Source organism: Poeciliopsis prolifica, unplaced genomic scaffold (genome assembly GCF_027474105.1).
Source record: "Poeciliopsis prolifica strain line A6 unplaced genomic scaffold, Auburn_PproV2 SCAFFOLD030, whole genome shotgun sequence".
NCBI classification, from domain to species: domain Eukaryota; kingdom Metazoa; phylum Chordata; class Actinopteri; order Cyprinodontiformes; family Poeciliidae; genus Poeciliopsis; species Poeciliopsis prolifica.
This window is the reverse complement of record NW_026562405.1, coordinates 4,663,163-5,083,238: the sequence shown is the minus strand read 5'-3', so window position 1 is coordinate 5,083,238 and position 420,076 is coordinate 4,663,163. Positions and strand designations below refer to the sequence as shown.

At 39.4% G+C, this 420,076-nt stretch overlaps 29 protein-coding genes and 3 pseudogenes across 51 annotated transcripts in view; 20 read left to right on the top strand and 12 right to left on the bottom strand.

Moving 5' to 3' along the window:
* The first annotated feature begins 7,605 nt into the window (after positions 1–7,605).
* ip6k1 (inositol hexakisphosphate kinase 1) lies at positions 7,606–18,114 on the top strand. The gene is given in 9 exon segments (XM_055050246.1): positions 7,606–7,823; positions 7,895–8,031; positions 8,842–8,968; positions 12,666–12,903; positions 13,528–13,709; positions 14,907–15,082; positions 15,873–16,106; positions 17,583–17,979; positions 17,982–18,114. Coding segments are annotated over 8 exon segments (1,515 nt in total). The 5' UTR covers positions 7,606–7,823; positions 7,895–7,920; the 3' UTR covers positions 18,032–18,114.
* Positions 18,115–21,801: 3,687 nt separating this feature from the next.
* Positions 21,802–30,834, bottom strand: LOC129372757 (oxidative stress-induced growth inhibitor 1-like). Its single transcript, XM_055050245.1, is given in 10 exon segments — positions 21,802–21,927; positions 21,930–22,357; positions 22,359–22,423; positions 23,073–23,416; positions 23,507–23,706; positions 24,136–24,227; positions 24,302–24,493; positions 24,563–24,699; positions 25,279–25,341; positions 30,692–30,834. Coding segments are annotated over 9 exon segments (1,554 nt in total). The 5' UTR covers positions 25,337–25,341; positions 30,692–30,834; the 3' UTR covers positions 21,802–21,889.
* Positions 30,835–46,549: 15,715 nt separating this feature from the next.
* On the bottom strand, positions 46,550–56,202 carry gmppb (GDP-mannose pyrophosphorylase B). Its single transcript, XM_055050463.1, has 10 exons — positions 56,077–56,202; positions 54,316–54,505; positions 54,143–54,223; positions 53,707–53,755; positions 53,372–53,514; positions 52,439–52,597; positions 51,882–51,960; positions 49,404–49,531; positions 49,143–49,325; positions 46,550–48,516 (listed from the first exon to the last, which is right to left on the bottom strand). Exons 2-10 carry the CDS (start codon positions 54,442–54,444, stop codon positions 48,385–48,387), a joined length of 1,083 nt encoding a protein of 360 aa, XP_054906438.1. The 5' UTR covers positions 54,445–54,505; positions 56,077–56,202; the 3' UTR covers positions 46,550–48,384.
* A 1,520-nt stretch (positions 56,203–57,722) lies between these two features.
* Positions 57,723–63,937, bottom strand: pde12 (phosphodiesterase 12). Its single transcript, XM_055050465.1, has 8 exons — positions 63,098–63,937; positions 61,618–62,036; positions 61,211–61,316; positions 60,264–60,408; positions 59,659–59,737; positions 59,429–59,551; positions 59,136–59,341; positions 57,723–59,055 (listed from the first exon to the last, which is right to left on the bottom strand). Exons 1-8 carry the CDS (start codon positions 63,664–63,666, stop codon positions 58,936–58,938), a joined length of 1,767 nt encoding a protein of 588 aa, XP_054906440.1. The 5' UTR covers positions 63,667–63,937; the 3' UTR covers positions 57,723–58,935.
* A 1,003-nt stretch (positions 63,938–64,940) lies between these two features.
* On the bottom strand, positions 64,941–67,338 carry LOC129372700 (nuclear factor 7, ovary-like). Its single transcript, XM_055050156.1, has 2 exons — positions 67,166–67,338; positions 64,941–67,073 (listed from the first exon to the last, which is right to left on the bottom strand). The coding sequence occupies exon 2, from the start codon at positions 67,054–67,056 to the stop codon at positions 65,644–65,646; it is 1,413 nt and encodes a 470-aa protein (XP_054906131.1). The 5' UTR covers positions 67,057–67,073; positions 67,166–67,338; the 3' UTR covers positions 64,941–65,643.
* A 311-nt stretch (positions 67,339–67,649) lies between these two features.
* Positions 67,650–76,785, bottom strand: atp6ap1la (ATPase H+ transporting accessory protein 1 like a). Its single transcript, XM_055050166.1, has 8 exons — positions 76,659–76,785; positions 71,995–72,014; positions 71,802–71,863; positions 71,157–71,225; positions 70,927–71,081; positions 70,504–70,554; positions 69,108–69,345; positions 67,650–68,046 (listed from the first exon to the last, which is right to left on the bottom strand). Exons 1-8 carry the CDS (start codon positions 76,739–76,741, stop codon positions 67,789–67,791), a joined length of 936 nt encoding a protein of 311 aa, XP_054906141.1. The 5' UTR covers positions 76,742–76,785; the 3' UTR covers positions 67,650–67,788.
* Positions 76,786–80,254: 3,469 nt separating this feature from the next.
* rps23 (ribosomal protein S23) lies at positions 80,255–82,216 on the top strand. Its single transcript, XM_055050180.1, has 4 exons — positions 80,255–80,347; positions 81,326–81,485; positions 81,750–81,870; positions 82,028–82,216. Exons 1-4 carry the CDS (start codon positions 80,344–80,346, stop codon positions 82,172–82,174), a joined length of 432 nt encoding a protein of 143 aa, XP_054906155.1. The 5' UTR covers positions 80,255–80,343; the 3' UTR covers positions 82,175–82,216.
* An 872-nt stretch (positions 82,217–83,088) lies between these two features.
* On the top strand, positions 83,089–89,897 carry LOC129372693 (dynein axonemal heavy chain 12-like). 4 transcript variants are annotated; one of them, XM_055050139.1, is made up of 13 exons: positions 83,089–83,298; positions 83,488–83,653; positions 84,188–84,240; positions 84,441–84,575; positions 85,012–85,170; positions 86,053–86,298; positions 87,083–87,254; positions 87,676–87,781; positions 88,156–88,335; positions 88,873–89,001; positions 89,066–89,194; positions 89,297–89,450; positions 89,576–89,897. In XM_055050139.1, exons 2-13 carry the CDS (start codon positions 83,517–83,519, stop codon positions 89,749–89,751), a joined length of 1,776 nt encoding a protein of 591 aa, XP_054906114.1. In that variant the 5' UTR covers positions 83,089–83,298; positions 83,488–83,516; the 3' UTR covers positions 89,752–89,897. The 4 variants fall into 4 exon arrangements, with proteins under 4 accessions (XP_054906114.1, XP_054906115.1, XP_054906116.1 ...); XM_055050140.1 differs by having other exon boundaries at positions 89,523–89,761; XM_055050141.1 differs by lacking the exon at positions 84,441–84,575.
* A 798-nt stretch (positions 89,898–90,695) lies between these two features.
* On the bottom strand, positions 90,696–95,931 carry ccdc51 (coiled-coil domain containing 51). The gene is made up of 7 exons (XM_055050158.1): positions 95,808–95,931; positions 94,733–94,771; positions 94,369–94,576; positions 94,113–94,250; positions 93,481–93,645; positions 92,878–93,084; positions 90,696–92,053 (listed from the first exon to the last, which is right to left on the bottom strand). The coding sequence occupies exons 2-7, from the start codon at positions 94,735–94,737 to the stop codon at positions 91,511–91,513; spliced, it is 1,266 nt and encodes a 421-aa protein (XP_054906133.1). The 5' UTR covers positions 94,738–94,771; positions 95,808–95,931; the 3' UTR covers positions 90,696–91,510.
* A 15-nt stretch (positions 95,932–95,946) lies between these two features.
* On the top strand, positions 95,947–98,297 carry tma7 (translation machinery associated 7 homolog). Its single transcript, XM_055050182.1, has 4 exons — positions 95,947–96,071; positions 96,850–96,905; positions 97,128–97,215; positions 97,906–98,297. Exons 1-4 carry the CDS (start codon positions 96,056–96,058, stop codon positions 97,938–97,940), a joined length of 195 nt encoding a protein of 64 aa, XP_054906157.1. The 5' UTR covers positions 95,947–96,055; the 3' UTR covers positions 97,941–98,297.
* A 5,524-nt stretch (positions 98,298–103,821) lies between these two features.
* LOC129372729 (deoxyribonuclease-1-like) lies at positions 103,822–113,673 on the bottom strand. Its single transcript, XM_055050183.1, has 10 exons — positions 113,492–113,673; positions 109,278–109,413; positions 108,779–108,867; positions 108,319–108,405; positions 108,126–108,238; positions 107,930–108,043; positions 107,589–107,745; positions 107,350–107,446; positions 106,902–106,977; positions 103,822–105,867 (listed from the first exon to the last, which is right to left on the bottom strand). The coding sequence occupies exons 2-10, from the start codon at positions 109,353–109,355 to the stop codon at positions 105,749–105,751; spliced, it is 930 nt and encodes a 309-aa protein (XP_054906158.1). The 5' UTR covers positions 109,356–109,413; positions 113,492–113,673; the 3' UTR covers positions 103,822–105,748.
* A 3,355-nt stretch (positions 113,674–117,028) lies between these two features.
* Positions 117,029–119,749, top strand: LOC129372699 (nuclear factor 7, ovary-like). Its single transcript, XM_055050152.1, has 2 exons — positions 117,029–117,165; positions 117,238–119,749. Exon 2 carries the CDS (start codon positions 117,255–117,257, stop codon positions 118,668–118,670), a length of 1,416 nt encoding a protein of 471 aa, XP_054906127.1. The 5' UTR covers positions 117,029–117,165; positions 117,238–117,254; the 3' UTR covers positions 118,671–119,749.
* Positions 119,750–120,953: 1,204 nt separating this feature from the next.
* On the top strand, positions 120,954–126,419 carry LOC129372714 (deoxyribonuclease-1-like). Of its 3 annotated transcripts, XM_055050170.1 has the most exons (12): positions 120,954–121,275; positions 121,524–121,562; positions 121,714–121,855; positions 121,957–122,042; positions 122,175–122,257; positions 122,394–122,471; positions 123,309–123,421; positions 123,537–123,649; positions 123,881–124,038; positions 124,220–124,316; positions 124,674–124,740; positions 125,901–126,419. In XM_055050170.1, the coding sequence occupies exons 4-12, from the start codon at positions 121,962–121,964 to the stop codon at positions 126,002–126,004; spliced, it is 894 nt and encodes a 297-aa protein (XP_054906145.1). In that variant the 5' UTR covers positions 120,954–121,275; positions 121,524–121,562; positions 121,714–121,855; positions 121,957–121,961; the 3' UTR covers positions 126,005–126,419. The 3 variants fall into 3 exon arrangements, with proteins under 3 accessions (XP_054906145.1, XP_054906144.1, XP_054906143.1); XM_055050169.1 differs by lacking the exon at positions 121,524–121,562 and having other exon boundaries at positions 120,954–121,174; XM_055050168.1 differs by lacking the exon at positions 121,524–121,562.
* Positions 126,420–127,321: 902 nt separating this feature from the next.
* Positions 127,322–136,496, top strand: LOC129372713 (deoxyribonuclease gamma-like). Its single transcript, XM_055050167.1, has 10 exons — positions 127,322–127,630; positions 129,856–129,941; positions 130,054–130,142; positions 131,084–131,170; positions 132,130–132,242; positions 132,369–132,481; positions 133,139–133,296; positions 134,694–134,790; positions 134,981–135,056; positions 135,455–136,496. Exons 2-10 carry the CDS (start codon positions 129,861–129,863, stop codon positions 135,544–135,546), a joined length of 906 nt encoding a protein of 301 aa, XP_054906142.1. The 5' UTR covers positions 127,322–127,630; positions 129,856–129,860; the 3' UTR covers positions 135,547–136,496.
* Positions 136,497–136,964: 468 nt separating this feature from the next.
* LOC129372709 (cyclin-D1-binding protein 1 homolog) lies at positions 136,965–143,045 on the top strand (annotated as a pseudogene).
* A 107-nt stretch (positions 143,046–143,152) lies between these two features.
* Positions 143,153–147,870, top strand: LOC129372717 (complement C1q subcomponent subunit A-like). Its single transcript, XM_055050174.1, has 7 exons — positions 143,153–143,718; positions 144,275–144,439; positions 145,224–145,400; positions 146,110–146,189; positions 146,273–146,389; positions 146,474–146,557; positions 147,343–147,870. Exons 1-7 carry the CDS (start codon positions 143,685–143,687, stop codon positions 147,508–147,510), a joined length of 825 nt encoding a protein of 274 aa, XP_054906149.1. The 5' UTR covers positions 143,153–143,684; the 3' UTR covers positions 147,511–147,870.
* A 2,010-nt stretch (positions 147,871–149,880) lies between these two features.
* Positions 149,881–153,591, top strand: LOC129372720 (complement C1q subcomponent subunit C-like). The gene is made up of 7 exons (XM_055050177.1): positions 149,881–149,993; positions 150,226–150,329; positions 150,402–150,464; positions 151,362–151,515; positions 152,401–152,541; positions 152,632–152,755; positions 153,320–153,591. Exons 2-7 carry the CDS (start codon positions 150,230–150,232, stop codon positions 153,452–153,454), a joined length of 717 nt encoding a protein of 238 aa, XP_054906152.1. The 5' UTR covers positions 149,881–149,993; positions 150,226–150,229; the 3' UTR covers positions 153,455–153,591.
* Positions 153,592–156,482: 2,891 nt separating this feature from the next.
* LOC129372718 (complement C1q subcomponent subunit B-like) lies at positions 156,483–160,300 on the top strand. The gene is made up of 5 exons (XM_055050175.1): positions 156,483–156,579; positions 157,774–157,939; positions 158,427–158,658; positions 159,302–159,419; positions 159,500–160,300. The coding sequence occupies exons 1-5, from the start codon at positions 156,577–156,579 to the stop codon at positions 159,707–159,709; spliced, it is 729 nt and encodes a 242-aa protein (XP_054906150.1). The 5' UTR covers positions 156,483–156,576; the 3' UTR covers positions 159,710–160,300.
* Positions 160,301–161,576: 1,276 nt separating this feature from the next.
* LOC129372683 (filamin-B) lies at positions 161,577–219,686 on the bottom strand. Of its 3 annotated transcripts, XM_055050107.1 has the most exons (50): positions 219,285–219,686; positions 197,017–197,126; positions 196,781–196,916; positions 196,426–196,523; positions 195,486–195,633; positions 193,768–193,886; positions 193,615–193,689; positions 192,676–192,838; positions 192,396–192,596; positions 191,737–191,874; positions 190,519–190,645; positions 189,805–189,941; positions 189,514–189,707; positions 189,313–189,426; positions 188,776–188,919; positions 185,037–185,160; positions 184,151–184,311; positions 183,978–184,068; positions 183,059–183,213; positions 182,806–182,923; positions 182,472–182,551; positions 182,205–182,390; positions 181,008–181,322; positions 180,229–180,322; positions 179,471–179,671; positions 179,220–179,393; positions 178,979–179,141; positions 178,390–178,550; positions 177,088–177,379; positions 176,601–176,754; positions 176,342–176,531; positions 175,218–175,465; positions 174,375–174,458; positions 173,271–173,373; positions 173,052–173,192; positions 172,327–172,455; positions 172,054–172,227; positions 170,995–171,153; positions 170,337–170,540; positions 170,105–170,257; positions 169,897–170,019; positions 168,776–169,027; positions 168,055–168,321; positions 167,584–167,721; positions 167,386–167,501; positions 165,199–165,331; positions 164,751–164,927; positions 163,594–163,812; positions 163,307–163,516; positions 161,577–162,478 (listed from the first exon to the last, which is right to left on the bottom strand). In XM_055050107.1, exons 1-50 carry the CDS (start codon positions 219,574–219,576, stop codon positions 162,291–162,293), a joined length of 8,073 nt encoding a protein of 2,690 aa, XP_054906082.1. In that variant the 5' UTR covers positions 219,577–219,686; the 3' UTR covers positions 161,577–162,290. The 3 variants fall into 3 exon arrangements, with proteins under 3 accessions (XP_054906082.1, XP_054906080.1, XP_054906081.1); XM_055050105.1 differs by lacking the exon at positions 168,776–169,027; XM_055050106.1 differs by lacking the exons at positions 168,776–169,027; positions 174,375–174,458.
* A 2,554-nt stretch (positions 219,687–222,240) lies between these two features.
* Positions 222,241–272,094, bottom strand: slmapa (sarcolemma associated protein a). Of its 10 annotated transcripts, none has more exons than XM_055050120.1 (26): positions 270,461–272,094; positions 255,970–256,117; positions 254,007–254,079; positions 247,779–247,815; positions 243,560–243,622; positions 242,998–243,093; positions 242,654–242,725; positions 241,584–241,724; positions 240,293–240,430; positions 239,255–239,423; positions 238,467–238,505; positions 236,922–237,047; positions 234,619–234,681; positions 233,072–233,131; positions 232,276–232,350; positions 232,119–232,199; positions 231,721–231,780; positions 230,592–230,717; positions 230,434–230,508; positions 230,258–230,358; positions 229,197–229,401; positions 229,004–229,121; positions 228,297–228,468; positions 228,081–228,215; positions 226,530–226,617; positions 222,241–223,579 (listed from the first exon to the last, which is right to left on the bottom strand). In XM_055050120.1, exons 1-25 carry the CDS (start codon positions 270,737–270,739, stop codon positions 226,534–226,536), a joined length of 2,736 nt encoding a protein of 911 aa, XP_054906095.1. In that variant the 5' UTR covers positions 270,740–272,094; the 3' UTR covers positions 222,241–223,579; positions 226,530–226,533. The 10 variants fall into 10 exon arrangements, 9 of the variants coding, with proteins under 9 accessions (XP_054906095.1, XP_054906094.1, XP_054906097.1 ...); XR_008607274.1 differs by lacking the exon at positions 222,241–223,579 and adding an exon at positions 223,589–225,926 and having other exon boundaries at positions 226,446–226,617; XM_055050119.1 differs by lacking the exon at positions 226,530–226,617.
* A 3,513-nt stretch (positions 272,095–275,607) lies between these two features.
* dennd6aa (DENN/MADD domain containing 6Aa) lies at positions 275,608–296,583 on the top strand. Of its 2 annotated transcripts, XR_008607275.1 has the most exons (20): positions 275,608–275,988; positions 276,497–276,535; positions 277,117–277,159; positions 281,594–281,706; positions 283,462–283,542; positions 284,195–284,300; positions 284,988–285,067; positions 285,742–285,801; positions 285,892–285,947; positions 286,559–286,681; positions 286,838–286,933; positions 287,727–287,821; positions 287,902–287,967; positions 288,049–288,113; positions 289,427–289,516; positions 289,588–289,751; positions 289,861–289,963; positions 291,013–291,087; positions 291,740–292,084; positions 292,199–296,583. XR_008607275.1 is itself a non-coding variant. In XM_055050138.1 (19 exons), exons 1-19 carry the CDS (start codon positions 275,758–275,760, stop codon positions 291,869–291,871), a joined length of 1,818 nt encoding a protein of 605 aa, XP_054906113.1. In that variant the 5' UTR covers positions 275,608–275,757; the 3' UTR covers positions 291,872–296,583. The 2 variants fall into 2 exon arrangements, 1 of the variants encoding a protein (XP_054906113.1); XM_055050138.1 differs by having other exon boundaries at positions 291,740–296,583.
* A 204-nt stretch (positions 296,584–296,787) lies between these two features.
* On the bottom strand, positions 296,788–301,199 carry LOC129372711 (uncharacterized). The gene is made up of 5 exons (XM_055050165.1): positions 300,972–301,199; positions 299,316–299,624; positions 298,367–298,650; positions 297,611–297,738; positions 296,788–297,185 (listed from the first exon to the last, which is right to left on the bottom strand). Exons 1-5 carry the CDS (start codon positions 301,048–301,050, stop codon positions 296,981–296,983), a joined length of 1,005 nt encoding a protein of 334 aa, XP_054906140.1. The 5' UTR covers positions 301,051–301,199; the 3' UTR covers positions 296,788–296,980.
* Positions 301,200–304,582: 3,383 nt separating this feature from the next.
* Positions 304,583–307,970, top strand: LOC129372724 (uncharacterized). Its single transcript, XM_055050179.1, has 6 exons — positions 304,583–304,717; positions 305,072–305,152; positions 305,245–305,354; positions 306,123–306,194; positions 307,299–307,421; positions 307,535–307,970. Exons 1-5 carry the CDS (start codon positions 304,651–304,653, stop codon positions 307,404–307,406), a joined length of 438 nt encoding a protein of 145 aa, XP_054906154.1. The 5' UTR covers positions 304,583–304,650; the 3' UTR covers positions 307,407–307,421; positions 307,535–307,970.
* An 818-nt stretch (positions 307,971–308,788) lies between these two features.
* Positions 308,789–311,818, top strand: LOC129372723 (ADP-ribosylation factor 4-like; annotated as a pseudogene).
* Positions 311,819–312,688: 870 nt separating this feature from the next.
* LOC129372730 (ADP-ribosylation factor 4-like) lies at positions 312,689–315,922 on the top strand (annotated as a pseudogene).
* Positions 315,923–316,493: 571 nt separating this feature from the next.
* Positions 316,494–332,706, bottom strand: appl1 (adaptor protein, phosphotyrosine interaction, PH domain and leucine zipper containing 1). Of its 2 annotated transcripts, none has more exons than XM_055050136.1 (22): positions 332,475–332,706; positions 330,409–330,507; positions 330,272–330,331; positions 329,430–329,501; positions 329,265–329,352; positions 328,815–328,856; positions 328,419–328,477; positions 328,090–328,236; positions 327,068–327,150; positions 326,834–326,995; positions 325,899–326,087; positions 325,772–325,814; positions 325,636–325,692; positions 325,147–325,238; positions 324,888–325,067; positions 324,406–324,458; positions 323,337–323,511; positions 322,277–322,313; positions 322,050–322,190; positions 321,257–321,307; positions 321,098–321,187; positions 316,494–320,451 (listed from the first exon to the last, which is right to left on the bottom strand). In XM_055050136.1, the coding sequence occupies exons 1-22, from the start codon at positions 332,526–332,528 to the stop codon at positions 320,299–320,301; spliced, it is 2,127 nt and encodes a 708-aa protein (XP_054906111.1). In that variant the 5' UTR covers positions 332,529–332,706; the 3' UTR covers positions 316,494–320,298. The 2 variants fall into 2 exon arrangements, with proteins under 2 accessions (XP_054906111.1, XP_054906112.1); XM_055050137.1 differs by lacking the exon at positions 332,475–332,706 and adding an exon at positions 332,298–332,468.
* Positions 332,707–335,758: 3,052 nt separating this feature from the next.
* il17rd (interleukin 17 receptor D) lies at positions 335,759–369,644 on the top strand. Its single transcript, XM_055050130.1, has 16 exons — positions 335,759–335,877; positions 348,982–349,036; positions 354,846–354,968; positions 357,477–357,595; positions 357,807–357,927; positions 358,064–358,108; positions 358,834–358,985; positions 360,688–360,753; positions 361,808–361,862; positions 362,058–362,168; positions 363,102–363,286; positions 363,364–363,479; positions 364,389–364,640; positions 365,304–365,768; positions 367,062–367,333; positions 368,319–369,644. Exons 1-16 carry the CDS (start codon positions 335,764–335,766, stop codon positions 368,420–368,422), a joined length of 2,355 nt encoding a protein of 784 aa, XP_054906105.1. The 5' UTR covers positions 335,759–335,763; the 3' UTR covers positions 368,423–369,644.
* A 2,027-nt stretch (positions 369,645–371,671) lies between these two features.
* pxk (PX domain containing serine/threonine kinase) lies at positions 371,672–391,764 on the top strand. 3 transcript variants are annotated; one of them, XM_055050145.1, is made up of 20 exons: positions 371,672–371,937; positions 374,433–374,483; positions 375,865–375,912; positions 378,280–378,466; positions 378,612–378,689; positions 379,521–379,594; positions 380,029–380,103; positions 380,674–380,778; positions 381,593–381,694; positions 381,770–381,931; positions 382,194–382,311; positions 382,388–382,466; positions 383,506–383,554; positions 383,630–383,707; positions 384,613–384,699; positions 384,800–384,863; positions 386,222–386,281; positions 386,457–386,483; positions 387,098–387,126; positions 390,702–390,808. In XM_055050145.1, exons 1-19 carry the CDS (start codon positions 371,833–371,835, stop codon positions 387,112–387,114), a joined length of 1,566 nt encoding a protein of 521 aa, XP_054906120.1. In that variant the 5' UTR covers positions 371,672–371,832; the 3' UTR covers positions 387,115–387,126; positions 390,702–390,808. The 3 variants fall into 3 exon arrangements, with proteins under 3 accessions (XP_054906120.1, XP_054906121.1, XP_054906118.1); XM_055050146.1 differs by lacking the exon at positions 386,457–386,483; XM_055050143.1 differs by lacking the exons at positions 386,457–386,483; positions 387,098–387,126 and having other exon boundaries at positions 390,702–391,764.
* A 1,729-nt stretch (positions 391,765–393,493) lies between these two features.
* On the top strand, positions 393,494–398,292 carry pdhb (pyruvate dehydrogenase E1 subunit beta). Its single transcript, XM_055050162.1, has 11 exons — positions 393,494–393,582; positions 393,660–393,719; positions 394,713–394,820; positions 395,100–395,162; positions 395,237–395,272; positions 395,339–395,529; positions 395,604–395,698; positions 396,091–396,201; positions 396,911–397,002; positions 397,077–397,218; positions 397,812–398,292. Exons 1-11 carry the CDS (start codon positions 393,544–393,546, stop codon positions 397,955–397,957), a joined length of 1,083 nt encoding a protein of 360 aa, XP_054906137.1. The 5' UTR covers positions 393,494–393,543; the 3' UTR covers positions 397,958–398,292.
* A 721-nt stretch (positions 398,293–399,013) lies between these two features.
* Positions 399,014–403,997, bottom strand: LOC129372698 (bromo and FHA domain-containing protein DDB_G0267958-like). Of its 2 annotated transcripts, none has more exons than XM_055050150.1 (5): positions 403,324–403,997; positions 402,248–402,409; positions 401,419–401,597; positions 401,100–401,343; positions 399,014–400,115 (listed from the first exon to the last, which is right to left on the bottom strand). In XM_055050150.1, the coding sequence occupies exons 1-5, from the start codon at positions 403,825–403,827 to the stop codon at positions 399,696–399,698; spliced, it is 1,509 nt and encodes a 502-aa protein (XP_054906125.1). In that variant the 5' UTR covers positions 403,828–403,997; the 3' UTR covers positions 399,014–399,695. The 2 variants fall into 2 exon arrangements, with proteins under 2 accessions (XP_054906125.1, XP_054906126.1); XM_055050151.1 differs by having other exon boundaries at positions 401,100–401,340.
* A 482-nt stretch (positions 403,998–404,479) lies between these two features.
* kctd6a (potassium channel tetramerization domain containing 6a) lies at positions 404,480–409,605 on the top strand. 2 transcript variants are annotated; one of them, XM_055050176.1, is made up of 6 exons: positions 404,480–404,503; positions 406,354–406,451; positions 407,070–407,239; positions 407,667–407,919; positions 408,886–409,044; positions 409,117–409,605. In XM_055050176.1, the coding sequence occupies exons 2-6, from the start codon at positions 406,425–406,427 to the stop codon at positions 409,225–409,227; spliced, it is 720 nt and encodes a 239-aa protein (XP_054906151.1). In that variant the 5' UTR covers positions 404,480–404,503; positions 406,354–406,424; the 3' UTR covers positions 409,228–409,605. The 2 variants fall into 2 exon arrangements, 1 of the variants encoding a protein (XP_054906151.1); XR_008607282.1 differs by lacking the exon at positions 409,117–409,605 and having other exon boundaries at positions 407,667–408,627; positions 408,886–408,994.
* Positions 409,606–413,380: 3,775 nt separating this feature from the next.
* Positions 413,381–420,076, top strand: part of ccdc71 (coiled-coil domain containing 71) — an 8,630-nt gene continuing 1,934 nt past the window's right edge. The window contains exons 1-2 of the mRNA XM_055050163.1: positions 413,381–413,536; positions 419,246–420,076. The exon at positions 419,246–420,076 is cut by the window's right edge and continues 1,934 nt beyond it. Coding sequence (XP_054906138.1) covers positions 419,256–420,076 — 821 coding nt within the window. The 5' untranslated portion in view covers positions 413,381–413,536; positions 419,246–419,255. The remainder of the gene's footprint in view (positions 413,537–419,245) is intronic.

Below are 420,076 nucleotides of genomic sequence, written 5' to 3'. Positions count from 1 at the left end.
ACCAGCTCACCCAGCAGTCATGTTATTGTCTTTGGGAGGAAGCAGAGAACCCAGAGAGACCCGGACATGAACAGGGACCACATGCAAACTTTCATTAAACCAGACAGGCTAAACAGAAAATCAATACAAGTTATTATTACATTATGAAAACACTTTGAATTAAAACTGATCACGATTCAAACAAGGCATACAAACCGTTGAGTTTCTGTGTATAGTTCAAAAGAAAATCCTGTTATGTAACTGAAAAATAACTTTATCAAAACAGTAGCCTTTGTTAGAAGCTGTAATGACAATATGAAATTTCCCACGATTCTCTGTTCTTCACCCGTCGTTCTGATGCTTCCTGGTCTCCAAGGCCGCCGGCAAGTTGGGTCCCATCAGCAGGTTCAGCTGTGAGAATCCGTTACTGTGGCACTTTGCAATGCAATGGAGATTTGTACAGCAGAGTATTAGCCAGAGTAAAATTTTAACTTAAGAGAGTAATTTGTAAAAGTAGCAGGACAAAAGTGGCATCAGTTAGAAAAAAGCTTCGACAGAGTGAAATAGCTCTGAGGTGATCGTCTCAGCAAATCAATCTGGTTGCTTTTTCAAAATTTATTCATTTGAAACATTAAAACCAAACAAAGTTCATTTGTTTTTTAACTGAGAATTAAGTTGTAACAGAATGAAGCAAAGTAGCAATTTAACTGCTAGGTGAAACGTACTGCAGCGATAAAATGAGGAACGTTGAGCATCGTGTGAAGTTATAAACTAGTATCAGTTTTATAAATAGGGACATATTTTATATTTCCACACATCGTAATTATTGTACAAACAGCCGCAGAGCCACCGAGCTGGTCAGACATTAATTACTGTTTTCTTCTCATCATTTTGTGTCTTTATTCTGTTAATGTTATGACTATATTCTCCTAATGTTATGACTTCATGAGGGTGACGTCTCTAACAGTCGTTGATATATTTCTGACAGTCGTTAGTGCAGCGACTGTTTCTATCTGTACCAGAAAAGTGTGAGCGTGTCGTCTGTGAGGTTATCGTGATGATTCTTTAGTTTTCTCCTTTATTTAGCTGAAAAGATGATTCTTTAGAGTACAAACAGAATAATTTATCTGGAGACGGAACCAGCATGAGATCTGATTGTGATGTGAATGTTTCTCATTTAAAGAAGACAGACTGACATGCTGGGTGCTGTGGCTGCTGGCTCAGGTTTGTGGTGTGAAAAGAGGCTGTGTGTGTGTGTGTGTGTGTGTGTGTGTGTGTGTGTGTACAGCCTGTGAGTGTGTCTCAGTGTGTGTTGTAGCTGATGTGGTGTGTCTCCCCTCCGAGGCGAAGGTTAACGGGACACATTGTTCCCCTGGTTTTTTGTGTGTGTATCACTCAGCAGCTGTTGGATTGTGTCAGGGGACCCAGCAGCAGCAGCAGCAGCAGCAGCAGCTGTGTTTGTCTTATGTTTTTTTTTTTTTTTTTTTAATTTTATTTTTAAAACTCAGCAGACGTAAATTTGGGTTGGATGGCACTTCAAAACTGTTGCATGTTTTCCCCAAAACTGTCTTCCAAAATCTTGATTTATTATTTTGATAATTTCTTTTTCATTTTCCGTATTTATTTCTTCCTCTGTTGTCTTTAGATTTTTCTCGATTCCCATATTTTCTGTTTACAGATGTTAGAAATATATCTTACTAAACTAATTTACAAGCAACTTTTCAGTAAGAAATAGGAGCTTGTTTATTGCTGCAATCAATGAAATACAAAATACAAAAAATGTTTTGTGGTATAGAATCCTCTTGGAACAGAAATCTTTGTTCCTTCACTTCTGCCCTGAGTGATGAAACTGTCCGACATGTTTTTTCTTCTGGTTTTTGTCACATACTGAAAGCTGACGTCAAACCTGTCCCGCTTTGCTCCAAAAATGAGTTTAAGGAGCAGAAAAGTTCTTCCTCTGACGTACTGAACACCTGCAAGGCCTCAGCGAACCTCTTCATACAATCAGTCCGATGAAAATAGAAAACCGTCTCTGCAGCAGTTTCAGTTCTTCAGGTGATTCTGATGAAATAATGCACATTTATGGTTTCCTACAGTGGAATCTAAACAGAACTTCACCTCTGTTTTACTTATTAAAGATAATGAGAATAATTTTTGGGCTGCACAGTGGTGCAGTTGGTAGCACTATTGCCTTGCAGCCAGAAGCTCCTTGGTTCGATTCCTGGCCCGGGATATGCGTGGGTTTTCTCCAGTTACTCCGGCTTCTTCCCACGGTCCATAAACATGTGTGTTTGGTTGTCTGTCCTGTCGGTCTGTGTTGTGCGTCCTGGACAGAACCTCCAGCGAAACATTCGCTGGAGTTCGGCACCAGCACCTCCTGACCACACTAGGGACAAGGTGTAAGAACTTTAAAAACTTCTGATTTTAAAATTGAAAACGTTCACTTCCAAAAACTAAAAAACTGTTTACTTCGACTCTTGGATATTTCTGGAAGTCCCTAATTGGCTCTCTCATCTGTGACTTAGTGAAGGACGGAGGATTCACACACACACACACACACACACACACACACACACACACACACACACACACACGCCCAGCCCTGTGGCCAGTCAGTTCGAAATAGCTGCTTAATCAGTCTGTCAGCGTTGTAGAGCTGAGGCGGACCGGTGGCTTTGTCTCGGTGATTGCTGATGATGTAAGATATGCTCACACAGATCCTCTAAGCTGATTGGCTGTCTGATCAGGTTGCTCACCGCACCAAGAAGGACATGGGGGGTCAGATTAGACGTGACGTTGTTTTTACCTTTGCTTGTTTGTTTGTTGGAATGGTGGACTGAGAAACAAGAGGTTAATGATGCTGAAGAGGTTTTGTAGAAGACAGAAAGGTGGTTTTCTGTGGCCTGCTAAGCCACTGTGATTATTCTTTAGATTTAATTTGGTTGAAAAAAGAAAACATCAAAGAATGGGTAAATAAAAGTAAAATATGGTAAAATAAGTGGATATTTAGGTCTAATGATTGCATTAATTTTGTTTCAACAGAAGTTGATGCAACATTTGGCTGCAGTTTGAAAAACTGAAAACCCAAAGGAGTAAAGAGAGGGGAGAATTTTTCCTTTCAAATATGTAATTAACTGATCATCTGCTACTGTAAGCATATCTTTAACTTTTCATTCACACCAGCCCTATTGGGTCTGCTTGAATCGAACTCCACTCCATTTGTTTAGAAAGTTTGGTTCGTTTGGGGAGGTGTGAACACGCAATCGGATCAAAAAAAGCAAAATCTGCTCCGCATACAAACCTCTGTCTCGCTTTGAACTCTGGTTCGGTTTGAATGCATATGTGAATGCCAACCTGATTGAAGATCGCTCCAAAAGCAGGAAGTGGACTACAGCACAGGGCATTCTGGGTAAATACAACCAAAACAAACACACTTGTTTAGCGCTAGCAAGAGAAATGGCTCATGTTTCTTTTTTGTTTTTTTCTTTTTAACCAAAGACAAAAAAGAGAAATCCTACAACTGCTAAAATCTGATTCCTCTATATTTTTGTTTAAATTTCCAGAAGAACGAAGTAATGTTCAGTGTCTTCTTCAGAGATTTTCCTGTTGTTTCTTTCAGTGGTTCTTGGTGTAGTGCCCCACAGGCAGGAAAGAAAACAGGTTTTTCAATTAGTTTGTTTGGTTTTACACAAAGCAGCTCAAAATATAATGAATGTAGTAATTTTGGTCCCTGAACAGAGCATACCGGACTACCAGGCAGCAAAACACCCTAAAAGGGGCAGTCTGCTGTTCTTGAAGGTTTTTTAATCTGAAGCAAAGACGTAAACATAGTGGACCCCATGGTGTCCACATCGGCCTGCAAACTGTTGAGACCTTTTCTAAAAATGCTTCTAACTGCCTGTTTTAATAATCCCTTAATATGCATCAATAAGTGCAGTGGAAATAGCCTTGGTGCTACCGCAGAAGCTAACGTCCGCAGTCTTTCTTATCTCCACTCTCTGGGGTTCAGCCAATCAGCGCCATGCAACAGGAACGGCGCGCCAAGATTGGCTGCTTTACAAACACCAGCCAATGGCGTATCAAGAACGATGCGTCTGGGTATTTCAGCTTCCTGAGCTGCATTTACTTACAAATATTTTAAATGTGCTCAACAGAAACAAATATAAATAGGTGAGTTTTTCACAAATAACTTTGAATTTGAAAGTCCACCCAATGTTGAACCAGAGAAAGAACCAAAACCCTTGAGGATTGACTTTTGGCATCACTGGTTTAGACCAAGCAACAAATCATGGTTAAATAAAAACCTAAAGACTGTTTCTATTTTATCTTTAATGGAGGAGAGAAAAATGTATTAAGGTGAAGATTACAGCAATAGGAGAGATCATCTCCTGATGTATTTGAGGTCAGTTGGACTTTTGAAATAGTCCAGTGTGTGTTGGGTTAACATGCATGAAAGGACGTCCCTTCGCTCTCCAGCAGCCCAGACACACACCTGTCACTCCATCAATTCTCCAGAGACACAGAAACCCATAAACATCGAGGGCTCCTCACACACACACACACACTCACACACACACACACACACACACACACACACACACACACACACACACACACACACACACACACACACACACACACACACACACACACTGATAATTTAGTAGCTGGCTGCTGAATCAGGCGGTACATTCTTCCTTCAAGCAGTTGGGACATCAAGCGGCTCCCTGATTGATCTGCTCTTATTTTAACAGCTGTCCTGATTCTGTTTATACAAGCAAAGTTTAGTTTTAAAGCACAAAATTCAGAAATGTAATTGATTTTGCAGAGAAGATGTGTTCATATGGCGTAAATAAAGGCAATGAGATGTTAGTCTCTCTTCCTCCTTCGCTCAGTGGGTTATTACTAATTCATTATTATAGAAAAAATAATTATAAAATTAATTGACTGTTTTAATTCATTGAAACCAATGAGTCATCAGCCTGGTTTAATCCTTAACATAAAAAATAGATGCATGTTTTGCACTGGTACCAATTCCCCATATTAGGTCTGTACACTACTGCTGCGTAACATATCCAGCTGCAATCATCGCTGTAATTTCACTGTGTCCAATTATTGAAGGGATGCTATATTTATGGCTCTCATAACAATAACATGTTTACCCAGTTAGAGAGACTCCAAACCTTCAGTGGCTGTGATGCTAAAACATTCAGAAAATGGCAGAACGCTGGCTAAAGCTCAACAAAGAAAAGAACATTTATCATATTGGCTGTAAAAGTATATTACAATTAGGAATGAAAACAATTAACCATTTGGAGCTTCTCTCATCCATCAGAGGGCGCCGCTGATAATCCTTAAGCAGAGCCAGTTGGCACAGAAACAAAGATGGCGGGTCCATACCAGAACAGGGAAGAGAAACGGTCCAAATGGAGTCTGGTGCTCTGATAATTACTGGATCACCTCTTGTTGGTTAAAGCATATTTTTAAGCTCCATTACACAAAAAACACTTATATTACAGGCACATAACTTAAATAATGAGCCAGCAGGCAGTGCAGTCCTGCTGCTATTCTCTATGCAGAGAGAATAGTTAATACAGTTAATATTTTAATCTTAATATGCATTTTTTGTATTAAAAAGCCTTAAATGCTTAAATAAAAACCTGCAGAATGTGCCAATATTTTAATCAGATTTAACTCCGAGAATATTCAACAGATTCGTCGATTACTGGATAATCATTAGTTGCTGTGCTGCTGTTTTGTCAAGCAAACGTGTTACAATGAACGGCGGCTCCCCGAAGGAAACGACTCAGAGGTTCTGCTGATCCCACAGCCGATGTTTACACATCTCTCCTCTAACTGAAATGCATTGCTCATGGGAAAGGCTGGGTTTCTGTGTGTGTGTGTGTGTGTGTGTGTGTGTGTGTGTGTGTGTGTGTGTGTGTGTGTGTGTGTGTGTGTGTGTGTGTGTGTGTGTGTGTGTGTGTGTGTGTGTGTGTGTGTGCTCAAGGTTAGATTGTGATTTAAGATCCGACAGGAGTTTTTCCGCTGCGGTTTTATTTCTGCGCCCTGTGAAGAATCGTGTTTATGTTAAAGCGTTTGTTACCGTGACGACACGCTGGACTGGGTCGTTCCCATCCTTCCACAAGGCCGTTCAGAACTGCTGGTTCTGGTCCTGGTTACTGCTGGTTCTGGTCCTGATTACTGCTGGTTCTGGTCCTGGTTCTGGTCCTGGTTACTGCTGGTTCTGGTCCTGGTTACTGCTGGTTCTGGTCCTGGTTACTGCTGGTTCTGGTCCTGGTTCTGGTCCTGGTTACTGCTGGTTCTGGTCCTGGTTACTGCTGGTTCTGGTCCTGGTTCCGGTCCTGGTTACTGCTGGTTCTGGTCCTGGTTCTGGTCCTGGTTACTGCTGGTTCTGGTCCTGGTTCTGGTCCTGGTTACTGCTGGTTCTGGTCCTGGTTACTGCTGGTTCTGGTCCTGGTTCTGGTGGATCTGATTGCTTTAACTCTGGGTCATTTGAGATGTTGGTTGACATCAGGACTCTGTGGGTTTTTAAGTTCTGCAACAAGAAACTGTGAAAATATCTATTTATGAACTGAAACGATTAATTAAAATTATTGTCAAATAATTTAATGATCAATTAACCGTTAACTGTAGCATAAACACAGAAAAAGGCCATTTACTGAAAGATCATGTTGAGCAGTAATTAAGCCAAAATATAAAAAATATATCTACATTTTGCATTAAGATCAAAACACATTTTGTAAATTATGTTTTAATCAGATGGTATCGATTTAGTTTCACTAAACAGAATGCTGAAGGCGCAGTTTACGCAATAAAATCTTTTACTTATTTGCATCTTTTATTGTGTTTCTAATATTCTTTAAAACATTTAAATTAAAAATTTGTAGAATGTCTGAATTTTAAAAAAAATTGATCTATAAAAGATTATTAAAATTAGTTGTAATTGCAGCCCTAAGTAAATCAGAATATTATTGAAACTTTTGTTTATTTCAGTAAAATTTTTTACTTGTAGCAGATTACATGGATTATTTGCACTCAGAATCATGTTTTCAAGCTTTTATTTCTGTTCATTTTGATGATTTTCTGCTTTGATTAAAAATAAAGAATTCCAGCCTGGCCCTGATATTTTGTCAGAGTTGAATTCAAAGTCCAAATAGATAGAAATTGTAAAACAAGATGGCGGCGCAGGGTGCACTAGAGTGACTCTGAACTTGGAAACCCGAGGAGTTCACTGATGAGGAAAAAAATCCAGATTTTCCAAACACTAAAAACAAAAAAGTGATTCATCAATAAGATTGATTTATTGTCCCGCCCCAGTTAAACTCATCAACATGTCGGCCCTCCTGGAGGTCAGGTGACCTCTTCCTGCTCTTCCTCCAGGCCACGACTGTAAGCTGGAGTCTGTTCAGATGTTTTCTACTCTGCTTTGTTAGAAAATGGTTAATTGGATCTGGCGGTCCCCAGGAACCGTGTTTGGCCTCCTTCTGTTTTTAGGACACATTGTTTTAGCTTTTAGGGGAGCAGGAAAGAGAACGCCTCTCTGATATTATGAATCATTAAGTCTCTGCTTTGTGTCACTTCCTGTCCTTGCAGTAAGCGGTGACCCCCCCTGACTGACACCCTGCGATTCCTGTGGTTCCCCCTCATCCTGTCCCCCAGCACCCAGCCTCAGCGCACTGGGGTTCTGTCGGTGGTGGATTGGACTCTCCTTGGACGCTTTATTAAGTGGCTATTCGGTCTGGCGCCGCCTCCCCCTGGGGCCGGCGTGCGCTCCCAGCAGCCCGTGGTGCCCTGCGCCGACCCCTCCCGAGCCCATGTTCAGGGTAAGAACCGGCTGCGACCTGCTCTAAACGGATCGGCCTTCATCGTTTGATGTTGTCCTCCTCGTCAGCAGGAATTGCGGTGCGTCCGCCAGGAGCCATGTGCCTCCCTCCACCCAGCAGCATGGACAGTAAGCAACAGGGGCCGGTGACCGGGGGAGGGGTGAGACCACAAGATGGAGGCGTTTCTCTGGAGCCCTTCATACACCAGGTGAGCCGGACCCGACAAAAAGCCCTGAATACAAAGAACCTGATTACACTGCAAAACAGAACTCTTACAAAGTCATTTTAGTTTCTAGTGCAAATATCTTAGAATCCTTGAATTAAGACACATGAAACATGAAACAAACTTATAATTAACTTTTTGTCAAGACGTAGGAATTACCAATAATTCCTTAATATTGATGAAAACACTTTTGGGACATTTTTCCCATAAGTGAAATAATCAGCCAGTGAATTTAGTACTTTTTCATCAATATTAAGAAATTATTAACTAAAATGCAACATTTGATATTTCTTAAAACACTTTAAAAAAATACCATCCAGCTGTCTTCTGTCAATAAAGAAATGCTTTTTGTGTGTCTGGAAGACGAACTTTTTCAAGAACTTTCTGAATGTAACGTCACAAATCAGCACCTAGCAGTTACCGAGCAACCCCAGCAGAGCTCCAGCATGTTTGGTCAGCTGGTTTTACCTCAATTTGGATTTAAAGTGACAGGACGCAGCTCAAAAGAGGAAACAAAATCAAACATCTGCGTCTTGCTAAAATGTTGTTTCTAAGTTAATTCAAGGATTCTAGGTTTGCACTAGAAACTAGGCAAAAAATACTTTCAGATTTAGTTTCTTTGCAGTTCTTTGTTTATTTCTGTGAATTCAGGATGCTGGGTAGCTTTTCATGCCTGTGTGTGTGCTGTGTGTGTGTGTGTGTGTGTGTGTGTGTGTGTGTGTGTGTGTGTGTGTGTGTGTGTGTGTGTGTGTGTGTGTGTGTGTGTGTGTGTGTGTGTGTGTGTGTGTGTTGCAGGTGGGGGGTCACACCAGCATGATGCGGTACGATGACCACACCGTGTGTAAGCCTCTGATCAGCAGAGAGCAGCGCTTCTATGAGTCTCTGCCTCCTGAGATGAAGGAGTTCACTCCTGAGTATAAAGGTCAGTCGCCGCTCTCTGATGTTTCGGATCAGAACCGCTGGGCTCTTCATGCCGCCAGACCTGCATCTCAATGCAGCATTATGAAATCCGCTGCACACATTACTGGAGCTGAATTTATTAATCAATTACCAAAGTAATCATCAAGTAATTTAGTAAGTCTCTGTAATATTTGCTTGGCTCAGAATAACTTGCTGCTAAACGGCTGCAGTGGCAGAATGACGCAGAGGAGGAAGGAGATCCGGATGTTTAGTGGGAGAGGAGACGTCGCGGCTCTGTTCTCCATCAGCTGCTGGATCTGCCTGACAGCCTGATGATGTAGAAACAGACCCAAACAAACGCCGACAGCGTTGGTCCTGTTCCCTGTTAGTAGAAACACATCCTGGTTGATGGAGCAGGCGCCTTGTTAATCAGTCTGTTAAAACGAGGAGGGCTTTTTGGGGTCTTTTTTCTTTAAAGCTGGCCTGTTATGCTTCCTTGAACAGGTTAGGATAGATCTGTACAAAACATGTTCATAAAATTTTTTACACAAGATCATCGTTTTATTTTGCACAGCTCTGTGTATTTTGAGCTGGTTTAGGGCCTCCTGTCACTTTAAATCCAAATCATCTGCTGCTGGCCATGCCCCCAACTCAACGTTTGTACTCAAACATAAAAATGGCTGCAAATAGATAAGCAATTATACAGCTGTATAGCTTTGAAAAGCGTCAGTGGAACCTTCTGCTCAACCAATAATAACGCAGCAAGTGGTTTCTGGACGGCAAATCAACAAGAAAACATTTGTGTTTTTTCAGCAGCCATTGTACAGCGCATGCACCGGCTGACTAAACCTGCTGGAACTTTAAGTGCTTGAGTTGTTTTTAGAAGCATAAAGACCAAAATGGACAAAAAACATGCAAAATGAAAATTTTGCATAATAGTTCCCTTTTAATATTTTGATTTTTTTTTTCTTTTTTTCTACTCATGACTTTAAACACTGGGATGTTTTGAAAGAAAAAAGAGGGTGAAAAATGTTGAGAGTTTGAGTTGGGCTAATAGATGAAGTGAAAGCACGAACCTGGCAGCTTGTTGTGACGGGTCGGCCGGACCCGGAGAGCCCAAACTGTCAGCTGCACACGTCGACCTGCAGCGCCGCGGCAGTCGCTGTGAGGAACCGTCCCATCAACCTGCTGCAGTCATTCCCAAAACCAGGACACGACTAACTGGAAACCAGCGTGACCCACTTACTTACCGAGCTCTTTGTTAGAAAAAATCGCAGCAGCTTTAATGGGACAAATTCACAGTTTAAACCAGTTCTTCTCAAATAGTGGGGCGGGCCCCCTTTGGGGGGCGCGGTGCGATACCTGGGGGGGCGCGTGTGATCCTGGGGAACAGGCTTTTTTTTTGGCCGTACTAGTAGAAAGAGGAGCTGATACTGCCTGCAGCAGTAGACATGGATTTATTTATTTTTAATTTCAGGCATTGATGCACTTAAAATCTTTTCTGTTGCAGACTTAAAACACGATTTAATAAAGTTATTCTTTGTAAGTTTGACCATATGTCTTTCTTTTTTCTTTAATGTTAATGAAAAAATGTTATGCAGAGATGGATAGTCACGGTGGGGAGTGGGGGGCGCGAATAGTTTTCTTCTTGCTAGGGGGGGCGTAACGGAAAATAATTGAGAAGCACTGGTTTAAACAAACACAAATACTGAGACTGAAAGTCAGACGTTCGGTTGTGTTTGGAGAAATTACTCCATAATGATCTGAAATAATGCATTCAGTTTGGTGAGGTTTTGTCCCTGGGAGGGACTGAAAGGCCTTTAAAGAAAATGTACAAGAAACACAGACATGCTGGTGCTACTGGAGCAACTTCCTGTTTCCACAGGAAGCAAAAGGAAAAATCTTCAGTCATCTTGCATAATGCAGGGATTTTCAAACCTCCCATTACATCGTGAAAAAAGTTTCATCCTGACAGCGACAACATCCCAAAGCTAAAAGTCTGTTCAGGATTTACCATTTTCTCCACATTTGGATCCATGACATCATCAATAAATCTCAATAAATTTAATTAGATGCAGATCAGTGATAAAAATAATTTTCCTTTTGGTTCTGATGAATTTCAAGATGTAAAAACTTTTTTTTAATCATCTTTTTTGTCACACAAACAACACAAAATATCAAAACTAAAACCGAAGTCCGACATGACAGCTGCTTTTCCACCTCATTTGCTTTTGCTGCTCCTCGTTTTTAATCAAGGGGCAGCAGTTCTGGCCGTTTGGGTGGAAATGGGGATTCGATCTCTGATGGCTCCTCCCATTCTGCATCCATCAGGATTTCCTTTGATTTGGTGTCAAAGTTCAGGTGTTATTTGAGTTTTTATATTCTAATTAGCTGTTCCCATTTTTAAAAATGGTACCTTGTTACTGTGGTTGCACGTCATAGTTGTCTGAAAGTTAAAAATTAGGACCAAAAATCCTCCCAAGTGCACAACGTCCAGACCAGAGGGAATAATTGCATCCCTGAACCCAAAGAAATGAACAAAAGAACCAATCAGAGCTGCTGTTGTAGCGAAAACTATGGAGAAATATTAGTGTTTGCAGATTTTATTCCATCCATAGAAAAACAACCTTCTGAAATCTGAAAGTGAAGTTCAGGTGTATTTGAGTGGAAACAGACTCCGTCTGTGGGTCTGACTGGATATTTTCTCCGGTGGGTCTGCATTCCCACCAGTCCTCGCCGATGTTGACGGCCGCCCAGCCGGCCTATATTTAGCCCTGGATCCCTGCCTGCTGCCATTGTCCTGCTGATTAAATAACAGCAGACAGACAGCTGCCCAGGAGCTGCTTCTCCAAGCCGTCAAGGTTGTTTTGCCCACATATTTTCTGACACTATCTGATGAAACATTGTGCTGCTCAGTGGCTCTGCAGATGGAGGCGCCTCTGCAGAAGATGTTGGCAGGTGGAAAGTCTGACTGTTTACATGAAAGAGAAGCTGAGCTGACTTTTATTGTGACATTATTATGAACGGAGGGAGTTTCCTCCTGGTTTCTGTGGAAATAATTAGGAAAATTAGATCTGGAGGACTTAATGGTTTGATTTGTTTATTTCTGCCTCTGGACGAGCGCGTCACCCGACACTCAGAGCAGGTCAGGAAAATATCCCAGATTTGAATAAACGTCTGATCACACTGAGGATCTGAAGCACTTTTATAAACAACAGACTGAAAAACACAAAATCTTACCAAGTATCTTTGGTCTAGTTTCTACTGCAAATGTCTTATTCCACTTGAAATGAGACACAACTAACTTACAAGTAACTTTTAAGAGCTTGACTTCAGTCAATACAGACTTATTGTCTTAAGTCAATAGTTCTTGAATATTGAAGGTTCTAGTTACTCTGGCAGTTTATTTCACTTGAAACACGGAAAAAGGTCTTGTTATAATGAAATCATTTGCCAATCATTAATGAATAAATTATCTCCTAAACCAGTTCCTATAACTTGCGGAAAAGTTCTCGTGACATCACGCTATGGGGTTGCTATGACAACAATAAACAAGCTTAAGCCTTGATCCTGTCTAACTTAAAAACAATGCAACTAGTCTCCCCACCCCGGGGTAATAATGAGATTAATATTATTGATATTCACTGCAGAAAAGTAGCTCAGCAGCATTTTAACCGATCGAACGTCTGTTTCTGATGGTCTCTGGTTCTGTCCGTCAGGCGTGGTCCTGGTGTGCTTCGAAGGCGATTCCGACGGCTACATCAACCTGGTGGCGTACCCCCACGTGGACAACATGGAGGGCGTGACGGGGGAGCTGGAGGAGAGGGACCCCCCGGAGAGGGAGCAGCCGAGGCGGAAGCAATCCCGGCGCAGCCTCCGCCGATCCTCCTCCTCCTCCGAGTACAAGGAGGAGCGGACCGAGCGGAGGGAGTCGCACGACACCGACAGCTCCGACAAGTAACAGCCTGTTCACTTCATCACGAAGCTGCGCTTCCGTTACAAAACTTTACTAATATCCTGCTTAGTTCAAATAAACTGCGTACTTTCAGTTAAATAAGAAACTACAGAAGTTTTTCCATGTTTTAGTTGCTCTAAGTAAAATGCAGCACCATCATCATCCTCCCACTTCCTGCCACCTTTTTCTGTCTTTTCCACAGTAGTAACTGTTGATCATGTGACTCGTGATGCAAAAAAAGTGTTTCCATAGCAATTTTGCAAAATAAACCAACGTCAATAAAATGGCCTCATTCACTGAGCAAGCTGACTTTGAAATGTCAAATTGCTCAACTGTAGACGAGTTGCATGGTGACGTCACATGCGTTGGATCCGCCCTCCAACCGCCAGCTGGAGGCAAAAGCTGCTCGCTGGTGATGACTAGCATTGGCTTTAGCTGTTGTCAATAAATCTAAATCTTGAATGTCTGATGATGTATAAAAGAAAATGAAGGTGATGCTCTGCTACTAATTGCCAACAATATGACAACGAGATAGCAAAGTCAGGAAGAAGTTATTTATTTGAATGAACGATAGTTCGTTAAATCACGATAAGTCTTTACATTAACAACCTGCTTTCCTGCTTCAGTTTCACAGAACTGAAGAGTCCCCGGCTGGACCCAAAGCTCCACTCAGACGTCCCGTTCCAGATGCTGGACTGGAACAGCGGCTTGGCCTCGGAGAATATCAGCTACAACCCCTGGAGCCTGGTGTGCCACAAGCAGCAGCTCAACCGCATGAGATCCGAGTCCAAGGACCGCAAGCTCTTCAGTATCCTTCATCCGTCCGCCGGACGTCCCGTGACTGGACACCTTGTTCGGCTCAGCTGTGGAAGCACCTGTTTAACTCGGCCAATCGCATCACAGCAACTCAAAGCACTGGAGCTTCATGGAGTCTTTTTGTTTTGCAGTTCCTCCAGGATTTCAGAATATATAGATATATTTTTTCCCTTATCAGAATTAATGATTTTTTTGATGCTCCTTTAGAAATATTTGCAGGGATTTCTGTTGTATTTTATTTCATTAAACCACTTAAAAAAACTATACAGGAAAAAATATAAGAAGAAAAAAAAAGACGCAGATTAAACTAAAATAGGTCGATTTTTGTTACCATGTCAATCATGGACCAAAACTCAGGCTGAGGCAGCAGGTTAGTAGAAGTAAGAAATACTGCCACCTGCTGGTGGGAGTTGGGGTCACTTTAACCCGATGGTGGTGGTTTTTTACCACCACTTTTTGTGATAATTTTGCAAAGAATTTACAATCATTCACTTGTGCAAATAAATTCATAAATCTGCATGAATATTTGCAATCACACAATATTCATAAACTAGTGTAATCTTTTATTAGCTTATTTTTAATAGAACTTCTTAAAAAGACAAGTTAAACCAAAAACGTAATCTTTCTAAGACTATGGCTTTTCTGAAACCTGAATTTTATTTAAGCAACAAAAAATATAACTTTTGGCACAAAATGACATAAGACATTATTTTTGGAAGGTGATTAGATTTGTACAGTCAAAAACAGAAACACAGCTAATTCACAAAAAAATCACAAATGATTAAAAACTCATGTCTCTTAATTAGAAAAAAGATTCTTGTCTATCAACATTTTAAATCCATTTAAATGAAGATTTAGACAAGTAAACACATCAGGATCGATTCAATTAATAAAACTTGCCTGATTGTTTTTTCAGAGCATCAAAGTGGTTGACAAATTTCTATAATATCAGTAAATATCAGGCATTGCTCCTAACAGAAGTATAAATATCAAATATTGGAATCGGCTGAAATGTTCTTGCCTGTAAATCCCAACTTTTGGTGTAAAAGAAAGCAGAAATCTTTTATTTCTGTTTAAATCAAATATATTTGTATATTTTTCCAAGTGACATTTTTAAACTAGATGAGAGTCAGACTGCGTGCGATGAAATCCTCCAGGTTTTGTTCCCTAACTGCGGCGCGTCAACCAGAGTTCCTGCTGCTGGAGAACGTCGTCCACCACTTCTCCTTCCCCTGCATCCTGGACCTGAAGATGGGAACCCGGCAGCACGGCGACGACGCCTCGGAGGAGAAGGCGGCCCGGCAGATGAAGAAATGCGAACAGAGCACTTCGGCGACGCTGGGCGTCAGAGTGTGTGGCATGCAGGTAGAATGGCGAAGGAAACGCATCAGGATGCAGCAGCGGAAACTCCTATTAGTCCATCTTTCATTAACCCAACGTCTCGCTTCACTCAGCTGCAGAAAAGTGGCCAAAATAACTTAAATTTAAAACGTTGCGTTCAATTCAAAAGAATGCATCATTTATTTCCTCTACTTTTAAAGCGGCAGTATCAGGTATCGGTAACTTTTTTGGGCATTAGCTCATGTTAGAATCCTTCATCTAGAGTGTTGCTTCGATTCTTTGATGTTTGCGAAATCCTTTACTCTCCATGGCATCAATTCAGCAGTGCAAAGCAACCCAGGTTGAGCTCCTGCACATTTGGTCAGCTGGTTTTACTGCTGCATGTGCTGTACAATGGCTGCTGGAAAACACAAGTGTTTTTTGTAGACTTGCCATCCAGAATCCACTTGGTGCATTTTTGTTGACTGTGCAGGAGGCTCTACTTGTGCTTTTCAAAGATGTGCGGTTGTATGATTGTGCATCTGTTTGCAGCCATTTTTACATGCGCGTGTAAACGTTGAGTTGGCCAGCAGCAGCTTGTTTGGATTTAAAGTGACAGGACGTCGTCACAATAGTCAGAACTGAGGAGATTAAAATTTTATCATCTAAGAATCATTTTGTGATGAAAAGTAATGAGCATGTGATGTTTAGACCGATCCTAACTTGTTCAAGGAAGCAGAATCGCTTCCTTGAACAAGGAATACAGAGCTGCAGCCAGCATTACTTTCTGCAGAGTGATTTTGGTGATGCATTATTTAAATGTCGCCCCCTGCAGGTGTACCAGCTGAGCACCGGGCACTACCTCTGCAGGAACAAGTACTACGGGCGCGGCCTGTCGATCGAAGGCTTCCGCCAGGCGCTCCACCAGTTCCTGGACAACGGGAAGTGCCTGAGGCAGGACCTCTTTGAGCCCATCCTGAATAAGCTCCGCAGCCTGAAGGCGGTGCTAGAGAGGCAGGCATCCTACCGCTTCTACTCTTCCTCGCTGCTCATCATCTACGAGGGAAAGGTGAGCAGATGGGCAGGTTTCTAATTCAATCTTTATTATGTGATTATTGAAGAGATCGCTTTGGTGGATTAGCTACCGCTGCTATCAGCTAAGCTAACAGTGCGGTGGTTGATTAGCTTGATTACCTTCCTTATCCCTTGCTATTTTTTCTTAATTAAAAACTTCCTGATCTTATTGTCTAGTTCTTGTCATATTAACAGCACAGCACTGCTTCCCTTTTTTCTTCCAAACGTTAAGATTTAGCGTGTTACGTTAACAACTTGACAGTAAAACCAAAGCCATCCATCGTCAGTGAGAACTTTTTTAATATTGAATTATTTTGTTCAATGGCCTTCTACCAAATACTTTTTTTACTCTTATTGAGTAATTTTTTTAGATGTCTAAGTAAAAAGTAAAGTAAAATGTCATTCTGTTATTTTTACAATTTTTGGATACTTTCTGACTGAAATGAAGCTCAGATTATTTTTTTTTTAATGAAAGTTTCACTGAATCGTCTCCGCTTTGAGTTTTTTAATGTAAAACTACAAGCTGAGGTTTTTCTGCTTCTATTTTTTGGTCTGTAACTCTTGAGAGAGACGCGATTCAAGAATGAAACGAGACGACATGGAGCTGAGACTGAACCCAAACTGTCAGCCTCTGGAAGGGAACAGGCTAAATAAAGAAACTCGTATCAGAACCGAGCAGAACCGCGGTTCTCCTCGGTTCAGTGATCCTCTCCAGGATCACTGCCGACGAAAGATTTCAATGATTAAATCGTAATTTTTACAACTCTTCCTTTGTAATTCTGGACTCACAGATAGTTTATTAACACATAAATGGCTGCTCCGGTTAATTTAACAAGTTTCCACTGTAATTTCTTAAGTCTTATGAGTAAATCTATGTTACAAAGATATAAACCATATTAAAAAGAATGTACTATAAAAATATGTTTATTTATCAAAGTTCAAAGGATTAAGTCGCCTGTTGGAAAATAAATGGTATTGGTACTCGAGAATCAATAACTAAATTAATAATAATCACAGTAATGTAATAAATTAATAGGTGCTTCTGGCGCCTTAAAGTAAGAAGGTTCTGGGTTTGGACCCTGGCCTGCGTCCCTTCCCGGGTTTTCCGGTTTTCTCCCACAATCCTCAAACATGACAGTTTTACACCTGATGGTCCCGGTTGATTCGGTTTCATTTGGGAACAAAATGTCAACATTTCCAGCTGCTGTGATGCTGTGGAGTCAAACCAACCAGACTCTTTGAGCAACCAGTTCCCTCCTCGCCTGAGGGGGCGCTGCACCCAGAACCACTGAAGGAAGCAACGTGAAAGAGGGGAATAGCTTGTTCAGTTAGTTTGGATGGTTTGACTCAGAGCAGCTGAAAATGTAACAACTGTTACGGGACTTTAAGGTGTGAGAACTTTCTGGTTCGGTTAGTTTGCAAACCGGACCATTTCGGGCTTGGTTGACCGACTCTTCTCGTTCTGCTGCAGGAGCCTGAAGCCGCCCCGGCGCCCGGCCCTGGGCAGAGCGCCGCCTGGCAGCAGAAGACCCCCGCTGCCCCTGCAGAGCCCCTCCCTGCTCCCTCTCCTCACTCCGACACTTCCAGTGAAACGGACTGCAACCAGGACCAGGACTCGGTACTGGAGCTTCTATCCTCTCAGGAACCCGGACATTCGGCGCCAGACGCGCCCCCCTCTCCCTTCCCGCCCATCGTGACGGACTGCTGCCCCTTCGTGCCCTGCCCCCCGTCCAAATGCCCCTCCCTGCCGCCTCAGCAGCCCTCTCTGGTGGACATTCGCATGATCGACTTCGCCCACTCAACCTACAGGGGTTTCCGCGGTGACACAGCCGTGCACGACGGTCCGGACTCGGGCTACGTGTTCGGACTGGAAACTTGATCCGGATTCTAGAGAGCCTTCGAGACGAGAACCTGCCGTAGCTCCAGAGGCTCCCGTGCGGTTCTGTCGGACCAAATCGGCTCGGTTCTGTTCTAAAAATAACAAAGAAAGTCCTCCCACTCTAGAGACTGATCGGTCTTTAAGCAAACACACACACACACACACACACACACCTCTTACTGTGAGTCCATTCAGGTCGGACCGCAACGAGAAGACGGGACGGCGCCGCCAAAATGGCCGCACACCAACTATGATGTCTCCTCATGAGGACCTTCGTGGTTTAAAGCATTCCTTCACCATCACACATCAATGCCTAACCACAGAGCGGCGGTGACATCACAGCAGATGGCCCGCCGCCGTCCTGAGGAGATTTTTACAGCTTCAATCCAGAACCGTGCCGGTTCTGATAAAACGTTAGAAACAGCAGCTATAGAGGAGGATTTTATTTGTGCATAAATGTAAAAAAAAGCTGCGACTGCAACCCGTCGGCTGGCAGAAGGGAGCCGGTGTGGCCACCTCTAGAAGTTTCTCTAGATTGAAGCGTATCTTTAAGGGAACTTTTCTGCACAGTGAAGCTCAAAATTTAGAGGATTTTTCTCGTCCTGTCGGTCAGAAACAACCACATCCTGGGAACGTTTGGACGAAACGTCCACTGACCGACCAATCGGCTCCAGGCCCAGCGCAGCGCCCCCTCCTGGCACCTCAGAAACCGAAACCCACAACAGCGAATCGGGCCAAAAAAGGACTAAATGTCCACTGAAAAATTCAGACATTTAGAGAGTAATTCCAGAAGTTTTCTAGAAAAAAATAAGGACATTTCTGATCTCCAAAAGTCTAAAATGCGCAAGAATAAAAAAAAAAAAATCTGAATTTTTTTTCTGGAAAACATTTTGGAAAATTTCCCACTTTCTCCAAACCAGATTTGCACATTTTTTACTTTTGAAACTCCAAATTTCCAAAAGAAATTGACATTTGAAATTCTTTTTTTTCTAGATAATTTCTTAAATTAATCTCAAAATTCTGATTTTTTTTTTTTTTGGCAGAAATCTTCTAGTTTCTTTTTTCGAACCATATTGGCCCGAATACGCCGTGGTAGAACCTGGATAACCTAAGTAATGTAAGAGTAAGAAAACGCACTAAGACATACCTGGCGAAGCACCAGGTGGTTCTGGAAGAGCGCAGTGGCGCCCCCTGGGAGGGAAATCGGCAATGCAGTGCAGCAGAAACAGGCCCCCAGAGGGAAATATTACCGTTTATCTTTAAACATTGGGGATTAATCAGAAATCTAACGTGGCCTGTGTCCTGTGAAGCTCATTTGTAATATTTGAAGCATAAATGTCACTTTAAGATCTGGTTCAGTGGTGTCCAGATGTTGGTTTTTCTGTTTTTTTGCTGTTAGCGGCTCTCATGGAAAAAAGCCCGGCATGAATGCACTGATGGAGCTCAGTTTGTTTGTTCTCAGAAATGAAGTGAATTTTTGGTTTTTCTATTTTTGGGGGGTTTTGTGAAGGACCTCGCATTTCAAATGAGCTCTGAAGCACCTGAAGGCCAACATGGCGCCTTTCCATGGGATTTGTTAATAGCACTGATTAAAAGAAGAGTAACACCACCCTCAACTATCAGGGCTCGGTTATATAATATTTTTCTGATAGAAATGGGAAATGAGACCAAAAATAAATTAAATTCCTTTTGAACGTTTTGCTGGTGTTGAATTATCACGCAGCCCTGCCTCAAAATATAGATAATATAAAGATATTTATATTTTATAATAAGTCCTGTGTAGTCGTGTCTCGATGGAGTGGAGCCAATCAATTCGTGGATCTTCCTCCGCCTGAGGCTGAGGCTGGCCGAGGCGCGGCACCGCCCCCTGCTGGACAGCAACAGGTACTCAGCCTCAGGAGCAGGAACCAAACAGAGCAAATATTATATTTATTTTTGGGTTATTAAGGTGATAATTTATTTTTTATTGTACCTTTACCCACAGATACGGGTAAGTGGTTTGTCCCCCATCTTTAAAAGTGTAACAATGTAAAGATGTTGTTAGGAGGAGAGAATAGCAGCAGTATTATATTATTATTATTGGAGCTGACTCGGCTTTGCTGCCTTGCTCTGGACCTGCGGTTCCGGTGGGGAAAACTGTTCAACGTATCTTCATGTGTTCTTTGATTGTTGGTTTGTTTCACTCTTACATCGACAGAGCCGGTTAAGAAATAAAACGAATAAACCTGCATGCTCATCCACGTCCCTCCTGTTTCCGCGCCACATCAAACCGACCGACCGGCGGCCTGCTTTGACCTCTGAACCTCATGGCTGTTAGCTTCAGATTGATGGGACTTGATTTTGTTTTTTGCATCTGACATCACCCTGACTGTTTGTTAGAAAAGTGAAAAGTACGTGAGATTAAATCTTTCCAGAAGCTTTTGCCTCGTGTCGCCATTCTTTCTCCAGGTGAACCCTATGGCAGGCTGTTACAGCATAAAATCAGCTTCACAGGTCTGAAATGAGTTGATGACTATTATGTATTATGTCTGGGACATATTTACGGAAGATGATTAGAGTCAGGAAAGGAGGGACAAATGCCTGTGCCACTGTATATGCTGTAAATACATGATAAATTGCAGAGATAATATTTCTGCTGAGCTCAAACTTTGATAGAAATGAACACAGATGAGGCATTTCCTGGAACAAACCTTCCTGTTTATCATAAACAGCACCTGCAAACAGAAGGTCTGGATTTATCTGCACGGCATTGACGCAAACGGAGACGATTCTGTAAGAATCCAATGAAGTTTCAAGGCACTTAAACCGAATCCTGTCAACATTTACACACAAAATCTACTGCAGCGTTGAAAAAAAATAAAAAAGGATAATTTTACACCAAAATAAGAAACATTACAACAATTTTCTTACAGGAGATCCCAAAGGAAACGGTAAATAAATGTTCATTTAAAAATGCCACAGTATGTATAGGATGTAAATAGATGTTCAGTTGAAATGCCGATTATTGCTTCAGTACAAAAAGGTGTAAATAAAACATTAGAAAGTGAGAAAAATATCTGAGGATGAAAAAGGAAATATAAAAATGTTGATTTTAAAAGTTCTTTTTATGGCTTGATTTAACTAAGTAACACCTTTAATGCACTGAAAAATTAGAATAGAAAATAATTTTTTTTCCACTAATATTTGCTTAGTAAAATCAATAAATAGAAAACTTTTTATAAAGGAAACATTAGGCTACAAGATTAAATAAAAAGCAGCACAGATATAATAAAGTGCTATAAAAACAGAAATTTAACAGATTAGTCGTTTAAAACACCAAACAAACTGGAAGCTGTAGTAAAAATAACCAAATAAGCTTTAAATATTAATATGGTTGTCAGCATAAACGCAGTTTTAGGGCCAGAAAAATTTGTTTACAGAACGATTTTATCCATGAATTATCACAACTTTATGTATTTTGCAACTTCAATAATATATTTATTTTATAATACTTTTGATGCATCTTCACTGTTGCTCCTTTATTCTCGCAAATATGGCTGTTCTCTTATTCACACTTTTTGATAATTGTGACTTTAATACAACTCTATTATTATTTTGACTATATTGTGCTACTTTAAATCGCATAACCTTATTTTGCAATTAAAATGTTTTCTTGTTCTGGCCCTAAAACGTCGCCGTTAGCAGCGGATCCTAAACGTTTAATAATTTGAAAACTTGGAAGAAACTTAAATATTTCCAGTAAAAAATGGATAATCATCAAATTTACAGAAAACAGTTCTGGTATCTGGTGGCAAATCGGGTCCAAACAGAAACATCCTGCTGCCGTTTCTCCAGCTGATCCCAGAACAGGTCCAGTTGATCTCGGGTTTTCCAGTCGGTCCGTTTGCCTCAGCTCCCAGCTATGAGTCCAGAACCCGGGCGTCGACCCGGCGGTCGACCGGATGTCCAGCGTAACGGCCTCCTCCTCGCCGCTGCGCCGCTTCCACAGATCCCCAGCGATGGCCAGCGCCCCGCCTTTTAGGAACCGGACAAAGTTCTCCCCGACCAGCGGGCCCATGGCGTACATTCCCGGCCCGTCCGCCGCCAGAACCCTGTTTGTGAACGGGTCCACGTCAATCGGGTTCCTCCGGCAGGAAATTGGCTCTTCTGGGTCGATGCCTAACGAGAGGCCGTTGTCGCGAAGGAAGGAGAGGTTCGGATGAGCGCCGATCAGAACCAGCGCCTTGGAGACCCGGACCACCGTCTGCTCGCCAGAGTCCGACTCCAGGATGCACTTCCGGTCGGGCCGGAAGGCGACGACCCGGTGGCAGGGAAAGCTCAGGTAACCGGGGTAGGAGGAAGGCGAGCTGGAGGAAGAGGAAGGAGGCGGCGGAGGTTCTGGGCCGGTCCGAAGGGTCGGTCTGGTGCTGCTGCTGAGTCATCATCTGATGGACCTGGAAAAGAGCAGAGATCAGAACCGGACCGACCAACAAACCGACCGCCGGCCTCAGAACCAAGAAGGCAAGTCTGCAGAGCAGGTAGGTGATTCTAAAGGAAGAGCAGCTCCTGATTGGACGGATAAAGTCAAGAGCAACACGATTGGACGAGCGGTGAAGGACCTGATTGGACGAAATCAAATGTAGAGGTTTTTCTTTTTTAATAAATGTTTATTGCTACTCAAAGTTATTAGGGAACATGTAGAGTTTATTTCCTAGCAAATTTGTGATTTTCAACACAAATCTGAAAACAATTTAAAATTTTGAGATTAATCAGATTTTTTATTTTTGAAGTTCTTTTTGTAGAAAATTTCCGAGTTTGAAAAATCAAAAATTTGCTGCAAAAAAACCTCAAATGTTGCAATTAATTTCAGAAATTTCCTAGAAAAAACCTTGGAAATGTCCGACTTTCCAAAGTCAGAAATTATCTTAGTTTTTCTGAAAAAAAACATTTCTGAGGTTAATCTCAACATTTCTGAGATTTTGGATAAAATTTCCTGAAGTTTCCGAACAATCTCTGCTGCTGGAATTAGCCAATCAGAGTTTGCGCTGTGGAAACACCCACTTTGGGTCTGCAGAACCCGCCCCCGCCCAGAACCCGCCTCACCTTGTGGTACTCTGGGTAGAGCAGTTTGGGAAGCTGGTTGAAGATGAGCCCGGGGTCCGAGACCGAGCGCCGGAAAGCGTGGCACACCGACGTGTTGAGGTGGTGAGCGGCGAGGACGGCGTCGGCCGCCGTTAGCCCCGCCCCCACCACCAGCACGGGGTCGGCGGATTGGTCGAGCTCGCCGCGGGCGATGGCCGCCTCCAGCTCCCAGAAGGAGTGGCAGACAAAGGGCAGCGACTCTCCGTCCACGCCGAGCCGAGCCGGCACGTCGTGCGTTCCCGTCGCCAGGACAACGTTGTGCGCCAACAGCGAGAACGGCACCTCCTCCGTAACCGAGCAACCGTCTACAGCGAGAACACAAATCATGAAAATACTCTTTAAACCTTTACAACATAAACGTTTCATTTATTCTGTTTGTCTTTCATAAAACGCACCTCCTAGAATTTCGCCGTGTCTCCGCTGCAGTCCCGACACTCTCCAGCAGGGCGGTGACCCGTCCTGCTGACCCGACTCCCTGGTTACCGCGGTAACGGTGGTCCCGCAGGCGAAGTTCTGCTCCAGGTTCATCTTGGACACGTAGTGCTCATAGTAGGAGGCGATTTCTGCCGGGGTGGCGCGGTCGTTCCTCACATTTCTGCCACAAAAAGAAACAACATTTAGCAAGGCAGCAACGGACGGGGCTAACGAGTAGATATCAGGTACCAAACCGTCATTCAGCTCATTTCTCCCCTGTAAATTAACACAAAGATTCATCCAAGTTTTATACTTTAACATAACTTAATACAAGGTTCAAAACCCAAATCTTTAAACCTATCGCTCACTAGGACTTAAATAAGCTAATCTAGGTTAGCCACAACATAAGAGCTGATTTAAATGTTCATCTTTGTAAATTTAATATTTAAAAACACTTTTTAAATACATACATATATATTTTTAGATTTATCTATCTTAAAACACGACTTTGACATATTTTTACTCAAGTAGAAATATTCTCACTAAAACAATGTGACCAGTTGCCGCCCATGTCTGCCTACAGAACGTGGTTCTTTGATGCGGGTCGAACCTGCGCTTGTCTCTCATCCAGTCCTTCAGCTTGAGCCCGGGAAGCTCCATCCAGTTGGCCAGGCTGAGCGTCAGCATGGATCCCTCCATGGCCTGGAAGGAGCAAAAACTCACGTCAGAGACCGAGACTCTCCCCATTAAGACAACGTTATGACGGTGGGCCTTACATGCCAGGCGCCTCCAGGCGGGCCTTTTCCCAGAACCAGGTGGGGAATGGCTCGCTCCGGTTTGTACCGCCACTCCAGGGGCGACGTGTGGTCCAGACCGAAGTCGCTGTCCGGCAGCAGCAGCGAATCAAAGAGCACCGCCACAGGGTTGGACGACCGGCCCTCCAGGCCCTCGCAGAGATACTCCAGGTCCTGCAGAGAGGCTCGGTTCAGATGCAGCCCGACCCGACGCCGGCGCCACGGCGGAACGGGCCGGGTTACCTGCTCCAGCAGCGACAGGTGAGGCTGCTCCGACAGCTTGCCGTGCAGCAGGGGGTTCGGGTGCCATCCCTCTGCCGACAGGTAGGGGGCGTAGCCTGACAGCAGGTAAGACAGGCAGATCCCAGAGGGGCCGTTTCCTAAGCAACAGGAGAAAATTAGAAATAAAAAAATAGACTTTTGATCTCACAAAGTTCTGGGATTAAAATCTGAAATTGGCATTATCATTATTCCATTATCAATACGTTAGATCTGCAACTGGCAATTACTTACATAATTATACATGAATATCTCATAGGAACTATTGCAGGGCCAATTATTGATTAAGTTATTGCGACAGGCGTGGAACATGATGGAGGCAGAAAATTATGAACAGCTGTTGCATGAGTCAGCAATCTTTTTGTAAATATATGTACAATGACTCCGCATGAGAGGAAAAACAATTTGCATTTTTACTTCCACATATTTGCACATAATATGTAAACAAGCAGTTCGGCTCCACTCCCACTGTCTCCATTATTCTCTGAATGGGAATTCAGCTCAACGGCAGAAGAATAAATAGCTCAGTTCTTAATCTTGCATGCAGCTGCCTCAGACGTCAGAGACTCTCCCCATTAAGACAAAACATAAGCAGAAACTTATGTGACTCTAATATTACTTCCTTGTTTGAAGCTGTTCATTTCACCTCTCAGCATGAACGAAGCGAAGGTTTGTCTTACCGATGATCACGACCGGCAGAATCTCTCCAGACGTCGTCTCTTTCTGCTGCAGATCCATTTCTTCTGCAACAGAGAGGAACAAAGTCCGGTCACCAACATGACGTGAGATCGTTTTCAGTCCCACTTCCTCCGTTTGACCTTGAGGTTTAGCGTCGAGGTTCAACCTGCGATGTTCACAGGTGACGGAGCGTCAGGAAGGAAGTGAGACAACGAGTCAACATTTCCGTTTGGTTCCGATTCAGATTCTTAGATTTCGGCCCCGTGACTTTATGCTCAATAACTTTCATTCGTCTGATTTATTGTTCCTCTTCTTCCACCAAAAACAGGATGTTAAAAGTCTTCACTCTGGTGCTTTAACTAGACCTTTTTTAAGAATTGTTTAGTTTACAAAGACTTTATAATTCACTTATTTGTTGTTTCTGTTTTTTATTAATTTTAGATATTTAAATTGTCTTCCAGTTCCAGTGTTAAGTGTTCATTGCAATTTAAAGTTTATTGAGCTTTGAGAATGTGTTCTTGTATTATTATGCCATTTCTGTTATTTTCCCTAAAAATTGTCTCAAAACAATATAATCATTTATCACAATAACTTCTGGGACAATTTATCGTCCAGCAAAATTTGTAATCCTGGTTTATATTCTGCTTTTTCAAAATAAAATCTAGACTGTAACTTAACGTCGTGTCATCAGCTCCTCTGGTGTCTCAGATTAGTACGCAGATCGGCCACAATAACACATTTTGCTGCACGATAAATCGTCCCACAAGGTTTTGCGATAAACGATAATATTGTGGTTTTGAGACCATTTTCAAGTAATGGTGAAATAATGCAAGAACATATTTTCATAGATCAATAAACTTTAAATCTTTATGAACATTTTACACTGGAACTGGAAGTCACTTTATAAATCCAAAATAAATAAACAAAATAACAAAAACAAATCAAATGAATTATGGAGTAAATAAAATGGTTATTTAAAAAAAGGTTTAGCTGAGCCCAAAAGGGAGAAAAGACAAAAATGATAAATCATTTAAATTATTGTGCCAATAATTGATTTATTATTAATTCATCCCATTTATATTTAGAAATATTATAAGGCAGCTTGAAGCTCATCTGTTTTTATTACCAGAGTGGAAGAAAATAGAAATTAGAAATAGCTTCTCTCCAACTGTAAGTTTCCTCTGAAGCCTCATGACTCACATTTCCCCTCCAGCACATTGAAGCTCCATTAATATAAACTTCACTGCTGGGTTTGCACTTCGGCAGCCATGAGGTCATGGACGCTGGACGCACGCCCCGTCCAGAGGGCCGGGCCAGCGATCCGAGAGCAGCGGCCGACTCTCAGAAACTGCACAGTCATGCTTACACAGACGAATGCAGACAAGTGAGGACGGGACATGTGAGAAAAGGAACGAGGAAGAAAAATTTGGTTCAACAGCATAGGAGAAGCATAAAGAAATGAGAGGAGAGAAAAAGAAAGAGGGAAATGAGGTGGGTTGGGAGAGATGAAGAGAGGTTACATAAGGGCAATGACGAAGCTGGCATGGAGCCCAGACACGAGTGAGTCTCAGCGCCAAAGTCACTCAGGACTACGTGCCGCTCCGGCAGCCCACTGCCCTGACTGGGTTCGTTAGTTCACTCCCAGAAACACTGACCAACGTATTTACAGTTACAGCATCGCTTTCCACTCTTTATCCTGTAACAAAACACAAATTGTTCTCTGTTTAAAGTACAATACTCTCCGAATGGTAGCTAACTGTGACCAGAGGCTACAGTAAACCATTTCCTCCAGCATTGCAAACAATCCACTCTTCTAGAAAAGCGCCTTTGGGTGTCGGCTTTATCTTTTGGCTACAGGTATGAACTCTTTACTGCAGCGTTTAGGAGATTAAAAAACGGACGGCTTTGCATTATTTAAAAAAACAAAGCAAAAAACAAAGCTAAAAAAAGACAAAAGATGAGCCAAACAAAGCTGATCATTGCAAGATATACGTGACAAGATCTGTCTCCGTTTTTATCTGTGATGCAAAAGAACAGGAAGATCCTTTCGTTGTTAGCAAATCAACTCTCAATTTAGTTTCTGTCCTTTGGACACTAAAAAATTATCTCACCATGAAAATTATTTTTGTAAAAACTTTTCAAAGAGGTAATTTAGTGCAGGGCAATAACTTCAAAGTTTTTGTTTTTAAGCTTTAATCTATGTAATTTCCTTTTCAGAAAAGAAAGCAAGGACCGATTGGCTGGACCTCTGTTGAATTAACTGAATATTTATGCTGTAACTTTTTTGTCATTTTGAAGGAATCACTTTTCACTTTTACAATAAAGGACTTTTTGGAGGAAAAAGTTTGTCAAAAAAGGCCATTTTTATTATTATCACAATAAATTTTGGGACAATTTACCATCCAACAAAATGTGTTGTTGTGACAGGCCTGTTTTTGGTGATAACTTTTAACAAGCATTTTATAAAATAGATAAAATTGGATCCAGTTGGGTTAAAATTATTCCAAAGCACCAGGTTGTTTTTCTGACTGTGGAAGAAATATGCCAACGTTTCCTCTTCACTCAAAGCAACAGAAAAACACCTGGATGTTCACCATTCTGGTTAAGCAGGTTTTCCTCCCAAACATCAAACCTTCTCGTAGGTTTTGCTGCATAAACAAACAAACAAGCATCAGAGCCAACCCGACACTTATCAAAAAGTCGAAGGTCACCTGCCGCAGGCGCCTTGGATCAGTGGTGACACGGCAGAAACCCGACACGCTCCATGCAGGACGTCGGCGTGGAACGTGAGATGATAATCACTGGAGGGTTATGTAACCTATAATCAGCGAAATGGAGAACCTGTTTTAACTATGACTGAATGTACAACCTGAATGGTTGGCATTGAAAAAATGCTAATTGTCTCTTTAATCATTTTTATATCACGTCCTGACATCATTAATTCATTTCTTTTTTTTAAGTTAACATTGAGAGTCAAACCAGATGAATAATATTCATGAATAATGATTTTGTACTTTAATAACAATGAAGCTGTTTTTGATCTTTTCAGCTTTCAATCTCCATCACTCTGGATCGGGAAGAGTCTGATCTACGGCAAGAGAAAAGGTGTTTTCACACCTGATAGTTTGATTGGGACCAAAATCTAAACATTTGTTACAGAAATGCTGCACTCAGTGCAGTGTGGTTTTCTTCTACACTGCACTAAGTCAAAGAAACCAGCCGGTTTCTGGTTTGCTTGGCGTTCATAAATGGATTCGAGCCGCAACACAGTTCACTTCAACCGAACCCAGCCTGAGGCTTGTAGGCGAATCAGAGTTAGCTTTTTTCAGAGTACAATTAGTGTTCACACCTCCCCAAACAAACTAAACAGACTTCAGTTCAGTTAAAGCGAACTAAACAGGGCTGGTGTGAATCAACACAGAGAATCCTGTTTTCGTGATGCATCTTACAATGAGATACAATGTTTTTAACTTGAGCTGTTGTGAAAGAATATTTTAGTGATCGAGTACTCTCCGGAATATTCTTCTCTCTCAAACTGTGATGATGTGATTCTGACCACAAAAGCTGTTCTAGTCCAACCATCATGCCGCAAACATCAGCAATCCTTATTTGTCCCCCGAACCTTTGGTGGGGATTAACATATAAAAACTGAACAAAAAGTGGATTAATTTTAGAGGCAAAAGAAACTAAATTAGAACTGATTTTAGTCGCCAATGACAATTTATGCAGTTATAAGCATCCAGCAGGAAAAGGTGGAGGTAGAAACATGTGGGAACGTGTTTTAGCACGAGGAGCAACAACTACGAGCAGAAACAAGTTGTGTAAAGTCACAGCATTTATCTCCCAATTATTTAGTTGTGTATCAATACTCAGGACTAAAACATTTCAAACCGGATGCTGTGGTGGTGCAGCAGCAAAGCGCGACTCGTGTATTGAGGCCTGTCTTCATGGCAGTGGTCGCAGGTTCAATTCCCGGCCTGGCAACATTTATTCTTCTAAGCAGATCCTTACAAAAACTCCTGCTGGCAATTAAAACCAAGAATTTTGGTTTTGTTTAGAGGTTCAACTGAAAGCTGGAATTGAAAAAAAAAGAGGAGAAAAGGTTGTTGTGTAATATTTACCTAGTTCCATTTTTGTAAATGCATTCTACAAAAATGAATCGCTCATCTTCTATAACACTTCTTAATGCATTTGGATGCACTGAAGAAGCTCCTAAGATACATAATTAATTACGGCTCACAATAGAAAGGCTTGAAAATATTTTTGAAAGGCTCGTCTCATATCTTTTCTGCAGAATTTAAAGAAAAAAATTAACAAAATGTGAAAGTGGTCGGGGGGTTTTCACACATTCAAAACATCGAGCTGTATTTTCCCCAAACCTTGTTAAGCTTCAGCTCTTCTGGAGCACTTAAGGAGTGTTTTGTTTTAACTTCTAAATTAAATACTTCCAGGCAGAGTTGTTGTAATCTCGCTCTGAACGCCTGCCAAGATATGCAGATGGCTAATGGGATTTTATTTATGAAGACCCAAGACCTGCTGGACCTGTTACAGTCAAGGTTAAAGTGATCCAATTGTTGCAGAATGCAAAGACAATGTTTTCAAACCCAAATGCTACAATGTTTATGGGATTCTGTAGAACTCCTCCATTAATAAAAATAGAAAAAATGCTGCTAAGCTTGTAGAAATCTGAGTGAACCCAGAAAAAAAGGATGAAAATGTTTGTACATTTACGTTATCCTGCACTCAGTGTTCCTTGTGTGGCTTCCAACTGTGACAATAAGGCGGGAGGAGATAATAGATGGAGAACAATATCAGTTCTGTTGTTGTATTTTATAATTGGCTCAATAAACATGTAGCTGTTTGAGTATGGAAATCAGGTCAGAAAGGCAAACAAAGATCAAGCTGGAAGGTTTCAGATTATTTTACTTCTAGCTCACAGAGGCACATTAGGAATAAATCCTATAAATACCAATGCTATCTTTAGTCTCTCATTTCTAACCTGCTTCATCGCAACTTTTAATTAATCAAAACCTTTAAATCGTAGTTTTATAAGTAAAATTTGATTTAAAAAATGTAAGAACAAAAATCAACCAGCAGATTAATAAATTAAAGTACATCTATAGAGAATATATCTGAATTAGTTTCATCTACGTAACAGAGTTCTGGGTACTGGATGTGAGCCAGCGGTGACTGGATACGTAAGCCGAAGTGAGGACCACCCTCCCACCGACACACTCCCACTCACTGAGCCGGCCGGCCGGCCGGAGCTGCGGAGCTCGCATCAATAATCGGGGTTATACCCCAGGCTAACAGCAGCAGCCCCATAATCCAGCATTATTACGTCACTCTGACCCATGTGCTAGCTACCTGCCGCTGTAGCCTCGCGCGCGACCAGCTCGGCTGGGACAAACTTACCGATTCCTCCTTCTGATTTCGATCCTCCGCTGGGTCTAAGAGCCGTTTTATCTTCTTTAATTTGTTTTTTGTTGCCTCGGTTTCTCAGTCTGTCAAGTCGCAGCTGCTCGCCGGCCTTTCATTCAGCTCTTCTTTCACTAACTCCGCCCTTCAGCTCTGAGCTGGAGTCTCGCATTCACATATTATATAGTTATAATGTAGCTTGGCCCACTAGCCAATCAACAGAGACCCTCCGCCCCCCAGCCAATCACACAAAGGCACAGATGAACTGTTATGAAAAACCGCGCTGTCGTAAGAAAAGACAGTTTATGGATGCGAGATGCTCGACAATCAGTTTGATAGGTTCAGAAAAAAGTTATTTGAAAAGATTTTATTGCTCAACGATCACACTTAGATTTATCTTTTTGTGATAAGCTGCATGCTTACATACGCGATTTTCCCCAATTTGTTCTATTTTAAAAAAGTTAAGCAGCACTGTACAGATAAAAACCAGCAGATAGTCTGCAGCTTTCAGAAAGCAGACGTCTCATCAGACACTGTTTGCACATGTAGGTCAAGTGCAGTTTAACCTGTCACTCCTACCAAGAGTTGTTCATTCAGAAAATGCATGAAAAGCACACCTTAGACAGCTAAATGTTAAGATTAATGCTCTCTAGTTGACCACAGTAAGAGGAAATATTGCTCAATGAAGTTAATCACTTAGACTTAGACTTACTTTGTTTATTACTTTATAATTACTTTATTACTGAATAATCCAAAAGATAGCCATCATACAATTTTGTTCATTTTTATATTATTTGAAACTAAACTAGAGAAAAACCCAAAACTGTTGCACCAACAAAACTAAACCAGTTGTCCATCCAAAACAAAAGTAGTGAGAGCAAATTCAGCAGCTCACTGTTGAATTCATTAAGTGAAGAGTTATCCAGTATGGAAGAAGAACAAGGGATGAAAGTCTAAGAGCTGCAGGCTGGAGACTCAACAAACAGGCATTCTAACCTGGGTTTAAAAAGTCTGGCTGTAATTCATCACATTATAGAGTCACAACATTTAACAACTAATTTCAAATGCTAATAATGTGGAAGCATATAGATGGATTGTATTTCTGCTCTGATTCTGACTTAATAAGGTGAGTATCTGGCACAACTTCACTCACTCTGATTGAGCATGGAAAGGGTCAAAGATCTGGTGAACAATTTCCTGTGGGCTGGTGATCGTGACGAGTGCAGAAGCTGTTACCTTTCTGATAACACTGCTTCCTTCAGATGTTGCTACAACCTTCCCTACTGAGGCATTAATTAACAAATTCTGTTTAACCAGAATAGCCTAATGAACTCCAAGTGGCTTGTGCAAGTCTCACTTTTTTCCACATAATGAGAGTCAGGTTTACTCCCTGCATGACGCCACTTCTTCCTCTTAACCAAAGCTGAGCCAGCCGCCTTAAGGGAGAAGTCTATTTCAGCTGCTTGTGTCCAGCATCATCGCTCTTTAGTCACGAGTTATAGCTCTCATGATCATTATTCCAATGAAAATGGAGTAGTCAGCTTTTTATTCACCATGACAGCATAAGCCCATTGCTAGGAGCCGAGCTAGCATTTTTCATAATTTTGCCCATTCACTTGCTGTTGTTTATATCTTACATGTCCTTCCCCTCACACTGCAGCACAGAATAAGACACTCCATGTCTTTTCATGACACTCTGGTATTTGTATGCACTTCTTCAATGTCCTGGCCCAGCATGGAACCACAGACTTTCTGATGTCAGCCAACACTTCCTTTGTTTTGATGTTGAGATGACAACAGTTCCAGTTACCCAGAGAAACTGGAACCGGGTCATTAGAAACTTAACCAGACAAATAAAAACAGAATCTGAAGTAAAGTAACAAAGGGCTTTAAATGTTAACATTTAAACGATTCTTTGCTTTTTTTCCTCCCAAACTCGGTTTGCATTAGATGAAAATGCAAATATGCCATAAAAATTTGAATTAGTGGCCAAAAAACCTAAAAGGATTATCTTGCTAATATTTTAAAGCTAATTTGAGAAAAGAAAAAAAAAAAACACTCAAAGACAGAATATAACAAAAATAATACATTGAGTTTTAATGAAATTTGTTGAAGTTATTTTCTGATATTTGAAAAGAAAACTTAAATCAAACATGTGATGTGAAGGTTTAAAATAAAGACTGAGGTGACGTTTTCTCTGTATCTTCGTGAACCTCCTGCAAAGATAAATAGTTTAATTTCCTCTCATCAAAAACCCTCAGATGTCTCTTAAAACAAATAACACAGGCCAAATAAACGGTAAGTTTACTGATCCAGATCTGAAATCACAGAACGCTCATCCTGTCTGCAGCCGCCAGCATTTACATTGATTTGTTCCTCAAACATAGTTGCATCACAGTTATAACGTGGCTGACGTGCTATACTAGAGAAGTATTATGCAACCTGTCATTAGCTTTGTGTTGTTTATGACTGATTATTATACCTCTATCCTTCTTCTCTGGCTTTACATGTTGGCACCGTGGATCAAATCAAAATTAATCGGTTCATGATCACAACAAGAAGTCATGATGCAATCACATAATGTCGACACGCGTTCAAGAACAAGTAACCCTGATTCAACTGAAACTCCCTAAACTTAAAACAGTTTAATGCCTAAGATATTTTGTTTCTTATAAGAATGAATAATATCTAATTGATGGGAGTTATTGAGAAAAGGAGAAACAGAAAAACCTAATTTCTGTTCAAATTAATCCGTCAGCAGAGCATCAGAGCCTCCGGTCTGAATATTAGTTACTTTCTTTTAGTCATGAGGCGGCTGTGTGACGAGCATCTCATGAATCCTGCATAGTTCAGATTCCATTCAGGAAAAAACTCAACTTTTCTTCAGTTACTGCAATCAGGCAATCAGAGCAGATAGAAAATCAGTTTGGAACATCTTGTCTTCAAGAACGATAGATAAACACGCCTCCATCCAAACAGTCTAACGTTTAAAATGGTTCATCGAGATCAAAATAACATTCAAAAAGGTTCATTGAGATCAAAAATAATGTTTAAAATGGTTATTTGAGATCAAAGTAATATTTAAAATGGTGCAAACTAAATGAAAGCATCCAAAATAAAAACCAGGATGTTTGAAAAAACTGTAAATTCTTTAAGAAAACTTAACATTTTACTATTATATATATAATATATAAACATTTATATATATATATATATATATATATATATATATATTATATATATATATATATATATATATATATATATATATATATAAACAATATATAAACATTTGTTCCTGCATTTCTCAAATCATTTTACATGCATAAAAAATGTCAACGTTCATGTTTAGCTACAGAAATGACAAGATTGAAGTCAAAATTATAAAATTAGAATTTTTCTTCTTTTTTTTCAAAAAAGTGTTTTTCTGTGAAGGAATTTGGTTTCGGTGTAAAAGCAAAAAGCTGTATTTAAAAAACCCAAAAAAACCTAAACTCAACGGGGGATCGGTTTACAATTTAATGGAAAATTACAAACACTTGTGTCTTGTAAAGCTCAACTCAGAAGGGAGAGTCTGACTTTTTAACAGCAGAGGTTTGGCTGAATCAAAGACGCGCTGCAGCGTTGCTGTTTGGTTGCAGAGCAACACAGGATGGGCAACGTGAATGAAACGAAGCAACTCTCCGCTCTTCCTGTCAGAACTGGTCGCATTAGCGTTGTCCTTACATTTTCAGCAGATTTGTGGTAGGAACCTGAATGATTGAAGTCTGTTTGAGATCAGTTTTTATCTACTTTTCATTGATAGTGGAAGGATTTGAAAGGAGCCTCTCTCTTTCATTCTCACTTTTGTGCAAAAAGTGTTTTACAGTTTAATGTTCCACCACCAATGAGCCACACCTGGAATATCCTGAGGTCTTTATTGTTTTTGTCCCTTGAAAGGTTTTAGGCAAAGGTAAATGATTTAGTTGGAATTTGAAGGGATTTCTTTCTCGTTTCATTTTGTTCAACTGGTCTTGCCATATTCAGTTCATTCTTTGCTTTTAGCTTCTCAGTTTATGTGTTTTTTTCTGTACTTTGAGCATCTTAATGTAGTTCTCTTGGATCTGTGTTGGTGTTTTTCTTTTGGTTTGCAGTTTTTTTTATCAGTTCCTTCTGTGTCTCTGTCCCTCTTCGCTGGGTTTCCATTACAAATGTCAATAAAATGTTTTCCATATTCCGCAAATGTGGAAAAAACACAACTTTGCAATTGTTTCCATGAAATAAGAAAAGCAATTAAAATCACTTGTGAATAAGTTTATTCACACAAGTCATTATAAAACATTTTGCACCATCATCCTCTTCCTACTTCCTGTCTTCCTCTTCTTTGTCTTCTCTGCCAGTAGTAACATCCGGTTGTCGACTGGTGATGAGCAAAAAGTGATTCCATTGAAAAACCACCTTTTTAATCAAAAAACTGTTTTTGTTCCAAAATTGTTGAGTTTCCACTAAGCAAATTTATTTTTGTTATTCCAGTTTGTGTAACTTTATAGTTTTCCTGCTTTTTTCCTTCTTTTCCTTGTTTCTGTTGATCTGATTCCTTTGTCATTTACCACTCCTTCCAGTGTTTAAGCCACTGGTTTTTAATTGTTCATTACTGGATTCTTCCGTTACTCTGTTTTCCATGACCTACTCTTTCTGCAATTTCCTCTGCAAGTTCTCCTTATTTCATCATTAAAGGTTTTACCACAGCTGGTCTCTTACAAACCAAGTCACAACGACAGAAAACAACAACACTCCCACTTCGCTCAGCTGAAGTAAGAAGCAGTTTCTCAACTTCTTAAGTTTGTTTTTGACTGAAAAATAAATAAATTTAAAAAACAGATGCAGAAATGTTTGGTTGGACTATGCTCTAGATTTTTCCAGACTGAATTAAAAAATAAATCTGGTTTATTGCAACAAGCCCTCAGTTTGATGAGCGCCTGCTGGTGAAGAACTCGCCTCTGACCTGAAGCCTCGTATCTTATTATATAATCAGGCTTATTGGTATTCTTATGAATGGCTGTAATAAAAGAGATTGAAGCAGATTAATGATGCTGATCATGTGGCTCCAGGTGGGATTTTCTACTTGTAACTGGTTTGAACTGGTTTCTCTCTACGAACTTTACTGGTTTTTCCGTGTTTCTAAGTAGGCCTGAATGTGAGCAGCGTGGTTAAGAACATTTTAGGTTTTAGAATGGGTTGAAATCTGATCTCTAATTAAAGCTGCAGTTTCTAACTTTTATAAAAACATTTTATTTGACATAAAACTGCCACCATGACAGCTATGAGACAGATAATCTGTGAAAAGTTTGACATCCTCCATCTCCTTCCTCATCTACTATTGTCACCTGAAGAAATGCACCAGTCCTGACCAAAACAGCCAATCAGAGCCAGGAGGAGGGTTTTAGCGCTGTCAATCATCCTCATCTACACTGCTAAACGTAATAGTGGGGTAGAAACAACTTACTGTTACAGAAAAAGCATTTATCTGCTGTCATCGATGGCTATGCTTTGCATTGTCAACAGACTCTACTGGCTGCAGTGCATCAGAGAGTAAGCAGCACCTCACGGAATTGTGATTGGCAGCACTAAGACCCGCCTCCTGGCTCTGATTGGTTGTTTTCTAATTAGCGCTAGGAGAAGGCGGGGGAGCTAGTTTTTTTACGGATTATCTGGCATGACGTAGTGACAATTTCAGCAGATAAGCAAAAAATATTTTTCTAAAAATAAAACTTACATATTGCAGCTTTAAGTATGAATTTAAAGGAAAACCAACCAGAGTAGAAATGGGGTTTATGAAATCTCAAACCATCAATATTACACATTTGTCTGGACGATAAATTAAAGTTATTGCAATAAAAGATAAAATTGTTTTAAAGTAATAGAAAGTTAATGGCATAATAATAAAGGGAGGCCAGCAAACTTTAAATTCTAATGAACCAAATATCCAAAATAAATAAACAAAACAGCAAATGAAATGAATTATAAAGTCTGTGCAAATAAAATTGTCCTTCAAAAATCGACCCAAAACCAGGGTTAGGATTATAATGAGACTTTTATTATCCAGGTTTTGGTAGAAAGAGAGAAAGAAAAGAGAAAAATTCATGCAATTGGAAATGATCAAACTCGTTTTGTTATTTGATTAATTGATTTATTTATTTAGGCCTTATTGCGACAGAATTAGCTGATGGTCAAAGGTGCGTTTGGGAAGCTCAGAGTCCCCCGGTGATCCGGTCCAGGGAGCTTCCTGTTGACTGTCTCTGGGCGTTTGAGCTCCAGCGTCACAGGATTCTGCTTTCACAAGCAGGGATCACAGGACGAACGGATCAGAACCAGACAAAAGGGGTTAAAAGTACACAGAAGCATTCCTCCGGAGCCATTTTTCCAGGAATGAGCAGAACATTTGAACAAGATTCAGACAGGCCGGGTCAGACTCTGGGTCTGACACGTGACTTCACACGGCTCAAACAAAACAGAAATGTCCCGCGTTCTGCAAACTGTGCATCGATTAAAGTGACACCCAAAGCAAGTTCTGAAAAAACTAAAGAGGCATTAGACGTTCAAACCTTTTCTGATTAGTGGCTTTTATTCAGCTATAACCTTCTTTTGTATGGGGTTCCTCAAGGCTCGATATTGGGCCCTTTTCTTTTCTCTTTGTATGTGTTGCCATTGGGATCTATAATAAATTGCCACAATGTTAAATTTCGATGCTATTCGGACGAGCTACTAGTTTACTTAGCAGTAAGGTCAGGATGCAGAAATCTACTGCTTTCTGAACTGCATCTCTGTGGTTGAGCTTTTTGTTCCTGAATGACCAGGAAACAGGCTGGATCTGTTCAGACTGGATCTTCATATTTTAGCTTCAACCAGTCTGAGAAATTCGATCAGAACTATTAGAGACCCTGTGAAAAACCTCAGGTTACCTTTGACAAGGCGCTACAATACGACAAACAAATTGCATCTGTTGTTCGATCCAGATTTAGTCATTTATGTCTGAAGAAGGTTAAGCCTCCTGTCTCTTTAAAAACTTCAGCTTTTTCTGAAACTCCGTCTTCAGGAAGTCATAACAACATGGCTCCTCTGTTAACCCTTTAACAGCAGCATTTCTACTGCTCCTATAAAGCATTTCTACTTTATAGGAGCATTTCTACTGCTCCTATAAAGAGCTCAGCTGTTTGCTAGTTCGGGTTGGCTAGTCTGAAGGAGCTGAGTGGGGGAGGAGCTGCGCCTCGAAGGCGGGGCTCGGTCCAGAGCCCAGCTGGAGATTAAAAGACTTCTCAAAGATGAGAGGCAAGACTCCAGGTATGTTTTTGATGAGTGAAAAACATTATTGCAACTATTTTACATGTTACTGCCTGTTTAAATGTGACAGATGTTAGAGTGCATGAACAGAAACATTATGAAAACTTTACCACAAACCAGAATCAGCACCTTAACATATCAAAATAAACCTGTAATATTTAGTCAATAAACTGTTTGCATGTTTAGATTTTGGTGAGTTGTAAACAAACCTGAAGCTGCTCGGATTAACGCTGCAGGTTTGGGTTTAGATTAATGAGATTACACCGAGTGACCTCACAGTGACTGGGAATCGACCCAGACACCGTCAGAACCGACACTGGATCCGCTCTCTTTCTGGTTCTTATGCTCTGAGGAGCTTGTTGACAAGTGGATTATAATATTATATAAACCAGATTACATAAGGCGGAGAGGCTGAATGGTTGGTGGTGATGCCACTCCGAGTTCTCCAGGTGTGGGCCGTAAACGGTGCAGGAATCAAACTCCAAATCTGAATATTTCAAAAAATGTTTTTTGTTTGAACATTAAATATCTCTTCATTTTTTCTGAGTCTTGTTGAAAATATGTTTTTGTTTTTATTTATTGTTTGCACAATGCCGAAACTTCATTGGGACAGTAAACATGTTTCTGCCTTTGAGGATTGAAACCTGTACAGACAGTGGATTTGTCTAATCCTCTCCTTTTGCAGCAGCACAAACACTTTCATGAAACACATTTGAACTGAGAAATCTCACTGCATGTGAGATTTAAACCTAGTGAATTCACAGAGCTACGCTTGCTAGACTCTGAATATGAAGCCCCACCAATGTGACGTTATATAATAACAAGATTTAGCATTTTCTTAATGGGGAGCGACGAACGGTGAAAGTTTCCACCATCTGGGTGAATCCCAACTCATGCGATGCGATCGTGATAAAGGTTTCTCGTTCTAGCCCGCATGTACACATCTACATATCCAAACTCGATATTTCACATGAACAAATGATGAAATGCCATAAGAAATGAGTGGAGAGGAATCCCTTAAAACAGCAACAACTGCATTTATGTCCAATTAAAGATGGAAACTTTTGGCCAATTCTTAAATAAATTGCTTATTTTACATTTTGCTGCATTTCTGAATTTATTCTTTAAAAAGGCAGGATTGGTCAATTATTTGTCATTTGGATCTCAAGTAAATATTTTATCTCATCTGATTTTTTTTATTTTTTATTTTCGCTTCTATTTGGTAAAAATATATCAAAGTAGTGGAAATCTGTTTGCACAATTTTATCCAACTGTAAAAGATGATTTTTTTTCTTCAAATACAATCATGACAACTCATTTAAAAGAGGGAAAACGTCACAAGAAGCTTTTGGGTGCAATGATGAGATTCTTCTGATGTGGATGAAAATAAATCAACGCTGAAGTTAAAGTTTAATGCAAAATGGGAGGAAACCCAGATGCAGTTTCCACAATAAAAGTATTTACACGCATTTGATCTTTCAGAAATCTAAACTGTGTGTTGAAAATGTTGAAACATTGCAGGATCTGTCGTCTGCTTCAACAGTTACGTAACAATTATGTAACTTCTCATTTTCAAAAAGAAAAACTGCTGATTCATTTTCAGTTTCAGGATTAAATTGCTCTACTGAAAATGTGCTGAAGGTCTGTATTGTTCTTCGATTATCAGGAGTCTTAGCAGGTAAATCTGATTAATGAAATCTTTTCATGGAGGGATTGTCCTCACCCAGCCAACCAGCCGCTAATGGCGACTTTTATGGTGCAATGAATCAGAACGCAGCTTTTGTCTGCGCTCTGATTTATGACGTTTGAACAGAGAGAGAAACACTGCAAGTCAGGACTGCATCAGTGTCAAAGGGCAGAAATTCACCTCTGCTAATATAACTATGGCTATTACAAGACTTACAGGTTTTTCAAAGTGTGGCTCTGGGCCATTTGTGGCACTTGCTTTGATTTTCTGTGGTCCACAGCTGCAATTCAAGAATAACAGAAATCCATCAATGCATTTGATGCAGATGGTAACTTTTACTTCGTGAGCTCCTCAGATTATTATTAAGAATGGAAAATGATTCATGCATCACAAACTTTGCTGCAAGCAAATCAGCTCTTTTTTATTAAACTTGACTAAACGTAGCAGCGCTTTGAAAGAAAGTGACCCAAATCCTACACCATTTAAAATCCATTCAAAATTTTGGATCTACAATGAAAAACAAATTTCCTACAAAAAAAAACATTTTTTTCTTGACTTTATTTCTCTATTTCTTGACCTATGAGTCATTTTGTCTCCAAGATTTTGGCTCAAAAAGTTTAAATAAAGGTTTTAAAAATAACTGACACCATAATTTATCTCAGAATGACAGCTGATTCAAAACATTAAGAAAATTCAAATGTTAGGAATTAAAATCATTTGGTTAAATTTGAGTGTAACATTTTGGTTGTGTGAACATTTCACAGAAGAACCAAACAAAATTCCTCAGTGGAATAAATTAAAAGATAAGCAGACTGTTTATGTTCATATCAATGAAAGAGACCTTGGACTTTTTGTTCCTGTTCCACAAGTTTTGTTTCATTTAGTTTTCAGACAAAACATTAAACGACCTTCAGCCTTCAGACATAAACATGGTTAAAGAGAAAAACAGGCAGGAAAACATTCAGTGCAAACTCATCAAACCTGAAATCATATAATCTGAAAAACATTTCTAAAATTTGACAGATTAAATCTACGGTCAGCTCAAAATGTGAGATTATTGTGAAAATGTACAAAGTTAGGGTCTTTATTTCTTGTCCTTTTGATAATTTTGGTTGACAAAGAATGAAAACCCAAAATTCAACAAATGAGAAATTGGAATTTTGTTTAAAAAGAAAAATCAATATTGGAAATTAATGCAAATGTTTCCTGAAATTGTTAAAATATTTATAACTAGATATGTCTGCATTTGACTCTTAAAATCAAATAATCCCGACATCTTTTAAAATCGATCAGTCCCTTCAGGACTTTGTGATTTTTTTTTCCAATCAAAGTCATTGATTTTGTGGTGCTGATTTAGAAACATCTGGCCTTACTTATATTATTATCCTCATTCAGTCGTCTGCTGGTTCTGGTCCACTGGGTTTTCTGGAGGACGCAGTCTTTAGAGAAGTTAATGCTTCATTATAAATATTTAATTTTCCAGATATCAACCTGACATGCCGTTAAAAATATGTTTTATTCTCTGTGAGCCACGATCATCAAAACTACAATAAAATGTTTTTGTTTTTTCTCTCTATGTGATGAATCTGGTAATAAATGAGTTTCACTTTCTGAAATGATCGACAGAAAAAGGTTTTATTTAAAGACATGCTCATTTTTTTGACTTACCTGGGCTCATTAAGTACTAATGATCACTTGTTCTCCTTTGTCTGGAAGGAAACATGAGAGATGATATTCTGTAAAGAGGAAAGATCCACAGATTAGTTTATAATGACAGGAGGAATTTAAAAAGATTAAGACGGTTCTTTGTGATGATCCAACCTGCCAGTCAGCTGTATTGTCTCCTTTATTTAAGCTGCTGTTTGACTCGGTTGCTGAGAGACGTGTTTCTAAACATGCACGTTGCTGAGGGTTCGGTTTCTTTCAGCAAAGCCTCCCTGGCAGCGCCGCTGATGAACGTCCAGCTCGGACAGAGCATATGCTTCTGCTGTGCGTAATGTTTATTTAGGTAACCTGCAGTGGGAGAGACACTCATTCACTTTAACTGCATGGTTTATTGACGTTATACAACAAAATCATCTTCATCTGAATCATTTTCATCATCTAAATATTTCTACTGTTTTCCAGTGGATTTTTGGTTCTTGTGAAACATTTTTTTATTTTATTTATTGAAATCTATATAAAAAAGCTTTTAGACATTGTTTTTATTTCTGTTGTAGCTAAAATGTTAGCTGCAATAACCCTTAAGCTAATCGTAAACATTAGCTTTGCTAGCTCTAAAGTGCAATACCAGCATGGAATTTAACAAAAGCTAATGCGCTAAATTCATGTAGAATTTAGCATATGATAATGCTAAAATAACATGGAATTCAATGGACACTAATGCTAAATGCTACACCAACTTGGTACTTAGTGGACGCTAATGTTAAATGCTACACCAACTTGGTACTTAGTGGACGCTAATGCTAAATGATACACCAACTTGGTACATAGTGGATGCTAATACTAAATGCTACATCAACATGGTACTTAGTGGACACTAATGCTAAATGTTATACCAACATGGTACTTAGCAGACGCTAATGCTAAATTCTACATCAACATGGTACTTAGTGGATGCTAATGCTAAATGCTATACCAACATGGTACTTAGCAGACGCTAATGCTAAATGCTACATCAACATGGTACTTAGTGGATGCTAATGCTAAAAGCTACATCAACATGGTACTTACTGGATGCTAATGCTAAATGCTATACCAACATGGTACTTAGTGGATGCTAATGCTAAGTGATGGATGTTTTGATCAGTTACTCAGTTCTTTGTGAGCCTTTTTACCAGATACTGTTTTGCTCTTTGTTTACTTTACCAATTTCTTGAACGGCTGCTTTTTGCTTTTACTTGAATAAAAATATGTTGAAGTGGTGCTGTATAATGTCTTGGTATTGCACTCACCTCTGGGTACAGTCAGTATAAATTTGACATCTTACAGAGCAATACAAACAAATATTTGAAAACTGGAAAAATACAAAATCCGACTATTTTTGGTCCAGTTTCTAGTTAACTTGAAATAAGACAAAAGTAACTTACAATGAACTTTTCAGCAAGATATAGGAGTTTATTTTAAGTAAATAACAATATTAGTGAAAAAGTTCTAGTTCCACTTATTTCAATTAAAACAATAATGTACATAATCTGCCAATAAAACCAGAACTTTTTCCTCAAAATAAAAGCATTATTGACTCAAAACAAGCTCGTATAAATTGCAAGTTGGTCTTGAAGGAATGGTAAACTTCGCTCCACAAACTCAACAGCAATCAAAATCACAATTTTTCTGACATCTTTTCTGCTTATCTGTCAGCAAATCCTCACGTTTACAGCAAATCTGTCATTTTTAAAGAGACGTTGATGCTGCTCCTCCAATCGGTTGAATAAAAGCTTTTAACGTGTCGTAAGGAAACTCTTGACTATTTATATTTCAAAACAGAACCACGGTCTCGGACTGGGAACAAATCCACCACCCTCAAAAGAATGTAAAATTTTACCAGATGATGATAATTTAACTTCTCAACCTTTGGAGAAGCTTCTCGACTTGAAGAAAACATCGACCTAAAGAAGCAGCAGATCCGTTTTATTGGCTGGTAAAACATTTGACCTGCATAGATTAGATGTCTGTTTATACACACAGTCGACATGAGTCAAGATAATTCGGCTCTCGTTCTTATCCGACCAAACAGAAGTTGCATCCTGTCATAAAATCACAGGGTTTATAACTTATGCAACGATGTTAAAGTGCAAACATCCAGGCTGCAGCGGCTCGAGAAAAATAGTTATTCTCCCTTTCTTGTTTTCTTTAAGGTTCAAATGTGACTCTTCTTATAGTTTAAATATGTATTTGTTTTTCCGTTGGTTTAAATTTGCGTCTGTTTTCCTTTAACTTGGACCTGAATTTTTCCACTGTGGGGCAATAAAGAATATTGCTTTCCTTTTCCCTTTTTATTTTTGTTTATAGCAAAACTTTTCCACAGTTTTATCTCTGATTTATGATCCCACAGCAGTTAGGGTCAAGGTTTCTTTGTCTGCTGTACAACCTTCCCTTGATATTGTGGTCGGCATCATATTATCTAAATTATCTTCTTATTGTGTAATATTATGTGATAAAAGATTAACTTTATTAATAATCTCCGAGTTTCAGCATCTGTGCAGTGGAGGAAAGAAAGTTCATAGCAACACATCCAAACTTCCTGTATGTATTTCAACCAACAGAACCTTTACTTATGAGAGCAAGACCTCTTTTGATTAATTATTTGTTTTAAAATGTAATTTTGTGAGTAAATTTGATTTTATTGTCATAAATCACAAATCTTCAAAACAAACAAAATCTACTTATAGAAATAGTACATGTGATTTTACATGATATACACAAAGTTGTTCAAAATTGTAAAGTAAAAAGTTTTAGTTATTTATAGAATGCATTAAAGAATCTGAAAAGTGTGGCATGCTTTTTTTTATGACTGCAGGCGTTTTTAGGAATTTCTCTACTAGTTTTGCACATCTAGAAAGTTTGGCTTATTTTTCTATGAAAAAACAACTGGATAGATACTATCTTGCCACAGATTCTCAGTTTTAGATCCTGACTTTGACTAGGCCATTCTAACACATGGCTGTGCTTCAATCTAAGCCTTTCTGTAGTTGCTGTGGCGTTTAGCTTGAGGGAAACTTTACATGGGACTACTCTTTGCTTACTTTTAGACACTTTCCATAAAGGATACATGTCTCTCCTGAGCTGTGGGTCTCTGCTGCTCTTCTGGACTTATTGTTATTAAAAAACATTTAGCCTATTTCTGTAAAGAAAATTCAGAAAAAAACTTCTGATGATGTTAAAACAATTTGCTTTCTATCACTTAAATTAATACACAGTTGGAAAATGAATGCTCTTTATTCCTTTCAGCTTCATATGGAAATAAAATAAGTTTCCAGTTTGATATATTATGGGTTTTACGGTAGGATGATCAGTTCCAGCAGCAGCCAGCAGGGGGAGCAGCTGGTAAACCTTTTTCCCATGTTGTGTCCCAATCTGCCACAGTTTGACCTGATTTTCTGCCTCTTCTGTCACCTTCATGGAAAACAAAATCCATTTCAGCAAAGCGGGAGAAAAACGCAAAGCTGTGCAAAATGCATAAAAGCATATATAATAATAATCATAGTTTCTTGATTTTTTGAAGTTTTAATTCAGAATATCTACAGTAAATTACTGGCTGTGAAACATTCATTACAATTTGTCAAAAATAAATTTCAAATATTTAAATTTTTATCCAGACTAATCATTACGCTAATTATAATTCTTGATATTTTAAATGTTTTTTGAATAGCGGCAAGTTAAAACTGCAATTTTACCTTTTCAAAGCCATGTTTATGTCCAAGATGTTTAGAGAAGACATAGGAAATCTTAAATTGCTCTTACTAGCTCCAGAACCAGAAGCAGCCCCTGAAGGAAACAACTGACCCGGTTCAGACAGGTTCAGGGAAAATGTGGTGAAACTGCAGAACACATAAAGATCCAGGCTGACAGAATCGAGAGAGAGGCAGATTAGAGAGCAGATTAAGAGCCGCAAGGGAGGAAGAGGAGGAGAGGGTCAGAGATGTGAGGGAGGAAGAGGAGGAGAGGGTCAGAGATGTGAGGGAGGAAGAGGAGGAGAGGGTCAGAGCTGCAAGGGAGGAAGAGAGGAAGAGGAGGAGAGGGTCAGAGATGTGAGGGAGGAAGAGGAGGAGAGGGTCAGAGCTGCGAGGGAGGAAGAGGAGGAAGAGGAGAAGAGGGTCAGAGATGCGAGGGAGGAAGAGGAGGAAGAGGAGGAGAGGGTCAGAGATGTGAGGGAGGAAGAGGAGGAGAGGGTCAGAGATGTGAGGGGGAAGAGGAGGAAGAGGAGGAGAGGGTCAGAGATGTGAGGGAGGAAGAGGAGGAAGAGGAGGAGAGGGTCAGAGCTGCGAGGGAGGAAGAGGAGGAGAGGGTCAGAGATGTGAGGGAGGAAGAGGAGGAAGAGGAGAAGAGGGTCAGAGATGCGAGGGAGGAAGAGGAGGAGAGGGTCAGAGATGTGAGGGAGGAAGAGGAGGAAGAGGAGGAGAGGGTCAGAGCTGCGAGGGAGGAAGAGGAGGAGAGGGTCAGAGATGTGAGGAGAGAAGAGGAGGAAGAGGAGAAGAGGGTCAGAGATGCGAGGGAGGAAGAGGAGGAGAGGCAGGCGATGAAGGAGAACATGGAGGCTCTTTCACAAACCGTCACAGCAGCAGAAGAAGAGTTCAGATGTTCTGAGGATGTGCTGCTGCTGCAGAACTTCAGGGCTCAAGAGTCCAACAGCGCCCCCCACTGGATGAGCTGCAGCTTCTCCCAGGATGAGGCCAAACATCTGGGCAACCTGAGCTACAACATCTGGACCAACATGAAGCGCATGGTCTCCTTCTCTCCGGTGGTTCTGGACCCAAACACGGCTGACCCGCACCTGAGCGTGTCTGTGGATCTGATGGCGGTGCCATTTGGGCCGAGACAGGAGCTTCCTGGCAACCCAGAGAGGTTTGAGCAGCGGCACTGCGTCATCAGCCACCAGGACTTCAGCTCTGGGACGCACAGCTGGGATGTGGAGGTCCGAACCGACCCGTTTCCCATCCGGTACCGAGCAAATGTCTCCCGGTGAAGAAGCTGCAGCGGGTCAGAGTTCATCTGGACTGGGACGGGGGGGATGAGGTCCAGACTGACACGTGGGCCAAAAATAAATAAATAAAATGAATGTGAAACTCATTTTGCTTCATCTTCAAACAAAACCAGCTCTGAAAATAACAGAAGAAACTTAATCAAAATACCTTTAGTGGATTTATTTTGTTTCTTTAGAAAAACACCTTAATGACAAGAAAAACCTTTCCTTCACCAACACTTTTTACACATTTCGGCTCCAGAATACTGCCCGACTTTAAATCAGTAACTGCTTACCGTAGCTGTCTGACAGGCGGCACATAAACAGAGATAAACAATTAATAAAGATCAACTTAGTGATTAAATATCTGCAGCCAGAACATCAGAAAATGATTCAACTTGATCAGAAGTTGAAGTTTTCTTAATATTTTAGAGCTTAAACCTGAATCCGTTTCAGGATTTCTCACAATGACTGCAAACAGCTCTGGTACCCATAATTAGCAGTTTCTACAGGAACGTTGAGCGACAGAATTCAGAGGAGTGAACGAAGTACCGCTTCCACATTTCTGTTGAGTTTTCAGCCAAATGAAAAATAAAGAAAAAAAAACTGGAGGTAAAATCACCAATAAAGCACAATGTCACGGTGACGAGTCCAAAAGTTCGTCCTACGTCAAACAGAGCGTCGAATATTTCACCTTTTTGTTCGTTTTTATTTTCTCGCTTACAAATAAAAAAATCCAACTGAGAGGAAATTTTTCAACATTGCTGCCAAAAAGGCATTTTTCACATCAAGCCGAGAGATTTTCTTAAAACTCAACAACTTAGAAATGTTTTCTGAGATGCGTTTAGCCACAGTGCCTCCGGCCAAAGCTTGGCGTATTTCATGTATATAATTGTTTAAAATCAGATATAGATTCCAAAACGGATTTTCTTTCCTATTGAAACTCGTTCTGTTGGAGAGGATAATGATTTAAATTTTAATTTAAAAAATGATGTATTAACAGAATAATAAAAAGAGACGCAAAAATAAGAAGAAAATCAAGATATTGGAAGTGATAGAGTAAATTAATTTCTTTTTTAAAATGAATGACGGCTCAAATATCAAACTTTCAGTGTTTTTTCTACGCTTTAAATTAAATCAAATTTAATCTGTTGGAATATTTGTAAATAAATTCATTTTAAAAAATATATTTCTCAAAATAAAAAAAAGTTTTAAAAATAAATACTTTTTTCAAAGTGTGATAGGACTCGTTTGTTGTTGCTGAATCTTGTGGATGAAAACATCAGCAGTCCGGGTAAATCCACATTAATATGTCATGTTTTGGAGCTATAATTTACAAAATATCACATTTTGAATTTTATTTTTGAGAAAACCAGATGAATATCAGATGTTGACTGTTTTCTTTTAAATGGACACAAACTAGCTGCATTTAGCAGGCGCTGCTGAAAAGCAGTGATTTGACCTAATTAAGGAATGAAAGTCATCCTGTTAGTAACCGCTTCGTTTCTGACGCAAAAGAGAGAAAATCTGTTGCGTAACAATTAGTTTTAATCTAAATGAAGGATCATGATGTTGATTCCAGATTTCTGAGGTCAGATTTTCTAACAAACATTCACATTTCGACGAGTTTTTAAACTTCCCCACCGTTAATAGTCATGATTTGAGCACAAAGCTGCTGTTTGATCCTTCAGAGTGTTGAACTTATAAAGTCTAAGAAGCAATGCTCACCCATAATCCCATCATCAGCTCCTTACCCTCCTACCAAGTGCACCAACCCCAAACCGGTTTCCCTCCAACCCGACGTCCGTCCCGCTAAAGTCGAACTTCCTGGAGGAAACTGCAGCCATGCAGGGCTAAAACGAGTCCAAATTAAATGTAAATAAAACAAAAAAATAAACTTGGTTGTTCATCTTCCACTTGTCGGTTTGTCCGAAGCAACATGGGGATTCAGTTAGTGGAGAGTTAGCCGAGGTGTTATCCTCCCGCTGCCTGCGGGTGGCGCTACATGATGATCCGCGGCTCTGGGACCGACTCGTTGATGGATTTATGAGGCAGGACGTTGGCGCCGTTCAGGTAGAGCTCGTCGTTTACGATCACGTCCTCCCCCAGCACCGTCACGTTCTCCATACGGACCTGACGACGAGGGAAAACCCAGAAACAGAAAAGATCAGCGCCTGACCTCGAGTTACGACGACGGCGCCAGGGACGTTTAGATCGAACCAAAAAAACAGAAAAACTAAAACACTTCCACCAAAAAACTCAGAAAGTTTGAGATTAACCTCAGAAATGGCAGACAAAAAACAACTTCAATATTTCAGTTTCAAAAGTCAAATATATGCTAAAAAAATAAAAAAAAATTTTTTTTACATTGAAATTTCTGAATTTGAAAAATCAAAATTTTGAGATTATTTTAAACAATTTTCTATAAAAAAAGAAGAAAAATTAAGAACATTTCTGAGCTTCAGAAGACAAAAATTTACAATTTTGGGAAATTTCCAAAGTTTTATTAGTAAATCTTTGACCTTGCAAACTTAGGAATGTCAATGTTTGTTTCTCAATTTTTTTGTGATTATTCTCAAAATTTCTGAATTTTCTCATGCAAATTTTGACTTTTCAAAGGCAGAAATTGCCTTTTTTATTTTATTTTATTTCTGAGCTTTTTCAAGCAAATTTTCACTTCATTTTTTGATTTGATGTCTTGGATTTCACCGTTAATCAGGATAATATTTGTCCTGTTTCTGCCGCTGGTCGGGACTCACCCACTGGCCGACGGAGGAGCTCCACCCGACGATGCAGCTCTCCAGCCAGGAGTGCGATCGGACTCTGGACCCTTTCAGGACCGTGCATCGCTTTATCCTGACGCCGTCCTCGACCACAACGCCGGCGCCGATGGTGACGTTCGGCCCGATGGTGCAGTTCTCCCCTATCTGCGCCGTCGGGTCCTGCAGATAAACGTGATGCTCTTAGACGTCACGTCTGTGGTTGTTTTATTGTTCACACCGTGGACGAGCCGCACTCACCACCAGGACATTGCCAAGGAAACCGGGTCCTGTGCGCAGCCTCTCTGGAGCGTGTTGTCGCAGAGAATGAAGGTACATGCACATTCCTGTGAGGAAGTCCTTCGGCTGACCGATGTCCATCCAGAACCCTGCAAGCACCAAACCCAACGGGTCAGAAATGAGAGAAACGATCTGCTCTGCATGGAGGCTCTGAGGGCTGGGCAAGAGGGCGGCCATCTTGTTTATTTACGCTTTGAATTCAGGTCAACCCTACGACAGCATTAGGGCCAGGCCGACACTTTAAGCTATGAGAATAAAGTCATAATATTACAAGAAAACAGCCGTACAACTATAGAGTTGAAATAAAGTTGTAACATTAGGAAAATAAGGAAGAAATTTAATGAAAACTGCAACAGAAAAAGAAAAAGAGAGAAATGTTGAGCATCTCGTGAAGATATACTTCGGTACAAGTTTTGCAGATAATAATTCATATAAATACTTAATCAACTGCATTCAAGCTTTTTTTTACCCCCACAAGAAAATTGTACTTTTTGTGGTGAAATTGCATTTTACTCTGCTAAAGTTATGACTTTATCCCTGTAATTAAACAAAAATGACCATAACCTGGCTCTAAAGTTCCCTAACAGGCAGGACTGAAATAAGAGCCAATTTTTAAAAATATTTTCTCCCATTTGTAAATTTTTTTAGCCAAAAAAGTGAAGAAAAAAAAACTCAACTAAAATCATAATTCAAATCTGATATGAAAAAAATCTGATATATATTTAAAGCCCAGCGTTAGAGGAACTCATCAACACGGCAAAAACAAAATCTTACCAAGGATTGTTGTGCAAATATCTTAGTACACTTGAAATAAGACAAAAGTAGCTTGCAAGTAACTTTTCAGGAAGATATAAAGGCTTGTTTTATGACAATATTTCCCCAATATTAATCAAAAAGTGCTACTTCCAGTGGCACATTATTTTATGAAAAACAATATATTTTTATACATTAAATAATCTGCCAGTAATTTTCATCAATATTAAGCAATTATTTACTTAAAGCAAACTTTCATATCTTACTAAAGACTTTCTTATAAGCTACTTTTGTCTTATTTCAAGTGTTTCTGTATGAGAAATTAGACCAAAATGCTTGGAAAAATATGGAATTTATCCCAAATAATGAAAGAAGCAAACGAGGCAACATCACTACAGATTGGTAACTTCAGGGTGAAAACTGTGATGAAACTGGAAGCACTGGTCCGTCTACTGGGAGGGAAATGTGTCTGTCCTTCTAGTTACAGAGAGGGGGATGAGGATGCAGAAAAGCTCCAGCATCAGAGCAACTGATCTGCTTTCTGAGTTGCAAGTCAAAAATTTGCTTAAAAATTTCAGAATTTGTCAAGAAAAAAAAAACAAAAAACAACAACTTGGAAGTTTGTAAAGTCTAAAAGCAAATGTTGGACTTTTCGAACTTCAAAATTTCAAACTTTTTTCAAAAACAATTCTGAGATTAAGCAAATTTGATTTTTTTTTTCAAGCACATTTTCAAATTCAGAAATTCAAGAAATTTTTGGATTTTTTTCGAGCACATTTTTGATTTTTCTAACTCAAATATTCCAATCTGTCGGTCGTCTGCAGTCATTTCCTCTCCAGATCTACACAAGTTTGGATGAGAGAAAAGATCCAAACACTTACGTCTGGTGGAGCTGTGAGCTGCAAAAATCAGAGCGAGTCATTTTTCCAGAAATATTCCCTCTTATTGTGATGCTACAGCAGCATGAAAGGAGGTTCACTGACTAAATAGTTTCAATTTTCCTCGTTAATGAGCAACAAACTAAACCACGGCTTTCACATTCAGTTCAGTTCCTTCTTGAAAAAGAAGGAAATATTTTCAGGCAACTTTGCATTAAAAGTTTCAACTTTCCATTATTCTGCAAAAAATGAGTTTCAATTGACTTTTAATGTGATTTTGCATTAAAAATGTGATTATTTTACTTCATAATATTCAGAAACATTTATGAAACTCCTTCATGTTCATGACAGTAACATGTTTTATCCACCTCCCTTTAATGAGTCTAATAATCAGCCTGAATCATTTTTATTGCCTTTAATTATTTTTAAGCTATTATTTTTTTTTTGTAAATTTTGTTTTCCACTTTTGCAATGTTCATTTGTTTGCTGCTGTGAAAAAAACTTTAAATAAATCTATATACACTAATATTGACAGAAACAATTTAAAGTATTTAATATTTAGAAAATTTTTCCACATTTTCTCTATATTTAGATGTTTGGTTTCAGAACAGAAACAGAAATTTATTCTATGTTTTTCAAAGGCAGTTAAGTTATTTTGTTTAAAGTAAAAGGAAAAAAGGAAAAGAAAACAGATTTTTTTAAACAAAAGACAGGAAAATAAAGACAAAAGAGGAAAGATAAAAATGACAACATAAAAAAAAAAAACAGAAACAAATGGCAGTAAATCTGAAGTGTAATAAATATTTACCCTGCAGCTCCATGGCGTACAGATGCCCCTCTCTCGCCATGACAGGAAATATTTCCTTCTCGATAGAAGTTGGTCTGAGCTGCACACAAACGCATCACAGCAGTTAAACCAGAAAACATACAAGCTGAATTTTACAAAAATTAATCTGGCGCTTCCAGATTCCTACACAACAACCAGCGTCTAAATAACATTGAAAGGAGTAGATTTAAAATTATTACTAATATTCCAGAGACAGAAAAAAAACAAAATTAAAGCTGTATAATGATACCTGTATGGTGCTAAAACTACTGTAATCTGCAGACAGCATTAATTAAAGTGCAACTAGAAATATGAAGCAGCTTTTCCTCTGATCCTAAACGAAACATGATGGATGATTAATAAACTTTTGCTCATTTAAAGCAGGAAAACATTTAAAGTTCAGGTTAGAAAATCACTGAAACAAAATTCATCTTCCTGATAGAAAAGTTAATAAATCTCTAAGCTCAACAGGAAGCGGCTTCTTGGGGTTTCAAAGTCTCTCTGTGAATCTTGTTTCGTTTTGTGGTGTAAATACTCGCCTGTATCCTGCTGAGCATGCTGGGATTGAAGATGTAGATGCCGGCGTTGATCTTGTTGGAGACGAAGACCTGCGGCTTCTCGACGAAGCGCTGGATTCTACCGCTCTCCGACTCGTAAACGACGACGCCGTACTTCGACGGCTCCTCGACCCGCGTCACCTTCACACAAACGTTTCACATTTTCATTCGTCTGGATTCAACGATTTCAGATTAGAGCTCAAGATAAAGACAGAAGCTTCGCTCTTCTATCTTCATTTGTTTTTATTTAACTAAACCGAACCTAAATGTTATTTTTTCTTTTTTGGGGGTAAAAATGGACACTCAGGTGCTAATCTAGTCAGAAGAGTAAAGAAAAAATATTTTAATTTAAATTGTTTCTCTAAAATCTGTTTTTAATTTAGTTCTTGCAGATTTCTGCTCAATTTCCTTCTTTGCTTTTAGCTTGTGTGCAAATCTACTTCCTTAAGAAATAAATGCGAAACTGCTAAACTTTGCACTTATTGTGCAATAATAAACAGATTTATTTTATAAGTAAAATGTGTTTATTTATAAATACTAAACTAATTATAAATAAATGCTTCAGTATTTTTTCTCTAAAATCTGCTTTTAATTTAAATGAGTTTAAAATACTAATATAAATAAAATGTAAAAATATTCTAAATGTGTTTATATTTTTGATTATTAACAGAAACTGACAACATTTAAGTTAATGCAAACAAACCTGGTTTTATAATCTGCAGCATAAACAAAAGGAATAAATTACATTAAATTTTACAAAAAGTCTTAAACTATTATCACTTTTAAAGCTTAAATTTAAATCCAACAAGTTGTTAGAACCTGAAATATTCTGGACTAATTTATCTTCTGCATGTTTTTGTGAATGTTTCCCAGCCTGGTTTCGGGTCATTGGACCCATTTCTGACGATTTCTCACCACGATGGTTCCCTCCTGGCCGTGGCTGCGGTGGAACCGCAGCAGATCTTTGAATGGGAAGTCACAGATGACGTCCGAGTTGAGGACAAAGAACGGCTCGTTGTCGACGTTCAGCAGCTCTCGGGCCAGCGCCAGCGGCCCGGCTGCGAACCAGCAGAAACAATAAAATTAGAGACTGAGACGAGGACAATTAATTCTACTGAAGGTTTTCCTCATTAAAATATTCATAGCTGCTGATATTTAACACTTTGAATGGAGTATTTTCCCCTTCAGTAAAGTATGTTTTATTCAACTGCAGTCGATTTGAAATGTTTAGACATGTTATTAGCACTGACCGGTTCCGAGAGGCTCCGTCTCATGAGACAGAGAGATCTGGATCCCGAGCTGAGGAGAGAAACAGAAAAAAATAATAATCAGGACGCAGCAGACAGAACAACAAAAAATCTAATGTTTATTTTTATCCTTCACATAAAACAAAACTGTTTCACACGTCAACAAGTCAGAGCCAATCAACTGGTTACTTTAACAGGAGATTTTTTCCAGTGTTAAATTAGGATTTAAAGTTTATTAATCTTTGAGAATGAATGGTTGTGTTATTATGTAATTACTTTTATATTAATAGCTAATCTCAAAACAACAATATTATCGTTTATTGTGATAAGTTACTGACTCATTTATTGCTAAATTATTATTTTAATAATGAATCAAACATGACTAATCGCTCCAGCCCTGTTTTGGCTGCAGTCTCTGAATGTTGGTTAATGTTCTCACTCTCTGCTCCTGGACTCTCATCTCCCTCTCCAGCAGCTCCGACATGTAGCTGACAGCCAAAACGACGTGGTTCACCCCGGCCTGCAAACACGCACAGTGACCCAGGAACACAGCGACCGATCAATAAAGGTCATCACAAACCCGCCAGCAGATTCAGCGCAGCTCCTCCTCACCTTGACCAGTGCCTCCACCTGGTGCAGCAGGATGGGCTTGTTGCAGAACTCCACCAACGGTTTGGGGACGCTCAGGGTGAGCGGCCGCAGCCGGGTCCCATAACCCCCAACCAGAATCAAAGCCTTCATCCTTCAGCCGTCAGCAGCAGGAAGTGGAGGAGGAAAGAGTTCATCAACAGCGTGGCGCAGCCTGAGGAGGAGAGGAGCATAAAAAATATGATTTTAAAACCTTCACAAGCTCATCTGAGAGGATCAGAACTGGGTACTAACTAGTTACATTCATTCAAATACATAAATTGTTTGGAAAAACAAAATGTACTTTTATGTGTATTTTTACTACACAGAACTTTTGATTTTTATTTGCATAATTTCATTATGAAGTATTTCTACTCTTGAGTGAATTTTCTGGATTTTTAACCCAATGAATGAAAAACAAACAGAAATCCACCAGACAGACACACAGCTGCAGATTTTGTCACATTGAAATAAACTGATTTGGAAAAACTTTTTTATTTACATGGATTATTGTCATATTGGTCCTTAAAATACCAACATCTCTAAATGTTGGTATTTTACACTTTGGTATATCTAAATATGTAATTTGTAAATATTAAATGATTGTTTTGATCAGGTACTTTGTACTTTTTACCAAATACTTTTTACTGTTACTTGAGTAAAGATAAGTTGAAGCAGTTTTGGCTAATCTCTACATCTCTGGATAGGACTGATTATTTTCAAATTGCTTCTTATAATTATGATGCGTTTCTCCAACTAATTAATAAATAAAGAAGTGCAAACATAATACAGAAAAAGTGAGTAACATTTGCAGAATAACTGCTGCAGGTGTGATGCATAAACTGGACTGAACTTTGGTGAAACACAGATTCATAACAACTAAAATTATAGTATTTTAATCATATCACTTGATGAGATCCACAGTGAAATTCCACTTAAAATAAACTTGTGACATACAAAAGTGAAACTCCTGGAAATACAGTTCAACATAACAAACCAGAAATGTTTGAAAAAGGGTTTGGGAAAGCAACAGTTTCTTATATTATTGACTTTCAAACATTTCATACAAAGAAAGGAGGATTGATACAATCTCCTGAAAAAAGAAATCTAAATAAGTGATGCAAAATTCCTTCTAACTAAAGAAAAAGGCTCAAATTAATAATGGAAAAACACAATTTATAATTATTGATAGCATCTTCATTCTTTTCTGCATTTGTTCTTGATGAATCCTTAATTTACACTTGAATAAAAACAGGCAGAACTTTAATGGTGTTCATGGATTGTTTTACCTCATAAAGTTATCTTATTGTTTAAAACTGATATATTTTAAGACGATATTTGGCTTCAATGATCGTTTTTGTTTTACAAAACAAAGCTAATGGATGTGCAACATCTTTCAAATTGTAGATGAACAATATTTAAAGTCTAACAACGAACCGAAACAAACTGGACACTAATTTCTGTACAACACCAGAAACTAATTTAACAGTTTTAGCAAACTGATAATTAATCATAAACAGCGGAGATTAAACTATTAAAATTTTATGTTTATGTTTTATTCGAGGGTAAGTTAAATTAAAAGTGTTGAGACTGACATGAACTCACGTTTTATGGTGTTTGAACTCAGGTTGGCTAGTTTAGCTCAATTTATCTTCATGAAAACACCACAAACCGAGGCCTAGCCGCCGGTTAATACGGTCTCCTAGCATCTAACTGTGTGAATAAGTTAAAAGGATAAAAACTTACAGGTGTTTAACCACTGAAGCGCTTCAGGATATTTCTGAATGACTGAAACTCTGAAAATGACACGTAACATTCCTCAGACCCGAATTCCTTGTTTGGCTTCCGGTTCGGCAGCGTCGTGTTCACTCGGTCGGGTGTTACACATTCAGCATCCGGTGAGAACTTTAAAAATAAGGTAAGTTCCGGAAACATATCTGTTGAAGTCCGCTTAATATTTTTATCAAATATGCAAATTCGCGATTTGTTGTCAGCATATACAATTTATAACGAATAATACCCACCCCTGCTTAGTCTTACATTAATCTAAAATTTATTAGAAAAAAAATGTACAAGTCAGATCGAATAATTTCCGGTTCTTTTGGGTCATTCTGACTAACTTGGTGGTCATCCTTTACTTTTGTTGCCGAGTCAGGGGTGTTAAACTTGACCATTTGTCCAAAATTAAAACATTATTTAACTCTAGAAATAAGTACATTATTGTTTCCAGCCAAATAAAAAGGAATGTATTTTCCGCGTGTCGCAACTATTCGATCATTTTTATTTATACTTTTTTTTAAATTCCCCCTTTAATGGCAAATCATGGTATGTCCCAAACAACCCAAACCCGCCTCTTTCGCTCTTCTGACCAATCAGAGAAAAACAGCGTGGCGAGAAGGGAAAATTAAAGGCACAGTGTAACTTTACTACGCGATACGTCACAATAATCCTGATTGACCTGACTTTGTTGTACTTTGGTTAAAAATCAATTTAGATCAGATGACTGCTGCATTAAATCAGTTAGTAGTTTGTCGTTTAATGTGTCCCAGAACGGACTGCGTTCAGGCTGCGAAACTAAAAGACAGAATTGAATTCAAACTTTATAAAACACAATATAAAACCTGATCTATCCCAAAAGGATGTTAAAGGTATTGGTACTTCTACACCAAAATACCAGTACAAGTATCTTCAAAAGTTGTTGTGAGTGGTGTTGTTAAGGGCAGGAAAGATCTCCAGTAACAGTCAATCTTGCAATGAATCTGAGTAGGCCTCTGACTAAAGATCATTGCTGCTCGACAGCTTCATTCAAACAGTTCAGTTTCTGGGCAGCAGATTTGATACAACAGAGAAATATGTCCTGGATGATGACATCAGTTGTTGGTAAACACTGCTAATCCACTACATTTGCTTTTGCTGCTCTTCTTTAGTCTTTGCATGGTTGGATGATTAGAATGCCCGGGAGAGAGATGTTGGAGTAGGGGATAAGATGATGTTTTCAACTTTTGTTATTTTCTACTAGACTGTGATTTAGGGTCTTAGTTCAGGTATAATTTGAACTTTTGAGATTTTAAACAGCTAAATGTTCTTTTACTCCCAATTGCAAAATACATTGTAGCCACATTTACGCTTTGTAATTATTATTTTCATTATTTATCTGCATTATAGTCCTATATTTATTTAAAAAGTTGTGTTAATAATATGTATCCAACGTGTCAATAAAGAAATAAACATTCAAATTAAGAATGAAAAAAAGATTTAACCGAACTACCCAAATGAAAAAAATGTTAGCATGAATCCATCATGGCGTCTTTGTGTTTCTCTGCAGGGAAACACAAAGATAGGGACTTTCATTTCGTCTTTCATTTCATCCCAATCAACTCGCACAGCAACCAGAGACTTCAGCAGTTTATTCTGAGTTATAATATAAGGACATTATTTCCCATTTACAATTCATGGTAGAAGTATTTGAAGAAAAACAAGTATAGTTTCCCTTCCACAGCGCAGTCGTGCCACTTTGTGCTGGTTTATGGCATAAATTCCCAATTTAACATTGTGTTTTTGTGACAAAGTGTAGCTGCTTTTTCAAAAGGAGTTTAGGAAACATCAAAATGAAGATTAACAGGTTTGAGCTGAATGTGTCAATCTGAACCAGGGCTGGGCATTATGGCTTAAAAATAAATTCAGTTTGTTTTATACCAGATCTGATTTTAATCTATTTTTTCTTAATTAATTACACAGGAAAGAAAGTATTTCTATTTTGTTTCAATCATCCCTTCTGTGAGTTGAATGATGAAGTGTTAGGGCCAAGTTAGCACAACAATAGCAAAATAAAAATGCAATTTTATCAGAAAACATCTTATAATGAAGAGGAAAAAAACTTGTTTTAATGAGAAAAAAACTCGGACAGTTTTCAGACTCGGACATGAGCTGCTCAGATTGTGAAAATAATTTCATGTTAATGTGTTAAAATATTATTTAACACAATTAATTACTACCTTATTTTGCCTTATTTTGACTGCATGTTTAGAAAACTGTCAAGTATCGTAATGATAATAATTTAAAAAAAATATCATAGCCTGACCCTAAAATTTTGTAATAGAGCTGTAAAACATGCAATATGGCCGCCCTGACATCACTCTGAACTATGGAAACCCAAAGATCACATTGGTAAGAAAAAAATCTAGACTTTCCAAAAATTTTAACTTCAAAATCCAATTAACTGATAACGACAATTTATTGCCCAGCACTAATCTGGACTTCACAGAGCAACAACAGTAGGCCTCACTGGCAATAATAATAATAATAATGATCTAATTGTAAACTATTAACATCTTAAATCTTTCCTTTTAATTCTGTCCAGAAGTGAAGACAGTAACTCAGTCTGCTGGATGCTTGAGAAGTAAAATGATCTTCATAGTGCTTTTAATTAAAAATGAGCGCTGAATATCAGCGCTGACAATGAAATAAATGCAGAATGAACTGAACCACAACAACTTCAGGAGTCTATAACGTCCAACAGATCTCTGGGGTAGCAGCGGCTCACAAAGGCAACTTCGTGTTCAACTGCAGGAGGAAGTTAAAGCATCTTAATGAAAAGGTCAGAGGTCACGAGTTCCATAGGAGGTCGCAAACCAGCGCGATGTGGTCGGAGGGGTGAGCCACGCTGGGCAGAGCCTTGTGGGTGGTGACCTCCTGGTGGCTGGGCAGAGGAATCACCTGCTCCACCTGCAGGGGAAAAATCATCAGGTCAGATTCAGGTGATGGCAAAAATAATTATCATGAAACAAGGAAAATCATGAAGCTACCTGCATGCTCTGTGGCTGGATGAAGATGTAGTCCAGGCAGCCATGAAATCCTCCCACGTAGTTGGTGTAGGCCGGCTGCCCGCAGGCGCTCTGCAGCGGCGGGAAGGTGGAGCTCAGCGCCATGCAGCAGGACTCCTCTGGACCCGAGCTGCTCCAGTCGGCGTGCTGCGGAGGAACCGCCGCCTCGCTGAGCAGCTGGATCACACCTGGAGACGCGATATCAACAACAAACCAGCAGATCAGTTCTGCTTCTGGTGACCAGACATGGAGCGATCTGGCCTCTGAACTGTTACCTGAGTCTGGAGTGGAGTTGAGGTCACCACAGAAGATCAGAGGAGCTCCAGGTGCAACGTCAGCGATCACCTGGCTCAGGTGCTGCAGAGCCACGCCCATCTGGACCAGGCGAACATTCCCACCTTCAGCATGACATGAGGTTCAGTTTAAAGACCTGTCACTGCGTCACTGCTACATAAAATCCAATTAATCATCAAAATAATCAATAATCAACTCAAATAAAGGTTACCTTTTGGGTGCCAGTACAGGTGAGTGTTGGCCACACACACCTTCCTCTCTGGGTTGGCGAGGTCTTCGAGCACGGAGACCTGCAGAGGAAATCAACGCTGACTGAAACCGGCCAGCAGCCACAGCCATGACCTCACATCCAGTCCCTCCAGGAAACTGCAATCACAGCTACTGACGAATTTTCACTCATCATTCACAAATTTAGATTGAACTGACATTTTCAGCAGTCATTAGGCAGCGTAGAGCGATGTTTAGAGTAATGCATGACTGAAACTCACTACCACACAACATTAAAGTACTGCTGAGGCCTGGCGCAATAAATCAATAATCTCCATTTTGTAATTTATTGTTTTTCTCTTCAGTCTTTTGTTTGATGCTTTGAGGTGAATTAATCCTTCTTATGAAAAACAATTTTGTTTACAGAGATGTCATATTTCATTTTATTTGTTTTATTAATTTATTGTGGATATTTAAAATGTCGTCCAATATTAAATGTTCATCAGAATTGACAGTGTTCTTTTATTATTATATCATTACCATTATATTTCTTGAAAATGGTCTCAAACAACAATATTATTGTTTATTACAGCCAGTTTCTAGCTGTACCTGCAGTGATGTGGACCTCTGCAGGATCCTGTCCTTCAGGTCGCTGCTGGCAGAGAGCTTCTCCAGCAGCTCAGAGTGTAAGGGGTCAGAGGTCAGGGCCTCGCTCAGCATAATGTCATGATGGCTGAGCAGGCGAAACTTTGACCTGAAACACAGCAGGATGTTATTAGCATGCAGCTCAGCAGGGGGCAGCAGTGAGAACAACCAGACTGAACACAAACAGCTTCTAATGCCTCCATTATCAATAACTCAGTGTTAGAAATCCATTTTATAGATTGATCAAATCTATAAAATGGAGTTTTTGAAGATTTAAATTTTGCAAGATTTGCATTTTTTCCTCCAATCTGCTCCTTGTGCTTCCATAGTTCAGAGTGATGTCATCACGCTTTGGGCGGCCATCTTGTTCAACAGCTGTCGTTCACAGCCTCTATTTATTTAAACAAGTCAGCTGTACAACTAAATGTAACAACCAGGCTACGATTTATTTTAGTTTTATTTACAAGAATAAAGTTACAGTATGGCAAGAATGCAATTGTACGACAATAATGTTGAAATAATGCGAGAATAAGGTGTAATATTATGAGTAAAGTAGTTAATTTATAAGATTTTATTCAATTTAAATGAGGATTATTGAGTGTCTTTTGAAGTTACACTTTACATCTTACAGATAGTACTTAATAGAAATATTTAATCTTTAAACATCAAATTATTATCAGTAGCAGGACTTTGAAACAATTTTGTTATTATTATTAAAATCAAATCTGGTCTGAAAATCTCTGATGTTATGTTATTCTTATAAAATATCAACCAGTCCTACTTCTGGCCCAGTTGGATGTTTAATAAAAATCAAAAGATAAACTGGTCTGAGAATTTTTCCACATGGATCCAGAGAAGAAATACTGAAACTAACCAAATGCATAAAAAATTACAGTTTCTTCTGGACTAACCTGCGGTAGAACGTAGCCAGACCTTCGTGCTGCTTCTCTTTGAGCCTGAAAACGCCGTCCAGCCCGAAAGCATCCAGCGCCGGAGTCAGACTGTCCACAAACACGCCTGAAGAGGCCAGAACATCAAGACTTAACATCTATTAAAACTTTATATTGAAGCTGTTAATATCAAGGTTTTGGTCAACTGTTTGTAACTGCAAAGATTATTTTTTACACTCACTAAAGTCAATGCAAAAATATCTAAATTGTGATATTTTCATATCAAAAGCTTCAATCTGGATAAATAAGCAACATTTTTGTGTTTAGTAAATTCTCCTCTTCTAGTATTGAATTAAAAGTGGACTAAATACTTGGGGATTTTAATGTTTAATGAACTGGTGAATCTTCAGTTTCTGAGCTGCAGTCACCTTTATCCACTTCCTGCAGGCAGATGATGTCAGCGTTGTAGCCCGCCAGCTCCTTCTTGACCAGGTTCTGCCGGTAGTCCAGCTGCAGGGCGTAGGGGGCGCAGTACGGGTACAGCACCGTCTTGGACAGATCCGTCTGGGCGTAGACGTCGGCCAGGATGTTGTAGGACACCACCCTGAGCGCCGGCCACGCCGCGGGCCTCAGCGTGTACGCGTGGCGGTTGTCGAACGTGCACACGCCCGGCCCCGCCTCCACAGTTGCTACAGAGACCAGTTCTTTGGCCTGGCCGGTGCGGCTGCCGTCTTTGGGAGTGCAGCGCAGCTTGAGCCTGCAGCCGATGTCCTGATTGGACGGGACGAGGACTCGCTCGCATCCGACCTGCGTCCATCCGCCTTCCGGAGCCGGAGAATCTTTAGGACTGAAGTTAGAAACAACCATGAGGGACTGAAGAAGATTCAACAACAACAACACAGACGGTCTAGTCAAAGCATCTGCAACCTTTACAAACTAAAGAGCCAGCTAAGTAAAACTAGCTTAGAGTCACAAATGTTACATGATCATTTGGAACAAAAGACTTCTTTTAATTTTTGATAAATATCTAATATAGAAAATGTGTTCTTGCAATTTGAGGAACAACCTTTTCTCGTTTTAGGTTTTAAATCTAATAAAGATGCAAATTTTCAGCAATAAAATGTGTGGACTTACTTTTTCTTCTAAGGGATGAAGATATCTGTAAAAAATGCTAATAGAAATACTTAAAAGTTTATGTATCTTTTAGGAATGTAGATAAAAAAAATGTGTGCAGATATTGAAATCCAATATTAATACTGTCAAAAACAAATATTTACTCATGTTATCTATATTTCACTACTGTTTTGACAGCGTATGGGGGAAAGAAAACACCAGAAAATTATTTAAAAAATAATTATAAAAGTAAATTGCTCATATCAACTCAGTTTTATTTATTGGACTGATACAGATAAGTAAAAAAACGACTAATGATGGTCGATAAGATGCTGGTGTTGAGGTATCATGCCCTGTTAAACATTCATTATTGATTTTTGAAAGAAAAGTTTTCAATATTGCTTGAAAATGATTTCAAATCAACATTAATGTTTACTGCAATAACTTCTGGGGCAATTTATCGTCCAACAAAATTTGTTATTGTGACAGGCTTAAACTTTTCTACCTGCTCAACTATAAACTACATTTTTATGAAACTTGCATATTGTATAACATCTGAAACATAAAAGAGCTTCAGGCTGTTTCCTTATGAAAATAAAATCAGAACTTTATTCTATTCATTGGCCAAATAGTTACAATTTTGACTTGTGGTCTGCAGCCAAACAAAATCATTTCAAGGGCCAAAAGTGGACCCTTTGGACGACCTCTGACCCCTTTAATGAATGAATGAAAGCGAATGGACACAATCTTTTGAACCATGATGTTGTGAAATAAATAACGATAACCCACAGTTACCTAGTATTTGTTGAGTTTTCTTTGAACCACATAAACTCGCAGTCCTGCAGGTCCCCAAACTCCACCTGCAGCTTGGGGCAGACTGGAAAGCCTGCCATGAGGGACACTGGGAGCTCAGCTGTGGTGACAGTGGGAGCATTCCTCTGAACACTGTATTTCACTTCCCCCACCTGCAGCACAGCTCCGTCCTGCCAGGCCTCGCGGTTCGGCAGCGTGTCGGGAACCTCGTCTCCCTGGAAGAACAGTTTCACCACGGCGGTGTCCGCAGCCTCGCTCGGCTGCTGATCCCGCTTCTTCTTTGACTTCTTCGCCTTTGCCTGGTTCTTGGCGATGGTGTTTGAGATCCGAGTCAGGACCTTCCCCAGCGCCTCGTCCTGGTCCCGGAGCATGTGTTTTTGACTGTCCTCCAGGCAGAAGGAGATGGTCAGCTTCGGCTCCCCGGGAAGGCAGCGCACCACGGCCGCCTCCATCCGACCGAGAAGGCGGCTGGTTCCGCTAAAGGTACGCGGAGAGGAAGCGAGGAGGCAGCGGGGGAGCAGAACACGGGCAGCGGACAGGTGCTTCAACATGAAGCCCTCGGAGGATGGAGGAGGAAATAACCCCAAATATCAGCAGCAGAAGAAGAATGAACCGACAAAAATAATGAAAGCTAGCAAGTTAGCCCGACGCTAAACACCCAATAAAATGAGCAATTTAAATTAACCTCCACTACAGCGTTTAAATCGCAAACACATAATAGGTTCCTAAGGCAAAAATGCGCATATAGAGACAAGCTTTAATACTAGCAAAAGACGGCATTTAAAAACTTAACGCGCTACTTCTTCTGTATGTCAGTGTTGTTTTCAGATAGCGCCATTCGTCCAATAGCGCCTCCCCTGGCCAAAAGTATAATAACACATGGCAATAATAGATTTTATGACATATTCTCGCATTAAATTAGACTGAAACAGATATGCAAGTATTTAATGTTATAACGTGACATTCATGGTGATAAGATTAAGTGATTAAAAATTAGAATAATGCAATTGTTTATTAGATTAAAAACTTAGACATAAGTTTTTTTAAATCGTAGTTATGAATACTTAATTGATTTGAGGTTTTGGGAAGTAACTGGAACTGAAATTAAATATGTCTTGGTTTCTAATATTTTCTTGGTATTTTTCTACTTTCCAGGCCTGGATTTGAGGATCCCAGTTTTATAATATTGGCAGTAATTATAGTTTTAGCTCGGCTGAATGAAGACGAGTGAAGAAAACTCAGTGAAGTGAATCTGAGACCGATGGTCCTTTTTTGAACAAAAATTAACAAACTTCTCCAGAAAAATCCATCCTGGTGTGAGAAGCCTGGATTACGGAAGGAGGAACTTTCTCAGCGAACGTCTTTGGAAATGATGGAAAACGCTTCAGATGGACCAATTCTGACTTTTGCTTTTACTTAAAGAAAAAACTGGAGAATTAGATGTTTATATCAGTCTTGTTTCCATTTCTCTTTAGTTCAGAAGTAATTAGTGTTCCTAGTTATTCTGTTCTTAGTCTTTGCCTCTGTAGTTTTAAATTTTGTTTCTTTAGTCTGGTTATTCTTTAGTGCTAGATTTATTTTTCAGTCCTCTGCACGCTCCCTCACCCCGTCTCTCTACTCAGTTGGACTTTCTCCCCTCACACCTGAGATCAGTTCAGTTCAGAAATCAACCTCCCAAAACTCAAGTTTTGGATTTCATCATTATTTTCATTAAATCCAATTCTCTGTCTGTCTCTCTGCATTTGGATCCTACAACTTCACCAACCTACATTTTTCATACAGCTAATACGAATATGTCAGAGGCTTACATATGAATGTAATTTCCAACAACTTAAACCCAATGGATCCAGATGTTATCTGTGAATATTAACTCAGAAATAAAGTTTATGGGTTTTGTGTCATGAAAAACACAAAGGACTGAAGAATTGAACTCAAATCTCAGAGTTTCAATTAAAGTATACAATCAAAATAAGTAAAATTATCGTGTTAAAAAACAAACAAACTAAGGTTTTACACCCAGAAACTGAGATCAATTTATCATAAACATTTCAGCAGCTTCACAGCATCTGGGGAGAAGATGTTTCTCATCCGGGGGACAGTCCATGTTCAGGGTTGTTGGGGACATGCAGGTCTCCGTCCCTCCATTAACTGGTTCATATTCCAGAAATGTTCCTGCTTCTCTGGCAGGAAGTCAGTCTGCTCTCCACCAATCAGCTGTAGAAGCACTTCCTCATGTTGGAGACCGACCCGTCCTTTCTGCCACCTGGTGTTGGAGATCCAAAGGTATGTGAGCCTGGTGGCCATCTCCACTGCTGTGCTACAGATGTTGAGAATGAATCTAGAAAGTCGACTTGGTGATGAAATCCATCACTGCAGCTGCTTCCTCTGAGAGGTTACCGTGTCAGTGGGCCGAGGACACAACCCTGTGGATTCTCAGTGTTCAGGATGACGGATAAAGATGTCCAGTGGGTCAAGAAGTCCAACATCCAGTTACAGAGTCAAGAACCAGAACTTCAGTTTCAGTCTGATTAATAAGGTTTCATTTTGACTTTTTGTTCTTCATGCTGAAGCTTCTGTTTGATCACTGAGATCTTCATTGGTAAGAGTTTTATTTTATACAAAGTGCTGATGTATGGAAACATCTTGTCAGTGAAGGTGTGTGTGAAGGTGTGTATGTGTGTGTTAGTATCCAGATCAGAGAACGACAGCTTTCCTTCGTCCCAGTCCAGATTCACTCTGATCCTCTGGAGTTTCTTCTGGACTGAGAGAAACATGGGAGGGCGTGGAGGAGACCAAGTTTTGTATTCACCATTAATAAACAACATGACCAACAATCCAGACGCTATCTTCCCCTTCCTCTGGACAGACTCTGCTATCACACCAAGTTCCCAGTCTTTACCATCTCCAACATCAACATCCCAGCTGTGGCTCCCTGAGTTAAAACCCTCAGAGCTCAGGACCGACCAATCACGATCAAACCTCTCTGGATTACCAGGAAGCTGCTGTCTCTCTCTTGGAGTCAAACTGGTCAGATCTTCAGACAGGAAGAGGATTGGATGAGCCGTGTTTGGGTCCAGAACCAGAGGAGTGTAGGTCACCATGTCCTTCATGTTGCTCCAGATGTTGAAGGCCAGGTTGCCCAGATGTTTGGCCTGGTCTATCAGAGCTCCTGAGGGCAGCTGTGGATCCTCCAGCAGGGGGCAGCGCTGGACTCTTTCCACTGCAGCCTTGTAGTTGTGCAGGAATGAGACGTCTTCAGCTCTCAGCTCCTCCTCTGTGGCTCTGACTGTGTCTGAAAGAGCTGCTATCTCTCTGCTCAGAGCCTCCATCTTCTCCTCCATCATCCCTCTCTTCTGCTCCTCTTCCTCCCTCAGTGCAGCCAGCCTGGCCTCCTCTTCCTCTGCTAGAAACTGATGAAGCTTCTTAAACTGCTCAACAATCTGCCTCTCTGTGTGTCGGGCCTGGACCTTCAGGTGTTCTGCTGTCTGATCAAACTCCTCCTGAACTTTCTTCCTGAGCTCCAGCTTCTTCTTTAAAGGCTCCAGAGATGTTTTCAGATTCTCTCTGTGATCCTGAGCAGCTTCATCAATAGGCCTGAATCTGTGGTTGGTGTGTTTCTTTGAATCTCTGCAGACGAGACAAACTGGCTGCTGATGGTTCAGACAGAAGAGTTTGAGTTTCTCAGAATGCAGACTGCAGAGATCCTCTAAAACTCGCTGCTGTAAGAAAGTCTCACACAGGTTCTTCAGAACCAGATTTAAAGGTGGATCAGACCTTGAAGATCTCCTCTTACAAACTGGACACTCTCTTGCTGGTTTCTCTCTCCACCAGTTCTCCAGACATTCCTTACAGAAGCTGTGGCTGCATGTCAGAACAAGCGGATCCTTAAAGACGTCCTGACAGACGGGACAGCAGAGATCCTCCTCTAACCTGGAAGCCATTTTGTCTCTGAGTGAAACTGAAAACACAGAAGGTCCAGTCAGTCACGGCTCCCTCCGTCCTCTACTAACGTCCCTCAAAGTGACTCTGAGTCTTCTTGGTCCAACTCACCTTCAGTGTGAGCAGCTGGAAGCAGCAGAGTTGGAGGTTTCCTTTTCTCTCCTGCAGCTGGACTCACTCACAGGAAGCTGCTAGTTTGGTCTGAAGGTGAATCTGATTGTCTCTCTGCAGGATCCAAAGTTCACAAACTGTTTCCTGCTTGATTTCAGGTAGAACCGGTTAGGGCAGAGCTTAAACCTGTCAAACTTGCTGCCTCATACATACAGTAACTGATGTGTTTTCATTCCAAAGTAAAACTGTCATAAACATTCATCTCTGCTCAGATCATAAAGCCCCTCAAATTTATACTAACCATCTGGTTTCACATTGATGCTTTTGAGCTGTATGTGGGAAGCAGGAGTATCCAGAAACACCACAAAATGCAGACAGGAAACCCCCGACATGCTGTTTTCTGCTATTGTTAAAGGGAAACCTAAACAATTAGTTGTTACAACTAACATTTGGAAAAGCAAATTTGAGAAAGATTTTTTTCTTTTCTCATTAATATTTTTATTAAATGTGTTACAAAGGTAATTAATAAAACAATTTCCTTAAAAATGAAGTCCTGGGCAGAAAGCTCGTCACTGCCCGGGTCATCACAGCTCCGTCTCTGTCCTAGGAACGTTCTCATCGTCCTATATCACGTTCTTCTCGGTGGAGCCGTCTTGGCAGCAGCGGTCCAGCTGCTCTGGGCTCTGAGGGAAGTAGATGTCAGGCTTTTGGTCGTCGTCGTGCTCGATGTGTTTCAGGTGGACGACCATGTGCAGGGCGTAGGCCAGAACCAGCAGCAGGATCAGGGAGGTGATGAGGCCCATCAGGATGGCCGGGGTCAGGACGGTGGTGCAGTCGCTGGCAGGAGAAAACCTCCCTGCACTGATGTTGAATGCTTGGATCTAAACACATCAATACCCGTTTATTAAACTTGATTTAATTCAGTTTAAGAGACAAATAATGGACCGATTGCAGATCATTGTTTAGAGACAGAAATTTTGCACATCCATGGATTGCTGGAGGGAAAAAAGGCAATTCTTTTACTGGCCGTTCGTAGCCAGTAACACATGAGTGAAGTTGGCCCTCCACCTTCTTCAAATCAGACAATTGGTATCAAACGTTTGCACAAACCAGCACAAACAGTCGCGTTTTGTCTGATTTGAAGAAGGCCGTCTTCACTGACGGCTACATGCAGCCACAGACTTTAACTTTAACTGATGATAATTCAACAGCAAAACACACTGAAACATTTCCCATTCAAAGAACAGAACTAAGTCTTTAGGCTTGATGTTTATTTGTGTGATTATTAGTAAGTCACTGCGGTAGATTAGCCACGGCTGCTTAAGCTAACATAGCCAGTATGCAGTGGAAGCTAATTAGCTAAAGCTGCTCTACTGACGATCTGTCAGGGTTGGTTTTAGGTCTTTGCATTTTTAAACATACACTTTGTTGCTCTTTGTAAATTAAACTGGGTGGGAAAACGCGGATCGATGGGACACCTTTTTGAAACCCACTCTGGAGCGCCCTCTGGTGGATATTTTATTTTAGCTCGCAGTAAACATGGCTGATTTTCAAAGTTCATTAGCTGATAATATGAATGTATATTTCATTTGACATGACCAAAGTTCAAGGCCAAAGTTCAAGGCCTTGAAGTCAGAGGCCAAAATTCAGTAAACAAGTGAAAATAAAGAGAAGTTTGGTCATTAAAGCTTCGTTATCTTGCTGTCGAGGTGGTGAAAAATTAAAAGACAGCACAGTAAAGAACATCAGGGCCTCAAACACCAGGAGATATTCAGCACAGTAATCATGAGCCTGCAGTCAGGTAAAGCAGATGACATGGAGAACAAGGATAATGAAAGCAATACAGACACAAGTTCTGCAGCAATAAAAGCACAAACTAATCATCGCTGGAGCTTTTTGCCCTCCTGCAGATAGATGGGATACTGGAAACATTATTTGGTACCTGGAAGTCGATGAAGGTGATGGCCCAGCGCTGTGCATGCTCAGTGCTCGGCAGCAACAGACCACTGTATCTCTGCAGGCTGCTGACATGGAGGCAGCGGTAGGAGGAGGAGGCCGGAGCATAAACATCTGTAGCGTTGAAGACAACCTCCTCAGAAGTGTTGTATGAAACAGAGACCCGGTCCACGGAGAACCACCACTGACCCGAGGACTCGTAAAATGTGTTGGAGAGCTGAAATCTGGAGAAAGAAAACGGTATTTAGACTAACCAAACCCCATCATGGGTTATCTTACTGCAACACTCACTGGAACCACAGAGAGCAGCAAGATATCCTATATGGAAGGCAAAAGAAGGGGTTTTATAAAAAATAAAAAGTACAAATACAAATTATATCCTTATTGAAAGCTGCTGAGTTACAGAAAGCAGGAACCAGGAGGCTGCTGACTAGCATATATCCAGTCTTAATGTCAATAATGCAATCTAATATAACTGCATAAACCCCGCCCTCTGGTGGCTGAGTATGGACATGACAGCTCTTTGCCAATCAAATCACATTATCTTCACTGATCTGCATGTCCAAATCTGTCTTTTCTCACTGGAAGCGTTTCTTGGTGCTTCAATTTTTAATCAGTGGATTTATAACTAAATTATAAATTAAAAAGAGGAGAAAAGAAAATGAATTATTTCTTTTGTGTGCGTATTCTGATGAAATATTGAGAATAAGAGAAGCTCTTTCTCAGAGCGTCTAACAATCTTACAGGATTCAATTGTATCTTTTTTAAGTTTTCTGTACAGAAATGTCTGTTTCAGAAAAGAATAGACAGAAAGATTCTCTATTCTCCTTCCGCTGTGAAATGAAGGCATAACTACAGAAAAATGAAAGGCTAATGCAGATATACAAACTGGACTCATTAGGTGTTATTGAAACAACAAAATAATAGAAACCTGTGTTTCTGAGAAGGCACTACATGATTGTATGTGTTTACCACATTATGTACAATACTATTGAATTATTCTTCTACTGACTGACAGATTTTTACAAGATCCTTCGTAACATTTCTGTGACGTTAGCTAAAAACAGTGCATGTTGCAAATGTGATGAAAATCCGACTAAAACAGTTACTTTTTATTTCAAGTTAATTAGACTGAACTGAAAGTAAAACAAAAAGCACTCCAACTGTGCATTTATGCAACAGGGTCATTAGAGTTTTTCAGTTTGCAATTTTTAGTTTGCAAATAGTCACTGATTTGTAGCTTATTGAGCTGGAAAAATGTCACATTACAGATGGAGAAAGTTTTGAAACGATTTGTCATTTTGTTGTTTTTAACATCAGACTTCCACAGCAGATTAAAACTAATAATATGTTATTATTTAGTGATTATCAGACAGACTAACCTGATTGATAAGCCTTTCAAATCCTCCACATCTCCAAACCTCATGACCAGCCTGAAGAAGACACACAGACACGAGTTAAAGAAAAAAGTTTGATCAGATATTTTTATTTTTTACAAAAATGCTATTTTTATAGTGAAAAAACAAGATAATAGAAGTAAAAGTTGAAAATACACCTGTTTAGAGTTGCTTTCATACCATAATCACTGCAACATGGACCAATATATTTTATGTTTATTGATGATTTGATGAAACTTTCATAAAAATTTGAAAGTTTCTCAAATTTTTATGATGATTTTATGATTTTATGTGCTGTACAAATAAACTGGATTGATTTTTGACTTTTGGTTAGCCTTTAGATTATTATCAACAGTAGATTTGAAATGATGTCGTGCTGGTGTGTTTGCATTAGATTTGTGAACATACGTGGCTTTGTCCTGCTGACAGAGCGACTCCCTCGTGTCGACGAGCTTCTGAGGAGAGAAGGCGAGCTCTGTCAGGTCCACGGGTCTCTGCTTCTCAAAGCGCAGAGAAAGTTTCCTCGCCTGGAACAAAATACACGGCTCCCCTTTGGACAACACCTGCAGCATGGAAACAGCAAGAACATTAAAAAATCCTCAGTCTGTGAGGGGAAAAGGTTTTATTATTAATGTCACCTTGAGAGGAGAGAAAGGAAGAGCAGCTGCTGCTGTTTGGAGCAACTTCCTCTGTGAAGCACGAGGATCCTGCAGGAGACAGAGTTGGATAGTAACTAGTTACATTTACTCAGTTACATTTTTGAAAAAAAAAATACTTTGAGGAGTATTTTTACTACTCTTTGAGTAATTTTATTATGAAGTATCTTTACTCTTATTTGAGTGAAATGAAACATCCTCCAGACACAAACCTGCAGTTTCTCTTAAAGTTTCAAAGTTTCATATTGAAAGAAAAAATATTTTCCCTGATTTTGTTTTTTCTGTTGTTTATGTGAATTATTGACATTCTGGTCCTCAAAATACCCAAATTTTCATTTAACTTTATATTTTGATCCCTCTGATTATGTAATTTTTAAATATTAAATCATTGATAATTTGACTCTGCACTTGAATAAACTTTTTTCCAAATACTTTTTATTTTTATTTAAATGAAAATCTGTTGAAGTAGTGCTACTTTTATCCACCTCTGATGTAATTATGGATTTATTGAGTGTATTACTGGATTAAATTGACTCTTTTCTTTTTTATAAAGTTAAGTTATGATGATACATGTTGTGAATCGGCGTCTTATAATTAAACTGAACTAATTGTTGCTGCTAAACTCACCTCCGGTTCCCCTGTGAAAAACAAATATTCTTCATTTCTCATCGTTGGTTTGCTTCCTTCATCTAGATAAGAAAAAAAAAACACTCAAATTTCACAAAAATTAGTTGACAAAAAATAAAATAGTTGCACATTTCCTACAGATTTACACCTTTATTCATTTGATTCTGTTTAAATGTTCAGATGGATAACTTACCTCTGACTACAGACGCTGAGCTGCAAACAGAAATCACAGGAGAATTACGTTTTGTTATGATTTCTGCATAATATTCTCTACTAATGAGTTATTTTAGACACTTTGACTTCATCTTATTCCAGTTTTTTACATTGAAACTTGTCTTTAATCTTAATGTTTCTGGTTAAAATTAATCAGCAAATATTAAATGCAGTGATAACTTTTTTCAACACTTGACAAAGTTAGTCTGATGTAATATTTTGTCATCTTTTAATTGACTTTAAGCAAATCATCATAACTAAGAGGATTAAAAACATTTCAAGCATTCATCTCTGCAATGTTTCATTTAGTGATAGAAAAAAATCGACTTTTGCATAATATCCTAATTTATTGAATGAGTCTGTAAACGCAGTGCTATGAGAAGTTTTTACGATCCTGATGGTTCAGGTTTCCTTGTTCTGCTTTCTGTCTGTTTGAAAATCTCTCTGGACTTTGTCAGGAAATCATATCATTGCTTTGTTTTTATTTTTAGTGACCTTACAGTGATCCATAGCGATGATCAGAGTGGGGCAGTGGGTTCTTCTATGAGGCAGATTTGGTGAAAGAAAAGTGACATTTGCCTCCAGTTTAACCTGTGAAGAGAGCATGTGGTGGCCTGTGACCCGGCTGGCGACCCGGCTGCGACCCGCTGGATTAAAACCAACACTTGGTGACCAGCCCGGCCCAGGGAAAGATGTGCTGCTGCCGCTGAGTGGAGCGGCTCTGACCCACTTTCCAAACAAATGCCTAAAGTAGAAAATAATGGACGGGAATCTGATACCTAAATCAGCTTAACGCGAAACAGGAGATCTGATTAATCTCTTAGTTTCCTCTCTTTCAAACTGGCACAATCTGAAATCAGGGATTCAAGCAGCATCAACGTTTGTCCCGTTTCTGATTTCATGAACAAAATAATAATAACTCTGATCTCAGAGCTGCTTTCAGGTTCTGCTGAACTGATTAATGTCTGAAAACGACACAAAACTATGAGCTCCTCGTTATTTCTCACATTTCTGGCATATAATTTATAACTCTACAGCTGTTATAGTGGCAGCTTAAACTATTTAGCAAATCAGACTTATCTTCACTGAAAAGGTGAAACTTAGAGTTGAATTAACTCTAACTTTTTTGGAAAAAATGCTTTTAGGAACATTTTTACTATGCTGTACTTTTTACTTTCACTTGAGTAATATTATTATAAAGTATCTCTACTTTTACTTGAGTAAAATTTCTGGATTTTCTACCCACTGAATCAAAAACAAACATGTTTTAAACAGAAACTTAAATATGTTGAAACTAAAAAAGTTGCAAAATAAACAATTTATTTTATGGTTTGTGTCCATTTAACGTTGCTGTGAATCAAACTGATTTACCAAGTTGAAACTGGATCACATTTAAGTTGGAATTTACTCCAAGATCCGACTTATAACATCGGGACACAAACAGCAATAACCAATAATCTCTGTTCCAATATTAAGACGGCTTCAGCTAATCAATTCCTCCATCTTTCCAACTGCATACAAAACTAAATATGGTTTATATTGTCAGAGGATGAACGGATGAATTATGTCTCAGTCAGAAAAATAGACAGACAATAGAGCGGTGAAATCCAGGCTGATTGACCAAATCCCTGCAACCAAAACAAGATTTATCTCATCTTGTGTTGTGCGCCGGTCAGGGCAGCAGCCAGCAGACTGAGGGCCTGCAGCGATTATATAATGATGCAATTAATGGGTTTCTGCAGATTATACGGAAAGAAAGTGGCTTCCTTCCAGTGGGGGATTTCACGCCGTCTTAATCCTTAAAGTAACATCTATGAAGCATCTGCTTGTGATGAGTCAGCAGAAATAAAGTGACGTTTTCATCCTGGTTTCAGGGGTCATCAGACCAAAACACGGTTTGTTACATGCAAACATGTTAATTAACTTGGTTAAACTTAGAACGGTTTGCAACTAAAAACTTCTTGAACACTTGTTCCCTCGTTTCCCTGATCACCTCCCTGTGTGTTTAATCTGTTTCCCTGCCGGGTTTCAGTCGTCAGTCTTGTCTGTTGTCATTAGTTTCACATCAGCTCCAGGGTCAGAGGCATTACCGTTACTCACCTGAACTGACTGGATTTTTATGAATCGTTTCTTCATCAAACCATCATTATTTCGCCATAATATGGGTCCAGTTTCATCCTCACCTCTCAACAAAACTCATGACACCAACTGAGCAACTGATCAAATTATCAATCATTTAATACTTAATCCGAGGGACCAAAATGTAAAGTTTGGTGGAAATTTTGGTATTTTAAGGACCAAAATGGCAATAATTCAAATAAGTAACAAAAAATAACTGAATCAGGCAAAATAAATGTTTCCAAATCCGTTTTTTCAATAAAAAAGAGTTTGAATGACTTTAAAAGCTTTTCCTCCCATCCTGGTCCAGACGGTTCTCAGCCATCAAACTAAAGTCGGTCAGGCATCATTTCATCTCTCATAAGAGTTTAAAACATCATGATGTCACATGTATTCTTGCATTAATCTTTGGGTCGCTGGTTTTGTCAGTAAAGTGGGCCGGATGACCCAAATGTAGACAAAGACGGCGAGTTAAAGAGAAATAAGCTTATAGGCCTGTTGGTGAAAAGCAAGCAGGCGGCTAAGAGGCAGGAGGAACAAAGAGGATTATGCAAACAAGAAACAGGATCAAATATGTGTCAGTGAGAGCCGATGCAGAATAATGCACACACAGGCTCAGGTCTCTTTAAACCTGAGATAAGTGGAGTCCAAACTCCATAAGGTGAAAACAGAAACACAAAAATAACTTCAACATTTCTACTCCTAAATCATTTGTCATAATAAAGTAAATTATTAAAAGCAGTGGTTAATTTCTGCAGCTGCTTTGGACTTTCATGATGAAAGATGTGGAAAAGGTTAGAGGAGGCTGAAACAAAGCAGCACATTGTTTAATGTCACTGTTTCTGTCAGTTTATGGTGAGTTTTTCATAGAAACAAATCTCCCTTCGATAGCAGAAAGCCTTTAAAATTAGAAACATTAATAGAAATATTGTTTTTTACTGTTTTATCATCATGAAATTCAGCAAATTCAGCAAATTAATGCACAATACAGCCTGTTGGGTCGCTTGTCTTTACCTGAAAAGCTCTGGAGATGAACTGCACAAAAACAAAAAGCCACCAAATGCTGATCAGGTTAAAAGTTTGAAGAGAAAAAGCGAAACATCCAAGAAGAAGAAAAGAGTCAAAGCTGCTGTGATAAGGAGCTTTTTGCATCTCTTCATGTCAATATCTGTTAAAAGCTCATTTATTTTTCCTAGATTCTGAATAGTTCTTATAAATCTTAACTCTTCTCTGTTTTATTACATCTTTCATAGTTTTGTTGTTTTCTCGGTTCAATGATGGAACCAGAAAACAAACAAACTGATAAAACTCAGGTTGAATTACAGTTTCAACCATTTAGTCCTTCCGTTGCATGATGGGAAATTTTTCATTTCTTTCAACATATAAATCAGTTTTTAAAGTTAACTAATTATGATTTTTTAAAAGTATGTTTTTCTGAATTTATAAATTACATCACAAATAAAATAGATAAACTGACCAGTTTACCTTTTCGACTGCAGGATTATTTTTGGGAGATTCTGTGATGCCACAAACTGAAAGCTAAAAGTTTAGCCGATGGATTTTCAAAGTAACTGAAGAAATTTGTTTTTTTTGGAGGTGAAAGGTCACATCTGCTGTGCTGGTCTGCGCTACATTTAGGTAAATGTGAGAAACAGAATATAAAAAACACAACATGTTTAATAGTTTAAATGTTCACTGGCTGCAGTACTCAGGGTAGCAATGGATTATTAATACATGGAAAAAAGCTTCCAGCTTCAAAAAGCTTTCAAAACAGAAAGATTATTGCAAAATAATAAACACAATTTGGCACTAAATATCTAACTAAGTATTGTTTCAAGTGTCAACAGTTCAGACATTTTCATGATCCTCTGCAGGATTTATTATTCATTTTTTCCTTAAATGATGTTCTCACAACAGAAAAACAGTACAAATAAATAATGGATGTAAGTTATTATGCAATAATTAAATGAAACGTCATTGTTTGTTTAAAATAATCAGGTAAACAAAAGACGAGGTTTTCAGAACATCCATTTAAAGCTGATTTAGAGGATTTCAGAATCAGTTTGAACTGTTGGGGTCCTGTTTGTCAAATATCAAATTAGATCCATAAGCATTAGTTCAGTGGGCATGACCGTTCCTCTTCATACCTTATAACATTCAGTTTTATGGAGAAATTGCTTAATGCTTTCAAAAATGTAACAAAAGACAGAAATGTTTCTCATTACCAGCTGGATGTTGAAACCATTAGAAAACTCAGCAAATTAATGCACAGTACAGCCTGTTGGGTCGCTTGTCTTTACCTGCAAATACAAATTCTTGTTTTTGTCAGCCAAAAACAATTTAAAGATTACATGCAGCCCTATTTTATCTCAAATAAAGTAGTGATAAAAACATGCTTTAAATTAAATATATGCAATTAGAGCAGAGAAGCGACCAGCAAATCCATAAGTGAAGGTGCCAAGAATCAAAGATCAGAGACTCTTGAGGTTTAGAAACCTCAGTGTTGCTTGTTTCTGTGTGACGTACCTGCTGGCAGGTTGCTGGTGGAATGAGGCAGATGAATGCAGATGGAGGACGAGGAAGCAGAAATGTTTCCACAGAGAAGCCATTGCTGTTCTGACCAGAGAATGATGCCAGTAAACATTCCCTTTCCATCCCAGCTCAACCTAATCTACTTAAATCAGCCCATCGCCTGTAAGCCCCAGTGATGGACTCAGGATTCAGCCAATCAGGACAGACCAGGGCAGGTGGAGGGTTAACCCTCTGGTTAACCAGGTATGGTCCCACATTTGGTCAATTTCATCCCAGCAGATACATTACTGAGGATTAAAACTAATCCAGAAAAATATTTTCTTCACCAGAAAATATACACAAGGAATCTAAAAATAAAAATTAATTTTTAATTTTTAAACTCTAGCATTAATTACCAGCAGTCAGGTCATCATAATCTGTGACTAATGTGATCTTTGCTTTTTTAGAGTTAAATATTATTTCAAGCGAGATGTGACTGTAATGGCAGAAAAATGAAAAAACATTCAGAACCACCAGAGAACTGAATCATTTCTTCATCGTTTACCGATTAATTAAACGGCCACAGTTAATTTATTTAACGACAGCGATCCTCTGTTTGCTGCAGCGGTCCTCAGTTTTGCAATTTTTTTATTTCTTATAAAAAAATAATCCTAATTGTCAAATATTTATACAATCATTGTAAACGCGGACATAATGGCTGCATTAGACATCAGAACCAGGACGGTTCGGCTGTTTCGATCTTGTTTAAAACAATCTTTTTGATTTTAAAACTTCCTGTAGCTGAATCTCGATATGATTTCTTCACAAAGCGGTTTCACCGTTCATGAGCGAATCGTCCACGTGACGTCAAACAACGCGTGTTTGACGTGAATATTTGGATGAAATCTTCCGATTTTAAACTATAACCATAAGACTAGGAAACGTGACGTATAGCGTGAGAACGTGAGACTATGACGCGGGCAGCTTTCATGCCTATGACGTGTGAACGGACGTCATTTACTTCCGGGTGTTTATTGCTCTTTCTTTTCCTCTTGCCATCACTTTGCACCAGTTTGACGCAGAACCTGAACCAGTTTGTGTTATTCCTGCGAGTTTTGCAGAAAACTTTAAGCTTATCCTGAAATCAGAGAAGATTTCTACCATGTCCAGCAGACAAAGTTCCCTTTCCGAGGAGTCCTGCACCGTCCAAATCCTGACAGCGATGGTTGACAATTTTCTCAGCAACCTGACCTCGGACGAGATTTTCCGTTTGGTAACCGGAGACCCAGATCACATCACAATTCGTGTTCTGGGCAATACTTTGGACGATATTGTGGAGCTCTTTCAAACTGCCGTTCTCTGTAACCTCCAAATGGAAAACATCACCGCTGAATCTGTAGAAGAGGTTGTGGGCAACAAAGTCCCAGAAGCAATCGCAAAAGCACTCGGTATCGAAGGAGATTACCGGACCGAGCACACCGAGAATGTGAATAAGCTACTCACCAAACATGTGATGGACAGAGTCCTTCCCAATTTAGACTCTGATGACTCTGCAGTCAAGCAAGTCATCGAAAATGTGGCTCCCGAAACAACCTTAATGATAAGGGATCTGGTTAAGTTGTGGGGCTCCAGAGAGCAATCCAACGAAGTACCTGTCGTCTGCCCAGTTCAGCCAAAATCTAAGGTCAAAGGTCTTAAAGGGAAGCTCAAGAGGTTTTTCACCAAATTCACTGGCAAATGTTTATTTAAGGTCACGCCAAAGAAGAAGTCATCGTTGTGTGTGCGTTTTTTCAGAGGCCTGGCGAAAGCCATGTGCATACCATGTAAACACACAGAGACAACATGTGAGAACTACATCCAGGTTGTGGAGAGTCCAGTCTGCCAAGAAGACGCCACCTTGGAAGCAACTGGAACGCCTGATGCATCAGCGGTTGAGGAACCCTGCAGAGATTATGCAGCATTTGAAGAATTGTCAGGTTCTGGTTTAAAATCTCCAGAGGAGATGATGACTCCTGCTGAGCCTGATTTAGGAGAACATGTTCCAGTGCCCTCAGAAATCCCTGAGACTTATTCTGAGCCTGAATCAGACTCTGTCTCTGAGGTTACATTCATCTTAGATTCAGGCTCAGCTGAACATGTTCCAGTGTCCATCAGTAAAGTGGAGACAATCCAGAGAAAGACTCCAGAGGAAGCTGTGCTCCCAACTATCAGGAACCGTCCACTGAAGACGTTCTGTTTGATTAGATATATTTTCAAAGCAATGGGGAGGGTTTTTATGTTTATTTGGGTTGTTGGGGTTTTTTGCCTTTATTTGAGACAAGAAAGTTGTTTGTGAGAGAGGGGGAAGGCATGTTAGGCCTTGTTGCCACACAAAAGGTTCCTCCGGCTGCTCCGGTTTCCCCCAAATATTAATCTGCATGAAGTATGTTTGAATTGTATTTGACTTTGAAAATGGAAACATGTCCAATTGACCTAGTGTATATAAATCCATATACTGACCTAGTGTAAAGAAATCCATAAAAAAAAATAAAAATCCCTTCTCACCCACCGCGGGTGGTTCTTATCCTCTGAGCTCGGGTCCTCTACCAGAGGCCTGGGAGCTTGAGGGTCCTGCGCATAATGCGCAGGATATATATATGGATCAATGGCTACAACAGAGCCCAGGAACTATATATATTATATATATATATATATATATATATATATATATATATATATATATAATATATATATATATATATATATATACACACACATATATGTGTGCGTGCATGCATGTGTGTGTGTGTGTGTGTGTGGTGTGTGTGTGTGTGTGTGTGTGTGGTGTGTGTGTGTTTGTGTGTGTATGTATGTATGTTTGTGGGTGTGTAATGTGCCCATCATACATCAATATCATATATCATTTCTATAAAATTCCTATTTAAACAATAGAATAATAATATTCCTATTCTTTAGAATTATATTCTAAAGAATATATTCTTTAATTCTAAAGAATATATTCTTTATATATTCTTTTCTATTCTATAAATAGAATAGAATAGAATAGAATACAATATTCCCATTATATTCTATGGCTATGAATATTCATATTCTATTCCTTTTCTATCTTGTTAGAAATATTTATGTATGCTGACATGTACTAGTCCAATTCAAAAATACTTTAAAAAGACATTTCCTTGTAAAGTAACCATGACAGCTGTTTGAATAAAGTTTCCAATAATAATAATTTAAAAAGCGTGAAGGTTTATTTAGTATTTAGCGAGTTACGATTGATTAAATGCGCTGATCCTTCATTATGCCTGCCAAACACATAACGCCCACTACTGGACAAATACAAAAAATTGGTTGCTAATAATTCAAAAATTGCATTAATTAGTTTAATAAATAATTTTAGATTTTTAGGTCCCTTCTATGTAATGACATTCTAGGCTTACTACGACAACTACATCTTTTTAAAATAAATTTCCTCTGTCTTATGAACTATACTTATTTATCTCAACAAGAGCTTTAAAGAAAAATTGCACAAATACAACATATTACAACCTTTAGGGGGTAAATAAAAGATTATTTTGAAATGTATTAAACTACTTAGTTTTACTCAGGCACTCTATAGTCACATGCAGATGGGGTCCTCGGACTACACATTGCCGCGGTGCATGCTGGGTTCTTCCTTTCCAATCCCTGACTCGCTTCTGCAATCATGGGTAAGGCTCAGTTTTTATAAAAAACACTCAGTTTGTGTCTCGGTTGTACCAATTTTTCATATCGACGTTGTACGCGAGCGTCTTCTGCTGTGTTTCTTATGCATTTAATTCAGTAAAATGCTGAAGTGAATGAGAAAAAAGAGGTTTATGCGGCGGCGTCTGTCCGCAACGTGGAGCGGCCATAATGTAGCTCCGCTGCTAGTAGCTGGTCGGCAGTTTGATCTTAATGCTGATTAATTTTAACGTTAATATTACTAACAAAGTGAAATTAGACTAACCAGATGAATCAAAAGTTTTTAAATGGATCGTTTATGGAAAGTTAATATTTTGGAGATTCCGGTAAAAACAGTTTTCAGTGTTGAATAATCCGTGTAGTTTTTAACTTGTTGAAGCTATTTTCTGAAATTCATGTAGCCGTAAACATGTTTTTGGTTTGACTCGTAATGACTCGTCTTCTGATCTCGGACTCTAGTGACCTGAACTAAATTAGTAAGACAAACTTTGAGATGTTTCTGTCCAAAGCAGCAGATATTGCAGCCCAACATTTAATCCCCCATGTTTGTGTCAAAAATACAGATTGGCATAATGAATTACGTTAATATCTGTTTGCATTAAAACTTGACCCAAAATCACAAACATTGACAGTTTTTGAACAACTTAGAAATTTGTGGTGCTAAAAATATAAATTTGTATTCTGGCTTCTTAAGTTTATTTTGTAATAAAGCCTTGGACTAGGAAAGCATGTATTACTTATTAAATGTGCTTTTTTTGTGCCAATTTTGGCATTATTGGTATTTAAAAACAACAACTTGGTTTGTTTCTAATGCACAAGTAAATTAGTCATCCTAAAGGTTTAGAGTAGTGCTGATGGGCAATAAAAGATGGATGCATGATGTTGATGGTTTTGAGTGGGTCGGATAATGACAGAACGGATGCCAGAGGTGAAAGCAAAGTAATACAATGTATCTTTCTCTTTAGGAAAGTGTCGTGGTCTGCGTACCGCCAGGAAGCTCCGCAATCACCGGCGTGAGCAGAAATGGCATGACAAACAGTACAAGAAGGCTCACCTGGGGACGGCCCTGAAGGCCAACCCCTTCGGAGGAGCCTCTCACGCCAAGGGCATCGTCCTGGAGAAAGTGTGAGTACAGCCAGACGAGATTAACAACTGACAGACACTCTTAGGCTGGTAGAGGAGGCTTGTTTCATTCTCCAGGAGGTAAATGTTGCTGTCACAAAGGAAATTCAACTCTGTACCTGATGCTTCGTATAATAAAAGCTCTATGGAAAACTTAATTTTGGAACGTCCTTTTGCCTTATGAATAATTAAAAATAGAGACGGTCACTGCTCATCCTCTGATTCATTTGTTTTTTCAGCTGATGAGAGTTTTGTGTTTTTGTGCAGCGGTGTCGAGGCCAAGCAGCCCAACTCTGCCATCAGGAAGTGTGTGAGAGTCCAGCTCATCAAGAACGGCAAGAAGATCACAGCCTTCGTCCCCAATGACGGTTGTCTCAACTTCATCGAGGTAAACGGCTTCAATGTGTGCAGTGAGACAAAATGTTCAGGTTTTCACTTTCCATTCCTAAGTGGAAGCTTTAAATGTGTGGATTTATTTTTAATATGTTTGTTTGTTGTTGAGTTCTGCCGTCTCTAACTTCCTCCCTGTGGTTCTGGTTCTGCAGGAGAACGACGAGGTTCTGGTGGCCGGTTTCGGTCGTAAGGGTCATGCCGTGGGAGACATCCCTGGAGTTCGTTTCAAGGTCGTCAAAGTGGCCAACGTGTCTCTGCTGGCGCTTTACAAAGGCAAGAAGGAGAGACCCAGGTCATAAACGGTGGAGACAGAAACTGAAATAAACATCTTTTCAATTACAGTTTCCTTGTTTTGGTCTTGTTTTTTCTGGCTACAATCATCACAATAAAACATTATTTTTGACACATTTTATAAGTAAAACATTTGCTGTGCTCTTCAAATGTGATTGTTTTGTTTGTTTTACTGGCAAAGCATGTTGATTTAAAAAATGTCAGCTTCTGTTGCACACTGTCCATTGGGAGGACAGTTTTCTGTTTGCAATCAAAACATTTAGTGTTACTGCAAATCTTTAATATTAACCTATTTGTATAAATAATGGGAGTTGATGCAGGGGAATCTTTTGTAAGAGGAAGTGTTTTATTCCCTTTACAAAGCTTTTAAAACCAGATAAAATGTTAGAAAATGTTGGGGACATCACAATTACTTTAACATTAAATTCAACCATTTTACTGGATGACATTCAAGAATTAACAACCCAAATCTGATTCTTGCTGCTACCAAAAGTTTAACTATAGAGGGATTTTAAATGCATGCAAAACAAAACCCACTTGGTTTCACAATAATAAACTTTACAAACCTTTTTTTTTTTTTTTTTTTTTTAAAGTAAAATGACTTAGTTTTATTTAAATGTTGGATCTTTAGCTTTTTTGTTTTATGGTAAAAAGCTAATGGGTTCTGAATTGATGCCAGTTCAGTTGGATAAATGATGCAAGTTTTGGTTGGATTTCACTATTAAAAGCTTTCAACATGCTGAAAATCACACATAATTTACAATAATGTGATCCAGTTTGATCTTTCGTTGAACATAATGTAAAAAGTGCAGAGAGGTGCAACCACCATGCTGTGTTAGTCATGTGTTTGGGTCAGAAATGTTTCTGGTGAGAGTAAATTTAGTAACAGGTGTCATATCTCCTTAACGCTGCCAGAGCTGCAGCCACAGAAACAGTTCAGTCTGGTCTCTTTAACGCTGCTGGGTGAATCCATGAATGTTTTGTTTTCTTTAACGTGTTGTACTGGAAAACCTGGGAGTCTGTCGCTGCAGGAAGCCATGTTGGTTTAAAGCTCTGGTTTCATTCGCCTGCTTCTTTCTCAAACCTTCAACAGCTTTAAATCTGATGCAGCAATTCGGCTGAACAAAACAAGGTAAAAGAGCAAAGATGCAGGATTATGACAGAAATTAACTTCATTTTGAAGCTTTTTCCTGTATTTAAAGATGGATCATTTCTGTCCCAGAGGAGATCCAACACTAAACTTACACACTTTAACTTTACAAAGCAGATGAATAAAATGCAGAAATAACACATCTGATGTTCTTTTCTCTTTAACCCAAAGACAAAAAGGTTTGTTTTCCTTTGGATGCAATGAATCCCAGTGTATATACGTTGGAGGAAGAGGATGATGAAGATGCAGCGATTCAGTACATGATTGAGCAGAGTCTGCTGGAGAGCAGCAAGCAGAGGGACGCCCACAGAGAGTCGTCAGCGGGAAACAAGCCGAGGTCAGTTCAGAGGTTAGAGGTCAGTGACGGAGTGAGAGGCTCCATCACTGAGCCTCTTATGAAGAACAAACCTCAAATTTTACAAAGCGAGGAAACGATGCAGAAACTAAAACAAGCAGAAAAGTTTAATGGAAACTGACATCATTTTCAACTTTAAAGCTGCAGAATTTAACTTTCATTAAAAATGATTACATATTTGTTAAAACTGTCCTCCAACCTGAGCTGCTCCTGCTTTCTGAAGAAATGCAAAGCTCCCGACCAAAAGCAGCCAATCAGAGGTAGAAGTATGGAGCTAAATTGGGGCCATAAAGTTAGACCCGCCTCCTGGCTCTGATTAGTTGTTTTTATTTAGTGCCTGGAGAAGTTAAATTTTTCACAACATAGTGAGTTTCAACAAATATCTAAGCAAAACATTTTTTTTAATAAAAGTTGCATACAATAGCTTTAAGGGCCACTGTTTAATTAAGTAAGTGAAAATAAAAAGCTAAAGACTTTTTATCTGAGTGATATCTGAGTTTTCTTGTTTTATTTTAGTGCCGATTCAGAATCTTCCAACATCTCCAAGATCTTCTCTGCTATAAAACAAGGTAAACAACATCGAAACATCTCTGATTTATACTAAAATAATAACTGTGATGTGGTCATGTAAACAAACACAATGAATAGTCAGAAAACCATCTCAGGCAGCTGAAGAGGCGCGGTTTAGCGTCTCATTTGGGATGAGAATCATACGGATTTATCCCGGTGTCGGTTCAGAGTAAAGTCCTGGATGATTCTGTCGCTCCAGGAAACGAGAAGCAGCTGAAGGATTTTTCCGTCCGGCTTAAAGACGAGTTTCTGCGGAGCGACAGCCGAGGTTGGACGCCTCTCCATGAGGCGGCAGCTCAGAGCAACCAGGCCGTCCTGGAGGTCACATACAGAGGTCAGATGAGGTTACGCTCCACCTCATCTAACTGAACTGCAGAAAATGTTTTCGTTTGTGCTGCTGCCATTTTAAACAAACAAATAAATGTTTCCAGAGGTCACTAAAGGTCAAATAAATCATCTTTAAATCAGACAAAATTGGTGCTAATTAACTCAGCTGCAATTTTGTTTGTGCTGCTTTTGCTTTGAGAATATTAACGAAAGTTTAAAGATCAAAGGTCAACCAGCCCCACCAAATTACCCAATTCACATAAAATAAGTGTCAGATGTTTGTGCAGTGAAGATTTTCGTTTGTGCACTGTGAAAACACAAAATCCTACCAGGTATTTTTCGCCTCGTTTCCAGTGCAAATGTCTTTAACTCTTGAATTATATCTGGTGTTGAGGAAGTAGAGTCGAGATACCGGGTTTTCAAACGGTTCAAATGTCCTGCAGCTTCTGGTCCGGACTCTCTGGAGGGCCGGACTCTTCGGGGCCAGACGCCCCTCTTCCTGGCGGTGGAAGGCGGTCTGGTGGAAAACGCCTCGTTCCTCCTGGAGCGCGGCGCTCAGCCGGACTGCCAGGACCAGGACAAGGATGCCCCGCTGTTTGTAGGTGGGCCAGACTGTTTGCTGCTGTGATCCACATGTAGCATCACAAACCTTTATGTCAGACACAGATACGTTGAGTCACGCACAGCTGTGAGGTTTTACACCAATAAGCAGGAAACTTTCATATTTACCAGTTTTTTCAGTATAAGAACTACAGAAGTTTAAAAAGGCAAACACAAAGTTTATTACACTTTGTGTAATAAACACAAAATTCTACCAAGTATTTTAGGTCTAGTTTGCAGTGCAAATGTCTTATTACAGTTAAATTAAGATGCAATGAACTTACACTATCTTTTTGTTTTCAGTCAATAATTACTTAATATTTATCATTTAACTGTTTATTACCATTTTTTGCATTTGTTTACAAATAAAACATACATGAACAATTGACATCAACATTATATAATATAAAACTTTTACTGGGGAGCTTTTTCTCACCTTGTCCCGTCCAGTTTGCCCAGTTTTTTCTCTGTCTTTTGTTTTGCATAATATCCATTTTGTCCACTGATACTTTGTGTTTGCTGTAGTCTCAGACAATATGTCATATTTTTCATGATGCAGACCTCTTAATAACTACTTAATATTGATGAAACAATGCTAGTTCCCTGGAAGATTATTTATACATCAGATAAGAGAGATGTTTTTGTGAAGACACTGTTGCAGTGATCAATGTGACTAAAGATAAGCACATGGATGAGTTTCTCTAATAAACATTATTCCTCTGATCCTGGAGACGTTCTTCAGGTGATAGAAGACCGACTTTGTAACTGCCTTTATGTGGCTCTGAATGTTCAGGTCAGAGTTCAGGCCTGATCGCTGGTTTCCAGCTGAAGCTGTGCGCTGGCTCTGGATCGGTCCAACTCCAGTTTTCTCTGTTTGTGTCCAGCCATCCGTTCGGACCGAACCGACTTGGTGAAGCTGCTGCTCCTCCATGGCTCCAGTGTGAACCAGGCGGGCTGCCACGGCCGCCGCCCGCTGCACGAGGCGTCGCGGGCGGGCAGCGTGGAGCTGGTAAAGCTGCTGCTGGAGGCCGGGGCGCGGCCGGACCCGCGCAGCAACTACGGCTTCACGCCGCTGGCGCTGGCTGCGCAGGGAGGACACCTGGGGGTGGTGGAGCTCCTGCTGAGGAAAGGTCAGGCAGAAGGTCCAGCCAGATCGGGTCACTTCAGAAAACTATCAAATAAACTTTGTCTTTTTCATAACGACAGCACTGCTAATTAAAATGTCGCTGCGTTAACCCTAGAGTTGGGTAGTTACATTTACTTGAGTAACTTTTTTTGAAAATAAACTTTTAGGAAATTTTTTTCTGCTTTTTACTTCTATTTGAGTAAATTTATTAGAAAGTATCTCTTCTCTTACTTCAGTAAAATTTTCTGGATTTTCTACCCACTGAATGAAAAACCAACTTGTTTCAGCCAAATATCCACCAGACACAGAGACACGCCTGCTGTTTCTCTGAAGTTTCTTAAGTTTCTCATTGAAAGAAACTGATTTGGAAACATTTTATTCTCCTTGATGTTATTAATTTTTGTTACTTATTTGAGTTATTGTCATTTTCATTCTCCAAATATGAAAATTTCCACTTAACATTACATTTCAGTCCATCTGATGATGTAATTAAATGATCAGTACTTGAGTTGACTTTTTACCAAATGCTTATTCTCTCTTATTTAGTAAATGTTTCCGGTGCTCTGCCCTCCCTGGCTAACTCTGAATCATAAGCATTACTTCTAGCTGCAGCGCTCTTTAGCGGGAGCTAAATGATTAAGACAGGAGTTTCAATAACTTCAGTTTAAATATTTATATTCTGTGTTATTGTGTTGTTTTGAGGTTTTTCTATGTTTCTGTTCTTCCTGATTCTTTTCCATTTTTCAATTTCTTTATAGTCATATTATAAAATGCTGCTTGTCCTGCAGGAGCAGACATTTTCTCTCAGGCGCACGATGAGGCGTCCGTATTATACGAAGCGTCTGCTTCAGGGAACGCCGCCGTCGTCCGTCTGCTGCTGGATCACGGAGCCGACGCCAACGTGTCCAATCACACCGGACATCTGCCGATCCACCGGGCCTCACACAGAGGACACCTGCAGTGAGCACTTTACCTCACCTGACCAGTTTTAGTCTGTTTAAAGCAGGAACATTTCTAAGAAAAGACGATATCATCAGAAAGTGTCTCTATCTAATTTTTTTTTTTTTTTACAATTATCCCTCTAAAATTGACACAATTCTCCATTTTGAGTCCTTTTTTGTAATTCTTTCTTCTCAAATGCTTTATTTATGTATTTTTTTATTTAATAAGGATTTACTCCCACCATCACTGTTTAGTTCCACTATAATCCAGATCCAGTTCATGTATGACATAATAAATCAAGTTGTGCTATAATTTGATTGTGCTATAAAATCAAGTAAAATCAGTAACACATAACCTTGTGTGTGTGTGTGTGTGTGTGTGTGTGTGTGTGTGTGTGTGTGTGTGTGTGTGTGTGTGTGTGTGTGTGTGTGTGTTTGAGGTCACTGAAGTTGCTGCTGCCCGTCACCAACATGGGAGATGTGAACGACAGCGGGATCAGCCCTCTTCATTCAGCGGCTGCAGAGGCACACACACACTGCATCCAGGTGTGTGTGTGTGTGTGTGTGTGTGTGTGTGTGTGTGTGTGTGTGTGTGTGTCTCATAAACAGACGTGTTTGATTTCAGTTTGGAAATATCTCTGCAATGAATCAACAGTCCTGCTCTGATAAAACTTGGGTCTAAGGCAGGGGGTGTCCAAAGTGTGGTCCGGGGGCCATTTGTGGCCCTTGAAATGTTTTTTTTCCGGCCCTTCATCACACATTATGAAATTCAACCAGCAAAATAGAAAACCACTGAAAAAAACAGTCTGTTTTTCTTTTAATAAGGCAACAACAAAAATTGAATCAAAATATTAATTTGTACGTAACCGATACCTCAGCTTCATCAGCAAATCTGGTGAACTGTCATGTTTTCCCATCAGGCCTTGCTGGATGCAGGTTACGACCCCAACTTCATGCTCCACCCCTGGATCCGCCGGAGCTATGACGACGAGAGGAAGTCGGCTCTCTTCTTTGCTGTTTCCAATAACGACATGGCGTCTGTGAAGCTGCTGCTGGAGGCCGGAGCCATGCCCAACCAAGACCCGGTCAAATGTCTGCAGGTAAAACCTGTCCAGGCGAAGAATCAAGGGATTAAAAATGCCAGAGGAACATCAATAAACATACACTGGAAATCAGAAGATAATAATGATGATAATAATTTAAAAAGGGCTGAAAGCCATTTAATAACAGGGAAGTTAAAAAGCCAGATTACAGTTTGCAGATGCACACAGAGACAAAGATCTTCATTTGTGGAGTCATAGATGTGGTTAGACGAGACTAACGAGGAAGTTTGACCAGAATCAGCATCGTTACATTTGGAGGAAAAACGGCCATCAGAACTGTGGAGTCTGGAGGTGGCGGCATGATGCTGTGGGTTTGTTTTCCTGCGGGACAGGAATTGATGCTCTTGATAAAATAGATGGCATCATGTGGAAGTATTGAAGAAAGAGCTACATAAATGATTTAATTTTGATTTGTAAAGCAGATTTCCTGTTTAATCTTCTTGTTTTCCTCTGAGTCTCACTTCATACTTCAGGACAGAAGCTACGTCTGTTGATTATGTGAAACCTGAATTCCTGTCTGTTGTTAAATAAAAGGTTGCACTGCGTCTGGGCAACTACGATCTGATCAACTTGCTGCTGCGTTACGGCGCCAACGTCAACTACTACTCCAAAATAAACACGACGCATTTCCCCTCGGCGCTGCAGTACGCGCTCAAAGACGAGGTAAAACGTTTGCATGAAGTTTTAATGACCATAATCTACATAATGAATGAAATGTTTGCATCAGGTCATCCTGAGGATGCTGTGTAACTATGGTTACGACGTGGAGCGCTGCTTTGACTGTCCCTATGGCAACAGCTCCCATGTTCCTGAGGACTACGAGGGATGGACCTGCTCTGTGATCAAAGACACTTTGGTAACAAAACTATTTTAATACGTATGGATAGCAGATAGTTCGACGATGGGATTTTATGTTAAATCGGTTTGCCATACCACGTCACGTTCTCTGCCAGCGCAGTTCTGTGAGGTCATCACCGTCTATTGGCTGAAAGACCTGTCGGGTCACGTGGTTCGAGTGCTGCTGGACTACGTGGATCACGTGACGCTGTGCTCCAAATTGAAGGCGGTTCTGATGGAGCAGACCCAGTGGGCCGAGATCTGCGGACTGCAAGGTAATGGAAACCTGACCGGAAACCTGAAACCTGACCAGAAACCGGAAACCTGACCAGAAACCTGACCTTTAGCTCGGACAGGAGGAGATGAAGGTCACCGTTTCTCTTCCCGGTCACCTCTCCAGAAAACCCCCGCTGCCTGCAGCATCTCTGCCGCCTGCGGATCCGTCGTTGTCTCGGCCGCCTCCGGCTCCGGTCGCCCGTCTTCATGAGTTTTGTGCCGCTGCCGAAGCGGCTGAAGGACTTCATCCTGTACCGTGAATACGACCTGCTGGGCCGGCAGAGGGGCAGCCCGGGCTGAAGGCGATCAGAACCGGTCAACAAGAGAGTTCTGGTGCATCTGTTTTAATTTTGATTTCATTATTTGTCATTTACTTCATTTTTATTTGATCTTATTTAATAGACGAACAAAATACAGTGAATACTGATTCAATAAAGATCTTAGAAGTGTGGCGTGCATTTGTATTCATTGTTCATCCTGATCAGTGGCGTTCCAAGTGGGGGCCATTGAGGGGCTTGGTGCCTCTCCAGGGCTTTAAGGTGAGAGGCGGGTACACCCTGGACAGGTCGGCAGTCTGTCGCAGGGCAACACACACACACACACACACACACACACACACACACACACACACACACACACACACACACACACACACACACACACACCTAAGGAGAATTTAGACAGCCCAATTAACCTTTCTAATTGTGAGAGGAAGCTGGAGTACCCAGAGAGAACCTACACATGCAAAAGGAGAACATGCAAATTCCGGGCCGGGAATCAAACCCAGGACCTTTTTGCTATAAGGCAACAGTTCTACCAACTGCACCACTGCATACATAAATGTAATTCATAAATAGATGTTTAAAATAAAGAAATTGTACATTTACATTTATGTACACAGTTCCCACAAGCAAAGAGTTTTTAATTTGTGTATTTACGGAGTTGCAAGTCCTTCATGTACCATCAGTTTTAGATGCAGTCTTACAAGTATGTTCAATAAATGTTTCCACTACCAGAGCGGTTTGATTGAAATGTGAAGTTGACCTTAAAATAAGTCAGAACTGGATACAGTCGGAGTGGCTCCCACTTTCCCAGTAACAAATCCGTTCCAGTTGAATTTTCAGACTGGGAAGTCAAAACAGGAACGAATAAAATAACGGGCGTTTTTTCCTCTGCTGCCCCCTCCTGGTCACACCTGGAACTGAACAGGCATGTTCTGAAGAAGAGAAACAAAAGCCATGAGGTGAGTTATTTCCATTCAACCTTTTAATATACCAGTGCATGATGTCAGAAACTTCTCACATGTTCAAGTACTCCAGGATCTGAGAGGTTCTGCTGCAGCAAACAGAAAATCTACAGAGCCAAAAATGTTTTTCATACATTTATCTGAATTAAAGGGCCCTGTGAGAGATTTTCAACGTCATTCATCTCCAGAGAAGCTGTTTCTGCTGCCCTGGTCCCCTGGAGCTGATGTGAAATTATTGGATTAACTGGGAATATACCAGTCAGTCGTGCAGTTATTCTTTAGAAAAATCCTAAAATCAATGATTTGTTCATTCAAAAATGTTCCTCAAGTCAGCTGGAATGGTTAGGGGTTCGGGTTTGGGTTAGATTGTTTCATCCAAACCAAATAAATTAGTTTGAAGTCAGAAACATTCGGCAGGTTAAAGGTCAAACTTATTAATTTAACTGCATTTGGAGAGAGGATGATCAATCACTACATAAGAAGCAGTAGCTGATTGAGACGGAAGCCTGCCCCCTAGTGGCAGCCTGCAACTTGCTCTGGATCAGAATGGTTACATCATTGAGTTAAAAAAAGCAAAACAAGGGGTAATAAATGACAGATTAGATATTTCCCTGGAAATATGAAGATTTTCCTTTATGATCTGATGGAAGATTTGATGGTTTAATATTGTAATCAGTGATTGGACATGATAAATAGCTGCAAGTCTTGGTGCTCCAGTTACCATGAAGTTTCAGATGCAGCCATCTGCTTCAACAGGAAGCTCATAATTAACTGATATTATTGTGACTCGTCATAAACCAGTCCAGGTCCAGTTCAACCAGTTCCCCGGAGCAGCAGGTACACAGCAGTGATGGTAACGGCGGCGGCGGTGTAGCTGAACACGGCGTTGTAAACCATGTTCATCCTGATTCCGTCCCCCAGCGTCCTCCTGGTGTCCTCCAGGCGTCTCGCCACCGCCTCCCGTCTCTCTGCTCCCTGAGGGCCAGCGGCTCGGGTTTGGGTCTGCGGTTCGGTCTCTAGAAGCTTCCGCACCGCCAGCAGTTCGCCGTCCACCTTACTGACGCCCAGCTGAAGCCGACCCAATTGGGCCGCCAGCGACGCCAGCAGAGATTCTGTCTTCTGGTTCTGGACCTGAAGGTCTTTAGAGGCAGAAAGAGAAACGGCAGGCGAGGCTGTGGTGGGTCCTCCTTTCCCCTGGGGGGCGCTGTTGAAGGCGTCAGCCAGAGTGACCCGCAGGCTGTCGATGAGTTCGCCTAGTTGGTCCTGCTGGGTTTGGTGGTTCCCAGCCTGGACTTTCAGCGCCGCCTGCAGACTCTCCGGACCTTTCTGGGCCTCAAGAAGAAGATTCTTCAACTCCTGCAGACACACAAGACCAAAATCCACTTCAGTTTCAGGTTTATAGGGTCAAAACTATACATACAGGCTCAAATATATGCATGCACACCCTGGAAAACGAGCCTAGGGGTGTTTTCACACATAATAGTCCAATGGACTCGGTTCGACTGAGGACCAAAATTGCAACATTTGCTATAAAACAAACTACTGAAATTATTACCGTAATACTATAAATTATACATTTTTGTTGGATTTTTATCTTTTCTTTCATGGCTGATGTGGGCTTCCATCATTTCATGTATACATAAAAAAAATTATATATTTAAAAAATAATTTAATTGATTGTCTTACATTACAGTTTTAACATTTGTTTAAAGTCTTATCAGAAACAAACGTTGAAAGAAATTAATTTTAAATCTAAATATTTTCTCCTCTCCTGGTTGAAGCTTTGACACAGCTGGCGACTCAACAGGTCATTGACCTCAAACCCACATCAGGATGAACAAGAGCAACACAAAGTTCTGAGAAAGTCCAAAATAAACTGAGAAACAAATTGAACATCAATGTTGCATCATCAGGCCAAACAGGTCGGTTCTGAAAACAAGATGGAGATTCCAACACATTGGATTCATTTGCTGCTAAAGCACCAGACTCCACTCAACTCCTAATCTCTACTGTTGTACATTTAAAATCTTAAAAATAAAAATATTTGGTGTAATTTTTGGGCTGATTTGTTGGCGGTATTTATGTTTTCAACCACCCAGAAGCTTCCTCGTCTACTTCCTGTCTCCCTCTCTTAGTATTTCATGCTTCAGGGTTAAAGTTCAGTCAGCGTCTCTTGTTACCTGAAGGCGGACGCGGTTGACATACGTTGACCCCATGACCCCAATCAGGGCTCCGAGCACAGAGCCGATGATGGACCAGTTCTTGGTGCGCTCCGCTCTCGTCCTCTCCTTCTCGTGACTCTCCCTCACCGCCGCCGAAAACAGGCCGAACTTTTCCCTCTCCAAACTCTCGGCGTTCTCATACGCAGTCCGGAGACGCCGTTCTTCCTGCAGTCCAGAAAAAAAAAATGGCTGATCTGTTTTACACAGGTTTATTCTGAGAAAAAAAAATTGTATTTGTATTTTTGTTGAGTATCTGGTTTAAATTTTTAACAATGTTTTCCAAATGTGGGTTTTTAATCAAATCTTAGATTGAACTTCATTACAAAACTGTGTAGTTTGAATATCAGTGTTTACACAGAAATAAAGAACTTTTCAGATCTTAAAAACATCTCATTGAAAATTCATTCAAACCCTGATTATCTCACAACATGAAAGTTTGACCACTTAGGCAGCTGTAGATGTAAAGTGGAGACGCTTTGATGCTCATCCACCCTGCGTAAGTCAAACTCGCTGTTTGTGTTGAATCACCAGTTTTTACTGGTGGTTGTTTCCTGAGCTGACCTGCAGCAGCTTGTGCTCCATCGTGGCCAGCTCCAGGTAGTGAGCCTCCTCCCTGGAGACGCGGTCCAGCCGGTCTCTGACCTCCTTCAGGCGGCCCTGCAGCGCCTCCAGGCTGGTGTGCGCCTCACGCACGATTCCTCTGGCCACCATGAACGCTGCTTCAGCCTGAGCAGACACATTCAGTCTGTGAGACTTTGAAAAGCATTAGTGGAGACTCCTGCACAGCCAATAAGAATGCAGCAACTGGTTTCTAGTTGGTGAGCTAACAACAAAACACTTGTCTTTTCCAGCAGCCATTGTACAGCACATCCAGCAGTAAAACCAGCTGACCAAACATGCTGGATCTCAGCTTGGTTACTAGGTGACGGACTGGGCTTTGCTTGGTAGGTAATGGCACTGTGAAACTCAACATTCTGGAACATTTTGCAACGTCTCATTTTCCAGACACCAAAAAACATTAACTGATTACCAAAAACAGGCTGAATGTTTTTTTATGTACTTGTGCTGTCTTGATTTTTAGAGGGATTTAAGACCCAAACAGAAGAACAGAAACATGCAAACTGTAAATTTTGCATAAAGATGTTTCTCTCTGATTAAACTTGCAGGCATGCCTGTTTTCTGTGATTTCTGACCTCTGTGACCTTGGTCTGAGCCTCACGGACTTCGTTCAGCCCCACAAACTCCTCGTATCTCCCCCACCAGTAGTTCATAGTGGCGGTGGCCGTCTGCGCCGACCTCTGGCTCCACTGCCGCCCCAACTCTCCTGCATGCTAATGGGACAAAAAGGGGAAGAACTTTTTTATTTAATGCTACTTTAATCATAACAAACAGAAAATGCAGTTCTGATAATTCTGTCTTTTTTGGCATGTTGGTACTGGACAGCTGTACCTGCAGGGCAGACAGGCTGCGCTCCTTCAACACCTCACCTGTACCTTTCTGTACAAGAGGAAAGGGGTCAGTGGGTGGAGGAGGTGGAGAAGGTCGAGACGGCGGTTCAGAGCTGTAGGGCTGAACCAGAGCAGTTCGGGCCGCCAGGTGGGACCGAGACAGACAGCATGAGCCTCGAACCCAGATGTAGATCTGAGCTCCTCTGTACCTGAGACGGAGAAACTTCTTTAATTAATTCAGTTCCTTCAGTCATTCCCAAAGGTTTGGGCTCTGACACAAATGTTTCTATGATTGACTTCAGATTTTCTTTTAAATTTCTTCTGGTAAATTGAATTCAGTTTAAAGCATTTCATGAGTCTCTTACCTCATTGATAACGTTTGGGCCGACACCAAAAAGGCACCTCTAAAAAGAAAAGAAAACCAAACAAACAAAATCTTTTTAAAACATTTGGATCCAATCAAATTAGGACCAATAGATTAAAATGTTGAAGTGAAGGACTTGTGTGTATCAGAGTAAGAGCAAATTAAATCTGAAGTCGAGTAAAAACTCAACAATCCCTAAAGTTTGAATTTCCAGCTTTAAAAAAGCAAGATTTAGTTAGTTGTAAAACCTAACAAAATCTTACCTTATTAAAACAAACAGTTCCTTTATTTTTTAAAATGTACCTTATCTAACATTCATACTTTTCAGGCACTTAAATGCCTTTTTTTAAAGTTTTTTTTTTTAAGTTTATTTTTTCTTAAACTTGACAGTTACATACTTCTTAGATTTTTCTAAATGAAAGAAAGTTTGCTGTAAAAAAATATCTGTATTTTCGATATTATTATCCAACTCTCCTAATTTATGGGGGGACATACGAGCACATATATTAGTTACTTCACAAGTTACCTTTTTATGAATCTATTAAGGTTTTTAAAAAATTACCTGACAGCTGCTTTCATGATTAAAGCTTCATAAATCAATATAAAGGTTTGCTGCTTTTAAATTGATTTACATAGAAGTAGCGCAATACCAATAACAAAACCTGTCAATATAAGAACAATACGTGGTTTATTACGCATTTTAAAATAAATAGTCATTCTGAATCTAAAATAACTTAAATGTAACAGCAAGCTTTTTACCAATTGCAATATTTTTTTCTAGTCTTTTTTTAATTGTTGCAGACAATCCTGACTTTGTGTAACACAGCAAAGAGCAGTTTCTGCCCTCACTGAAGACAAACCATTAAATACATACACTACTGCCACACTCTAAATACTTACATATAATTCGGCTTATTTAATTGAAACTCCTTTTTGTTACATCATTGTTTTCTGCTACCTTTCTAACTAGCTTTGTAATGCTAACATTGACCTCGGTGTTTGTTTTCTTATAAAACTGCCTAGAATATGTCTCTCGTAATTCTATTTTAAGGATTCAGCTACTAAAATAAACGCACCTGTTTCCTTTAGAGCTGTCACAGCATTTAGTTTTTCGGAATAAATTTTCTTTAACCACTTATTTTCCTGGTGTTTCAAGAACCAGCTAGCATCATGTAGGTGTTTTTTGTTCAGGCATATGATTGGTAACCTACTTCCGGCGGTTCTTCTGGGGTCCTTCCAGCGCGGATTAAATCGACAACAAGCCCAAGTTGCTGTCATTTACCGTTAATTTTAGTGATTTATATCCTATTTAAACGATTTAAATATGTCCGGTAGAGAAGGTGAGACTTTTTTGCTGTGCTAAGCTGCAACACTATGAATTTCTGACCTTGTTACTTTATGTATTGGGCGCTTCAGTTTGTGCATGAAGCTAAAAATGCTAACAGATTCTTGCTAATATGCTGTGTTTCACTTCAAAAATGTCCATCATCATCACTTATTTGCGTAATGTCTAAAAATGCACGCATTCACTGAGAAAAAACAAAACACAAGTATAGATCTTGATTCAGAGTGTAGACCCACATTTAGCAGCGCTAACTGTCGTTTTTGTTATGTTTGACCTGCTCAATCTGACATCGTTGTAGAACCATTTGGGGTCTTTGTGCTTCATTTAATTAGAGATTGAGATAAATCAAAATGAAATGACCGAAATTATAAAGGTTTGAAGTGATGAGCAGGTGAATTAACCAGCATTTAGTCTTTCTCTGGAATGAAAACCCCCAAACGTTCCCAGAATGACGGACATTAGGCAGGTAATCAGTTAATCAAATGCTTCGATTAGCAGTTTTTTTTAAACCAATGGAAGCAACCAGTGTGAACTTGTACTGTTTGATACATGACTATGAGTCAGAAATCACTTTGATATTTTTCACTCATGGTTGAAAATATTTCAAATAAAATCTGCACTAATATGTCTTAAAGTCTGAGGTTGTGCAGTAGATTTAATAAGCAGTAGCTCATTAAGTGTAAAAATATCATAAAGTAATAAATACAAAATTGCTTTTTAAAGACGGAGTGACAGCAATGTTGGTTGATTTGTTTTATTTATACATTTTTCAGGAGGCAAAAAGAAACCACTCAAGGCGCCCAAGAAACAAAACAAGGAAATGGATGATGTAAGTTTAATCCATTTAGATTATTCTTTCACAATTTAACTTATGAAGTCACAGATTAAGACATTTTCTTTATTGGCCTCCTGACCATGAATATTTAAAGTGTCATGAGTGGATTCATTGTGTTCAAAGAATCCTCTGGAAATTCCCATTCATTTGTGAATAGGAAATGAATTTAACCGAAAGTGATGCTTGTGGCGTATTAAAAATAATTTCTGCCTGCAGGAAGACGTTGCCTTCAAACAGAAGCAGAAGGAAGACCAGAAAGCCATGGAGGCGTTGAAGGCCAAAGCGTCAGGAAAAGGACCTTTAGGTGAGACTAGAGAAGTAATTAAGAAAAATCTTCATTAAATTGTTTATCTAAATTGAAGTTTTTGAAGAGACAGAATTCCACTTTCAAGACATTAAATTAGGAAGTAATTTTTTTTATGTCATATTTGATATCAGCAACATTTTTACAACAAATGAAAGTAACATAGCTACTTCATGTAGCTATAAAATGGCATTAGGTCCCTGGAAAACACATACTACTGGCCCTTTAATAACATTAATGAGTCTTAATTACTTCATACCCTGAGCTTTATTTACAGCCACCATTCCACATCGACGCTGCAGTTTGTTCATGCAACAGATGGGAGGAACATAAACAGTTCCTCAAGTTTCCTTAAATTTGTTTCAGATTTTGTCTGGAAGACACATATCACATATGGTTGATATTTTATTTTTTGTTGCACCTCTGTGGGTTTTTAAATAATACTAGAAATGCAGCCATGAACACACAACCTGAGTATGGGATTAACAGCATTATGTGTTTGGTCTGATGCATCATTTTATGGTTTCACAGAACGTATGGAGAAACATTTCACACCCAAGAAGCTCCATATCTGAGCCCAATGTTGTCTCTAATTTTATAGAAAATCCTTTTGTTTCATGTTATAAATTAAACAAAATCAGCCACAGTTGATATTTTATCAGTTTTGTATCCGTGTAATTTTTCTTGCAGCCAGCGGTGGGATCAAGAAGTCGGGGAAGAAGTAAAGTTTGAAGATGATATTGCCTAGCAACCTTCAGTTTGTTTTTTACTGGTAAACATGAACCCTGAAACACTCAGAAGCTGTTCCTGCACTGAGCTCTTCCAGCTCTCAGTACAGTGCAGAAAACGACCTTTGTTTGAGTGATCAGACAACAACATGCCTCCCCGAAAGAAGAAAAGTAATTATCTCCCTTCAGACCCAACAACTAAATTAACTCTGCTTATGAAATCTCTTTATTTTTTGGCAAAAATAAAAGGGAACATTTCTTCAGTGGAAAATGTTTAACAGAAAAGACCTGAACTATGTTTTTGTTGTATTGTGAAGTGGGAGGTGTCAATAAAAATTTTTTTTTGTAATTATATCTTGTTTTATGTGGTTTTTTAGGCCTAAGCAGCAAAGTGCTGCGAAGGCCTATTGTTTTTGTACTGTTTCTTATTATTATGATTTTCCCTCCAAATGAATTGGCTTTTCGGGGGCTTTATAATACTGCATAATACTTCCAATGTCTCACTACAGAACAGTCCTGAACACATTTACATGGTCACTTGATGACATCACCTTCACCCAGCTAACACCACAGCAGCCCATGAAATATAGGTTATGTTATGCAGGTTAACATAATTATTTAAATATATATTATTAAGTTTTTTTTAAAAAAATAATTTTATTTTGTGGGTTAGAGTACAAACATTCATTCATTTTGGCTAGAAATAATAGAAAGGATGTCATTCATCAGCAGTCACTGGTTAGAAACCATTTCAGTATTTCGCCAGTAGGTGTCAGTATTACTCCTCCAATGAAACAACTTGCATTACAAAGACAGCTAAAGATGTCAAAACAGATCGACGGGCGGATGGGAGTGAAAACTTTGCGAGAGCGTCTGCCGTCACATTTCCAAAAGGATGGAGGTTATATGTAACCCCTCAGGTAATGCTTGTTGGCTTAAAACACGCAGTAAATGTAGCGTTTTGTTAATAACTGTTCTTTACTACCGCAAGTAAATGCATCAATTTCACTTGTCCCTACCTTACTGGTCAGTCAAGGGCAAAATCAAATTTAAGCAATTTGATTGGTTGTGATGGACTCGTACTGTAGCTCGTACTGTAACTCGTTCTCTCAGTCAGCCGCGGCCGTTCATGGTGGAGGTTCGAACTGTGAACTGCTAACTTTTCCTGAACATTTTGCCTGGCTTTTGGAGCCACAGAACCGGACCACGCTCGTCAGCCGGAACGGACTGTTGGACCGGAGTTGGAGCAGTTTTATTGCCGTTCGTTTAAAAACTGGTAACTCGCGGTGAGTAACCCATTCCTCATGATGGTTCTGGGAGCCGCCATGATTGGAACAGCTATTTTGAGGACGATGCTAACCCAGTGCCTCAGGCCTGCAACGTTTGTTAAGCTAACGGAGCGCTTTGCTAATTCAAGAGACTGAATAGTGTGTTTGGTACAACCAGTTTCATACATTCGAAAAACTTCAACTAGATAAACACACTTAGCTATTAGCTATAGCTACTTAGCTATGGAATAATATAACATTCCAGATCCATGAATAAAAAAATGATCCAAGCTCTTCTCAACGGAGTTTAAAAGTCCAGGAGGTGGACGGTGATTGGTCAAAAGTAAGCCACCAACACGTCATATGATTGGACCACCTGGAAATTAAGCGCACAACAATTGGCGCAAGTGAGAGGTAGCGGGATCGATGCCCGCATCCTCCAGCTTTTCGTTTTTTAGTTTTTGTCTTTACTTTTTCGTTTAACTGCATTTTTATTAATGTTCGTGTATTTTTTTTCATCCGAAACTGTTGCTACTTCCAAGTTATTTGTGTAGTTTTGCTGTGGAACCTGCAATCAATCACATTCATACATTGGTAGGGAGAACATAACGACATTTGTCCTGCTGCTGAGGTGACAAGAAGTCAATAAAGGTTAAAATCCGAGCGTTAGAGTCTGAACTGAACTGCCAGTCATGCAGTAAATCGGAGCAATGGCTCCATTCAGAGGCTGCAGTTAAACTAAAGCAAAGCAGATTGTAGAGCTGCAGGGTTTCAACCACATTCAAACTGTTGTCTGTTTCAATAACTTAACACTTTTGGTTCTTCTTACTTGAACATATCAAGGCAATCGGTTTCCTGATATTTTCCAAGTAATGTGAATGCTTAAATGTGTAAGCATAACTTATTTTTATGAGTACTGCTTAATTGACATAACTCACAAATTGTAGTAGTCATAATTGACATTTTATAGTCAACCTTACTAATGATTTTGAGTTAACGGCACTCAGGTTTACTGCCATTATCTGAATGGTCTAAACATAGTTATTTATAGCTTTAACACCTTAGAATTAATTAGCTACTTTACTTGGAGATTTTGAGGTTTTATAACTTTTTTTAAGTAAAGTGAACTTATTACATTTTACAGTGTGGACAAAGAAAAATGTTTGAAACAAATAATATGGCCTTTAGAGACGGAAGACAAATCATATAAATTGTCTTTAATTCCAGTTGAATTAGTTAAATCATCAGTGAACAGTAAAGAATCCAGTTGTAATGAAACGTTTTGTCCTTTTCAAACCTCATTAGAAGAGCAAATTTGTCTCTAATGCTAAACTTGTCTGGTCTGGTTTTTAGACTTAAATGGCAGCTACATTTATTTATTAAGTTTTACAGAAAAAGAAAACCATATCTATTCAACTTTCATTTATCAATTCTTTTTCCATTTGCAACAACAGGATAAAACGAGTATTTAGGTTGTTGGTTCTGTTCTGAATCGTGACGTAAATCTACAAATTATTGTGAAAACCATAACTTTATATATTGAAATAAACATTTAATTTGAACCGTTAAAAATCATTTTAAGTGAATTGGGATAACTACAATTTTTTAATTTGCTGTATTTCTTTAAATTCACATTCATATTCTTCCTGCATAATTTCTAGATCATTCCTCTTCACGTAAAAAAAGAATTTCTATTTTGATTCCGTTCAGCTGAATTAAGTTTAGGCACATCCACATTGTTTAGCTTCTGTTCGATGCCTGGATGGTTCAACGTTGATGAAACGGATCAGGTATGTCCCAATGGGAGACCTAAGAAAACGCTGATCGCTCTGCGGCTCGTTTTTACTTTGAATCAGAAGTTATTCTGGCTTTAACGTGTTTTTTTAAAAACATGAACGTTCTCAGCGATATAAAAACGCTTTCATTAATGTTGTGCTTTCGTTCATGTTATAGAGCTTTTGTAACTGTGGTTTCAATTTGCTGAAGTGGTTTGAACCTCAGGGCCACCGTACACCCTGGAGCCAGGCTGGGGCGCCTTGGGAGCCCCTGGTGGCCAGTGGCTGATATGACAATAAAAATCCTTTAATCCCTGAACAATATTGCATACTAAGGTAAATGTTATTTAATTTGATTAAGAATAATCATCATACTATCAATAAATGACTTTTAATGCATGTTGTTTATTGCCAGAGCAACAATAACACCTTTATCAGCTCAGAGGTTCAAACTGATGAAAAGTGAGGATGGACGCTCTCTACTAAAATATTCCTCGCCATCTTCCATGTTCTTCCAGCAAACAGTGGAGACAGAGTTGTTTTTGGTTTCACCACCATTTACCTGCTACTTTACCTGCCATTGAAAGTTTTATTGAAGTTTGTCTGCTAGTCTGCAGGAAAGCAGGTGAGGAGGTGAAAAGTTAAAACCGTCAGCATTGTCTTGTTGGGAAACCCCAAGATCACTGGGAGTCTTAAAAGATACATTTGATTATTAGTTCATTTTTATCTCCAGAGTGGCGCTGCAAAAGTTTGAACAATCGCAAAGGGAGTAATTAGTACAATACTTTACTGATCAACGAGTTTAGTTTGGAGAAAATGTCTCAGCACAGTGAAAGATCCACTAGTGGAAGATGGGACCCAATACAAGGAGGGGAAACCCACCTGCAAACCCCGACAACTTGCAAGGGGAAGTGCGAAGACTGAACGCTCTTCTAAAAAAAGAAACGGCCAGAAGGCATGCAGAAAAAGAAAAACTTGAGGAAGAGCTCGAAGAAATGGTTTTCCAGCTGAAAAAACAAGAAGAGCTGAAAGCTCGATTTTTTTTTATCAGGCCTGCAAAGCCAAAGCAGAACTAGAAAGGCTGCAGAAATTCAGTGACCCGGAAGTCCTGAAAGTTGCAGTGATTGCTTCTCAGGCTCACCTCGAAGTAAAAGATATGGAGAAGGAGGAATTACTGCAGCGATACGAAGACGTAAGGGTGTCCTGGCAGGTAAGGGTGTCTTTTGTGGAAGAACTGCATGCCGAGAAGGAGAAGAGTAAGGCCCTGGAAACTCAAAGAACTTCAGACTTCATACCAGGAGCTCAATTCAAAATATAATGCAGAAGTGACTGTGATGAGGCAAGAGGCCAAAACACAAACATTTTATGATGAAAAGATCAATGAGAAACGACTACTGGATGATATGAAAACCGAGATGGAAACTATGCGGATAGAAATGTCAGAGAAAATTGAGTCAGAACAGCTGTTAAGAAGAGAATTAGATGAATCTAAACAATCATATAATGATCTGACGTTGACCTATGAAAGAGAGATCTCTGCCCTGAAACTTGACCTGGAGCGATGCCGGCAAGAGCTCAGGCAGGAAAAAGAGAATAATTTAGAAAAACTGGGGAAAAATCAGGAGCTCACTGATTAACTTAAAGCCCAGAAAGAAAGTGCTGAGATCCTGAAGCAGCAGATAACTGAAGAGAGAAGATGTTACCCAGAGAAAGCAGAGGAGGAAAAGAAGCTTATGGACAACTTAACATTGGAAAAAGCCGTCCTACAGGATACATGAAAAAATGAGATTCAGTGCCTGCAGGAGAAGCTGAGCAACGCCATGGATGAATTAAACAAAGTCAACATTCTGTATAAAGATCTGAACATTCGATACGAAAGTGACATAAGAACACTGAAAAAGGCAGCAGAACAAAACCAGCTTCAAAGTAATTCTGCAGAAAATATATTTGAACCCACAATAGATTTACCGTCATCCAACACGCCGAGTTCTGAACAAGAACAAGAGGAGGAAAAATCAGTTGGCCATGTCGACCCAATTAGTGATTTAAATGATCAGATGGATTCAGGGGAGGAACAACCTGGAGAACCAGAACCAGGTTGTTCTAAGGATCCTGGAGCTATTGAAGAAATCTCGATCCAAGAAGAACCCAAGATCCAGGATTTGGACCTGCAGGACGGTCAAACGAAACCTAAAAAAACAATTTGGAAAAGACTAAAAAAATTTCTAGGATTTAAGAAGTCGAAGAAAAACGAAGAGTGAGAATGATAAAGAAGATTAATTTGGATAATTATTAGAATAAAGACATGAAAGAGAAGAACTGAAGACCACATGCAGGTTGTAGCCTCTGTGTTCGGGGCGAGTTTTAAAACTTTGTTTTAAAGCAAAAAAGTTTTAAAACCTTTTAAGTTTTAAAACTTAAACGTTTTAAAACTTTAAAATTTTCAAGGAAACATCAAGGAAGTTTCAAAATTTTGTATTTTAAGGTTGTTGCAAACATCTAAAAAAAAATGGCTCAACGGCGCCACCTAGCAATTTTCAAAGGACCCTTCATCGTAGAGACATGAAATTTGATACACTTGTAAAGCTGCTTGGAAGGAAAACTTTTAAATATGAGGCCTCATTTGTACTTTCTCACAGTATTCTTATATTTTGATAATTTTACCAGAAGATATTTTGACATTTTCTTGTTGGAAAGTCAGTTGCCGTTCCACCGTTTTACAGATTTAAAGCTACTCACCAGAGGAGTGTTACGGCTTGATGAAAACTATTTTTGCAATAATTACACAGCCAGTGATGTTTGTTGCTTTTGTCAGTTTTTATTGTAAATCAGTTTATTCATAAAATATGGTAAAAACAATTATCCTGTACAAAACATGTTTACACTCCGCATTGACAAACAGCAACACAAAAAACATTGAGTTAAATTAATTACAAAAAAATCACCTTTAGAAAATTTAGTAATTATTTAAATTATTATTTCAAAAGACAGTTTTCATTCTGTGAGAAGAAAAAAGTAAATAAAAGCATCTGTATTGAGTTGTGCTAAAAAATCTAAAAAACAACCTTTAATTTTGACAGTAACTTAAAAAATGAGTCGTTAAACAAAACAGCATGGTGCTGCTGCCACTTTTTGTTCAGATATAGCTGGTTAAGAAATTTAACAGAACCAGGAATGTAGTTTCAGTTCAAGATACAATAATAACATGTCAAAAAAATACACATGAAACTGCTCTTCAGATTCTCAAGTTAAACAATTAAAGGTTAAATTGGGCCACCTGAGAACCAGGTGGCCCAATTTTGTGGTGCAGGAAATACTTTATTTGTACCCACAAAAAGTGACATAATCAACCAGAGCATGGCTCTTACTCAGCAAGTAAGAAAGCCATGGTGAAGCACACATACCTCCAAATTGCGCATAGGATAGTAGAACAAAGGAGTTTTTAGGGCGCAGAAAAACCACCTGTCACAATGTCAAGCATTTGTGTTAAATGTTGAGCATTAAAAGCATAAATAATTTATCTTTTGGAATATTCAACAATTAACTCATAAAATCCAACATCAGATGCTCATTGTGATTTTCTTTCAGTGCATAATTTCTTCCAATTCGTTATTTTACGAAACAAATATTTTCTTCTTATTGGAGTTTTAACTATTATTCTGCAGCATGAGTCTCGAGTGCCATTAAAAGCACTTTATAAATAAAATGTATTATTTATTCTTATTATTAGTGAGTACTGTGCCACGTCTAAACGATCTGCAGCGCACAGTGATGCTGCTAGTTTGATGACAATAAGGCTGAAACTGATGGTTGAGATGCAGAAAACTCCCAACAAAAACAAAACAATAAAAACATAATTCAATTTATATTCACATATGATATATAGAGAGCGAGATGTTGGTATTCTGCACCAAGGATGATCAAGTCTAGATGATAGATGCAAAACTGCAGACTGCAACATACCATCAATGGCTGACAGAGCAGCTGCTGATCGGACAAAGACAAAATGAAATCTGATGTAAACAAGGCCTTGTACTTGAAAAATTATCTGATATCAGAATGTCAAGGGTATTCAAAGAGGATTGGATCACATCTTCTGCTCTGGAGAATGTAAAAATGTTTATATTTTTTCTGTTTGCTTCACTGCAAAAACATTAAATCTCAACAAGTATTTTGATTCATTTTCTAGTGCAGATATCTTAGTTCACTTGAAATAAGACAAAACTAACTTACAAATTGCTTTCCAGCAAGAAAAGTAACTTAATAATCCCTTAATATGGATGAAAAAGTTCTATTATATAGGAAAAATGCTTTACCAAAAGAACTTGAACTTTTTCATCAATATTAAGGAAACATGATTCTACATCTTGCTGAAAAGTTACTTGGTTTTCTTTTATTTCAAGTTTCCTAAGATATTTGCACTAGAAACTAAAAGAGTTGGTAAGATTTTGTGGTTTTGCAGTGTTGTCAAATCAGGCCCAGATCAAGGTAGAAAACTGGTTCTGGTTGATCTGGATCAGTTTTTCCAGGAGTCAGGCAGAGACCAGCCTTGTGAAACTGGCTCCTGTAGCCGTACACGCTAACAGCTAACCAGTATTACTGCAGCTTACGGTCATGTTGGCTGTGTTTCAGATTAATCTCGTTGGTTTTTCCAACTTCAGACCTGGAAATTGGCAGATTGTTGAGTAGGTGTGAAGTGAGGCTGAACTCTTGCCTCTTCAGGTTAAATTGTAGCTCCGTTGGTCATCCTGGCGACTTTCATTCAGAGGATCTGGATCTCCAGGTTGAGCTTCTCTCTTTCCAGGAGCAGATTTCCTCTCTTCAGCTCTGTTAGATCCTCATCTTCATCAGACTGCATCCCGCCCAGCTTGTCTTTCAGGCCTGCAGAGGAAGCAGATATGTCATGTAATCAAAAGGGAAGCTCCATGCAGGTAAGTGAAGCTGATGTTTGAAAGATAATTGCACTTTTAGTTCCTGTCTTCCAGCAAAACCAAACAAAGCAGCCACCAGCATTACCTAAGACAGAAGCCAAGCTTTGAGATTTCCACAAAAATTATTTTAAAACTCTATTTCTTTCCTCCACTGTTGTTTATTTTTCATAATTTTTAAATGTAATAGTCTCATAAAAATTAAAAATGTACAAAGATTGGAAACTTAAATCTGATATAAATGCACACACTGGACTCTAATTATGCAGATGATATGGCCAGGCAAAAATGTTTTTAATGATAACCTGGGACTTTTGTGTATGTAGTTATGTCATGCAGCCATAACTACATAACTATATATTTGTTTATCTAAATGAAGCCAAAGGAAAAGAGTTCACCCCCACTTCAAGCTGCTTGCCAATCTGGCTTTATTGTTCTTTTCCAGCTCAAATTTTGAGACTTAAAGTTGGAAAAATTAACTGGAATCTTGACTAAAATCATAGTCAAGATTGGAGTCACATTGGAAAGTCAGAGCAAGCAGAGCAACATCGTCTTCATAATCCAATATGGCTGCCGAACGCACTGAAAGTTGGAGTGACTTCCTGTTTGTCTGCACTTTTGAGGGTTTGTGTCACTGTTTTTACTGTGCATAAATATGAAGAAATTAATTATCGGTTTGTATTGCTAGTATGAGTTAGCTTGTTTGATTGCAGCAGTTAGCTAACCTCCCTTTGGGGTGGACTTCAACCCCCCCATCACTCCTTATGAAGTCACATCGAGAAGACAAGATTGTGGATGACAAGAGGTCAGCTTTAAAAAAAGGATTTCAAGCTGTAAATTTTCAAAGCCCAAAGAAATAGAAAAATCCTCCGTAAATTGAAACTATGTTTATTTCTCTGGACTTTGAAGATTTATAGTTAGTAAAACACCGTTAGCTATAGAACTAAAAAATACCCTTATCATTATTTTTATTATTATTCAACTTACCATCGCCTTCATCTGTTATTTCAACCATAGACTTCAGCTCCACCTCCACTGGATAATGGTCACTCACTTTCAGAGCCTGGAAATAATTAAACTTTAAGATTATTGCATCTTCTGGGCCGTCTCCAGTTATGGGTAAAAAAGACAAATATCAAGGTGAAACGTGCAGTTATAGACAATTTTATCTCCATGTGCCTGTAATTATGGTAATTTAGCTGTTAATTGTATGAAATAACAGAACAGAACGAACCATGAGTCACAAAAACACAACAGTGGAGTCACAATTCAAAACTCTTTTTCATTAATTATGACTTAACTCAATGTTTTCTCGTTGCTAAGGTATGACTGGAAACCCACACTGTGTAATTTGTCTGATCATGGTCATAAATAATTTTTCATAATTGAAATATTTTCAGAAGCAACGTTTCAACATGTGATAATAAGAACAAACCTGCTCTTCGGAGAGCTTGTAAGCTTTCTGGAAGTTGAAGGTTTTAGCAGATTTTGGAACAACAGCCTGAAGCATGTCGTCTCCGTAAACAACGATCCTGAAAGAGGAGAAGAAGAATTGAAGCAGGGAGTCGCAGTCACAGTTCTGGTTATTTAATACCCTTTTGTTAAATGTTGAAGAGTTTTGAGTTATAGTTGCTTTAAACGTTCATTGGGAGGAGCTGGGCGTTCGGTTTCTACCTGTCGTATGTGTTGGTGTTTTTGGTGCTCGCCGTTGTGTCCACATCGTCTCCGATCAGCCAGTGGAAGTTCGTGTTGCTGCGGATTCGGATGGTTTTCATCTCCTTCTTTGAAACATACGAGCCGTCGGCGTTGAAGTCCCCCAGGATCGTTCTGCAGCAGAGAATCAGGAAACCTTAACCAGTGTCACCAGTTTGTTTTAATTTGATCTACTTTTAGTGACAGATCTGAGGTTTTGTTCCCAGTTTACAGCCGTGGGGAAAAGAACGTGAACTCTCCGGTTCTGGAGTTTTAAATATTACAGTATGAGTCTTTAATGTTTTGGTTTGGTTGAAGTCTTATGTCAGTCCTCCACTTCTTCTTCACGTGAATGAAGAGGTCGTAGAGTTCGTCCAGCTCGTTCTCCGAGTCCTCGGTTTGGGTGTGAACTGGGATCATCACCAGATCTTTCAGAACTGCGAGGAGAATCGGACAGAAATCTGGTTTTACATCTCAGGAGAGATGAAGGCATCAATCTGACCACAAGTCATGGCTCACCTGTGTTCAGACACCTGAACCGAAGGATGTACGGATCCCTGGCGAAGACGTCCAGGCATTCGGTCTTCTCATCATCGAACTGGTACGATCCCACAAGGTCAACCAGGTCGTCCCTGCATGCGCATTCAATACGACTTCATTCATAGAGCACTTCATAACGAACGAATGAGTGAGTGAATGAATGAACTGTCACCTGTACAGGAACATGAACTGCTCCTTATAGCGCGTCCGGCCCAATCGAGAGCTGATTTTCAAAGTGTAGTGATGTTTCTTGTTGGCTCTGAAAAGCGGTGGATGAAGCTGATTGAGTCTCAATATCAAATATGTTTATAACTTGGCGCTTAAACGTTTTTAGAGACACCAATTAACCTCAAAGTCATGTTTTCTTCTTCAGCCTTGATTTAAACAGTACAATCTCAATACAAATAAAATCATAAAATATAAAAACAAAACTGTGAACATTAACTTAAGTTTGTTACTGTTTTTAAAATTCATTGCTGTTTTTTTTTTTTTTGTTGTATCTTCTGAAAACAATTAAAATGAATCAAAATCATAAAGATGACGTTTATTTTAGAGAAAGGTGATTTGAGCTGAAGTGCTTCTGTGGATATCAGTTTATTGAGCTGTTGATGATTTTGGTAACTTTTACTAACTTGTTGAGCGCTTGCACCAGCGTCTCCACCGACTTCCCGCTGGCGTCGATGACCTCCAGGATCACACTGATGTCATAATGGGAAATAATCTGAACATCACAGCAGTTTGATACATCAGGCCACAAGTTAGGACTAACAGTTTTAAATCAAATATCTTAAAATAAGGCAAAACGGACTTACAAGTAGCTTTTCAGCAAGATAAAGGAGCTTGTTTTAAGTCAGTAATTCCTTGAAATTGATGAGTAAGTACTCGTCTCATTGGCAGATCATTTCACTTACAAGATGGAAAAAATGTCTTGCCAAAGGAACGAGAACTTTTTCAACAACTTTAAGAAAAAACTGGCTTGAAACAAGCTCCTATTTCTGGCTGAAACGTTTTCTTGTAATTCAACCGTAAAAACATTTCTGCACCGGAAACTAGACCAGAAATCATTGGTAATACTTTGTGTGTTTGCAGAGCACCGTATGTTTGTTTACCCTAAGAAGGGTGAGTTTTTACCTTTACCAGGATGTTCACAACATCTGGATCCGACACTTTAATCCGTCCAAACTTCTGAATGTTGGCTGCGATTTTCATGTTGGCTGAGAGTTCACAGCAGAAGCCATTTTTAGCATCTTAACGAGCTTCATCATGTCTGAACACATGTGAAGGTTGCAGTTATTTGTTCAACAGCAGACAAAATAAAAAGTGACACATTTAACTATCAATTGCCCCAGAGGTAAAACAAGGTGTGTGGTACAAAAAACAAATAAAAAACGGGTTTGCTTTTAGCTGCAGATTTTATCTCATCGTTTTTCATGTTCATGTTGATCAGATTTCCATCTGAATCAAGAACATTATAAATGTTTACATTTAATAAAGTGAAAAAGACTAGTTTGATTTTATCTGTCAAAAGTGATTATTATAAGGTTTGAAGAGTGCAGTAACAAAAAAAATAGAACAAAACAGATTTAAAAACAACAAATCAGAATCAACAAAACAAATAACAAATATTAATAACTTAAAATTATTCATTTATTCTACTAAATTATTAGAAAATTCATTAGAATAATGAATTATTTATTACATTGCTAACTAGAAACAATAGGAGCCAGGAGGCGGGGCTTAGTGCTGTCAATCATGCACATTTTATTGCCACTTTACCCCCCATCCTCTTCTCCATGTGAGTAGAAAATGATTGCTAATGCTAGTTAGCCACTGAAGCCCATGGATGGTTTTCATGACGTTGATTGACAGCGCTAAGAAGACCCGCCTCCTTCCTGTGATTGGTTGTTTTTCTTCACATGGCAGTAATACCCATCTATCAGTTTTTCAGACGATCTTATACTGTCATGACATGGAGACTGTTTATGACTGTAAATACATAAAATATATATATATACTGTATATATATTAAATAAAAAAGGCACATACTGCAGCTTTACATACAAGGTTTTGTTCATAATTATGACTTAATAATTAATATTAAATGTTAAATCTGAGGCAAGGTTTGGAGGAGAGAGGAGTGAAGCATCTTCGATCCGTGAGTTTCACCAGAACCACCACAGTCCAATAAAGAGTCTTACTTTGGGTCAGAAGACTCCGAGTCCTCAGTTATCTGGTATTTCTGCTCCGGGTTTGATCTGATGGAGGAAACTCAACTTAAGCATCAGTTCTGAAGAGTCAGCCGCTGGATTCTAGCACTAGTTCTAGATGTTCTGACGGTTCATGTTTCTGGTTTCAGAACCGAGTTTCCTCCAGTTCAGGAAGTGCTCTTTACATGAGGGTGGCGTGACACAAACAAAACCAGAATCTGCAGAATGATCTGCCTCAGTGACACAGAAACTCATAACGACTGAGGCGCAGCAGTTAATCTGTCCTCAGAGCAGCAGCAGGGTGGAGGTTCTGTTCTCTGACTCGGTTTGTTTGCTTTTGTGACACACTAATTCTCTGTATTTCTGCATCTGGAAGTGGTTCAGCAGGTTTTAGCTGCGATGCTGCAGCAGAAAACAAGCAGACGCTCTTTTCTCTAAGATCGGCTCAAACTGTTGTGTTGCATGTCGGTTTTGTCTCAACTAGTTTTATCTCGGAAACTCCTGAAGAGCTTTTAGATATCCTGCTTGACATCGCTGTAAAACATGAAGGATTTCAGATAAACCTGCTGTTTCAAGTTCTGGAGAGATTAGATTTCAACACATCTTTAGGATAATTTGAAGGGAATCAATACTAACCTGCCTGATTAGACTGAACATAAAAGGCCTCCTGATGGAAACTTTTGAGTTGGGGAGAAGCAGCAGAAATGGATGGAAATTTCCTCCAGCTTCACTAATGTCTCAATGTCGATTATGCAACCGACTTCCTGCATTTGGACAAACCCAACAAGCGAGGCAGAGGAGCCTGAAGGGTCTCTGGTTGCTTTTCATCACTCCTGAATGTCTGACACTTTCTGTCTGCTGAATCTTGGGGGCAGATATTTCATAACATAAACAAAACAACCAGAAAAGGCCTGAGAGATCTAATAACACCGTTTTCTCTCTGCCATTTAAATTTTATATCCTTTCATTACATCTTTTACTCATTTTTATTGTTGCTTTTACAATTTTCTCCACTTATTGTTCAATAAATAATCAAAATATGATTAAATCCAGACACCAGCTGCGTTCTTATCGTTGCACAAATTGGAGTTACAAAAATAAATCATCCTAATGAAAACATTTTACAACATTTGGAGAAAACTTATTTCAATTGTATTTTATAAAAGTCATCAAACTAGTCAAGTGATCAACAATCGGATGTTACTACTGATGGAAACGACAAAGACGACAGGAAGTGGTACGCAGGTGATGGGCAGCTTGTTTTTAAATAATGTATTGTGTTAAAGGATATGAGTGGAACATCAGTAAAGTCTTGAGTTTAGTAGAGCTAAGTAAGGCTAGATGTTAGCTTCTGCTGTAGCGCATGCTGAGGTACATCTTAACTCTTACAATTGGCAGCTATAAACACTTTTAGAGGTAACGTCAAGAACATGCAGATTTTATTCTTCCATGTTCTGGTCCTGAACTCCTGCGAAGCCCGAAGGTAAAATTTGCAGATAAAATTTAATTCCAAAATGTTGGAAATGTCGGTGCATACAAAGCACATTTTAAATTTTACTTTTGTGTACAATTTAAAAATAATATTTTATGAATATAATTTTATTGAAAAAACATTTTATTTTAAAAATATAAAATATTGGTTATAAAAAATGTAATTCAGTATCTGTGATAGAAATACCTAAATTATACTTACATAAGCCTTGACAATATATGCTTTTATAGAACTCTATTATTGAATACAAGCTAAACATATTTTTCTTTAGTGGACGCTCATAAAAATGTATCTTTAGCGCAAAAATGTAGCTAAATAAACTTTATTTACAAAACCACCAATAAGACATAAAACAGCAAACATGTCACATAAAATAAAACTAATGAAACGCCAATCTGAAAAACTGTGAGGTTAAATTAGAGAAAATCCTGTTGTGTAGCGCACCTTTCAAAGGCAGGAACTTAGAACAGCAGCAGTTTTTCTGGTAAGCGCATGTATTGCTTCAAAAAAAGACAAAAAGTCTGATGCTCTCAAATCAGATTTAGAGGAACTTTCCACTTTACATAAAGAGCTGAAGCGATTTGGGTCGTTGATCCCAAAGTTTCCTGTATGTGAAGAAGCATGGAGACTCAGGAAACAGCATTTCCTGTTATTTCCTCCACAGGAAAACATGTTTAGTGTCTCTGCTGCTGTTTGTAGATTACAAATGGAAAGTTTTGAGAAAACTGAAATACTTAAGTGATGGGATTAAATAGTCCAAACAGGTGGAATAAATGACCTTCTAACCTCAGATTAGATGATCGATTTCTTAAATGATGCTGATTTTCAGCATCATTTAAGAAATCCACTCAGACTAAACGACGTATAAAAACCGTTTTACACACAAAGAGTCGGATTTCAGGGCCTCTGATCCTTTTTATTTACGGCCAGCAGCTGCAAATTATTACAAAAACACTCAGATCTATCTGAGCCAAGCGTGTTTGTACTGAAGCTGGAAACCTTTCAGTCTTCATGACGGCAGAATTTAAATAACAAGTAACGTAATATTTTTGAGGAGTTTCATTTCTGTCATTTCAGGAAGGAAAGTGACTTTAAAGTACTAGAACCTTATTGACATGTAAGTAAACATGACATGTAAAATGCAACTTTTAAAAACTCATTTTAATATATTTGATAGTTTACTCAAGTATCCGTTTATAATAATAAATTAACCATAAAAATGTTAATTTCCTGCTGCTTGCTGACATTAAGAGGTTTAGTCTTTAGCATATGTGGTGAAAAGATTAATAAAACATTTCTATTGCAGCTTTTATAAAACAATTATTAAAATAAGCTACAGTTCTTTAATAACCAACAACATTTTAAATGTTTTAGATGTTCAGGGTCACTTTATCTTTGAATAAATACATTTTGGTTTCAGGTTACTGTAGGAGAAAAGCATTTTGTTGCTTTGGCTTCTGCTAAATTAAATATAATAAGTAAAATAAGGGAAACAGAAGTTTGTCTTTAGTCATTTGAAAGGAATCAGCCGGTTTTCTTCCAGAGAACCAAAGGAGGTCGGTTGTTTCATTGTCCCAACGTTTGAAAAGCCTCCAGGGCTTTTAGGGCTGAAAGGAAAAACAAAAAGCAGGAAATTTGTTCCTCACCTGCAGAATCTGCTGCTGCTCAAATCCAAAGATGAATAAAAATGAAGTTGTGATAAACCCAGATGAGGACGACTGCGGCAGATGTTGAAGAGTCCTGTATGAAGGGAGTTGAGTTACAACCAAAACAATGTTCAGAGTGAAAACCGGCTGATTGGTCGAAAGCCAAGCAGGAACGTCAGAGCAAATAATATGTTTATTAACTTTATTAACTTCTTGTGAAGGATCAGTTTGACTCTAGAAGTGATGAAGGATTTAAAAAACAATCTGAGGGATAAAATGATGCTTTGGAAACAAAATAGAGCATAAATATAAGAGTTCCTATGAATTACACTGTTTTCCAAATTACTTTAACTAGACCTGCTTTCAGGGTGTTTATTTTAGCTCCATGCAGTAAAACCTTGTAAAACACACAGATGCTAATTTAATGCCAAAACTATAATTAAAAAAAAGAACAAAATCAGCAAACCGGTTCCTGAAGACAGAATCTTGTTGTTGCACATGAGAAGAAGAATGAGGGTGTGGTTCGTTTTGTCTGGCCGGGTCACAAAGTACAACTTGTTCCAGGTTCCCTACGACTCTGGTCAGTATTTTATTATATCAAGAGATAATTATATCTAGTTTTTAAAGAAAAAATACATTTAACTAAGGAACACAGAATTAATTACATACTTGATAAATTTTTATATTTCATTTTTCAATAAATTAATGACACTTTTCAATAATTATGTTACATGTTGTTTATTGTAATTTGGCACTTTCCTCTCTCCATAGAAGAATAGAAAAAGGTATTCACATTTCTGGGTCATAATCAGGTTGAAAGTCTGAAAATGAAAAAAAAAAAACAGCTGCAAGAAACAAAACAAATGGAGGTGATTTATTAAAAACTACAGTTAAAGAAAAATTTAAAAAACAAACACTTAAAAGTATCAAATATATGTCATAGTTCAGCTTCCTCTGTAAGTGGAAAGATAATCTCATAATTTAATGTGCAAACCTCAGTTATGATGAAAATAAACCTAAAGAAAACTCTTTAATCCAGAGAAATCCCACTGCTTGTCCAGAACTGCAGCCTTGGCAAACATCTGGAGAAAAACACATAAAAACGTTACAGGTGTTGTAATTATACTGTAAAAACTGGGAATAAAGCCAAGCACCTCAGGGGTTTGAACCAACAACCCTGATTCACTCAGGTCTTTTGTTCTCTGGAGAAATAAACTTTATATTCGAGTTGGTCTAAAAATACCTGAAGGAAGCCGCAAATGATTACTGCAGAATAACAGCCTAAAGCCGTGTTCATTTATACTCGATGAATTAATCATGTAAGAATAAAATAAAACAGAACTGCTGGGTTTCAGACGATGCAGCACCGACGTCATCCAGTGCAGATGGAGGGCAGGAAGTAAACGCCGGCCATTTATTTCTGTTGATCCAGCATCAAAATGTCTGTAATGTTGTTCTAATAGAGAGAAACATAAACGTTATTTTTGTCTTTCAAATGTTGCTGTTTTGAAATCCACTTCCAGACCCCCATCTGAATTTCACACGTTATCCGGGTCACGTCTGAAACCCAGCAATATTGATCTCCAAAGGGAAATTGCTTAGTTTATTAGCTGCTGCATTCTCAGTTTTAATATATATTATCACAATAAATAAATACATTTTAGCAAGTAAGAAAAAAAAGCTAAAGTTCTGGAGTGGCTTAGTTAAAGTCTGGAGTTCGTCAGTTTGTAGTTGAACTTTTTTGTGCAGTAAACTTTCCATTGCTGCTGAACTGAAGCCATTCTGCAGAGCAGATCTGACTTAAAGGCTACAATCATAAATACTTTCCCCCTCAGACTTCAGTCGATTTACGGCCTTTTAATGAACCAAAACATTTCACTGCAACTAAAAAAACGCAGAAATTAAAAGACTGGAGGACGGGGGAACTTAATGTGCAACAGCACCTCATCCAAACACAAAGAGATCTGTTTTATTCAGCTCTTTAGAAACATGGCTTAAGGAAAAACGTGTCCACACTTTCTAAAACACGCCTGACTCCTTCCGCGTTCTTCCCTGAAACTAAAACATTGGATTTTTCCACCTGCAGGTCTGAACTCGCCGTTTGCCTCCGTTTCCCTCCCATGAAAGAGGTGTTGACACAACGAGATAATCCGTCTCCGCTGAGCGGCAGCTCATTGATCACAGACCTGAAACTGAAAGTAAAAATATACTGAAGTGGGAAACGTTGGAGCATGAATACGTTAAAGCGTTGTTTTTAAGGGAAACGATTTCTGGCGCCTGAAAGGTCGATCTGACCCGATTTTATCTGGAAAGTACAAAATGTTGGACCAAAACTCGGGTTGGAAAGTACGCTGTTTAGATAGATAAGAACAACAACTATTATTAATTGACTTGTTTTTCAGTTCTGAGATGGAGCAGATGTTTAGATGAGAGTTCAGTCAGAAATTCGTGGAAGCTCCAACACACACTCAGTCAATGGGCAGCCAGAATCTTGACCGACGTCATTGGAAGCTATAAGAATGTCTGTAGACAAAGAACGGAGAGATTTTGGGGACTTTGATTTTGAGATTTGAGAAACAATGTTTGTGATGTTTATCCGTGGTAGAATGTGAATAAATCTCCCGACCCGTCGTGGCTGGCAGTAAGAACTCGTCTCTGTGGTTTGTTATGTTTATCTATATATTTGAGAGTTTATTCGCCTCACAATTCTCCAATAGAAACGAGTTCTGCAAAAAACACTGTTGTAGGTTTAAATGTTAAAATCAGTGAGACGAGGTTAGAAACCATCTATTGTCCTTCAACAGGTTAGAATAGATCTATGGGTGACACAAAACATCTCACTTCTTTTTACTACACACTTGATTTTACTGAGGGGCAGTAAAGATAAAAAAAGTAAATTTCTGTCAAAAAATTCAAATTTCTGAGATTAATTTCAGAGTTTAAAATGTCTGATCTTTGTGGTAAAAAGAAAAATCTGAAATTTTCATACAATTTTTTACATTTAAAAACTTTACATTTTCTGAGCTTATAAAGTTGAAAACGTCAAAAAATTTTAACTTCATGAGCTCAGAAAATTTCTTTTTCTAGGAAATATGTGAAATTGAATATTTACATGATGATTTCGGTGTCGAAAAATAAAGTATGCTCTGATGACACCAAGTTTCTTTAAAATAGAAATTTGTTGAGAATAACACTTTAGATCAGTTTAAGATTATTGTTTACCATGGAGAAAAAAAAATATGTTTTTGCTATTTAGTTTATGTGCAACTAAACAGAATTAATCAAGTTATTTGGGTTTGCAGTCATTAAATATTATAAATTCACTTGTTTTAATAAGTTGCAGTAATTGATTCGTTTACATGGATTTAAGTAAACCTGTTTTCCATCTACCGTAAAGATTAAGTGTTACAAGTCTTGTTGACTCATATTTTTCAATTAAATGCAATGTTACAGTTTACAGTGTACTTCTGCCTCAGGTGGTGATAACAGACCGGAAAGTTGTTTGCCAATCGCCATAAAAAGGGCAAGAAGAAGAAGAAAAAGAAAGTGAAAATAAAAACCTGGAGCGACTCCACCTCTAATCTCAAACAAGAGATTAGAGGTGCCTACTGTTTTCTCTGCTGCCTGAAACAGATTCATCTTTAAATTAACCTCAGAACAGACGGAGAGACGCGGTAAGTCAGGGCAGGAAATGTTTAGCAGCAGAAAAACTTCCTGATTTGACTTTCTGTTTGATCTGTTTGCAGCTTCTAGCAGACAGGAAATGGCTTCCAGCTCTGAGAAGAATCTTTGCTGCCCCATCTGCCACGAAATCTTCACGGATCCTGTGGTTCTGTCGTGCAGCCACAGCTTCTGTCAAGCCTGCGTTCGGTCCTGGTGGAAGGTAAAGCAAATAAACGAGTGTCCGGTCTGCAAGGAAAGGCCTCTGAGTGACCCGCCCATCAGCTTGGCTTTGAGGAATCTGTGTTTAGCGGAAAAAACGAAGCTTTCTGCAGGAATGGAGCCGGGAATCTGCAGCCAGCACAACGAGAAGCTAAAGCTGTTCTGCCTGGACCACCAGCAGTCCGTCTGCGTCGTCTGCAGGGACTCCAAAGCTCACAGCAACCACAGGTTTAGACCCATCGACGAGGCGGCGGACGAGCGCCGGGAGGAGGTCCGCGAGTCCCTCACGGCTCTGCGGGAAAAGCTGAAGCTCTTCGAAGAGGCGAAGGGGAGCTGCGACCAAAACGCCAAACACATCAAGAGCCAGAACAGAAACACGGAGAAGCAGATCCGGGATCAGTTCAAGAAGTTTCAGCAGCTTCTGCAGCAGGAAGAGGAGGCCCGCATCGCTGCGCTGAAGGAGGACGAGCGGGAGAAAAGCAAAGCGATGAGGGAGGAATCTGAAGCCCTCAGCAGGATCATCTCAGATTTGTCCAACACAATCAGAGAGACGGAGAAGCAGCTGAAGGCTGACAGCGCTTCCTTCCTGCGCTCCTACAAAGCTGCCTTAACCACAGCGGAACAGCGCCGCCTGCAGGAAGACCCGGCGCCGTCCGCCGGCGCGCTCCTGGACGTGGCGAAACATCTGGGCAACCTGAGCTTCAACATCTGGATCCAGATGAAGCCGGCCGTCTGCTTCTCCGCTGTGGTTCTGGACCCAAACACAGCTCACCCCGAGCTGACCCCGGCCGACGACCTGAGCGCCGCGGCGCACGGAGAGCGGGTCAAGCTGCCAGACAACCCGGAGCGGTTCGGCCGCTGCCGCGCCGTGCTGGGCTCGGAAGGGTTCACTTCCGGGTCGCACAGCTGGGAGGTCGAGGTCGGAGAAGGCGGCGGCTGGGAGGTGGGCGTGGCGGCGGAGTCCGCGGACAGGAAGGGGTCCGTCGGGTCGGGGTCGTGGAGGATCGGTTTGGACGGCGCCTTTCTGGCCTTCTTCCCTCCAGCGAGGAGTTCGATTCTGGTGGTCAAGCCGCCCCGGAGGATCCGAGTCCATCTGGACTGTGAGAGGGGGAAGCTGTCGTTCTCAGATGCCGATACTGGCGGCCACATCCACACCTTCAGCCACTGCTTCACCGAGAAACTGTTTCCATTTTTCAGCATCAAGAAGGAGAAAACACTGAAAATGATAACAAGACCAGTTTCTGCCTCTGTGGACCAGAGAGGGGAGGAAAGTTCAGCTTCTGCAGGAAAGAAATGATATTTACAAAAAGGAAGAACATTTAAAAAGTAAAAAATCTGCAAGAAAAAACTCCAACATTTTCTGGAAAAATCTTTAAAATTTCTGAGCTTGAAAAGTAAAATTTTGGTAAAGAACTTTGAATTTATTAGATTAAACTCAGAAACTTTCTGAAGAAAAAAGAACAAAAGGAATTTCTGAGCTTGAAAAGTCTCATATTTTTAATATCTAAAACTGAAATGACATCTGATGTGTTGAAATCAACAGTTTATTCAAATCTAGATTTGTTGAATCTAGATTATATGTTTTTATTCTCTTTTCTATAGAAAAATCTGCTGATATTTTTCACATTATTTTTTTTTTTAGAATTGTGTAAATTATTCTGAATATTTGCCTGTTTTCTCATTTTTTAGCCAATCAGGTCTAAAAGCTGAAATACTTCCACTCGTCGGTACTTGACTAGCTATTGGCTGCTTTTTCAGCAGCAGCCAATCCAGGAGCGGCATTTCTTGTCCTTGGTGCTGATTGGCTGAAGACCAAATTGCGGTAATAGGGAAGTCTTTAGACTTCAGCTGCTGCTAAGATGGTTTCCACTGTTTACATATAATATTTATTCTGCATATCAATCTGATAAATAAAAAGGGTTGACATTAAACCATCTTTATTTCTGTTTTATAACCATTTGTGTTTTGGGATGCATTTTATCTGCATAATGTTGCTACATATTAATAATGTGGGGTAACAATATCAACCCAGATTTTCATATAATTTCATTTTACGTGTCAAATCCTTGGTAAAAGTTCTCCAGGTTTGTCAGATTATTATTTTTCTTGAAGTTATTTTTCTTTTTTTATGGTTTTGTTCTTTTGGCTGAAACATGTTAAACTGACCAATATAAAATCATTTCCGTGGATTTTAATGCTTCTGTGGTTTCCAGGCTGACATGAATGTTTAGTTTTTCATTGAAATATAAAGTTATGGTTCTTTGTTAAAGTGTAAATAAGCTGGTTTTTCTGTTTTATTTTAACTCATTTGATATAACTGACATTAAAACAGTTGTGCTATGCTAAATCAATGTAATATGGCTAAATGCATTCCTAATAAATACTTACAGTGCAATTAGCTTTGTTCTGTTCAAATATTTATTTACACTTTGCAAACGTATATATTTATGCTATATGATAATATAAAAGGATTTGATGTGACAGACCAGAACAGAGAAAAGTAAAAAGTATTTGGTATAAAAGCTACTCAAGTACTGAGTAACTGATCAAAACAATCTAATATTAATATTAGATTGTTCATAAGGACTAAAATATAGTTACGAGGAAATTTTGATGCTTTAGAAACGAAAATTTAAATAATTTGTGTATAAAACTTAAATTACAAAATGACAAAATCAGACGAAAGAAATTAAATTCACATCAGTTTCTTTCAACATGAAACTAACAGAAACTGCAGGTGTGTGTCTGGTGAATTTCAAATAAATAAAATGTTTCAGTGGGTAGAAAAGAGTAAAGTCTAGCAAAAATAGTCCTAAAAGTTTTTTTTATGACTGATACTTTGCAGAATCAGGCCCGGTGTAAGTCTGTCATAGAAACAGATATTTCTGGACGATAAATTGTCCCTGACGTTATTAAAATAAACAATAATGTTGTTTTGAGACTATTTTCAGGTTTTATAATGTTAATAATAATGCAAGGATTCTCAAAGATTAATAAAGATTAAATTCTTATAAACATTTAACACTGGAACAGGAAGACATTTTAAATATCCAAAATAAACAAAACAACAAATTAAATGAATTATGAAGTTTTTTTAAACAACATTGTTCTTCAAAAATACCAAAACACCAGACTGAAAACTTTTCAGACAGTTTTTGGTAGAAAGAGAAAAACAATAAATCATGCAAATGGAAAACGAGTTCGTTTTAATTTATTATTTGATTGATTGTGATAGAGCTAATCAGGTGAATAAAAATAATTCTAAATATTATGAAGAGAAAAAAGGCAGCATTTAAAGCACAGAGTTGGACATAATTTTTAGTGGTTTGATGGTTGCTGGTCAGAGTTTCAGTTTAATAAACTCAAAGCAGATCCAAATTGAAACTACAATAAACTTGGAGCAAAGATAACCCTGGTAGAAAATAACAAGGAACCAGTCAGAGAGGAGAAGTTGGCAGTCAGGACATCAAATGAGAAACAGCCAACGTCTCTTCAGCTCTGCTGATTGGCTGACAGAGAGCAGGTGAAGCACTTAGCCCCGCCCACCGAGGGACGCTTGCAGCTCCATGAGAGAGAGAAACACCCAGATCCTGACAGAAACGAACATTTTTAACACTTTTTATGTTTCGGGACAAACAGATGTTTGAGCAGGAATACAATAGAAGGGCGGGGTTTATTTGTTATAATGTCTCTTCCATTGGTTGGCTCTAGACCAATCAAATAGCTGCTTTTCACACAATATATAGTGAAGCCTGCAACATTTATTCAACTCCTCTGGACACACAGCAGAGTCTCCTGCAGGTGAGAAACAACTTCCTGTTTTTTATTTTTCTAGAGCGTCTTCAGAACCAGAATAACTGATTTCCAACAAACTGAATCAAAAGGATAAATTACATCCTGAGGTATGTTGATGTTGATTCATTTTGTGGTATTTATTGTGATAACAGTGAAAGAGGTAATAAATATGTACCTATTCGCAGAATCTTTTCTGGCATCACTGCTAAAACACAAAATCTAATTTCTAGTGCAAATATTTTAGTGCACTGGAAACAAGACAAAACTAACTCGAGTAATTTTATAGCCAAATATAGAAACTTGTTTCAAGTCAACAATTAATATAAATATTGATGAAAATGTATTTTTCCTACAGGCAGATTATCTCACTTATAACATGAGGAAAATGGAAAAAGTAAGCTATAAAAAGGTCTAATTAGAACCTGAGCAATAAGTTTAAATCAAATGTTTTATGTTCAACAACACAAGAGGAAACTAGTCCAGACAAACTCAGCAAGTTCAAACTGGTTTTAATGATAAGAGTGTCTGTTTGTCTTGGCCTGCAGCTACGTGCAGACGCATCAATTAATTGCAACAAAAACTCGACTTCCACGAATCCTGCAACATACTGAGAATTACTGCTCCACTAAAACTAACAAACAAAAGAAGTCCAAGGCAGAAAAAACAAACCCGCCCTCGTTGAGACAGGTTTGGTCTGGGTTTTCCACAAATACAGATTTAGTTTCTGTAATGTGAATATCTGTCAACAGGAGGCTACAATTGATTTAAACTTTCTTCTGAACTTTTAGCCACCATGAAAATCGCAGCGTTTAACATTCAGAAGTTTGGACAGAAAAAAGTGTCGGACCCCAGCATTCTGAATTACCTGGTTCAGGTAAAAATGTGTAACAAAGTTTTATTTCTGCTTTGGAAAAATAGGTTTAAAGAAAATATTTACATGAATATATTTCAACCTGTTTGATAAAATCTGAGGAATTAAACTCATTCGATTGTCTTTTTCTGTCAGATTATTTCCCGTTATGACATCATTGTGATCCTGGAGGTTCTGAACGAGGAAGCAGTGGATGCTCTGATGAAAGCTCTCAACAAGTCAGTAAAAGTTTAAAACATCATTACATTCATCTCTACATATACTGTTCCCACAAACAATCATCTTATAAATCTGATTCGTCCACTGCTTTTATGATGAAAACACGTTTCTGTATGTTTTGCTCTGTCCTGAAAGGGAACATCACTATGAGAAGGAAATCAGCGTTCGCCTGGGCAGAACTGGCTACAAGGAGCAGTTCCTGTTCCTGTACAGGTGACATTCATTCATTCATTCATTCATTCATTAGGAGGATCATTTCATTCACAAACTGCCAGTAAAGATGAGAAAATAACTAAATCTGACTGATCTGAACAAGTAAAACAGTTTATTTAATAAATATTGTCTTCAAACTGAAAATGTTATCTGAGAACCAGGATTATAATTGTTTTGGGTTTTTCAGTTCAGTTTTACTTCGTTGCAACTTTTTGTGTAATTGAATTAGTTTAATTGGTCTTTAGAATGTGTTTGCTGTTTTTCATTAGTTATTTGTTAAATATTAAGTTTGAGTTTAGTTTGTCAACTTTTAGGTGCAAATTCAAAAAGGTGAAAGTATTGTTGAGTAATGAATACTCAACTGAAGACATTATTTTTGAAAACCTATTCCAGTTACGTACATTTAATTTTTTTTCTCTGTTGTTGTGGTTTTGTGGACTAGCGCAGCGCAGCCAGCAGGAGAACGACAGCTGACTAAAACTGCTGAATTTCACATCAGTTCAAAAGTCTGAAAAAAGATTCATAAACAAAACTAAAGGGTATTTTAGCTGTAATTTCAGTGTTTTAATTAGTTTTATAAATGCACAATATACTCCTGGATGGTTAGTTTTTTCCTGCTAATTATATTAGCAGGAAAATTATATATATATGTTAATTATATATATATGTATTTATTTCAATGTTTATTTTAATGTTTTATCAGTTTCAGTCTTTGGTATTTTTAGTTGGCTATAATAACCTTGGCGAGTTCACATGAAACAGGTGATTTTTTTATTATTATTTTTTTGAAGGGAGGTGAAAATGTTTTGATTTTAAACTTAACATTTGGGTTATTAGGCCCGATCTGGTTACACTGAAAGGCTCGTACCAGTATGACGATGAGAAGACTCATGGACAGGACGACATTAACAGAGATCCGTACGTCCTCCGATTCGGTTCCCCGTACACAGGTGAAAGATAATAACGACACTATAATATATGCAACCAGTTTACATCCTAATAGGTCAAAGGTGACCCAGAGAAATAACTGTAAACTTAACCTGATTCCTGTCTGATTCTTGACAGTTCTGGAAGATCTGGTGATGATCCCAGTTCACATCACACCAAAGGGCGCGGAGAAGGAGCTGGATAAACTCTACGACCTCGTCCAACACATTCAGGAGATGTGGAAGACTGACGTAAGGACTCAAACTAGACAAAAACCTCATAATACTGCAAAAAAGTGAAGGAGTTGAAACTAAAACAGAAGGGAAATTAAAGTGATTAGCTGTCCGATGAAGATCAATCATCTGATTGCTTAAATATCAGCAGCAGAGCAATCGTCCCTTGGCTCCGCCCACTTTGGGTGCGGCTCTTTCACAAGGTGCTTAGTTTAACATCCTTAGGGGTTTCCTTTTTCTCTGCTGCAGAACGTGATGATCCTGGGCGACTTCAACGCCGACGGCTCGTATGTTTCAAAGAAGGAAATGAAAACCATCCGAATCCGCAGCAACTCGAACTTCCACTGGCTGATCGGAGACGATGTGGACACAACGGCGAGCACCAAAAACACCAACTCATACGACAGGTACATAAAAACCATCCCGCCTCTCAAAATGAACATTAAAATCTACTAAAATTCATAAATTCAAGGTTTAAACAAAGGACATCATTATAAATACCAAAGCAGAATCTGCAGTTTGTTATTTTCTGAGTGAGCATCCTGCGACTCCCTGCTGTTTGCTTTAATTCTTCTTCTCCTTGTTCAGGATTGTTGTTTACGGAGAGAAAATGCTTCAGGCTGTTGTTAAAGATTCTGCTAAGGCCTTCAACTTCCAGGAGGAATACAATCTCTCCAACGAACAGGTTTGTTATCTTCACAAGCAGCTGCTAATTTCCTCAGAAAATATATCATCTGATTTAAAACCAACAAAAAGACAAACAAAAAGATCACCCACAGAAAACAATGAGATAAGAACTTGTTTCTGTAGAAGAATGAGTTTGAGACTGTGGATCATAGAAACAACCCTCCATGTGTCACAAAACCTTTTTCAAAAATTGATATTTTTTCTATAAAAAGCACAGAAACTATTACAGTTATAAAACATTTTATTTGTGATAATGCAGCAAATATGTTCAGTATTTGTACTTATTCCCTTCTAGTCCAGATTTACAAAAGAAGCTTTAATAATCTAAAGAAAGTTTCATGACTTCTTGCTTTAGGCTCTGGACATAAGCGACCATTATCCAGTGGAGGTGGAGCTGCTCAGAAAAACACATGGTGCTGATGGTAAGCGCAACAATAATAACAATAAAAATACTAATACTGAATAAAACTAATTTAAAGCAATCCTGTGTAGATTTGTTATTAATTGCATGACTTTTAAAGGAAATTGCTGCAGTTTAAGCTTCATCCGACCATAACAAAAACATTCAAGGCAGCTAATTTTCTCATCTTGCAATTCAACGCAGTCCCAGGTGGCGTTTTTCACAGGCGCACAAAGAAAACAGGGAAACGTTTCACTGTTTAATTTACTCGCCTAGCCACAGAGACACTTTTATCTGGCCTGTCTAAGTGGAAACACTTTGATTAAAAAAAACAAACAAATCTTGTTTTTGATTTAAAAAAAAGGTTGGGTTTTGATTTCTCTTGATTTGTAGCTGCTTTTGAGTTTTAGTTAATTAGTCTCCCTCCCTCAGTTTTCCACCTGCCACAGCTGCTCTTCTTCTCCTCTGATTAGCTCCTCTGAGCTGCCATTTCCACCCGTGTCTCAGTATTTAAGCTCCGGCTTTTTCATTGTCTTGGTGCTTAGAAGAGATAAATGTTCCAAAACTTTTTCCAGCTGAATAGAAACAAAACTGAAGTTATTTTCTTTGGACAAGAGGAACGGGAAACTAGAGAACCAGCTGACCTCTGACCTGAACCTTCAGAGCAACATAAAGACAGTTATAAAGTCGGTCTTCTATCGCCTGAAGAACATTAGAGGACTCAGCAACATCTAGAGAAACGTATCCATGTGTTTATAACAGTTAACCACGTTTCACATGAAAAGTCTAAATGCTGAACCAAACCAGAAGCAAACATGGAGAAGCAGCATTCAGCTTCTATGCTCCACAAATCTGGAACAAACTTTCAGAAAACTGCATTACAGCTGAAACACAAAGTTCCCTTTTAATCTAGACTAGAAACCCAGCTGTTTAGAGTTGCTTTTGAAACATAATCAATGAAACATTAATCAATAATCTGATGTGTATCAATGACTCTTGAAAAAACTTAATGGTTTAATTGTATGTTCTGTAACTTTGTAGTTTTTGTTTTTATGATGTGAAACACTTCAAAATGCCTTGTTCCTGAAAGGTGCTATACAAACAAACTTGACTGATTTCATTACTCTTACCTGTGCGCAGATCTTGCTGTGTGAATAAGCAACATATTTACTTCCTCTGTAGGTCTGAAAGAGAAGGTGGAAAAGCTCAGCATTAACGAAAAGAAACCAAAAGCTGAAAAGAAAACATCTGCTACAGGAAAGGGCAAAGGTAAAGCTGGACAATGAAGACGCAGCTCCACCGAAAGAGGCCGGATTGACCGGAGAAACTCTTGACCGTAACACCGGCTACCTCAGAGACTGCTTTGACATGAGGGGCCATTTTGAAAAGTATCATAGAGAACAGTATGTAAGAGCAATAACAATAAGTTTAGCACAACTTGGCGCAACACCGGCAAAGTTTTTCACACATTTGTAATTGAGCTACTGAGGAAGGAATGAAGGGCTAATTCAGCAAATGTCTGACATTTTCACTGAGAGACGTACTCTCTGTGTTGCCAGTAGTTTAGACATTAAGGGTCAGGTCACTTTAGGGGCGAAAACAAATGTACACTCGTACACAAGCTGACTGCTTTACGTTCTACCCAAATGTCATACATTCAGGATTATCCAATAACCAAAATTAATAAAATGTTTATATTAACTCGACGTGTGTTCTCAGTTTTTTGAGGTGTGTTTGCTTATTCTAAGGACAGAAACTTAAGTTATTACTACTTTTTATTTAAAAAGGTATGCTTTTCATAATCGCTAAAGGTAAAAAAAGAAAGGATATTTAACCTCTTGCTCTGTCTCAGAAAGTTGTGAGAAAGATGAAAAAATATTTTTTTTTAAATAAATCCAATAAAGCTTTACATTCTAAATAATTTTTTATCAATGTAATATACATTAAAATAACTTGAGATGGAAATAGAAGATAGGAATGGCCGTCCAAAAGAGGGGAAATTTAAAAAAATGTTTGAAATGTTCATCTTTCTGATTAGCTTCCAGTTAAATTTATCAAGCTGACCAGAAAAAGGTCAGCTGTGGCTGCAAAAAAAGAACTAACTGTAGAGATTAAATAAAATGTGAAGGGATTAATATAAAATTATCATGTTTTCTATTGAAGTATAATGTTAATGCTGTTTGAGGTCTGGTGCTGTAAATTGTTCAGTAAGTTATTTTTTGTAAATATGGATGTTTTAACTTTCTTGCTTTTTCACCTTAACTTCCTCAATGAGGGACAATAAAGGTAATTTACAGTGAACTCAAATCTCGAAGGTGGAGGTAACACACCTTAAAGTTGTTTGGCAGCTACCAGAAAAAACAGAAGAGAAATTCAGGATGTAACCTCTGAAATGAAACCACAATAAACTCAGAGCAAAGATAACGCTGGTAGAAAACAACCAGGAACTAGTCAGAGGAGGAAGGTTGACAGTCAGGATGTCGAATGACAGGCAGCAGCTCCTCTTCAGCTGCTGCTGATTGGCTGACAGAGAGCAGGTGAACTGCTTAGCCCCGCCCACTGAGGGAAACCTGCAGCTCCATGAGAAACACAACACACCCAGATCCCCGACAGAAACTCTTTCATTTTTATGCTGCTTCTGTTTTCCTCACAGAATTTAACACTTTTAGATACTCTTAGTTTTTTTTATGTTGTCCATAATTTTAAGATAAACGTTTCAGCTGATTTTGAAGCAGGAAGTTGTAAAAAAGGTGAAGAAGTTGATTTGTTATGACATTTCTTCTCTTTGCCCTTTTTGAACCTGTGCCACTAGTTGGCTTTCGACAAGACAAACAGCCGGTTTTCACTCTCTGAACATCATAAGGTTTGATTTTAGCGTTTTTGGACAGAAGCCGCAGCAGATTCTCCTGCAGGTGAGAAGCAGATTTCCTGTTTGATTTTTCAGCTCTGGATGCCTGAGAGGCTTTTTATATTTTGATAACACTGAGACAAACATCCTCCTGTTGTTCTCTGGAAGCCAGCTGGATGCTCCTTCACAGGATTACTAAACTTTAACACTTGTCACATCAAGAAAGAAATGCTTCTGAAGAAGAAAAGCTGTGATTCTTTACTTATATTTACCTGATTTATTTTAGCAGATTAAAAAGAGCTGCTGCTTTTCTAGCTTCCTGTCGGAGAAAGCTGCGCTTCAGAGAAAACACCGACCTTTCATAAATTACATGACATTTGCTTTTTCTTTGAGACAGGAAAAACTCAAAGTGAGACTCCTTGAGTTTTAAAAAGAAACTCAATCATTGCTTGAAAGCAAGTCAGTTATGAACCCCTTCATTTTTCTTGCACTAATTATGGTGGATAGTTGTGTTTCCTGTTTTATATTGTTACTGTCTTATTTATTGTGTAGTCGTTTTTTTTCTTTTTGCTTTTTTTTATTAGAACTATGTGAATTGCTTAGTGATGGGTTTGTTTTTTGTGCTTGCTTTCAGCTATTGTGCTAATTCTTCCAAATATACGGTTATGAATTAATAGTAATGCTTATTAATGTCACAGTAATGATCAAATAAATCAAACAACTGATTTTTTTTAGCATCTTTTTAAGGCAATTTTTTTGAATTGTACATTAGAATAGAGTTGGAAAGAAATTGGAAAATTTATGTTACACTGAAACATGTACCCACAAAGGTAAAAGTATTACAGTAAATAAAAACAAAATCAAGAATAACACACTGTCCAGTAACGGAAAAGTAATAACATAGTGTCGTGTTTTTACTTGTGTAGTCTTTGACTAATATTTAAATGTGTTTAATATTCTAAAATTCTAAGTATGAAAAACACAGAAAAGGAAATAACGTGGATCACATGGTTGACTTACATACACAGACACGTACATTAATTGATAAAGTATCAATAGTTATCTACAGGGATAAATTAATAGTGGATTTACTTATTTTTGTGATTTTATTGACATGTGAGGTTCCCCAAGGTTCAATCCTGGGACTCCTCATATTTAATATCCACATGCTCCTGCTAGCTCCATTTATAATGAGTGATATGATTAGTTATAACTCTATGCAGATGACACACAGCTCTACATCACGACGTCACCAGAACCATCCAATCACTAAACTGAGGCTTAGAATGGATAAAATTGCCAAAACTTTCTCCAATTGAACAGAAACTGAAGTTATTATATTTGGACCTAAAGAGGAATGATCTTGAGTCAACGCACAGCTTCAGTTGTTACAGCAGGAAACCATAAATCAGGCTGAAATCTGATCTGAACCTTCAGAGCCACATAAAGGCAGTTTCAAAGTCGTCCTTCTGTCACCTGAAGAACATTTCCAGGATTAGAGGACTGTCTCAAGATCTAGAGGAACTCATCCATGCGTTTATCTTCAGTCGCATCGATTACTGCAAAAGCGTCTTCAAAGGTCTGATAAAAAATTTTTAATAATTACAAATCAGACCTGATTTTTTACTCAGGTCTGCGGCTGATCCAGAACGCTGCTGCTGGTGTTCTGACTAAAACCAGGAAAATAAAGCACATCATCCAGTTCTAAAGTCCATACACAGAATAAACATTAAAATAATGTTAGTTTATAAATCAGCTTAGCACCTCAATACATTAAAGATCTGCTGCTGCTTGTTTTATTAATTTTAACTTTATAACTTAACAGCTACATCTGCTGTTAAACAGTTAACTGTTACAATAAAGCTAATTAAGCAGAACAAAAGCGTTGAGAAAAGTCTGTATGCTTCTCTGAACAAAATAAGTTTCTGCGGTAAACAGTATGACAGTCTGAACTTTAACAGATAACGTTGAGTGAACTGTGATTTAATCAAATCAGAGCATTTAAGAGCAGGTTAGTAAAGGAGACATTTAGTTTGTGAACAGAACTGATTTTCCATTGATGTGTTTTGAGGAGTGTGTGACTTTCTGTCTGTGTTTTGGGGTTAGGGCACGGTTAAAGAAGCAGTTCCTGTTAACTGTGTGAAACTTGAATTGATCGGAGTGCAAATGGATCTGATCTGCTGTTCTTTCTGCTACAGCAGGCGATACAGCTGGACTCAGAAAAACTGCCTCTCTTTGTTAAAAGGTTTTCCTTTTATAAAGAATCTGCTTTTTCTTCCAAACTTTCAGCTAACATGAAAATCGCAGCGTTTAATATTCAGAAGTTTGGACGGAGCAAAGTGTCGGACCCAGATGTTCTGAAGATCCTGGTTAAGGTAAAAACACATAAACTCGTTGTTTTTAGGGTAAAGAAAGGCCTGGTGGTTCTCCTTGAAAGGGAATATTTGTGCTTAAGCAACTGCTACTGAGAAATGTTCTGTCTGTCAGATTATTTCCCGTTATGACATCATTGTGATCCTGGAAGTCGTGGACGATACCGAGGAATCAGTGACCGCTCTGATGGCAGCGCTCAACAAGTCAGTAAAGGCAAAGTTTTAAACACTTGGTGGCTCATTCAGTCTCTTATATTTACAGAAACATTTCTGCACAAATCGCTTGTTTGGGTTCCTTTAAACCGAGACTAAAAACGCATCTGTTGCTTTTGAACCACAATAAAAAGCAACAGCAATAATCAACTTAATTCATTTATTATTTTGATGATGGAACTCATTAAATGTAATGTTTGTTACGTTCAATTGTGTTTTTATTACTGCATTTCTGTGTTTTTGATATAAAGCACTTTGAACTGCCTTGTTCCTGCATGGAGTATTCATGTTTTCCTAGTTATCAGGTGTCAAACTCGAGGCCTAGGGGCCAAATTTGGTCCTCCATAGCTTTTATATGTGGCCCTCTAGAGTCTACACTATTATTTTAGCAGTTTTTATCTGTATACATCCAAATTACATCAAGGAATCCTATGAGTTTTTCCTCAACTGTAGAAATTCCCGTAACAGATGCCCACACTTTCTTGTGCTAATGCATAATTGTGAATTTTTTGCATATTTTCTGCAGAATCGTCCAAAACATCAGGTTAAAATCAGCGACTTTGATTGATCGATGTGAAACGATGTTCAATAAGAAGTGCTCATCGAATGCAGACACTGCTATTGATGAGTATTTTAACAGTTTGCTGATGCGTTTTGTCATACATTCTGGTGCTTCTAGAACATTGATTGTTTTAATTCGACCCAAAATGAAATTAAGTCTGACACTCCTGTCCTCGTGCGTGAATTGGTTCTTCAACAGATATGCTCCCTTTTCCTCCCTCAATCCAAAACCATCACTGTTGGGTTAACTGGTCTCTAAAAACCTTCAGCCGTAATTTATAAATCTAGTTGGCCCGGAGATATGAATCTGCTTAATCCACTGATTTTCTCTGACATAAACATTGATCATGGCAACATGTCTGTCTCCGCAGACCCAGACGGAAACGTCACTACACTCTGAGAATCAGCTCTCGTCTGGGCAGAACGCGCTACAAGGAGCAGTTCCTGTTCCTGTACAGGTGACAGTTCATTCATTCATTCATTCATTAGGAGGATACTTTATTTCACAAACTGCAAGTTTGTGCATTTATCAATTTATCTCAAAAGCAGTCTGTAAGAAACTAAACAAATGCTGTTTTTTAACTGAAAATCTAATCTGAACTGCAGAGTTCAGATTAAATAGTTAATTTATCAACAGCAAATTCTGTGGTAAGTTAAGAAAAATACAAATAAATAAGTTTGATGGTTTTCAATAAAAAAACAGTTGGTAATGTGTTAATATTCAAAACTGTAGTTTTATTACCATAAATTATCTTATATCTTAAGCAAAATGCATTTGATTTAGTTATAATGCTCAGAAGTAAAATCAGAAGCTTCCACTTGTCTATTAATGTTCTTCCTTCATTTGGTCAAAATCATCAATAACATTATAAAATCTGGTTTTGTTCCACAAAGTTTTCAACATGCTGATAAGAAACATCTGCTAGAGAAATCCAGCCTTCATGCATCCGTCAAATTTCAGAACCGTTTCTGGGGTTTTTTTGTCAAACGGTCCAGAAATTATTAAATGCTTTCCTGGATGAAAATGAGGATGTGGGTCAGCATCACAGGTTCACCTCTGAAATGGTTCAGGTCCAACTTCTCAGGTTTTCCTGTTTTTATCAAAAACGTTACATTTTTCTCTTCTCATCTCCCTTGAGGAGTACCGCAAGGTCCTCTCTCTTTTACTTTAATTCCATTCCCTTTTGATGCCATTTTCTTTAATTTTTTCTTTCCATTTCTTTGCCCATGACTCCCAGGTGTATTTTCTGATTAAGATCATCACTGGGCTCTTTGCTGAACCTCTCTTTGATCAGGAACTGGTTGACAATTAATTTTCAAAATGTAATTTAAAACCAGAGCTAATCAGAGCTAATATAAATTTTTGTTGTTAATAATAAGTGTTTCATAAAAAAAACTGTATGGTTTGTGCATGCAGGGACGACATGGTTGAACTGGTGGGAATGTACCAGTCTGATGATGAGAAGACTAAAGGACAGGACAACACTGACAGAGATCCATATATCCTTCGATTCAGATGCAAAAATACAGGTGAAAAAAATCAAAACTGTCTCATTATGTACACAAATACACTTTAAAGTCTAATAACATCCACAAATGACTGCAACCTTAAAAACAGACAAAAATAAAAGTATTTTTGTCTGATTCTCCTCGCAGTTCTGAAAGATCTGGTTTTGATCCCAGTTCACACCAAACCAGAAGACGCGGTGAAGGAACTGGACGAACTCTATGACCTCTTTGTTCACATCAAGAAAAAGTGGAAGACTAACGTGAATATACTCCACATAAAAATGTTTATAATCTTGTTAATTATATCTGAAATGATAGTAGAGTTACAGGTTATTTTAATGTGCGAAAAGACCAAAACAAACAGGAACCAATCTTTATTTTATGTTCTGAGGTCTTAATGTCTCCATTTTACAGACTTTAATACAAATCCTACATATGAAGGGCCAAGAGACGAAATTAAATAAATGAATACGTCACTAAATCATCAATCAAATGTACTATGAAATTAATAAATGTCCAAATAGGCTATTAATATAGAATCGATTTATCAAAAATGTCACATTATAATTAATTATAATTCAGTGATATATTAAATTGCCTATTAAATAGATCATTTATACATTTATTTGGAAATATATTTAAATCTGGTAGATTTATAAAATAATTTAATGATGTATTTTTTTGTTTTTGTTCCTTTTCACCCTCCATATGTAAGCACGGTGAGTAAATATTTTAAAAAGCAGCTTCATACAGAAGTAGCTGAAATACTTTCAGTACATTGTTAAGACTAGATTTTGTTTACGACACATTTAAACATTTAAAACTCTTGAAGTGAAAAGGTCTGTTTTCTTTTCTCATATGGGGAACAAAGTTTAAACTGGTGACACTGGTTAAGGTTTTCTGTCTGTCCACCACAGAACGTGATGATCCTGGGCGACTTTAACGCCAACAGACCGTACGTCTCAAAGACGAAGATGAAGACCATCCGAATCCGCAGCGACACAAACTTCCACTGGCTGATCGGAGACGATGTGGACACAACAGTGAGCCCCAAAAACACCAACTCATACGACAGGTAGAAACCGACCATCCATCCATCCTTCTCTGAATAATCGGTAAAACCAGGCGTGGTTCATAACCGCCTCCAGGGCGCGCCTGGAGGGGGCGCGCCCCACACTCTGGGAACCACTGCATTAAGTCAAACCAAATTTCTCTTGTTTTACATTTATAATTACCAAAACTATTAATATTTTATGGGGCTGCTTAGAAGACAGGGGGGAATGTTTTTCTTTTGTATTTTTTCACAATAATTTACTGGTTGGATGAGCAGCATCTTGAATACTGAAAGTCTTTCTTCTACAATGTAAAGTTTTTGTAAGGGGTGTTATTATCTCGTTTGTGAGATATCTGAAGTTTACATCTTTTTCTTTAAGGTACAAATGCACCATAACTTATGTGCAAAATGCAAAAGCAAAACAAGCACAAAATGGGATTTCTGTCTCTCTCCATTCCTTTTTAGACAACCAAAAAATTTTATAAGACAGAACGAAAGACAAAATACAGTACATTTATACTATTTGGACTATTTTTGAGTTGCATTCATGGAGTAAGTAAAAATAAATTCCCCATGTCCTGTAGAGGGCTCCGTACTATTTGTCAAGGGCCAAAAGACCTTTTGGTGATTTCTGTTGAATTCAGATGGTTCCTTCCACAAACCTCTGATTGGTAAACTGACAGATTTGAGTTATTTTGAGGCTCACCTGTGGATGTATTTTAGGGTCACACCTGCAACTCACCGCTTTCTCGTTTGACTCGAAGAGAACTGTGCAGCTGCTCCAGCCTGGTCCATCCTTGAGAACAATTTCCAGATACTTGAAGGCGCCAAATTCATCTGTTTAAACAATTATTTGGGAGTATAAGCATGACGGAAATGTCCAACCATCATAGCACTCAGGAAAGATATGGGTCCTGGTCCAAAATATGCAAACTGACCCCAAAATAGAAGCTAAAGCTCTTGTGAAGATGCTGCTGAAGCTAGAGAAACATTTTCTGTACTAACACTGGCTAAAAGGCCGCTCTGCAAAGAAGAAGCAATTACCCAAAAGAAAGATAAAAGTCTAGATTACAGTTTGACATGTTCTATTGTCTGATGAACTACAGTTGAACTGTTTGGCCATAATCACCATTGTTACATTTGGAGGAAAAACATGCTTTTGCCATCCTAAATGTAGAGTATGGGGAAATATCAAAGCAACATCTAAAAACATCAGCCAGGATGTTAAAGCTTAAGAGAAGATTGGTAATAACTTTGGTGATTCTGTTAGACCCATAAATAAGAAATATTTAGATTGTTTGTACAACTAATTAATCAAAACAAGAGAAGTTTGGTCTGATTTAACTTTACAAACTTCTGTTTTGAGAAGGAATGAGACGTAAATGATCATCCTGCTGTTTCTTCTTCTACTTATTCAGAATTGTTGTTTATGGAGACGAAATGCTTCAGGCTGTTGTTCCAAAATCTGCTAAAGCCTTCAACTTCCAGAAAGCTTACAAGCTCTCCGATGAGCAGGTTTGCTCTTATTTTTATGTTTTTGTAATTTGTTTTCATCCAAATACCAGATGAACTACTGAAATCTGATCATGGCGCTAAAATGAATTGCCAATCTTTTCACCTTTTCCCTTGATATTTGAGTTAATCCAGAATTACAATTAGTTCAGACATTTTTATAATCTCAGTTTCATTATTTCTATTGTTTCAGGCTGTAAAAGTGAGCGACCATTACCCAGTGGAGGTGAAGCTGAAGACTTTGGTGGAACAACAAGATGATGGTGATGGTAAGATGTCCTAATAACATAATTATTATTATCATCATAATCATAGTAAAAAAAATATTTTATCCTATAAATAGCTTTTTAAAAGTGGCTTATACTTCAAATAAAAGGAATTCAAGCTATTTTACTAAGATATTTTATTTTATTAAATGTACATTTTCTGAGGGAGTTCCTGCAGTTCAATCATAATATGATCATAAAGTCTCATTCCTCTAGCCTTTGTGAGACTTTACATGTAAAAAAGGGGGTTGAAGTTCACACACCACAGTGAAATTAGCTCATTGTTGCAGCCAAACTAGCTTCTATTAGCAACACAAACTCATTGCAATATACTTTTTTTCTGCATTCATGCATTGCAGTGACAACTCTGTTCCACTAAATTACATTTATTTCCTTTGCAGGTCTGACAGACGAGATGGGAGGACTCAATCTTAACAATGAAAACAGAAAGGGAGAAAGCGAGCCTGGCTCCTGGTTTTGCTCTTTGTTCTAAAAATCCCAGATCTGAAAACAATCAACCATAAACTGATTTGGTTACTTCCAGTAATAAGAAAAGGGGGAAAGTGAGAGTAGCAACACTAAAGTCAACACACCTGCTCTCCCTTGTTTTTCCACAACAAATCAAGCCAAAACAAAATATTTGGTTCAGTACAAATTCAACATATTGAGTGTATATGAAGCCCTGTGGTGGTGGGGAAGTGGCTAAGTTCACACAATAGGTCTTTTTACGTAATTCCAATTTTTACTGATATCCAACTAGCTTGTCATTTATGCTACCAATTAAATCCAACAGCAATCAGAGTTCTGCGAGAATCCTTCATGACACGCATGCGCAGAAGAGGAACCCAGACGTTACACAGCAAAGCTCTGTTTACGGAGCCGCGGTCAATGAATCGAAGTTGTTCAGCGATGGGAGCAGACAGTATCGTCACAAGATTACAACAAGACGAAGCTGATGAAAAATAATACACAACTAACAGTCTGGCTTCTGGTGCAGAATTATGAGCACGTCTCAAAACAGTTAAATGAATTTAGACATCATTGTCCAGGCCGCAGATACTTTGGAAACTTTCTAACCGATTTCACGCCACATATGCAAGTGGCAACATTTGATTTTGTTTGGAGGTTGATTGGATGGGGTCGCTTTCACCTGGTGTGTCGACATAACCGTCTGCTAAGTTGTAAATTTACTCTATTGTACAAGCTGTACACTGACTACTATACATTTTATCAAAGTAATATATCTTCTTATTAAAATTATAATATTTTTTACAAATTTGTAGTGTGTTCTCAGTTTTGCAATACACATTTGTTTATCATAACAGCAGAAAACTGGTTACGTTATGTAATTATTAGCTCCGTGTTTGACTAGCTAGCCAAGCTGCTATGCTACATTCTGCCAGCCAACAGCTAATTTAATCATAGTTTTACTGTACCTCTGTTTCTATCATGTGTTCTTCTTTTCTTTTCTTTTTTCCTTGGACAATTTGGGACATTTTCACATAAGACTTTCTGATGTTTCTTGCTTTAATTCTATAAACATCATCAGTAGTTACTGTCGGCTGATCCAGCAGTCGAAACGCCATTGCTAACCTGCTCTGCTAACCTGCTCTGCTAACCTGCTCTGCTAACCTGCTCTGCTAACCTGCTCTGCTAACCTGCTGCTGCCTCCGCACCGGAAGTGATCTTCCGTCTGAAGCAGTGGTGGAGCAAGACTTAAAAGTCGGGGGGCCAAGAGGGAGAAGGGCTATCTAGATGTATCGGCTTGGAGTATCGGCTTGCTTTTCTTCTTCGCATATTAGGATGGCTTACAATACTGTAATCATTGGCCCCCTGTCCCCTCCGCGCCAATGACCTGGCGCGGAGGGGAGAGGGGGCCAATCAGATTCCAGGGGGGAGTGCACCCCCCTCCCTGGAATCTGAGGCTCTTTAACAGTTTTACAACAGTTGTGTTGCTAGGTGCTATAATCTCATTTCGGCCTTATGGCTACTGAAAGCTGCTCGGGAGTGTTCGCTGTGCCTTTAGGAAATGCACTAGACTCCATCCAGTGCATCAGAGACCGAGTCAGAGGTAAATAGCCAAGTTATTTATTGGGGAGGGAATGAAAAAAATAAATAAATAAAACATTGCATGCTAATTTAGAGCTAGCATTTAAAACCGCATAGGATGTCTCTTAAAATCCATTTTCCTGATGTGTCTGTACTTATCTCTAAGTATATTCACGTCAACTCTTTTTATTTACCCCAACGTTTTCATATTTCATTGCTCCGATCCCAGCAGAACATACAAAAACATCTATGGTTTGTCATTATCACAATTAACTGCCATTCATTTTAAACAAAAACAATATGCATTTTTGGGTTTGCAGTTTTACGTTATGTATATTTAAATTACTTTTATAAACCCAAGCTTAATTTCAAAATCAGGAAATTCCTAAAGGTTAAGTTCAACTAATTTTTCACTTCCTTGAGCATCTGTTATCTGCTTCAGTTTAAAAACTGCAACTACTTAGGCTCTTTAAACCTGGACTAGAATGTTACGTACTGATAGTTGAAAACTCAGTTTGTAATTTGCAAAACCTTTATTTAGTTTGTGAAAGTTCAATAGTCCATTTCAGCTCTGTTCCTGCATCTTTTTGTACTGTAGATTTTAAACTACAGCAAATTAAAGATGCTCAAGGTAGTGAAAAATTAGGTGAAAAGCTACGATCATGATCAAATACTTCTTTGTATTACTGTCATAGATATTTGTGGAGATTGAATCTTTGAACAGACAAGAGCGTGCCAAAAAGATTCTAAATATCCAGAGTACTTTGAAAAAAAACAACTAAACATGTCAAAATACTTTGATTTAAGAATCAAACTATTTTGATTTAAAAATTTGTAAAGTATTTTTCGGGAAAGTATTTCTAAATCAAAGTGTTTTTAAATCAAGGACCTTTTTTTACTGACAAAAAGACCTTCGTCTGTAAAGATGTGAAGTGCTGTCTCTGCTACTATTTATTATGCGTTAGATGGTCACCTAATCAGTGACATAGAAAAAGGTTTTATATTACAACCCAGCCAAAGAGTGTTTTCTCTATTTTTCCTTTAGATGGAGAATCAGGTGATCAGGGTGAACCATTCGATCTCTCCATGTTCTGGGACACTTTCAGTTGAGTTTTCTTAACAAATCTACATTTTCCAGACCCCATGTAGCTTACAGTGGCCTCCCATCTTATTCATGGCCATCTTTTATCACAATAAGATTAGATATATAATGCAAGTTGTTCCAGTATAGAGCTTATTTACAACATTTCATCACACATTATTTCTCATTACAATAAAGCATTACTTGACTTTTATATAAAAATATAATTTTGTATCAACTGAATACTTTGAAAATGTCTCCCCACTTTTCTTCCGTTTTCCTCAGACCAGGGAGTGAAGGCTGTGTCAATGGCGGCAACGCTGCTCAGCATGGCCTCCTCAAAACCTGCTCAGCCATCTTTACAAGTCAGTTTGCTATTTTCAACACAATTAATCGTATCTTTACACAAAATTCTGTTAATTGAGACATCATCTGACAGCATCTAATTGTTCTAAGTTGTTTGTTTCAGGAATTCTGTTGATTTTCTCCATGTTGGACTGCCATACAAATCTCTTATTGTGTCCTAAAAACAAACTTGCAGGTGTTGCAGGATGGAGAAAAGCTTTTAGTGTCTGTGATAAACAGCACTCTGACTCTGAGTGAAGTTTACTCCTGCCTACCTGAAAGCCAAGGTGACTCTTAAACTGTATATAGTTCAATTTTTATTAGCAAATTAATGTAGATCTGAGTTACAAAAGAGCAGAGTTAGATAGTAGTTACATTTACTCAATTACATTTATTTGTAAAAAATTACTTCTAGTAATATTTTTACTACTCTGTACTTGAGCAATTTTATTATAGTGTTTCTACTCTTAAAAATTTCTGGATTTTCTATCCACTGAATAAAAAACAAATATGTTTAAACAAAAACTTCACCAAACACAGACACACATCTGCAGTTTTTATTAAAGTTTCATAAGGTTTTTATTGAAAAACTGATTTAGAAAAATTTTATTTTTTGGTTTTTCTCATTTTGGTCCTTATAATGACAAAATGTCCACTTAACTTCATATTTGGTTTGTCTGAATATGTAATGTTTAAATATTAAATGATTCATAATTTGATCAGTATTTGAGCAAACTTTTTACCAAATACGTTTTTATTATTGACTAATTTTTTGGACGGCTGCTTTCTACTTGAGTAAAAATATGTTGAAACATATTTTCAACATATATATTTCTTACATCTTTTACCTGGTTATCTTTTTTGGGTTAATATTTGCTGCTGCACTGTAAGTCTGGCTGAGTATTTTAGTCCTTTCTGTGTCTCAGGAATGACGCTACGGCGACAGGTCAGGAACGCCACTGTGGAGGTGCTGGACGGCGTTTTACGGCTGGTGGAGGTCATAATCAACTCACCAATGCAAAGGTGCACACATCACCATCACACAAACATGGAAGGAATTACAAAGCAGCCAGCCTCCAAAATCTGTGGCTGATGTTGTCTTAAGGCTGTTTACCTTTTTTCACTGGAATCACAAAGCAAATTACACTAAATATGCCACCCATCACTAGAGAAAGGCTGTGTGCAAACAGCCCGTCATTATAAATATTATTTTTACCAGGAAAAAAATCAAACAAATCAGGACGTTGTTGGATATGTTCCCTCCTTTGTGTGCAGTTTCATAATTTCCTTCTTTCTGCTCTTCTCTCTGCTGCCATTCAGCCTGAGCCAGGAGCAGATTACGTCCACTAGAGAAGTTTGGTCTGCCTGCGATCGCTTGGCTCGGCTACCAACAGGTAAGAAGGAACAAATAAAGCAAAACTCAGCTGTGAATTTTTTTATATCACCTGCATTAACATCAGCATTTGTTTGACTGAAATGCTTCTAGTTTTCAGATAGGTATATTTTATTTTGAGAGTAAAACATTTGCAAGTATGTATCAATTTTCCACAATTACATATGTATGAAAACGAGTATTTATTTACCTTTGTCTGACACACATCAGCCCGAAGTGACACATTTTCAAATTTTTTTGTCAGATTGTATTTTTTTGTTTGTTTGTTTTATTTTGTTTGTTTGTTTTTTTGTTTTGTTTTGCATTTATCATTTACCCTTCAATATATGCGGCCTGTAAGTGTTCTCCAGTGTGAACGGGTAAACGACCTGAAAGTGTCCCGCATGCGCAGTAGAAGGCGCAATAGCGTCACCGGTCTCAGTGTTCTACCAACCGCCATGAAAAGAAGAAGAAGAGCGCAGTGTTAGCAGAATTAAATATAGATGCTAACGGTGTAGCATAGCTTACACTTTTGAAGTTGTTATCCGACCGGAACCAGCATAATAACAACGTAATCCTCATTATAGTCCGTTATGGTTGTTTTTCTTCCCGCTTGTTCGTATCAGCTCGTGGCATTCATTCATCCGACGTTCAGGACAAAATGGCGCCCAAAAACAGAGGGTAATTCTCTAGTTCGCCTCCATCTAAGCTACGCCCTAAAGAGTCCTTTTAAAGCTAACACGTCATTTCATTTAGCTTGTCGCTAACAAGCAATCTTTTTTGCTTGTTTGTTTTCTTCCATGGTAAATGTTCCAAAGACAAAAGTTTATTTTGTCTTTGGGACAAAGACAAAATAAACTTTTAGCAACTAGCTAAAAGAGATCGAAGGAAAAACAGAACTATTTACTCTCAACACCACTTAAGAAACATTTTCATATTTATTGTGATGAACATTCTGACAAATAAACTGGAAAACTTGCATAAGTGTTCACACCTTTAACCTTTCAAAGCCAAATATTAACCATTTTCATTAAAAAATGTTGCCTCGTAATAAATAGAAGATTAGCATAATTAGTTAATATTTTGATATTTGGCTAAAAGGAAAATCCTACAGAGAAAACGTTAGATGTCCAGATCGGGTTTAACTTGTTTCACCACTGTCTGGTCAGTAGTCTGTTTTACTTACTTTGACACTCAGAGATCTTAACGTGTTTATTGTTGGGAAAAATGTGTATTTTACAGACAACAAGGAAGCCCTGCTGGTCGTTGTGTCGTCTCAGTCTGGAGTTATAAAAGATGCTGTTGAGAAAATAAAGGTAATCACTAACACTCTTTTCAAAGTTTTTTTTCTTTGTTTTTGTCTTTATTACAATTATTTAATAACCTAATTTTTACACAATAACCCAGATTTATTGCTTAAAATCACCAGCTGTTCTCTCCTTCACATTCACAGGTCTTATTCGAACCTGAGGACCCGTTCAGGGACTGCGTCTTTGACGACCCAGAAGTCGGCTCTCACCATGACGTTCCCCCCTGCCACCAGGACATGTCCCTGACAGAGAAGGACCGGCAGGTGATCAGAGCTTGTCTGGAGATACTTGAAACAGCTGCAGCCTGTCTGAGGAAAAACTCAGGTCAGCCGTCGAAGACAACAGTGACACTACTGAACCTCAAAAGGTCGCTCAGCTGGACGATCTGGCCGACATCACCCGGGAAATCAGCCCCAGGTAAATAGACGGTGTTGTTGTTTCTGCTGGATTTGACATAGAGAATGGAAAAAAGTTGCAATTAAATGGAAAAAGTGAATGATTTTACATTAACTAAACAGACTCCTGCTGATTGGGTTACACATTTAAATCCAAATATGTTGGTTTTTGCCAGCAGGTTCAAGTTATTTGCAGGATGTTTAGGCTTGCAATGTTGTTTAACTTTCCTTTGTATGACATCAAAAGATTTTTCTCTCTGCTTTTATGTTTTCCTTCGTAGTGTGGAAGATCTCTCCCTCTGTCTCTACCCACCCATCAGCTACAGTGGAGTGGAAAACCACGTAAGACAACCCTGCATTTTTCTGAAAAATAGAATAAATTTCTTTACTCTCCGTCAAATTAATAAGGGCGTTGTTTTTAAATCTTAAAAATTAGCCATTTTTGATATTTAATGTGTTTCCATAACATTGATATAGAGTTGTTTTTGTTTTTTATTCTTTTGAAGAATAACAAACTTGCTTTTTCTCCGTTTAGATGTCTACATTGGCAGCAACGTTAAGAAAACTTTTGGACGTGATTAGGTAATATTTACTTATCCACAGTAGCTTGTATCTGTGAAAATCAAGAGCGCATGATGCACAGAAAATACCTAATTGTGATATTTATGCAGAACATTACAGTGATTATAATGATTAACCCATATTTTACAACAAATAAGACATTTTTTTATGTCATAAGTGAAATGATCTCTCAATGGCGTGAGTATTTTTCCTTCATAAATATTAAAGGATTATTGACTTGAAATAAGTTCCAACTTATTGCTGAAAAATTACTTGTAAGTTAGTTGTATCTTGTATTAAGTGTGCTGAGATATTTGCACAAGAAACTAGTCATTTATTAAGAGGAAAGAGTAATCCAAACCTCCTGACGCTTTAGGAAAAAAGTAATCCAAACCTCCTGACGCTTTAGGAAAAAAGTAACTGTCCGTCTTTTCAAGTCAATAACTTAAAATTAGATCAAATTAGAAAGCTGAGCTCCATTTCACAAGCCAAACCCAGTGAGATTATTACTTCAGAAGTAATTTATTAATTAATTTAATCCGCCATTAAAATGACTTGTTTGTGATAAATGTTGCTGTTTAAGTGATGACAGCTTTGACTTGTGCTCACCCTCCAGAGCCAGCCATGTGTGTGGAGAAGCAGAGCTGACCTGGGTTCAGGTTTTAGAGGCAGCCGTCAATCACAATGTGCAGAAAGTCAAAGAATCGATGGAGCTGGACGGCTGATTTCCTTTAATAGAAAGTTTCCAACATGCATTTAATAGCCGCTTTGCAGAACCATTGTTCTGGTTTATGTAAAACCTGAGCGCCAGAAAATAAAACTGGGAACAAATTACTTTAACTCTAATGGAAAAAAGACAAAATAAAAGCTGGAAATACACTTTGACTGTATATATATTTTTGTTACTATGATTTTTTTGTTGTAATGTTATTCTTATATTATTGACCAGATAATATGTTGACTGGTCGATATTATATTATCGACCAGATGGGGGCGCCACAGCTCTTAAAATTTACAGCTAATTTGAAAGCTTTCAAGAGGCTCTGCTGGGATAATGATGTTTCACAGGAATATCTAAATAATTCATGTTTAAAGTGTTTCTGTTTTTTTGCCTATAAACTGTTTTGATTGAGAAGTCAAACATTACAAAATTAGATTGTTCCGTTTTAAAGGGTCTTAAGTTAGAAAATTTCTTTTGTGCACAAATAAAGTTGCAGACTGATTTGAGGCTTTATTCCAAATGTCCTGAGGTTTCGGCCGGAAGGTTTTTAGATGTGAATCAAAGATGGGATTTTTCTCAAGGAAAAAACTGATTATAAACAGAATTAAGCAGTTTATTTCAGGACTGCAGGAGCTAAAACCCATTTTTAATTACATCTTAATGCAGCAGCTCTGGGTGGTTCTTCTTCTTGGGTTTCATTTTCTTCCTCTTGTCTGGGTGTTTGTGCTACGTGAGCATGTCTGCAGATCTCAGTAAGTCAGCAAATCTTCAGTTCAATAAAGAGGAAATATCATCTGATGCTGCTCCTCCGAACCTGGAAGAGCTCCGCCGGTAAGATGGTTTCTCCTGACTCTGAACATTAAGATTATTAAAACGGGCAAACATTTTGAAGAAAAGCTTTGGATATAAGTTTTTATGCATTTCATCCATTTGCAACAACACTGCTGCTTGACTTTAAAGAAATAACTTCCTCTATTGGATAGAAAAAAATATACTGACACTCAAAAGAAAAAATGTTACTTTCTGGTATTTTTCTTTGTTTCTTAAATAAATAGTATAAATTTGCATTCCTTCTTACAGAAGCTCTTAATTTCCATTTTGTGTCAAAACCAAAATGTTAAGTTTGGATAAATTTATCTGTTTTTCACAATTTAAGGATGAGATTTTTCTTCTGTAATTATTACTTTAACTGTAAAGTTTTTATAGTTTTATAGCATGAATTGTTTTTGTCATATGCAACATAAGCCCTAAATCAAAAGTAATCTGATAACATGTTGGCTGCTGCTTTCTGTAGACACGTTTCTTTTAACGTTAAACTTTAATATAAAGTTTAATGTGAAACCAAGACGTTTCATCGCCCTGCCTGTTTCCTGTTGTCTCTCCCCAGCGTTTGGAGCCATGGGAGCTGATTTTGTCTGTGCAGTTCTGTCCGTTGTTGCTTTGCTGCTGTCAACCGTCGAATGCGATGTGAACTGTAACGGACGTCCAGGAGAACTTGGACCTCCTGGACGAGACGGGCTGGCTGGGATGAAAGGCCAGAAGGGAGAGCCAGGTAACATCTTCCTGCTGAAACCCAAGTCATGCTGGAATTTTATGCAAAATTCTTAGTTTACATGTTTTTTACTTCCACTTGGATTCCTTCTGCTACTAACAACAAACTAAGCACTTAAAAAAAACACTAGCTGGGAATAAGTTATTGCTTTTTGATGTCTGGAAAATGAGCACAGCCTGTTACAATGGCTGCTGGAAAAGACGTACGTTTTGTTGTTGATTTACCAAACAGAAACCCCTTTCTACATTCTGGCTCCACTTCTGCTTTTCAAACATGTACTGTTGTATGATCGTGATTCTGTTTGCAGCCATTTTTAAATGCGAGAGCAAACGTTGAGTTGAGGGGCGTGGCCAGCTGCAGGTTTAAAGTGACAGGACGCCCTAAAACATAGCTGAGCAGATTAAAATCTCATTATCTGAAAATGATTTTGTGCAAGAAACGTAATGAAGATACATCTATCCTAACCTGTTCAAAGAAGCATAATAAATCACCTTTAAGTTTTTCTAAAATATGTAATTTCATAACTTTATCAATATCGATTATTGACGGATTCTAAATATTTCTGAGTTTATGACTACGTTACGTCTTTATGTGTATTAAACACACTTCTGTCACTGGACTGAACAAAGCTGCACAGAGTTGAAACCTTTAGTTTGATCAATGACCACGCATTAAATGATTTCTGCAGCTGTGTCTGAACTTCAGGGTTTGCACTGTTGCCTTCTGGGTAACGCTGCAACTTCTAGAACAATCCCTGTTTTTGCTCTATTCACTTTTTCCTCAGCTGTCTGGGTGGACGACCAAGTGGATCCAAACATGCTGCTGCGGCTGAAAGGGGACAAAGGAAACTCGGGGCCACACGGGCCGATTGGTCCACAGGGTTACCGTGGTAATGTGGGAGCAGCAGGAGCGGCCGGCCGGCCTGGTCCACCCGGTCCAGCGGGGGTAAACCGCAACGCCGGTAATCTACAGTCCGCTGCACACACAACGACGCTACAACAAACACTCTGACAGGCACAAAGTTCACAGAGAAAATAACTCAACAGGAGGAAATGGAGGCTGATTTCAGTTATTTGGACAGAAATGTTTCAGGTTTCCCCCAGAAAACCTGCTGAGCCCGGTTCTATTGGCGCTCAATAGAACCGGGCTCAGCAGGTTCTTTTTCTGCAATTCAAGAATGATTCAAATGCAAACTTTTTCTAGGCAATCAGGGTAAAATTATAACCAACAATATAAATTATTTTAATAACCGTAAATCAGCTTTTATTTAATTTATTAAACTTGATTAAATATAGGGAGGTTTTTGAAAGAAACTGAATTCTTATAACAGAATAGTTTTGTTCAAAAAGAATTTGAGAAGAATTTCATGAGAGAACAAAGTGACTTCAGTCAGAGGTTTCTTTGTAGCACAGACTGCTACAGCAGATCTGTCCTGCAACGCCCATCATGATCTACAAAGACTCTGAAGAAGTGAATTAATATTATAACAACATAAAAAAATCTTTTTCAAGTGTTGGATCCACATTTTATACAAGAGAAAAAACAGACAGAATTAATTGATTTTATTTAAATCGTTCTGTGATCAGAGGTTTTTTGGGCTGGAATTATTCTGGCCCACATAACAAAAAGTTTGGACACTGCTGGCTTAATGAATGTTTCTGTGTTTTCAGGACAAAGTTTGTCCAATCAGGGAACTCCCGCCGCTTTCTCTGTGAAGAGAAATGTCGCCAAATATCCACCTTTCAACCAGGTTTGCTAAAGGCCACATTTCTACATGATTTATTAGTATAATAGTCATGACTGAAGCTGAAAGTGACATTTGTTTCCTGTCAGAAAATAACTTATCAGGAGGCCATCGTCAACACTGGCAACAGTTTCGACATAAACACCGGCATCTTCACCTGCAGAACACCTGGTTTTTATTACTTCACCTTCCACTCCGTTGCCAAGGTAAGCCTCCACTGATTTGTTACACTGCAACTTTGGCTAAAACGCTGTAAGAATATGTTGTTGAACGTCTGCATGTGTTTTTAGGTCAGTATGTGCCTGGCTTTAGTCAAAGAAGGAGAAGCTGAGAAAATAGTGTTTTGTGATGAAAACGTTAGGAACTCTGATCAGGTAAGAGTCCAAATTACATCGAATAAAACGCCTTAAAGCTGCAGTATGTAACTTTTATTTAAAGAAAATTTGTTTTCTACACATTTGTGACGGGACAATATGAGAAAGATGTAAAAGATCGATCTCCTCCCAGTACTATTATTCCTATCTGAATAAATTTACCGCTCCTGACCAAAAACAACCAATGAGAGCCAGGAGGAGGGTCTTAGCGCTGTCAATAATCCTCATGAATGCACTTAGCAAGTGCTAAAGGGGGTCAGACACCTTACAAGAAAACATGTATGAGCTGTCATCGGTGGGTATGCTAACTAGCCTTAGCATCGAGGAAAGGTTCTGCTGATTGAGAGAAACTGCAAAAACTGAGGAAGCATGCACAAGAGCTTGATTGACAGCGCCAAGACCCGCCTCCTAGCTCTGATTAGTTATTTCTAGTTACCAGTAGGAGCTCAATGTTTTCACAGATTATCAAACTGGTACAACATGTTTCAACAAATAAGAGAACAAATTGTTTTTATAAAAGTTACATGGTGGCTTTTAAAACAACTTCTCCTTTTCTCTTGTTATCTTTCTTCCAGCTTCTTATATCTGTGTTAATTTTTATGTCCTCAACTGATAAATACATACTAAAGTTTTCACCCTGTGACATGTTTATGCTTCATATGTCAGGATTTACGTTTTTTCTGCCTCTAAAACGTGACATTTGTCTTTGGATAAAAGCCCTACGGCCAGCAGAGAGCCGGAGCGTTTCTTCTCAGCCGTGATGTGATGAGCTGTGTTTTTTCCAGGTTCTGTCCGGTGGAGTCGTGTTGGAGCTGACGGCGGGACAGAAAGTCTGGCTGGAGTCCTACAGAGACCAGCAGCAAAGCCTGCAGATCCAGAAAGACGCCGACGCAAGAGACGTCAGAGAAAAACTGATCATCTTCAACGGCTTCCTGATCTTCTCAAACTCATAATAAAACTAGCCGAGTCCTCCTCCTGCGACATTTAACCATCTTTGATGTCAGTTTCTGAAATGTTTTCATATTTACTCATTTTAGAGCTGATGGATTTTTAATAACCTCTGACTCCGAGCCTGAAGTTCATCATTTCATGGAGAGGTGTCTAAACGTTTGGGAATACTGTTGCAACCACTCCAAGTGCCACAAAATGCTTTTTGTTTCTTTAGAAAATAATTATAATAAAACACACTTACCACACCATATTGTAATGAAATAAGCAAAGCAGTCAGATCTCTGCAATTCTTTGTAGACTTAAAACAAAAAAGGCTCTTTAATGTTTGCTGGATAAAAAAAAATATAAAAGAATCTAAATTATTTTTCTCTTTTCTGTCTTTTTTTCTTTTGTGGAACAGTTTGTGATTCACTCTGGCTTTATTTTTCCAAGCATATTAAAAGGCTGTCGCAGGATGTTTTTAGTCCCTATTCCTAAAGAAATTAATTAAAAGTTAAACCTTGAATACTTTGTGTTGCACATTAGATTTTCCATTTTTTAAAATTGATTTTGAAAACATAAATTTTGCCATTTTTGAGCTGTGATCAGCAGCCGCCCAAACTTGAGTTCATAACTTTAACTGTGTGAAGGAAACGAAACAAGTCGGGTTTCTGCACATCCTCTTTCTGGATCATTGTGCCTGAAGTGACCTTTGCCTGCTGTCACAGTGGAGCTCCAGTGTTTCTCAATCCTTTACAGGCTGAAACAAAACCGAACCGGAGTCGGCCCAAAGCTCCAGAGAATAAAAAAGACTTTGGTCATTAGCTTAGCTTCTCTGTTTTAGGAATAAGATGAAATAAAACAAAGAATTTAACGTAACTGAGAAAAACATCAATATTAGTATCATTGTTGGACATAATAATACTGGAAATATCTTTTTCACATTTTTTATGTGCCCTGTTTGATACTTTACACTGTAAAAAAAACATTTCTAAAACCAGCAGCTGCAGTCGCCAGAATTTCACCGTATAAAAACAGATTTTATAAAATGTTACCATATTTATATGTGAAATCTTTTAAATACAGTAAAACCCGTATTTACACAGTAAAATTCTGGCTCACCTGGCTGCAAGTATTTCACCGCAAACTAGAGACTTTTTTTCAACAGTGCAACAATCAGAAACAGATTTACTTTCACGAGTGGAGTATTACAGTTTTTGCTGTGATATTCCACAGATCTTGGAGTATTACTGTGTATAATATTGCATGTATAATTCAAAAATGTTATACTTAACCTAAAATACAACAGACACAGAGACAGAAAACAAAGGGAAGAAAACAAAACAAATAAAGAAGAGAGGTAAAGAGTTAAAAGGAAATAAAGAAAATGAGAACAGAGGAGAGAATGAACGACAAGAAACGAGAGAGAAAAAGACAAAAACTGAGAAACCATAGTAACAAACAATATAATCAACTTATAACAATGACATTATCACTGCTGCAGTAATAAATGCAGCTAAACATAAATGTGTGGCTGAGTTTCTAATGTTGGGACACTAGTCCTCCGATCCAGTTCTTCAAGTGATAGAAGACTGACTTTGTAACTGTCTTTATGTGTCTCTGAATGTCCAGGTCAGAGTTCAGCCTGATCTTTAGCCTCCAGCTGTAATAACTGAAGCTGTGCGTTGACTCTTGCTCACTCCTCTTTGGGTCCAAAGATAAAACCTTCAGTTCTGTTTCTGTTCAGCTGTTTGTCTGTTCTCAACATTTATCCAGTGATTGGTTCTGAGTCACCTGGTGACATCATGAGGTAGATGTTCATGTAGTTACTGAATCACGGAGGTCCAGGACTGAGCCTTGGGGAACCCCGCATGACTTCTGTCCACTTTGATGAGAAGTTTCCTATTGAAACAAAGAAATCTCAGCTCCTCGTGTCTGACTGGACCTGGCTGAGCTCTGGACCAACTAATGTGAAAGTCAACGGTGTGAAAAGCTGCACTGAGGTCCAACAGAACCAGCACTGGTTCTTCCACACTCCCATGTTTATATGGATGTCATTGAACACTTTGACTAGACCAGTCTCAGTACTGTGGAAACCATGGAACCATGTTTGTCGTCATGGTTTCACTGTTGATTTTTCCTTCACTTTTCTGATTAATGGAAGATAAAAAAAGCAAATATGGCAAGACCTGTTGAGCAATAATAAAAACAAACAGACACGATGACTCTTATTCCCTCCTGTGGTTCTGATGAGGTCCAAACCGTCTCTGAATGTTCTGGATGTTGAGTATTTTGTGAAGTTTAAGTCGATTTCCCGGGTCTGGGAAGTGACTGGTTTGCTGTTGGGACTCGGTTCTGTCTCTGGATCTCTGTGGCCGTCTGAACCCTCCCAGAAATGCAGAACTGTCGGCTCAGAAATCTTTCCTCACACGACTTTGTGCTGACTTCCTCGTCCGGCCGCTGCAGGACTCGGAGCTTCTCTTCAGTTTGGTTTTCAGTCCCTCGGGTATGTTTTGGATCCTCAGTGAATTTATTTTAATGCTGATTTTTGGTTTTATGGTTATCTCCTTTATTAAGTTTCTCAGGTTTTGTCAGACTTTTCACTGCGTCTCCTTCTTAATTCCCTTCTCCCTGTTTTTTCTTGAATATTTCCTGTTATTTTCTCCTTTGACCTGATTTTCTAATTATATTTCATTTTCACATATCTGACCCCTCTCCTCTGGTCTTCTCCTCGTTAGCTTCATGCTCCTCCGTTGTTTCCTCCTTGCGGGAGCTCTGCTCTCATTGGCTGGACCTCCTCTGGTCGCCATGGAGACATGTCCAGCAATGCCAGGGATGCCAGGTGTGTATGGATGTTTGCACATCAGGATGGACTGTTTGTCGGGGGTTTCTGTGACGTTTTGTGCATCCTCAGGTATTCCTGGACTTCCCGGTAGAGACGGCCGCGACGGGCAGAAAGGAGAGAAAGGAGATCCAGGTAGATTTTCCAAAGCGTTTGTCATGTTTGATCTTTCGTTGTCAGATCCGGTTTAATGTGGTTTAATATGGTTTTGATGGTTTTCATGTTGAGATATTAATTTATGTTTTATGGTGATTAACTAATGCCGCTGAAACTTTCTTATTTCTTCACATTACAGCCGAACATTTTAATCTATACCAATGGATTTTGATGCAATGAACCAAAATACCACAACGTGGTGAATAATTGGGTCTAAATCATTTTTGTGTCTAAATGCACCAAAACCCACTAAAGGAAACGACGTGAAAACCTGAAAATGGAGTTTTATCAGATTATTGTAGGATTTCTCTTTTTGTCTTTGGCTACGAGCCATTTCTCCCGCTAACGCTAAACTAGTGGGTTTGTGTTGGCTGTATGTACCCAGAATGCCCTGGGTTGTAGTCCACTTCCTGCTTTTGGAGCCAGTCTGCTTAACGTTCACACATGCATTCAAACTGAACCAGAGTTCACTTCAGCTGAACCGAGACCGAGGTCTGCAGGTCCAGAGTTCAGTTCCACATTCACAATTCACCAAACGAACTGGAGTTCAATTAAACAGTTAAAGTGCACAGATATTTTAAATTATTATCAATTTTAAATGAATATAAAACAACTTTCTCTTCATTTCTGTACACATAATCTGGTTTGCCTAACTCATTTTAAGAGAAAAATTAAATATTTTTGGTCACCAAAAATATTTAATAACATTTAATAATATTTAATAATATATAAAAACCAGGTTAATTTCTGTTTCTAGTTTAATATATTTTAAAAATGTATTTCTCAGTATGAGATTGTAGTGGAGCAGCACCGATCTGGTCCAGGTTCTCTGAAGAAACAATAAAATGAAAACCTCCACTTACTGTCGTTCACCAGGAGCAGAACGGACCGGCAGCCTGGGGCCCCAGAAGGGCCTGAAGGGGGAACCAGGCCTGGCGGGACCGCCTGGCAAACGAGGCCCGTCAGGGGAACCAGGAGAACCGGGCAGCGAAGGGATTCCTGGGCTTCCAGGAGATCCAGGAGAAGCTGGGTACAACAACTCTGACAAGCAAAAATAATAATAAATCTCATTTTTATAAAACTTTACAAGAGAAAGATAAATAATCAACATTACAAACACCTCAATGATTTAAAATAGTTAAAATATTTATTTTATATGCAGGAGTTTCAATGCAGAAACAGAACCTTAAATTAGCTTAAAAATAAAACATTCAGAAAAAGATTAAAGTGTAAAATTTCAGCCAGAAAATGAGTTCAGCCAGAAAATGAGAAGGAAGAAATCTGCCAAAGCCACCAAACACTTAAAGTCTTTAATCTGAATTTTATTATATTGCAGTGCATTGATGAATTAAACCCCTTTGAAAAATATTAAGAATTTTTTTGTATTTCAGTTTATTTTTAAAGCAAATTAACAGCAAAGTTTATTTTAAAGCTGTTTAAAGACCAAATGGTCTAATTCAACAATTAAATCAGATTCAAGCTTCATTATTATTAATTATTATTACTTTCATCATTATTGCAGTCTTGTTGTTTATAAATTGTTTTGAAAACTTTTAAGCTGTTGTTAAACTTTTGTTGTGGGAAAATAAAGTCTGTTTCTATTTTATAACAGGGAGCTTATTTTCATCTAAAGCTACGCATTAAAGTCACATTAATTATCAAAGGAGCCTGAAAATCACATCAGATTTTCACTTCCTGGTCAAGCACAGGGTGACTGCAGGGTGGAACAACCTTGTTTTAGCCAGAACAGACCTCCACCAGAAAAGCACTGGAGGCGAGGAAACATGTGGCCTAAACCAAGTCGAATGAGGAAATAAACATAGCATTGCATTAATTCTGTCACTCGCTGAATAAAATCTGGTAAGAAAAAGTTGATTTGTCAGCTTCAGAACCAGAACCTTCCTGTTTTCTGCAGGTCGGCTGCGGATCAGCAGAAGGCGGCCTTCAGTGTGGCCAGAGCAACGTCTGTGTATCCTGGCAAAAGCAGCACAATTCGGTTCTCTAAAGTCATAACGAACATCCAGAATGACTTCAACACAGACACGGGACACTTCAGGTGAGCATTTCAAACTCTGCTTTCAATTCGATTTTTCCAAACGAGGTTTAAGAATCTCTCCCTCCTGCCTTTGCTGGTGTTGGGCTGCAGGTGTCGGGTGTCGGGGATGTACTACTTCGTGTATCACGCGTCTCTGGATGAAAAACTCTGCGTGCTGCTGAAGCTCGACAACAACCTGCTGACGTCGTTTTGTGACCTTCGCCGCAAAAAACAGGTCAGAGTGGGAGGCGACTCTTCAGTTTGTCTTTTCTATTCAAAATCCAGTCCTGAGAGGAACCGTCCTGAACCATCCCTGCTGAAATCCCGTCAGCGTCTGCTTTCCCTTATTATTGCACAGATTGAAATTACAAAAATACATTTGCTTAACGGAAACAGCAATTTTGAAAAAACTCAAAAGTTATAAGGATGAGGAGGTTTTTCAAGAGTCATGTTACTACTGGCAGAAACGCTGAAGAAGACGTCAGGAAGCAGTGGGAGGATGATGGTTTGTTTTTGTTTTGCATTTGGCTCCATAAAACATTTTGCGTCATTTCAACGTGTTGAATGACACAAAGTGTAAAATCGCCAACTACAATTTCCCAAAAACACCGCATCTGTAACCCTCAAAGCCTGAGCAAGATGCCGACATTTACTCTGATGTCTGAATTATTGCTGAACTCTGTTAAACTTCTGTTGTTTGGGAATTAATCTGGTTTTTCTGCAAATCAAGAAACTACCAGCGTATTGATTTCCCTTGATGCACATGAAGCAGTCAGACTGAGGTCTCCTCTGGTTCCAGGTGACGTCGGGCGGGCTGGCCGTCTACGTGTCTCAGGGTCAGGAGGTCTGGCTGGAGACCCGGGAGCACAGAGGGATGACAGGAAGAGGAAACGGCTTCAGCATCTTCTCTGGGTTTCTGCTGCACCCTTACTGACCTGCAGCATGAACCTGTTCAGATTTTACTGAAAACCCAAACAGATGTTGAGAATGTTTTTCAGTTTAATTCATTTCCTCGGTTGGATTTTTATCACTTTTGTGTCACCAGTAAAAGATTTTCTGCTCAAACCTAAACCTGTCCCATTTCTTTCATTCCTTTATTTTTGTATTTTAACTCATCATTCTTATAAATTATGAACAGAGAGTGGCAACAAAAACTCTAAGATTTCTCATTGAGTTCATTTCTGATTCCAGTTGGAACTAAATATTTTGATTTACCAGAAGAAGAGAGAAGTTTTATTTATCTGCAAACACCTGAGACCTTTACCTGAGTGGAGATCCTCCACCTTCATCTTCAAATCTATTAAAATCTAATAAATCAAACGTTTGTGCTGCTATCATTTCAAAGATATTAATGAAAATGTTTCTGTAGGTCATTAGAGGTTATCATCAATATTTTCTAACCAAAAGCAGCACAAGCAGACAACTAGACTTTGACACTAATTTTGTTAGATTTGACTAATGTAGGGGGACGTTTGACCTATTGACCTTTAGACTTTTATTTATATTTTCAAAGCAAAAGCAACACAAACAAAAAATATTGCTGCACAAACCAACACAAAGGAAGTCGACTTGATTGACAACAATTTGTCTAATTTGGAGAAGCTACATTAAACATTTAATGTAGCTTCAACAGAAACATTTATCGTTTAACTAAAAGTTTAAAAGCTAAATTGCCAGTAATTATAGCGCTTTATCCAGTGGATCCCAAAGCACTTCAACCTACATTCATGTTTAGTTGGAACTGTGACATTTACAAATGTTTGATTGAAGAGGTGAAAATAAAACAATCTACAGTTTTCCTGCTAAGTTTTACTGTAATTTTACAATCAACCCCATAATACAAGCATTTTATTGATGGTGTTTTGTGTTAGTTGGTCTTATTTTATAACTGTATTATAACCAACTCTAAAATCAAAATAATGAAAATTATGGAATGTGATGTTTTATAATGCAAAAGAAGAAGAAGAGTTGTTTTCTGGTGTGCAGGACGTTTTGTGTATTTAACATGATGAGTTCAGGATGGGGAAGATTAAACGTTGGAAGTGTTGATGCTTCACCTCCCAACATTCTGATTCAGTAATTTTGCAATCTTTTGTTTGTGGACACAGAAGTGAAATATTTAAACAGGAAGTTGGTGATAAAGAAGTGATGATGAAGCAATAAAGGGCAGATATAAAACCAAACATTTCACATTTTGTTCCGTTTTTCTGAACTTCCTGTCCAGATTCACTGAAACACAGAAATGGATCTGCATGGATCTCAGTATCTGTTCCACAATTGATTTAATATCGTCAGCAGAATCAAGCTACAATATTTTTATATCAATAAATAAGCTGCTCGGTCAGCTTCTCTTGTGCTCAGATCCTCTTTTTCATTTTTCATTCTGGGTTGGTTTTCTCAACCAAACCACAAAGGACAAAAACAATATGAATATGTAAATGTGTTTTGAACTAGAACTGAATTTTTGACCTCATGGATCAGATTAAGTGTTAAGTTTCACTGGAGCTGGCAGTGAAACAAACCAGAGGAAAATAAAAAGTGACCATTTTGACTCTGCAGGGACACTTTGTGTGTTTCTGTGCATCGTGCAAAAGTCTCCATTCAAACCCTCGTTTCCAAGCAGCCAGTTTCCCTGACGCCCCTCAAATGATCTCATCAAGTCTTTCTGCTGCTCTGAAGGTGTTTTTAAGTTTTCCTTTAGTTTTTGGCTCCTGTGTCACTTTAAAAAATGAGAATTGAATCAAGATGTTGGAAAGTGACATGTAAAAAAATAAACTAATGAAAGTTAGTCTGCAGGATAACTGAAGGGAAATTTATTTTGTTTTATCTGTTAATTATCCTATTAATTTTATGTCTCTGTTTTGTTTTTGTTTGAGCAGAGGGACATGTTAGGAGGGACAGACTGTTAATAAAAGTGGGCCCAGGTTGGAACCTTGAGGAACCTCACAGTTAATAATGTGTAATTACCAGCTGGATCAAAACAATCCCTCCCTGGTTTGGTCGACCCCTGAACATATTCATTAATTTTCTACATTCACCAGCATTGACTATTTTTGATTAAGTTTAATCCACGTGTTTCTGATGTCATCATTAAGCATTTGTAATGAAACTACCCAATGGGATTAGAGTGGAGAAGTTAAACGATGTTAATCCAAACATCGTTTACGCTCCTCGTTTTCTACAATATTAATTAAGCGGCTTCTGGATTCAATTGTTGCTCTGGTTTTTATTTAAGGGTATCAGAGTGAGGTTGTTGAATCTTAATCAGAAAAATTTTCCTCAATCCATCCATGGTCTCCTGGTGGGATCTGGATGGGTTCTGGTGGCCATCACTCACCTTTTAGAGAGACCAATTAACCTGACAGTCATGTTTTTGGACTGAGGGAGGAAACCGGAGAACCAGAAGAGAACCCGGAAAGGACCCGGAGAGAACCTGGAGAGAACCCGAAGAGAACCTGAAGAGAACCCGGAGAGAACCTGAAGAGAACCCGGAGAGAACCATAAGAGAACCCGGAGAATCAAACCTTCTGGCTGCAAGGCAACAGTGCTACCAACTGCACCACCGTGCAAAAAAAGAGAAAGATATTCCTTTCATGTCATTTAGTTGTACTACTTTGTTTCGGTCTGTGATATTAAATCCAAATAAAAATGCATTAAAACATTTATTTTTTATCCTAATGCGATGAAGGGTGGAAAAGTATGATAACTTAGCGTGGCGTTGTGGAAACTGTCAGGATTTAAAAACACCAGGCAGGTTGTAAAGTCCAGAACTGGACCAGGAGTCTGACTTTAAACTTTGGATTTATTTAAATTAAATAAAGTGTTCTCCAGGTGATAAATTAATATTTAACACGTTTTAAGTCATTATTTTCCCAGCTTCCTACAGTGAAAGTCTATGTTGTATCCTAAAAACTGCTTTAATGCTTCAATGACACCAGCAGAGGGATTTTTGCTCTCTTCAGTTTCACTTCATGTTTTCTTTCCGATTCTGCATAGCAGGACAACTTTACATCGTCTTACTACTGCACCGCAGGACGACGGACATCATTACTGCAAATGGTGAGACTCATATTTTATAAAATGTTGTGCTACATGAAGTAAAGTTCAAATCGTAAAAGAAAAACGTTGCTAGATGAAGATGTGTGCAGCTTCCCTGAAGGTCAGACCTTCAGAAAACTGACGAAAAAGCAGCAAAGAGATGCTGGATTAATGCTGAGATAAAATTAAATGTAATTTGCTCAAAACTCCACATAAAATCCAGATGAAATGTTAAAATGAGTTGATGCTCAGTTTGTCTAAATAATCTGGATTACAGCACAGATTAAGATAATTTAGGTCATGTTACTTTATTAGTGGCTAAAGTGAAATTACTATATTTGAGTAAGATTTCAGACATTTTTATATCAATTTTGTGGAGTGTGAAAAATGTATTATTCTTCCTCTTTAGGCTGAACTATTGGTGACGAATTTTCTGAACTGGCCAGCTCTCTGGATTGTGATTTTCCACTGGCTTTAAGAAAAATACATAGACTGGGAAAAAAATAGTCTGTTCTATCATCTCTGCTGTCCTCAATATTTGAAATGAGTTTCAGTGATGGTGAATTGCATGATGCCTTACAATTCCTGCTGACAGCAGGCAAAACATGGAATAATGCTGCATTTGCCCACTTATTGATGGATCTGCTAGATATTGTTTGCATTGCTCCATCACAATAAAATACATTTAAATGTGGGTTTTAATGTGAAAAAATGTGGGACAGTTCAAGCAGCATGAACGCTGTAGCAGAAAATGTGGAAAAAAACTAAAAAAACAAAACAAAAAACTCTCTAAATTCTTGCTATTTTGAGTTATTTGGCAAAATCTATGTGCTCCATACAGAGGCTTTGGGTTTCGGGCGGTTATTGAGAAGCCTTTTAAATTGTGAACATGTGACATGTGGCCAGTTTGAGACTATGAAGCTTACCGGAAGTCGTCTGCTGTAAACAAAGCGTCCTCCACTGCAAGGAGAGAAGAGCCGATCTGAACGTTAATGTTAATTTAATATTTGGGCCACCATGGACTGAACGGCTTTGTTCACGTCCTCCGCTGTCATCAGACAGACTGCGAGTCTAAAACGGCGCAGAAAATCAACCACATTTTTCACAACTTGTTCTGTTCGCAGGTAGGAGAACCGAAGCTGAGAGGAGAAAGCTCAGACTGTGTCGCATGATTTTGAGTGAAAATCTATTTCTAATCTATTTGTATTTGTTCAGGCCCCCCAGTGGCTGAGCTGCAGTACTGCATGGCTGCTTCTCTTGGTCTGCATCGTCCCGGTGGACATGCAGTCCTGCACCGGAGGAATCCCCGGGATCCCCGGGATCCCCGGGAGCCACGGACCCAACGGACAGGACGGTGTGAAAGGGGAGAAAGGAGATCCAGGTGAGCTGAACAGAACTTGGACTCCAGTTCATCTTTTTCACTTTGTGGTGATACAGTAGAGGGAGTTTGGTGTTTCAGCAAACATCTTTTACGTTTCTGTTTTTGATTAGAGCCCTGAGTGAAGTTGCCCCCACAACAATTATTTAGTTAGATTTTGGGTAATGTGTGTGTGGGGGGGCTGGTTGACCTTTGAACTTTAATCAAAAGCTTCAAAGCAACAGCAGCTCAAAATATTTTGCTGCACAAGCATATCGAGTTGATCGTCACCAGTTTTCTCTGATTTGAAGGAGGTGGGAGGCTGGTTGACCTTTCGTGACCTCTGGAAACATTTATTGCAATCTTTAAAATGACAGCAGAAAACACAAATTGTTGCTGCGCAAATGTAGTTGAGTTGATTGACACCAGTTCTGGTAGATTTGGAGAAGGTTTTGGGGAAACGTCACTCAGTCCGATGAGGCATTTAATCAGTGTTTACCTCCCTGAACAGGTGAAGGAGGTCAGCCAATCAGGGGTCAGAAAGGGGTGGCAGGTGTGCGGGGCCCGCCGGGCCGGCCCGGTATAAAGGGGGACATGGGTCTGCCGGGCCCTGCCGGATTCCCGGGGCAGAAAGGGGAGAAGGGAAAACCCTTCAGCCTGTCCAACAAGCAGAAATACTTCTTCTCCAACAAGAGAGCCGTTTCAAATGTAGCAGAGATGAATGCGCCGATTAACTTCAACAGGTGAGAGGAACCGGCCGAAGTTCTGGTTCATCTGGACTGAAAGGTTCAGATGGAGCCGAAATCAGGATCCAGACTGGAGGCTTTACTGAGGCCAACATGGATCCAACCGTACATCCAGCAACGCATCCAACAATACATCAATGCATCCAACAATACATCAATGCATCCAACAATACATCAATGCATCCAACAATACATCAATGCATCCAACAATACATCAATGCATCCAACAATACATCAATGCATCCAACAATACATCAATGCATCCAACAATACATCAATGCATCCAACAATACATCAATGCATCCAACAATACATCAATGCATCCAACAATACATCCAATTAACCATACAGGATTACATCCATCCAGCAATACGTCTGACCCTTCACCCAACCGTACATCAATACATCCAACCCTCTAACATTCCATCCATCCATCCATCCATCCATCCATCCATCCATCCATCCTTTCCTAACCATTTATCTGCAGTAACCTGGTAAAAAAGCTGCAGCTCTTCTGAAGTTCTATTACAGATGAACTTAAACTTGTTTTCTAAAGCAAAAACCTTTTATTACTCCAACAAACTGTAGAACCAACATTTCACTTTTGAACAAAATAAACATGTGCTTTAAACTCCTGCAGAGTGATTTTGCCTGAGTTGGCGCTACAGTTTCAAGGAGAGACGCTGGTAAACGGGACATTCCAGTGTAAAATCAAAGGAGTGTATTTCTTCAGTTTCCACGTTTCAGCAAAGACCCGAGTGAGTCTCATGTTCTGCATCAGACCGTCTGCTTTACCTGTAGATGCCAGGCTGAGTTTCACCATGATTTCACCACCCAGGTGTGTCTGAAGCTGATGAAGGGCAGCCAGGAGCAATTCACGCTGTGCGACGGCGCCGACGGTTTCTTGGTCACGTCCGGCTCGGTGGTTCTGGACCTGGAAGTCGGAGATACAATTTTTGTGGAGCCAACCAGGTACAACGGCATAGTGGTGTCACAGAGCAGCACCAGCCACAGCTTCACCGGCTTCCTCATCTTCCCCACCTCCTGAACCTCCAGCAGACATTTCAACCAGGCAGAGGAAAAGTCTTTCCTCCAAAAATTACATTTCACGTTTCTCATGAACACTGATCAGAAAATCTTCCCCATTATTTTTAACTGGTTTCCAGTGCAAATATCCTTGTACACTTGAAATAAAACAAAACTAACTAATCAGTATTTCCGCAAGAAATCTGATCTCGTTTCAAATCAATAACTCCTTAATTATCATTAAAAAGTTTTAGTTCCACTGGTAGATTATTTCACTCTTAACATGGGAAAAATGTCTTATAAGCAAAATAATGTTATAACAAGACATTTGACCAATGACTTCCAACAATATAATTAATCCAAATAATTACATTAACAACATATTTTAATAAGAATTTATTGACTGAAAATAAGCTACTACATCTCGCTAAAAAGTTATTTATAAATTAGTTTTCTTTTTTGTGTACTAAGATATTTGCACTAGAAATAATCAACTCAAAATACTTGGTAAGATTTTGTGTTTTTGCAGCGAATTATTGTGATCGTACTGAAACTGGAGTCTTATTGGTTTTGTAAAATCTTGGTCCAGTCTAAATAAAGTAAAAATCAACCAGCTTGCTTCATGTTTTATTTCACCAACAACTCATCAATGCGAGAGCAGGGAAAGTATTTCATGTTGATCTGTGACATAAAAGTGGTTTGTTGTAAAATGACTAAATATAGAAAGATTGTGGAACAGATGTGGATATTTTTAGGCTTTAAATATCTCAGGAAGTCAAACCTGTCAGTTAACAGATTCCTCTGACAACAGGAAAAAACGCTGCATAATAAATACACAACCTGAGTAATAATCAGTTACCAATAACTCATCGTATGGGAAAAGAAGGCGACTTTGAGGAGCTCACACTGCAACTTCATCTGCTTTGAATTCAAGGAAATAGTTTTAACGGGTTATTGATGATGATGCAACACTGGATTTAAAGGTTAAAGTTCAACAAACAGGTCAGTTTACAGGAAAACCAGTTACATCAGGCTGCTAAACTAAAACCAGTCCAGTCAAAACCTTCAGCTAGAAACCCACGCTCTTATCACAACTCGACTCTGTTGTTGCTCCAAAGTGTGCAACATGACAGCAACAGAGTTGCCATCAAAAATGAAATAACTGGACTTCTGGTGGCGCCGTGCTTCGACACCGTCGCATTCGGTGGTGGCTCCTGTGAACTTAGTGACTGACTGGCAAATTTTATGATTTACTGGAAACTTTAAGAGAATGACATCAACAAGCAACACTGCTGGTAAACAACATCCCGACCAAAAAGAGACAAAAAGAGCGACTCTAGGCTAACACTGCAGCTAGCGACAGAAGCTAATGAAAAACTGAATTTATGCTCCGCTTTATTTTTATGGATTTTCTAAGCTTTCCATCATGTTACTTTATTCCCTCATTAAAAACGTACCTGGAGTGTCGCTTTGATTCTTTCATGCAGGTTTGAGAAATCCTTTAATCTCCATGGCAACCATTCAGCTGTGCAAAACGCCTGGGTGGACCAAGCCCCGCCCTCAGGGCGTAGCTCCTCCCCCACTCTGCTCTTGCAGACTAGCAGGTTAGAACATCAGGGGGTTCCTAGGGAAGCCATGTTGTGATAACTTCCTGAAGGCGGAGCTTCAGAAAGAGAAGCTTTTAAAGAGACAGAGGCCCAATTTCAAGACATTAAATCAGAGTAAATTTCTTAAGTCATATTTGATACAAATTTTTAGAACAATTTCAGGCATCGGTTACTTGATTATACTATAAAATGGAACTATGAGCCTGGAAACACATAAGTACTGACACTTTAAAGTATTTGTCTTAAAAGTTGTTTAAAAAAAAAAAAAAAAAAACATTCAGATTTAATTCATTTTTCTAGATTCCAGTTTATTTTAATTATCAAACGTACAGTACATCAGATCAGGATTTAGTTTCACATTCCCCAACACAAAATGAGAAGTTTCCCCAACCCTCTGATACAAAACTCATTTTCATGTTAAAGTATCAAAAGTAGCAGTAATAAAGGCGACGGCATTAAGGAAGAGACTCAACGTTCTCCAGCTCAGATCATGATGACGACAGAGGAAACGGATCAGAACCAAGCCACTGGCTCAGGTAGGAAGTAGCAACCAGCAGCTTGAAGGCAGCGTAAACTGTCAACTTTTATGGCAACATCAAGGAAGAGATGCATTCTGGGAGTGAAAAATAATCAGTAGTTTCACAAAGTAAAAGGAAGAAGTCCAGTTTTTCCCCAATCGAGGTGAAGAATCACCGTTTGGCACCGACTTGGTTCTGTTGGCCGTTTGTGGACCAACCAGCTCAAAAGGAGTTGAACAGGAAAGTGCTTTGTTATTCCAGCTCTAAGTAATGCTTGTTTTCCCCAAATCCAGTTTAACGTTTTGGGATGGTGTCGGGATTCTTTTTAGCGTTTTAACTACATTAAAATGTTCAAGCAGAAAATCCTTGTTTTTTTGTTCAGCAGCGTTTCATTCGACAGTAATCTGCAGTGCAGTCAATGTTTCCTCTCCAGCTCAGCAGGGACGCAAACGCAGCAGACGGCTTTTCCCGCGGTGCATCATGGGACGGTGACGTTGAACGGGGATCCTGGGATGTGGTCGTCGCCCCACTTCACCACCAGGACGTAGCCGCCGCGTTCCTTCAGCACGTAGCTGACGTTGTACTGCAGGTTCCCCAGATGTTTGACCAGAACCTCCTCACAGGGGACCTGCGGGCCGTACACGCCCACCAGCAGCATGTTCTTACCTGGGAGAAGAGAAACGGCATTACAGAACCAGAACTCCCACGAGTCTGACTCGAAAGAGATCCGCGCCAAACGACAGCGGAGCCAAGACTTTGAGACCAACAACAGGAAAGTTTACTGACACTCTTAACATGCAAGAGAAAAATATAATCAACAAAATGGCTGCAGTTTGGATCGACCCGTATGAGACGATGTGGACAAGCTGCCGCCGATATGACAGGAGGGAGAAACTCATTTTCATCTTGGGCCAAATCAAGAGGATTAATATTCATAAAAGGTAAAATTTATATGGAAACCTTCCTGTACAATCTGCACTTCAGGAAGTGATTGTTTGGAACAGACCTCTCTCTCGGTTTCATTTTTGTAGTTTAGAGTTTTGTGAAATTTAACAGTCCAGATTTGCTCAGAAAGCACATCCAGCTGTTCACTGATGCATTCTGGGTACAGAATAAATTATTTGCTGAACCTCCTGAGAAGCATGAGGAGAGGAAACAAAACTGTTGCGTAAACAGTGTTCACCTCCTTCAAAATAAGAGCATGAATAGAACTGTAATTGAATTCTTAAAAGGCGATAATCTAAACATCAACACAGATGTTGAACTTTATCCAGCTGAAAGTTTACAGCAAGTTAGAGAGTTAGAATTTATTTGGAAAAACGACTAACGCTAACGCTAGCTACAATGCTAAACAAAGTTAAATTACAAGTGTTGACAGAAATGGCGGTCCGTTTCTGTGAACACCGTTGGGACGGAGCGGTACCGGACCATCGTTTCTGTAAGTCATCCTCAGCTCCAGTTATTGTAAAGCCGGCAGCGGCCGCAGCCTCCTACCAGCTTTGCTGCAGTCCACAGAGAAGTTGCTCTTCTGGCCCACAAAGGCTTTGCTCAGTCCGGGTCCTCGGCTCAGCACCTTGCTGGCGTCCGAGTCTCCCGGTCTGGGCATGGCGCTCTGAGCGGAGCCGCTGCCGGCCGTTCGTAGAGTCGGATCCAGCGTCAGGGTCGACGTCTCGTTGGCGTTGGTCACGTTCACCAGCCGGTTACCTGAGGAGACGCAGCAGGTCGGCCGTGAGGTCAAAGGTGCAGCTTTGGACCCGGCGGGGATCGGATCTCATCCGTACCTGTGACTCTGGCCTTGAAGGGGCTGCCGGTGACGTGGTTGGGCCCTCCGTATTTGACGCTGATCATGTAGGTTCCCGGTGCCATCGGAGTATAGTGAACTTTGTAACCTTCGGGGATTTCCTGGCAGTCCATCTTCACTTTGGACGGACCCTCGATGGTCACGGCCAGCGCTCCGGGTCCCGCTTTGGTGTTGTTGATGATGAACTCCGACTGGGTCCCTGCAGAAAACAGACAAAAAAAGAATCATTCAGGTTTCCAATTTCAAGCATTTCAAGGCAAATGCTCAAACTCTTCCAGCACCACAATTTGGAAATGAAACAGACATTTTCAGCTCACAGTGATCTGACATGATAAAATTGTCGTTTTGAGACCATATTATGATATAATAATGCAAGAAAACATTCTCAGATCAATAACCTTAAATTCTAATTAACATTTAAGACTAAAACTGAAAAACACATTAAATATTCAAAATAAATAAACAATAAAATGAACCAGAGTCTCTATAAACAAACTTTCCTCCAAAAATCAGTTTAGTTGAGACCAAAGAACCAAACTGAAGACTTTCATCATCCAGCTTTTGGTCAACAGAGGAAAACAATCATTCAAATGGAAATGATTGAGTTTGTCTTAATTTATGATGCAACTAATTGATTTATTGGTTAGTGCAATAGCATTCTACAGCATCAACTAAAATATAACATTTTATTTTTGAAATGCGTCTCTTGAGCCCCTGACTGGTTCAAGTAAAAAAGAAAAATGTATTTTAAGAAATGTTTCTGCTAAGTTTTCAAGCATTTAGCAAACAGAAATAACTAATAATTCTAACTGATCCAAAACAAGAGAAGTTTCCTCTGCTTCAACAGAAGAAAAATATATTTACGTATAAATACAAAAGTTATATATTTGTTATCTCTAAATATTTGGTTTCAACTCCAAATAATGATTTCCAAATGTAGCGATTTAATCAAATGTTAGATTGAACTTCATTAGAAAATAAATAAGGACTTTATGAAGAAATAAATCAATTTCAAAACCTTTAAAACATGAAATTGTTTCCCTAAAAGCATCTGAGAACTCGGATGAATTAAAACGTGTCGACTGAGGAAACGTCCATAACTGACGGACAGGAAGTCAGACTGAACAGGTGACTCACCTGTGGTGCCTCTCTCCAGACCGGATCCGTACGCCGTCACCAGACCGGGCTCTCCGCTCTGCCCCGGTTCTCCAACCCGGACCTGGAAAGGACTTCCTGGGATGTGAGAGCCGTTGAACTTGACGTCGATGGTGTGGACGCCGTTCTCCCTGGGGATGAAGCGGATGGCGTACTTATCTGGAAAAAAGGAAGAGATCCTGATTTACCAGAACGGAATCCAGAATCTCAAGATGACAAACTTTTTTTGACAGATTCTCGTCTGAAGGACAAACTTTGTTGTTTCAATGACAAATTCTTGTTTCTACAAACTCGTTTAACGTCAAATTTCTTGTTTTATCGAGTCTTTTTGAACGAGAAACCATGATTATATCAGGCAGTTTATTAAAGGTCCGTTTTTGTTGTTTTGCTGCAAATCGACTGTTTTGACCCCAGAAGACGGCAGGCTGACCTTTCTCCAGCTCCGTGACGACGCACTCCTCCAGCGCTCCAGACGGACTGTGAACCTTCGCCTCCAGCTTTCCCTGCGCTCCATTCAGGCGCACCGCAAAGGATGCTGGGTGATTCGCCTTCAGACCGGACTCCTGATGGGAGGACAGATCAGGAACTTCAGCGAAAGCAGCGTCTTCTGGTTCCAGTCGGATTCAGACGTTCTGATCGCGTCACCTACCTGAGCTCCTTCCTGCAGCTGCAGCAGACTAACGCAGTCAGAGACTCAAAACTCATTATATTTAGGCCGAAAATCTCATATCTGTATTTTTCTTAAACAAATATTTTAAAAACAAGCACAAAAAACCACTAAAGTTGAGACAAAATGAGCCTTTTGCCACATTGTGGACAAACCATGAAGTTAAACTTATTTTTTCCCCCAAATATTTTAAAAAATTACTGTTGATTAGCTCTATAGTGTTCCGTCTTTATAAAATAATCTTTATAAAGACAGAAAACATAAAATTTTACATTTTCTGGCATTTTGCAAATAGAAATAATTTTAATTGCAATTAACTCAAAATGGGAGAAGTTTAGAGAAATTTAACAGACACAGAAAAAAATTTGCATTTGTCTTTAAATATCTGGTTTGAACTACAAATAATGGTTTCCAAATGTAGGGTTTAAAACAAATGTTAGATTGCACTTCATTACAAAACTGTGCCGTTTAAATATAATTTTAAGGATTTTATGCCGAAATCAAGCAAAAACACCTAATTAAAATCCATATAAACTAAATTTCTTTAAAAATGACCATTTCTAAAGTGTGTTCTCAGTCTTTATAGAGTAATGTTTTATTTTAAAGGATAAAGCTCCACTAGAAATAAATAAAATTATTATTTTGTTCAGATTCCTCTGGAATTGAAAATGAGATGCAGAAACTTTATTCAGACCAGAATAAACATGAGGGCTGCTGCAGTGCTGCAGCCAGAGCTGATGGTGGCGCTGTTAAAAGCCTTTAAATGAAACACAAGAGAAACACCGACTGTTCCACACCGAAGCAAAGGAGGGACGAACCAGAACCAAGCAAAGAACCAGACAGAAACGGATCCAGTTTGCATGAAATCATCTTCTATTCTTCATATTCTGTTTTTTTGGGCACTCAGTTTAATTTCTGCAATGAGTTTGAGTTAGAAGATGAGTTTTGGTCTTTAGTTAGTTTGCTTGGCTGTGGTCACTGTCCATGGGAGCAGCTGCATAACAAAATCCAGGGTTTTTTTCCCATAACGAAGGTTTGACAATCTGAGAGGTCCGATAACCGACAGGAAGAGAATTTATTTAGGTTTTAACCTGAAATGAAAATTCAGAATTGCTGCGGCTCGTTTTTAAAAAGAATGAGTTTTAGTTCAGCTTTACTGAGCCAAAATTAAATGGTATTGAAGGTCCATAAAACCGGAACGGACGTCGATCTGATTAACTGAATGCTTACAAAACAGCCGAGTAAATTAGTCCTTCAGAAATCAACTGAGAGGCTCAGCATGAACACTAAACACCAACTGCTGGCAGCTGGTAACCAAACAAATATTGATCTTAATCTGCTGAATGTTTACAGAACGACCCACTAAAGTAACTCTTCAGAATGTATCTGGAAAAATTAATTTAGGGGAAGCGAAGTGCATTAAACGCTTTTAGAGTTAGTAGAAATGCTAAACAGCTAAACTTACTTAAATTCTTAATGAACTAGAACCAAAACCTCGACACAGTTGTTGAATTTTCCTGGCCTGTCTTAAAAACTTTATGTGAAATACATCAGCACTTCAGAATGAAGAAAATAGATTTTGGGTCAAGCTGGAGATCAGCACCAGAACTCCTCCTCCGTTATTTTCCATAACGGTGCAAGAAAATGGAAGATTAAGAGGAATCCAAGAGCGATGAGCAAAAACAGATCAGCTCCGCTACTAGCAGAAATGAGCTACCAGTTCTGCCAACAATGATGCCAGTTTCCTCTCCTCCTTTATGTCAGTCTATGATATTGTCCCATCTTTATTTTACAGATTTGAGTAACGTTTTTAACACGTCTTGTTGCGTCGGTCGAACTGTCACAGATCAGCAGATCTTCCATTATCTGGGAGTTTTATGCAGCTGCGCCCCAACGTCCCTTCAGGAAGCAGGAAAAGGCAGGGTGTGGAGGTGTCTCCTCATGCCTCACCTGAAGGCCGGCAACAGTGAGGCGCCGCGCGTCGTTCACCGGCGCCACGACCGGGACCAGGTAGGGGCTGTCGGGAATGTGCTGCTCGTTAAACTTCACCGAGATCTCGTAGTCGCCTGCAGAGGAGGGAGCGGCAGTGTGACTCTCAGCTACCTTCAAAAGCAAAGCTGCTGCATGAACCGTCTGAGTGCTAGCTACCGGGCTCCTGAGCCACGTAGGAGATCCCGCAGGATCCGTCTTTACGGTCGTCGAAGGAGATCTCCGCCCTGCTGGGACCCTCCACGGCGACGGACAGACCGCCGGCGCCGGCCTCACGCGTCCAGATGCTGAACTCGGCTGTTATCGGGTCAGAGAGGAATGAAAATCAGCCCTGATCTTAAAGCTGCAGGACGTCACGTCTATGAAAACAAACCGGCCCCCAGTGCCGACTAGAAACAACCAATGGGAGCGCCTGAGCGCCGCCAGTCACCTCCACATGGCGCGTAAATATGTAAAAAACCATATGTGGCATAAATATGTTGAAGCTTTTTATGTTTTTGAAACATAAAAATCCTATTATAAATAACGCAACTTTTTATTTTTACTAAAAAGGACTTATAGAAGCTACAAACTGCAGCTTGAGTTTGTACATGTGGGGAGGCCGGTTGACCTTTGACCTCCGGTTCGTACCTGGCTCCCCGGCCAGCGCTCCCTCCAGGCCCGGGCCGCCGGCCGTCACCTTGCCGGCGCCGCCCTCTCCCAGCGGGCCCACGGTGAACTGGAAGGGGCTGCCCGGTACGTGCACGCCCCTGTACGTCACGCCGACGCTGTGCACGCCCATCTCCGTGGGAACGAACCGCACACAGTAGGTGTCGTTGCCCATGGAAACCAGCTCAGCGGGCCGGCTGGCTCCAGACGGCGAAGTGACTTCGGCGGTGATGTCCTGCATGTCCATCGCTGCAAAGAGGCAGAACAACAGACTTAATGTCCAGATGATCTGACTCTGGAAGAATCGACTCGGATTAAAGTCTTTCTGTGACGCATTAATTCGACCCAAATCTGGAAAATCTGAGGAAGGAAAAACTCAAACAGTTCAGAGTTTTTTTCTCAACTGAGGAAAACATTTTGAAATAATCAGCCTGGATGTTGACAGAAACTTCATTCAGACCAAAACCTCATTTTCTTTAACTGCAGGTTGAAATGGGGGATATTTTGTATTTTTCATCTCATCACCATTATATTACCTGAAAACGTTCTCAAAACAATAATACTGTTTATCGCAATAACTTCCAACTAAATGCATTTTCGTGGGGCCTGGTGAAAAGTTATAAACCTCCTAATTACTAACAGCTGCGACTCAGAATGAAGCATTTCATGCAGCAAACCTTGCGCTCCGTGTTTAACAACGCACCCTCCGTCCCAGCTCTGCCAGCTGGACCGGGCACATCAACAACCCAAAGACCCGGCGCCGCTCCCGCCAGCACCAGACCCGAGAGGCCGGAAATGAGGCGCACTCTGCCCAGGGAGGGGCTCTGATCCTGGGCAGCAGCAGAGGGACGGCCGCCCCAACCGCCGGGTCTTCCACACCACCAGAGGGAGCAGTGAGAGCGGAAAGAGGGGCGAGAGAGGAGCTGCTGAGATAAAACCAGGAGGAACCAAGTAGCTGGAGAGAGAGGAAGATGGAGGAGACACACAGATGGAGGGAGAGGAGAGAGGAGGAGGAGAGCAGGAAGGGGAAGAGATGAAGAGAAGCTGAGGAAGATGAGAGATGATGAAGACGGGGAAATTAAGTTAGAAGAAATAAGGAAAGTAGAATCAGAAAATGACTGATCAAGTTGAGAGAAGAACAGAAAGCTGGAAAACTGCTTCCCTTCTTCAGATTTATAGTTGGGTGTTTTCAAACCTGATAGTCCAGTAAACAATTCAATTCAAACTAAATACTTAAAAAAAACAGTTCCCCTCCTCACCTGTGGGGGCGCTGCATCAAAAACAACAGAAGGAAACAATACAAAAACACACAAGACGACAATGAACACAACTTCCTTCTTCACAAAAAGTAAAAAACGGAATAGAGTGAGATTTAAGCAATTGGAGGACTTCTAGCACTAGGCTAGCACTTTGGTTGCATTTACCCAGAATGCCCTGCTGTGTAGTCCACTTCTTGGTTTTACAGCGGTCTCTGGTCCGCTTGGTGTTTGCGTTCACGTCAACCGGACCGAGATTGAGGTTTATAGACAGACCAGAGTTTGATTAGCATTCACATCAAACAAACCAGACTTTAAGTCGGCTGGAGTCGGATTAAAGCGAACTAAACAGATCTGGCGAAAAAAAGCCGTAAACAACCACTGAGTAAATGCAAAACATAACCTGAACCTGCCTGACAACATGAAGTAGACAAGAAGAAAAAAAGTCTCAGAAGCAACTTGTCATGTTTCCTATAAAAAGCAAAAAGTCAAAGAGGGTTGAAAGCTCTACAAACTCTTTATGGCGGTCGCCCAGGGCGGCACCAACACATGGTCAGAGTGTTTTTACCGGGTATCTTCAGGTTGAGGTCGCACATGCTGCCAACGCTGGCGACCGACGCCGCCTTCTGCCGACAGGTGATGCTCTCCCGGATGCGACCTTCACCGGTCACCCTCACCGTGAACGGACTTCCTGTGAATAAAAACAAAGCTTCATCAAGCCTGCGGGCTTCAGCAGGAACTCCTCCTCAGAAAACCCCATCTCTAGCTGGTCTCGCCTGGAACGTGTTCCTCTGCAAACCGGATGGAGACGATGTAGTTTCCAGGTTCGGTGGGACAGTAGGTGACCTCGCAGGTCCCGTCGTCCACGTCCTTCGTCTGGATGTCCACCTTACTGGGACCTTCGATGGCCAGAGCCAGGCCGCCGTAACCTGTCCAAACGCAGAGAGCAAAGGTTGAGGTGCAACGCCGCGTCGTTTGGGTCGTCAGCGGTCAGGGCGCTGGACTGACCTGCCTCCCGTGTGTCGATCACAAAGCTGGCGTTGGTGAAGGTGGTGGCCTGAACGAGGCCGTCGCCGTGAGCTTTGACTCGTCCGGCGTCTCCGATCTCGGACTGCACCACGTTGATGGTGATGGGGCTGTTGGGGACGTGCCGGCCGTTCTTCAGGATGCTGACCTGGTGTTCGCCCACCTCCCTGGGGATGAAGGAGATGCCTGCGAGGGAGACGGGAGGGAATCGGTCACCTGACCGTCATCAGTGCTGGAGGACAAAACGATTCCTTCACTGACCAAAACCGTCAGGAAAATTAAACCCGGAGATGCAGGCTTTACGAATTCACCACGTTTATTTTGCAATAAGTGATCGCTGTGGTAGTTTAGCCACTAGACTGATGAATCAGTCTAAGCACATCTACATCTTAAGGTTGTCAAAGTCAAGCTAGCATAACGGACCCAATTCCCCCTCACTCGATTAAAAGTTCTTCCTGACCTTCTGACCTTAGTGTTGACTATTAGTAGCAAAGCTCAGGCGTCTATTTAAGTTTTAGTCCCTTGTATCGATAATCAGAAGGCTAAAATCGATGCCAGTCATCGTTGGGAGACGTTTCACGCGTGACATCACAATGCAACGCACCAATAGAAAGCAGGTTAAGAAGCAAACGCGTGTTACCGATGTGGTTGTTGGCCATCCTCTTCAGCAGGCAGGGCTCGTCCCGTCCTGATGGCGCTCTGATGCTGGCGGTCAACACGCTCAGGTCCGTCTCATTGATGTCCAGGAAGAAATCTGCTGCAGAGCCCAGTTTAACCTGGGAGCGGCGCTGGTTGTCCTCTGGAAAACACGACGACAGGAAGACAAACGTTTTATCCTCCAGCTTGGAGCAGCTGAGAGGCTCACCGATGAAATTACATTCATGAAGCCCAATTCAGAACTAATGACTAATCTGGTCGGGTGATTAAAATGGACGAGGGGTTTTTGTGTTTATTGTTGCATTTTTGTTCAGTTAATTATAGCAGAAGCTCAACATGTTGATTAGGTTAACAACTGAAATCCATGAGAAGCGGAGTATTAAAATATTCTAATAGCTCAGCTTCAAAATATATATAAATTAGTATGCACAGTGGAAGTAAGGTGAAATAAAAATTACACGGATAATAGACAAAAAACCAAAGAAAAAAAATAAAATTTATGCAGAAAATGAAAAGAGAAAAGAAAATTGTAAAAGAAAAAAGATGAGAAAGGACAAAAAAGGGGGAAAAGGACAAGAAAAAGGGCAAAACAGAAAATTTCTAAAATAAAAAATGGACAAGTGAAAAAACGAGCAAAAAGAAAAGGACAAGAAATAAAATAAAAGGGGAGAAAGTTTTAAAAACATTTCTGTTCAGCCTGCTGGGACTAAACACATTAAACAGAAAGTTTAGTTTATGTAGAAATTAAACATCTAGAAATGTAGCGTTTAGTTTCTATGTTCCTCAACTCTGGAACAAACTCCCTGAAAACCTGAGACATGCAGAAACTTTTGCCTCCTTCAAACAATAAATTTATGAAACTTTCTAAAGAAAGCTGCCAGTCAATTTAAATGCTCTTTGCTTTTCTAACTTGTAATTATTTTCTGTGAAGCATTTCCAATGAGGTGGAGGAATGCAGCGTCACCGTAAAAGTAAAATTTTTCTGTAGTGTGTGATTGCTGCGGTCCCGTTTACGACTCTGTGTGCTGATGTGGGTTCTGACCCGTGATCCTGGCCGTAAACGGGCTGCCTTCGATGTGATCTTCGTTGTATTTGACCAGGATGTTGTAATCGCCAGGCAGTGTGGGAAGGTAGCTGACGGTGCACGTCCCGTTCTTGTTGTCTACGCAGCTGATCTCCGCTTTGGACGGACCCTCGATAGCCAGGTCCAGACCGCCTGGAGAGAGAGAGAGAGACGTTTAGATACGTTAAAAGGTGAAGAGTGTGACATTTTTAAACATTTCTAAGGTGGACTCGCGCCTCTCCTGCCGCGTACCTTCGGAGGCGTCATCTGTGCAGACGGTGAAGGTGGCCACCTTGTTGGCGACGCCGTAGCTCAGTCCGGGCCCGAAGGCCGTGACGTTGGGGCTGCTGCTGTGGTTCACGTAGAACTGGAGCGGAGACTCTGCAACAAACAGAACAATCAATTTATAACATTTCTTTTAAACAGAAAGAGTGACTGCAGGACAGCCAAGTCACAGTTTGTTTTAAAACATCCACGGAAGTTTGGAGCAGCAAGACATTAACTACTTTAATCGGTTCTGATTTACAATATGATGACGTTCTCCAGCTGCAGTTCTTTCTCTGGACAGCAGGTGTCTCTAAACTCAACACGTCTCACCAATTAACATTGAAGGTTGTACCGAGGGCTGATATAAAAACTGGTAATTTTATTAAATAAAAATGTTTTGGGTTATTTTAAATATAATGCAAAATAAATAAATTATTACCAGAGCAAAAAGCAAAGAATTAGACTGAATACACCCGTCCTTATGGAGCAGGAACATCATCACAGATACCTAACCTGTAAGTTTTTTCAATATCGGTACCAATACAAATAACATCGGATCGTTGTTTCTCTTCCTGATGTGATGTCACCAGGTTAAAGTGAAAGCTTCTTATTAAGCAGTAATATTTATGTTTTTTTAACAGTTTTCTAATTGATTAAATCGCTCTCAGATTCTTGCAGATGTTTAAAAGCAGCTTTGCGTCGGTACCGACCTGGGATGTGTGTGCCGTTGTACTTGATGTGCATCTCATGCAGGCCGGCCTCAGTCGGGGCGTACTGGACTATCACCGTCCCGTTTCCGTTGTCTGCGATCAGCGGCTGCGCAGACTTACCTGAAGGCATCAGCACCTCACCTGCAGAGAGAAACGACAGTGAAGGCATCATTTCTGCTCTCCGTTCCCTCTGCGCCTCTCCTCTGTGCCAGAGTTTACCGGTGATTTCTCCCGGCCGGAAGGCGAACGGGATGATCATGTCAAACGGTCTGAAGCCACTGCCGTTCACGCTGCTGACTGACTGGTAGTTCTCTGGCATCACCTGGACGACACACAGGTGGAGAGGGATTAAAGCTGGAAACAGACTCGCTGAACGGCACTGCAAACATGCTGCTGCATCCAAGCCCCGCCCACACAGGGGCATCATGGGAAGTGTGGAGCAGTGAAGCGGTGAGGAGGAAGACGAGAGGTGACCGTGATGATGCAGCCAGTGATGAAGAATGGAAACTTTAACCCCCTAAATGAGAAAAAGCACCGTCAGCAGAGCCGCCCAGAAACCTGCATGATGTTAGCAGTGTGCCGCAATCTGATTGGCTGAGAGGAGAAAGGGAAGCGATGATGTCATAGAGGAAAAGCAGCCGAGTGAGAGAACTTTGAAACGGAGAGAGAGAGAAGTTGGTGTTGAACCTGTAGCCGCTCACCTGCAACAGAAAGGTGTGTGTGTGTGTGTGTGTGTGTGTATGTGTGTGTGTGTGTGTGTGTGGGTGTTTACATCCATGCTCACAATTTAAACATGAACATTTTGTAACATTTTTCATTTAACCAACTCAGTTGCAAATTCCTCTGAACTTCAGGATTTATGTTGAAAATATTCCAAATGAAATAATTTTTAAGTATTCTGATTCAAAGATGACGTTTTTCTTCATTATTTTATATATAGACATTGTCCGTTTTGTGTTGAAAGATTAATCCATATGGATAAATACGATTTGTTTTCTTCAAACTGCTCCTTTTAAATAAAACTTGTGTTGACATGTTTATTTTAAACTGTAACTCTACAGTCTATTTGCCGTTAATTTTGATTTTAACCATAATTTATCCAGAAAAAACCCCAAACCTGAACAAATTATTAAAATCAGACCAATCTTTATGAAAAGAAAAGATGAATTTTGTCGGTAATTATTACAAATACCTGGAACATGGCTGTGTGTGTGTGTGTGTGTGTGTGTGTGTGTGTGTGTGTGTGTGTGTGTGTGTGTGTGTGTGTGTGTGTGTGTGTGTGTGTGTGTGTGTGTGTGAGAGCTGGTGAGTGTATTGTGCTACCCATGGCTGGAAGCCAGCGCTAGGGGGACCGGCCTGTCTCTGTTGCGCCATCTGCTGTTGGCTGATGGGAACTTCATCAGTAGCCTGAGGGACACGATAAAACGGATTATTTCTAATTCAAGAAAAAATAAAAATTCAAGAATAAAGTTACCAAGAATTACAGAGTTCTTCATAAAAGTATTAATTTCCTTTAAAATATCATTTAAACCATAAACTTCAGTGGATTTTAAGGGGGAGGCCCAGCCCCCTTGGAGGCGGGGCTAAGTCCACCCAGGCATTTTGCCATGCTGAATGGTTGCCACGGAGATGAAATAATTTCTTAAACGTGAATGAAAGAATCAAAGCAGAGCGGAAATAACATTGTAACGTTTTACCTGGTACTGCCCTTTCAACTGGTTTCTTCTTTTTTGTTGAAAATGTGAATTTTTGCTTTATTTTTCTCCAAACATTTATCTAATAAAATGAACTTGTGTTTGTACGTAATCTCAGCTCTTATGTTTGGCGTGGGTTGGTGGCGAGTCATTAAAAACATTATTGAGAGATGAAACAAGATATGAGCAGCAACATAATCACAAACGATCGGAAACCTTTGCCTTCAGAATCGCTCACTGACATTTATGGTCATCATAGGTGAAAAATATTCAACCTTGGTTTCCAGTAAATAGATGGAGATCAAACATGTTGTGCTTTATATGACCTCATCATTTTCCCCGTCTGAAAGCAGAGTTTTTCTCATGTGATGTGAGAAAAACTTCACGTGAAAACATTTAGGGTTTGCTCTGAGCAAATTTTTATGGCAGGAAATAATCTTTGCGTTGATGCAAGTTTGCGACGCCTCCTCACCATGACTTTGAACGGACTGCGCGGGACGTTTTCCCCGCCAAAGCGGACGTAGATGGCGTAGTTCCCCGGAGCCGGTGTGGTGTAGAAGATGTCAAAGGTGCCGTCTTCGTTCTCCAGAACCTCGGCCTCCACCTCGCTGCCGTCGGGTTGGACCACCACGCAGCTCACCTTGCCCTTCCCGGCCGCCTTGGCGTTCACCAACAGGCCCAGCTCCTCGCCGATGGCCACGGTCGGGCCCACGCCCGGTCCTGGGGAGACGGAACCGTTGGTCGTTCTGAACCCACTGAGCGAAGCGGGTCCCCCCGCCTTCTTCTAGTCTCAGAATTGGTGTCAAACATTCGGTAAGTTTTTCATTTTAAAGACACAAATAAATGTTTCCAGAGGTTTGTCACCATCACTCCCAGATTTGTGCAACAAAAAAAATTTGTTGCACAAACGTAGACGAGTTGATGGTCACCAAATTTGTACAATTTCACAAATGTGAAGGGGGAATGATCTCTGACCTCTGCAAACTGCCCGCATTTACAAAAATCACACTGATTTGGTGTCCAGCATCTGTACTACAAATATGTCAGCTGCACAACCATAGAGCAATTATCTATTTAGTTTGCAGAATTTAAATGTGTTTTTCATGTTTGTTAAAGCCGTCATGACAGTTTATTATGAGACAAATTCCTCCAAAATCAACCAATCAGAGCCAGGAGGCGGGTCTTAGCGCAGTCAATCATTCTGATGTACTCGCTGAAACAACTTACTGTTTCGGGAAAATGTTCATCCGCCGCCATCGGTGGCTATGCTAACTAGCCTTAGCATCCATAACAGAATCTGCTGACTGGGACAAACTGGCAACAGCGCCAAGACCCTCCTCCGGGCTGTGATTGGTTGTTACTGGCACTGGGAGAAGGTGGAGAAGTTGGATTTTCCATAACATCCTGACTGTCACAGCAGTTTCAACACAATTTTTAATTTATTTTAATTTAGTTTGCAGCTTTGATGTGGAGAACCTCAGAGACCTTTGCATATCTTAATTATAGCAGCACAAACAAACATTTTGCTGCTCAAAGGTTTGACAGCAGTTCTGTTGATTTAGAAGAACTTTGCTGATGTTCGTGCGGCGCTTTTACCCGTCACCGTGCATTTGCTGGCGTCTCCGGTCGCCGAGGCGCGGACTCTGTAGGGCGACGCCGGGATGTCGTCGCCGCCATACTTTATGACGATGGTGTAGCGCCCGGCGCGGTCGGGGACGTAGGACACCGTGTAGGTCCCGTCATCGTTGTCATGGATACTGGGCCGCTTGGGTTTCCCATCCTGGTCCTGCGGAGGACAAACGCGTCGTGACGCAGTCTTTCCTGGTTATCGTGTGAGAGCGAGCGAGTCGCTGACCGTGATGAGGACGCTCAGCTGGCCCTGGCCGGCGTCTCTGGCGTCGATGTTGAACTGGACCGGGAAGCTGGCGGGGACGCCGCTGGTCAGCCCGGGGCCGCTGGCGCGCACTTTACTGGCGTCATGCGTCGGCAGAACCCTGAACTTGAACGGACTGAAGGGATCAGATAAAACAGTTAAGAGTCGAACGCTAATCATGAATCTGATGGTTTTTTTGCTTTAAATATGAAGATATTTTTATACTTTTCCTTTAACAGTAAAAATACGTAGAAGAAACAACACAAGCCAGATGTTCATTTCAGAAAGTCATGAATGAAGTGAAATAAAATCCGTCATTCAGAAGAAATTGGGAATTTAAGCTAAATAAATTACTTAAACATGATGGTGATTTGAAGTGGTTGATACTCCCAGTATCACACAAACACCTTGCTGTGTGTGCGCGCTGTGTGTGTGTGCTGTGTGTGTGCGCTGTGTGTGCGCTGCGTACCTGCGTGGAACGTCCTCGTCTGCGTATTTGACGGAGACGGCGTACGGTCCCTCCACCGTCGGCGTGTACGACACGCTGTGCGTCCCGTCGCCGTTGGGCGTCACCTCCACCGGCTCCGCCAGCCCCTTGGGGCCCGTGACGGCCACCGCCAGCGGCGCCTCGCCGGCCTTCCTGCAGTCCACACTGAAGGATTGTGGGATATTTGCCCTGACTCCCGACGCCACACCGGGACCCGACACTTTGACCTTGCTGGAGTCGACCACGGCTTTCACCGGGACCTTAAATGGACTTCCTGGAAAATAAAAATATAAACTAATGAGGGCAGAAAAAAAACTGAAAAATATATTTTGCTATGTTTGTTAAAAATGTCACTTTGGTCAAAATATGGTATGAGACGGATAATTATCTGTTAACACTGAAACGAGTGGACTGGTGTCCAAAATGTGGTTCAGGGGCCGTTTCTGGTCCAGGGCAGCGATTAAAATCTGATTATGGAAAATGCTATAAAGTATAAATCTTTTAATAAACATTTCACAGCAAACAGAACCACATTTATCTAGTTACCTGCTCAAAACAAAATTCACTGCTTTCATTCAATCGACTAAACTCTGGTAAAAACAGGAAAATAGACAAATATGGAAAACCTGCAAAATCTTTTTTTTAATTTTGGCTCCAGTGATGCCGTTCCTTGTTAAGTTAACATATTGAGTGATTAGTTTATTGTTGAACAGGAAAAAACTTCCATGTATTTGTCATTTTTTTCCCCTCTTGTTTAACATCCTGGCATTTTAATGGATGTTCAGAACCAAAGCAGTTTAAAAATCTCTTAACAAATCCTCCTTTTACGTCCTGCTCATGTGCTGCAGATGTGTTCAGACATCATGACACCTCCAGCCGGCGGAACAAACATCAGAACCACGAACTGGCCGCGGCTCATTAAAGGCGTTAAACACGCCGAACAAAGTCTTTTCCGTCGAAGCCAAAAACCTCTCGGCCGCATCTTTGAAGCATTAAAGTTGATCGCTCGGCACGAGTTTAACGAGACAAAAACAATTCGACAACCTCAGAACATGAGGCGGAAATGAGGCCCGAGCCATCAAAGTTTATTTATGACGCATTCGAGGGGAACGCAGATGCAAGAGAGTGTTTCATTCCTTTTCGTCACGTCATATTTATCATAATCCCCACAAAGACAAAAAAAAAAAAATCTGAAATCCGGATTTAACGAGAACATCTGCAAACACTGAGCCGGCATCAGACAGAAGAACAGAGACTTAATCCTGCGTGGAAGCATGACCTCACCTGGGATGTGCTCGCCACCGTAGGTGATGTTGACGTCGTAGAGGCCCGGCGTGAGCGGAACATACTCCACGCTGCAGCTGCCATCTTTGTTGTCTTTGCACGACATCTTGGACTCAGACGGACCCTCCACGGTGATGCCGAGGCCGCCGATTCCTGCACCCCTGTGGGGAGAAACGACGCCATGACGGTGGAGAACAGGTCTAGCAAAGACGCCGTCTTATGGTTTATAATAGAGTTGGGAAAGTTTTACAATCTCACGACTCGATACAGATTTCTGGAGCCACAATTCGATTCAAACATCAAGTTATTTTAAATTTAAAAATAATGATTTCTGCTTTAACCCATCAGAGTTCAAAGGATTCTCATGATCTACATTAATATTTGTTTAGTTATTTAAAGGTTTTTTGAAGATTAAATTTTTTGGAAAATCTGTATTTTTGGGGTTTTCTGTAGTTCAGAGTGATGTCAGCACAGAGGGCGGCCATCTTGTTCTACAGCTTCTGTTTATTTGAACTTTAAATTCAGGTCAGCTCCACGGCAAACAGAGAAAAGCTGATTTTGTTTAGTAACATGCGACGCTGTGAAGCACCTGGTGATGATGTTGAAGGTGTTGTTCTGGTCCGTCAGGGCCCGCTGCAGCCCGGGCCCGGTGGCCACCACCCTGCTGGGGTCGCAGCCCTCCGTCACAGAGACTCTGAACGGACTCTTGGGAACCGGCGCGTCGTCGTACAGAACACTGACGCTGTGGACGCCTGGGGAAACGAACCGGACGCTTCAGAAACCCAGCAGTCCAACAGGTGAGCGGGTCGCGTCTCGCCCTGCAGCGTTACCGTTCTCGAAGGGCGTGTACTCGACGCTGTACGTCCCGTCGGCCTGGTCGGTCACCACGCACTCCGTCAGAGCGCCGGACGGATTCTTGACCTCGGCCTTCACATGCTCTCCACCTCGCCGGGTCAGAGGTCGGGCGTCCACTGTGAAATCCGTGGTAGCTTCTCTGAAAACGGCTGCAGAGGAAATTCATAGTCATTACACTTGAATTTCAGCGACTTTTAGCCCAAACGAATCGGTTCTAGCCGCAAACCTTGGCCCTCGACGCCGGGTCCAAACACTTTGACCTTGGAGGTGTCGACTGCAGGATCCACCATCACCTTGGCAGGGAATCCTGGCACGGATTTACCTCCGTACTTCAGCATCAGGGTGTACATGCCGGAGGTCAGGGGGATGTAGGTCACCGTGTACGTCCCATCCTGGTTGTCCACCACCTCCGTCTTTGCTTTCATGCCTGAAATGCAGGGAAAAAATGTCTGAAGGACAAAACGTCACATTTAGGATGATTCCTTTGACGACGCACCGAATCGTTCCACACATTCTGCTTTTTAAAACAGTTTGAAAAGCAAAAAGCTAAATATCGACGTTCAGATCTTACATTGATTTTTATGCCATTACTTTTTCCACCTTCGCTGCCTGCATGAAGTAAAATGGTGGTTCTTTAAAAAATTACCACCAATTTCCTATTCTAGATATTAAAAATATCAAAGTTGTATTTTGACAAAAGGTTACGTAGCTTTTGCTTCTTTAAAGTTGTATTTTTATGGACTGAAGACAAATTGTCTCTTTGGTTTTCAAATGTTGCAGATGTTTGATTACATAAACGAGGCTGAATATAAGTGCATGGCACACTTTTATAAAAAATAAACTCTTTCAACTGGAAGTTTATTTTATAGAAATCTCAATCAGCCTCTTTAATTTAAAACCGGTGTATTAATATCTGATGAAACCTTTTACCCAGAAGCCTCGCTGCTTCTCGGACCCATGTGGCCGTTTCCGAGCTGGTCTTACCTGAGCCCGGCCCAGACTCCGGCGCCGCGTCCAGGCTGAGCTGACCCGGCCCGGCCCGAGAGCAGTCCACATTCAGAACGCTGATCTCTCCAACCTGCAAACACCAAAAACCCAGATTACTTCCTCACTTCTGGACCGAAACCATCATCTCTCTTTAAAAAGACATAAATGCTCTTTTAAAGACCTTTTTAAGATTATTAATTAAATTTAAAAACTGTATCACCACAGAAACAGCCTAAACCCCCATAATGCAAAGCTTCCTGCACAGGATAAATGCAGCATCGTTTGGTTGGCAACAGACAAGATCCGATGGCGAACATCGTCCAGGCAACTGGTGACAACTTCCCACTTTAATTATAATAGATATGCAAAAAAGCAAGCTTGCTAGTTTTGTCCTATTTAAGGAACTAACGTATCAATACTGATCAGGAAAGCAGCTGATTGACTGAAATGTTTCTTTTTTGAAATTTATTGAATTACAAATGTAACTTTCATTTGTTCAGTCAGCTCAATTAACATATAATAATATTTAATAAAGTAAAAACTACATGTACAAAATAAACTTTCAAATGGTTTAGAAATGTACAAAAATAATTAAATAAATAATGTAGCATGGCGTCGCTGAGAGAACAAAGCGTAGAATTAGACTGAATAGATCTGCCCTCCTGCATCGGGAACGTCGTCATCGAAACCCAATCCATAACTTTTCATCTTTAGTTTGGATTGAAACTTGAAGAACTCAAGATGGCTGAAGAATAAAAGCAGCAGAAAAGTCTCACCTTCGCCTTCTTCAACCCCGACCCCGAGGCGACCACCTTGGAGGGGTCAAAGGGCATCTGGATGTCGGCTCTGAACGGCGAGCCGGGGATGTGGACGTTTTCAAACAGTATGTTGACCAGGTAGTCTCCGGGCTCGGTGGGCAGGTAGGAGACGGAGCAGGTGCCGTCGCCGTTGTCCGAACACTCGATCTTCGCCTCGGTCGGACCCTCCACCGTCAGGCCCAGACCGCCGGTTCCGGCCCCCTTCGTGTCGATGGTGAACTCGGCCGGGTCGCCGACCAGCCCTCCCTTCAGACCGGGACCGAACGCCTTCACCTGGAACCAAACCGACCCACGTTATCATTTAACCTGAAGTTAACCAGAGAAATAAATACTCAGGCGAATCACATGCTGATCATAAAATCTGATTCAACATTTTAACAATCCATTGTTCTTTTGTTTGCATTTGATTTAAATGTATTTAATTTGTGACATTTATCTTTTTTAATACACTATATTGAATAAAGTCAAGCTATAAATTAAAACATTAAAAATAACTACAAATATTCAGAAACACTTAAATCAACATTTTCCAATATTAGACCTCACATAAAAATAAATTTAGAGTTGGTAAAGGGCAGTAAAAGTACTCCTAAACGCTACTCGAGTAAATGTAACTAGTTACAACCTACATCTGCAAATAACTAAAACGTTAGTGGCATTAACCTTAAAGCACTAACGAATGTTAGCTGTCCCAACTCCAAACGGCTACAACAATGCTAACGCGCTAACAACTTCAATTTAAATTTAATCTGCCTTTAAAAACTAAATCCATTTGGCACAAAGCTAATCTTGATCTCGTTCACGTGTTTCGCTCTGTTTTATTTTGTTCTTGTTCGTTTCTTGCTTTAAATAAAGTTAGTGGAGAAAGAAAAAGTGAGGAGAGGAAATAGAAGTGCTGCGCGAAGTGGCTTCAAAATAAGAGCATGAATATACACGTTTAAATAGCAAAACAACACAGATGTCAAACTAACAGATGCGAAACAGCATCTGTTAGTAAATTAGCGCTTAGCGATTTAGTGCCGAGAGCGCTAAACATTTTCAAAGCTCACAAAACCGCTAAATGAAAAGTTAGCTCCGCTGCTGGCAGACGGTTTCTTTATGGTTCAAACCTGAAATAAAAAGACCAGAAAGAGAACAAGCGTCAGTTTTGCCCACCTTGCTGGGGTCTGGAGGCAGCTGGGCCTCCACGGGGAAGGGGCTTCCCGGGACGGGGTGCCCGTCGTAGGACACGTTGACGGCGTGGACGCCCTCCTCTGTCGGGGTGTAGCGGACCGAACTGACGGCTGCTCTCCCCGGCTGAGGCTCCACTTTACAAGGCACCGCTTTCTGGCTCGGACTCAGCTGGAAACGAGAGGAGCGGAAAGGTCTTCGTCATCATCAGCATCGAGCTAAAAAAACTTAAACTGCAGCGTTAATACCGACCACTTCCACCTCCAGCTGCCCCTGGCCTCCGGCGCCCTGAGTGTCCACCAGGAACTGCTGCTGCTTGTTCACCTCCACCCCTGCAACAGGAAGCAGAGCTTCAGCTGCGACTCAGACATCATCCACTCGTTTTAAATGGCACTAAATAATACAATTTCAGAAAATATAAAGAGGGAATGAAGCAATTAATTACGACAAATCAATTATTGAGATAATCAGCAACTAATTTAGCAATTAGCTGGAGAATACAGACGGAAAGTCAATTGTTGAAACACAATGAGTAATCCGTTTCGACACGTAAACGTCTCACAGCCTCCAATAAAAAACGTCTCACTTCCGTCCAGGTTGTCCACAGAGACTTTGCTGAGGTCCAGCGGCGCGGCAACGCCAACCGTGAAGGGGCTGCTGGGAATGGGGTCACCGCCAAAGGTCACCACGATGGTCATCTCCCCCTGCAGACACCCAGATCATGACCTAAAACAAACTCCTGCCTCACTGCATCAGTTACTTTCATCTCATTTCAATTCTGGGAGCAAAAGTTTCCAGTAAAAATCCAAAGTGCATAAACGCTCTGCAGACCGGCGCACCTGCTGCACAGGTGTGTACTTCACAGTGTGAGAGTAGTCGTAGTTGTCGATGATGTCGAAGTCTTTCACCGACGAGGAGAAGGTAACGTCCAGCGGCGCTTTGCCGGCTCCTTTGGTTACCACAGTGAAATGAGTGGGCTTACCGCTCTCCACACCTGCACAGGTGCAGCAACAGAAGAGTTGAAAACGAGCAGCGATGCTCCAGAAGGAGCTGCAACCATCAGATTAATCCTGATTAATCTGAAACAAAGCTCAATTAATTTAGTGATCGGTTAGTTGTTAACTGGAGAATACAGACAAAAAATTAAAGTTAGCTGAAAGAAAATCAGTTAAACATTTTTTATGCAAATATGATGTGGACAACTGACTGATAAAGGCATTTTATTAAAAGATTACGAGGATAAAGTCATAAATATAAATAATAAAGCAAAAAAAATACTAGAATGACGTCATAACAGATGAAATTGGAATTTAATTCTCGTAATATGATGCCATCTTTGCGAGTTCAATTTTTCATCATAGTTTTGCTCAAAAAACCTCTAGAGGCAGTTTTTTATTTTGCTGCTTCAAATTATGTAAAAACAAAAATAAAAAACAAAGTCAAGCACCTTTTTCCATCCAGTTATAGATTATTTAACTTAATGAAACAGATCAGCTGTATTTATATTATGCTTTGCTCTAAATTATCCTGAATTCACTAAAGGAATGAAATGTTATTGCCTTTAATTCAATAAAAGATTTTCTTATTTAGAAAAGGATGTGAATCATTTGTTATTTGCATTTTAATGCATTTATCATAAAAAATATAAGAAATCAGGTTAAAAAATGTCCCAACTTCTTTATCTGCTTGCAGGTCAGAATAATGGATTAATGATCAGAATAAATTGATTGCTGCATTGCTGAAGCCCAGGTTCCTCACCGGTCGCCGCGAGTCCCGGACCTTTGGCTTTAACCTTGGAAGCATCGTGAGACGGCTCCACTTTCACCAGGAACGGACTGAGAGGGACTTCCTGGAAATCACCCGAATACAAATAAATTACATCACAAACTCTAAGAACCTCCCGGCTTGGCGTCTCGGAGGTTTCCTCGCACCTGGTCGGTGAACATGACCTTCACCGTCAGCCTGCCCGCAGCAGGAGGGACGTATTTGACGGTGAACGTGTCGTTGGCGTTGGGAATGATGTCGAAGTCCACGTCGGCCTCCTGCTCGCTGTCTGTGCTGGAGTCCCACTTGATGCCCACGCTGACGTCCCCTGAACACAAACACAACAAGCCAGCTGCATAACCCGATACCTGCAGGGCCCTGCGGGTGTAGAGACAGTTTCTGCCTGTAGGGGGAGCCGTCCCGTTTCACCAACACCTGAAATACTCGAGATGCTGCAGGTTTTCCAGAAATGCAAACAGAGCGAGGAATTCAAAGAATGAAGAGCCGACAGACGAAACCTTGAGCACAGAGAGAGAAACCGATAACGGCTGGGAGATTTTCACTTTCACCAGGTGAGTTTATGTTTATCTCAACAGAGACCAAAACCAAAACAGCCTCCAACTCGGTTCAGCTGATGAAAGATCAGACATTTTTTCTGGGTTTCTTGACCTGTTTTGAGTCACATTGTAATCATTTTCTTGGTTCAGAGAAAATATGGAGAAAGGTTGAGAAAAAATCTACAAAAGCAATCAAAATATCTGCAGATTTGTAAACCAGCTTCACTTCTTGCAATCCCAAAATCCTAAAGAGTTTTAATTTCCCCAAAAACTCATTTTTAAAGTATTTTAGGGCGTTTCTGATTGTTAATGATTAACATGAGGGAGTGAAAGCAGGCGATGAAGGACGACGTGTGTTGCTCAGGGCATGAACTTCCTGCAGGCATATTTCAGGGTCATGCAAGTGTGTGTGTGTGTGTGTGTGTGTGTGTGTGTGTGTGTGTGTGTGTGTGTGTGTGTGTGTGTGTGTGTGTGTGTGTGTGTGTGTGTGTTGTACCGTCTCCGGCTCCTGAACAATCCACGGTGAAGTGCGTCGGCTCGTTGGCCTTCAGCCCGCTGCGCTCCACCCCGGGACCGAACACCTTCACCTTGTTGGGGTGACTTCCTTTCCCCACGTTCACCTGCAAACGCACACACACCTCTTTAATTAAAGCAACATTTACAGGGATTCATGAGGAACGTTCTCAGAATGCAAAAAACAGCAGAAACACTTGTCCCTTCACAATAAAAGCATTTAAGTGCATCCGATGGAATCGATGCTGAAATAAAATAATCAGGATTTAAATTCTTTATCAGTTTAAAAAGTTTTAACCAACAAGTAAAGCTGCAGATTTAAACTTCAAGCTTGTGACCCAAACAGAACCAGAACCACGACCAGACAATAAATGCATCAGTTTGTCATTTTAAATCTTACAATTAAGAAAATGAATAGTAATTATGTTTAAATTTATTTTAATGCTCATTTATTTGAGCTTTTTGTTGCTTCATTTCCATTAATTTGATGATTTCTTTGAAACATCCTTAAAAACATTAAAATATTCAGGATACAATTTGTATTTTAATTCTCAATATAATAAAAACTGATGCTGGTGAATTAAAATATGATGAGTCATTAGTATTGCAAATAAATATTAAAAAGCCAAAATATATTAGACTCTTGTTCCTTAAAGTAAAACTTGTTTTTTGTCAGGTGACAGGATTTATTCACATTTTCTCAAAACTCTTCCAACAAATTTGTGTTTAGTTTTTTATTTATTTTTCCATCTTTGTATTCTTCACACAGAAACAACCAGAGTTCAGACATAATTATGATTTAAATCAGCATTAATGGAGAATAATAACCAGGTAAAACCAAAACAAAAGAGCCAAACGACAATAAAACATTTAAATTAAACTTTATTTCTTTAAACCATTTAACTTTCATTTGATTTACTGATTAAAGTAAAATTATTTCAGTACAGAGAGTAAATAAGAGCTGAACAAAAAAACATAAATTGATTCTTTCCACTGAAATTTGAAATGATTCAGCATCTCTAAGTTATTATGATGAAGATTAACTTTCAGTTTACCAGCCGTCCTTCAGACCAGTTTGAATTTTAAAACCAGTTGGAAAGAAAAGGAGCAGATTTTAAACTTTGACTTGTTGAAATGATGTTTGGACCTTGATGAACTCAGAGCTGTTCGGATCAGTAATTCCGAGTCAAATGTTGGTTTTTATTACAGAGAAACATCTGTAAATACTCAGATTCTTCTCCTGCTCCTCATTTAGAGAATTTAAGTGTCTCTGCCAACTTCTGGTTTCTGCTGGCATCGTCAGAAATTCCTGAACAACGTGCAAACATTCGTCGTATTCACGGTTTCTCATGAGATTACGCTGCAGGTGAAACCAGAACCAAGAGCGAGAGAGGACAGCTGATGACAGTGATGTTAGTGCACAGAGGTTAGTAAACATTAACTGCACAAAGAAAACCTTTTCCACTCAGACACAGATCACCTTGAATACACATGAAAAATCTATGTTCATTTTCTATTTATTGTCAATCTAAGATTGAAAAAGGTTTTCATTTGACAGTAAAAAAGAAAAAGATGTGAAAGCTCCACTTATCTGAACCTCTGACATTTTTTTGTTTTTCCAAACCATAAATTTCAGGAGTGCTTCAAACCGCTCCCGTCAGACAAGCTGCTGCACCTCAAATGTTTTCTGACTCCATGAGAACAAAAGCAGCTCAGGGTTTAGTGATAAAATCCTTTTAAAACTCCGATATTGACAATACAGTCAAAGATCCTCTATGTGTGAAGAGCCTCCACTCTGCTAAGGCTCCCAGATGTAAACTCTCACTGGTCCATTCAGTACATTATTCAATCCTTTGTTTTCATGGCTTTTATTTTTCAGTGATACTTTAGAAATATTTGCAAGAAATGTAACAATTTTTTTTCCTCATTAAACCCTTAAAAAAGTAACTAGATGTAAAATGTGTAAAAATATTTTTCTCACTTCCAGGTAGAACAGAGTAAATGTGACTTTTTGCATTAACTGCAGATTATAACTGGACATCAAGTGAGGCAGTAGTGTAGTAGAAGTAAGAGATACTGCCACCTATTGGTGGGAGTTAGCATCATGTAAACTCAAGGAGAATTTGCATTAAATTCATAACTGCTTTAGTGCAAAAAATGCAGGGATCTGTTGATTTTATGTAAACTTAAAAAAACTGCAGTGATTGATTTGTGAAGAATAACAGGTTGAAAATAAAATAGTTTGTGTGATTAGGTTTGAGTCACAAAAGGTTCAGGTGAGTGAAACTTAAAAAGTTACACTTAAAAACAATAAAACTACATTCACAGGGATTACAGTGCAGACATGGGTGGTCAGTGCATGAAGAGTGAAACAAACAAGACAATGAGACAGAACAGCCCAGTTAAACAGTACAAAACAAATTCACAACATATAAAAATAAAAGCTTTTGTAATTTTTTTGATCAGTAGTTGAACATAAAGGACAGCTGTTACATCTGGACAAAAATCAAGATGTTTAATTCAGAAACTTGTTTTAGCTGAATAGTTCAGTCAGTAACTTCAGGAAATACTTTTAAAATAAAACACCTGCCAAAGCAACGAATCACTTTAACCAGCGGAAACAGACTCATCTGCATTTAATCTGGTTTTTGCAAAACTGTCAGGATTAATTAGACTGTAATTAAAAAAAGATGGAGGTTCAAGAATTTCACTGAATAATTCAAACTTAAAGACGACATTTTATGTCTCGCTTTGTTCGAAGGCGACTTTGAGATCAAACTGAGTACAAAGACCATACACTGCAAAAACACAAAGTATTTTTAGTCTAATTTAGTGCAAATATCTTATTCCTCATTGAATTAAGACAAACCTAACTTAAGTATCTTTTTAATAATGTCAATAACCTGCCATAGGAATTAATACTTCATTTAAAGAGGCAGAATTACATGTTTTCCAGGTACGTAATCAAGTAACCAAGGATAACTTTCTCATAAAAATCCTCTGCATTTCAAACAATCCTTAAAAGAAACTTTACTACTCGACTTAACTTCCTGAATTTGGGCCTGTCTCTTTAAGAAGCTCCACCTTCTCCAAAACATGGCTCCTCTATTAACCCTTTAACAACGTTTTTACCACCGTTAGTCTAAGAAGGAGCTCCTATAAAGAGCTCAGTAGTTCCACCAGGTGTTTGCCGATTGTTGCTGGCTAGTCTGAAGGAGCTGAGAGGGAGGAGCTTAGTCTTAAAGGCGGGGCTAAGTCCAACCAGGCATTTTGCACAGCTGAATGGTAGCCATGGAGATTAAGGCAGGCAAAATAAGGCTTACACTGCTCCTTAAAACAAGCTCCTGTATTTAGCTTAGCAGCTACATGCTAGTTAGGTTCCATCTTACTTCAAGCGTTTCATGATATTTGCAGAGGAAACTAGACGGAAATGCTTAGGAAGGTTTTGTGTTTTTACAGTGTAAACATGAGGACCTGGTGCATGTATCCGTTTATTAAACGTGTTTGCAGAAACGTCGCCACAGCTCAGTAACTACCATCTAATACTTGAACCTCTGCTCAGTGTAAGTGATGATGATGATCAGAGGTTTCCTGGTTGAACTTTTGATCAAACGTTTCTCTGACTCGACCGTTTTTACCGTCTCGACCTCAACCCGCTCGCTGCGTTTGAGCAGCGTTACGCTACTTCCTGTGGGAAGGAGGGGCTGCGATTGGCTGCTTACCCTGAAGGGGCTGTTGGGGACGCTGACTCCGGCCCAGCTGACGGACACGGTGTGCTTCAGAGAGGAGGCGGGCGTGTAGCAGCACTGGTACAGGCCTTCCCCTTTGCTCCTCACCTTCACCTCCACAGGAAGCCCCTCTGCATCCTGAAACACACAAACAGCACCGAGACGGGCAGGTTAATGCTTCACTTTCCTCCTCTTATAATGATCATTTCATTTAGGGTTCTGTTTGGTGCTTTTGGATCTCTAAAATGTCTTCCAGTTCTACTCTGATAGGCGACTCATTTTACTTTCTTGACCAGATAGATCATTACATTTTTTGCACAAAATAATTATTCGATAATGAGATTGAAATCTGCTTAGTTCTGCCAGTATTGGGATGTTTTAGGGTGTCCTGTCACTTTAAATACACATGTTGGGTCAGTGTGATGGTCAGATGGCTCGTAGTTAAAACTGAACGTTTGTAAATGAAGATTTAAGACTCGAACTAATGCGGCTTCATGAAGAATCAGAGTTTGAACGTTTCGGGGCGCCGACCTGAGCGGTGATCTTCAGAGGCCCTTTCCCAGCATCCTCTGCTTCCACCGTGAACTCGGCCGGCTGGTCCACCTGGCAGCCGGTCGGTTCCAGGCCCGGCCCGTAAGCCTGGACCTGAAAACAGATCAACAGATCAACACTAACGCTACAAACTATGGAGAAAAGTAATCTGTGTATTTTGCTGGTTTTTGCCTCTCTGACCTTCTCCGGGTGGTTGGCGTTGTTGTCGGGTACGATGTGGGCCATGAAGGGGCTGAGCTCGATGTCCTCTTCGTCGCAGGTCACATGGACGGCGTACTCCCCGGCTTCTGTCGGCCAGTAGCGAACATCACACGACCCGTCGTTTTTATCCTCGCACTCGATTTTAGCCTGAGACGGACCCTCGATGGCGAAACCTGAAACACAGCCAATCAGAGCAGAGAGGATGAAAAAATTAAAAAAAGAATCTCTTGTGATTAAGTGGATGAGTTCAGAAGAGACAAACCGGCTTACCAAGAACTCCGACGTCGGTGCCGATGGACTCCACCACAAAGGTTGCAGGTTTACCCACAATGCCGCCCTTCAGTCCAGGACCCCAGGCCCTGATCTGCTGAGGCCCCGCCTCCGGACTGATCACCACGTCAAACGGACTGTTGAGGGAATAAATAAATAAAGGAGGAAGAGGACGAGTCAGAATGAAAGAAGAAAATCTGCAGCTCTGCTCTTCTGAGCACAATTAATCAGCGACTTATCCAGATCATACGGAAGAAGATTAGGGCCACAAACAAATAATGTTTTCTCCAAATTTTGAGAAAAGAAAAGTTGAATATTAGGGGGATTTTCCTTTTCCATAATATCTCAAATCACTGAGAAAAACATTTATAATTTCCGTCTGAATCAGGAGAACAAATGTTCATCTTCCTCCTGCATAATGTGGATTTTTATAACCTGCTTGGTTTTCCTTTCACTCAGCAGAAAAGAAAAGTTTTGTTTTAAGGTGATTGCGCTTGATAAACCACTCTGTTGAAACTATCAGGAACCTCAAACTTTCTGGTCTGTTAAACATTCGGTTCTGATTAACCAAATCCTCCAGCTTGTCTCCAAGAGACACTGTGGCGCTTTTGTGAGCACAGAAATCAAAATATGCATCAACAAGCACTTCATTCCAGTCAGACCAGATGATGTAATCCTGCAGAGCTGAAGTCAAAGGTTCGTTTTGCTGCTCACCTCTTGGGGATGTGCTGAGCCCCCCAGGTGATGGACACCGTGTATTTTCCAGGACTTCTCGGGTAATACTCGTAGCAGAAAACACCGTCCTGACTGAGAACCAGCTTCACCGGCTCCTCGTTGCCTTCTGCAAGGACAAACAGTAAAAACTGATTAAATAATGTCAAATTCTATTTAAGACCTTTTATTCTTGGGAAAAGTTGATTGAATGCAGAGGGGAAGACTCTTAAAGAAACATGGGAGCAGTGGAATGACAAGCCTTCAGAGGCGTGGCAGATACTTTGACTGGTCCATCGCTAAAGATCTAAAAGTATTAAATATTTTCTATAGTAGCTTAACAAAAGTTGAAATGCTCCCTGAAAGGCAAACAATAAATATCCGTCTGCTTCATTACACATTCTTAGTCTATGAAATTCATGCTAAATGTTTATTTTCCTGTTTCTGCCACTTGGGGCAGCATTCTGATTGGCTCTTCATCCAACGATTTATCCAGACGTAAACCATCTGTCTGGGATTTACTAAGTTATGAACACAATTTGCATATCAAGAAAAGATAACAGCATGTGAAGGAGACATGTTGCCATATTTTGGTCCTGTTGGTTTCCGTACATGATAAGCAGCAGAATCAGAGCAAATGGACCAACAGTTCATTACGAACTCTAGTAAACTGTTATCCTCAAGTAATTCATTACTAGACTTCATAATAAACTGACAGAATATGTTTTGAATGAACACTTGTGAGATTTAAATATTAAATATTTTATTCACAGAAACAAAGCGCTAACAACCATGATAGAGATGCTAGCAGCAGCTCATAGTTTGATAATTCCCCTTTTGATGCAACGAGCTTAGAAATCCTAAAAATGATTGGAATCCCAGAGACACGAGAACCAAACCAATTATTTAAAAAAACTAGCTGGTTGGAATTATATTTTATAAACCTGATTTATTAAGAAGTTAAATGATTATTCATTACTGCTGGTTGTGCAAGTTGCTACATGTGCAGTTAGCCTTGAAGGGAAGCTAACATCCAACAGCTGTTTAATAGCTTTTAGCATTCAGAACTAGAAATTTGTTATTTCAATATTATCTTTATAACAGTGTCTGCCTGGTACAAAACAATAAAAAGTAACAGAGCAGCTGCAGTAAAAATATTATTAAAACTCAAGGACTTTAAGGTTTCTCTGAAAGTTTGATGGAAGAACAAACTTCACTTACTGGGATCTTTGATGAGCACCTTCAGCTCTCCACTGCCAGCGTTCCTGGTGTCCACCTTGAAGTCCCCAACCTGCTTGACCCGCATCCCGGCCGGCTGCAGACCCCGACCCGTCGCCCTGCAGGCGCCTGGCATGCAGGCTGACAGACAGACAGAAACTTGAACTGACAGCAGTGTGTTGATCAAAAGTAGTGCTGAACAACATGGCCGAAAAAACACATCATATAAGCATTACATATCTGCCAGTTGATAATTACTGATTAGTTTTAAATATCTGAAATACTACCACACTGGCAGTGTGACCTTTCCTCTTATCCACAATTGTTTTTAATGAATTACTCAAAGTTACTGCTAGCCGGCCGCGGGCCGGGCGAGTGTCGCTAGCCGGCCGCGGGCCGGGCGAGTGTCGCTAGCCGGCCGCGGGCCGGGCGAGTGTCGCTAGCCGGCCGCGGGCCGGGCGAGAGTCTGTTGATGCCACTGACAGAATATGTTTTGAATAAACACTTGTGAGATTTAAATACAACAAATTGTTTGCTTACAATTACTGGTCAACCAGAATAAATCTGGTTGATGCCAGAAGAAACCTTCTTAGACTAACGGTGGTAAATCATATCGATTTATTGTCCAGCCTAATGAAAACGATGAAGGATAAACGTCTCACCCGGTCCGATGTCCACAGCGAAGGGGCTCTTGGGGACTCCCACTCCTCCGAAGGTGATGGTGATGGCGTGCGGTCCGGCCTGCGTGGGGCGGTAGGTGCAGCGGTACATGCCGTCACCCTTATCCTCCATCATCACCTCAACGCTGTTCTGGCGGCCCTGTGGGTCTCGGATCATGGCCGTCACATCTCCCGTTCCAGCTCCTGCTCAGAGCAAACAAAGACAAAGAAAGCTTCAGTGTCAACCAGCTTAAAGAGACGGCGGCGGGTCGGTGCAGCTCACCTGCTGTGTAGATGTCAAAGTAGGTGGGTTTGTTGGCGATGTTGCCCACAGGTTCGATTCCCGGGCCTTTCACCGTTACTTTGGATGCATCTCCCAGCGCCTTGTCCACATTCACCTCAAACGGACTTTTAGGAATCTGCTGTCCTGCAAACAACACTGTCACCTAGAAAACAAATTTATTTGTTATCAACTCCAGACTTTAAAGGTGACATTTGATCTTTCTAGAACAGGTGAGGGTAGCTCAATCCAAAGCATGGTCATAGCTCTTATGATCCAATTGGCTAGATAAATTCTTTTGAGATAATTCCAAGTTATACAAAGTTAAAGTCATGCAAGTACACTCTCTGAAAATTAATTAAAACATTTAACACTGGAACTGGAAGACATGTTAATACATCCAAAATAAATTAAACCTGCAGAGCTACTAATAGCCACACCCCCCAAACTCAACTTTTACACTCGCACATGAAAATGGCTCCAAATAAATGCACAATTATACAACTTTACAGCTTTGAAAAGCAGAAGTAGAGTCTCCTGCACAACTAACAAGAATACAGGAAGTTGTTTCTGTATGTCAAGTCAACATCAAAACACTTGTATTTTCCAGCAGCCACTGTATAGTGCATGCAGCGGTAAAACCAGCTGACCAAATGTGCTGGAGCTCTGCTTGGGTTGCTAGGTAACAGGCAAAGTTTCACTGGGGTTTCTAGGAAACGATGCAGTGTCCTTGGAACGCAACTTAATCAGGAGGTTATTGAAACGGCTTAAAAATACATCAACTTAATGCCAAAAAATGGCTAAGTGTTTTTTTTAAGTGCTTGAGCTGCTTTAGACCCAAAGAAAAATATAAAAAACACAAAATGTGAATTTTGTATTCAGTCCGACTTTAAGCGAAGCAAACGTTTACGACGCTACTATTATTGTCACCATAAATCTCACCTTATGAGGCCCCATGACTTGAGGAACGTAGGTGACGCTGTACGTCTTCTTGCCCTCGTTGGGCTCCACCTTCAGCTAAAACAAACACAGGGACATTTGAGAGTGAGCCTTTGACCTTTGACCGGAGCCCAGAATGGCCAAAGAGAGCGTTACCTCCTCCCGGGTGCCGTCTGGATGGTCCAGGTAGGCCATGACCTGACCCTGACCCGCGCTGAACGTGTCCACAGTGAACACAGCAGGACGCAGCACTCGGTTCCCTGTGGGTTCGATTCCTGCACAGCATAAACAGCAGCTCATAAACTTAAGCTAGCTGACGTTTTAAATGCCGACCAGAGACATTTTATTGATGATTGTCAAGAAAATGGTAACTGCTAATTGGAAACAGTTTTTTTGTTTAAGTGTATATTATGGAAAAACTATATATTTTCAACAACAGATGCAACATGTTGAAAGTACTGTTCTGTTTTTACAGTGTATAGGTGATAGAAAGTTTTGGGAACCTGCTCCATCAAACGGGAAACGTTTGTTTTGTTTAATCACCTGTTTCTGGTAATGTTCTGTTTTGAATTGTGTAAACATAAATAAAGAGGTTGGAAAAAAGTCTGAGCAAACAGACTAAATACAGACTGCTGCGCCACACACCGAGTCTGAAAATGATTCAGCCAAACTGGGCCAAACTGGGCCAAACTGGGCTCTGACTGAACCGTTTCCCCTCTGGAAACGTTACAACCCTAGAACCGGAGGCAGGATTTTAGTTTCTGGAGTAATTTCTGTTCAGACTTTTAACAGTAAAAGGGAATTTGATGAGTTAACTAAATTAGCTATTTTTACCGTTTTATAATTCATGACTTCCCCCTCAGTCACGCATCCTCCTGATGGAAAATGTGTGACTGAGGGGGAAGTTAATTGAATTTTCAACAGACTGTTCTCAGGCTACCAGACAGTTAATCAGTGGTTTGGGCTTTAAAACTGAAAACGGCAGAAAAACAGAAAAACATGGATGATTTTACAGGGACTGAGAGGCTTTAGTGTGTTATGTCTGCAGCTATTCAGAGTATTTCCTCTTCTGGATTACAAAGTTTGGAAACTTTGTAATCCTGTGTGTGTGTGTGTGTGTGTGTGTGTGTGTGTGTGTGTGTGTGTGTGTGTGTGTGTGTGTGTGTGTGTGTGTGTGTGTGTGTGTGTGTGTGTGTGTGTGTGTGTGTGTGTGTGCCATTGTTCACCTAAGCAGGAAGTCGCTTCCCTTCATTGTCAGACCAACATTCCCATTGCTCCCACTATCCGCTGCGTCTGGTTTCACCTTTACATTTTGTGTTTCGGTGGAAACATTTAAAATTCTGCCAAGGTGTCAAACTCATTTTCGTCTTGGGCCAAAATAAGACAATAAATATTCTTAAAGAGCCATTTGTGCCTGGATGTATTGATAAAACTGATTATTAAATTTAAAATATTAACAGCCGTCTCTGCATTTTATAAATAGTTCTTAAAATGAAATATCATTTTAGTTTCTAATTGTTTTCATAACTTTTTTTGCAATTAAAATCACAGATTTTGTGGTGTGAATTTAGAAATATTTGCGCTAAGGTATGATGTTTCATGTGACTTTGTTATTCGTCATATTGATCACTTTGTCACCAAATAACAGGCAGTAGAGTCGTAAGAGACAGAAATACTGCCTCCTACAGGAGGGAGGACAAAAAACTAAAATGTTTTTCACAATTCTTGCAACAAAACTTAGTTAAGCATCAAATGAAAAAAACATGACCTTCTGCATCCCAAACAATTGTGACTGATGGTTTGGTTTGCAGGGTCAGAGGTCAGGGTGTGGCGTGTTAATTTGGTTTCGTAGCGCTGCGTGTGTGTGGGTTTACCGGGTCCGTATGCGCGGGCCTTCTTGGGGTTGAGTTTGGGTTTGAGCGGCGCGCCGGGCTTTAGCTTGGCTTTGGGGAACTGAGACAGGTAGGTCATGACGGACTGCTCGTCCACGCTGGGGTCGATGATCTCCTCTGGAGCGATGACCTGCAGACATCAGGCAACGAGAATCAGGACGAGCAACTGAACCGTCCAGCAGAACCCGCCTGCTTCTGAACCCAGCCACGCACTGAGCACGAAGCGCTCAGGAGCCAGAACCTTCTCCACACAAACAGAAGCAAAACTGAAGTTTTTAATCAGCCCTGAAGCAATAAATTGTTCCAGAGGTTATTATAATAATAATATTGTTGCTTTCAGACCATTTTCAAATATAAAAACATTCCTAGAGCATTAAAGTGTAAATTCTAATAGATATTTGACACAGGAACTGCAAGACATTTTAAATATCCATATTAAATAAACAATAATTATCAAGTCTCTAAAAATGGTCCAAATGAGTCCAAAGAACCAGACTGGAGATTTCTGTCATCCAGTTTTTGGCAGAAAGAGAGAAAAACAAAAATTATTAAAATGGAAAACATTTATTTTTGTTTTAATTTATGCGATTGATTTATTAGATTCAACCCACAGATTAATTTATTACAGCTGGAAACAGGCCTGAAATCTGGGCGTGGCGATGACCTCTGACCTGAACCTTGGGTCGGCAGAGATGCTTTTTATTTCTCATGCCAAAAAAAGTAACCAAATAAAACTGAGCTTGTAGGTGTGAAAATTAAAACGGCAGCTGAATGGTTCAAAGCCTGGAGTTAATCTGAGCAGATTTACCAGAAAATAAACGATAATTATTCCATAAAACGTATAAAATGATTAAATGAGCCACTGATGCAACAAGAGCACCGACCGTCAGTAAAGTACAAACAAACGCAGGTGAAAACCCACCTGTGGGATGCCCAGCCAGTCGTCAGCCAGCTGCATGGCTTCAGTAGCGTTTTCCACTGGTTTCACTGGATCCCAGGTCTCCCAGTCTGGACACAGGCCTGGAAGAGAGACGGCATTCGTTAAAAGAATCAGCAGCAACAACTCTACCGTTAAACACAGGACAAAAATATCCTTATAAAACATAATTAACCGTTCAGGCATTAAACTCTGGCTGAACGTTGCGAGCTCTGCTCTAATGAGCAGCCAGACAAAACCAAACCGATCCCAGCAGAAACCAGAGATTTACACCAGTAAAGCAACATTGGTGCCGGCTGAAATCTGCTGGATGAGCTCAAAATAAATCTGCCTGGTTTACCTGGTGCACAGCTGTCCACCAGTGCTCCCAGTGCCCTCCCGTTCCTCCAGTCCTGGCTGAAGTTGGTGATCGGTAGATCAGGGACTTTGTGTTGAATCCAGCCCAGCAGACGCTGCTTAGGCGTCTTTGTCTCTGCCTGAACAGAAAACAAAACTATGAGATCTGCTCTCCCTCTAAATGTTTTTTCAGAAGTTTTTAAATGAATAATTGTTCCAGATTGACGGGAATCTGTTCACCTCTTCGTCCTCGCCCTCCCAGGCTGGCATGGAGATGGAGTAGTGCAGGATGAGGGTCCAGATCAAACCCAGGATCAGCTTCAGGTTCCCGTCTACGATCGCTTTAGAGTCTGAAACAAACAAGAATAAACTTCAGATTTTACATCAACGTCTTTCTGATCCAGACTGGATATTTTATTGGTTCTATAAATGAGCTGAAAAAAAGCTTCAGATTGTCGTCTCTCCATATTTCATTAATTAATGACCTGAAACTTTGATCTCCAGCTGTACAGAATAAACGACATAAAAAACTGTTTTCCATTTGTGATAAAAACAGCAACAGAATCCAGTAGATGAATATTTGAGCATTATAAGCCTGGCGGGCCTCCAGGTTTTACTTCCCCACCAGGCTTACCCATTTGTTTATTTAAATTGGGTTTTTATACACCACGAACAGGAGAGACAGATTAAGCCAGGGGTGCCCAAAATGAGGCCCGGGGGCCATTTGCAGCCCTCATGTCATTTTTGTGCGGCCCTTGATCACAGTTCAGATTTAAACATAATGTGAAGTTTTCACTGATAACAGGCAACACAAACTATTCATCTGGTTTCTGCTTTGAATTTTTTTTATTAGTAAAAGGACATAAAAAAAAAAAAAAGAGTAGTTTTTGTTATGTTTTTTTCAACTTGAAATATTTGGACCCGCTGGATAAAACTAATCTTAAAACTGACTAACTGGGAGTGAGGGGATGCTAACCATCGCCTCCTGCTCCCCGTTAGCCTGACACGCTGTCATTTCTAAATTATGATCCTGATTGTGCAACTGAGGATATTTGTAACATTTTCACTGAGGAAAGCCCAGTGGGTCGCCCCGGAGCGCCTGCAGCGGGTTCAGCTGGTTTTCTGGGTGGAAACTCAGAGCTGTAAACACTTCCCAGCAGCAGAGGAGCCAGCACACACCGAGAGCTGCTGGACGCGTTTGTCTCTGCAGGCTTGTGCAACAGAAACAGGTCGGATCCCCAGCGTTTGGAAGAACCTTCTGGTCAAAACGGCAGAAGCTCCGGTTCTGCTCCACAGCTGCGATCCAAACATGTCTCATCAGCTCAGGTTGAGGTGGAGGCGCCGCGCCCCTGGTGACACAATGATGACCGAGCGCCTCGGAGGAGAAGTTACGACATCAGGATTCCTGCGTTTCTAATCTTCCCCATTATCTCACCGTTGGTTTAATTCAGATTCCAGCTGTGTGTTTCGTTTACGCCTCGTTTCCAATTAATCTGGATTCACTAACTTTCCTTTTCTCCCTGAGGTCGCAGCAATAAACTTGTGCAACAGGCTACGTGTCGCTGGGAGCAAACATCCTGCTAGTGAGCAGCACTCACCATTGACCTTTAACCCCACACCCACCCACCGATGAACTCAGCGCTCTGATTAATCACTCTGCAAGTTCACATTTTGTAGCCTGAATCCAGGAAGAGCCGCAGCAGGCCGGATCATGAATCATGTTTTTAAGAATCATCTTTGTTTTCACTGGGAGACGATATTTATATAAACAGTTTATTTAACGCAATTACTGACATTGTGAAACGTCTGGCTTCATTCTGACATATTCTGATTGATTCACCATCAAATGACAACTTGCTTTGTTTTCCTGTTTGAAAAATATTTTCTTAACGCGTTAAGAAAGAACAATTATAAATCTGTCTATTGAGTCACTAACAAAGACTTACTGGAACTTAAACGTTGCCATTTGATAGAAATTTTATTAAAAAGGCTGTTTTTTTAAAATTTGTTTTAGAACAAGGTTGGTTGAGGTGCAAAACTTCAACATAAAGTGTCGCTAAAACAGAAAATACATGGAAACTTGTTCACTGTTCAGTACGGTGGGGTTTCTGTGATGCTGTGGGACAGAATAAGTTTCTCTACCAAGAAAAACAAACAGGGTTCTTTTGTTTGTTTGCTGCCTGGCTGCAGCATCATGACCTCTGACCCCAGGGAGACTCATTGCCAATTAACTCAGATTTTAATAAAACACTAAGCAGATGGTATTTGTAGAGTAAAAGCTCTTTTTTTTTTTATTCAACTTTGTTTTTTACTTTATTCTAACTTTGTGGTTTTATTTTATAGTATTGTGATATTTGCCATTGTGTTAAAGTTCCTCTTTGTTTGTTTGAAGTAAAACCATCAACTGAATCCGTGTTTCTGTTAGACGATCTTTGCTGCAAACGGAGAATAACTGCAGCGTTTCAGCTTTCGTTCTCCCAGATTTAAAACGGGCGCAGAGCTGATGGAGCCGTTTGCGTCTTTGTCAACAGTTTTCAGGGCAACCATGGTTGTTGCCATGGTGACCCATTGTTCACAAAGAGGTCAGGAGTTCAATCAGCTGCGTTTACGCCGCTAATGAGCCTCTCCGGCCGCAGCGACCCGAACCCGGTTCTGTTCAGGGAGGAGGCGTCACATCCACCTTTCCACTGGAACAAACAGTTTCCCCACGTCGTTCTGCTTCAGGGGAAGTTTTAGAGCTTCCTGCCGATTTGTTGCTGCGTGTCTATGGAGACGCAGTAACACCCAGGAAGAGCGGCGGGGAGCCGGGAGGGTTGCTGCTAGGAGGGACCGGCAAATAAAGGCTGAAAAGGAAAGCGAGATAAAGCCGAGAGCTTGTGTGGGCAAAGGTGAGGCGGGCTGGAGCCGAACGGCTCTTATCAGCACGCCACACCCCGACCCGCACAGGAAGTGACGTCATCGGCAGCCAGAGCGACGCCCAAGCATACCTGCTCTGACCCGAACCCAAACGGGGCGGAGGATGACTAGTTTATGAGACATGCACTGCAAAACACAAAATCCTACCAAGTGATTTTGACCAGTTTCTAGTTTTTACACTTGAAGACAAATAATGTCTCTTCATATTGAAGACGTGATTTATTTTATTTCACTTGTATCAAGTGAAAATATTTACTTAAATTATAGTAAAGAATTTACTATATCCTTATTTAATTTACTATATCTTATTTACTTTCATCTTAAGTGACAAAGATGTTTCCAGTAGAAACTGGACCAAAATGACTTGTGGGTTTTTCCAGACTTTACTGATTGAGACCGACAGGCTAAAAACAGGAACGGCCAAAACAGTCTCTGCGTTTGGCCCAAATCTGTCTGTTGTGCCCAAAAAGGCCTTTAGTTGAAAACAGCCAAAGATTTAGTTTCTATAGAATAAATGAAGGGAAAAAGGAACCTGAGTGGTGATCTCAGGTGGAGATTTGTTAAAAAGAGGGGGTACCTGCGCCGTAAACAGGATGCAGAGCTCCTCTGTGGGTCGACCCACTGAACACACAGATTCCTGTGGGGTGAGATCATAACGTCCCACCCACTCGCACCCCCCAGCTCCACTAAACAGACGGCTGGTGACAGAAGAACAAAGGCCGAACGTCCTTCAGTCGGCCTGCAGGTAAATCAGATCCTGTAAAAACTCATCCACAGTATTTATTACGATAAAGTCCTGAAAAAGCTGCACGTTCAACCGTAACCAGCTTTTTCAATCGCTATTGATAAACTGGATGTTTATCAACAGTGGTGGTTTTGATCAGATTCACAGTAATGAATGCTTGATGAAATATAAAACAGATTTTTTAAAATCAGAGTCAAAGGAAAGTTAGATTTTGTAAACAAAGCCAGACCTGCAGCCTAATTTTGTTTGCACAGCTGATCCTCATTAAGTTTTTAAAGGTGCAGAAACTTCCCGTCGTACCGTGTCTCCAGTTTAAAGACCATTTTATGAGACGCCAGTTAAATAAGAATATTCTTTATTTTCCCACAGAGGGAAAATTCAAGTGCAACAGAAGCATCAAAATACGGAGGCTCAAAAAACATCAAAAATCAAATTATTAATTAGTATAAAACTTGGTGTATAAATCAGAGCTCAACCTCATGAGATGACGTTAAAATGTTACCCAGCTTCAAACTCAGTTTGTGTTTCTCTAAACTCTCCTTTAGGCATTGCTAAAGAAAACCAACGTGATCACTATTATTAAGAGACTTTGAGACCCGAGTAATCTTTTCATAATGAGTGAAATTCAGTAATGTAAAGACTTGTCAAACAGTGACGCTTGAACACATCTGTCAGTTCCTAAACAACCCCATAATTTATCCAGCCTGATCCCTCTATTCAAGCTTCTTGTGTCGTTTAAGCTCATTTACAATGACTAACAAACTCGGGGTGTAATTACCAAACTTCCCAACAGCATGACGGCACTCCCAAACAGCAGGAGCCGCTGGGGACCTTAGTGCACGAGGTCCCCATGCAGTCAGGGGTGTGAAATAATAACACACCGGAGTCAGTCATCATGCAGTCACACGGCAGCAGCAGCAGCAGCACAGAGGGGGCCGATCGCGCCATAAAATCTCCAGATTACAGACGGAAAAGCAGCCATGAGGCCTTTAATGTCTTTGATTTGAGTAATGAGGGTTGAGCACGAAACAGAGGCCGTGTCATTCTGTCTCCGACTCTCTAATCTGGCTGTGGTTGGATGCAAACAGCTTGCAGGGATGAAGTTTGAGGAAGATCAAAGCCGGAGAAAAAGTTTCTCTCCACAAAGGCTTGAAGTGAACGAACAGAGAAGTTGAAACGCATTAGCAGAGCTGGATTTAAATGTTGAGACCGAGGCGGGTAGTCGAGATTCTGGACCTCAAACTCCTTTCGCTTTCAGAGCTCAAACTAACCACTGCTGACCATTAAATAAGACGCTCGAGTGAAACTGGCATCCTGGAATTTACTGCAGCTGAAACAAAAAAAAAAACAGCAAGCAGGAAGGGAAATGGGTTTAAACAGAACATAAAGTTTAAATACAGATGATTAATGATGAACAAATCGCAGCAGAAATGAGAACCAGGAGCCACAAGGGATCCGAGCAACTCGGGCCACGCTGCCCTGTCATTACCACACAGACATCTGGCATGACGTCCTCGCAACAAACACCCAGCAGCGCTTAGCCCCGCATGACCTCACCCCGCCGGTTCCCAGGCCGTGTCGTCATCAGAACCAGACCCGCCATGTGGCGAGGAAGAGGAGGACGAGGGAAGGAGCCATGAGCTTTTCATCATGCAGAGAGCGGCAGCCTTACATATTTTCTGAGCTGATGCAAACATCTGTTATCCGACATTTGGTCTGTTTTACATCCTTAACGAGGTTTGACACAAACCTCAGATCATAAAGATCAGTTTCTCTCTCAGAGAATCCTTTTGACTTTCTGACATGTTTTAGTCTTTGGATTTCAGCAGAGACAAAACATTTTAGGGTCAAACGATATGCATCAGACCAATTAAAACTAAAGAAGAAAAACTATTTATTTGGTCTGAGTTCAGTCAATCAGTGGAAAGAAAAGAATTATGAGAAGAAAAATCTGTTTGTAGCAGAGCCAGGCTGCAGGAGGTTCACCACAGTAACTATCAGTGAAGGATCTCTCACACACACACACACACACACACACACACACACACACACACACACACACACACACACACACACACACACACACACACACACACACACACACACACACACACACACACACACACACACACACACACCGGGGGTTTGTGAGCAGACAACATGATGCATTCCTCAATCTCTTGGCAAGATCTGCATGACTGCTGAAAAAATAAAATCTAACCACAGTTTTTGGAGTTTGCACACAGGATCCATTATCTCTATTTACTCCGGTCTGATTAGAAGATTATAAAAGCAAAACAGCGCAACTCAAATCATCATTTTGTTTTTGTGAATTAATTGGGGTGAAAGATTGATGTCAGAAAGTATAAGATTGGAAATTTTAAAACTCACTGGAAAACAAACAAACTGATAAACGGCTCAGATCGGTCCAGCTGCAGACGGCCTGGTGTCTCGTTCATCTTTTATCAGCTTCTTGTCAGACTGATAATTAACCAAATATAAAAACAGTGATGGCATCGAACTCCGCGTCACGTCTGTCACCGCGCCAGAATATTTACAGGTGTAAGTGAGACAACATTCCCCACATTAAAACGCTCTGCGGGAGACGACAAGTCGGCCTCATAAAACCAGAAGGTCGGCTGTGAAATGACAGGTTGTTAGGCGACCCGACCCAATGCTCTCCTTATTGATATCGTTAAAATACTTTAAAGTAAGAAAGCTAAAACAAGCATTTAATGTAGCACTTTTAGTTTCGTAAAGCGTCTGGGTTTTATTGATTAATTGTTCATCATTGAAATAGTTTTAATTTCAAACATTTTAGAGTTTAGACTAAACTCAGCATTCACTTTGCATCTAATTAGCAAGGCTGCTACAAAGCTAGTTAGCATAGCATATTTAAAACATTTAGTTTAGAGCAGGTTTTTTGACAATAAATGATACTGTATCATTTACTGTATTCGTTCCAATATAATAAAAATTTAATTGCAAGCAAAGAATGTTAAAGCTAATTGGCTAAGCTAATGTTTTATCAAAAACAACAAAACAAAATATAGTTGCCAACTGTGTTTCACATTGTTTTTTTTTTGCTCAGTTTTACTCAAAAATCTTTATTTTGAACAAAATCAGAAGTGAAAATCAGATGCCAATTTGGTCAATGTAGCATTGAGCAGCTGCTAATCCCAAGGCTACTTGCTAGCATAATCCTAAACCGTATTCTACAATATAATCCCAGGCCATTTAATAGTGTGGCTGAGAACTTTATAGGTTGTTTCCTTTCTCATGTTTGTCAGATATTTAACCATTCAGCCTAAATTAGCAGCCAAACCACATAGCTTGGAAATTACACTAATTACGAAGCTAATTAGCATTTTATGTTGTTGCCATACTAATTGTACATGAGACCGTTTTCTATACAGTTAAATGTTTCTGTTTGTTTCCAACAAAAAGCCAGAGGTTAGACCCAAGATGTTCAGCAAGGCCAATTATCCTCCAGCCGGATATTTCTGGTTGTATTTCGACATATTTCACATTGTTGCTTTGGTGGCTTTAAACAGTTTATAGTAGCCGTTTGGCAGGCAGCTCATGTTTTTTTCAACCACAATATTTTTTTATAGAGGCTACATGAAATGCATAAAAAAACTGGACAAAGTAATGGAAAATACATTGGGCAGAAACAAACCTGAATCATCCTTTCACAAACAGACAGCAGAAAAGATGTTCATTTTTTCCTTTCTGCCCAAAATGTTTAACATTTCTTCAAACCTGAACCAGAGTGAAATGTTTCTCCCACAAACAAGGATCGAAAATAGAAGCCAACTTTAAAACAATATGCAGAAAGATGACTCAATAAGATGCCTTTCTGCTGGTATCACCTTTTATATATCGGGTATAAAATCTTAAACACGTCGGGTGAATAATCTGGCAAAAGAACAGATTCAAAATTTACATGATTGGAAAAAAATCCACCCCAAGTTTTGATCACTTCATTAGGTTGCAGAAAACAAAACAAGTCAGCTTTTTAAGAATGCTGGTCCTTGAGGTACGCCGTCCTGCTGGTTTTCTTGGTCCAAAACAACATATCTGAAGTGGTGGGTCATCCAAGTTTTCCAGAACTTTGTGACCATCTCATTACTGGTCTGAGCCTGGAGGCGTTGGAGCAGGAAAACATCCAAAGCCTTTCCGGGGACAGGTAGGGTTACCAAATAATGATCCACGTAAACCTTTTTATGGGAAGTTGTTGCAGATAATCTCACTCATAAAACACAGATGTGTTTTGTTTCAGTACTGGACAATTTCAGACTTCACAGAAACTTCCAACCAACCTATGACTTTTTAACACTTTTATCAAAAATGAACAATCATTCATCAGTCTAGTGTTTCTCTAAAGAATGAAACTAGTGACATTTGTTCTTGATGAAGCTCCAGCACTGAGGCATTAACCAAAACAAAGAAAGTGTCTGTTCAGAGAGCTGTTGTGTGCTGATCGGTAAGTCTATATCCTGCCTTCTCTCAGGTTACCTTACCAGCAGCAACACTGGACCCTGTGTCTCCAACACACTCACAGCTTGGTCTGCTGGCGTGAGAGTCCTGACAACAATCACAAGACGAATGGCCATGTTTTTATCTTGTTTATACGTTAAACAACAGAAAAAGAGCCGCCGCGGTCACCGGCTCTTTTTCTTCACGTCTCAGTTTTTCAGCCCAGTTGCACCTCAGCGGGGCTTTTGGAAACCGTCCTGCAGGCTGCAGAGGAGTTCAGCCCTCAGGACCTGAGAAACGCCACCAGTTTAATTCAAGTCTGCACACTTTGAATCATAAGGAAACAGTTAAGTTTAAATAAATTTGAATAAACAGAGACGGGATTTTTCTGAGAGCCTGAAGCAAGCTTGTAACCAAACCCAGCAGAACACAGAAAGGATGAAGGCCATTTGTCAATGCTTTGTGCAGTAATGGCTTTAATTGTGTCCCAGCACAAGGCTTCTTTCAGCGAGAGCAACAACCTGAAAGCTGTTAAGACTTTTCCCTTAAAATGAGCTCTTTGTTCAGATGCCACTTTAATTCGTCATAAAACCAGCCGTCACGGTGGGCATCAAGCAGATCGGACCCAGACCTGTTTATCAAGTTCAACTTTTTATTTACTCCAGACCTTCATTCGAGCGGCTCGTGTTGAGATCTGGTTGCGATTATTGATCTGATGGCAATTACAGGATAAAGGAGCGCTGCTTGTCTCAGATCAGGATCTGGGCCACCCAAGCTTGCAGCATGTTCTACCAGCCAAAATTACAAATAACGAGCCATAAATACAAAACCGCCTGCGTTTTTTTTTTTTTTTTTACTCAACAGAAGAGGTAAGATGGAGCAAACGGAGCCAAGAGGAAAACATGTTTTAGCAGGAGGAAAAAGAGCTGTGAGCTTTCAGAGTGTGAGAACACGGCCAACACAAACACTTCTGTCAGCCGTGACTTATGGAGACGCAGCGCTTCAAAGATTCAGGGCAGATTCTGCATATTAATGGCCTCAATTCCCATCAGAACGCAAAAAAACTATTTATGACGTTTGGATCGCCACGCGGTTTCGCTCTGCTGCCCTGAAGACTTCGTCATGAAGCCGATCCAGGCTTAGACTGACAGACTCTTCGGCCTTCACTGTTAAATCTTTTCCATCTGAAAACCAAATGAGATCCAAAACACTGGCAACCAGCTGGAGCAGGGCTGCAGAAAACCTACATTTCAGTCATTATTCTGATGATTAACAACAATGAAAAGGCACATTCTGCAGATTTTTCATTAAACTGTATATAATAATATCATGAAATGCAACACATTGAGAAAACATTTGATCTGTAGCAATGAAAGCACCTGCAGCTAAATAGTCATATGATCAATACTGACTTCAGAGTAAAACATAAGAAAAAAGTTTCTCCAATGCAAAATGTATTAGTTTTATTTATTTTTTGGAAAGGATCCTGGAAACAGGAGGATTATTTATGCTATTAATTAATGAATGAAAAAGGGGTTTGATTATACTAGTGAAACTTTATCATACTCCTTTTCAGACTCAGTCACCAAATAAATGGTGTATTTACATGTAATTGAGTCTGTAAATTTGATAGTAAGGTATTATATTTACACTTAAACACATGAAAATATTTACTATGTTTTGTTACTGCTCTGGACTCGTTCAGCAAATGGACGCTTTTCTGAGTCTGTACTCCAACGACTGATTAACGATGAATCTGATTAATCGTCCCAAAGTGGACAGACTGTTGCACAACACAAATATTGCGTTTCAGAAACACATACACAGGCCTAATTGTGAAAACTGAACAGAAAATGGCCACAGCCAGAGATCTGTCCGCTGAAACCAATAAAAGGAACTCATTACTCAGTTAAGAAGATGATTTACAGAGTGAGGAGAAAGGAGTTTGAAATTTGAAGAGCTTACGGTAAGACAGAGCGAAGACGACGTCAGGACAGAAAACTCAAGATTCACAAGAAAAACAGAGAGAAACGGGGATCAGCTCAGCAAAGTTTGAGGGGATGAAGAGGAGGCGACGCCTGAATGGAAACATCTGCAGGCCACTGGCTGGAGAAAAGCAGAACATCTCCAGTCAGCGACGATTTGGGGCAGCAAGATGGGTGAAGCTGCAGGGCTGACGGCATCATTAGAGGAGCAGCAGATGTTCACATCATTCCACCAATCTGAGGTAAAGGTTCGGTGATGATGCAACTTTCCTCTGACTGAAGATCAGCCCAGCGTCCCTCAAGTCCTCAATATTTATGACTGAAGTTAAAATAATCCATGAGGAGCCTCCGTTCAGCAGAGCTCGTCTGCAGGCCAAGATAAGACAATGTTTAAATTCTGCAACACAGAAATCAACATTTCCCCATCTTGATTTTTGCTACAAAAGTAAAAAAAAAAAAAAACAACTAAAAAGACAGAATTGTTCTTCAAGACTTGCAGTTTGAAAAAGGAAAATACGGAAGTTGTATTTTTAAATGGTCAAAAGATATTTGAAGTTGTTTTTTTAAAAGAAGCATCGTTTGGTCTAAATGCATCAAGTTCAGGTTTTTGCTTTGCTAAACGAGATAAAATCAAGACAACATCCTCGTTTCGTGCAGTTTTTCATTTTCAACCATTTGAAAAATCTGCATGTTGGTAAAGATGAAAGCCTGACGAGCTGTTCCATGGAGCTCGACTCGCCCGAATGTAGAAACATCCACCAGGCTTCTTACTTTTTCTCTCAGGCTGCGGATTTATCACTTAATCTGATAAAACACGGTTTACGATCTCACTGTGGTAAACGTTCCGAAGTAAGTCGTTCCACCACAGGCTGAGATCCAGCTTGTGATATTTTCCGCAGATGTTCTTTCTCGTATCTTTGAGCGGTACCTGAACGCATCACAGGGAAAGCGGCCGGCGTTACTGGGACAACAGGTGGAATGTCCTTCACTTCTCACAGACCTTGAGAGGCTTTTCTCTGCGTTTGTTATCAATTACTCCTCCGAGTGTGTGTGTGTGTGTGTGTGTGTGTGTGTGTGTGTGTGTGTGTGTGTGTTGTGTGTGTGTGTGTGTGTGTGTGTGTGTGTGTGTGGCCCACATATGACTTCTCTCTCTCTTTGTCAAGTCTTCATTAGAGTGGAGAAACTAAATTATGTGACCAGATGAGTTTCTGCTCAGTCCCGTTTTTCTCCATCTTGATTCTTTGATTCTCCACAAACTGAGCAGAAATCAGCCAGAAAGAAACTGATGAGCCCAGGAGAGGCCAAAGGTCATGTAAAAGTTCACAGCAACAAATGCATTAAATAAAACTCCCTTTTTCCTCCTCCTCCCCAAAACAAGTTGAAATTTTAGAATCTCAATTTTCTAGGAAAAAACAAAAAAATCTCTGAGCTCCGAAAGTCAAATTTCCAAGTTGCAGCTTCATCAATAAAGCATTTAAATAAAAAACAAAACAAAAACACAAGTGACCAAAGTGGTGTTCACCATAATCAGAATCAAAAAACTGACTAAATTAATAATATCAAGTTTTCTTAAATAAAAAATGTGGAACTTCCAACTTTACAAGATCAGAAATTTCTCAAGATTTTTCTGTAATATGTGAAAAATCTTACAATTTCTGAGCAAATATTCAAGATAAAAAAAGTTCCATGTTTTTCAAGGAATTTTTTAGATTAATCTCCCATGTCAGTTTTTTTGGCAAAAAATTTAAGTTTTTTCCTGTTATTGCAATGGGCCAAATGTGGGATTGTAAAACTCAGATTAATAAGAAACAACAAAAATCCTTTCTGTGCCGGATGAAAGTCCAACCACTCATCGCATGGTGATGTGATGATGCAACATGATCAGAGTCAGTATCACTGAAACGGCGCTCAGTCATTCATTCATTCATTGTTAACATTGGAGAAGAGCCAATTCCCACTTCACACCTTCCAGACAACTCGGCTGCAACCTTTTACCCCTACAGCTCAAGGCCAGAGGAGATTTTCCTTTAATTAATAAACTCAAAATACCAGAAGTCAATATTACAAGAAGAAATAAAATTACTGCGTTCTTAAAATAATGACTTTATTCTCATTAATTTGATTACATGATTTCTCGTATCACAGCTTTACCAGTATAAATTAGCACAACTTTATTCTCGCATTAGGACTTCCTCTCATCTTATGACTTTTTGTAGAACTGATTTCTCATTACTTTTTTTGTAATTTATTTATTTTTCTTAAACGTCCCTAATCCTGCTGGATGCCCTTGTGGCCAGAAGTTGTAACTGCAACAAAAGAAAACCAAAATGTTCATCTAGTTCTTCTGAGCAGCTTCTAATGACAGGCTGATGGTGCGTTCAAATGACGATGCCACGTAGGAAATATGTAAAAAAAACATGAGTGAAGAAGAATTAAGTATGACAAAAAAAAACCCCAAAAATTCTAAAAACAAATTCAAACAATACCAATCTGGTGTTTAAAATCTGTTTTGAAAGAAAGTTTTGTAAACATAATGCAGGGGGAAAAAGAGTTTGTAAAAATGAGTGATTCATAAAAGTCTGATTGGGAGTTTTTCTTCAGTTTTGAGCTCAGGCTGAAGGCCGCAGCTCGTCGATCGTCCGCGCTCCGACAATCTCCGTTTCCGGATCTCACAGGCTGAAACTAAGCGTAACGATGACATCACCTCTCATTATCGCACCAGCATCGATAAAGATCCAACAATCACAGATTAAACCGTCTTAGAGACAGTCAAACAAACAGATAAACACCAGGAGAACGTGACGGGAGTCTGAACTTCCTGAAACCAGAAGGGTGATCTGAGGGATGACTGATGTTTACACACGGCACCAGGGCAACGGCAAGCCGAAAGAGCCACTGTGTGTGTGTGTGTGTGTGTGTGTGTGTGTGTGTGTGTTTGGTTTCTGGTTGAGGACGGGAGCAGCTGGGACGCTTGGTTAATGTGTCACAGAAACCGAAGGAGCTAAAGAGTTTCAGGAAAAATGAAATCAAAAGAGCTGCTCCGCAAGTGGCCTAGACAAAGTCCAGATCCACTCAGAGAGAGATGGGAGTTCATTTAACTGCAAAATGATGGAATAAAAAGAAATGTCCTAAAAAGAGAAGCAAAAAACAGCAAATTAAATCAGCCGTAGCAAGACAAGGATTTAGAAAACAACCAACAAAAAATAAATTGGCTCTTTGGACCTTCATAAAAATGACTTAACTTGGATGAAATTAACAGTTAAATATATTTTCCATAAAAACCGACATCACACAGAAACTAATGACTAAACTCTCAAACCCAAGATCATCACATTTCCCCAGGCTGGAGATTTTACAACAATAAATAAAGTTACCTCTAAAATTAATGTCACAAGTGAGATCTAGACCAAACAGTAGACTTAAACTTCAATAAAATAAATCTGGTTGGGTTTGTCGTTTTTGTCTCCTGGAAACTTTGCTTTAATTATACTTCTTTTTTCTATCTAAATCATCGTAGGAAGAGAGATGAGACAAGAACAGCAGGTTTCCTGGAAAAAGACAAAGTGAGTTTCCAGCCTGCAGATTTATAAAAATAGTTGAGACTATTCCTCGTTTCAAAGCACGAAGGTTTTAAAGGTTGAAATCTAAACATTTTGAGTAATTGGATAAGATTCAAAGTAAAATGCTTAATATTGGTTTACTTATAATAATACTTGCACTCATGGGAGCACTTACAAGAAACAAGTAACTAACTTTGGTATCAAATAATTACAATAGATTATTCTTTGTTTCTTTTCAGAAAACATCTGTAATAACTCACATTATGATTATAATAAGAGTAGTAAGTTATACTTATAATACTATAAATGAATGCTAAATCAAAGGAATGAATGTGATTTTGACATGGAACTTGAAATGGTGTAAAACGTGCATCTGCAATTAAAGATCACTGATGTGTTGGAGATAGTAGGTCAAAGGTTATGGGCAAAAGGGAACAGGAGAGATGATCAATGTCTCATTTGTAGTCAGATTGTTGAACAACTTAAACATAACTTAAACGCTCAGACAAAGGCAAAGGAAGCTCATCAGGCCACCTGAGGGTGTGAAAATGACCTCAGCAAAATATATGGATGTTCTGACTGATCACTTTCTTTCATGGTTCAAAAAGAGCCGTACCTTCAGTAGCAAAATCATCTTCATGCATGACAATGAATGCTACAAGGAATATCACTGTGTAAGGGAGAAACTCATGCTGTGTCACCATCCTCCTCTGACCTCTGACCCTACTGAGAACCTTTGGAGTTTCCTCTAACAGAAGATCTGGGATCCAGTTCATATCAAACAGCAGCTGTGGGAAGGTTTTCTGACATCCTGCAAAGAAATTCAAGCAGAAACTTTCCAGAAACTCAAGTTGAAAGGATGCAAGAATTGTTTATCAAAGAAGGTCCAATGTTAGCATGCAACTCATCTGTTAAGATGTTTTCGACTGAAGTAGCTTTTGATTTCAGTACATGTTACCACGTAATGCTGCACATTCACAGAACGACCATTTGCACTTCTTTATAATCCATCAAATGTTTAGAAAATCTGCTGTGCATGATCATTTGGAACAGTGCATTTTGAGTTGTTTTTTTTTTAAATATTGTTCTCAGCTTTGTTGAGTAAAATTTGATTTATACTGCGATAGTTCATTACTTGAAAATTATATTGATCATTTGACCATTTAAGAAAACCTGAGAGAATACCACTTGCATAATAATTTGGGACACTGTGTATCATCATTCATCACAAAACGTCTGTGACAATTTATCGTCCAGAAACATTTGTCATTATCCAGGAAGAGGACAAAATATGTCCTCTGCCTGTTGAAAACGGCATTAGCGGCGCAGGCAGCAGAATCACTTCCGGATTAAAAACAACCTGAGCTCATGAAACGCTACGAAGGCGACAGCTGAGCGCGTCGGATCCTGTTGGGCCTGTTTTCAGAACGCTAACTGATTCCTGTCACTCCAGACAAACACTTTCTCAGACATGAGCAGATAACATAAACTCTCCTCACCGAGCCAGAAAGGAAACCTTTCCCCAACATAATGAAATGAGCAGTGAGGAAACAGGGAAAAACAGAACAAACGCTGTTTGCATACCAGAGTTATTAACACACGTTATTTAGCAATCAGAACCGAAGGGAGAGCTGGAAGTGGCTCAGATGGAGGAATTAGGGAAAAATCAAACATTAAATATCTAAATTTGATGTTTGAATCAACCGCTGGGAGTAAATACCAATGTTCTAGTTCAGAGTTTAGGTTCAGGATCAGTCAGTTCTCAATATTTTACCGACCGGCTGGGAAGGAAAAACTAAAGACTCAACAGAATAAACTGATATCTTCTGAAGGAATTCATGAAAAGTAAACAACTTAATGTGACAAATGCTGCAGCAAAGGTTGATCTACTCAGCCATGATGCAACAGAGGCCTGACGACACACCCACAGCACAACCTGCTGCTGGCACGGAGCCAGCCATGATTTCACAATAAGAAAAGTTTTTCCCACACATTCAAAGTTTTTTTTTTTCTGGGAATCCTGTAAACTTTAGACATATTCTGCTTTTTAAAGCTGTGCAAATACAAACCAAAAGGAGTTTGTTTTCCCACTGAACACAGGACTCCTAAACGCCTCATTTACAACCCAGCCGGTGTTTCCGATACTCCTGTTCATCCACCATGAAACTTTCATCTGAAGCCCCGAGAGGAGGCAGTTTGGCACGTCTCAAACAAAATCTCCCTTAAATGCCAATTTTACCAATTAGAGGGGCAGACAGACTGCTGGGGCTTTTCTTAAAGAGACAGGAGCTAAAAAAACATTTATTCAATAAACAGAAAAATGTGTCCAATTCAAATGAGAACTAAATGAGTTCTATGTCCGTCTGTCAGGGAAAGGTCCAGATTATAGCAGAGGTTTCTAAAGCTGGGGGTCGGATTCTGTTGGTGGGCGATGAAACATCAAGGGTTGGGTCTTTATCACCAAATATAACAATCAGATCTTCAGACCATAACTTCCTGTTTAACCAGTTATCAGCGGGGTATCCCAAACTGGTCCATCACCAGAATGCCTTGGCACCAGTAAGGCTAAACTGGAATGTTCCCAGTGTGTCCAGGTTCCAGTAAGGCCAAACTGGGATCATGTATATTTCTGGTCTACATGTTGGATCCCCATTTTAAAATCAGCGATCGTCCCAAATTGTTTTCACTCCATAAAACGTTTACGCAGCTTCATTAGCGAAACTCGTATTAAAGCTTCTGCCTGGTTTGACCCAATTGATCAGTAAATATTGGCTTTGCCACGTTTACCCTGAACGCTGCAGCGACCCGGGCGAGCAGCGTTTCCGTGGCAGTAAGGACGCCGCATGTGTCATGAACACTAACCGTAGAAACTGACGAGAGCTCAAACAGCAGCCGATCATAAATTGAAGCAGAGGCGACAAAACGCGACGTTATCTGCAGAAGCAAACGATTACCGGCCGATCCCTTCAGAGAAAACAAAATCCTGCAGAACCGGAAGGGATTTAAACGGGAGCTGAATCCATTAACCGGATGAATCAATTTTCGAAACAATTGGGTAATTTAGAAACTGATTAATCATTTACTGGATTATATAAACCCAAAAAAGACAGTTTTAAACAAAAACATATTCAGAGCAAGAATTAAACTTGTACAAAATATACAAACACTTTGCATTTAAGATGGAAAAGCAGAAAACAAAAAAAATGTGAACTTGTCCTGCACCAAACTGGACAAGTGGCAGTTTTAGCTTCACCAGGTTAAAATTCTGTAAAAAATATATATGAATATTTATCACCATTTGCTTTCTGGTTATTAATGAGTCAGACATTTTAAAAAGTCACCAGATCAGTCCTGCATCGTGTTGGTAAGTCCAGCAGAAAACAAACTTATTTTTTACTTCAGATGAAACCTTTGTAAAAAGTTCACTGAAGTTATGAGATTTTTTAATATCATATTAGGCAATAAAACGTCTATTTTCTTATTTTAAAAATTCCATTTGCATCTTTCAGTGCATTTCTAATATCGTTTGTCAGAGCATAAGCAACAAGATCTATCATTTCTTTTTGCATGATTCATCACTTTTCTCTCTACCAAAAACTGGATGAAAAGTCTTGAGTCTGGCGCTTCGGTCTCAACTTTCAGCCTTTTTCTGGAGGAAAATTTGTTTAGAGAGACGTAACAATTCATTTTATTTATAGTTTCTGTTTTGTTTGTTTATTTGCATATTTAAAATCCATTTCCAGCGTTACACGTTATAATTTAAAGTTTGATCTTTAGAAACAAGTTTCTTGCAATATTACTGTTATAAGTGTGCCAATTTTTTTCATCCAGAATAATTGATAAGCAAAATAATTGTTAGGTGCAGCTCGACTTGAAGCACATTTCTAATTGAAGAGATTTTAATCGTGTAGCTGCAGCACATTCAGTTCTGCTCCCACTCAGTCATTTCCTCTCCTGTGGTGTGGAAAACCAAAATGAGCGCACACCACTGTTTTACGCCTCTGAATGCGCCGTGACCTCGCCTCCCTCCGTCCGCCAAGCCTCAGAGGTTCAGCCAGCAGCTTTCCTTCTCTCCCTCTCGACCCGCAGAGAAAGCTGGGAACTCCTCTGAGGAGGAACCGACATCAGTCGACGCTTCGCTCTGAACTCCAAGGAACAGAAAGGCTGCAGTATTCATGAACTTTCTGAAACGTTTCACAGCCAACTTTAAAACCCGTCAGCGGATCGGCACCTCCCTCCTGAGCCGAACTGATGGAGAGAATCCAGCAGCTTTCTCAGAACAAGTAATGCAATGACAACAGTGTCTTCATAAGTCTGCCTAGACGGTTAGGGATGGGCAGAGGAACCAAAAACTGCAATCAAGTAAAAGTTAAAGTTTCCATCCAAGAAATTATTCAAGAGTGAAAAAGTATCTGGGAAAAAGTCTACTCAATTACTGACCAAATTAATAATATCCAAGTTATGTGAAAATCTTACTCAAAAGTAGAAATACTTCATAAAATTACTCTAGTAAATGCATAGGAAAATAAAAACTAAAAGTAAATTTTTCAATAAAACTTACAGGTTTAGTATAGTTACAATAAAAGAAAAAAAGATTAAAATATATTAAAACACATATTTCCCATGAGCAGCTATATTCATAAAGGAACGCCATGTTTTTGGAGGAATGTGGAAACTTCTCCATGATGCTATTGAACTCAGTCCGCAACACAAACCAGGCTCGACGTTTTTGTTTGTTGCAATTCAAAACGTCTGTCACCACATCCTCGCTTTCGCAACAAATCAGTGACTTTTGGTTGACAAGTTGACACTTTCTCTTTCCTGTTCTGAAAAATGGCCGCCAGCTACGTTTCTCTCTCCACAACAGCGCCCCCTGCTGGATGGAGGTCAAACTACAACACTAAGCGGCGGTTTCACCAAACATTAGTTGATGGTTTGAACTAATTAATCTCATAAATCAAGTAACCACAAGTCAATTATTTGTTTGCATCCCTGATAAAAAAAAACATTTTCCCTTCATTTAGTTTCATTTTACGCCAGCTTGATATTTCAGTATAGTAATCTTCTTTCATTAAAAGCAACAGGTTTTTGACATTTCCACTTAAAATCAGAGCAACGTGGCGGTCCGATCAAAGGACAGGAAGACACACCTGGTGGAGCCCAGGTGTGTCTTCCTGAGGCAGCAGGAGGTGAATTAGCCTGTTGACTGAAGGCGAAGCTGTTCAAACAACTAACCCGACCGTTTGCCAAGAAGTGAAAGGGGTTTGAAAACCAACTTATCTCACAACAGACTGGCAAGCGGACTTCAACACAAGGCATTGTGGGTAAAGAAAGTCAAAACAAACGAGTTAGCTTAGCGCTTGCAGGAGAAAATAACTAAAGAGAAATCTTCCATCCGCTAAAATTTGATGCCACTCAATTTCTGTTTACATTTCATGAAAGAGGATGTTTTGCTCAGTGTATTCAGAGGTTTTGGTGTCGATTCCTTCAGTGGTTTCTGGTGCAGCGCCCCCACAGGCGGAGAGGGAAACAGGTTGCTTCAGCCGTTTGGTTTGTTGGACTCGGTACAGCAATAAAGAGAACTGCAGCCGCTGGAACTGTTGTCATTAACCGAGCCGAGTCTACAGACTCTCGGGGTGAAAGACCATGACAACAAGAAGCTTTTGTCGTTTGCTTTCCCCATGGTGGCAGCCTCAGGCTGCAGCGACGGGGCAGCCTCAGGCTGCAGCGACGGGGCAGCCTCAGGCTGCAGCGACGGGGCAGCCTCAGGCTGCAGCGGGGGCAGCCTCAGGCTGCAGCGACGGGGCAGCATCAGGCTGCAGCGACGGGGCAGCCTCAGGCTGCAGCGACGGGGCAGCCTCAGGCTGCAGCGACGGGGCAGCCTCAGGCTGCAGCGACGGGGCAGCCTCAGGCTGCAGCGACGGGGCAGCCTCAGGCTGCAGCGACGGGGCAGCCTCAGGCTGCAGCGACGGGGTCGCTGCTCAGAGCTGATGGGAAAATGTTAGTTTCAATGACAGATTTCACATTTAAGTTATAACATGCAAAATGTCTTTAAGTGAAGAAAAGGTTCAAGAGTTATTGACTGAAAACATCTAACTAAGTTAGCCAAGTTAAGATGTTAACACTTGAAACTAAACCAAACTACTTGGCGAGATTTTGTGTTTTTGGAGCATAATCGGGTGGTAAAACTCCAAAGTCAAAGTCCAGACTTAAAAATAAAAATCTGTGGTATATTCCACTAAAACACATTAAGATATGAGGAATGTTTTCAATCCACTGCATATTTGTCTTTTTAAGTCACTTTCCGATCTTAACTCCTCCCACACCACTCCCAGTTCCCTCCTGCCGACTCACACCTCTGGTTGCAGAAGGAGGAGACCCTCCACGAACCCCAGAGGAGGATGAATAAAGAGAAGATGGATGTTTGCCCCTAATCCTGCAGGGCAGGCTGGAACAAATCTGATCCGCCGAGGTTTTCTAAAGAATCACAGCGAGTAACAAGCCGAACATCTCCAAACAAACTGGAGCAGAAACCAGTAAAAACCAGTAAGAACCAGTGATGAGCCTCCTGTAGAAATGCACCGATCAGGACATTTCCAGGCAGATATTGATTCAGTTTTATCTGACCTGCTGATTCCTGCTTCCTGTCAAAGAGGAGAAATGTTTCTCATTAGGGGAAAATAATCTGAAGAAAACGGTAAAAACAGACAAACTGCATCATGGTTGACGTTTCCAACCAGGACAGTTTATTAGTTTTTATTATGGCTAATAAATCGATCAACAAATTTCTCTTTAGCTTTTAGAGATTTACTTTTTGAAAAATCTGTATCTTTTTCCACCAAAGCACTTCTTGGGTTTCCACAGTCCACATGGCGGCCATCTTGTTTTACATTTCCCATTTATTTACACCTTAATTTCAGGTCAGTCCTACAACAGATTAGTATGTTTTTATGTTTATTTTCATTACAAGAATGAAAGTCATATTATGAGAAGAATAAAGTATAAATCTTGCTACAACTTCAGCATAAAATATTACAAATGAAGATGAGGAATGTCAAGCATCTTGAAGTTATACTTGGTATCAGTTTTCGAGATAAAATTTAACCTTTGAACATATCAGCATGAAATTATTGTCAGTAGCAGAACTTTGAAACAATTGTGTTTTTCAAAGAACTGAGCTGCTCATGTCAGATTCTGGTGACCAGAAGCTTTTTTCCATTTTCTCATCAATAAAAATGATCAAAGTTTCAGTTTAATATTTCACCATCCAACTCACAGAAGATTAAACTTTAAAAAATTTAAAATGGCAGGAAATATTTTCAAAGAGAAGAAAGCGAGCAAAAGAAAAACATTTTAAGCCAGATGTTGTTTTGATGCTTTAAATTAGCAGAAAGTTCAACATTTAGATGAAAGGTGGTGAATCGGGCCGGTTCCGATCTCTAACTAGTCGATTGGTGCGACTCTAAAAATAAAGAAACACGAAAAGATTGCCGTTTCTCTCCCACAGAAACTCAATGACCCGTCAAGAAGAGCTGCTGAAGTCATCGATTTCCACCTGAAAGTTCCTCCATTTCCTGAACTCAGCATGAAAGGCCTTAATGGAAACCCAGGCAGCAGGTGTGCTTCATCTGCTGCTGGTTATCTCCACCCAGTCCTGGATCAACCAGCAATCCGTTCTAAATTAGGCCTTTTATGCATCTCAGCTCAAAGTAGGAAGGTTTTATCACCGTCAGGTCTTTAAAAGTCAATTAAATGAAATAAACAGCAGGTTAGAGGATAACACTGATGAAGTTTATGAGCTTTAATTAGTTAACAAACCGCAATTAAATCTGTCAGGTAAATAAATAGAGGAAATACATTTTCAGCCAGGAATGGGAGAAACTAAAGTTAAAGGAACTAACAAAACTTCAATCTCACAGTAACATGAGGCTAAATTAAAGTTGATAAGTTTGTTTTTCATATAAATTAAAGTTAAACCAAGTATGGATGAGTAGCATCACTTCAACAGATTTTCACTCCACTAAAAGTAAAAAGTAGCTGTAAAGTGGTAGGGTAAAATTTAGTAAAAACTCTAATGAAGTACAAAAATATAAAGTTATGTGAAACTTTTGATATTTAAAAGGCAAAATAAAATGTTTCCAAATTTGCTTTTTTCCATGCAAAACTTCAGAAACGTTAATAAAACTGCAGGCGTGTCTCTGAGTCTGCTGAAAAACAGAGAGGCTGGAAAATACAGAAAATTTACTCAAGTAGAAGGAGAGACGAGGAGTAACTAGTTACATTTACATCAACCAACTGCTATTTGAGTAGAAAAAAAGCAAACATTTTTTAACTAAAAACTCAGTGACAGAACACACCTGCAGTTTGTTAAAGTTTTTTATTATTATTTATTGATTTGGAAACATTTTCTTTTGCCTGATTGTTATTTGTTGACATATGAATCATCATCATTTTGGTCCTTAAAATATAAAAATGACCATTAAGGTTAATATTTTGGCCTATTGTCTCAGAATGTAATATTTAAATATTAAATAATCGATAACTGGTCAGTAAACTTTTAACTAAATGTTTGACTTGAGGAATTTCTTGGATGGCGACTTTTGCCTGAAACTTGAGTAAAAATAAGTTTTAGTAAAGTTACTTTTTCCACCCAAACTGTGGCGAAAACACGAGGAGAGTCAACTTCCACCGAGCCCGACCCTCCACCCCCCTGGTCCCCAGGTCTCAGGTCCCTCGGGTCCCCCGTCCCTCCGGTCCCTCCGGTCCCCCGGTCCCTCCGCCAGCCTCCTCCCCGCCCAGGCCGCTCCGTTCTCGGTCACTCACCGATGGACACCAGCTTGATGTTCTCCCGCTCCAGGAACTCCAGCGCCACCGACACGTTTTCCAGCTTCATCTGCCTGAAGTTGGGCCTCGGGTGGTACTTTCGGTACATTTTCTTCTGGCTCAGGACCTCCAGCAGGGCGATGAGCCGCAGGCCGTCCCCCAGGTCCAGCTGCAGGTCCACGATCCGCTTGTTGACGCACTTCAGGTGCTCGTTGATCCAGCGGGTGAAGGTGTTCTGCTGGATCTTCTTCCACGGAGCGTCCTCCGCCAGGTCCTTCTCTGTGGCCGGCATGTCGCGTCCTTCTCTCCCCCCGCCCGGTGGGTTCGGTTCTGGTTCTGGTTGAAGTGTGAGTGAAGCCGGAGGTGTTTCCTCGGAGCCGCCGCAACTTGGTTTGAAGTCTTTGCTTGAACTCGGCCAGAATATAGGGCTGCTGCTGCGTTCACTGCGGCTCGGAATTTATAACCTCCTCTGATTCACAGACTTTTCTTTCTCTGTTTGACACACAATTCTGACTCAACTTTACTAATATTTAAAACCAACAGTGAGTTGATTTTTAGCATTTTTGCAAGACTGACTGAGGCAACTCTTTCGCAACAAATATATACTCTTTTTTAATATTTTATGCTTTTCCTTAATTATTAAATTCAGTTGAAATAAAATAAAAGAAATTGGAAAATATATCTAGAACTTGCAGACGTAAATGAACCAACAAAAACAATAAAATATAAAATGTTTATTTTAATAGATAAAATTATTGTAAATTCAAAATTGTCTTTGTAAACTTTGAAATGATTTGACTTAAAATTTAATTTTTCTTCAGGATTGATAAAAGCATATTTGATTTTCAATTTATATAAAACAAGTTATCTTGTGTTTTATGTCAAAATTAGCTTTGTAACTAATCTACACCACTATAACTCACTTTTTAATTATTTCACATCAAAATTAAAAATGTGCCAAATTAGACATTTATATATAAAAGTGAGTTTGAGTGAAAACATCCAGCAAGTTTGAAATGTATTTTCTGTTTTTGCTTCTTCCTTTTGTGAGTGATAATATTCTGGTGGAGGATTCTGGAATATTAGCAGCACAAAAAGTTTTAAAATGTTTTGAGAATTTAATATGGAGCTTCTTCACTGGAAATGAAGAATAGAGTAAAACAAAAAGGCCTTAAAGGTCCATTTTGCTTCAGTTTGAAAGAAGGAAAAACCCCAAACTGAGTCATTATCAAGCTGCCTGGTTTCTGCTGCTTCAGGTCCAGCAGATCAATAAAGTTTATCTGATCGGCTTCGATCGATTCAGAACCAGATGAAGGTTCTGCCTCCTCATCACATTCAGTTAAATCTGCATTTCTGAGATGATTTAAAGTTAAAATGGACTTTATATTAAAACCTCAGGAATGAAAAACGGCAGAAAAAATAGAACATATTGATCTTAGTAAAAAATTGGTTTTATTAAAAATGTGTTAGGAAAATAGGATTTTATTTAAGATAACAACTTGGTTTTATTAAAAGTTTTTTGATCAAAATAATAAAAAGATTAAAAGAGAGGAAACTGTTTGACTTAAAAATATATATATTCTTTTAAAAGAGAAGTTTGGTTTATTTAAAAATACTTAAGAAAAGAGAAGTTTGATTTTAACACACTAAATGACAGAAACATTTGGTTTTATATGGAGAAAAGAAAAGTTTGGTTTTGTAAAGCAGAACGTTGTTTTCATAAAGCTGACGCGTTTCCCTTTGTGCCGGCAGACGTAGATTTATTTATGCGTCATCTCCAAATCCCCGACATGTCCCAGCCGTCTCGTAAAGACGGATCCTCCTCCGGCTCCGTGATTGATGCCGGATTGCCGTGCCGAGACGCCCGGGGAGCCGGCAGGGACTCGGGTCCGGACCCGTCTCCTGCTCAGGTCTTCACCGAGCCGCACTGTAAAAACTCAACGACTCAGAGACTCTTTGTCCTTCGCTCATCAGTTTAGGAAACAGCTGGAGAACAAAACCCAGATTCACCAGATTTCTGACTTCAGGTCAAACTTTTCCACAAAAAGAGAAAAATCTGTTAAATTCTTACTTAAAAAAATACATTAAAACTTACTGCATTACAGGAGGAGAAAGACGAGAAAACTTTGACTAAACCATCGTAGAGCCTGATTCTTTCTTTTTCAGGCGTTGTTGAAAATTTGCTGCCATGTTTGTCATTTAATATAGGATGTTTGTCCCAAATACAGTAAATAATTTGGTACAATCCAAGTAAAATTATTCAGCACAACGGGACATTTAAAATCATTGTACTGCAAAAATGAGTTTCTGGAGCAAATATGTCAACAAAACTAACTTATAATTAAATTTTCAGCAAGACGAAGCTTGTTTTCAGCAAATAACTCTTAGATATTGATTAAATAGAAATGGCAGATTATCACACTTAAAACATTTCAAATGTGTTACAAGTGAAATAATCTGCCAATGGAAATATGACTTTAAAAAATAAATTTTAACTGAAAACAAGCTTTATTAGATTGCTGAAAAGTTATTTGTGAGTTAGTTTTAACTTATGTAAAAAGATATTTTATTAAAAATAGACAAGCACTTGGTAAGAATGACTGTTATCATCCAATAACAGTCTTACAGCTAATCAGGAGATGCTTCTGACAGAAGACAGTCTCATGCTAACAGCTCAATTTCCAGCTTTTAGTCCCAATCATGACTCCACCACCACCGTGCTTCACAGTTGGTAAGCAACCAAATATTTAATCTGGCTAATTATTCATTTAAAAATGATACAAAGTGATTTTTTTAGAGTGCTGCTTTCAATGCATTTTGAAATCTTGGCTTTCGTTTTGAGCTTCAACAGAAAAATTAACCTTATTTTTGGGAACATTTCCGGTAAAAACACTTGTCTAAGTGAATAAGAAGTGAATAAGAAGTGATTAAAGAGGCAGCAGGCGGGTTTGGTGGGTCAGCTTTGCTACAACTTTAATCCAAAAACATTTCTCTGCATATATTCAATAACATTTCTCTACAACAGCTCTCTCACCTCTCATAACTCTACACAGTCTCAACAAAATAAGTCTAGTCGCACGTCACTCAACCTTTTATTTTACAATTCTCTCTGTAACTTTAGTGTTTTTTCTTTAAACATCAGGAATATTTGTTCGCTGTCTTTTATTATTATTTATTATTATTTGAATCGACACGGAGACGAGACAGATTAACACGGATGATGACGAACGTTGCCCGACCTGTGAACCGACACCCACCCACAGAGCTCGTTACTGCTGAAGGATAAAAAACAAACGTTCAGAGGCCCGGGCGCCACGAGTCGGCGGCCATGTTTGCCGTTTGTGACGCGCTTGGATTTGTTGAAAAAGCAAAACCAGGCGTTAAGATTTGGACTCAAACTGTCATAAATAAGTTTATACAGAAAGCATTTTTCATATTATGATTATTTTTGTTCAAATATGACCAAAACCTTTCCGTTCTTTGATAAATTTTGATGATGATGAAGATTTTCTGTTTTTATTGGCCGAAATGACGACGTCACAGTCCGACTCCCAACGCCGACGGGCCTCTGGTGGTCAAAATGTGTGTTTTTCTCTGCACACAAACTGCGGTGTTTGTTAGTAACATCAGAGGCACTTAAACCCCCCCGATTCCTGCGCCCCAGAAAAAACAAACAACTAAAAACCAAAACAGAAAAGTAAAAAATATTAATCTGAATTTTAACAATTTGGCTTCAAGTTTTAACCCCAAATTTCCCCGAAGAAGAACAAAAACGTGACGCCTCAGTGAGAACGCTTTCCAGTGGATCGTTTCCCAGACTGGTAGTGTTAACTGTTGACGGAAACAACCAAACGTGGAATCATCTGCTCCAAAAACAGGGAAATCGCTTCTTTTTTTGGAGTAAATGATGCAGATTTTTGATATAAATATCAGTGAATGTTTCAGTAGAGAAAGAAAAACTTGAGCTGGAACGTTTCACCTTCGGCGCTTCGTCACCCAGAGAGACCCGACCAGAAGTCAGAGAATAAAAATGACAAAAATCCAAAAAAATAAACCAGGAAGTATCCGAGTCCTCTGCAGGAAACACGACCTCCACGTTCCCTCTACAATTATGTACAATCTTTCTTTCTTTTTTTTTTGTGTGTTTGTTTTGTTTTTTTTACAGAAAGCGGCGCGGTGGCGGTGGCGGCGGCGGCGTCTCAGGCAGCGCTGCTCTTGGACAGGTTGGGGTAAAGGACGGCTGCCGTCACGGCGACCATCACTGCGATGACCGGCATCCAGGGGCTCCAGCCGCTCTGTCACCGGGGAAAAAAACAAAAAACGAACCAAACCCGGTTAGTCAGCAGAACCAGACCCAACAAGGACCAAAGAGAGCGTCAGAAAATCACCCTGAAGGATGAGAGAAGAGGTAAAAGTCAGTCCAAAAGATAATATTTATTCTCTGTTTTTAAATTAAAACCATGTTTCTAATCTTTTCATTGGACCTGAAGTGGTACCGGGTCACAATCCAGCTGACAAATATGAGCCATGCTTTATAAATCAAGGGTGTCCAAAGGGTGGCCCGTGGGCCAATTTAGGCACTTGAAATGACATTTTTAATCAAAGTCAAGAACAATAAAAATTTGGCCAGGAAAATTAAAAATGACTGATGCCTCCAGAAAATGTTTAGATTTCCTCTTTTTCTTTTAATAAAAGGTCAGAATCCATTTTTATGTTTTGGATCTTTAATCAACAGATTTGATACGATTTTGTGTTTTTATTTGATGGATTTTGTGGTTTAAATTTTCCGGTTTGGACAGCGATTCTGTGAACAGAACCACGTCTGTTTGGTGGCTGTGATTCTTGCAGACGCAGTTTTTCTACTTGTGCTGATGAACTGCGAATCTGTTGGGAGTTTCTCTGCAAAGCCAAAATAATCTCAGGACATTGAAGAGCTGAAAAGGGATTGAGCTTTTTGTTTCCTGCTACGCTTGTCGCAATAAATAATCACATGATAAATTAAAACAAACTCAATAGTTTCCATGCGCCTGGTTTATCGTTTCTCTCCTTCTACCAAAAACTGGATGACCAAAGTCTTGATTCTGGTGCTTTGGTCTCAACCGGCCCTTATTCTGAAGGACACTGCTGCTTACAGACACACCATAGTTCATTTTGTTTGTTCATTTATTTATTTTGGATCATTAAAATGTCTTCCAGTTCCAGCGTCAAATGTTCCGTAGAATTTAAAGTTTATTGATCTTTGAGATCTTTGTGTTCCTGCCATTAGATTACTTGAAATTGGTCCCAAAACAACAAGATTTTAGTTTTTTGCAATAATTTCTGGGACAATTTATAGTGACAGGCCTATTGGAGCTAATTTTATGATAATTTAGAGTTTAAAACCTAAATAACACCAGCTCTGAACATGTTCTCTCGTTCTGGTGACTTGAGAACTGAAGCGAATAAAGCTGTAAGAAATAAAATGTCTCAATCAGCTGCAGGTGTCTGCTGTCCTGGTAGGAACTGATCCAGATCCTCGTTTCTCTTCCAGCGGGTTTGGACTCCTAAACGCGCTGAATTTTCTCCATCTTCTCCTCGACCAGAACGGTCGTTTCTCTCCGCTTCATAAAAATCTGTCTGCACCTCGGCACCGTCCAGGCCCGGCTCGTTTATCACGGATACCTGAACGCTGTTCAAGACCGAGTCAACCTTTCAATTCTCCTGTCATCTGTTCAAACGCACCACAGATGTGCAGCTGCTGAGAACAGGCAGCGCTCTGCAAACATTGTGACATGAAGGAAAGGCTTCTTAATGAGATCTTCCCCTCAGATGGTTAAGAAGGAGGAGGAATGCAAATAAATTTATTGAAAACAACGTAAATATACAAAAAGGAAAACCATATTTATCACTTTTAGGACTGCAGGAGACAAAAAAAAGAAATAATTAAAGAACAGAAGCAGAAAAAGAGAAAGCTGCACCAAATAAAAGCAAAAAGCAAACGATGGAAATGACAATGAATCTGCCAATGGCTGCAGGAAACAAAACCCAGTTTGAGAGCAAAACAAAAAAACCTGCAAACAAACAGCAAACGGCATGCAGCAAAGAAAAGTGATTAATGAACCAACAAATCCTGCAGAAAATAAAAACAGGATGAAGGAGAGCGCAGCGGTGAACGGAGGAGCTGTTAGTGATTTAAAGAGATACCAGGAGTTTGGCCTCATCACGTCTGGGCTTTGACTGGACCAACAATAACTAGATTATCATTATTACAATCAAGAAACAATTCGGTCGTAATGTGAAGGATGTTTCCTTTAGTCATGTTTCATGATTGAACTCACTGAAATCTGAGAATATTTCACAATGAAGTCATTTCTAACTGAGACTTTTATTTTGAAAAGTGTTACGTTACATTTGCTTTAAATTGTAGTAATTTTATTAAGGTTGAAGTAGCTTTTACAGTGCGTGGCGGTATCCCTTTAAATAAATGGTCCATGTGTGCTGGGAGTCTGCTGCCCCCTGGAGGATCTTAGTGTGAATGACGGCCATGCGGTCAGAGCTGCTCACACATGATGAAGATGAAGATGAAGAGAGGAAGTTCAGGAGGTGAAGTCAAAGTCCTGCTGATCTGTTCAGGGTTCGGTTTTCCCAGCCGAGTCAGTGACCCTGAAGTATCAACGCAGAATAAACGATATATCGATAAATTATCGTATCGACAAACCACCCATGCTTATTATATTTGTAGTCTTAATTCGCAAAAGGTAATTTTCAGTGAAATAATGATTATTATTATAAATGTGCATGTTTGTTGCCATGGTTTCTCAGATTTTCCTGGTTTTTCTGCAGGTCAAGAAGCAGAAATGAACTGTTGACTTGTTTCTATTTGTCTCTTTCCATTAGATCTGAAATAAATCCAAAGCAAATTCTAAATAAATGAAAGCATTTCATCAAATTAATCACTCTAACGCTGTGATTAGTCATTATGTTTATAAGTTTAAAGTATAAATTTGGAGTTGTGGTTCTGCAAAAGGATGGAATAAAAAGAATTATGTGGCCCTGATCCTCTTCCGTACGTAGCTTTGAGGAGGAAAAAGTGACGATAAACGTTTGATTTTTCACTCAAAGTGTTGCGATCAGATCGACCTGCGACCCTGAACTGACCCCAGATCGGAACAGTAACTTCACCTCAGCAGACTTTCCTTCCAGAGGTCACAGAGACAGACGGACAGATGGAGGCAGCGGACAGACTCATGTCATGTCGGTGTGTACCTTTCTACCACAACTGGCCGAAACACCAGTACAGCAGAGCCAGGACAAGGCCCATGAATATGGCTTGGACAGGCTGCAATATGGATGGCTAGAGGGAGGAAGGGAGGGATAAGAAGAAATCAGCCAGCAAATCAACCAAACAAAACAACATGGAGGATGGAGCAGCTGCAGCGGGGCAGGAGGGGCAACAAAGGAGGGTGGGAGGAGTGTCGGTTCATCCTGAAGAGCTGCGAGTTTACGAACCAAAACACCAGAGAAAATCAGCTGACATGAACAAATATCAACAAACTGGCTTTAATTTTAATTAACTGTGCCGAGTGAAGCACCAACTTAATCTAACTGTGGTCACATTATTTGACTTCAGGCATTTCCAATGTCTGTTAAGGAGTCGAGTTTATTAAAAATGTTTTTCATCCTCAGCAGAAGAAGAAAACTTCCTGCAATATTAAGAAGTCGGATTGTCATAAAGCCGACACCAGACATTTATAAACAATTCGATTAATAATGAAATGACAGTTTAACTTCCTTATTCATGCACTAATAAGAATTCAGCCGTCATTTATGTAAACTTAACATTTGAAATGTCACTTTCCTGTTTCTCAAAAACACAAAAAGAGCTGCGTACTAAACTGAACTAAAACAGTTTGTTGCATCATGCTAATAAGTTCAATGTTATGTTCTGATATTTACCACTTGCAGTGCAGTTTTATCATATTGCAGAACGATAAAAACTATTTATTACATTTTTTAGGTAAGTGTACGACTGTGACTGTGTGTCACAGCAATTAAAGCCCCAAAAACACACAAATGTCTGGAAAAATATTTTAATAATTAAATCACTAAACTGCACTTGGTAACTATATTTTCAAATGTATTGATCAGTGTGTATTAATGCCACAAACAGTGGAGAAAGCAGTAAAACTATAATAGGGGCAATTTGATCATCAGTAATGGGAATTTATCGTCAAAATGAAAAATCAAAACTCTTATGACATGAAACTTATAATATTCAATTAATCTCCAAATATATAATTGATTAAAAAACTTTTATAGTTCAGATTATTTTGACAATCCTACTTTAGAGCTCAGAGTTACATAAAGACGGCGAGACGACGACAACAGTCAGCTGGAAAGGAGGAAGAGGAGAAGAAGAAGCTGCTCCGCCTCACCGAATGAACTTTAGGTCATAAAAACAATCCAACAAGTTTCTCATAAATCGGCTCCGGAAAAAATGAAAACAACAAAACATAAAGTGAGCTGAAAGAGGGAGGAGGAATTTAATTTATTCTTGATGAAAATGAGCAGCTGATCTGTTAAAATAGTTTTAAACCATTTCCTGACAGAGTTGGGTTGTAACTAGTTATATTTACCCAACCACATCTACTTGTGTAAGTAAAATAAAAATGCTACATTTTAATTTTACTTGAAAAAAATTTGTTGAAGTAGTGCTACTCTAGTATATGTTTTGTTTACGCTGCGCAGCTCATCAATCCAAGCAGGGAGAGAAAATCCTCCATCCGAACAGACGATTTTATTTGTGTTTGGACTCACAGAGCTGGTCTTGTCCTGCAGCAGCTTCAGGCTGCTGCGGCACTGCTCCAGCTCCTGGTGGATGTTCAGCTTCTCCTGCTCCGTCTTCTCGTAGCGCCGCCGCAGGTCAAACAGCTGAGACTGAGTGTCTTCGTACTGCAGCGGGGGGAGAGAGAGCAGACCCGCGTCACTTCCTGTCTGCAAACCACCGTGGCAAACGGCGGATCAGTGGCGAACCTCTTTCTGCAGGGTGTGTGTTCGGGCCTGGGCCTGGTCCAGCTGCGTCTTCAGCCGGCTGGCGTCCTCCAGGTGCTGGTTCTCCAGAGAACCCAGTTGGTCCTGCAGAACCTCTTTCCGCTTCTCCAGAGACTCCAGACTGCTGCTGAGGACCAGACTCTGCTCCCTGGTACTGGAAACCACACAAACCGACACATTCAGGTCCAGAACCGGAACCAGTAACTCACCATCAATATTAACCCTCTGATGCATAAGTGGATCCTTTTGCAATGAAAAGTTTTCATCTCTTCATATTCCAGGTATTCCTCAACTAACATGTTATTATGCAATTTTTTTAATGTACCTTTTACACATTTTAAGAAATAGGATTTTTACGCGCCTTTCTTCCATGAGTGGGTCCAAAATGACCCGAATTCATTTCCTATGGAATTTAATGGGAATCTTTGTTTCTTACCAGCTGTGATTGTCAGGAAAACATTTTTTGTGAACCAAACACAAAGTCCTAAATCTCACTCCTGAATAATAATATTTTACACAGCAAGAACTTTTACATATAATTATTATCTCCATTTTTACCTCATAAATGTGTGTGTGGATCATCAGTTCTGTGACAGTGTTATTGTCACAAATCAACCTCTTAGCCTGTGAAGTTAGCCAACATCAGCGCAGCTCTTTCTACAGACGTTGAGCGGACTTTGTGTTGGTACCTGCTGAGCTCCGCCTCCAGGTGCTGCAGTTTGTCCGTCAGGTCTCTCCGCTCGGCTCTCAGACCGTCACAGTCCTGTTGCAGAGACGCACAGCGCTGCTGCAAAGTTGCACACTCCTCTGGAAGAGACAACAGAGAACAGCCGTGAAGCTTTCCGCGGCGCAGCCGGACGTCGATGTGGGCGCAGGCGCCACCTTGCAGCTGGCTGGCCGTGTTCTGCTGCTGCTGCTGCTGAGCAAAGGCCTCCTGCAGCCGGCTGATCTCCTCCTCGTACTTGGCCGCCGTGCTCCTCCAATGCTCCAGCTCCGTGCGCACGCCGCCCAGGTCTGCCTGCAAGGCGGCGATCTCGCGCTCACGCTCAGCTGTGGCCGTTTCCATGGCGTGTCGCAGGACGAGAATCTAACAGCCGAAACAGAACCAGGGTGAGTGGATCCACCAAGATTCACCAAGGCAAATTCAAGACTTTTTAAGACCTTCCTGGATGAAATTTAAGCCCTGAATCCAACGTGGTCCGACCAACCGGTGGTTGGACACTTAGCCCATTATAGACTATTGTTAACACTCAAACATTTTGCACATGCGCACAACGTTGGAGGATAAAAAGACGACTCTTTTGCATGCTGTTCGCAGCTGCGCTGCAGCAGCAGAACAACTCTGTTAGCTAAAAGAAACCCCGACATGTCGGAATTATTGATTGAGTGCGTCACGTCAAAATAAAAATAATCCACTGTGTGTTGGCTAGACTTGTTTCCATACCAATGAAAGAACGCCGCTATACACAATATATCAGTACCAAAAATACTCATTTATCACACAAAAACACAACATTCAGTCCATTTCAGTTTTATATATTTAGGCCTGATGTTTGTCATGTGATTATTAATAAGTGATCGCTGTAGTTTATCAACTGTTGCTGCTATTAGCTAATCCAGCAGTGCAGTGGTTGATCAGCTACTTTAAACACCTGGTCTACTCATGTTTCTAATGTCATTTCTGCAGAATGAAATTAGAAACATTCCTATAGAGTTATAGCTAGCATGGGCTTGTTAGCAGTTAGCGGTAGCTGCAACCACTTCAAGTCACAGAACGCAATGAAGACAGGAAGGCCCTGCGAGGCAAAAAATTAACACATAATATGCGAGATTAGTTTGGAAGAAAAATTTTTGACAAAAGTAATGTTAGATGACAGGAATCCATGCAGACAGAGTTTGTTTTGTGAATGTTTTGTGTTATTCTTCAGGCAGTGCAGCAGTACCTCCTCCTGGGCGGAGTACAGATCCTCCCTGGTGCTGCAGATGGTGCTCTCCCTCTGCTCCTTCAGGGCCTCCATGTCGGCCTGCAGCTTCCCGAGCTGAGCTGCACCACACAGAGCCAGGGGACAGATCAGAACCAGACTCATCCACCGCATCTTTTCCGAATGCGCGTACTCACTCTGCAGGTACTGGATCTGTTTGGTTGACTCCTCGGTCAGCTTGGAGTTACTCCTCCTCTCCTCCTCCAACAGAGCTGCAGACAGAGAGTCCCAACACTTCGACTTTAAAACTTGAAGAGCCAGAAGACAGCTGTCTGATCAGATAAAGGGAATCTACCTTGTAGTTCCAGACATTTCTGCTTCCCGGTGTTGGCCAAGTCCTGGGCTTCCAGAAGTTCTCTGTGGAGGTAGCTGATGACGTTCTCCGTGTCTCCAGCGTCCAAACCGGCCCGGTTCAACTCCGCTAAAAAACACAAACAAAACCAATCAAAGCAATGCAACCAACACTTATTTCAGTCATCAATTATTAAGAATTGAACCAGGAAGTTGCAACACTGGGAAGAACAGATTTACAGACAAAAGTGTGTTTTTTATTTTAAATTTAAATTTAGACACAGTTTTGGCCTCACTGCAGCTCCGAGGGCGTCATTCTTTCATCAAATTGCCTTTTTTAAGTCTGCGTAAATAGTTTACAATTATCTCAATAATTGATTAATCATAAATAACGCGAAAGCACAACAGACTCAAATCTTCAGCCGCGCTCTCAGGACATTCTGGACATTTAAGTTTAAACCACCAGCTGTTAGCCGGGTCCGTTTGGCTCCGGATTCTGCAGATGGCTGAATTTTAAAATCTAAAACATTTTTGCAAATCAGTTCACCAAACTACTACCAGGTTTTATTCACTTTTCCTTCAGGCACTTTTCAAGCATTTCAAGGTAAAGACATTTCCAAAACCACTTTGGAGATGGAAACAATACAACTGAACTACAGAAAACATAACTTATCATTGTAATTATATTAGGTGTATGTGAATATATGGTATAAACTGTAAATAACGTTTTCCAAATTTAAGCTTTTAACCCAACATTAGATTGTACTTTATTACAAAACTGTGCAGTTTGATATCAAACACTTTCAGGAACTTTATTCAGAAATCAAGTACTTTCCAAATCTGTCAGTTCTGGATAAACTAGAAGCATAGTTGGCGTTAAAGCTGATCCAGGAGGATCCAGAGGTCTAAAAGGCAACTAAACACAACTTTTTAAAAGTGTTTATGTTATAGACTCATCATCTATAACTCAAAAAAATAAAAAATCTGGATAAATCGGATGCATCATAAGATACATTTAGGTGAAAAACAGTAACTAAATCACTATTTTTATTTTATTTATTTGTATCATTTCGAAAACTAAATAAAGTCTGAAAATGTAGTTTTTTTTCTGCCCCAAACCTCAAAAGTGTTACCTTTGAGGAGAGCGACTCTGTTCTGGGGTTCGTTCAGCTCCTGGTCGTTCATGTTGCCGTCTGAAACCAAATGAAAAGACGCTTTATGAGGAGCAACCAAAACGATTCAGATCCAAAGCTCAGGGTTGCTCAGTGAGGCAGGAGCTTGGAAAGCACAGCTTAGAGGAGCTGCACCTTGAAGGCAGAGTCGGTCCAACCAGGTGTTTTTCACAGCTCAATGCTTGCCATGGAGATTAAAGGATTTCTCAAACATGCATGAACAAATCAAGGCAACACTCGGGGTTTGTCTTTGATGAGCGAATAACATTATAACATGATGGAGTGCTAAAAAACAAAAGTAAATTTGACATAATTCTGCCTCTTTAAAAATGAAATCCCTCCTCCTGATCTCTGCTGACCTGACGTGTCGTCGCTGCTCCGGTCTTTGCTGGGACTCAGCGTGTCGGACATGTCGGACTCTTTGGCGTCCATCTGGTTTCCTGTTGGGAGCAGAACGTGAGCAGACTGAGCGCGCTCAGGTGACGTCGTTAAAGGTGTGTCGTGTCAGAGCTTCACCTTTGAGGCGATCGGGACTGGCCAGCAGGTCGTCTTCTGGCGCCTGGTTGTTCTGCAAGTGGGCATCCATCACTTCTGCAAACATCCAGGAACAGTCCTATTTTATCATCATCGATGCTAATTTACAGTTAGCTTCTTTGTTCTGTCTTGAATCAGAACCAGTACATGAGTTTTTACAGTAATATCACTTTATGTAATAAAATAATTATTCTGGGCTCTAATTTGTTACATTTATACCAGATTAAAATAATAGTCTTCTGTAAGCCTGTTGCAATAAGCAATTACTTAATTAATCACATAATAAATTAAAATGTGCGAAGCACTTTGCATTTTGATCCATTCTAATATTTTTTGAAGGGCAATTTTGCTTACAGAGACTTAATTGTTCATTTTTGATTCAGCTGTGTGCAGCTATTTCATTTTATTTATTGCTTTTGGTTGTTATGTTGGATTCTTAAATGTGTGGAGTGTTACTAGCTAAATTAAAGTTTGTCGTCTTAGACAGAGAACTTATATTACCATACCAATATCTTTATATGAGATGGAAATGGCATCAAAATAATTTTCTTCTTTATCACAATAATTTCTGGGACAATTTAGCAAAATGTGTCTTTTCTCTGGCATTTGGTGGAACAGTAAAATAAAACTTTTGTTTTAAAACCATGCCTTTGGTTCAAGTATGGATAAATTAAAATTTATTATATAAAACACTAAGTATGTCAGCTGCTACAATAATCCTAAAAAAGCATAAAAGGGTAATTTCAACCTTATTTCTAACAAGCAGGTTGACTCCTACCATCAAAGTTGGCCAGTTTGTGTATCGAAGAGCAGACGTTCTCCTTCAGCTGCTTGACGGCTGCAAAAAAAACCCCAAAAAACAAAACAAGTTTGTTGATAAGAATAAAAATATACAAAGAATTAGAAGTACTTTATCTTCATGCATAAATTGTATCAAATTTTGCATCAGTAGTTTATTAGTGGAGGAATTAACTCTGAATTCATCAGGATAAAAACCTCTAAAAGGCTGATCAGGAAGTGAGGAGTTAGTTCCTGAAGGAGCAAAGGCGTAGAGTCATGCTAACACAAGCTTTGCTGCTTCGGTTTCTAGGACAACACTTCCCTCTGTGTTTATCGCTCAGAGAGGTCAGACGCTGACTTATAATTTTACTGAGGAGCAAACTGACTGGCTAACGAGTCACTGCCGAGCTGTAGTTTTCGCTTTCTTGCGTTAGCGGTGATTAGCTCCATCATTTCTCTAGAAAAACAAAGAAAAACTGACGTTTTCTGGATCATAAACAACTTCCGATGTCTCCAACTCCAACGTCTCTCTACCCTGATTTTAAACCATTCAGAGATTTGAAGAGGAGCGGCAAAAGCAAATGAGGTGGATTAGCAGAGCATAAACACTGATGGAGTCATCCAGGAAACCGATACTGTGAAATATCGTCTCTGCTGTCTGGAAATGGAGCCGTTAGCATATCAAAACATGTCATGAGACCGTCATACAGCAACAGTCTTCAGTCAGAGGCCTTTTCAGACGAGCTGCAAGTCTGACTGTTACTGGAGATTCTTCCTGCCCACAGCTTCACCATCCACAAAAACTCTCTGAAGATACTTGGCTGATTATGACAACATTTAGTTTCCTTCTGGGATAAACCAACAGCTGGTGGCACGTAAAAATTCCCCACAGGAAGTTGCGACTGGAACAATTAATATAAATTCACTCATTTCAATTTCCTTACAGAAGTCGAACCTGGTGAAGCCAAAACTGCCATTTAGAGGATTTCTGGGCAGAACAGATTTACAGACAGAGGTTTATTTTTAACTTGAATGCAAAGTATTTATATTTTTGCAGTTTCAGATCAATCCTCTCTGACTGTGTCGTTCTTTCTGCAAATTATCTTTTTTTTGAGTCTGCATCCTCCAGATAATGATTAATCAATTATTAAATTAGTTGATTATTTCAATAATCAATCGCAATTAACCATAAAACTTATACTACAATCTATGCAACGAAGGGTTACGACAGTTGTCATGGCAGCAAGGTGTGAATGAAAACAGTTCTGAAGAATAGAACAAAAGCCGAAAGCAAAATGGAACATAAATGCATTTCTTTGCTAAAAAGTGACTTCAAAGTATTGGTTGAAGTCAGAGAATAAAACAAGTTGAGATACTCAGTTTAGGTCGCGTGTTCTGATGTTTTCACTGGAAAAATCTAAATCCTGATTTTGGTGGACAAAGTTTTTTTTTCCCTCAGCTTGTTAATGTCATTTCCTGACAGGCCTGCAGGGGGCAGCGGCGTGGACATGGATGAGGACAGCAGGAAAGCATGGTGGTACTCACGCGGACACTCAATCAACTGTGGGATTCTAGTCGAGTCTTCTCCACTGTTGACATGACAGTTGTCTGACGGGAACAAGAAGAACTGACTTAACTTCGACCACTTCCACTTTGGTTACAGCTGCTTTTGATTCTGCTCATCACACCCAGAAACACAAATATCTCATCTGGAGGAGGACTGACTGCTGTCATCAGCGTGGGAAAATCAGAATACAATTCCCGCCACCTTTCTCTGGTTATGCTTCACTGTAAAATTAGATTTTCTAGTTTAAATGAGCAGAATCAAAAGCAGCTGTAGAGCTGAATGGGTTCCAAAAATCCAACGCTACACTTAGAAGAGTCGCAGAGAGGACTCAGCGACAGAAAGAAAAAACAAAGATTCAAGCGGTTAAAACATGGCAGAGCTGACGCATAACGCTGACAGACAACAAAACAAGAGACAGAAAGACAAGTGCCAGACAGGACAGAAATCAAAGCCAGAAAGAGCTGAGGTAAAACTCTCTTTTCCCAACTGTGACCTCATCAGGATGCAAACAAGGAACAACCGGTTCCGACATCATGACCACAAAACTAACAGATCCAACACAGCCACACAGAGGCATTATGGGAGAATCCAACTATGGAGCTTTTTTAAGCCCAAATTACCATTCAAATATAAAAACAGTAGATTTAATGCAGCAAATGTTGAGGCTGGTATTTTACTCAAGAAGAAGAGGCTCAATCCAAAGCTAGCACTTTTAAAAGTACTCAGTGAATTCTGTTGGGATTTTAACTGAGAGCCTTTTGCAGCTGCATTTGCCTCCTGCTCACAACTGGAGCGAACGATGATTAAAGTAATCTATTATTCTGATGATTAATTGGAGATTTTCTATTTAACCACTGAAGCCTTTTTTATACAATAGAAATTCATTAAAAGATCTAAAACAACTCATTTGATTCCTTTAAGACAAGCATTTTTAAAATGCAATAATAAATCATTCTTGTATTGAAGGTGAAGCTAAAGCTGCCACTAGAGGCGTTTTGACTGAAACATATTTACAAAGAAGTTTTTATTTTAAATGAAAATGCATTTATATATTTTTATAGTTTTGGATCATTTACTGCTCTGTTGGTCTTTTTTGAGTCTGGAGGTTTTTTTTTACTCCAGTTAATAATCAATTACTAAATTATTTGACATCCTCGTTTTTGTGTTATTTTTGCATGCCATCATAAAAACTAGTAATGTTACTGATGCTACAGGAAAATAAAGGCTTGGGCCAGCTCTGGACTGGAGCCTCACTGACGGTGCAGATTTCTGACATTAATAAATGATCAGGTTATTATCTTTTTAGATAAGCAGAACAAAGAGTTGCTTTTAATAACAGTAGAAATTTATTTCAGCTCTAAGTATTTAATATCTGGGTGTTTTTATGGGATTGTGAATCTTTCAGATCAATTTGATTAGCAATTTTGATCACATTTTACATTTTATTGCGTCATGTTCCACAGAGCGCTGGTCTTGGTCTGGACTCGGTCTCTGACCCTAACAGTCTTGGTCTCGTCTCGATACACTCTGGTCTTGGTCTCGACAACACTGCCTCAGACGCACGGCACCGGTGGCAAGTCAGGAGCTGGACTAGTGAGAAAGCATTCATCGGTGGCGCTTTTTGGCTTTGTATGTGGGATTCATTTGCAACATGACCAAGTAGTGGAACTTCTGCTCCAAACGTGATCACAAAAGTCTTCAACAACACAGAACAAAGTTGCTAGATTTGTTGCTTTTTCAAAATAAAGTCACTACTGAAAAGGTGCTAAAAATAGTGACAAAGAGATTCAGTTGGCAACAGTGCGTCCTTCTTTCTTTGCCTGCACTTGAAAACGCCCGCCAGTGTCTAGGCTCCGCCCACTTTTGTCAAAAATAATAAAATTTAAGTTGTCGTCTCAAAGTTAGTTGCAATTTAAATAACTTATAGGTGAGTTCTATTTAGTAATAAGGTGACCTTTGATTCTGGTTGCCTGGATGTTTTCAGGGTTTGAACACTAAACAAGCTTTTGTGCCACTTTATCAAGTCACTGTGAGAAACTAAATATTCAGTTGTAAGAATGTTAATAGTTTCAAGCGATCGAGAACAGAAGGCAGTGGAAGAAAAACAAAAGGCAGAAGAAATGAGTAAAGTGATGAACTCCTCTTACACTCCCAGTAAAGCCGAATATATCATAACAGACATTGCTCATCCTACTGGCTTATTTGTTTATGTTTTACTTCTGAGGGCTCAATCAAAGTCTCAATCAAAACAGATGTTTTGTTATTAAGATAATTAATCTACCATCGTTCTCTCCATCTTCACCAACTGCACCATCATCGGTGTCTGTTTCCGCCTCGTCCTCGTCCCGGTTCTCAGTCAGGCTCTGTTTGACTTCCACAGGCTCCTCTACCGATCCAGGGTAGACATCTGTCATGTGACCAGATCAGATATATAGACCGTTTTGTCCAAGGTTTACCAGCCACACACATGCACAGAGAACACAGTATAAAAATCATGGCAGGCTCCTTCAGCAGAGTGGCTACTGTGTGCAAAGTGTGCAGTGAGGCAAGTCACCTGCAGGGCTCACAGGACAGTGTCGTCATTCAATCACCAGAAGTCAATCAGTGACCGAAAGCTTCTTTTAACCCACAAGAAGGAAAAACAAAGCCGTGGACAGTTTGGAAACCGTAGAGAAAAAAAACAACCCAGATTATCCAAGAAGCTCAGTTTGGATCTGACAGAGTGCCAACATGCCCCCTCAGACAAGCTGCCTCAGAAACAAACACACCCAGCAGTTACTTGCATCATCACAAATCAGATTCACAATCATGATCCACGTGGATTACACCACAAGGCTGCTGCACAACAAACTTCTTCATCTCCTCTGATCTCAGACCTTTTGAAACAATATGAAAACCAGCTTTTATTTTTTTAAAATGAAGATTTAAAAGCTTTCATTTTACATTTATCATTACTTTTTCTAATTAAGCTCCATGTTCTCAACAAAAGAATAATAGCTGGTGGGGTAACTTACATTTGCATTAGTTTTGAAAGGTTCTGCATAAATAAAAATATAATCCAGATCAGCCATCTGGGCTGATAAATCTGTTTTGTGTCAATGTTATGATCCAGCGGCCGGACCCACTTTGGACACGTAATGGAAGGTTATTGTGGAACCATTAAAAAATGTGGCGTTATTAAATGCACTTTGTGAGGATGTATATGAAAGGTTTCCCAAAATATGGCGAGGTTTTCTTTCCTATTTTTCAAACTTTGCGGTTGAGTTAATTTATAATTTCCAGGCTGGTTTGGAGATATTTGTTTCCTTCAATAATGAAAATCACTAGAAAACTGTTTTTTAAATAATTAAATATTACTGTCTGATATTAAAATTAGTTTTGGGATTAGAAAAAAAGTTGAAAATGAACTAAAACTGGAAAAATATTTCTTTAGAGCACTAAGCAGCTAACTCATCTGCCTTAAGAACCAAGAAGTTAGTATAATGACATTTTTTAAATTAAAACTATTAGAAACGCTTCATCTGAACACATTCAGCGTTTTACAAACAGCATTTCGAAGCTAGAAGTGACTCAACATATCGGCCTCTAACGGACCAAAGGAACCACGAAGCTTGAACCCAAATGAACGCAATGAAAACAGAAGAAAAGCCAGATTTCCACCACAGCAGACAGATGAACAGAGCCACAGCCAGCAACAGAAAAGGAGAACAACTCATGCAGGAAGTCGCCATGCATCACTAGTGCAGGATGAAGAAGAGAAGCAGACGGACGGTGAAGAAGAGAGGACATGTTGTCCCAAGAGCCGGCCAGAGACATGTGGACTCACCAATACTGTTGCTTTTCTCCTGCAGCTGTTCTAACCGCACTGAAAACAACAACAGCAGCAGCAGAGAAAAGAGTTGACCAACAGAACCTCACAATGCTGCAGGTGGATTTAAAGTTTAATAAAAGATTTTATGTTTGAAATCACAGTATTTAGTTCCTTTATGGAGATAAATGAGTCAGATTTTACGTTAAAGACTCGATTAAAAACTAACTTTGTAGCTTTAAGAGTCAACCGAATGAGTGTGACATAAGTATTCACACTCCTCTTCCAAAATAAAAACACAAAATATTATGGTATTTTATGTACAGATGCATTTATTAGGCAAATTTAAGAACCAATTGTACTGCTTTAAGTGACATTTGTCAACTGTTACAGATATATGTTTGTAAAGAGTGAAGTTTTTGATCATTTTTGCAAAATCACTGAAGTCTGAACAGATTCAGTTGGATTTAGGTTTAGGTAACAAAATTTTCCTGTTTCTGCTTCCCATCGACAGACCAGATTCTGTCCTAAATTACCTTCACATTAGATCATACACATTATAAACTGTTCAAACTTTTATTAGCAAAAAACGGGAAACTCCTGCAGAATTTTCCTTCCACGACTTGGATAAAATCAGGTAATATTCAGTAAAGTTTGAGGAAATTATGTGAAGACGGTCGAGGGGTGTGAATACTTTTGCAGGCACTGAACGTTGGTGTGATGAACCATTGAGACAATAGCTCTGTGTGTGTGTGTGTGTGTGTGTGTGTGTGTGTGTGTGTGTGTGTGTGTGTGTGTGTGTGTACCCTGGAGGGCGGCCAGTCTCTCGTTTGTGAAGTCGTTGTCGGCCTGCAGAGCCTCGATGCGGGCCTGCAGAACCTGCTCCTTCTCCTCCATCTCTTCGATCCGCATCTCCAGCTCCCGTTTCTCCGTCGCTCCCTGCAGTGTCAGCTCCTCCTGCCTTCCCTCCGCCGCCTGCAAGGACACAAGAAGGTCAACTGTGAAGGCAGAGGAAGTGAGCAGGAAGAATGTGGAACCAGCCAGGAATACAGGAGCAAACGCAGGGAAGGAGCGCAGTGTTTGAATAAATAAATAAATTTATTTAGATCTGCCTGATAATTGATAAAATCAATTTGATCAATTAGGGAAAGTTTGGTGGATTTTTAACTTTTGAGGGGGAAAAAAAATCTGAATTTTTTTCCATCAATGCACTCTTTTTGTTTCCATAGTTCAGTGTTGTCAGCACCCCCAGGGCGGCCATCTTGTTTTACAGCTTCTGTTTATTTCAGATTAACGTAATAAAGGAGTATTAGAACCAGGCAAAAAATGTTTATTTATAGGTAAAAGGATAAAGTAATAATTAGGGTTGTAAATATTCCTTGAATGATTTGAGAACCTTGGTTACTAATATTCCTCAAGAGAAATTATCTGTGAAAATTTGGGCCCATGTTGATATCCGATATAAATACTGCAGAACATACCAATACTTCATTTTATCAAATTGTTTATTCGATTACTCTATTAATCAATAGAGTAATCAATAGATTACTCAATTACTAAAATAACCCTGTTTATAGTTATAAGTTATTACATTCCAAAAATAAAGTCGGACGACAAAAGAGTGGAAATAATGTGAGCATAAAGTTGTAACATTAAGGAAATAAAGTAATAATAATTTTATAAGAAGTCCAACACAGAAAATAAAAGCATAAATGAGGAAAGCTGACCATCTTGTGAAGCGAGTCTTTGGTTTAAGCTTTACAGATAATACTTTGTATTTGAACACATCAGCTTCAAATTATTATCAATAGCAGGATTCGAAATGAATCAGAGTTTCTGAGCACCTTGATCTTGTCGGTGAGCTCCTTGATCTCGTTGACGGCAGCGTTGTACTTGTTGGCCAGCTCCTGCAGCTCCTCCTGGCCCCTCTCAGACATCTCCTTCAGGTGGGTGCACTCGTCCTCCGTGTTGCTCAGCGACCGCTGCGACGCCAAACACACAACTTTCTAAACAGCAGCCGCAGCGCCGCGGACACATACAATGATTCAACTTTTACATGATTTATGTCTCCATTTGTCACAAAAACAGCAACTTTCTCCATCTGAATATCTTGATTAACACAATATTAAATGTTTTTGCATAAAACTGTTCACTTATTTTAAGGGGATCCAACATGTCCAATTAGTTGAACATGTCGACTTAAATGTGATGTAATTCAGTTCAACATGTAATTGAGGTAATTTAGGTCGACTTCCAGGTTAACAACTCATAATTACTTCAAAAGTTGTGCATCTTGATTATATTTTTCACTTATAGAGGCGGCCATTTTTGTCAGGGCAATGTTTTTACGTCAGGATAGTTTATAGTGACTTCAAGTCTATAAACAAAAGTAGTCAAGGTTATAGAGGCTGATGGGGGCAGCCTGCAAAACCTCTGCACCGAGAAACTAACTCAAAGTTTTCATGTGCCGCTGTACACAAAGTATCTGTTGAAACAAACATACTAGATGGCTTGTAATAAACTGTTTACTGTATTAGCAGGAGTCAACGCTGATAGCAAGATCCTCCATTTAAGAGGCGCTAATACCATTAGGAAGAGCTACCAGTGTTAGGAATAGCCAATGAGGAATTAGCAGCAGGTAACCCTCACACAGTCCTAGCTCAACGCTCCGGAATATAAATGTAAATGTCAAGGTCAGACATTTACACTTAAATGTAAATGTCTGACCTTTACATTAATAAATGTAAAGGTCAGACATTTTTGTGTTTTCAGGAAAAAAACTCTACCCCTTATTCGGGGTCCTCTTGGTTCCTCCCAGGATTGCGTGAAAAATAAGTCGATGTAAAACAGTCATCTTCGTCTCCCTTCATCATTTCTGCATTATCTTCCATTTCAACAAGCTTTAGTTCAAATTAGAAGATCTGAGAATTACTCATTGTTCAAAAATCACTGTTTTGGCTGGACAGAGCTAGCGCTGGAGCACCTAGCATGCATCATCCACCCAGAATGCACTGCAGCATAAACAACATCGATAAAACTTCATTTCTCCAGAGGAAACCAGCGGCTACAGACCTACACACTTTATGAAGAAATACAACAGAAATGCATCCAACAAACGACATCCTGGTGACCCACCTCAACCTCAGAGAGCTTCCGGACCACCTCAATCTTCTCCTGCAGGACTCTCCTCAGGGACTCCTTCGCTGTGGTCTCGTAGTTGTGTTTGTCCTCCTGAAGAGCCAGGAGCTCCTTACGGATCCCTTCCTCTGTCTGCGACTGAAAGTTTTAAAAAGTTCAGAAAAATCAAGAAATCAGTTTAATGAAGCGCTTTCCTGATTTGTTAAGAGTGGATAGAAGTTAATTCTAAAGCTCTAACCTCTATTTCACATTTTTATTATCCAAAATAATATTATATAGGAGTTACTGAGTGAAAGAGCAATAAACAATAAATATATTAGATTAATTAATACATATTGCACATCAGTTCAGTTTATTTATGGATCCCCACTCAGTGGACCTCAGTAGAAACTATTCTTCCTGAGGTCCACAACACAAACATTCTACCAAATCCTTTTCAATCATGAAGGAAATGTAACATCTGAAGATGTGATTTATTATTAATGAGTAAAAAATATAACTTAGTCCACTTCTGTTATTTGGCTCTGGCAGGTGATTTAATTCTTATTCAACCCTTTATACAGAGCACACAGTAAATTACATGACTGACCATCAACACTTTGAGGCTGAAGAATATTTAAAAAAATCTGCGATGGCAACAATGTTGGAAAAAACCTGCGACAACAATATCAGGATTGGTATTTGCCCATTTTCTCCTTTCCTCTCTTTTGAACTGACCTTTAGCCTTTGGAGTAACATAATCTGTCAAATGACTGAATATTGTATTAGTATAAAACATTCAAATTTACAACATTTGGATTACAATAGTCAACAATTATTACAATCAAAACAATCCATTGGACTGCAAGAACTTTAGATTTTAATTCTCTAAGCTAACTAACCGGATGTTTGCTGCTGTGCATTATGGGCCTTGTAGTTTTGTCACAGCATGAAAAAGCATCTTGGATTCCTTAATATAATCAGTGAATCTGTCTAACTGATTATAATAAAAAGGCATGTGAATAAAATTGTAAAAACCTGGGTGTACTTGTTTTACGGCCTACCGCAGTCATTTTCACTGCTCTTACCTTAGAGTAGGCCTGTAACTGACTGCCCATCACTTCCAGCCTGGACAGCAGCCGGTCCTCATCTATCAGAGCCTGATGGAGGGTTAGGGTTCACAGTAAGTGCTTCAAAATGACTTTTCAACTTCCTGTCTTGAAATTACTGTCTGACAAACTAAACCCGATGTTATCTGTGTGCTTTCATTCAAAGTTATCCAACCATAAAATTAAAAAGCTGTTTTTACATTAGAAATATATAAAAGATAAGACTGCTCATTCTACTGTAAACTCTTAATCCACATGCTTTTATTGCAAATAAATAAATAAACAGAGATACAGTGGAAGCTTCAGGGCTTCGTGGCTCCGACCTGCCAGCTGCTCTCCGAAGCCTCCTGAGTGGTGGACAGGAGCCGCTGCAGAGTGGCCAGCTTCTGCTCCAACATCTGCTCTCTGTGTAAGGCCTCCTGCAGAAACAGACATTTTCCAAGTCATCTGCTCCGCAAACGACGATTGACAATTTTTAAATGAGCTACAATGCAAAGCATTACTCCAGATAACATCAATACATCTTCTGAGTTTCTTTTTCAGATGATCTTTAAGATTCGGAAGTGTGATTTTAATTTGTTGAAAAAACGGTTTCAATAATAGATTGTTGCAACTTTTAGCTACAGTTAAAAGTTGAAATAAGAATGCTATTAAACATTTTAAAAAATAAAGTCACAATGTTCCTAAAAGGCAAATAATAGCACAGAAAGCATTCAACAACAGATAAAAGTAAAGGAAATAAATATAAGAGAAAGCATCAAAAAGAATAAAAGTGGCATCATGCCATTTGATACTTTTAAAGACAAATTAAATAGTGATATCTAATTTAAATGGAGAACATTGGGTGTACTGCCACAGAACAGCCAGTAGGTGTCAGTGTTTTACCTGTAAATACTGGGAGAGCTGGAACAGTTCCTGAGAGTACATACTGGGAGTGTTGGCTGCCACCTAGATAAATCAGAGACAGACCAGGAAAGCTCAATACTTCATCTGTTTGACGGGCCAGAGGGAAAACGCGTAGCGTTCTAGAACATACAAGAACAATGTAAAGATGAAAGTAAACTCTGAAACCAAATGGTTTCATTTTTATACTGGAACCTGTTCGGAGTTGGTTCAACATCAGAACCAGAATGAGGAACAAGACTACAAATGAAAAAATGTTTTCAGTGGAACCTATAAATGCCATCCCATTGTATTAAAAACAACTAGTTATGTCTATATAGGGGCAGCGCTCAGGGCAGCGGTGAGCTGAGGAAGACAAACTGAAAAAACAATGGAGCAATTTTACTGTTGTGGACAAAAAAAATTAAGTGAAGCATTTTATGTGCAGTTATTCACTACTGAAGCAATAAAAAACTCCTTCGAACAAGCATGATAAAGGATCTGATGTTCAACCTGTGGCGTCTGTTCGCCCTGCTGTATAAATGACTTACTCTGAACAGCGCGAGCGTTTCTAAAATAATATTTGACTAAATGTGAAGAAGTTCTACAATGTTTGAGGTTTTTGGGTGAATTTACCTGAGAAAAACCAAACTTGTTAGTATATGGGTCAGTTTCCTCTTCAAAGTCAGACAAGACATTGTTGGGATCCATGTGAGTTGTTTTTTTGAAATACTTACTAAAGATATGTAAATGATGCCTAGCTTCCCATTTATTACAAAATAACATTTCACAACATCAAAAGCAACATAACGAAAGAACACTATAGCCAAAGAAAAACTAGCATTTTCGTCATCCAAAATAATCATGAAATCATTCAGATAGGAGGTTTCAAAAAAGTTGTTTTTGGACCCATCAGGATTTTATTAACTTAATTCAGCTGAGAAACAATCATCCACTTCTAGGACTGTCACTTGCTGGATAAGTTCTCCCAGAATTTATTGAGATAAAGGATAAAATTGTAGTCTTGAGAACATTTTTGAGTTTTATCATGTTAATGGTATAATAATGCAAGAACACATTCTCAAAGACCAATAACTTTGAATTCTAATGAACAAATAACACTGCAACTGGGAGACAGTTTAAATATCCAAAATAAATGAACTAAACTAATTTATGAAGCCTCTGCAAACAAAACTGTCCTTAAAAAGGCTATTTAAGACCAAAGCACCAGAGTGAAGACTTTCATCTAGTTTTTGGGTTGATAAAAAGAGAGAGAAAGAGAGCGCCTGCGACAGCCAGCCCTGGAAGCAACGATCCAGCCTCAGGACAGTTAATTATATCAGAGAAGAGGTTTAAATCTAATCACAGCTCCTTCCAAATACACTCACACATCAGCCTGCATTCCTCAGCCAGGCTCCACTGAGGCCCAGCTGTTGAACACGGAGACGCAGCAGCAGGCGCTGCGCCGCACGTCGTTCTAACACACAGTGAACCGTTATCCGTCCACACAAAGGTAGACGCAGCGTCTGTTGCATCAACAGAAAACAGCTCAGGAACACCTTCGTACAGAACAACACTGAATTCTGTCGAAGCATAGCGGCGTATATCAGAAAGCCACACACGTTTTACACGGCAGTAACCTGCTGATTTATTACAGTAGTGCACTTTGAAGCGACGGCCAGCTGCCAGACTGCCGATTCCACTGTAAATCAGACGAAATGGCTCATTTCACTGAGCGATGCAGGATTTTATGGTCCGCCATATTCAGATTACGGACTCACTGGAAAGGCAGGAGGTTAAACCCAAACTCCTAACGTATTAAATCTGTTTTATTATTCTCTAATTTTCACTTTTTCTATAATTTTAATTCTATTTGTTAGGCCTATACAATAAATTGATATCAACATATATCAAGATGGACATATAAATAGATAATGCGTCTGCTGCAATATTTCATAGGTAGAATGTTGACTGAACCGCAAAGCATTCTGGGAGCTGTAGGAAGGGGAAAGATTTCACCTGGTAAGCCTCTCACTCTTTGGCTGCCAAGCAACAACCCACTGAGTAACTGGCCCAGCAGCAGTTTCATGTTTCACACCTGTGCCTCAAAAAAATAACTACGTGGAGTGAAAACTGTGGCTAAAACAGGAAAGGTTCACGCCTCCAGTGTGACTGTAATTCAGATATTTAAAACAAAACACTAATAAATTATCAATACTGACTGATAAATGCATATATTGTGATACTTTTTCAGCTATATTGTTTGGCCCTTATATATTTTAATTATAGTGTGAAGGAATAAATGCATTAATATTTATATATACCTGCATAGAATGGCTCCTTGCTGTTAGAAACTTCTCAACTAAACTCGACTTTTCTCTAAACGTTTGGGTCGTTTTCCACTTCAATGTGTTACCAACCTCAATGTGAGTGGGGTCATCACAAAAAAGAATGTTGAGAAATTTTTTATGCATTTTCTTTTCTGCTACCTTGTCTTTGGACCATAGTATTGATTTCCTAACGGAAATCCATAAAAACAGAGTAGGATCTGGTGTGAAATTGGCTTAAATCTGTCTCAGAAACCACCTTATGCTATAAATTGGTGCCTTATGTAACTTAGGATGTTAACCGTTTCTGTTCAGCCTTTGTAGACAAAACAAACCTATGAAAGGCTGTATTTTCCTGCTGGTAGAAAACTAGGCGAGTTTTGCAGAGGAGCAGTTTGTCGTGTGTCTGAGCTGGAAGAAGCAGCTTGAAAAACTTGTTTTATGAGCAGAAACTAAGGAATGCAGTGGGTTGACCATGGTGCCCTTTTAGCTGCTTAATTTTTATTTAATGGAAACTCGTGACAAAACTAAAGTGGAGGGAAATTGCAGAAGTGTCTTTTCAGAACAGAAGTACAGAGAATAAAAGCTTCATGGTTGAATTAAAAACATTTAGTCCCAAGTTTGAGTCATTCAGCATGGAATGACTCAAAGGATGAGCATCACATAAGCATTTTGTTTTGAAACCAAACATAATTTGTTAAATATTTACCAAAGCAACTAACTCTTCATTCTGCTCTTACTTTTTTCTAAAAACAAGTTGGTGTTTAATTCAGTAAATACAGTTTGTTCTACTTTATAAATTATTTTTGCATCAACATTAATAACTCAATGCCAGACGTTTCATTTCAATAAAAATATTCTAATTGTTTATTTTTTTTCCAAGCCTTTCCTTTTGCTCTTAGATCAAAATTAAATAAAACAACAAATATTTTGGAGATAATTTTGAGATAATCTACATGAGGGAACTAAAATGTTATTTAAATCACAGATATTGTATGGTTAATTCCCAATATTTTGTTAAAATTAGATTTTGTATTTTTGCGTGGTCGTTCATGTTAATAACTGCGACCGCAATCAGACTCCTGTGTGAACGGTTTACATACACGAAACAAAAACGCAGACATGACAGAAACTAAATCATTCAGAGCAGAAATTACTGTCACATGATCATGACCAGATAAGCAAATAAAAACTAATAAAAATGTAAATATGCTTTCTTTAGCCGTTGTTTATGTCCATATTTACAGAGACTGACTCCTTCTGGTGCAGAATTATGATACATTATAAAGTTGGACAAAATGCGACTGTTCTAACTGCAGACGCTTAGAAAATTATTAAAAATATATCTGATTTAGTTCCACATCTTGAACTGACACAAATTACATTTTTTCTTATATAAAAAGCTCAATTGTCATGAAAAAGTCAAATTTTTAGTCACAATGTCCTGCTGTGTGAACACAGCACTAGCACATGTCAAAGGTGCAAAATATCTAAAATTAACTCATTATGTTTGAAGAAATGCAAATTACTACTTTATATTTGAAGTCTGCACAAATACAACTCCTGGTCTTGAGAAACTCATCCATCTTGAACTTTATTTTTATTTAAAATAGTTACTGAGTTTGTCTGTAACAAACTCTCATGCAAGAGGAAAGTTTATTTCCAAAACCAAATATTTATTTGATTACAATGTAGATTGAATTAGTATTGGTAAACAGACAGAAAATTCAACCACATACTGAGAAAAATGTGAAGAAGAAGACCTGCATTCCTCTATCAAGTAACTAATGTCAAAGCAAGGACCATTGATAAATAAGTTTAATGCTAAACGGATTTAGCTGCTTTGTTCTGGTCCCTTTCTTCACATTTAAATATAAAACAACACATGTTCTTACCTTGTCTATAGGTAGTGGTAATGGAGTCTGGATGACACTGAAAAGGAAGAGAAAAAGGTTTAATACCATGGAAACAGCAGGAAGTAAAGACACATGGAGTAACCACAGTGACAGAGGAACAAAAACTTTCTGAAGGTCCTTTTTTAACTAAAGTACCACAGTAGTAAAGCCACTGCAGTGGTTAAATCACAGCTCCTTCTCTAATGAAGGCATCATGTCCAATTTGCTTTGGAGTAATGGATTAGTTTGAGTCTGGATAAATGTTTGAACAGAGCACAGAGAGGAGCTTCTGACTGAACGGGCCTCAGGCTGACGGGCCGCTTCACGCTCTGGTAGTGTCTCCATGCAGAATCACTAAAATCACACAATCATTGCGCTGAAGGCTCCCCTTAAAACGCCGTGAAGCTCAGGGATGAATCCGACGCTTCATTCACACAGCAAAGCCTCGGGTCGGGTCGGGAGTTTCAACACACATCCGTACAAGATCAATGATGACTGACGTTAGTCTGACAAAGTTTAGTGAAAGTAAAGTCCAGCACTGATTTACAACATTTACAAGAACATAAACGAAACAGAAAAATCTAAGGAAATGATTTCTGGAGATTCACCAAATGCTAATCTGCGTTCATCCCAGAAATTCAGAATGATGATGGTGGAAATCAACCTTACTGTTTACAGAGCCACACAATTAAACTCTTAACACAAAATATTTACATTTTCTGACTTATTTAATGTCCTGGAAACAGTCATGATAAACTGATTATGATTATGAAAGAATAAGAGTCCGAGTTCAGGAATCAAGGCTGAACTGTGGACAAAATACAACAACTCTGGTAATGTGTAACGAACATTAACTAGGAAGGTGTGAACAGCAACACCGGGATCCAAATATTTTATTAACTTCATTCAACATGTGTACGAAAGGAGAATTACTTAAACTAAAGCACGTTGACTTTTCTCTCAAAGCTACTGAGTGATTATGATGAAAATGCAAGCATCCACCTACATATACAGAATTAATTAATCTGAAATTATATTTTTTAAAAAGTCAGACTGCCGTTTTATAGTTTGTTTTTTAAGCTACATTGCTCAATTTGCTAGACTAACCAGTTGCTGAAGTTTAAGATGCAGGAGCAACGTCATGAAGACGCGTCCTAATGCAAACCTGCTGTTATAAATCTGAACAGAAAGTAGGCTGAAACAATCAATTAGGCCAAAGACATCAATTAAAGTTAAAAACATTTTAAAATGTTAATGTTCTATTAATGATCATTTTAGTGATAGATTATTGTGACTTTCCATTAATCTGATAAATAGCCACATCCTGCAGATTTCTTTTTTTAATTTAACCACATAGTTTTTTTACAATGCTAGATATACATTAAAAGATGAACGTACAATTCAAATAGTTTCTTAAATAAGAAAAACATTTAATTGCCCAAAATGCAACCTCCAACTTTCGAACGCTTGGTCATTTGAAGCAAAGGATGCATCTGCAGCTAAAAAAAAAATACTTCTAACATCAACATGTGAAGCCCTTTCTGTTTGACTTAATACAGTAAAGAAATTATATGGTGATTATTTAATTAATTAATAACGGATAGCAAAAAGTGATTATAGGATATTTCTTTTTTTCTTTTTTTTTGCAGAATTTGAACCTGGTGAAGCCAAATCTTCCACTTGAGGAGTTCTAGTTAAAAGAAATTATCAGACAAGGAACGGTTTTTATCTTAAATGCTAAATATTGTACAGTCTTGACTGAACTACTCTTATGATGTTGTTGTTCTTTCAGTAAAGTGACTTTTTTTAGAGCCAGTACGCTGAACTTAATGACTAACCAAATACATAAGTAGTGGACGATTGTTTCAATAATCGCTTCGACCTTAGTTATATAGTAACAGTAATGTCATGTTCCAGATGCTTCTGGAGGATAAATGAAGCTTCAATGCAGGTGCTCAGCCTGAATCATAACGTTATAAACGCCGACTGCAGAGATCAGACCGGCGATGATCCCAAACATCACATTTACTAAGAAAGCCAGGAATCCAACACACACCAGGTCGTCCAGTGCAGCTCAGCAGAACGTCAGCGCAGCCTACACAAACAGAAAGCCTGCAGCCGGCCCACAGGAATCACTCATCCACATCGGATCGAGCTCAAGTATTTTGCATGCAGTCCAGCAGACACCCATGACGGAAAACACTGCTGGGTGTTTCCATCTGGGCCGCTCGTATATTTCTAAAATGACTTTAAGAAGAAGGTTTAACGATCATATTTCAGAGTAAAGCTGCATTTTCACAGGCTATTAAAGAAGGAACAGACAGATGGTACAGCATGTAATTCACTTTTTTCCACACATATAAATAGTAGTACTCAGTGTTTCTGTTTCCAATGAACAAATTATTGAGAAAGTGGAGGAACTACAGATGCTGTTAGTTTTATGCCAGATATAATGGGAGAAATGCTCTCCTGAAAGTTCCACCTTTGTCTCATTATTCCAGATAATATTTCCAGAAGGATGACTGAGATCATTTAGCCTACTTCATGTTGTCAGAGAGGCTCTATTTAAGTGGCCTGTCTGTTTAACTGTGCCAAAAAATTTAACAATAGGCTAATCACTGTTCATTTGGTCTGTTCAGTTTTTAATATACTCTAGTATTTTATATACTCCAGTTACCTTTGTTGAAATAAAATTTTTAAATGAAAAAACATTACTGTGAGCGTTACATCACATGAAATCTTACTCCTCAACAAAAACATACCCTGAGTTTTTCCTTGATTCTTTCATACATGTTTGAGAAATCCTTTAATCTCCATTGCAACCATTCTGCTAATATAGTGACATTTTATAGCATGATCAAGAAATTATGTGTCAAGAAAACATAATCCTGTCTCTTTAAGTGTGACAGAAAAGTGAAAACAAAAAGCTCATGTTTTGTTATGCATAATGAGGGGATATGTAAAGGTGATCCATGTGAGCCACATGAAACACCATAACAAGCTTCAGTCTATTAGTGCAACCTAAAGAAACTGGCCAAACTGTGACCTCAGGGTAAAGAGAAAACAAAAAAAACCAACGAATGATTATTTCAATAGTAGATTAATCGGGTAAGAAATATTGGCACATTCTGCATCTTTTTCATTTAGCTAATTACGGCTTATTTAATACAATATTAGGAATACATAAAAAGATGCAAATACACAACTCAGTTCCTTTTGTCGGTAATAAAAATACATTTTTTCGAAAGTGCAACACTTGAGCATTTGTAGCAAAGGATGCATCAGCAGCTAAAAAAAAACTTCTTCTAACAATGTGAAAATTCAAGTCTTTTCTGCTGGACTTGTCAGGGCCAACCGGCTGATTATCTATTTGATTAATTGATTAATAATTGGATAGCAAATAAGAGGTTTTTCAAGGGGGGGGGGAATTATTATCAAAAAAAAAAAAAAACCTATAAGCTAAAATAGTCACTTGAAACTTGAGGAGTTCTGGGTAAAAACATATTTACTAAAGATTTTTGATCTTAAAGGCAAAATGTACAGATAATTTTATACATATTTAAACGCTGTTCTGAGATTGTGTTCGGACAGCAAATGGCCCTTTTTGAATCTGTATATTCCAGTTAACTATCAATTGCTGAATTAGCTAACTTATTTCTATGGTTGACTCGTCACAATTACATTGATAACTAATAAATCAGCATCCGATACTAAAAACCAAACATAAAAAAACTGAGGATAAACTTTTTTTTCTACAAACAGGAAGAACTCATGGATCCACATAGAAGAACCCTAGCAGTGAATTAACTGCAGCTTAATTTTTGTCTAACAGCAGTCTTTGATTGAAGAACCTCCTTAAAAACGCTTCCTGTCCGCTGAAGGCCTGACACAAACCTGCTGAATAAGCCAGTCTTTAAAAAAAAACACACATCTGCAGCAGAAACTACAGGATCCTGTTAATCCTGCTGCACATTCAGCTCCAGTCCGCCAACGTCAATAAAACCCAAACCAAGCAAACAAACAGCGTTATGTCAACAGCCTTCTTATATGTGGAGCGATTTGCACATAAACAAATCACATAAAGCACTAACCTGTTCGGCTCTGAAACAGTCCAAGGTTACCTGTCAACGTTTGCTCCCGTCTGCGTGTGTGTGTGAGGATGTGTGTGTGTCAGCTGTTTTACCTTTCACAGGACAAAGTTCACCCTCCAGCCTTACAGCAGTTGGGAAATAAACTCGTTTCGCTTCATTCTCCAACATAAACACGTCCCGAGCAGATAATTCGTCTCTACTTTTCAACAGCCGAGCCGCAAAGACGCTCAATGACACAACCTGTCTTTCTATATATAATCTGCTCCTCCCGCTGATGACCAAGGTCTTCCTCCTTTAACTCAAACTAGTTGCACAAACTCCTCCCCGTCTGTGCACCAACTCTGGCAAAGATCTTTCAGTTTTTCTCACAATCCTTCGCTGTGTGAGCTCTGCTCACCTCACAGAGAACAAGTCACCTGAAAACGAAACATCCGCGTTGGTCACATGACCTCAGGTATGTGGGAGTGTTTAGAGGAAATATGGACGGTGATAACAGGCAGAGAGAATCAGGAGGGCTATTGTCAGAACTAAACAATGGCTGAATGGTGAGGGAGAAACTTAGTTGGGGCCTAATTTTGTTAAAAACTGGTGAACATCTTAAAGCCAAGAGGGATATTCTGTTGGTAATAAATAGCTTCATATGGAATCACAAAGGGAAATTTCTGTCTTATTAGTTTTCTGATCAGCTTCCACTTTCACAACAAATGTTTAGAATTAGACATAAAACCATAATAAAGATGTATTGATGTTTCAGTCTTATGTGGTAACAATTTCAGCCTGTTTTGTATCATCTTACTGATCTGAAGGCATTGAGGTTGTTGCTGACGATGCAAAGCTTTTCATTGTTTATAATAACTGTACTGGCTGCTGCAGATCTCGTTTTATGCCATATGACCTGTTTTGTCTAAATGTGAATGTTGGGAACCACAATGAAACCATCAACAAGTCGGGACTCTAAGTTTAGCCTCACAGTGAAGTCATGTACATTTTAAATATAATACAGCAGATCACTGAAGCAGTTAATGCTGAGTAACTGTAGCATTGCTTTTCTGGATAAGGACATAAATTCTTTAATTTACTCTGCTGGACTCTACTGGATTTCCTTTAAATAAATGAAATAAATGATTTTAATCCATTCTCAGATTGCTACAACTTCTTGTAATTTCAAATGCTTGAATTTTCTTAGTGTGGCTCTAATACCCGATAGTAGTTAATGTTTTGTAGTTGAGGTTTCTTTGTAATCTTTGCCCCTCCTCTAAGGGGTCACAGTTAAAGCTACCATCAGTCAGACAATGTGTTCCACTTTAAATCATCTAAAAGGTTGAAGTGGAAGAATCAGTAGAGATATTCATGATGCTAATGAAAGCTCTCGCTCTGAAGTGGATTTTAGAGAAAGCCAAGCATCTCATTTTATGGATGGATGTAAATGTAAAAGTCACAGGTGTGTTAATGTGAGCAAGTACATCAAAAGGTGACATTTTTAGAAACTAAATGATGTTATTTCAGTAGAGGCCTTTAAATCTGCAGCAAAGCCATGAAGCTATTGTTAAAATCCACCAATGCAATCTCATAAACATTGCTTGCAGACAATGCTGCTGCACAAATACGCAGACACTTAAGACAGCAGGTCATCATCTGTGATCTGTTTGTAATGGTGGGCCAGCCTGACCAGATATGACGCCGATATAAAAGCGTTTTTCATTCAGTTCCTACTGACGCTGCAGCAGCAGATGGCACTGCACACCACCGCTCTGTAACCTTGGATCCCTTGTGCACACGGCATCAACTGAAGCCAAACAGACACAGACAGACAGGTGGAGCCGTGAGTACAGTAGGAAACATCATGCTGGGTCGGCTGCTGCTCAGTAACAGCATCAACTGTCTTACTAACAACAACACAAACATGCTAAAAACTCATGAGCCACATTTCATACCGTCTTGTACAATTACTGCCCTGCTCAAAATTTAATTACATTTTCTTTATGGTTTGCTGATCACATCACTGTGCTGGCAGAGGATAGAACAACCTCTACTTCAGAATATAAAGCAATAAAACCATTTTTATGCTGCTTCTTCATATGTATATATATATATTTTTTTTTACATTAAATTCTTTAAGAGGGTAACGGTGACTTACTCGCTTCGTCTGCGGGCCTCCATCCCATCCGGTAGAAACAGTTTGATTGTTGACACGATGCAGCCATGGGTGACTGGGGACAGAATAATACAGACAGTTGCGTTACTAACGAGCATAACGGAGTCACTGGCGACTGTTTTACTTTATTCTCCAACTCCAGCGGGCTGTCCTGCAACTTTAGCATACATCCCTGCTCCAATACACATGAACTAAATGACTGGCTAATTTTTCAGCTAAACTTGCTGGCACTCGATGCAGTAGGGCTGGACAATAAATCATCAATATATATTGCAAAAGACACTGTATCAATATATAATACATCTGATAGAATATTCAATTTCCCTGATCTTCGATCCAGAACCACACAGCATTCTGGGGGATGTAGGCATAGGAAAAACTTTGGCAGATCAACATCTTACAGACAACTATGCAACTAGATAAGTGGCATCAACTCACTCGCTCATTTTTTGGTTACCTAGCAACAACCTGCTGAGTATCTTGTGGCTAAATAGCAACAACACGTTGAGAAACTTGAGCTGCAGCAGTTTAAGTTTTCATCATTGTGCCTCATGTTTGCTGAAAAATAAAAACAAACAGCATGTAGTGAAAACTGGATAAAACAGGAAAGGCCATGCCACCAGTTTGGCAGTACTTAATGTATTCAAAGCAAAAAATAAAAAACGAATCAATAATTATCGTTATCAACTAATATGTTACATTGTGATATATTTTTTTGCCATATTTTCCAGCCCTACAATGACAGTAAATCTGCCTTTTTGATTCACGTGTGAATTGCTTCAGTTAGGCTGCGTTCACACAGCAGGGAAATGCAATCCATGCCCAATTTTTCATGGCAGTCTAAACTAAGAAGAATCTAATGTGCGGTACTTCCATATTGTGGAACAAAATTACATTCAGATCTTATATCCTGCAAGGTCATGCTGTATTTTATCCGACTTTTGCGTCACTGATGCGACTGCATTTGTGGCGTTGTCTTTTTATTAGCTCTCTTTGTCTGTATATGATCTGGTGACAATTCAAGATCAACGCTGCTGAATAACTCTGAAATCGATCCATTAACGGTTCCATTCAGCCGTTAATGGAGTGCTCCATTTATGTATAGTTTTAGCGATACTGTTCACTAAAAGAGAAAAATAGTTGTGATCATTTATTGCCATCACACTAGTGACACAAAGTATCATGATAAAACTTGAAGTTTGCTCAGACCATTACCGTAATTAATGCAGGTATTTTATAAATATGTACAGTAAACACCAATAGCCTTACTTGATGGTCATTCTTCAGAGCAGAAGTTGTATTAGATAAATTTTCCAGCGCTTGAATCTTGTTCATTTACTTGCAGTGGCATAAAACTGAATCAGTCACATCTATTATGATAACAAATTATTCGTTTTAAGTTAAATGTGCTCATACTAATGTTAAAAAATATATAAATCCTTGTTTTCAATAGAAAAAATGTCTTTTATTGTAACATATTAAATGCCACAAAGCAGATCTGTCAACAATCAAAGCCATCTGAACTTCGTCTTGTGCTGGATAAAAAAAAATCTAAATAATAATAATAATAACGATATACGAGGGTTGGAAATTTGATTTAATAAATATTTCTATGTTTTTATTTTTTTAGTCCAAAATTTAAGTGTATTTCTGGATTACAGTGCTGCAGGTTGGATTAGCAACACAGTATGTAGAGCTGAAAATCTGACCTTAATATGTGCGCTTTGTTGTGAGCCTTGTCAGTGTGTTGCTGTGTTGTGTGGTTAAATTAGCCCTAAGCCACCATTAAGTATATTTCAGGGTGTATATTTGGACTCACTGTTTGCAAAAAAAAAAAAAAGAGGAAGATGAAACAGTAGGCTTCCAGGAGGCATCTGGTTTTTCCTAACTGGACCAGTGTTGTTTTTCAGTCCATCAGTGGGCAACATAGCATGTTTGCACAAACCTTTGCGCGTGTTCTCGGTGACATCGACCCCAAACTGAATGATGTCGCCCGACAGAACCTCGCAGGGTGGACTCTCCTCGGACCCGCGGCTCAGTCTCTGGCTGTTGATGAACGTCCCATTGCTGCTTTTAGTGTCCTGAAGGTAGAACTGAAACACACCAACACAGCAGGTTTAGAACCGTCTCAGGGAAGCAGTAAAACATGATACAGGGGTTGAAATCCTGATAAACATGACCAAACTTCCTGGTGGTAAAGGACTGTTAGGACAGCAGAGCTAAAGGGGAACCAGGCAAATGTTTACAGATAATTTCAACTACAAACAGTTGTTGAGTTTATGCATAATCAAGACTTAACGGTCATTATTGCAGAGGGAACCACACTGCAGTCTTCCTTTATACACTTGAAAGTATAAAGGAAGAGTCATGACTTGAGCCTTATCATCTGGGTTACTAAGGATAACACCGCAGGTAGTGATGCTCAATTTAAACAAATTTTGCTGGACAATAAATTGACCTAGAAAGTATTGTGATAAAAGGTAATGCTATTGTTTTGAGGCTATTTTAAGTAATATAATGATGTTATAATAATGCAAGAACACATTGTCGAAGACCAATAAACTTTAAATTGTAATTAACATTTAACACTGGAACGAGAAGACATTTTAAATATCCAAATTACACATAAACAACCTACAAAATCAATTATGGAGTCTCGATACAATAAATAATGCAAATGGAAATTATTGAGTTCATTTTAATTTATTATGTGTGGCAAGGGTCAGATTTTCGGAGGTGAAAAGATTAGAACGTAGCTTGAATTTCACATCAAATGAAACAAGTAGAAATCGATCAAACCAGACAAATATATTACGAGTAAAAGACTAATTTATTTCATCCACTCTTGTATTTTCCTTGTTGCTTTTAGTTCCTATTTACATTTTTTTTAAACACAAAAATACGATGTGGTAACTGGTGGACCCTACCACCAGTTTCTGCTAGTTTTCTGAGGGGAACCCTGTAATACAATACGTTTAATAATTTTGGTTTCCAGTTTGCCAAAGCTTAACTTGCCAGTGCTGACAATGAATACAGATTTAGCTAGAACTGGCAGAATTCCCCTACTTATAAACACTGGATTTAATTATGGTTCACTGTTGCATCTGGAAGCTTTTCCAAGGTTTCACCGTCCAGGAGGGTGGGATAATACTGAAGAGGCAGCGACAGCCCATGCCGTGAAGCTTCTTTTACACTCAGAGGTAAAACATGAGGGCAACAACCAGCATGACAGAAGCAACACACACTGAAGAGCGGGTCTGTCACCCAGATGAGTCAGAAAACAGGTAGAGATGTCAACAACAACAAAAAGAGACATCAGAACATAACAGGAAACAAAACCAACACAACATTTAAAACATACATTATGACATAGGCACACACACACAAACACACTGAGTAAGCAATGAGATCTGGATGCCTGAGGAGTGAATCTGTCGTTCCACGAGTTTCACTCATTAGCTCTCAGCTCTTCGTCCTGACTGAAAACAAAGTGAACCGTCCTTCAGATGAGAGAAACGGACAAAACACAGAACAGAGCAGAGAACGAACGACGAAGAAGCCAAAACAACAGACGGCGAAGGGAAGAACGATGCAGAGACAGACGTTTACCCGACTGCAGAGAGCTACGGAAAGCAACCTGCTCGCATCTTGTGATGCTACACCCCACACGGCTACCTCCTGTTCCCATGGCAACATGGAGACAGGAAGGGAGGGACCTAACTATAGAGCATTTCACCCAGCAACAACACACACACACACACACACACACACACACACACACACACACACACACACACACACACACACACACTGCACCTCAGACCTCACATACAGCTATCACACACACTTCTACAGTCATTTCTTTCACACGGACACAGAAAACATGACATCATCCATCTTGGATCAGATCACCTATCCTACTGGACCGGTTAGGTCCCGGTCCAGTAGGACCTGCTGTTTGCCTCTGATGCATCATCATTACTAATTGACATTTTAATTCCCAGCAAAAAGCATGCTGGGAAGCATAAAGCATGCTGGGAATTAAAATGTCCCAGCATGCTTGTTACAATGACAGCAAGAAACTTGAATAGTTAACCCTCATTACAACATGTCTGGTTGATTTTTGGTGTCAGCTTGCTTCTTTTAAAACGAGCAAAAGACTAATTGAATTGATCATAAAAACATGTAGAAAACAACACAACAGCTTCAGTGAGTAATCGCTGATGTTGGAGGAGGACTGACCTCCACTTGGACTGTCAGGGAAGTACTTCAAACTATTTTCCTCACTGCTTTCTGTCTGTAAACAGCTGCAAATTGTTGTAGTAACTTAATATGACTACGGGTGCATTCACACCATGTTTAGTCCATTTCAAGTTTGTTTCCAAGGTTCGTGTGAATGTGTAATCAAACTGCGATGCGGAACAAATGAAAGTAAACTTTGGTCTACCTGCAAACATCTTTCGGAGCCGCGAAAGCATCAGTAAGCCACTTAACCAGTCAGGAGATCAACACATGACAACAGGTTTCTTTGGCAAGCACACAGAAACATGTTAGGAGAAAGTATTCATCAGATGACGGTTAATTTCCTAGGAATCACTCACCAGAGGTACAATGAAACCTTGCACATCTAAAAATAATCCACGTCAAGAGATGCGCATGTGACATCTCAGATATACTTTTATCTCCAATGCAAAACAGAGATCGTGTTTACATTTCTGTGGCGTAACGTTGGCTCCAATGACAGAGGCGGTAATAGAGCTTCCTTTTCTGAAATTAACTCCAGCCCACAAAATTACATTTCCTAGTTGGAAACATATGCTCTTAACCACCCCCCCAAAAAAACTAATTTCTATTTCTTATTCTTCAGCAAAGTGAAAAAATAGTTATGACTAGCTATGTTTGTTTGCTTCATAGGATGATTTATTCCATGACACCATTGTAGATGCATCAATCCATCCGTCTAGATAGGTTCACCATCTTTAGAGTCTTACCCAGTTACATTTAATTCTGACAAATTTAAAAATTTTCCAAAATTTCAACTCAACAAATGAAACAAGATTTCTTTTTAATTGAAGTCAAATCCTATACATTCAAGAAAAGAAAAGTTTTTATCTCCAAATAATCCAGCAATGTTCTGGTTGCAGCACCTCGTTTCACTCAATGCAATGCCAAAATACCCAACTTTTGTACCAAATACTACTGTAATAATGTAACTTTCCTATTATTAAATAAGCTTTTTCTGATGAGGCAAGAATTTCCACGATCGTAAAACTTCAGAGAGTCTTGCCAACTTCTGATTACTTTGATAGGCGAAATGTTCCCTGATTTCAAAACTCTCTGAACTAGTGCTTGTCGTTCCAGTGTGGCTTTGTCCTGTACATCAACATCAAAACTCTTTGATTAAGTGTGCAATTCAGGTTCATGCAAACCAGGAGGAAATTGCGAGTCTGTAAGACAGCAAGTGAATTATTAATAATTTAACTGCAGTCATTTAGTTTCATCGTTTGTTTATGTGTAGTTCCTGCCGCTGTGGGAAAAAAAACATGCATTTACTTGCTTGATATTCATCTTGTTGAATATTAATTAAGCCAAATAAAAATAAATGCAAGTGAACATAATTATTTAAAAAATGACAGAGTGGATTAGGATCAGCTTATTTTTTATGCCACCAATTAAACTGACAGATAAGAGAAAGCCTCGCGCAACATCTTCTTAACATACATTTTAATAAATGTTCATTCTGAATTTCTGTTTTATCCATTTACATCTCAGTAATCCTCCAACAAAGTAATAAAAGTAACTATGAATCTGGAATTGAAAAAGCAAGGCTGCAAAGTGGAAGATCAAACAACCAACAGAGCCATAAACCTTCTGTTAATAATTACTGACAGCACAACTAAATAGGCCCTGAATGAGGATTAGTCACAGCGACGGGATGAGGGAAAAGATCAACTCTTTATGTTACTGAATCACTTTGTCACACTTTGCTCTGACAAATCTGTTCATTTCACACTGTGCCTAGGCAGAGAAAAGGTCAAACCCAGAAGAGAAAAGACAACAAAAAGCAGCGACTGATCACATTTTACACACATGAAAAGGTCCACAAGTCCTGGCCAAACTACCAATTACTCTCAAGCTAAGATTCCTCAATATTTGCACCGGATCAGATAAAAGTACTACAAAGTGAGTTGACAAAACAGACATTTCTAACCTTAAACTATAAAATAAACATTTCCCCTGAAATGAACCAAGACTTTAGCGAGTGACAAGATGTTGTAGGCAGGTAGATAAACATTTGCTCTGTTGAGCTGAGCAGTGATGTAAAGGATAAATATCTACAGTAAAGTGACAATGATCAATGAGTGTTGACGCTTAATAAGCAGAAAGCAAGATCAGCATTTTGATGCATTTTCCCTCTTAATGACAACAGGTGGCTGTCTGAGACAAGTTCAAGGAGGATTTGTTTGAAAATGAATCCATCAGAGTTCAGGAAGTTCTGCTTACTGAAGGATTTGATAAGTTCAGAAACATTACATTAAAATAAAAACAGTTAAAACATATTTATAAGGGTCTTTTGAGATTATGGTGCGTTGCTTTCTTTTTAATTAATGCAACACTATTTAAAGGTTGTCTATGAGATAAAACTAGGAGATCACTTAGAGTTTACTGTGGGAGCTAAAGATGGAGAGAAAAGCACCAGTTTCAGTTTGAAGCAGAGCCAGAAAACAGGGGCTGGCCTTCTGCCACCGTCTCCAAAAGAGCCTGTTAGAAGCTGCTTGCAAACAGAACTGGCGTTTATCAGCGAACATATTCCTTCACCAGGGTGTAGCCGAGTGTGAACACAAGCTCACTCCCATTATCTGGCTCCTTAACAACTCTGGAATAAAGTCATTTTACTCTCAAATGTCCATTTCTCAGCTTAAAACAAGGAATTTGTTGGAGATGCAAACTAAAACCAGTCAAACATTTCATTCAGTTATCAAAGCAAATGCCAAAAGTACCCAAACTGGCAGGACAAATATAAGGCCCTAAGTATAAATTAGCAACCTTTAACAACCCAAAGACCCATTTTCTCACTGAATAAAACATTTCTAGAACCTTTCAAAAAGACGTAAACATCCAGTTTAAAAGTTAATGTACGATTAAATGAGTTACAATTTTAATTTGATTTTACAGATTTAGACCAAAGAAAAACATCAAGTCAAGGCATGCTTTTTTTTTCAGCAAATCATTTTACATAAGATGAAGGATGAAAATAAACTGTTTGCAATCCAACAAAAGAGAAATAAAAATCATTTTTCTAGGCGTTTGCAAGATACTGAAATTTCAAACTCAACACTCATACTAAAAATAGAACTCAATAATATTTTTGATACTGTAGAAACATTTTTGTGGAGGAGCAGAATTAGATTAATTAGTATATGACAGGACAGGACAAAACCAACAAGCAACTGGGAATTTACCCGTAATTATTAAATATTACTTCCCTGCTTGGTAAAACACAACACTTATAACTAAATAATAATGTGAATAGTTGCAGACTATTATTGCCTTGTGTTGTAAATTTAAGCATGCAGTTTCTTCTTTAGCTTCATCTGTATATATATTTTTAGAATTGCACCGATTGCAGTTTTCCGGTCGATTAATCTTTAAAAAATCTGACCTGCTGATTATGATTTTGTCAGATTCAAGTTTTTTTATCTAAAAGTAAATGCAGTGCATGCAGTGTAAAAGAAGGATCTCGGCCATGCAGCAGCAGCTGTGTTTCATATCAATCTTTCTGATAATTCTGCTGAATATTCTCTTTAGTGATCACCAGCAATGCAATTTGACTACTAAACATAAAAATGATGTAAGATACCAAGTGGCTTTGTGTTCAAGTGAGGTATAAGCTGTTGCATGGTGCGCTCGAAGTAAGGCAGACGATGTCAACAGCATCACCTTCCTGTGTGAAGAAGAGTTGAAAAACTGTCCGTGCGAGTTAAATCACAACACGCTTTACCCTACAGGCTCACCTGTAGACGACAGTTAAAATCAAATCAACAGCAGCAGCGAAACTTGGATAAGTTCGTTTTTTCCCAGTTTCCTGAGATGCTCATGCTGACTCAGCCTCCTGCATTAATCTGAGGTAAAAATATCTGCTCTTCTCAGAGCTGGAGCAGAAAGAGTGATGCAACACGCGTAGTAGTAAATGAGCATTTTAATCGCGTCGTTCTGAAAATTATTAATGAGATTAGAGCATGAATAAGTGATCCCGTTTCCAGCGCTGCCTGCTAAATAATAAAAAATATACATCAGAGTGTGTCTGAACAACAATCTTCACTTAGAATTAAAACATAAATAATCAGTACGAATGATTAATTACTTTAGCACATATGACTATCCTACCCAATACTGCGATGAATGTATTCATGCAGATCTACAACTGTGTATACACTAGCTGCTGTATATATAAAGTTACACAACTTAACTGTACTAATTTCAGAAGAATATAACCAGCTACACTTTTATTTATATTTACATTGTATATTTGTGGCAAGATAACAGTCAACTGAAAAATGTTTACAACATAAACTAGTATCTGTATAATTCAAATCAATTTAGCAGCAGTTTCTGGTCATTTTGTGTCATGTTTTCTTGCATATTTGCAACAAGTTTTAAGTTCAAAGTTCAAATCTTGCAGCTGTATTTCGGATCTACTGTGTGAAAATGATAAATTCATTTTATTACTAGATGAAATTATTTGCTGCTACTACTGAACGCTATGAGGTTGGTAGGACCAGCGTAACCCTGCAGTAATCCGATAGGTCGTTCTTATTTCACCTTGTTAGCAGAGCTTTACTTCCAGCAGTATTTGGGGAGTTTTTCTCAAACTGCCTCTATATCTGCAACGTAAATACCCATGACGCAGCAGTAAACACCTTCACAGGCCACATTAAAACCCCTGAACACTAAAAAGATGGGTTGTGTTTTTAAATCACCCCCCCCCCAATTAACCGTTTACACTCATGCATGAAAATGGCTGGAAACAAATGTGCAATTTTCAACCGCCCATCTTTGAAAAGCAGTAATGGAGCCTCCTGCACAGCCAGCAAGAATGCATCAGGTGGTTTCTAGATGGTAAATGAGCAACAAAACATTTGCCTTGTCCCTACAGCAGTAAAACCAGCTGACTGAACGGGCTGGGATTCGCTGGGGTTGCTGGGTGACAACCAGTGCCTGCTGACTTTTAAAATGACTAATTTTTCAGACACCAAAATATAAGTAAATCCCAAAAAAAACACCTGGGTGTGTTTTTTTAAGTCCTGTTTTTGTAAGAAGAAAAGACCCAGAAGGAAGAACTAAAACATGCACAATGTGAGTTTTACATAATGGGTCGCCTTTATAGATGTCAATGCTTCTCAGACATTGATCTTAATTGATCCTCAGTAAGTCTGTACTCAGAAAACTAAAGTCACAGGGAGTGGAGAATCTGCTCTTCTCAGAGTAAAACAGTGCACACCCAACGCCAACAACAATCAAATGAGTCATCTACTATTAGGGTGTGTGTGTGTGTGTGTGTGTGTGTGTGTGTGTGTGTGTGTGTGTGTGTGTGTGTGTGTGTGTGTGTGTGTGTGTGTGTGTGTGTGTGTGTGTGTGTCCTCATTTTTAGCCAACAAGTAGACCGACAATAACGTGATTTCTCACCCAGCACAAACAGCACCTGATGTGCCTCGGAGACAAAATATCCAGGAAAATACGGTTTAACAGGCAGCAGTCCTCACACCTTTAACATTCGTTGATGTTTTTTTCCCATTTATGATGAGCGCGCGTAGGAAGAAACTTTCACCACAAACTCTCTTCTGGGAATTAAAATCTGGTTTCTGGGCCATCTGCAACTTGGTGAATCAAAATCTGCTTTTAATCATTTAGAAAACACAGCTAAATAAACCGAAACTTTTTTTTCCAAACAAGCCCCCGCAAAATGTGCAAATTAGATTTTTTTTTTCCATGAGGCAAACATGTGAAATACTTTTTAATTTTTGGATATCCCATAATTTACAGACCTCATTCTTACAAAGAGCCTAGTTACTTTATTTAAATTATTTTATGCTTACGCTATTTTATGCTTATGCTATAGAAGGTAAATGAAGGCTGTAATATAACTTACTTTTAATTTTTTATTATTTTATATAGATTTCTTTTGACCGCTGGTAATTCTGACTTGACAATTTTTGGTCGATGTGGCAAAAAGTTTGGACACCCCTGCACTCCAAGCGTTAGCTGTACAAACCAAGAGCATGAAACGCTTTCTGATAGAGTCTGGGATTCTCCTGATTTGTTTCCACTTCTCAGTTTCTACAGAAATGCCCACATATGAAACAGTGGATAACAGGAGAATCCAGTTACTGCTGTTGAAACTGCAGTCCACATGACTGCACAGTCAAAAAAAAAGGAAGCTTAATTCATCAATTCCCTTTAACATGCAAACGTCAGCTGCTGTCATATCGACATAACTGAAATCATAATTAACCTGCGACTGAACGCCACAGCTTGGCAGGAAGCTTTGTCTTCTGCAAGCAGAAGTTAATTCCTGCAGTTACCACACACAGCTCTGCCGTGACACAGATACCTGCTGCTGAGGGATAAACCCGGTCTGGCCTGGTCAGCCGGACCCATCAGGGAGGGATGGACGTATGGTGGGCTGTATGGTTTTAGTAACACAGGTTTCTACTTGTTCAGGCTTTCCTCTGAGAAGCTAATTAACACAAAGGCTGGTTTTTGGCATCTGATGATGATTATAGAGCAGAAGGACTTAACTGTCAGGATTCTCCTCAAACCCTTTTCAATCTCAGAGTCAGGTTGAATGTTTCTAGATAAAACCCGGGTAATGGGGGAGCCATGTTGTGATGACTTTCTGAAGAAGGAGCAGGAGTTTTAAAGAGACAGAGGCCCAATTCCAAGGTGTCAAAATAAGAATTAAAACTTCTTTTAAGAAATATTTGATATATGTAGCATTTTTAAAACAACTGAAAGTACCAGTTATTGATAATACTATGAAAAGGCACTATATGCTTGGAAAACACAGAATACTGCCCAACTCAAAAATGCAAATAGTTCAATTACCTTTTTAATTAAGGAAAATATTTCCAGGTCGCTGGCTTTGCTCTCTGCTGGCTTAGTAGTTGTTTAATATTTTCCAGTTTCATTTTGTCACTTGTTGATTATCAAGAAGAGTACTGACATAAAAAAAGAAGTGTTTTATAAAAAAGTTGTTTTATATGTCAAACTTTAGATTGAAAGTGAAGTGCGACATAAAAAGTAGTGCTTACTAATGCATCAACTTAAGTTTGCTTTGATTTTTTAAAAGTTAATGTTACATTTTTTTATTATCTGTTTTTGAACTTTAAGCATTTTTTGTACTTCAACCTTGTTTTAATTTTATTGCGTTTTAAGCAATAAAATGTTTTCAAAAAAGGAACTGAATTCTTTATTTTCCCTTCATTTTCAAAGCTAAAGCTTTTATTAGCGTTTCCCTCAGAAGGGGGACATTTATTTATTCGATTAATTGTCAGAATAATTGATTGATAACTAAAATAATCGTATAGAAGAGTCCCATTAGAGAGAAAGAGTTTTTCATCTTAAGTGCAATATGTATGTATTTTTTGTACACTTTTAGTTTTAATCCCTGCTCTAACTCTGTTGTTCTTTCAGCAAACTACCTTTTTTGAGTCCAGTTAAAGATTATTTTATTACCAAGTTAGTTGACGGTTATTTCAATAATCGATTAATCATCTCCGTCCTACCCGAGATGTAAACTCGCAATACATTTCCTTCAGGAAAAGGGAACTTTTTCCAAGTCAGAGAGGAAGAATTGTGAAACAGGAAGTGACATCTTCGATTAGATCTGCAGCATCTCATCTCCTCTTCCTCAGAGATTCCCAAACTGGAGCTCCAGGCCCTGCAGCCTCATTAGGTCTGATCTCCTGTCATGATGGGCACCATCGTTCAACACATCGCTTCACTTTCTCTGCAGGTCTTTAAAACATTCATTGCACCAGCTGTTCTCATGTCAGTCAATGCTCTAGTTCACTGCCACAACACTTAAAAACATAATTAGATGTGTTGAGGTGAAGTCAGTCCAGCAGCCAAACAAACAAGACTCAGAAAAACAAAGTACTTTTTTACCTTTGTGCTTTGGGTTGCGTGCTGATCGGAACAGCAAAGGTGAAAGTTTGATGCAAAGCAACCAACTTGGATCCAAACAAACGACTCATTTTCAACCCAAAACTGCAGACTCATTCAACAGAACGTTTCTCTTATCACAAGAGGAAGCTGCGGTGTCGAGGTTCTGATTACGCAAGTAGACTCTGAATGCAAGAATGCGCGCGCTGGACTTTGTGTTGCCAAATTTCATAATTTGCATGTTAAGTCTTTGAGTTTGTGGATTATTTTTATGGTACAATGCCAAACAAATCAAAAACAAACACTCTTGAATCGGGAGCATTAAAAGGAGAGCCGTGTATTCAGACCTTGCAAAACAATTTGTTACATCAGTAACTGTGTGCATCATTATTGCACACAGAAATGTGGGCTAATCTTAACTGATACATTTATCAATATTTTTGCAAGAATTCATGCATGTTTCTCCATAATACACCTCCAGATGACTCTGATCTCCAAAAGAAGGGCCTATACCTCTTAATAAGTTAAAAAGGAACTTGTTCATATTTATTGATGCTCAAATAATAAATGTAGGTTTTTAATCTTTTTTTCCTGCAATATTTGCATTCTCAAAATTAATGACCCTGAAAGCATTAATTTGGGTAAAACACAGTAATGTGTTTTAAGATTCATTTTCTTTATTAGGTTGGAATCTCTGAGCTTTTTAAATAACATGAATTTCCATCGTCTTATGTTCATCTTTATTTTAAATCCTTAAAGGTGAAATTAACTGTCTTTAAAATTTAAACAAAATGTCCTAAAGCAGATACTAAAGTTGCAGTAAAAGATTCTATAGAGTCCTAATCATAGGAATGTTAAATGAAATGGTCAAAAATATTTTTTATTTTGATTAATTTTTTTGTAAAGTTGTATTCTAAATTATTTTTTTTATATTTTTTGAAGAAAAGGTCAGAAAACAAAGTTAACCTCATTCTGGAAACTTATACTACAGAGTTTTAAGCACAACCCTATTTAAACATAAACTGAATTTTAAATGTTTTGGAAATGTTTAAATAAATCTTTTATTTGTTTGCACTACTGTCACCAATGATCTAAACAGAATCTGTAGACCAATTGAATAGAAAAATTGGTTTCTGAATTAAGAATTGGTTCTGAATCGATTCTAAAAATCAGAATTAAATTGCCACACTGAAAGATTTACATCTCTAGTTGATATTTCTCTAAAAATTTGTTTTTTAAAAAAATGATGCAACATCTGCAGCTCTAAACATGTTGCATTTCTCTGTCCTGACAGCAAAATGGCTCCAAGTTATAAAGGTTCTTCCCGTTATTATCTTCTAAGGACACAAACTTTCCAGAAGCTTTGATTTAAAAGGAGCTGAATCAGACCCAGCTGTTAATTTCTCAACCAATTTGTGGTTATTCGATTTATTTTGTTTTAAATCCCAATAAGTCTTGGCATTTATTGGATTTAAAAGACAAAGAGGTACCGGGAAATAAAGGACAAAGCTCTCCAGCTGTTTCCAGCCCCTTAAAGCCTCCATGAACGCATGCTTACCTTTCCTTTATGTGTCATAAATTAACAGAGTGGGCTGCATCTAACTCGGGAGGTCTCCGTAGTGAGCACACTATGGCTACTCAATCATTAACAGCCAGTCAGCGTCCGGCTTCGCTTCACTGACACTGAACTGCATTAACACCCAAAACGGAGACTTATTCTTCAGGAGTAAAGGAAATAACCGCTGAACATTAAAATGCCGCTGGAGGTTAAAGACTCATCCAAACAGGTTCTGGTGAAGGACATGAGTGCAAACCTCAAGACCACTTAAAACCGTGGCACTGGTATTTGGAGGAATGCATGTGTGTGTTTATCCCTGAAGAGAGGAAAGGATGACGCTACTCTTGTCGTTATAAATAGCTGATGCACATACACACACACAGGGTATCTCAAAGTCTGCATGCCGCAGAACAGGGTAATCCTGATGCTTCTCGACCTGTTTAGCTGGTTCCTCAAAGAAAACAAACACACACAACTGATTTTCCATCGCAAACATTTTAACTCTCAATCTGAGGATTTTAAACTGAAACTTGTCAGCAGAGAAACATTAAATACTGTAATATTAAATTGGAATTAGATAGGAGTCTCATTAAGCTGTTGGGAAGCAGAACAAAGTCTAAAGAGATTATGTTAAATTTGATTAAACTCAGAGTTTCTCACATATTTCTCTACTCATAAAACCAGTTAAACCTTCATATTCTTACTGGAAGAGATCTCACACATCTGTATATATTCCAGTTATATTCTCATTCAGGTTGGCAAACATTGCTTTGGTCTTTTCTAAAGCTTTTTAAAGCAAACTCATTTAAAAAACAAGACTATCTGTACATTTCCACTATTTTGTTATGACATGCTCCAAAAATAAAAAGCCCAGAGAAACATAATCAAATGTGGAAAGTTATTTGCAACTCAAAGCTTAATACCACCTCAGTTAAATCGGCCTTACTTAATCAATTAGGATCTTAAGCAGCATTTGTGAGCAGCAGTTTCCATGCTCAGAGGGCGGATCGGGTCTGAATGGATTAATTTCAATCCCCAGCGTCATGATTGTTAAAGTAGAGTGGAATTAGAAAACAGGACAACAATCGTATCCTTCAGCAAGTTCTGAGAGACTCTGGGTGTCTCAGGAGGCCGGTTAGTGCTGAATGGGTCGCTTCCCCTTCTCTTTTTTGCTTTTTCACATTTTTAAATTCACACAACATGACTGCAGTTTAATACAAGTTCACCTGGTTAAACTGAGGAATCTCTCTTTGAAAGGAAACCTAGTGATAACCGTGACATTTATGTGAAATTCAGCAACCTGTGCAATAGTGTTTAACCATGAATAGTTGATGTAAAATTAAACATGTCACAATAAGTAATAAATCAAGTAAAATTATCTCGATAATTTCCATTCTGATATTTCTGAAGGACAATTTTCTTTACAGTGACTTCATAATAACAAAAAAGTGACAATAAAAACTATTACTTCTCTTTTTTGCTAACTGCTGCTGAAATCTATACCATTTATAATACAATCACATAAAGAAGTGTGATTTGTGCCACTAAACTAAACAGCATTTTCTAATCATATTCATTTAAACTTTCATTGAACATTACATAAATAGCAAAACTATCAAAACAATACAGACAGTTTTGGGTTTTTTAATCATCAATAATTGGAGTTTACTGTGACAACATTAAATCAGAATTTTTATCATATCAAGAAATTTATCACGATAAATGATAAACGATACGATATGATCGGTGGATAAGTTTGGCTTCACGTGTAAAAACGGGCAGATCACCAATCTCCCAAAATGAAGAAAATCTGCATCGATAAATTGGCTGGCCGATAATTCGGTGCACCCCTAATTTTATCTAACTTCACTTAAAAAAAATTACACTACAAACTCACACCGTTTTAGAAAAACACTAGTCACGTAAAGAAATGTGGTTTTTTGTCACTAAACTGCACACAGCAACAAAATTAACCATATGCTAAATTTATTAAAATTTTTGATACTTTCAACCAGTGAAGAAAATAATAACCCCAACAATGTGGACAGTTTTGGGAGGTTCAAAAATCAATAATTGGAATTTATTGCAACAACAAAGAAGCTAAATTCGGATGAACTACAATACAATCAATGCCAACACATCCTTCAGACTTAATTTATTTTATGGTGTTGGTTGCATATAGTTTTTATTTCTGTTTTATTTATCATTTTTGTTTCTTTGTTTATTTATTTTGGATATTTAAAATATCTTCCAGTTCCAGTGCTAAGTTTTCTTTACAAAAGTTTATTGAGGGCAAAGTTGGGTTATGTCATCACTATTATACTACTTGAAAAAAACACTATTCTCATTTATCGCAGTAATTTCTGGGACAATTTATTGCAGCGCTTGGCAATGATAGAGTTTTACCACAATATTTTTGGTACCATATAATCATGTGCTAAATTTACTGACATTTGTTGATGCTTTCAGTGAACAGTGAAAATAATAATCCAAAAAATACTGACAGTACTGGTGTAAACATTATCAATTGTCAAATAACTTCTGGGACAATTAGTCGTCCTGCAAAACTTGTTATGAGCAATTATTTTCTCCATTGCTCCATATTAAAATCAGGATCTAGTGATGAAGAATTCGTGCCACCAAATCAATTATAGATTCATGAGAAAGCAATGCTTTTTGTCAGTCATGGATTGAACACACGGCTGTCTCTTACCTTCCCGGTCTTGTGGTCGAACCACACAAGAGCATGATTCCTGGACAGCACCTTGCAGTCGAAGGTGCCGTTGTTCTGGGCCGGTCGGCAGCGAGCCACAGACCTTCCGATCTTGACTGGCTCGTCCAGGTACACATGCCGCTCCTGGAATGGGTGCGAGTTGGGTCGGCAGGTGAACACGGCCAGTGCTGAAGGCATTGATTTTGGCTTGAGTGTGTTACTCCAACCAGACACAATGGAGAGGTTTTCCTGATCCAGATTGGCAGGGTTTTGGTGCATCCCCTCTAAAAAAAAGAATAATCTACAATATCTGCGGCCTGTATACAGGCAGATCTCCAAGTTCTGTAATCTTCTAGGCACTAACTGATAAGCATTGTCCCCTGTACGCTCTCGGGACTGCACTTTGACTCAACTCGACTGCCCTGCGTTTGAGAAAAAGTTAAATTAAAAACAAACCAAACATGTATAAAAAGACAAGACATTCCTTTTTCAATGACTCCCCTCTAAAGCTACATAACGACGCTTAAATCTGACAGCAAACACTATGTACAGACCAAGGTGCCATGTGTCAAGACATACATGACTGATTATAGCACTGACAGCCTGGCAAACAGCCCCTCACGTCCATCAAACTATTCAAGCAGTGAAGCTGGGCAGTAAAACCACTCAAAGTTTATCTTTCGTCGCGGAAAACAACAGAAGCTCCTCCAAATAAATAAACCCACCTGTTTATTCCCTACATTTGCTGAACTATTGCGCCTTTTTTACGAGCTGTGATGCTTTTACCTGCCCGCAGCAAGCTAACAACAAGCCGGTCCAGACGCACTTTAATCGAGTGTCATCTGCTGTTCGTCAAAACGGCACATGATAATCGGGGTGACCTTGTTACCCTGATACAGGGAGCCTTATTTTGGCATCTCACGTCGGGTCACCACTCCCTCCAGAGTGCACCTACGAGACCGCTAACGACACCTAGCAGAGCCGGAGAGCCAGAAACACCCCCTTGGGTCGGTAAAGGCCAGTCCGATGGGGGTTTGTGCCTCAAAACACTCAACCGCCAAAATTCAGGGGATTAGTAAATCGTCATTTACAGCAAAAATGCTTATCTCAAACTCTCGACCAACGTCTCTGGCGTTCAACCAGCTAGGCTATGCTAGGCTAGGCTAATGAGCACTTCCAAAGTTATCATTCAAGTCCTCCAATGTTTTCTCCCCACCCTTCTCAACCAGTTCGCTTACCGAGTGGAAGCGATATGCCATACCTGTCTCCAGTAGCAAATAAAACCAGCAAGCCGAGGCGTCATTGGCTACCAACAGTCCCGCACCGCGAACGCAAGCGCAAAGGTGAGCTAGCTAGCAGCTAGCCGGCTAACTGACAGTCAGAGCGGAGAGAGACGCGGAAAAATCTGGGGAGTTTCTTCTTCACTGCGGCTCCCCGCGCATCACACTGCTGCTGTGCTTCGGGGGAACCTCACTGGAAGACGCTGGTTGCGCTGTCGTTCTCTGTATTCGTCCTAATCCAGTTTGCCGTGGTGGTGTTTTATTACAGCTGTTGGCTTCCGGTGGTTTTCTGGAGAGAATCTAGAAGAAGTTGTCCTCCTCCGCAAGTCCCAGCCGCCATACTGGAAGTAGAAAGCAGACAGGCGTGGTGCGTTCACTGACCTATAGGATTAACCCAACTCTCTAGTTACCTCATTAACCAGTGAGGTAACTCTGGTTGATGAGTTAATGAGGATTAATAGATCAATATTTATTTCCATGTTTGTTTGTTTTTTAACTGGTTAAATTTACTCAATCTGTTTTTTTTGTTTGTTTGTTTGTTTTGAGTAGAGGTAGATAAAAAAGTTACATTTACTTGGATAAAAATAGAAATACACTTTTAGGAGTAGTTTATAATTTACTGTTAAAAGTAAATTAGCTTTTAACAATAAAATTAATATCAAGCAATGTCATTATGAAGTATCGCTACTCTTACTACAGAATAATTTCTGGTCTACCCAAAGCAAATAACTTCACAAAATGAAGAACAAACCAAAATTGTTTGAGGCAAAGACCTACAGATTATGTTAAAGTGCAACCTCGTTGTTGTGTTTTCCTTTTAGTTTATAAAATAACATAATTTGTACAAAACGTTATATTTTTCTTTCAGATTATATGATTTTACCAAATCAGATGTAATGATTGTTTACTCTGTACTTGAGTCGCTTTACAAAATGCTGTTTCATTCTTATATTTTTGACGGCAACTTTTGACCTTTTTAAGTGAAGCTACTCTTAGTTGAGTAAAATTTTTGGGTTCCTCTGCTCACATTTGGTTTTGAGTTATATTTTACAACACCACAATTTTCACTTAATAATTGAAATTAAGTGTTTTTTGTTCTTCTTGTAATACTTCTTTGATAATCACACTATTTTTATATGTGTAAAAAAAATAGTGTTTTTGTGTTGCTGTTTATGCTGAAAGGCTTTATAAAATATCTATTCAAACATTTTCATAATGAGACTGGATTACAGTTCCTATTACAATTCTTCACATTTGTGGCTATTTATTAGGAACTGGGAGAACAGGAGGAAACAGGACGGTGTGGAGTGACGTGTGGAGATCAGATTCTGCTTATGGCTCCAAAATCTCTTTATCCGCTCTTTGGTGAGCCGAACCCTGAGACTTAATCAATACTGGATGACACAATGAGACAGCCACACCACACATAAATCCCCCATAGTTTTACTTATTTCAGCCTTTGTTTATTGAAACATGGGACACAATCATTTTTAATTAAATTAGATTAATTTGCACCACTGAAAATACACTTTGGAGTTTTTCTATTGGCATAAAGGCTCAAAAATCAAGTATTATTACATTATATTATATTATATTATATTATATTATATTATATTATATTATATTATGACAACTGGTTGCTTCTTATCATCATTGATCCATTTAAAAATGAATATACATTTTTAAATAACACTTTTATTTTATTGAATAGAAAGTTACATTTTATGTGCATTTTTCTGTTTGTCATGGTGCTGCTGCCCAATCATTTCTCAACTCTGGGAGCTGTAAACTACATCTGATCCAGTTTTTTGTTGCTCATTATGCATTATTTGTCTCCCACAATTCCACATTTTCCCCTACTACTATTAGTGCGTCCTGATTTTCGTTTGTCTTGAAACGGACCTGGTTCTGGTCCTTGCAGCTCTTTCCAGCCCTCCTGCAGAGCAACCAGAGGGACCAGCTGTCACTGTGCCAACAGTCTGGCTATTATCTGAGATTTGCCAACATCTCACTGTGTTTTATCTTCTTATCGGTCATCTGTGTAACTTACAAAAACCACAGTGTATATTTTACATTAATAAATATATATTTAAGGATAAATTGAAGAAAAAAATAGAAAAAGACTTCTATATGCTCAAGAGATTTGGGTTTCCCCTTTGAAATCAACATGAGGAAAGAGTAAAAGAAATTAGAAAAATATAGGCAGATACAGTATACGTAAACTGAAAAATTATGCACGTTAAAGTTTTTTAATATTTTATTATTCATGTTTTTTTCTGAGAATGTAGGTTAAGACATAATATGGGTTAAAAAGTAAGATGTGTGTGACAAAAAGTAATTTATAGTTTTTGCTGAACACAACATTTCTGATCTCTACGTTGTTTTAAAAATAACATTAGTGCCTATTTTATGGTTCTTACTGTGCCAAGAAAAATAAATATGTAATCATTTAAATGTGCAACTAAATTCTCCACTAATGAAGACGATGTGAAAGGATTTAAAAACAAGATCTGGTCCACATCGATCTTAAGGATTTCTAAAAATGTGTTTGTTTTTTTTAGATTTGTGCTTAAAATATAATGTGTTAACTTTACAAAATTATTTTAATCCTCTCCAGGCAGGTGTTGCAGATTTGCAACAACTTAACCTGTCTTTTCAAGTAATTTGAGCCTGAGCGGGTTAAATGTGCTTTGAATTATGGCACAATAAATGTTTATGAAATATTTTTTAACATAATTTTCAAATACAAATGTTTTTTTAGACGTATTAGGTCATATGTATAATGATACATGTTGATGATCCTTTTATACTGATTCTGTGTTGGTGACAGAAATAAATCACGTAGACTGTTGTTATTTGCTCAGTATAAATTTGATTCATTCAATGGGAATCAGCATCTCCCTTCAGGTTGTTTCATCCATCTGTTGCTCAGTGGAGGATGTATTAAAGGATTTGGATAAAGCTGATTTACTCCTCTGGTCCTGACTCAGACTGACACTCAGACCGAACAAGTGATTCATTCAATTATGGGGCTTACTTTACGTCCTTGATCTGGAACAGAGCAATGTACATACTACCGAACAAAGTAAAGGTTTTTGTCAAGGATTCAAACTATCATCACAAATTTCTGACTTTTTACACAAAATTTTGAGATGAAATTCAGAATTCTGTTTTCAGGTGCCATACATTCCTCCATACATTCATGAATTAATGAAATTAGCTTTTTTTTGTAAGGTTGCATTATTATATCATCTGAAGTAGTGAGGCAGCAAAATAAATTGCAGCTATTTACAATATCAGCTGGAGTCCATCAATCAATCAATATATTTTCCTCTTGTTCTAATACCAACAAAACAAGACAGCATTTCTCTGGTCTCAAATACATGTTAATCAATGTATGATATAGTGACACCAGATGAAAAGCATAGACCGTTTCCAATCAAATCTTAAATGTCTATATTCAGTCATATTCAATAATTTAGAATATAAGACGAGATGTTCGTTTGATATAATAAAAGAAGCTTTTGAAAATAACTATTTAATCTGATAATAAAAATAATTTTCATAAAACACTTTTTAATTAACTGTTTTGTAATGGTCTGGTGTAATGTTTCCATTGTAAACGGAAAATCATTATTAACAGCAATAAAGGCTTTCAAACATCCATCTGTGTGCATTTAATCTATATGACGTGTTTCACTTAGTGAAAAAGTTTCTGAAATAGATGCACTACTCAACTATATTGATATTATCTGTATTTTTAAAATCAAAACAAGACTTGGAATAAATACATAACCGTGCTGATTATGCGTCATGACGTCATGAGATACAACGAAAGGACGTTGTGACGTATTGGCCCAGCTGCGTATGCTACATGCTAGCTAAGGCGCTTGTTTCTGTTTTGTTCTGTTTTGCGGCTTTCTGCTGTCCTCCAACAAGACTCTGGGTTGAAAAACTTAATTTATCAGATTGTTAACAGTCCTTGGAGCACCTGGACGTCTGTGTCGAGTCGTGGTCATGGCTCTGCAGGGGCCGGAGGAGGTCGGGGAGCAGCTTGAAGAGCCGGAGGACCTGGACGACCAGGACGCTAGCAGCATCTCCCCGGCCGAAGAGATAACCCTTCCGCCGGGGACGGGGGGCGACGAGGAGCCGGAGGAGGCTTTCCTCCTGCCGTGGGACCGCTTTTCCTCCTGGCTGCACTGCATCTGTGTGGTCGGCTTCGACCTGGAGCTGGGCCAGGCGGTGGAGGTAAAAACAACTCGGCTGTTGTAGTTAGCAGCTGCTGGAGGCTCAGGCTACGTCCTGGAAAGGAATACCCAAACAAATTTCTTATTCATTCAGATTTAGCTACAAGGTTTTCCCAGCAACGAGTTTCTCCAAAAATATACTAAACTAACAGAACATTGTTAGTAAAAATACTTGAAATGGTTTTTGTTTAAGTTTCTGTTGAAATGTCAGCTTTCATGAAATTAAACTGGTCCAAAACATGAGTCCAGATAAAAATTGTTCTGTTAATTCAAACTGACCAGAAACAAGAGAAGTTTGGTCTGAATTGAATTCAGACAGTGAGGAGAAAAGGTAGAGGTGTTGTTTTTTACTTTGTTGTTGTTTCTCCACTCCAGACTAGATTCAAAGTTTATTAAATTGCATATATTTCACAAGTAATACATCCTGAGACAAGATTCTGCTTTAAATTATGTTTAGTTAAAAGGTGAAAACTGATGAACTCCTGTTTTATTGTTTATTTTCCTTCCAGGTAATTTATCCTCATCATTCCAAACTGTCAGAGAAAGAGGTGAGTCAAACTTCATTGGACGTGGCTGTATCCAAATCACACGGCTTATCAATAGCACAGACGGAGACATTTTTCATATTGTTGATCTTTATTGTGGTCAAAAATAAAAAAACAGAAACAGTCAATATTATGGAGATTTTTCATTAGAGCAGCATCAATAAATATCAATAAACTGAAAATGTGATTAAATACAGTTGCTGTGTGTTTAGTAACAAAAACACAACATATTTGTATAGCTGAAGTTCTGTTAAATCGGTATGTTTTTTTTTGGAAAAGTATTTGTGGTTACGGAATAAATGACAACAGAGAAGATGTAAATATTTTTTTCGAAAATATTTACATCCAGAAAGCATATTCATGTGTTAGAATGACCTAGTCAAAGGCATAAATCCAACTCAGAATCTGACACTTAAACATTTCGAAACAAACTCAAAGCAAAGAAGAAAGGCCATTTCTGTACAAAGCTGTTGGAGACACAGGAGTGGGACGAGAAAGATGCAGAGGAAAGAAGAAGAATTTCATGTTTGGTGTTGATGCTGTTGTCAGCAGGGAGTTAATGAGATTAACATGTTTTCTTTCAGAAAACAAGCATCTGCTACCTTTCCTTCCCAGACTCCAACTCAGGTGAGTTCCTGTTTCAGCAGCTTCCTTCTTTTCTCTGCACCAGAACAATCAAAGCTTTATAGAAGATGAAATGTCACCATGAAACTAATTCATCCTAAGGGCCTTTATTTAACAGAAGTTAGATTCTAACTAGAAATATGTATGTCCACCATTATTAAAATGTAATTTATGAACATGAACAGCCAGCCTGACATTATCTGACCCATAAGGTTCCAGGGGAGAAAATTGACTGAAATCATACTTTATTCACACCACTTTGAGCACGACCCTCCATCTACAAGCACATCCAAAAATTGTGAATATTGTTCAACATGTGAGGATAGGTCTATGGGGAATACTAAATATGTTCATTACATTTTTTGCACAAAGTCTTTCTGACATAATGTGATGTATTTTTTTGTTAGTAATTTAAATGTAACTAAAGAAAAGCAAATTAAATAGATAAAATAGATGCACTATTATACAACTGTACATCTTTGAAAAGCAGAAGTAGAGCATCCTGCACAATGAACAAGAATGCAGCAGGTGGTTTCTGAATGGTAAGTTGACAGCAATCACTTGTCATTTCCAGCAGCCATTATCACTTGGTAAAGCCAGCTGGTCAGTGCCTGCTGATTTGTGATGTTACATCCTGGAGGTTTTGAAAATGACAAATTTTCCTTAAAGAGGGAAATATTTCAAGTAGTAGATTTAATGATTGGTGTTCAAATAAAGTTTGAACACCAATTTTTAACAAACTCGTTTTTCGATAAAACATTTCTCTGGTAGGATGAGTTCCCCCCCTTTGTAAAACGGTTTCATAATTGGTTTATTTCACAAAACTGCAGTGGGAACACTTTCACATGAGTCACATGATCAACAATCGGATGTTACTGCTGGTGGAAAATACGACAAAGAAGAAGACAGGAAGTAGTTGGAGGATGTATTTCACATGAAGTAATTAAAAACTTGTTCATGTGTGATTTTTTTAAATTGAGTTAAAATGCATATGAATTTTTTTATTTTATTTATTAGTTTTGTGCACATTTTTAATGGAAGTGCAGAACTCAGTAGCTAGTAAACAGTCTTCCTGTGTGTAACTGACTGTCAGCTTATGCAGCAGTTCTGTGGAGGCCTCAGTGGTTTGCTGGAGAACAAACAGAGTGTTACCAAATGTCAGTGTTTATCAGTCAGCCCCACAGAGTCAGTGACCTTTTAAAAATGCTTCACCTAGTTCAGAGTAAACGGAGACCCAAGTGGATCAGTTCCTGAAATCGCTCACAGACAAAGTAAAGCTGCAGCGGTGTGAATGCAGAGTGAGAGTTTGCCCTCAGGTGTGTTTCTGTTCTCTGTGAGTCAGCAGGTGTTGAAGACGAGGAGCTCTCAGCCTTCAGTTCAGTGACGGGATGAGGACAAAATGCTTTCAGACATGGCAGGCGTGCTCTAGAAGCACAGAGACTTTAAACTCAGGACCTGCATCTTGGTTTTTCCATGTTTCACATAATTCACATTCAAATCTTGTCATCTGTTGGCGTTTAGTTGGCTTTCTGAAAAGGGAAACGGATTCTGAAACGTGGTTGGAGTGTTTATTTTGCTTCTCAGCTCATTGGACTGAAAATAAAACTGATGAGTTTTAATCTGAGGATGTTTAAATCGGGAAAAGGAAGGTTTGATCTGAGACGCATGAAAAACAAAGATGTTTTAATTGATTGTCTGACACAATACAGATCTTTTCTGACGAGCTGTGGTTCTCGGATTGAATTTTGATGGACGAAGGCTAACGACTTCTGGTAAACTTGTTGTTTTGTCTCCTCAACCAACCAACACTGTCTAATCAGCTAACCAGGCTGATCTTTCACTTCCAGCATGAACAATGCCACCTTTTTTTATTGCTTTTACAAATCAATCCTGATCACCAAAATGTCACTTTTTTGACAAATTCTTTAATGTCAAAGTAAAAGACGATTTCTACAAAATAATCATTAAATCCAAATTATTAACATAAAATAAGTGCATAATTGTTCACCTCCGTTTAAAGTAACTGACCTAATTCAACAGGTTCAGCCAATTGATGTTTCACAATGATTATAATGGAGATCATGGGATTGTCTCTACAGTGATTTGATCCAACCAATCAGAGAAACGCTTATTGAAAAGTTTTTTGCTTTGTTTATTGGTTAAATATTGCTTAGTTTTGGTTTAGTTTTTATTTGTTATAGTACTAGTTTTATAGTATTTCATACTTAGATTAATTTTTAGGTGCAGAATTTTGAAAAGTCAAAGTATTATGATTATTTGTACATCGACTGGGTAATGAATACTTTTTTTAAAAATTGTTGTTGAACAGCCGTCTGACTGTTTTCTCTCTGCTTTTGCTGCCGCCATTTTGCAGCTCAGATACGCGCCATCAGGAGGAATATGGAGTGACGTAAATTGCCAAAAGTTGACTTAATCAGTTGGAGAAATCAATTTCTTCAAAGATTTATTTCTTTAAATTAAACTTTTATTAGAATTACAGAAATTTAATTTAAATCTTTAAATGTTTAATAGCGAGAAAAGACAGCGGAGCACAAGAATTCAAACTGAAGAGCCGTTTGAATTCCTTCAGGATGAATGTTCTTGAACGCAGCATGACATCATGGAGTCTTCTAAGAACTGACTATTTGTCCGTTGGGGCATCAATATCTTAAAACTTTGATTCAGACTTTAATTTTACCTTCTGACTCCCGCTCCGTCCGCCAGGAGGTGCCTGGGAGGGTGCGAAGATCAGGTTGAGGTTAAATGCCGTTTAATGACTGTGCACTTCCTGATTTCCCTTTTCCTCTTCCTGTTTGTGTCAAGAACCTGGAGCACCAGGAAGACGCTCAAGAAATCACAAATGCATCTAAACAAATTCATATTTCTGGCTTGAATAACTTCAGGTTTGATATGCAAAGGTGACTGAAGGCAAAAAAGGAAAAGTTTTCTCTTGTTTTTATAAAACAAAAGAGTGGCTTTGTAAAATTATCACTCAAATATCTTCACAATTGGAACAATAGGAATTTGCATTTTGGAGCTGTTAGTGTTTCAAAATCTTCTTTGAGGAGATGTCAAATTAAATTAATCATGCATATACTGCAAATGAAGACATTCTAGGCTCCAGAACAAGATTATTTATAAATTAATGTGACTGAAGTAAAAGTAGGAAAGTGATTCTGTGAGATTTAATGATTTCAGTTAATGTCCCATCAAGTTTTACGTATCAAAAAGCCATAAAAATCATAATTTATACAGATAATTTATATTAAAGGTGAAGCTGGTTTTGCACAAACAGATCCATTTTAAAGCAGCAGTGGTTTGTAAAATAGAGGTTTGTTTTAGCTTCACATCATGTTGTACTGTTATTCCCTCATCAAAAACACACCTGGAGTGTTGCTTTGATTCGTCATGAATATTTGAGAGATGTCTTAATCTCCATGGCAACCGTTCAGCTGTGCTAGATACCTGCATGGCTCTAGCCCCGCCTTCAACGCGTAGCTCCTCCTTAGAGGTGCAGTTTCCAAGCTTCAGATCTCACAGAGCAGCCCTCAGGCAACTCCCCCACTTGGCTCCTTCAGACTAGCCAGCAGCAATTAGCAAACCCCTGGTGGAACTGCTTATCTGTTGAGCTCATTATAGGAACGACTCTCAGAGAGATAGAGGTAAGAACATCGTTAAAGGGTTAATGGAGGAGCCAGATTGGGTTGACATCCTGAAGGCGAAGTTTCAGAAAGAGCAGGAGTTTTTAAAGAGACAGCCCCAATTTCAAAGGCATTAAATTAGGAAATAGATTTTTTAAAAGTCAAATTTGATATATGTAGCATTTTTATAACAACTGAAGGTAACATGGTTACTTTCTTATGCTATAAAGTGGCACTGTTTGCCTAGAAAACACATCCTGGTCCTTTAAGTTTTTCTGTTATGTTGATTCTGGCTTACAGCTGTTGAAAATCCAAAGAATCAATTTCTCAGAAAAATAAACTACTACATAAAACCTAAACAGAATCTTTATTACTGAATGTGGGCCTGTAGCTAGCAAAAAGGAACCAAACCGACATTTGACATTTCATCTGTGTGGAGCAATTACAGCTTCAGTAAAAATTTAAACTGTCCTTGGTGTGAAAATCTCTGCTAGATAGACTGACCAGAGAGGAAGTGAGTAGAGAACCAGTGAGGTTTGGTCATGACCTGAACTGTGACTGTAAGACAGCGGTGAGGTGTGCTGTGGGAACACAGGAAACCTTCTTTACATCACCGTATTTCTAAATTTGATCTTCTGAACTTCAAGGACAAACATGTCTGATGCCCGTATTGTGATTAATGGCTTTCAGGAGAAATGTCAGTGGACAAAACTCTTGCATCCGACTGGTATCCCTTTCTCTTGCTTTTTTTAACCTAATGCAATATTTGAAACGGCGATTCCTGTTGTGTTTCTAGGTTGCCTTGGCGACACGCAGTTCTGCTTCCGCTTTCGGCAGGGATCCAACAGGAAGTCGTCCCTTGGGTGTTTCCTGGAAAACACGGATCGAGACGCGCCGCCCTGCCTGAAGGTTTGGAGCCTTAAGGAATACATTTGGCCACATTAGTATTAATAGCAGCTAATCCCTTCCATTCCACCTGGACGGGGCAGGGAGGCGGCTGCAGTGGGAGGCGGCTGCAGTGGGAGTAGGCTGCAGTGGGAGGCGGCTGCAGTGGGAGGCGGCTGCAGTGGGAGGCGGCTGCAGTGAGGGGCTAATGTCAGAGGTTCAGGGGATTTCGGGTTGTCCAACACCTGAGCTAAAGAAATGAGCTGCTTTCTATTTCCTATAGTACTGCAAAGCGGTGGTCGGGGAGCCGAGGCGGTCCACCGTGGTTTTGTGTTAAAAGATGTTACACTGACAGGAAGTGTAAAAATATTACTGGGTAATTATATTTTAGGGAAAACATTGCTATAGAAACACTGTTTAAACCCACAACTAGTCCTGCAAACAACAAATCAAAAAATACAATTAAAATGAACATAAATTATTTGCATTTCTGTTTAATCCAGCGGCTCCATAAGGCCCATAAATGCTAATGTTTTAACACAGATATATAAATGTAACATTTGTTTAAGATTATCAATGCTGCTAAATTTGATTGAATACATAAATTAAATTTTTTTTAATAGTTTAACATTTAAATTTAGATTTTAAGGAGCTGGCAAGTTTACTTTGTAAAAGTTTAAATAACAATATTCATAGTTAGATCATTTTGTTACCACAGCAACAATCTGATGCTCTGAGTTTAATCTTTGAGTTTGAGCTCCGTTTGTTCACATTGTCGCTGGACATTAATAAGGACACAGGGAGACAGTTAAATTTTCTCATGCAATCTTCCAATTAAACGGAGAACTCTGCCCAGAGACACGTCGTTGTCTCTTTCTCCGGACCAGTTCCAACGTGCTTCTCTGCAACTGCATATTTTATTATATTGAGGCGTAGCTTAGTTACAAATCATTTGCATAGAAGGAGTGGCAAACAGAATATACAGCATTTCAGTCAGTTACAAGTCTCTACTCAAACAATGGTGCCATCTTGTATTTATGCAGCTGTTGTCCTCAAGAGTAGCTTCTCAAGGTTCTGTCTTTGCATCTCCTGAGGTTATAAAAACGCAGTTGTTTGTTGTTTCTCTGCACTGTAAAACTTCAGCTCTCGTCCTTCTGGGTCATAAAACACTCGGGACTCTTAGTGTCTGATGTTTTGCTCCTGCTAGGTGTCACTGCTTCTCCCTGGCTGGCATCTGTTGTCCATTTGTCCTCCTGTCAGGGCAGATGTGACTGCAGGCATCCTGCTCCTCCAGAGACAAAGAAACACGCATCCCGAAACAAAGATCTCTCAGCCCTTAAAGTCTCCTAATCTTTAATATTTATGTTTGTATTTATCTAAAAACCTAACAAATTTTTATTGTTACTATCATTCAGAAAACAAAAACAAGCAGCGCCTTGCCTGCGGGCCACCAAGCTTACAATACACTGGGGGAAACCCTGCAATGCAATGCAAATTTTATGTAGACTGTTGCTCTTTTTTTAATTCATACTTTTTGGGCTTCTAGGGACCTTAATTTAGGGGATTTAGCTATAATTCATCAGCCATCTCTCTCCTGTCTCTCTTTCTCTTTAGCCATCTCTTTCTGTAGCTGTCTTCTTCTCTCTTCTTCTCTCTGTAACAACCTCCCCAGATATTTTCCTATATCTATCTCTCTCTGTCCATCTCTCTCCAGCTATCTTCTGTTTCTGTTTATTTTGTTGTCATGCAGTTGTGTATACCTTTGTCTCTGTGTTGCAGCGGGAACAAGGCCATTACTACGGCTATGTGTATTTTCGTCAGGTTCGAGACAAATCCCTGAAGAGAGGATACTTCCAGAAGGTCAGTGGTGATCTGCAGCTCTGCTCTGACTCAAAACCTCAGCAGTAACTCTGAATTCATTCGTCTCAGACAACTTGTGTCAATAAATTCCCTGTAATCACATGTTTTTAATAATCATCAAGCAACATGTCACTTCAGTTGCACTGAACAGGTGCAGTTATTTTAATTTTCCAGTTGTGTAATTCAGCTCAAATGAGATGCTGTAGATTTAGCAGTTGGGGAATTCCCACATTTAAATTCTTTGGATAATTTCAGGTGAGCAGGAAGTGCTTTTTTGTTTTGTGTTGTTGCAGTGACTTAGAGATGAGCCTGAAATGGAAGTACAGAATGAAATCATGCATTAAAGTTGGTTCAGCCACATTAATAATGAAACCTGCATCCTAGTTTTTCCATGTGTATTTGGTTATTTTGTAATGATTTAACAACTAGGAAGGCTGTCTTGGTTCGTTGTTTCCTCTCTTTCTGATTACATGAAACAAATTATTGGAAACATAAATTATTTTGTGGCATATTTTAGCTCAGAACTGAGTTAGTCATCATTTCCCAGAACAGCGTGATGTTCCTTATCGTTTATCAGTGGTTGTAAAACCAACCTTGCAGAATAACTCCTGACGTTTGTCTGTCGTTGTTGAATGATTTGTGTTTATTTCAGTCTCTGGTTCTGATCAGTAAGCTGCCGTATGTGACCTTCTTCCACTCGCTGCTGAAGATCATGGCTCCGGAGTACTTTGAGAAGCAGGAGCCGTGCCTGGAGGCCGGTCAGTCTCAACGTGTCTCTATCTTCATCTCTGTCAACTCTTGGTATTAAACAGTCAAAGTATGAAAAAGTTGAGACCAAAGCACCAGACTGAAGACTTTTATCATCCAGTTTTTGGTAGGAGAGAGAAAACAGAAAAACGATGAATCATGCAAATGAACATTTTTGAGTTTGATTTAATTTATCATATGATTAATTGATTTATTGCTTATTGTGACAGGACTATGCATTTATTTGTTTGAGGTCTCTCAGCTTTCCACGTTTAAAGACTTAAATTGTTGCCATTCTTCCCAGAAAAGTATCTCGAGCTCGATGATGATCATATTAGGATTTTACCATTTTCAGGACAAAATATCTTTTTTTTCTGAAAATGGGACATTTACCCAGTCACTGGAAAAACATTAAATCTTTTTTTTCATTTCAGCAAAACTGTTTTATTAAAATAGCTGCTTCTGGCCGACCTCCGCTATTTTGACATTTGCAAAATTAGTTGTACTTTGTTACAGTTATTGTAAATTTGCAATCAGGATGTATTTTCTGACTCATAAACTAAAGCAGAAATGTTTGCAACACACTGACTGCTGAAAACACTTAGATTTTACCGTCTGCTTCTGCGAACTGTGGCAGAACAGAGAAGATTCGGATCCCTTCGTTTTGTCAAATCTTTTATTTTTTCTGTATTTGTTAGCTTGTAACGATATCGACCGCTGGCCGACGCCGCATCCCGGACGAGTCCTGACTCTGCCGATCATGGGCGTCGTCATCAAGGTAGCTCCACACAAGCCTGATGGGAAGAAGGAAGCTTTTGTTTTGATTTAGACCGAACCAGGATTGTAAAAGGTGTAGCCTGGACAGCATAACATAAAATAGACCTTTTTGAGGTTTTCATCATGTTATAATGTTATTCCCCCATCAAAAACATACCTTAAGGTTTGCCTCGATTCTTTCATGGATGTTTGAGAAATATTTTAATCTTCATGGCAACCTTGGGTCCTTAAGACTAGCCAGCAGCAATTAGCAAACATCTCTTGAGCTCATTATAGGAGCTAAGTTTTCAGTGCAATGCTGGTTAACAGAGGAGCCATGTTGTAATGACTTCCTGGAAGCACAGTTTCAGAAAGAGGAGGAGCTTTTAAAGAGACAGCGCCCAATTTTAAGGTGTTAAATATTAAAGTAAAAATTCTTTTAAGTAATATTTGATATGTACAACATCAACAGAAGAAAATACAGTTCCTTGATTGTGCTATAAATTGGCTCCATGTCCCTGTTAAACACAGGAATCCTTTAACAGTAGTACATTTATTTAACTTAGCCAATAAAAATGTTTGAAATTACTTTTATTTGTGGATTTGTTGTAATTTGGTTCCATCCATCAGTGTTTTATTTTTTGCAGAAAATGGGTCGGACCTCAGTTTTTATATTTACTTTTCTACGTGCTGCAGGTTCGAATCCCAACCTGTTACGATAAACCAGGAACCTCCCAGTTGGTCCAGTCAGCCCAGGTAAAGGTCCCAGAGTGGATTCACGTCTCAGCGTCAGATTTTACTCATTTTGTTTCACACATTGAGCTGAAAAGGGATTTCTGCTTTCAGGGTGACAGTTTGGTTTCAATCATTCTCCCGACAATCCATGAAGTCGACTTGTTCAGGTGAGACTGGTTCTGTTCAGGTGAGACTGGTTCTGTCCAGGTGAGACTGGTTCTGTCCAGGTGAGACTGGTTCTGTTCAGGTGAGACTGGTTCTGCCTCTGTGTGTCTCCATCTGCTGCTCAATGGGTGGAACTGCAGCGTCTATAAACCTTTCACCTGAAAAAACCTCAAACTGTGTTAGAAAGTTTCTTTTTAATTTAAATGTTTTCTGAAACTTTAACTTTTGCATGGAAAGTGTTCTTTTGATTACGCAACAAGAAAAGGTCAGATGATTTTCTGGTTTCTTTATGCAAATAAATCTGCATTCAGCTCAGAAACAATATTCACAGTTATTTAGCTAATTTGTCCCTCAGTGAAAGCAAAATAAAAAAGCTAAATTTGTACAATATATCTGATTCCTGGTTGTTTAATTTATCGCTCTGGTTGGCGTATTGGTTACTGCGACAGCCTTGAACTAAACAAACTAATCAGATTAAAAAGCATTTTCTGTAATTGTCAGACTCTTCTTCCTTCAGGAAGAGGTAAATTTGTGAACTATAATCATCCTGTCGATGCCACACTTTCAGCCCTGTTCTGTACCAAATGTCTGATGAAACGTTTTCTCCATCCAGGTGCTTCTACCCGGTCTTCTTCCACATCCAGATGCTTTGGGAGTTGGTGTTGCTCGGGGAGGCGCTGGTCGTCATGGCTCCGTCGCCCGCCGAGTCGTCAGAAACCGTGCTGGCGCTGGTCAGGTGAGTCGAGACGTTTCTGGCTCGCCTGGAGCCGACGTGCTGCAGCACAAATGTCTCCTACATGCAGAGGAGTTTTGGTTTCCTGCAGAACTGGTTGGTGTGACGAACAGATTGACTGAGATGAACCCGTCCTCCTGTCTCTCCGTTTCTCTGCAGCTGTGTCTCTCCGCTGCGCTACTGCAGCGACTTCAGGCCGTACTTCACCATCCATGACAGCGAGTTTAAGGAGTACACGACCCGGACGCAGGCTCCGTGAGTCAAAATGAGCCGAACTGTTAAAACTCTGAAAATACAGGAGAATGAATCATTTTCAGTCACTTCTCTCATGACTAGGCCTGTCACAGTAACCAATAAATCTATTAATCGCACTCATGAACTAAAACAAATTTTGACATATTTTTACACACTGAAATGACAATACACACGTTTCTGGCTGCTGCCGTTAGCTTAATGGCCAATATCTTGTACACAACTAATGCACAGAAACATCTGAAATATTCATAAGACTATTAAATAATGCTGCTAAAGTTTACATAAATAATTGATTAGCTATAAGAGCCAATTAATTATCTAATTCAATAAGAAGCGGAGGGAAAAAAGTCTGCATTTTTAACATAAAACATGTTTCCCCACACAAAACTGACAATGGACAGGTTTCTAGATCTAGTTCACAGCTGAAACACAGAATAATTATGTATTCACTCTACAGATTGTTTGTCACATCAGGAAAACCCAGTTGGATCGTCAGCAGTTTGGACCTGAAGTCTCACTGACCTTCACACGTTTTAGCACTATTTTAGAACTGGACTCAGATGTGTTTTGATTAGAAAATAGTTTTCAGTAAAACCACTTTTGGAGAAGCAGCAAATGTCAAAAACGACAATAAAATTTAGTAAGAGACAAAACATTCAGAGTAACAGAAAGTACAGGCAACCATTTTTAGTTTTCTGAACCTGGTTTGCATTTTAACAAAGATTTAACTTTGTTAAATATATACAAGTAAAATTAATAAACATGAATTAATTGTGTATTTGTGGATCTGCAGGCCGTCCGTCATTCTGGGAGTGACCAATCCCTTCTTTGCAAAGACTCTGCAGCACTGGCCGCACATCATCCGCATCGGAGACATGAAGCAAGCAGGTGAGCTGCATGTCACCTGATTGTTATAATGAGTAATAAATTCATTATTTATGAATGTCTTACATGTTTGTTTCTCTTAGGAGAAGTGGCCAAGCAGATGAAGGTGAAGAAACTGAAAAACTTGAAAACTCTGGACTCCAAACCTGGTAAAGACTCTTCATTGTTGGAGCCGCCAGCTGATCTCACTCCTGCCTCTGTAAACTGATCTCTGTGTGTTTTCTTCACAGGTGTGTACACTGCCTACAAGCCATATCTCAACAAAGATGAAGAAATCATCAAGCAGCTCCAGAAGGTAACAACCCGGCGCGAGTTGCTGCATGTTTTTACAGCAACCTGGGCTGAAGGAGTCGTAAAACTTCTGCAGATCAGATCTCTTATCTCCTGAAGCCTGTTTGAACACATCGCCTCTCTTCTATCCGATGGAAGCAAAGACATGAAGATTTATGTGGGATAATTTCTTCTTTTATAACTGCTGCAGCTACCGATTGCAGGCTGAGGGGTAAAAGAGCAGGAAGCAACACGAGGGTTATTGCCTTGCAGCAAAAACGTGACTGCTGGGTTAATCGCTCTCTCTAATTGGCAGAGGAAGACAGTAACTAGTTACATTTACTTTAGTAACTTTTTTGAAAAATAAGGAGTGTATTTTTTACTTTTACTTGAGTAATTTAATTATAAAGTATTTCTACTCTTGAGTAAAAGTTCTGAATTTTTTACCCACTGAATGAAAAACAAAAATGTTTTAACCAGAAATCCAGCAGACAGACACACAAAGTTAAAGTTTCACAAGTTTTCTTTAAATTGAAAGAAACTGAATTGGAAACATTTTCTTTTTATTTTTTGTTACTTATATGAATTATCATGTTGGTCCTTGAAATGCCAAAATTTAAAATTTACTTTATATTTTGCTTCATCTGTAATTTTTAAATATTAAATAATTTTTAATCAGTTACTCGGCACTTGAACAGACCTTTTACCAACTACAAGTTACAATATTTTTTATTCTTCAGAGTGATTTCTTGGACGGCTATGTTTTACTTTTACTGAAGTAAAAATATGTTACAATACTTCTCTTACGTCAGTAAATTTTTGGATAGTTTACCCACCTCTGCTAATTGGTCTCATGATGTTTGGGATCAAAACAATCATATTTAATAAATTTATAGAAATAAATCTATTAATTCCACACATATTGACATTTTAAAGCTTTTATTTCTGTTAATTTTGAATTTACCAAAAATGTAAGTTTAGTAGTTGAAAATGTTTGAATGTTTCTGTGGAAAAAATGCACAAACCGTGCTTATAAAAAATAAAATCGGTATCGGCAGGTCAGAAAACTGCAAACTGTTCTAATATTTTAATGTTAAATTGACAATTACTGCTTGATCAAATAACTTTAAACTTTTTTAAATTGTGTAAAAACCAAGGAATGCATTTTAAAAGTCAGATCATTTTATGGATCATTTTCTTTCTCAGCGGAAGGAGGAAAATCTAACTTTAAATCTAACTTGCTCATTTTCATGTCCTGAAAGTGAAAATGTTCTGTGAACTCGTGTCGTTGCGGCCCGAAGCATCACTGGCTCTGAACCGTCTGCTTCTGTTTTTCAGGGCGTCCAACAGAAGAGGCCGTCGGCGGCTCAAAATGCCATTCTTCGCCGGTGCTTTTTAGAGCTGACTCAGAGCTTCATCATTCCTCTGGTAAACGTCGTCAGTTTTATCCACCATGAAAACACACAGCCGGGGTTAAACGCCGAGTCGGGTCGTTGCAGGAGCGATACGTGGCCAGCCTCATGCCTCTGCAGAAGTCCATCAGTCCCTGGAAGAGTCCGCCTCAGCTCCGGCCTTTTGTCCAGGCTGACTTCATGAAGACTCTGGAGAAAGCAGGACCGCAGCTCACCTCCAGGCTCAAAGGAGACTGGATAGGACTCTACAGGTGCCAGCTGTGTATAATAAAGCCATAGCTCTGTAAATGTAAATGCATACAGGAACAAAGTGATGTAAGCCTCTGAGTCGGCGTGAACTCCTGTGATTTTTATTTTTAGGCATTTTCTAAAGTCTCCCAACTTTGACGGCTGGTTCCGGAGCAGGAAAAGAGAAATGACTCAAAAACTGGAGGCTCTGCACCTCGAGGCTCTGTGTGAGGAGGTGAGCGAGACGACCAGATAAATGACTGGTGTGAAACCCCAGAACCGCAAAGTTTGGTCACAACACCAGGAAAACCAGAAAAGTAACTGGGGAAATGAAACCAACTTCAACAACATGTGACCCGTTCATTCATCCAGCCACCGGGGGCGCTGTCAAACTTGACTTGGAGTTACCAAATTCAGCAGCGAGTTGCTGACATTCAGCTTGTTTGGATCCAGTTGGGCATTTTTACCGCTAGGATCTGTTTTTACATCCCATTTTGTCTTTTTTACCACTTCTGCATTTGTGGAATTGAAGTTCATAAGTTCATAGTGTAACTTGGTGTTTTTTGATGGGATTGTGTATAAAAATAGTTCATATCCTAAAATAGGATTATGAACTAAATGTGGACAGGCACACCGCTTTGAATTTACTGATAAATTAGAACATAATCTCAGCCCCAGTCTAAATTCTGCAATATCCAAATACGTTAACTTCTTCTATCCTATATTAAAATAGTGATGTGACCAAATTTCTAAATGTATTTTTAATTTTGGGTATGAAGATTTTTCACCACATGAGGAAGTGAGTAACAGTACTATTAGGAAGCAACTTCCATTATTTAAGTGTTTTAGTAGAAATGGTAAATTCTCTGCATGTGATGCAACTTTGAATCAAAAGATTACTTTGGATTATAAAACTAATATATAAACAATGAAACAAATAATTAATAAGGTATCTTTCAATGTTAAGTTTTTTTATTTCAATAAAACTGAAAAGTTTGTTTCGTTCCTTAAGTGCCTGGTGGATCTAATCAGCATCAATCAGTATCAGGTTTTCACACTAATAACTTCTAATTAATTTATCATCTGATTGACAGAAAAAAACTCCGGTAATGTTTTGAATAATTATATATTCAGGTATTAAGTGGTTAAAATGTTCTATTGCTAACAGATACTGCATTAACATTAAAATAAGTTTATTGGTCAAATTAAAATATTCCTTTAACCCTGTTGGGAGTCTGACTAGTTTTAGGTTTAGGAATAAGTAACTTTTGTTTCTGTCTGCAGGACCTGCAGCAGCGAATCCAGAAGCACTCAGAGGTGGAGGCAGTTGATCTGGTTCTGAAGCTCAAAGACAAACTGGTGAGCACAAACTCCAGTTATATGAATTACATTCAGGTGGAAATGACACCAACAAGCCATCATTGCATTGCTTCGGTGTGGAGGGCTTTAAATGGCATCTAAAGCTGTAGTGGGAGTTTTTTCTTTTCTTAGCATTCGCTTCTGGAGCTCTTAGATTTTTTACCAGAATAAAGTTTTACAACAAAGTTTAAATAACATGAGAACAAAGTGACATCAGTGATTCATTTTTAAGGGAAAATTTTAAAATTTATATGAGAAATGTTGAGAGGAATCTTCTGATGTTACGCTTTGGTAAAAGTTTTACAGATAATACTTAGTAGAAATAATCTTTCAACTCGTCAGCATCAAATTATTATAAGTAACAGGAATTTTTTTATAGATATTGAGCTCATTTTAATTTATCTTGAGTCTAATTTATTTATTGCTTATTGTAGGTAAAATTGTGGTTATACTGAAAATATTATGACTGAATTCTAGCAATTAAGCACAAATTCCCATAGCCTCCCTCTAACACTCATCAGAGAAAAAAATATTTTGTATAATTTGAAACAAAAACTGATTAAATTTGTAAATGGTATGAAAAAAAATCGTTTTGTGTCTAAGCCCTTTTTAAAAGTCTAAAAATCCAAAGTGTTGACGTTTTGTGCTGCAGAGCCAGGCGGAGCGGGAGCAGCTCCCGGTCCGGCCGGGGACTCTGTCCAAACTCAGAGCCCACATCGAGGCCGTCATCCTGGCCTTACCAGAGGACCTGCAGGGCATTCTCCACAAACCGCCCACATCCTGATAAATCCCGATAAATCCCGATAAACGGGTCCAGCTGCTGGCGGGACCGAGGCCCGGCTGGAGGCCTGCTCGGCTCAAACACGGCGCGCTAACTCGGCTTTGGGAATCATGCGGTCTGGACCGGCCTGGAGCTGCCAGATGAAGTGTTTTGTTTGGGAAATAAAGGAGAGCTGATCACGTTCTCACATAGTCCACTACTGATCCTGAACCTGTGGTGAGTAGCGGACAGGAAAACTGACTCAACATTTTTACTTCTGAACATCTTCGGTTCCTATTTTTGAACCGGGCTCCAGAGTTTTCATCCTGTTTTTTTTTTTTTCTTTTAAAGAAAGTGCCCAACAAACTGGCATGCCCTCACACACACCCAGACTTATGCAAACAAACTGAACCGAGCAGAGCCAAGCAGTGCATTATATTTATATTTCACAGAAATGTTCTTTATTGAAACACAAACAGCATTCAGAACCAGCAACCTGCTCTAATCCTGCTGCTGTGAAGCGTCGCTCAGGAGCCACAACACCACTACCAGTCTGGCATATCTCTGCATCGGGTAGCTAACCGTCTCTGCAAGAACATCCTGCTACATGCATGGTGCAAATTTTATTTGTTTTTGCCTGAATTTGTGTCCATTTTTAAACTGAGCTCAGTGATGAAGAAGCAACAGTGGTGCATTTTACACCTCAAAAATACAAATTTCTTGTCCAATTTATAGTGAAAATATGTTAGTTCACCTGAAAGACGACAAAACTTTTCCCAAGCAACTTTTTAGCAAGATATGGAAGCTTGCATTAAGTCAATTCCTTAACTTTATTTAAAAAAGTACTAGTTTCACTGGTAGATTATTTCACTTATTACATGGGAAAAATGTTTTAAGTATAATAATCTGCGAGTGGAACGAGTAAAACAAGCTTCTATGTATTTCTTCCTGAAAAATTAAAAGGTTAAGTGTTTTGTCTTATTTCTAGTGAACCAAGATATTTGCACCAGAAACTAGAGCAGAAGGACTTGGTAAGACTTTGTGTTTTTGCAGTGTATTGAGAAAAAAAGAGGTGTGAAGTTATAATAACAAGAAATAAGAAATATTTATTTCCTTCAGAAGGAAATAAATATTTCCTTATAAATATAAACAGGCTTTCATAACAAACAGGATGCACAAATAGATGTGGTCATGACTTTATGATTCAAGATTTTAACATAAGAATGTGAAAACTCTTGCTAATGTGAAAAATAAGATGCAGTTTATCATCATGCATTTAATTTACAATCTATATTTTTGCTCCTGATTACCTTTTTCTTCTGCTGATTAATGTGTGGAATATTTTTCACTGAGCAGCAGTGAAATTAACACAGACATAAATATACAGACTTAACTAAAATGTATCTATTAATATTTCTTTACTAAATGAGCAACAGGTAATCAAAAACTTAAACACCAGATGATTAATGCTTCGTTTCCACTGAGCGGTATGGATTAAACATTGACTGACGGCCTTCATAACAAACAGGATGCACAAATTTGAATTGTGAACTTTCTCTAATCCACACCAAGTCAAATTTTTACATACAAGCTTAAATATTGTTCATTGTTTCCCAGTAACATTTATGTAAATCTCCAATAGAGGAAATTCAAACTTTTGCTCCGTTTGGTGCAAAACGCAGCAAATGTGACTAATTCTCACCATGACGCTGCCATTACTGTGAAGCACAGTAATGGCAGCATCATGGTGAGGGTCTGTTTTGTTGCGTGACTGGAATAGTGAATGGTTGTTTGTGATGAAAGGCTTGTTTTTGTGAAATCTGCTTCAGGATTTTGTTTTTAGGTTTTTAAATATTTCTTTTGAATGGGACATAAAAAATTTTTGTAGAAAATTGTTTTTAAAAACTACTTTAATTAAGTGCTTGATAAGAAAAGAAAAATGTTCCATATTTATTAATCTACTCTTCGTGAAATAATTATGCATTTCTTACATGAAAACTCTTTGGAAAAAAAGGCTAAAGCTAGCATTTTTTAATAACCTTTACGTTTTAAAGGGAGAGTGTTATGTAAATTTAACTATTTTGAGCCGTGCATCATGAAATGTTATTTTCTCATCAAACACGTACCTTTAATCTCCATGGCAACCATTCACCTGTCCAAAACACCTGTGTGGACCTAGCCCCGCTTTTGGGGCACAGCTCCTTCAGACTAGCCAGCAGCAATTAGCAAAGACCTGGTGGGACATCTGCTGAGCTCATTGTAGGAGCAGCTTTTCAGTGTAACGCTGGTAAAACGATGTTAAGGGTTAACAGAGGAGCCATGTTGGGATGACTTCCTGAAGGCGGAGCTTCAGAAAGAGCAGGAGTTTTTAAAGTGACAGAGGCCCAATTTGAAGTCGTTAAATTACAATGTAAATTTTAAGTCATAATTGATATTTGGAGCATTTTTTATCATCTGAAGGTAACATAGTTACTTGACTACACTATAAAATGGCACTGTGACACATAATACTGCCCCTTTGAAACATTGCTGAGTTCTTTAGCATTTTTGGATAAAGTTATTAAAAATCGTGTTGGTCAAAATGTGGCTCTGGAGCCACAGGTTGCAAACCCTTGAGCCAGATGTTTGAAACTTGGACTCAGCTGACCTGTCTTGGTGGTAGGAAACCGATTTTTAATTGAAGCTGGTGAATCGCTGCAAAAACATTTATCCAAGTATAAGAAGGCTCTCTGAATAATTGAGCTTATATGTATAATTTTGACTGTGAATCAGAGAAAATCCAAAACAATTCCAAATCATTGTTGCTTTTGTTTGTTGTCTGGTCATCCTGTCTTGGACGTAAACGCTTCTGATGTTCTTTAAATCCCAGAAATCAATGACCTGCCTGCGTACCGCTGAAGAGTTCTGGTACCAGGTGTAATAAAACTGACACCTTCTGGATGTCGTTCTGAAGGGAAGACGCTCATCAGAAGCAGCTTTCCACCACTGATCTAGATTCCAGATTAAATCAGAAATCTTAAACCAGACGAGGAGATTGCTTGGTGAGAAACACAAACTGATAAAATTCTGCTTAATGTTTTTTTTATAATGCGCCTAAAAATTGATTCTGTTCAGCTTGGAGCTCCTTTTGGTGTCAACCCGGTCATTTTTTGCCAAAAAACAAATAATGGGAGAATAAACTTTATTTTTAAGCAGTTAAAATGTTTTGTCAGCTGTTTTATATCAAATTAATAAAAACAATTGAATTATTTTAAATTAAAACCAGAAATTTTAGATAATTTTGTTTTATTTTTATGATTTACTGCATAAAGGAGAGTTTCAGGAACTACCAGAAAGAAAACAAAATATTTGAATTTTAAATTAAAATAAAAAGATCCCTGAGTTTACCAGTTAACTTTCATGAGAATAATCAAGAATCAAGACGTTGAAAAAATTTAATTGCAATCGTGAAGTACGAATGTTTGTGGAGATAAATATTGCCTTAAAATGGGAATATAACCAAAGACCAAACTAATTTGAAAAGTAACCTCTCTGTCTGTAAAATATATTTAAAAACACTTTTAATTGTACATTTTCTAAAAGAACCAGAATATTAAATATGAGACCAGATGCATAAAGGGAAGATGATCACTGCTGCATGTTCCAGCTCTATAATCACAACCTGTGGATGTTTTTAAATGCTAAACTATCTTAATATGTTTAATTTTTGAGTCATTTTGTTGACTACATCAGTGAAACAGAAAAATGAAGTGTCCTTATTGAACAATTAAAGAACCTGAGCGCCAAGCAACACTTGTAGGTTTATTGGCAGTGAATTTACAGCTACATGGATGGGAATGACGCTTAGAACCACTGCAAAATTCAAGATTTTCAGTCTGTATAACATGTTTTACTAAACATCCTAGAACAACTAACAATGAAAAAGCAATAACAAATAAAAAATACGTTGACATGAAGTCGCCTTGTGCTGATGGTGTTTGTTTTGTAACGTTTTTTTTTTCTTTCTTTTAAAACATTTTTATGTTTTGACTACATCTGCATTTTAAAGTAATTTGTTGGCCTTTTAACATTGTTTTAAATTAATTTCACACTTAAAATGTTTTGGTTTTTTGAGCCTTAACGGTCGGATGATCCCATTTTGGCCAACTGTTGGGGAAGCCCAAAAGTTTTATATTTGTGAAAAACTTACAATCTTGAGTTGATTTAGAGGCTCGAACACTGCAGATTGAGTTTTGTACATAAAAATGTAAAATGAAAGCTGACAGACTGTATCAGGATGTTCAATCCATATTTTGTTATTAAAACATGTCTTACTAAACAGAATAATTACTCCTGGTGTTTACTTTCCCGAGTTTCTTCATTTGGCTTTCTGAAGAGAACAGAAATGGGAATGGGCGCCCCCTTGTGGGGAACTAATGAAATTATTCATTTAAGAATAATGTTTTTCTTCTGGCCTCAACATCCCCTAGAAAGACAACTTTTTAAAATGTGGATCAACTCGCCCACATCCCATAGTCTGGTAGAAGTTCAAGTCCATAAACTGGAATGAAATCTATGAAATAAATGAAAATCAATGAGTTAAAGTCTCTGATCTAAAAATATTTTTATCAATAGAAAAAAAATCTGTAAACATCAGTTACTTCAGATCAAAATTGTTTACATTGCAATATCACTGATAAAACGCACAATGATTTTTTTTTTCCAGACGGGATCTATTCATGCAAGAATCATCACAGTGAATCTTCAAACTGAATTTTAACAACTAATTTCTGCAGAATAATCAGTTCATGGTCATGACAGAATGAAGCTGCGCTGTGATTTTGATGAAATGTGATGAAACTGTTTTTTTCTGTTCACACAGATTGGTATAAACTTCTGGTTTTATTTTAACCAGAAGTACATAATGTTATTCTGTATAAAACAAAATTCACTAACATGCATTATTTAATTAGAAATCACTTTATTGTAGTTGAAAGTTAAATTGATTTACAAAAGAAGGAAAATAAACTATTAAACCTGTAATGTGTTTTTGAGGATATTTTTGATTAGTGCAAATATTAACTGATTAATCTTCATGTTAATTATGTGTTCAGATAGAAAGGTCAAAAAGTTAGAATATGATTTCAGTGAACATTACATCTCTTTCTCCCATTGCTCTCTCTTGCGCTCCTCAAAGAGGAAAAGCTTCTTGGGCTTGAATTCTCGCTTCAGGTAATTTCTGTGTTTCTGCTTGTGGTTCAGCTTTTCCCTCTGCAGCTGATAACCGTCCTCCAGCAGCGTCCTGCCTGACTGGGAGTAGCTGATGTAGGACCAGCTGAGTACAGACCCTTGGTAGGACCTGCAATCACAAGCACAAACTTGATGTTACATTTGTTTGAAATAATATTAGATATAATAACTATGTATTTTGTAAGTATTGATTATATAAAAAAATTCAGTGACCTGTATTTGTTTCCATTCAGTTCAGTAGCTGCATTTATCCATCTGTTTTTATTAACCATTATCAGGATATTCCTAACCTGAACTTAATTCACATCGTAACTCTAAAGCAGTGATATCTAAACTTCTTGTCACCTGGAAGAATTCAGGGCCAGATGTATTTTTCCTCCATTAAATAAATTATTGAACAAACAATAAATTAAAGACCTGATAGCTTAGTCAATCAAAAGTGGTCTAATGGTCTGAATGGGACTAGAACATGGTCCAATCAGGCTATGTAAACACACACACACACACACACACACACACACACACACAGCATACCCGTAGCCACCGCTGCTCATGTAGTAGAGGACTTCTTGATAACGGAGAGGAAAATCCCAAACCTGCACATCAGTGATCTGACCTTCAAAGTTTGAAAAGTCAATCACACGGTCACCTGACCACACATACTGAAGACACACACACACACACAAAGCAGATAATTTTGGAGAGAACATTCAGAAACTCATTGAGATTTACATTAAAGTGCATGTGTGTGTACAGATGCACATACATGCATCTGTACACATGTAAGAAATTACAAATGTACTGTAAACTTTACTTCAATAATTCTAACAAGACAAAACTAAAACAAATAACTTTTCAACAAGATACAGCAACTTGTTTTAAGTCAGTAATTCTTGAATATTTGTAGAAAACTGTTTTTTTTTTTTACTTATGGGAAAAATGTCTTGTTATAAGTGAAAGTATCTTCTAGTTTAAAGCTGTGCACTTTAATTGATGAATATATTTTTAGAGACATTTTTGCCCTATGAAGTGTAATAAGATATTTAGAAACACAATAAAACTACTTGGTAAGAAGTTGTTTTTTTTCAGTATGTTACAACATACTGCATAGATTGAAATTTTCTATCCAGGACAAATTTAAAAAAAAAAAAAAAAAACAAATACTCAAATCTATTTTGGATTTTGACTGCAATGATTCAAAATGTGGAAAAAGTGAAGGGATGTGAAAACAGTCACATCTCTCGATCACTGCAGACAATAAATCAGAGATGCTGTTCATTCTGTCCTCACCTGGTTGTTCAGCAGCTTCCTGCTGCTCATGTTTGAGTTTTTGAACATCTGAACTACGCCTTTCACGCTGTCCACAGTGAGGCAGATGCTGGTCCACATGTTGGGCGTCAGATAAGGCCAGAGTTTTAAGTAAGGTTGCAGGAAAACTGTGTTGTAACTGTTGAAGCTCAGCGCGTATGACTGCAGGCCACCAACCTCCAGCCTCAGAGACTGTCTGGAGGGGCTGAGGGTGAAGATGGAGCCACCCTGAGAGTCTGTGATGTACCGCAAACACACCGACACACCTGCAGGGGGCGCACAAGACAGAGAAGCTCAAAACATAAAAGTGACTAGGTTGTAAATAAAGAGTAAATAAATGAAATACAAAAAATATATAACAGAAGGTAGCGAAATAAAAACAACAAAAAAGGAAAACATGAATAACATGGTTATGTTTTTATTCTTCTGCCTCTCCAGAGTTGCTATTCTGCATATCTTACGCTAACAGCAGGTCTTGATGCTCGATTCACATTTCAGATGGTTTCCTGAAATCTGCTTTTTTGCTCATTAGTAGAGACTTATAACCTCGTAGCAACCTGCATGCACAGAGAAAGAAGGCTGACGTCTCACAGCTGTTATTTCTATTTACAGAAATAACAATGGCCGCCGCCGACTATGGTTTTAAATTGACCAGCTGGGATTATGTTGTGATGTGCTTCATTGACTCTTTTATAAATTCATAATTATAGTTTTCAACCATTGGTTACATCCAGTTTTACCGCATCTGGCTTCTTCTAGAGCAGAATTAAGAATATTAACTAAAATGAAATAATACAGCAAACTAAGCTGAGCAAGAACAAAAGGAAAAAGAAAGAAAACCAATAGCCCTGCTAACTTTGTTCTTTGTTGAAGTTTTTCACCTTAATGAACAGAGAATATCAGTAAAGTGATTATTTGTGGAGGAACTCACCTCTAATGGAAGGAGCTGTGGACCAGGGGTACCGAGTGGAGGAGCGGGTGGTGTACCGATGATGGTGAGTTGTAGGTTTAAGGGTGGTGGTCTTTAGTTTATGGGTAGACATTTCAGCTGTGCCTGTGTTGGTTTGGGTGTAGCTGGGTGTGGAGGTGTAACCTGTGGAGGCAGAGTCGGTGTAACCTGTGGTTTGGTATGATGTAGAACTTGCCCCGGGGGGCATCTCGTAAGGCGAATAGAAGGTCAATCTTCCGTAATAACCGGACAGAGTGAACATCTTCCCATTCAGATTGACTCCAGAAGCACCTGAGGAAGAAAGCATAATCAGACACAGCATCAGAATGAGATAAAGTCCTGATTCTTCCTCAATATTTCAGAGAATGCTTGTTGTTTATCAAAACTGCATAACAAGAGTGCATTGAAAGTCTTCTTCCAACATTTTGAGTTTTTTTTCATGTTCCAACCGTTCTAGAAACATGCCTGGGGCATGTCTTTATTTTCAGTGCCTGGGGTTGTTGTAATGAGGTCTTTACAGGTCCTAATCCTGGAAAACACCAACAAAATGGTTCCTGTCATACCAGATCTCAAGGGTGTATTCACAGGAAGTGTATTTGTAGAGTTCACTTTTTTGGTCCACATCAGAGATTGATAATGCATTCACACCTCCCCAAACGAACCGGCAACAATCGGTTCGCTTGTTGCCGGTGGTTTTGCTTAGAAGGTTTAGTTCAGTTGCAGGAAATTCCAATGTGAAAGCAACAAAGTCCAAAGAATTTCCTGGAGAGGATACACCCTACACTGCAAAACCACATCTTACCAAATAGATTTTGTTTGGTTTCTAGTTAAAAATGCCTTAGCACACTTGAAATAGGAAAAAATTAACTAGAAATTTTGATCCCTAATTTAAAGTATTTCCTATTAGTGTGTTTAAATTGCTTGCATATGAAAGAAGTGACATGCAGCTAAGGGAGGCAAGACCGAACAATATGAGCTGTACTTTAAAATCTACAGAATGGTTATGCAACATAACAGAATGGTTATGTCACATAAAACCCTAATAAATAAAGTTTGTGGTGTGAAGCAATAAAATGTGGGAAACTATGTGAATATATGGAAAGTTTTAAAAAATTTAATTGAAATTGAATTTTCAATTAAATTTACAAATGGACACATTGCTAAACCGCCCCATGAGGTCAGCCATGGAAACACTGGCATGTTTTGGCAAATACTTTAAACATTAAAGTATTTAATGTCACTTCGCGATGTGGATTAATGTGAGTTTTATCCAAACATGTTAAAGCCAAAACAAATACATACTGAACTCAAGGGTGTTTGTAAAACAAACAAATATACTGAACTTTGTGAGTTCAGCATATTTAAAACTATTCAGTTTTTCTAAATCTGATGTTGATGACACTGAGAATAATGTTGACCAAATGTTAACAAAAACAGGAAATTTGCAGGAGATAAAGGTTACATTTCCACAAAATTATTCAAACTAATAAAAACTGTATTTCAGGGACTGAGTCGGTCATTTCTTCACTTTCCATTGCTTTAAAAAGAAGAAGTGAGCTAATTTTGAAAATTCTGCAAATGCATTAGTGTAATTTAGGAACTTCTGTGACCTTACGGCTGTGACCTTTCGGCTCTTACCTGTGGAGTCTGGCCAAGCATGCAGTGACCTTTCGGTGAAGGACGTCAGCGTCACAATCAAGAAGAAAAGCAGCTTCATCTTCACACTCAGCCGATCTGTCGACGTCTGCAGGGAACAAAGCAACCAGTGATAATAAATAATCTCTGCCTGCAGAGCTGAACGTCAGCTTGTTTACTTTCACTTCCTGCTTCAAAAGTCATCAGCCTCTCTAAGTTTCATTTCTCGGGTTCAGCGTCTGCCCTCCTTTACTCCCCCTGTTCAGGGGAGGATATTAGTGTAACAGGACCATGTGACATTCGGACCGGGATTTTTATAAACCACAATCTGTGCAGAGCTCAGATTACTTCATCTATATGTTTATCATCCAGAAATGTATCTGCATGAGACAAATGAGTGAAAGCAACTGGTTTGTTAAACAGAAGTAAAATCTGTGTCCAACTTCTACAGTTAACATCCCAAACTTCCTCTTTTGTGTGAAAATCAGGGCGATTGCTGCTGATTAAACAGTTTTATGATGATTTTATCAGCAGGTGTGAAAACTCAGGCCTTTGATCCAAGAAGTCAACTCCTACAAGAACAGTTACAGTCATTGCTCTGCTGTTTGTTCAAACCTGATGAGAAAGGAGCCCTGCAGAGTAAAACTGAGAGAAAACAAACTTTAAATAACCCTTCCTCCAAACAGAATTGCATAAAGTCAAGGAAAAAAATCAGCTTATCTTCTGTGCACTCAGATTTTAGCTTTAAGTGTTTTGAGCCTGTGAAGGAGCAGCAGATTGACAAGCAGCACAAACAACAAACTGAAATCACCAATTCCACTGAAAACAGGTCGTTATAATCTGAGTGGCGCATGTCCATCCATGTTTGTTGTTCTCGTTCTGTTCTTTGGATGAACTGCAACTAACTTCTCATATCTGTCACTCAAACAACAGAGACAGATATGAGGAAAGAACCAAACATTTCCCGTCTAAAGAGACTCTGGAGACAGAAAAAAAATGAAGTCTGCATATTTTCAGCAGTTTGAACCTTGTACTTCTGCAGCACATTCCAAAAATATCCCAAACCTCCTCTTTCGTATGCAAATTACAAAATGCCCTGACTATTGGTGAAAGGGTTTAAGGTTTTCTGAAATGAGAAAACAACCAAGGTATGTTGCTTTCTGAATAATATGGTGTCTGATATATCTGAAAAATGCTGACAATTATTGATGAATGATCAACAGTTGAAAACCGGATAATTCACACCGGGGCACTTAATGTTGCCAAGTAGCACCTGGAAATTTTGAAAGATGATTTAATTCACCTGTTGAACTGAATCAAAATGTTTTTCAGTGGACCGCTACCGACGGTTCTACATGGAGGTGAGACATACAGCAGGATGCTTACGGTTAATGAATGCCTTAAAAACAGGAACTCCCAGTTCAGCAAACTCTGTTGGCAAGTTTGGCAGCGTAACCTTCTTTTCAAACCAGACGGACTCTGTCTCATAAAGCTTCTTTGAACAGGTTAGGAAAGACCTATAACATGTTTTTGATGAGATTGTACTCTATTCAGTTCTGCCTGGTTTGAGCTGTTTTAGGGCCTCTTGTCACTATAAATCCAAATAAGCGGGGGATGGTGACTCCCACAAATTCAGCATTTACACTTGCACTTAAAAATGGCTGGAAAATGCAATCATACAACCTCACATCTTTGAAAAGCAGAAGTAGAGCCTCTTGCACAACCAACAAGAATGTAGCAGCTGCTACATTCTTGTTGGTCATCAACAAAACACTTTCCAGCAGCCATTGTGTAACACATGCATCTGGCCGTTGTCTATAAGCTCTTGGCTTGTTCTTAGAAGCAGTGAAAACCCAAATGGGAGAATAAAACATGCAAAAAGTAAATTTTGCATCATGCAAATAAATCTGATCAAATTTTTTTCCCATCAAACATTTCTTCATTTTGAATCAGAGACACTGAGAAATCAATCTGCACATTAAATCCATCATGCTTTGAACAAACATGACAAATGTAGAGAAAATTCCACCAAGTCAACCATAAAAACTTATAAGAAAAAATGATAAATCATTTAAGCTCCTTTTCTCACTGTTTTGATTTCCAACAAACAAACCATGTAGTTTGATAGATAAATTTTAACTGCAGATCATGCAGAGCTTTGTGTTTAACTGTGGGAACAAGGTCTGGGAATCCTGAAAAAAGACTTTAGAGAATATTATGAATTGGTTTTTAATGTTCTGACCAACTTTTTTATCTGTGTCTGATTGGGACGATCTGGACCACATGTGTCAAACTCAAGACCCCTGGGCCAAATCTGGCCCGCTGTAGCTTTTTATGTGGCCCTCTAGATTCTAGACTAAACACTAAATCTGATTAGATATTGTATTATCAATTAAGTCAATGGAGTTTTTATCTGTTTGCTGCCAAATTATATCAGTCCCTCCAGTTTCTTGAGAATTATCATGGAAATTGAAGTAAAATCACCAAATCCCAACACTTTACATACTTGGGAATTCAGTGCAGTTTTTTTCTCCAAAATTGTCAAAAACTTTATTATTTGTACTCAACAGCTGCCTCGGCCTTTATTGATGTCAGATTGTAGTCTAGTAATAAAAGGTCTTCATAAATTATTGCAAATATTTCCAATACCACAAACACTTTGATTTTTATTGTAGAAAACACCAACAGTATCATAAAGTCCTGGAGGGACTGAAAAGATGTTTAATAATGTTATTTAATTTTAAGAATTCATTGATATTTTAAATTTGTGAACAGGTTTTATCAATGCATTCTGGCACAACCGGCCCTTTAATATTCATGATCTGGATTTGCTCCAAAACGAAAATGAGCTTCACACCCCTGATCCAGACCAACCTGGTTGTGTCACACCTGCCAACAAACACCAGAAAGAGGCAGAGCAAATGGCATCACTTCCTGCTACGAGCTATGAAAACAGGAAGTGGGGGAATTTTCAAAATAAAACTGAAGATACTGAAGTTTTTATTACCTTCAATAGCTGATAGATAGATAGATAGATAGATAGATAGATAGATAGATAGATAGATAGATAGATAGATAGATAGATAGATAGATAGATAGATAGATAGATAGATAGATAGATAGATAGATAGATAGATACACTTTAAAATTCTCAATGTCAAAACTTTCACGAATAAAACACATACTAAGAGTACTGAAAGTGAAGTCAAGTTAGTTCACTTATATATGACCTCGTACTGCTTTGCCTGTATGTCTGTTTTTCAAGTTTTCATTATTAAAACCTTCATAGTAAATAAATAATACATTAATTAATTACTGCCACTAGTGGTAGAAGTACTGTATTACAATACCAATGACAAACAAACAAACAAATAAACGAATAAATAAATAAAGGTTCTTTCTCTAACAAAATCTAAATATTGAGTCGTTTTAAATTTCTGTTTAAAACGACTCAGTGCTTTTATTTTGAAAGCCGTGGAGGCGGAAGTGATGTCACTAGGTGTTTTGAAGTTCCCCGGTGAGCCAGCTGTGTTTACGTGCGTCCTTCCACGGTGGAGCGAGCTGACAGCTCCCGGGATGACAGCGTGGGTTAGAGAAACACGCCCACAGCGGTGGTGTTTAAAACACGGGGCTCCCACGGACACGCAGACAACCTGGGACACTTCCTGCCTGGACCTTCATCATGGGAGTCATCATCTCACAGATCTTCTCCAGGTTCATCTCCAAGACTCCGGTCAGGATTCTAATGGGTGAGTTTCTGCATCTTAAATTAGCCAATCGGTGGACTAAATACCCTAAGCTAATCAATAATTGCTATTTATTTATAATTATTTGTGTCTCTAACAATCCCTACGACCAGTGTATGAGTTATATAAAACACATAAGGGGCTGAGTTGTACCACTGTTATTATAGCTGTTGATTTTAACAAAAGTAGCAAAATAAAAAAAAAGAGAAAAATCAGATTTCGAAGTGGAGTGATGTTCAAATGTACAATATTATTTTAACTATTTGAATGTAACATCAGTTGATAAACACTAAATTTACAGTGAACAGGTTAACATGTCTGATATCTTATATATTTGTTCTGTTTGTGTGTCTGCAGTGGGTCTGGATGCTGCAGGGAAAACCACGCTGCTGTACAAACTGAAGCTGGCTGAGGTGGTCACCACCATCCCGACCCTCGGTGAGTGGTTCTGACCTCCGACCTCTAATTATCTGACCTCGGAGCTAAAGAACCGCAGCGTTTTAAAGCCACACTTTCTTTTTCCTGTTCAGGTTTCAACGTAGAGACGGTGGAGTATAAAAACATCAGTTTCACCGTTTGGGATGTTGGTGGTCAGACCATCATCAGACCGCTGTGGAGACATTACTACACCAACACACAGGTAGAAATACTGCAGAATTCATTCACCTGCAGTTACATCACTTTGACGCACACTTGGGAAAAGTTTTATGTGCCAAACAGGTTCTACTGATTCCCCAAATTAGTCGATTGGTGTAAAATATGGCGAGAATCGCTTTGAGGGTGAAACAAGCGCCAAACAAATTTAGGGGTAGAGGCAACAAAATTAGAATTGTCTCAGCAACAGTCACTAGGAAGGCATTTTATTATACTGATTATCTGTTTACATTCATTTTGTCTAAAATACTTCAAAATTGTTTGACGTACAATGAACTACCACATTAGTAACTACCAAAATAGTTATATTAAACTTGTTTATTAATTTAAAATAACTATTTTTATATTAAACTAGTCTACTAGTTTAATGGAAATTAAATTGAAATTGTTTAATGTATTTTTAGTTTGTTACAGAAGTAACTAGTTACATTAGTAACTACTTTAATGTAACTAATTAAGCAATCTGCTAATGTATCCAGTTTATTAGTTACAATAAATTAATGTAAACAAGTTAGCAAGAAAAAACCAGAAAAGTCAAACACAAATAGAAACAAGATGGAAATAAATTGATCTGTTAAACTTACTGGACTGATAGCAATCGCTAAAAAATGACTAAACTCAACTGATACAGATGTTAATGCTGATATATAGTGCATCCCTATAAAATTTTCATTTATCACAATTCATTTTGCGGATTTTTTTCACCAAAATGCTGCCACCTTTCTTGCTGAATTTTCCATTTGTTTGTCTTCAGGGTTTGATTTTTGTGATCGACAGCAGCGATTCTGAGAGGATTAAAGAGGCTGCAGACGAGCTGCACAGGCAGGTGAGCCTCTGGTCACAACTCAAACTCAATGCTTGTTGACACGTTTGCACCCACAACTGACCAAAAATACTAAGAAATTTAGCAAAGTTCTAAAATGTAGAGGGTTTTTCAATGCAATGTGTTCATAACAATTTCACAGAGTAAAACTAATTCCAATAATAAAACTTATCTTATTGTTGTAAAGGCTGCTGACTCCTGGTCTGGACTAAGATTTTGTCTTTCCCACCTGATAGTCCGGTAGACCCGGTTCTATTAGAGACCAAAAACCACAACATTTGTAACATTTTCAGCTGCTGTGGTTCTTTCTTGCTCCAATGTGTCAAACCAATCAGACCCTTTGAACAACCTGTTCCCCTCCTCGCCTGAGGGGGCGCTGCACCAAGAACCACTGAAAGAAACAACACAAAACCTATGAAGGAGACACTGTAGCTTCCTTTTATGTGTGTCTGCTTTATGTAACTTCCTGATTCACAAAAATGCTATTAAAATGGAGTGGTGTCAGATTTTAGAGGTTGTAAGATTTCTCTTTTGTCTTTGGTAAAAGACAAAAGAGTGTTCTCCTGCTAGTACAAGTTAGCATATTTTTTTTGTTTGCATTTACCCAGAATGCCCTGTGCTACAATCCACTTCCTGCTAGTGGCGCGGTCTCCGGTTCACTGGCATTCACATTCACCACCAAAGATTACTACAACCAAACCCTGACCGAGATTTGTAGGTGGACCAGTGTCCCTTTTTGGTCTGATTGCACATTCACATCTCCCCAAGTGGAACGGACTTTGACTAGGCAAGCAGACTGGAGTAGGTTAGAAAAGCAAACTAAACAGGGCTGGTGGGAATCCAACCTAAATATCTATTTTACAAAAACATCTGAAGAAGTTTTTTTCTCAATTTCAAAGTAGAAACACGTTTGTTTGAAATTCTGTTCCTGCAGTGAAACATGGTGGTGGCAGCATCATGCAGGAGGAACACGTAATCTACTACTGCTATAGAATACTAAAGAAAGAAAAAACCTTGTGCAAAGTAATGTTAGTTTGAAATAATTTCCAAAGACTAAGCCAGATTACAGTGACTGAGACTCTAATCCCTGCTCTGTTTGTCCTGCAGCTGGAGGAGGATGAGCTGAGGGACGCTCCGGTTCTGGTTTTTGCTAACAAACAGGACTTACCTAGAGCCATGTCGGTCGATGACATCACACAGGCTCTCAGCCTATGAGGAGTCCGGCAGCCGGTAGGTACTTCCTGTGGTGATCAGAAATAATTTGGACAGGCGGTCTCATATTTACACTGAGGCCAGGTATTACAGGTAGAGAGCGACCTTTGACCTGGTGTGTGTCCCTGCAGTGGTTCGTCCAGTCGTCCTGTGCCGTCAGCGGCGCCGGTCTGGTGGAGGGACTGGACTGGCTCTCCGACCGGATCCTGAAGAAGTAGCTGCTGCTGAGATGCTCTGATTTCTGACGTTCCCACTGAGTCTTTGAAGGCACCAGGCGGCCGCTGGCGCCGTTTACCTGGAGAAACCTGAAGGATCTTCTGTAAAATGTCCAAACCTGTAAACTATTGCACTTTTTCTCTGGAAAGAGACAACCAGAAACTAATAGTTTTTTTTTTTTCTTTGAATTTGGGTTTGGAATAGTTGAGATATTTGCATATTGCTGTAAGATTTCATATTATTCTGATGGTTTTTGATTCTTCCTATAACATTTTCATTACAGTCACCAGTTGTTTATTTTGGGTGCTTTTACAACAGGTTTTGTGATAAATAAAAATATGCCTCACTGTGCTTTAATTTTCTGCAGATATTTATACTAATGTTTTATTAAACTGTATTTATTGTGGAAACCAAATGTTGATATCATTTGATAAAATAAAAGCCAGAAGAAGCAAAATCCTTTTGTCTTATTTTGACAGACTGGACTGATAGTTGCACAAGTATGACTGTAAAAAAATAAATAAGAAGTCATCAGTTTTGACCAAATTTAAGTTTTTGTTTTTTCATGTGTTTTATGGTTTGTTAAGTCGAGACTTCCAACTAAAGTAGACAATCAGAAATGTCTAACTTATCTCACACAGTGTTTACATTTTTAAAAAATGATAAAAGATTTTCCATACTAACCGATTTAACTCCAAATTTTTCCCAGACATTAAAATCAGATGTCATTTATGTTCGTCCGAAATAATACGGGGAAAATAATTTTAAAAATTGTGAAAAAATATATGAAAATTATGATTGGTCACAATTGTGACCAGTGGGATATAAAAGTACACAAAGATTCAACTAATTTATTGACTTCAATAAAGTTGTATCTTTTTTTAGTTTATTACTGAGCAAATAAAATAAAAAGGGGCACAAAATGTTTGCTTTAAAAATGTTAAAAATATAATTATTTGGTGCCTTGTGCTTTCAACTGAACATTTGGGAAGTTTGTACACCTCTTGTCTAAACTTTAATAAATAAATAAATTGCTATTATTAATTTAAGAATTAAACAGATAAAAGAAACTCATGAGATGTATCTTTGATTTTTTTTAAACGACGAATGATGTGTGCCTTTATTGTGAAGGTAGGCAAACCGGAAGTGAGGTCATGAAGCGCCTCGGAGTTTCCCAGTGATCCAGGTTTTGTTTACGCGCTTCCTTCCACCGTGGATTGTGCTGACAGCTGCTGAGATGAAGCCGTGGATAAGAGCAACACGCCCACGGGAAACACGGGAAACAGCCAAACCTGAACCCGGACCCGAACCCGTACCCGAACCTCCGTCATGGGAGCCATCATTTCACAGATCCTCTCCATGTTCCCCTCAAAGTCCCCGTCAGGATTTTAATGGGTGAGTTTTGGTTATTTTAACGTAATTCTGGCTGTAAAACTGGTGAATTCTGGGAAAGCAGATACTGTCGGCCATCACATATTTATTCATTAAATAAACGCAGGGCCGGCCCCAGCCTCCATGGGGCCCTCAGTGAAATCTGGTTTGGGGGCCTCCAGTTCTACTAACAATGTGGACCGGCTGCAATCAGCAGCCCGATCATTAGATCTTTCACACACCTGCTGTAAACTTGTTGCATCTCTGGCAGCGCTGTTTACATCATGTACATGAATAATAATAGGAATACATTTATTGGCCAACTGATTTATCGACCAGTTGATTTCTCTGAGACGATTTCCTTAGTTTTGGAGGATCGTGATCTGCTGATACTTACATGTGAAGCTAATCTTATCCCTGAATGCATATGTGGATCGGTTCTGGGTCTTTAAATTATTCTAACAGAACTTAGAAGTTGATGTATAAATAATGTTTCTTTTAGCCACAAAGTGATCAGCAGCAAACATTATGCCTCCATCTACAGCATAGAGCAGCTCATCATGCTGCAGCCATGCAGCCTGACGTAAAAAACATTTTGATAGACAATGTCAAACATTGACAAGTTTTAATTATTGTTATCAAACGTTATGAAACACCTCAGAAATATACAGAGGCACCATGAGAATCAACTGAAAGTTTAAACTCAGTTTCACACAAACACAAAGACCCTATTACCTGTTGCACACCTGCACATTTAACGGACTGTGGGAAACAAACCGCCCTGTATCAGAACTCAGCTCTGGTTCTGGTTCTGACAGCTCTTCTGTGTTTGTGTCTGCAGTGGGTCTGGATGGTGCAGGTAAAACCACTTTGCTCTACAAACTGAAGCTGGGCAATGTGATCGCCACCATCCCGACCATTGGTGAGTGGTTCTGACCTCTGACCTCTTCCTGTGTGACCTCAGAGTAAAAGAACTGCAGCCTGTGTTTCCCCATTCAGGTTTCAACGTGGAGACGGTGGAGCACAGAAACATCAGTTTCACAGTCTGGGATATTGGTTATCATCACATGACCAGACCGCTGTGGAGACATTACTACGCCAACACGCAGGTACAATGACTGCAGGTGTCAAAGTACTTGTGAAGAAAAGTTCAGTCACTTTGATGCATCCATGAGAAAAGTATTTGGCTTCAAAGCCAGTAGTGCCATAATATTCCATTCACAAAGTAAAACTGTAATATGCTCATCTTACTTGTGATGTAAACTGGTATTTTGTCTGTGTCATGTGTGAAGAACATGAGAGGAAACAGAACTACTGCATAAAACAGAAAGTGAATTAGTACTTTAGACTATACCTGAAAAATTAATTTAGGGCAAACTTCAAGTGCTAAATGAAAAGTCAGCTCTGTTATGAGTGCATTAGAAGAAGTTCACTGGCTAGCAGAGTGTAATAGGATTTTCTGTGAGGTCACAAGGTTATGAAAGTCAGCTAAGATTTTCAAATATTGCAGCTCTAATTTGTAGTGTTGCTATAAATTAAATTGATGTTACAAACATATTTAATATTTGCTGTGTTTGTCTCCAGGGTTTTATTTATGTGGTTGACAGCAGCGATTCAGAAAGGATTAAAGAGGCCGCGGAAACGCTCCTTATGCTGGTGAGCTTGTTTGCAACATAAAACTCAATAAAGTTAAATAAATGCATTTAGCTGAACCGAAGATACAAACGGCTCCCAAGGTCAGAAGGGTTGTTGACCTCTGGCATTTTGTTAAACTAAATATCTGTTCAAAATCATCTGGAGTGATCTCATCTCAGTCTTAAAGTAGGAGATTATTTCCAGATTTTAAATCAAATTATAAATCCTGATAGATGTAGTGTCAATGTAAACACAGTAACATGAACCAGAGTATTAGCTTACAGGCTAAGAGGCTAACGACATGACGTAGCTACTGATTTATTCGCTATTTAACATTCATTCCTGTTGTCAAAGTGATGAAACTTAACCTGGACATGAATGAATACCACTGTGAAGATAACCACCAGTCAGCAGGCTCTCTCTCTTTCTCTCTCTGTCATCTACATCTGTTAGATAGCCCCTCTGGTGGGCACATCGAGAGATTACACATCGTTACCTTGACAACAGTAACACACAGACTTTTTACACAGTAACTCTTGTGTTTGTCCTGCAGCTGGAGGAGGATGAGCTGAGGGACGCTCCGGTTCTGGTTTTTGCTAACAAACAGGACTTACCTAGAGCCATGTCGGTCGATGACATCACACAGGCTCTCAGCCTATCAGGAGTCCGGCAGCCGGTAGGTACTTCCTGTGGTGATCAGAAATAATTTGGACAGGCGGTCTCATATTTACACTGAGGCCAGGTATTACAGGTAGAGAGCGACCTTTGACCTGGTGTGTGTCCCTGCAGTGGTTCGTCCAGTCGTCCTGTGCCGTCAGCGGCGCCGGTCTGGTGGAGGGACTGGACTGGGCTCTCCGACCGGATCCTGAAGAAGTAGCTGCTGCTGAGATGCTCTGATTTCTGACGTTCCCACTGAGTCTTTGAAGGCACCAGGCGGCCGCTGGCGCCGTTTACCTGGAGAAACCTGAAGGATCTTCTGTAAAATGTCCAAACCTTAAAAACTATTGCACTTTTTCTCTGGAAAGAGACAACCAGAAACTAATAGTTTTTTTTTTTTCTTTGAATTTGGGTTTGGAATAGTTGAGATATTTGCATATTGCTGTAAGATTTCATATTATTCTGATGGTTTTTGATTCTTCCTATAACATTTTCATTACAGTCACCAGTTGTTTATTTTGGGTGCTTTTACAACAGGTTTTTGATAAATAAAATATGCCTCACTGTGCTTTAATTTTCTGCAGATATTTATACTAATGTTTTATTAAACTGTATTTATTGTGGAAACCAAATGTTGATATCATTTGATAAAATAAAAGCCAGAAGAAGCAAAATCCTTTTGTCTTATTTTGACAGACTGGACTGATAGTTGCACAAGTATGACTGTAAAAAAATAAATAAGAAGTCATCAGTTTTGACCAAATTTAAGTTTTTGTTTTTTCATGTGTTTTATGGTTTGTTAGTCGAGACTTCCAACTAAAGTAGACAATCAGAAATGTCTAACTTATCTCACACAGTGTTTACATTTTTAAAAATGATAAAAGATTTTCCATACTAACCGATTTAACTCCAAATTTTCCCAGACATTAAAATCAGATGTCATTTATGTTCGTCCGAAATAATACGGGGAAATAATTTTAAAAATTGTGAAAAAATATATGAAAATTATGATTGGTCACAATTGTGACCAGTGGGATATAAAAGTACACAAAGATTCAACTAATTTATTGACTTCAATAAAGTTGTATCTTTTTTTAGTTTATTACTGAGCAAATAAAATAAAAAGGGGCACAAAATGTTTGCTTTAAAAATGTTAAAAATATAATTATTTGGTGCCTTGTGCTTTCAACTGAACATTTGGGAAGTTTGTACACCTCTTGTCTAAACTTTAATAAATAAATAAATTGCTATTATTAATTTAAGAATTAAACAGATAAAAGAAACTCATGAGATGTATCTTTGATTTTTTTTAAACGACGAATGATGTGTGCCTTTATTGTGAAGGTAGGCAAACCGGAAGTGAGGTCATGAAGCGCCTCGGAGTTTCCCAGTGATCCAGGTTTTGTTTACGCGCTTCCTTCCACCGTGGATTGTGCTGACAGCTGCTGAGATGAAGCCGTGGATAAGAGCAACACGCCCACGGGAAACACGGGAAACAGCCAAACCTGAACCCGGACCCGAACCCGTACCCGAACCTCCGTCATGGGAGCCATCATTTCACAGATCCTCTCCATGTTCCCCTCAAAGTCTCCCGTCAGATTTTAATGGGTGAGTTTTGGTTATTTAACGTAATTCTGGCTGTAAAACTGTGGTGAATTCTGGGAAAGCAGATACTGTCGGCCATCACATATTTATTCATTAAATAAACGCAGGGCCGGCCCCAGCCTCCATGGGGCCCTCAGTGAAATCTGGTTTTGGGGGCCTCCAGTTCTACTAACAATGTGGACCGGCTGCAATCAGCAGCCCGATCATTAGATCTTTCACACACCTGCTGTAAACTTGTTGCATCTCTGGCAGCGCTGTTTACATCATGTACATGAATAATAGGAATACATTTATTGGCCAACTGATTTATCGACCAGTTGATTTCTCTGAGACGATTTCCTTAGTTTTGGAGGATCGTGATCTGCTGATACTTACATGTGAAGCTAATCTTATCCCTGAATGCATATGTGGATCGGTTCTGGGTCTTTAAATTATTCTAACAGAACTTAGAAGTTGATGTATAAATAATGTTTCTTTTAGCCACAAAGTGATCAGCAGCAAACATTATGCCTCCATCTACAGCATAGAGCAGCTCATCATGCTGCAGCCATGCAGCCTGACGTAAAAACATTTTGATAGACAATGTCAAACATTGACAAGTTTTAATTATTGTTATCAAACGTTATGAAACACCTCAGAAATATACAGAGGCACCATGAGAATCAACTGAAAGTTTAAACTCAGTTTCACACAAACACAAAGACCCTATTACCTGTTGCACACCTGCACATTTAACGGACTGTGGGAAACAAACCGCCCTGTATCAGAACTCAGCTCTGGTTCTGGTTCTGACAGCTCTTCTGTGTTTGTGTCTGCAGTGGGTCTGGATGGTGCAGGTAAAACCACTTTGCTCTACAAACTGAAGCTGGGCAATGTGGTCGCCACCATCCCGACCATTGGTGAGTGGTTCTGACCTCTGACCTCTTCCTGTGTGACCTCAGAGTAAAGAACTGCAGCCTGTGTTTCCCCATTCAGGTTTCAACGTGGAGACGGTGGAGCACAGAAAATCAGTTTCACAGTCTGGGATATTGGTTATCATCACATGACCAGACCGCTGTGGAGACATTATTACGCCAACACGCAGGTACAATGACTGCAGGTGTCAAAGTACTTGTGAAGAAAAGTTCAGTCACTTTGATGCATCCATGAGAAAGTATTTGGCTTCAAAGCCAGTAGTGCCATAATATTCCATTCACAAAGTAAAACTGTAATATGCTCATCTTACTTGTGATGTAAACTGGTATTTTGTCTGTGGTCATGTGTGAAGAACATGAGAGGAAACAGAACTACTGCATAAAACAGAAAGTGAATTAGTACTTTAGACTATATCCTGAAAAATTAATTTAGGGCAAACTTCAAGTGCTAAATGAAAAGTCAGCTCTGTTATGAGTGCATTAGAAGAAGTTCACTGGCTAGCAGAGTGTAATAGGAGTTTCTATGAGGTCACAAGGTTATGAAAGTCAGCTAAGATTTTCAAATATTGTGCAGCTCTAATTTGTAGTGTTGCTATAAATTAAATTGATGTTACAAACATATTTAATATTTGCTGTGTTTGTCTCCAGGGTTTTATTTATGTGGTTGACAGCAGCGATTCAGAAAGGATTAAAGAGGCCGCGGAAACGCTCCTTATGCTGGTGAGCTTGTTTGCAACATAAAACTCAATAAAGTTAAATAAATGCATTTAGCTGAACCGAAGATACAAACGGCTCCCAAGGTCAGAAGGGTTGTTGACCTCTGGCATTTTGTTAAACTAAATATCTGTTCAAAATCATCTGGAGTGATCTCATCTCAGTCTTAAAGTAGGAGATTATTTCCAGATTATAAATCAAATTATAAATCCTGATAGATGTAGTGTCAATGTAAACACAGTAACATGAACCAGAGTATTAGCTTACAGGCTAAGAGGCTAACGACATGACGTAGCTACTGATTTATTCGCTATTTAACATTCATTCCTGTTGTCAAAGTGATGAAACTTAATCTGGACATGAATGAATACCACTGTGAAGATAACCAGCCAGTCAGCAGGCTCTCTCTTTCTCTCTGTCATCTACATCTGTTAGATCGCCCTCTGGTGGGCACATCGAGAGATTACACATCGTTACCTTGACAACAGTAACACGCAGACTTTTTACACAGTAACTCTTGTGTTTGTCCTGCAGCTGGAGGAGGATGAGCTGAGGGACGCTCCGGTTCTGGTTTTTGCTAACAAACAGGACTTACCTAGAGCCGTGTCGGTCGATGACATCACACAGGCTCTCAGCCTATCAGGAGTCCGGCAGCCGGTAGGTACTTCCTGTGGTGATCAGAAATAATTTGGACAGGCGGTCTCATATTTACACTGAGGCCAGGTATTACAGGTAGAGAGCGACCGTTGACCTGGTGCGTGTCCCTGCAGTGGTTCGTCCAGTCGTCCTGTGCCGTCAGCGGCGCCGGTCTGGTGGAGGGACTGGACTGGCTCTCCGACCGGATCCTGAAGAAGTAGCTGCTGCTGAGATGCTCTGATTTCTGACGTTCCCACTGAGTCTTTGAAGGCACCAGGCGGCCGCTGGCGCCGTTAGTAAAACTGTCGCACTTTTATATTAATATCTTATGAAACTTTGTATTTATGTGAAATCTGAATGTCGATTATTTGCTGATAGATTTTATTTTGTCCTTGCTGGTTTTCTTGTGTCAAACATTCAACATTTTGCATTTCCAATCAGATGTTTCTTTTATTGTTTTTACAAATTTGATGGTGAATTCATGAAAAAGGAGAAAAACAAACCAATGTGCTTTATTTTTCAGAATATTACACTAATTTCTTGATTTGTATTTATTGTAAAATCAATAAATTATTTACTAAGAGATTTTATATTGTCAGTAATAAAGTTTTCTTGCTTCTCTACAAAACTTTGTGCACCAACATATTTTTGGTTGTTTATAGAAATTAAATACATTTTAAAAATTGCAAATAAACAGATCTGCTTTATTTTTCTACATGCATTTCATTGTGTTATGAAACTGTATTGATAATAAAATCGGAATGTCAAATATTTGCTGAGGTTTTTAATTCTCCTTGATGGTTTTCTTGTTTTTCACAACCAGATTTTTTTTGTTTATGTTTTTACAATTTATATGGTAATTTCATAAATCAAATTAGAAAAATTAACAGATATGCTTTTGTTTTTTGCAGATAGTTAGGCTAATATCTTAATTAGTATTTATTGTGAAATTTGAATGTCAGAATAATATGAAAGATGGAAGTAACCGAGTCATTGTGTCTTTATTTTAACAGACTAACAGCAAAGCTGGGATGTAAATAATAGCAACCAGCTTTAATGTCCACAAACTTTTTGTCCATTTTCTTCATCCCGGCTGGGGAAGGTGAACCTCCAACCAAGGAAATTTAATCTAAAGATACTTGACATGAAATTTAAATAGATAAATAAATGTAACGAAAATGAAATCTCAATAAAATACATTTAAGTTTTTCTTTGAAATGAGACAAAAACTTAAAAAGGTGAAAATATTGAATCCTTGCATCATTTAAAAAACAAACATCAAAAACAATTAAATTTGACCAAAAACCAAAAGGTTAGAATAGAAAATGCTGACTCAGATGGGTGAATGTTAGTGCTTTATTTAAATCACCGAAACCTTTTCATTATTCATCATCATCATCATCATCAGGGGACACAGATCTGCCCTGATGTTATTTACAGCTTTATTATCAACTGTCGAGTTTTTCTGCATCTCCTTCACTTTAACGCACAGTTAGAAAATACCTCTCCCCTTCAAAATCAAAGAAAAACTGGAAAAAGTCAAACAAATACAATTAAGTCTCCATCTTAACCTGTAATTACGGTTGGATTTCAAAAGCCTGTGAAATCCTGCGGTCCAAACATTGTGTGTGATTTGGAAAAATTAATCTTAATATTTAGATTTTCAACATGAATCAGTCCCAGCTCATATGAAACAGTGGAAATAAACCAACACCAGATCAATAATAATAACAATCAAAGTCTGACTTTATGACACATTATGCTGAAGAGTTTGGTGACGGTTGAAATTTTCATTAACATGTGACCAAAAGTAAGAAAAAGGATGAGAAATTTCTGCTTGTGTGAGAAACAAAGTTGTTGTTTTTTTAAAGTAACATTAACATCTGAAATGTAAGGGAATCTGAACCAACAGGTTTTCACTTCATAACGGCTTAAAATGTTGGCAGCTGAACTGAGAATGGGTTGAAGAAAACACAAAAATAGGAGGGAATAAATAAAAAAATACACAGATTAAGCTGTTTACTCCCTCTTTTCTGTAACTGCTGACTTCATAGTTTTCTGATATTTATGTTGAAGAAAAGAAATCTATCAACAGATTCTCCAGCTGCAGAATTTCTTATTTCTACGAGTTTGCAGTAAAATTTTCAACAAAAAAAAAAAGGAAATTATCAAAAAACTGCTTTTAAAACAGCAGCAGGTTATTAACCTCAAAATAAAACATCAGTAACCTAATGCAATGTGGCTGTTATGTTTTAAAAACAAATAAAATTACATTTAATCAGAAGTTTTGTGACAATTCAACAGCTGATCTGTTCACTGCAGAAACATCAGATCTCATCAGGAATATTTGTTCTGGTTTCTACTGTAGAAATCTGCAAACTTGAAAAAAGATTACACTAACTTACAAGTAAGTAACTTTTCAGAAAGGTATACAAGCTTGTTTTAAGTCAATAATTCCTTGATATTGATTAAAAAGATTAATTCACCAATAACACGAGGGACATGTCTTGTTTTAAGTGAAATAATCTACCATTAGAATTAAAATATTTTCACTAAAATCTGGACCAAAGACACTTTGTGAGATTTTGTGTTTTTGCAGTGTTTACATTTGGGAGTAAGGTTAAGGATTTAGTCTTTAAATAGACCGTCTTCTTTTAGTGCTCTGCCTCTTGATATTTAGGGTTTTAGAAAATCTTGGCACCTTTAAATGTTTTTTCTTCTTTTTTTTTTTACAAGGAGATGTTTGAAGGAAGCAGTGCAAAGCTTGGATGTTAGTCAGAAGCTTAATGCAGTCAGGTAGTAATTTATCCTTTCAGTAAGTGCCTGACAGACAAAACACAGGGTTTAATAAACATGGCAGTGTTTAAGAGCTGAAGGTGAACTTTCATTTAATAAAGAAACGCGTTAAGTTTTAATAATCGTCCCAGAGTTACAGACAAACCTGGTAGAGATCTGTAAAAACGGAAACTAATTTTTGTTGCTGCAGCAAAATCTCACAGGAAAATAAATGTTCTGGATGATGGTGTAACTGTTGCAGAAGCCTCATGTAACAGGGTTTCTCCGCAGTAGTAAATTAAATTAGCTCAAATTAAGGCCAGTAGAAGGTTGTAAAAGGTAAATAGAATTTGACTTGGTAGTAAATTTTTCAAAAAACATTTCATGATCCCTTCAATTTATTTAGAATTTTAATTTGATGCTGACTTTTTGTTTAACGATAAAATCTGTATTAAAAGTTATATCTACTCCCAGGACCTGGGCTGAGGCTGACAGACTCGATTGGTTTCGCTGTCCGATCTGCTGTGTGCGTAACGTTGGAAGTGCTCAACGTGTTGAGAAAATATACGTTTTCACGACTTTACCTGGATGGCCAGGTGACAGAGAAGCACGTTGTAAAATATGCAGAAATAAATATGATCAAACCAAACCGAGCGGAACATCTGCCGTTCATTAGCAGCGGATTCCTGTGAATCGGATGGAAAGTAGGAACTTTTTTACATATGGGACTGCATGATGGTCCAACCCTTCTGGGTTAAAGCGATGGATTTGCTGAGTAACTGGTTGGATGTAACCGTCCCAGTGACACCAGCCCTGTGCCAGTTAGGAGAAAAAATAACAATGAAAATGGGCAGGGCGGTAAAGTGGAGCTGCACAGATCACTTCCAGCTCAGACTTGGGGGTATTAATGTATTTAGTGGCCGCAGACTGTTTTCTTTCATAGCGCACTCTCACTGTGTGTTATTATTACCCCAGCAACACTTGCCCTGCAACACTATAGAATGATGTCATCAGCAAGTCAGTTAACACAAAATTCATTTGGACGTTTTAGCTCAGTTCAATAAAGACGAGTGACGAAAGCTCACAGAGCGAAGTGGATCTGAGATCTAAAGTCTTTTTGGAAAAAAAAAGTTCTCCAAAAAAATCCATCCTGGTTTAAGAAGCCCAGATTAAAGACAGAGGAACTTTCTCAGCGAACGTCTTTGGAAAGGGATTGAAAAAGCTTCAGACTCTACATCTTGTCAGAAAAACATTTCAGGAACAACACAGCGTTCTTTGTTAGACAGATTTATCAGTTCAGTCATAGATCTAGATATGCCGCTTCAAAATGAAGCGCACCGACCCTGTCCACAAAAAGCTGGATCCAAAACTCTGGGAAGAAGTAAAAGTGAAAAAAAAGTAAAGAATTTGTCTTTTTCGACGAGATGGAAAGAAAACTGCTGACACAGAATTCAACTTCTCTGTGGCGATGATGATGCAGTTAGGGAAATGATGTTTACGATGATAAAGAGCGATGAACCAATAGAAACAATACAGTGTTTCAGACAAGTCAGAAAAAACTAATTTACATGTAACTTTTTAGCAAGATATCAAAGCTTGTTTCAGTAAATAATTTCTGAAAATATATTTTTTCCACATTATAAGTAAAACAATCTGCCAGTGTAACTAGTATATTTTTTTAACCAATATCAAGGAATTACTGACTTAAAACAAGCTCTTCTAAGTTGCTGGAAAGCTACTTGTAAGTTAGTACGCTTGAAAAACGATAAAACTAAGATATTTGCAGTGGAACCGGAACAAAAATACTTGGTGAGATTTTGTGTTTTTGCAGTTCAGAGTGAGATGTTGCTGCTGCAATAAAGGCGTGATTCATTTCGACACATAAAACGGCTTTTTACACGTCTTCACCAGGTGTGCTGACAAATCTGTACATGCATTGAGTTTTTCAAAATATAAGAAACTAAGGTGAATCAAAACGCCACAGCGCCTGGATGCAGGATGCCAGACGACAGGAAGGCCTTTTCAAAATAAAACTGTGCTTTCCCTCTTCTTCTTATGCAGATGGAGTCATCATGAGGTGTCCTGTTGGAGAAACGGTTCGAATCTCCTGCTCCTTCATATCCGGCTCCTCGCTTTTACTTGAACGTTAAAAACAGAAACTTACCGATAATCTAAATACGGAGCCAGTATAAAAGCAGCGTCTTTGTTTTGTGTTTCTTTCTGCACAGAATAAAAACCGTTTCCTCTTGGCGTAGAGGTGCATTGGGTTTTTAGGATCGCACTGTCCGTTTTCAGTCTGATTACTCAGCTGTTTGAAAATCGCCAGTCAGAAATCATCCGGGAGCCAAAAATGACGCCTGCGCCGCCAGCCGTCAGGCTTCCGACTCACCCCGCTTCTTCCCCTCCTCCCCGACGTCGCTCTCCTCTGATTGGCTGCTGCTGAGCACCAGGAACTGTCCGTCAGGCGCGGGCAGGTTGGCAGGGCGACTGGAGGCGGCGATCAGGCGGCTCTGCTCCTCTAAGTCCTGCAGTTCAGGTCAGGGAGAAAATAAAAGTTGCTGATAGTGAAAGCAAAACTAAAGTTACAACAATCTGTCCATGTTAACTGCAAAAACATCTTAAATATGACAATTTATAATTTAGAAGTAACTTCAGCAAAAAATAGGCAGATATATAAGTCAATGATCCTAAAGTAAAATTTTAAAGAGGCACTAAGTCCAAATTTTTATCAAAAAATAACTCATTTTACTTGAGTAGCCAAAATTATTTTTGTTCTCTTTCCACCTCTGCTGGTATGTAGAAACACTGATAAACCATTTGATCTTTTAACGTCTGAAAACCTTTTTTTACCTTCGGCATCATCACAGTCTTTCCCTTTGAACAAATTAGAAATTGTTCTCTGCACTTTTATCAGGTTTTAATTTCACTTGAATCAAAAATTCACTGTCCCGCTGTGTTTTCCTGCTTTTTATTTTAAAGTCTATAAATGATTTGCGGTTTATTGTTCATCCTGTCCCAGAGCAAACGCCGTTTTTTATGTTTGTGGACCACCTGTGTAAAATGCCCCAGTTCATAAATCAAACGCACCAATCGGATCTTTTACCGGTACTCGGTCCCGGTAGTTTACCTGACTATTGTTTATTGATTCTCTCTGTCCTCTGGCAGTTTTACCTTTTCGATCTGCCTTTGCTTGTTGAGCTCCTCCTGCTGTTTCTCTTTGGCCTTGTCCTGCTCCTTCTTCTTCTCCACCACTTTACTTTCCTGAAAAACAACGATAAGTTTACCAGAACTGAACCACTGGACGAGAGAATCAGCTTGATTCAGACTCACCATCTCTGAGTGGAATGCTATCTGCTTGGCCAGACCGATGCTGTCGCAGATCTAAAAACAGAAATCTGGCTCAGAATTACCATGATCAATTTTGCAAGATGATAAACTGTCCCAGAAGTTATCACGATAAACAATAATATTGTAGCTTTGCGCCCATTTTCATGAAATATGGTAATGACTGGGAGTGCAGCAATTTATGGACCATCTGATTTCCTCTCATTTTGGGAGATCAGTGATTGGCTGACGCTTACATGTAAAGCTGATCTTATCCATCAACCTTTCCTACCTCAGCAAAGGTCTAAAATTCGACCTTTGTCCTCTGTTGCTCTCCCATCAGAGAGGACCGACAGACTGGCCCACCAGGTCATGTCTGCACATGTAAAGTTAACAATAATCGCCCGATTGTTGACAACTCAGCAACATTTCAGTCAAAAAAAAAAAATCGGAATGGGGAGGTCAGACTTTTTAAAAATTGTTAATCGCCGATCAGTCAAAAGGTCCAACTGATGCATCTCTAGTAATAATGGCCTAACAGAAATGCAAAGAACACATTCTCAAATATCAATAAACTTTAAATTCTACTGAACATTTAATACTGGAAGATTTACATATAAACACAACTGTCCTTCAAAACAAGAGACCAGCTGAGACCAAAGCAACAGACTGAAGACTTTTGTCATCCAGTTTTTGGGAAAGAGTCAAAAGAGAAAAACAATAAATCATACAAATGGAAATAACTCAGATCCTTTTTATTTATTATGTGAATAATTGATTTTAGTGACAGAACCAGAACCTTCTCTCCATCGTTGTTGGATTCAAAGATGTAGCAGACGACCCGAGAGTCGCCTCGGCCGCCGGCCGCCTGCAGGACGAAGCCGAAGAGCCGCTTGTTGTCCTGGTGGGACGCGCACTGGACGACGCTGGAAAGCGGGAACTGCAGCGGGTCAGAGGACAGCGTGAGCAGAGATGGGAAGACTTTGACTAGGACAGGGGTGAAGAGGAAAACTGGGAGCAGCTTACCCTGAGTCGAGTGACCTGCGTCTGGGGATCAATGAGTCTGGAAGACAAAGAGTTCAACTTTAGGTGAGAGTAGAAAAATGGAAATAACTGTTTTTTAAAGTTTTTATTCATTAATTTTTCATAATTTTACTTTTCACTAATTTATTATTCCTTGATATTAAAGTTGTCAATGTTAATTCATTATAAGTTGGGATATAATTTTAATTAGGGCTGAACAAATAATTCAATCAATCGCAATTATGGAAATAATCCTCAACTAAGTTAGTAATCGATTAATCATTAAGTGGAATATAGAGACTCAAAAAAGGGTAATTTTCTGAAAAGAGCAGAAATAAAACCAAGACCATTCACAATACATGTTCATATTCCCTAAAGAAATGTTATAACTTGTTTATTTTAAAAAGAAATTACATTTGTTTATTTTAACAACTTAAAATTAATATTGTATCAAAACGATTGCAAGGTTAAATAAAAAAATATGAAGAATGGACAACTGTTTTTATCTGACTAAGCAATACACTAATAAATTACTAAAGTAATAAAATAGAAAAAGGTGAAGCTTTAATGTAAGTATGATTATTTAATTTCTAAAATACACCTGATGTAGGTCACTGCATGTTAATATATATTTCCAAGTTCAGTTTCAGAAGAAAGCAACATTATTCTTTAGGGCTGAAACAATAAATCATAATTTACTGATTATTGAAACAATCATCAACTAATTGATTAATTGTTAACAAGAGAACAAACTTAGAAAAAGACTGAAGCAGAAATACAAAACTGTACAAATATATGTTTACATTCTGTATTTAAGATTAACAAAATAGTTTGCCTGTTTTATGGCGTCAGTTTTAGCTACGTTTTCTGTTCACTGCTAAAATATTTACAGTTTACAGAATATTTAAAACAGATTGTCCTTAGTTTCTTTTATAAACAAAGGGATATCTAGTTACTGAAATCATGTCACTTGCTCTCGTGAAGTTAGCATCATTTGTGGCCTTGTTTTGTGAGCGACATGCTACGTTTCCTCGCCCAAACGAACAGAGGCTGTTGTCGTTACTTGAGGCAGTCGCAGGTGACCAGCAGGTGAGACTCGGTCATCCTGAAGATGTTGTGGATGGCTCTGGCGGCTAAGATCTGCCTCATGGTCTCCGATATGACGTCTGCTGACTCGGCGGTCTTCACCTCCATCGACCCGAGGAACCGAACGATGAACAGCTGGTGGAGGATCGAATCTGGACCAGAAAACGGCTGCTTGTCTTCAACTACTCAACTTGATTTGTGCTGACATTTTAATGAAGAAGCAAAACTTAAACCAAACTTTTTTTCACATGACACAAAATCGTCAAGTCAAAAGTGCTGGCTATCCAGAAAAAAATAAAAATAAAATACAATCAAGTAAATAAAGTTATCCGATTCCTTTTGTCTTTTTTTTTTTTTTTTTAAAGGTTAAAGTTATTCATCATAGATCCAAAAAGTAAAAAGAATTTTGATGTATTGGCATAAAAGTATCTAGTTTTCCAAGTTCTTTTTAGACATATTTCTTCTCAATTATAAGAAAATGATTAGTTATTTCAAAACGTTTAAAAATACATTAAATAAAAAACAAATTTGGGTTTTTACTAAAAGTCTCTAGATAGACGCAATTCTTATTATAAAAACTTAGTTATATATTTTTGTCATACTTAATATTTTCCATTGCAAGAAAACTGTTTGATTAAAAATACAAAGTTTAATAAACACATTTGTATCATTCTTGAACTGCAGTTGGGGGCCACAAAAAATGTTTCAGAGGCCCTCAAATGATCCACAGGCCGCACTTTGGACACCCCTGCCTTACATTATTAATTAACTGCTCAGAATTTAAACTTATTGGGGATAAAATATACAAGTTCAATGTTTCTTTCTAGAAACTTTAATGAGCAACTTTTAAGCAAAAGCGAAACTTTATTATCATTAACTATTTAGCTTTATTTCTGGCTCCATAATTGTCCAATTCTGCACAGCAGAGGCAGAAAAATCAAAGAAACATTTCATCTTAAGGTGATGCTGCTCATTATTACCTGAGTGGTAATAATGAGGTTCTAACAAAAGAATAAATGTAAATTCTGCAGGTAAACAGGAAGTACCTTCACTGTCCTCCGCCGAGTTATCTCCAGATTCTCCAAACGGATTACTCCTTCTGCAGAAACACGAGCAGTCGTGTTCAGAGATAAAGTATTTCTACTCTTACACAAGTAAAAGTAGAAACACTTTATAATAAAATTACTCAAGTAAAAAAATACAGCACAGTAAAAATACTCCTAAAAGTTTTTTCAGAAAGGTTACTCAAGTAAAAGTAACTAGTTACATTTAGAGCTTGTTCCAGCATTTGAAGTACCCTGATTTATGAGTAACTTCTTTCTCATCATCTGCTCTGCATCTGGGTGTATTAGGTCTTTAACACGTTTCCAAAGACTCCATTGGTGTTGATTAAATAATTCTGGAGTGTTTTTGTGCTCTTGTACTTAGAGCCTGATAAAGATCAGACATTGTTCATTAAATCTACTTTACGTCATAAGAAATCCCTGTGAGTGTGAGTGAGGTGGAATAAAAAGGTTCTGTCAGACACCTGCCGGGCGGTGCTGCCGTCTTGCTCTGACCCGACATCTCCTCTGTCACGGGGGAGATGATGTCAAACTGGATGGGCGTGTCCGGAGCAACCAGCGCGTCCAACGAGAGGACAGACAGAGCGGGCGACGGCTCAGAACCGACTGAGCTGATGCTGCTGGTTCGACCCGTTTGGCCCTTACTGGAATGGAGAGAACAGACGCAGTGATCAGACTCACCAGCAGGGGGCAGCCTGCTGGTTTCCCATCGCATGGCCTCACCTGCTGGGTCTCATGCTCTCATGTCTCTGCTGGAACGACGGTGATGGCGTCACCGCTTCCAGGGCGGTTTGGTTCACTCTGGCTGCCAGTTCCTACAAGAAACACAGCTGCTCTTAAATTTCATTTCCAAGTTTTAGAAAGACACTGAGGTAGAGTCGTGACAACCCAGTTCAGACAGTCAGGTTATTTCTCCTCTGAGAGCCAAACCTGGTCAAAACTTTTATTCTGTGATGACTGGATTTAGCTGTGTGTCAGGGCAGGACAGTGTACTAAAAATCCTTCAAAAAGATTTTTTTTCCTAAAAAGTTGCTCAAGTAATTGTAACTGGAAACTACTTTTCATTCCAAAAGCAACAACAGTTTTTATCAATAGTTTGTGAAGGCAGTTCTCTTCAAACTGAGCAACATTTAATTTTTATTTAACATCGTGAGTTGCTCTGTTCTAATAGAGCTGATTAAAAATGAAACGCTTGTGAAACAGAAAACACACCTCTGCGTTCTCGCTAAGGTAGATCCTTCTGGAGATATTGTTGATGGTTGCGATCCACTGTTGGAGGAAGCAGCAGAGACTCGGCGTCAGAAAACATCAGCTAATGAAGAAGATGGATGACCGGAAATCATTTTACCTCCTCACAGTCCTTCCTGCTCTCCGCCTGCAGCGTCACGACTCTGACGGTACAAAGACAGAACGAGTCGTAGATAAATTAAAAACTCATGAGAGCGATGGAAGGGAAAGAAAAGCAGCAATCTCACTTTTTGCCGTCGAAGGACGTGACCTGAAAGCAGAATCTGCGGTCATCCGAGTCGACGGCCATGACTGAGCAGTTATCGAGATCCGTGACCAGGCCGCCCGCCACCTCGCCGCGGCCCTGCTGCATCAGGTTCCCCCCCTGCGTGAAGAAGTACTGACGTTCCCATGATGACGACACGAGGCCCGTCTTACTGCCGGACACACAGAGGAGTTGCGTTTAACTCCAAATGCTCAGGAAAACGGCCACAATCTGCCAAAACTGGCCCCTCCAGACTAGCGGCAGCAGCAATTAGCAAACATCTGGCATTCATCTCTGCATCCAGGACCAAATCTGGAGAAGCAGCATTCAGCTTCTATGCACCACTAATCTGGAACACGCTTCCAGAAAACTGCAAGACAGCCAAAACACTGAGTTCCTTTAAACCACAACTAAAAATCCAGATGTCAGAGTTGCTTCTGAAACATTATACATGAAACAACAATATGTTTGATGTATAATGATGATTTTAGCAACGGCATTTGACGAAATGTAATGTTGATAATTGGTTTTCACTTTTTAACTGCTGTGTGCCAAAAAATGCAGTATAAAAAATAAAGTTGATTGATGGATTGATTAAAGTCAATTAATCAGTCAATTCTGATTAAAATTATTACATCACAGTCAAAGTGGAAAAAAGCGACACAAATCCTTTCCCATCTGAACCTGTTACAAGGTAAAAGAAAACGGTTTAATGAAACGATGTTTTTTGGCCTTGGCCTTCAAATAAAACCCATCTGTGTTTATCCAAAATGAAAACACAGCAGATAAGATTATGACTGCCCATAAATCCTCTATGAACCCCTAAACTTTACATTTTAACTGAGAAACAATGAAAACACGACCCTCATAAAACAACTGCAGAAGAGTTAAAACACGCAGAAGGAGCTTGAGTCTTACTTGCGGATGTAAAGGTAGCCTTGCTTCCTGGTTAGATTGCGACAAATGGGCGACTGGGCGGGGTCAGGGTCACATGGTGCATACAGAGGGTCACATGACCTTTCCATCTGCTGGATGTTTTCCTGCATCTGTCCCACCTCCTCCTCCATCTCCCGGCGGACACTGCAGACACGTTCCACAAGTTTAGCTCTAAAAATATAGCTCCGAATTACGACGACAGTTCGAGGTTCTTACTTCTGGACGCTGGTTCCTATTGTTCCCAGGAAGTCCTCCCACTGCTGGGTGAGGTTTTCAGAGCCCAGCTTAAAGAAGCTGATCTGCACCCAACAACTTACTTTAAAATCAACAAGATGACAAGATATAAAACATTTTTTATCAAAAGTTTTTAACCCAGTTGTTAGGGACGGCTGCAAATAGCGTTTATTTTAGTTATCAAATAAAAAAATGATCACTTTCTGCAGACATTTCATCTAAATGCAAAATGTGTAATATTCTTTGTACAGTTTTGGCTTTATTACTGCTTTAACTGTGTTGTTCTTCCAGCAAATAGAGTCTGCATACTCCAGTTTCCAATTAATCGATTACTAAATTAGTTGACAATTATTTCAACCGATTCTTCACGATTAAAGGATGAATTGCTTCAGCTCTATAGGTACAATCCTAGAAGTTTTTTTCAGACCAACACTTCTCTTGCGCTCTCTGGTGGAGGATTGGTGTACGTCATGTGACACATACACCAGGAAGATGGAGCGCATCACCCCAGTTCTGGCAAATCCCAGCTTACATTGAGTCCTTTTTTGAAACTACAATTAGACAATTCAAATAGAAAAACTGACAAAAATTTGTTCATCTATAGTGACACCTTGATAGACAGAAATGTTCAATAGGTGCATGAGTTTTGCAATTATATTTGATCTAATTTGTTGTTTGTAAGAAGGCAGCTAGATAAATATATCAAAATAAAAGCTGCATGACATTAGAAAAAGCTAAATGCAGGAATACTGGTGAATGGTCCAGCGACAATGTGAGATGGTATAAGGGTGTGTGTGTGTGTGTGTGCGTGTGTGTGCGTGCGTGCGTGCGTGTGTGTGTGTGTGTGTGTGTGTGTGTGCGTGTGTGTGGGTGTGTGTGTGTGCGTGTGTGTGTGTGTGTGCGTGTGTGTGCGTGCGTGCGTGTGGGTGTGTGTGTGTGCGTGTGTGTGTGCGTGTGTGTGCGTGCGTGTGTGTGTGTGTGCGTGTGTGTGTGCGTGCATGTACCTGAGCCTGCATGTAGCCCAGTAGTGGCTCCAGCAGAGCCATCTTCTTCTTGTACTGCAGTGTGTTCAGGGCACAGAAGTAGTACAACATCGTCTGGTGCTGCTTCTTGCGTGAGGTGTAGACGTCCTCCACCACCTCTGCTCTAACCTGCAACAACAACAACATAAACTTTACCCTCTCATGGGATTTCTCTCTGCAGCAAAACCAATTTGCTTCCAGAAAAAAGAAATATAAAGACAGCTTTTTGGGAAAACTCTGGGTAGTCTGAAATCGGTTGTTAGAAGGGAATCGCAGGGTAAAAATGTTACTTTTGGTTGAGATGTCGATACCTTGTCATTGTCCCTCCTCTTCGACAGACGGCTGTATCTGTTAATTGCCGTGTCATGATCTACCAACAAAAGGAAATCGGTTTTTGTTATTTTTTATGCTGGAGTGTTTATAATATTACTACTTTATTCTTCTAATATTACATCTAAATTCTTGTAAAAGTATTAACCTGGCCCTAATATTTCGTCGCAGAATTAACCTGAATTTAATAAACTTATAAAACATGTTTGTCAAACAAGATGGCCGCCCTGGGCGTGCTGACATCACTGTGAACTGGAGATTTTTTTTAAATCTTCAACATTCAAAAATTTGATTAATTGATCAATTCTGAAACTCCTCTGACTCTGGAAAAACCGATTGGAAGGAAAAACCGATGAGTGGCAGCTTCACTGTCTTACCGTTGCTGGCGATCTGGAAGACTTCCTTCAGCGTGAGGATCTCTGGAAAGACAAAAAAACACCAGGAAGGTAAGAAAATATCCTCAAAACGTTTATTTGTGCTGATCAGAAATGTTAATTGCTTTGTTTTGCTTCCTGTAATTTTCTTGTGTAATTATAAATGATGCGTGATTTTAATTTTGTTAAATTTTAGGTTGAGTCTACTGATGAAAATTAGCTCAATTTATCCACATTTACATTATATGATGTTAATTAATGTTTCTCATGACAAATAAATACAGTTTAATTTGAGTTTTTGCCTTTTTTATGACAAACAGGATAACATTTCTGTGCCACATTTTAACTTCACAGTTGTTGCTCCGTTTGTAAAAAGTTTGGACACTTCGGCTATAAAGCTTCCAGATCTGCGAGATGACAGTGAGTTCTGATTGGACAGTTACGGTTTCCTACCCTTCAGGTCTCGCTCTTTGAACTGAGAGATGGGGAACATCATGGCGTCGGCCAGCTGGGTGGACAGGACAGCGTGACAGGAACTCAGCTGGACAGAGACAGGGATACTGGAAGTTAGGACACGTTCTGACCCGCAGTCCCATCTGTCCCAGAGCCAGGACTCACCTCATCAATGACCTTAGCAAACTGCTGCAGGGTGGAGCTCATCACTTCATCATCGCCCCCTAGAGGAAAACGCTGCAGCAGAAACACAGAATGATAGGTCAGGTAAATAACTTCAGTCAGACATGCAGCAGAATTAATCAGCAGCATGTCAGCATTGGTGCATTAAAACCAAAACATTTACCTCAGAAATAAAAAAAAAAATAAAAATTTATTGCTAAACTATAAAAAGTAGAAGTCTTTTGACTTTTGAAACTCAGAAAATAAAAATAAAAAAAATTAATTTACAAGTTTTATTCTGGGAAATATATCTATGTTTTATTAGGCCTTCGCAGCTAAATGCTGCGAAGGCCTATTGTTTTTTTTATTTATTTATTTATTTTTTTACATCTATCATGTTTTAAAGGGTGCTGGAACCACAGATCTCGTTAATGAAATATTTTCTATATTTGACCAGTTTTTTTTTTCCAGAAACATCTGAAGCCTGTCCATCATTTTGACAGAGTACAATTTACACCCCTGATTATACCACTGCTGCTGCTGCCTCTTTCTTACATTTCTCACTTAAAATGCTTCTGCAATTTTCACTCTGCATTTTTGCGGGATATGCAATTTTTTCTAATTATGACTATATTTATATAACATTTTGTAGCCTGGCCCTGAAACTCCAATAGGGGATTGATTGAAATAAAAACTGCTTTTTGGAAATATTTTCTGTCATTTATGACATCATTTTTTTAATGCATTAAAATAGGAAATAGGTTTTGGAATGAGAAAATCTAAGGTCTTATTTTGAAGCCTTATCGACCGGCCCTGCCAAACGTTTGCATTTTCCTGGTTTCTACCTGTTTGTCGTACTCTTTCAGCAGTCGGGAGGTCAGATGTGTCGCTGCACTCAGTTCATTCTGCAACACAAACATGAATCCCTGTGATGTTGAGGCTCCAACAGAGTTAAAGATGCATCACTCCTGCAGGTTTGTACCTGTGCATCATAAATCCTCTGCATGGCCTGATAGAGCTGTGAGCAGTAGTTGGAGATGGCGGCAGTGTCCTCCTCAAACACTCCCAGCAGGGAGCGCGTCTGCAGGCAGAAAGTAAAAAATGACAGGAGCAAGAGGGAAGTCAGCATGACACACAGGAGCTCAATGAGCGCTGACTGTGCAAATCCACAGCCACATCTGCCATCCCTCCCCACAGCACTCAAGGTGTGTCTCCACAATATTTCATTCACATCTTAGAATATCTTAGTTCCCTTGAAATAAGACAAAACTAACATAAAAGTAACTTTTCCGCAAAATATATGAGCTTGTTTTAAGTCAATAATTCCTTAATATCCATTAAAAGGTTCTAGTTCCATTCACAGATAATTTCACTTATAACAGGACATTCCCCATGTAATCAGTAAAATCATATTAGGATAATATTAAAGACTTATTGACTTAAACCAGTGTTTCTCAATTATTTTCTGTTATGCCTCCCTGGGGATCATAATTTTTTTTTCATGCAAAATATGAATGAGTTTCGTCTTATTTCAAGTGTACTAAGATAAACTGATAGACCTAAAATTACTTGGCAAGATTTTATGTTTTTGCAGTGCAGTATGCACAAATGTTTGTAGAAATGTCTTCTATTGGTGAAATATTTCCAAATCTGGTTGATGTTTTGAGTAGAAAGTCTTTCGTTGCAAAGTTTCCTAAACCAGTTTGAATTTTTTTTTTAAGCTCTGGTGAAACTGGAATAGAAAACACAGGTTTGTAATTCTCTTCTGTCACCAAGCTAGTTCTGGCTTGCTCTCCCCGCAGGTTGGACTCCTCCAGGGCTGCAACTAGTCACAGATCCAGTTTGTATTGTCATGGAAAGGCGATGGCTCTGTTGGCATCTCCAGGTCACGACATCCTCCATGTCTGATGACATGATGGTTCCCATACATAAAAAGGTGGACTGCTCAGAACGCAAAGGGGCAGCACTGTGTAAAACAGACTTTTCTGAGCTTTGCATCATGTTCTGAAGTTATTCTCTCATACAAAACATACCTGGAGTATTCCCTTGATTCTTTCATGCATGTTTGAAAAATGCTGTAATTGGAACGGTAATCTGTCCAAAACACCTAGCCCCGCCTTCATGGAGCTGCAGTTTCCAAGCTTCAGAGGTTCCAGCTTCACAAAGCAGAACTACTACTCAACTCCTTCAGACTAGCCAGCAGCAATTGGCAAACACCTAAAGGAACTGCACACCTGCTGAGCTTTACAAGCTGCTTCTCAGTGCAACGTTGGTAAAAACGTTGTTACAGGGTTAATAGAAGAGCGATGTGGTGACTTCCTGAAGGCATTGTTTCAAAAAGACAAGGGATTTTTAAAGAGACAGAGGCCCAATTTCTAGGAATTAAATATCAAAGTCATTTTTCTTATAGGTCAAAAACTGAAGGTACCACAGATAATTAATTGTGCTATGAAATGTCACTCTGTGCCTGTAAAACAAACATTACTGCATTACTGGTTAAACTGGGAGCTCTTCCTGTACAGGAGTGTAAAAATGAGCTGAGCAAAAAAAAAAAAAACATTACAAAACAAACCCATGATCTATTTATATATAAAGAATGGTTAGATTTCGTCGCATCAGACTCGATGCTGTCAGGAACGACAGTCTGCAGCCAACATGTGACGTCACAGCAGGTGTTTTGCCTCACATTTGCAGCAGGTAAGGGTTACAGTATCACCAAGCGGATTTTCATGCAAAAGTGACAGGAAGCCACCGGATGTCACTGATTTGTGACCAGTGGGTTGGCTGTCGTCCCTGGAAATGATGCGGGATTGGCTAGGGAAAAGGTCTCCTCTTCTGGCAGTTAGCTTTCTGATTACCGAGACGTCTTACCGGCATCCGGTGGTTTTATTGACAGGGCGGCCGAGTGGAACCAGGGATCAGCTGATGTATTCGGGTTACAGACTGCTAGCATTGAGCTGGAGCACTCTGCTGGGTGATGGCAGACACTCTTAGCCTAGCTAGCGGCTAGCGAACCATTAGCGGCGGTCCGAGGGAATCAACGGTTACCTGCGGACTGTCCTCCAACGTCTCCTCCAACGGCAGCTTCTCTATTCCGGGCATAGCCGCGACTGGCGCTTCGGGTATCGGAGCGAATTGGCAAAGAAAACACACAACAAATTGGCCCGACAACTCCCACTCAAGATTTCTTGGTTCCACGAATTCACAACACCCCAAATGAGCTCCTCCCGGTTCAACCTGGGCCCTGCCCACCGGAGGGATTGTGATTGGCTGGCACAGACTTCCGAGAATTTAATTGGCTTCTCGTTTAAATGGAAATAGGCGCCATTTTGGCTCAGAGTGGGCCTGTCACTGAAGACGGGAGCCACAATGGAGACCTCCATTTGTGAGAGAAGAAAAACGGCTGTTTGCCAATTTGTTCCCTCATTTCGTACCGTCCATCTTCAACGTTGTACGTAAACAAACCGCTTCGTACCCACGTACTTTACCATATTTATAGATTTATTTTTCGCTGGAGCTTTATGCATAATGAATTCACATTATCATAACAGTTCTGCAATCTCTCTCCTGGTCAGCAATAAAAACAGCTTTTGAGAACCAAGGTTCTTATTATTTGCTGAGTCAGGATTACGGACAAATAAAAGCTTAAACACAAAGAATAGATTGAATTTGTAGCATTTCACGGTAACCAAACAATTATAGTAAACTGTAAAATTACTATATTTGTCAATATCCAAGAACTATCATTGCTGAAACCATCAAATCAAACTTATTAATATTCTCACATATACAAATATATATTTCAGATTTGTGCTGTTTTTAAATTGAAGTAAACAGGGGAGTCTTCTGATGATCTTAGATTTTAGTGCTGGTCCCCTTTTAAAGCAGCTGATTCAAATATGACCCCAATCAAGATAATCATACATGACCTCACACTGGTATTTATTTATTCAAGTTATAAAAAATGAGAATATTGTGAAAAAGTTTATTAAAATCAATTATTCCATTCAAAATGTAAAATTTGTATATTATATTCATTCATTACATACAGACTGATATATTTCCAATGTTTATTTCTTTTAGTATTGATTATTACTGATAACTAATGAAAACTCCAAACTCAGTATCTCTGAAATTTAGAGATACTGAGGTGCAAAGTTTATTAACTCAAAACAACTGCAAACGCTTTTAAATGATCATCCCAGTCCAGTTCTGTAGGTCACATAATGACTGCTGACCTGACAGTTGTCCAAAAGACGTCCATTGACACTTTGCACAAGGAAGTCAAGTCACAAAAGGTCATTGCTAAAGAAGCTGGCTGTGCACAGAGCTCTGTGTTCAAAGTTATTCTCTCATTCAAGAGTATAGAGAGGTGAAGGGAAGAAAAGATGTGGTCAGAAAAAATTGGGTAAGAGATGAAGATAACTGCACCCAAAACCCATTCAAATATGTTGGGGAAGATTCACAAAGAGAAAAACCATGAAAAATCTTCAGCGACTCAAAAATGGTACACATTGCTACTGGTTAAGAAATCACATAAAACATGGTTTTATAGGCAGGATGCCCATAAATCCCGTCCAAAAGCCATTTTAAAGGCCACAGTCTGAACTGCAAAAATAAAGATATTCGTGACGTCATGCCTCATTGAACAACAGCATTCAGTGGCCTGAATAAATACATTTTTGCCATTTATAATACGTCTTAAAATGTTCTGCCAGGACTCTTGAGTATTTTTACGACATCCTGTTTTTTGTCATAACGTTTTAATCAGATGTGTGATAAAAGTAGTGATTTGTTGGCGACCAAAATAATAATAAATAACGTCGTGAATAAGGGTGAAATTTCTGTGAAAGGCCCCACAGCAGATAAATAAATATTACTTTGATTTTACTTCCTCCTAATTTTACAAAAATGATAAATAACTTGTTTGCTCGTGTAGTAAGATGGAAAAGAAGGAACGAAATAGTAAACTGACTAGATGTTAATTTTTCTAGTTGTGTTTTTATTGATTAATTATAGAGACACATATCTGGCGGTACGAAACGGAGAGATTCAGGAACAAACTTTCACCACCAGGGGGCGTAATTATATAACTCCAAGAAAAGTCAAAATATAAATTAAATTTTAAGCCATTTATTATTTCTATTTAACTCCCCTTCTAAATAATTAATTGATTGTGTTTTTGTAGGTTTGAATTCTACATAATTAGCCAGGAGCTTCTCCTTCTTCAAAAGAAATGTGAGGAAAAAGTCCGTCTGTTTTATCTGAGATGATCATGAAGTGGGAAAAATTCACAATACAAGATGTTGTGAATTTTGATTTTCTTATTGTATCTTGGGGCATAAAATCAGAATTGATTCCCCCCCAAAAATGGTGGTGATGTATGTTAGAGAACAACAAAACTTTGAAAGATTTCCAGAAAAGCAGATAAATAAGGGCTCCACCTGTGTATGGCAGGTCAGTGTAGCATATAATTAAATCGCGTGCTTAAGCGCTTGTCTCTTGTCACAAAAGTCGTATAAAAACCGAAATAATTTGAGGATATACTCGTGAAATTTGGAGAATGAAGTGGTAATTTTTATGAGAATTCAAACATTCAAGTTTGTTTTTTAATACATTGTGATATTGATTCGTCCTTCTGGAAAATTGTATCTTTATTCTGCTAATAGTATTATGACTATATTCTCGTAATTAAACAAATATTCTTGTATTCCATCATACAACTTGCAGAAGGGATAACTGAAATAAAAGCCACTTTTTGAAAATATATCCTGTCATTTGCAATTTATTTTCCATAAAAGAAAGAGAAAAAAAATACCAGAACAGGGCAAAGTACTTCTCGTGATAATGTCTTTGTGTTGAAGTAATACTAAAGTATTAAGGTCACACTAAAAATAATATTATGAGAATAAAGTCAGAATATTACGAGAATAGCCTCAATTAAGAAAATAAAGTCGAATAAATTTGGAAATGAAATTGTTACGAGAATAACGTTGAAATATTGAAATATTGAAATAATTGAAATATTTTATCTTAAAGACTTTATTCTCACAATATTGTGACTTTATTCTCATATTATTAAAACTTTATTGTCATATTATTTCGACTTTACTGTCGTAATATAACATTTTCAAATTTTTATTACATTTTTCTCGTACATTTCTTTTTCTTATCATGCCCTAATGCTCCCTTGCTTTTGTTTGCGCACATATCAATGTGTGTCTACTATATGACAATCTGTCCTGCCATACCTCTGTGGCTCGGCCTCAGCCGTGTCTCCACGTAAAAACCTGCGTGGGGACTCGGAGCTCAGAGTGGTTCTGGACCTGAGAGCGGAATGGCGGCTCCTCGGAGTTTCTTCTTCTCTGTCTGCGGGTTTTTTCTGCTTTTCGCCGCCGCATCCGGGACTTCAGGCTCCAGGCGAGCAAACCAGGAGCGCTGCGGCTACAAGGTAAAAAACTAAACACACAGAAAAATCACAAGTTTTCTATGTGTTTGGCAGCTTTCAGCGTTCAGTGGTGGAAAGGTTTGCTTGTGGAGAAGAGCGCGTCTCCCTACCTGTTTTTACCTGCTGCTGCAGTTTTTCAAATCTGGGACAGAAGACAAACTTCCTCAATGTTTCTCAAAATAATGAAGTTTAGATGTTTTTCAGTACATTTAAATGTTTATTAACAGCTTTTAGCCACATTTTCCAAACATACCAGCACTTAAACAGCAGCTACTCCTGAGAGTGATGTAAAATAAACCACCTGGTGTGTTTTAAAAACAATCTGTGTTTTTCTGCTGGATTCTAAAACCAGAACAAGCATTCTATTAAGTTGGGTTTTTTTTTGTCAGATTTTTCTGTTGGATATAAATGGTCAAAAAATAGAAGATTTTAGGTAAATTCGGTTAATCTTAAAACTCCTGTTATGCTTTCATGCTTCATGGAAATATAAACAAGTATCCCAGATTTTACATAAATAAAAAGACAACTAAATGAACAAAAATGAAAAAAAACTAGTTGGTTGATGATGGGTTAAGACACAAACAGGAAAAACTGTTTTAATTCTGCATCCATTTGGAATAATTTACTTTCAATGTGCTCTGAAACTCATTGGATACAGACATTTGTTTATTAATACTATTATTAATGTTTACTTTGATTGATTATTTGGGGGTTTAACACCTGACTCTTTCAGGTATGAAATGTTTGACCACAGATCAATTCCCAAGATAACTTTCTATAATATCTACGCTGCAGTGAATAAACGTGATTTTACGTTTACATGTCAGAGTTAATAATGGTTTAATTTATAGGAAATAATTTGGCTGTTTTAAAAATACTCAGTAAAATACAGCTAAGCACCAATGTCAGTGGAGATGGGAGTTTAAAACAATGTTTTCAAATACATATTATTAAATTAACATTATTATGACCATTTATCTCAGTTTTTAAAATAAAATAAACAGAAAATATTTATGAATGGATATTAATAACTGTGTGTGAGGTTATTGATTTTAGTAAACTTTTTAAGTCCACAGCGATATTTAAGTGTGTCATATAATTTTGTGTCATATAATTTTAACTAGTTAAAATGTTACATTTTAACTAGTTAACGTAACATCAGCAGTAAACCAGTTTGAAGTCTTAAGTTTCTTCAAAAGTGGCTATTTGTGTAGCAACCATAATTACAATATAGAAATTGTTTTTTCATGTGTAATACCATTTACTTTGTATTATTCAGGCTAGCATATGTTACCATGCTGGCCTGGTGTTCTTGGAGCCCCCTGGTGGTGTGTGGGACTCAAGCAGCTGCTTTGCTTTGGGCCGGCCCTGGTGATTTTATGTACATTGATATGGATCTGGATCCATTTGGGAAACAATTAGCTTTCAATTCGAGCCGTTAGTCTTCAGTCCCCACTGTCTCCATGTAAATTAGTTTTTCTGTGCAATTCTTTCAAGATGAGATGAGAATTAAATTAGATGTTTTTTGGGGGGGTTGCAGTTCGAATCAGAATCAGTGCTGCTTGTATCATTGGTTGGTTGGTGTCGAGTTTTCTTCTGTTGATAGACAATTCCTACCTTCCTTTGATGCTTTTCTGTGTGTCATCTTGGTTTCCTCTTTACAGCTTTGAAGTGTTTTCTACAGGAAGCCTCACACTGTTTACTCTGCTGAAGCATTCCTTCCTGCAGCCCCACCCCCAAACACACACACACACACACACACACACACACACACACACACACACGCACACACACACACACACACACACAGACATACACACACACACACACACACACACACATACACGCACACACACACACACACACACACACACACACACACACACACACACACACACACACACACACACTGTCCCCTGCTTCCTGTCCTTTCAGATCAAAGCATGCAAGATGGGGGCGTGGCGGCTGGCTCTGCTACAGGTGTGAGCTTATTAAAGCCTCTGTCTGGTAATTTCATGTCTGTTTGAAAAGAGTCCTGCTTTGGTCTTTCATGATATTTCATGACTGATCAAATTATAGACACTTCAGGTCCCAGAGGCTCATCTTTTTGGTTCTTTTAATTTCTGTTGGAAGAATCGTTGTGGTTTTTTTCGACTTCGACTTTGAAGACATGTTTACAACGTGCCAAAGCTTCTCAGTTTCTCAGTTAATTGCATGATAAATGAAAGTGTGCTCCACAATTTTCAGTCTGATGGTTAATATTTTTGAAGGCAAACAATCAAGTTGTTTTTATTTCCACTATATTTGTTTTTCTTAATTTTGTATATTTCAAATCTCTTCCATTTCCAGTGTTAAGGATGAAGTGTTTATCTGCCATCATCGATGGCTGTGCTAGTTGGAGGGAGTATCAGAGGCACCACAAGGAATTATGATTGACAACGCTAAGACCTCCTTCCTGGCTCTGATTGGTTATTTCCAGTTAGCACTGGGAGAAGGCAGAGGAGCTTAGTTTTTATCAGAACTTATGTGTCTCTAACCAAGCGGTCGCTACCTGGTAATAGTTTCAACAAATCTGTAAGAGTTCTTTTTTTAAAAAAAAAAAAAAAACTTAAATACTGCAGTTTTAAGAATTCCTAAAACTTTAATGAATTAAAATGTATTGATCTTTTAGGGAGTGCACTGGTGGTATAATGCCATTATGAATTTTTTGGTTGAAAATAGTCTCAAAACAACAATATTATTGTATTTGCAATAACTACTGGGACAATTCATTGTCCGAAAACATATGTTATTGTGACGGACCTAAACATACAGCCACAAACCTATGGTGTGAATATGTGTTTTATTAATACACAGATATTCTATTATTTAGAAAATATGAATTATCATCATAATTAGTTGGACAAGTGACTGTTATTGACGTGCATTTCAGAATAGTCAGAGGCGGTCTCATTCCGCTAACATGCTAACCTTTTCTTTGACGCTTCAACATTTTTGATAACTTTGAGAACATTTAGCGTCCACAAAATGTATTTTTCTGGATAAATTTTAAAGTACTACTTTGCTGTGTTTTTAACTTTAACTTGAATAAAGTTCAACATTCAGGTAAATCAGTCTTATTTATTAACTTAATTCTTCATGTGCTTCAATATTAGCACGGCAGTGTTAGCGTCCGCTAAGCACTGTATTGGTGTAGCACTTTAGCGTTAGCGGAATTATGCTTATGATTAATTATTTAGGGTTAGCTTAGCTAGGTTTTTAGTTTAGCGATGCCCACCATTGAGGATTATGTTTTAATTCCTTTAAAGCTAGAACTTTACCATACGCTTCAGCATTAGCATTTTAGCGCTAGCTTCTGCTAAGGACATGTTGGTTTAGCATTAGCAGAGCTAATGTTTATGCTAGTGCTTTAGTATTAGCGATGCCCACCACTAAGGACTATGTTGTAATTCCTAAGCTGCAGCTTTTGCTTTTTATGATAAGTGTTTTACTTGATTTAATTTGTTTTAAAGTGCACACAGATGAGTTTGTATGTTATGGGCCTTAGAAAGAAATTCAAAATCTGAATCAGCAGCGGGTGAAAGCCTAGTGAATGCAAACCGACAGTGCAACTGGAGCTGATTTCCAGTTTCTTTTTAAGGTTATTTCTTTTATTGCACTGTGAATGCAACAGAATGGAAAACTCTCCCAGAAGTCTGAACCTTCAGAAGCTCCCGCAGCTGCAGTAAACCTCCAGCAGAGCCTGGAGGAAACCATAGACCACAGTGGGTCATCAGGAACATTTGGTCTGTACTGCAGAAAAACATCTGTCTCTAAAGTCACAAAATCACCTTTAGGGTTTTTTGTTTCATCATAAACCAATATTCACTAAATGTAAGGAAACCTCAAACTTAAATTCAAGCATTCTAAAGCAAACAGATTCTAGAAACTAAAAATCATCCCGTAAATCTGACGTATGAGCAGTTCCTGTGCTCTGGACAGAGAGAAGAGAAGAAGGTGGTAAAACCATAAAAATGGAGGCTGGGGTACAAAAGCACAGCGTGTTTTGAAGGAAGAAGTGCTGTTCGGGTCACATTTAAAGGGCTCATAAAAGCTGAGTTCAAGTGAATGGCTGATTGCTGGAGGTGTGTGAAGACAACAGGATGTGACGTCACCTGCAAATGGACCAACAATTAAATAAAATTTAGAACTCACTGAATGAACATGTCAAATTAGTGGTATTTGACTTATTTGTTCATCAAATAAAAAATATTCAGCTTAATTAATTGTTTTCCATACAGTTAAATTGGAATGACATGCACATTTTAAATCAGCTGACATTTTCACATATTTCCTGGTTTTACTCATTTTTGCTGAATTGATTTGATACAGTTGTAAACCTGTAGTTTAGAGTCTAATAATTAATATTAATTATTGTATTTGATGAAATCATCTTTCTCTGTGAGAGGAAAATGTATTTTATTATTATTTATATAATATATTTCTTTATATCCTTGGATCAAGCCAAGTGACAGTTTTCCCAGATTGAACAACTTAAATGTTCTTAGGCTTTAACAATATTTCAGCAACAATAGTCTCTTTTTTTTTTCCTGCTGCCTTCTTGAACTTAACGAAGCGACCACATGAACCGGTTCTCCACCTGCTGGTTCTGGTTCTGGTTGAAGTGTTTGGTTTCCTGTAGAGCAGAGCACAATGAATCTCGTTCCCAGCTGCAGTCCAAGACAAAGGAGCGGAACAACAGAGCGGTGGAGAGGCGGCTGAATGACTTGGAGTTCGGCAGAAGAAAGACTTAGCTGGACAGAAACGACTGAATCTTTCAAAATAAAACTCCCCCCACTGCTGATTGCATTTTAATGGGTTTCCCTTGAAACAGAAATCTTAATTAATGTCAGTTAGTTGATTGATTAATCTGATTTAATTATTAGTCATGTTTAGTCATCCCTGAGATTAAAGTGGTGATTGAAATAATTTTCATCCTCACTTTTTATTGGCCATATAATTGGGCGATCTTAAGAAAATAAATTTGCTTAATGGAAACACGGCAATTTAAAAAAGAAAAGTTCAATAAGTTTTTGGACTATCTGGGTTTGGGTTTGTACATTCAATAGAAACCCATAGTTTCAATGGTTTCTCTGGAAACTATGGATTTTGATGGTTTCAGTGGAAACCAATAGTTGAAATTACAGGTTTAGTTAGTTTCCATTGAATTGGAATTGAGCCATATTTTATTGACCAGAAATAAGGGCAGTACGATTTCTGTGACAGAAATGTCGCATCAAAAAAGTGTGATTTTTTTTTTTTGGACATGATGTAATGCACTATTAAAAATACAAAATCTTACCAAGTATCTTTGGTTTAGTTTCTAGTTCAATTATCTTAGTGCATTTGAAACAAGACTAAACTAACATATAAGTGACTATAAGTGATAAGAGCTTGTTTTAAGTAAACAATTACTACAATTACTTCTTCCAATGGCAGATTATTTTACTTAACATTGGAAAAATATCTTGTTTAAATATCAAGACATTTATTGTAATTTCATAAGTGAAATAATCTGCCCATGGAACAAGCAATTTCTCATAAGAATAAAGAATTATTTACTCAAAACAAGACCCTAGATGTTGCTGAAACGTTACTTGTAAGTCAGTGTTAGGTTTGGATGCACTGACATATTAGCACTAATATTTCAGATTTTGTGGGGTTTTTTGGTGCGGCGCCTGAAGGTCTCTATCATTAGCAGATAATGGTAACATATCTCAATAAGAGCAACGAGATGTTTGTATGAATAGATGAAAAATTATTGGAGAAATCAATTCGAACCTGTGAATTGGTTTTTGTTTTAAAAATGTAGCTTTTCCTGCTGAATATCGCTGATAAAGATTTTCCTGCGTAGCTCACAGCGGACGAACATGTTGGGTTTTTATGGGGAAATACTCAGGTTGCTTTTAAAGAAACATATTTTTTCCCTGCTTAAGCAGTGAAGTTTGTCCCAAAGCCGTCCAGAAGGACAGGGTGATGGATCCTTCCTTTCTACCACATCTGCTGAAGCGATCACATGCGTCTCCGTGGAGGAAAACCAGGAAATCTTTCTGCTTCCTCCACATCCTTGTCTGGATTTGTCATCCTTGTCGTTCTGCGGCGTCGTTTTGAATCGCGTCTCGTCGCCTTCCAGGGCCTCGGTGTGTTTTTGGCATCAGGGGGGAATCCGAGGTCGTCACGCCCGGATGGGCGGCCGATGCGAAACACGTGTCTTTTGTAGCGATGGAAACCAGGATGAAATCAGATGCTCCTCCTCTGAGGCTCAAAACAAGCAGAGTGGAGGATTTTGTTCCAGTTTCTACAGGATTTCTGAAGAAAAAAATAATAATTCTGCTCCTCTAACCAGGTAGCATCCTCAAGGTCCCTTTGCTAAAGTGCTTTTAGGATATATTTTGGTTAGTTATCTTTATTAAAAGCCTTCAGCCAACTTTAAATTTCAGGGTTTTCTCCATTTTTTTTAACAGTGGTGAGCTGACACAATGCTGCTGATTAAAGAACATTATCAGACCTTATAAATGTTTCATTAAGCATGAAAGTCAAATTACATTAATTAACTCCTCTGCTGCCATTCAAATGTCACCGTTATGGTCATAAAATCAGGCTTGAACTAAAAATGCATCCAACTTAACCTTCCTCAGGCTCCTTTCCTTCTTTCACCTCGACTCCAAACTGTTAAAATTTAAAATTACAAATTTAAAATCACACATCATTTACATTACACAAGAAAATTACAGGAAGCAAACAAAGCAATTATTTTATCAAAACAATCTAAAAGCAGAATATTTTAGTGAAACATATCAATCAGTAACTCAGTCGTTACGTGGAGTCTTCACTCAGAGTTGGTAGAAACTTGTTACTCAATTGCATTTATTTAAGTAACTTTTTTAATGTACCTTCAGGAGTATTTCTACTCTGCTGTACTTTTTACTTTTCTTGAGTTATTTGAGTAAAATGTATGGATTTTCCACCCACTGAATGAAAAACAACCAAACACACACCTGCAGCTTTTGTTAAAGTTTAATTAGTTTTTGATTGAAAGAAACTAATTTTGAAAAAAAAATGTTTGATTTTATTTTTTGTTACTTGTATTAATTTTTGTTGTTTTTGCCTTTAAAATACCAAACTTTCCACTTAACTTTTTAACTTGGTCTCTCTCATCATATTTTCTTTAAATATTAAGCGATTATCAGTACATCAGTACCGAATACTTTTCTACTCTTAGTTGAGTATATTTCTTTATTCTCTGCCCTCCTTTGGTTATCACCTGCAGAGGAAACCCAGGTGTTACCTGCAGGTCATGTGACTCGTCTGTTTGCAGAGCGGCCAGGACTTGTCTTGACTCCTGTCTTTGTGATAAGAGTGAAGCAAGTGAAAAGCTTTTTTAAAGGACAAACCTTCACAGTGGGATCAGAGTGGCTCCTCTGGGGTGAGGAGGAGGAGGAGGAGAAAGAGGAGGAGGAAGGAGGCGGGTGCTGGGTGGGGGGGTCATTGAGGAGCAGTCATGCAGGAGGAGGAAGCTGCAGGTTTTGTTCCTGCGGTGGGAAATCTCTGGTTGGCTGCTCCTGAACACATGCTCACACACAGCGCCGGCTTTGTTGCTCCGCGCTCCAGCTTGGAGATTATTCCTCCAGCATTCACTGCAGATCTGAGATCAGCTGATAGGAGAAGAGTTAAAGTCTGTATGTGGTGCTCAAAGTTCAGCTCTGTGTGTTTTTTAAATGTGATCAAAATGTTGATTTTCTGATTGATTACAACTCAAACTGAAAGCAGGAAAGTCTGCACTTTGCATATTAGTTAATAAAGTGAATATATTTAGCATTATTTCTCCTTTGAGGAGGAAAACTTCAAGAAAATTGGAGCTTAGAGACATCTGAAACCAGCACCCTACAGAGATATTTAAAAGCTCTCTGTAATGCACGAGTCTAGTCACTTTCGTTAGATGAAATAAATAAAAACAGGAATTAATGGGGAAAAAATATAATTGGAATATAAAACTTTTAAGGTCAAATTACGGCACTCCATACTCTATGCTAGGCTAGTCCACAAAATGGCGACAGCAAAATTTTATTTATTTAACCCTCTCAGGTTCAAATTACTTGCAAAGACTAGCTAAGTAGCACTGAGCTGTTGCAAATCTGCAACATCTGCATGGAGAGGGTTAAAATAAGCTCATATTTTTTGCTGAAGTCACTTGTTAGCTAGTTTAGTCTTATTTTAAATCCACCAAGATATTTGCATAGGAAACCAGACCAAACTAGAAGCTTTTTATGAAAATCAAGGAGTTATTGACTTAAAACAAGTTGCTAAAAAGTTATAAGTGAGTTAGTTTTGTCTTACTTCAAGAGTACAAAGGCATTTGCACTAAACTAGACCAAAACTATTTGGTAAGGATTTGTGTTTCTTCACTTCGGTTAATTAATGAAAGCAGTTTTTCTCTGATAAACAGGATCCTGACAGGAGTTGGTGTGTGACTGATGATTCCCGCTGCAGGTTTCCTTAATCCAGCTTTAATCCCGCCTCTCTCTGCCCGTTTACGCTGATTAAAGGTCAGACGGGAATTTGTTTCTCCCCACATCTGGAACTGGTCCGGTCACTCTAAACAAAACGAGGGAGAGCAGAAGTCTGTTACGTGAACCTTAAAAAGCTGTAATTGAAGGAGTTCCTGTTTAATCAGATTCCAGCATCTCTTCTTTCCCCGCGGGCGTTCAGATTACCTCTCCCTCTGTTTCCTCCAGTCCTTCCACCGCTCCTCCCTCTGGTTTGATTAATTGCAGTTTTAGCTAAGTGAGGCTGCAATTAGCTGTCTGATTACAACGGGAGCCGAGTTTGAGTCTGTGTGGCTCGGGGATTCCCAGGGGAAACTCTTTCTTCTCTGATCTTTTGTTTTTTTGGGATTTTTTTTGCTGTGTTTATGTTGTCCTTATGTCCTTTTTAGAAAGTGGATTTTTGCAGGGAAATCAGCAGGAGGTCGGACAGCTGCTCCATTTAACTTAACTTTTCATCGTTTGCCATTTTTTCTCTGGCATTTTTGCTTCTTTTATTGTCATGCAGCGGTTCGCTGATGTGTCTCTGTCTGCTTGGCCCCAGGGCTTTGGAGCCAGATGGAGCTAAAACAGTAATTACTCGTTAAAAACAACACCTGGGAACAGGAAAGAAGAAAACTCTTTCTCTGTCTGTTGGATTCTGCACTGCAAAAGCACAAAATCTTACCAAGTAGTTTTGGTACAGTTTAGTGAAAATATCTTGGTACACTTGACATAAGACAAAACTAACTTACAACATATATAAACTTGTTTTAAGTCAATAATTCCTTATTATTGATCTAAAAGTTCTTGCTTTAATTTGGAAAAAATGTCTTGAAATAATCTGTCAGTGAGCTAAAACTTTTACATCAATATTAAGGAAAGGAATAATTTGGTTTTAACTTGTCAGCATTTCTTGTTAAGTTTGTCTAATTTCAGGTTCACTAAGATATTTGCACAGAAAACTAAGCCAAAAAACTTGGTTAAAGTTTATGTTTTTGCAGTGAAATCGGACATTTTTTCTTAGTTAGCCAGACAAAAACTAAAAATCTGATTTTTTTTTTTTCCCCTCTGGTGATTGAAAGCAACCTTGATGAAAACTTTCATTTTGTTTGGTAAATGCAGTTAAGAAGCTGCACTGCAAAAGCAAACATCTTTCCAACCATTTTAGTCAAGTTTTTGGGATAAATATCTTATTTTGCTTTTCAGCAGGATATGAGTTTATTTGTAAGCCAATAATTCTTTAATACTGATGGAAAATTATTACTGCTAACACTTTCATTTCCAGTTTCATTTGCCAATGAAATTGGTAACTTGGTAAGCAGTTATTAACTTGAAACTTATTCTGCTGAAAAGTTACTAAGTTAGCATTGTCTTATTTCAAGTGTACTAAGACATTTACAATAGAAACTAGACCAAAAATACTTGGTTAGATATTCTGTTTTTGCAGTGCAAAACTTCTTTAAGGATCAATTAGATTTTTCAATTTGAAACAAAAGTTCAAATTTCTGTTTTTGTGATGTGAATATTCAGCATTGAAACTTAATTTTGAACTGGGGGGGGGGCAGGAAATGTCACTGGCTCAGAATAAGAGTTGCTTTGGGTGAAGTTTGGTGTGCGAACTCTCACCTTCCCCCTCAGACTAAAGTCGTTAAGTATTATTCGTCTTCAGGAAGCTGGTAATTGCTGTGGGAGGAAGGGTTCTGTGTAACAAACACTTGCATTAAGACAGACAGACAGCGGCAGCGTTTCCTCCTTGTTCGTGTGATTGAAGCTCCATGTTGCCCCAGTGGGGGTCCGAACACACACGGCTCCAGCCAATAGCAGCCTTTTGTGACAGAATGAAAGCTTTTTGATTGCAACAGTCAAAAACTCTGGCAAGAATCTGATTTAAACTTTGAAGAGGAGGAGAAAATAACTGAAAAGGAGGAATAAAGTTACTTCTCACTTTATGCAGTTTCTGTCTTTACCTGTAGGGAAACAGCAGATCTCCTCCAGATTTCCTAAAGCAAGCTTTATTATTGTTCTTACTGTTTCTTATTGGAGATGGTTGCAGCAGGAAAACGCGACCCATACCTGGCAGTCTCAGTGGCTTGGTACAGAAACTCCCAGAAACTCAAACATGTTCCATATGTGGAACTAAAACACATTTTCACAGAGTCTGAACGGTTAGAACGCATTTTATCTGCTTTTTAGCCCCGTTAAGCTCACTTTAATGCAACTCCGGTCCGTTTGCCCAGAAAGTCCGGTTTGTTTTATGAGCTGCGAATACGTAATCCAACTGAGGTGGATCAAAACGCGCTGTGCATCCCAGAACAGAACATGGAGAAGCAGCATTCAGCTTCTACGCACCACAAATCTGGAACAAACTCCCAGAAAACTGCAAAACAGCCGAAACACTGAGTTACTTTAGAACACCTGGTTAGATTTGCTTTTGAAACTATATAAATGAAACATTATTGAACAGTATGATGTGCAATGATGACTAAATGTAATGTTTCAGTGAATTTCTATGTTTGTTTTTATGATGCAAAGCATTTCGAAATGTCTTGTTGCTACACAAATAAACTCGTCGTCTTTCGCCAAAGACGAAAGAGAAAAGAGAAATCCTCCAATCATGTCATTTCCTTTGCTGGTTCTTGGTTCCTGTTCACAATTCTGGTGCAGAAATACATCTTACTTATTTACGCCGCTGTTGATCGTAATGTTCTTGGTCACATTTTTTAGAAAAGTGGCATTAAAGCCAACTTATTGGTGAGAATCATCAACAATGTTTGTTTCCCAGGGGAAAAAACTTCCCTGCATTGTAATTAACCCTCTCAGTTCATGCTGCCAGTGGGACATCAGGGCATACAGCCGTATGTAAAACCTGAGGGTCAAAGGTCAACCCAGCAGTGCAGGCATGCTGAAGGCAACGTCTAAAAAATATTAAAAAGTGTTTGAGGACTTCCAAATGACCAGTAAATATTTTTATAGCATTTGTTGACCTGACTTCTTCAAAGTTGATGGTCAGGAGTTGAGTTTGGGCTTTAGTTTAGTTTGAGGAATGCAGGGTGCCAATGAAGGTTTTCACAAGTACGTAATTACCAGCAGATGTGTATGTGTTTGTATGGACGGGTTGTTGTGGTACAGTGGCTGCTAATAAGCACGCTACACCTCCTATAGCATCCACTCACACACAGCTGGGGTTCGACCTTATTGCTTTCAGGTGTGTATTTGTGGTTCTTGCATGTGGCCACAGCCTGACACCTCTAACGAGACTGAAAGTGGAAAGTTGTATGTGTAGGACAACATAAAAGGCAATGTGAGAGCTATAAATTTGGTAGACCTTTGTTGAAATATGCCTGAAGGGATAATATGTTTTTGTGCAGGAGAGAGAAGAAGGAGTATATGGTAACTTCAGGCTGCAGGGTTGGATGTAGTGATCAATGATGTAGTTTGTATTTTCTTTACAAATTTCCCAATTTTAGACAGGAAAAAGTCATTAAAGTCCACAAACTTTGCATTCCAAACAAAGAAAGTTGATGTTTCTTCATCAACTCTGACCTCAACAGCCAATATGGCTGCCAATTTTGTGAATAAATGCTGCTTATTTACCGTTCTGGCATGGATTGAGCATGTGCCAATATGGTTAAATGGATAAAATGCAGAGAATAAAATGTTTATCAAAGTGTCAATGCTAATAACAGAACGACAATGAAATCCCTCTGGCTTTGCAACTGACTAGAATACTGTTAAGTTAGGAGTGACCTTCCAAAGCTGTAGAAGCTACTGGGAAAGTATAAAAATGATTTAATTGGTAAATATGATGACACACTTTAGAAACACACATTACAAATTAAAATGCATTCCTTATGCATTTGTTTTTATTTAGTTTTTAAATGTAGTGGGAAAAGATGTGTGGATGTAGGTTTATTTAATCTATAAGCCATTTTTAAAATGTGTCTCTATATCATTTGATTTTCATCTTTAATTTTCATTAAGTGTATTATTTCTTTTATTCTTTTTGGAGTTAGCATAAGCAGTTAGCTAATTTATTTAACAGCAGTCTTCTTATACCAACAGCTTATGCTAACCACAGGCTGCCTTTAATAACAGCTAGCTAATTAAGCTAACAACAAGAAGCATTTGCTAGCTAATTAAGCTAACAACAAGAAGCATTTGCTAGCTAATTAAGCTAACAACAAGAAGCATTTGCTAGCTAATTAAGCTAACAACAAGAAGCATTTGCTAGCTAATTAAGCTAACAAGAAGGTACATTTAATAACTGGTTACATGTTTACGGAACCATTGTCTTATCCCTGGTCATAAAAACCAGATAAATATTGAACTACAGATGAGAAGAAACCTTATCTGCTCTGACTTCACGCTTCACCTAAACGTCGTGATGCTTTATGGTGTGAAGCTGGATATTTTTATTAAAATGGGTTCATGTTCTCTTTTAAGGTATTGGCATGAAGGGTGTAATCCTAGATATAAACTGGGAGCTTTGATTTACTCATTTTACCATTTTTAAGTTTAAATTGTCTCTGTTTCTGTCTTGCAGGTGCAGTCTGCTGCAGAGGGAGTTCGTAAATTGTTCGTCACCTTCAAGACTGACAGTGAGTTTTTCTCTGAACTGAATGACTGATTTATCTTGATTTTGATTTTGGTGAATTGGCTGTGCCTATTTGTGGTTCACTACTAATTTTAACAACACAAGAGAGTAGTTGCCTACAGTGCCCCCTTGTGGTGTGAACTCAGCATGATGTGCAGCAGGTAATTGGTTCTAAACACATTTATGGTCTTGGCAGCATGTATTTGTGCTGAAAAAATTTCCTTTTAACGTTAGCAATCCTGCAAAAATCTCATTTGGTGTTTTTGAGTTTTTTATGTTAAGAAGTTTTAATCTGGATTAAGAGTGCATTCACACCGACCTTTAGTTAGTTAAATTTTACTTAAACCTAACGTTTAGTCTGCTTTAATAAAACTCTAGTTTGTTTTTCTAGAAAGTGATCTAACTCTGGTCTGCATTCAAATGGAAGTGAACTGTAGCACAGGGCATTCTGGGTAAATACGACCAAAACACTGCACGCATCAGCAGGAAAAACGGCTTGTGATATTTAGTCAAAAACAAAAGAGAAATCCTACAGCGAGAAAATCTGACGCCACTCCATTACTGTTTCCTTCAGGGGTTCTTGGTGCAGCGCCCCCCACAGGTTAGGAAGGCAACATGTTTTTTTAAAAGAGTTTGGATTGTTTGACATTGCAGTATGAAAAAGAACCAGAACAGCTGAAAATGTAAGAAATGTTGTGACTTTAGTCCCACATTATTATTGTGTCTGGTGGTCACTAAAATTAGGATAGATTTCATCCTTCATACCCAAACAGTGTGGATTTCCTCATCTCCTGCTTTTCCCAAAGTCCCTGAAAATTCATCACCAAATGAGATCTACTGCTTTGAGTACATTTTAAAAAATGCATATTTCTAAAAATAAAAAAAATAAGCGTTCAGGCATCATGATTAGATTGTTGCCATTGTCTGTCGTTTTCCTCTATTTTTTAAAAAAGTTCCCCGGTGTCAGCCACTTTTACTTCCCCCATCCGCTGCCTCCTTCATCTTTTGTTCCTTTAACTCGTAAAGTCAAGTTCCTGAGCCGTGGCCAATCCCTGCCTCCTGCTTTTGTCCGTGACCATGAGTGAGGAAAGGCTTTAAAATCTCTTTTTGTACGTCACTTTTTGTGTGTGTGTTTGAATATCTTGGTAGTTTTTAGTGAAGCAAATGCAGCACATATTTATTAATACATTAGACACAGTTTTGTGTGCTTGTGCTGGTCTAAGGCTGGAAGAACATAAAATCTTTCCAACTATTTTTGGTCCTGCTTCTAAAGCAATAAATCTACAGTTTAAGACAAAACTAATTCACAAGTATCTTTTCAGCAAGATGTAGGAGTTTGTTTGAAGCCAGTAATTCTTCAGTATTGATGATGAAATGCTAATTCCACTGGAGACACTTGTCTTGTTGAAGTAAAATAATCTGCCAGTGAAAGTAGCACTTTTTAATATTAATATTAAGAATTTATGGACTTACAACAAACTCCCACATCTTTCTGAGACATTGCCTGTGAAGTAGTTTTGTCTTATTTCAAGTGTGCTAATATTTTTGCACTAAAAATTAGACCAAAAATAGTTTTGTGTTTTTCAGTGCTGCAGGATCTGCATTATATATCCAAATTACTTTGAAGTCCAAAATCTAGAAGTGTTCAAATTCCATGGAGATTTTTATGAATAATAACTGTTCAAAAGTCTTTTTGTTCTTTTAAAAATTGCCTTCATCTAATTTTTTAAAATGTTTTTTGTTTTGTGTTTTCTTATCCACATTGGGTCCCTTTTAGATGAACAGATGTTTTCTAGAGAACATATTTAATTTAATTTTATCCAAATTTGCAGCATCTCTGGGATTATTGAGGGGTCAGAAGGTCATGGGACTTTGAAGTGTTGCTTCTGAGAAATAAAAGTTAAAACCTTTATACTTTGAGGCAAATTAAGGCACTGGAGCGTGTTAGCGTGACAATCCTTCCTGCTTGACACACCTCAGTGGTTCCTCTTCTCCAGCTGGATGGAGGACGTAGGAGGAGAGTCAGGCCTCCTCTCTATAACAAGTGATGTCACGGAGAATATGAAGCGAGAAGACCTTTGACCTCCAGTCGGTTGTTGATGAGCAGTGAATAAATTTAAACCGAGTTGCTGCTGAATCTTAAATTTTATTAACTTTTTTATTAAAATTTGTAAATTTCTTCATTCAAATGTCCTGAAGGCTTTAGTTTCTATCTAAGGAAACCCAGCAGATTGCATCAAGTCATTGACTTTATAGCAATGTCTCCTGCAGAGCATGCATGTAGTGACAGTGGAGAGGAAAATTTCCCCATTGACACAATAAAATCTCCAACAGAATCACAACAAGCGGCCGTCTGGGACGACGAGCAGAGACATAAAAAAGAAACACATGAACTGATGTAGGATTAGTTCTGGTGTTGACAGCTGATGCAGCCAAAGCAGATGAGAGAAAAATAACTGACAGAAAACAAAAAGTTAAAGGAATCCACGATTCGTTGCAACAATCAACCTTACTTAGAAAATATTCATTTTAGATTTAAAAACAATAAAGTAATGAATACAGTAAATAAAAATAACACAATGTGCTCTGTTATGATTGACTAAGCAGCTTATTTTTCAGAGGTTCTGATCCAAAAAAAGCCATTTATGACTTGTCAGGATTTAAAAGAAGAGATTTTAGAGTCATGCAGGTTTTAATGTCCTCTAGACATGCCGGTAATCCACCCAACGGATTGAATCCATCATGGATACATATAACTGAGTATCATCAGCATAATTGTGGATATTTATCTCATATTTCCTGATAATTGGACCAATTGGAAGATTTATTTATTTACATGTGTATTTACAACAAATCTTTCCACTTGAGGGTCACTTGTGGCGTTCCACAGGGCTCTGTGCTTGTATAAATTCTTTCTTTTATAACAAACACAGATCTCAGAGGATGATAATGAGATAATGAGGTTTTTACACATATAGATTTTGAGGAAGAGACAAAGCCTCTCTATCATCCATCTTCTTCTTTCTACCCTGGAAGTTGAATCCCAACTGGAAGGAGAAACAAAAGGAGAAGGAGGGACCCATCTTCATCTTTCACTGAATTCTGTCTCGCAGACTTTGTCTTATGATATAAATCTGAGGACAAAGATTCAATAGGAAGAAGAATAGTGACAAAATCCTTTCCCTTCCTATTAAATTCTATGAAAGATAAGAAGGAGGAGGAAGAGGAGTAGCCAGCTGTGACCTTCTTCCTTCAGGCCTGAAGATGACCCGGCCATGAGGAAGAGGAGCAGTGACTTGTGTCTGAATTCACGCCTCCTTTTTTTGCCTGCATCCTTAGTTTGGTCTTTTTCCTCCAATCCATCTCACTTCATGTGTTATCTCACTATTTTCTGTGTTATAGAAACAAAACTGATGTATGATTTACGTGTTTACGGTTATCGGCAGAAACACTGATTGGCTCGTTTCAGCAGCAGACATGTTACCGAAACTAACAGAAATCATTCATCTGCCATCATTTCTCTAAAAACTTTGACAAAAAAAAATATCAAAAGTCAGATGTTAAATCCATGGTTCCTGGAAAAGCAAGAATGTGAAACATGGACACAAACTGGTAAAAAAGGATGTTTGGTGACCAAATCTTATTACATTTTGGCTTGACTCGTTTAGCTGTTAGATTGACCCTTACTAGCTGGTAACTTGACCCTTATTAGATTTTAGCTTATCTTTATTAACTGTTAGCTCATTAACGTCTAGTTCAAGTTTTTTTACCTTGTAGCTTGACTCTTATTACCTTTTACCTTGACGCTTAATATCATTGGCTTGACTTTTATTATCTGTTAGCTTGAATCTTATGTGTTGTTAGTTTGGCTCTTAGTTTTTGGCCTGACTATTTGCTGATAACTTGAGTCTTATTAGCGTTTAGCTTGACTCTAATTAACTTTTAGTTTGAACCTTTTTTGCTGTTATCTTGAATGTTTTAAGCTTTTGGCTTGCCCTCTGTACTGTTGGCATAATTCTTGTGACCTGTTTTATTAGGTGTTTGATTCCCTTTAAAGTTTCTAAACTTCTAAACTTACATTTAAAAAAATGATGCTACATGTTCAAAGGTCCATGGGTATACCTCAGCACTTTATGGTTCTTAGCGTTTGATAAACTGAGGTGAGCAAACAAACATTATCATCCACATTTTGAAGTGGATGACAACACCAGCCCCTTAGGGAACCAACAGAAACCTCAGAACACATTACAATTTAAAGTTGGGTAATGTTACTTTTCAAGAAGGAGTAAAATAAGCACCATTGATGGTTACTGCCTCAGATGTCAGCTATCTGTTCTCCGGGGAACCTCCCACCCAGAGGCTCAAATCTTAGATGCTGTTTATACAAAACCACCTCAAACCTGCAACAAAGCCGCGGTATCATTAGTTTTCATAAAGCATTGGGGGTAATTCAAAGACATGGCCTCTTGACCCATTAATGCAGAACCAGATATTTTCTTACATGTCCTTTTGTACCAACGAATCAAGAGTTTCATGTGGAGCTCTCAATTTTCTGACTTTGGCTTTACGACAACTACACTACAAAAACACAAAATCTTACTAAGTATTTTTGTTCTAGTTTCCAATATAAATATCTTATTACATTTGAAATGAGACAAAACTAACTCACAAGCAAGATGTGCTAACTTGTTTTAAATCTTCCACTGGCAGATTATTTTATCTATGAATGTGAAAAAAGTCATAAGTGAAATAAATTTCCATTAGAAGCAGTACTTTATTTACCTAAAACAAGCTCGTATGTTGCTAAAAATCTTACGTTTTACATCAAATTTGCTAAAATATTTATATTAGAAACTACACAAAAAATACTTGGTACATTTTTTTTGCAGTGTAGTATGGCACAAATGGCAAGATTTCTTTGTAAATGAATCCTTCAGTGCTATTTATAACCACTGCAACTTTAAAGGGCAAAAATCTCCTGCCTGAAAAAATATTGACAGCTGCTGAGGTATATATTAGGTGTTTATATTTACCATAAAAGGCTGCAGAACAACATGGTTCAAATCAAGCAGATGAAGGGAAATTGAATTGTTAAAATTTTTGTTTCACTGAAAACAGAACTGATGATTTAACAAGTGATTAATGCCAAAACTGTGTACAGAAGCCAAATTGGCCAGTATATCACCTAACCTATTTTGTTTCCTTGAATAAATTCGAATTGGTCTAAACAAAATATGTTCATTGCACATAATAATACTTAGATAATGAGACTTCAGATCAGTTTTGGCCATTGTGAGCTGTTTTATGGCGTCTTGTCACTTTAAATCCAAAGAGCTGTGAATGTTTACCCTCACACATAAAAATGTATGCAAACAGATGCATAATTATACTACTATACATCTTTGAAAAGCAGAAGTAGAGCCTCCTACACAATCAACAAGATTGTAGCAAGTGGCTTCTGGATGGTAAGTCAACAACAAAACATTTGTTTTTGTCAGCAGCCATTTTATAGCGCATAAAGCAGTAGAACCAGCTGAGCAAACATGCTGGAACTCAGTTTGGGATGCCAGGTAAAACTCCAGTGCCCTCTGATTGTGATTTGATCAGGAGGTCTTTGAAGCGGTTTCTTTTCCAGACACTAAAAAACATCAACGTGTTGCCAGAAAACAGCTGGTGGAATGCTATTTTTTAATGTTGTTTTTATGCTTCCAAAAAGTCATTTTTTTCTTAATAGGTTCCCTTTAAGCCATGCAAATATGTTGTCAATAAGTGCTGAGGTATCCTTCTGCTTTTTTTTCACTTTTTGTTTGCAGACTGCTCATTAAGCTACCCACTGGGGAAACACGTGATCCATGAGGTATCCAACGTCTCCTTCAGCCACCTAGCCTGTGACGACCAGGCTGCTGTGGTCGTCCACTGGTCTGCAAGTCCACTAGGTACCGTTTGTCTGCAACTTTTGCAAGTGTCTGTCTGTGTTTACACGAGTCGGGTTGAAAGGTAAAAGACAGACTGCCGAGAGAGGAAAAATAAGATCCTAAACCGCTCAGAGTACTAAGATTACCAAGAACTGTGTGTCCCTTTGATCGGACCTGGAGGCGGAGAGAAAAAAGGATCACATCTCACACAACAATACCACGATTTGACCGTGAAGGAATGTGAGTGTGTGAGTGTGATCCAGGTTTTTATGTCTTCGTGGGGACCTACCATATTTCTGTCTACATTGTGGGGTTGGGGGGACCACTGCTCCATGTGGGGACATTTCCTTGGTCCCCATGAGGGGAAAAGCTGTTTTTGGATTAGGGGTCAGGTATATGATGTTTAGGGTAAGGATTAGGCCGCATAAAATGAATAGAAGTCAATATAAAGTCCCCATAATATATGAAAACACAGCTGTGTGTGTGAGTGTGTGAGAGAGTGTATGGTAAGGCAAACCCTTCTCTCTTTCTCTCTATGACAAACCTGCCTGTTGTTTTCCGGTGGAGGCAGATATCTTCCAGAAAATATCCATGTCACGCTTACATGCACTGCAAAAACACAAAATCTTACCAAGTAGTTCTGCTCTCTTTTGTAATGCAAATGAATGCTGAAAAGTTACTTAGAAGTTACTTTTGTCTTATTTAAAGAGTACTAAAAATTTTGCTTTAGAAATTAATTTAAAAAATTTTGCAGTGTTTTTGTTAAAAAGGCTAGTAAAGTACTAAGTAACTAATCTTTAAATTGGATTTTATAATCAGACAAAACAAAGTTATATGTAAAGTTTGGTATATCAAAGACTAATATACCAAATAAACAACACTTTAAAAAATCTTTTTATGTATTAAACTTTCAATAAAGTAATAATGTGTTGTTATAACAGGGTAATGTACGTAGTTACTCAGTGTTTACTGTGTCTTATTGGTCTTAAAACGTCCAACAGATAGAAAATATTAGAAACATAAAGCTGCTGTGGAAACGAGAAGTGTCACCTCATCAACTGATGAACAGAAAAAAAGATGAGGAAAGTGAATTATGGCAGCGTAGTCAAAATAAAAAGCTCACTTTTGTTTAAAAATGAATGAAAACCTGATCAGAGCGAGAAAGACGCTGCTGCCTTCCTCTCAGTCTGGGAACAACATAAATCTGAGCTCATGTTTCGGCTACTCTGGGGATTTCCTCCTGGCTTTGCTTCATCAGAACTTCATATCTCGCCTGTTGCATTTGATAAGTCTGGACTGTTTAAGGCCAGTTTTTGATAATAATGGCCGTTGGAAATTGATGGCTCAGTGGTTCTGGATGGATTCGGTTTGCCTCTGTCTGCTGCTGCCAGGCTGCATTACTCCAGGGATCAGAACTGAACGGAAATGCCTGATTTCCTTCTGCAGTTTTACTTTTTTTTTTGCACTTGTTTTTCCCGTGTTCGGGAAAAACAAAGCCAATTCATGACTCATCCTCTGTGCACAATGTCAAATCACTCAATGCGGTAAAAATGCATTAGCTGCTGCTGCTAAAATGCAAATTCTACTCAAGTCACAGAGAGAAAAGGAAGAACATGTTTAGGAATCTGCCTCAGGACACAGAAACCTGTCCCTCCACTTTTTCTCTGCCTCTCCTGCAGAGCTAATGGGAAAAACATGTCTGTTGGATGTGAAGGTGTAATTACAAGACAGATGTTTTCAAAGAGGAGGAGATTTAGTTGCGAAGAACGGGGAGGAGGAGGGTGCAAATGGAAGAGGATGGGAGGGGTGAAGACAGGAAACAAAGGGACAGGTCCAAATTATGTCCACAGAAATGCGTCCCATAATCATTTCCGAAAGTATTTTACTCTGATTTAGAGAAAAAAAAGTTTGAATTTGGAGGAACATAAACTGCAGCCAGAGGTTCACTTTAATTCAGGACTGCAGACATAGGCTGCGTCATTCACACCAGGCCTGTTTGGTCCACTTTAATCAAACTTTAGTCCGTTTGTTTCGAAAGTCCGGTTCGTCTGGGGAGCTATGAATGCTTAATTTAACTCTTATGGAAACCAAAACAGCAAACTCTGAAAACTTCAGCCTGTGTGGTTTACCGCCAAGCAGATTGGAGACTGATCCAAAAGCAGGAATTGGACTACACTGCAGTGCATTATGGGTAAATACAACCAAAACAAACACGCTAGTCTCGCAGTAGCAGAAAAAATGGTTCATGGTTTTTTGCCAAATACAAAAGAGATATTTGTGTCGTTTATTTTAGTGGTTCTTAGTGCAGTGCCTCCAACAGCTGAGGAGAAGAACAGGGTTTTTGTTCAATTAGTTTGGATTGTTTGACTCAGTGCAACGTTAAAGTGAAAATGTAATGTTGTCAGTTTTAGCTAACTAATAACCTTGAAGAGGACATGCAGAACGTTTTTCTATATTCTAAATGTTGGGAGTATAGAAAGAAGAATGGAGAGGACAGATGAAACCGACATTTCCATCTTATCGCTGCAGGAATCGAACACATTAAAGGCTTCAGAGTTTATCTGGAGGACAAAAATCCAGACGGGAAGCAGTGTCAGCACCTGATCCTCAAAGACCCGCGGCAGCTCAACTACTCCTTCAGGAGCACGGTGAGATCTGCGTAGAGCAATATCCTCACACTTTCCGAACTGAAGCCAGAAAGGTTTTCGTTACTTAGGTTATAAATGTAAAGAAATGAGGCGACATTACGACTGGTGCACAGTAGTGTGTAAAATAAACTTCTTGTGATTATTCGTTTGCTTTCACTCAGCTGTAATCTGACTACTAGATTTAATAATCAGCATTTTTCTCCTCATGCAGAAGCTGAGCAGTCAGCCATTCAGTAGTTTGACCTTTGACACCGACTACATGGTTCGTGTCGTTCCTTTCCCGTCTCTGATGAATGAAAGCTTCTTCCCTCCGTCTTTCCTGAGGACCAACTGTAAGTCACGTTTGGACGAGCTTGATGAATTACTTTGTAATTAAAACCCTGTTAAAGTGTCTCGATTCATCAGGGAAGAGAAGAAACGGTTTTATTATACTGAAAGTCAAATATTTATGTGTTTTCCTGTTCACAGCATGTGAAATCCTGCTTGGATCGGACAATCTGGTCTGTAAACCATGTAAGTTCCTCTTTGTGTTCGTCATACGTGAAGCCATGTTGGCTGCATTCACTGATGCACAAGTAAAATCCAATCGTTTCAGCAAATATGACTTAATAAAATTGTTGGAGTGAAGTTATTATAAACTTCTGATCCAAGGGAAAGGCTGGTTATTTTATTAAATGCCCTAATGTCGCCTGTATGAACCTATTTTCAACATATATTGTGTTTTTTTGTTGCTGTGTATGACTCTGACAATTAGTAGATGTTAGTGCTCTGGTTTTGGCAAAAGTACACATATAATTTAAAAGCGCTGAAAGATATAAATAAAACTTTGATGATAAAAGAGGAGAAAGTGTTTAGCTTGCTTAGTGACGGTGACATATCCAAGATGGCGTCCCAACAGAAGCACTCCAAAGTTTTACATTTTACAAAAAAAGACAATTTGAAGGTCAGTTGCAACATGTGCAGAACTTTCATCACAATAAAAAGATGAAACACCTCAAACAGTTTGAGATTTTTGATATTTGAAAGGTAAAAATTTAAATAATTCATACACATAACATTTATATTTGTTTTGTGGTAAAAAAAAAATATGAGACCTGAAACCTTTTGATTTGATGTAAGAATAAAAATAGATCCAGAAGTTGCTACATATTCATGCATGTTGATGTTTTTATCTCATATCATTGCATGTCGGTACACATCCAGAGTTTTGGATTTGAGTTCTGGTTCTGTCTCCTCAGTCTGGAAGCCGAAGACCCTGAACGTGTCTCAGCTTGGATCAAACCTTCATGTGACGTTTGATTTGGCTCCGAACTCCTTCAACTTCCAGCTGTATTACCTGTACTACAGGCTGCGGCAGGACGGGGTCTTCAAGGTGCAACACTGCAGACCAGTAAGGCTGACGGCTCTCTGTGTGCTGATACATGGTGTGAATGAAGCATTATCAAAAATACCAAGATATTTCTATTATACCAGTATAGTTTGATTTGTTTTTTCAAAGTAGCATGTAGGCCTGTCACAATAACAAATGTTTCTAATAAAAATGTCCTATAAGTTATATTCAAGTTAATAATAATTTAAGTTTGTTTATCTTCAGTCAATTAATAGTTGAACTCTCACTTTGCCCAGTCATTTATAGCTTTAGTGTCCATGTGAACGACTGGATTTGGTTCCTCTGTCACACAAAAAGATCTACAATAAAACATCCTCAATAACATCAGTTAAATAATAACATAGAATAAGAACCAACTCAAAAAAAAGGAGAGGTTGTATAAACATGAGTAGAAATCTTTGCAGTTTGTGCAAGAAATGTATCAAGAATAATATGTGCAAAACAATCAAAAACAAATAAATAAAATAACGCTCCAGTCTTGGATTAGTGACCAAGACAACAGAAAGAAACCTTTCTGATTTTTGTTTGCTCAAATGTTTTCATATAATTTAAAATCTGTAGTTTGTTTTTCTAATTTATTTAATTTATTCATGGATTGTGCATATAAAATCTTTCGAGGAGCAGCAAATGGCCCCCGAGCCCCACTTTGAGCACCCTAAACATAATACTGAAGGGTATGAATAATTATGGGCTTAATTGTAAGGTGCAATGAAGGAAGACAGCTGAACTATTAGCTGATGCATAAGCAGCGTTTTTCCTGCTTGTTCCACATCTATTGCAAGTTCGTTTATTAACAACAGCTGAGTTTTCAGTTCTTTCAGGTTAGCCTTTTAAAATGCTAATAAACCTTTTCCTGCGTGCTTCGAGAGACCATAATGTGACCTAAATATCCAACCACATGAAGCGTCTGCTCGTTTAGATCCGCACTGGAAGGTGGAGGGAGCAGACATTTTACTGCCCCCTCCTGGCTGCATCCTCTTTGAAGTCTGTCCAGCGGCTCGGCCCTTTAATCTCTGTAAGTCAGACACATGGGAACAACATGGGACGTCTTCACCCACTCGGTGTTCAAGTGCACTGAGTGTTGGTCTCAGTCAACCAGTTTTAATTTGGTTTTGATCCGTCTGAAGGCGGGTCATGCTCGATTGTTTCTTGGCAAGTATCGCTCCTACATAGGCCTGTCACAATAATACATGTTGCTGGACAATGAATTGTCCAGAAATTATTGCAATAAACAATGATATTGTTGGTTTGGGAGTATTTTTAAGCAATATAATGGCATTGAAATAACAATGCAAGAATAACATTCTCAAAGATCAATAAGTTTATATTCTAATGAACATTCAACAATGAAACTGGAAGATATTTTAAATATCCAAAATAAATACAACAGAAGCAACAAATAAAATTAATTATAAAGTTCTGTCCTTCAGAAAAGGGCCAGTTGCACCAAACTGACTTTTTTTCTTCTTCCAGTTTTTGGTTAAGAGAGAGAGAGAGAAAAGAGAAAACAATAAATAATTTCATAATTAATAATTGAGCTTGTTTTAATTTTTCATGCAACTGATTGATTTATTTATTTAGGGTAGGGTTATTTATTTAACCCTATTTATTTTGATTGATTTATTGATTTATTGCCTATTGCAATAGGCCTGCCTCTAAAAAAAAGATATTTGTGTATGATTTTAGTTGTTTATTTTGGCAGGACCTGAACCAGGCCAGAACGACGTGTGTCCTTCAGGACGTCACACAAGGAACCTACGTAATAGAGGTACATTTTCAAACACCATCATTTTATAACTACTCCATACAGATGTCATAATATATTCCATAACCTCATAATTTCATCCAGGATGTGGCAGTAGTGTCCTTTTAGTGCTTGCAAAATGAAGGTAAGACTTGTGGCTAACAAGAGTTGGTCAGGTTTTACTTCATGCTTGGTCTGAGACATGGAGCGTTGAGGTGGGCGATCAATCAAAATATTACTAATATCAATATCAGCGTCAGTATCAGATTGACACTTTCGTTTCAGATTCTTGAATTTTTATTTGGTAGTTATTGTAGTTTCTCAAAGGTACCTCAGAAAAGATCTTGTTTTGATTTGCTCTCAAATTATATATTTTTTGCGCATTATTTGGTTAAAATGTACACAAATCAAGTTATTAATGTAATTTGAACTTTGAAAGTCTGTCCTAGGTGTGAACAAAATTATTCAAAGGACAATTAAACAATTAAAAGTCAGAAGTTTGATGACATATCCTATTTAATTAAAAGTATCAGTGTTGGCATTGGCGGTATTTATTTGGTATTGGTAGATTGATGCCAAAATGTCCAAACCGTCTGGAAGAAGTTATAAAGTAACCCATCTTTGATCGTCTCATGGCTGTTATGTTGACTTCACAACAGATGCATTCAGGTTCGTTGATTTCATTCCAACAAAAAAGGAAGTCGAGTGGGTGGTTCACGTCGGTCCAGCAGCCTCTGCCCCTATGCGTTAAATAAAATATAGTAAATGAAAACTACTGCAGAGCAATGACTCCTAATGAGCAGCTGACAGCAGTGAGCTGCTGCAAAATGAAACATGACATTAATAATAACAGTTAAAAACATGTGCAAAACCTGGCAAAATTAAATACAAAATACAAAAAATGTCAGTAAATATATTATTTAGATTGAATAAAATTAATTTGAAGAATAAATAAAACAATTTTGTCAAACTTCACATCTGTAATATTGGTGAAAGAAAGCTGTTACATTTGTTCTATGTAAATCATGTTGTGATGTGTTCAAAAATTTACAATAAGTTGTTTGTCTTGTTTTCATAGCTTAGAGACAACAGCAACACGACCAGGAGGCAGATGCAGTACCACGTCAGCCAGGGTGAGGCTTTATGAACGATACCAGTTTTCATTTTAATGCATCTTTTCTAGCATTTAGTCTTAAATAAGTGTCTACCTTGATGTGTTGCAATGCACATAAGTAATATATAGTTGCTGTATTGTACTTTCATGAGTATTATAGAGCCAGATCATGGTTAAAGTTATTTGAATAAGCTGCGTTTGTTTTGTCGTTCAGTCCACTCCCCGTGGGCGGGGCCTATTCGTGCCATGGCCATCACCGTGCCGCTGGTCATCATGTCGGCCTTCGCCACCCTCTTCACTGTTGTGTGTCGCAAGAAGCAGCAAGGTGAGGTCAGCCAGTGAAATTCAGAGCTGCTGCTGAGTCACTGTTCGTGAAACGTTAGAGCTCCTGGGAGCGTCTCAGCCAGGATATTTTTGAAACATTTCATACATAATTCCCACAAGTCTGAAGAGAGCTGCACTATCTTAATAGCACAGCTAGTTTTGCTAGCTCAGCAGTAAGTACTACAGTACATGTCACTGATATTTATCTTAGTATTACACAGAGGTGGGTAAAGTACTCAAAAACTGATTGAGCAATTGTTGTATTTACATTATTTATAAGTTAAATAGGAACGATACTGGAAATGATGTGTTCCTGCAGCCGGCCAGTCAGTGCTGATCATTTATGAGTCATTGAAAAATATGCAAATAAAATTGCCAACATCTTTGCAAATGGAGCCACTCCAGAGTTCAGTTCAACCGAACCGAGACCGAGGTTTGTTGGCAGGACAGAGTTTGCTTTTTTTGGTTTGCATCAGAAAAACGCTCTTATGATTCGCTTTTAATGCTGGATTCTGTAAACTCTCATGTTTTAGTTTCTTTTAATCTGGATGGCTGCTTTTAGCACAACTCCAAAGACCCTGCGTCCTCACACGGGGACAAAAATGCACGCTGAGCAAAAGCCTGGGTCTAATGCATTAGCATTATTTAATGCTAATGCTGACCTCTGATGCTACTGTGTTTCAAAGGAAACTCTTAACTAGTTTTATAAGACAGAAAGTAAAACTGCAGGAACAGTCTAGTTGTCGTTTACATGAATTGGAAAGAATATGGAAAGATCAGAAAACATGAAGGCATCCCAAGATGTTGGTGTGTAAGAATAGGTCCAGATCACATGCTGTGAACTTCAGCAATGCAAATTGACTAGTTTCTCACCTTCCAAACAAGAGATGTTACTTTAGCATGTGAGACATTTGTGACCTCTGTTTGCTATTAGAAAACATCTACAGCCAGCTGGACGAGGAGAGCAGCGAGTCGTCCAATCAGAGCGCAGCGCTGAACAGCGAGCGTCCGTGGCCACGCCCCAAAGTTTTCATCTGTTACTCCAACAGAGATTGCTCCAAACACACCAGTGTTATCCAGAGCTTTGCCTATTTCCTGCAGGACTTCTGCGGCTGCGAGGTGAGATCCAGACAGGATCTGGAAAAGCTGAAATTACCCAAAACGTGAAGGTGTAATGAATCAATTGTTCAATTCAGGTGGTGCTGGACCTGTGGGAACATCTGGAAATGTGCAAAGAGGGTCAGATGTCGTGGTTGAGCCGACAGCTGGATGAAGCAAACTTCATCATCACCGTCTGCTCTAAAGGCCTGCGGTACGACTCCCTTTAATGTTGAAAGCCTGAATTTATTAAAGATGTACATGAAAGAAAGAAAAGTCAGCACCTAAAAACCGTCCTCACCTGCAGGCCTGACTTTAAATAACAGATACCAGATTTCAAAAAGGAACTTCATCTCTTAAGAGTTTTTATGTTAGAATATTTTAAAGGTTTTATTGGCTCTATTGGCCTCTATTTAACAGATGTCAGAGAGGAAAGGTGGATGTGAGAGACAGAGAAGACAAGCTGCAAAGGTCATCAGGCCGGGACTTGAACTTGTGATGGACGTCGTCCTCCATACATGCCTTGTGCGCTTTACCTCTGTGCCAACACTGCACACCTTTTAGTTTTAGAATACAGCAGTTGCTGAAAAGTTAGCAGCTAACTTTTCAGCTTCTCATAAACATTAGGTTTGCTAACGCTAACGTGCTACTCTGATGTGTTACTTAGCCAAAGCTAATGCTAAATGCTAAATTCAACCATATTGAGTCTTACCATGTGTCAGTGACACAATATGATATAACACAGTATATCGGTTCAAACTTGTCTACCTGCATGATCTGATCTTCACTCATAACTTTATTGTTGTTGAGTTTTGCAGATCTGTGGTGCATAGAAGCTGAATGCTACTTCTCCAGACCTGCGAGGTCTGGAAGGTCCAGACAAAAATAACAGCTGTTTACAAAACAGCCAAGTCAATTAGTGTTTTACGGTTTATGTGGAAAAATTAATTTAGGGGAGCTAAAGTGTATTAAACGTTTTCAAAGTTAGCAAAAACAAAAAGCAGCTCAGTTATTAGCGCATTAGCAGAGTGAATTCTTTTTGTGCAGAAAAACAATAAATAATATAACTACTATTATTTACTGTCCAACAGCATTGATTCACTGCTGTCTCCGCCTATCTCAGGTATTACGTGGAAAAGAAAAGCCGCAGAGGCAAGACTCCTGTTGGTCGCAGAAGCAACAGCGGCTGCGGCTCCCCGACCGGCGGATCGCACGGCGACCTGTTTGTCGTGGCCGTGGCCATGATTGCAGAGAAGCTGCGGCTGGCGAAGCAGAACGAGGACGGCGGGGATCCGGAGCTGAGCCGCTTCATGGCCGTGTACTTTGACTATTCGACAGAAAACGACATCCCGACGGCGCTGAGTCTGGCTCCAAGGTAGAAACATGGCTGACACCAGCAGTGGGTCAAAGAGGAACTGTTGTGAAAATTTCATTTGGATCTGAACTGCATCTAAAGCCACGCAGCTGTTTTTTTGGCGATATGTTAATGTCTTTTGTTGTCTGGAAAATGAACCATTTCAAAAACCTCCCAAATGTTGAGTCACATTTGACAGGCACTGCACCGTTGCCTAGCAACCCCAGCAGAGCTCCAGCACGTTTGGTCAGCTTGTTTTACCGCTGTATGTGCCATACAACGGCTTCTAGAAAAGACATAGGTTTTATTGTTGACTTAGCATCCAGAAACCACCAGCTGCATTCTTGTCGGTTGTGCAGGAGGCTCCACTTCTGCTTTTCAAAGATGTACAGTTGCATAGTTGCTCACCTGTTTGCAGCCATTTTCACATGAAACTGTAAACATTGACATTGGGGGGTATGGCCAGGAGCAGCTTGTTTGGATTTAAAGTGACAAGCTGCCCTAAAACAGATCAAAATAGGCAGAACTGACCAGAATAAAATGTCATTATAAGTATAATTTTGTGCAAAACATGTAATGAAGTTGTTTTTTATAGACCATAGACCTAATTTGTTCCAGGAAACATCATGAGTGTCCTTTAATAAACAGAAGCAGTTTCTCAGGTTTATTTTCCCCCTGGTTCAGGCTGAAGCTCATGGATCAGCTGCCGCAGCTCTACGGCCAGCTCCACTCCAGCCAGTCCGCGTTGGCCGACCCGGAGCAGCAGCCCGTCAACATCTCCAGGAGGAACTACTTCCGCAGCAAATCCGGACGCTCGCTCTACGTCTCGATCTGCAACATGCACCAGCACATCAGCCAGAACCCGGACTGGTTTGAGAAGCAGCCGCCTCCCCCAGGAGCGTCTTCGGCTCCGTCGGACTCCTCCTCCTCCAAACACGCTCCTCTTCCTCCGCGGCCAGCCTGCTCCTCCTCCGTGCCTCAGCCGGAGCGACAGTTCGACTCCGGCGTGGTGCTGAACGAGGTTCTAGTGAGGACGCCGTCCCTGGAGGGACAGGAAGGGGAAGCAAGGAGGAACGTGCTGCTGGTGGCCTCTGGCTCCAGTCCACAGCCGCCGCACTGCTCCGCCTCCGTCCCGGGATCCACTTCCAGGTCCGCTGCTTTGGAAATGTCCGGCTGTCATTTCCTTTCAATGCCTCACATTCCTCATTATTACACTGAAGAGATGCACAACATGTCGGTCGATATCGGTCCGATAACTAAAACTGGGCCGATATTAACAACCAATATTTATTTTTATCTTGTTGCTAGGTTTGTCTGAAGTTATTCCAGAAGTTATTGAAATAAACAATAATATTGTTGCTTTGAGACCATTTTCAACTAATTTCTAGCAATGGCAAAACAAAAAAAAAAAACAAGAACGCATTCTCAAAGATCAATAAACTTTAAGTTCTGATGAACATATAACCCTGGAACTGGAGGACATTTTAAATATCCAAAATAAATAAACGAAACAACAAATAAAATTAATTATAAAGTCTCTGTGAACAAAATTGGTCCTAGTTCAGACTATATCACCAGTCTGAAGACTTTTATCATCCAGTTTTTGGTAGAAAGACAAGAGAAAAACGATAAATCATGCAAATGTAAACAACTGAACTTGTTCTAATTTATTATGCCATTAATTGATTTATTGTGCATTGCAACAAACCTAGTTGTTGCCATCTATTTAGTAAACATTGTAGTTTATTAAATAGATGTTGCTAATAGGTAGTTCTTTTCCTCAGAAGATGTCAAAGCAGTTGTGAAATGTAGAGAATGCTGCTATATGTGTCATAGCAGCGTTATGAACATAAGATATCAATATTGCCTCAAATGTTCTCATCGGTGCCATTTGAAATCCTTGAAAGTGGTTGAATTTCAATCTGGTGTTTAAGGTTTGGAAAGTGTTTGACTTCTGTATGAAGAATTGCTCGTTGTAACCCTCCTCCTAGTTTTACTTGCACCCTGATGTTGTTGCAGCGTAAGGAGTAATTTTTTGCTAGTCAACATGCTGCTGATAAGCCACATCCTTCTGCTAGTGCCAACATGCTATTCTCTCTACATGCTGGTGATAGCCCTCATGCTAACATTAGCTTTGTACCTAACAGATGTTTCAGCCAATGAAAGTAGAGCTTTTCTTTTATCGATACTAAAGAGTTGTTTACTTAAAACAAGCTTCTATATCTTACTGATAAGTTACTTGAACATTATTCTTGTCTTTGCTAAGATATTTGCACTAGAAACTAGACTAAAAATACTTAAGGTTTTGTGTTTTTGCTGTGATTAAATAATAATAGTGAATTGAAACTGTCTTCTTTAGTTCATTTGTTTTGTTTTTATCTGGTGATGGAAAAGTTTAAAATTTTTACTGTGGGTATGAACTCATTTGCTTTTTCTCTGCAGATTGTCCACCAGCAGATCTGGAGTTTTACCCGAAGAGTCTTCCTCCTCTTCCTCAGCTCCCTGTGTCCTCCAGGATGAAGAGCGACCGGCCCCGGCCCACACCGAGGAGCCCGGCTCCTCTGGCCCGGACGTCCCGCCTCCTCGGGATTCTGGAATCTACGACTCGTCCGTCCCGTCGTCGGAGCTCTCCATCCCCCTGATAGAGGGACTGTCACATGACCAGGCAGACTCTTCCTCTTTGGCAGACAGCGAATCGTCTTCGTCTGGCCTGGGTAAAGCTGCAGCGCTGCAGAGTTAGATTCATTCCTCATTTAGTTCACAATTAAACAATTAAAGAGCTCAAAGAAATAGAATAGTGGTACTAATGACATGATAACAATGTAAAAACGCTTCGTAAAATTCAATAAACTGTCAATTCTAATGAATCTTTAAGACGTGCTGATGTTAAAAACATTTTTTTAAACTTCAGATGCATCCAGGAATAGTTTGATGATGCATTTTAGGCAATACAATATTTAATTTCTTATTTAAGAAGAAACATATCTGTTTATTTGCATTTTATTGCACTTATAATATTGTATAAAAATGGATTAAATGAAACATTTTCAGAATGTGCTAATTCTTTGTCCAATTAATCAACTAATTAATCATCAAAATAAGAGATGGTAAGCTCCTTCGACGACTTGAACATTTATACTCAGATTGAACTGCATTAATTAGCTGCAATAGGGCTGATAAAACAGTCTGAATATAAATGTTAACTTTTAAAATGTATGAATAATGAAATATGCAAAACAAAAATCATGAGCATTTGGTTTTTCATGTGAGGTTTTTTCCTTTGTCTTCAGTTTTTGTATTGTTGATGCTTAATGTGAAAATAATATAATTGATTTCAGTTACAGGTTGTAACAGCATATTGACAAAAAATTTAAGGATATAAATACTAGAGATGATATGAATATCAATATCCAATATTAATATCACTGCTATGACCGATTACCGATATTAACTGATATTTTATATTTTTTTTACTATCATTTTACAATTTTGGGGGGAAAATGGCCAGAAACAGATAAAAATAGGTACAGGTTGTTTATTTATCAGACCAATGCCAATTATTCTGCATCCCTAATAGTTTTTATTCCCTCTTGAATACATTTGTCAAATAAATAAAACCTAATTAAATGCTAAAAAAAAAAAAAAAAATGCTGACTTTACAGTCTCTGCATGGATTTATCAGCTCTGCTTGTCTTTCAGGTGACGAGGAGCCACCTGCTGTGTCGTCACTTCGCTGCAGCGCGGCCTGCAAACCTCAGCTGCAGCAGCTGGAGCGCAGCGACGCTCATGCAGCATCCCTGTAGCCCGGGCTGCCGGCCAGGCAGGAAGGAACTCTGGCACGATTTGGAGATAAAACCAGAAGACTTGAAGGTGCTGAGGAGTCGAGGAGCTGCAGTCGAAGGGAACGTATTGGTGGTAGCGCCTGGAGTGCACTTGTGGTCAGACCACTAACTACTGATTATGGCCACTGCTGATTCCAGGTTTATGTGAGACCAACAACCACCACGTCCCCAACACTCGCCTCAGGAAAGATTTATTGAATCAAACTAGAGGATTTCTGAACCGCAGACCAAAGCTGTCATCCAAAGACTTGATCTGCTGGTTCATGCAGCGTTTAGACGTGGAGACAGTCTGATGCAACAGGATCGAAGTTCCAACATTTGGTACATTTTCAGCTGCTGCAGTTCTCAGATTTTACGATTGGAGGATTTCTCTTTTGTCTTTGGCGAAAGACCTCAAGTCATTTTCCCACTAGTTCTAATCTCCAGCATTTTTGTTTGGTTGCATTTACCCAGGATGCTCTGCGCTGTTGTCCAATTCCTGCTTTTGCAGCAGTCTGGTTTGCTTAAACCTTTACCAGAGTTCACTTCAACCCAACTGAGTCCTGAGGTTGGTTGTTTTTTCAGAGTTTGATTAGCATCCCCAAACGAACTGGACTTTGTAGGATTAAATGGACTAATGCATCAGTTTATAAAAGTATAATGTTTTTGTTGAGTGAAATCAGCTAAACTCATAATATTCTTGGTTTAAAACTTGTCTTAATGAAGTGCTACTTTATATGTAAATGTTTCTAGTCAATCTTTTTGACGTTTTGAACAACAAACTCTATTAAGCTAATTTCCTGTCACAGAAATGTAATTTATGTTTAAACATTGCAGCAACAACTTGTTGGACATCTGGTTAAAAAGTGGTTCTATGGCCTGATAATGTGATATAATATAAATAGAAGAGTTTTATTTTTGTCCTTGAGTTTGTGAAAAGCAATTTGTTGTATTTTTTTACGTGTTTGTAACTTGTGTCACTCCTGCAATATTTTCACTGTGGTTTTAACATTTTTTAAGTGTTTCAATTTTATAGATAACAAGTTGTCACTCTTAATTCACTGAGGCACAGAAGTACCTGGAGAGGAAGAGTGAAAATTAAATGAAGCGGCTCATTGGAAGATCTTCTGACTGAATTTTAAATCAATTCAAAGATATGTTATTGATCACAAAGGGAAATTAAATGTTGCTGAAACTCAACGTACCCAAGCTTCTTCAAAGATTTGTTTTATATTTTATATTCTGTGGGCAGGAAGAATCTCCTGTAGCAGTCTGTGCTGCAACGGTTGTGAAGAAACCCTCGACTGAAGATATTCTTTTGTAGTGAAGCATTTTTATGAAGAGGATGCTCAAAGCACAAGTTCAGTTCAGATAGAGCATAACGAAAATTGTCTTCATGTGCAACAATCATGCCCGATTACTTAAATAAAACATGAGAACATGCAGTAGCATGGAAGATTTTGTTTCTCCACCTGAATCTGGTAGACTCAGTTTGATTGGGGACTAAAGTTGCAACATTTGCCACATTTTCAGCTGCTGCGGTTCTCTGTCTCACTGCTCAAACTAACCAAACCCTTTGGCAGATAACCTGTTCCCCTCCTCACCTGTTGGGGCGCTGCACCAAGAACCACTTAAGGAAACAACATAAAATCCTCTTTGGAAAACACAGAGCACAACTTTCTTCTTTACAAAGCATAAACGAAAATCAAGTGGTGTCAGATTGTAGGGGTTGGGGGATTTCTCTTTACTCTTTGGCTAACGAGTCATTTTTCCTGCTGCCTCTAGACGCCAGCATGATGTGTGTTTGCAGTTACCCAGAATGCCCTGCGCTGGCCAAACACAGGAGGACAGCTCCTTAACACACTCCACATTCTTTAGTTTGTCCAACACCATACAGTTGCACATTCGACCACATATTTCTTTTCTGTTTCATTCTGCCTGGTAGCTGAAATAAACAACGTTCAAATTCAAAAATGCTTTTTCATCCCAATGGTAAATTAAATGTGTATCTCATTAATTCAAACTTCTTCAGAGTTATTCTGGAGAGTTATGGCTGCTGGCAGGAAGGATCTCCTGATCTGTTCCAGTGAATTTGAAGAAGCCTATGACTAAATAATAATAAATACACTGAACAAAAATACAAACGCCCCATGTCAAATAGATGAGTTTTATGAACATTGGGGTTACACAATATATAGAGAAACTCAAAATATATTTTCAGTAATAACTGATCTTCATATTGGCATTGATAACATCCTTGTATAAACATTTGTAACAGATTGACAGTCGTTTGAACATGATGGGGATCAGGTTGAAGAATTAGATTTTTCAGTGTCTTGTGTGTTTGCCAGCTGCGTCTCTCAGAGCAACACCTCTTTGCAAGGAGTTGATCAGTTTGTTTATGGAGTTGATCAGATTGTTTATGGAGTTGTTCAGACTGTCTCCATCAGTCGAAGACAAAAACGACTGTGGAAAAATAATAAAGTAAGGTTTTAAAAAATATATATAGAGAGAAAAAGGTAAGAGTGTCATTTTGTAACCCAGTTTTTGTCCGAGAGGTGTGTGAGATCATCAACCATTTAGCATGGTTAGCTTAGCTGCAGACTAGTGTTTGCCTCCATTTCACTAACAGTTAATGAATTAAGGAAAAATAATTACCAACATATTCATATATTGAACTTGTACCTTTTACCACTTGACAACAGATGAGTGAGTCAGCAGCAGCTCTAGCCCACATCCTCTCCTAAGTGAAATTAAAGCTGGAGTCACTTTTATATAAATATTTTTTATATATTAGTTAAAACTGTCATTATGTTGTGAAAGTATGTTATGCTTATTAATTTTGACAGGGAAAAACCAGACAGGGAAATGTGACTGTGGGGAATTGGAGACAATGGAACATATTATTTAGCATTGTAGGAATTACTGAATTCAGAATTCAGAGAAAACAAAATTAATTGTAGTACTATGAGAAGGAAATTTGGCATAGTCGATTTATTGCAAAAGATTCAGGAAGCAGAAGATAGCAGGATATATTTGATTTTTTTTTAAACAGTGCAAATTGTATAATAGGACATAATTTTTTCTCGTCATGTGGTTCACACTCCTTACCGGTAGGTGGCGGTAAAGCTGACTGAACGTTTTTTGCCAACCGCCAAATTAAAAAGTTTCTTCTGAAAAAGAAGAAAAAAAAAGAAAACTGTTGTTGATATTTATACTCCAGACCAACAGGTGGCGCTGTTGCTATGCCACAGCATTGACTTATGCTGGCTAGCAGTTCGGCTAACTGATAGCTGGCTGTTCGAACTCCTCGGGCGCTCAGCGGAGTTCCGTCTCGGTGTCACCGACAGACAAACGCTTTGGTTCCCAGTTCCACTGTCTATCCATCCGGGATGTCTCTCCTGGAGAAGTCCCCGACCCCCGGCAGGCTGTTGCTGGACGACACGTTGCCGCTGACAGCGTTGATCGAAGCCAGTCAGAACCTTCAGTCCCACACGGTGAGTGCTTACCTGGACTGACCCACCAGCAGCGTTTGGCGTCGGTCAGAGACCCTAACCCTGGGGCCCCGCTTCGGTGTTTCTCCAAGTCTGAAGAACTTCTCAAGAGACGGGTGGTTGCTGGTTCAAGTATCGGACTCCGCTGTGTGTGTGTAACTGCGCGGATGATCTTCAGATTAAACGTAGCTGTAAAAACCCAGTTTACGACTTTAACGCGTAATTCCTGTCGTCAGAACTTCATTAGAACCACCAGATTTACTCTTGGAGTCTATTTTCGGACGCTCTGACTGGGCAACTTCCTAGATACTTACCTGCTGATTTGCTCTGGAGAACGAAGCAGGACGGGACCCCCTGTCCGATAATAGGCCTAAGGCGCTGTTCGTTGTTGACAGTCTGGCGGGGATCAGCTGAGTTGGCTCAGCATGCTGATGTCAGGCCAGCCCTCCATAACAGAATCAGAACCTCTGCTCTCGGCCCGGTATGATCATCGTTACTGGACCTTTCCACCAGTGAAATCTGCAGAGATTATCCCTGCTTTTAGTTTCCATCCAGAGCCGGCCAAAGCCTTTTTGGGGCCCAATGCATATTTTCATTTGAGGGCCCATGTAACAAACAAACAAAAAAATAATAATGATAATTTGGATTTTGAGATGCATGGTGATATTTAAGTTTGCCAGTTTATTTTAACTATTGGAAAGCAACAATTATAGAAAAACACTGAATTTACAGTGAACAAGTTAAGAAGTTTAATGTCTTATATTTCTCCAACAGAGAAATCAGCCAACAGCAATAAGAGTTTATAATCGGTATCCCATTTGTGCACCAAATATAAAAGTATAGAAATAATTTTTTCTTTGTGTAATAGCTTTTAGGTTTGTATTCTCGGTGTTAATTAAAAAAAAGCATCATTCTAGGGGGCTCATATGCCTTGGGCCGGCTCTGTTTCTGCAGGTTCTCTGCAGATGCTGTCAGCATTAAAGACTTATCCAGTAAAACACCAGATTACTTCAGCAACACACAATAAAACACATGCTTTATTTGGAATGATCCATTTCTCTTCGCTGCTGCCTCCTCACACGTGCACATGCACGCACATACTTACACACATAAGGGAAAGGAAATGACATTACAGGACAGCACCCTCTTTAGGGAGTAGCATATCTAGAAGAGAAAAGGAGTGGAAATCCAGTCAGGTGTCATTTACTGTGTCTCCCATATGGAAGTGGGACAATGGACCAGAGCTAAATGGTGAATTATTTCTCTGTTGTTCCTAATCAATGTTTAATCAATCAGTCAAGTTTAATTTTACAGCACATTTCAGCAATAAGACAGTTAAAAGTGCTTTACATCATAGAGCACTAACTGGTTATCAAACCAATTGGTACTGGTTTGATAATAGGTGTTTTTAAATGAAGTTGGCTGGATGAAGCTGTTACCGAGACTCTGATGGACGACAGCAGGTTCAGGGACAGATTCTGACTCTGGGGATGGATTTGGGCTTGATGCGGAACCTTTTTCCTGGTTAAAGTTAACTGATGAACCTGAAAATGTAAAAGCTGCTGGGTTGGTGGACAGGACAGATTCCCCTTCAACCAGCAGTAGAAACCAACATCAAACTGGTTTCCAATCAGCGGCGACCTCAGGCAGTTCTGCTTGTCTGTTCCAGTAAATCTGTAGCTTCACAGGAAGTGATGTCAGCGTTTTTACTGTAATTCTAATGACCAGAACATTACGACAGAAACATAACCGTTGAGCCTCGGAGCAGCTGGCTTCCAGCTATGTTCCCCATGTATTATTTACATAATAGTCTTTTTAATTTGAAGAGTAACAGGAAATCTGAATATTATGGAAAAATGGAAGCATAATCTCATTATGAACGAAATCAATGAAACCATATTCTTGATTTGACTAATATTTTGAGATTAGATGCGTCCACAAGCTAAAAGGTTAAATATTTGTTCAGTTTTAGAAAGTGAAACTTTCATTCTCTAGAGTGAAATATTTCTTGTAATTTTGATGATTCTGGCTTAAAAAGAATGAAAACAAAAATTCAGCTTCTCAGGAAATTGAAATATTTTGATATTTTATAATCATGGAAAGTTGAGTGGAAGAAAAACTGGATTTTCAGGTTTGAAAATTATAACCTAATTTAGGTTTTGATGCATTTATTTATTTTGCCTTTTTTTCTATTTCCTCCCAAAAACACATACTTATAACTTTTATAAAGAGCAAAATAGTTTTTATTTTAGAAGGTGTGATTTCTCTGAAAACTTTTTAATTTAATTATCTTTTTATGAAATGTTTTTTTTTGCCTCTGAAATAATAAAGGATGATAAAACATGTCAAACATTTTCTATTTGTCATGACGGTTAAATGTCTGTGTTCAACCAATCACAGCAGCTCATAATAAATACTGTAAACTATTGGAATATACTAATGTGTTGAATTGGATTATACCGAATAAAGGAAATCCTGATGTCTTCTTTGTGTCCCAGGAGTACATCATCAGAGTCCAGAGGGGCGTGTCTTCAGACAACAGCTGGCAGGTAAACGCACCAATCACAGCCTCAGCTTACTCGTATTAGGAAGATCTCATGAAATGTGACTATAAATAAATGAATGATTAGTCTTGATGTCCTAATGCTTTTGATTCAGAGAGCCCAGAAACCAATGCATTCTTATTTCCAGCAAGGTTTTAAACATCCTGATAACTGTAAGCTGCTGTATTTAGTTTTTATATAAAATATATTCTTTTACATATTTGTTGAAAATGTCCATTTTGTGACAATTTGCTTTGAGACAGATAATCTGTGAAACAAATTGAGTTCCTCTGTCTTCTCCCAGTGCTGACAATAGCGGACCATAAACAACCAATCAGAGCCAGGAGGCGGGTCTTAGCGCTGTTAATAACAGTCTGCTACACTGCAGTTTGTGGATCCAGCTGTAAATGCTAAAGCTAGTTAGTATAGCCAGCAATGATGGTAGATAAACGGTTTCCCTCTTACGCTAAGTTTCTCCACCGTTAGCGCATTTATTGTTACGCACGTGAGATTGATTGACAGCATTAAGACCCTCCTCCTGACTCTGGTTGATTTTTATTAGGAGCGATACATTTCTTACTAGCTCAGGGTGCAGGTAGAGGAGAGCCATCTCCTCCCTGATAGATCACAGTTTATCTGTCTCATAGCAAACTGTCACAACATGGTGGCAGTTTTAATAAGTATGTACAAACCGTGTGTGCGTATGCGCGTGTGTGTGTATATGTGTGTACTATGGCTTTAAGCAACAAGTGTCTCCATTCCTCTCAGCTGCAGATGAATGGTGATGAAATACTGATCTAACAGGACGCTATCCTAGCATTAAATTCACATATCTGAGAATATTTTATGTCAATAGATATTCACAGTGCCGCAGTTGGTAGCACTGTTGCCTTGTAGCAAGAAGGTCCTGGGTTTGATTCCCGACTCCGAGGTCTTTCTGCACGGAGTTTGCATGTTCTCCTTGTGCATGGTGGGTTCTCTCCGGGTTCTCCGGCTTCCTCCCACAGTCCAAAAACATGACCGTTGGGTTAATTGGTCTCTCTAAATCCTCCCCAGGTGTGAGTGCATGGTTGTCTGTCTGTCTCTTTGTTGCCCTGCGACCGACTGGTGACCTGTCCAGGTGACCCCGGCTCTCGCCTGGAACGTTAGCTGGAGAGGCACCAGCATCTCCAGACCCCACTAGAGATAAGGATGTTAGAAAATGGATGGGATGGATGGATTTGGAAAATCTAAATTTTTCTCCAATCACTGTGCTTTAAACTGATGACAGAGCAGCCATCTTGTTTCACAGCTTGTATTTATGTACAGCCTTTAAATTCAGGTTGACTCTCTGACGTTATGATGGATCAATAGATATTAAGAAGCTGACAGAATGTGTTTCTTGCAGGTTATTCGCCGCTACAGCGACTTCGACATCCTGAACAGCAGCCTGATGGTGAGTTTCATGTTAACTGAAACAAACAATACATTAGCGGTGAAACGTTAATAAACTGTTAAGGGTTCCTAATTCTATGTGTTGGGTTAAAGCTGCTGTATGTATCTTTTATAAAAACAAAAAAGATTTTTTATATAGAGATTTTGACTATCATTATGTCATGACAGCTATGCTCACGAACCCAGGCTAGTTCAGGCTATGCTAACTAGTTGAAGCTAGCTTTCCATTCTACTCCTGGCGATAATCCCCAAAATGGCGCCAGCAAAACTTGTGGCAAAACACCAGAGTCATTTTGTTCAACAATAGTTTCATAATTGTTTTTTCAAAATGGTTTCTTTTGTTGAGTATTCATCACCCAAACAATGTAGACATCGTCATAATATAATACTTTTTTGAAATCTACTCCTAAAACTTAACCAAAGTATGATAAACTAATACTACTACTATAACCAATGAAATCTAAACTAAAACTAAACAATATTTAACTAATAAAAACTAGCAAACGAACTCTAAAATCTGACTAAAACTAACTGAATTGTTTGTCTGATTCATGTTATTATAGTTTAGTTTAGTTTAGTTTAGGGAAACTAAACTGTAATAACAAACCCAAATTTATCATAAACCAAAACTATTATAACCCAGTTTTGAACATAATGTGTGTTTTGCAAAGACTCGAAGTATAAAAACGAATCCTGATGAATCACTAGGAAGTGTTCTGTGGTAAAATGGCCGCATGGAGGAAGAAGAAAAGCGGTGCAGTAACCTGAGCTGCAACTTTCCAGGTCCGTTGGTCTGGGTTTTCCCACAGCTTCGTCTTGGCTAATCTGCGGCGCTGATTGACGGCGATGCAGACGGATTGCGACACTCAGGCCCCCTGCTTGATCCTGCAAAACAGAGTCTGAGTTCTGCTATTTTTATCTGTCCAAATCTGAACTTTGACATATTTTTTTAAGGCTGACTGATTTGTGCTCAGAAATATGCAGAATCACCGACCGGTAAATATTAACTCTGAGATTACGCTTTTAATCAGAGTGCAGAACCAGAACGTTAGAATGTGCTAAAAGGAAATGTAAAATCCAGATGCTTCACTTACTGGTGTGAAACTATGGAATACATTTAATAATCTCAGATTATGTGCTTTTTAGTGAGGTTTTTTAGAGCCTTAAAATATAAAATTATAAAATCTCATGCTGATTTGAAGACATACATGTAATGTGTTTAGATATCTTTCATTTGTGTAGACTGCTGTCTATGAAAAGAGTAGGGAAGTGTTAGCTTATTGCTTTATTTGGTGAATTTATTAGTTTATAAAATAGCCCATTATTTTGTTTCCTTTTTGGTGACGTAAGGGAAACAAATAAAACTAACCTTATCTAACTGCTTTTATTTAAACCAGAAAAGCATTCATGTCATTTTTTTTATTAATTCACTTCAAAATAAATATAAATAGCTCATATAACAACTAAAAGAAATTATGAATGAAAAGGAGGATAAAAAAAGGTTTAAACTTATATCTGCTCCCTATTCAGTCCTGCGGCTGCTAAAATAAGATTATTGCTGGCATCTAATCTGGTAGAGCTGAACAATAAATCAATAATGTATATTACAATGGAGTGTGAGGAATATCAATAGGTGACACATCTGATAGAATATTCAATATAAAGACCATTCACTGAACTCTGATCCAGAATCGCACAGCATTCTGGGAGATGTAGGCAGAGGAAAGACTTTAGCCGCTAAACCATATTGTTGAGCCCTATCACCTGTTTTTTTAATCATTTATTTGTATACAAGTGGTCCTTGTTTGAAACTGGAAATATTTCTTACTGACTTGTAAATTCAGGAAAGGTTCGATTGTAGCGCTTTGCAGCCAAACTTTAGTAGAACCGGGTCTTACCCTGGTATCTGGCCTGGTCTGCTTACATCAGGCATCTTATTTTATACTAAAGGAATATTTTGAATCTACAGACTTGAAAATCTAAGTTATCTGATTTGTTTTAACCCTTACTTGTTGGAGGAAAACTAGACACCCAGAGACATGGGGATGAACGGGCCCCGGGTTCAGATACTCGGACTGGACCAGAACTGCAGCATTTCTCTCCCGTTGGCCTGTTTTTTTGGTCACAATCACAGGAAGCTGGCAGTGTTTCTGCCCCTTTCCTGCTCTGGATTATCAGCGCAACTTTGAACTGGTGTCTTCATCCAGCACCGAGTCCGGCTTGTCTTGGGATCTGTGTTTGTTAAAGCTGCAGGATGCAACTTTTATAAAATATATATTGTTTTACATACTTGTTGAAACTGTCACTGTGCTAAATAGCTCAGGTTATGCTAAGTTAGCACCAGATCTGAATGACTTCCTGCTTTCAGGTGTGTGGAATCAGTCTGCCGCTCCCTCCAAAGAAACTGATCGGAAACATGGACAGAGAGTTTATAGCAGAGAGGCAGAGGGGACTGCAGGCCTACCTGGACTCCATTACCCAGCATCCCCAGATCTGCACTTCCCTGTTTGTCAAGAAGTTCCTCGACCCCAACAACTACTCAGCCAACTACACAGGTTGGTGCTCAGTTTTTATCTGTGAAGAACTTCTGCTTGCTAATTTCTGTGGTTCAGGAGCTCCTGAATTTCCTCAGACATGTAATCCCATCCTGAAGTGAAAATAGACTTGAGATGATGCAGTTTGTCTCTTTCTGTCTCTTAGAAATTGCTCTGCAGCAAGTCTCCATGTTCTTCAGGTCAGACCCAAAGTGGGAGGTACAGGAGCCCCTCAAAGATATGGGTAAGCATCGCTCTGATGGCGCCAACTGCTGCTGCACTCTGACCTCTCAGGCCGGGAAGTGCATTGGTGTCATGAGATTTATGTCAACTAAAAGTGAAATTATTTTACTGCTATTAAGAAAAACACACCAAACCTTTAAAATGTAATTTATAGTTTAAAAGTGGTTCATATTTTTTATGAATCTGTTGCGTCAAGTAAAACTTATTATCTGAATATTGTCCTGTACAGCAGAAACATTTCTAAACAGAAATAAAAACCTAGAATAGTATAAAAAGGTGAAAACAAAAGTTGATGTACATCCAGATCCTTCAAATTGTTGTAGAGAGAAAGTTCCTTTAGTTGATGTGAATTTGACTGATGTTAAACTCGTAGATCATGACAAGTTTTTCAGCTGCATTTAAAATGATCACCTCATTTTTATGAGAGAAAGCACAGAGAAATTGTAACATGTTTGGAAAAAATGGTGTCTTATTTTGATTGATGAATTCGGGCGCTGCAGACACAAGCTCTCCGATTAGAGTTCAGAAACTGACTGCTTAGAGAATAGAAATATATCCTTTGTTGTCCCACACTGGGGAAATTCAGCTGCACACAAAAATTCAAAAGTATTAAATAAACAAAATGTATAAATAACCAGATTATCATGTACTGTACAGCAAGGAGATGAAAATAACATAAAAATACCTTGCAGTTATTAGAAAAGTCTTACTTGGATGCAAGTGCATTTTAAAATTAAATATCTGCTTTTTTTGGTCAAATGTTGGTGGTATATTAACTAAAAACACAGAATTAATGCTGTAAAATTTTAAAATCTGTTTTGTAATTTTTCAGGATGGAGAATAAGGAAGAAATATTTTCTGATCAAAAATAAGGAGCAGCCTAAAGAGCGCTTCCTGCTGAGTTGGGTAAGCAGCACGACCGACTCTTCAGGTGTTCCTGTTGAACTCTGACCTCCGACAAAGGAGAACTCCTGAAGCATGTGGGTCAGTAGAGCATTGCAGCAGGATTCAATCGGGCTGATCCTCGTTCTTATTTGTCCCTCGGAGCGAAAACGCTGTAAAACCTTCTGAGAAACTTTAAAATCTCTCTTTTTTGAATCAGCTGAAAGTCGCTGTACCGATTAGTTCAGGGTGAATCCGACAGAACCGCCTCCGTTCATGGATCCTGACTGCTTGGGTCTGATGTTTCTGTCCATTCTTGATTTAAATCTTGCAAACGCAGCTCAGCTTTATCTTTGTTGTGTTTGAAACCGGACAAAGTACCAAGTTAATCCTTTAAATCAAAGAACAGAGAAACAGCAGCCGGTTTTCTGTTTGACCGCCTGTTTTTGTGTCTGCAGGTGGATCTGGGTCCTGATAAGTTCCTCTCAGACAAAGACCTGCAGTCGGCCCTGAAGCTGCTTTCCAACCCCTCTGTAAGCTCTCTGCTCTCTGAATCTGGTTTGATATCGTTCAGTTGTTTTCGCTCTGCAGTTCTCAAGTTCCTGTTATCCGGGATTTGAAGTGAAAATGGTGGAAACTGCTGCGTCGCGACTGTTTCTGCAGTTTCCTCTGACACAATGAGCCGATAAACCAGCAGCGCTGTGAGAAGTGATTCCCTGCTTTTGCTTTTTTCTTACTGCGTCTGTAAGGACAAAAACTGCAGAGTCATCAGAATCCTGCTAATAAGCACAGCAGCGAACCGGGTCAGAACTCATCCTGGGATTTCTCTTTGCAGTGCACTAAACCCCCATGTTCTTCAAATCTAACAAAATTGGTGTCATGTGTTAGTGCAGCAAAATGTTTCTTGTCAGTTTAAAGGTATTAGTAAATGTTTCCAGAGGTCATGAAAGGTCAACCTTCCACCTTCTCAAAAACTAAATTCAACTCAGCAAAAATTCTGCTGAAGTTCTGGAAGCCCAGGTTGCTCTGATAGAACCTTGGGTTCTGGGCAAGGCTGTGACTCTGACCAGCCCGGCCGGTAATCACGGTTGGTTCTTTTCCAGACGCCGTATCTGAGTCCGCTGCTGTTCTCCAGCACCAGCGAGTCTTCAGCTCTGCTCATCCGGCCCTTCAGTGAAAGAGGCTCCCTGAGGGACCAGATCTGCAAGGTAACGGGCCTCCTGCTGCATGCGCCGCCTCTCCAACAGAACCGGTACCTCTCTGACAACTGGGCCGGACCGACTTTAGCTGCTTTGTCAAACACACATTTTCTGTTGGATCAGTTCGAAAGATTTATTTCCCCCCAGAGTTGGTTTATGTTTTCTCCAGGTTGCTGTGCAGAACGTTGGACCTCTGCGGTCCAGACCAGAACTCTGTGGGTTCGGATCTGGACTCTGGAGGCCAAACTGCCCATTGAACCTGTTCAATCTGAACCAGTTTAATGTGAACCAGTTCAATCTGAACCTGTTCAATCTGAACCAGTTTAATGTGAACCGGTTCAATCTGAACCAGTTTAATGTGAACCAGTTCAATCTGTGAATCTGAACCTGTTCAAGTTGTACTTCTCATTTCTCCCTCTAGCGTGTTTGTTATGGTTGCATTTACCCAGAATTCCCTGCTCTGTAGTCCATTTCCTGCTTTAGAGATGATATCCGGCCCCATATTAATGAAAACGAACTGCTAAATCCAAATAAAGAACAGGTTAAAAGACGAAAATGCAGTTAGAGATTTCTCTTTTTCTCTCCTGTTATTTTCTGGTAAAACTTAACGCATTGTCCGCTGCTCAGCATGAAACATGGCAGATTTCCAGAACTACTGCAACCACTTTTAGCGCTTCCTGTGGAGCAATTTTGTGGCTTTCGGGACAAACTGCCAGAGTAGAATAGGGGCCTGGCTAGTTGAGGGGTTTGAGATGGATGTGGTCCGGATGTTTTCTTTCTATATGAACCTGAAATAAGTCTTCCTCTATCTGGATGTGTCCAGGTGAAACCCAGAGAGAGTCACCTGAAGAAGTACTGCAACCCCAAGAAGAGCCAGGGCCTGGAGCTGGAGCAGATCCAGCTGTTCGGCCGTCAGATCCTGGAGGTAAACACCACACCTGCATGCAACCGACCCGAAACGGCGGCCCGCCGCTGCAGCTGTCTGTCTCTGTGTGTTCAGAGCTTGAAGCTTCTCCACGACAGCGGCCTGTTCTTCGGCCATCTGCACGCCTCCAACATCTTGGTGGACGACGGCGTGTGTCGGCTGGTGGATGTGGAGAACGGCATGCTGGGAGTTCCCTCTGTCCTGAGGCCGGCCTTCACGCAGCTGAGGAAGATCAACGTACGTGAGAATGACCTTTATCCTCATCTGTGGGGTTCCTCAAGGCTCCGTCCGTGGGCCACTTCTGTTCCCGTTAAACATTCTGTTTATTTATGGCGTTAAGATGCAGTTAGTCAGTGCGCGGCGCAGCGCTGCTCACCATCGTATTGCGTTCAGCACAGACTATTTACAGGAAGTGAAAATAAAACTACAAACAGCAGCAGATTTATGAAGCATGAAGCTGTGATCAGATCACAAAACCACCTTCTGTTTCCACCTTCAGACTACAGAAAGCATCGACGTTTTCTGCTTCGGGCATTTACTATACGAGATGACGTACGGCCAGCCGCCGGACAGCGTCCCAGTGGACCAGTTCCCGTCCGTCCCCCATGCCGCCGTGGGTCTGTATCGCCACTTTAATGTGGATCAAACATCCTATCGGCTCTGCACCATGTCTGACTCCATGTCTGTGTTCAGTGTCGGTTCTGCAGTCCATCCTGTCCACAGACGCCTGCAAGAGCGGCATGCCGACGGTGCCGGCGCTCATCCAGACTCCGTGAGTCCAGATCCGCTGCAGATGCACAAGAAATATTTGTTTTCATTCTCAGTGTTTCAGGCTTAAAGGAAAATGAAGAAAATTAAAACTTAAAGTATTCTTGTCAAATAAAAATAAAAGAAAGGATAATTAAAACAGACATAAAAATGGATTAACTCAAATATCTGGCATTTTTAATTTAAATATAAATTTGTATGTGATCAGCAAATACACAACAGACGTTGCAGAACTGAATAATCTGAGATACACATGTGAACCGAATTTCTGTTAGTGACCAAAACAAAACAGTATGGACACTGAAATAACAGAAGAAAAAATAAATAAAAATATTACAGAAAATCAACCAATATTTTTAAAAATAAACTAATGAAATAGGCAGGGACAAAAATGACGGTGCCTCTCAAAAATATAGAGATTAACTGCAGGAAATTATCAAACGAAACTGTCGGCTGGTCAGTTGGCCTAGTTAAAGTTCAGCCAGTCGTCGCTGTGCTCTTTGGTGAAGCCCAGGAGAAAGTTAACCAGCAGGTTAAAGGTTAAATTATATATAATCAAATATTATGAAATTAAATACTATTTAATTATTACATTTTGGAAAAAGTTTAATGCAAAGAAAGAAAAAAATTTAAGTCTGCTTCCACACCTGCAGAAAGAGAAAAACAAATGCAACATCACTGAAAAGTACACAGTGTAGTTACTCCAAGCAAACAAAAATGCAACAAAAAATATTAAACATAAAACAAATGTTTGCATAAATATCCTCCCCCTTTAAAGACACAGTAGAGAGGAAAGACCCCAGAATCATCAATGCACCGATTCATCAGCACCAATTTCCTTAATTTTAGGAGATCTTTGATCCGCTGATTCTGAAATATGAAGCCGATATTATCCATCAACATTTTGTACCTCAGCAAAGGTCTAAGAATCAACCTCTGCAGTGAGATTGTGAAGGCCCACCAGGTCTTCTCTGTATGTTTTAGGTTAACAAATGCAATTTGTGCAGCAGCAGCAAAATGTACTTTTGTTTTGCATCTTTCAGGCTCTTCAGTGATGTCAAGCTCAAACACTCAGAAAAACTACAGATAAAGGTGAGAATGGGACGAGAGCTAAAAGCATCATAGTTTGAGAAATGATCAGAAACTTGACCGACTGTTCTCCGTCAGGTTCCCAGCCGCTTGAAGGAGGCGCTGAAGTCGGCAAAAGGGAGTTTGGAGAAGCGGCTGCATGAAGAGCAGAGGATGGTGAGTTCTGCTGGGTTTGGTGGCCACACAGTTTTCACTTTGCAGACGTGGTTAGCAGTTTTCTGGATAACCTGAGTTACTACAGAAACAAAACTGAAGTTAATATCTGAAGAGGAACCATCTAGAGTCAACACACAGCTGCAGTTATTACAGCTGAAAACTAAAGATCAGGCTAAAATTTGAGTCTGAACCTTCAGAACCACATAAAGACAGTTACAAAGTTGGCCTTCTGTCACCTGAAGAACATTTCCATGATTAATGGACTGATGTCCCAACAAGACCGAGAGAAACTCATCCATGCTTTTATCTTAAGTTGCATCAATTACTGCAACAAGTCTGCCTACGAAACAATCAATCCTCCCGCTGCTGCTGGCGTTCTGACCAAAACCAGGAAGATGGAGAACATCACCCAGTTCTAAAGTCCCTCCACTGGCTCCCTGTAGCTCAGAGAATAGACATCAAAATGCTGCTGGTGGTTTATAAATCACTGAACGTTTTAGCACCACAATACATTAACAATCTACTGCTGCTGTTGTATCAACCTTTCACTCCCTCAGGTTCTGGTTCTGCTCTGCATCCCCAGAACCAAAACAAAAGAGGAGAAGCAGTATTCAGCTTCTATGCATCACAAATCTGAAACAAACTTCCAGAAAACTGCAACACAGCTGAAACACTGAGTTCCTTTAAATCTAGTCTAAAGACCCAGCTGTTGAGTTGCTTCTGAAACATTAATCAATAATCTGATGTGTAAAAATGACAAAATGTAATGTTTCAATTGCTGACTTTGAATTATTTCTCTGAGTAAGTGCTTTTTATTATTTAAAGCACTTCGAACTGCCTTGTTGCTGAAATGTGCTGTACAAATAAACTTCAGTGATTGACTGAGTGGTTCTGTCTTTCTGCAGCTGCATCAGCACCGGCGGCTGACCCGAGCTCAGTCTCACTACGGCTCCGAAGAGGAGAAGAAGAGGAGGAAGATCCTGGCGAGAAAGGTCAAACACGGAGCAACTGCTAAGCGCCTGCTGCTCAGTTTCAGAGTTTATCTGACCATTTGGAGCAGAAACGTTTCTGAAGCCGTTTTTGTCTCTGCAGAAATCCAGACAGTCGACGTGTGAGAACGAAGAAGACGTCTCTGTCCGAAACAACAACAACTCTGGTAGGTCACGACCTCTCACTGCTTCCTTTACCTCAACATTATTGAAACGAAGCAGCCAAAAAATACTTACCAGAATAAAAAATGTATATAAGAACAACAAAAATCAGTCATACCATGGTGTCAAAATGAGGAATGTTAATCATCTTATGAAATTTTACTTTTTGTCTTTTAACACATCAGCATCAAATAATTATGAGCAGCAGGATTCTGAAATGAACTGATACAGAACCAGATAAACTGATACAGAACCAGATAAACTGATACAGAACCAGATAAACGGAGCTCCTCTGATCTTAATTACGCTATTGAAGCTTTTTTTTCCATTTAAACGCCAATTTTCTTGTAATTTTGCGGTTTCTTTTGATAATTTTACATCTTGTTTTGGTTCATGTTATGACTTTATTCTTGTAATTTAAAAAAAATCTACCTTTCTGACTGTCCCTAATAATCTGTCATAACATTAACATATTTTTGCTTCTGTAAAATTAAAAGATTTTTTGATCATAACATCTGATATTATGATGTCAAACTCATTTTTCAGTTTGACATCTTTTATTTCAGGTCCAATATATACATTTTCCAAATAAATTTTATGGCACTAATTTAGCTGCATAGTTTGTTTTGTAAAGGAAGAGATGAAAAAGGGCGAATCAACTCAGACATGAGCTCCCCCTGTTGGAGGAGTGAGGCAATGAATAACTACAACCAAGTTGCAACTTGATGTCGCAGATTTTTAGCTATCAAACTGTCAACACAAAACGGTAAATCTGAAATTAACGCCTGATATAAAAGAACAAAAAGTGATGCAGTGTTTTGCTACTAATTGTCAAAACTACAACCACTAGATAACAAGATCAGCAAAGTTTTAATTAAAAAACAAAAACGAGAGTGAGGTCAGTTATGCTAGCTTGGCTTTGTAGATGTTCTGCAGAATTCTGTGTTTTGGTTCAGTTAAAAAATAATGGAGCTCACACACCAACCACTTCTACGTTCAGACGATCCCTTATTAATGATCACAAAATAAACGTCAAGCCTGAAAACATACATTTTACTGTACTGAATGTTTTTTTTTTTAATCCTGTGCGCTAGTGGAGCTGTTGTCAGTCAGTTGCTACGACAACGGGAATGTGCACAGCGCAGCCAACACAGACGAACAAGTAAAAAATGGTCTTGAGTTGTTTTTTATCCCTTCCTTCTTCCCTTTCATAACACCTGAGCTATGGAGCTAAATTGGTGCCATAACTGAAACTTCAGTAACATTAAATGTGTCTATATCCTGAGGAACTGCCTCCCCCTTCGAGGCCAGAGGTCATGACCCCTCCTCTCCCATCTTAGGTGTGTTTTTCTGTCTCCTCCAGGTTCAGGAGCCAGTTCACCTCCCACCTGTCCTTCTTCCCCCACCCCTCCTCCTGCTACAGGTACACCTGTCTCTCTGTCTCTTTAAGGGTTGGGCAGACTGTAGCGCCCCCCGGCTGATGGAGGCTGTGTTGCAGCTCAGATCAGTTGCAACATGCGTGTGTTTGGATTTGAAACCTTGCATGTGTGATTATGAAGTCTAACTGGATTTGTCTGTGTGTCTCCTGTCCCACCAAGGCGTCTCCAGGCAGGTGTCCTCCTCTGGTGTGTTTTATTAGATGAACATTCTATCTAAGCAGCCGAACTTATCTAGCGTTCTGCAAAAGTATTCACACCCAGCAACAGTTTCCAAATACTTCAGTACCGAGGGAGTGTAACGGCTTGGATTCCCCTGAGTAAAACCTGGACCGTTTTCTTTTATCTATAAACTTTAAATTCTAAGGAATATTTAACTGGTACTGGAAGACATTTTAAATATCCAAAATAAATCAACAAAACAGCAAATAAAATGAATTATAAAGTGTCTGTAAGCAAAATTGTCCTTTAAAAAGTCTTAGTTGACACCAAAACACCACATTGAAGACTTTTGTCAACCAATTTTTGGTAAAAAGAGAAAAATGGTAAATCAAGCAAATGGAAATTGAACTTATTTTAACTTATCATGTGATCAATTGATTTATTGTTTATTGGGATAAGACAAAGATGTGAATACTTTTTTCCAGCGGCTGGATCCAGAGAATAACTAAGATGTTTCTAGAAATTCTGGCTGCTTAGAAAGAACCATGGCCTTCCTCCACTTCCTGGTGGTTAAACCTCGATGCTGATTGGTCCGATGACGCGATAACGGCCATCTTTTCCCTCTCTCTCCTCCACTATAGAGCATGCTCCGTTCTGACCGTGTCTTTGGGTAAAGTAAAATAAACCGAATGTTATTGATGATGGCCGTCTGTCGGTTTTTAAAGCCGTCGTATGCCCTGATCTGAGAGCAAGTATCTGATCTGTTAGCGCCAGAAGCTGAAAATGATGACTGGGCTCAAACAGCGCACACACAACAATTCACGAGCGATTGCTCCCATCAGGGCGTACGCTTTTAAAAACCTCACAATCTCCAACGGCGTCCAGCTTGCTTTCTCCTGTTCCCGTTGCAGATTGTGATCCGTCTCTGCATGGCTGTCTGTGTGGAGTCAGAGGAATTTTTTTAGACCTTCCTCATTAGGAAACCTATTCAACTTCAGTTTATTTGCTCTGTTATCTCAGAATTATTTTGCATCCACTCATTTTATTTTTGTGCTAAAACTAATATTTATTTTAAAGTTTTTTTTTAATGTTTTGGATGCAGTTTTCTGCATCTTTAAACTGTCAGAGAGAATAAAACTGAGCAACTGTGTGAATCAGATCTGCAGAGCCTCAACATAGTTGGACCTTAAGATGTTTTTAAGCCTTAATAGCAGAAACATTTATATTGTTTTATCATCAGACATGGCAGAAAACACAAGTTCTGTTCAAATCAGATTTTTGCATTTTAAACATTTTTATCTCAAAGATATCATTTAGGCAGCATTTTAAAGTTCAGTAGAACTTTAATAATAAACAAACATAATTAGCAGTGGTGATCACACTGATTTTTCATCCAGTGTTTAGCTAACTTAAAGGTGTTTAGTACAGTTAGCTTCCCTTAAATTAATTTTTCCAGTTAAACTTTAAAATGCTAATTTACTCTGCTGTTTTGTAAACTTTCAACTGGATGAAATTTGACACCTGTGTTGAAGGATTGTTGATTCTTCAAGTAGTCAGTGATTTATATTCACTCTCTTATTTTGAAGACGTTTATGCAGCAGTTCTGTTTCGTCTTCTCACATTGTCTTTTTTTCCCTCCCCAACAACTTCATGTCACTGGAACAAAATAAATATTGACAGTAGAGAACAGGATAAAAACATAAATACAGTATATAAAGGTGGTATAGAAGATATAAATATGTCAAATTGTTGAGGAGGCTTGCAGTCTTTGAAGGGCAAATATAATTTGAATTGACATTAGAGCTTTAGCATTAGCTTCCACTAAATACCATGGTGTTGTAACGCATTAGCCAGACTAATGTTTATGCACTTTAGGGGTTAGCGCTGCTGGGTTCTGAGTTAGTGGTGCCCACAGTTAATGATTAGAGTATTTTTATGTGAACTAGAAGTTAAAAAGGATTTTAGAGAGATGCTTGAGTCTGAACGTTCGGAAAGGCAGCGACAGTCATCCTGCAGTCAGTTGTACCTAAAAACTCAGTTTCATTCTTTCAACAGTGTTTCAGGAGATGTTCTGAGGTTCCTGGCTGCGCCCATCTTGGTTTATTTTTGTTGAGGCATCCTTTTAATGACGATTCATCCTGGAGAAAGTTTCTGCTGCTTTCTGAGGGATGAACAGGAAAGCCAGCAGAGCACGAGTTTCTCCAGGCCAAGCGCCGCCCGTCAAGCTGCTGGCTGAAGTTGGAACCCCCACCTTCTTCAAACATCATAGCATTGCTGTCAAACGTTTATGCAACTAAATTGTTTGTTTTTACCGCTATTATATTAAAGATAAAAGTTTCCAGAGGTCGTCATCAATATAAAAATACAACATTTTTGCTGCGCAATCACAGCTGAGTTGATCGACACCAAATTAGTTTAATTAATAGATCTGAGCTGGGGTTGACCTCTGGTGACCTCTGGAAACTTGTTTTAATACCTTCAATAGCAACACAAATGAAAATTTGGTAACACTTTATTTGAAAGGGGTGTGCAAGAAACTGACGTGCCACAGTCACAAACATGAAGGAGTCGTCATGAATATTTGACTGTTGTCATAAAGTGTGAATATGTAAATAATTACATTTTAATGCAAAGTTGCATTTCAACTTGTATTTAAAAGTTTATTGAAAGTTCAAAGTGAACCTGCAGAAGGGGGCCGTAAAGATAGATAAGACGAGATCGGCTTCACATAAAAGTATCGGTCGATCAGCCCTAATTAGCAGTGTTGACTTTGCATTAAAAGTGTCATTATTTACCGAATGTCACCTCATTCATAAAAACCTCTTTATGCTATGAGTGTTCATGTTGGCTTTTTTCACACCCCTTCAAATAAAGTTCCACAGAAAACATTTTTTTTGCAAACATTTGACACCAATATTGTCACATTTGAGTAATTCCAGGGGACTAGTTGACCCTTTGACCTTTAAGCTTTCATTAATTAGGCTTTCAAAGCAAAAGCAGCATAATTGTAGTCAAGCTGATTGACACCAATTTTGTTAGACTTGAGGAAGGTGGAGAGAAAACTTCACAGAGATGTCAAACCTGCTGGATGTTCTGCCGCTGCGCTGCTTTTAGCTTCACGTTTTGCTTTTTTGAGTTCGGACGCTGGCTTCTCCTCCGCTGTGAGAAGGCAAAACGACTAAAACTCACAGCGAGACCAGCGGCTCTTAAAAGCTAAAGCCCGGTTCGCTCCTGCCGTCCGTCTCCTCAGGAGTAGTCCGAACTTCCTGGTTCAGAAAACTTGAAAGTGTCCAGAATGAAAACTGACTCTGTGGTTCAGTCTGCGCTGCTGAGGCAACATTTAAATCTGGATTTAAATGTTGCAGTGCGCTGAGGGTGGATGGAGTTCAGTTCTGCTGATTGTCTCTGGGAGCCGCTTTCAGAAAAAAAATCCACCTGGAAAACTTCCTCAGTTCCACTTTGAATGATCAAGAGAAATGCTTTCACCATTATGATGATAATGGTGTAATAATAATGCAAGGACGCATTATCAATTATCAATAAACTTTAAATTCTAGTGAACATTCAGCACTGGAACTGGAAGATGTTTTAAATATCCTAAATAAAAAAGGAACAACAAATAAGATGAATTATGGAAACTCTGTTAACAAAATTATCCTTGAAAAAAGAGCCAGTTGAGACCAAAACACCAGACTGAAGACTTTATAGTTTATTTATAGTTACTTCCTGCCCTAAATGAATTCATCACTGATATAAAGTGACTGGTGGCTGTTTTAATTAATACTCCATTAACTACCAGGCTAAATTGTCTGGACACCACTCAGAACAATCTGGGTGCCAAAAGCTGGTACCGAACTCAGGCACCAATTGTTGATGTCAAATACTGGAACCAGTTGTTGACTCTAAACATTGGTACCAATCACCAAACGTTTGTCCCAAACTTTGGCACCAAGCACTGGTACCAAGGCACCAAATGTTGGTACCAAACGGTGGTCCGGATAATGACGGCCCGGCAGAAAATATGAGAAGGGAAACGTAGAGAAGAACCAGATAGATCTGTAGAAAATGAAGATCAGGAGCTGAAGTCAGAAATGTTTCCAGTCCCATCAGATTCTAAAGGTCCATCTGCAGCCTGAATCCAGAACCAGACTCTTAGTGACTGCAGCTCCCAGTGAAACCAGCAGCAGCTCCCAGTGAAACCAGCAGCAGCTCCTCTCTAACGCTCCTTCCTCTCTGTCGCTCCAGGGTCGACTCCTCCTCCTCCTCCTCCTCCTCTTCCTCTGGCTCCGCCCCCACCCACAGCGCCCGGCTCTTCCTCCTCTCCTCCTCCTCCTCCGGGTCGGGCCGCGCTGCTCAGCTCCATCCAGACCTTCAGCAAAGGCAAGCTGAAGAAGGCCGACACCGCCGACCGCAGCACGCCGCGGTTCTGACCCGAAGCGTTGCCGCGGCGACCAGCCGTCCGCACTGTGCTCGCTCCATCCCAGAGATGTGAAAACAATCGGAGAGAAAAAGAATCCAAGTTCCCTACATCTCGTCCTGCTTCTGCTGCCTTTTAGCTGTTTTAGTCTGTCGCTGCGAGGAAACGGGTCAGAACTGCACAATCTCCAGCAGCCGTCGATCTCTGGCGTTTTTTTGTTTTTAAAAGAGCGAGACGTCTGGATGTTGTTGGGACTTTTCTTTCAGCAAACCAGAGTCCAGTAGCGATCAAAAAAACGTCCAGAAATCTGCTGATTCTTCATTTCAAATCAATTTTATTCCCTTTTTTTTTTTTTTTTTTGCACATTAAGAAAATCCGAAAGGGGTAAATTCCTCCCTTTTTCTATAATTTACAACAAAAGGTCCAATCTTAGAGTATTGACTTATTAATGAAGTTGTGACATGAGGAGAAATAAAGTGAATATTTTATGTGTTGAATGTCCAAACTCAGACAGATGGATGTCTTCCAGCTGATGCTGGACGAAACCGACGGAAACAATCGACAGTAGACAGCATTCTCCCTCCATACAGCCGATCTGCTCTGAAGTTAACCCTCAGCTGTGTCTGTCGGGCGTAGTTAACCCTCAGCTGCGTCTGTCAGGCGTAGTTAACCCTCAGCTGTGTCTGTCAGGCGTAGTTAACCCTCAGCTGCGTCTGTCAGGCGTAGTTAACCCTCAGCCGCGTCTGTCAGGCGTAGTTAACCCTCAGCCGCGTCTGTCAGGCGTAGTTAACCCTCAGCCGTGTCTGTCAGGCGTAGTTAACCCTCAGCCTTGTCTGTCAGGCGTAGTTAACCCTCAGCCTTGTCTGTCAGGCGTAGTTAACCCTCAGCTGTCTGTCGGGTAGTTAACCCTCAGCTGTCTGTCGGGCGTAGTTAACCCTCAGCTGCGTCTGTCAGGCGTAGTTAACCCTCAGCTGCGTCTGTCAGGCGTAGTTAATCCTCAGCTGCGTCTGTCAGGCGTAGTTAACCCTCAGCTGCGTCTGTCACGTCCAGCACGTTGGATAGATGAAACCTTACAGGATGTTCGTTATGTCCAACAGTTGTTGAATGTTAATTTCAGAGCCCAGAAGTCGTTTTTCATGCAGTTTTGTTCAAATGTTTTATTTTTTTGTGCCATATGGATTACATCGTGCCGATGGAGATCTTGAATGTTTTTTTTTTTTACTGTATGTGACAGTTTCGTACATAGAGGACTTTATATTCAGCTCCTGTGGTGATGACGACGGCCACGTTGGAGACAGGCTTTTTGTTTGAAATCAAACCAAGTTCTTGCTAGAATCCTAAATGATTTATTTTGGATCAGTGCAATCCGGGCTGGTCCAGAACCGTCTTTAAATGATCTCAGAATGATCTCTGTGCAGCACTTTCGAGGTTCGGTCCAGATTACTTTTTATTCACAGAGGCAGCATTGAGCTACATACTATGAGAAGTTTACTGGATTTACAGTTGATTTTTTTCTCTTTTTTTTGAGTAAATACATTTTAAAAATTGCTTTATGTGAATGAAAACTAGCCTAAAAAACGGTTCAGGGAAACAATGAGTCGTGTATTGCACATGCTTGTATTTGATTGCACCATTTGATGGGGTGAATTTAAAATGCTTAAATAAAAACAGATTTCTTTACAATACCTTCTGTCTCCTTCTAATTGGTGTTTTTATATTTGATAATTTTAAGAAAACTGGAAATTTAAACTTTTTATATATTTTAAAGGTGTCAAATTCTTAATGCAAAAATTTAATTTGGAAATCAATATTAATTTTTTATTTTATTTTGTGTTTATTAAATTGTGAAATAATTCAAACTGATTTTGTGTTTTTCATATTTAAGCCTAACGAATTCATAATGTGATACCAGACAGCTAAGCAAAATATTTGAAATATTTTAAACAGAATTATTTCTGCATTTATTTATTTTAGATATATTTATTTGATGCATACATCTGCAGGTTTGATAAAATGCTCACATATATAACTGGTTTTATTTTATGTTTAAATGTGCCACTTTTGGCTTTCCATTAACCACCTAACCCATATATTTTAGGTTTTGGATGCATGACATGTTTAGATTTGAGCTCCAGATAAAATGGACTGAAGCTTCCTTCCTTTAGCAGAAGCTTCATTTGGCCTACAGTGGCTCATATTCAGTGCTGAGGATGGGCCTGCTAAGAACAACCTACAGCATTGTAAGAAAACACCACAGTCACTAATGTTTTTGCATTCCAGATGTGTGGGTGGGGACACAACTAAATGGACAAACAGGAAGAATAAATAATGGTTTTATGTAATTTTTATTCCTATTATAGTACATATTTGTTCTACAAACAGAGTTGGATTTAAATAAACTTGTCCAGACATACATGGTTTTCCACTTCCTGTCTGTATCTTCTGACATTTTGGCACTTTCAGTGTTCTATACATAATGACAAAGGCTGGGTGTCCTTGGGTCTTCTTCCACTCTAGAGCTTTCTCCCGCCTCTACACCTCTGAGCAGCTGTGATTGGCTAAGTGTCATTATACATTCCTTACGGAGTGTTGTCTTGCGCTCTGATTGGTTGAAGTCTCCTGACCTCATTGGAGACCCCGCCTTGTCTCACGGCAGAGGACAGGGCAAAGATGGCGGCGTCCCTTAGGTGTTTTCTTCGCTCCGGAAAGGTAGGGAGATTCTCAGTGATGTTGAAGCTGTTTCCCGGTGACCTTTGGGGTGTCTAACGGCTCCTGTCTTCCCGCAGCGGGCCGTGCTGGTGGCGGTTCGGCGGGGGATCCACAGCAGCTCCCCGGCCGCTGTTCAGGTCAGTCTGTTAGCAGCTAGCACCGGACGGACTCGGTTCAAAATTAGTTTAACAATAAAATTAATATCGCAACATGAAGCAGAGGGTGAGAAACAATTCGTAAATCATCTTCTGACATTAATTATTTAAAAATGCAGGAGCTGTTTGCGGAAAATATGGAAACTAAATGTTTTATTTTTCACAGATGTTTCACTGAAAACAGTTTATGTAAGTAAAATTAATAGAAATAATTAGTTAAATAATCTTTAACCCACTTTATAAATCAGTTTTAATAAGCTGCCATGAAGGAAAACACCTTGCTTACAATAAATAACTGCTGTATACTGTGGATTATTTATGTAAGTTTGTTTGAAATCCAGAAACATTCAATATTAATTTTTTTAGTCCTGTACGCAGCAGTGAGCATTAAAGCGTGATTGTTGCTTGGGGCAAATTATTAACAAACTCTCATTATGATTTACCTTTTTCTGTTAAAATTGATAACCGATGACAATCAATCGAGCTCAATAATAAAATGCTACATTTGCCATTTTCACAATTTAATCTTTATGTTGATATTTTTGATATCTAAATTTAAAATTACGTATGTAACGTTTTTCATGTTTCATTGATTATTTGGTTGACAGAAATAAACTGATTATTGAGTCTGGACTGGATTAAGAAAAGTGAGTCATTCAAATGAAAATAAAATTACATTTCACACAACATCAACATGTCTGATTGCTTTATTTACAGCCTCAATATTATTGTGATTCAATGTCATGGCCTCTCCATGCTGCTCATTTTACTATTTCATTATTAAATATTATTACTAATGTGATGCTCGGTTGTGATTGGCTGCTTCTACAAACTTGTTTTAAGCAGACAGAGCAGGACCTGCTGCTGGCAGAACTGTCCATTTTACAGAGAATATCTCCTCATTAAGATCCGCAGAGGATCAAAACGCAAAGAGCTGATCTCTGATTGGTCGGGAACGCTGTGGTCTCCTGGCAGGTTACGGTCCGTGATGCGCTCAACCAGGCGATGGACGAGGAGCTGGAGCGCGACGAGCGCGTCTTCCTGCTGGGAGAGGAAGTGGCCCAGTACGACGGCGCCTACAAGGTGAGAGCCCATCTGGTCAGAATAGTAAGGCCGGGTCACAACTCTGAGCTTGTTAAATTTATTTTTGCATCATTTTCTTTATCTTAATTTGTCAGGAATGTATTCATATATTTTTAAATTTAATTTGCATCTCCTGTTTATTACTGAAGTTTATTGATATATTTTTAATTTATTTAGTTTTTTTTATCTATTGCTCCATCATCCATCAGAAGTTGCAGTGAATTCATCAGAACCATTTCTGGGCTCAGGGTGTGTAAGGCGGTTCTGGTTTGTCTGCAGGTCAGCAGAGGTCTGTGGAAGAAATATGGCGACAAGCGGATCATCGACACTCCGATCTCAGAGGTGAGTCATCAGTGCTCACTGAACGTGCTCAGTGTAAGCCCCGCCCACCGGCTCATGCTGTGTCTCTGCCACAGATGGGATTCGCTGGCATCGCTGTCGGAGCCGCCATGGTGAGTCTGGCCGCTGCCGCCATGTTGGTTCTGACATGGTTCTGACGGGCTGCTTTCCACCTCTAGGCTGGCCTCAGGCCCATCTGTGAGTTTATGACCTTTAACTTCTCCATGCAAGCCATTGACCAGGTCATCAACTCCGCCGCCAAGACCTACTACATGTCCGCCGGGCTGCAGCCGGTGCCCATCGTCTTCCGGGGGCCCAACGGCGCCTCGGCCGGCGTCGCCGCCCAGCACTCGCAGTGCTTCGCTGCCTGGTGGGCCTAAGGGGGCTCTGTAGGTCGGATCCGGTCGGGTCGGGCGCTGATCTCACCTGAATGTCTCTCTGCAGGTATGCCCACTGCCCCGGCCTGAAGGTCGTCAGTCCCTGGAGCGCCGAAGACGCCAAAGGCCTCCTGAAGACTGCCATCAGAGACGACAACCCAGGTGAGACGCCGCCAAGACGGTAGTGGTGATGATGATAGTGTTGATGAAGATGATGATGGTATCAGTAAGGTTCTCCAGTCCAGCAGAAATCTTTTTAGACAATAAAATCCAGAAATCTTCTTCCAGGTCAGTAGATCCGGGTTCTGATCAGTGGGTTGAAGCCGACCCACCATGACCAGGTTGAGTTAGGATCAGTATGGGCGGCTCTGGGCAGGGCAAGAGGGGGGGTCTCCACTCCGTAGATCGACTCGTCTGGTCTGATTGATGTGATCCATTGCTTTGATCGATCTGATCTGTTGTTCTGGTCTGATAGATTTAATCCTCTGCTCTCATTGATCTGATCGTTGCTCTGGTCTGAAAAAATGTTTAACTCGTGTTTGCTTCGCCTGCAGTCGTGTTCCTGGAGAACGAGCTGTTGTACGGCGTTCCCTTCGAGATGTCCGACGAGTCGCAGTCCAAAGACTTTACGATTCCCATCGGAAAGGCCAAAGTGGAGCGGCAAGGTCAGTGAAGGTCACATCGCAGGTCAACCTTCCAGTGAAAAGGCTTCGTTCATCTAACCTCTCATTTCTTTAACGACTTTAACTTGCATGTGGAAAAATCTGGAATGAACTGTTTCAAAAACCTCCTGATGGTAAAGTCACTTTCAGAGGGCACTACACTGTTACCTAGCAACCCCAGCTGAGTTTAACCCTTCACCCAGCATCCCAAGAAGAAATCCAGCATGTTTGGTCAGCTAGTTATTCCGCTGTATGCGGTGTACAACAGCAAAGACAAGTGTCACTTGCTCCATTCCTGTTTGTTATGCCGGAGGCTCTACTAATGCTTTTCAATGATGTATGATTGTATAATTGCATATTTGTTTGCAGCCATTTCCTGTGGGAATGTAAATGTTGAGTTGGGAAGGAGGTGTGCCCAGCAGCTGGTTTCGTTTTAAAGTGAGAGGATGTCCTAAAACAGCTCAAAATACTGAGCAGACTGAAATTTCATAATCTAAAAATATTTTGTGCAAAAATTAACATATTTTATAGCACATAGACCTATCCCAACTTGTTTAAGGACGGATAGTAGGTCAAAGTTGGGTGGTGAGTCTCTGTTTTGTTCAGTGGTTGGGTTCAAACCCAGTTCTTCATTTACGATCCAGCGGATTAAAACCTCAGAGCAGAAGGAATCTCCTGAGCTGAACGTTTTCTCCTCTTCGTCTCTCTTCAGGGAGCCACATCACGCTAGTTTCCCACTCTCGCTTCGTCGGCCATTGCCTGGACGCCGCTGCCGTCCTCGCCAAGGAGGGAGTCGACTGCGAGGTGAGAGCCGTCCGTTGGTTCTGGCCCGGTGGGGTTCTGGGATAGCTGGCCCTTTAGCAACTGATGGTTTCCAGGTGATCAACCTGCGGACCATCCGGCCCATGGACGTGGAGTGCATCGAGGGCAGCGTGATGAAGACCAACCATCTGGTGACGGTGGAGGGCGGCTGGCCGCAGTTCGGCGTTGGAGCCGAGATCTGTGCTCGCATCATGGAAGGTGACAAGAAACAACTGAGCTGAGACGTTTTTAAGGTTTAGAAATGGAGCCAGATTCCTGAATCTTTAGGCTGAACCAGACCAGCCTGGTGACCTTTGACCTGTTGTTACAAAATAAAATGATCCACAACCACAATATATTTTTTACATATTTGTTAAAACTGAAAAAAAATTCATCTCCTCCACTTCCTCCCTGAGCTGCAATAACTGTCTGGAGAAATGTACCAAAAACAACCAATCAGAGCCAGGAGGAGGGCTTTAGTACTGTCAATCATCCTCATGTAACTTGTTTTTCCTGCTAATGGTGGAAAAACAAGTTACTGGAAAACCGTTCAGCTGCCGTCATTGGTGGCTGTGCTAGCTACGAGGCTTAGCATTCACAACAGTTGTTGTGTTTTTTGGCTTTTCTCAAGCTCTTAATGTAATTTGTGAAAGAAAAATTCTTTAATTCAAGAAATGAAATAAGTAAAATACAAACAGGACTTCAAGCTCCCAGTTCAGTTATCTGGTCTCCTCCCAATTTATCTCACAGGAACCAGTCCAGTCGGGACCTGTCGTCCTCTCTAACCTTTGCCCCCCTGTTGTCTTCTTCAGGCCCTGCCTTCAACTTCCTGGACGCCCCGGTTACCAGGGTAACGGGCGTGGACATCCCCATGCCTTACGCCAAGATCCTGGAGGAGAACAGCCTGCCGCAGGTCAAAGACATCATCTTCTCCGTTAAGAAGACGCTCAATGTCTGAAATCTTCCCTCCTGATTGGATCGTTCCAACCACAGACTCGAAGACTCCGCCTTCCACTTCCTCCCCTTCAGAATAAAAGCCTCTCTCTGTTTGGGACCAGACTGCAGAGCTAATCAGATTTCTATTTAAAACAAGTTATAAAGATTTCCAAGTTCCAAGAACTTTGTTCCAACATCTCAATTGTCCAGCTCTACCATCTCGCACCCTGACCTTTGACCTCTGGCTGCGTTGGCCCACAGGAAAGTGCTGCTGGAAGCTGGTGATATTTATCGTAGCTGCAGCAGCTGATTGGATGTTTCTGTAGCTGTTACACAATAAAATCCTGCTGGTTCTGATTTTTTTCCCACTCTGTTATTCAGAACAGAACTGGTTCTGGTTGGTTCTGTTTGTAAAGGGTGTATAAACTCTTTGTGAATAATAAGGTTCTGGTGGCTGACAGAGAAAGTACATGTAGCATCATACACTAGGCTACATGTCTGTCTAAGCTAGTAGATAAAAGCTACATTGACTAAGCTAATGTTGCTAGTTCAGCAGTAAGTAAATATCACAAATGCTTATCTTAGTGTTACACAGATGGGTAGAGGTCTCAAAAATGGTCAACTAATAGTTTTAATGTACTTACATTGTTTAGACCTAAGGAATGAGGTCAAATCTAGTTCTAAGCTTCTGGCTTTGTCATGGGAACAACATATCAATTATGACACTTTACAATGGCTACCTACCAAGATGGCTGTCAGCTGCAAAGTTCACAGAAGTGTGATAACACATGAAAACAATGTATTGGTCACCAAAGGTCATCTATGTCTAATCATCTGACACAAAATCATGTTGATTTGATGTGGAGTTGTAGAGCCATTTGGCCACATCCTTTTTCAATTCCAAAGAATACTAAAATTTCAATCAATTTTGGTGAGTTTCATTTTATTTCTCTTTTCAGAAGCAAAAATACTTTAGTGAATAAATTTTAATTAAAATAAGGATATTCAAGCGTTCTGATCCCGGGAGTTCAGGAGCGCCGCCCCAAAGCGACCGGAATGAAGAGTCGGAACCAGCAGACATGAAAAATCATGGTGAATTTATGGAAAATTATTTCCTCAGCAGACAGTTTTAAACAGGAAGGAAAAGTACAGAGTTAAGAGGCAGGCTATAGGACACAAGGAAGGAAAGGAGGATGTGTAAGGAGCTTAGGAAACAAGGAGATACAGAAGGTAGAACACAAGGATAAGAAAGGAAGACGACTAGGGAACATCAGAAGGAAGAAAGATGAAGAAAACATCTGGAGGAAGGAGACTAGGAAACATCAGAAGGAAGGAAGGACTTAAAGTCATTTCCCGCATTTATTCATTCAGACTGAAAGAATGGGGTTGAACCTGACCTTTGACCTTCCTGAACCCCTGTCAGGCTGAAGTTGGTCCCACTGGTGGATGAGGCTAGTGAATCTTGACTTTTCACCTTTGTGTTGAGGAGCCAATAAAAAGCTTCAGGTCAACACGCATCACTTTATTGTCCTCATAACAAGATACAGATGTTAGAACTGTAAACATTCACCAGCTGACCTCTGACCTCAGGAAAGACCAGAGGCTTCTGCAGGTGGAGGAAGGAGACCATCATCATCATCAGGGCCCCTCTCAGTTTTCCCTCCAGCTGCTGGACTACAGTTCCCAGAATCCCTCTCATCACTAAGTGGGCGGGGCCTCTGCACCTCTGGGTTGGGTTTATGGGCGGGGCTTAGCATGTGCTAGGGAGCTGATAGGTCGGATCGTCCCACCTCTGAGGTTCCCTTCAGCAGACCCAGCCTGACCACCACCACCTTCTTCTTCTTCTGCTCCAGCTCCTCTTCATCCTCCTCCTCGTCTTCCTCCTCTCTCTCCTTACGCTCCCCCCGCCGCTCCTTCCTCTTCTCCCTCCTCATCTTCCTCGCCCTCTTCCTCCTCCTCCGCTCCTCTTTCTCCATCACAGCCACATCCTCCTCTTCCTCTTGCAGTCCATCCTGAACTTCTTCCTGCTCCACTTCCTCTTCCACTGCCATCACCATCTCCTCCTCCTCTTCCTCATCTTCGTCATCCTCCTCCTCCTGCTCCTCTTCCTCGTCTGTCGTCTCTTCCTCCAATTCATCCTGGAGCTGATCGTGTTTGAGGATCAGACCCGGATCCCCGTCCTGTTTCAGAGAAAAACTCAGTTACCAGGCAGAACGGCGCCCCATGTGGCCAAAAGAGGAACTACAAAAACAATGAGCTGATCTTGAGGAAGGAATCTGACCTTTCACCTCTGCAACCTCTGCTTCAAGGTTTGAACGCTTTATTATTTTTATCTGAACATTAATGAATAAATTTTTGGCTTTGGTTGCAAGCTACAAGTTTTTTTTCCATAACTTACTACAATTACCCAGTCAGACAGTTTTCAGTCAGAGGCCTGCTTAGATTCGTTGCAAGACTGACTGCTACTGGAGCATCAGCATCTAAAACGACTAGAGGATCTGAGTTACAATATTTAATTTCTCTTTGTGATAAATAAAAGATTATTGATTTGATTGATCACCACCTCAAGATTTTTCTTACTGTAGCTCAAGTCATTCAAACTTGAGCTCCAGTTTGATTTCACTGGTTTCAGCTAAAAGATAGCATCATAAAGCTGCAGTTTGTAACTCTGATCAAAAATACATTTTTTTACTTAATTGTTAAAAATGTCACAATGTCGGGACAGTTTAGTATGAAACAGATAATCTTTGAAAAACAAACGTTCTGAGCACCAACTGGAAACAACCAACCTGAGGCAGGAGGCGGACCTTAGCGCTGTCAATCACAACCTGCTAGCTGCAGTTAATAGACCTTGTTGTAAATGCTGAAGCAAGTTATCATTTACATTAGCAGTTATTATAGACAGTTTTCTTATAGCCATAAGTTTTTTCTGTGCTGTTAGCAGAATACATGAGAGGGATTGCCAGCGCAAAAACCCACCTCCTGGCTCTGATTGGTTGATTTTGGTCGAGAGCATTTCTCATAAACTCACAACATGGTAACAGTTTCAGCAAATATAAACCATGTTTTTATTCATTTCAGTTAACAAAAATGTTTTCTCAGTTTCAATTTTCATTATTTCATTAGTTTTAGTTAATCTTGTTTCCGGTCCGGCCCAAACTCACCATGTCTTTGCCGTTGCACAGCCGGTGCACCAGCAACCGGACCGTGTCCTTGTTCTGGCACAGGCCCATGGTGTTGAGCGCGTCCAGGACGGAGCCGGTGCAGCCCTGCAGCCGGAGCTCCGCCCCCAGCGCCGCCTGCAGGAAGTTGTTCCTCCAGATGTTCCTGGTGAAAAGCGGGATGGCGAGCGCCACCACAGCGCGGCGCTCCAGCAGCGTGATGGCCTGATCCTCCGTCAGCTGGCTGCTAAACAGACAGGAAACAAGTGCTCAGAACCAGAACTGCGAACTGGACCAGGTCGGGTCGGGTGGCAGGACTCACTGGCTGCTCCGGTACAGTGTGTTGATGTCGGGGAACATGGCGCGCAGACAGGTGGTGACCAGAGGAGCGTTCTGCTGGGCCCAGTTCAGGCAGTGCCGCCACGGGAAGGAGGACAGCGGCTTCCTGTTCGACACCTTCTGCTGGAAGGGACTGTCCGTCCGCCGGGCCAGAACCTTCATCTGCAGAGACACAATGAGGTACAAATCCACAGTTATCATATCGTTTATTATTTATCGTGATACATTTCTTTTGATTTGTCGTTGACACGATAAATTCCAAGTAATGATGTTTAAAGAATGTTTTTATTGTCAGGGTTTATAGTTTTATTGTACAGAAGGTTGAAGTTTAGTGATAAAAGTCACTAAACTACAACCCTGATAAAAATTAGAGATTAATCTGAGGGCCTCAGGGGAACCCTAATGTTTTGACACAGTTTCTTAACATTTTTGGCCCATGATGTTTTCTAAACATCAGATCAAAAGACTAATTAATAGATTCATAAACACAAAAGCGAACAATATAATTTAAGTATGTTTTAGGTAGTTCCAGTTATAGTTTTTCATCTTTCATTACTGTTTTTATTTATTTCAGTTAAAAGTGTTTTTCTAATTTTAGTTTTCATCATTTTGTTCAGCTTAGTTAACTTTAGCATACTAGCGACATAAAGAAAACTGTACTTTTAGTGAATTAGCGCCACCAATGGTGAGGCGCAGTACTGCAATGCCTGACCCCAAACTACTTCCATGCAGTTCAGTAGGAAATGCATAAATGTGGCAATTTGGACCATAAAATATTATCACCGATGGACGGCCCAGACCCGGAGACTCACTTCGGTCCGCAGCTGCTTGTTCCAGAACTCCAGCATGGGTTTCCGGGCGCCTTTGGACGACCAGAGCATCTGCAGCGCCGCCTTGTAGCTGGACTTACTGACCAGCAGCGCCGCTTTGCTCTTCTTGCCCATTCTGCGGCCCGGCGTCGCCGACACCTTCTCCTGCAAACAGATCCAAATCCGCTGAACCAGCAAACACCTGGAGGTTCATCGATCAGACTGAAGGGAGAATAAACTACAGCTGCTGGAGACGTGGAGGTCAATCTGAGGGCCTCAAGGGTGCACTGACTATTGATTATTTGTTATTTAATTTGATGTATTGATTTATTTATAAAGTTATGCTCATGCTGAATGTTATGCTCCATTTTTGACAGTTTTATTTAGTTTATACTTAGGAAAATTTGTTGCTGTTTTCTTAGCACCTTTCAATGATTGTTTTGTATTATGTACACCCTCAAAAAGGACTGGTGAAAATATTGATTGGGATGAACATGTGCTTTTTTGTAAAGGATGGAGTTCATCATAAATCTATAGATTTTTGAGAAGTGCTAATTGCTGCTAGCTAGTCTGAAGGAGCTAAGTGGATTAGTGCTCTGTGAGGCGGAAACTTTAAAATTGAAGATCAAACGAGGAGCTTGGTCCTTTAAGACTGAGCAAAGGTCCAACCAGGCATTTTACAGCTGAAAGGTTGCCATGGAGATTAAAGGATTTAGCAAATATGAATCGAAAAATCAAGACAAAACTCCAGGTATGTTTCAACATAATATAAAGCTAAAAAAATATCGACTTTATTTTACTTTAAGAACTGCTGTGGAGAAGGCAACAGTTTTATTTGGCTGCTGAAAGTCTCTCATTTTACAAAGTTGCAATGATTATAAAAGTTTGATTGATAAAACGCAGATACTTTATTTTCTTGCGTTTTACGGTGGTAATAATACCCCAATTAGAAATCCAATGTCTCCATCTCCATCAACCTGGCCGGTCTCCTGGTACCGGTTCTATACGTCTCTTTCCTTCTGGGTTAGGGTTGACCGCTGCTGAACCTCCCTGACTGCTGGTACCGGTTCTATACGTACCTTCCTGACCTCGGGCGGCTTGACCCACAGCGAGCGCTTCCCGCTCTGTTTGCGCTTGCCCTTGGTTCGGATGATCTGGGCGCAGGTTTCACACAGGTAGGACTTTTCGTGGACCTCGGAGTCCGGGAAGACCCAGCGGACGGTGTCCGGGGTCGTGAAGGTGAACACGGCCCTGCGGTTCAGGGAGCGGCCCTGCCGCTGGAACAGCAGCCTGCAGCAGCAGCAGTTCCGTTCCTCCGGCCGTTTGGACCGCCGCGAACCGCCGCGCGGCACACAGCTCACAGCGGGCTCGTCCTCGGTGGGAGGGTTCGGTTCGGTGCCTCCGGGGCAGTCCACTTCTGCACCGAGGACGGGTTCTGGGAGCTCCAGCTGCGGGGGTTCGGAAGGCTGTAGCGTTCCGTCTGCCTCCGGTTCGGTTGTGTCCGCTGTGTGTGCGTAATCATGCTCGTTGGATTCAACTGCAGGTTCTGTTCCGTCTGCTACTCCTGGGTTCTCAGACTCCATGGCTGAGGGCGTTCTCCGGTTCGGAGCTAGCGGCTACCTGGAGCTCCAGAGAAGTGGGTCAGTACCAGAACTTAGCCCAGAGTTCTGCAGAATGGGACGATGTAGAAGATAGAAACGTTTTACCGCGACGAGCTGCAGAAACAGGAAGTAAACTCAGATAAACAAAACCTCATCCGCTTCCACTCACTGCAGCAGGCGCCCCCGCGCGGCGGGAGGCCAGAACAGCAGGTCTTCTGAAGACAAACTGGCTTTGCTATTAAATGGGAAACATTATGTTTTTTCTAGGCACTACGTGGCATTTTCTAGCACATTTTTATGTTGTGCTAATAATATAGTAATAATATATTATTATTATTATTATTATTATTATTATTATTATTATTATTATTATTGACAATAATAATAATAATAATAATAATAATAATAATAATAATAGTTTTTATTATTATTGTTGTTGTTAATGGTAGTTATTATTTGTAATAAGAATTTGTTTAATGTCTGAATTTGTTTGTTTCCAGTGGCAGTTCAACCCATAGACATGGGTATTACTTTGTAGGTTTTATTTTGGCGAGTCTTGCCGGAAGTGGCGTCCGCAGGGTAAAATAGGATGTAAACAAATCTGTGTGCCATCAGCTTTTAGCTGTTTGGCAGGCTGGCAGTTAACTGGATGCTTCAGGTAGGACCCGACAGAATTTTTATTAATTTTTAAAAGCTTAATTTTGAATCGATGTTTAACCTGCTAAGAGCTGCTAACTGTTCGCTCTCTGCTTCATTTCATTGATTCTACCGAAGAGGATACAAGTTATAACATTTAAGGACACTAAAGAAAAAGAGGCGAAGTCGAGGAAGAAGAATAATTAAATTTTATTATTTTTATTATCTTAAAATTAACGCTTTTTGTTCTCCTTAAGTGTCAGAAACTTATAGTTAGAGCTTCATATTTACAGAAACCTTTAAACACCTCCAGAAGGGATCAGTCTGTGCGGATGATTTAATTCGTCTGTATTTCTTACGGTGGCCCAGAAGGGTCAGTACAATCTAAAAGGCAACAATATTAATGGGATTTCGCAACAGAGAACCAACAGGTTATGTTTTGACGTGCAGCATTCAAACATCCATCCATCCATTGTAGCCATCCATCCATCTATTGTAGCCATCCATCCATCGATTTATTGTAGCCATTCATCCATCCATTGTAGCCATTCATCCATTTATTGTAGCCATCCATCCATCTATCCATCCATCCATCCATTGTAGCCATACATCCATCCATTGTAGCCATCCATCCATCATCTATCCATCCATCCAGCCATTATAGCCATCCATCCATCTATACATCCATCCATCCAGCCATTGTAGCCATCCATCCATCAATCCATCCATCCATCCGTCCATCCATTGTAGCCATCCATCCATCCATTGTCGCCACCCACCCATTCATTCATTGTCGCATCCATCCATCCATTGTAGCCATCCATCCATCCATCCATCCATCCATCCATTGTAGCCATCCATCCATCCATCCATCCATTCATTGTAGCCATTCATTCATCCATCCATTGTCGCCACCCACCCATTCATTCATTGTCGCCATCCATCCATCCATCCATCCATCCATCCATCCATCCATCCATCCATCCATCCATCCATCCATCTATCCATCCATCCATCCATTGTAGCCATCCATCCATCCATCCATCCATCCATTGTAGCCATCCATCCATCCATCCATTCATTGTAGCCATTCATTCATCCATCCATTGTAGCCATCCATCCATCCATCCATTCATTGTCGCCATCCATCCATCCATCCATCCATCCATTGTAGCCATCCATCCATCCATCCATCCATCCATTCATTGTAGCCATTCATTCATCCATCCATTGTCGCCACCCACCCATTCATTCATTGTCGCCATCCATCCATCCATCCATCCATCATCCATCCATCCATCCATCCATCCATCCATCCATCCATCCATCCATCCATCCATCTATCCATCCATCCATCCATTGTAGCCATCCATCCATCCATCCATCCATCCATTGTAGCCATCCATCCATCCATCCATTCATTGTAGCCATTCATTCATCCATCCATTGTAGCCATCCATCCATCCATCCATTCATTGTCGCCATCCATCCATCCATCCATCCATCCATCCATCCATCCATCCATCCATCCATCCATCCATCCATCCATCAATGAATAAATGAATGAATGAATGATGTATTTTGGGACTGGTTATCTCTGGTTCTGCTGCATGTTTTAGAGTTTGTAATGAACTAAATCCTGTTTTTGACCCTTGACCCTTGGCTGGTGTCGGCTGCTCTGATGCCGGAGACCTGCTGGTTCTCCTGGTTTCATCAGATGAAGTCTCCCTCCTCTTCCTCACCAACCGACAGACATCTGTGGCCCAATCAGGGACTCGCCAGCTGGGGTTCTCCTTCTCCAATCAGGGTGGATCCGCCTGCAGCCTGTTACCATGGCAACCGTCTCTCAAGACGTTCTGCTTCCCGTTGCAGGTGGAAACTGGGGAATGATGATGTTGTTGGCGCTGTGAACCGAGGAGGGAGCTGGTGGCGGCTGGCGGCAGATGGAGAATGGAGACCTGGGTCACATGGTGTGTGTGTCCACTTGACCCGTCCAGTACAGCGGTTCTGTACCAATAATCTGGGCTTTGCTGTTGAGCATGATCATAGTTTATGGTGTTTCATTATTGTTTAGTTTTATCTGATGTTGTCTATGAAGTTAGTTTTAATTAGTTTTTACAGTGTGTTTACTAGTTTTTAGAAAAATATAGTTGATATGAAACAAAAGGTAAGATGGCAGAAACAGCGAGAAGAAGAGAGAATCGGCAGGTTGGTGTAATGAGGAGAACAAGGCGAAATAGAAAGGAAGAAACAGCTAAATCACCTTTTGGTCATTCAGAGTTGAATAGCAAATTTGAAATATATTTTATTGATTAATCTCAAATATTGAATTGAGAGAAGGGAGCTGGTACATAGATGACAAGATGACAAATTACCGTTCAAAACCTTTTGGATAAACTTTCCACTTCTCGATGTTGTTGTTTTTTTTTTTGTTAATGTACCTTAAGAAGATAAAATTAATAGAGAGAGTCCATTTTTTGTTATAAAATCTGTGTCATATACAGTTAGTGTCTCGATTCAAACTCCATTTTAGTAGATGGAGACAAAGTACATCTAAACATCTTGCTTGCTGTTCCTCCTGTGTCCAGATGGGGGAGCCACTGAGTCTGAACGTTGGCGGTTGCGTTTACAGCACGTCACTGTCCACGCTGAGGCGCTATCCCGACTCCCTGCTGGGCGCCATGTTTAGAGGAGATCTGCCGATGGTCAAAGATTCCCGCGGGAACTACTTCATCGACCGGGACGGCCCGTTGTTCCGGTGAGCTCACAGAACAACGCGATGGACCTCTGACAGCCTCGGTCTCATTCGCTAGTTTAGAAAGTCAGAAAAGACCCGATTATTAACTATAGATGTGATAAAGTCTAAAGCAGCTACATTTCTACCGGGCCAGAACCGGTGAGCGGTAACAGAACCAAAACCAGAACCACAGAGAACCAGTGAAAGCTTCCACTACCAGTGAAAGGTACCAGAACCAGTGAATAGCACAAGAACCAGTAAGAGATACCAGAATCACTGGGCGTTTCCAGAAACCATGGAAAGTACCAGAACCAATGAAAGGTTCCAGAGCCAGTGTGAAGGGATTGGGACTGAAAGTTGACGGCTCACCCGGTCTAACACAGGGCTGACCCAGCTGCAGGGCAGAACCAGCATAACCGGGTCTGACCCGCTCTCCGTCTCGTTTCAGCTACATCCTAAACTTCTTGCGCTCATCGGAGCTGACGTTGCCCTGCGGCTTCAAGGAGATGGCGCTGCTCCGTAAAGAGGCGGACTTCTACCAGATCGAGCCCCTGATCCAGTGCCTGGGAGACCCCAGGCCGCTGCTGCCGTACCCGACCGACACCTACGAGGAAGTGGTGGAGCTGTCCAGCACCAGGAAGCTGTCCAAGTACTCCAACCCGGTGGCAGTCATCATCACCCAGCTCACCATCACCACTAAGGTTCCTCACCTCCACTCTCACGTCTCTATTGTTATAATTATTATTGAGCTATTGATTTTACTTTTTATTGTCTTTACCTGCGGTTCTTTAACTGACCAAGATGTTTCCAGAAGATCCAAATCCTTTTGCCTTCAGCTGAGGGAAAAAAACTCACTGTCATGAAAAAATATCATGTGTTTCTTTTAATAAATAACTTAAGACAGAATAAAAATAGCTTAAACTGGTCAGAATTAGTCATGTGTTTTATGAATTTATGTCAAATCTTTTCTCCAATTTTCTGCCTGGGTTTTTTATTAAAAGACCTTCACTGGCCCCCATTCAGCCCTCCTTAGAAACCTGCTGGATGCGCCCCTGCTTGGCAACCCAAAGGATTCATTCAGCATGAGCATTAATATCAACGCGCTGATAGCTTTAAATATTTCAAATGTGACAAATTAAATTAAAACTCACTGAAGGGTTGAGCGCCGCGGCTCTGAGGCACATTGATGAATATCGTTATTAATTCAAACTCTTGTTGGTTCTGCTTCGCCTCCTGCACCGCTGAGCGCGTCCGTCCGCTCAGCTTGATGTCAGGATGCGCCGGCAGAAATGCAGACCTGTTGAGGAAAGCTGTTACCATGGAAACGGATTTAAACCCTAGACCATGCAAAGTCTCTGCTCCAAGACCGACATGACTGCTGCAGACTCTGGTCACAACGTCGGGTTAAGGTTACTGTGACGTTCTTTCTGCTTTTATGTCTTGATGAAAGAAGGTGACTCTGTGTTGCCATTGGTTTGATCTTCCAATATGGCGTTTTTACACCAGCAGAGGTCAGTGCTTTCCAGCTGACCTTTGCTGTTTTCGGTCCAGAACTGTTTTCAGAGGAAAGTTTTGATTGTTGGGTTTGGATCTCATGGTTCCACAGCGATTTTCCTTCAATAGCTCTTTGGAAGGAGAAATAAGCAGATGTTGCGTTGGTTCTCCAGGTCCAGTCGGTGCTGGAATCCGTCTCCAGCAGCTTCACCAAGTGGACCAAACACATGATGGACAGCAGAGACTTCCAGGTTTCCTTCACGTTTGGACCGTGTGACTACCAGCAGGAGGTCAGCCTGCGGGTCAACCTGCTGGAGTTCATCTCCAAAGCCGTACGTCCGTCAGAACCGCCGTCCTCAGTCTCCGTAGATCAAACCTGTGGCTGACGGGCTGCTGTGTTGCAGGGCTTCGCCATCAGAAACACGCGGGTTCTTCACATGAGCGAACGGGCCAACGAGAACACGGTGGAGCATCACTGGACCTTGTGCCGGCCGGTTCATAAAGGCGACAACTGAGGGTGTTACAGAACCACTGGGTGGGTCAGAAGCCGAGTCTCTCTGGTTCTGGACCAGGAACATTGAGGACTTCTTTGTTTTTCAAAGCGGAGGCCACTAGGTGGCGCTGTGGGGACCTCAGTAAAGCAATTCCATGAATTTTTCATTGTAATTGTTGTTTTCGGTTTTTCAGTCTTTTTTATTTATTTTTGTAAAATATAAGTTTAAATTTAAACATTATTTTTGATGCTCATTTCATTACTATTCCTGGTTTCTGTTCAAGTTTTTTATTGTCCTTGACGGCACCGAGAGTCGGGTTCAGGGAGTAATTATCATTTCCTCAAGTTGGTTGGAACAATTATTTATCCTTAATGAATTAAATCACCACTTGAAATATTAGATTTTTTATTTTTTATTTTCTCTGGTCATATTTATCCCAAATTAAAGAGGCTGTTAAGTTTTCCGGAAAGAAATATCTACCTGTAAGTGTGTGGGGGAGCTTTCCAAGATGGCTGCCATCACTCTGCGGTTTCTCCGTCTATAACAAAAGAACGGATCACATGAACAAGAAGTTGCGCAGGCAGTGGATGTTTCCCAACAGCCGTCATGGTTCATGAGAAGGTCAACCCAGTAAAACAAAAGAGGTCTGGTTGGCAACCAAACTGACCAGAACTCTGTTATAAACAAGAATGTTATCACCCAGAATGAGAAGCTGCAGTTTGGAACTTTTAAAAAGAAGGTTTTTGGTGGGACGTGGTGGCCGTCCACCACCAATCCACTACTGCGTCCATCTGGACCATCCAGGGTAGCACAGCAGTCATCAGTAAACAAGTCTGTTTGAAAATGAATCTTCACGTCCGGCTGGGCCCAATGTGACCATTTCTGCTTGAGAGCTGGTTAGGGGCCCAATAGTAGGTTTATGCACCGCAATCCTAAGAAAGAACCTCCATCTTGAGGTTCCAGACGCATCAGCAGCTTCAAATAACTGTTTGCTGCTTTATAAGGGCATTTTAACAGCTGCTCTCTTAATCCAATGGATTTGTCTAACAGAACCTTCCTCATTATGCCTTTATCGACACAAACCATCTTTGTTCTGAATCAGCCACAAATCTCTTCACGGTATGATGATAACGCTTCAGTTTCCGTTAAATATTTCATGTTTTCATCCCTTGTCCTACGGCACTACACTATCTGATGGTTTTCGTCAGCAGAGATTCCTTCTCTTTCCCATATTGCTTGAAACCTGTGGCTTGATCAATAATGTGGAACATCCTTCTGAAGCAGATTTCCTTTACTTGAGCTGAACAGACATACTTATCAAGCAGCTCTGAAATTATTTATAGTGATTCAAAGAGCCCTGACACACAGTACCATCTATACATTTAATACCACAACAAAAAAATTAATCTTTGTGACACTTTAATCCAATTTGCATAATAATTTGGAACATGGTGTACACATCATGGCTACAAATACATACCCTCTGATTTCACTGGCTTTGCTGGCTCATGTCTATTATTTGCATGTTGCGACATGTGCTTATTTTTCCTGATGTGTCATTTCTTGCCCTGTCTGTCTGTCTAGTTTAATATTAATTTTAGAAATTCTGGAGTACTCATTTAGATTAGTATTTAGCTAGTTCAGAGAAACTCTTTCTAGTTTATCAATTGTGGAGTACTTATTATCTTAGACATTCAATATTTTGTTTTGTTGTTTTCCTCTAACTCATTGAATTGCCTTATTGCTGAAAACGTGCCATCAAAATAAAATGACATTACCTTAAAAACTAACAACCACACTAAAATTTATTAAAGTTAACTGATTTAGACAAACAAAAACTCGCAGCAAAATAAAACTAAACAATATATTTGTTTATTTATTATATAGTTTATTATATTTCATAGCAGATAAGGGATGTTTTGGCAAAAAAAGGAGGAACAAAACACGATTAGGCATAACGTTATGCTTGATCATGCAAATAGAAAATAAATCTGTTACACTCCAGCTCTACATGGTTACCAGCTGCTTAGCTAGCATGCAAACTCCTGATTGATCCAGAGTAACTGCATGGATAGCTGGAGCGTCTGCAGCTTGTGTTGTCGGGAAACATTCAGACTCAGAGGGGATCTCTGCTGCAGACAGAACAGAGGCTGCATGGTGAGCAGCAGCTGTCCTCAGCCCTCCTCAGAAAACAGCAAACAAAGCTATCAATAAGTTTATGCTGCGTCAAAAATGTCCTATTTCAAATCCTCCAGTATCCAAACAGCCTGCTTCTTTACGCCTGACAGAGAGCAGATTAACATGGCTTCTGTCCTTCATAGCGTGGCTATGCAGAGTTGACGCACCAGCATCTCTGGAAGGTTAGATGTTGCTACTCTGAACAATCTATGGGTCTGTCGTTCAGTTTTTAAAGCTACACAGTAAAAATTAGAAGCAATATTTTGGTTTTGTTAGTTTGTCAAAGTCAAAACAATGCAGGAGTCAATTTTTAAAAGTTTTATTTTCTCCAGGCTATTTGTACATTTATATATGTCAGCCTTCTAAACTATATTTAATTCACAAGCTAAATATTTCGTATATAACCTAAATATTTAGTAGCCAGTGGAGCATGTAGGTCCTCAAAAATCAACTTTTTTTTATCCCACTTCCACTTATTAGTAAGCTAATTTGCATATTATTCAAATATTTAGCTTGGATCTAAATATTTAGTTAGTAAATTAAATGTTTAGTTTAAATAAATATTTAATATTGTGGTTAAATATTCTATTAGCAAGTTGACTGCATCTTAGCTATTTAGCTAGCAAGCTAAATATTTAATTTGAAAAGGAAATGTTTAGTATGGAAAATAAATATTAAGTTAGCAAAATAAACATTTCGTTTGGAGCTGAACATTTAGTTTGTAAACAAAATATTTTTCTTGTGAATTAAACATACAATTTGGAACTTTTTTAATGTTTTTAAATGTCAGAATAACATGGTGAAAATATGACGTTGAAAAATGAACACAGGTTGTCGCCAGGAGGAGGATTGGCGTCTGCAAATCTTGACCGGCTTTGCAAAGCAGACATCAGATCTGATGGAGGTGTTATCTTTCAAGCTTTTGTTGTTACACGAAACCAATTAGAAAAAAATAGCTCTTTACAAGCCGTTTTAGAGAAGTAGACACTTGCATTGCCTCACGGTGATGTTAAACTGACCTCTGCCATCATCAGTTTCATGTGAAACACGTCTGTCTCTGATTTAACTGGCATCACTGTGTTGACTCAGCAGGATTCTCTGAATCATTCTGCAGGTTCAAACAAATTTTCTCAAACTTTTACATGGCAAAACAATTTTTAAAACTGCTGATCTAGGAGTATATAGGTAAGGAGGGTTTGTCACAAATCATTGTCATCATGGAAATAACTAATATTTTCATGACATTAGTTACTCATATCCAACAGACTGGCGACCTGTCCAGACCCCGCCTCTCGCCCAAAACCACCAGCACTGGAACAAGGGTGTACAGAACATGGATGGATGGACAGGGACCCATCGGTCCCTGGCCAAGTTAGCTAGGTTAGCTACTTAGAGTTTGTTGACAAATGCTAAAATTTCAATATTGTCAACAAAACCATAAAATCTGTGGGGTAAATTTAGTTTATCAAAAGGATCCAAAATTAAAAGTCTAATTTTGACAAATTCTCTGGCCATTGTCCCTCTCAAGATAAATACAACAGCCCTTTAAATTTGCTCTTCACGTTATTATTCCACTATGTGTGTCTCTCTTTGGTAACCACCTATAAGCGACTATTTAGCAGAACTAATAGTGAACCCTAAAAAACCCAAAATGCAATATGTTTTGACATCTGTGTCCATTCTCCGTTTGCAACTGGAACATAGCTAAGTTGGATACAACAAATTTCCAGGATCCAATGTCTGACTGAATCAAATCCATGTGATATATATATAACTGCAACATGGGTTAATGATGATGTAGCTAATGAAAAAAATACAAGCACCAAAATTCAATAGTTCAAGCCCCGCCCCCTTTTTCTGTGTTTTATATTTTTTAACAAGAGTTTCTGTTGAAAAAACTTGTTTTATATACTTGATAGATTTTTTTAATTAAATTTTTTCCCCCCAATTTTTATGATTTTAGTAAAACAGTTGCCTATTCCCCACCCCCACCCCTCAGGGGGGCCACTGAGCCCGCCTCCCTCCTCTCTCTCCCCGGCTGCCTCCGCCTCTTCCCTCTGGTCTGTCATCCGCACCAGTGTTGTAGCAGCCATTTTACCGTGGAGCGTCGACCAGCGGCGACCGGAGGATGCCGAGACAGCGCCGTTAATAGGTAATTACGCCCCTTCCTCTCCATCTGCGCCTCACATTTGTCTCTCTAACGGCTCCAGCTCGGCTCTGCGACGGCCGGCGGCGCCGTGGGCAGGGCCCCGGCCGGCTGGAGGTCTAAAGCCGCCTGAAAAACTGCCTCAGACGGAGGGAAGATTTGCTGGGAGAGTGTTTGGCTGCTGGAGCTCTCTGCTGGCAGTTTACTGGACCGGGTAAAAATGGCGACGTCTCTAAATAAACCAGTGAAAGTTGTAAAGAAGCTTCCTTTTTGTGGCTCCATGGCTGTTGGACTGGAGGCTAAGATGTGCTCCAGTAAACTGCGCAGAAAAGCGGCGTTTTTAAATATATCCGCGTCCACAGGAGGCGCTCCAGAGCAACTGAACGCGTTAAATTTGCGCACATATCGGCATGGCTCAGTGCTCAAGGCTATGGCTGGTTTATTCGTAGTTTTCATGTGAACTCTGATGGTTCCTTTGTTCTTTTAGCCTTGTAAGCTGTACATTTTCATGATTTTTGTAAGAAAGCTCAGTTTTTAATATCATATTTGCTTAACAGTCATATTAGCATTTTACAAATATAAAGAACTTCACTGGGTGGTAGTTTGCAGCAGAATTGTGGAATGCTGTATAAATCCCTCAAATGTGGAGTTTTAGGATTCGGAAATGGGAAGGATCACGTGGAAGGTCCCAAAACACCCGGAGGCAAAAATCCAAGATGGCTACCGCATTTGTGCAACAAAGCGTTAACTGCAGTACTAACCTGTTAATTTGCATCGCTGGTTGTTTGTTTCAGTGAATCAAACTAAGCGCTGTAGAACTTCAGTTAAACATGTTTTGTTAAAATGCATAAGATGCTGAGAAACAGTTTTTTATACGTCAGTCTACACTAACGTCAAACACTCTCCAACGAATCCCCAGGCTATCTGGCTGATGTGCATCCAGTAGTAAACATACCAGTATTTATGTGAGTCAAAGCTAACTAATAGATTTTAGCTGGAATTGCCAGATGTATTGACACTGATATTTTGTAGTGGCTCATCCAGGTTTATTTGCATGTCCCATAACTATAATGGCCACATTTAATCTTAGTCTGCTTCATATGTTGATATTTACGTCACCTAGTCTTGAGGCTGTCAGCAGAGTCAGCTTAGTGCTGGAGTGTTATAAACAAAGACATTAAGCAGCGAAACCCATCACTTCCTGTTGTAAGTGGGCAGAGCTAAAGTAATGTCATGACTATTTGAATATACTGAGTGCTGATCTGTGATTACACGCAGGATCTTTGGTACAGATCCAGTCTTGTGTGTGGAAGTTATTATTACACTTTTGTCTTTTGTGGTGAAAGATTATTTTTTGCTCTCATGCATAGATGCAGAAAAAAGTTTTGATAACTATTTATCCCCAATGCTTTAAGACTACTACAGGTAATTTTGAAATCTGAGTCTAAAGCTCTATGAGGAGTTTACCCAGATACACATGGTGTAAAATACACAAGATGGTAGATTTGGACCAGAATGGCCATCTTCCTGTGCAGTTTGGACCAGGGGTCCAAGAAACGTCTTTTTTATAGTTCTTGAGACACCACAAATGCAAAATACTTGGTCAAAGCTTGGCTCAGGGCTGATTGTTTTTATTTTTCTAGGGTTTGCTGTGGAGGAATTAGGCTTCTCCCAGCAGATATTTGTATTAATATTTTATAGGCATTGAATAAATATTTATGTTTAGTTTGGTGCACATAGGTTTATAAATATGGAAACTGGAGCCAAAACTCAGACAGACATCAATCCACGTAAGCCCCCATCCCTGATGAAAAGTGAAAGATGCTCACATTGGACATTAATGACATCACCCAAAATGCTAAAGGTCACAGAGTCTAGGATGCACTGATGAGAAAGAGATAAAAAGAAGAAATGGGAATAGATATTGCAAGTGATATTTATTATTATTACCATTGCAGCACTTACCATGAACTCATTTCAAGCTCCTGATGAAAGCGGTAATTTCACCTGCCCAATCTCAATATGTTACCCTTTTTCCAGACATAAAAATTTATATCTTGTTTGCTCATGCTGGCATACCAAGACAGGATGAAAAGACTGACAGACTGTCTGTTTGCTTTCACACTGTCTGAACCAGAGTTAACTGGGATGTTAACCAAGAAAAATGGTTTGTAGGAGGACTGGTGTTTCCTTGTCCTGTTGATCAAGAATTTGGATGAGCTTTCACCTGTGCCAAAATTAAGTGATCTGTAAATTAACCTTAGTCTGTTTATGCTGAATAATACAGCTGAGGTGTTAAAACACCCCAAGAGACCATGCATAAGACCAAATACAATGTCAGGCCCCCCAAAAAGTTGCCACCGAAACAAGGTGACGCATTGTAATATTTTGTTGATTACAGCACCCATTCGTTGTGGCATTGTTTTGATAAACTTCTGCAATGTTGCAAGATCCAGTGTTGCATTATTTTTTCACCAAGATCTGGCATCGATGATAGTTGAGTCTGAGCAAAGCCTTGTCCAGTGCTTCCCAAAGATTCTCAAAGAGATTAATATCTGGACTTTGTGGTGGCCAATCAGTGTGTGAAAATGGTCTCATGCACCCTGAACCTCTTTCTCACAATTTGAGCCCAATGAATCCTGTCTTGGAATATACCTGCGCCATTAGGGAAGAAAAAACCCATTGATGAAATAACCTGGTCATTCAGGTAGTCAGCTGACCTCATTCTTTGAGCTCATACTGTTGCTGAACCAAGACCTGTTCTACTGCAGAAACCCCAGATCATAGCACTGACCCTTTAGGCTCCTACAGAAGGCGCAAGGCATGATGGGTAATCAGTTCGCCTGCCTCTCTGACTCTGGTGCGTCAGCCTCTCCTGGGTAGGTCCTCCACTGGACTATGATGGTTCTTACTACGGTTCTCTGGAGTCCCAAAGCTTTAGAAGTGACTATTCTGTCCAGACTGATAGAGTTTGTCTTGTTGGTTACAATATATGTCAATATATTACAACCAAAACCAAAGTGCAGTGTTGTTATGTTCTTAGACTCTGAGAGAAGGTGCTGCTGATTTAATGATGCATTAATCACCAACCTTTGTAAGAATATAAGAATCTAAGACAGGTGTCAACAATCCCTAAAAGGAGAAAAGTTTCCTTTGGGTTTATCAGACAGAAGCACCGATAATTGTCCAAAGTGACCAACATCAACTAAAGGAACTACCAGTGCCAATAGCTGGTACCCACAGTACCTTGCAGATTAAACATATATCATAGATGAGGAGAAGAAACCGGTTCTTCAAACCAGTAAATCAAGCTGCTTTGCAGATTCTGAACCCCAGTCAAGCATCTGGAGAGTCTGCGGTTGTCAGGAACCAAATACCTGATCTGATGGAGAACTGCTACTCCTCCCAGTCTTTTTTCTTTGACCTATTAAACCATGGAAATCTGTGAGAGAGATCCTCTTGAAAATATCACCCCTTAAGGAAATTAATATTTCTTGATCTACAGGACATAGAAAAACAGGAAAAATGCATCACAGCTACTTAAAGGCTTTATTAGCTACATTCACAGCAAGCACTGACAAAAGTCCACTTAGTCAGAAGTCTATTATGCAAAGTAAAAAGAACAAAATTTCTGAACATTATCCCTTTGACAGCAGAGCAGTGACCTTCTTTTTTTTGTCAAGTTGGGTCTTGTGGCCTTTATTTGAAATTCTTTCGACAGGAGAGAGGGGGAAGACATGCGGCAAATGTCACCAGGAATTGAACCTGCGACCACCGCCACGAGGACTGAGTCCTCAATACTTGGGTTGTTCTTTGCCCCTGTACCACCACACCAGCCCAGCAGTGTCTGATTCTGTCATCACAATCAGTTCCTTATTTAACATCGTCTTGGAAAAATCAGTTTTGTCACATGATTGCAACAAGCCGACAAAACATCCTTGCAGAGCAGAATCAGCCAGTCCAAATATCGTCTAGTTGGTGCAATCCCTACCAGACACCTTCGTTCGCTAATCACTGCAAGGAAATGCGTTGAGTTTTCTACACGATATCCTTGAGACAAAGAAGCCGAAAAGTCAGGAATCACATCGGTGTGACACCGGGACAATAGATTACAGGAGCTCAGTGGGAATATTTTACTCTAATACGGATTATAATCATAAAATAACAAAGGTGTCACTGTGTCTCAACACAAACCTTAAAGGCTAAGTTATAGCTTTTTAAAAGTTTGCATTGAGCCCAGCAAGATTTGAGGCGGTTACATTTGACAGCTTCCTTGGTGTCTTATTGTCCGATAATAGGTCCTCTGTTCAGTCTTTGGTTCTCTTTTAGAGGATGTGGCCATTTGCCTCTCAGAAATCGCCAGGTAGCTCATGGTTGATTCTTCCAGACCAACCGTGTCTTCGAACACTACTTGTTCCTGCAGTTGTCTGGCTACAAAAGACTTGAGTTGCTGGTGAGAAGGAAAAACATGCTTTGCTGTTGCTGCAGGGAGTTTGGTCAGTGGCATTGTCTCTGGCCAGACAGACCTGAAACATAGGTCTGTATGGCCGTTTTCTGGTACACAAGATTGGAAGAAGAAGCTCCTGTTAAATGGTAAATGTCCTTTACTTGTGTATCAGGTCTAGAGGACTCAAAAGCACTTCGTGCTACATTCAGTCATTCACCCTATGTTGGGGGTGAGCTACTAAGTTAACAGTTGTAACAGTTTATATTCTGTTTCATCCGACTGTCATGGAAGTTTGAGTTTCCATCTGCTGGTTTGGAGCAAATCAACCAGGCTATGCAAAGCGTAATTTGGTCAATAGAGGTTGCAAACTAGCATATGGAGCTTTCGTGTTGCTACCGGGCAAGTTGTAATTGTTCTGTCATGTCAGCTAGTATTGGTGATGTAATGCGCTGTCCAGAGCCATATATGAAGAAATGTAATTCTGTGTGAGGTAAAAATTTACTACTTATTTGGTAAGCCTGTTTCCATCTCGGCTGTCAAAGTGTGAAGTGCTTTGGATCACATCAACTCAGATTTTGTGAAATTGAGGATGTTGTTTCAAAATTTGAAGTTTCTGTCAACTGTTTCTAATGCGATGCATTGAAACTGCTGATGTTAACAAGGTTTTATAACTAGGTATCCACTAGTGATCCTCAGTGTAACGCTTTTTCTGCGCAGTTTCCGCTGGTGAACCTGGTGACCATAATAACTGTGTTCTCAAATCATCCTGTGAATCTTGAATAATGAATTCTTAAAAGTGGTGAGAAATTGAATACAGGTGTACTCCAAGGCTCGGTTCATGGTTCACTTGGTTTTGGTGTCTGTATATTCTGCCCTGATGCAGAATGTACATCAGGGTTATGCAGAAGATAGTCTTGGATGTAGCAGGTAGAAACGCTGCGGCTGTTTTTAACCCAACTGTGCCAGTATTTGGTTTGGAAAATTAAGCTAAATGTTGTCAAAAGTCAATTTCCTTTTCTTCAATGAACTGATCTCTGATTAACAGCAAAGATTTTTATTATCAGTAGGGATATGATTGAATGCTGCTCTGGCCTAATTAGAGAGCCTGTTTCTTTCTACACGTATGTCAAAAATTCAAGGTTTTTTTCATATTTATGTAAAACCTGTCAGGTCATATATTTTCAAAAATCCCAATCTGGAGTCCAGTTTATGGTTCTCTTTTAAACCGGTGACCTTGCTAACGCTTCACTCGGTTTTTTCCTTTATAGGTTCACAAACATGGCTGCTTCACCTCAAGGTCCCCTGGTCCATCGGCCATTGGCGTTTGCCAATGAGGAGCGGAGGGCGGTTCACTCCTGGTCCCGCATCTCCTCAGCAGGACAAAACGTCCTGCTGGACGCTCTGAAGATCCTGAGCCCGATGTCTCGAGACCTTTCCTGCACGGAGGAGCTGGTGACCTTCCTGCAGGAGCTCAGCGAGGAAGGCCACAGGCCCACCATTCTGCGCAGCAAGGACGTGTACTGCTACCGGTCCTGCACCAGCCTGCCCATGACCGAGGAAATGCTCAAGTTGGTCAGCAAGAATGTGAGACCCGCCACCAAGAAGAGGAAGAGGAAGCCTCAGGTCAAGAAGCGGGAGGTTCATCCATCCTGGAGCACCACCGAGAGGAGCAGCCCAAGGATCCAAGGGATTCGGCCTCCGGAGGTTCTGGTGGACCGTCACACCGTCGTCTGCAGCAGGACACCAATTCAGACTGTAGAAATGTTAGAGGACGACGTGCAGCCGTGCCTCAGACTGACCAGCATCGAAGGCCTGTCCGGCTTCCACACGGCTAGGCTCCAGATCCAAACTGTCTGGGAGTCTGAGACGCACCCCGTCTCCTTCCCCTCCCTCCCTCCACCGCTATCAGGAATACCGTCTCAGCCTTCTCAGAACGGTGGCGGGGCGCCCACCAAAGCCGTGGCCTTGTTCAGCCAGAAGAGCCTGTCCTGTCCAATCCGGCTGGACGGCGCCCTCATCGGGGACTCCGCACCGTTCTTCTACGCCAACGGTCGGCCGGTCTCTCAGACACACACAGACCTGACCAGCAACGGCTGGAG

Coding starts and splice junctions, on each gene's coding strand:
- gmppb (XM_055050463.1), bottom strand. CDS start 54,444: ATGAAGGCTTTGATTCTGGTTGGGGGTTATGGGACCCGGCTGCGGCCG. Junction 54,224..54,315: donor AGGTGGAGGCACTGGTCAAG/GTGAGGAGGAGC, acceptor GCGTGTTTGCAG/GCCGGGGTGAACCACGTCGT. Junction 49,326..49,403: donor TCCTTGGCAATGTCCTGGTG/GTGAGTGCGGCT, acceptor GTTTATCTGCAG/GACCCGACGGCGCAGATAGG.
- LOC129372711 (XM_055050165.1), bottom strand. CDS start 301,050: ATGAAGCTGCTTTTCTTCTTGATTGTGACGCTGACGTCCTTCACCGAA. Junction 298,651..299,315: donor CACAGCTCCTTCCATTAGAG/GTGAGTTCCTCC, acceptor CGCCCCCTGCAG/GTGTGTCGGTGTGTTTGCGG. Junction 297,739..298,366: donor GGAAGCTGCTGAACAACCAG/GTGAGGACAGAA, acceptor GTGTGTCTTCAG/TATGTGTGGTCAGGTGACCG.
- tma7 (XM_055050182.1), top strand. Junction 96,906..97,127: donor AAAACAAGGAAATGGATGAT/GTAAGTTTAATC, acceptor TTCTGCCTGCAG/GAAGACGTTGCCTTCAAACA. Junction 97,216..97,905: donor GTCAGGAAAAGGACCTTTAG/GTGAGACTAGAG, acceptor TTTTTCTTGCAG/CCAGCGGTGGGATCAAGAAG.
- atp6ap1la (XM_055050166.1), bottom strand. CDS start 76,741: ATGGCTTCTCTGTGGAAACATTTCTGCTTCCTCGTCCTCCATCTGCAT. Junction 71,864..71,994: donor CTCAGCGTCTGTAGTCAGAG/GTAAGTTATCCA, acceptor TTTCTTATCTAG/ATGAAGGAAGCAAACCAACG. Junction 68,047..69,107: donor TCACCTTCATCGACTTCCAG/GTACCAAATAAT, acceptor TGATGTGTTTAG/ATCCAAGCATTCAACATCAG.
- ccdc51 (XM_055050158.1), bottom strand. Junction 94,251..94,368: donor GCAGCCTGTCTGCCCTGCAG/GTACAGCTGTCC, acceptor TTGTCCCATTAG/CATGCAGGAGAGTTGGGGCG. Junction 92,054..92,877: donor TCAACCGCGTCCGCCTTCAG/GTAACAAGAGAC, acceptor GTGTGTCTGCAG/GAGTTGAAGAATCTTCTTCT.
- LOC129372693 (XM_055050139.1), top strand. CDS start 83,517: ATGAATCCCAGTGTATATACGTTGGAGGAAGAGGATGATGAAGATGCA. Junction 85,171..86,052: donor GGATGCCCCGCTGTTTGTAG/GTGGGCCAGACT, acceptor GTTTGTGTCCAG/CCATCCGTTCGGACCGAACC. Junction 89,451..89,575: donor CGAGATCTGCGGACTGCAAG/GTAATGGAAACC, acceptor TCACCTCTCCAG/AAAACCCCCGCTGCCTGCAG.
- LOC129372713 (XM_055050167.1), top strand. CDS start 129,861: ATGAAAATCGCAGCGTTTAATATTCAGAAGTTTGGACGGAGCAAAGTG. Junction 132,243..132,368: donor ATTCAGATGCAAAAATACAG/GTGAAAAAAATC, acceptor TTCTCCTCGCAG/TTCTGAAAGATCTGGTTTTG. Junction 135,057..135,454: donor ACAACAAGATGATGGTGATG/GTAAGATGTCCT, acceptor TTTCCTTTGCAG/GTCTGACAGACGAGATGGGA.
- il17rd (XM_055050130.1), top strand. CDS start 335,764: ATGGCGGCTCCTCGGAGTTTCTTCTTCTCTGTCTGCGGGTTTTTTCTG. Junction 357,928..358,063: donor GTCTTTCCTGAGGACCAACT/GTAAGTCACGTT, acceptor TCCTGTTCACAG/CATGTGAAATCCTGCTTGGA. Junction 361,863..362,057: donor GCAGTACCACGTCAGCCAGG/GTGAGGCTTTAT, acceptor TTTGTCGTTCAG/TCCACTCCCCGTGGGCGGGG.
- rps23 (XM_055050180.1), top strand. Junction 81,486..81,749: donor GGCATCGTCCTGGAGAAAGT/GTGAGTACAGCC, acceptor GTTTTTGTGCAG/CGGTGTCGAGGCCAAGCAGC. Junction 81,871..82,027: donor GTTGTCTCAACTTCATCGAG/GTAAACGGCTTC, acceptor CTGGTTCTGCAG/GAGAACGACGAGGTTCTGGT.
- appl1 (XM_055050136.1), bottom strand. CDS start 332,528: ATGCCCGGAATAGAGAAGCTGCCGTTGGAGGAGACGTTGGAGGACAGT. Junction 329,502..330,271: donor TGAAAGAGTACGACAAACAG/GTAGAAACCAGG, acceptor TTTCTGCTGCAG/CGTTTTCCTCTAGGGGGCGA. Junction 321,308..322,049: donor CCAACAACGATGGAGAGAAG/GTTCTGGTTCTG, acceptor TTCTGTTTTTAG/ATCTGCGACAGCATCGGTCT.
- pde12 (XM_055050465.1), bottom strand. CDS start 63,666: ATGTTGAAGCACCTGTCCGCTGCCCGTGTTCTGCTCCCCCGCTGCCTC. Junction 62,037..63,097: donor GAAAACTCAACAAATACTAG/GTAACTGTGGGT, acceptor TTCTAACTTCAG/TCCTAAAGATTCTCCGGCTC. Junction 59,056..59,135: donor TCCAGCCACAGAGCATGCAG/GTAGCTTCATGA, acceptor TTTCCCCTGCAG/GTGGAGCAGGTGATTCCTCT.
- LOC129372700 (XM_055050156.1), bottom strand. CDS start 67,056: ATGGCTTCCAGGTTAGAGGAGGATCTCTGCTGTCCCGTCTGTCAGGAC.
- LOC129372717 (XM_055050174.1), top strand. CDS start 143,685: ATGCTGCTCCTCCGAACCTGGAAGAGCTCCGCCG. Junction 144,440..145,223: donor AGGCCAGAAGGGAGAGCCAG/GTAACATCTTCC, acceptor CTTTTTCCTCAG/CTGTCTGGGTGGACGACCAA. Junction 146,390..146,473: donor CCTTCCACTCCGTTGCCAAG/GTAAGCCTCCAC, acceptor ATGTGTTTTTAG/GTCAGTATGTGCCTGGCTTT.
- LOC129372729 (XM_055050183.1), bottom strand. CDS start 109,355: ATGAAAATCGCAGCCAACATTCAGAAGTTTGGACGGATTAAAGTGTCG. Junction 108,239..108,318: donor CAGTTCATGTTCCTGTACAG/GTGACAGTTCAT, acceptor ATGCGCATGCAG/GGACGACCTGGTTGACCTTG. Junction 107,746..107,929: donor GAAGAAGTGGAGGACTGACA/TAAGACTTCAAC, acceptor TGATTCTCTGCT/GCAGAACGATCCTGGGGGAC.
- kctd6a (XM_055050176.1), top strand. CDS start 406,425: ATGGAGAATGGAGACCTGGGTCACATG. Junction 407,240..407,666: donor CGGGACGGCCCGTTGTTCCG/GTGAGCTCACAG, acceptor GTCTCGTTTCAG/CTACATCCTAAACTTCTTGC. Junction 409,045..409,116: donor TGGAGTTCATCTCCAAAGCC/GTACGTCCGTCA, acceptor GCTGTGTTGCAG/GGCTTCGCCATCAGAAACAC.
- LOC129372698 (XM_055050150.1), bottom strand. CDS start 403,827: ATGGAGTCTGAGAACCCAGGAGTAGCAGACGGAACAGAACCTGCAGTT. Junction 401,344..401,418: donor ACACTGTACCGGAGCAGCCA/GTGAGTCCTGCC, acceptor CTGTCTGTTTAG/CAGCCAGCTGACGGAGGATC. Junction 400,116..401,099: donor TGTGCAACGGCAAAGACATG/GTGAGTTTGGGC, acceptor TCTCTGAAACAG/GACGGGGATCCGGGTCTGAT.
- pxk (XM_055050143.1), top strand. CDS start 371,833: ATGTCTCTCCTGGAGAAGTCCCCGACCCCCGGCAGGCTGTTGCTGGAC. Junction 383,555..383,629: donor CAGAAAAACTACAGATAAAG/GTGAGAATGGGA, acceptor GTTCTCCGTCAG/GTTCCCAGCCGCTTGAAGGA. Junction 384,700..384,799: donor GGAAGATCCTGGCGAGAAAG/GTCAAACACGGA, acceptor TTGTCTCTGCAG/AAATCCAGACAGTCGACGTG.
- LOC129372718 (XM_055050175.1), top strand. Junction 157,940..158,426: donor AGGGGAGAAAGGAGATCCAG/GTGAGCTGAACA, acceptor CTCCCTGAACAG/GTGAAGGAGGTCAGCCAATC. Junction 158,659..159,301: donor GCGCCGATTAACTTCAACAG/GTGAGAGGAACC, acceptor AAACTCCTGCAG/AGTGATTTTGCCTGAGTTGG.
- dennd6aa (XM_055050138.1), top strand. CDS start 275,758: ATGGCTCTGCAGGGGCCGGAGGAGGTCGGGGAGCAGCTTGAAGAGCCG. Junction 277,160..281,593: donor CTTCCCAGACTCCAACTCAG/GTGAGTTCCTGT, acceptor TTGTGTTTCTAG/GTTGCCTTGGCGACACGCAG. Junction 286,934..287,726: donor ACGACCCGGACGCAGGCTCC/GTGAGTCAAAAT, acceptor GTGGATCTGCAG/GCCGTCCGTCATTCTGGGAG.
- LOC129372699 (XM_055050152.1), top strand. CDS start 117,255: ATGGCTTCCAGCTCTGAGAAGAATCTTTGCTGCCCCATCTGCCACGAA.
- pdhb (XM_055050162.1), top strand. CDS start 393,544: ATGGCGGCGTCCCTTAGGTGTTTTCTTCGCTCCGGAAAG. Junction 395,273..395,338: donor TCGCTGTCGGAGCCGCCATG/GTGAGTCTGGCC, acceptor TTCCACCTCTAG/GCTGGCCTCAGGCCCATCTG. Junction 395,530..395,603: donor TCGCAGTGCTTCGCTGCCTG/GTGGGCCTAAGG, acceptor GTCTCTCTGCAG/GTATGCCCACTGCCCCGGCC.
- LOC129372724 (XM_055050179.1), top strand. CDS start 304,651: ATGGGAGTCATCATCTCACAGATCTTCTCCAGGTTCATCTCCAAGACT. Junction 305,153..305,244: donor CACCACCATCCCGACCCTCG/GTGAGTGGTTCT, acceptor TTTCCTGTTCAG/GTTTCAACGTAGAGACGGTG. Junction 305,355..306,122: donor ATTACTACACCAACACACAG/GTAGAAATACTG, acceptor GTTTGTCTTCAG/GGTTTGATTTTTGTGATCGA.
- LOC129372720 (XM_055050177.1), top strand. CDS start 150,230: ATGCTCCTCCGTTGTTTCCTCCTTGCGGGAGCTCTGCTCTCATTGGCT. Junction 150,330..150,401: donor AGCAATGCCAGGGATGCCAG/GTGTGTATGGAT, acceptor GTGCATCCTCAG/GTATTCCTGGACTTCCCGGT. Junction 152,756..153,319: donor ACCTTCGCCGCAAAAAACAG/GTCAGAGTGGGA, acceptor CTCTGGTTCCAG/GTGACGTCGGGCGGGCTGGC.
- slmapa (XM_055050119.1), bottom strand. CDS start 270,739: ATGCACCAAAACCCTGCCAATCTGGATCAGGAAAACCTCTCCATTGTG. Junction 243,623..247,778: donor TACCACTACCTATAGACAAG/GTAAGAACATGT, acceptor TGATTTATCTAG/GTGGCAGCCAACACTCCCAG. Junction 242,726..242,997: donor CTTCGGAGAGCAGCTGGCAG/GTCGGAGCCACG, acceptor ACCCTCCATCAG/GCTCTGATAGATGAGGACCG.
- LOC129372714 (XM_055050169.1), top strand. CDS start 121,962: ATGAAAATCGCAGCGTTTAACATTCAGAAGTTTGGACAGAAAAAAGTG. Junction 124,039..124,219: donor AACACCAACTCATACGACAG/GTACATAAAAAC, acceptor CTCCTTGTTCAG/GATTGTTGTTTACGGAGAGA. Junction 124,741..125,900: donor AAAAACACATGGTGCTGATG/GTAAGCGCAACA, acceptor CTTCCTCTGTAG/GTCTGAAAGAGAAGGTGGAA.
- LOC129372683 (XM_055050107.1), bottom strand. CDS start 219,576: ATGCCGGCCACAGAGAAGGACCTGGCGGAGGACGCTCCGTGGAAGAAG. Junction 173,193..173,270: donor CCGGCCGGGAGAAATCACCG/GTAAACTCTGGC, acceptor TTCTCTCTGCAG/GTGAGGTGCTGATGCCTTCA. Junction 167,502..167,583: donor CTACGTGGCTCAGGAGCCCG/GTAGCTAGCACT, acceptor CCTCCTCTGCAG/GCGACTACGAGATCTCGGTG.